This window comes from Bombus terrestris, chromosome 7 (genome assembly GCF_910591885.1).
Source record: "Bombus terrestris chromosome 7, iyBomTerr1.2, whole genome shotgun sequence".
NCBI lineage: Eukaryota > Metazoa > Arthropoda > Insecta > Hymenoptera > Apidae > Bombus > Bombus terrestris.
In genome coordinates this window covers 3,269,470-3,741,547 of record NC_063275.1, presented here as the reverse complement: position 1 = coordinate 3,741,547, position 472,078 = coordinate 3,269,470, and the positions used below count along the sequence as shown (strand labels likewise).

General features: G+C 32.6%; 47 protein-coding genes and 15 long non-coding RNA genes across 162 annotated transcripts; 30 read left to right on the top strand and 32 right to left on the bottom strand.

Annotated features, from left to right (window-relative positions):
• Nucleotides 1–1,279: 1,279 nt before the first annotated feature.
• LOC100650561 (alanine--glyoxylate aminotransferase) lies at nucleotides 1,280–4,246 on the top strand. Of its 5 annotated transcripts, none has more exons than XM_003396326.4 (7): nucleotides 1,280–1,419; nucleotides 1,748–1,968; nucleotides 2,051–2,251; nucleotides 2,342–2,499; nucleotides 2,630–2,785; nucleotides 3,343–3,690; nucleotides 3,848–4,246. In XM_003396326.4, exons 2-7 carry the CDS (start codon nucleotides 1,792–1,794, stop codon nucleotides 3,999–4,001), a joined length of 1,194 nt encoding a protein of 397 aa, XP_003396374.1. In that variant the 5' UTR covers nucleotides 1,280–1,419; nucleotides 1,748–1,791; the 3' UTR covers nucleotides 4,002–4,246. The 5 variants fall into 5 exon arrangements, with proteins under 5 accessions (XP_003396374.1, XP_012165373.1, XP_012165376.1 ...); XM_012309983.3 differs by having other exon boundaries at nucleotides 1,284–1,419; nucleotides 1,759–1,968; XM_012309986.3 differs by having other exon boundaries at nucleotides 1,295–1,419; nucleotides 1,769–1,968.
• Nucleotides 4,247–4,421: 175 nt separating this feature from the next.
• Nucleotides 4,422–105,171, bottom strand: LOC100650440 (dorsal-ventral patterning protein Sog). Of its 11 annotated transcripts, XM_048407515.1 has the most exons (10): nucleotides 98,141–98,425; nucleotides 97,997–98,053; nucleotides 93,301–94,780; nucleotides 36,829–36,932; nucleotides 27,517–27,646; nucleotides 18,967–19,032; nucleotides 17,088–18,884; nucleotides 15,662–15,813; nucleotides 14,007–14,327; nucleotides 4,422–9,698 (listed from the first exon to the last, which is right to left on the bottom strand). In XM_048407515.1, exons 4-10 carry the CDS (start codon nucleotides 36,856–36,858, stop codon nucleotides 9,504–9,506), a joined length of 2,691 nt encoding a protein of 896 aa, XP_048263472.1. In that variant the 5' UTR covers nucleotides 36,859–36,932; nucleotides 93,301–94,780; nucleotides 97,997–98,053; nucleotides 98,141–98,425; the 3' UTR covers nucleotides 4,422–9,503. The 11 variants fall into 11 exon arrangements, 10 of the variants coding, with proteins under 10 accessions (XP_048263472.1, XP_012165366.1, XP_020719277.1 ...); XR_001098827.3 differs by lacking the exons at nucleotides 93,301–94,780; nucleotides 97,997–98,053; nucleotides 98,141–98,425 and adding an exon at nucleotides 82,624–85,565 and having other exon boundaries at nucleotides 4,422–8,963; nucleotides 9,064–9,698; XM_012309976.3 differs by lacking the exons at nucleotides 97,997–98,053; nucleotides 98,141–98,425 and adding an exon at nucleotides 105,037–105,171.
• Nucleotides 9,650–11,014, top strand: LOC125385440. Of its 3 annotated transcripts, none has more exons than XR_007224729.1 (5): nucleotides 9,650–9,777; nucleotides 9,886–9,992; nucleotides 10,062–10,203; nucleotides 10,287–10,393; nucleotides 10,463–11,014. It is a non-coding gene; the product is annotated as an uncharacterized LOC125385440 (long non-coding RNA). The 3 variants fall into 3 exon arrangements; XR_007224728.1 differs by having other exon boundaries at nucleotides 9,676–9,815; XR_007224727.1 differs by having other exon boundaries at nucleotides 9,698–9,992.
• LOC105665883 lies at nucleotides 19,631–29,816 on the top strand. 4 transcript variants are annotated; one of them, XR_007224733.1, is made up of 8 exons: nucleotides 19,631–20,332; nucleotides 20,558–20,883; nucleotides 20,968–21,130; nucleotides 21,556–22,774; nucleotides 22,857–24,426; nucleotides 24,509–27,773; nucleotides 27,871–28,053; nucleotides 28,359–29,816. It is a non-coding gene; the product is annotated as an uncharacterized LOC105665883 (long non-coding RNA). The 4 variants fall into 4 exon arrangements; XR_007224732.1 differs by having other exon boundaries at nucleotides 22,857–25,416; nucleotides 25,902–27,773; XR_007224731.1 differs by adding an exon at nucleotides 20,412–20,468 and having other exon boundaries at nucleotides 22,857–27,773.
• LOC125385442 lies at nucleotides 36,930–45,384 on the top strand. 3 transcript variants are annotated; one of them, XR_007224737.1, is made up of 4 exons: nucleotides 36,930–37,130; nucleotides 37,239–37,351; nucleotides 37,459–44,375; nucleotides 44,819–45,384. It is a non-coding gene; the product is annotated as an uncharacterized LOC125385442 (long non-coding RNA). The 3 variants fall into 3 exon arrangements; XR_007224735.1 differs by having other exon boundaries at nucleotides 36,930–37,351; nucleotides 37,459–40,449; nucleotides 40,941–44,375; XR_007224736.1 differs by having other exon boundaries at nucleotides 36,930–37,351.
• LOC125385443 lies at nucleotides 45,773–54,909 on the top strand. Its single transcript, XR_007224738.1, has 6 exons — nucleotides 45,773–46,718; nucleotides 51,384–51,496; nucleotides 51,593–51,923; nucleotides 52,015–52,246; nucleotides 52,701–52,895; nucleotides 52,987–54,909. It is a non-coding gene; the product is annotated as an uncharacterized LOC125385443 (long non-coding RNA).
• LOC125385444 lies at nucleotides 56,698–58,255 on the top strand. Its single transcript, XR_007224739.1, has 3 exons — nucleotides 56,698–56,792; nucleotides 56,842–57,205; nucleotides 57,455–58,255. It is a non-coding gene; the product is annotated as an uncharacterized LOC125385444 (long non-coding RNA).
• Nucleotides 60,234–60,470, bottom strand: LOC125385441. The gene is made up of 2 exons (XR_007224734.1): nucleotides 60,420–60,470; nucleotides 60,234–60,286 (listed from the first exon to the last, which is right to left on the bottom strand). It is a non-coding gene; the product is annotated as an uncharacterized LOC125385441 (long non-coding RNA).
• Nucleotides 105,092–105,775, top strand: LOC125385445. Its single transcript, XR_007224740.1, has 2 exons — nucleotides 105,092–105,225; nucleotides 105,640–105,775. It is a non-coding gene; the product is annotated as an uncharacterized LOC125385445 (long non-coding RNA).
• Nucleotides 105,776–107,431: 1,656 nt separating this feature from the next.
• On the bottom strand, nucleotides 107,432–111,162 carry LOC100649927 (ADP-ribosylation factor 1). 2 transcript variants are annotated; one of them, XM_003396323.4, is made up of 5 exons: nucleotides 111,032–111,162; nucleotides 109,711–109,882; nucleotides 109,403–109,512; nucleotides 109,114–109,239; nucleotides 107,432–108,891 (listed from the first exon to the last, which is right to left on the bottom strand). In XM_003396323.4, exons 2-5 carry the CDS (start codon nucleotides 109,856–109,858, stop codon nucleotides 108,727–108,729), a joined length of 549 nt encoding a protein of 182 aa, XP_003396371.1. In that variant the 5' UTR covers nucleotides 109,859–109,882; nucleotides 111,032–111,162; the 3' UTR covers nucleotides 107,432–108,726. The 2 variants fall into 2 exon arrangements, with proteins under 2 accessions (XP_003396371.1, XP_003396370.1); XM_003396322.4 differs by having other exon boundaries at nucleotides 110,737–111,155.
• Nucleotides 111,163–113,559: 2,397 nt separating this feature from the next.
• On the bottom strand, nucleotides 113,560–116,846 carry LOC105665882. The gene is made up of 11 exons (XM_048407530.1): nucleotides 116,713–116,846; nucleotides 116,530–116,633; nucleotides 116,261–116,456; nucleotides 115,964–116,182; nucleotides 115,223–115,393; nucleotides 114,998–115,136; nucleotides 114,736–114,903; nucleotides 114,399–114,660; nucleotides 114,023–114,334; nucleotides 113,709–113,954; nucleotides 113,560–113,676 (listed from the first exon to the last, which is right to left on the bottom strand). The coding sequence occupies exons 1-11, from the start codon at nucleotides 116,764–116,766 to the stop codon at nucleotides 113,589–113,591; spliced, it is 1,959 nt and encodes a 652-aa protein (XP_048263487.1). The 5' UTR covers nucleotides 116,767–116,846; the 3' UTR covers nucleotides 113,560–113,588.
• Nucleotides 116,847–117,454: 608 nt separating this feature from the next.
• On the bottom strand, nucleotides 117,455–120,225 carry LOC100649452. Its single transcript, XM_048407608.1, has 7 exons — nucleotides 119,799–120,225; nucleotides 118,954–119,060; nucleotides 118,419–118,613; nucleotides 118,169–118,294; nucleotides 117,959–118,060; nucleotides 117,758–117,879; nucleotides 117,455–117,661 (listed from the first exon to the last, which is right to left on the bottom strand). The coding sequence occupies exons 1-7, from the start codon at nucleotides 119,938–119,940 to the stop codon at nucleotides 117,457–117,459; spliced, it is 999 nt and encodes a 332-aa protein (XP_048263565.1). The 5' UTR covers nucleotides 119,941–120,225; the 3' UTR covers nucleotides 117,455–117,456.
• Nucleotides 120,226–120,571: 346 nt separating this feature from the next.
• On the bottom strand, nucleotides 120,572–121,522 carry LOC125385461. The gene is made up of 4 exons (XM_048407607.1): nucleotides 121,349–121,522; nucleotides 121,144–121,282; nucleotides 120,934–121,087; nucleotides 120,572–120,865 (listed from the first exon to the last, which is right to left on the bottom strand). Exons 1-4 carry the CDS (start codon nucleotides 121,520–121,522, stop codon nucleotides 120,712–120,714), a joined length of 621 nt encoding a protein of 206 aa, XP_048263564.1. The 3' UTR covers nucleotides 120,572–120,711.
• Nucleotides 121,523–121,715: 193 nt separating this feature from the next.
• On the bottom strand, nucleotides 121,716–129,769 carry LOC100649808 (flocculation protein FLO11). Of its 4 annotated transcripts, XM_048407513.1 has the most exons (11): nucleotides 129,316–129,541; nucleotides 128,170–128,268; nucleotides 127,603–127,745; nucleotides 127,270–127,510; nucleotides 127,031–127,194; nucleotides 126,833–126,963; nucleotides 126,516–126,725; nucleotides 126,335–126,417; nucleotides 125,160–126,233; nucleotides 123,903–125,072; nucleotides 121,716–123,778 (listed from the first exon to the last, which is right to left on the bottom strand). In XM_048407513.1, the coding sequence occupies exons 2-11, from the start codon at nucleotides 128,222–128,224 to the stop codon at nucleotides 123,681–123,683; spliced, it is 3,369 nt and encodes a 1,122-aa protein (XP_048263470.1). In that variant the 5' UTR covers nucleotides 128,225–128,268; nucleotides 129,316–129,541; the 3' UTR covers nucleotides 121,716–123,680. The 4 variants fall into 4 exon arrangements, with proteins under 4 accessions (XP_048263470.1, XP_003396369.1, XP_048263468.1 ...); XM_003396321.4 differs by lacking the exon at nucleotides 129,316–129,541 and adding an exon at nucleotides 129,635–129,769 and having other exon boundaries at nucleotides 123,903–126,233; XM_048407511.1 differs by having other exon boundaries at nucleotides 123,903–126,233.
• On the top strand, nucleotides 129,582–132,409 carry LOC100649692 (general transcription factor IIH subunit 2). Of its 2 annotated transcripts, XM_012309964.3 has the most exons (9): nucleotides 129,582–129,701; nucleotides 129,823–130,009; nucleotides 130,522–130,590; nucleotides 130,664–130,865; nucleotides 130,949–131,077; nucleotides 131,148–131,321; nucleotides 131,398–131,654; nucleotides 131,731–131,980; nucleotides 132,071–132,409. In XM_012309964.3, the coding sequence occupies exons 3-9, from the start codon at nucleotides 130,532–130,534 to the stop codon at nucleotides 132,200–132,202; spliced, it is 1,203 nt and encodes a 400-aa protein (XP_012165354.2). In that variant the 5' UTR covers nucleotides 129,582–129,701; nucleotides 129,823–130,009; nucleotides 130,522–130,531; the 3' UTR covers nucleotides 132,203–132,409. The 2 variants fall into 2 exon arrangements, with proteins under 2 accessions (XP_012165354.2, XP_048263480.1); XM_048407523.1 differs by lacking the exons at nucleotides 129,582–129,701; nucleotides 129,823–130,009 and adding an exon at nucleotides 130,033–130,431.
• Nucleotides 132,410–132,759: 350 nt separating this feature from the next.
• Nucleotides 132,760–144,936, top strand: LOC100649257 (cationic amino acid transporter 3). 9 transcript variants are annotated; one of them, XM_020863619.2, is made up of 11 exons: nucleotides 132,760–132,989; nucleotides 141,008–141,136; nucleotides 141,606–141,856; nucleotides 142,403–142,531; nucleotides 142,761–143,021; nucleotides 143,273–143,562; nucleotides 143,642–143,982; nucleotides 144,060–144,220; nucleotides 144,304–144,470; nucleotides 144,542–144,650; nucleotides 144,752–144,936. In XM_020863619.2, the coding sequence occupies exons 3-11, from the start codon at nucleotides 141,628–141,630 to the stop codon at nucleotides 144,871–144,873; spliced, it is 1,809 nt and encodes a 602-aa protein (XP_020719278.1). In that variant the 5' UTR covers nucleotides 132,760–132,989; nucleotides 141,008–141,136; nucleotides 141,606–141,627; the 3' UTR covers nucleotides 144,874–144,936. The 9 variants fall into 9 exon arrangements, with proteins under 9 accessions (XP_020719278.1, XP_012165358.1, XP_012165360.1 ...); XM_012309968.3 differs by having other exon boundaries at nucleotides 141,008–141,154; XM_012309970.3 differs by having other exon boundaries at nucleotides 141,008–141,189; nucleotides 142,418–142,531.
• LOC110119389 lies at nucleotides 134,350–138,741 on the bottom strand. Its single transcript, XR_007224726.1, has 2 exons — nucleotides 135,153–138,741; nucleotides 134,350–135,035 (listed from the first exon to the last, which is right to left on the bottom strand). It is a non-coding gene; the product is annotated as an uncharacterized LOC110119389 (long non-coding RNA).
• Nucleotides 144,304–154,162, bottom strand: LOC100649136 (tectonin beta-propeller repeat-containing protein). Of its 5 annotated transcripts, none has more exons than XM_012309959.3 (25): nucleotides 154,023–154,162; nucleotides 153,089–153,347; nucleotides 152,815–152,997; nucleotides 152,347–152,499; nucleotides 152,169–152,261; nucleotides 151,859–152,039; nucleotides 151,560–151,783; nucleotides 151,277–151,480; nucleotides 151,010–151,188; nucleotides 150,796–150,928; nucleotides 150,482–150,708; nucleotides 150,263–150,394; nucleotides 150,037–150,193; nucleotides 149,801–149,963; nucleotides 149,629–149,732; nucleotides 149,418–149,557; nucleotides 148,984–149,332; nucleotides 148,762–148,912; nucleotides 148,482–148,678; nucleotides 148,192–148,401; nucleotides 148,006–148,107; nucleotides 147,794–147,929; nucleotides 147,534–147,725; nucleotides 146,769–146,926; nucleotides 144,304–146,686 (listed from the first exon to the last, which is right to left on the bottom strand). In XM_012309959.3, exons 2-25 carry the CDS (start codon nucleotides 153,311–153,313, stop codon nucleotides 146,636–146,638), a joined length of 4,044 nt encoding a protein of 1,347 aa, XP_012165349.1. In that variant the 5' UTR covers nucleotides 153,314–153,347; nucleotides 154,023–154,162; the 3' UTR covers nucleotides 144,304–146,635. The 5 variants fall into 5 exon arrangements, with proteins under 5 accessions (XP_012165349.1, XP_003396363.1, XP_048263467.1 ...); XM_003396315.4 differs by lacking the exon at nucleotides 154,023–154,162 and adding an exon at nucleotides 153,459–153,979; XM_048407509.1 differs by lacking the exons at nucleotides 144,304–146,686; nucleotides 154,023–154,162 and adding exons at nucleotides 147,150–147,295; nucleotides 153,459–153,979 and having other exon boundaries at nucleotides 146,795–146,926.
• Nucleotides 154,163–154,248: 86 nt separating this feature from the next.
• LOC100649577 (cell growth-regulating nucleolar protein) lies at nucleotides 154,249–155,987 on the top strand. The gene is made up of 3 exons (XM_012309956.3): nucleotides 154,249–154,675; nucleotides 154,748–155,115; nucleotides 155,196–155,987. Exons 1-3 carry the CDS (start codon nucleotides 154,551–154,553, stop codon nucleotides 155,798–155,800), a joined length of 1,098 nt encoding a protein of 365 aa, XP_012165346.1. The 5' UTR covers nucleotides 154,249–154,550; the 3' UTR covers nucleotides 155,801–155,987.
• Nucleotides 155,988–157,950: 1,963 nt separating this feature from the next.
• LOC100649019 (putative inositol monophosphatase 3) lies at nucleotides 157,951–159,699 on the bottom strand. The gene is made up of 5 exons (XM_012309957.3): nucleotides 159,140–159,699; nucleotides 158,724–158,972; nucleotides 158,480–158,640; nucleotides 158,301–158,418; nucleotides 157,951–158,218 (listed from the first exon to the last, which is right to left on the bottom strand). Exons 1-5 carry the CDS (start codon nucleotides 159,396–159,398, stop codon nucleotides 157,977–157,979), a joined length of 1,029 nt encoding a protein of 342 aa, XP_012165347.1. The 5' UTR covers nucleotides 159,399–159,699; the 3' UTR covers nucleotides 157,951–157,976.
• A 323-nt stretch (nucleotides 159,700–160,022) lies between these two features.
• Nucleotides 160,023–162,316, bottom strand: LOC100648710 (ubiquitin-conjugating enzyme E2 W). 2 transcript variants are annotated; one of them, XM_003396311.4, is made up of 4 exons: nucleotides 162,072–162,316; nucleotides 161,075–161,425; nucleotides 160,933–161,008; nucleotides 160,023–160,791 (listed from the first exon to the last, which is right to left on the bottom strand). In XM_003396311.4, the coding sequence occupies exons 1-4, from the start codon at nucleotides 162,111–162,113 to the stop codon at nucleotides 160,778–160,780; spliced, it is 483 nt and encodes a 160-aa protein (XP_003396359.1). In that variant the 5' UTR covers nucleotides 162,114–162,316; the 3' UTR covers nucleotides 160,023–160,777. The 2 variants fall into 2 exon arrangements, with proteins under 2 accessions (XP_003396359.1, XP_048263486.1); XM_048407529.1 differs by lacking the exon at nucleotides 162,072–162,316 and adding an exon at nucleotides 161,757–161,792.
• Nucleotides 162,184–166,867, top strand: LOC100648596 (N-acetylneuraminate 9-O-acetyltransferase). Of its 5 annotated transcripts, none has more exons than XM_020863612.2 (12): nucleotides 162,184–162,316; nucleotides 163,469–163,612; nucleotides 163,699–163,795; nucleotides 163,862–164,120; nucleotides 164,217–164,474; nucleotides 164,546–164,781; nucleotides 164,844–165,065; nucleotides 165,140–165,461; nucleotides 165,535–165,774; nucleotides 165,849–166,139; nucleotides 166,212–166,430; nucleotides 166,537–166,867. In XM_020863612.2, exons 2-12 carry the CDS (start codon nucleotides 163,498–163,500, stop codon nucleotides 166,660–166,662), a joined length of 2,385 nt encoding a protein of 794 aa, XP_020719271.1. In that variant the 5' UTR covers nucleotides 162,184–162,316; nucleotides 163,469–163,497; the 3' UTR covers nucleotides 166,663–166,867. The 5 variants fall into 5 exon arrangements, with proteins under 5 accessions (XP_020719271.1, XP_003396358.1, XP_012165342.1 ...); XM_003396310.4 differs by having other exon boundaries at nucleotides 162,229–162,366; XM_012309952.3 differs by lacking the exon at nucleotides 162,184–162,316 and adding an exon at nucleotides 162,876–163,055.
• On the bottom strand, nucleotides 166,159–168,433 carry LOC100648824 (mpv17-like protein 2). Its single transcript, XM_003396312.4, has 3 exons — nucleotides 167,888–168,433; nucleotides 167,572–167,733; nucleotides 166,159–167,481 (listed from the first exon to the last, which is right to left on the bottom strand). The coding sequence occupies exons 2-3, from the start codon at nucleotides 167,728–167,730 to the stop codon at nucleotides 167,050–167,052; spliced, it is 591 nt and encodes a 196-aa protein (XP_003396360.1). The 5' UTR covers nucleotides 167,731–167,733; nucleotides 167,888–168,433; the 3' UTR covers nucleotides 166,159–167,049.
• Nucleotides 168,434–168,684: 251 nt separating this feature from the next.
• LOC100648475 (DNA replication factor Cdt1) lies at nucleotides 168,685–171,425 on the top strand. Its single transcript, XM_048407594.1, has 6 exons — nucleotides 168,685–169,650; nucleotides 169,730–169,982; nucleotides 170,068–170,404; nucleotides 170,479–170,661; nucleotides 170,735–171,018; nucleotides 171,057–171,425. The coding sequence occupies exons 1-6, from the start codon at nucleotides 168,899–168,901 to the stop codon at nucleotides 171,423–171,425; spliced, it is 2,178 nt and encodes a 725-aa protein (XP_048263551.1). The 5' UTR covers nucleotides 168,685–168,898.
• Nucleotides 171,426–172,034: 609 nt separating this feature from the next.
• Nucleotides 172,035–172,846, top strand: LOC100648361 (39S ribosomal protein L33, mitochondrial). The gene is made up of 3 exons (XM_003396308.4): nucleotides 172,035–172,201; nucleotides 172,466–172,569; nucleotides 172,682–172,846. Exons 1-3 carry the CDS (start codon nucleotides 172,161–172,163, stop codon nucleotides 172,729–172,731), a joined length of 195 nt encoding a protein of 64 aa, XP_003396356.1. The 5' UTR covers nucleotides 172,035–172,160; the 3' UTR covers nucleotides 172,732–172,846.
• Nucleotides 172,847–175,019: 2,173 nt separating this feature from the next.
• On the bottom strand, nucleotides 175,020–180,127 carry LOC105665881. The gene is made up of 4 exons (XR_001098825.3): nucleotides 179,502–180,127; nucleotides 178,709–178,909; nucleotides 178,514–178,561; nucleotides 175,020–178,444 (listed from the first exon to the last, which is right to left on the bottom strand). It is a non-coding gene; the product is annotated as an uncharacterized LOC105665881 (long non-coding RNA).
• Nucleotides 180,128–187,499: 7,372 nt separating this feature from the next.
• LOC105665880 lies at nucleotides 187,500–192,250 on the bottom strand. Of its 5 annotated transcripts, none has more exons than XR_007224725.1 (6): nucleotides 192,161–192,250; nucleotides 190,892–190,968; nucleotides 190,416–190,806; nucleotides 189,123–190,277; nucleotides 188,747–189,057; nucleotides 187,500–188,046 (listed from the first exon to the last, which is right to left on the bottom strand). It is a non-coding gene; the product is annotated as an uncharacterized LOC105665880 (long non-coding RNA). The 5 variants fall into 5 exon arrangements; XR_007224723.1 differs by lacking the exon at nucleotides 192,161–192,250 and adding an exon at nucleotides 191,225–192,101 and having other exon boundaries at nucleotides 189,123–189,514; nucleotides 189,857–190,277; nucleotides 190,416–190,968; XR_007224724.1 differs by lacking the exon at nucleotides 192,161–192,250 and adding an exon at nucleotides 191,225–192,101.
• A 3,456-nt stretch (nucleotides 192,251–195,706) lies between these two features.
• On the bottom strand, nucleotides 195,707–203,314 carry LOC105665879. The gene is made up of 8 exons (XR_001098822.3): nucleotides 203,132–203,314; nucleotides 202,071–202,227; nucleotides 201,847–201,999; nucleotides 201,573–201,720; nucleotides 199,203–201,448; nucleotides 198,304–199,108; nucleotides 196,606–196,792; nucleotides 195,707–196,534 (listed from the first exon to the last, which is right to left on the bottom strand). It is a non-coding gene; the product is annotated as an uncharacterized LOC105665879 (long non-coding RNA).
• An 866-nt stretch (nucleotides 203,315–204,180) lies between these two features.
• LOC100648249 (doublesex- and mab-3-related transcription factor A2) lies at nucleotides 204,181–238,925 on the bottom strand. Of its 2 annotated transcripts, none has more exons than XR_007224513.1 (7): nucleotides 236,435–238,845; nucleotides 234,234–234,585; nucleotides 209,038–209,160; nucleotides 208,273–208,544; nucleotides 207,302–207,608; nucleotides 205,684–206,230; nucleotides 204,181–205,608 (listed from the first exon to the last, which is right to left on the bottom strand). XR_007224513.1 is itself a non-coding variant. In XM_003396307.4 (7 exons), exons 2-7 carry the CDS (start codon nucleotides 236,702–236,704, stop codon nucleotides 205,905–205,907), a joined length of 1,650 nt encoding a protein of 549 aa, XP_003396355.2. In that variant the 5' UTR covers nucleotides 236,705–238,623; nucleotides 238,848–238,925; the 3' UTR covers nucleotides 204,181–205,904. The 2 variants fall into 2 exon arrangements, 1 of the variants encoding a protein (XP_003396355.2); XM_003396307.4 differs by adding an exon at nucleotides 238,848–238,925 and having other exon boundaries at nucleotides 204,181–206,230; nucleotides 236,435–238,623.
• On the top strand, nucleotides 210,212–214,148 carry LOC110119419. 5 transcript variants are annotated; one of them, XR_007224516.1, is made up of 5 exons: nucleotides 210,212–210,556; nucleotides 211,044–211,382; nucleotides 211,457–211,618; nucleotides 212,008–212,342; nucleotides 213,208–214,148. It is a non-coding gene; the product is annotated as an uncharacterized LOC110119419 (long non-coding RNA). The 5 variants fall into 5 exon arrangements; XR_007224514.1 differs by having other exon boundaries at nucleotides 212,008–212,393; XR_007224515.1 differs by lacking the exon at nucleotides 213,208–214,148 and having other exon boundaries at nucleotides 210,212–210,538; nucleotides 212,008–213,106.
• A 10-nt stretch (nucleotides 238,926–238,935) lies between the features above and the next one.
• LOC125385364 lies at nucleotides 238,936–241,342 on the top strand. The gene is made up of 3 exons (XR_007224518.1): nucleotides 238,936–239,054; nucleotides 239,145–240,954; nucleotides 241,230–241,342. It is a non-coding gene; the product is annotated as an uncharacterized LOC125385364 (long non-coding RNA).
• A 3,058-nt stretch (nucleotides 241,343–244,400) lies between these two features.
• Nucleotides 244,401–246,201, bottom strand: LOC110119393 (thioredoxin domain-containing protein 12). Its single transcript, XM_020863667.2, has 2 exons — nucleotides 245,679–246,201; nucleotides 244,401–245,033 (listed from the first exon to the last, which is right to left on the bottom strand). Exons 1-2 carry the CDS (start codon nucleotides 245,948–245,950, stop codon nucleotides 244,709–244,711), a joined length of 597 nt encoding a protein of 198 aa, XP_020719326.2. The 5' UTR covers nucleotides 245,951–246,201; the 3' UTR covers nucleotides 244,401–244,708.
• Nucleotides 246,202–246,590: 389 nt separating this feature from the next.
• Nucleotides 246,591–250,417, top strand: LOC100647774 (GPI ethanolamine phosphate transferase 3). Of its 4 annotated transcripts, none has more exons than XM_048407368.1 (5): nucleotides 246,591–246,771; nucleotides 246,847–249,457; nucleotides 249,538–249,708; nucleotides 249,772–249,992; nucleotides 250,136–250,417. In XM_048407368.1, exons 2-5 carry the CDS (start codon nucleotides 246,877–246,879, stop codon nucleotides 250,328–250,330), a joined length of 3,168 nt encoding a protein of 1,055 aa, XP_048263325.1. In that variant the 5' UTR covers nucleotides 246,591–246,771; nucleotides 246,847–246,876; the 3' UTR covers nucleotides 250,331–250,417. The 4 variants fall into 4 exon arrangements, with proteins under 4 accessions (XP_048263325.1, XP_048263326.1, XP_048263327.1 ...); XM_048407369.1 differs by having other exon boundaries at nucleotides 246,591–249,457; nucleotides 249,772–249,804; nucleotides 249,958–249,992; XM_048407370.1 differs by having other exon boundaries at nucleotides 246,591–249,457; nucleotides 249,958–249,992.
• A 583-nt stretch (nucleotides 250,418–251,000) lies between these two features.
• On the bottom strand, nucleotides 251,001–253,533 carry LOC100649332. Of its 3 annotated transcripts, none has more exons than XM_003396397.4 (4): nucleotides 253,401–253,533; nucleotides 251,533–253,244; nucleotides 251,321–251,350; nucleotides 251,001–251,232 (listed from the first exon to the last, which is right to left on the bottom strand). In XM_003396397.4, exons 1-4 carry the CDS (start codon nucleotides 253,510–253,512, stop codon nucleotides 251,137–251,139), a joined length of 1,950 nt encoding a protein of 649 aa, XP_003396445.2. In that variant the 5' UTR covers nucleotides 253,513–253,533; the 3' UTR covers nucleotides 251,001–251,136. The 3 variants fall into 3 exon arrangements, with proteins under 3 accessions (XP_003396445.2, XP_012165335.2, XP_048263328.1); XM_048407371.1 differs by having other exon boundaries at nucleotides 251,127–251,232; nucleotides 251,285–251,350; XM_012309945.3 differs by lacking the exon at nucleotides 251,321–251,350.
• A 444-nt stretch (nucleotides 253,534–253,977) lies between these two features.
• On the top strand, nucleotides 253,978–257,298 carry LOC100647899. The gene is given in 9 exon segments (XM_048407373.1): nucleotides 253,978–254,118; nucleotides 254,279–254,612; nucleotides 254,680–255,166; nucleotides 255,244–255,561; nucleotides 255,622–255,724; nucleotides 256,414–256,661; nucleotides 256,757–256,783; nucleotides 256,854–256,889; nucleotides 256,891–257,298. Coding segments are annotated over 9 exon segments (1,734 nt in total). The 5' UTR covers nucleotides 253,978–254,093; the 3' UTR covers nucleotides 257,047–257,298.
• Nucleotides 257,299–260,679: 3,381 nt separating this feature from the next.
• Nucleotides 260,680–264,538, bottom strand: LOC100647656. 2 transcript variants are annotated; one of them, XM_012309943.3, is made up of 6 exons: nucleotides 264,371–264,538; nucleotides 262,999–263,334; nucleotides 262,676–262,914; nucleotides 262,403–262,597; nucleotides 261,987–262,262; nucleotides 260,680–261,907 (listed from the first exon to the last, which is right to left on the bottom strand). In XM_012309943.3, exons 2-6 carry the CDS (start codon nucleotides 263,144–263,146, stop codon nucleotides 261,218–261,220), a joined length of 1,548 nt encoding a protein of 515 aa, XP_012165333.1. In that variant the 5' UTR covers nucleotides 263,147–263,334; nucleotides 264,371–264,538; the 3' UTR covers nucleotides 260,680–261,217. The 2 variants fall into 2 exon arrangements, with proteins under 2 accessions (XP_012165333.1, XP_003396351.1); XM_003396303.4 differs by having other exon boundaries at nucleotides 262,676–262,917; nucleotides 264,371–264,536.
• A 1,008-nt stretch (nucleotides 264,539–265,546) lies between these two features.
• Nucleotides 265,547–269,083, top strand: LOC100647536 (islet cell autoantigen 1-like protein). 2 transcript variants are annotated; one of them, XM_048407366.1, is made up of 6 exons: nucleotides 265,547–265,701; nucleotides 266,045–266,313; nucleotides 266,413–266,755; nucleotides 266,839–267,114; nucleotides 267,183–267,792; nucleotides 267,880–269,083. In XM_048407366.1, exons 2-6 carry the CDS (start codon nucleotides 266,097–266,099, stop codon nucleotides 267,994–267,996), a joined length of 1,563 nt encoding a protein of 520 aa, XP_048263323.1. In that variant the 5' UTR covers nucleotides 265,547–265,701; nucleotides 266,045–266,096; the 3' UTR covers nucleotides 267,997–269,083. The 2 variants fall into 2 exon arrangements, with proteins under 2 accessions (XP_048263323.1, XP_012165332.2); XM_012309942.3 differs by having other exon boundaries at nucleotides 265,548–265,824.
• Nucleotides 267,899–272,239, bottom strand: LOC100647420 (armadillo repeat-containing protein 8). 4 transcript variants are annotated; one of them, XM_003396301.4, is made up of 8 exons: nucleotides 271,935–272,233; nucleotides 271,754–271,827; nucleotides 271,091–271,541; nucleotides 270,521–271,015; nucleotides 270,118–270,409; nucleotides 269,331–269,854; nucleotides 268,967–269,133; nucleotides 267,899–268,796 (listed from the first exon to the last, which is right to left on the bottom strand). In XM_003396301.4, exons 1-8 carry the CDS (start codon nucleotides 271,959–271,961, stop codon nucleotides 268,760–268,762), a joined length of 2,067 nt encoding a protein of 688 aa, XP_003396349.1. In that variant the 5' UTR covers nucleotides 271,962–272,233; the 3' UTR covers nucleotides 267,899–268,759. The 4 variants fall into 4 exon arrangements, with proteins under 4 accessions (XP_003396349.1, XP_012165331.1, XP_048263322.1 ...); XM_012309941.3 differs by having other exon boundaries at nucleotides 270,118–270,436; nucleotides 271,935–272,229; XM_048407365.1 differs by having other exon boundaries at nucleotides 267,899–269,133; nucleotides 271,935–272,239.
• An 835-nt stretch (nucleotides 272,240–273,074) lies between these two features.
• LOC100647297 (DNA polymerase delta subunit 3-like) lies at nucleotides 273,075–275,156 on the top strand. Of its 2 annotated transcripts, none has more exons than XM_012309937.3 (2): nucleotides 273,075–273,430; nucleotides 273,559–275,156. In XM_012309937.3, the coding sequence occupies exons 1-2, from the start codon at nucleotides 273,362–273,364 to the stop codon at nucleotides 274,795–274,797; spliced, it is 1,308 nt and encodes a 435-aa protein (XP_012165327.2). In that variant the 5' UTR covers nucleotides 273,075–273,361; the 3' UTR covers nucleotides 274,798–275,156. The 2 variants fall into 2 exon arrangements, with proteins under 2 accessions (XP_012165327.2, XP_048263320.1); XM_048407363.1 differs by having other exon boundaries at nucleotides 273,541–275,156.
• Nucleotides 275,116–277,353, top strand: LOC100647064 (protein artichoke-like). Its single transcript, XM_003396298.3, has 4 exons — nucleotides 275,116–275,257; nucleotides 275,399–276,486; nucleotides 276,564–276,751; nucleotides 276,857–277,353. Exons 1-4 carry the CDS (start codon nucleotides 275,161–275,163, stop codon nucleotides 277,131–277,133), a joined length of 1,650 nt encoding a protein of 549 aa, XP_003396346.2. The 5' UTR covers nucleotides 275,116–275,160; the 3' UTR covers nucleotides 277,134–277,353.
• Nucleotides 277,354–277,644: 291 nt separating this feature from the next.
• LOC100646740 (protein ABHD13) lies at nucleotides 277,645–280,205 on the bottom strand. 3 transcript variants are annotated; one of them, XM_003396295.4, is made up of 6 exons: nucleotides 280,077–280,205; nucleotides 279,308–279,619; nucleotides 278,996–279,227; nucleotides 278,727–278,920; nucleotides 278,487–278,647; nucleotides 277,645–278,414 (listed from the first exon to the last, which is right to left on the bottom strand). In XM_003396295.4, the coding sequence occupies exons 2-6, from the start codon at nucleotides 279,471–279,473 to the stop codon at nucleotides 278,142–278,144; spliced, it is 1,026 nt and encodes a 341-aa protein (XP_003396343.1). In that variant the 5' UTR covers nucleotides 279,474–279,619; nucleotides 280,077–280,205; the 3' UTR covers nucleotides 277,645–278,141. The 3 variants fall into 3 exon arrangements, with proteins under 3 accessions (XP_003396343.1, XP_012165326.1, XP_012165325.1); XM_012309936.3 differs by lacking the exon at nucleotides 280,077–280,205 and adding an exon at nucleotides 279,935–280,046; XM_012309935.3 differs by lacking the exon at nucleotides 280,077–280,205 and adding an exon at nucleotides 279,888–280,006.
• LOC100647184 (6-phosphogluconolactonase) lies at nucleotides 280,160–281,735 on the top strand. Its single transcript, XM_003396299.4, has 4 exons — nucleotides 280,160–280,298; nucleotides 280,739–280,939; nucleotides 281,028–281,311; nucleotides 281,402–281,735. The coding sequence occupies exons 1-4, from the start codon at nucleotides 280,178–280,180 to the stop codon at nucleotides 281,510–281,512; spliced, it is 717 nt and encodes a 238-aa protein (XP_003396347.1). The 5' UTR covers nucleotides 280,160–280,177; the 3' UTR covers nucleotides 281,513–281,735.
• A 1,576-nt stretch (nucleotides 281,736–283,311) lies between these two features.
• On the bottom strand, nucleotides 283,312–298,173 carry LOC100646623 (calcium-binding mitochondrial carrier protein SCaMC-2). 6 transcript variants are annotated; one of them, XM_003396294.4, is made up of 9 exons: nucleotides 297,470–298,173; nucleotides 295,573–295,699; nucleotides 294,767–294,854; nucleotides 294,542–294,653; nucleotides 285,935–286,093; nucleotides 285,148–285,405; nucleotides 284,898–285,065; nucleotides 284,556–284,807; nucleotides 283,312–284,473 (listed from the first exon to the last, which is right to left on the bottom strand). In XM_003396294.4, the coding sequence occupies exons 1-9, from the start codon at nucleotides 297,659–297,661 to the stop codon at nucleotides 284,399–284,401; spliced, it is 1,431 nt and encodes a 476-aa protein (XP_003396342.3). In that variant the 5' UTR covers nucleotides 297,662–298,173; the 3' UTR covers nucleotides 283,312–284,398. The 6 variants fall into 6 exon arrangements, with proteins under 6 accessions (XP_003396342.3, XP_048263317.1, XP_048263315.1 ...); XM_048407360.1 differs by lacking the exon at nucleotides 295,573–295,699 and having other exon boundaries at nucleotides 297,470–297,601; XM_048407358.1 differs by lacking the exon at nucleotides 297,470–298,173 and having other exon boundaries at nucleotides 295,563–295,694.
• Nucleotides 298,174–298,378: 205 nt separating this feature from the next.
• LOC100646505 (roquin-2) lies at nucleotides 298,379–307,842 on the bottom strand. The gene is made up of 16 exons (XM_003396293.4): nucleotides 307,670–307,842; nucleotides 306,850–307,012; nucleotides 306,510–306,717; nucleotides 306,213–306,431; nucleotides 305,953–306,128; nucleotides 305,545–305,878; nucleotides 305,215–305,455; nucleotides 304,968–305,137; nucleotides 304,637–304,899; nucleotides 304,439–304,543; nucleotides 304,146–304,357; nucleotides 303,928–304,049; nucleotides 303,717–303,858; nucleotides 303,566–303,635; nucleotides 303,305–303,496; nucleotides 298,379–303,190 (listed from the first exon to the last, which is right to left on the bottom strand). The coding sequence occupies exons 2-16, from the start codon at nucleotides 307,009–307,011 to the stop codon at nucleotides 303,071–303,073; spliced, it is 2,736 nt and encodes a 911-aa protein (XP_003396341.1). The 5' UTR covers nucleotide 307,012; nucleotides 307,670–307,842; the 3' UTR covers nucleotides 298,379–303,070.
• A 419-nt stretch (nucleotides 307,843–308,261) lies between these two features.
• On the top strand, nucleotides 308,262–310,442 carry LOC100646380 (mitochondrial carrier homolog 2). Its single transcript, XM_012309933.3, has 8 exons — nucleotides 308,262–308,402; nucleotides 308,598–308,969; nucleotides 309,054–309,138; nucleotides 309,289–309,454; nucleotides 309,541–309,678; nucleotides 309,779–309,965; nucleotides 310,033–310,100; nucleotides 310,187–310,442. The coding sequence occupies exons 2-8, from the start codon at nucleotides 308,868–308,870 to the stop codon at nucleotides 310,380–310,382; spliced, it is 942 nt and encodes a 313-aa protein (XP_012165323.1). The 5' UTR covers nucleotides 308,262–308,402; nucleotides 308,598–308,867; the 3' UTR covers nucleotides 310,383–310,442.
• Nucleotides 310,443–311,134: 692 nt separating this feature from the next.
• LOC100646258 (USP6 N-terminal-like protein) lies at nucleotides 311,135–318,178 on the bottom strand. 2 transcript variants are annotated; one of them, XM_012309931.3, is made up of 8 exons: nucleotides 317,985–318,178; nucleotides 317,269–317,501; nucleotides 316,873–317,196; nucleotides 316,592–316,779; nucleotides 316,357–316,517; nucleotides 315,747–316,067; nucleotides 315,536–315,674; nucleotides 311,135–314,780 (listed from the first exon to the last, which is right to left on the bottom strand). In XM_012309931.3, exons 2-8 carry the CDS (start codon nucleotides 317,421–317,423, stop codon nucleotides 314,353–314,355), a joined length of 1,716 nt encoding a protein of 571 aa, XP_012165321.1. In that variant the 5' UTR covers nucleotides 317,424–317,501; nucleotides 317,985–318,178; the 3' UTR covers nucleotides 311,135–314,352. The 2 variants fall into 2 exon arrangements, with proteins under 2 accessions (XP_012165321.1, XP_003396339.1); XM_003396291.4 differs by having other exon boundaries at nucleotides 317,907–318,173.
• Nucleotides 318,179–319,516: 1,338 nt separating this feature from the next.
• Nucleotides 319,517–320,052, bottom strand: LOC100646144 (histone H2A). Its single transcript, XM_003396290.4, has one exon. It carries the CDS (start codon nucleotides 319,935–319,937, stop codon nucleotides 319,563–319,565), a length of 375 nt encoding a protein of 124 aa, XP_003396338.1. The 5' UTR covers nucleotides 319,938–320,052; the 3' UTR covers nucleotides 319,517–319,562.
• A 2,172-nt stretch (nucleotides 320,053–322,224) lies between these two features.
• Nucleotides 322,225–322,770, top strand: LOC105665878 (histone H2B). The gene has a single exon (XM_012309930.3). The coding sequence runs from the start codon at nucleotides 322,312–322,314 to the stop codon at nucleotides 322,681–322,683; it is 372 nt and encodes a 123-aa protein (XP_012165320.1). The 5' UTR covers nucleotides 322,225–322,311; the 3' UTR covers nucleotides 322,684–322,770.
• Nucleotides 322,771–323,094: 324 nt separating this feature from the next.
• LOC100646023 (nuclear pore complex protein Nup154) lies at nucleotides 323,095–329,766 on the bottom strand. Its single transcript, XM_003396289.4, has 27 exons — nucleotides 329,673–329,766; nucleotides 329,202–329,382; nucleotides 328,986–329,123; nucleotides 328,791–328,887; nucleotides 328,541–328,704; nucleotides 328,294–328,439; nucleotides 327,943–328,208; nucleotides 327,620–327,870; nucleotides 327,291–327,544; nucleotides 327,043–327,216; nucleotides 326,840–326,948; nucleotides 326,553–326,764; nucleotides 326,379–326,476; nucleotides 326,116–326,305; nucleotides 325,951–326,045; nucleotides 325,799–325,895; nucleotides 325,651–325,728; nucleotides 325,382–325,578; nucleotides 325,150–325,297; nucleotides 324,837–325,069; nucleotides 324,588–324,735; nucleotides 324,426–324,518; nucleotides 324,223–324,343; nucleotides 324,040–324,144; nucleotides 323,841–323,958; nucleotides 323,640–323,762; nucleotides 323,095–323,518 (listed from the first exon to the last, which is right to left on the bottom strand). The coding sequence occupies exons 2-27, from the start codon at nucleotides 329,335–329,337 to the stop codon at nucleotides 323,392–323,394; spliced, it is 3,918 nt and encodes a 1,305-aa protein (XP_003396337.1). The 5' UTR covers nucleotides 329,338–329,382; nucleotides 329,673–329,766; the 3' UTR covers nucleotides 323,095–323,391.
• A 178-nt stretch (nucleotides 329,767–329,944) lies between these two features.
• On the top strand, nucleotides 329,945–333,822 carry LOC100649092. 3 transcript variants are annotated; one of them, XM_048407855.1, is made up of 15 exons: nucleotides 329,945–330,070; nucleotides 330,136–330,369; nucleotides 330,440–330,606; nucleotides 330,680–330,731; nucleotides 330,806–330,985; nucleotides 331,065–331,229; nucleotides 331,328–331,758; nucleotides 331,818–332,021; nucleotides 332,092–332,238; nucleotides 332,322–332,645; nucleotides 332,711–332,861; nucleotides 332,935–333,088; nucleotides 333,155–333,339; nucleotides 333,408–333,522; nucleotides 333,596–333,822. In XM_048407855.1, the coding sequence occupies exons 1-15, from the start codon at nucleotides 330,001–330,003 to the stop codon at nucleotides 333,738–333,740; spliced, it is 2,724 nt and encodes a 907-aa protein (XP_048263812.1). In that variant the 5' UTR covers nucleotides 329,945–330,000; the 3' UTR covers nucleotides 333,741–333,822. The 3 variants fall into 3 exon arrangements, with proteins under 3 accessions (XP_048263812.1, XP_048263810.1, XP_048263811.1); XM_048407853.1 differs by lacking the exon at nucleotides 333,596–333,822 and having other exon boundaries at nucleotides 329,946–330,070; nucleotides 330,440–330,507; nucleotides 330,589–330,606; nucleotides 332,935–333,594; XM_048407854.1 differs by lacking the exon at nucleotides 333,596–333,822 and having other exon boundaries at nucleotides 329,946–330,070; nucleotides 331,328–331,438; nucleotides 331,529–331,758; nucleotides 332,935–333,594.
• LOC100645795 (eukaryotic translation initiation factor 2-alpha kinase) lies at nucleotides 333,588–339,031 on the bottom strand. Of its 2 annotated transcripts, XR_007224890.1 has the most exons (14): nucleotides 338,724–339,031; nucleotides 338,016–338,139; nucleotides 337,770–337,944; nucleotides 337,526–337,682; nucleotides 337,273–337,447; nucleotides 336,936–337,197; nucleotides 336,731–336,832; nucleotides 336,449–336,632; nucleotides 336,280–336,385; nucleotides 335,979–336,184; nucleotides 335,150–335,882; nucleotides 334,737–335,081; nucleotides 334,458–334,651; nucleotides 333,588–334,304 (listed from the first exon to the last, which is right to left on the bottom strand). XR_007224890.1 is itself a non-coding variant. In XM_048407852.1 (13 exons), exons 1-13 carry the CDS (start codon nucleotides 338,846–338,848, stop codon nucleotides 334,544–334,546), a joined length of 2,802 nt encoding a protein of 933 aa, XP_048263809.1. In that variant the 5' UTR covers nucleotides 338,849–339,031; the 3' UTR covers nucleotides 333,588–334,543. The 2 variants fall into 2 exon arrangements, 1 of the variants encoding a protein (XP_048263809.1); XM_048407852.1 differs by having other exon boundaries at nucleotides 333,588–334,651.
• A 1,027-nt stretch (nucleotides 339,032–340,058) lies between these two features.
• On the top strand, nucleotides 340,059–345,138 carry LOC100645561 (transcription factor GAGA). Of its 2 annotated transcripts, XM_012309922.3 has the most exons (5): nucleotides 340,080–340,211; nucleotides 340,344–340,561; nucleotides 341,120–341,313; nucleotides 341,418–341,594; nucleotides 343,467–345,138. In XM_012309922.3, the coding sequence occupies exons 3-5, from the start codon at nucleotides 341,131–341,133 to the stop codon at nucleotides 344,133–344,135; spliced, it is 1,029 nt and encodes a 342-aa protein (XP_012165312.2). In that variant the 5' UTR covers nucleotides 340,080–340,211; nucleotides 340,344–340,561; nucleotides 341,120–341,130; the 3' UTR covers nucleotides 344,136–345,138. The 2 variants fall into 2 exon arrangements, with proteins under 2 accessions (XP_003396333.2, XP_012165312.2); XM_003396285.4 differs by lacking the exon at nucleotides 340,344–340,561 and having other exon boundaries at nucleotides 340,059–340,211.
• LOC100645373 (actin-interacting protein 1) lies at nucleotides 344,789–349,477 on the bottom strand. 2 transcript variants are annotated; one of them, XM_003396284.4, is made up of 14 exons: nucleotides 349,320–349,477; nucleotides 348,300–348,421; nucleotides 348,124–348,214; nucleotides 347,885–348,032; nucleotides 347,634–347,801; nucleotides 347,254–347,422; nucleotides 347,042–347,170; nucleotides 346,842–346,946; nucleotides 346,455–346,775; nucleotides 346,267–346,386; nucleotides 346,019–346,177; nucleotides 345,742–345,744; nucleotides 345,508–345,658; nucleotides 344,789–345,391 (listed from the first exon to the last, which is right to left on the bottom strand). In XM_003396284.4, the coding sequence occupies exons 1-14, from the start codon at nucleotides 349,333–349,335 to the stop codon at nucleotides 345,282–345,284; spliced, it is 1,812 nt and encodes a 603-aa protein (XP_003396332.1). In that variant the 5' UTR covers nucleotides 349,336–349,477; the 3' UTR covers nucleotides 344,789–345,281. The 2 variants fall into 2 exon arrangements, with proteins under 2 accessions (XP_003396332.1, XP_003396331.1); XM_003396283.4 differs by lacking the exon at nucleotides 345,742–345,744.
• Nucleotides 349,478–351,274: 1,797 nt separating this feature from the next.
• On the bottom strand, nucleotides 351,275–358,351 carry LOC100645245 (rhythmically expressed gene 5 protein). Of its 4 annotated transcripts, none has more exons than XM_048407013.1 (4): nucleotides 355,209–355,415; nucleotides 354,398–354,569; nucleotides 354,217–354,306; nucleotides 351,275–351,950 (listed from the first exon to the last, which is right to left on the bottom strand). In XM_048407013.1, the coding sequence occupies exons 1-4, from the start codon at nucleotides 355,356–355,358 to the stop codon at nucleotides 351,556–351,558; spliced, it is 807 nt and encodes a 268-aa protein (XP_048262970.1). In that variant the 5' UTR covers nucleotides 355,359–355,415; the 3' UTR covers nucleotides 351,275–351,555. The 4 variants fall into 4 exon arrangements, with proteins under 4 accessions (XP_048262970.1, XP_048262972.1, XP_012165308.2 ...); XM_048407015.1 differs by having other exon boundaries at nucleotides 355,250–355,411; XM_012309918.3 differs by lacking the exon at nucleotides 355,209–355,415 and adding an exon at nucleotides 357,948–358,351 and having other exon boundaries at nucleotides 351,276–351,950.
• A 7,224-nt stretch (nucleotides 358,352–365,575) lies between these two features.
• On the bottom strand, nucleotides 365,576–367,719 carry LOC100645123 (eukaryotic translation initiation factor 4E type 3). 4 transcript variants are annotated; one of them, XM_003396281.4, is made up of 6 exons: nucleotides 367,241–367,716; nucleotides 366,474–366,594; nucleotides 366,300–366,407; nucleotides 366,118–366,240; nucleotides 365,934–366,030; nucleotides 365,576–365,861 (listed from the first exon to the last, which is right to left on the bottom strand). In XM_003396281.4, exons 1-6 carry the CDS (start codon nucleotides 367,384–367,386, stop codon nucleotides 365,827–365,829), a joined length of 630 nt encoding a protein of 209 aa, XP_003396329.1. In that variant the 5' UTR covers nucleotides 367,387–367,716; the 3' UTR covers nucleotides 365,576–365,826. The 4 variants fall into 4 exon arrangements, 3 of the variants coding, with proteins under 3 accessions (XP_003396329.1, XP_020719440.1, XP_048262974.1); XR_007224525.1 differs by having other exon boundaries at nucleotides 365,767–365,861; nucleotides 366,101–366,240; nucleotides 367,241–367,715; XM_020863781.2 differs by having other exon boundaries at nucleotides 365,576–366,030; nucleotides 367,241–367,719.
• Nucleotides 367,720–386,228: 18,509 nt separating this feature from the next.
• On the top strand, nucleotides 386,229–403,717 carry LOC100644848 (ATP-binding cassette sub-family G member 1). The gene is made up of 9 exons (XM_003396278.4): nucleotides 386,229–386,645; nucleotides 393,103–393,220; nucleotides 396,163–396,358; nucleotides 396,749–396,896; nucleotides 398,556–398,795; nucleotides 399,249–399,368; nucleotides 399,810–400,070; nucleotides 402,370–402,626; nucleotides 403,114–403,717. The coding sequence occupies exons 1-9, from the start codon at nucleotides 386,426–386,428 to the stop codon at nucleotides 403,450–403,452; spliced, it is 1,899 nt and encodes a 632-aa protein (XP_003396326.2). The 5' UTR covers nucleotides 386,229–386,425; the 3' UTR covers nucleotides 403,453–403,717.
• A 1,512-nt stretch (nucleotides 403,718–405,229) lies between these two features.
• Nucleotides 405,230–413,892, bottom strand: LOC100648978 (lysine-specific demethylase 4C). 4 transcript variants are annotated; one of them, XM_012309917.3, is made up of 8 exons: nucleotides 413,758–413,892; nucleotides 409,265–413,007; nucleotides 409,011–409,193; nucleotides 408,359–408,658; nucleotides 407,836–408,027; nucleotides 407,644–407,757; nucleotides 407,441–407,533; nucleotides 405,230–407,251 (listed from the first exon to the last, which is right to left on the bottom strand). In XM_012309917.3, exons 2-8 carry the CDS (start codon nucleotides 412,985–412,987, stop codon nucleotides 407,153–407,155), a joined length of 4,704 nt encoding a protein of 1,567 aa, XP_012165307.3. In that variant the 5' UTR covers nucleotides 412,988–413,007; nucleotides 413,758–413,892; the 3' UTR covers nucleotides 405,230–407,152. The 4 variants fall into 4 exon arrangements, with proteins under 4 accessions (XP_012165307.3, XP_048263367.1, XP_048263368.1 ...); XM_048407410.1 differs by having other exon boundaries at nucleotides 409,265–413,004; nucleotides 413,758–413,888; XM_048407411.1 differs by having other exon boundaries at nucleotides 413,783–413,883.
• Nucleotides 413,893–419,803: 5,911 nt separating this feature from the next.
• Nucleotides 419,804–432,691, top strand: LOC100644723 (ATP-binding cassette sub-family G member 1). 6 transcript variants are annotated; one of them, XM_048407418.1, is made up of 12 exons: nucleotides 419,804–420,079; nucleotides 421,615–421,885; nucleotides 425,453–425,570; nucleotides 427,865–428,048; nucleotides 428,683–428,828; nucleotides 428,941–429,179; nucleotides 429,590–429,885; nucleotides 431,370–431,538; nucleotides 431,619–431,697; nucleotides 431,778–431,875; nucleotides 431,945–432,099; nucleotides 432,183–432,363. In XM_048407418.1, the coding sequence occupies exons 2-11, from the start codon at nucleotides 421,711–421,713 to the stop codon at nucleotides 432,061–432,063; spliced, it is 1,623 nt and encodes a 540-aa protein (XP_048263375.1). In that variant the 5' UTR covers nucleotides 419,804–420,079; nucleotides 421,615–421,710; the 3' UTR covers nucleotides 432,064–432,099; nucleotides 432,183–432,363. The 6 variants fall into 6 exon arrangements, with proteins under 6 accessions (XP_048263375.1, XP_012165301.1, XP_003396325.1 ...); XM_012309911.3 differs by having other exon boundaries at nucleotides 419,804–419,980; nucleotides 431,619–431,875; nucleotides 432,183–432,691; XM_003396277.4 differs by having other exon boundaries at nucleotides 431,619–431,875; nucleotides 432,183–432,691.
• A 515-nt stretch (nucleotides 432,692–433,206) lies between these two features.
• On the top strand, nucleotides 433,207–442,765 carry LOC100644523 (ATP-binding cassette subfamily G member 4). Of its 5 annotated transcripts, none has more exons than XR_001098820.3 (11): nucleotides 433,207–435,123; nucleotides 438,318–438,628; nucleotides 439,173–439,346; nucleotides 439,431–439,641; nucleotides 440,239–440,346; nucleotides 440,498–440,619; nucleotides 440,704–440,872; nucleotides 440,973–441,073; nucleotides 441,388–441,655; nucleotides 441,761–441,879; nucleotides 441,966–442,047. XR_001098820.3 is itself a non-coding variant. In XM_003396275.4 (11 exons), exons 1-11 carry the CDS (start codon nucleotides 434,943–434,945, stop codon nucleotides 442,192–442,194), a joined length of 1,881 nt encoding a protein of 626 aa, XP_003396323.2. In that variant the 5' UTR covers nucleotides 433,214–434,942; the 3' UTR covers nucleotides 442,195–442,765. The 5 variants fall into 5 exon arrangements, 3 of the variants coding, with proteins under 3 accessions (XP_020719349.1, XP_003396323.2, XP_012165299.1); XR_001098819.3 differs by having other exon boundaries at nucleotides 441,388–441,665; XM_003396275.4 differs by having other exon boundaries at nucleotides 433,214–435,123; nucleotides 441,388–441,543; nucleotides 441,966–442,765.
• LOC100644403 (ATP-binding cassette subfamily G member 4) lies at nucleotides 442,764–468,726 on the bottom strand. Of its 5 annotated transcripts, none has more exons than XM_012309910.3 (13): nucleotides 468,426–468,725; nucleotides 453,966–454,241; nucleotides 448,651–448,834; nucleotides 447,928–448,051; nucleotides 447,436–447,581; nucleotides 446,966–447,089; nucleotides 446,671–446,785; nucleotides 445,891–446,019; nucleotides 445,661–445,782; nucleotides 445,228–445,396; nucleotides 444,878–445,134; nucleotides 444,500–444,633; nucleotides 442,764–444,263 (listed from the first exon to the last, which is right to left on the bottom strand). In XM_012309910.3, exons 2-13 carry the CDS (start codon nucleotides 454,171–454,173, stop codon nucleotides 444,044–444,046), a joined length of 1,932 nt encoding a protein of 643 aa, XP_012165300.1. In that variant the 5' UTR covers nucleotides 454,174–454,241; nucleotides 468,426–468,725; the 3' UTR covers nucleotides 442,764–444,043. The 5 variants fall into 5 exon arrangements, with proteins under 5 accessions (XP_012165300.1, XP_048263372.1, XP_048263371.1 ...); XM_048407416.1 differs by lacking the exon at nucleotides 442,764–444,263 and having other exon boundaries at nucleotides 444,497–444,633; nucleotides 444,878–444,941; nucleotides 445,034–445,134; nucleotides 468,426–468,726; XM_048407415.1 differs by lacking the exon at nucleotides 453,966–454,241.
• Nucleotides 449,360–449,854, top strand: LOC125385424. Its single transcript, XR_007224685.1, has 2 exons — nucleotides 449,360–449,493; nucleotides 449,569–449,854. It is a non-coding gene; the product is annotated as an uncharacterized LOC125385424 (long non-coding RNA).
• LOC110119398 lies at nucleotides 449,899–451,739 on the top strand. 3 transcript variants are annotated; one of them, XR_007224682.1, is made up of 4 exons: nucleotides 449,899–450,051; nucleotides 450,374–450,614; nucleotides 450,707–451,118; nucleotides 451,385–451,739. It is a non-coding gene; the product is annotated as an uncharacterized LOC110119398 (long non-coding RNA). The 3 variants fall into 3 exon arrangements; XR_007224683.1 differs by having other exon boundaries at nucleotides 450,315–450,614; XR_007224684.1 differs by having other exon boundaries at nucleotides 449,903–450,051; nucleotides 450,487–450,614.
• Nucleotides 468,727–472,078: the final 3,352 nt, after the last annotated feature.

Below are 472,078 nucleotides of genomic sequence, written 5' to 3'. Positions count from 1 at the left end.
ACATGTTTGACAATAAAGTTATATATATTAATAATGTTAAGAACATTCGTTTGCACTTGTAATTGTTATGAATAGATAAAACGAATATTAGTACATGTGATTGTAAAGTGTGGTAAAATGTACTAACAGTAAGGTGCTGTGTGATAACTTTAGAAGCGAATAAGCATAAGCATTGAGTGACCTGAAAGCAGGTGCGAAAGCCGGTGATAGTTATGAATGAAGTCTCTCTTTGTTTAGTTATCTCTTGAAGATGTGCTGTCTTATCTGTGATTCTACTTTCTGTAATTATGGTTATCATAAATACATAGGTCGAATATTTTTTACAAATAATGTTCAAATAAATGTCTACCAAATTCATGTTTCTTATTTTTATTTATTAAATTTTCTATAGTATTATTACTGCAAAAATGGGTATTAATATATATATATATATATATGTATATCTTTATTTCCGCCTATCTTCCGGCTTAACGGTGACTTCCAATTACATATACAAAATAAGTCAGAATAATAAACATGAAACTTACATATAAAGAAAGACATATATAATAGTAAAATAGAACAATAGATAGAAACTTGCTCATAAACAAAAACACATACATAATAATAATCATAACAATAATCATAACTTAACCTAACCTCTGTTAGCTATACAATTACTTATATTTATCCTTATAATCCAGATTAATATGAAGCTGTACATAAATCTACATATAGATCTATATATAGAATCTATATCTTATATTAAAATAGACATTGATACTTTGCACGTATTAAATACGATCACGAAATTTATAAATTAACAGCATTAATCTTTCCAAATTATTATTGATAAAAATTTGATCAGATTTAAAATAAAATTTATAGTTTAACTAATTCATAAAAACAAATCAATAACTATATGTTAAGTTCACAGCCGTCTTGCTTACGCAAATTATGATCGGATTGAGGAGGTTATCAAGCAGCAGTAGCGTATCCAACTATTTTCATCATTCAATGAAGAGATTTCTTTGTGCTGCAAGTTCGCTGGATAAATTGATAAACGTCGAAATACTTTATTCGATATGTAATATATACCCTTATTAAGTATTTGATTGTAAATTAATAACTTCTCATCCATATATACTATACGTTGCAAATGTCAAATATCCTTATCAATGCGATTCCACGTCGAATAAACATGTCGATTTGTTTATAAAGAACATAATCTAAAGTTATACCAGTTTATCGAAGTTTATCACGTATTTTACGATTTCATAAGTCTGCCACAATTATGGTAAGATAAAATACCTAACTGCGGGAAAGATTTCAGTATGTCATACACTTTGGTCGCATCAACAGCACTAGTTTAATAATTGTCAACACAAAATCGTGCGCTGATAAGAGTTCCGACAGGCACACAACGTGCAAGTGGAAGTTGTAAGCGACAGCATATTCACAATAAGTATAAGTATCACGCCATATTATTATGCAATAACAAACAAAAAAGAATGGGAATAATATACGTATAATCTAGAACAGGAACTATATATTAATGATACTATATAGAAATTTTACCATTATTTTTAAATAAAATTTGTACTATGTTAAATTCGATATATTAAATTATTCGATATTATAACAACTGGAAGTAACATCTCTTAATACATTATCACTGATATCAAGATTAAATTATCATTTTGATAAGTTATAGAAAGAAAGGAGGTAAAAATGATGAGTTATTTATATGTTATCTTTTACTTTATAGAAAATTTCTAGTTTCTTTTAGAAAATTTAAAAAAGGAAATCGAAATGCAATGCGAATGGAATCAATTGGCTGTTCGCAAGTACCCGCCAAAGATACTTCAAACCAAACTGCAGTTACCGATAAAAACTTTAACGAGCCCCGGGCCGACTAATTGTTCGAAGCGAGTTCTTCAATCTCTTCAGAATCAAATTATAGGCCATCTTCATCCGGAAATTTGTCAGGTAATCATTTTTCTTTGTTTAGGTACAAAATAGAGGTAGACTGGTCATTGTCAGTAACAAAATATGTTTTGTTAATTTCTAGTTGATGGATGAGATTAAGGAAGGTCTACAATACGTATTTCAAACTAATAATAGACTCACTTTGGCGTTAAGTGCATCAGGTCATGGCGGTATGGAGGCGTGCTTAACAAATTTACTTGAACCTGGAGAAACTGTGCTCATTGTCAAGCATGGAATTTGGGGTAAAAGAGCGGCTGACATGGCTACTCGAATTGGTGCAAATGTAGGTAGTACAGTTTCGAAAGGGCCAACATAAAAATTAAAAAATTCACTAGTATTTAAATTTAAATAGCGTATGAATTTTAAAATATAGGTAAAACTGATAGAAAAAGAACACACTACTGCTGTTACATTGAAACAATTGGAAACAGCTTTGCAAGCGTACAATCCAGTAGCGGTATTCATGGTACAAGCTGAATCCTCCACTGGTTTAAAACAACCATTAGAAGGGTTTGGTGATCTTGTTCACAGGTAATTTTGCTATTTAAGACATTTTTTATGTTTGCCATTAATTTAAGTTGCAGTTTATAGAATACTATTAGAAGGGAATATAATTAGAAACGTGTTTTTAAAATTGATAGAATAAAAGAAATTCTTCCAGATACAATGCTCTTCTTATCGTTGATACTGTTGCGTCACTGTGCGGAGAACCGTTCTTTATGGATTCTTGGGGCATCGATGCAGTTTACTCAGGCAGTCAAAAAGTTCTCGGCGCCCCTCCAGGATTAGCACCTATCTCGTTTAGTCCACGAGCTGAGTACGTATCGTGGTTTCCTTTTGTAACACCCAAACCGCAACTCTCACATAGAAAACACTCATGATGATGGTCTAAGAATTGGGACTTTTAGTGATCTCTTGTGAATAACAATCCAATCTGTGATGTCATCACGGTGACTCGCGCTCTCGCGTAACCTATTCGATCCTTTTGTGATTCATAACCGCAGATGGCTCCAGTGAATTCTTATTCAATGATACTCTGACGCCTTTTGAATTAAATAGGACATCGGTATTGTCTGTCAAGGTTCATCCATTATGAAGAAACCCACTTCTATAATAAAAAGTTACTTCTGTCCATTTATTAATTTTTTCACTTCTTTTTCTAAATCTGTCAACGAGGTTACGTTCGCCTCGATTATCAACGCATAAACTCGTTGCACACATTCACTCTCATCTTAGTATCAATTTTCTATTATTATTACTAATTTCCGGCCATTACTCTTAATTGCTTGCTATTAATTTTCCACACACTCGACTATTACGAGGCGGCAAATGTTTCCGGCAATTTCATCTTACATTCTTCCTTTGTTGCAATAGGAAGAAATTGTTTCAACGGAAGACCAAGCCTATGTCCTATTACTTGGACATGACCCTCCTCGGAAATTATTGGAAGTGTTTTGGGAACGAGAATCGCCTGTATCATCACACCATAAGCGCTACGCTTATTTATGGTCTTCGCGAAGCGTTGGCGGAAATCGCTGACGAGGGCCTGCAAGCATCTTGGATCAGACACGCTGGCGCAGCTGCCAGATTAAGGAAGGGTCTTGAATTACGGCGTCTTCGATCTTATGTGAAAATTCCACAGTATCAATTATCTACGGTTATCTCGATAGAACTGCCACCTGGCGTCGATGATAGGATCATTGTACAGCGTTGCATGCAAAAGTAAGTACCTTTTACAAATTCTAATCAACTTATTGTAATTTTTTCATAGATTCTAAAATTGAAATACTTACCATGTAATTGAGTGTTTTGTATATTGAGTATATCGTAGTTGTAAAATAAAAATTTGAGTCATTTAGGATCATTATGGTTTCTATAGGTACAAAGTGGAAATCAGCAGAGGTTTAGGACCGACTGAAGGGAAAATTTTGCGAATTGGATTGCTAGGGATTAATGCTACGCCTAACAAGGTCGACCTTATTTTACGTGCTCTAGATGATGCTTTGAGATACGTGTCACTATCGAAGCTATAGAACATAATAAAGAAAAGTTACTATTACGTCTCCTTGGATTGTGAATCCATCATGCTCGATTATTGTGTATAATAACTACTAGTATATTATACATCTTAAATCTATATTATATTCTCCGTATCAAACATAACGCAAGTTTTAACTAACTTACTCAACTTACTTAATTACTTGCAATTTTTGTATATTATACTGGAAATTATTTTTAATGTAACAAGGATTTATTAAAAATGCACAGACAAAGCTAAGACGGACATATTATTCTGAATATTACTATCTATATTATATGAAGCTTTGCTACCTTCATTTTCACCGCTGTTTGACTGGTTCAAGCACAATAGGCGCCTTACCAACACTCATGTTAAATGCATGTAATCTGTAATGTTATGTCTTTCAATCAATAACACAGATGCACAAACAAGACTCAATCAAATGTATTTGTTTATTAATGGAAATACTGAAATCGGCATACAATTACCTCTAATATAATTATTTACTTATATTCAATTATACGTTTTATTGCATTAATTAGCAATATCAACAATTGGTTACACGCGTCTCTCTCATTCTCACATTTGTTTTCGTTCTCTCTCTGACTTGTTTTCGTCGAATAATAATACACGTACACATACAATCATGTATCTGTAATGCAATTACAACAAGCTAGTCGAAATAACAAATGATTCTAGCGGATTAACGATTAATTACGATTTAATTGACAATCGTTTTGGCATAGTACAAAATATTACCATCTTTTAAATATACAAGATTAACGATTCGTATTAACAAATGAACAATTCCAACTGATCGTGTACCACATTTAAATTGAACTTTCAAAAAATAGACTTGGTTTTATCAACAATATTTTACACTTAATTTACTATGAGATGTATTGTCTGAATGTACTGTCTATCCACTAGACAGATTCCGTACTGGTCGCTTCGATTGTTAATTAAAACTTCTTAAGGCACTATAAAAACGCGTTGTCTCCGCGACTCTTACATAATAATTTACATACATTTACAAATTGACATTGTCGCATGACATCCATCTAAGAAATGTATATATCTATAAATTTATATATTCGATTATTCATCTATACAATCATACATCGAATATGATATGCTCCGCCATTTATTCAATTTATTAATTTCGGTATCGATTGTAATAAAGCTCGATTATTTAATATGGATGGCAAAAAAATCGGCATGTTTCGATCAATTAACAAAATAAGAAAAAAGAAATAATGCGAGCTTTATGTATTCTCAGGACGATACAGTATTACGATACAGGACGAGTACAGATGACTTTAAATAATTGTGAAAATAATATTTATATATAATGGCAATAATAATAAAATAGAATAAAATAATGTTAATGTTAATAATAATAAGCATCATTGATATTGTCGAAAAGTTTGATGACGCGTGAAGATTCTATATAATTATATATAAATATTATTAATAATAAAGGATAGATCGCAATATTAATAGCTCGTTTATAGTAGTCGTCGTGATTCTCATTACATATTATATATATATATACGCCTATGTACAAAAAACATTGACAATCGATCACCGTTAAGGGTTTTATAATCAATTAAATATATGTACGTTAACAATTATTAAGGCATGGATAGTCTCGAATGTTCACAAAGTTTCTCACATATCAAACGCTCCAAATCTGTTCGGTATCAGGCTACATTACCGTTCAGCTGTCGTAGCACCAAGAAAGGTGGTGTTCGTGTCGCACGGAGTAACTTCTAATCGTTCCCACTGGATCAAGACTGCCATTTACCCTCTAAAAATTGTTCTACGTATATCTACCTTACAATGAGAGCCGCATTGAACGAATAGAATTCCGAAAGAAATATTCTAGTATCTGTCCATTGTGAAATATTTTCATATTTTGTAAAATTATTGTGAATTATAAGAACAAGAATCTAGTTTGTTATATAAAATAGACATCTTTTTTACAATTATGAGTTAATTTAGATTATTATAGAAGAAGATATATATTGTTCCAACAGAATTTGGATGGCATTTGTATGGACAGTTCACTTTTTTATTTTTTAAATATTCGAAATCGTTGAATATTCTGACAAACATCAGCTAAATTATATTTTGTTAATTTTTTATGTGAAAGATACATTCGAAATTAGCAAATTATTATAGTATTGACAAAATATTTGTTTATCACAAGTAGTAAAACAAGCTGGTTTTTGATGGATATACTCGACAATTACAAATAAATATAAACAACGAGTGTACTAAAAACGTAGAAATTGTTAAATGAAACTCTCTTTGTAATACATGTTGCACCTTTCATTGTATTATCTTGAACCTGTTGACCATGTAAAGCGGTAGACACTCTCCTGGCGTGCACGCTCTATTGGAAAAAGTGCTGTATCAAAAGTGTTGAAAGTAAGCAGGTCTGCCAGCTGCCGGGGCTACGCATAAAACCGCTACCCGTGTTTTCATCTCGTCTTTCATCAGCGATCGGATCACCGCTCGTTTTCCGCAAGCTTGCCCAAATGAACACTTCAGACGCTTAGACTAGATCATAAAGAAATGCAGAAGAACGACAAATCCGTGACTAGTGCGTCACAGTGCAGATTAAAAGTTAATATAGCGAAAAAGTTCGGACACTACATAATTTAAAAAAATTGAGATTATCTATTTAAAATGGATCGAAGTTAGCATCAGAACTTCTATACTTCGCTATATTTTTCATTGTGTTCTTTAAATGTTCGCCTTCGCTCGCTTCTAATTTGCGGAATTTCCGCTCGAACGGTGAACCACTCGCATGTACGAAATACTAAAATGTTACAAAACTGGATAAAATTGTTTCTTTCGTGTCTTGTTATTTATGTTCTTGCATAACATAAAGAAGAAGAAATGGTTTCATGTGAACTGCCAAGCAAAATTGATCGAAATTGCGAGAATGATAAGTTAAGATCGTTATACAATGTTTACAAATACCCCTTCTCCCTCTATATCGCATAGTATCATTTCCTATTCGATTACGAATGTTCTATCTTTTTATAAACGCTTTCATCAATCGACATACGCATAAAAAAACTGACGCAGTTCTACACATTCATTCAAATAACATGCACCCTTCTATGTTTCAAGATGGCGACTCTCAATTTTATCCTTACCTAACTCCGATTTTTCAAATTCTCTGTAACACGTACACAGACTTTGAATCGAGATTATAGCCGCGATCCTCCACTTCTAATTTCAAATTCGCTATCGAATAATTTAGAGAACCTAACAATAAATACGCTTATAAGTTAGAAGAGAAGCCATTTCCATGAGATTACAGGCCGACTCATTTAAGGTGTCGCATTCGATTAATATTTAACAATAATAATCGCGATTAGTGGATATAGTGTTGATAGTAGCGGTGAATATTTAATAAAATAATAGCAATATTATTTATACTATTAAAAATAATAATAGAAATATTAATAATAATCATAATGACAATCATGATAATGTAAAACAAATTTTCAGTGACGACGAATACCATGAATCGCAAACGATAAGATGAACGATGATGAAACAATGGTGATACGAAGTTGATGAAAATGAATAATGATCTATAACATTAACGACATTGATATCACCGTTAATAGTAATGATGATGATGATGATGATGATGATGACGATGACGATGATGATGATAATAATAAAAATAATAATAATAATAATAATAATAATAATCCGTAGCAGTAATAAATTGCGTGGAGCTAATACAGTATGATATAAACCTTAGCGTGTTTTTGCGCTATAATGATAACTGATGCCACCATCGGAGGTTCTTCAGTCTTCTTTGGTTGCTGGGTAACTCGATGAGGTTGGTGGGTACAGTAGGGCTCTGTACTTGCCGCCACGACTTTAAACTCTCTCCAGAAGCCAACTTTCTTTTAAAAAATAAACGTAGCGAAATGAGGAGAGAGATTCTTCGATTGCTCCGATTACAATAAAGTAATAATGAAAATAACTCTCTCCAGAAATCAGAGCAGCAGACCGGAAACGAGCTCGCGTCCCGCCAAAATGCAAACCAGGAGATGAAATGAAAGGTAATGTACACCGGATAGAGTCATTTTGGAATAGAAGAGTTTGAGAGTAACATATCTGAATTGATAAGAGTGAGTATAACATTAAAAAAGATAAAGCAGGTTTTAAAAAGTAAGAAGTCTTTGCAGAGGAAAAAGAAGAAATGGGCTTAAAGAATATGGAAATTAGAATTGGAACTAAAACAAATAATACGGCAGAGAATACAAAATTCCTTGAAATAATCTTGATCGAGAGATTAAAATTTTGAAATCAAATAATTAAGAGATTTCTCCAGATTTGTTTTTTTCTTCATTTTCGAATCTCTCTTTCTCTTCTTCTAGCTTTTTCTTCCGATACACCCGTCATACTATATAATATACGTACACATACGTACATATGTATGTATACGAATATAAACGTGTGCATAGCATACGTACGTGTATGCGAGAGGTCATTCGAAGATAGAGAGCAGTTGGCTTCCGGTCCGTTGGTCCGTTGATGAGAGCCAATTGATTAATAAAAGTCTGGTTGTGGGTGCTGCAAGGGACTCTATAGCGCATAACCGAGCAAGCGACGAGAATATAAGAATAGCGTCTGACGAGAACGATCCACGTTCCTTCCTGTTTTCCCGTGCTCGCACTATATTGTTATTGATATTATCATTATTATGGCTTCCTGCGATGGCCACCGATCATCCCAGCAGCGAATCTTTCTGTTTCACTGATTACCATCTTCCGGCTGCGATTTATCATTCCCGAATATAGCATTCAAAATGAGCACCAATCGTTTCTTCATAGATCCTTCTTTTCTTAAGGATGGCTGCTGCGCTGGATATGACGCCGTGCATTTCCAGCATCCTCTCTCAGAACACTTGTTTAGGATGATTATTCAATCATAAATTCTGGAAAATCATTATTGGTTACCATATGGAGAGATAGCAGACTTTGCAGGCGATTTATTCAAAACCGACCAAATTGACCAACTTCATACAATATACAGACCGAGGTGCCTCTCTGCCCCTTATTTCGCCTAGATGGCTTCGTTTAATCTCGTTCCTGCATAAATTGAATCTTGGATCTTGCATAATTTAATGATATGCCTTCCACATTGTTCTACAACGTTCATTAATCCAAAGAGGCTAGTTTATAAACAATATGTGTCTCTGAAACTGTACAATCGATGGTGCTGGCAGATTATAAAAACCATCTGTAATTTTCTCCATACTTCTTGATTTGAATGTAGGCTTCTGATACTAATTCACTTCTATCACTTTCTCATAGCTTCCCGGTCGCTCTAGAATCGCTTTGGAATCTGAAGTAGCGACGATGACGACGACTACGGCATGGCTAATCGATGGCTATAGAGAGAAACGAGGTCCAGGAGCATTACCGTGGACCAGGATACTGCTCGAAGGAAGCTTGGTAGCAGCGGCTGGAACTACTCAGCTGAGTTCACGTGGTGTCACCGAATGCCGGGCTGGATGATGATTGTTACGATGATGACGTCTCGCCCGGCGACACTGGACCGTGCAACAGTCATCACTGTCTGCCACGTACTCGCCGCGTTTTATCTGGTGCGCGATCGTGTTGCATAGCGCCCGTGGACATCGTTTCCTGTCGCACCTGACCTCGCCATTCTGCAAACATTCAGACATACGGCGAAATCCGCTTTAGAACCGACGCCATTTTTCAATTTAGATCTGGGCATCGCGTTTCGTAATTTTCATATAAATATCGAACTATTTTGTCGCGTCGTTGGTTATGTTTTTACTATAAATTATGTACAACATGGAAGACACAATGATAATAATGCACTTTTTCCAGGAAATGTAACCCTAACCTAGATAAATGTATTCAGCATGTGAAATAACCTTAAGTGAGATACGACAGATCGTCCAAAACGATTATTAGATATTGAAGACGTAAGGAAAGTAAGGCATGTTTCTATTAGAAGACACAAACTTAACCTACAATAATAGTAAATATAATTTTTCTTTCAGAGGACACAAACCTAACCTAAAGATAATTGAGATGACGTAGTGGACGCTAAAACGAATGTACAATAGAGAAACACTGGAATAATATCTTGCGGATGATCTCAGCAATTACAACAATCGGAAAATAGCAATACTTTTATCCCATGTAATGTCGCGTCGTTGGTTATGTTTTTACTATAAATTATGTACAACATGGAAGACACAATGATAATAATGCCTTTTTTCCAGGAAATGTAACCCTAACCTAGATAAATGTATTCAGCATGTGAAATAACCTTAAGTGAGATACGACAGATCGTCCAAAACGATTATTAGATATTGAAGACGTAAGGAAAGTAAGGCATGTTTCTATTAGAAGACACAAACTTAACCTATAATAATAGTAAATGTAATTTTTCTTTCAGAGGACACAAACCTAACCTAAAGATAATTGAGATGACGTAGTGGACGCTAAAACGAATGTGTAATAGAGAAACACTGGAATAATATCTTGCGGATGATCTCCGCAATTACAACAATCGGAAAATAGCAATACTTTTTACTCGTGTAATGTTGGTCCGCACGCACGATCCGTGGCTGCGTTCCATTTTCATCGTAATGGATGGACCCTTTTGGGTCGGTCCAGGCGAACGAGTCCGGTTAAAGGTTTTCTCCTTAAAGGTTTCTGGTCGTGGCCGTGTCTGGATATCACAACGGGGCTACCATTGAAAAACTTCTAACGAGTATATATTGTGAAGCCGTGCGAGCAGAAGTAAAGCAAGTCGCAAGCCGTTTTATCGATGAGATCTTCGCATAAATGATAAAATGCGAACGAAAATGCTCGCAAGAATTTCTTCTCCCTTATTTGAAACGCGGCCAATAATTAATTATTTACTCACATTATGCTATTGGAAATATTCTAATAGGAATAGCGTGACAACTAAAATTTTAAAATAAAATATTTTATCATGTTTAAATCATAAAATATAACTGCTTTCCACTATTTGTCATTTAAAAGATTTCCAAGTTTTGATATCTTTTGTTATTTGATTTGAAACTCATCGAACTAGTCTGTTATTTATTCATTTATTTCAGGCTATTCAGGTTTGTTGTTATACGAGCATAACTATCTGAAGATTAGAGGTAGACAATCCTTAATTCGTACAATAAAATAAAAATCTGATCGTTATAAGACTAGCGAAATATAAAAAAAAGGCCTGCGAATGAGCCACAAAAATGACTGTCAGTTTTTCTATGTATAAAATTTCCGGCGTTATTGGTAGATTCGATCATAAGGAAAGTGCAAACGACCATTACCATCGAGTACTTTTAGTAAGATAGATATATCGTTAATGTTAAAACCTTCTATAACCTTGAACGACCTTTGTTCCAACTTGTAGAACACGTCTGGGCAAGTGTCGTTGCACCGAGACCAAAGAAGGATACGCGAGTCCGCGAAAAAAATCAAAGCGCCCCTGAAATTTCCTGTACACTTCCATTCGAAAGAAAGTTACTCTATGTTTCACGGAAACCGGTTTTTCGTATTGTTTAAAAAGATATCTCACTAGCCTATATAAATTATCCAATATTCAGTATTGTTTAACCGCGATAATGTTGTAAACATTATACTAGTCTCGTTTAGTTTCATTTGAAACATTATTTATAAAAACACTTTATTGAGCACGTATGTAGAAATGGATGGTGAAAAGAAAAATTAATAGGAAATTCTAAATTTTAACTAAAAGTTTCAAATGCTAACGCGACGCGTGTCAATTGGCAGAATTTCTTGAAAAACCTAACCTTTTAATCGAAAATAAATAAATCTTTCACGGAATCGTATCTGCTCGATGCATTTTGCCAATGATACGTTAGAAAGGTAGTAAAGATGTGTCTCCTCAATCGTGTCGGCCAGCAACTTGAAGCACGAGTGGAATGCAGCTGATGAGAGGGTAACCAGCGATCGTGTAAACCGGAAATTGTCGCACTTGCTGGCTAAAGTACCGTGACGATCTCGCGCTACTAGTTCTCAACACTACACGTCCAATAAGATCCACTTTACATCATTACAATACCAAAAGAAATCCATTATTAGTAATTGGACTTTGCAACTATGTTCTATCTTTCTGTACTACCGATAATGAAGAACGCTGCAAAATTTTTTGCCTAGTCCCGCAATTGTCCTAACAACATAGTAGTAAGTTTATAATATGTGTTAAGATATATCATTCAGCTATCCTCATAATTGGATCTTTGCATCTGTATCTTACTTTCTTATAGCTTCGCAAATTGCACACGTGCAAACCATCAATTTCCCTGTGACCACAAAGTGCATTAGTACTTCGACGATTACAACTAATTTCTAAGTTTATAAATAGAATTACTATGTTGATCATCCTAGTTTCCCTGTAATTCATATAACGTGAAGTTGCATTTACTATCCACAGCATTAATTTGCAAATTCTCAAAATTAATTCTCAGCACAATTTAAAAAATTATATCGATTCATTCAATAACTCAATTTATTTTAGTTACCCACAATTGCACCAAGTGTTCACCAGCGTAATGCAGCGTACATTTCTATAATATCAATCTAATCGAAACACCTTCGATCCGTATTTGCGTGAGATTGCACTGAATGCCCTATAAATGCAATTCATACAATCACGTATCAGCCTAATCTCACAACAGCCACAAATTGCGCCGAGTCTCTAGTGGTCGCGGTTACAAACTGCCCTAACCTCTCTACCAGCGAGGCGTGTAATCATAATCTGCCGAAATTCGCACGAGCGCCACCGTCGATTGAAAGGATTCGCATTCCGCGCGTCAAATGGTGGCCAATTGGCGGCCACAAAACCGTCACGATCCGGGGAACGATGGACCGCGCTTTCATGCACCGACGCAATCTCATCTTTGCCGCACTTATCGCACGTGAACAAAGAAAAAACGACGGTAGATCGACCACGAAGAATCTCCAATGACTCTAGCGGCGCTCCGCGCCAACAGTAATAGTCTCGAGTCGTTTCGAGCGCCTGACTTCAATTCTACACTTTGAAATTACAAACCTGAAGTATATGAAGTATTTTAAGTTGACAAATAGAATATATGAATCATTTTTTAGAGTCTAGAAATTTTAAATATCCTGCTTTGAAAAGATTGTTATTTATATAGAGGTTATGTTATAATTGAATAAATAATATAGTTTGTAATAGGTTTCTTAATAAATATTTCTTCCAAGTTACAAGAATTTTGCAAGTGTATTGAATAAATTATCTCGTATTACAACACGGACCTCACGAATCCCACGGAGTCGATTTATTACAGCGTTTAATTAGATTATACAAGAATCAGTCAGCGGTGTGTAGTCGGTGGAAGAGCGGCGCCTGTGAGATACGAGGTGCTGATTGTTAATAGACCTCGTGCATAATTAGTTACGCTAGACTAATTTGTAAAAACCATTAGAACATGAAACCGGGTGCTACTTGGAAACAGGACAGGACAATTATTTATACAAATAACTGTCATCTATCCACGTTGCACAGTCTTTGCTATACACCTTGATACATCTGAGCAAATACAATTTTAGAAGTAGCTAATAAGTACTAATAAGAAAATTACCTATTAAAATGTCATGTATACCATTGTACATTTTTGAAACTCTCGAATCTCTCTATATCCATTTACATTAAACTAGAATCATCTTTCAAGTCTAACAAAAGTTTTGCAACCCTAACTAGTATCATATAATGCAAATAACTAATAAAATAACAAAATTATCCATATTGCATACTTTCAAACCCCTTAAAAAGTATTACTTCAGATTAATGTATTACAAGCTTGCCAGATTCTCCAAGTATGTAGAATAAAAATTCTCAAGCTACAACCAGTGTCAAAACGACTGCAGCGCCGTCACACGGGAAAATTCGTAAAGATAGAAAATGAAACGCGCGTCTATTAAACAGTGATCCTCACCTTGCACCTGCACTTGACGCATTTCATTTCTCCGTGCGAGTGGACTCGTGGATGCCACTCCATCCCGTTCTCATACGGACCACCAAGGGGATACTTGCAACCGCCGGAAGCCAGTATCTCGTCAGCAGTGCGCCTAGTGGATGGCGCCGCCTGGTCCCGTGGTAAACGTGTCGTGTCGCCCCCAACTCCTACGATCGTGCTAGGCGTCATCGCCGGACACTGTCTGCAACATGCCTTCTTACTGGGTCTGAAGGCGATCTTCTCGTCGCAATCCAATGGCGGGCACTGCACCCGCGGACATTTCACCTCTAGCGTAACGGGCTGCAAAATAAATGGATGTCCACAGTCAAAACCTAATGCCGCGTTCACATTGCGACTATGAATGATACGAAGTCTTCAATCTTTGTTCTCAACCCTCTGTAGTCTGAGCATTAAGACTACAAAGTACTTGTTATAATATTCAGTAGAAGAAATAGATGTCTACCTATGTTACGATCCTTTAATTATGTTCATAAAAATATGAAATTATATACAGAGAAAAAAGTCAAAGACTTAGATAATCGAAGCAATCAGTTTTCTCTCTACATGAACTACATTGTTCACAGTTAAATTCCATGATACTAATTGAATTCTAAATAAGTATATGAACGCGATAAGGTTAAATCGAACAGCCAGCGTATCAGCTTCTGATTTGTCGACGTATACAAACACATTATCCGGCATCAGTGTTTCTACTCATTACACGTACGGAGTTGGCTAAGCGCGATTTAAGTGACAAGCAACGAATCAAAAGTAACGTCTTATCTCCGGTAATGAACATGACTCGGTGCAACGTGTCTCCAGGCATGACTTCAAACAATTCTCTAATATCTATTTAGAAAGGCCTGTCACTGATTGCCGATCGCGGCGCTCGCAACACGGAGCTCCTTTTCATGACTCGGCAGAGAGCAACCGCATTCTTCTGGCGCAACGAACTCGCGCGAGCGCGCCCCGGTGTCTAGTTGAATTTTTCATTCGCACGAAGCTTTTATAATCGTGTTGCCTACGAGAGAGCGCATTATAATATATGTCGCAGGATCGACGCCGATGCTGGAATCGTTACGAAACTCTCTGGCCGACCGCGACGAGAGTGAACGTATGGTAAAGAAGTAAACAAAGAATCTGGAAAAAGTCAGCCGTCTGCGTGGAATTCGAACCGTGCCTTGGAACCGTCGTGCCTCGCGCGTTTCAGCCGCTCTGTTCCGCATCATGGGACCATTTAAATTCCAACACGTTTCGAAATTCGACCTAAGGTTCAAGAATATTTACATCACCGCTTATTGTGCTTGGGAGAAAAAGTGGTACTCACGCGAGAGAAACCTTTGGAACTTGTCTAAATGAATTATAGACTGTTAATCATGGGAATATGTACTAAATATACTTGAAAATATTCTATCCTTACAAAAGTTGAATTTTATTCCTTTACTTCAACAAAGTCTCAAGAATTTCGTGGAGAATTAAGTTTTCTTTCTATAGCTTGACTGTAATCAGCTGACCGGTCACTTCTCTACTCTAAAAAAGTAACTAAATGCCGGAGTATCACTCTCTCAGTTGATTAAATTCACACGTACTATTACAGAAAGGTAATGGTAGATTAAGAATAATGAAAAACTTACATCGCACGTGCAAACTGCGCAAGTGTCGAACCCCATTGGTGGCAAATATGGATGCCATGACGCTCCTGGTAGATGGAACTGACCAGCCAGTGTGCAACCTCTTGTCACCGAACTGACATTCTTCCCCGTCGCATTCATGTTGATCCCTGGACCTATACGAACAATCTATGCCATTACTCCATTCCGCGTATTTTTAATTTATGTTATTTGTCGCAACATACATGCGCAACAACATAACCTATTTACGAGCGAATCTTCCAGGAAATGGTTATATACCCGTTAAGCCGAAGCGAACTGTACTAGCGGCTTTTAGATACAAATAGCGCAACAAATAATGAAACCGGATGAACAGAACATCGTAATCAATTTAATTAGATACAGTAGAACATCAATGTACCGGCAATGTATCGAAGAAAATGACGCATTGCTTTAATTTGATTCTACTAGAGGGCTTTTTCTCGTCCAGCAGCAACCGGACTGATACGTCTCTATCGTACACGACAAATGGTTAGTAACTTCCGATTTATTTGACCGATTAATCGGTCAATGACGAAATTAATGATTAAATAAGTTTGACTCATCTTGTAGAATAACGTGTTCGTCGTCGTATCAGTGATAAATATAAATCCAATTAACATTGATTAAAATGAATATTAAAATAACAGTATATATGTATATCTGAATTAAGTAAATTATATCGTTCGGTTCTTAAAGTTTCTTTGCAAAAAACGAGGAGTGACAAGTGGAATCGGACAAGCTGCGAAATAAATTTGCCTTATTTCACGATCGATAAGCGATCGTGTAATCTAAACAGGATCGTAAGTAGCTGTAACTAATTCCGCGCGATTACTTTCATCGAACGTGTCACGGTAATCCGATTGAATATTGGCCACGGTCATTCTCTTAATTCTCTGGTGTTTGTCGAAACGACGGGATACGAAAGGGAAAGATAATTAATCCGGCGTTTTCTACAGTTTATTCTAGATTACGAGGATTCTAGTCGTATTTCTTATATAAACGTAATTCCTTATGATGATGAGAATTAAAAGAGCTGATCGATAAATATATAAGAAGATGGAGACTTGATTATAGTTTCAAGCGACATTAATTTGCAGAAGCGTTTAAATATTAAAGTGGATAAAAGAAATTCAACATATATTATGATGATGAGATAGAAAGAAGTCTTAAAATACGATTATGAGTTAAACACATGAATTTATTAAAAATAACCAATTAGGTCTGCCTTTGTTTTGGAGGCCTTTTTCCAGTTCTACACAGTATAAGACATAATGAGCACTGCATGGAGTTCCAAGAACAAACTTTCTTCTCAATAAATCAACATAAAAAATCTTGTTTTTCTATTATATACATATCTTCCCATAGAAATAAGAAATAAAAGAAAACAGTGAAAATAAAAATAACTTACTTGAACAAATAGGACAACAGTGACCAGAAGCAGGCTTCAACTGCTTGCCCTCAGCGCAGGTAAGAACTGGACAAGGCATTGGATCGCACTGTGGTAGTCCACGGTGACAGTGGCACATGTAGCACGGATCTGTGCTGGAGGTCCACTGAGTACCCTCTTCGTAAAATCTAGTCTCATGGAAGCACGCGCCGGTTTCGATATCCGACCTGGGTGGGTAAAGATTATACGCGACCACCGAGGCAACATCGTTATCCGCATAATGAGGAAGACAGCTGAGCGGCGCCCTGGCTTTGAACGGAGCCTTCAAAATCCTTTCAGCCTGTTTATCAGTTACTTCAAGGAAACCAATACCAGATTCAATTCTGTATAGTTCCACTGGTGAGAGTCCAGTGACAGAACCTTCCAAAACGTATCCAGTGAACTCTTCCAACAATCTCCTAGCTACAGGTGCTCCTTGAACTACTAAGGGCATGGTTTCTAGATAAAGTCGGAGGGTGCGTGGCTCGTGGCTGTTTGTGGAAGACGTTTGAGGGAAGCCAGCAATTTCAAGCTCATAATGTAAAGAGCAGTCTAGATCAACAGCTGTCCAGACCAGACCAACTGGACCAGGATTTAAAGGTTCCTGGGACAGTCTTCTGAGCAAAACAGGTGCAGCAGTATCTTTAGCATCAGCTACAGGTCTCTGTAGTAATCGGCCACGCAACATAGATCCAACGTGCGAGGCAGCAACAACTGCAAGTTCTCCATTAAACAAGGGTTCAAGGAATCGTGGTCCTGGACGCTCTAAGGATCCATTAGCTAAACCATCAACGAGAGAAGGCGTCAGATCTTCCAATTCGGTGCGACGTTTACCTCCTTCATCTACTAAAGTTACCAAAGGACTCTCTTCTTCCAGGCCTATCAATTGAACGCCATAACGCAACGAACCAGCGCGATCTAAAAACGCCCAGGCCAATCCAGAAGCTGCTGAAGGTGTTTCTGAGATCAGCAAAGTTTGATACATCTCGCAGTTGGCACGTGGACCCACTACCCCGGCTAATCGAAGTGCCTGAGGATCTTTTCTTGACATTATGCTAATAGAGAGCTTGCCTCTCGTTAATAAACGAAGGTCCGCGCCAGATAAGGCGCTCCGAACTTCTCCAAAGTTTAATTCGTTCGACGGCTTCTTTACTATTATTTCCTCCCGTAAAACTACATAATCCTTCTCCATGTGTTCTAATTGGACGATTAGTGGTACTTCGGAGACATCGTTAGGTAGAAAGACGCCATTGAATACCAAAGATACGTGGATAGATGGCGCTGATGCTGAGGACGCAGAAACGATGGCGGTAGCTCCTGCACCCGACATCAGCGAGCGATCCACTCCCATTGTGGGCTCCAACAAGGAAGAATACTGTTCCGTGGACAAGGCGCGATAACGGGACAACTGTCCAGTCAAGGTAGCCGACGGTTCCCATATAAAGGACACGTGCAGGCGTTCCTCACGCAGCAGTTTCCTGTAATCTCGAGGGACCCTCCTCCATACGCCACAAAGTTTACCTGTAGCATTTTGGTACACTCCACCAATAGGGTCGATCGTCTGTTCCTCTAGAATACTTCCCGATCCATCGATAAATTGTATGTTTCTTGGACGAGGAGTGGATGTTGACAAATAAAAGGAATAGTACAGATTTTTGCGGTGAAATGTGAAACGACCTGTGGCCAGATAGTTATAAGCACTGTTGTACATTGATGTTGGGCTGGGTTCATCGCGACGTAGTACCTGAGATGTTTTACCAGTTAAAAGTGTCCCAAAATCTGGAAAAACGCGAGAATACATTGGGTTAGGTTTGGATAAATCTTCGGATGGACCGAATTGCAGATTGATAGGGACAATTACGTTTTAGACTTCGTTCCTCTTCCTCGGAGGTCAATTGCGCCGGTAAATCCTGCACTATGTCGCTACCTGTAACATGGTAAACGTTCAAATTTTATTTAACAGTTTATATAACAAACGTTTTTTCGCTATGATTATTTTTTACTGTTGAACGTCCATCTAACGATATTTCCCTTTATAACTTCTCGTAGGCAACTTGGTTTGTTTATTTTCCTGTCGAAATTTTACTCGTGATCTTCGCAGCGAATTTTTATTGTTTGTAAGAAAAGTTCCCGTAAAAAAGCTAGATGTGGATATAAAGATCCAACTTGCTCATGGAAAGTGCGAAAATATGTTTGTTAATGGAGAGCTAACCTTCTAAAAAATTTGAAGTATCAGCGCCATAACGGATTTCCAATTTCCCATAACGTCAAAAGTCGCTAAACTAGCGATGAATATCGGTAAGATCGTGGCCCGCGAAAAAACTTACTTTATTGCCTCGTAAAACGATCACGCGCGCGCCACCGTCGCCCAAACTCCTTCCTTCTGGCGAGAAACTTCTCGTTAAAGCTCATTTTGTATGGAGCAATGATATATGTCGAGGCTTTATACCGGTCGGCGTAATGCCCATATCGAATTTCTAAAATCGCACATACGAAAGTATTTAAACACTTACCACAGAAAAATTTGATGTATATATTCTGTGTGAATACGTGTGTCAGGTTTGTATCGTATAACACACATAATACAATCATAAAGGATTTCTACAAGTGTTCAAATACGTGAACCACTGTACGTGTATTTTCGTATTCTTTCTCGTAAGGATAATAGACGCGTGGTATGCACGTTAAAGCAGCGTATCACATCTTCGATTGTAAAGTCGAGAGATCTCGTATGGTGGCGTATCGATTACAAGGCAGCAGACACATTGAAGTCTCAACGTAGAACAAAAATAATCGATGAAGAAGGTGGGTAGAGAAGATGAAAGAAAAGTAGAAAAGAAGAAATTAACTACAAATGGAAAGAAGGAGAACCTAAAGGGGAAGTAGAGGAAAGAAGAGAAAGAAAGGAAAAAGAAAAAAAAGGAGTGAATCCTCATTCAGCCAAGATGTGTGTATGAACCATAAAGAATGCCCGTGGGGTAAGAAAAGAGGAGGCTGGCGCCAACCACCGCTACTTTGAATGTTGCTTTTATGGCGCATACCGCGCCGATCCAGCCGCGCGGATACATTAATTGGTATACGTACAGTGTACAGTGCGTGCCAGTGACAGCCACCAATAGCCATGGAGTATCGCGACACGCCGTGCCGTTTCACCTTTCTACCCGTCGTTTCTATACCTCTTAACCTCTCTCGATTTATGGATATTCGTTCCACAGGATTTTATACCAGTACGTTTCCTTACTAATTTGTTTCTATCTTACTCTCTTCGCAATTGTACGAAGCGGCCATCTTCTTTTTTTTTCGCAGCATTTTCAAGTACAAAGTTCTTTATGAAAATCGGTTGTCGCGTAACACATAAAAACGGTACTTAATCTTTGTTCGTATTTTGAGATTTGAATTTAAATTCAAATTCATTATTATTATTTTCAGATTAAATGCATTATTATTTTTAGATTGCTGCAATTAAAAAGTAAATGGGAAAGATGTTATCGAGCTCTGAAGTCGTTGAAGATTTCGTACACTGTACCGTCGGAAAGCCATGTGGCTCATGGCGCCTCGTTTCTTCTCATCTCCCTCGCATTAAGAGTCCAACAAGATGCCAAAAAGGCTACACGTTTCTAACAATTACGTCAAGCTTGATACGCTGATGCATCCAACATTGTTTGTAAATCATCATGAGAGATGACGCCAGGAATGGCACACGTTAGACAGCGCTATAAATTTATTTAATAAATGGCGCCACTGGCATCAATTTCAGATACTTTCTATTTATTTTTAAGTACGGCAGATTTTTATAAATGTTATTAGCAAGTGCGTATTTCATTTCTATATTTTGATAAAGATAAACTTTCTTTTATTTTAGAATGCAGTAAACGTTACTTTCACAAGTCCCATTGCAAAAAATAATAGGCTACCATTTCCTAAAATCGAGGGACGTAGATTTTGGATTTTACGGCAGTTGAACGTGACTAGAAGGAGCGTTACGGCCAATTTAATAGCTTTCACGCGAGAATCGACACTACGCGGTGCGTTTGACCGAAGGTCGGTCGTTATTCAGGATTAAGTTGCGCATGAAAACGGCGCCAAAATCACTGGGCCCGCCTAACTGACCACCTTTCACATTCTCTGAAACACAGAATCTTCTAACAACGTCTTTTTTTCATTAATTTACAACCTTCGAGAATGTTTACCTGAAGCCCTGTAACAAGGCAGGCGACAATAAAACTATAGAAAAATATATTAAGTAACAAGACTAGTTTCCAATTTCAATCTTACTAGTAGCATACCAGTCATGAAAAATTCTTGAGATGATCATTTGTGATGCTGTTCAATCAATTACCAACTTTTCCTTAGCGTGTCTTCTTAAATTTCTACGATATTACCTATAATAACCAAACTCTTCTAAAGTTCGTATTACTGATAATCAATAGAAAAATAATTTTTCTTATAGGCTAAAAAAGAACTCTATTTTAAAAGGGATAACTATATGATGGTAATCACGTCGACGGAGGATTTGAAAAAAAGACTTGAACAAAGTTGCTGTAATGAATACACTTTTAAACGATCTACCATAATACTCTGGACAGGATCGTATATTAACCGAACGCTAATTACGCGATGCTCATGCATCTTTCGATGTCTCGACCCTTCGTTGCTCTTGCCGAGAGAACGCGGGAGATTCAACAAGTTTCGTCATTATCCAATGAATGGAACTCCTTTCGCGTCTTCTGCCAACATCCTGGACACGTTGTCGTCCGTTGTCCGAGCCGATGAGAATCGATGTGACAGTCCAATCGACGGGCTCACGGGTCACAGTTTCTTCTCGCGGGACATAAAAGGGAGACGGCCGCGTATTGGTAATCGTAAGCGACTTCACCTTCCATCAGCAGGGGGCAACAAGCCTGCCAGACGACGACGCGAACACGACCACGATGACAACGGCTGAAGAATGTAGGGGGAAAACAAATTTCTGCGCGTTGAAACTTTATACTCGTAAATAACGATAAGCGATACTTCTTGAAACTGGGAAGAATTGGTTCTATCAGATACGCAGGGAATTTTTTACTTGCTGCTAGAAGATTGTATAATCTGTACTTCAGTGCTATTTTCATTGCAAACTTTTGAATTGTTATTTATCTGATCTAAGAGTACCAATCGAAATGGATCGACACTAGGCAACTATGAAATTTTGTTATCGCTATATAACCTGTTATGGCTTATTAATTATTGTTTCGTATGTTTTCAGCAGCAACTATCTTTCTGTTCCTAGAAATGACATAGATACTATGACTTTTTTAAGGTGAGCGGAAATATTGCTATAACGGGCTGGTTCTTGGGCTTTGCAGCACCATATCGAGATGACCTTTTCGAATCTGGTTTTTCCGGGTACCAGCCATGTCAGATGGGTGGAAATGATACATAGATATCTAAGGAACCTGTGAATGAGAAACTTAATGCAACTCGCGACTAAATTGTTGAACGCGATAAGTTATTCGAGACAAATATGTGTCGCGCCCAACATAGACAAATTTCTCTATACGGGTATGCTCTTACGGCATATGTTTATTATTGGTTACTGCAACACGATGCCGTGCCCATATTCACTGCCCATGTTCTGCCGTACGTTAATTAGGAAAAAAAGAGGAATTACTATTCGTTTGTGAATAAAGGTATATTGTATAATAAATCGTTCGCAGCTACAGTAGTTACAACCTTAACGAATATAGATATGATTTTACTCGTAAATTACAGGTAGACGTAAAAATGTTTTAGGGATTTTTATACGCTGAGGTTGACCTGCCTGGAATCTGGTACAATTACGTCCGTGTTTTAATCGCTTTCGAACACGTATATGTCTATTTCCTGCTCTTAAAAATATCGATTAATAAACAAATTTAAAAAACGGTTCGATCACCGACATTTTTGAAAAACACACCGGTCCTCCCTCCCCCCTATGGAGGCAATTTAAAGTACGCACGATAGCAAGCAACGAGGGAGTGGTTGACAAAGATAATAAGAAAAAGGGGCTTGAGGGAGTGGAGGCAGACACGAAATTAACGACGATAAAGCATGTCGGGAGGATAAAGAGCAATACAAGGAAAGACGATAAGAGGTGAACACGAAGAGGCAGCAGTAGCGACGAGACGATTGGTCAGCCTCATTGAAAGAGGAATGGTTTGCAATGATGCCCCTACCCCCCTGCTCCTCCCACACTGCTTCCCCCGCGACCTTCCAACCTTCCCACCAAGCCACGTCTCCTCGTCTATTCTCATTCCCGCGCGCGTTATGCCCGATCATTACGTATGCTAATATTTACATTTAGATTGCACGGCTTAATCGAAGTGACGCCATGCGGTAATATAGCCGGCGCCATGGCGCTAAACCGTGGCGCCCGACCTATCTCTTCTTTCTCTTTCTGCCTACCGACCACCACATCTTCTACTCCTCTTCCTCTCGTCGTTCACCATTCTCTTCTTTTTTGCCTACACTGTCTCTCCTGCCGTTTCTTTATCATCGACCTTTTTTCCGCGCTGCTTTTTTCTTTACCGACCGTCCTTCCCGCCGCGTCGGTTACGCTTAATTCGATCTCTCTCACGGGTTGTTATTTCGCTTATCTGCCACACGCGGCTGTGTCCCACGGAACGGCCACGGGGTGGCACTATTTGCGCTCAACAGAAATCCGACCCGCCATCTTCTTCCAATTGACATTATTTGACATAATTTTTTCTTAGTTGGCATTTGAACCTTTTTTTCTCTTTTTTGCGCGACGGTGGAATCGTAACAAGGAGAATCGTATCTTCGTTGGACTGATCAAGGTGCTGGGTAACTGGGTTACCAGTTAAAAACCTCCCTCTTTAATTTCTCTCGGTGTGGAAGGGAAAGCCCCTCCTCCTGGCTCTGATGTGATATTATCTCAAGAGGAGAGGTTACTTGCCGCCTATTTGGCCCTTTGTTTGTTGCAAAAATGTAACATTAGGTGTAAAATATAACAATAGCATCGTAAGTTTGTTAATGGTAATTAAGCAGTGGAACAATTGAATTTACTAGTGCAAGAATATACAAACATAGCGCGTGTATTCATTACTGGACTTATTATTAAGAATATTGACATATTCACGTTGCGAACGAGACGGCGCCACTCTGACGTTTGTATCCTCAATTATTGAAATATTCGACCGTAAGTATCGTAGATGTCTAGTCAAGATAAGTTCAAGGAAACAAGAAATGCGGAAAGATCGGTCACGTAGCGAATCGTTCCCTGAATAACGTAGTGTTTTGAATGACAAAAAGCAGTATGCGAACACAAGGCTCGTTATGTATGGTAAACAAACAGTAACGATCTCATCGATACACTGTTAATTCCACCTAATTATAAATTTTACGTGATTCTACCATTTTTATAGAGGCACCTGCAAAACTAGCGTCACTGCGCAAGCTCAGGCCACGTAACGTAACATAAGATGATATGCTCATTCATAAGATTACGATAGGAGATTAACGTGACAAAAATACGAAGGAATTTGATTATGGGGAAAATAAATGATAAAAAGAAAATGGCGATATGAAGGATCATGTACGGCCGCGATAAAGAAATCTTCGGCTAGCCAGGAATGGAAATAGAAAGCACGCGGACAATGACAGCAGGCTTGTCCATGGTTAATAAATGTGAGCTCGCTAATTGATTCTAAGTAACCAATAAATTGCGCTGGCCGCATTGTAAAAGTGGTTATGGTGAACGTATGCGTGTGGCCGAGCGTTGTTATCTTTCCGCTGGTGGTTTGTTCGTTTTTCCCTCCCGAGATCGCCTGCGCCTGTCGGCCGGCGCGTTATCATAAAAGCCCGCGCTTTTCCTCGCTCGTTTAAAAATGGCGGTTTCAATCGACGCTTCTCGCCAATGGTAATATGGTCATCGTATCGAGTAGAATACCGCGAGGATATCGTGAAACATCGTGCCAGTTATCAAGACAATAAATTGCGATTCTTCAAAAAGATATTTTATTGCGAAAAGGTTATCACGTGGTATTATGTTTTGCAGAATTTTTTAGGTTATGGACTATGAAGGTTCACTACACAAGGTCTTTTTTATTCTGCAATAGCGCGTAAATATAAAAATTATACTTCCAGCTTCGTCGCCGTAGGTAAAAAAGGATTTACAACACGTAGCACTAATACATTTTCATCTGTAGATAAAACACGGGATTCTTGGTATTTATGGACTACGAACTACTTCTTTTTATGAAAGTCTCAAAGTTACTTTACATGCAACAACGACTTCAGCTCACATAGATTATCTCAGATAAGTAACAGATAAGTAAATATTAATAATTAATCAGTATAAATAATCAAATAATGCTATTGTTTTTTGCAAATCTGCGTGCGTTATTTAAAGATCATTTTATTGTTTACGAAACGACTCGGAATTTTATAAAACTAAAAATTCATTTAAATCTCACTTAACTCGTTTCATCTTCTTCTGTCTTTTTATTATCATTCTCGTTTCAAACGTTTTGTATATGTAGATCTCTATTATATCTTTAGTTCATAGAAAACAACATATAGACTTAATATCAAAGTTCTCATATATTGGGTTGGCAACTAAGTGACTGCGGATTTGTCAATACCACTTAATGACAAAATCCGCAATCACTTAGTTGCCAACCCAATATCTTCGATTTACCAATAATTTGATTTATCATCGAGCCAATGTGTTAATAGAGCCGCTATATTTGCAAAAAGCTCGCTATTTGGTCAGAATTCCGTTTACAAGAAAGTTAAATCCTTAACCTTTATTTCCAGCTAGCCAATGTATTTCCACCTAAAAGCAAGAGGAATGGGCACAGGTATTTCAATCGGTTCATTTATTCCACCGGCATTTTATGGTAATTAACGGTGATATAGGAATCCATTGAAGAAAGAAAGGAGCCAAGTAACCGTACAAAGAATTTGGCCCATGCTATTCAAGTGAAAGTTGCACATTTTAGAAATACTTTATACCGTAACGTTTATTGAACGAGAAACAAAATATAAAACTCTTGAATTGTGTCCTATAGATTAGCTATATTCTAATCATGTAATTTGTGTTTTTTATCAAATAGTAATTTCCCGTCCTGATCTCCATATCTGCGAGTCGGTCACCTATGATGCAAGAAGAGCATTACCAAGGGACAATGAGGGTGACATGCATTTATGTCATCTGTGCATGACTCATAGAACTTATAGTATAACCAGACAAACAATTCCTTGATAAGTATTAGTCTAAATTGTTCCTTTGTTACCTTCGTTATCCTTTAAAATAGGCTTATAGATCAGAATTAAGAATAGAATGGGACAAAGGATATTATGAATTAAGAATAAAATTAGATAAAAGAGATAAGCATGTAAATCATTTGTAACACTTTATATCGTTGCATGTAAGAAATCGTATACGTTGAATTATACTCGAGAATGAAACTAGTAAAAACAAAGTTAATATTGTGGTTACAATTATAACATTTATGAAAGAAAAAAAGGCAAGGCAAAGCTAGGGCATCTTTCTTGGCAAAGAAAAGTAGCAAGTTGAAGTCTCTTATTTTGCAGTACTCGAAAAAAAGCTGCATATGCGCGTTAATCTGCTAATCCCTAATAAGAGCACTCGAACATTGAGGCGATAATAAAACTGAAGCCACCAGGCGATAACGGTCAATCATGATTACATGGCATTGCAAATACGATTATCGGATCGATCGGACCGATAGAGAGACGTTCGAAGAAGCGACCGAGGAAGTGTTAAGAAGAAAAAGAGAATCCTCTAGAAGGCGAGAAAGACAACGACACAGACAAAAGAGGCAGTGATCATTGATAAATGATTTATGCAAGCCACTTGACTCTCATTAATATCTCCCGTCACTCGATATATTGGATCTATATCTTCTGTAAGCGCTAATCGTTACAAGTTTGCTGATAGTTATTGAGCATCTTTCATTTTTAACCTTTTTTGATCCTCGGTACAATTATGGTAACTGGCAAATCGCAGAAGTTTCAGCAGCCTATACATTTCAGATTATTTCTCACAGAGATCAGTATTCTGATCAATGATATTGCGATAATAGCGCCTCTGTTGGCAGATTCTTTTGTTTCAAACATAACCTAGAATTAAGAACATTAACATACGAATGTCGAGCAAAAGACGCACGTGTTTCTTTAAAATAATAATGCGATAAAACAAAGTCTTCGGATCATATAATGGCAATATTCTTATCTTGGAGATACCGTTGTGTTAAATAAAGATACTACTATATGTGTCACAAGTGCAAGGAGTATTCAATAACACGTCTACATGGAGGTCATCACAAGTGCCTACATCTGCCGCTTTTTCTTAAATCCAATGGATCCAATATCAAGCGTATGCAAAGAAAAATATGCTGTTACTTACTAAAGTCTCCCGGACAAGATTTGCAACACCTGCCAGGAAGGAGAACTGGCTCTTTGCACGTAAGTTCTGGGCATTCGTTCTTGATGTTACGGCAGTGAACCCGCGCTACGATTCGCCGTTTCTTCTGCACCTGAAACCAGAACATTATTATGTATTTTCACACATTACAACGTTTAAAATATTACCACGCTGTAACAGATGGTTTTCAGTTGAACAATAGGAAAAAGTTTGAACGATGTCCGTTACGAAACAGAAATGTAAGAAGTTAAAGAAACAGCGTCTAGGTTAATTATTATTCGAATAATGGTGAATGCTAACACGTTATTTTCCTTTTCCAAATTATTCGAATTCCAGCGAGTTTCTCCATCAGCCTGTTCATACTACTGGACACGTTCGCGGTGACGTTTGAAAGTGTGATTGTAATGTTTTCGAACCTGTAAACGTGCTTACATGTTTATTACTCCTTTACGCATCGCTGACGACGACAGTTGCAACGTTTACATGCACGGCGTGCATAAATCTATCGTCAAGTAATTGGTAGGTGTTATTGATCACAAAAGACTCGTTTATCACGGTCAATGGTGCCATTATTCGCGATACGATTTACAATACTCTATGGCAATATAAATTATCGTTTAACGTCTCTGTCGTTCACCATTTTCTACGGATTTAGCGCGAAAAAGAATCGTCCACCTACCGGGGCTTGAACCGTGTAAATGGCGGCGTTGTTACCGATGTGTTCTACAATATACGCCTTATAAATTCATATTCCGCGGTATTGTAGTTCACTCCACTTTCTACCATAGATCTGCCGTTTCTACCTAAGGTATTTCTCTTTTCAGATGTCTTACTCGAGCTCGACCGTGTTGTTCTTTACGATGCATTCATAGCTCGATGGTACATACACGATTCGATTCATGAACAACGCACATTCGTCTAGAAGAAACATTCCTTACTTGTGCATTTTTGTACAGGAATATATATAATATATTTCTGTATATGTATAACAGTATCCATCGAAATTTCATGATGATAACGAAGGAACACGATCGTAATTATAATTTGTGATCAAATATCATAAAAGGTTATGTGAGATTTCAATACATAGGCGTAGACAGAGACAAAACTAAATGATCAGATAGCGGATCTAGGTATCGATGACGTTTAATCAAACTGGAACTAGTATTATCTACTTAAGTTCTATTTGTTATATATCCTTGTAGTACACGTGTAGATTACTTAATAAGTAATCGAAATTAGTATCCACGTTGTTGTATGAGTCAGCTGTGTTTAACGGAACTTTATTGATATTTGTTTCCACTACCTGCTCAATTATTTCTCTACCAGACTGTTACTTGTTTGTTTAAGTTGCATATAATGTAACCAGATAATAAAATAATGATATAAATAATAATATATTATAATATGAATTATAAATTAACGATATAAAAACTATGATAATAAAGAAAAAAAAAAAATAAAAACAGGTAAAACTAGAACCATCGGATACAAAAATCGTAAAGTTCGAACGAGTTTCCAGCGATCCAGCAGACACGCGTTGACTGGTCGATAAATATCCGACTTTAGAGCAAATTTGCGGCATCTAGTTATCTCTGGGTGTGAAAAACTAATCTCGAAAGATTCTTCTTCAACGGGACGCCAACCAAAGGAATGGATAAGAGATCGTGCATCCGGCGAGGGTTCCGGTTACACTGGTGCCGAGAGCAGAAATTAAGTTTGGGGTTTTATAGAGCTGCATGGCATTCCTGAAACGCGAAACGATACGTTCGATGTTGATTCGAGTGACAAAATGAAAAAAAGTCAAGGGAGCAGAACGGCGCCGACCGGCGATCAGACAACGCAGACGTTGAACTTCGCATTACGGGAGTATCGGGGCGCCAGGAGTAAATTCCGAGATTCAGTGGCCCTCGTGAGATCGCGTGACAGTTATTTAACTGGGACCCGCTAAGCGAGTATGTCGCTGTATTTTTTATCGTCCAGAGATACATTTAGGTGCCTGCCGACGCATACCTCTAGTACTTCTGATAAGTTTCTACGACATTGCGAGATACAATGTAACAAAAAGTTTTTCAGCGATCTGGAAACACGAAGAACGATAATGATAAGGCCGATAGTAAAAAACGAAGCAACCATTTTTCTATCGGCAACTTCTCGACGTATTCAATTATGTTATAGATAACGCGACGTAAATCAATATAGCTTTCATAGAAACTAAATATAAATCTTCGCGATTTCTACGCACTCTGTATCTTGTTCTTTTTACTTTTACTTACACGAATATAAAGACATTCCATTTTTTTGTCTCCTTAAAGAAGTTTTGAATATATCCTTCGACGTTGGACGTATTGTACAAATATAGCTGTGTGACGACGTGACCAAAAATACCATGCGACTGCGCTAATATCGCAACCAAACGGCCAATAAGCGTGTATAATGCGAGTATCCATATACGATGTCATGGGAACGTTTTTGCGAGACACGGACAGATCAATTCTGATGATCGTCTCGATTAAAAAACGTCCCGCAATTCGCACGAGCTGGCGTGCTCCACCCACCTACGATTTTCTCGCACCGTGATAGTCATTCGTTATTTCGACATTATTCTATAGGTAATAATAGAAGCAAGACAAACGTTCTCGCCTGATCGGACAGGAAGTCGGTATCGATTTGTGCGTGGAGTCTCCTGCGTGGGTCGTTCTTCCAGCGTTCTCGCTTCCAACAAATCTTTTGATTTATGCCGCTTCCTAAGAAAATGAACGAACCTCTTAATACGCTATTAAACGTATTTCCATGAAAAGCTAGAAATGCATCAAGTTGTAACATAATTAATTTCGATTAAACGCAATACTCTTCGCTATTTAATTGAACGTACATACGTTACAACGTACTATCTACATCCGAGTGGCTAATTACATTAACAAGTTCTATTTTGACAGGCGAATCCAACAAACGTATGTGTCGAGCATAAATAGACGTAGTAACACTGGAAAATAAAACTAATAAGTGGACAGCGTACACTAGTCCGGTGTATGACTTTAAGTAAAGAAACGATGTCTCGTGTGATTCACGCGATGTGTCTGCCTGGCTCACAACGAAGCCCGTGACCTATCAATAGCTCCTCATATACACTGAAGAGGGACTGTCATTCCACCGAAGACTAAAAATAGAGTTCGCGCGTCCGTCCATAAGCCGCTGGGTCCGAGCAGTTCTGTACCAATGCTCTCTCTCTATCTCTCTCTTTCTCGATCACGCTTTATTTTTTCTCTTCGTCTACCCTTTCGTCCCAGCCTGATCTTCGTTCCTTTTTCTTTTCTACGCCAGTATTTATAGTAGCAGTTCCTCGTGAAATTTTTTCCTCGCTCCTCGCTCTTGATACTTCAATCGGCCAATATTGTTAACATTTAACACTTCGATTCCACAAAACGCAATTTTCTTTGAGTTGGCAATGTTCGGAATGTTTTAAGGTGAACTAAAAAGAACGAAAGGCAGACGGCATGTTATAGGCAAACACGGTAAGAACGGTTGCCAGTCAAGGACAGAGTTTACGAAGATTGGCTAAATTAAACTCCATTAGGACAGTCGTGACCGTTCTGCCCGGACGACAAATGCATGCGCGACAGAACCCGTTACTATGATAGAGATCATTAGTTGAGCCGCACAGAGCGAGGGCTTTGAATCGCTTTATGATTGACCCCAAATTTATATCCACATCCTTAACCTACAAACAACTGTACGCGCGGGTCAAGTTATTAACCCAATGTTATTAACCTCGCCTGTGACTTCGTCGATCTAACTTTCGGATCCCATGAAAATTATTTATCGTGCCCGTGGCTAATATCCTGCCGATGAATGACATAAGTATACCCGATATAAACAGCACGACTCGATTCTAAAGTGCGGAATATCTAATCGGCCATTAGTGATCGTTCATTCATGAAATGTAAATGAAAATCAATATGTCAATGTTTTTTTAACATATATTCCTTCTAGCATCTTAATCATTTAGTGTACGATAACTAGTTTTTTTTTATTTCCGTTAATTCGTAACTACGTACATAATAAACTATTATGTACCGCCTTAAATCACGTAATTCAGATGTCGTGTCTGGCGCGCGTGCTAGCTACGCATCTGATCTTTCGTCTTACCGGATGAAAAATAGTGAACCGAATGGAATTTTAAAAATGACAAGTAATTTATTTAGTGCGCACATATAAGCAGCTTTTGTATCGGATATTTTTCGATACGTTCATCCATTCTAAAGTATATACGTATTATATATATTCGCTATACTTGCTAAATACAATTCCGTTTTGTAAGACGATGCTACTGTGTCTCTATCTTTCGGACATAATGTGACGTATAATGTTTGTACACAAACAGGATCGTGTAAACCGACAGAGCAAACATCGGGCGCGAACCTCGTGTTTGAATCGGCGCAGTGTAAACAGCCCTAAGCCTTGAACGCTCGGGAAAAGATCGAATTTCTCGTTGCCGGTTGAAAATTGGCTAATGTTGTTTACACAATAAACAGAATTCAAAGCCATAGTGATGGGCGTGCATGAAGTGACACAACAAACCAGTTATTTTCTACCAATAAATGTCGTAAGCAGAAAAGCAACTTCGTTTTTATGTGTTTTCATGTATGCAACAAGTAAGACGCAATAGCTATACCGATAATGGCTCTGAACGTTCCAGTATCAATCAGATGACAGTTAATCATTTTCCTGATAGATAATTTCAATGGTTGATTTTATACAGATACGTGGAAAATATCTTTATCGATGTTCGAATTCTGCACGATTTAATTGTCCGTTTTAAACTAACGGAATTTTTCGAACGAGATTTCCCATTGGTCGATCTACTGTCGGAAGATACTACAGAAAACGAAAGTGTTCCTAAACGGTTATTTCTTAACCTTAAACTGGCACGGTTCTTTAACGTTGAACTAACGGTACTATGGGCGGATTTTTATTGATATTTCATCGTAATTATACTTTTAAGATCGTGAAATTGATACATCTTTCTAAAAGCGCGCATTTATTAATAAAAAGAACGTTAGATACAGGAGCATTAAATTAACAAACGTATCGTCTTGAAAATAAAACTGAACTATGAAAGACAGTCTACGATATAAACTTTCCGTGGCACTTCTTCCAGCCGTAAGTACCTATGTAATTTCCTATCTACCAATTAAAGATTAATTTTAAAAGGTTACTTCCCTGACTATTATAAAGACTACTAATCGTCACGTGGATATTGCCAGAAATAGTAAACGAATCTTCATGCCTGTTTTGCAGTTGAAATTATGCGGGTAAAGAAGGAGGAAGAGAAAAGGTGAATGGCGCAAAGAAGAATGAACGCACATATCGCGTGGGTGGTGTCGGTGGGTCTTGTATAATGAGATGAGTATCTTTAATAGTCCGACGATACAAGGCGGCCGGCACGTCGTGGGTATCAAAGCCCCCTCTCGTATCCGCCTTACACATCGCCCTCTCTTTTCTGCTTCAATGGATCGAGCATGAGTGGGTGTGAACGAAATCTCGACTGGATCATCGTTTAACGGCGCTTTTGTTCTCGTAGCGGATAAAAGGTGTTTCGCTTGATAAGAATCAGTCTTTATCGTTCCTTAATGAAACCTCACGTGTATATACATTTTTTCGCGAATCCAAAGACTAGAATCACAGAATTGAAATTTACTAGTGAAATACGATTATTCCGCAGGATTTCCTCGTGTTTAACGGGTGAATCGCACGTTTCTATCCTGTTAAGAAAATATTCACTTTTAGAGAGAAATACAACGCGAAAGAAATAAAACCGCAAGTGGATAAAAATCACAGATGGCTGATTAGAAGCAATTAAAAAAAAGGCCAATTCCACGCTAGGCGGTTAAACGAAGCAGAAAACATCAGGCCTCCGCCTTTCATCGAGAAAGTCCGGAAGAGAACCACTAAACAGAGCTAATCGACCGGGGCCGTACTTTTATCTCTTCATAATCGCGCTCATTAGTGCCGGGCCTATTATTACAAGTCTACAAGAAATATCGATAAGAAAAACGCTCGATTTAGCAACCGGGCGTCGTTCTTACATCGAACACACGTTACGTTCTCGTTCGATCGTTACGACCCTCGTGTGTATACCGGGTGTTCGACTAATACCGCTGCCATACGTTACATCGTTAAACGGCGAACGAGCAATAAAATGAACAATGTTTTACGATTTTCATCTAATTAGGTCGTAAAAGGCACAATTATTACCGTCGGCATCTTGTCAGAAAATATGTATACTGCGTCTGAAAAAAAAACGCCGTAAAAAGGCGAGGGGAACCAAGGTCAGAAAAAATTGCGCAGCTTTTCATGTAAATGCAAAAAATGAGTCAGGAAGGTGTTATCGACTGAATGATTAAAAAAATGTTGGTATCGGCGGGGCGGGTAAGAGGCGAGAAAGGGCAAGAATATCGATGACACAAGGAAGGGACGTGTCGGTACACGGTGACGTTATCGTTCGGCTTATATAGGACGCAAAACAAAGCGGTGTTTCCCCCGTGCATATATGCGTGGAATGTAAATGACGATTATTGCGCGATTGGACAAGAATTCGAGCGATCCTTTGCCGGCAACAACGCAATATAAAATGGAATCGGTCCGTCTTATCGGTATTCGTCGAGCACTGCGTATCGAATCGTGTTCAATTTTCTTTTGATACTGTATTTATGCAAATTTGTAAGAGCTATAATATTTTATAGAAATACATGTCATATGCTGTACATGGTTTTACCTACCCGGTCGTATCTTATTTTCATTTTGCAGACAGACGGTCAAAAAGGAATAACGTATGTATGCGAAGAAAATAGAGCAGCAATGGAGAGATAAAAATTTGTTTTCGAACGCACGGCCGGAACTAATTTAATTCGGCGTACTTCGCGTCATGCGAACGCGGCTTCATTAATAATGCAGGACGCGTTAGCGCGACAAAATGTATAACCGAACGTAGGTGCGGCCTGTCAACGATTGCGTCGGAAATACAACACTGCCAACCCATCATTCGACCTGTTTGCATCGACGAAAAGAAGCGAGACAATACCGATTCTTCTGACGCTTCGAACGCGCAGATATTCAATCGCGTCAAAATTATCCGCCTTACTTCAACTGTATATGTACGTATTATATTTCGGAATACGTAAGATATCTGACTGAAACTTTTTATTTTCCTTTTCTTTTCTAATTAATATTGTATCAATAATTTATTTTGTATCGCAGGCTCGTAGCCTGTTACAGGAAGATTTTTGGTCCTCTCATTTCTAGTTTCTTACAATATATATATTATATTTTTATGCCTCCTTATATTATATCTGTTGATTATATATTTTTCTATATATTTTTTATATATTTCATTATGTATCTTTATTATATTTATTATATATCTGTATATCTTTTAATTATTATATCTTATTGCTGCTGTTATTATTTGTATAATGCTTAGTCCTTTCTCAGTTAGTATTTATCTATCGTATATTTTTATGTAGCTATATTTTGCATCTATATTTCTATATAAAAGTATATTCTTTTAAACGCGCATTCTGCTATTCATCTATGTATAGTTTTCTAGTCTTTATGGTTGCTTGAAAATATTTTTTATCGATATCAAATATTCGTGTTTCTTTCCTTTCCATATTGCATAACTGGCATGTTTCTGCGTCGTTTACTCGCACCTCCTCCCCGTTCTCCCCATTTCTTTTTCCTCGTGAAATATACTTAGAACGAAAAGCTTCTTCCATTAATTTCAAAAATATCAATATAAATATACCAATTGCTCTCGCATATGAGGTTTTCTTTCTCGCTTAAGTATACCTAAAACGAGAAGCTTATTTCCTCAACTTCAAAAATATCAGTATTTCGATTCTCCTCGTACGAAAGACTACTCGATATTAATCATTTAAGACGGCCAAATTAATCAGATACAATCTTGAAACGGTTAATGTACAGGAACACGTTCAGAATTCCTTGACAGAGTTTAGAGGACGTGGTATGACGTGTCACAATGTATCCACCCGTAAAACGATACGTGAGCAATATATGCGCCTCGCTCACGTACAGTAGTAGTAGACGAGCTAAGAAGCGGACGCCAGTCTGTCTCGGATCAGGAATGGGATTAGAAAGCACGTCAAGTCTCCGTGGGTCACGTCACCCAGATCGAGATTTAGTCCGTGCCTCGCGTATTACGTCGGTCTACAGTACTATCCAAAGGGCAATGCCATTTCTATGACCTTCTCGGAAAAAGCGATCCAAGAAAGAGTCGATATCGATCAGCCTGTTGCATACGGTGGTTGTCGGAAACTTATACGTTCTACATAGTCTATGATCTTTCCTAGTAAATATTTCCTAGTAAGTATATACGTTTGACGTATTTTCAATTGCTGAAAAATATATAAGCTATTTTGTATTACGTTTGCTATACTTTAAATTCCAGAAAAATACATAAGCTATTTTATATTTTATAAATTCGAATTCGTACGACCAAATTGCTTTTACATGTATAGTAAGTGAATATAAAAATTGAATCGAGCTTAAGGGAAGCTTAGGATTATAAATAATATATTACATCGAATAATTAGACTAAATTAAATGACAGATTACGTTGATATTTGAACGAACGTCAATTATTGACATATCGTACGATGATGACCTATGACTGTGTGAAATGACGTAATCCAGACAACGATATTTTTGTAGTAACTGTTTGACCAGGAATTTTACGGAATTAACTCGTAATTTGAATTGCCAATGGCTTATGCAAGCAAAATTTATATAATAAAATTAAGAAAACTTATCCTGGAAGGATAAGTTCGAGCAAATCGCCAAGGTTCACCTGGAAATTTGTATTATTATATCCAATGTTATATTAGGATCAGTTTCTATGAAAGATTTATATTACATTATTTGCAATCCGGAATTATTTTATTCCCATTTACTTGTAATTACAAAATTATAGAAGCTTGCGACGAACAAATGGTCCGACCAAGAAGATAATAGATATTTGGTACTTTGAAACAAGCTATAGTAGCGGAGAACAGGGTGTTCCGGGACCGTTGTACCTACAGGAATAATCGACGTGAATTCCGTAAAAGTCGCGTCAGGTCGGCCAGTTACATAGAAACGTAATGTTGTACGTGCGGCTTGAGGCTCGCCTCGCCGCGAGGGGGTTAAAGGTCGGACTCGAACGAACAGGGGAGACCCGATACGTGCACAAAGACACGCACGAATGCGTGAGGACACACCCACTTTAATACGTACCGGAATGCATTCGCATTTGATGCAGTACATGACTCCGAAGGGCGGGCCCAAATCCGCGAACCAGGTGGAGCCCAGTTCCCGTATCTGCTTGCCGAACGTACATTCTGCAACAAAGAGGCATTTGAATTGGCTTGGTGAATTTGTGGCTCCTCTTTTCTTTTTCCCGTTTTCTTCGATGCAACAGCGGCTGGTATATGTACGACTTAGGCGAATGAAAAATGACTAGGCGGAAATATTTGAAAGCGAACAGAAAGTGGAGATCGTGGATAGGAGAGGAAAAGAGGGCGTTGCAGAGGAGAAAGGTTTACGAATAAATATTCCATACTGTTTAACTGTACTATTTGACTGGAAGAAAAATTCATGATCGTCGATTGTAAATTGCACGTTTATATTTCATGTTCTTTCCATAGTTTCTGATCAACGAGATCGAAACTTAATTCAAGAGATGCGAAGGCACTTTGAGCAAAGTACCGAAGAAACGGATCAACTATTTTATAAACTATGTATAAAACGTGATACGAACGTAAGAAAATTAATGCACTCGTTATTTAAGTTTCCATTGCGAAAGAAGGAAATCGTGTATCGCTTAAGTTATACGTAATACGACCACATAATCCCTTTACATTCCAGAATGGGATAAAAGTGAAATCGCGGAATGAATGGAGGACTCTTTCCGGCTGGGGTACGCTAATCGCCAGTCTCTGAATCATCACCGTGCTCGAAGAAGGAGCAAACGTTCCTTGGTCGCCGCTTAAAAATCGCCGAGACGACGATGAGACGGTGCGTAAAAGAAGAAAGCGACGGGGCGAGAGAGAGAGAGAGAGAAAGGAAAGCGGCAGAAGGCGATCTGAAAGAAGGAAAAAGAAAGCGAGCACCATTCTCGCAAGGCCGTTGCCTCGTTTAACAGTGACGTGGATTCACCTTCTTCCGCTAAGATAAAAAGAAACCGAGGGAAAAGTCAGCTAGGTCCGTGTATGACTGTTAACCGCAACGACGTCCTTTTCTTTTTCAGCGTAAAAATAAATACTCGACCGTGCCCGCGCCGAAAATAACCTGCACTCTTTCTGTCGGATTATGCGACTTATCGCCGCTTCTAAGAAACCGCTTCCATCCCCTCCATCGAGCGTATCACGCGCCCGGTAACCGAGCGATTCGTGCGCGTTACACCTCAACACGAAGAAGTTTCTCGAGACCGGAATACAGCAATCGCTTTATGGGAAGCGTGGCGCCGCCTCGCGTGCTACGCATCACGTGACGGCCAGTGGATAAGCAGCCATCCCTGCACATCGAATCGATGGTTTTCGATATTTTGTTGATATTTTATATCAAGGTGAATCGCAAATGCAACTCGCTATTACGAGTCAAGAACCATAACAAAATAGATCATAATTGAGTTGTCATAAGAAGATGAAGGTTAGCGGATCATTTATTAAATAATAACGGGAAGAATTCCAACTATCCGATACAGTCTACTCTAACGATCAACAGACGAGAATGCGTCTAAAGCCAAAAATAAAACGTAATAGATTATACGCTGATCAACTGAAGTCCGTGGAATTCTTCAGCAGCGTACCAACGAACCTATTAGCCGAGCAACGGTACAAATCACGGTTGAATCCATCCAGAAGTTCGATACGATGCAAGCGTCGCGACGCTACACGTTTCAACGAACGGGGAAACGAAAGGAGATCGGGTCTCTTTGGATTCGTCCAGTCGTTCCGTTTGCTTCAAATGTGCGCACATTCGACAGAGAAAGAGAGGAAGAAAGATACACAGTAAGGCTCGTTGCGCGAGGTCGTTGCACCGTGTGTACTAAGTCGTTCTAAGCGCATGGTCGGTCCTAAGCAACCAGGAGAGTCCGAGAGAAGAGAGCCTCAATACGCCACCGCATCGCAAATATGCGAGTCCAGTGCTACCTCGCCCTTTATGCGGCCGTGTTCGTATGTCATCGATACTGTTCGGTTCATCGTTCAATTCATCCCAGGTATAACTCCTTTCTCTTCGTTTTATGTGTATGCGCCGGCCTTTATCGTCGATTGCAACAAACAGGCCTTTGTATACCAAAGGATTTTTACAATACAGAGAACTATGAAGGCACAACTATGAAGAACTATGGTTTACGAGGTTAAAGAAAAAATATAGATCAGAATCGTTACATTCGCGAACGTATTAATGGCCTGAATACAGGATATGGCGAGAAACACACAGTGTTGCCAACAAAATCAACGAATTCCGTCCATTTCATCCGGCTCGATTTCCTTCCTTCGTTTAACACGAGACACGCCAGTAAACCGAATAAATCACTCGAGTATCGAGGACAAAGCCAGAGAACGAATTAATCCCGCCACTGCGCTATGAGGGACATCGAAATCAGAGGAAAGCTTCAGGGAGAACCGTTGCCGTGTTGGCGCACCGCGCGTGCACGGTCGACGCTCTTTATCGTTTCGATCTGACATTCTCCTAATGGACCTCTTCTCTTTCTCGGCTCGCGCCCTCTTAACGCCCGTTTCTCTAGAATTCGTAACGCGATACGTAGCGCGAAACGCGCCGATAAGTCGTTTCACAGGGAACATAAAAATTACCCATTTAATAATATTGTCAGATTTTTACAATAGACTTTACTCTTTCTATACTAATTGTCTTTATATATATACAAATTTTTATAGAAATTTCTCTTTTCTTTATTATTTGAAGTTGCAACGCTATAGAAATACTCCATTGCCGTTACCACATAAGTCTAAGCTCATGGGAAGGAATGTAACAACGATAGGGTGGGAGCATAGGCGTCAAATCTCGCTAAACGTTTAATCTATTATTGGAAGGATGAGAATAGGACGTCGTAGCGGAGTGGACGACGCGATGGACGACGGAGTATAGAGTCGGCCGATGCTAATTTGGCCCATATACTAACGTTTCATAGACCGTTAACTCCGTTGCTGTAACTTATGAACTGTGAAATTTTGTGCGCTTTATCTCGAGCCAGTGAGCCGACCGTGCTTGGCGCAGCAGCAGCTTCCTTGGCCATTTCGCGGAACACTAAACGCGCCCTCTCGGTGAACCAATCAGAAATTCAATGGCCTGCCCCATGGTGGCGTTCCGCTGTTTTTCCTTGTACATGCATAATAGCGCTTTTGTGACCGTCCCGCGGTCTTAACACGTAACAAAATTAAGGATGCTAGCGAAGAACAGCCGCGTAGAGGGCGTTCACGCGAATTACCGAGACATTTGCATAAATGGATTAGCATAAATTAAACCGAATGGAAAAGCGTCGAGGCTGCGTCCGTAAATTGGCCGCGATTTGCATAAACGGAGAAGGCCTTCTCGCGTAACGCGTTCCTCTCTTCCCCTTTCGGTTCGCAGAAAAATCGTACGGACACGACACGACGAAAGTCGACGAGTGCAGTCGTAAAAAAGGAGCAGCCACTCAAACGGCGTATAACACTACTACGACGACAACCAGGGCCATCCTGAGAGCCGACGACGTAATACGGCGTTTGGGTTGAGACACGTAATGAAAACAGGCGTCCTCAAACGGTTGAGTGTCGGCCGTTTCGAGCAGCGCAAAAACAGGAGGAGACGCTCTTGCTGGCGACACCAGTTACGACGTCGTGTTTAAGACGGGTTCGTGTAAATTCACTTCCACTCCGGTAGAGGGGCACCAAACGGTTGCTATCGTTCGGTAATACTAATATTGACTTAAGGTGAAGATACACACAAAACATTTGTTGCATTATGATCCGTGTATGTATATAGCTGTTTAGTTTGAGAAATCTAGGGGAAAAAGAGGAATTAGTAATGTGTACAAGGTCGTTATTAATTATTGACTTTTGATATTAGATCTAATTATGTAAAAAGATCTTTAAGATATGCTTAATATTTTTTCAGTCATCATCTCCTACAATGTAATAATGTTTGAAGAAACTGAAGCATTTATAGGATAATTATAGTAGTTTTCACCAAATTATAGAATCTTTATCTTATATTTTTGATTTATGTAATGATCTTCTATATGTGTGGTATCTATTATACGAACATATTCTTTGTGCCTTGCATCTTCCAATAATATGCTACGTTTATGTAACTATTATTAATTATTGCGTGGTCCCTTATAGGTTACTGCAAGGTCAATATTAATTACCGTTTTTAGATCAAAGATGGCGTTATTACACATTCGAATGAACCAAGGCAAGTAATTTTAGTCACAGGATAATTTGGTGTATTTAAAGTTCGAGCATCATACGTTGACGATTCATTCCTTCTAGCTTTAACTTTCAGCGAATCTCATCAAGAATTCTAGGAAGACTGTTTCTGCCACTATTCTGAGCCACGTAGTCAGTCTAGGATAACGATGAACGCGTGGCGCTTCTAACTGAGGAGTTCGATGAACCGCGATGAATCCTCAACCGGGATTCATTTGGGAAAAATACGACAGGATAGACTACTGTTAATCCTAAAATATCTAAGGCGTCGACCGTTGACTCGGCCTGTCCAATGTCGGAAGATTGGACACGTTACCCCGACTTTTGCTTCTACAAAACCGTTCTTGCCCGCAAAACGTCGTTAAAGCCAGACCGATGACTATCTTACGTACGACGAAAGAAGCTTGCTCCAAATTCTCCACGGTAAAACATTTACCCTGACTTTATTCCTCCTGCTATTCAATAAACTGAACGAGAATATGGACGCCAAGAAAGTTATAAGAAAACTTGCCAACAAATCCACACGTGCTTCTTTCCTTTTCCAACTTTTTGCCTGCGCGCGAAATTCGAATCGCGATCAGGGACACGTTTCAGTTTCGGGGACGATAAACCGTCGACACGCGAGGTGTAACACGCCTCGACCGCGATATTAATTTCGTCTGAGACTAGGTTACATAAATTCACGATATAAACTCTGCCGTTCGAGAAACGAATCCACAAACATAACTCGTAAATGTGCGCCCTCATTGGCGTTCTTGTAAAGTTTGTCATCTATTTACATATTGTTAACAAACACGTTCGCGAGCTTTTTTGCGAGCTTACTATCCGCGAGAAAATTGTAGAGTGATCATAAAATGTTTGAAAATAATAACCGTCCTGGTATTCTTCGTACTAATTTTTTTATTCTTACTGATTGTATTATATTCAATGAAACAAATCGTTTCTCAGTTGGTAAATTAACATAATTTTATAAAAAAATTATTACAAACACCCCATACAATTTTTAATTTTCTTCTTCATACTAAATTCATATACTGTTGGAATTTTAAGTTTATTAAATGAATATTATGTTGTAGCAACAAAATCTACGATTGTAATAATACCATAATTCCATGGTACAACAATAAGGTGACTAGAATAAGACGCTACAAAGTCACGCGCATTCTCAGTATCGGCCCAAATTCGTGCTAGCATCTTAACACAGTTGCACAGTTCTTCACGCGGAACAGGATATTTAAACCTGCATTCGGCCCACTATCTTTATATCCATCAAACCGCCCTCTAGGCAGTTTTGTAACAACGCTATGAGTACGTCCTCGCTCGCTAAAATAAATAACGTTCTCCACTGGCGACGGATAAAAAAGGAGTAGAAAAAGAAACGACGCGATAGCCGGGTGAGTGAACGACAAACACATGCCACTTTCTTTTCTTGCTTTTTCCACTTTTCTCCATCTCGTTTCTTTTCCATGAATCTCGCGGCGTTACACTTACTTCCTGTCCCCCCTATTTCGCGATCCGCCACTTGTTCTCTTCTCCTCCCTCTTGCAACATTCGTTCAAACTCTGATTCTTTCTCGCTCTGTTACATAGGCGCTCTTACTCATCTCCATCTCGAGTTTCACATCACCTTTAGCATCGTATACGGTCTCACGTCACGTGACATTGCGATGCACCGAGCAGCATCGAGGTTATTTTATCTGAACGCGAACGTGCTTGTCTTGGTCGTGTGATTTCTAATGTTTCATTGCCGCACTAAACAATGCCATTGTTTCAGAATGAAAACAAAGCCCATAAAATTTCCAGAAAGGCAAATCGAATAAAGTTAACCGCACAAGCATTTAGGTGTTGTTAGAATCGACCTTAAGGCAGATTCTCAGTTTTACTGTCGTTTTTAATGCCCAGCGTTATGCCCAGCTACGAGATGATTTTTTGCCTGAATTTTAATTAACGAAGAAAGGTTAATTCATGGTAATAGGTTTTTAACACGATGACAACCGATATTAAGCAGCGTTTAGAAGTGGTTCATGGTGCCAAATCAGTAGACCACTACGCGACCGTCTTTAAAATGAAAATTTATGCACAACGAGGAACATGCGGGTAGTCTGGGATACCTGCTAAAGATAGATTTAGCTTTTTTGCTCTTCTTTGCTTCGCGACAGATGTTCGTAGAAGATCTATAAGGTCAGTTCGCACATAACGTGTGACGTCCGAGTTCGAAAATCAGGCGATCGCTTTAGTACACAAATCTGACGAACTCTAAATCCCCAAACATAGTCTATACGATAATTGAATTATCACCAAGTTAGGTGTGATCTCATTAACTCAGAAATGTGAAATTGGATTTGAAGTCGCGAGCCGAGTAAAAAATCACAAATGTATTGACGAACAGATGATTTAACAGATGTTGTGAAAAATAAAGAAGCGACTGAGATATCAATCTATATATAGCTTATCATACAATAAAATTGCAACCTAACCTAACATAAATCGCCATCATGCGACGAGAAACTAAATGAACCGGTAACCACGGGTGCAAAGGGAAAAGCTAGGAAAAATGAAACAGAACGATTGGATAACGATCGGATTGAGATTTTTCGTGGGCGAAGTCAAACGAAAATAAAACGATGTCTCGTCCTCGCGATTCCCGACGAGATCGTAACGACCACGCGAAGAAGAAAGAAAAAAAATAAGCAGCGGAAAAAACACGATAGAGGAAAGGAAGACGAGGGAGCAGACGAGGGAGGAAGTGTGGCGAAGCCAGGTGCCGTCGACATTGTTCTTACGCAACGCTGGCTGGCCGTGAAGCATCGTCTGGCCGAATATGAGGGCGCTATCTACATCTTCCGGTCCGGCCCGATCCTTGAGGGCCACTTTCTCATAGGTTGGTCTCCTGACACTGCAAGTGGGCAGACACGTAGGCGACACACTCTCCTCGCGACTTCTCTTCGTCGACATCGACACATCGCGGTCGTCTCTCCTGCCGTGTCTCGCCACTACGTTATAAAACGGCGACGCTGTTGTACGGCCGTACCTGCTCTCCTGGCTACAGGTTTCACGTAGGTGTACGCCTACGTGCGCCTCGACCGAATATGTATCTCACCGAGTCCTCGATCAACATTAATATGCAGAGGAGTTAAAGTCGAGTACTCCTCGGCCTCAATCGAGCTGCACGCAAACGCATCTACGATCTGGTTGGCTGCAGGGAAATGAAGGAGTCAAGGATTTGCATGTTTTATTGCATGAATTATGGATAATTAGTCGTCCTAATTTCGTTTTAAAGAAACCAAGGGGAGAATTACCGAAGATCATTCTTACGACCGGGATATCTATATCGTTAAAATTAAAGGAGGTGAATGTGCATTTTTGCAAATTTGCATGTTTTTATTAAGGCTAAGGTAAATTTTCATATTCTTTAAGAAACCATATTTTTATACTAATAATCGACTGTTTTACCCTGAAAATATATGAAACGAAGTTTTGCTTTGCAAATATGAATTCTCATGTTAACTAGTAGAATGCGAATATTTATGCATTTATCAAGAATTTATACATCCAAAAATGTATCTAAAGAAAAGTTTTCGTTATATTTAATGGGTGAAAAATCTTCATTTAGATCTCATTTCTTTAATTACGTTCGCAAATATTTGACATTTACATAAATAGACACGCTAATACGCAATCAATTAATTAGACATTGACATGAGAATCAGCCTTAAGGTTACATAAAGATCTTAGAAATTTATTAAATTACGATAAAAGATTGCTACTCGAGTAATTAATATGTTTTTATAGGAATCATAATATCTGGTTCACCGTTTCGATCTGTATGAAAGAGGCGTAAATCTCTGGGCGAGTACGCATGTAGGCGAAACGCCCTCGCAACTTCACTTTTCCGGGGCGAGCGCCACCGGCAGCGTAGTACGAGGATCACGATGACGCTTCCCACACGTACTTTAGCTGTTTGCACGTAGCTACAAGTATTTCAAAAATACTCAGTCTGGGAACAAAACACAACATACACCTACGTCGGTTCTAAACAGCGATTTCAGCAATTTTCTTCGGTCGTCAAAAAATATAATGAAATATAAATGGCCGGACGTGACTCGAATTAAAAGGAATTACGCAATTCAGGCTTGAATACCCACATGGCTAAAATTAGATGTCACTATAGAATTTGCAGGATTGGTGAAAAAAACAGAGACCGCGCCTTTATCGGCAATCGAGCCCAGACTTTCATGTTTCTATGTATTCAATGGTATTTCCAATCACACCATTACTGCAACAGAATTTTATATGACTTTTGTCGCCACATAAACTTGCTTAATAGAATTTAGATATGTCATAGAACGAAACTAACGAATTCTGAATTTTGTTCTTTTCGATTTTTATAATCTTTTCGTGAATGTAGTTATAGAAAATATATCGAAATAATATAGAATATAACGAAAAGTGAATATAGAAAAAATAAAGAATTTAAATAAATTGGGTTAGTTTGTCTAGATATTAGTAACACACATTACCAAACACAATATCATGGCAGTTCTCAACAGATTGCGAAAAGGTTAGATTATAAGTATTTTCAGTCACGTGACTCGAAACACGTCCCACATTATCCACCAAACTGAGCACGGACTCCGTCAATGCTTCCACACGCGCATTTCTATATCTCCTAAAATAGATCTGGTGAGAGAACAGGAGTGTTACAGGTTGATAAGCGAACGATGTTTTACTGCCGTGAGGGCATATAACAATGCCGCTTTGTTCGTACCGCGCCGACGCCGACTTAAAGCCGGTGTTTTCTACTGATACAGAATAAATTTATCCATTGGTCGGCGACATAGTTGACCGGCCGACTACAACAGTGACCTCTAGAGTCACGTGATCCGTGAAATTCCTAATAACCTATATATATATATATAAATAAAAATTTACGTCCTCTACTACGAATAACAAAATATTTGAAATTTCATGGCACAAGAAAACAAAGTTTCAAATTACAAGAAGAAGAAAATTATAATCTCAATTTTCAATTTCACGTTCATCCCTGTTTAAAATATCTTCGATGTTTCTTCTAACCATCAACGTAGGTGGTAGAACAACAAGGAAAGATCAAAGCTGTAGGTGATCCTATCTGCCGGCGGCTTTAGAAGCACAATTAATCTCTTTCGGTGCGCGTGAAGGGAAACGCCGACGAGTAACGTGAAAGGTCGAGAGTTCCCCGCCAGCCAGTGACCCTGCGGTATTTTTCTTTTTGAAATAACTTTAAAACACAAATATAAGTTTTTCCCACATGATTAAATGATGTCATAAGGAGACATCGAAGACGATAAGCAAAAGAAGCGTGAAATTCCAATTAGAGGCACTGAAGTGTGCAAAAATATGTCACCAAGTCACTGATGCGCCCTTCATCATGGACGATATAAGAACCGGGCGCGAGGCGACAGAAATATGTATTGCTAGTCGATCGTAGCAGGCCGTGCCGAACAGTTCCAGCGCAGCGCAAGAACGGGAATGTTAATGCCGCATCAAGAGTTATGATAAATGGTGTGATTTTGCAAGGGGCGCGCGAAGAAATATGTTACTGTCGCTCCACAGACGTAGAAGAAATAGCTCTTAATAGTGTAGAGACGTGGTTTGATCGGTACGCAATGTGTACGATTCTATATTAATAACATGGACATAAAAAATTAAAGTAAGTCTTAGTAAGATAAGATATTTATCAGATTTTTATATTTGCTTTACAGTGCGGTAATTTTTAAAACATTCTTATTATTTGTCTGACAGTAGGATTCAAAATGAGATTTAAGATAGAATTCCGCTGAGTGACATACAACTAAGTCGAGTATACCTAACTTAATGTCCTTTATTACGTGATTTTATGTGTGATTCTGTATGCAATTCTTTACGAAATTTTTCGGTCATGTAGTGCATTTCTATTCTAATTTCTATTCTCATTCTGTGTCATTGGAAATTAAAAAAATAATGTTATAGTACTGGAATGAAAAGAGTTATGAAACTTCAATTATAGGTTAAGACTGAAAATCCTTATGCATGATTTATTAGAGGTCAGTAGACAGTGTCAACGATAACACTGTTCCTATTCAGCGGAAGATCGCCACACGACACGCTATACCCGCTGAGAAGCTACAAACGAGTCAATGATCTCTCTAACCACTTCCCGTAAACAAACAGTTCGGCGCACGCCATGCGACGCGCAGAGGTCGAAACGCATCAGGCGCTCATAGGTTGCGTACACACTAAACAAGAACGGATCATACCAACCTACGATTCATTTGGTCGGGCTAAGATATCCAACTTACTTATTACAATGAAAGTACAAATACGAAAAGCAACGAGACTGGAAAACAAACGTATGTGAAAAGACAGATTTTGACTGCACCAGCATACAAAAATTGGGGAATTAACCGCAACATATAAAAAAATTCGGGCGAAGAATGGAAACGTAGGATAAAAAGAGAAAGAAAGAGGGGAATAAGAAAGGACGAATGAAGGAAAGACGAAGAAGACGAAAAAAGGCAAAACGCGAAGACTCCCTCTCCTCGCTTCTCTTTCCTGGCCGTACGCTGTCGTCGAGACGGCAACTGGCGATGCAATGTCGAGTGCCGAGTGCTATATATAGGTGGCCCTGAGTGTGCAAAAATCACCCTACAAAAATCTGGATCAAGGGGCCATTCACCAACTACGCCAAGCATTACGCGGTGTCTGGTGTATCCTAGAGCACGCCAAAGCGCCTTCAACAGACGTCGTCCAGATCGACGTCGCCGTCGTCGTCGACGTCGTCATCGTTTGTCCCTGATACATACATCAGAATGTTGCGTGCGGGCATTCTTACATCCATATATAGTAAAAGCCGAATCAAATTCTGTACCGTCGCTGTCTGCCAATGCTGTCGTTCCCCTGCCACTTGTTCGGCGCTCGAAAGATACATTAAGATGATCGTTAACGCTGACTGTGCAGGTTTTATATTCGGGTCGCAAGCGTGGGATGTTTGATTGTCGATTTGCATGATCGTGGGTGCGGCTCGTATTAGATTTTACATTTACGATTTATTTTTATATTTCCTTCTCTCTTGCTCTATAATGTAATTAAATTTGTAATAGTCTTCAGATGAAAGTAGATCGCTAGAACGTTCTTGACACGTCCGATCGGTTGCTGAATCGCGATAAGCGTTAAGCTGCGCCCTCACTGGACCGATAACTAGAAATCTGTTGCTGATAATCCATATTTCTTGAAGGTATTACTGATATTTGTTGCTTATTGTTTCTCTAGGTTCCTCCACGCTCGCCAGTTACCAGTAATAAAATATGCTGTTTATTATATATTGTTGCTTCTATGAAGATACACCTTTAGGTTATGGCTACAGTATGTGCATATTTTAACGAACTGTCGTTCTAACGAATACATCGAAACAATTATATATAGATAGATAATATATAGATTCTTACGAATATATGGGTTATCAATTCTCAAATGTTTTATTCAAACGTTTTATAAACGGCAGTTAGTCAGAACACGCGTTATATCTATAGCATTAGATCAGTGCATGGTGATAATTGAAATTCGCGTGACTAGTGGCGCCAGAAACCTGCTAGAGATCGGGCGACGCGATAAGTCAGCCGGAGGCCAGCGTTCAGCCGACAGAAAAATCCTCGTGCGATATCCCTGCAAAGCAACTGAGCACAGGTTGCCCGAAAATGGTCAAACCTTTTCCAAGAGAAAAGAGGCAGGTCCGTTGTTATACTTCCTTACACGCGTAATTATGACCGTATTTGTCGTCACGACTGAGATCAGTCTTACCTATCTGCTCACTGATCATACTAACTCGTCTCCTCCTTTCACCTCCACCTCTGATCCCCCTACGCCGTATTACAACTCAACAGTTCCCCTATCATTTTTCCACGAGTCTCCACCCCTTTTTCCCTTATATTCATTTCCACCTCCGTTCTAGTTCCTTTTACGGACTTTCTCGTTTCTTTCCTCTTACTCTCGCCATCTTTCTCCCCTCCATGCTGCATCTACACTGACTGCTCCTGACTGTAACTGGCACTTCACCTTTCTCCAGTTTCCTTATTTTTCTATGGTTCTCTACCAATCATAGATATGATATTATAGTATGGTCATTTTAAGAAATACTTATGGAATAAATATGAATAAAGTATATAGTTTGCGCGTAAGCTCACATATACTTGTACGTATATGAGTACAGTTGAGAACTGCGTGAGTGAGATACATAATGTGTCATGTCGGTTTTCAATGATGGTTTTCCTAACGAACCGCGAAATTAAAAGATTCTCAGAGGCATCGCGACCATCGTGCACGATCACTCACCGTTACCACCCGCTCCACGCACAACTGTGAAGAGAAATCGAGCGGGAATCGTACGAAGAATCGGTGTGCGCGCGCAACTGCAGCGTTCTGCTGATCCTTGCGTGCTTCCAGAATTTCTAGCGCTCGAATAACTTAATCTCGAGGAGTGTCTCCGGTTTCATGGAAACGCAATCTTCCTAACCTAACACACTTACTTTATTCTACCAACCTAAGTTATTTATTGAGCCGTTGCGAATTGAAATTCTGTATAAGTCGAAAACTGAATTATTGAAAGTTTATTAGAATGCAAGATACCGTTGATCTATAGAGGTTAGGAATGATGTATAACAGATCAGTACAGGATAAACGTACTAACAAATATTATTCACATTTTATCTTACTCTGTTTATTTTTTAACCATACACTTGCTATTCATTCGAACCACCGTACTCGTTGCACCCACGCATCACATCGGCCGTGAATCACATCGATTCCGTGCATTCACACGCACACAGGATCGCGAACCTAACGTACGATATCCGGTGCTCGTCGCGTACATCGACGCTCGTCGTTCTCGCCCTCGTTCGCGGAATGAGACACGGCGAAATTTTAAATTCGCTCTCGCTTTCTCGCCGTCTTCTTCGAAATCCTCGCGATGAAAATATTTCCAGTAAACCAAAAAGAACAGCTATCGCTGTACTCGGCTGCGTGATAACTTTCAACTAGCTATCGGAGTTTCTCTCGTCCGAAAAAGAAAAGACGAAAAGAGAAAGAAGATAAAAAGATTCGTGAAAAAATAAACTTTTCTGTTTAGCGATACTTCATTTTGTTTCCACTGAAGGAAAATTTTGAATATTCTATTTTCAATTTGAAGAAACGAGTGCGTATATAAACGGATTTTCCTTGCAAAATCACTTTTTCCATTTTGCGTAAACTTGTGCACAATTCGCGAGAATACACGCTGATTCTTGTACATGTTGATTCACATGTACATACGTAGTTCAGGATCAGATCCAAATTACCTTTATTTAAACTATTTAAATTTAACATATCGCTACTAATAGATAGTACCGTTCTATTTTGACTCTCGAGGTTGTTACATATTTAAAACTTTCATAAACAATGCAAAACATAATTTTAAAGGAAGTGCATGTAAATTATAACTTGAAAACACAGACTCGATAAATCTCGTAATAATCTACATCACGATAGCGTAAGAGGCGAATGATGTGTATCGTGCGTGCGAATAACGCGTGCCAAATGGAAGGGGCCACGTAACCGGTCGGTGCACGACCAGAAACGATCTCGTAAAGAATACGACGATGCGGTAAGAAAGCGTTGAAACCATTCGTCAAGGGTCTCTCGCGTTTAGTCGAAACTTCGGTCGTCTGTCTCTCTCGATATGACCGAGCGCCATTGTAGAAGGGGCGAAGAGACAGGCAAAACGAAACGACCGCGAGAGGGCGACAAAAAACGATCAAACGAGTAATGTCGCTCGCGTAATTCACTGTTTCGCTCGACGGAGATCTGCGAGATCTGATGGAGATGAGAATGAGATAGAAAACAACGGTTGTATCGCCATATAGTGTTTTAAAATGTTTAATTACGAAAAAGTCATTCAACGCATAATTCATAGTTTGCAGATACAATATTAGATGAATTACTCAAACATCATGCGTTTGGAAATTGACCATTTGTGGCTGCATCTACTTGAAAGTGAAAGTGTCATCAAATTTTTGCAATCTTTTCATTGCAAAACTTAAATATGCAGCAGCTACGACGAGTATTTGTACAGATCCTTATTTTCCCTATATTCCATTTTTACTGTTCAGCAAATTTTTGCAGTCATATGAAAGTACTACTAAATGATGCAAAATTTAATATACTTGAAACTAATTAATTAGAATATATATGTAGATGCTATAATAAAGACAACATGCCGTACAAGTACTTTTTCTAACCGCTCTATGTCTCTTTCTCTACAAAATTCATGATACATAAAACAAATGACTGCATATTTTACATGTAGGAGAATTACAGAAGAAGAGTCATCGACCGTTGAATGTTATTCCTTAAGACAGTAGAGATGACTAACCTCCGTGTCCATTATTACCTGTGTACTTATTTAAATAATTTTCCTAGGTAAATAACATCCTAATTAGTGATACTTAAGAATATAGAAACTTAACGAAGCGAACAGTCGACCATACAAAATGATCAATATTATGATTATTGCAGCCGTTATCAAACAATGAGAAGATCATGGTAGAACAGAACGAGAAAACCACGGACACTATCGAAGTGTAAAGAGCTCTCGAAGACAGAAGAGGTAGAAGTATGGAACGAGACGAAAGAGGGAAGAGCGATACAGGGGAAGTGCAGGGAGCAACACGAAGATGCGTTTGAAGAGCAAGCGGCCGAAACAGAAGAGGGGCGAGGAAGGGGGCGCGGGTGATAGGGGAGAGTTGTTCGGTGTGCTGCCACACTCAGAATGGAGTCGAGTGCCAGAGAGTCGGTTGTCCGTGTATTTCAGGCGGCACGGGCCACTGCACTACCCCTACTACTTGTCGTACGTGCTATGTATATCGTACCTTTCATATAATGCACGCACCCGGAGACATGTTTTGTGGGACCCAATGGATAAATGCTCTGGCTTCTAGGCGCCGACACTCTGTTCTGGAATACTCGGCAGACACTAACGTATGTCCTCGGAATCCGCTTTTGAGCTTGCTATGAGGAACAAAGAAAAGGAAAAAGGAAGAAAGATGGAAGGAACGAGTAACGTGCTACACCGTAAAATTATTTCCAGCGAAGCGCCGATCATGATAACTGATAAGGTTTGGGGAATGCAGCGGGAGAAGAAAACGACACCGATCTAGAATCTACTTTTCTGTAAGCGGAGATTTTTTTAAGGAGGTTTTATATTTATCGTTACACAATATGGTTGTTGAGTTCTATCAAATATTTCTAAATGAAAATAGAATATACATATTTGATCGGTCAAAAAATTCTATGGCGCAAGTTGAAAAAGATTTAACCATAGAATTAGACTAAGACTCTTTGCTGTCTACACTTTTCTTGATAATGAATTTCTTTAAATAGCTTTTACCAAATTCTATGATATATAATTCATCGATCATGTCTTCTGAATAAAGAATTTTGTAAAGAATTTTGGAAAGACATCATATATATATTCAACACAGTTTGCCATAGTATAGAAAAAATGTATAATATTTAGACAGCATTTGCAACCTCGATCTCAACAATACGTACGTTGATAGATAGTAATTCTATTAAGTTAATACTATTAAGTCGTTAACGTTAACATACCGTTTCATGTATACAGGTTATATATACGTCAACTGTTGGTAGTTGCTACTCGCGAAGGCACCATTAACCCTTTCAGTGGACGCAATAGAGTGGTTACATTTCCGGAATGCCGAGGCTGTCTATCTTACCACGGAATTATTCCCGAATTACTTTCACAATTTATATACATAATAATTCTAATAACAACCTCGTTCCTCTCTCTTCGCTAATAGTAAGTTGAATGTATGCCAAGTTACAAATAATGAGTCCTTAAAAATATACTAACCTCTTCGATAATAAAAGCATACATTAATATCTTTCAGAAAAAGGAATGCGATATAATTAGGATGAATTTTCAATTATTCATTTTATATAAAACAATATCTAATCTTGGGAACAAGTTGCAACAGTGTGCACCTTAATTGACGTCATTCTGAGCATACGCACGCGAGCAGAAGCAGCCTCGAATTATAAGATAGATAGTAAATGTTATAAACACAATTCAGGATTCAAATTGAGTAATTTAATTAACGAAGAACCGGTGATTGTATTCTGTTAATGATTTCACGAATGCTTCAGATCTGAATCATCCGAACTCGTTCGTAGGTCGATCAGAGTGTGAACGCGCGACGATAAATGCAGGCCAATCGCGGTTGAAATTGAGCGATTCAATTAATGAGGAGCCGTGGAAAGAGCAGGAGCAAGGTCTACGAAGAAAAAGCTAACCGGACGGCGGAAGGAATAAATAGCACGGCAAGGAAAGCAAAACGAAGCGATAGAACGCCTGCCAGATGTACAAATCAAACGTGCGATCGGGAATTCTTCGTAATTTCTTGCAAACGCGAAGCCAGTTTCGTGACTCGAAAATTACTCGGTCGACGTTGCTTCATGTTCTCTTCCCTGAAATTAAACGCGCCTCGCACGTCATTAACGTTCTCTTGCATAATCAGAATTAATTATCGATTATTTGCCAATTTTGAGCCAAAGTCTTGTCTTTAATTATAACATCTGCTCTATGGTAATCGAAATGCACTATTTTATATCATAAATAATCTGTATTTAAAAAGTTCATTAAGACCAGTGTCTTTTGAACTTAGAAGTTGTACAATGCCTTCTCTAAAGTAATCTATCCTAACCTCAATCAGCTCTTTCACTCTCTGGAGTTGTGCATAAGCAACACTATAATTTAAAATATTATTAGCTAGTAAAACAATAAATGTATATATTTATGGTAAAACTGACGCCAATTTTACTGCATTATATATTCTTTGTAAAAAGATCAGAAGAGAAGTATTTCTGTTGATACATTAGTAAAAGGATTACCAACGTCGACTGGGACTTCGATTACCAACATCTTAATTTCAATCATTAATTACAATCTAAACTATCAAAAACAAGATTCGAACTTTATTATATGTACCATAAAGGCACCTTGCCACGCCTTTAAAATAATACACAAGAACAAAAGAAAAGTAGGTTAGGAAGTATGAAACGTAAAATGTCTGCATGCGTCAGAACTGACCTAACCTCCAACGCCTGAAGATTAACAACATCTGACTAAAACTTCAATTGTATCAATATTTTCATTTCAATTAATTTCAATAAATTACGATTCCAGAGCTAAGAAGAATTAAAATCAAGATTGTAGCGTTTCCATGTTTAGCATAAAGATACCGCAACCCCTGTAGAGGGTCCCCGTCGGGATTCAATCGTGTGTGCCATCACGTCGTGTACGTGCGCAGCGAAAAATTCAAAGACGCGGCACTCGGTCATTCACGCGACGGCACCACGACCGAGTCGAGGCAGAAAAGGAACGCGTCACGCAGGAGGCGGGAAATAGAGAAGTCACGAGCAGACAGAGAAAGAAGAGAGAGGCAGAGGCGCAGTTAGAAAGAGATGCCTCGACGACTCTTGGCCTCCCAGATGCGTAAAAGCGGGGCGCCGACTCGGGATTCCTCATAATTTCTTCCCCGTTGGGACGCAAACCGGCCTCGTCACTCATCGCGCTTTAAAGTCACTGTTAATACATACTCGCCTTCTCCTTTCCTCCGCGCACATCTGTCGCGCCACAGTTAAATAACTCGAATGATCGCGAAGGATTTAGCCGTCACGCGTTCCTCTCTCTTTATAGCGACTGTAAGAGGGCGCGCGCGCGCACACACACGAGAGACCACGAGTCAAGCGAACCAGGCGCGATGCATCGTCGCTGTGTGCAAAAAGTCGGAAAGACGAACGGATCGTTACTTCTCCTTTCCCCTTCTATGTTTTGTTTGTACTGTTGGGACCGATATACTCCATCGATACGTATCGATACCAACTTACGAATAAAATTGTCGACTCTGATCCTTTTCGCTAATTTTGAACATTAAATGCAATGAACTGAAAAGACATTGAATTTCTTAAGTTTTCGTTATTTCGTCAAAAAAGATCGGAGAGTCAGATGATCGAAACTGGGAGAGTCACTGAACTGCGTACGCACTTATCTCAAAAGCCTACTCCAGACTGATCGAAGACAGTCCGCAATTTTGTACATCTACGTCTGATTTGTCCATAGACATTGCCTCTTGTATAATCGACCAATATGTACATATACGTAGCTACTTATCTCTGGGTTTGTATTTTGTATCCCTTTATCTGCGGATTGTTCGCTGGGAACGTATGTAAATTGTCTGCGGGCAGTTGTCTGTTAGTGCAGACCAGACTAAACTTCATCAATATAATCGTGATAGTCGGATCTGATTACAGTGATAATGTCAATGTTTTAAGTTAAGTGTTAATGTTATAAGACACATTGTATATTTATACAATGTTTTTACAAATGTTCGTATACTTTCGTGAGCTTTTCGTCAGTAAATATCGAATTGTTTGAACATTACGGATATGTATCGTATCAGTCCCATCGCTGTTTCTTCGACGTCGAAGCAACAGATGACGATGGACCCATCATATACGCGTCGCAAAATCCATCAACAAATGACTACGATGGTAACGAAGAATTACCGTGTGAGGTCGGTCAGTAAAAATACCAAAGATATTATTAAGTGACTCAGGGGAGTAAGTGGTATGTGAACCTCCGTTGCAACGATGACCCTACGGTCGCCTGAAATTGATGGAAACAAACGAGCACGGGGTTACCGGCGTGATTACTCTTCTGATGTTATCTTTGCTGCGTTGTATTTTCGGACACGTGCGCCGCCGCTGTTAATTTCCTGTGCGATGAGATTATTATCATTCGTTACACAAACCATCGAGCAACCACCGCGCCCGTTACCATTTTTAGCGTATTATTTCAGAGGCAAAGTAATTAACAGGGCCCGACAATTGTTCGTTACTGGGTTCCGTTACAGACGAATTGTTAGCACGATTAAAGCGACTGCTTAAGGGTATGAAATTGTGTGGTACGAATGACGTAGAGAAACTGTACGGAAGAATGTACTTTTACAAGTAGCACGGTAACATAATTTTTATTTGAAAAAGAATAGTGCAAATATCGAAGGTTAGAAAATAATAGAAATTTAATATCTGGTACTAAAGTATTTAAAATTTATGGTCGTACTACCAGCCATATTTTTATTCTGCAGATCTTGTTGAAAATATAAATAGAAAGTCGTACATAACAAGAAGAAGAAGAAATAGTACGGGCACGAGTGATGGGATGCAACGAAGAGGTTAAGTTTGATTTATACTGCCATATCCATTCACCGTATCGCTACACCATACGATTCTTGTTGGTTTTAAAAAACGATAAGAAAGAAGAAAATCTCTCAACTCTTGATACTCAGATTATAACCTCACCACGAACGGATCGTGAATGTAAATCATTGCAATGGATCGGCGGGAAGGCACGACAAACCATATTGAATCAAGCTTATACACGTCCGTGACTAGAACATCATTGTAAATCAGGCTTTATCTCCCTACGGTATTGAGTAATCGATTGGACCGCAGAGTATCGTTGCGAATCAAGCCTTATTCCATTCGAATGGCAACGATTAATATTCGAATGGATTGAGATCGTACCACAAGCAGACTGTCAGTGTCAATCAGGCTTTGGAGACGGTCAATTGTGTGTCGCCCTATCAAGAACGAATAATTTGCATCGTACCAACGAAGTGGACCTTAACTAATTGTAAGCCTTACAACTCACGATTTCCATTTCTATACCCCATGCATTGCAGGTCGCGATTCAAATCTCGTTCCGATCTAACGATGACTCGGACGCGACTGAAAAATGGCGAATAATGGCGGCACTTTCGAAAGGACCAGTACTGTTTAGTCAAAAATACAGATGGCTCGTCCAGTAAAAATTGACCTACAGGAACAAGATATACATTGAAGCAAAGGAAGAAAGAATATTGTTATTTGAATTACAGATTCAACGTCTCCAAAATTCACTTTGCACAGAATAATCGAATTTGTCGTATAGAACATCAGTTTCCAGTTTATCCAGTTTCATGCGAATCCACAACAAACAACATACTTTGAAGACAACCGAAACTCAGTCGATAATATCATGGGTAGTTTTTGGTGCATATCATATAGGTTAGTGGAAGAATATGTTTCATTGTTGCTTGGCTACGTATACTACGTTTTAGTCTATATAAGACTGTTATAATATAGGTTAGTTAATCGTACTATATATATATTCCCCTATATAGGAATATATATATTCCTATATGTATATGGTATATATATATTCCTCTATATAGGAATATATATATAGGGGAATATATATTCCTATATCAGTACGTAATACAATAACGGGATATGAGAAAATATTCTTTACTTTAGGTTTAACAAGAGAAAAGCTTATTGCGTCAACGAGGAGGTATTTAAGCACTAATAGAACAAACAACAAAATGAATTACGAGTACAATGAGTCTCTAACGAATAGATGCCCTCGTCAAGCTAACGATGTAAGCACACGATAAATTTAATCGTCTAACATAGTTGTCGCTAATAACGAGTTAAATAGTCTGTTTCGAAATGTAGATCGCTTAAAAATTGTTTCTGATCAAATTTGCCGAATTATTAAGCAAATTAACTTGTCTTCGCTCAAATATTCAACCGACTCGTATAACTTAACCCTAACTGTAGGGTGCAACGTAACGATCGTACGAGGCGGTAAATAGACGAACGCGTCGATGGTATATTATACGCGGAGACGATATATTCCATCGTGCACGCCTACGTGATGTCATGCGCGCGTCAGAAATGCCGACCTTGCGGCTGCAGCTCAAGTCAGTGCACGCGTAATGCGATGCATTTGTATTGGCCAAGCCTTTCGGCCGATCCCACCATCGGTTTGCGCTGATAAGCATACCTACGCCTCGCAAACTTATATGCATGGCTGATCGTATGCCTGGTATGTAGGTATATGTGCGAAGTAACCGTACGAGGAATCGTCATTTCTCGGTGATCGCGAATGTTATTGAATGCGATGTCGGGTGCAGAATGGATGAAATCGAAAGAGATTTTTCAGTCGAGATCTTAAGAATCTTTGAGCCAAGGTCCTTTCACTGATTTCTATTGATGTACGATATTTAATTTATTTATGAAGTATGAACAACCGGCGTTAGTGTAGGTTATGGTTACACGATCTGAAATGGAAGGATACCAAACATGGCATGGATGGCTAAGTAGACATTTGAAAAATGGTGGATACTGCCGTTGCATGTTTTTCGCTTTCATAGAGGGAATACAAGGTGTCCCAGGAGAACGACTATAAAGAATGTGGTAATCTGTAAATAGTCTTGGTAGCCATTGGCTTTGACTGAACAGGGACATTTAGGTCATTGGTAAATCGCCATATCGACGCAAACAGAATTAATTTTAAGGAAAAAAGAAAATGAGCGAACATCTTCTGCACAATGCTATTATTGTAGCTCTGAATCATAGTTGCGAATCTAACGATGTTTAAAGGAAACAAAATTGAAACGAAACCACCTTTGAACCGAGTGATCTATTTAAATAAGAGCAGAAGATTATGGTGACTATTTTTAGCATGCCAATGTGACTGATCTTTCTAAACATATCTTAAGTTCTGCGGCGCTACGACACACCAGTGGAGATCACTTTTCGCATTGCCAGTCTGCGACTGTCACAGATAACGTATTAAGTCAGCTTACGACTTTTACGTTTCCGGCGCCAAAAGGATTCTTGTTGCACGTGCTAGACTACGTTGGATTAAATAACGTGCGCGGAAATGCGTCGATGACACTATACGCAGTAGTTTATCGCATACTTGCAAGTGCCAAAGGAGAACGTTCTTAGTTTCGCCCATTGTACAGGGTGTCATTAAAATAGAATTCAGTGTTCCTTACAATAAAATAATTTTACATAAATCTGGAACAGGAATTTGCTCTAAAACGAATACACCGATATCTCTGGATTATTAAAATCTTGAAAATCTTGAAGATCTTTTAAATAATTCGCATATCCATTCGCATAATCTCAATTATCGTCTCAGGAACAAAATTAACATCTTTGGCAAAGTTTACTCCCAAAATGGATAGATAAATCTTTAGATTATTAGAATCCTTAAAACTCGGTCTTTTTAAATAATCGACTTTTATATAAATTGTCGTTTGAGAAACCGATCGAAACTTCGATGAGTTTTTGACGAAAGAAACATTTACAGAAATTTTGTGAAATTTTCGCATGCGTATTATGGAAGATATTCATCTTGAGGTCTCCTCTCGGGCAGTTTTCACTATGACGAAATGAAAAGTTCGCCACACACGGACATTGTATTGAATTAACAGTATTGGAAGAATGCCAGGCTTTAAGGCTGACTTAAATCAAATCTGTCCAACGGGTGATCCGCCGTCGGCGAGTGGCTCATTCGTACTGCTGTCAAGCTCACGTTGGCACGTGTCAATTCTCGAGCCAAGAAAACTGACCGATTGAGTCGGTTTTCCACCGTCCACTCCCCCGTTTCATTTGTTCAGTGTTCATGCAGCCCACCATATCTCGTCCGAGGGATGCTGATACACGAGCTAAAATCGGTGCCTGACTCAGACCAGAAGATCTCACCAAAGTTTATCCAGTTTCATGCGAATCCACAACAAACAACATACTTTGAAGACAACCGAAACTCAGTCGATAATATCATGGGTAGTTTTTGGTGCATATCATATAGGTTAGTGGAGGAATATGTTTCATTGTTACTTGGCTACGTATACCAGGTTTTAGTCTATATAAGACTGTTATAATACAGGTTAGTTAATCGTACTATATATATATTCCCCTATATAGGAATATATATATTCCTATATATATATGGTATATATATATTCCCCTATATATATAAGGTATATATATATTCCCCTATATATATATGGTATATGTATATTCCCCTATATAGGAATATATATATAGGGGAATATATATTCCTATATAGGAATATATATATATAGGGGAATATATATTCCCATATATATATTCCTATATATAGGAATATATATATATATATTCCTATATATATACTATATATATATTCCCCTATATAGGAATATATATATAGGGGAATATATATTCCTATATATATATATTCCTCTATATATAGGGGATATATATGTAAGATCGTAAATCTTGGGATAATTCAGGGATCGATTCTGTAGTCTGAAAATGGAGTTTTTTATTATGAATTAATTAGATAAAATACAAAAATAAACAACAATTAATATGCGTCTATAACAATAAATAACGATAATTATATAAACGGGAAATAACAAGTCTTTGGTACAATGTTTACCTGAAAATCGGGAATCGATTTTCAACGTCCTGAGCTACCGATCTTTCTTCTTCGGTCTTTAAAATCTTAAATAACTATTCTGTAACCTTGTCTGTCTCTAATGTAACTCTCTGTCCGTCCGTTTGGGAAAAACGTGCTTCTTAAAATGGTCGTCCGTAAAACAAAAGAAGATGGCTCTGTCCGTGAAACACAGCCTGTCGTGCTACCCGTAAAACGAAAAGAATCCCTATCCTACATGAACTCTAGGGAGTTTACATATATATATGTCGGAGATGTAGGGACATCGGGCCTTTCTTTTGGAAGATTTCCCAAAACTTGGGCTCAGGGTGACATAACTGGTCGCCGAACGTAGCCACGGTCACGGGATGAACGAAATGTCTTACAGAGCAGGTACCAGTGTTAAGGGATACACTGTATAAACAATCAAGTCTTGATCAGGAGCAATGCTGGTTTACGTGGAACTGCCTATTTACGGCGCTTGGGAATTTGTTGATATTCCCGATCGATATGTATTTGATATATGTAACTGTATCTGTCTTTTATTTTGCAATCTCCTTGGAGAGTTTACTGTCATCGTCTTGGAGTCAGTCTTAGAGAAACCCTGTGCCTGAACGAACGTGTCAATGTGCTATCAAAAATATATTAAAACGTACAGAAAGTTTGCCGTTGACCGTGGATTCGTTACAGAACCCAAGAATAATATCAAAAGCATTTGTTTACTTATTGTTTGTTATTCTAGTTAACCGTTAAACTAATTATTTATCAAACTCTGTAAAGAAATATTAATTTATGTAAATACAACCTTTATTGAACATCACGATGGCAAATACTAACGAAGAATCGTCTCGCGCTCGAAACCCAAACGACAACTCGACATATATATCTAGGGAATAAAAAAGACGAATAAATAAATAGGAAAGGAAGCAAATCTCTTTGTAATAAATCTCGATTCATTAAGATCGTTCAACAATGTACACCATGATAAAATATGAGTAATTAGTAAACGTCGTGTTTGATAGACTGTAATAAAAAGAATCGATATTTGCAATTTAAACGGAAAGAACGGAATAGCCTATGAATAAATTCTGCCATACTTTATAATTCCATGCCGCTTTAGTATTAATAGACACATTCGACAAATCAAATTATACGACCGCGCTAAACCAATACCCGTTCTATCGAATGAAATAAATATGAGTGCTACCGTACATCATTACTAACCGTTATGAAAACATGGAATTACTCGAATTTCTAGCTGTTAACACCAAAGTGTCTATTAATCAACTGTCAATTTGTACAGCGGAAAGAGGGAAAAAGAAAAAGAATATGTAAGAGGGGGGGCAAAAAAACACGTGGTAATGACACATGATCGTTCTAGTTGCAGACTCGGGATAAGCTTATTGCTACGTGGCGGATAGATATTGGGTTAATGTGACAACGTTCAGTGGGTAGAACTTTTTTTCCGGCAGTGGAAAAACAACGCCTTCAGGCGTCGGGGAAAATTACTCTGAATTCGTTTCACAGTAGGAAGCACCACGTCTGCGAGATGACAAGAAATCATTGGGCGATCCACAACGGCGGCTATGTAGTGGTAATAGTAGTTTTCCTCCTGTTTCTGTAGTAGGTTCAACGGCGCGAAGGCAGACGCGCTGGGAAACGCGACGATGAATAATACATTCCGCTCCGCGGCCTGAAGAACGTTCATCCAATTGAATTGGAACGGCAATCGATTGCTACCGAGAATTAGAAGAAGCTGCGAGAAATTCCGCCGAAGGATTCGTCTCTGGACTTTTCTGAACAACCTTTTGACGAATTCTCATCCGCGTATTGGATTATGTAATTTTACTCTGAGATTTATAGTTATGGAAAATTATAGGTTCTTCTATACGAGTATTTGAAATTTAAAGATTTGAAGATTCGATAATTTGAAATATAAAAATTTGACGCTTGATATTTGAGAAATTTGGAAACTTAACGTTAGACAGTTTGAAATTAGAAAATTTTAAAGTCTGAAAATTCAGAAATATAAACATTTGAGAGTTCTAGTTTTAGAAACTATCTAATCTATTTCAAAATTTCTTAGTTTAATTAATATAGAAACGTTCTATCCAATATTCTACTATCTTGCGCAAATTTGTGTACTACAGAAAATATTGGTAATCGTGAGAAATAATGGTGCGATATTTTCTCGTATTTTTCCTGATGGAAAAATCGCAGAACGAATTCCAGGCGATCCGTGCACCAGAGCTCAGTCATGTATTAACAAAGTTACGCAGAATTCCACGGGAAAGCACATCGCTGCAGGCTTCGCTCTCAAGGTTCTAAGGAAGCCTGTTTGCTCACAGTTCTGGTGATCTCGTTGCAGATGAAAGATAACTAACAGCCAATCCGAAGCAGCCGTTCATTTGAGTAACATTCAGCAGGTTCCGATAACATGGCTTTGATCATTAAGGCCTACCAAGAAACTATGATTTTGAACGTGATTTAACCATGTGTCATGATTCTACCTCGGAAAACTACAACGCGCGACAGAAAACTCGGAAAACATCGTTCGATGACGCAACAAATGGAACTGTTTAAACGATTCCCTTACGAACGATTCTCCGCGTATTTCGTAACGGTCATCTTTACGAAATTCGAAAACCAGAAATCCCATATTACCGACCTAGAATACCATGATGCTTATCGGGCCGTTTGAATAATTCAAAACGGTTCAATTTACACGAGGACACAAGCTACGGGAGAAGATTTGAAAAAAAAAAAATCGCAAAATCTCGAAGCGTCGATATAGTCGAGGTAGACAAAAAGTCGGATTTTTACAGTCAGATCTGTTGCTTCTCCCGTAAGGGTATCGGTAATAAATCACGGGATCCCGTGAATAAAATCTGTAACCGGTTTCACGCGCGCGAGAACGTGAAAAAAAAAAGGTGGGATCTGGCGATGATTCCTTTTGAACCGCCTTTGAACCGTCTAATAACAACGAATTAACGATGGGGGAGACGCGTCGGTAAATCGTAATCGCAGAATCGCGAGCGCGACAGATCGCCTCCAGATTCCACGGGGTTCTCGTGAGAACCGGACTTATGGAGCACGTGGGAACTATGAAGGCTAGGTTGCGCGCGCCGCTGACTTGGCAGGCGCCAACCGAGCGACGATCGAGAAGCCTCCTTGCGCAGCCTAGTGTCTTCCATCAAACGGGATTCATCTCTGTAAATCATCCATGACGCTCGTATTCGACTCACGTAATACACCCACTTAACGTTCAGGATATAAACTTTCGACTGGGGTTCGCATGCCGGTGCATTTTCACCTTGGCTCGTGGCCGTCGCTTTAAAACCCGCCAGGCACGTACGCGGCGTGCACCTACGAATAAAACAACGGGGAACGGCAAATGTCACGGTACAACCGGGAACTGGGGTCCTTCGTGAAAAAAATAGGTCGCCGCGATGCAATATGCTTTCTTTCTGTACCTGTGGTTAGGGGATTCGAATTTGGATACTGGATCATTGCGCATGCGTATGAGAGAGATATAACTATGTGTATATTTCATTGAACTGACTTAAAAATTCGCAACACTTATTGTATAATTTTATTAAGTAGTGGTTTATTAATACTGGCGATGTTGTTTCATTTATCTTATTGGTACAATTCAAATGTGTTATATCAAATCATCTAGTGTAATGTTGTGGTCTTTCTGGTAGCAAAATATCACAGATTGAAACTTGGCTAAGGGATGGTAAGATGAGAGAATTTAAAAGAAAAGCGGTACACTATTCTGGCAAGTATACATGTGATGTACATATTAAAGAAATCAAATTATTAATCTAATACTTCAAGCGAAATAAAAAATCAATAGTTGGAATAATATGATGGTTTCATCATAGTACAAACAATTTTTAAGCTAACACGGGTATACAGAAGATGAAGTAAAATAAAGAATGGCCGTTTAGAAATCGCTGAATTCACCGGCAACGTTCACAGAGTCGAGAAGGTGTAAGTGCCACGAAATGCAGCGAGCGTTGCAATGTAAGCAGGGGACAAAAAGGATAAAAGGAGGATGAAAAAAAGGCGAGACACATCGGACCAAAAGGGGCGAAGGGGAAGGAAGAATGAAAGAGGCAATCGAGAGTGGCTGGTTCACACGATCCAATCGCATCGAGACTTCTCGTCTTGCTTTCGATACTTCCCCTACTCTCCCCCTCCATTTGGAAGTCACGTCGATGGCAATGTATACTTTGTTTTTTTCTCCCGTGACTTGTTACAGAAACACGACGAACACCAAGCAGAGAAACGGAAAGCCGGTGAAGCCTTTTTTTCAGAATCCCGATCGTACGATCGGTAAACTGCTCTCGACGGAAAGGATAAAAACGTTACGTTCGAACCGCGTGTAAACGAGTATAAAAGAAAAGGAACGATACACGGGACGATTTCGCTCCTGGTATGGGGTATTCGGAAAGGAATGACGTGACTTTCATGAAGATACCGCTTTAAACAAACAAAACCCAAGTATTTGTGTAGCAATGTATCCATGCGTCGATGATTATGGTAATACAGCTGGGAAGGAACAAAGTAGTATGTAGAAATGTAATGGTACCACTTTGTATTCCACTAGGCGAAATCCCCTATAGCGCACCCTGTCACGCTGAAATTTCCACGCTTCGGGAATAATTCGAATCACGCGAAATTATGCAACCATAGATTGCTGCACGTACATCTATTTATTTACGAGCCGGTTTCGTAAAAAGTCTGCGCAGGTTCTACAAATTCGTACTGGTTTAAAAAATTGGAAGGAAAAGAAAAAAAAGTAAACCGCTTAACGGCATCATGTTTCTACAATAAAATTCCGTCGCAGCGGACGACCGTTTCAACAGCAAACGACGAACCAAAAAAACTCTCCAATACGTAAACAGGCTAATGTAACGGTCTAGTTACCAATATAAACAAACCGCACGCTAGCGACTCTTTGTGCGTGTGTTCGTAACGCCAGAAGCACGAGTCTTCCAGGAACTTGACAGAATCCTTTGCAGGTGGGAGGACAAAGTGTCACTTACGATACAGTAAACATTACGTCCAATGCTTTTCCGCTGGAGTTTTAGCACCTCCTAACGATATGCCACCCTTAGCGCGTTTTCCCTAGAATTCCCTAGCACCGAAATTAACTATGACCGGTTCAACTCTAAAAGCGATTGAGAAATTCGATTCTTTAAATTATAATTTATAACTAGTCATGTTCTGTTCTGTCAACAATGCTTTGATTGTCACAAGAATGTACACCAAATAATAAACCAAAATCATGGTGCATTAAATTGGATTACTGTTTAGCGCCGAGGGACCCCATTTTGAGACATGCGTTTCATATTTTATGCTATGCTTTTACAAGTCAAACCATGCATCCAATCCATTCTATGGTGAAAAAATTAAGGACCTATCTGCATACATAGTTTGTGACTTATACGATATAATATAAGGAGTATCTAGGAGCAAGCGGAACATCTTAGATCATGTTCACACAGTTGTAGACTAAGATTTAAGAGTTTCCTTGTAACATAACTTATAATAAATTTAATAATTATATTTTTCATGGTTAAATATTCAAGGAGGGATTTCCAAACTGATTTTTGTCAAAGAAACCTGTTCCTGAGTGATTCAGTAACAGAGACAGAAAGAGGAAGAACAAGGGGAAGCTGCAACCTCGGACGCTGGTCGCATGTTAAACTACTTAAGTAAACAAGACCTATTTTTCACACCCATCTGCTGTTAATACAGCGCGTTTCACGATTTCTCTCTCATTCACCACATCCAGACGCGTCCGACGATCACGCAGAGAAAGGCGAAGGCCTTGAGGTAGACTGATAATTGTTGACCAATGTTTGCACCGGAATTACTCATTCACCAAACTTGAATATATTTTCTATACTCACTATATCCATCAGACCTCTCATAATTAATTTCAATACAAATTTTTATGTACATATTGGATCATAAACTATCATGAATACAAAATTCTGATCGATTAATCGTTTCCTGGACAATTTAAACTAATCATCATCTTTCATATCAAACCAGCAGCTGCCCTAATACATATGAACAGGAGTGTACACATCTTTCATAGTCTAATGATATCAGAATCACGATACGTATTATACGTTCCTTTTTATCAATCGAAATCACACAGTACGAATGGTAGATTACATCTAGTGACGCTGGTAATTTTTCCGTGCTATAGCAATACTAAATACGAGACGGTCGCCTACATAATAAATGATCATCGATAACTCACATGGGATTAAAGCCTACGATTTACATTGTTTCATTTGGTTACAATGTGCCTCGACACGATCATCCGTGAATATCAGTTCATGCCTGGTCTCGTTGCCGTTGAATATAAAACACGATGACAAAGACGCTGTCCGCAATTTTACCGACCGTATTGCCGACAGACGTCACTCTCGTGCACTAAGAGCGAATTTTATCCCGGCATTTAGACGAAATTAACACATTCTTTCCTTACAAGACCGCGTACGATACTTTCGCATGTATCTGCATACAATGTCAAACAGTTAACCGTCGGCGTCATTGTCGTCTCGACTCGTAATTAGATTCATCTGTTGCTTTACATGTCTATTTACTTGTCATCTCAACTATACGCATGCTGTAGTGCATGGGCGTGCTCTGTCTGACCCCTAACTAATTATTCAATAATCAAACCTTCGATAAATATAACCTTGTTCTCTGTGACATGAAATGAACAAAAAACTGAGTATGTACTTACATTACTCTCATTTCCTTATTTGAAGACACGATCGATTTCACTCCAAGAGTGAACTTCCTACACTCAATTTCACTCACCAAACGAAATGAATGTACATATTATATTACATGCGTTGACAAAAATTGTACACGGTCCATACGTACATAAAATGTAACCCCTATGTGGCGCGTATGACTGCGCATGCGTGCGACTCGATGTATCGCGCATGCGCATTGTTTTACCCGTCGTGTCTCTTCGCAATCGTTTTCATCGATCGACGCGACAGATTTTCACTAGGAAGAAAAAACATTTTTCTTACACATCATACATATATATATATATGTCACGTCGCCTGAAATGGTCCGCGCGATGTCCTTCATTGTCTGGCCGTCAAGGCCCAAGCACCATTAGACAGACCCTCAATAAACCTAAGGCCCCACCATAAACCGAATCTTATTAGCTTGCAGGAACCTTTAATTCTGCAAGTATCTTCGGTTTATAGTTGGTACTTAAAACAGTCCTTTGGTCTATTGCACGTTCTTACAAATTACGGAGAAAGCAGGTAGTTACCTAATGGGAAAAACGAATAGTTGTCCAACGGAAAAGTTGGTTTTTTCCACAAACAATGTCGCCCATGAGCCACGTTGGCAGGAGGCTTCTTCCTCCTATCTTCATTTCTAACGTTGGTCATAACCAATCGGCATCGTTACCCTCACTTTCCTGACGAAAAGTGTGAGAACGAATCCACGTTCTTCGTTCAAAGGGCACACCCTTACCGACCTTTCCTCCGTAACTTCACAAGAACGAACTTTACTGTTCTCATAACTACAGAGCAGTTAATTCAACTCTCTACTGGTTCTCGGGACTACAGAACAGTCAACTTGTGCTCTAAGGCAATCTATCAACAGAACAGTCAAGTAACAGTCTAAATCAGCTAGAGTCAGAGGCCAGTCTAAGGAACAGCAGGAATCTACAAGTCAAGAACAGTCATCATCATCGTCATCACGAAAGCAGTCTTAGGTCGTACTCGTTCGTAGTTGTCATATCAAATACTCAATCTTGTATCACACTGAAATTGTTGGATAAGTCAAAATATATAGTAACCTGTTAATAACAGCGTTCTATTCGATCAACTACCCTTATTATCCCACAAGAAATAAGGGATCGAACGATTCGTGGCGTCGATTAGTCAAACCGTAACGGGAATTTACGACTCCCGTTGGCGCGTTTCTTCGAGATCGCGTCTCCCCACGAACGTGCAAAAGTTCAATATATATCTTCTCCTTTTTTGTACTTCATACTTGAAAAATTTCACGCACAGAAAATTCATTCATCTATCGTATGATTCCACCTTATGGAAAAAATCGACGAATAAATGGCAAATAAATAATCGCAGATTCATGAAGTCTGAACAAATTGCCTCCCTTATCCAATTCTTCTCTTTTTGCTTTGCTACCTTTCTTCACACAAACATTTTTACACCTTTTGCTCACTAACCGGTAAGCGAAAGACAAAAAATATAGATGTTCACGCATGCTCCGTGAGATTGCATAAATTCGATGCTAAAAAATATGCACGTGACAAAAAACATAAGAATTATCATTAACTTTGTTGACCAAGATGCTTGGTCGAATAATTTCGCAAGTCAGCGCCTCTGTCGGTCAGAAGGATAATAACACGGGTGTTTAACGGTCACTTTAACGGGTCGCGTGTGAATTAAAATTGGTGCTATTCGCCAACTATTAGCGAAGATGAATGACGCGATTGCCGATGGACCACGAGATACTGCATCGTCATCGTGTGTCATCATATGTCACAACAACGAGTTGCCAGTGAATAAACTGGCTCGCTCGCAAATTGCAATATTATCTCTCTACCAAATGATGTGACTCGAGAATAAGAAATGTCAATGTTACATATTGTTGCACATTGTTCAGTGGGGTTCCTATTCTGGTAGCAATTACCAGAGTACATGTTTAAATAATTCCAGGAATTATTTCAACGATAGTAGCGCGAACGATTTAAATTCCTAGTTAATTTACCGTAATGCTGATTGCCTTTGGTATAACATATTAGCAACAGCGAGTGGAAACTAACTCACGCAAGACTGACGTTGATTATTATTGAAAGCGTTAATGCCAAAACTGATACCGGCATGATGGAATGCGTTGGGTGCAAAACCACACCTAAGTAGCGTTCGATAGGTAATAGGAGCGGGCAAGCTATTTTGTGTATCCTGCCGTGCCCTGTCCGGTCGATATGATTCAATCATCAATCAGATAGCATTATGCTCGCGTCTTAATGAGCGGTTAGGGGCCCGCTTCTCGAATCTCACTTTCATCGACGCAACACTTGCGTAATTCTATTTACTCTAGATTATCTACCACGCGTAACAATCTACGATCAACTGTTTAACATACACGTACAAGAAAAAAAAGAAAAGAAAATAGGTCTCTTTACTTTGCTATATTTTCAAACTGGACTCGAAAACCTCGAACCAGAAATGCATTAATCTGGTTGGCAATGCATTCCTTTTCAATCCATTAATCTTAATTTTTAACTTGCAGCGTTTACTACTCCTATAGACGTAGAGTAATTCGTTCGATAAAAAGTTATCGACCAGGCATCGAAAATTGTTGGTTCTTTTTTTACCGACGTATTTCCAATGTGAACTTCTTGCGAGATCGTCGGTAAACCGAAGGAGGAAGGAAGGGAAGAACGAAACACGCGAGGGATTCGTCGCAGCGCGATTTGACGCGGCACGGCTCGTTGAACGCGATTGCCGAAGCGGTGGGAAATAAAACGCGGAAAAAACGCGAACAACTTGCACGCGCGACGAAGACTGCTCGCAAAAGCAAGCGGTTGAACGAAGAAACCACTCGCGAAGGTGGTGGTAAGTCGTTTTGTGTCTGCAGCCCGTCTAAATATACACGGTCCTCTCCTCGGCAATGCAGCCTTTCTTGTACGAGAGAGAAAAAGAGAGAGGAAGAGAGTCAGTAACAACTGACTATCTTAGCTCTTAGAGAAATCGGTTCTGTGAGGATGAAAAAGCGAAAATTACTGACTGCAACGCGCAACCGAGAGATCTACATGCGAATCTAGCAAAAGCTTCGATATTACCAGCCGATTCGGGGTGCAACAAGCGTTCGATTACCGCGTGAGAAATCCATCCAGTTTTCAAGCTTAGGAGACGCGTGCACGGATCGCGGAGACGGATTTCTTAAAATAAACAAGCGCGAGATATCGTGTTTCCGAAGTATTCGGGCAAGTCAAAACATCGCGCGACACTTGTATTTATCATATCGCCGCTCTCTTGCAAACAACCTCACTTTCTATAGCAAACAATTCGCTTCGCGATTCGTGCGTTGCAATGACAACTCAATGAATCGGTATACTTGCACTATATCAGTTTCTTTTTTTTTTTTCTTAATTAGATAACCTATATAAGCAGAATCATTGAAATCATATCAACTATTTTTTTTTTAAATTCTACATGACATGTAATTCATATAATTTTTATTGTGTTCAGACGAAAAAAATGACGAATATTCTTCGAACATTAGCAAATACATGTGCAAAAGTTGATACCAAAAAATTTCAGACTTTCTTTGAAAAAGATCCTCCAAAATACCTAACTCGTATTATCTCCAACTTAAATAAATAATATGTTTATCGCAAAACGTCAAACAATCGCATCCCACTTAGTTGAGATTTTAGTGCCAAATTTATTAGCAACGTTACAATTCGTAAGTGTACAAATTCGGTTCCGCTATTCTGATTTAAACTGCAACTTTGACTCGGGCAAGTTATTTTGGATTATACGAAAAGCGAACTATTTTCTCAGCAGCAACAGTTGCACGGAATCACGAGTCTTCATCCGGAGGAGGCGTCTCTTTTATTTTCACACTTCTTCAAAGGGTTCACGTGCCGGTACCGAATGCAAAGAGAAACCTATTCATAAATCGAGAGGCACGTCCCGGCAAAACACACGTGACTCGACGTATGATCCTTTGAGGTGTGCTGAGTCTCGCGCATTCCTCCCTATATAAATTCTTCGACTCGAGCCAAGCGAATATATGTAGATGTCTATATATTTGTCATGCGATTAACCGCGCGATGTGGAATAGCGTGATTAACACTAGCTACCACATGAGCTCTGATACGCACTACGGGGAAAGACAAACGAATCCGTTGAAAGTAGAAACCATGCATTCAGTTTCCTATCTCCCGCGTTAATTGCTCCATGCCTCGATGCAATATTTTTCAATGATTAACTATTAATTATTATTTTTTAATTATTTCATTGCAAAATTGTAATGAATACACTAAATTTAGTAAAATTTTATTGTATTAAATCTAGGTACTATAACAAATTATAACACGTACTTTTGCTTTTAATTGTTTTTGATATTTAGGTTAGAATTTAATTACGATAAAACGAAAGTAAAAATATGACGTGGTAAATTGATTAAGGCTTGTGAAATAATGTAGCAAATATTTTAATTAGTCTGGCCAGACTTCTGAATACTGAATATAATATGAATACAACAGTGTGGTAATTACAAATACTTTAAATTTCATTGACATCTTGATAAAATCAATTTAATTGATACGGAGCCGATTTTACAAAGTTAAAACAAAGTAAGATAGAATCTAAATGACGTATTACATAATTCAAGGATGTAATATTCCAATGGTATGAAGTATCCAAATATTTATACACGTGCCAATCTAGCAAAATAAAAAATTGTGGTGGAACAGAAACGGCGAGAAATACGAATAGGTTAAAATTCGATATTAATTTTAAAACTGAAAGAGACGTGTGATTTACATCAATGGCGAGAACAAAAATAAAAGCCGTGACAGCCATCGAGTTAAAGTGACCGTTGAGCGAAGTGGAAGAGAGAGACGGAGTGCGTTCAACGCGAAACCATTCTAGAATGTGTAGTGTACGTCACATCGGTAAAAATGAAATACGGTACCGAGAATATCGTGGAGCAAAAAATATCCCAGACGCGTCGCTAGACGAATCAAGTGACCGCCCATGCATTTCACGCGACCTTTATTCCAACTCAACTGGACGGAAAGAGATGGATAGATAAAAAGAGAGGAAGAGAGGGGGAAACATCGAGAAAAGAGACACATGCCATCGTGTCTCGATGGTGTAATATGAGAAAACACGTATTCGTTGGTCAAGTGATTTCGAGAATTAAAAATACGTTCGAGCTTTCGTAAGGAGGTCGATATATCAAGGACAAGCCGTACCCTGTTTATTCGATTGCGCTCTATTATTGGATTTGAATTCGACCGACAATAGGATCGAAACGAACCTAATAGAATTTACATCGTAGTCGCCGCTGATGCGCTGATGCGTGTACGCCATCGAGAACGTCACTGTGGTTAGGAGATTAGATGCCGAGGGCGCGCTGGACTGAAGAGGAACGGCCGTCCCGCAAATAATCTTTGACGTAACAAATTGAAAATTGGATTACCGCGTACCTCACGTCCTGTCGCAAACTGGCTTTACCTATAGCATGTTATATACGGACATATTTCGATAAACTATTCAAAATGATTATAGGATATAGCTAATCATTTAATAATTAAATTGTATAAAGAGATTATAATACATATGGACGATAGGCCACATTTAATAACAATTATTATTTGAAAAATATGAAAAAATGAATTGCCAATATTTAAACGAATTCAAAATGAATTGACAATATCGCATGAAATACACGAATATCACAGGTCATGGAATGGCACCCAATGTCAGCCACGAAAACATTGTCGACCTTGAAGTCTCGATAAATACAGCGTAAAAAAAGCATTGCACTAACCAAACTGTTTGGTCTTTCAATAGAAAAAACAATTACTAGTGTGTATTTCACACTATCCGAAGGGAGATTTTTGGTTAGCCATCGATGTTACACGTTTCAGTGTATATATCAATTCACACATGGCGCGACTTGGGTGGACCATAAATCACTACGTATGTATATAAATTCCTAACCTCGCGCGACTGCCGCTGATTTGCGTCAATCAACGTCAATGAAAAATGAGGTGATCCACAGCTAAAATTGTGGAGCCTACGTGACGCTCGATTTCTCAATTAAAATTCGATTCAGATGTAATGCATGCGTTGATAATTGGTTGTTATGCAAACCTCGAGATGCAAGGTGACAACAGGACAAGGTATTGAGTTTCGAGCTTCGAGTCTCGACTCGGGTCTGATAATAAATAGAGACTGCGGATTTTGATGCATTTATAGAAAATTTGAAAATACAAAAATGCTTTCTACAATACTTAACAGATAAAACGATTTTCTACGTAATTTCTACATATTTTCTTAATTACGTATATTGTTTACAATGTGAATTTGTATAAAAATCTGCGGTCTACTAATAAGGAATTGAGATAAATGTGAGACACGCACGAGATTCGTATCGAAATCATGTTTCGCGTGAACGAGGAACGGGTGTTGTCGTATGAAATAAAAAGTTTGACGGTGAAGGGACTATTACTGGAGACTCTTGACACGCGAGAGCGCGCGTCCATCTCGACAATACAATGTATCGTCACTCGTCACAGTTTTTCTACCACCACGCCTCTCTTCCCCGTACAAGGGCAAACTACTCGCTTTACGAAGGTGGTAGGCCTTGGTCTAACCGCGGGTCGACGAATAGCAAAGTCCCTACCCAAACGATAGCGAGTCGTCGGATGCACACGTCCGCTAAAAGTCAGCAACGCCGGAGGCAGTCGGACGCGATACTCGCGATTTACCTACTTTAAAAGCGTACATCGGCTCGCTAAATTTCTTTACTGCACAACGGCCACGTTGTCCTCGTGGCTGCGGCCAATTAGCCGCGAAACGTGTAGCGAGAATCGCGGTGAGTGTGCAGCCACTTCGAGAGGGTCCGACCAATGAGGAGAGAAAAGGATAGAAAAAGAGAAGAGGAGATTACGCCGCACGTGAATAAGATCCATTTACGCGAGACCTTAGGGAATCTTTAACCATGCATTCAGTTATTCCCTCGTCTTATGAAGTTCGAAAGAAGTTGGAGAGGGGTCGATACATCTGTCACGTACCCTAATCTCTTCGCGTAGAATCATATATTTTTATAAATCTAGTTATTCAAATTGGCTGTAATTATATTTAGAGGAACTATGAGATAAGTTCTGTTTGCGAGAATTAATTGAAATAATCTTTAAGAACGCATCTATGTATTACCTTGTCTCGTGAAATTCGAAAAAAGGAAGCCATGCGTCTGTTGTGCACTTCAACCTCTCCGCGCGTAATCATATGTTTCTATGATTCTATAAAACTTACTTAGGTTACTAATAATTTTTATATTTATTCTATGTAGAGGAATCATAAAATAAATTCTACCACGAGAATCGATTGAAATAACACAAAGAAACTGTTCTCCCGGAAGTCGTTCGGTAGGACACCGAGTACCAAACACGGTTTCTCGGTAAACACGCCGGTAGATTTCAAGGTGACCTTCGTTTCCTTTTCTTCGCTGGAATGTCGGGATTTTTTGTGTCTCGAGTGCAATAACAGTCGTCGAGACGAGCTAGACAGGCTATACGGCGAGTTGTTATCAAGGTTGTGCATGAGAGCTCGTAAATCGATTTGTAAATTAACGATGCTGTCCGTAATGACACATAATGCCGACAGTTTCGTGCACGCACCAAATACAAACATCCATTGGCGTATTAACGACCCGTCGAACGCGTACCCGACTTCCGGAGAACAGCAAGAACGACAGACACGCGTACCTAACGTTTCAATAACCTCGGACAGGGGAAAAAAAGCCTAACCTACCGACGTCGCGATCTCCGTACGTGTTTCGACCTCACGCCGAGTTCCGACCTTTTCCGCGTCGACCGCTCGTTTCGCCTTAATTATCCATTTCTCCCGTTTGCTTAGTCCCGATAAATTCTCGATCAACAACCCTCACCAGCGCCCCGGGCGGCATTCAGGCAGGTCCTACTCTCTAGAGTCGGCGAGATGTTCTTCCATCTCTCTCCTTTTCGCTACGATCCTGTCGCGTATCTGGAATGCTCGTGTGAGGTCGCAGCGAGCGCATTAAGCCGCGTCCGTGCATGAAACCCATCGTCGTCGTCCGGCGTCGCCAAGCCGGCAATAAAGACTAATTGAGATTAGCGCCGGCCGTGCTACGTTAAGCAGGTGGCCGCAGGGGAAAAAGAAAGCGGAGGAAAAGAGGAAGTACATGTAGACATAGAATGTAGCCAATCAAGTTCGATACTGTGGTTCGCATATAGCGGGCTGAAAATTATAGTGGTGCAAGTCAAGTATAGTCACACACGTATTTCAATTTTGCAAGTATCATGCCCTTAGTCTCATAGTTAATTATGCTGCGATCCCTCTCTCTTTTTCTCTCTCTCTCTCTCTGATACATTCTCGTGACTTGAAGAAATACAATGAATTTCTTGTAATAATAAATATAGAACACTATTTTATGATTTTAGATAACTATATATCTAAAGGATAATGGACACGGAAGGTTTCAATGAGCGACTTAATTTATACAAATACACCATCTGCAAATCGAGTAACTTACGTTCACAAGAAATTGATACGATTTAAAATAAGGAAATGAGGAAGATGATTACCTTGACTAATTAAAATAAAGAGATTAACGACACAGGGGTATGGTTAGTAGTAGCGATTCGAATGCCATCTATGTACTGTTTTGATGATATTTTACATTCTGTATTTAACAGAATAACGTCATTGTGTCCAAGAAATATATTTTTCCCTGCTACTCAGCTATACCGGAAAGAAGATATACAATAGGAAATTTGAACGAAAGATTCATGCATCTCCACTGACCTGCCACCTTGTCCACGTGTTAAAGGACCAACCTTTTCACAGTTTATTTTTCAAACAGTTTTCCTAACACCTAATCGCCGTAAAGTTTGCACCAAGGTCCAAATATAAAGAGATAAGCGTCTGCTACCGAATTATTTCTACTCGCGTGTCCAAAAACGGCTGGCAACCCATACAGAAATTATCAGGGTCGACAGGTAGTCGTGTACTTAGCCTTGCGGCCACCAGAAATCAATCAAGGCAGGTCAGGCAGGTACATACAGGTGTGTAACAGCTGAGTCCCCATGGTCTTGGAATTTCTCATCTTATTCTACCAATTGGGACCGACAACAGTATTTACAGCTAGTCCAGTTTTATTTCCTTCTCTTCTAAACGGTCGAAACGTGCTTCCAAGACATTTTCTTCTACCGCCTGCATCCATACGATTACTTTGTACTGTTATCTTAATTGCGTCTGAGATTTAAAGGAAACTAAACCTAAAGACAAACGCTATTTATGGTTGAAGCTTCCTGTACGGATTTTCTCCGCGATACGTTGCCCTTCGGCGACGGAAATCGACTGGATTTTCGTGGAAGACAAACTCTATTACCATGTATTTCACGCACATATCGCTAGTATCGCAAAATCAATTGGAAGAGTAGGCGAAATCCCCTATAATTCATATCTAAATAAACATATTAAGAGGAATAAAATCACTATGGCTATAATAAACAACAGAGTATATAAGTATGGATTATGGAACATTTAAATTTGGAAAAAGGAATAATTGAAGAGTAATTTCTAAAATGGAATACATAGCATAATTATATCGTTTCAATAGATTCCAATGGTGACAAAAGAAACTGTAATAACCCAATATTCTTTATAAAAATTACTACATTTCTGAACATACGGTCCTGTTGTTACACTCGCAATTCGATTAAAATCGAATCCTCGAGCGAATGCGCGCGCAGTAACATTCCATTACGATCGAATATCGCAACGTAGAGGTTAAGTCAGATTTATACAAAACCAAGGCGCCTAAGATACACGCTATGCTGGTGGTAATGATCGGTTAATTTGCTCCACGACGAGATATCGTTGCTCCCGTTTTTATTGTTGTCACGATAACCGAATAAAGTGCTGCAATGTGATGTCACTGGCGATAAAGCGGTATCTAGAGGTACTCGATTGTCTCGTTCCCGTCGCCTCGGTTCTTGCGATACATAAAATCGACGGTTTTCGCGTTCTATTTAGACCAAGCGATGAAATACAGTTTTCGAGGTGGCGGATTCTATACGGTGTACGGGCAACGTAGCTAGATAAGGCAGTAGCCGCGGAACAGGTACGAAACGAGAGTAACAGAGCCTTTAGAAGGCACGACAAGGATAGAAACAGGACAGAAAGAGAGGCTGCAGACGATACTGGACACTGCTAGATCCTTATAAAGGAGAAGAACGAACCACTTAGATCTCTCTTTGCGACGATCCACGGGCTAACGCGACTGGATACCAAGTTTCGTGTTGTAGATCGCGTTAAGCTGTGTACAGAACGGCGGAATGAAAGTTGTCCAACTATGCTTGTCGATATCACTCGATGAAATTTATTTTTAAAAGAAATATATGAATCTGAAATCATATTTTTAATAAACATAGAAAAATGATTTTTATTTCTGTAATTTTATAAATATCATACATAGTAATTTTACTGATAATATTTAGACGTAAGATAAAGATATAGATGAAAATCAAGTTTTATTTTTAATAATTAGAGATAACAACTTCTCTATTATTCTTGTAGATATTCTATATTATTTTCATAAGAAAACTTAGAATGTTGTAATCATACTTATAAATAAGTAATAATACTTATAAATCATACGTATAAATAATACTTATAAATAAGTATGTTTTAGGAAAAAGGGATTATGAATCATTAGCGTTACTCGTTTTTAGAATCTGATTGCCTCTCGAACTTGCTGATATAGACTTCACGTAGGAAGTCTATTTATCGTGTATACATACTGGCTTTGTTTCCTTAGAACACTTCGAGAGTCTCCATAGTGTAGCTCAGCTTATTTGACCGTCGTATTCATAGCATAAGTTTCTCAACTTTTGATTATTACGAAATTAACAAGACTATTGCTAATTTTGTACAGACTATAATACGCGCAATTAATTTAAAAATATTATATGGATATTTGATTAAATATTCTTTTACATATCGTGCAAATGAATTATAAATGCAGTACATAGAAATACTTCGAGCTGACCAAGTAAAAATAACCAAAATCATTCTCTATTGCAACAAAGATTTAGCTTCTTTCGTCACAGAAAGACAAAGTAAGAACTTTGGTATTGTCCCTGTCGGTTTATTAAAAATTAACACCACGTATTCACGAGGCGACCTTGTTCTACGTAGATGCTCCTAGCGAAGGCTCGAGAAATACGCTTTACAATCGAAACTGCAAAAACATTGCGCAATTATGCGACAAACACCACGTAATAACAAATAGAATTCCGCAATTGAGCGTGATGTTTCGAATGGTGTGCCTTCGGCAAGCAGCGAACGTCTATAAAGAATCTCACGGACTTCGGTACATTATTCCCGGCATGTGCGTCGTCTTATCGTAATACGAAAGTAAAAGTAAATACAGCATAGTTCGTCGGGCGGATCGTCAAACTAATTTTAATTGAAAAACATCGTATCAATAGGAGCCCCATTTCTAGATAGTTATCGATACGCATAAAGATCTCGAAATGCTTAAGTCAACAAATAGTAAGAATTACGCTAAAATGTTCTTTAAAAACTATTTCTCAATGCTTCCGTCTAAATATACAGATATTATATCAGTTTATAGATTATATACAAATTTTCTTTATACGAAGCAATCAGATACCATAGGATTCTGTTCATCCGAATTCTACTTGAACGCTGGGAGAAGAAATGGGAAATGTTCACTTTTAGTGATTTTATGCGTACATTGTACATACAGTGTGTCTGGTTTGGGTGATTAATGACTAGGATTAATTGAATTAGTAAACATGTATTGTGCTGAAATATCTACGTATGAATGGTAAAACGAAATGTGAAATGAAAAATTGGAAATACCCTCGGTCATACGGTTTTCACTATTTTAGACTGGTATACTATTTTCACTATTTGATGACTACGAACATTTATATCAGTCCATATAATATTTTACCTAAGAAACACGAGGATGGTACCCCGCTGGGGGTAGCCACCAACATGCTAATTTAACCGTTAAAAAATTCCACCAAATGTCCAAATTGGACAAATTGTGAATTTTAATAAATAAATAAAAATATATATATATATAATATTTTTATAAACATAACTAAAATATATTTCATATATCCTTGCATTTTACACGAATTTTTGTACCAATTTTAAACATTCTTTTATGCACTATTGTATTCTATTCATTATACGAGCCGAATTTGTATGGTATTCCACGGTAATGATTTTTGAAAAGGTAGCAGCATGCACGCTCTGGTGTAAAAGATCAGAATGCCAACATTGTCCCCATTTCAGTTGGATCCTGATCATGTATATCGCGAATATCAAAATTCTCTTGTGTTTCGATTCAGATACATGCTTTCCAAACTCTTTTATGATTGTTCGTGGAACGACGTATGCCTTAAAAATAATTTAATTAACGTTGTAGTTAATGGTCTATTACTAAACATAAACAATAGAGCATTAGATCGAACAAAAGAAAATTTCTTGGATATAAGTTATTTTCAAAAATCTTCGTGTTCAACGCTCTATATTCATATTGTCCAATGAAATCGCTTTAGTTACCATCGATATCTAAACGAGATTTTCCCTAGTAACTTGCACACGATTTCTCATACTCTTTCTAACTCTTACGAGTTTCGGGTCAACGTATAGTTCAGAAGTTGTTCAACTCGAACGTAAATCGCTGTCGGTATGTGGGTGCAGTTAAACGGGTTATCGGCTGTTCAGATATATGTGCAATCTGAACGATGGGACAGAAAAGAAAATTACTATATATAGACAGAGCTATGGTTCGATCCGACTTAACCAAGTCGATACACGAAACGCGCTGTCGCAAAAATGTCAATGCGACGAGCACCGTATCATTACCCAAAGTATATGTTTACGTATTCGCGCTATAACCGGCATATTTATGCCTCGTACTTCATATCCACGATGACAAACAACGACGCGATCATCCACCACGCACGCATACTTTTATTACGCATACTTATCTTACTACCATATATTCTAATATGCGTTCGATCGGTATCAGAGTATTTCGTGAATAATAACGCGGAGAAGTACATAAAAGATTCAATATGAAACACGATGATTCGATAATTGTATTTCATTGACACGAGATTATTTAAATAGGACACTAATCAAAATTTCGTTAAATGGCCACAGATGGCAGCTTATCCGATCGGTTATCGAGGAATGTACATTTCCAGAAAATCATCAAATGTAAGTGAGATATGAATAACATTATTAAAACAATTGTTTATCTTACATATCACTGGCCCCGTATACGATCAAACTAATATTAGTAAAATTTCACTAATCGTGAATCGTAAGTTCCCAGTAATAATAAATTCTTTAGTATATTTCATGGTAATGTACGAGTTTTGTACTGGAACAAGTTGAGTGTTATTAGTAAATTTGCCAAATTCCAAATCATTTTAACGTCTCTCTTATTCGACACAATTTGAATTATACAATTATTAATATCATTACTATCGTTGGTAGATTACATATTGTGAAAAAGGATCCTGCTTTTATGCTACAATGAATAAACGTTGAATCGAAGCTTAAATAAATGACAGACGAAAAAGTTTCAAAAACTAGAGAAAAGTTTCAAGAAACGGTCAGTTAACAAAGCAAATTTGTGGCCAGTTAACGCGACACTACTACATATATTGCCCACGCGAAATGCGCAAACAGTGCGCATGCGCAATGAATTTTTATCGGACATCACGCGTCACACATTCAACAGATAGCTAACCCCCTTTCTGCCGATTGGGGAAAACCTGTTTTTCTTCCCACTGGTAAATTTAATTAACTGTTTGATTGGACTTTAGGATTGGATTTTACAAAATAAAATGATATTGTATTCTTCTTTTTTCCCCGCTACTTTTTCGGTGTTCCTTCGTTAAATTGATTACTAGAATCTGAATTCGATACCTCACGGTAACTTGATCGTTATCAAAGGTAAGTATTACGCTACGTAATCTAGAAGCAACTGTAATTAATCCTCGGCTATACAACCGCATTTCCTCGCTCGAAAAATTTTTACTCAAATTGTTTAGTATGTTTTACAACGCAACAAATTGTAATCGAGTCGAATGAAACTCTTTTACTGTAGAAATGTAAATGTAAATAGATAAATCGTTCAAATATTAAGTCTAATAGAACATTTTAACTATGCTCGTGCGCATTAATGCAATAGAACAATTATTAAATCATTGGATGACTATGGATGAAAAATAAATTCAACATAACCTCTTAAGGAAAATGATGCAACTATAGCGAAGTTCTTTTCCCTATTCAATTTGATTATCAAACAGTTTTATATTTCGAGTTATTCCCGAGATATGAAATTTAAACGTAAATTAGAAATTAGGAAAGAAATGAGAAAATTTGAGAAACAATATTCGTCTACATATCAATATAATAATCGGTACGTAATAATAATCGAACAATCGATATATTTAATAACCGAGTTTGTGAAACGATCTAATACCAAAGTATAACAATCGACCGACTGGAATGATTACAGAAAAGTGATACAGAGTGTCTAATGGAATCGAGCCTATCTTCCTTCGGTTCGATGAAATAAGAGCACGCGACAAGTGTGAAAAACGAGCGAACTCGAGACCGAGGTTCATGGTTCCGTCGCGCAGTAGCTTTGCACGGCAACTACAATACACATCCATTAACTTGTTCTTACAACTGGGTCAGTACGAGGTGTTTAAGAATCAGTACATTACTTCCTGCCTGGTTGTTATATCCATGAATAGTCGTCTTTTATTACTTTTTCGAAATACATTTCATTACATTAACATAACGTTTCTTTTTTCTGGCTAGATAGAATTGAATAAGTCTTTATGAATGATGCAACCGGAAGAAAAAAAAAATGCTCGCCGGCAAAAATGCCGGCAAAAGAGAAGACGAATGCGTAACGTGGCGCCGATTCAAAGTAGACAATCGAGAGGAGTTCGATTCCCGCCTTTTTCACGTGACTCTCTCATTACGTAAATGCGGCGGACTGCCGGCCGAGAGCACGATGAAGTCCGGTATTTTCGAGCGTCCCCTAACCTTTAAAGGAAAAGAAACTGCTCGCATTCTGACGAAATCACAACAACCGAAGGCACACCAAGCCAAAACGTATCAGCGTGCACTAAATATCGACATCAAAAAATTTGCAAGAACTCTCTATCTAAGAACTCATCAAACGAAATTAATGAAAATTAATGAAAATCCCTACAGTTACTACAATATATGAAATTATAATTTATAGAGAGAAACATGACAACGCGCGTAACTAGAAGAAAGAGCGAATCAGAAATTGGAAGTTTGAAATGGCGACTTACCGGCGGCACGATGAGGTCTCCTAGCCCAGTCCTCCTCTATCAAAGGCGCCACCCTGCGTGTACGAACAGTCAAGGGGCAAGAAAGAACGACCAGCAAAATCGACAATAAACTACCGTAGAAATGCATCTTTGATAATATCGAAAAAGTCTTGTGATGTCTTTTAGAATCCTTTTCCTCTTTCTCTCTGTCACGCTCACTCTCGCGTATGTCCAATTCACTGTCTCGTCGCTGGCACTCGACACGGGTGCTTCAACGCATATAGCGTGTTCTCCTTCGTCTCTATTCCACCAATACGTTTCTCTCACTCGTATTTTCTATTTCTATCTCTTTTTCACTATACCTATTCCTCACACGTTGTTTGTCTCGTTCTATCCTATCTTGCACGCGTGTGCTCTTTCTCTGTCTGTTCTTCAGAGCCGCGGCCACTGGTCTATTAACGAACGTTCACTGCACAAAACTTTCTGCACTCTCTGTGGCACTGTGTGTTGTATCACATCATCTTCTTCGATTCTTTTCTTTTCTTTTCTTCTCTCTCCTCTCCGAGCGCATATAACGTGTCCACGCGACAACACACCGATGACGATTACAAAGAGTATCGTTCGCGAACAATAACAATACCGATATAATGACACAACGACGGGTTACCACGACAACGTTTATGACGACGGAAGAATCGACGACAATGACGAACCACGACGACGATAGTACGCGTACACAGGTCGCGAACGTGTGCGATAATGATTAGAAACAATCAGCGGCAGACCCAGAGAGAGGCCGTGTGTTAGCCGCAATATTTACTGCAGATAACGCGGCGAGGTATCGTGCACCGTTCGAGACACGTTGAACGAGCGCATCCGACGGCTTAATAGGCTAAGGTACACACGCAGGTTCGTTATTCTTTCTCTCTCTTTATCTATCTTTCCTTTAAGCCAGCTCGAACACCGTCTGGCCGTCTCTTTTTTGCACTATCGCTATTTATTTCTCTCTTTTACCGAGTGCACAGAGAGTTCGTACGACTCTAACTCTCCGGCTGTCCCCCGCCGCTCTTCTCCGTTCCCGTGGTCGTCGCGCGTTCCGTGTTACTGCGCGCGCGTTTTATAAGGCGGTACACAACGAGCGACGAGTTTCGAGACGAGAGGGATACGAAAGAGCGAGACGACCGAGTCGTACCGTGCGCTTGCCACTTCTTCTCTCTCTCTCTTCTTCCTCCCTCTGTCACGATTTTAACCGGCGCACTCTTCCACGCACCTCCGCACCTCACTAACTCTCTTAACCTACGAGCCCCGTGTGCGTTGTCGTCGTCCCTTTCCTCGCGGTTCAACAACGCCGGTATGCGCATCTGATACGGTGGCTCCACACGATTATCCCTTCTGGGATTACCGCGACTTTATCCTAGGTAACCGATTTCCAAAACAAATTTGGATTCATCGGTTTGAAAAAGTACCAACAGAGAAGAGCTGAACACCGTTCTCGATCGTCTTTGACACCGATAAGATTCGCTTAGAATATACACGATTGCCTTGGTTCGACTCGCCGGTTCACACTGTAATCGAAAGTGATCATCGACACCGAATCTCGACGAGGTCCGTGAAACGTTGCATCGCGCCTGCGCTGCGTAGTGGTATACCACCGTCGTATATATCGAATGTAACAAGTCCGACTACGGTCGCACGATTTACAATCAACGACGTTGACACTGAATCCTTTTTGTCTCTCACCCGTTTAGATCTCGGTTTATTTGACCGGCCTCTTTCCACGCGAACCAACAGACCAGCGTGCGTCTGACACGGTCGGCGCGTGACTGCCGTGACTGACTAGTCGATCGTGAGTGACTGACTGGTGGGAAGCTGTTACTCGACTTGCTCTCTACGCCCGTGCCGCCACTGAATCCGATGTATCTGATCATCGGCACCACCGTCTCTCTCTCCTCCGGCTGGCTCGCTCGAAAAAGCTTCTGCTTTCGCGCTTGCGCCACGACGAATCGCTTTTTCGCTTTCGTACACGCGTGTGCACGCGCGCCTCGTCTACCGGTACGTGTGCCACTCCACGTACTTATATACGTGTCTCTATTACACTCTCGAGCGTGCGCGCGCGTGACCGTGTAGGTTGTCCTATACACACGAAAGACGAGACAGGACACGGCTTTGCCCGCGGAAGCGTCGCTCTGTCTGGCGCTTGCACTCGGTATTACCGGCTCGTATCTTCTTCTCTTATAATAGTTTTCAACCACGTGTAGTATACCGTGACCACCAACGAAAGAAAGTAGAAATATCAATCTAATTCACGCTATTTCTTAATTTAGATTCTCGTGAAACAGATCAAGTCAACGGGTATATATAAGTGCGTCAGATTTCGGCAACGATCGTTCCGAGATATCGTTCGCGTTATCTATAAACGAGTGACGAACAGTCGATCTTATCGACGTCTTTTTTCTCAGTCGTCTTCGATCAATCAGTCGTTCGATCACGCGACCATAATACAATTCTCCGAACAATCATTCGCTCGCACTCGCATTCTTTTGTTCACTATTTGTCTTCGATTGCTATCTGTTGTCGCGAAACGCGTACATTTCATGTCCCTTTTCAATAGTGCACGGGCTCGCCGCGAGGGTTCGCGCGTGAATTAAGGGATGATATCCTGTGATGAAAAGCGTATACGGAACTCTCGTCTCGTTTGTGTCGAAGAGGTTACCACCCCGAGATATATTTCGATAAACAGTCGAAACACGATTAGAGCGCAAAGAGACACGTTGCGCCGATGTAGCCAACGATGACAACTGTCCGCAGGCCGGTCGAGTCCGTCGCTTTTATGGGGATAGCCGACCACGCTGCCGCACCGGGACCCGTGCTCGCATCTACGTGTGTGCGTACGCGTTTACGTGCTCGATGTACCGTATATTGTGCAAGTGTGCGCGCGTGCGCTTACATATATTTTCTTTATATATCCCTATATATATGTATGTATGCATGTATGTATATGTATATATATATATATATACATACACACACATATATACACAGATTTCGTATACATAGAGGATACAAAGTGTTCGCGTGGCCACGGTTAGTTTCTTTTCGCCAGAGTGTCGCCGCTCGAGAGGTGCATAGGTGTATATATGTACACGTACATATATACACGTGGAAAGAAACGGCAAAGAGAGGGAGAGAAAAAGAGAAAGAGAAGAACAGGGGTTAAACGGAAAGAACTCGTGTCGTCCGCTCGTGTGATACCTCGATCGCGGTGGGTGTCGCGAATGACTATGCTCTGTCCAAAAGGTGTGCGAGAGTACGCCGCGCGTGTGGGTGCTTCCCCTACCACAGTGCCACCACCACTATCGCGATTTCCACCACCATCGCGCCAGGCTCCCGGCACCACCACCACAGAACCAGTGTGCACCACTGAACGCGGCGGGTATACACCAGTATCAGAGAGTGGCAAGTATGAAACGTAACTTCTTACCGTTTCGTTGTTCATCCACACTTTTTACGTTTTCATAATTATATTTGAAATGTTTCCACCTATACTATTTGTATATTGACTAATATCAAAGAGGTTAGGGTAGATTTTATTCTACCTACATGTAAGTACCACTCGTAGAAGTGGTATACAATTGTATTGTACACAAGGTAATACCTAATTGGGTTTTCCCCAAACCTAAATCCTCCTGTGAGTACGAAAAAAAATATCTCGCGAAGGTTAAACAATTCCGAATGTGGTTACTATTTGGCAGAGAACAACGCGAAAGATAACACTTTTAGAATGAGTGTAAATAAACGCATGCATGCATTGTCTCTCCAACTTATAATTTATTAAATTTATGATCGATTTAATCTAGAAAACAATCTAGAGAGCAGCATGTCCAATGATGTTGAAGCACATCTATATTTTAATGAAATATGTTTAAAGAAATGGAGTTATAAAAATAGACAATTTTTTAAATAAAGTAAAAGAACTGTCGTTTTAGTTCACAGATTTTTTCTCATGCTAGCTGAATCAGCTACACGACCTTTGATTTACGTTCGTTCTTAATACATACTGATGACTATTTTATGCACCAACAACGGCAGACCTGGACACGGATTTGACGTGCGAGGCTCCGTAAAAAAATGGCACATTACGACTTAATTCTGTGCAGTTTTTTTTTTGCAGCAATGATCTAGCGCGATGAAAACAGAGGGCACAGAATGTCGTGATTATTTTGCGAAAGTGTTCAGCAACAAAGAGGAATTCCCAGATAAAGAGATAAGTATCCATGGGAATACATCAATGAGCTGAGCGTAATGTCGTGAATGGAGGCGCGATCGTGGTGGTTTCCATTCGGTTCTCGTTGATTCATGACACGCGTTGAAATGACGTAGACGTTAAATGCGTTCGACGCGCGTACGATGCAAATCCGCACGTACACCCGTCGCATACGTAAAAAAACTGCTAGTTACACATAATCTATATCTACGAATCTTACGTATCAATCAGCAAAGTATAGTTCGCGATTTATTTCAGTGTCATCCCTTGCGGGTACGTCTTACGTTCTCCTTCCCAAAAATTATAATACGGGGCATACCACGATTCGATATGTTGCTCCCCCGAATCTCGCTCGAAATCTAAAAATAGAATGGCGAAGGGTGTTCTCGAAAGGAATACGGTTTCTTTTTCGTCCTTTATTCGGCAGTTCGAACACCAAAGATCGACCGGATACAGATTCGAAACCACCGGCAAGAACGGAGAGAACGAAAGGAGAAAAAAGAAACGAAGGGTAGAGAAAGAGGAAGGAGAAGAAAGGATTCACGGAGGAGTGTTGTATTCTCCACCTCGCCGGGTCTTGTGTTCCACCGACGGGACCAGCAGCGGCAAACTCGTTACGAAATAGTCCCTAAGACGGGGTGACTAATTGCTAAGCGGCTTGTAAAAATTCGCAGGACAGTCTGTCGACATCGTGGCGCGGCCGTCTCATCGTCGCGCCGTTATACTTTTTGCCCATGCACGGTCGACTAGAGAAGAGAACGACTTGTAAGAGGGAGAGGGATCGAGCGATGGGGAAAAGTGGTGGGAACGACAAAGATAGAGAGGGGGCTGCGGTGACGACGGAACGCGAAGGGGGTGTGGTGGGGAGGTGGGGCGCGCAATGGGAGTGGTAGGGGGAACCGGCGAGAGAAGCGTGAGCGTGTGAGGCCTTAAGGTGAGAAAAGAAAAATGGCGAAGAGAGGCCGAGGCTGCGTCGTCTCGCGTTCGAAGGCGAGAGGGGACGACGCTTTCGCAGATTCCACGTGAGATACCTGCGGCATTCTTCGTTCTGCAGCAGGGCATTAAGCCGGATGCACATTCGTCGTGGACGACGCTCGGTGAATTCATTTCCAGGAAAAATATCTTCCGCCACGAAACGAATTTTACGGCAGATTTTGTTCGCGGACAGACCGCCGGAGAGCGGTTTCTTTCTTTCTCTCCCCTGTACTATTTTTCTCCTTCTATCCTTGTTCCTCTTAATGCGTGAAACGGAGGACACGGAGACGCATGATGTTTTTATTATTATTTTTCTTGTCGTTTTTCGTGGACCGCCTCGGAACCAAGCTCCGGCAATAAAACATCTAATCCGACGATAAACCGCGCAGTGATTCTTCCCCGCGACGACGTTTACGCGTCTCTGACACGTTTCGTGCGCGCCGCTGATGCGCACCGAATCGAACGTAATCCCTCGCGCGCTTGCATCTCTTACGTCTGATTGGTTGACACTTGACTTCGGACCATGAGATGATTAAGGAAAAGCTTGCGATTCATACGGGTCGCCTTTATTTCGTAATTTCTTCATTTTCTAATTTCTTTATTTGTATTACAGAAACAAAAAACATAAAAAAATAGAAACAATAGAAAAATTGAAATATGGAACATAGAAAAATTGAAAATCTTCACATTTTCAAAGATACGTATAAAAAAGGATGTTTAAAAAAAATTATTATGTGATACAAGGAAGGATTGTAAAACTGGCAAAGAATTTCCTATTTTGCAAATAATTATCGAAGATGATTCACGAAGAATCGTGTCATTGTCAACAAGAATACTCGAGCTGATTACATCATACACGCATACGAATTAATTTTGTAGCTCTCCATCATATCTTGAATGTTTTTCGGTAGCCACTTCGTTAAATAGACACATTGACTTCGACCCTGATACGATCCTCGAAATAAAGCCGTAAGGTGCAACTAATACTATAAAGATTTATATTCGTCATCTTTACATCTAATCTAATACACTGATGCCTGCATTAAAACCAAAAAGTGCAACATTTAACCTAACCTATGAAAACTTTTATTACTATTTTCTATCTCTACTGTTTCATTCATGATTTACCGTAAAGATTGTTCATTTTAAAATCGAAAGACAACAAGAAAGATACGAAGACAATTTTTGCCAGTATCAGCGGAGAAATTTAACTGTACGATGGAATAAAAATAGTGTGAATTGAAATTCCGATCGAGGTGCAGTCGAAGATCAAAACCACAGATAGCGAGGAGAAAAGACATTCGATGCTGGAGTGCCAGTGGCGCACAAAAGGACACGAAATGATTTATTTCAATGCCCTATCGTGGCCGGCTGAAGCGTATCGCCCACGGTGGCGTTCGAGAGAGGATCATTTGCGCGGGACCACACGCCGAATGAAACAAGAAGAAGTTCAATTACTTCGTGGAATCATCGAAGATTCCTTTGCGGCGTTTTTAATCGAATTCTGGATTCGTCAAATTTTTAGAAGTTAGAATATGAAGGAGCAATTAAAAAAGACAAGTGGACCGGTATTATAGGAAAAGTAATCATAGGGTTGATAAAACGGATAAATATGGAGACGGTACAAGACAAAAACGCGTAATAAAGATAGAAGAGATAAAAAAAAATGATGAGAAAGAGATACAGAGATAAAATGATAAAGAAAAAGAAAAAAGATGAGAGGATGATAAATGAGATCAAACTGAAGAAGATGATAAAAAAATGATAAAATTCACAGGTACAAAATTGACGGAGTGTGGAAAGAAGATGAACAACGACGGAGAAAAAGAACAGACGAAAATGATGAAGATGGGAAGAGAAAAGAAACAGAAAACGAGATAGAAAAAAGATGGAAGAAAGAGAAAAATTGATAGGTGTAAAAGGTTCATCTGACCGACAACTATTCACAGCATACGGCTATGACAAATTTAATAGATTCCTTGGCGGCTTCGGGCGGCCCACGAGAAGAGCCACAAGATGCAACGAGAACAAGAAAAAGGAATGAACGTATAAGAGAGAAGAGTATTTCTATTCAACGCTCGATGAACGGATGTGACGCTTCGTAGTTCGTAGACCCTTCTGCTGTCTGTTCTAACAATGATATCCCTTTTCGTAGCCGGGTACAGAGGAGGACCGAGAAATAAGGTTAAGTCCCGCCGGCGCTCACCTATAACGCGCTGGAGACACACAATGCTCATTGTCAACTCGTCGTGGAATGTGGGGAGCGAGGTATGTATTGTCGGCGCACGCCAAATGTAGATCCCTCTTTTCGACTGGTAACAACATTCACTCTGAGTACTATTTGATCCTTTCCTCTTTTGCCACTGTTATGGCTTATCTTTTTCTATTGTGAATAGGTTATATCAATGCACATCTTTGAAAGCAAAAATGTTTGTGCGTATGATAAACAAATTAATTTTGATAGATTTTTTGTAGATTTTATAGGTTATAGAATTATGAATCATAGAAGTATTTTTATGGATTATATTTGTAACTATACTACTGGACTTCGCAGTTACTTTCCATTTTTGAAGAGTGTCATAAGAAGGTTGAAACAAATGGAAAGAATTATTTTTACAAAATTTTGGAATTGTTTAAGAGGGTGTGTTGAAAGAGAAAGCTTTAAATATTCAATATTAAAGTAAATATCCAAAAGGGAGCATAATATTAATAGACAAAGTTTCACGACATCAATAAGGAGTCTTTACAAAATGGATGAGGCGAAATTAATGTGACATTAATACTCTTGCGCCTTTGCCGAAGACTCAGTAGGCGAGCCAGATCGACTACACCATCGATATTTTATTGGACACTGACTGAGAAGTATAAAACACCATTTAGATTCAATGAACTCTATGTACACGTGAAGCAATGCACGTTTATACATCGAATAAAATGTTTCTGTGAGATTAGCTACGTTACGAAAGCGATCAATTCCAAAGCCTGTTGCTTGTTCCTCCTTTCCAACCTATCCGCCAATGTAATTTCATAAGAAGTATGCTTTATGCATTTTCAAGCGATGTTATGAGTCTTTGAAAATTCCAAACACTATGAAAAGCGGTACGCACGAATGGGAGAAAACAAAATGAACCGGTCAGACCAAGGATACTGTTATACTACTGAACAAATAGAGCACTACTACTATTTCAATTATATTTCATTTACTATTGTAAAATACAAGAATTAATAGTTAGGAAAGTATTTTACATGATGTTTAAAGCATATTTTTAGTGGAAAGTTATTTGGAATTGGAGATTTATATGGCTGATAAATAGTAATTTCTATGTTTTATAGGTTATGGTTTGGACCAAGTTTGGATATACATAAGTAGTTTCAATGACATAGTAAAGTCTCAACGATGATCAAATATCAAAGTTTATATATATTCTCTGGGGAAAAAGACTCCTGAGAAGAGGAATGCCTATAACATCAATTAAGGATAATAGTTTACTTATAATTAATAATAATAAAAAATAATGGGTAAATTTAATACGTAAAATTAGTCCCAGTGGAAAGTTTAATCTCAGCAGTTGGTATACATGCTTTGCTGTTTTCAATTGTTTCGTCATTTCGTTGATCACGTGGAAGTAAACATGGTTCGTGACAAGTTAAAAAATTCCTCTTTCTTTTATAAGTTTAAACTTGGATATAGAGCAGCAAATGTAGCAAGACGCATTTATAATGTATGTAGACAAGGTGCTGTTGCATCTCAACATCTGTTTCGTAAGTTTGAACGCATATACTCATTCAATTTCTCATTTTCGATGACAAATGGACTTTGTGAACTTGGCTCGTCATCTAACGATACATTTCCTTCTTTGAGCCGTTTAAACCATTTTTGTGCTGTCTTCTCGCTAACAGCACCTTCCCCACGTACACTACAAATGCATCTTGTTACATTTGCTGCTGTATAACCAAATCTAAACACGTAAAAGAAGAAGGAACGAATTTCTAACTTCTAGCTGTCTATATTTACTGCCACGCGACAGCTATATGTCAAAACAATTGAAAACAGCGAAGCATGTATACCAACCACGAAGATTAAACTTTCCACTGAAACCAATTTCATACATTACATTTACCAATTACTGCACGAAATTCGATTTCTTGTTATTATTAACGAATAAACATCACGACCTTTTTTCGATACTTGATAGAATTATAATAAAATGAATATAATTTTATATTTGCTAGTTATTTGGTATATTTACTGTATTCTATTTCTTTGAGATTCTAATTTGTAATTTAATTTTATAGACCACCATATTTTACTTTTGGTTTAAATTCTACATTACTTAGAGCTTTAAACTAAGATATAACAATACCTTAGAGACTACTATGCTCTTAATTAATCAATAGAGAAAATGTAAGATGCTATCTATAATTCCAGCTGTAATTACATCAATTGCCACTGTTAATTAATCCTTTAATTTGAAACCTGACTATAGCTTAAATGCTCCTATGCCCTAATCTTTGTTTAATCTTGGTAAAAAACATAGGATATAGACGTAGTTGCAGTAATTGCTATTAAAGTTTGATGCTTCAATTTAAGATCATATATCTTAGAAAACATTTTTATCTTTGGTTTAAATTTTATAAAACAACTTAGTGTTATAGATGATTTCATAAATTGCCATTGATATTTAGTAGTTCAGTTTAGATATAAGAGCTGTAGTATGAAGATTCCACTATATCTGAAAGATCTTCCACAGGAGAAAAAATAGCGCTAGTAAAATTATTTCATCGACCATAAATATTTATCTGAATCCGAGCCAACAGCAACATACACGATTTCGTGCATCGCTGTCGCAGATCGTAGATCAAGCGGCCGAGATATGGCGAATTGATCGTGCACGTCGTCTACGGACTATAATAAACGTCGGTTTAGCAATATTCGCCTGTCGACGCGCGCTCCTCTGCGTCTAAGTGCCGCCTTTTTCTCGAAATTCTCTTCTCGATCTCGTCCGCGACCTCTTTTCAAAAATATAAATTTTAATTGACGCACGACAAAATGAACGACATTGAAATCAGACAGTAACTAAAATTTCGTTCAAGTAAATGGACTTCCATGTAAACGAAGTTCTATTGCATTCATCAAACTCATAAAACTGTCAAAATTTTATTAGAAATTTTCAAGCCTATATGAACATGCATAACAATGTGTTTCAAACAAACAATAATAACTAGACTGCGGATGTTTATACAGATTCATATTTTTGTTAAGAGAATGAAAGAAATGAAACTTAAATTGACTCTTATATAACGATTATTATATTTCGGATATTTAGTCTTACGCGTTATGTACGCATCTTGTGCATTTTAGCATCTTTAAATTTCCCATAAATGCATAAACATCCATAGTTTAGTAATACAATTTCACCGCGTCTATTCCAGTAACAGTTTCGTTCATTTACACTTACCCCAAAGTAGCAAGCACCATCTGCAGGAGGACCTAGCAACAAAACATCACCAGCGTCATTTAGATCCCACGACGCGCCATAATTTCCTTTTCACCGCTTCTATCTTCATCTCGCATCAATTCTCTTCCATCCAAGAGACCGTATAATGGAACGCGTTAAATCGAGCGAATCGCGAGCTCGCCGTATACAAAAGGCGAACCGGCGTATCGGGTGATTAATTTCGTCCGACAATTAACGAGTCCGGCGAGAAACGGGCACGCGCGTGAAAAGGCCGAAGGAAGCGGGTAGAGACCAGAGCCAGGATTCAACCCTCGAAACGAAGCTTCGAGGAGGCCATTTTTTGAATGGGAATCGAAACGAAGCCGGTCACCCTACGATTGTAGTCATCGTGTAGGAAACGGGGCAGAGAAGGGTACAAAAGGAGCGAAATCTTTCGGGTCTGTACGTCTGCAGGACGAACGGTTTCGCGCAGCACCATTAATCTCCGAGACAATAGTCGCTTCTACGAAAAACTGAACTGCGGGCCCCGTAGGTTCGATGAATAAAGTTACCATTACTAAGGTAATGTAAGAAAGTAAACGACGGCAGTTTTACCTGGATCGAACTTTTGACTGTTGCTTTTGGGTAGCTATGGAGTGAAGATAATCCGGATGTCGAGTGCGAAAGCACGTTTAGTACGTTCAATGTTACGATGGGTGTTCTTTGTTGATTCAGTATTCAGCAAGTAATGCCGTTGAATGGTTATACGTATTTCAGTTTTTAATAGAGTACCTTAAGGAAGATAAGTAAACTAACGGATAATGCGTTGAGATAAGTATTATTGTTTAAACAAAAGATAACATCGGCCAATAAACAATGTAGGTTGGATAATTGCATTTTAGTAGAACCGAATGTGTTAATGTGAAGTATACATAGTAGAACTTTTTTGTATTTGATATATTGTATATTTTTAATACATTTCCTTCTTTTAAGTCTTATCTACAGACTATGAGAGGGCTCTGAGATTTCATTTCATTAGCATAATCCAGAAAAAGCTTTCATAAGAACCTCTACTATATGTAAACTGATAGAGAAAAAGAAGGAAAAGAGAGAGAAAGAAAGAGAGAGAATCGAAACGGTCGTCCTGCGACTGCAATGCAATTTAAATGAACCTGCGTTCAGGCGTGGACAGCATGAGGGAACACGAGTGTATACGCGATTTTACAGCGCGCCACGAGGTGTAAATAATGTCCAGCCGCTCGGTACCGAGAGGCTCGGTAGAGACCTCGTGATCCGAAACGGTTTACGACCTTCCGGCGCCTCGGTCGAGACACCTGCCCGCACACCTCTGCCCAACCACAACGCGATACACACTGGCGATTCTTGAAAATACTTCCTCCTCCTCCCCTGAACGTTCTTTCATTCAGGTAAACAGTATGGTTGGTGAATGCCGACGGCGAATGCTCCATCGTCGGTCCTTTATCGCAATGCGTCGTGGAATCTGGAATTTTTCAGACGATAACATGCTTATGCATTTTGTACTGGATGAATGAGTGTTGGTAATAAGAATGAAAATTAAATGAGTTTCAAGGATCTAAGGTTAAAGAGTGCGCGTATGTGAATGTAGGGTGTGTTAACTTTAATGTAATAGCCAGTCCATTAATATGTTTCTTTTACCAAATTTTTTATTTTCTAGAGAAAATATAAAATAATTTCGAATCCTCATCTTTTGAGTATTAACATGAAATGATCGAAGTTCATGCAAAAGTTTTAACTATTAAAACTTCAAATTTATCAAATAACTAGCACTTTGAATAATATTTAACCTCTTAACCTACAACTACGGGTATAGCCCGTGGTACAATGATCGGGCCGAACGTAAGTATTACGAGCATAGCCCGTAGTAGATGATGGGACCAAACGTAAATTCTCGAACGTAAATCGTAGGTTAAGAGGTTAAATGAATAAATCATTGACTGATGTAATCCTTTAAGGTTACATTAACGGTATTTGGTTAATAGTTCTTTAAACTGTGAGACTAAAAATGAAATGAAAACTGCGAAATACACATATGCAGCTTCTGCAGACGTACATATATCATTTTTCGTATACAGAAATATATTAAATAGTAATGTTTTGAAAAGAACACAAACACGTGTAGGTAACCGCGCCACGATTGACATTCCTCTCACAGCGCCGTCTGAATGATTTATCGACGGAATTCGCGCGCACTTCTCGAAAATACAGACGCAAAGGGACCGCGATCGGACGCAGTCGCTCTGCGTGTTTCTGTTTTGACCGAGAGCGGCTGCATCCGCTCCACTGCAATAAGTCGTCGGTGCGCCTTGGATCCAAGCCAGTTACGCAAATTTCTGAAATCGAACCCGGCCCCAGACGGACAAAGGGCCCTCTACCAGTGAATTTAAACAAACAGGAAACGACAGCCCCGATTGTTTGCTTTAGCGTGACGTAATTACCAAATAATAGACGTTAAATTGCCTTTGTGGATTAATAGGTGAGGTTAGGATCAATGACGGTTTGACAATGGTTCATTGCATATGATAGATGTCTATAATGATCACTTAAAGGATACAAGCACACTTTTGAATAAATATAATGCTTTCCTTAAAGTCTAATTCTATAGGAAGTTTCTTAAATGATAGTTGATGCATTATGCAGTAGATCATAATGTATGTCTACTATGGTTCAATAGAAAATATTTTCCTGTGATTTTATGAATAATAGTTGAATAACTAACTACTAATTGATAAACTGTAGATGTTTATCAAAAGTAATTAGTTATTATTGAAAGTAAGAAAGTAAGTCATTGAAGATTTGTTTCAGTATCTAATATAATATATTCTTATAAATTATGTATATGCATTTTATATATTTTTGTACATTCATGTTTCCCATAAATATTTGCAATCTACTGAATAATATTGGCAATTTACTTTTCTGTGTAGTTGTGTAGTTTGGGTTAATTAAAAGAAATGTTTTATCATGTAAAAATAAATTTTCTTCATTTCCTTTACTATTTAAGTATCCAACCTGTTGATTTGTCGGACGACACGATGAACGTTATCCGACAACGGAACAACGACACGATGAGAAGATTGGAACACGCTTGAATCCGATTAAATACGTTCCACGCGTAAAACCAATCGACCATTAACCCTGTCGATCTCATTTTATACGCTGTCATGAACCCAGGGCGACGCGACGCGACGATAGGACAACAAACAAGTGGATCAGCTGTCGCTTATTATGTATTCCTGCAGCTCATCAGGATCGACCGATTTTGAGACCAAAATGATTTATTATTGTTCATGGCCGATCTATTCACAGCCTCGCGAATCTTTAGTCCCAACGGAACGAGGGCGGCGCCACGATCACTTATATGTATTTCGGGGATATCTTGCGGTCGTAATAACCGTAAGGCAAACTTCAATCTCTTCCAAGGACCCGCAATGATAAATCTGCGTGTTGGATATTCCGAAAATTCCCTACCAAAAAAATAATCTACGCGTAAAAATATAACAAAGAGAAGTTATCTCGATCCAAAATGTGGTTAGCTCTTCGAACGAATCGATGGAACATTATGGTTAATTGATATGCATAAAAAATAAATCAATCCAGAAAGTCTGCATTCAAAAGCCTCATCTCCACTAAAGTAACGTCGAGCAATTTTTTGTTACAGTTTAGCTATTTTTTGAAAAAGTCACCGCGTGTTACAGAATGTTGTTTCAGTGTGGATAAAATAATTAAGTAAGTTACTGTTTGTTGAAAATATTTTGGAATATATAGCAACTAAAGGCGACAAGAAATTCTTTGATGTTGCTTTAGTGGAAACGAGGTTTACAAATCATATAAAGCAAGATAAGAAAAGGTTCGATACATATGTAATGTATAGAACTTGAATAGGAGAAAAGTCCTCTCAGCGATAGTGTTGTTTTATTTACGACGTCCAGACAAATTAATTACTGATAAGCGATCGGAATAAAAACAGTTGAGCGCTGTCAGCAATGAGGTCAATTAATTACGACGCCCAAGAGGAAAAATTTAAATGAACACAGACCTGACGTCGTGTCTCGTTGTCCCTGTTCCTTCTTTCTTTTTTTCATCTTCCTTCTGATCGATAGTAAACACTAGGTTCTGTCGCCGTCGCGTTAAATAACTACACGAGTCACGACTTTCGTCACCATGTAAACCAACAACCTAACCAAAACATACGACCAGGCACCGAACAATTTTTACACGTTTACGAGGTTATGTACACTTCTCGCGTAATCCTACATACTTTCGGTTAACGATTTTTTCGTATCTCGTTTGATCACGCGGGTATCAAGTAATAACGGTGAAAACGTAAACAACGACGCAATTTAGTCCACCGTAATTGTATTGCAATCATGGTAGCACCGTCAAACAACATTACCATAAACATCGATGGGAAAGCAGCGCGTGCGCCGACATTCGTTGTCCTTGTCCCCTTCCGTACGACTTAATTAAAGGACTCGAATATGCGTAACTGGCGTCTCCGTGTGTCGCAATGATAACCTTTCGTTCGAAAATCGATGGCTAATAATGTTCGTTTATCGTTCTCAAACCGAGAATAAACGATCTCGGAGCTACGTAAAGTCGTGCGTCATAACATCAACCATAACCTCGTTCTTAGACGCGGCTCGAAGATTTTGGCGCACACTGGACCGGGCATTACCATATAGGCTTCCCAGGGGGCGTCGCTGCGGAATCTGTGTCATGTCGCGTAAACATACTACAATAATAATACACTATAAATACGCTGCACTCGCTAAGAGAGAAAGAAAGAGAGAGAGAGAGGAACAAAAAGTGAAATACTCACCGTGGAATAGAGAAAAAGAACATGCATGCAGGCGCCGGCGCCGCCGGACGAGTACATTACACGCGCCAAGGAAGTATTATCCATCCCACGTATTCGACGTACTAGTATCTTCCCTCTTTTTCCTACTCGTTTCTCAACTAATCTTGCCACCTTCGTTCCTCTTTCTACGTTTTCCACTCTCCCGCTTCATTTGGTTCTTTCAAACACACGTTCCCCGTCTCTCTCACGCTATAGCTCTCTACTATCGTCACTGTGCTTCTTTTTCTTTCTCTCTCTTCCAACCAACTCTTATCTTCCTACCTTGTTTCGCTCACCAATCTCACCGTATCCTCCTAGTGTTTTTTTCATTTGTTGTTTGTTCGTCCTTCTCTCTTTCTCATTCGCTAGTGAATATTTATTTGTCTTACTTCCTCTTGCTGCAGGGGCGACTTACTCTCACGTTCCTCACCAAACTAACCGGATCATGGGCGCCGTCCGTTGTAACTGGCTCGGTTGAACGACCAACCGGCTCAATCTCATCTTTCTGTTTCCCCGCCCTTCTTATTTGTCCCGCAACACCCATGCCACAGGGCGACGCTCGTTAGACGTGAAATCGATCTTAATTTTACGTGGAGTCGTGAACGGCCGGCGCGAAACCGAGCCCTGCATCGCGTCGTGGCATGTCCACTTGTCACGGGTGTCTCGGCGTCGTTCGATTTAGAGATATAGTGTTAAGGCTCGTTTTTAAGAGGAGCTCAACGCGACGGGATGAAAAAGGAGACGCGATATTTATGACAGCCGCGACTCTTTTCCTTTTCTTTGCATCCATCGTCTCCCCTCCTACAACTTTCTTGCGGGGAGATCGCGTTACGCATAAATCATCGACGGAAGTAAGATAAAGTGGCCGTTCGTTAAAATTTCGTTTTTGATAAACTAGTTTCCGGACAGGTCTGCCTTCACGAATTGTGAGTTTCCTTTATTCCGTTAGTTTTCTTTAACTTTTTGCAGGATTAGTGTCTAAACTCGGCAGAGAAATCTATCGTTGCAGTGGATCACTCGAGAAGGGGAGAAAAAAGAAATTTCGAAGATATTTATAAGTATGTACACGCATAGTGTGTATTTGAGAAATGAGCATGTATGGCACATAGTGGGGGTGTTCAAGAGCAACTATCTGATTTCGATCAAACTATAATTGCTCTATTCAACTATATATTTTTCTGTTGTATACAATAAAATTGATATATTACAATCAACAATATCTTTTACATAATACGATAATCCCAAAATATTTCAATGATACGAACCTCTTTCTTTCTAATCTAACCTTCGGGTCTATTATTATGTGGGCATAAATGTATATCATTGATATTACCATTAATCATACTCGAGGCAGCTAATTCTACTAGTAATTTCTATTGCGAACTACAACTACCTGTTTAGTTTATTGCGTCTCATGCTAGGCTCACGTTTTTTCAGCCGAGCTGTCACTTCGTGTCTAGAATTTATCAAACTAATCCGATAAAACGATAGAAATCGAGAGCAACCAGGGCAAATTAGAACGCGGTCTCGGGTGTGGAGACATTAACTAATCTTAAGGAACTCTTTTACTAATTCATATACACGTAATACGAAGTTTCTTAAAATATATTTGTCATTGTATTATTGTATTATGATTTATATGTTTATTTTTTCATGATAAAATCGCATTTCTCTATAGTCATAACCATCACATTGTTAGTAACGCAAGTATGAAACAAATATAGCAGCGAAAGGAAAAGAAAGCTCACAGTCCATCACAAACGTCAGGCAGTCATAAGTCATAATTGACCAGCTTTCACCAACATTTCACTCGAACAATTAATTAATCATACCTCTATATGTTTTCACATCACGATTGAAAACTTGTAATTGCTCATAACATGATTAGAGTAGAGAGTGTAGAGAGTAGAGTATGGAATCAGAATTCCTAGTCTACACATCTATTTATGTATAGCCTATAAAAGAGTGTAACTTTTTAGAATGAAACATAAAAATTAATGTCGCGTGGTGAGAACTTAGAAATCAATGACGATTACATAAATAAATAACATAAAAGTTATAAAAAAGAAGTAGAACAGCAATTTCTTCTAAAACATATTCTATTATTCTTATAGTACAAGAATCACATGAACATTTTGAGACCAGCTAATTCAATGTATTATCTAATGGTCGGGGAAATAATAATATTTTAATTGAAATTAAAAAGTAGCAAGCTAGTTTCTAATAAAAGAGCATCTAACTATCTTTCGAAATATTATAATTAGATTAGCATTATGAAAGAGAACTTCAGTCATGCGAAAAAAGTATATAAGAAAACATTAAATTAAAGACTTTCTTGCTCTCCTGACGTCAGACACTGTCAACGACTTTTCCACTATGCCTCCAGTACATAAACATGAAATACACGTATGTAAATAAAGCGTTTTTAATACATATGCATAATCGGTCTATGTACACACCCTGCGATCTCCAGCTCTACGTATACAAGGCAGAAATATTCGCCCTTCTGCATCCGCAAATATACGTTCGCGCGGATCTATTAGTTCACGGCTCTGGCCGCGCATATGCATTCGCGTATTCGCGTATGCTTCGTGTGATTTTCGCACGCGGTCTGTCGTACAGTAACGTTAGAACACTTTGAACTCCTAGTTCCGTCGCAGATCTTCTCAGAATTAGATCGATATATCCTTCGGACATAAACGATCGAACGATGTTCAAACGAATTCTACAGGGAGACTTAACCTAAAATCACTGAACGATCGATGGTTTCCGCCGAAAGTAAACTATGAAGAAAATTAATGGGGGTAGTTGGTATCACTGATAACAAAGTACAGTTATAGTTAATTCTAAGAATGTAAACCTGTCAATATTTTTATCTAATATCTACAGTTATATCGTAATGAATGGAGAATTGCTTTAGAAAGCTTTTAAATATAAAAGGTGGATTCTTTGATAAAAAATATTTTTGTTTGGTTGTTCATTCTTTGTTAATTAATAAATAATAAACACAAAAAATAATGCAAGTTTACAAGTTTGCTAAGTCTATCTAGGTGGCGCCACGTACAAGCCCATGCGTATGCAATGATCTTTCAATACCGATTTACTCGAAAACGAAGCTTTCTATAAAATAGTACTACTCTACATCTTCGACTTATTTTTTTATATATTATAACCTCTCACTTCTCCATGATTCCGTCTAATACTTACAAATAAGAGAATGTAAATAAACTCTCTGAAAGAGCAATTCTTTAGCGATTAATTTAATAAGTAGCGAAATAAAATTGACGATCGCAAATTCATTCCAGATGCAATTGCATCACCGAATTTCCACGTGAACTTATAAATAGAACATGCGTATCGTGACCCGTTTTGAAAGGAACTGGTCAACAACGAAACGGACGTAAGTTACGAGTTCGCGAAACGTCGTCTAAAATCGTCGTTATTGCAGTTGACTGTACGCACACGAGGTATTATTCGTCCCACACAAGCCCGGTCGTTACCGCGCCAATCCTTCCTCGCTGTTTTTGAGCCCGGATACGTTTCAGCTCTTGCTTGTGCACGTGTTTATGTAAATGTTCCCGCGTACGCATCGAGTGACTTATACCTATAAGCGCATCGAAACGTTATTCACATTGCGCGAACGTTAAGCCCGTCGACGCTACGAAAAGTCGGAAGTTTTTGTGAACGAAAGTTATCCCTCGAAGGATCCAGTAGGGGCTCTTTGCGAGAGAGCAGGGCGCACGTGCGAGATCGATGGTTCGTAACTCTACCAACACGTACTAGAGGAATGTTGGAAGACCGCCGAGTTCGTCGTAAAGTACACAATCGAAATTGACTGGCAATATTTCAGGGACCGTCGACAAGGATTTCGCGAACCTTTCTCCCCAAGAACTTTATCCAGTGTTTCATCTGCCTTCCAGATTCTTGTTACGGGACTAGGGAGTACCGATACTCTTTCAGATTCCTCAATGAGATGCGGGATGTTTCGAGAAAACATACTTGATCGATGAGTTATTAACTATAAACTGGAATAAGAATGCTTATATGCGTGTAATACAAATATGATAGCAAATTCCTCTAACTACATATATATTTTTTAAAAGCTAGAAGTTGTTAGATAGTGTAAACAAATGAGGTTAGGTCATACCAACGTGAAATTGATCATTGCTTGATTGTAACGAACAAAAATATTTAGAATAATTCCAGATGGGCTTAATTTTAAAGAAGCAATCTCAATAATCGTCATCCAATAATACTTTCTAGAGACGGTCACAGTACAACAGCAGAATTTATTCCCTCATCCAAATTCAGCACGTCCGAATAGATAGCCCATATCAGTAAATTTGGGTGAGCGACGTGAATTACGGGACTGTAAAATGAATTTAAGCGTGGTACGTGTGGCAAGCACATGTCGATAAATCACAACGCCTAAGTTCGATCGTGACGCGCGCGAAATTGATACCGAACTCGTAAACCTATTTCCGCTTTTTGCGTCCATGAAAATACTTCGCTCGTAAACCGCGCGATTATAAATAGTTTACTATTTCAATGGCGACAATTAACGATCGACCAAAGTACGATGGAAAGGCCGATTTTCATCGAACGATCAACGCCATGAAAATGTCAAAGGCAACATGCAGCAGGGAAATATTTATTTCTCTGACGATCACCTCATTAATCGGATTTGCATGAGTGGCAATCAGGCGTCAATTAATAGCTGAATTATGCGGCATTCCTGCACGCCGTTAGAATTTACCTACATTATACACCGATCTCGCGTTCTCCACCACCGATACGAGTCTTATAGTCTTTATGTAGCACGCCACCCACACACGCGGTCATTATCGGCGCGCGAACGCGACGCGATCCAACATTTTACGGTGCATACACGTCGACAGATGGGAATGTTGGCGCCATTCTCGCGGCATTATGCCTGCACATGTACAGTGGCTCAGGAAAGTATTTCAACAGTTATAGAATCTTTATATATATATATATATATATATATAATGTACTATACAAAATATCTTGAAATTAGTTTAGGACTAACGTGACATGACTATGACTCCCGTGATTATATTGGTCAAGTCTGAACCGAATCTGAAAATGAATACATATAGAAGTTACAAAATACTTACGAGCATACACGAACAAAAGTTAACAAAGTATTTGAACAGTTAATTATTGATTGATTGACTAGTAAACCACAATATTTAGTAAGAAGATCAAGAATTTTACAAGATAAGTTAGTCGATATTTTTGTTCGTTACTGTACATTCCTACATACCATGGCTGATAATGGCAAAGTAAAATTTCTAAAATCTTGTCTGCAATTTGACAACCATACGTAATCGCAATCTCCACTACGATCTCGCCATGAAAGTCTATGGTGCATTAGATATCATTGTATTTTTTCTTAAAAGGGACGGGTCCTAGTAGAAAGTAAACATTCTGTATGAAATTTTGGTATCATTATAATAAAATTTCAGAAAATATTCAAAAGTATGAAGTTTGCAATGGACAATTATTACTTTACATTTGGTACCAATAGCTGTAATAAAATATTTTTTAAAATACTTAAGATCATATATTCAATTAACCAATTCTAATAAAAATATTTTTTTACCGAAGTAATGTATTATTTATCATAAAGATTTTATTCTACAAAATTATTCGATGAAAGGTTCATTCATTTGACAAACTCCCACCAAGTACAAAACTCGAAAAACCATCCCCTTTGGAATCTCGCCTGGCAGCGCAACAACAATCTAGCCACGACTTGGAATAATATTTTGCCAATGTCCGAGGAAATTGATAACCTGGTGCCTCATCGAAGGAAAAACACAGACGGCCGTGTAAACTCAAACAGTTTATCGTACGGTGGATAGAGGGCCCGTGAGTTTTCAGGAGCCACATTTTTGGCAACGTCATGAAAGCGAGGAGAAGATGGCGCGTTGATCGTGAATACGTCTCAACCGCGCGCCACAAGGAAAAAGTTTTGCCAAGCATATCTTGACAATGAAATGCATTACGCTCGAAGTTTTTATGCTCAAAGGTCGACTAAATTTCAACACGATCTAAATATAAGACGCCATCAACAACAACGATCGCACGCACCGATAGACTTTTACATTCGATGCTAGTAAATCTGGTTTTCATCGTTTCTCTTTAAACTCAATACATACGAGCAATTCAACACCGCAGTATTTGAAAATTATAGAAGAAAATATGATAAGTATATTCCTGTTAATTTTCTAATTTTAATGTTGCTTTATGGTAAGATAGGAGAATTTCTACATAATTAAAAATCGAAACAACCTCTGAGGATCAAAGATCTTTCAAAAGTAGTTAATACTAGAAGGAATGAAGAAACAGTTCAGCTCCAAAACCAAATATGCATATTGACAATTTTGATAACATGGGATTTCCCTATAAAAGAATTGTAAATGTGATTTATCATATTCTTTCCCCGTAGTCTGTATATACTGAGACGTGCTATACTCTCTTTAAATTTCATGTTAAAATAGTTGAGAATTGTTTCGAGGTAATACCACAAAGTGTCAAGCGACGCGCGCCGTAGCCCACGTTTCTATTAACATCTATGGCACGATGTTTTATCATGCTCTACACAAACCTATGAGTAACGTGGAAAAAACGTTTAGTTATTTAAAATTTGCATATACCCGATGGAATCTCAATTTCTGCTCGTAAAGAAAAATTTGCTGAAGAAAGAGAAATTGATTAAAAAGATTCATATCCTGTCCTACATCTCTGATGCATTACGCGTACGTACACGTGATAACCTCGAAGTTGTAACGATAGCGTTGAACGTACGTACATAGCGAACAATTACCATTTACCGAAGGATTTTCGCTTACCTTGCTGTCCGTAATCGACGAACTTTTCACTTGCTATTTGTTATTCGGCGATCAACGATATATGTGGTGATTGTTGATATACGTGAAGAAGTGAGTGCGCACGCGCGCGCGCGCGATCCGAAAGGCCGCGATGACGAGTTACGAACGCTTGGTTATTGCCGACGAGAAGCCTGGCGCCGTCTGCGAGACGTATGTATCACAAACAGCTTCGTCTGACATTCAATACTCGTGATCGTTACTCTGCAGGTTGTTAATAATTCTAAAAATATAAAGGAACACCGGCTTCACGCTGTTTCACAAACCATATCTACGTCTACATTCCAAGCGTAGTGCATAGTTACCATAAACGTAAAAGATAGGAAGTTACATACGTAATAGATACTAAGATCAGTGACCCTAATTTGATCGATAACGCCATCTTTTTTTCCTAATCGTAGCTTCTGATCAAATAAAAACCAAAAGGCATACTGAAATGATTGTTGCCACATATCGATTTAAGCGTGGTATTGGTTGATTATGATGTTAATGATGAATTTTATAGTATAATTTTCTTTTTATAACTGTAATTTTTATCTGACAATTTTCTTTTATTTTTACTCGTAGGATATGCTGGCATCGTTTTGCGGAAAAGGTAGAGACATCCTGTACGTTAATTAATTACCATTTACTTTTAAAACGAAGTTAAGGAATAGTATTATATTATACTTTTATCGTGTAATAATAATCTATGTAGGATTTTTAAGCTTTGTTTCCTTTCAGTATCTTTATATGAAATTTGAATAAATTTTCCTGCAGAAGATCTACTTTCCACTAACTTTCACCTTGTATCGCTAATATAAACGTTTCATAAAAATATTCGATTGCCATTGTAGATCGTGAATTCTAACCAATATAGATATACATTCGATTACACGTATTTCCTATTTATTCTGAATATCATTTATCTAAAGATCATTCCTTGAGTATATCGATATCACTTACATATATTATCTGTTCTTAAAACGTTGTAATTGTAAGTGAGATGCTTTATCGTCATATAAGTTTCGACTAAGAAATTTGAGATATAAGTAAAAATAAATGAATTTCGAACTTCAAAATGATTCATGAAAATTGAATTTTCCTTCAAGGTTGAAATGGTTTTATTTTCGTTTATTTACCAAACAAAGACTTAATGAAACCGGATTCACTCACACTCGTGCACATAATGTACATTTGAAGCTAAAAATGACAATGCACCGTATTGAGTACTTACTCATACACCGAAGATTACGCGCGCGAGAATGTCATGACACTGAGGTCATGCATAAAGGAGCGATGTCATGAATGCAACTTATAAGTATTTAACCCATTTATCGTTGTTACGATGATAACACACATATATATATATATATATAATACGTAAGTTTTTTAAATATTGGTTTTTAATTAATCTGATCGGTAACTAAAATAACGTATCGTGATAGAATATGTCAAGCAAATTAATACACGCTAAAATAAGTAAAAAAACAAAGAAACATTCATCTGTTTACAGTGCTATAGAGTTCTATGCATACATTTATAATTAATGAATTAAACACAAAATACGCAGCGGTTCTAGTGTATAATTTCTTCTACGGTTGTTTGTGTTTTTTTTTTCAATTACATTATTTCTGTATTAATGAAGATGAATGAACGTACTGAAAAAAACAATGATTTATGATGAAAGCATATCTTATTGCATAATGAGTCGATCGTCTGTATCGGTAAAAAATCGGTATGATACATTTTAAATATTACGTCCTTTATTTTTGTTCTGCAGAGTTGGAGCTGATACTCGTTATCAGGCATGGACCTATCCTCATTAAAATTCCTTTTATCTTTAATCGTTAAATATACACACGTTATTAAAGGTCGAAAAAATTTGCCATACATAAGTATTCTACTATGTACTAAAAAAATATTGTAATTTTTTTTTTAAATTAAAATAGAAGTCTAGAAAACTTGTAATTTATCCATAATTAATGTATCGATCAAGAAAAAGAAAAGAAGAAAAGGGAAGAGAACTTAAGTTGCTAAATGAAACATGCGGTATAGGCGGTGTGCAGTCTTTAGTAATTAAAAGGGAAAAGTAATCGTGCTTGTCTAACTGAAGTACCATCGTCTGAATAAAGGGGATGCATGCAAGGCTGAGCATGAAGCGACGAGGATAGAGATGTGTTTGTTTTCGTCCAATGTAAATAATAATAATAGTTTCTATGTCATCAGCGTCCATATATGTGCAGAAATTCCTTTATCCTTGTCATTCCTTGCACAGTATGCATGCACCCCGAAAAAGAGGACTTTCTATCAATTCTATTCGATAAACCAGCCAGAACAAAAACAAACTATTTTAACGGCAAATAACATATAGACTACATAAAGCACAATTACAGTATATTTCACAAATCGTTTAAACATTCATATATAATTATACGAATCTTCGCATATGACGGAAAGGCGATTTGATCAATTAGGGGAAGATTATTTTGTAAAAACAATATATTTTTAAGGACAGGAAAACATTAGGAGATTGAAGGACTTTGCGAAAATGGCTTCATCTGGCAGACTGCCATGCCAGTTTGCATTGCTGGCTTAGAAATTGCGAGGCCTATCTCTCTTTGCTGCGAGAGGTTCTTTCCTAATTTTTTTTTTTACCTTTTTTTTTTTACTTTACTCCACATTTTTTCATCTCATATTTTTTCCCATTCGAATTTTTTTTATCTGCATTTCCCGCCACGATCGATGCATAATTTCGGAATGTTGACAATATTCTAATTTACCTTATCAAGGTGCAATAAATAAATGATATCTCTTTTACACTGAGATATACATGGTTGACTGACTGTTTTAATCGCGAGCAGGTGAAGGAGGGTGCAATTACAACACCTGCTGATAGTCACAAGCAGTAAGACAACCATTTTGCATAGTTTTGTATTGTTTTTTTACTTTTCTTTTGTCGACGTATACCACTGAAAACTTAAAAAAATAGAAACAAACTTTTGTAACTAGAAACAGTAAGTCATTGCACCGTCAGTTACCACTCACTGCATTTTTTCATGTCAACTGATGGGCCGATGTGACATTTGTAATGTAGTGGACAGAGCAACATTCTCTCATCTATTGATCACATTTTTATCATCGTATTTATATAATGTAATGTACAATATGCAGCTACATTATGATAATCAGTATGTCCAACGCATTCAAACTGACAACACCGTGGGTACTTCACTTTTTTGTTCTTAAGTTTTTTTTCCAAAGATATTCAAATTATTAATTAATCAAAGTGTATTGTATGTTTCAGAGTTAGGTACTTTAATACAATTACTTCCAAGTTTTCCACTTTTCTCGTGGTATCTCTGTGTAAAAAGTGTAACTATAATGCTAATATAATAATAATTATAATAATAAGTTGCACAAGGCAATAGTCTTGTGTGGCCGTTAGAATGTGTGCTTCCGGCCGATTTCCCCACTCCCCTCCCCCCAAAAACTTCCTGGCACAATGACAACTTTCGACAATCTCCACCCTCCACTTCGAGATCAAAAAGATCTCGCGGTTTGCACTTAGTGTTACCTCTGTTTATATTATTATTCTTTCATGGGGGGGATAGGTGTGCAGCTGATTTTATGATGTTAATATAGCAACTGAATGTTGACAGAATAATGTTCCAATTAGCGATTGGCATTTTTGAGCTGATTAGAGAGCCAATCGAGGCCCTCGTAAAGTCCGTCTCCACTTGTGGCACACGTTGCTTGAATGTACCAATTACGATTACGGAGAGAGTGGAGTCCCAACTTGTCGGTAATCTCTGCTGCATTCATTGCATTTGGGAGATCCTAAAATATTAATTAGTTCATAAGTACAACCTAAAATACATAACTTATTCGTTTAACTTATTTTTTTTTAATTCTATTGATAAAGTCTATGCACTTGACATGAGTAATATGTAATGTTTACATAACAAATGTTATATGCTATCAAAATATTCTATGCTCTCATATAACACAATGAAAAAGATACAACTCAGAGCATATTAGTAACTCAGGAACTATACTCACTTGTTTGTTAGCAAATATAAGAAGTACCGCATCTCTAAGTTCATCTTCTGCCAACATTCTCATCAATTCTTCACGCGCTTCACCGATACGTTCCCTATCATTACTGTCAACGACGAATATTAACCCCTGAAAATAAAATTAATCTATGAAAATAATTTTACTAGAGGTAAGGCATATTTTAAGTAAAATGTAAAATAAACTATTATGTCTGTATAGATAATAATTTTTTACACATGGAGATGCAATTTAATCGTTTTCAAAATGAGAATTTAATTAATAAATTGCATACTTGTGTATTTTGGAAGTAATGTCGCCAGAGAGGTCTGATTTTGTCCTGACCACCAACGTCCCATACAGTAAAACTTATATTCTTGTATTCAACTGTTTCTACATTGAAGCCTAAAATTTACAATATTTATTTAGTAAACTATGTCACTTGATACACAATACCATTTCTTGTATGTATTAATATTTATATATATATAATATATGCAATAATAAATAAATATATACAATATAAATTATAAAATAAAAAATATATATATATATATCATTGATATTTAAGTAAAAGAAAAATAAAAACAAAACCATATTTACCTATAGTGGGAATTGTAGTAACAATTTCCCCTAACTTTAATTTGTATAATATTGTGGTTTTACCCGCTGCATCAAGGCCTACCATTAAAATCCTCATTTCTTTTTTGCCAAAAAGGCCTTTAAATAATGTTGCAAACATATTCCCCATGATTAATGCTGATTATGTAAATACCTAGAATAATAAAACACTAGATTAATGTACCATTTTGTCATATACACAAAATAAAATTTTTAAAAATCATAGATCGAGAAACTAGAGAAAGTACTAGATTAAATTATATTACATAAAGCAAACAACATAAACAATTTAATTTAATTATATCATAATGAATTCTTTATTCTTCATTCTTTCACAACACTAAACAATATTTACATATGTATATACAAAATATATCTATATCTTATTCAAAGATGTGCATAAACATGTGAATGCTTAATCAAAAAATGATTAACATGGGTAAGAGCATCATTTGCAACAACACGTAATAATGAAAGTAGGACATTATCAAAACATAATTATCACGAAATTGGTTTTTAAAATTAGTCGGAAAAGATATATGCCCGACATATGCAAGAATACAATGTACATACGATCAACGTGCAATAATATATATCGGGCTCAAAATTGTTTCGAAATAAATAACTTTCACAAAACGAAATCGATCGAAATAATGAAAAAACTCAAAACGCGTGTACGCGAGTACACGAAAGACACGTTTCGTGGCTGAAAAATAATATGAAAAATTATGTACGTAGACGGCGGTGATAAGAGTAGAAACATGCGTAAAGTGCTCCAATACGCTGACACAAAGGCCGAAAAGCTAACCTGCACATTTACAGGCTAACACGCTTAACAGTAATCAACGAATATTTCGAACAATGTTAAATTATAGACTTTAATTAAATTGAACTGAAATAAAGAAAAAGAAAAAAAATATTATGTGTAGAAGCACGCACGAGATGCTCATGCTGCCCGCTTATTGATTCTCATTTTAATACATCGCTATGATTATCGGAGTAGCATACCGTGTTAAGGATCACTCTTAGAGCGTTTCACACTGGTGATCTTATTCACTTTTTTAAAATCGTCAACAGGCTACCTAAAACGCCAATACCGTGGTATTGCGACAAAGGCGGAAGATATTGTGCGGTTTGCGAAGCCACTGCGTACACCCGGTTGTCTGTCACCTTCGACCTACTCCCCAGCGCAAATCGTCGAAAGGTTCCCCGCTCAAAGTTCCATTATATAGAAACGTCGTCTAATTATTGAGACTCGCCCGTAATGTCACGTTGCTTGGTATAAGCCACTTGCGTTACTTACGTTTTCAGTAAAAAAGATTATATTCACGGGAAACGATAAAACATAAAACCAACACTCTCGAAAAGTACCGTATGTCAAAATGGCGGACGTGGAAAGGATTCATACCTTATGCCACGTATAGGGCCCACAAAATTCTCCGATTGGCTAAGCCGGTCACGTGACCGAGGAAAAATCTTCGGTGATGTATCTACAGTACGCTAGGTGGCGATACAGTAAGAGAACACCGGTAAAGTCATCAAAAATTCCGAAAGTGTGTATAGGTGAATAAGCGTGCTCACAGTCGTATGCACAAGTCTGACAACTATCGTGGTGGGGGCAACGCTATTAGTGAAAGCCAAATGTTTCTCGATTTGTCCGCTAAACAGTAAAACACAGTCAAGAGTTTGAATTGCATATGTGTAATATAGCGTAGACACGCGAGTGTATAGTAACTATGTTAAGTATACTATATATGTATATCAGCGGATGTATAAATATATATATATTGTTTTCTATAACTTCTAGATCGTAGCGCCACTATGGCTAGTGGTTGATTTATAAAGCACACATTATGATGTTAAGAGTCTTACCTCCACTGTGGGAATTGCTACCTGTGTATACGACTTTGGACGACGTGGACGTGCTCTAACACCGTTGATGGAAAGGTCCACGCTCATGAGAGTGAAAATTCCCTTTTTCTCTTCTTAATTACCAATTCCAATAATGTAATTATGTCTTATCAATGATTCAAGATCATGTAGTACGAAGTTATACGGTAGTGTATCCTATTACGTATATTATATATATTTATTTTTCTGTGAAAGAATTTAATGTATTTTGTGCTAATTAAATCATAAATCATGGTGTCATGTGAATATGAAAAGTAAATGATCAGAAGTAATAAATAGTAGGTTATGAGCAAGAATATCAATTTTTGAGTGCTAGTATGTTTTCAGTTTATATATTTCGATTTATGTAATAACTGCAATTATGTTATCGGTATGAATGTTTATGTTCTCTTTTGCGCATTTATCATTTATTAGAATAGTATTAACGTTACTACTAATACCGCTCTGTTTTATTTTAACTCTCTTTCATAAACTGTTTTTTATTTTGTTAATGAATCATAATTTTTAAGTAGATTTGTAATTATTTATTCTTTTATACACCGGGAGTATGATATTTTTCATCCAATGTTCCTTCTCCGTAAAGTTGGCATTCTTCTGTATTGTATGGGATATCTGTTAGTATTTCTAATGTTTCAACTAATTTCCCTGGTTTTCTGTAAATATTGTAGTCATTGTACAGTGACCAGCATGGTTAGTGATAGAATATTTATGATTAAATTATATTACTTTGGTTGAAAAGCAACCGTGATTGTGAAATAACAGTCTTGGTAGTTATATTGACTTGACACTGTTCCATGCCTTTTATCAATCATAAATTCTTCGGTTTTGGACTTTTTATTTATTCTACAATTTACACTGCATACTAATGAAAATCAATCAATAAGGCTTAGTTAATGTATAATGTTAAAAGAATGCTAATGTATATAAATACTAAAGAAGATAACAATTATGATAAGTTTCTGATTACTTGATAAGTTTCTGATAGTTAATGATAGTTTCTTTGCATCACCTATGTAAACAAGACCAAAATCTATTGTGTATGATGATAATTTTAACATTGGTAACCATATTTGCAAAATTAATTCCAAGTTCTAAAATCACATAAATTTAAGGATTTATTATGTTCATTCAAGCAGAACAAAAAAGAAAAATGATTAATACTTGATGTCGTTTATCAGAATGTATAATATGTAATGGTTCCCTTATTGTGATCTTTGAATCATGGAAATCTTGATCTGAACTTGTATTCATTATAGTTTGAATTAATTTCTCTTCTACAATACATGCTATTTTTACCTATAAAAAGAATGTTATTCAAAATTTGTATTTTTGCCAAAGGAAAAGATAAATTACTTCAATATATCCATTTGGATTTATGCATATAATTCCAGACTTAGATAGATCTGCTCCTCCATAAACTGATGTAGATTTGATATAAAATGGTTCATATGTTTCTAAAGCTATCTCTATTAGCTTGTTTTTAGTGTTGTACAAAAATAATGTTTTAGTTAGTCTAAGAAAAATAGATTAGGTGAAGAAATATTCTATTCTTTCAATAAGAATATTTATATTTTGTAATTTTACATACTCTAATCTTTTCCTTCGACTTCGCATTACTTTACTGGCACAACATATAAACGTTCTATCAAATTTAGAAATATTAAAATCTAATGTAGATTTAGTAATATTTGCAGTAACATCAATTTCTACAGGAGGAAAATAATTGCCACTCTGTCTAGCATAATAGTTATCTCTGTACCTATTATTATTATATAGTGTCATATAATTCACTGTAGATATTTTACATTGATTTGTATCATAAGTCAGTTATACAAACATATCATTTGGTGCAACTCGTAGAAATCCAAGAATTTTGCAAAAAAATTCTCCTTCAATACTTTCATTTGTTTCCATCATAGCTTTGTATCTTTCAAGTTGTATATCAATAATTAGGGAGGTATTACTTTTGGGTAGGATGAACATTTCTCTAGGGGTAACCTTGTAAGATACCAAAATGTTTTCTTTATTATTGATATGTTTCTTTATTGTTGATACAATATGTTTTTCTTAATATTTTAATAAGATCTAAATGTTTTTTTACCGTGCATATTTTTGTATCAATTAAACCATAGTAAGGAAGTATCGAAATTTGTACTTCAATGTCTTTCTTCTCTGCTATATTATTTGCATTGAAGCATATCTCATCTTTTGTATATTTACTTTCATTTTTTGAACATCTATTGGAGCTACTGGTGGTATACTGTTTGGAAATTTCACCATTACACATCCAGGATGAGGTCATGTGTGAGGATTCCCTAAGATAATTCAGAAAATGTAATTGTATATTTTTGATGACTATTACATTGCTATTGAGAATATTTACATGTAACTAGATGTTGTAATATCACTAGTGTTGCTGAATTCGCTAGAATCACATGTATGTAAGCCTTTTGAGTATGAATAGTGTTTTTCTAAGTGTATTTCACTATTAGTTTTCTGTTTATTATTTCTCAATTTTGATGCCAATTCGTCAGTAAATGGTGTATGAAAGCTAAATGCTATGTTAAAAGGCATTGATTCTAGAACTGGTTTGACTACAAATGTATGCCAGTCAATAATTATAGGCACCACGCTTGTATTTGTCAATGATATTTTTCTCTCATGTAGGCGACTACCTACAGCTACCATTCCATATCTACAAATATATTTTCTAAAATACTGAATTTGAATTTTTTAAAATAGAAAAATGTTGGATATACCTAATAATAGGTATACTAGATTCATTTCTATCGGAAATTGACAATGATATTGGCGATCCAACAACTTGTACACATATCCCTATAGTATACTGTGGTAAACCAGCAATATTTATTTCTAATTCATCCACATAATAACCCCATGTATCAGCAAAAACATAAATGTTTACAGGCATGGCTTTGAAAGGACCAATATCTGAATTTAAGGGATCAACATAGATTACCATACCTGATCCAGGTTGTTTTACTTTGTACAATGTGTCTTCTGTAAATAGAAGAGATTATCCCCAAAAATAACATATTTAGAATTTCATAATTTTACGAGTAGACAATATTCTACCTATTAATTCCTTCCGCCGACTAAAAACTCGTTTATAAATGAACCTAATCCGATCTTCTTGCGACTTCCATTTACATGAACACATGATGGGATAAAAGTTCTTTATACGAAGCCAATAATTAGTTGGAATCGAAGTCTCGTTTTTTATTATAAAAGTTTTCTTCTGCACTGAAGGTTCGAATTATTCGTTTCTTTGTAAATGTAAATATTTATTTTTTCATTTAGAGGAGTATATTTCCTTTCAAAATTTTAATCAAGATACCTGTTCTTAACGATAGACCTGGAAATTCTATTACAACAGGCTGTGTAACCGGTGGTAAGAATTTTTCGTGGAATGGTACAATGCTTCCAGAGGAAACCATATCTTGCAAATAATTGTCATTTTCTGTTATGTTGCTCATCTATAGTCATTAAGTCAAACATATATATTATACAATTACGATAGTAATATTTATGGTTTGATAAAAGTGCAAAAGCTTTCCACTACCTGAATGATTTCTGAAGTACGAGTACTTAGGAAGTGTTGTTCGCCTGATTCGTCAACTGCCACTTCTTGCATAGAAGGACCTGCTGAAGCATCTTTAAGAACCTCTCCTTGATCCAGATTCGTGTTCATTAGTTCTCGTTCCTCTCGCTTTTTGTACTTGTCTAATAATTTCTGCAAAGTTGTACATTAAGATTGATAATCCATTTGAATTACGCGTTTGAATTCCAAAATATTAGTATAATATTTTACATCACTGTTATTAGAAAATAATTTATACAATTTTCGTTCTTTTATGGATAGGATACAATAATAGTGGATTGGCTTTTTAATTTGTAGAAAATTAAAAATTTGAAATTTTTATCTAAAAAATTTTAAGCGTTTGAATGAAAAATTAAAAATGAAAATTTAAAAGTATGAAATTTTAGATTAAATAACTTAAGATTTAAAAAAATAAACCTTTGTATTCGGCATTTCTGAGCATATTTTTCATTTCTTTGTTTTTTCGTGTTGTGAAACTTTGAGGAAACATACTTTTAAAAAATTTAGAGCTTGTGTAATTTTATACTATATAATCACCAGTGATCTCTTTGTCTCCTTAGAATGGACATCCAAGTTGTTTGCCAGATTTGGATAGCCGAGCACAAAGGGTTAATAAATTAGAAAAAAGAATTATATATATTATATATTTACGATAAAATTATATAAATATTTATGATCTTCAAAATTATTAATTAAATGTACCATGTGCTGTCTAGATTTTCCCGCCATATCCAAAGCAAGTTTGAGACTATCTGTCCGCCACTTTACTTTAACAAAATTGTTCATTAATAATGGCGTATCGTCGTTTAGTGGAAAATAAAATATAACATAAAGTGATTCGATGAAACATTCGATGCCCAGCATTATTATCTTCCGTGAATCTCCCACAAAGCATGGTATAAATAACGATTGCACGATCCCCTAGAAATTATAAAAATAAATAGTAAACCAAATATTTTCACAAAATCAAATTTTTGAAAAATTAAACAAATATTTAACCTCTGAAACTGGTGTGATAGTTATTTCAATTTTTTTAGTGCCTCTAGCTAATACTTCTCCTTTTTCAGGACACACGCAAAGTTTCATCTTTGACGAATCTAAACCATTAACTTCACCCCACGAATAATTCAATGAGTCATCAGCGAGATTCTTTAATATTAAAATATAAGTTTCCTTGACACCGATGTATAGAGTCCTGTCACGCGTAATAATCTTAATAAGAAATATAAATCCTTTTAAGTAACATAAATTATCTTAAAATTACAAGCCTTGTCGGTCTAATGATACCCATGCTTATTATATGTTCTTGCCACAGTAGGTCGAATTGGTTTAGGTTTACTAAATCGTGATGATAAAATAATTCATCTGCTTCCTACAATGTACTAAATTTGTACAATTTTGCAAACACAATAAAGATGACGACAGAAATGAAAAATTAATGAAAGCCTTACTAACTGATACGTTGATGTTCCTTCTTCAAATTCTTCTAATATTTCCCCTATCATTTCTTCTTTGTCTTCTTCTTCTTTTTCTTCGTACTCTAATTGAGGATATTTGATATCTGACGGCACATCCAAGATATGTTTCAATATTTCTTCTGTTGTTCGATCACTGATCAATTAAAATACAATTTTAAATAGATACTGGACCTGGGTAATTGTAAATAATCTTCCTTTGTTTATGTTAAAATAAATAACGAAAGAATGATGATTATAGACTTTCTCACTCCCATGGGAGAAGTAGGAATTAATAATTAATGTAAACAAATTGCTTGCAATATAATAAATGATAATGCGAGGCTAATGGACACATGAGAGCTTCAAATCTCCAGATGTAAATTCAACATTAAAGTCGACGCACGTTTTATCCTCCTCATCCATCATGTATTGCAACCAAACTTCGACATCGGCGATCCAAATGTCTACAGACTAACAACGAGTATTCTTTTAAAAAAATATTTCTATTCTAATTGACAAGTTAGTAAAGAGAATAAAATGATTTTACAGCTGAACATTTTCGTCGTTTTGTGGTGCATTCTTTCGTTTGTAGATCCGTATTTTTTGATATTGCATCAACTGGTATATCTTCTACGTATAATCTAATATAATTCGATGAATGTCAAAGGCATTAATTTTCACAGTAACAACTCAATATTAATATTATTGTTCGTAACAATACTTTTTTTTGCCGTAAACTCACTGTAGAACAGCAAAATAATAATTTGGCTGTAAATCTTTATACTCAGCCGTTACTGTAAAATAGTGAACGGAAGTTGGAGCGAAAACTCCTTGGTCTGGATTAATGTGAAGCAGCTCTAAGGGAAAATAATTCTTTGTATGTATTTTGTGCATGTCAGTTTGCACGTTTCGTTTCATCCAGGAAAAATGCATGCTGATCTCACTATTTAAAAATAATCATACTGTATTTATTCAATTAACACTTACTAAACTAGCATTGTTTTATTATTAAATTTATGGTAACAAATATATGGTATACCTAATATTGCTTACAGCAATGATGCATTGCCCGATACCGTCAGGGGTATTGGTGCTCAGGTTTATATAGTAGTTCGCTTGATTATCAATATTTCTTTCCAATGGTGTTAATTTCATTAAATGCTGCAATTTTACTTATTTTAATTGTCACCTTCCATATTTAAATTAATCCTATTTTGAACCGAGTTTATAGTATAAATACTTTACTAAGCTGGATGAAATTGGACTCATATATTAATCCATCACCGATTATGTCTCTTTCCAGCAAGGTACAATTATCGCATAATATGTATAATTTTTCCACCTGACAAAAATGATAATAAAAGGTCAGGAGTGGATAAGCAAGTCGAAGAAAATTAACGATGCCGATATATTTTTATACGTATAGGGTAATGAATTATTTTCCATTTACATGAATTCCATAGCACTCTGGTGAGAAGTGCATATGAAAATCCAGTTCCTCGTTTGTGTTCAGTGCAAAATACGCAGGCCACACGGTAAAACAGGATAATTTTAAACTATTTTTGTCTGTGATATCCTAAAATAAAAAAATATACAATGGGAATGGAGAAAAAGATACTAAAGAAAATCTTTTTAAATAAGAAGATATTTAAGAAGAATTTTTTTTTTATGAAACGGATAGAAATAGGAAGTGATTTTACTATAATGTTCATAGAGAACCAGTCTGCCTCGCTCATTATGAAAAACCGGCCCTCTCCGCCGACGTTCTTGAATTTTATAAGTACATAAGCTTCTTCTCCTACAAAGGCTTTCTTACAGTCGAAAGTCATGCTTACAAAATTATCGCCTTCCGTCATCCAGGTAGATAAAGTTCCAGAGCTATTTAATGTAAAAGACTAAAAAATCAAAGTCACGATGACGTGTAAAACCATTACAACTGCTTTATCGTTATTTGAGCTAAAGATTTCTTGTCTCTAATATCAAGGTCAATGCAATATCGTTCAAGCTCTATCGATTCACTCTATCGTAAATAAAAAAAAAAGGAATGGAAAGATAAATAGTTCTAACAAGGGAAGTTACCCAAATGTATTATTGAAATAATAAAATAATTAAAATATCTTTATCTATGATTCAATAAATGATACTCAAAAGAATGACTTTGACGGTTGGTCCAGAAGAAGTCAAACATCAGTTATATAGATATTCTTATCGTTACTAAGAAATAGGATATCGTACTTCAAAACTATCGAATGACATTGCTATCTCTGGATGCCAAGCTTGATTCAACAATTCCGTGTATGTGTCCGAATATGTGAACAATATTTCTTCCGTCACGCAAGTTCCTATATAGAAAAAATATTTCAAAATATTTAATTATATCTCTTCAGTTCTTTTTACCTTGCATTTATACTTTATTTCTTTATTATTTTTCTACATCTAAGCAAATCAGGTTAACCCTTATGTACACATCCGGGTGCCCACCTGAATACATTTTCTGAAAATCTTTTGCTTTCCGACGAAAATCTTTTACAAACCTCTCGGTCCGTCGTGGTTTGAACCTTTTAAAGGCGAAATATCTATCCCATATCTTTCTTTTCGTTCTCAAGTCAACAAAATCTCGAAGATGGTATCCCGCTGGGGTAGCCATCCACATGTTATTTAACAATTAAGTTAGAAAAATTTACCAAATGTCCAGCTGGACAGATTGTAAAGTACAAATTAAATAATAAAAAAAAAAATGTATAAAGTTAAGGTTTAAGATCCGTGATAAAATAAGTTTATAATTCTGTGTTGAACAACGTTATGCATCTCGGCTATTGATATAAGGTTTAAATTGAAAGGTTTGCAACAATAAGGGGCAGTATGAAGTATAATATTATGTCCAAAAGTGCAGAAGTATATTGCTATAAATATTAGTTGATCATGAATGTATAGCATATTCGAAAGAGTAATTTGATTTTGAGTTTTGATCTACACAATTATATTGTCTATTCAATTATAAAGTGGAGTTACCTTCTTATTGTAGCATCTCCTTAAACTATATTCTTCATATCTATTGTATTATTATTTTGTAGTAATTTTTATACCCAACAAAATAGGAGGGTCTTTGTATCCGTGTAATCGGATAATCACCGAACTTCCATGTTGGACGTTTAACACCAATACTTCTTCTGGTGTATCAATATCGTCGCAACGGAACAGAATGATCAATCGCAGCTGCATTCCCGGCGGAACGATGCCTCTGTTCTCTACCACAGGCTGCACTATAACGCGGAACTTGGAACGATACGGTCTCCCTTCTATTTGAAATCTTGCTGGGATATTGCTGACATTTTGCAGTATAATTATTCTCTGCCATATAATAAAGTCGGTTACAAAATGGTCTTCGAATTTGTTATTTTCCACTCTCGCTTTAGTTTCAATCGAAAAAAGACGTTTAAGAAAAAAAATTATTTGGCGTAAAACTCATATGCATGCAAACTTATATCTTTTGGATGCATTTAAAAAAATTTGTTTTACCCACTGAATATTATAGCGAGTGGAATACTTCGGATATTTTGTATATTTCTGTGTATTAAATTTTATATTAAATTTTAAATATTCGTATCAATGCATAAAAATCATTAATCTATTAATAATAATTCTTCTGTATTTGTGTCACATTTAAGAAATGTTCTAATATAAAAAAATAAGATTTGATCGCAGCAAAATTAACCTTTCAAAAGTACAAACCAAGAAAGATCCTTAAAATTCACCAAATATAGTATTATAATTTATGCTATAATCAAACATAATATTTTACATTTCACGTCTTCATACGTGACGTGACATAATTATTAATATTTATTTCCTATAAAAAATTGAAAATATGTATCTTCCACACTTGATATCAGACATATAGGAAATCTTCAGGATAATGGGACGATTATTTTCGAAAAAAGGTATTCTAAATTCTTTTTCATTTCGTTGCACTGCCGAAGGATTAAATGGAAATTAGTCAAGACGAACCTTATACATCTTTTTCAATTTAAAATTACGAAATTGCACGTAATTCGTGTTGGCCACTAATATACTCCTTTGGGTATCAGATCTTAGTATACTTCTTTTCACTCGATTGTTCAAACCTGATCGTAGCTTGGAGTAAGACCTAGTTCGGAAGATTTAATACGAAGATTATGAAATTCAACGTTTTTAACCGTTATTTAATATATATACTTATTGACATAAAGTTTTGGTAACGATGTCACGTGTATCAATGGTTGCTTAAGTTTTGATTCTGGTTTTTGTCTTGATAATTCTATCAGTTTTCTGTATTCGTCCCAAATCTTCACTTTTGGTGGATCTATTGCTAACTCACTAGGATGTATGTCTAAAAAAGTTGTTGATTTTTTATATGTTAAATAATAACTTTATTAAGTATTCTACCTAAATCTGCTTCACATTCTTCAAAATCAACATCTTTAGATTTTAACTCGTCATATTTTAGTTTTAAGTCTTCCTGAACGCTACGTTTCAGCAGTTTAATGTCAGCTGGACAAGCATTTTGTAACCTATTTTTGTAGGTCTGTAAAAATCACGGACATTTGACTATTTTGGTTTCTCTATCAGTCAAAAATATGAAGATACTAACACAGAGCAGATAGGTCGATCTTTGTTGCAAAACCACGTTTTTTTGAGTAGTATTAATAAAACCATATGACATTTTCCAATTATCATTTCTGTATTGTACCGTATTTTCAAGTTTTCTTTGGACAGATTGAGTATATGTTTTGCTATCATTATCTTCCATCTGGATAAGACTCATTTTATGAAAAAAATTTGTTAATCAATCTTTAATTACGATTAACAAATGAAATCGCAAATGAATACATCGCATGCTTAGTTATTTAAATCTTTTTTGTGAGCGTTAAATAAAATTTGAACAAATATATACATGGTGATTAAGGAATAAATAATTAGAACACAGTAACGATTATGATGAAAAATAAATATGTAGATTAATTTTGACACTATGGTTTATTTGGAAACAATTTTTTATATAAAGGTTTAGAGAATGAAGATCTATGTACAAAAGGAGTACGTTAGTAAAATACTAGGATTTTATATTCCTGGCCGTACATCGTGCAAAATAGTTTCTTCTTATACCGAGATATAATTAAAAATCGGTCTCATTACGTGCAGTTCTTCCTCTTTTTATTTTATTGCAAGAGCAGACTGCTTATAATTAAACGCTTGAATCTAGTTTAACACTATTATAATTAATTATTATTTACGTTGACGAAAAAACGTCTGATTTCGTTTGACATAATTGCGATACAATCACAATAAGGTACACTTATTTATATTTATCGTAAATTGTATTTCGTAAATACAAAGAATTCATGTATCTTTCTTTGCTTTCTAAACCCATATACATACACATACATATGTATAATTATTTTAATACGCATAAACATTATATGCACGTATTTTTCATTGTTTCTCCTTCTCTGTTACATATATGACATTATAGATTACGCTTTGTACAGTCTATTAAATAAACAAGCGAGAGAGATCTCACAGATTCTCAACGTTGCCTATTTCTATAATACGTTCAACGAGACCTCCACCATCGTTCACACAAGTATTAATTCATCGTCTTAACATATAAAAAATTGGTACACTTTCGTTCTTGTCGTCAAAAGCACTATAGCGCAAAAAGCGATTAGCGTGTTTCGAAAAGCATCGTAATTACTCAACAGATATCTTGGACATTAATTGTACGTGTGTAATTATGTATCGAGCAACCTGAAAAGGAATGGGAGCTTGATAATAATGAGACGCGCATGATATTGCATTAAACAACACTGTATTTTTCTGTCCTTCTTTCATCTTCTCTCTTTTGTTTTAAAAGCCTTATAGATTTAAAAATTATGTGTTTATTTCCTTTTATAAGAGTGCACTTATTTTAATCTATTAGGAGTAAGCATACACAGTCCTTGAAACGCAAAAAAAAAGAAAAGAAATGAATTTTTGCGCTCGTGTAAATAATTTACAATGCACAAATTTAAATATTATTACGAATATTCGTGTTAGAATAGTACGATTTTAAAAATCAAAGAGTATTAAATTATAATTTATATGGATCCTGTGGTGAAGAAAGGTATATGTATTAGCACAGAGTGAAACTAGGTTCAAGTTTTATATAAAAAATCATCGCGATAGAAGTAGTCGAAATATTCGATTCTTTTCTCTTGTTTTACCTTTTTTCCCTTTTTTCCCTTTTTTAACTATATATTTACATTTTGAAATGCCGATTCATCTTTTGATAATTACCAATAAATTCCTCGCGACTTTTCTCTAAAACCTGACCAAATATAACGTGCTATATAAATTTGGACTTTGTATGCGAGGGAATAAAGGTCTTTATTAAAAGCCTATTATTGTGTGGAAAATATAAAACCCCAGATTATACTTCACTATCCTACAAATACAATGTTTAGTTCAAACGTGTAATGGATTTTCCTCAAAGATGCAATATGTTTTCCTTTCGCATTTACTCTCTTTCGCTCTCTCTCTCTCTCTCGCTCTCTCTTCACATTTATAAATTAAACGAATAAAAATTAAGATTCCAGCGGATTTGGGACACTGAAACATGAATTTCTAAAACATAATTATTTATCCATTAATCTATTATTCTAGATTTCTGTGTAATTATGATCCTGTTATTATTTTTCCTTTTTCTTCTTTTTACAATATACCAGCCATATGTTTTTTCTGTTCTTTTTTTTTCACATTGTATCTGTTTTCAGCTGGAAAAATTGTGAATAATTTCATTGCAATTGTACGAAGTAAATGTTCTTACATATATACAACCCACGATCATCCCTTAAGCGTACAACTTCCATTGTAAATTGTATAGTTCGATGCATAATCGTTTATTCATTTCGCATTTATTTCGTTTATTAATGTTAAGTGTCTCTTCACTTGCCGAGTCCGAGCGCAGCATACTGCTCTTCCGTTACTTCTGTCATCATTAGATTTCCGTCAGGTAAGAGTAAGACTACTCTTCTGGTTCCACCTAACATAATAATGCAATTAAATTTTAATAATATACCCCTTTACTTTAGTTTTCACTATCAATGTTTATTTCTCAATATATAGTTTAAAAAATTTGAAACGAATGTTTAAATTCGGTACATTACCTGGAGTAGGTTCTTCCGCTTGTACGACTTGAGCTACAACTTGGCCATGGCCATCACCATCTTCTTGTCCCTCCGTCACATCCGCCGTATTCGTGTTGTCCATGATAGACATTACCATTGGATTTTCAGTAGGTTCTGTACCACCTTCTTTTACATAGAACTGCGAAGCCAGATTTACTTGATCAGGTATTAATTGAGCTACAGCTTCCGCCACAGCGTGATCTAACGTTAAAACAGAGCCTTCATCTCCTTGTTGCTCTGTGGTAACATATACACATTGTTGCTCGCCATCGGCATCTCGAGTTACCAATAATGTCTGACCATCCTCAGCTTGACCAGCCACTTGATAAACAACACCATCCTCTCCAGTTATTGTTACCAAATTTGATGAATCTTCGGTTACCTTCCTCTCTTCCGGTATTTTTTCTTCAGTTTTTACATCGGTAGACGCGATTGCTATTGTGTTAGTCGAGGTAACAGTGGCTGTGGTTAATCCTGCTGCAATAGAGGATTCACTAGTTGGTGTCGCTTCTGCTAACGATGTTGTCGTGGTTGTGGCTGGTGTGGCCACGGCAGGAGCTGTATCATCCAAACAAGGAAGATCTGGTGCAGGAACAGATACATTCGTCAAATTGATTTGCGCTGGCTCGCTAGTCTGAACGATCGTTCCTGTCGTTCCACCGGGACTCATTTCGACTCTCATTATTCCACCACCCTCTGTAAGAGAATCAAGAGAAGGTAGAACCAATTCTGTAGTGGTGGTTGTAGCGGAGACGTCTATACTCTCTGATGTAGTTGTAGTGGTTTTAATGGTGGACAACGGAGTTCCCGTAGATTCAAGTTCAGGTTCTGGTTCAGCCGGTTGTTCGACGGGTTCACCATCCGGTCCAATGATACGGCCTGTCAATGGACAAAGAGTAAACGGCCTAGGTGGACTATCAGGCTCCGTAGTGGCAATGGTATCAGCTTCAGGAGGTGGAAGTTCCGGTTCAACATCGCTGCTACTCTCTTCGGAGCCTACCTCGTGGAACTCCATATGAAGTCCATCACCTTCCGCCAATTTACTTTCTTTCAGTTTGTTTCCTGGAGTGGCCGTCGCTGGTGTTTCAGCCAATTTCCCTCTGCCTCGACCGGCGGTAACACGAGCAGCTGCTAGAAGGCCGCGACCACCTGGTTTAACGATACCCGCTGCTTCTTGAGCTTTCCTTTTTGCCATTAATAACTTTTGCTGCGGTGATAATAATGACTGTGGCTTACCAACTACTGTTTTCGGAGACTGTTTAGCCTGTTGCACAGGGCTAGTTCCAGACTTTACCACTTGCTTCGGCTGTGGGCTAAGCACCGTAAACTTTGGTCTAACTTGAGTAACATTTCCAGGACTCACCGAGTTACTTTGCGTAGTTACAGCCGTCGTACGTTTTTGTAGTACCTGGCGTGTTTGCTGGGACTGAACTTGTTTCGGGGCTGGCGCCCTAACAGGTGTGCGAATGGTTGACCCAATTCCAAGTACGCTAGTTGGTGTCGTCGCACGCAGTGGAGGTCTGGGTAACAAAGGTCGACCGTCCGCACTGCGTTGGCCTGTAACAGGTCCAGGACGTATTCCTGTACTTATTCTTGGCTGCAAAGTTATGGGAGCCGGCACCGCGGTCACGACATGTATCTGCGGTAACTGTGTCGGATCTGGTTTCGGCTGGATCTTTATAGGTTCTGTTTTCTGTGTACCTCCTGCTTTACTCGTAACAGGCTTAGAAACTACTTTCATCTGCGTTACTACTTGACTTCCATCCATTTTAGAAACCACTTTTACCGGTGTTACAGAATTCGATTGCGATGCGGATATTACTTGCTTCCTTACTACGTTAGTATTATCTCGATTTTGAACCATCAAAACACCTTGTGTGGTTGGTGAACCTTTTACAGCCAATTTTCCGCTAGGGGACGAGTCCAACTTGATGATGCCATCTTTCCGTGACATTACGTAAACGCCGGATGTTAAATTTGGCATTTGCTTCGGGTCAACTTTAACAACTCCTTTGGCATTCGCAACTAAGACTGGTGGTTGGTTAGATTTTGCTCCTTCGGGAGATTGAAGTCCCAATGAAGTCGCAAGATCTGTAGACGAACCACTTGCTCTGTTAGACCCGTTTGATTGCGCATTGGCACGATTAAATGCGCGTTGAATCATATCACTTCGACCCAACAATTTTTCTTCTTCAGACTCTCCAGTCCAGTCGTCGTCACTACCTGTGTCGCCTTTAGTCCGTTTAGCAGCGCTGCTACCACCATCCTCGGAATCACTCTCGGAATAATCCATCTTTCTTTTCCCTAATACTAAACAAATTTCGGAATCTTAATATGTTTATAACATTTGTAGTGTATATATAATTCTTATGAAAGTCATTAATATAGACTATATTATAAAATACACGTACGGTCATTGTCTTCGTCTTTCATAGAACCGCACCACTGCTTCACTTGATCCATTGCTTTTGATTTACTTGATCGCATAGGTCGTCTACATACAGAAAATTTGTAATTTGAAGTGTTATTTTAACAAATATAGAGAACACACTGAAAATTGTAGAAATTGTAGGCAAAAAATAATTGCCTTACCCTACTTGACCTGCGGTACTTGGTCCAGGTTTAGCTTCAGCTTTTAGAATTGTTTTTTGTGCAGGATGGGCACCTCGACCTGCTGTCTTAGCAGTAGCCTGCTGTTGAGCTGCTTTCAATTCTTTTTTTTTAGCAAGATTTCTTTCAAATTCTTCTAATAAATGTTTACACGTAGCTACATGCTCAGCAGGCTCCCATCTATTATGTTCACTGTAATTATTCGCATTTTTATCTCCGAATATTTTTTATATCTTTCGTAATTTATTTTATTATCCTCCTATCTAAAAATGTACAGTTATATTATAAATTAAACTTACTGTCCAAAACCTTCCCATTTTAATAGATATTCCGAACATCTTTTTTTCGGGTTAAACCGTTTCGCTAAGATTTTTTCTACTACGTACTCTTCATCGCTTGAGTCGTCATCACCAGCTTTATTTGATTTGGTCTATGATAATAAATAAATTATTAGCTTTTTACATACGTTAAAGTTATTGAAATGTAACGATACTGACCTTGAGTTTTATTGTCGGTCTCAATTTTGGTTTTTCTTTCTTTTCTACTTCCTCGAAAGATTCATTACTTTTTTGATTCTTTGTTTCCGATGTTTTATTATCTTTTTTACCATCATCTTCCGGTTGTCCGTTTCTAATTACTTTACGGACTACAATCGGTTTTCCTATAACAATACAGAATACCTTAAATATATTGATCATTTAAATCAGAATAAAATTATTGCTTTTTTGATATGCACCTTCTGCATTAGTGGTTATTTGATTTTGCCTTGGTACATCCTGCATTTTTGCATTACTAATTTTTGTAAACGTTTGTATAGTTTTTCCAGCTGCAATCCAGGAATCTCTTATGTGTGTATCCATTTTGCACCATTTTTGATACAGTTTCCATGAGTTTGTTGAATCTCTATCTGAACTTTCCTGTTGGATTTGTGAATCTTTCCACAAAAGGAAAGCCCATACTTGTGCTTTTTGCTCATTCTATGAAAAGTTAAAATAAGATAGTGATATTCTTATTCCAGTGTTATTTCTCAATGCCGTCATGATTTAATAGTGATGTAAGCGTTACTAACATTACTATTTTCACGAAAATGAGAAACTTGGGTGCAAGCGCCTTCTTTTGTACGATGCTCTTGGAATTCTTCAATAAAATGGAAAACTGAATGGCACTGTCCACACACAAGAACATCTAATCTTCCCATCTCTTCTTGTGCAGCTAATAACATAATAAAATTTATTATTTTATGTTTGTAAATCAATCATAGTAATAAAGGTTGTAAAATAAATCTTTAAAAGAAGTTTCTTTTTATATTTTGGTCAATATGCCAGGGCTCTCACTTTTATGTACCAGTGATTAGTAACTTTTTATACTCATATAAATTATCCGTTATATCCGTTATGAAACTGTTCAAAAGAATACATGTCTACAGCTTTCAAATTTTAATAAATTTGATCTAACTATAATAAATTTAATTTGTTTAATATTTTATGTAATAATTAATTTTATTAAAAGTTTAAAATTATATTATTCATTTTTAATAAACTTACATATTTATACAATAGTTGTGTTTATAGCAGTAAAATAAACAAAGGCTTGTTGTTTGAGTAAGATATTACTAATAACAAATTGTAAATATTACCTTTAATAACAGTAGGATTACTACTAATGGCCGAAGGGCCATCGCCACCCTCCATTTTGTTCAATAATGTATTTAAGTTTCTATCCACAAGCTTCTTTTCTAAAAAAAATAACATTTTCTTTTAATTTCTACTGAGATTGTCCACTGAAAACTTTACTCATATTATATCAAGCATATAAGACAAAACAAGTAATTAATGACAATACATTAATAACAGATTGATTCAATTATTTAATAATTCTTTGAACATTATATTATAAATTTTAAATTCACGATTCAGTTATTATACACTAACATGAACATATATTATTTCTTCTCTACAAGTGAACTAAAATTTCAATAAGATACATATTTTAGATTAATTAACTAATTAGCACATAAAAGAATATAAAAATTAATTACATTAAAATATATATTGTGACAAATAATATCTATCCTCTGTATAATAAATAGACTGTGGGCCTTTATGCATTTTTATATTTTTATAAATATAATTGAAGACATGAAATTTAAATAAAAGTTTGTTGCTATCAGATATTATATCAAATATTATTTTCGATATTTTGCACCCTTAAATGTATTTTTGTATTTTACAACTTCCATAAATACATAAAAATATACAATCTAATAATAAATATTATGTAGCACTTATAACATGTATTAATTAGCAAATGCATCGATGAACCTTTACAAATAAATTTTTTAACAATTTATATAATAAATTCGTTGAATAAACCTATTTTCTTTAAACAAACAGTGTAAAAACATTATTAGATTGCTTCTGTAGCATATTCTAATTGAAGGAAAAAATGTCGTAACATTCAGAGTTCAAACTTTCGCGGGTGTCAGAAAAATTTATACGCAACATGCCGGTGGAAATCGAACTGCGAACATTTTTTAACAAGACACCACTGCCGTTGTTACGGCTAATTCGATGATCCACTCAACACACACTGCTATGTACAATAATTCCTGAATTATTCTCGCACGAATCGAAGCGTTATCACGAAGAAATATCTTACGGCGGGGTCTTTTTTATTTAAACTAAATGAATTCCCGCATAAATGGTAAGACGTCGAGAGGCACACAGCATGGAGTCATTGTAAACGCGGCCAGTGGCGTAAGTTACCAACGAATAAAACTCACAAATAAATTTGTTCTTGAAATAGTAACCAGTTCACTGTGAAAGATATGTACGATATAAACGATTATACTAATTGCTGACAACACGAGCGTTCAGAATTCACGGGAACATTTAGAAACGATTCCATCGCCGCTGCCGCCGCCGCCACAGACTCGTCCTCTGTCTATCATGAGCAAGCCGATGCTCGTCAAGATGGCTCTCGTCACGAAAACTCTCCCCGACTATTCACTTCCTGTCTACCCATGAATATTTTTTGAACACACTTAATGCCCATTACCGATTTCAATCCGATCGAGTGTTAAACCAATGATAACAACTTACACCCGGTAAACCGTGGAAAAATTAGATCTTCCCGATCTGGAAATAATTGCTGTTGCTGCACGAGATGGTATGAAAACAGTGATCGCGTCTGACGACAGTGGCGCCATGGCGCCTGCCCGCCACGGCAACAGCTCATCTTTTTGGCGGGAAAATGTTACTCGTTAATTTTCCTTTATCTTCTTTTGCAGGAGATACTTCATCTATAATTATATATTTTATGCTTGAAATATTATGCTCGAGTGTGATTATGAGGAAAAAAAGAAATTGTTTATAGAAAAGGGAATTTGTTTTATAGGATCCGTTGTCTAATTCAAATATGCCGCTTTTCTTCGTCAAACTCATCTATGTTCCGGCATTGGGTCGAGTATAGAAAAGGCAAGTTTATGTTAATTGATGTCAAGATTTGGTAAATAGTCATTGGTTATTACCGATTTATGAATTCTATATGCGATTAATTGTTCTTTAATTTAATTATAAATTAAAACTTAATACGCTAGAGCATTTTATTTATGTTTGATATGTTTCTTTCAATTTATGAGCAACTTAAAAAATATATTAATTCTTGTATTAAACCGAACGAAAGTTGTGTCCTGTATGAAGATTTTTTGTAAAAATTTATTATATTGTTTTGAGAATTTCTTTCTTTAAACTATAATTTTATTTTGTTAATATTTGCCAAGTATTAAGAGACGCGTTAATCTTTTCAAGCATACTATTGACATATAAGTTTTAATGTCAGCAATAATATAAACAACATTAACCTTATTTCTTCGAAAGATTGATTACAATCATCTAAAGTAAGCATTGTTCCAAATTTATTGGAAAGAAAGTTTGGAATATAATTTCTTAATTAAACAAATTGAATTTGATTATGGTATTTATTTCAGAAATTAAAAAATGGCTGATGAAGAAGAGGAGAAAGAGTATAGATGGGAGACTGGTTATGAAAAGACATGGTATTCATATTTTTTAAAGTACTTTAATGAGTTATTATATACAATTATTATATGTAAATAATTTCTTATACAGGGAAGCAATCAAAGAAGATGATCATGGATTGTTGGAAGCATCAGTTGCAGATATTATTCACAATGCCAAAAGAAAACGTCAAATGGAAAAGAAGGTTGGTGCCAGATTAGGGATGATGAGACACCTTTATGTAATTCTTGATGCTTCTGAATCAATGTCACTTCAAGATTTAAAACCAACTCGTTTTCTATGTTCCTTAAAGGTACCTATTGATACCTTTATATTATATTTGATACTATATAATCATATATGTCATTATATTTTGTTATAAATTAATTTTTTTAGCTGTTAGAAGATTTTATTGAAGAATTCTTTTATCAAAATCCTATAAGTCAGTTAGGAGTAATTATCACAAGGAATAAGAGAGCAGAAAAAGTAAGCGAATTAGCTGGAAATTCTAAAAAACATGTGAAGGTAAATTTTCTTAGACCATTGTTTAGATTTTTATTTTGATCTATAAGTACGTATTTTTATATATTTATAGGAAGTACAAAACATGCAACAAATTGCACCAGTAGGTGAACCTTCATTGCAAAACTCCATAGAGTTAGCTTTGAAGTCATTACGTCTCCTACCATCACATGCTAGCAAAGAAATACTTATAATAGTAGGAGCACTTACAACATGTGATCCGGGAGATATCAATGAAACTATACAAGTGTGTATTGTAAATTATAAGATGTAGTATGTAACACAAATTATACTAGAATGTTACATGTTAATTTTGGTTATAGAACATGAAGACAGATTCTGTCAGGTGCAGTGTGATAGGTTTGGCTGCTGAACTATATATTTGTAAAAGAATGGCAACAGCAACTGGTGGAGAGCATGGTGTTGCATTGGATGATAAACATTACAAGGAACAGTTAAATATGCACATAGATCCTCCTCCAGCTGCAACTAGGTTAGATGCTGCTCTTGTAAAAATGGGTTTCCCTCATCATGCATTACATTCTTCTGCAAATGATTCAGCTATGGCAGTTTGCATGTGGTAAATAATTTTTTAATTGTTAATTCATAAATAAAATGTTCTTTCAAAGGGAAGAAAATATATTTTTCTTTTACAGTCATGCAGAAAGTTCAGATGAATCTGTTAAACTTCTTAGTACAGGGTATCTCTGTCCTCAGTGTTTGAGCAAACATTGTGAACTTCCAGTAGAATGCAGAGCATGTGGATTAACATTGGTGTCTGCTCCACATTTAGCACGGTCCTATCATTATTTATTCCCTGTTGAATCTTTTAAGGAAGTTGTATTCAGTGGAACTCCTTCAACCTGTTATGGTTGTCAGAAGATATTATCTCAAAAAGATAAGAAGGTATAATCAATGCAACACAGCATGCTTTAATAAAAACAATATATAAATATAATTTGCAAAATATTAACTAGAACTGTATTTTTTTTCCAGGTATACATTTGTAATAAATGTAATGAAACATTTTGTTTAGACTGTGAAATATTTATTCATGAATCTTTACATACATGTCCTGGCTGTGCTACTAATCCAGATACATATCAAAAGTCCACAGATAGGAATTAATTTATTCAATGTATATAAAATAAAATTAACTACTTAACTATTTAAACTAACTAAGTATTTTAATAGAATATTGAACTTAAGACCAGTTTTGTAAACAATAAATTTTTATAATGTAGACCTGGTTCGTGATGCACGTACAAGAAATATTTCTTCTTATTAAAGAGGAATGAATCAATGAAAAGACAATAATAACATTAATGGAAGTTCGTTTTATTTTTTTCTTTATATTAACCACTACCTGTCAAATACTCTCTGTGTAATGAAGGAAGTTCTCGCAACTCATGTGTAAATACAATAAATATATTTATTTTAGCAAAAAATATTACATACAAAAATTCTGTAATGATTCAAATTGATTGAAATTGCCATGATTGGTGTATTGCCTTATTAACAGATTATGGATTTAGAAAGTATAATTATGACGAATGTAAAATCGTTTAGGTGTAAGGAAAATAAGAGAATTGAAGTTGTTTATGTACACTTGAATGATATACAGGCTTCTTTCCCCCAAGCAAGGAATCCAAAGTTTTCGAGTGGTAACGTGGCCGCTTCAAAATCATGGTGGGAGGTGATTGAGGTTTATTAGCTAGCAGACAGGTGGAAGCGAGCATCGTGATATTAGAGCACATTATTAGTTTGCGATCGTCCTCCGGTGCGACCGGTTTTACAGTGCCGACCTACTTCCGATTCAATTACGTATGTTCATCCTGTCCGGACAGAGTGACTTTACATGTGAGAAATTTTCCACGCACCTAGTTTCCTTGCTAACGCACACCTTCAAAGTCAGGTAAGGATAATGTCGTTCGCGTTATACGTTCTCCTTAACAATAAGCAATAATTGCTTTTCGTTCTCTTATATATAGAGATTAAATTTATGTTAATATATATATGTATATATGTATAGTATATATATATATATATATATACTTGAATTATTGAATTACGTTTTTACACCTTCTCGTAATTTGTAATAACGAATACGCACGCGTACATGTGTGCGTATGTCATTTCTTATCTATTTTTACAAATACATACTCATTTCAAGCGTGCTAATGCATCTATGAATAAACACTCAGGTAATTTTTGTTTTTATCCTTATTCCTCTTTTAACACAACGATGGTATTTTATATAGAGGTGAATATGAACATGTGCTCGTTTGTTGTATGCGTTGTAGAATATATACAAACGACACAAGTAAAGGGTAGAAGGTTGTTACTGGCTCTTAGAATCTTTCTCTGCGATAGGAATTAATCGGTGTAAGACTGTCTTGTATGCGATATCTACAAAAAGAAGTTTGTAGCTTTTATTTATTTTTATTTTATTTTTATTTATTATTTCTTCTGTAACACTTTCTAATAAGTAGTTAGTAATAATTACTAGTAATTAAACATTTTTATTTGCAACTTGTAACGAAGATTAGTAAGTAAGCTTGTAGTATAATTATTAACAAAGCTAAAGTATTAGCGGTAAACAACAGATTTCTTCGCAAAACATCAGTGTCAACAGAAAATGAACTTTTTGCAAAACAATTATAGATTGCGAATTTTATTTTTAATGGAATTTCTTGAAATGGAAGATAGTCAGAATGTTTAACGATGACTGACTGATAATTTATACTATTCATAAATTAATTATTAATGGAGGTATTACGTTGTCTTTTGATAAATGATTTGACAGTACAAAAAATATTTATATTGCAAGTCGTCGTTATAAAAAGAATTAGCTGTTATTGTTATAAATAAATGCATGAAATCGAATTATTTCGGTTGTTACTAGTGATTTATTATACCGTGAAAATCGACTTGTTGATTCGTCGCTATCACCTTAACGTCATTTGGCAAAATGATTGACAGCATTAGGTGATCAAAAAATTTAAATAACAATGAAATGAAAAAACAAGACTTGATACCGATTTATCTTTATTTCGTATGTATCCCAGAATATATTTTTGATAATCTTATTTTAATTATTTGAGCCTATCTTTGAGATACTTCAAAACCTAAGATAAAATATTAATTGTTCATTTTTGGGAATGAAGAAACTCAAAGGATGGTTATTCATTTATGTCAGTTTCGTATAAATAGAGTGATAGGTAATTAATGGTAAAAATTGACAATATTCCACTTTCATTTAACATGAGTAGTGATTTGCAATAAAAAATGCAGATTTATTTTTAATCATAATTGTACGATTAAGAACGACGATATATTATTCTTAGATCTCTTATCCAAGTTTGCAAAGGGAGCGATATGATAAGAAGACCAAATGTCACCTGTTCTCAACTGCAATCTTTCAATTTTTATTATTCAGTTATATAACAAGTTAATAATTTGATTGATAATTCAAGTAATTTATTTGTTTGATCGGAATGTCACTAATTTATTTTATCAGTTTATCGAACATAAGATTTAAAAGATATCAGCAACTTTCAAAAATATAGGTTTTAGAAGATATAGTATTGATTTTTTAACTGATCATGGATTAGGACTGAATCTGGTCCATGCCAGTAATGGCTTACAAGAATTCTGCTACGTGGTCTGAGATAGGAATGAAGTGAGACAGTAACACTAAGAAGGATCGAAGATACGCTGGCTATTTATCAAGACAGTACTTCTTTAAAAGAAAAGAATTTTTAGAAAGATTATACGTGAGAGGTTACGTGATCCGTATTTACGTGTATAGCGTTTGTTACGTACATGATTTTCATTTACTCTGTAGTTGTGTAGTGCAGATACAAAAAAAACTCCTTTCTCCTTCATTAGTACATACTTTCAATCCGCATACCTGGCTACATGTGTAATAATTGATACTCCAACTAAGGATACGTATCCGCTAAAAAGAATTTTGCAAGAGATTAGCTTTGCGAAATATTTTGGTTTTTCTGGAGGCCACGTAATGCTAATTGTCAGTTCGTAGAAAAAGCGGATTCAATTACGGTTATCTCTATACCTGTTCACACGTAAATTGTTTTCGAGACGTTTCGATTATTTACTATTGTTTCCATTCCACTGTGTTGAGTTCATTTTTTGTGTTTTTATAACTCGTTCTCGTTACGTCGTTATTGTTCCCTTTTTATGACGACGGTTATAAAAGTGAAAATATAGATTTCAAGGATCGAAAAATAGCCATCGATGCTCATATATCTACGTAACACATATGCAATATACTCCGGTAGTGCAACAAACATTGTGTACAAAGGATCGCCGCTGAAATTCTTGATTAATTCATGTCAAGTTGTCTATAACTGCATGTATAATAATTGCTTGACTTGTTATCTAAATATTATATTTGAATCGCAAGTTTGTTTAATAGAAGATTATGTTTGTGTAACAAATACTTTGTCGAGACGTCCGATCGAAATGCGTTTGCACATTAATCGCAGTCTGACATCATGCGCAATCGAGTATCGCTAATCCGGATAATTTCCTACAAATTATAATTACATCAATGAAATTTCATTTCTCCTTTTTCCATAATTAATAAAATGAACGCGGAACTCGATAATCCGGATTTGGATCGTTCGATCTCGATAATCCAGATTGATCGAGATTGATCCGGTTTTACATGTTGACTATAGCGATGTTAACAGGTGACCTAAGTTACTAAATTTTTAAGAATGATTAAAATAAGATAAATTTCATGGATTGACTAATTTTCAATTGTGTCAATGATTTAGATAACAATATAAAAAAACAGTGCGCAAATACAATTGATATTTTACAAAAATTAAATGTTATGATATAATATATTTATTATAATATAATGATATAAATATAAAATTCGCGTGACAATCGATGCGTTGACGAGATCTGGATGAATAATCATACTATTTTTACATTAAATGTTTGTTTATTGGAAACTTGTTCATCTGAAATTTTAATTTTTCTCTTCTACGGCATCACCTCCATTCCTTTCCTTTTCCTTTCTCTGAAAGTTCACAATGTACCGTTAATTTTACGATTCATAAAGAGGTGGCATCATTCTTGAAAAATTCTGTAAGGTTACAAGTTTCTATGGACTTACTTCACTTTACATGGGGAACGGTCCAGATCATGGTCGCTTATCAATGATTACGGTTCGATCGACGATTCAAGCCGAATTTACCTACCAATACACCTACCATTTTGAAGGATTATCGTAAATGACTCATCCACAGTGAATGTGAAAAATAAAAGCTATAGTACACTCTACCAGCTCAATTCATGGTCACTTTGTACAAAAACAGTGTTTTTCAATGAATGACCCGCGATGGTCATCGAAAACTAAAAGGTGTAAATTTAGCTAAAGACACGCGGAACGTACCCTCGGCCTTACCCGGTGTCAGGCATCAGTGGCCTGATTGGTGAAATTGCTATATGGTTCGCATATGGTTTGTAAATAAAGACATTACGCAAAGGCTCGTTCGAGGGGGATCGCGCAATGGGGACACGGTACCACCATGTCTCTCCTTAATTGGTCTGTAACCTTGTCACGCTGACCAACCTGGGTTCTACACAATCTGTTTGGCTCTCTATCGCGCCAATGTCACCGAAAATTCTAATATCGATTAATTCGCAGGTTTATCCGATCAAATTTCACAGTGCTCGACACACGTGATCGATAACGCTTAATCGCGACACCACAGAGATAAAATAATAAAGATTCGAGAAATACTTCTAGAAGTGAAAGAAAAATAAAAGAACTCGTATACTGGATCATTTGATAAAATATATAAGATCTTATAGGTTTATAAGTGGTTCTAAACTACTTCCCGTTTTTTGTTATACAGGACGTTTGACAGTGTAATACGACATGACAATTATAAACAAAAACAGTTGTAGGTTATTTCAATTAGTCGATATTGCCAACACGAAAACTTTGAGACTTAAGGTAGCATGAGGCTTTTTGTCCTAATTGAGATAATCTCTCAAGTGGCATTGCTACAAATTTGATAACTGGCTTGAAATTTCACGGCGTTAACTTTCACACGTATGTTTCCATGCTTGGTGTTTACTTTGTTCTTTAGGTGACTCTATATTTTTAAACGTGAGATTATCGACACGTCTCGAGACTTTCGTACTACAAGACGAATAATCTCACTTACTATTAAATATTTACAGTGCAACTTCAACGAAGAATATACAGTGACTATAAAAAGTATCCTTGCATCATTTTGCTTATTATAGCATTTACATATTAATTAATTAAGGTCTAGCATATTAAGTTTCATATCAAACTGTAACATGTAATACATAAATATAATATGAAAAATACAAGTACAAATAGTTTTTATAGCCATTGTATATTACATTTATGATAATTATACATTTATAATTGTATATCGTGGAAATTGGAAATCGAAGAACGAATAATTTAGTCATAATTCATCGTGTTCTCGTATATGTTAGCATATATATACATGTACGTGTTATGGATATCGTAAACGTGGCGTAATTACAGCGATGCGATGATCGGGGAATCCTAATGTACTGGAGATAGGAAAGTAGAAATCAAGATGCGTTACGCGTATGGTCGTAAATATATACGTAATGACAAGAGTCATTCCTCTTAGTCTTTTTAACTTACCGATCACGATCGTCGTTTAAAGAGATCAAGGTGATTCACAAACACGTAAATGATTGACAACTGTCAACAACTTGAGAGTTTCTATGAAAAAATACGTATTGTACACATTTATAAGAATTCGTTAATACGTTTCCATTGTTAGACAAAAGAATTCTAGAGAATCTATTCATTAAGAACTAGTTAAGCAGTGAATCTTTAATAAATATCAAGAAATGTAACATAATATAACTTACGTATTGTTTTATCAATAATAGACATTTGATAGAAACCAGGTTAAAGATCCAAAAATATTAATTAAAACGAATATTTTAAGCATAATTTAAAAAGAAAGTAATTTATTATAGTATTATGAACAGTTTGATTCTATAAAATAGAAAAATACTTTAAATATGAAAAAATAAATACTTTACTCATAATGATAATATACGTAATTTTAGAAATACTAAAATGGCAGTAAAATTTAAAAAAAAATAATAATCTTTAGTAAATTGACTGGAAGAAAAAATGACAAATAGATTATTGAAGATAACAAATAGATAAAAATATTAAAGATGAATACCTGACCTTTGAAGAATAAACACCAAGATTTTTGACGTATCCGTGAAGAATCTTTGCTATCCTTGAACAAAATGTCTGTGCGAACTATCTGAGGCAAAGTATTGAAGTTTATGCTAGTGATTCAACTTGAATTTTATTTCAATATTGTGATTTAATGCCTTGTTTCTACGAAAATTTTCCTTATTTATCACTGTTCGTTATATCCTTGTTAACGCTATTCTAGCTTTATCTGTACGAAAAAGTTGTTGTGTGCAAGTTGCATTGTCCGTTGCAGCAATATAGTTGTGCAACGAACACATACATATATCATATACCTATACTGGGTGTTCCATTTAGCTATAGCTCTTTACACAAGTTGTAGCTCTAAAATGTTAGAATATGAAAACGATTTCATTGCGGAATATCGAAAATTGATTGCTAAAAATATTTTAATTGATTAATTTAAATGACATTTGATTTTTAATTTTGTCAAATTTAGTGTATGAAAGACGCAGAAAATGAATGCAAGAGTATTTGTTCCTTATCTTTTACACGTTATATTCTACAATTATTGATGTATTTTTATGAATAAAATACCGACATTTTTTGTACTAACAATTATGTGAATCTCTGCAGTAAAAAATGTTAAGTTATAAGAAGATTTCAGAAAAAAGACGATGTTAACGATAACCTTCATTACTTAACCTTCATGAAACGCATTACACTTAACGCATACAACTCAGATGTCAAGCTATTTCTTAGCTTCTATAAAATCAGTACCTATTTTCTTTTTCGGACATTTAAGCTATACAACTGAGAAAACACCATCAAAATCAATTCAGTAGCTTTACGTGATGCAAGCACAAACAGACAGACAAAAATTTTAAAAATTAGCTTTTTTGACTTCGTAGCTTACTGTTCCTGGATGATTGTTTTATTTTTTTTATTCAATGTACAGACACAATCCTTTTACTGTTTTATTATATATATACATATGGATAAAACGATGTCTCGATTGAAGTATAAAATCATGTATACATATAAATACGTGTATAAATATATATATATATGTATACATGTTTTTATACATATATGTATAAATATATATATATTTATACATGTATATTTATATATATATTTATACAATTTATATTATATTTATATTTTATTTATACAATTATTTAATATATTATATTATATATATTATATTATATATATTTATTAATTATTTAATATATTATATTTATATTTTATTTATACAATTTATATTATATTTATATAATATATATATATATTTATACACATGTATAAAAACATGTATACATATATATATATATTTATACACGTATATATATAAAATAAAGATGATCCAGAAATTTTTAAAATATCTCCTTTTCGGTAATGAACACGTATACCAAATAATACCTACATCATTCGAAATAAATTTCAGTTAATGATCTTTTTTATCTTCTACCGTTTCAGAGCTCATAGCTTGAGCAAATTACGTGAAAACCCCCGTACGTAGCTTTTAATTACATCATATATAAATCAATCTAGGATATTTGCGATAAAACGAGCTGTAGGCTATATCGAAGCACGTTCACATGTAGCGTTAGTATAAAATTATGGATGTACAGAGATGATTAGTTAGGAGAGAACTGCAAGAAACTGCATTGCTGACCTTTCTAATGCATTTGAGGAAGGCAAACAGTGCATTTACTATTAATAGTCATGTATCTGAATATTACAAAATTTCCGTGGTATTTGCTTGAAGATTAAGATTTACAAACGTTCTTGAATAAATCTGATATTGTTAAAATACAAGAATCTTGATATCGTTTCTTTCTATTATATTAGATGTCGTATCAATAATTTTCATTCAATTTTATTAATTGATTTCTGAGAAAGGCAGAGATTATATCGAAAAAATTCAGAAATGCTATAATTACAAAAGATACGAATGCTTTCATGCTTTTTTATCTTCGATATCTTTATTTTGTATTAAATTAATTATATTAGTTTCAAGAGCAAAGATTGATTAATCTACCACTTGTCGTCCTGACTAAAATGTACGCCATATGATATTCCAATCAACATTTTTATAAGATAATAACGACAGAACAATGTCTAATCTCTATATACATTCTAGTAAGCAAAGGAAAAAACACATTTTTGTGCAAGCCTTTGTGATATGAAAAGAGATATTAGATAAGGCAGCCATTCATAAATTGAAGTTATGTATTAGCTCTGTATTATTCTGTATTTTGTTTGAATTATTTGGAAATAATCAACGATCGTTTTTATTGTATTGATCTTATTGCATGATTTATTATCTTCATGAAACATTATATATCATTATCGTCGTATACAAATAGTTATCGGTGCTCGAAACTTGCAGTACCTCACCATGTCTATTACCACCACTATCCCTTATCTCGTAAAGTTCTCTGCATTTAAGTAGATTTATTATGAATCAAGGAGGAAGGAGATACGTACTGAGCTCCAGGAATCAAAGTGACCACGACTTCGAGTAGCTAGCACCAAAATATTGTTAGACGCTCTTCAGACATGAATCTGTATAAATATGAAACTTAATCTACTAACTATTCAAACGCAAAAAGACCAGTAAGATTAATAATGAGAATTGACTTGTTGCTTCATGATTGTTTAAGTATACATAGGAATATTTTTATGTATTTCAGATGCGGAACCCCGAGCTTGGAGTTCAAATAACAGCAAGTTACATTCTTCTTGTTCAAACGCCTTGCTTCTATCAGTGTTCACTTGAAGAATATTGAATGATCTTGGAACCTTGGAACCATCGAACCTTGGTACTTTAAAACATCAGGGTACCAAGTTCAAAATTAATCATCCCTCGCTACATGTATATATTAGTCTTATAGTATTTAGTTCTATTAAACTGTAGCTTTATTGTATCCAGATTTATTAAAATTTCATTTTATTGTACTAAGGTTTATTAAATTATAGTATATTTATAATTAATTATAGTATATATATTTAATAATAGTATATTAAATATATTTAAATATATTAAATATATTTAGTATAATAAATATATTTAATTATAGTATATTCAGTATATTTAGTTTTACTAAATCTAGTTTACTATTTAATTTATTAAACAGTTTAGTTTATAATTTAGTTCAGTTCGCTAAATTTAGTTTAAACTTTCGTTGAATTTAACTTCTTTAAATTGTATCTTTAGTGTATTTAATTTTATTATAAGATAAACGATTAAAAACAACAAGTTAAGCCACAAATATTATTTTTTACGCGAAGGAAGTGAAAAAGCTCGGGTGCCATGGCGAGCCGAATATGGAAGGTATTAGTTCGGAGACGGATCGATGAGGATCTCGAGAGCAAAAGCGAACTAGCTCGGGTTTTAGGCTTGTTCGACCTCACAGCACTTGGCGTGGGTTCGACCCTCGGTCTCGGTGTTTATGTCCTCGCTGGCAGCATCGCCAAAGAGACGGCTGGACCAGCCGTCTGCATCGCCTTCCTCATTGCAGCTATCGCTTCCGGATTTGCCGGTAAATTAAGATCGCATTCGCGCCTGTTGCCCGGATATTGACAATTTATTCTTATCAGAAACATTATTAGTTAAACAAGCCTCGTGATAACGCCTGGCAAAGGTTTTTGCCAAACTGAAATTGATACTTATTATAACCGCTTGTTTTATATGTATACTACGAATGTTTATACATATATGTTCTTATGACACGAAACGCACTTAATACGTAAAATGTAGGAATATCTAAAGTATAGTAATTGTTACAATATTTAATTAGTGAAACAAATATTTGCTTACATTCTCTTATTTTAATTACGTTCGTCAAAATATTGCATAAATATCTTTATATTATTTATATAAAATATTCCTATGAGAAGAATTTCATTACAAACGTGTTTTGTTAAAGGTTATGTTTAAAATTAACAAATGACTTATGGTGAATAGAAGTACTTTCACTGTTTCACTTTTAAAATATTATATACTGTGTAAAATATGGTATCAATTCGAAAATATAGCTCCTTAATAATGAGTTGCGTATATAAAGACAGTCATTTTGAATTTACAGGAATGTGTTATGCAGAATTTGCTTCTAGGGTTCCCAAGGCAGGATCTGCATATGTTTACAGTTACGTGACAGTGGGAGAATTCATTGCTTTTATCATAGGATGGAATTTAATTTTAGAGTACGTAATAGGTAAGCAGATAAAGATTGTGAAAGGCATAATTACTCTCTCTAAAACTCGATCGAAGATAAATATTCTTAAAGGAATACTTGTTTTTCCAAAGAGTATTAATTTTATCTTAGTATTAAAACTTATTACAATCTACTATTCGTAAGAAACAGAATTAAAATGTTTTTCACGAATAAAATAAAAATATTTGTCTGATTGTTAAATTTATATACACATATATTCCTCAATCAGGTACAGCAAGCGTCGCTCGAGGACTTAGCGGTTACTTGGATGCGTTGACAGGAAATGTGATACGCGAGAAATTGGAAGCCGCAATGCCTATAAACATCTCGTTTTTATCAAAATACCCAGATTTCTTTGCATTCGGTGTAGTAATGCTTCTTATAATCTTACTAAGCACGGGGGTGAAGGAATCGTCAATTTTAAATAATATATTCACTGTAATAAACCTGATTACCATTACAATAATCGTAGTGGCGGGGTCCCTTAAAGGTAATAATTACAAATTATCATTTAAAATTAAAATACCGATCAAGGTTTTTCAAGACTGAGCCCCACCATATCATCCAGTTATCTTGTCACTCGGTGTCTTATAATTTCTCTTTAATCACGATTTATCTGAATCTTTAATATTAAACAGAGTCTGTAAATATTTGTGAAAGAAAGACCTTGAGAGTGCAATTTAGTTTGTCTTATCATCTAAAAGCTTAATGACCTTAGCTGATTTGTTTGTGACCTTTTAGCTGATCCAGCTAATTGGAGGATATCGGTGGAGGATATACCCAAGGACAAACCCGAAATACACGCAGGATCAGGAGGCTTTATGCCCTTTGGTATAAGCGGAGTAATGATGGGGGCGGCAAAATGTTTCTACGGTTTCGTCGGTTTCGATGCTGTGGCAACTACCGGTGAAGAAGCTAAAAATCCTCAACGCAATATACCCATAGCCATTGTTGTTTCCTTAATTATAATCTTAATGGCTTATTTTAGTATCTCAACCGTGCTAACTATGATGTGGCCTTACTACGACCAGGTACATTCATACACGAGTTAAATTTTAATTGGAGCTCTTGTTATTGTTATATTTATACAAAAATATTTTGTATATTTAGAATGTCGATACGCCATTTCCATATGTTTTCGATAAAATTGGATGGACTACTGTTAAATGGATCGTTAATATTGGTGCGGCATTTGCATTATGCACAAGCTTGCTTGGGGCGATGTTTCCTCTACCAAGGATACTTTACGCTATGGGTAGCGATGGGATAATTTTTAAGCAACTTGCAATAGTACATCCGAAAACAATGACACCCATTTTCGGCACAGTGGTCTCTGGCTTATTTACAGGATTCATGACACTTATTTTTGATCTTCAACAATTAATTGACATGATGTCTATTGGAACATTGTTGGCATACGCAATAGTGGCGATATCCGTTTTAATATTAAGGTATATGAGAGCAATAATATTCAAATATGTTTATTTGTTAATTACACTAAATCTAACATATTTATTGTATCATTTAGATATCAACCGAAGGAGTGCACATCAAATCGTTCTGTATCAGCAATGAATGACTACAAGGTAACGTCAGTCAACATATTAAAACAAATTATTAATTTACAGAATCAGAAAGAAGTAACTGAGATGTCTAATAAAGTTGCAAAATACAGTATTGGAATTTTATGTAAGTGTTAAACGGGGAAAAAAAGTTATTTACCAATTTTAACATAATTAACATCGCTCTTATACGTTTTGTTATTGTTACAGGTATTGTTATATTTATTACTGCGCTTTTTATTAATTCTGTAGATACCACAGCATTAGGCAGCAATGTGATAGAATTAGTGATATTAATCGTACTTGTAAACATATTATTATTAATTATGATTATTATTGCAAGACAACCTACTCAAGACATTGATTTAGCATTTAAGGTAAGTCTTCCAAAACAAACTATAAGAACAAAGCAATTAATATCATGTTTAATTATCTCTATCATTTGCAGGTGCCATTAGTACCACTTCTTCCATGTTGCAGTATTTTCATAAACTTATATTTGATGTTGCAGTTAGATGGTTTTACTTGGATCAGATTCGCTGTTTGGATGCTTATAGGTACATACATATACATACAAAATGTTGATAATATTTGAGAAAGAAACCAAAAGCATTATAGCCTATAATCATATGTTGTTAATTATCTTTATTTTTCACAGGTTTTGCTATTTATTTCTTTTATGGCATATCTCACAGCGAACAAGGAAAAAGAGATAAAAGAGAAGCAGAAATGTTAAAACGAAAGTACGCGGACCAAGTTAGAATCGTAACCAGATTCTAATAATTATCTCGCCACATGTGATATTTTTTGTATATTTTAATAAAAATTGTTCAGAAAGGATAATCTTAGATATTACGCATATGAATACTGTGGCAATTTTAAAATACGAGCATATTCATCTTAGTACTACATCTTTCAATATTTTTTAATAAATATAAAATATTAAGATAGGATATCATCTTGATTGTATAGACTATTTTTTATAAATTATTCTTACAGAGGAAAATAGATTTTACCATAAAAATTCAAAATTACTTCAAAATTATTTCATTTAGAAAATCTGAGCTACTCTATCATATATAAGGTTGTGTGAAAACTTTTGTTTTCTTTTGTTTTATACACTAAAATGTGTCGATATATACTGTACATATTTCATTACTTATTTAGATACCGATTTCATGGTTGAAATATATTGTTTTATATTATTTATTGCGTATTTATTAGAAAAATATATCATTTTAAGGAAAATCAAATTTATTAATAATATAATTTAATTAAATATCTGAAATTATAATACATGTTCATCAATAAGCTGTATATATCAGTATAGACAATGGCATGATACAAGTTCAATGGTTAACATGGCAAAGCTTAATATTATAATTCGAACAGAATAAGCTTCAACATTTATAATAAAAACATCTATAATTAACTTACTACTAATGGTATATTACAAATATTCCAATATTACAAATTCATACAATAGAGAGAGTCTATAAAAATTTATAATATTTACCTGTAGTAATTTCAAAACTTGTTCCAATACTTTAAATTAAGTCTTTACACATAAATACTCAAACGTAAAATTATAGTATTAGAGGCACTACATGAACTTTATTTATATAGGAACATTTAATGTATTATTTTTTAAAAAGGAGTGAGACGCTTTTTAAATACAAACCGATGCTTTACTTTATGACCCACCTATTTAAACATTTATATACACGAATTTTTAGCGATCTTTTTAAATATGCCGTTTTTATAAATAGAAAAAGCATATGATAAGTAAAAGATTACAAAATAAAAAAATACAAAGCATTATTTGTTTTACTATAATCTCAATTCATTAAATATTTTCATTAACAGTCTCACATTATCATTTTGTTTTTATTACTCCATAATAATAAAAATAATTTATACCTAGGCAAGACATCTTGTATAGTTTAATTGAGTTCTAACGATATTATGTAATTATTGAAAAATAAAATTAATGCTTCTTGCACTTTCTATTCAATATGAATTATTTGCTAGTTATTTAAACGCGTATATTTGGAATGTTTTGTAGATTGTTTCAATATAAAATTTTATAATAAAATTATACGAATAGATTTTATTCGAATAGTTTAGTGACGTATTCTATAAATAATCTTATTGATAGTGTTATTTTCTTTGCACATATTTATATCTATTTTCCTTGTTAAATGAAAATAATATAAAACAAGTAAGCTACTTCATTTTAAGAACAACGTAATTAATTATACATTCAATCAGTATTAATTTTTGTACGTTTTAAATAAGATAACACCTCTATTATTTATTAAATACATCATAGAGTCCAGCTTGTGTTATAAAATTGAATCAGTTGCAAAAGCTAAGCCTATACATACGTGTAAAACATACATATCATTGCGCATGCATTGACTTTTCTTATTCATGAAAAATATATGAAAATCAAACAATAGAATATTATATTTCTCTATAATATTTCCAATATTTTGTGTATGTGACTAAAAGGATCATTATCCATCTAAATGTCAGGCGTTCACTTTGTTTTATTTACAAGTCCTCCTATACTTATATGTTGCCAATTTGCCTGTCATAATAAATGTAACTATATAATTTGATTCAATGACAATTTAGCTATATAATAAAACTATATAATTTATCAAACTTACCCCTATCCCGGTTGCCCAACCAGTCCCAGCAGGATTTTCATCTGTAATACCTATTCTACGACAAAGTATACCAGCTCCTGAAACTGCCCAAACTTGACCCTGTTCTCTTGCAATGGCAACTTGTCGAAAGCCTTGTTTCGCATTTGCAACAGCCATATCTGGACAATATAAGAGCACATTACATACTGAACACGTAATAAAATAAACAGGATGAACACTATGATTTTTGTAATCATGAAATAATTAAAAACAATTCATAACTTCATAATAAATTTGTGGTAAATTTTAATGTACTACAAAATTCGTAATAAATTTTAATGTACTATAGAAATTCGTCTAAATTTGTTATAACACAATGCGAAATAAGTTACAACTATATACCTAAGGTATACCTATAGCAGAGAGTGCATTTAAATAAATGGATGTTTTGTGTATATTTCCAGTGTTTACTAATAGCAGGGTTAATACGAAGATTTTTCCAAAATATGCAGCCTTTGGGGATAACACCATATATTTTTCTCTCTTTTCTAGAAAAGATCAGATGAGTTTCTGATGAAATCATTACATACGCTCTGATAAAACATTATTCGTTATTATTCGTTAGTTCCAATCTTTATCTAACTACACATTAGTGCCAATGCAAATTGTTTCTAAAAATTAAGCTAACCAAACGTTTAAAGAAGTTACAAAAATCACTCTTGGAATCTATAGTTTTGGGGAATGCTGTCTATTAGTGTCCATTCGATACACAAATTTAACAAATACCTATGTGTATGGGATCATTCGGCATCACAGGAAGCGTTTGCCAGTGCGTTCCTTCTGGGAAAACGTTCACTTGCACACCATGGCGTACAGATAATTTACCCGCCATATCTAAAGCCCACACCACGTCTTTTCCAACAGAAATCTGTTTCAAATGAGCACCTGATGGTGGTTCAACATTCTGCCATTGTATTCCTGAACAATCAAATAATAATTAGAAAAGATTTCAATAATAACAAAGATATATTCATACTATTATATACCTGTTGGTTTTGCAGGAGTAATACCTAATCTCCAGTAAGAAGAACCATTCTTTCCAACAGCCCATACTTGCCCGCATGGACCACATGAAATACCTACTAAAGCTTGATCACTTGGTATATGTTCCCATGAAACTCCCTATAAATAAATATTAAATAATTTTATTAATGTAAATACTTATGACATTGATGCTATAAATAATTTGTAAACATACCATAGGGCAAGATTCCGAAACACCTCTTCTAAACAAAGCTTCGCCATTAGAAGCAATGGCCCATATATAAACAGGAGCATCAGAACCAGGTTTCCCAGGTGCCTACGAATAAAAATATGAATAAAAAGTTACTGTTTTAGCTTTATGTTTTATAAAAAAAGCAGTGCACGTTTTAATATTCCTTACATATAAAGAAACATCAAGTAATTTTGTGTTCCCTAATTCTTGCCAGGGTCCACTAGTTGTTAATTGACACCTTCGAAACCATCGTCTTCGTCTAACGTAATCGGTAAACTGTTTTTTACCATGATATTGAGCAGGAAAATCTCTAGCATACTGCCATCCGTCTCTATCGACACCTCCAGGGGTATGAAAATCTACTATCCAATCTGACACCTATTATAAAGTAAAATATTTTAACACAAAACGTTTAAACTTTGTTGCTTGAATATTATAAAGAATATGTATATCCTTGCCCAATGCCAGTGCATCGATAATAGTTTAGTATGTTCTCGGGTACGTTTATGTCGTCCAGATGCGTCACTCCACATGTAACGATCAGTTGGAAGACCATGAGATGTGTATCCAGTTACCGGATTCCAACGCTGATTTTCATAAACATAATAATTGTGAGTATCAACCATGCAGTTTATTCCCGTATTACTATCTAATCCTGTATAAAATAATGTATAAGATTAAACCATACCTCTATGCCTTTTAACAATATAATTTTCTTTTTATTTTAGAAAATATTACCTTTCAGGAATAAACCACCCCAACCACCAGTATATACCCATGCAGTACTACCATATCCTATTCCCCATGTTACACCAACAGAACAAGTTTCAACCTTTTTTAAATGTCCACCCATTTGCCTCCAAAACATAGTAGTTGGATCAATTATTACCTACATAAAATTTTCATTACAATCAAGTTACAAAAAGTTAGTACTAAATTAATATCGAGGTTATTACGTACAGATATGGATTTATAAAATATGCTACACAATGTCATCAATCCCTTGATTCGTAAATGAGTAATGCTCTGTGGTAATATTCTGTGGCTATAACAAGTAAATTCCGTATCATCGATATAAATTTTATATCCTCGTTGTTCACAAACAATTTCTAAGGTGAAATCAGAACCAGGTTTTAACGGACTACCTCCGTTTCTTTCTTCATCACCCCATTGTCCATTTTGATATGTATTTCGTACAATTATGTTTTCCTTTAGTCTTGGATTAAAATGTAATGCTACATCATGGCTATCCATTACAGACTTTTGTTTCAGTGATACCGTTGAATAACAAACAAAATTAATTGATAGCCTAGAAATTGAAAAAATATCAAATATTTTGAAATATACAAAAATGTTAATAATAATTAAAATAATTGTAAATTATTATGTTTTACCTGTCAGCATCATCATGAATACAAGCTGTAATTTTTAGAGAACTGCCATATCCAAAACCGTTTTGCAAAACACATTCAAAAGGTAAGCCTTTTCCAGCATCCAATTCTTGTATATAACCATCATTAGAAAGTTGATTTTCCTATAAATAATTCATATGTAAAATACTAATGTAAAAGTTTGTTGCATGACATACTTCAGATGTTAACTTACTTCTAAGGCAGCAGGGTCATATAGATACACATCTCCTAATGCAGTTGTAGCCCATATTGAATTAGGACCAGGTTTCCCATAAACATTATTCATTTTACAAGAAACTAAAAAATATAAAAAATATCTTATATTATCTATTTTTATATTCATTAAACATAACATATTTACATACCTGAGGTTAAATGCGCTAGCCAGTCTTCCATTTCAGTATCACTAGAAAACTGTAATCTAAGAACTTTAGAACGAGGCATACGAGGAGTATGAATCGCTATCCGTGGATTACCTGGTTCACTACAGCATATTACACACATAATCTCAGACACAGGAAATTGCATCTGAAAAAGCACTAGTTAAAGTCTCATTAAAATATTAGTAAAAAGATTATTTTATATTTCTCATTCAGCTTACAATTGTTGTCGCTCCGTCCGAATTTAAAATAGTTACAATTCCAGAATCTAAAGAATCATTGTCACTACTTATCCATTCTAATTCAATAATGCAATCTTCATATGAAGTACTCCCCTTAACTTTGCATTTTGCATCACCATTCTTTATCCAAGATGATCTGTAATATATCATTATAAATAAAGAGATCTTCAATATATTAATTTCAATTTCATATACAAAGCCTTACTTCTCAACTACTTTCTCGTATATTGATGGATCGTATTGTACTTTTTGTAATCTTTTTTTTAACTCCTCTAAAATATATATTCTCCATGTCTCGGCTATATCGCCGTGACCTGTACCATTTGTATCTGCAATCCTACAAATTTAAGTCAAATATGTAAGTAACTATGTTTTATTATAAAACAATTTTATGATTTACGCTAATTTACAGTATCAATATTACCATTTCGGGGGATTAGATGTGTCAACAAAACATGCTCCAGCTTCTACCTTATACCAAGAGGTATCACATTCAGCCCAATACATTGCCCCAGAGCTCTCATCTTCTCCGTAAACACCGGAATCACTAGTCAAGTCAGGATCGAAAATACTTCCATCTGTTTCTGGATGAGCTTCAGCGCCTACCATGGAGCCAATTGAATGAACAGGGCTCCATGCAGCTGGATTGATCTACATTATTTTAGTTTCAAACTTTAATTTTAGGAAGAAATGATTGTAAGTGAAAAAATGCGTGAAAAAATTCAATTATTTATTAACCTTGACAACATTCCCCATCCCTTTTCCAGAAACTACTATAGATTCTCCAGTTTTAGTTAATGACTCATTCGATATAGTTATATTCGCAACGCTAGCTTCGGTTAAATCATCCATATCTAATGAATTCGCCGATCTACAATTTTATCAATTAAGAAAAAAATAAGACCACTATAAAACTACAACTAAAATATGTATGAAATAATTAGAAGTTTACCTTTTCTTGCCTTCATTTAGATATATATCCTGGAAAGAAGTTTGCTGTGGATTTTTATTAGAAGTACCATCGTTCGTACGTTGCCATAATTTCAAAGATGTTGGTGTTGGTGCAGAACGAGATTGTTCTTCCCATTCTCTAATCAACATAGTACCTTCGCTAGTACTATGTGGTCGATTCTGTAAATATTATGTAATATTATGTAATTATGTAATAAACAATATACTTGATTATTTGCAGTATCTAAAATTTATGCAAAATAAATACCAATGATCCCCAACTTTGATGCCTCTGTTGTTGAGGAGTACCACACATACTATGTCTATTACTCGATGATAAACTAGCATTGCTACTTGCTCGACTAAGCTGAAGAGGTGCATTTATTAATCTCCATTTTTTACCCGTTAATTCCGATTGTGTAATGCCAGAACGATAATATAAACATCTATCCTCATGACCAATAGCCCAAACCTTCAGAAATGTTAAATATGCATATACACACAACTTATTAAAGATAAATATTTATCCTTTTCAGTATGAATTAATTTACCTGATCATTTGGAGCAACAGATACTAGTGACATTTTACTTAACATTTCCACCCATCCAGTGCCAGCACCCATTTGTTCACATACTCCACTCATTTCACCTTTAATGCCTTTTCTGAACCATACATTTCCATCTTGGGTTACAGCCCACACGGCATCTGTACCCACACTAACTTGTGTTAATTTTAAATCTTTTTGTGGAGGATCAACTTCTACCCAATCTTCTCCTACAAAATAACATTATATTCATCAATATGAAAGATTGTATCAAATATTATTATGATAGTATAAGTTATACATACCCATGGGATTTTCTCTAGTAACACCTGTGCGCACAATTGCTTTGCCAATCATTAATACAGCCCATACAAGACCAGTAATTCCAACACTGATTTGACACACCTCATATCCATTTGCTAATTTTATAGTACTCCACCTTTGACCTTCAGGACAAGTTGTACTAGTTCCAACACGAAACATTACCTATGCAAATCATTGTTAAATTCGTAATAACATTATGATAATTGCAGTAACCAAAAGTACAAAATTTATTGTTATAAATTATTTAATACATCACTAAAATATTTCAAAAGATTCTTTTAAATATTATACCCTCCCATGAGCAGTTACTGCCCAGACTACAAGGCATCCAGGATTACCTCCAGGTATTTGATTTCCACCCACAGATATGTCAATAAATGGTTCCTAAAAATATATGGTATTGTGCATTTCATAAATTTTTATAAAAATTCTTCAATATTATTATGATGTAAAGATTTAGAAACCCTACCTTAGTTGCATCTTTATGAAGAGGTGCAATAGCACACCACGAATTCATAGCACTATATCTCCTATATCTAACCCACTTCCTTCTCCTAACACAAGATTTCCATTGCTTTTTCGTTGTGAATGTAGCTGGAAAATCAACTGCATATGTCCATCCCTACCAAAATATCAGATTCTCTGTGATCATAACACTTTGTTTCGATGTTGACAACTGACAACAAATCTACATATAAACAGAAAGTCACAAGAAATATGACAACAGAGGCAATTAAAAATGAATTACTCCATTATTAACTCATTGATAACTACACCCAGATTGTTAATATACAAATTAAAATGTTTTAAATCACAATTCATAAAGTAAATATAATCATTGTTATTAATAAAAAAAATTAAATCAACAAAGCAAATAAAATAAATTACAAACAAATAATCTAATCTCTATTATTTAAAGAAATTTTATCATATTTACATCATGATCTAACGGTTGGCCATCTAATGTAGTTTCTATTTGCCAATCACCTTCCCATTGCCAAGCCATAGATGGTAGTCTTACTTTCTCTCTGCTACGGTCAACTGTACCATCTTGATTAGAAAAATTATACCTATCTGTAGGTAATAATCTTCCACTAAATCCTTCTAAAGGAAGCCAACGCTGTAAATATTGTATTTTATTAAAATCTGAATAAAAATTACATGTAAGCATAATTGTAATCACCATTTGTTCAACGACATTTTAAACATACTTCATTTTCATATATTTCTTCTTTGATTCTTATAGGTACATCTAAGCCATGCACGTGTACATAAACTTGACGATCGCCACCTATAGCCCACATAAAATGTGGTACTGCTGATAATTGTTTAAACTCCAGACCTAAGTACATGAATTCTCTCCACATAGTCCCAGATGTTGATAATCCAAACACACGTCCCTCATTATTTATAGCATATAAGTATGAGCTTGGCATTTCAATATTTTAATAGAAAAACACTTTAATTCTCCTATAAAGTAATATTTATATTGATACCAGTGGAATTATACTCCCGTTAATATTATTAGATGCTGTATTACTGTGTAAATTAATAATGAATTTAAGGACACATGAATAATACCTTTATGTATTTAAAAATAAATATAAATTATCCTCCCTGCACTGCAGGCAATATTAAACAACAGATATAACTTTCTCTACATAAATATGATAAGATAAAACAATAATCGCGAAAAATTAATCTTAGTTATAATAAATTATTTATATTTTACATTTTACATCATTAACATTATATATCATGTACATAAATTGTTTTATGTTAAATTGCACGCTACTTTTACGTGAAAATTCAAATTAATAAATTGTGAAACTAAAAATAAAGAACATATTTGATAACACATAAGATGACAATTGATAAGAATGACACACAGCCAACTGTCATTTACTGATTACGAGTATGAATAAAGATGTCGGTATATTTATCACATAAAGGTGATATCTATTTAAGACTTGAAATATTAATAGGCGCAATTTCTATCATATTTCTTATATAAGAGGAGCTTCTTGTGCATCACATAATATTTATGCATAATATAAATATTATAATCGACATTATGTTATTTTATTTCTACTGAATTTCGTGATTACATGCGTGGTAACTAGTAACACTGCTTCTCAAACTCACCTCTTAGACGTGAGTTTGACGTGACAAATCGTCTTATTAATTATTTAACCAATGCATCTTAGCATTTATTAAACATATATAAAATTAAGTAATATCTATAATATTTAAATCCCTATTGTTTAATACTTTTTAACTTACAATATTCTTATATTTCAAAAATAAGTAAAATGTCAATATAAACACATATAATAAAACATTTAAATCTATAAAATAATTATTTTAATTTTATAAAACCGATAAATACGATTTATTAAATATTTTACACCATCACTCCTACACAACAAACTAATTTATTGGTTTCTATGAAAATTTACGCATATTCTGATTCTGGAATTCAAAATCCATTGTAAACGCGATCTAATGAAGCATCTAATTGCACGTGCAACGTGCAAGTAATTCGAGAATGGTGTATTTAGTTTAAAATATTGCAAATGTACATGATCTGTAGGTTATCAAACGTTTTGTATATTCGTCCTTATTTATATTTTATAAAATCGTTGTTTATTTGAAGTAAAAATATTATAGAAAATGGTTGTTTTTACTTGCAATAATTGTGGTGAAACGCTACAAAAGCCAAAAGTTGCGAAGCATTATGAATTTCAATGTCGTTCCGCGCCCTTTTTAACATGTGTCGATTGTTTCAAAGATTTTCGGTAAGTATTAATAAAATTGGTATTTTCTCCATTATTTTTAATTCATTAAGATGTATCTTTGATTGTTTCAAGAGGTGAGGAATATGTAGTCCATACGAAATGTAAAAGCGAAGCTGAAAGATATGGAGGCAAGGATTATGTTCCAAAAGCTGGTGCAAATAAGGGTGAAAGAAAGCAACAAGCATGGATTAATGTAGTAAATAGTCTATTAAATAGTGAAACAAACTTATCAACAGCAGAACGAAACTTTTTAAATATCCTGTCCAAATATGAAAACATTCCACGTAAAAAAAATAAATTTTTAAATTTCATAAAAAATGCAGTGGGTAATAGAGCAAATCAATCAGTAGTTAATTCTGTGTGGGATAAAATGGAAACAGCTTTTAAGAATAGTACACAAAGTACTAATACACAAAATGGAAAACAACAGCAGGAAAATGGTAAGTTCACAACCAGCACTTTAATGCTTATTTAACTATAATTATAAATTTCTGTAACATTATGTTTAATATGTGAATAGATAAAACAAGCGAAAAAGTAAATAATGGAGAAGATGCAAATACACATCAAGAAAATAATATAGTTGAAAATCAGAATAATGAAAATTTAGACAGAGAAAATCAAACTGAAGATCATTTGAATAAAAATAAAGTGAATGGCATGGGAAATGCTGACGCTGATACTGTTAATAATGTTAAGAAAAAGAAATCGAAAAAGAGAACAATATCCGAAATAGTACAGCAAGCGGATGAACCTATTGTCAAGAAAAAAAATAAACATGCTGTAGAGGCTACAGAAGAACCAGTTTCTAAGAAGAAAAATGAAGATATTGTTACGGATGTTCCTGCAAAAAAAAGCGAAGATGCTTTACTTTCTGAAACATCAATCAATCACTGTGATGATACTGTAGAAAAATCAACCTTCAATTGGAGAGATACCATCTTAGATATAGTAAAGAGTAAAGGAGAAATTTCCTTAAAAAAATTACAGAAAAAGGTACTTTCACGGTATATGAACTCATGTTCAAATAATATATCGGAAGAAAAAGCATCTAATAAATTCAATAAAAAATTGAAAAAGATATCAGAAATAACCATTTCTGATGAGAAAGTAACTTTAGCTTAAATTGATTGACACTTTTTCAAAGGAAGTACAACATCATCAGTAACTTATAACATTAACATACAGTAATTTATAACATTAACATACAACATTATTGCAATGAAAATATAAATTACTTTCACATAAAACAAAGGCTAAAAAATTACTGTTATGATCTTTGTCCATTTTATGAATCAATGTCTGCAAATTATTTTTAAGTGCGTTCAATTCTTTATCCTCCTTTCTTTCAAATTCTAAGCTAGCTTTTAATTCTTTTACTGTAAATTTTATTAAAAATTCGTGTTATGACAATAATGTGTAATTGGAGCTCTTACATATTCAACACTAGGATCGTGGAAAATGAATAGTAGTGAACGCCAACGTCGTAGTGAGTAAAGATACTTATGTGTTTATTGGAGAATAGAATATTGTGTTTGAAAGTGATTGTCTGGAAACAATAACGTTCTAGCTTGCTCTCAAAATGGATACATAGTACCAGGATTACCGGAGAACTATCTTCGTAATTCTAAACAGTTTGATATTCTGAAAGTAGCTCTTGCGAGCACCAGTTAGAAGCATGTTATCTCAAATACAATAATTGAAGAATTAAACGTTCGATTTAATTGCATTTTTCTTTTCGAATACAGAAATCATGAAAAATTAATTAGGGCGAAGTTTAAATGCTTAAGTTTTAGTTAAATTAATAATTTAAAAAATCAAGTACCATAAAGTAAGAAAAATTAAATATGTAAATATGATTGTAACATTCAAATTACAAATGTCATAAGAACTTCAAAAAAAGAAGAAAATACAAAAAGAGCAGCAGCAGAACTGATGAAATAAGAATATCAAATTAGCCTTATTTTGGGATTTTGAAATTTTTAATTCCAGTTTATGCAGTAAATGCTACATACGTATTGATGGTTATTGTAAGTAAAAACAATTAATCTAATTACATTGAACTACATTCATTCGTACAAAATTACGAAACTGCTGAGCACTTTCAATCTAAAATTATCTGTAGGTGATGAATATGCTTCATTGTAACCGTTTACAGTCTATAGTGAATCTATAGCTTGATCTAACAACTTTTCTTTCTACGTTATTCTTTCCTTTTTTCAGGAATATTGTAGACAATAATCAAAGACCTAAATTTTTATATATCCCTAATCACAGTCTCACTTCATTCGTAGATTAAAAGAAACTGAAAGAAATTGTAAAGTGTAGGCACAGATCAATTTTCACTGAACAAGGTTCTGTGAGTTCTATCGCATAATAAGTTCTCGACAAGTTTCTTATCGTCTATCTGAGAGTAAAAATTTGCGAATTTGCTCTTATATGGATACACAATTTAAGAATACTCTCGGGAACAACTATCAGAAGAAACTCGACACATACTTTAACGTAATTGGCACAAATGCCAAGTACTCGGGTTCGATTTCGGACACTATCGTCCCAATTTTTCACAATTCTACAGCAATGATTCTGTGAATGCTCTTTAATTGAAATATTGTGAAGAGCATTTGCAGAATTATTAGTCTGCTTCTGTTACTGGATCATTTATACCTATCAAAATCAAAAATAGCACGAAATTACTTATGCGATTATGTATGTTGTTATGTATCATATTTTTTATTCTATAACATGAATTGTAGAATTGGGGAAAATTGGGAAGATTAGATCAAAATCTACAAGAGCATTCTTCTGCTTTTAGTTTATATACATTTTCATTTCTTTTTAGTGTGTTCATTTGTTCTTAAAGTTTATTGTATCTTATTCGTATCAACAGTAACAAAATATTGTTATACAAGATGTATCGTAGAAAAACATTTATTGTTTTTTTTTTTTTTTTTAAATAAGATGAATAGATAAAACTTGTTGAAAGTATCACAGAATTTATCTAAAATTAGTCTATCAATGAACAACTATAAAATATATAAAATATTGTGACAACAATAAATAGTACAATATTAATTTTTTATAATGTAAAATTACTGTAAAGAACATGCTCACTTGGAAGTATTCCAAAAGAATATTAAATATGGAACTTTTAAATAAATGTTTTAAACAAAATATTTGCTTAGGATAGATTGAACTCTGGTATCCAGTCTTTAGCATATTTGTGATCTTTAGAAAAGAGTCTTTGACAGGAAGAATGACTTGAAAGTTGGTAATAAAATTCGAAGATTTAATATTTATGTTAAATATTTGAAAATTTATATAAATACCAAGCATGATTACTCGTGGTAGCCAAAAGGCCCCATGTAAGTACTTTGGAATCATTTGGACCAAAGCTTATTAACTGTTGATCAAACAATTGAGTAACTGTTCCACCAAGTGCAGTAAGAATTGCAGTTCCAGCACAAATGTCCCACTTTTTTATTGCAGTCATGTGAACATATGCAGTTACATTTCCACTTACAACCTCTAGAAATTTGTAACCTAATCATAGATAATATAATAAATTTGCTGATTCATAACAATAGAGCAGAGATTAATCAAATAATAAAGTCAGTACAATTACCTGCACCTGCTGCTGAAACAATTTTTACATCTTTACCAAATGCAATCTTAGTAACATTGTGAATTTGGCCTGCATGTGATTGTGATACAATCAATATTGGTGTTCTCTCATCTTCTAACTGGTTTATTAAAAAGAAAGAATTTGTAGGACATGTTATTAATATTTTTTGTGTATGTTACCTTAAGCAGTACTTGTAAATTTCTTGAAATTGCGTGATTAGTCCATGACCAAAACAAACTAGAATTTTGTTTTGTTTCAAATGGTTTAAATATAACACCTATTACAGGTTTTCCTTTAATAGCAACACAAACCATGGTTGTAACATATTGCAGCAAATTCTCTAAATTACAAATAACATATTAATAGAAGAATAATAACTAATTGGTTATATAATATATAAAAACATATAATTTTTATTGGAACCTGTAAATTCCTTTGTTGCATCAAGAGGGTCAATCCATACTGTAATGTCATTTGTATTTATAATTTCATCTTTAATATCATACTCATTTAAAGTATTAATATTATCTTTTATATTTGACACAGTAACTTTATCACAATCCTTTGATGTTTCCTCTGATATTACTGTTATACTTGGAAATGCTTCACGCAAAGAATGATACATTGCACAATGCGATCTATAGTCTGCTTCTGTTACTGGGTCATTTATACCTATCAAAATCAAAAATAGCACGAAATTACTTATGCGATTATGTATGTCGTTATGTATCATATTTTTTATTCTATAACATGAACTTTGTAATATATCTATATCTAATAATGTTCTATATCATTTATACATATAAATGCAATATAAATAATACAGATTACTTAATTACCCTCTTTCGTTTTCCCTTTACTTTGTATTTCAAATTTAGCTTGGTTATGAACTGCTATTACTTCAGAACCACCAATTTCTGCTGCTCTTATAGCGGCAGCAAGAAGTAATTTTAAAGAAATGTTCTTGTTTTGCACATTTGTATACTTTTGTTCATTTGTATACAAACTCCGATTCGTATACAAGTATAACAGACTTAATAATATAATGATCCCACAGATAATAGCTTTCCTCGTTCGAATAGACATTCTGATATGCATAATATATTTCTCCCTCCTATTAAATTAATGTACACGCGTGTCTTCGATTTATTTAATACAGTGAGACATTGTAATTGTCCCATACGCGGCCATTTTTATTTTATTTGAAATTCCCAGTAACATTAGATCTTTATGTCTATGTGCATGATTGACATGAAACTTGAATTCATACGTGCTTCCTTTAATTTTAATATTTTACCATATATTTTGTAAATATTTATTTTCTTTTTAATTTTTTTTAAATGCATTGCATGATGACTTGATATATTAGTAAGGTTATATTAGGTTAGTTGAATGTATCGTAAATTTAATCAAACCTACTAGCATAATATAATTTACGTAGGTAAGTTTAATTTCGCTAATTTTCATATTAAATTATAGAGAAGTTAATGTGAATTAAGTTACAATGAATGAATTAAGTCATTTAATTAATTAAATTATCATTGAATTAAGTAATTTATTTTGAAATGTATCCTATTAATTATCAAATACAAACTATATCATATATGTTATTTTAAACTTATAGCATTATAAAATATTGAAATGATACTAGTCAAATATTATTCAGACCCCTGAAGCATTTCTAGTAGTATCAATAATAAGAAATCGACATAATTTCTCACATTATTCTATAAAAGGTTGAGTTTTATTGATTAAGAATAATACATGTCAGAATTCTAGAGAAATTACGTGCAACTTAGCATATTTCAATTTAAAAAATAGTGAAATAGTGAATAGCATCCTAATTGCCTTTAAGAATTATGTAGAATTAAGTAATATTATACATTCAGATTGTATATATTTATGCTTATAATTAATTTAGATTGCACACCGTGATATTCAGGTAAAATAATTGCTTATACATTTTTTTACTTAAACTGATAACACAGTAACAGATGAAATATTAAATAAAAAGGATAACAAGCGTGATAACATTCTATATTTTTAAGAATACTATCTTAATAATGATTACTGCAATATATTAATTTGATACCATCTTATAGTGCACTTCCTATGCAAATAATGAACTTTCATTGCTTGTCAATATTGTGTGTGCACTTCTCTTGGCTGCATTTTTGTATTTTGTAATTTATACTTTTTCTATTCAACTGTAGGATAATATGTATCATTTATAATAACATCATAATAATTTATAATTTGATAACTCACGCATTTTACATCACTTCTTTATTATAATAAGTAATATGCAGCCTTTGCTTTTTTTTTGTTTTCTAACTTATGCACCTAATTCTTTAAATATGTGATAAAATTACTTCAGCAATTTCATCTATGAAACTTTAATAATTATTTTAAGACACAAAAATGTCATTCCACTTGGTCCAGCAATTGACAAGTTGTTATAACTTTTGCAGTTGCTGTTACACATTGTCATCTGTTTAAAACATAATAGAAAATGCTACATGATTTTTGTAACAAATATTTATTAAATAATCAAAAAATGTTATATCTTATTTTAAAAAAACTTTGTACAACAATAATGTATCAGTTATATGTTATATAATATGATGCTTACCATGATACCACCACTTTGTCTTCTTTGGATTTTTACTGCATGTTTTTACATAAAAGGAATTATCAGGTGGCCTCTTCTGCAGTAAAAAACAGTTATCTAAGTATCTTTTTAGTAGGTTTATATAAAAAATTTTCTTTCTTACCTTTTCTTTACAACTGCTCAACATCGATACAATACTTAAACAAATACTTTGCACACTCAAAGCTGGAGACCAATCTTCAGTTAAAATGGATAAACAGATATGACCATTACTGTAAATATGTGGATGTATCGGTATATTTCCACCTATGAAAGTCACTTCTGGCGAATCAAAAGGATATTTAGAACTGAATCTAAATTGCAGTTGAAATTGTTCGCCTTCATATAAGGTACCCTTTGCACCTTCCATGTGAACAATCCATTGTGTTAAATTTTGACTAGTAAGATCTTCATCTACATGTACACCTGGTGGAGGTTCACGTATTAAAGATGTTAACTCCTTCTGTAACCTCCTCTGAAATGATATACACATAGAACTAATAACATGTAGAACTATCCAAACTTTATATAACTATATATTAACAATAAATAAACACATGTAACTCCTATAATTCAATAGAATTGCTTCAAATTTAATAATCATAGTTCAAAATTTTTATAGTTCTAAGCATTTAATAATCACATTCAAAGGAATTCAGTCTATGTTTAATGTTTCAAAAATGCTAATATAATTTTCATATTCTGACCATAAATATTTTATTTCAATTATTTTACACGCATAACTCATGAGATTTTTAAATTATTATATATATTGAAAACCAATCGACATATAATGAATAACATACTGAATCATGTTTCGGAAGCATAATAAAAATTTAGATTCCTATTATTTATAAAAAAGCATTAAAAGCGGAAAAAACTTTCTATGGAGATAGAGTGGTAAGAACTAGCGCGTCTAATTTGACACAAAACGTCATCCGAGTTTGATGAATAATATGCGAATGGATTCTCCCTATAATAACATATATGTAAGGCGACAGTTTTTCAATTTTGTAAAAATACATTGAGAATCGAATAATTTAATTAAATATTGTATCGTGTGAAAATATAAAGATGCACAGAGGCCCAATATGTATTAAAGAAATTTCCTACTAACTTACCTTCGACGGGGACATTGCCGCCATTGTCGATTTATCGCTCATTGCAACATAACATGAATTACTTTGCTTTGTTTATTTCTCGATCGAAAAATGTAAAGTTGCCGCGGCCAGAGCGCATCGCATTTTTTCTATCAAATTTAGTATTACGCCGTCATGCGTTAAAAAATAGCGGTTAGCACGGCAGTCAGAAAACGCGTAGTGGGGATCTACGTAAATCAGATAAATTTAACAGGCATTCCCAAGAGGTACTAAGGCGAGTACATAATATACGATTGTTGCTATACCTATACCCATGGTTGGTAAATATTTGATCAAAGTAGATTAGAACACAACAATTTCGTAACTTGATTCATATTAAAGTCAAATAAACTATAAACCAATTATTTTCGTTTGATGTTTTATAATTTAACATGTTTATCAAGTTTTTCTATGTAAATAATTGTTAAATATTGGTTAAATTACATACTTGATTAAAGTAGATTAAGACATAATATGTAATTTTGTAACCTTGACTGTAAAATAAACAAAAAATCAATTCTTTTCATTTAAAGTCTTTTAGCTTAATATCTTTATAAATATTTTTTCTATAAATAATTGGTAAATATTGGTTAGATATTTGATTAGATAAATATTTTATTAAAGTAAATTAAAACAATAATTTTGTAATTTTAACTCCTATAAAATTCAATTCTTTTCGTGTGAAGTCTTATAATTTAATATAAATTATAAATTTTTACTATACACAAACAATTATTTCTATAAAAAAATGACTGTGACATGCATAATAAAGATTGAGTAGGGAAATATGTATTTTAATTTCTGATTCCGTTTCTTCTGGTCTTTTTTTTTTTGGTTTTGTAAAAAAATAAAAAAATAAAGTAAATATTGTAGAAGGTGAAAAGGAACGTATATAACAGTTAATATTTTTTTGTTTTGTTTAGGGATTAAGTCGTAGATACCGTAGTTTTAATCAATCGATTCTAGGTATATTGCAAATGTTGCATTCTGTTTATTTGCATGGTATGACACGGTATAGAAATGACCGGGAACGTTGGACTTATAAATTGTTTGAAATCATTGTCAATGAAATAAATACACGATTCATTGTATTATTAATTTTATCAATTAATAAAATAAATTTAATAAAATTTACTATTGTATTATAAGTTGTAATGAGATGGTTAAATTCATTCATTAAATTATTTCAATTATGATGCAATAATTCTTAAGAAAATTTATGAGTTATACCTTTATGTAGATAATTATATTTATATAATTATGTTTGTATTAGTTAAATGCATATATATCAATAATCAATTTTATTAGATTTAATGCAATAGGAATGTTATATCATTATTCTTATAAAATTTATTACAAAGACAATCTTTTTGTTCCAGTGTCAATGTAATCACAATATAAATTATTAATGACTTCAGCAGAACACTTTATTAGTTTAATTACTGTGACAAGTGCTAAAAAGTTAGCTACTGCACTTGTCTTGTGTTTTATTCTTTATCATGGATTAATGCACCTCATATATGGTAAAAATATTTACATTTCTTCAATCTTTTTTATGTTGCTTATATTACTTTGCATCAGTAGCATAAATCTTATGAATGTTATTTAGGTAGTGATTCTTGTAAGTGGTTATTAACAGAAGGAAGGTATAAAGGAGATAAAGAATGGCAACCGTATGGCTGTATGATGCATTACTATACACAAACGTAAGAATTTAAATAAAATTTATAGATGTGTGTTATATTTTCTAGAAATATTCTTTCTTCATATAGAGACAGTCGCAGATGTTTAAGATATCTAGCTTTCATGGGCCACCGTAACCATTTTGCATTTATTGGAGATATTAGAGTCAGACAACTGTATAGATCTTTCATATCACAATTTATAGTTGATGGGAAAGTATCAGATTTAACAGAATTACCAGACAATTCTGATTTAAATTTTAATGATGCACAACTTAGATTAAATGTACAATTTTTATGGAGGTCTCAATTGGATAATTTTATGATAGGAGACCTTAGGAGCTGGATGGTAATTATCCATTTTGAATATAAATATTTTCAATTCAATTTAAACTAAATTATATACATATTTAATAATGGGATGCTAATAATTGTTACTTTTCAGAAAACTGATGCACCTAGCTTAATTATTTCAGGCTGTGGAGCAACAACAATTCTTGCTAATAATAATAGTGATGCTCAATTGTATTCTGAGTATAGCATGGGATTAGTGAGACTTGTACAACCGGTAGACTTTTTAGTTAAAAAAAATACAAAATATTTATGGATGCTACAAGATCCTGTATTAAAAGAAAGATTGCCAGCTCAATTATCAGGCATAGATAACAGGCAGATTAATTTATGTAATAAAGCAGCAATAAAGGTAATTTTTATTTAGTTAATTTATAGATAATTGCTTTAAAAAAAGTTTGTTTACATATTGATTATACACAGATACTATCTCATAGTGAGGCTCATATATGGGAAAGCAGTAAACTTGTTGGTGCAGGTGTATTAGAACAAAGCCCAGATGGATATTTAGCGAGTCCTTTGTCTTTAAGACACAAGGTTCAAATATTGTTGAATACTTACTGCAATGATCATATGAATTTTGATGATGGTAGTTGTTGCAGTTACCCAGAACCAGCTACAACATTACAGCTATTAAGCTTATCTGCACTTGCTTTATGGTAATCGTTTTTACATAGTTATATTATATGTTAAGTAAATAGTAAGTAACAATTCGTTACAGTATAGTAATTGGTGGTGGAATGTGGGTGTATAGAAAATTTTGTCAGTATCGAACCGAAATTTCTTACTCACATGTTACCACTGTTGAGGTGGAGAATACTGAAGAAGCAAATAATTCTGAAACTACACAGATCGAACAACCCAAAGTACAAGATTTTTATACATTAATGACATCATTGGCTCTTTTGTCAATCATCTTATATTACTTTTATTTATGCGATAGGTACATGAAAGTACCTTTTTCCATCTGATATTATTAATAATTCCTATTAATAATGAATTTTTATTCGTATTTAGAACAAATTTCTTCATGAAGGAGAATAAATACTACAGTGAATTTAGTTTTTGGTTACCACTTGGATATATATTGGCACTTGGTTTATTTTTTACTGAAGATAGAGAAAGAGGACCAAGAACTTTAAATCGAGAACAAACAGATGAGTGGAGAGGATTAATGCAAGCTGTAGTGTTAATCTATCATGTTACTGGGGCTAAGAACGTTTTGCCCATTTATATGTACCTAAGATTAATTAATTCTGCTTATTTATTTCTTTCTGGATATGGACATTTTTGTTATTTTTGGCAAACAGGCGATGTTTCTTTAGTGAGATTTGCACAAGTATGTATTATTCAAATATTAATTATCATGCATATGAATGACGTATTAGATATATGTATTTGTTATTTTTCAGGTAATGTTTAGACTAAACTTCTTAACAGTGTCTCTATGCCTTTGTATGAATAGGCCATATCAGTTTTACCATTTTGTTCCATTAGTTTCATTTTGGTTTTTAGTCATTTATTTCTTAGCATGGCTACCACCAAGAATATATTCTGGTAATTTGAACGAATATGGACCCAGAGCTTTGCTTTATCTCGCATTGAAACTTTTAGGTCTTGTATCAATGATTACAATATTGTACATGTCAGAGGTATCAATTTATAAATTATCTACATATAAGATATATATTATAATAAAAATGTACAATGTATGATCGTTTAATAGGTATTCTTTGAAAAAGTATTTGTAACAAGGCCTTGGAAAGCATTATTTGTTACAACTGATGACGATATACGGGAATGGTGGTCACATTGGAGGGTGGATAGATATAGTGTGGCTTGGGGTATAACTTTTGGGGCAGCTCTTGTAGTTTTGCAAAGGATAGATCACATTCCAGGAACTGCATTATCTTCCTTGCTAGCATTAATTTCTCTAACCGCTTATACTACTTTTACGATATTGTGTCATTCAGTATCTGAATGTGAAGAAATTCACTCATATATTGCGTTCATACCAGTAATTATCTATACACATATAATATTTTCAAATTTATTTTCAAACGATTAAATTTCAACTTTTTAATTACAGATTATAGGATATATAGCGCTTAGAAATGCATCATTAGCATTACGTGGCAAACACTCAGCTCTTTTGGCTGGTTTAGGTCGCATTAGCTTAGAAACTCTAGTCGCACAAGGTCACATTTGGTTGGCAGCAGATTCACATGGCGTACTAGTTTTATTGCCTAGGTTTCCAGTATTAAATCTGTTAGTCACATCATTCATCTTTATATGTGCAAGTCATGAAGTAAGTATTTAATTATTTTTATATTTGGAATTGATTATGTTCAGTGTTATATGTTGATCTTTTTAGAGTCTAAAATGTATCATAAATATTTCATTTACTTTGACAGATACATAGATTAACCCAGGTACTAGCACCATATGCAGTACCAAATGATTGGAGACTGGTGGCTCGTAACTTGTTATTATTTATTGCGGTGCTTGTACCTATTGGTATTCATGATGGAATGTTCTGAAAGACATTTTTATATTATTCACTGTATGAAAGACATTTTATGTACATGTAAATATAACTGTGTAGTAACTGTGTAAGTTCATAACATTTTATCATGAAAGCTTTGTGAAAGAGAAGAATATTTAAAGAAATTGGTACTTATTTAGTTTTTTTCTTACTTTATTAGTTTTTATAAAGAGGAAAATAAATAAGTCAAAACACAAGAATGTGTCTGTTTCTAAAATATTTATACATTATTTATATGTATATATTTTCATCTTTTAGATTGATAAATAGAACATATACAATTTACAACTTGTAGTTACTTATTATTTTTTTAAAATAACATCATTATGTATTATTTATATATTTACTTAGATAATTCGTCTATCTTAAAAATTTATTAATGCTAATTATATTTTGTATTGTGTATTAAATTATCATGTTTCACGTGACTAGTATACACATCATAGCCTAGAGATATAGTATTATCATAAAGCACTCTATATCTATTTGGCAGAAAGTAAAAATTAAAAATTTGGGCTGGTGGCCAAATAACCCATTCTGCTATGTACAATTTATGTGCTTTCTTAATAATTTCATCTTTTAATTCTGTCCACGTACTTTTTTCTAAAATAGCTAATGTTAAAAAAAACATTGTGATGCAAAGTGGAGAACATACTAATTGATCGATAACAACCTTTTTCAAAACAATATTAATCGTACGGCCTGGTAATCTATTATCTAGATATTTATACCAATAATGACATACTATACCAATAGACATGCCAGATAATGCCATGTTTCGTGTTCTATTTAAATTCCATTTATCCCACTCATTCTATAATAGAACAAATTATAACATATATACTTCAATTGTATATCAAAACAAAGGGAATACTGCATTGGAATAAAAATTTGAAATAAGTACCTTCAATATTTCATAATGTTGTTCTAATACATCTCCCATGGCAGAAAGAGAAATAGATATTGTTACATTTGTATAAAGTAAATATTTTTGAGAAAATAACTTTTCTTTAATTACAGGTACTTTGTTCAAAATTAAACTTAGATTTCTAGTAATGCTCATAATCTAAAAAAAAAAAAATATGAAATAATTCTCTTAATAGCTATAATTTTGAGGTTAAATATTGAGGTTAGTTTATAATCTGTTGCATTTATGAATAAAATTTTCTTTAATTAAAACAAATATTGCAAATTATTAAAATAATAATTAATAAACTCACAGGTAGAAATAAAAATTCGACACACTGTTTAACATTGACAGTTATTTTCGTTAATATCTATAATGGAAAAATCTTTTTCACCAAATATTGTCCTACACGTTTCATAAAATTAGTAAAAATTAGATTAGGTATTTTAATATGATAATTTCACTTTAACTTATGTCCACAGTATTTAGATTCAAATTATTTTTGAGAATAACGTAGATCACAAATTTAAATTGTTTTATCTAGATGTAGAAGATTTAGAAATTTGAATACCGTGTTTATATGAATTTATTATGCATATACATAAATAATGGAGATTATGCTTATTTTGTATATAAAAATGCAAAATTGTATATCAAAAACCAAATTTATATTAAGGAAAATTAAAACCATGAATATTGTTAAAGATCAATTAATCCCAAAATTTTAAATAAAATATACAATTTACTCTTTGAGAAACTCTCACATTCTTTCATAACTTATTTGATTTTTGATTCTCTATTATTTTAGCTCATCTATTTTGTTACGTGAAATTACATTTATTTATTTACGTTTCTATTTACGATCCGATGATTCACCACAATACTGAATCATTAATAGGATCACTTAATAGAATTGCTCAAAGTACTGTTACATACATTTTAAGTACTTACTTATTAAATTGTTTGCAATATTTTTTTGTAATTTGGTAATGAAGTTCGAGTATTTTCAAAATGCATAAAAATTATAATAATAAAGAATATTTCATTTATTAAATATTATATTTTGAAACATCAATCAATCAATCTTTGCTTACCAGAAATGAGTGTAATTTAATTTAAATTTCGCGCGCTAATGATAGAGATAATTAATTCTCGTTGGCTTGGCGCCTAAACTGACAAAACGGGCGGGACTTTATGCGCGCACTGTTATCGGTGTGGAAGGTTACGGCGATTGGAAATCCGTAAGTATTTCAGTCAGAATTTTGAACATTTAACGGATTTCTTCTGGTATACACACACGCATATATATTCGTATATAAAAAAGATGTCTCAGCCGTCAGTAACGGCGTATTTTAATACACGTAAACGACAAGCAAGTGACGATTTACGAAACAAGGCTAAAGTTTTGCTTCTTGATCGGGAAGAATCGAGAGTTGTGAATAGTCAGACTCCAACTAACGAAGATAATTTTGAATCATCGGGAACATTGACTCCAATTCAAGAAGAAAAAACAATGGTAGTAAGTCCGGAGACTGTTGTGGTACCTGGAAGAGAATTAGCGACTGATCATACGTTAAAACCTAATACAGCTGTAAGGAACATTCAGTTTGATTCTCCTAAATCTAGTGCTCAAAAAACGCCTAAATATAATGTTCGTGCACGAGTTGCACGTACACGAAAATCATCTAGTGAAGAAGGACAACTCGATATCAGAGAAAGCTTTCAAAAGATCACAGAAGACTTGGATATGAAGAAAGTGCTCTTTGAGAAGAAAGGTGCACTGAGCCCAAGAAAGAAGCTTCCAGGAACACCTAAGAAGAACAACGATTTTGGTGAGAGTTCATTAACTAATTGTACAACGCCAAAGAAAAGTTCAACTATGGACAAACTGGCAAAGCAAGAGCTGTCTTTAAATGATATAAAAAATAAAATTAGTAAATCTTCCAAATTTTCGGAATTGAAAACTTCTCTTGCTCGGTTTAAAAATTGTGAACAAAGGCTAGAGCAATTGTATAAAAATGATAAGAAACCACAAATACAGAAATTTGAGAAGATCCAACTTGAAATACCTGTTAGGTAAGATATTTGTGAAATTTCTATTCTGCTATACAATTTAATTTAAATGTTTTTATAATATTCACGTTGTTATTTACAGCCCACAAAAGTCGTATAAATCTCCAAGTAAAATTTTATTGAGTCCTTTGAAGGATAAACAATTAATGAATGCCAGTCCTCAACGTAGAATTTTATTTGAACCTAAAGAATCAACCCCAAGCCCTGTGAAAGGTACCCCAATAAAAGCACCAGCTTATCAGCGGTATTCATCACTTGCTGAAAGTGGCACTTCTGGTTTGCCATTGCCATATCATTATAAATTTTTAGCAGAGGCATTCAGATGCGTAGATACAGTATGTTATTTCTGATATAAAAACTAGCATTATATTTGTCTTTAATATATATTTGTAATTACATACTGCATTATCAATTTTATAGGTTTCTGCAATGCTGTTCAATCGTAAAGAAACAATAACTTTCAAGAAGCTAAAGCCTGCAGTTCAAGAGTTATTGCGTAAAAATTTCACGTTGGAACATCTAGCGCAAATGAAAACCATTTTCCCAGATGCGTACATTTACAGCCAGGAGAAGCATCGTGCATTTGGTTCTTCGTCTAAACAGGATAAATATGAATTACTTCTGACACCTATTGTTGAAGAAAAAGATGGAAGAAATACTCCAGATGCAGATGATGTTTTGAAAACAGCATCTGAAGCTAGTATGGGGCCGCGAGTATTACTTGACAGACGAAGGAAATTTTACAATGTCTTGCTTGGTATTGGTTTTGTATAAAAATTGTTGACAGATTTGTTATAACTATCTTAACGTTTTCTTATCTTTGGATTGCAGATAAAGTAAAAGAGGAGCATGAGAAATTCTTACTTAATTTGGAGACACCAATGCACATCTCGAAGGAAAAGATTCTGCGTTGGCATCCTGAATTTGATGTTGAAACATGTAAAGTAATTGAACAGGCTGAGTTGCCACAACCACCTGATGTAGAAAGGATGACAAGTGCAAAAGATGTTCTTGGTAAGAACAAAAGCATGTACCTCCTTACTTGATATACTTTAAATTTTAAACTAATTTCTTACGGTTTTTTTAGATAAAGCAAAATCATTATTCAATTGCGGTACTCGCATGGAGAAAGCATTGCAGCGATTAGCAGAAGCAAAGATGACTTCAAAGAATGTTTCTCCAAAAAAAGATGAAGTAAGCACAGCTACCCAAACCGAGGGTGGTGTACAAAAGGTTAATATTACAGTTGTGGATACTCCACCTGCCACACCTATTGTAAACAAGAATCATCATCTTACTAGTGCACTGAAAGGCATACCAAAGGCTCTTCTTGAGAAAGTAAATATTTTCATTTTTATTTCTCATTGTTTTGTTCGTATTTTAATGACGAAAATTTTGTTACACATTAGGTTCGTGCTAAACAAGCTGCTAAGGCATTGGAGGCTATGACACGTCCACCAAATGCAGAAAAAGAGGCTGTAATGTATTCAAGATTACCGGAATTAGTGAAAGTTCTGCGTAATATTTTCGTAGCTGAAAAAAAAGGAGTTTTAACATTAGAATTTGTAATTACCAAATTAGAGAACTCGTTTAGAGCTAAATTATCTCCTGCTGAACTAGAGGACCATCTACGTTTATTGTGTAAACTGCTACCCACGTGGTCTAGCATACATAATGTTCGAAAAGTGGATTACTTGAAGTTGCAAAAGGAAATCGATCTTACAAAAGTAATAAAAAGATTAGAAATTATGGCTAATGACAAAGTAAAGTCATCATGACATTTATTACATTATTGATCATTTTTTGCTTTAAATTAAATTATGTATATGGTTTTCAATTCTAACAATTTCATTTATATTTTGTAAAGTACATATTTGCTATTAGTTATTATTGCACTATGTTCATGTATTTAAAGAATTCTATTTTAAGAAATAGTTCGGTTATGATTAAAAAAAATAAATCAAGTTCTTTCTTGCTCGAAAAAAAAATTTTTAGTATTATATAACGATAATACAATTTTCTATATAATAACTATATGCACACACCACACACACTACATTTTTTTCAATTTAGAAGTTTACTGTTAGACTAGAAGTTTAATTCACTGCCAAATATTTATACAAATATACACACAATATATTATGTGATGCAATTAAATATTAAATATTTTTGATGAAAAATTATTTGATTTTTCGCTCTTTTATATATAAGAGTCATCTATTATATAGAGAATAAAAATCGAAATTTTAAACATTTTTATGTAATTGTTTATTCAATGACAAAAGCAATATCGGTAAAAATTCGTTTATCTACAGCTGATACATTGAATATTTTTCCTACATATTTAATCAATGGTAAAATAGATTAAATTTGACTAGGTTTTTAGTTCATCCTAACCTATTTTATTACCTTGTTGATTTATACACAATCGTAAAAACCTTGTGTAAAAGTATTTCAGTGATATACATTAAATCTTGTATATATATTTAAATATATATATACAACTAAAAATCATGTTTTTAACCAATGTATTGTTTAAAAAAGTTAAAAGCAAGTGAGTATGTGTAAATCAAAATATAATTTAATTACAAGTAGAGATTAGGTTAGTTTCTATATAGAATATCATTTTTTAAAGAGATTACCTCTTTGATTAACATTATTACAACATGTTACATGTAAAAAAGCTATTCGTAATAAAAAAAATATTCATTCTTATATACACAACACATGTATGTAAGTATACAAATTTATGTTTATGTTTACATTAAAAGATCAAATTCTAAATAGTTGCTTAATATCGTGTAATTTTTATTTATAGACATATTTTAGTACTCGTAGAAAGTGTAGCAAGTGGTCACAAGTATATAAGAATTCGAGATAGGTTAGCAGATAAATTAGAAGGAGTATGGTTTGATCCTTATGGTAAGTTTACTTTAGTATTCCATGACTATTACATACATTTATGTAGTATGTGTACAGTTGTACACAGTTTCAAGTTATATTGAAAAATTATATATAAAATTATTATTTCTAGTTCGAGAATATGTCCTTTATCGGGAATTGAAGAAAGTTAAAAGTTTATAAATATTAACTTAAGAAATGATTCCACTATTATAACTTATTCAATCAACACTTGTAAACTAAATTTTACAAATATTATTGTATAGAATGAATAAAATAATATTCAATTAATCAAAAATGTGACTAATGTATTATTTTGCTTAACCAAATTTTTGAAAACAATATACTTTTCTATATAAGCCTTTCAGAAGTCAAATTGATCAACTCCAATTTTCATAAATTTCTTAATTTCATTAATAGATATTCAATTAGTATTCCATTTCTAAGAAACAGGTACTTTAATTCTGTAGGTTTATTTATTAGATCAAACTGCCATAAAAAATAAATAATGAATTCCAAAGTGAATTATCTATTTTTCAATTCAAATTCTCTATTTTCCAATTTATGAAATTGATCAATTTCTGAACATATGTAGTGTCAAGACAAAAGAATCAATTGTTATGTGAAAAGCAAGATGTCATAGTAAATGGTTTTAAATAGAGCATAATATGGATATCAAACATTTTGCTTGATTTATGTCTTTAGTAACGAGAGAGATAGATAGAGGGGTAAGAATGAAGAGGAACGGAGGACCTCGAAATCGAGATTGGGGTAGGTTTCCTTTGATCCTTAACAAGGAACGCAAAGTTGTATTATTTCCACCTGGATTTCAAACGGTTTGAAATTCACGAGGCGTGAAACACGGCTCTATTCTCTTTCTCTGTTTCACCTACTTCTTCTTTGGCTCGTATTCTCTTTCGCCCTGCTCCTTCTTGTTCTTTTCCTTTTCGGCAGCATGGGAGCAACTCTGGCGTCGTTTACTGATGTTGCCAATTCAATTTCCTTTGGCGGATCGTTGTGGTCGGTAGAAAAGAGGGTTGCAGCTACCAAAAGGGTTCTCTCCTCAACTGAATCGTCTCTATCTTTTACGATTGTGCATGTGACAGCTCCTGACATCTACATCTCCCGCGTCTCTTCTTTTACTTTAAGCATAACTTTTTCTGTTCTTCGATTTTCTTTTCACCGTTCTTAATTTCATGTTTTCCTTCTTTATAAGCGTTTCAATAAACAAACATGAATTTCTTTCCTCATTAGAACTATAAAAAAATATAACCTTAGATGAAAAATATTCATGCAGAATATTGGTCATTTGATACCATTCAAATTACGTATAAAACATTTTTGTATCATCACAATTGGAAAAGATATTTAGGTTAGGATTAGGTCAAAGTTAGGCATTATATATAATACAGATATACAATATATAAATTACAATGATTATATGAACAATAAGGGGAAAAACAATAAATATTACGTAATATGTAATATATGATGTAATATATGACAAAATTCAGTTTGAATATCTTGGTTTACTGGAAAAGTTTTAATAAATTGAGCTGCATTGTTCATAAAGTGAAGTTTGTACCTTATTCGGATATCGTAAAAAAGTGATTAATAAAATATTTATTGTTTTACAGTAATAAAACCATGTTTAGTTACAACACAGAATGAATTCCTATTTTTAACAATCAATGTATGAAATCTTTAATGGTATCTTATGGTGACATTCCACGGCTTAGTTCTCATAAATAAAATATGTTATAAAATGGAAAATCACGAAAAATGAACATTTTTCCCTTATACTTTATATAGTTGCCTTAAGATGTAAACGTGGATTCAGGATTCATCAAATATTAGAACCGTTTTTGAATTTTCAAATTTTTCGCGGTAAGTAAATGGTCAAGCTGTGGTAATTAGAGGGTATTACATCGACCATCCTAGAGAAAATAATACCAGAACCTGCAGTAGGAAGGAAATTAATTCTCAGGCAGAGAAAAATCAGGAAACGAATGAACCTTCGGTACTAAGCGGGTTTTTTTTCCACGGTACAATGAGTTTCGAAGCGCTATGCAACAGCGAAATTGTTAAAACGTCCGTTGTTTATGGTTGACTCGGTAGAGCAGCCGGTAAAGGAGGAAACAGTACGCAACGGAAAACGAGGTTGGAGAGATGGAGTGGAGCGTGAGCGGGGAGAAGAAAGGGCGAGAAAAGCAAAACAGAAACGAAAGGAAAAAAGGAGAGAAAGAGAGAGAAAAAGAGGCTCCGTCTGGGCCTTGGCGCGTTTCAGTTGCCTCGCGTTCGAGGGCGTTTTTCGCCCGTGAGTTGTTCTTTGCTTATTACAGTGTGTGCACTGGGCTCGAGCTGGCTAAAGTGGTTTGCTGCTAATTAACTGCGTTATTTTTACAACTCTCTTGCTCCCATCCACCTCCTACGTCTCATTCCACCCCCTTCCCGCTTTCCTTCCCCCAACTGTTCTCCCACATTTGCAATGGGGTTCAATAATTCTGCGGCCGCAACGCCCTCTCTCTCTCTCTCCAACTTGCACTCTCTCTTTCTGTTTTCACGTTTCTTATCATGTATTTTTCATTTGTATGTTTCTAGTATATAAAGTTGAAAAATGAAATTTGATCACATATGTGACTTATCTATTGTAAAAACGAGTTACCAGATACTTGATACTAAAGCTAGTAAATCAGTCAAAATGACTACTATTAAATGTATTGTTTTTACAATTATGATAAATATGAAAGTGTTTTTTAGAATATCAATGTTTACTTTTATTGATATTGAATTATGGTTACGACATATACTTAATTATCCTCGCCTTTAAAGTCTTTATAATTATATATCTAGGTATGTCATACATGTTTCGTTGTGTATCATCTTGAATTTTTATATATCAATTTCATTTTCCTTTCAATAAATAAAAAAAGATTTTTGCATAAAATTGGAGCAATAAATCATGTATGCGAATAATGATTCATATTTTCATATTTTTATATTTTCACTTTCATATCTTCAGTAAACTCCATCCATCTTATGAATGAAAAATCCTATCAATATTTGAATTTAGTATAAAAAAAAATTAAAAGTTGTATGTATGTAATAATTTTTTGATTAAATCTAGTTAATTTACCAACTATATAGCGATCTATTATACCGTATACAATAGCTACAATCAGTAAGAATAAAGAAATTGATACGAGAGCACTGAAAATATGATAACTTCGAAAGTTATTTAAAGAATCTGTTTTTACGCAAAAATTGTAATTTTCACGTATAAAGATGTATTTACTGTAATTGTGATGCCTATTTGTATAATTGAAGATTCCTGTATTTTGCTTGAATTTTGCGGTTAACGAACGTGAATAGAAAATAAAGCGTGCACAAGGATTTTTTCGTAAAAAATGCTTCTTTCCACAGACTTTTTTTGCTCACACTTACCACTGCTTTGGTACTAGCGGCTGGTTTAATTTTACCAGCATATTTTGTATGTATATCTCGAGTGCGCGTTTGTAGGAAAATTAACGAGAATATTGGAAGGTTTTTAAGTACTCTAGTTTGAAATGGTTTTCAAGCGCGCAGCTACTCAACCGTCATTTCGTAATACATATTATCAAAAAGCGAGTATCATTAACCATTTGAAAAGTGATTAAAAAGGAATTGCCAAGTGAAATCGTATATGTACTTTGATATTCTGTGTAATAGAAGGCTTTCAATCTCAATTCTATTCTTTATTATTTCTATATTGCCCAATAAAAAAATATTTAGAAGATTATATTAGGTTAATAAAACAATAACATTCTTCACGTTAAAATTTCAGCCACGAAAAAAATGACTTACCAATGGCGTTAACATGAATAAAACTGGGGCGTACTATAGTTTACAAAATAAAGCAATTTCATTCGTATAGGAGCTATTCCATATTGTTTAAAATATAATAAAAGTAGATAGAATAAAGTTCATGCGAGAATGGTTAACACTAGAACCTACTAGACTTAACTATGATCTATAATATATTGCAAAAAATACAAAGAATATGTACTAAACTGTAAAGAACACATATATAATCATAATTAAAATAGTATTATGAAAATAAATAGGCGTATACATAATCATATCTCTATTTCAGTAAAAGCAAACACTAATTTCGCCAAAAGCATATTAGGCTTATCAACAGTTTTTATCTTTTATGATCATATTACATTAGTAACTGTAAAAACAAAAAATCTAAAATCCATCATTTTGATGGGTTTGTTAAGCCTAATGTTACTAATCATAATCATAGTTTAATTATCGATTGATTTCTCAATCGCATATGTATATGATTATTGATGGATCATTTATAATGGTAAGCATCGACTACACGTTGTCCGATGATATTCGAATCGAAATAACTTTAATACCTTAATATCAGGTTCGTGAAACGGCTATTGGTTACGACTGCCGATGGAAGTGGTCGTCGGAAGCAGAGAAGTCGAAGGTCGTTTGTATAGGTATCTCTCTGCCGGTAGTCGTGGCACCCTTCTTTTCTCCGCCACGAAAAGGCTCTTGAAATAAATTGAAAATGGCTGGTATCGCCCCGCTCTCGGATAAGTGATACCTACATCACCTACACGCACATCGGTCACCACAGAATTCCACGGGTGTTCTTTCACGTATTCAAAACGACCATTCAAAAGCGGATCCGAATCCTTACGAACGGATGATCAATTAAAACCATGTTAAAACATTATATTAACCGTGTACTTTAGTCGGACCAAGAAAATTAAAAACTCAATATAAAGGGGGCATCGAACTCGATGTTAATCGAAATTATATCTTTAAGAATTATAGATTAACTTTCATTATATGATGATTATCGTCATTGAGCAAGAGGTCGTAATATTCTATAGTTTTGCTGAAAGATTATAAAGATAAGCAGAATATCAATTCACAAGTAACCCTTGTAACCCAAGATTCAAAATGTGTTTACAAAACATCTGTTCTGAATGTGACTATATCAATGCAGATCGATTCTGAATATTTTAACTTTCAAGCTTATTATATCGTTTCTTTCTACATACCATTATTATAAATGAGCATCAACCATATAATGAGTAGATATTTAAAACAAATTCAACAAAATTTCTCATATTGATTCAATCAACATAACCTACAGTTGAAAACTGACTAGCTAGAATGTTTTCTTTTTGTATAACACAGTTCTTTAAACACGGTAAATCAGGAATTTGAATATTACTGGTACTTCTATTACGACAGATGGTCTGTCTCATTATTCGGTGAAATCGAGCTCGTCGAAAATTTATGTACTCCCTCGCACTCTGCCGCGACCGTAAAATCATTTCCAAAATTCACGATTTGCCCGACCGGGTTAATTTTCAGCATGCACGCGTGTACTAAGCGCATTCACGTGATCAAACACGTATGTATAGTACAGGTATACGATGACACACATACACATGGAGGAGTTCGGGTGTGCAAAACGTAACGAGACTAAACGCGAAACCTGAACTGGCGTACGGTCGCGTGCGCGCGCTCGCTCACGCAGTCAAACACGCACGAGAAAGAAGCATGTGCGGGGGCACACAAACGAGAAGGTGTATTGAATCGATGAGTATCATGCAGTTGACAGCTAGAGCTAATTGAATCTTGACTCTATCTATCTGTCGACTCGAGCTGAGACTCGACTACCGGCGCCGCTGCGAATTGCATTTCCGTTCGACAGAATCGTTCGCGTTCCAGAATTCTATCTTCCTCCTTAATCCCTCTTCGTTTTTGTAATATAGAATTATGCAGGAAATTCTCCGTTTCAGAAACTGTAAAAGACTACCCGTATTGTAATTACTTCTTGTGTTCACCATGTTTCCATTCGTGTTCATTGTTATTTTTGAAACTGTAACATAGATGTAGTTAGTAAATGTTAGTAAATTATAGATGTTAATGTTTATTATGAATTTATTACTTCTTGTGTTCACCATGTTTCCATTCGTGTTCATTGTTATTTTTGAAACTGTAACATAGATGTAGTTAGTAAATGTTTGAACTTATAGATGTTAATGTTTATTATGAATTTATTACTTAAAGAGATTTGATAATTTCAATTTTTTTGTATTTCGTTTGAATATGGTGGAATTTCAATATTAACTTCGTGTTTTACCTAATGCAAGAACAGTTACTTCGTTCAAAGACTCTTTATTCCAAGAAATACGAAGCGATTATTGTACAAGACTGAATACATATCTTTCGTGAATGAGAAAGGAAAGTATGCAAAGGGCGTGAAACGACGGTCCTCTTAATATAAACTGTAATTGTTGGTGCACATTTTTCTCTCTTCCTTGCTTTGTTAACATTTCCGTTTCTGCAAATTAACGAAAAGGTTGAAATATTTCGTTTGACTTTTTTTCTGTTTATCGAAATACGATACAAAATGTTATAAAGAATCGTAAAGCACAATCGTGTACAGTGGTTCAGAGGGAATCTACTTTATTGAGAACGGAAATTTCTTTTCACCGCAAATTCAATAGAAGATTTCCGTGCATCAGACCATTCAATTACGTGGCGGATCAATGGAGGTTCTCGATGAAATTTTAATTAGAAAAGAGCAAGAAATACAGCGGCGAAGATGCAACAGAACGGTCGTAGATCAAAGGTGTATAAATATTTGTTAAACTTAATTTCTGTAACATTATTTGTAATTTATATTTTATCGATTTGCTGCTTGATCTTAGTTTGAAAACACTTATTCTTAATATTTTAAGAAAATCATTATGCATAAAACTGTAACAAGGAATAGCAATTCTTTCGTATCTTTTACAAAATTAACAAACTTTCTGACCATTAAAAAATGTGGTTGTATTTGAAATGATTCATAAGATACAGCAAAAATAAACTCACATCTTAATATAACTATGAAAACTGTTAAAAATAGTCAAATTTATCTATATACTAACCTGTAAATGAACGAAAACTATGAATATACTTGATTTACAATAAGAAACTTCCAGAAAAGGAATAGTGAGGTTAAGTAACCAACTGTAACCGTGATGACATAATATCGGTTTCATTTAACGGAACGATGCGGTTTTCTCGTAAACAGCGAGGGGTTGAGGCTCGTAATACCGATAAAGGCACAGAACCCGGGAAAGGAGGATAGATAGGAAGGGGACTCTGTTCCCCGTCTAGGATTCTATAATCCGTACGATCTTTATCGTTAAATTCTGTACTCGTGGACCGATGCCTCGATTGCGCAATCAAGATGGCATCGAGAAAGGCATCTCTCGCCTTCGACTCAAACTACCAACAAGTATTTCAATATCCGCTCCAATATATTCCCATCGACCCTATAAACGTGTGTGCAGTTATATTGGATTCCCTTCCTCCTTCCTTCGATTCGTTCTCCTTATCGCTCTCGTTTCATCGCTTTTTCCGCTCTCGCTTCTTTCTGTGGTACGTGTGTGCGTGTGCGTGATCGCGGACCGATTGGTTTACGACATCACTACGAACACAAACGCGCGACGGTGGTGACGTTCGTGCATATCTTTCCCCGAGGAAACCGCATTTAAACGAGTTTGGTAACCCTGTAAAAGATTCTTGATCTTAATGGTCGAAGAATCGAGTTCAGCAATCTTCATTATGATCACTATTGGAACTATAGTTACCAGTGTTTTTACATACATGTTATAAAAGGCTTATGTTTTTAAAGATTGTATTTGGAACCATAGAGACGGCGAAGGAGGCTCTTTAGCCCTATTTTCTGGATTTCGAGATACTTCTATGAACATGACGCTTCTATGAACATGACTTAATGATCTTTGATGTTATTAACAGAACACTGAATTAGCATTAAAAGTTTCTAATTACACTGATAAATGTATATATTATTTTTAAAATGATTATTAGATAATCTTGAAAACAGTCATTATGTGACTTTTAAATGACTTTTGAATAACAACAGCACGATCTTGGGAAAATATTTATACGATATGAATTGATTTTGAAACAATTTTCAAATTATCTCTATTGATCGTGGACTATAGGCAGAGAAATCATAGTTTCCAATCACTTCGATACGATATTAAAATGATCCTAAAATATATTTACAACATGTAGGTATATATCTATCATTTGATTTAAACATATCGAATTTCAACGAATCTGTATTCATTTAGAATAAGAGCGTCGATTTGGAATCACAAAACATTCAGGATAAACCAGTGAGTCTAAATTTAAACGTCGAAGATTCTCATCTATCCTCTATTTTCCGTTCGCATATTTCCACGACGTGGCCAATAGCGATCAAATAGATGCCAGACATAATGGTCGCGGATAATAATCTAGAAAATTCTTTCCTGATTAATTAGCCGTTTGAGGCTCCTAGATCACAAAGATATGCAGTAGGCCAATGGATATGAAATAATTTACCGTAGAACCGCGGCTGTTCTGTCCACAACCACCTGGGCACACATTAAAATCGGGCGTTCTCCCACCGATCACTACTCGTCCTTTTCATCATCGCTACTGCTATCTCCGTCGCTTCTTTCATTCGTTCTCTTTGTTGTCTCGTAATCTATATACGCGCATACAGGCCGCCGCTTATTATACTAATATGTCCGTCGTGCGTTCATCGCGGTGCATCGCCATCAAAAGGGTTTTCTCGTTCGAGTCTAATTGTTCGGCCCGATCCCGGCCAAAGAAACCGAGTGATACGGTAGGGGCTGGTTTTTCACCTCGTTTCAACCGCTGGCCCGCGATCAAACGGACCCCATTCCTTATCCGTGAATCTTCCCGCACGGTTCGCCGACTTTTCGGTCACTGAATTCTTCCCGGATACCTAAGGGAACCTAGCGATATATGCATACCTCGTATAGATTCTTTAGCTAGACAGGAAATCCTTGGATCTTAGGACGGGAATTAAAATTGTAAATATATACATAGAAGGTGAATCTGTTAGTCTGACCAGTCGAATGTGAAATCCTTTTTAAGTTTTGGGATTTAGACCCTTTACATTTTTCAACTCCGGCATTTTTACAGAGGGTTACTGGAAAATAATTAGTTATAGATTATTTTAGGATAATGAAAATTATTTCCCAGAGTTAAGAATTTGATGGAGTTATTATGTGACTGGTAATTCGAGGAAAATTAGGTTCTTTTTATAGTTCTCAATCGGATAATTCCTAACTGGAAAATAATTACCTAAAGCTTAGTTGTTTCGATTAGGATTAAAGTTTAAAGAGATAGAACAAGTAAAGATAAGAAAGTTAATTACCAGGGTTAAGAATTTGGTGGAACTATGTGTTATGTTGCCGATAACTGAGTTATTTAGTCCATCTTTAGACCAATAAATAAACCATTCTAAGGATAAGAAAGAATGCCATAAAACGCCACACATTTCTAAGACCTCTACATAATTTTAAGAATAAAAAGAAAATGAAGACTTTCCCATTGGATTAGAACGTTGAGTTTGTATGGAAAGAGAAAAAAAAAAAAAAGAAAGAAGAAGGTAACGGATAATCGGAAATGGAAGAAGTGCCCGAAGCGTGGCTTTGCACGATCCGTGGTTATCGAGCAGAATGGACGCGTTGTACTGGATCAACCGCACAATGAGTCCAATCGGTGAAAGGGTTTTGCAATCGTACCCACGTTTATACTGGCTATATCTGCAGGGGATACAGGTACGTTTTAGGCACGGTTCCTTTTATAAGTGCCATTATAAGTGCCATTTGAGCATGCCTACACCCGCTTTGTACGCGAATTTCAAACTAGTCATTGTCCTCTCGTTATTGTTTGAAAGGACACGAGATGACAACCGCTGTGGTTAAAAAGCACTCCCTCTATACTCCTTGAGGCAATTGCGTCCTTTACTTTTACGACATGTTAACCGTTTCGTTCTTTACAAACGTATCTATCAAATAAGATCCTAACTTACATTTCTAATTTAAAAATATCTATTAAGGAAGTTTTCAAATTTACCAACCACGTCTATATTTCACATTTAGCTGAGCATATGAAACCCTTAATGGTCCAACTGATGAAGAATAGAGTATAGAAAAGGTTTCCAAGCTGGAAAGATACCAAACATCATACATATAAAAAAGGACGATCGTATCCTTTTCTAACTTTAAAGAACAGATTCTCAAAGTAACTAGATAATGCAATCTCCTACATAACCTCCTAACCTCAAAAAGTATTTTAACCAGCATCCGATCGAATCTCGAATCTTTAAATCTCCGTCGAATCTCCCTCGTGAATCGTACTTTAACGGAAAACTGATTTAAGTAGTCTTCTTCCGAATCTTCTTTTCTAGATCCTAGAATCATTCAGCTAGCTTTTGTTCGTTTCGATTCTCCGTATCCTTTCTCTGTCAATCATCGGTCGCGGCTTCACAATGGTTGCGGCGACACATTGTGTAATTTGAAATGAATGCTGTGCAGGCCCTAACGGGAGTATAATTGTTTCACGACAGGTCCACAGAGGCCTAGTATTAACGTAAGAAAATGGGGACTGGTGGTTTTCCAATTGAACAATGGCCATGTGTACCACGTTGGATATCTCGTTACACCGTAATCGAGGAATAATCGATCGTAAAGTTGTAGCACAAGGCAAATTGCTGGGCGTGGTGAGAACGATCCAGGAAACTCGAGAGGGCAAAAGACAAGGGCGCGTAGCAGAACGAGGAAATCCGAGATTTTTCTTCCTTTCCTCTCTCGCAAACGTCCCCCTCTTCACCGCTGCTCCATGGTCCTCCTTTATTTTTTCTGGCCATGTAAAAAGCTTTTTATTCAGAGCCCGTGTTCACCCCTCGATCGAGCGGCGTGCGTGTGCTTCCATCGAAGCGAATCGAACCGGGGCGCAACAAAGATTCACTTCACCGACACGGGATCTTTGAACTGGGTTAATTAGGGGATCGAGAAATTTTGTTCGACCATTCGAGGAACCTTGTTGCGACTTCATAAATGTAGAAACGTCGATCAATGAGGAAGATTCTTCTAACAAATTATTTATCGTATTATCATGGAAGACTGATGAGTTGTAATAAATTAATATTGATAATTTTAGATTATAGTATCAACTTACATGCGCGCTACTCAAAAGCCAAACTGACCAACTTCATTTTCTCATATTTTCTTATTAGGTTCGTATTTTCACAAGAAATAAATAAGTATAAATACGTTAAATTAATTATGTCGATAACTTTAGGTTATGTTACCTGTATCGTAATAAAAATGAAAAGATTTACATCATTATAAACTTACATGAAAGCCAATTAAATTTCAAATTAATCAGTTTCATTTCTTTAAAGCTTCTCAACTATTCTACTACTCTCAATTTCAATTAGTTAACCTCAACAAAGTCAATTACTTTGATTTTTGTATAGTTCGTGTATCTAGCGTCGAATGAAATAAAACACGTGACTTCTGATGGGTTCCAGAATACTAATACACGGGCGTCAGGAAAGATCCTTGATTTCCGTGGAAACGAATATCACGCACAACGATTAGGGAGAGAGGAAAAAAAGGGAAATACGAGTAACCAGTATCCTGGTCGATCACGGGATTCCGTCTCTCTCGTGCCTCTTTCCTTCTCGCAACAAGAGCGGTCCTCGATCATCCTCTACCTCTCGTCAATGCATCCGGGGACTTCCGCGATTTCTGAATAGAAATCTCCAATGGTGGCTGACAATGCAATACGTGGACAATTGCATAGTCTAATGGATCTGCCTCACATCATCGTAACTTATACGTACGTGTCGTTCGTGAAAACGATATCGACAAACGTCCATTCCGCGTGTCTTCCTACCGTTCGCAAAAACGAGATCGACATTCTCTCTATGGTGGTCGTGTCTTTCCGCTGTCATCATACTCTACTACGTCTCTCCCCTTCTTCTTCCTTCGCGCCACGGTTTCGCGCGCGCCGAAAAACGAAAAAAGATTTGGTTCGCGTCGGTAAAAACGAACATGTCGTGTCTGAGTACCCCCTCCCCTAGCCTGCCGTGCAAATGAAAATTATTCCGCGGTTTAGGCCGCTTGCTAATCAATCAATAACGATGCGTTCCACCACGTGCGAATAAATTAATTAGGTCGGTCCGTTCTCGCGTCTCTAATTCAACACGCGGTTGCGACTCCTATCCGCAGGAAAATTTCGCTTTGAGCTATGATGGAAACCTTTTATCCCAATTTAAAGGTGTTCTAATAACGCAGGGGTTAGTAATCATTTAATTGACATCCATTTAGATGACATTATTGAGTACTTGTAACATAGACTGAATGTAGACTATATATATTCTTTTTTGCAACTGATAAGACACATATATCTTAATATCTTTCTATATAGAATAAAGAGAATAAAAATAAGAATAGAAGAATAAAAAATAGAGGTTGGAATCTTTGACATGCCTTAATTTCCGGACCAACATATATATCTTCTATCATTTTAAAGTCACATATGGCTTCACCCAGTTGTGAGCACTAAATATCGCTAAATGTTAAAAATCAATCTTAAAAGTAATCGGTCAATGAGATTTTCTTGCGATCATATAAGGTTAGGTTTGATGTTATCTAACAATTAATCTTAAAATCCGTGACTTCCTATTAGTAACCTCGTTACAAAAGGATCGAACAGTTAACCGATCTGCCGAATGAAGATTTAGTGATCTCTGTAAGAGGTCTAAAGAAGAATCGGAATGAACTTGTTCATCGACCTCTCTTCTGTATGCGTGGGCGGTGACAGTACTCCGTTCCCTTTTCTTTCTTTCACCAACAAAAACCCGTAAGAGGGAAATAGAAATGGAGAGAGAGAGAGAAATCTTGGAATCTTTTGGTTCTTGGTTGGACGCGAAGGAGGTACGCAGAGATGGTCCAGGCAGTTACGGCATTATATACCTAACAGGAAGAGAGACAAAGCAAACAAAACACTGTCGGGGCGTCGCGTCGCTCCGCAAACAGCGCCCTCGCGAACGAGAGGAGTGAGACGAAGAACTAAAACTTGGAACAAAAGTCCTCACTTTTGTTCCTTGGAAAGTTTTTCGAATTATGGCCATGGCGGAGAGAAAGACGAAGGGAAAAGGAGGACGCAATCGAAAGGAGTCGTGCCTCTGTGATTTATATCTCGCCAAGGTTTCGGAATTATTAAACTTTCCAGGGTACCGGAAGAAAGGAGGTGAAGGAAACGATGGCCACGACGGAGAGGAGTTCATAAGAGAGAGAGCTTGTACTGTAATTAAGCCGTTTTCTAATGAAGATTGATCGGTCAATTAGCACCGTTACCTCCCATCTTGTGTCTCTTCTATTATTTACAGCAGGCTGTTCTACTTACTTACCATTATATCTATAGCTTTGTGTCTTTCATTATGTTAATGTTTTCAATAGCCATCATTCCTTTTCAAAAAAGATTCCATAATCGATAACGATCGGTAACCAAGAAGCTTTAATCATTTATGATGGTTACTTCTGACCAAAATTATCTAAATTATGATATGAACTCTTGTACTCTAACTTTTTCAATTTGAGCCATAAAGGTTATGATTCTTGACATTTGTATAGAAAAAGAGTACATAACAGTATATGTGTAAATAAGAAGTACTTGTATTGTAATTTGTTATTGGTTAATATTTGCAGAAAAACTTTCATTCGACTTCTTTGTAACGATTCAATAGATTTTCGTAACTGATCGTCAGATAAGTTAATTAAATTCTTGGCGAACCTTTCATTCCACTGGCGTTGAAGTTGCAAAACACCAGCAAGGTGGAACATTTAACCACAGAGCGATACGATGGTCAGTATACTCGGGGGTGAGCTGTAAAACACTTCGATTATCCATTAACAAGCAATTAAACCGCTGGTAACGAGGTACAATTCAGGCTCGAGTTGAGTTATCCCTGGAAGAGATTAAAAGCTGCCACTTGTGAGTCTGAGCGAAGCCACCCTTTTGCGTTTCTGTCGTTCGACCTCTCTCTTTCCCTCCCTTCTCTATCCCGGTGTTCCCGTCTCTGTTTAGCTCCACCCCTCGACCGTCCTGGCCACAATAGAGAGTGGGAAGCCTCTTTCTATGGATCACACAATGGATATAGTATATCAAACAAATTCGACCCCGCGAAATTATTGGCCATGGTAATCCCACGTTACCGGCCGTGGACGATAGTTCTTCCATCAACGTCGCCGCGTAACCCACAGCTAGACAAGGGGCTGGGAAACCACAGTGAAAACTCATCCATGAAATACGGAGACGTAACATCGAGCCCTTTCACCATTAATTTCTTTTCGGCTCGGTCTTTTCATTACTATCTTTATATTTAAAGAGTATAGAAGAAGATTATGATAAATTACTTTTTTTTTTATTTTTTACAGAAAAGTTGTTTCACAGTTTAGTATCTCGTCGATCAATCCTGCAATCCAAAGTTACTCGTTTATTTGATTCTGGAGTTATACACGAGTTACTCCATTCTCTTAAAATTTTCAAATTGCTTCTCATAATATTAAAGTATGTATTGCTTGTCTTGATGATTGTATCTTTGTTTTAAACAAAACTTTGTCAACTTATTAACTATTTTTAAGACTAACATCTTTGAACTTGGCAGGCTGTTTTCATTTTCAATGATCTCATATTAAAATTATTCTGTTTAATCATGAGGTGATGTTAAAATAAAAAAATCCACAAAAGTATATACTTATTATGTTTTTCTCTTGAAATCTTCACTTATATACTTCACTAGATAAAAATATTGGTTCTTTTCTTTCATTGGTGAAATGGATGAGGGGACAACTGTGATTTCTTGTCATCGAATCGATAAATTTTAAAGTTAATCTCAATGAAAATGAGATACAAAAATGTGAGGTAAAAGATGAGAAAATTAATTCAAATGTAATTGACTAAAAAATAATGAGTTTTAGTTTAGATTTAAGTAAGAAGAGCGAGAATGGAAAAAAACGTCGAGGAAATATCGTCTGCGTTGATTTAATATATTCTGCAATTTGATCGGATCATAACGCATCGATTGAAGCGCATCCTGATTTATGGCAAAGTACATAACAAAGATTTCGATGGCAAATCCAGAGGCGACACGTCCTTCATTCTGACAGGATTGAAAGCCGTAAAAATCCTTGTCGGACGAAAGGGTACCGATCTAGGTACGCATGCGTTTGACAGAGTAGATATATTTCGATCATGGATTTTCGATAGGCCGCAAGGATTAGGGGCTACCCTCTGCTCTCGCGCGTTTGTTCGAAACAATGCTCGACTTAACTGATTGGCCGCTAGCTGTTTTCGCATGTTGTATTCTTCGTCCTATACCCGATGAATAACAGAGTAACGAGGTGAAGTGTGGTACACAACAGATTATCATAATAATCTCGGCTAACGAGTATTGTTTGGCTAATTAAAAAGTTATACGAAAGAAGATTCTCTATCCGTTCTTTGTCCCAAGTTATATTCCTCTCTTTCGAAACTGAGTTTCTTCATGTAGATATACTTTCTGGTTACTCAATCCATACACATACATACCTAAGCATATAAATCACGTATTAATATATAATTACTTGAATATGTACAGGGTAAGTTGTGAAAAATAGAATACCTAAATATTTCTATTGGTATTATAAATGGAAGGAAATATCCAAGAAAATGTTGTACTAATCAAGATGGTAAGCATACAATGATTATTCATGTTAAGTTAAAATATTCTAAATGTCCCTAAATCCACATTGTAAGGAACATGAATTAGAAAGTTTGGCAATATACAATATGCAAGAATATATATAAAAAATATTCGATTTCACTCAACATTCTCTTTCCCTAAATGCACAGCTCATCACCATTGGCGTAAAATTAGAATCAAATTCTAAAGATGACAGAGAGAAAAAGAAGAAGACAGCTTAGACAGTTAAGGTACAAATCAAGCAAGCAATGAACGAGAAGAAAGAGACAGAGAAAAGTTAGTGGGCGTAACTTGCGATAATTTGCATGGAAATTTTTATCGGCACGGCCGAAGAGGCAATATCCGGCAGACGCATTTAAGATCTGAGTCCGGATAATAATAGCCACAGAAATGGGATCGTAATGCCCGAAATGGGTGACACGAGTAGGTACCCAAGGTTGCCTATATACGCCTTATATTTTCCTACGTAGCTATCGCAGGCTAATGCGCGAAAATGCGGTGGTAAGTGGGGTGAACACACAAGCTACGGTTGGAAAACGAACCCACCCATATCGTGCTACGGCCACGCTGCGCAAGAAAAAAATGACACCGTCCTCCCTTGCTTAGCGTCGTTAAATTATATATAGTCTTTCTTTCGCCCTTGCTCGCTTGTTCTTTATCGTCGCCTTATGTTAATATTACTTCTATTCGACGCAGCAGCCGTTGCAGAAGTACCTGATCCTCCTTCGCTTTTTCTGTCTCCTTAGTACTCTTATACGCTTTAAATTTCCATCCGTTTGTTGAGTTTCATTGCATTCTGTTAGCTTCTTTTTTCTTTTTATTTTAAAGCAAATCTGACGATGCCTTTAAACAAATGCCTGTAATTTTAAAGTAACGACGTAGAATCTATTATTATTATGGCAATTGGCAATTGATTTAGTACCTTTTTTTGCTTTACACCTTTTTTCTTCGCTTTTCACTGGCCGATTGCATTCTTTATGTAGTACAATACATATCTAGGTCCACGAAGTCACCCGAGCGTTTTTTATCTTTAGCTGATCGATACATGCATTCGGGGGATCGATGGAAAAGGATCGACGAAGGAACACTTAGGAAGGAGCATTATACGGAATCACATAGCAGCAGGATCAGTTGCTTGATGGACTGGAAGCTCGCGGTCCGCTTCGAAATACCGTCTTAAACCGAGCTAGGAAAAGGCTGCAAGTACGTACTCGAGCACGGCCAGTGAGCACGTACACGTCGTATTACTGTGACCGAGTATCCAGCTTTCGTGGTTGCATTCAGGGATCCTGCTGAGTTCTTGTTTTCTCCTTACTGCAATAAAGGAGTATTTAAGAGACTTTCGCGGATATGGGCAAGGAAGAAGGTAGAAAAGAAAGGAAAAAAATTGAACCGTGTAAGAGTAGAAGTATGTAGAAAAGACCTGAACAAGGAAATCGTTAGAAAGGAAAAGAGACAGGAAGAAACAGAAAGAAAAATCGTGCATGTATATACGCATGCACGCTTGTATATATATAGGTATACTTGTCAGCACATGCGTGTATGTGTATGTGCCCCGTGGCGTGCACCCTGCCGACAGACCTCGTCGTTTTCGACGAGGCCATCGAAAACAATCGGCACAATGGGTCCTCAAGCGTTCTTATTTATTATACTTACATGGCACTGTACACTATACATAACGCGAATGAATGGAAGAGACCGGAGTTAGACGAGATGTGGAACGCGCGTGTGCATTTTGCTTGGGGACCCCCGTGAGTAAAGCGTGCGTGAAAGAACGCACGCGATTTTTGAATTGTGGAGCACCGGTATAAGGGAACAGCTCGGGGAGGGGTGTCCACGAAGAAAAGGTTAAAGAGTTGTTTTGTGGACGGTCAATTGACAGCGTTTTGCGGATGTTAATGGCCGTCCGTCTTTTAATGGCGCGCTTTCCTTCGCGCGTCCTTCACGCGCCATCTAGGGGAACTTGCTAATCGTTGCAATTCAAATGTCATTATCCTTCTCATATGTCGTGGTGTTAAGTAGTCGAATTGTAATATTAAATTAGTACATATGTAACTCTGATTATGTTCCAAATACACTAAAAATAAGCAGAATGTTATTTAAAAAATTGTACATTCTAATAATTTAGTAATGCGATATAATTCTAACGAACAACAGTATAGTAATCAGTTAATACATTTAGACGTAGATTGGTAAGGAATGTATTAATGCTTACGATTGTATAGATTGTCCTTTCATAATGCGGCATTCTTTGTTTAGAATATATTTTCTAAATGTTGTCGATGTTCAGAAATCGGTTGATGATTTCATCAGTTTAGAAGATATAATGCTTCCGTTTATCAGAAGTTACCGAGTTAGTTGTTTCGTTATTTTTCCATTTGCCCAGTGGATCGTTGAAGTGGCATTATGGAATGGGTAAAGGATAAAGGAGTTAATCCTGGGTTTACTTATATCATGTTGAAAACCACTGGTTGTGTATAGCGATGCGTACACGCGTACTCCTAATACCTCTTATGCGGGTCTCATTGTGCAACGATCTCTTGTTGCCTGTAGAATCGTTACGAACAAAGATCGTCTACTCTAGAGGATATATCGTTATCCTTCTACTGTACTAGACAATGATGGATGGATAGATAATAAGAAAAAATTCAATATATCGCGAGAATGTCTGGAACGCCACCACCAACTCACCGTGATTATAATCAATTATGTATAATTCTATATATAAATTTATAGCGTGTATAAGGTAATCCACTATATAAGCAAACCTGAAACAAAAATAAACAAAACCAAATATGAATAAGCGAATCAAAACATTAGATGAATTGCAAATGTAGATAACAAAAGTTGATTTCGAAATTGACGTTGAGGTAGTATTTTTTACAAAAGTAATATATTTATTGAATTCAAATTTTCTTCCCCCTTTTATTGCATATACTCTCTTAACGAATCCATAAAAGATCGATAAAAATTTTCAATCTCTTTCTAACTCTTCAACATTTAGTTATAAAATCAACTACGAACTTGAAAAATTTCTTCTTCGAAGATAACCAACGCGTATCACGCAGCAGTAATCGTCCGATCTCTGGCGCTCCACCAAGTCAAAAATTTGTCAATCAACAGGCGAATGAACTTTGAAAACATGCAACAATGGCAACGGCGAAGCTCGGCCCTCGAGGATCGTCATGGACCGTCGAAAATTCGGTGCCCACTCGAACAGCACTTCGGCCTTCGTGTGTGTGTTTCATAGCAGCAATAAAACGTCATTTTTCGCGGGTCCGTTTCGGAAAAAGAATCGGGCGAAAATATGGGAAAGTCTCGCTGGTGGTGTGGATTGTCGTTCCGAAATGAACGGTACAAAATGATTCTGCGTTGCGCGCCGGTGCTCCACGAGTGGTTGCACGATCACGCGCTAGCCTGTTGTAATGGATGAGTCCCGATGCCGGGATGTATATTGCCAAAGTACTTATGGCAGCACGTTTATGGCATACAGGCTGTACAAGCCTGGCAGCGGCCGACATGAAATCCAGTCGAGCACCCTCCATCCACGTCACGTCCGCCACTGATTAACATTAACTTCATGGAAAAAATTGTACCAAATGCCGAGCAACGTCACAATTTTCGACTTGGCCGCGATGCCTATCTGCCGCTTTTTCGCCGTTTCTCACATTCCTGTTCACCCATATGACATTTGCGAATGTTAGGTTATGTTAGGTTTAGGTTAACATTTACACGATCATCGATGTTATCAATTTTCTTGTATTTATTCGCGTTTTTAGGTTTCTCTTGAACTAAAGTATTCTTAATAAATTTCACAGTTTATTGGCAATTCTATTTTAGATCTTTCATTGTGTTGTTTGGTATCTTGGTTACAGAAAGAAACCAAATTATGCAGTGTTTTCTAGACCTATATATAACTAACTTATACTACTAATAATATTAATGAAGTGATAAATTTACCTTAAAGATGATTTACAGTTTGTGGAAATGATTTATAAAGTTTATCTTATTTTATTACTTAATTTGCTCCTCCTGTGCAAGAGCAGTTACTATTAGTACTAGTAACTTTTAAAGTTTTACATATGTATATCAATGTTTATTTTGTTTACCTCTAAAAACGTAATTTTATAATTCTGAATAATAATCAACGAATGAATAAAATAGTCAACATATTGCATGTACTTAAGTAGTGAAAATATATTGTATCTTTTCCTAGATCTAGGTTGGTAACAAACTGGAACTGGTCGTGAGATCGCATCTCAATTTGTACTTTAGAATTTCAAATAAGGTTTGGAGACACTGTTGCGTGTCAAGTCATGCGTTTGGTCGGCAAATTAAAAGGAAACCGGGAGCGAGTCCCGTTCAGTGAATCCTCGTCCCCAAGATATCGAAGGTCCCCACAAAAGCACGCAGGGGTGCAGTTAATTCTAAAGCGATTAGGCGCACGCGACGGGGCAAAGGTGTCGACCTGCAATTGACAACGGGCTGAAGGGTCACGAAAGAGATCGCGAGGAGGGGAGACGAAAAATTAAATTAGTCGCACGTTCGAAAGTAATCCCGGATTAATATACGTTGCCCCCGCGCCAGAATGCTTTTCAATGCCATACAATTGGGCCCGAATATTTTCAAGGAGATTCCAAAATACTTAAGATACTTGCATCTACACTCAGCTGGTTTTGAAATGTATCTCAAAATTGCAATCAGTCTGGAAAAATTAGAAAAACTGAAAATCTTGTTCGTGATTGGATTATTAATATCCTAAGACTTAATATCTTTAGCTTTTCAATCTTTGGTTCTTCGTTTAAATGTATCTTAATCATCAACTAATTGTTTCATCATACATTGTAATAACTAGATTACGGATTTTTATGCAAATTCGTATTTTTGAGAATATAATTGAGAAAGTAGAGCCTCGATAGAAAATTGTATCACTTACCAAACGTTATAGAGCTTCAGAATAACATGCATTCTGTGCAATTTTGCACTTTGAAATTTCCTATAAATGCATAGAAATTCACACTTACTAAACTGTACTTGATCTGTCCGTATTAATATGAAATTCATTTAAAACCCCATTTTAGCATTCCTCACATTCTAACCTTAAAAATTATCATCATCAAGCAATCATAACCTAAAAAAGAGAAAAAGAAACAAAAACAAAACAAAGAAACAAAAAGATCATCATACCGGGGATTCATGAAAGCATCATAATCCCTTTGCATTAAAATACTAGGTCGAAGGCACTCCAATACCTGGAAACGTTCTGTCCCGGAAATTATTCAAGCCGCGGCTCGATTATAGAAGACAATTTTAATATCGTCGAATAATGGACGATCTTCGATGAGAGAAATTGAGGCAAGGGGAAAGAGGAAGGAAGATCGGTGGCCTGAAAACCCGCGTTGCGTTAAGGTCACCGCGATAAGGGGGTGATAGAATCGTGATCCTCGCGATCTGGCTACGTGGTGGGCATGTGGAAACGGTATTCAATATCCGTTGCCCCTGGAAGAAAGCTGGATCGCGAAGTAGGGAGAGGATAGAAGGAGTAGGTATGCTCATTGTCACCGCGAAACTATTCCGGACGAATTCGAGATCACGTGGCCTGTAAAAAGGACAATGGATCAGGAGTACGTGTCTCGGGATCGACATGATATTGGAACGAGGTTGCATCGCCACTATAAAACAGAGAATTATATCTATAGTTCTTTTTCTAATGCTTATATGAAGTATAGAAGGTGCAACAGAAATAGGCGCAGGAAATGTAGAAGCGTAATTTAGACTGACCAAGAGAGGTTATCTTAGCATAAGTTTGGAAATGCATAGATGCATCCTAAGTATTTGCGTTTTCTTAACATTTTAAAATTAAAATCCACCAAGATTGAGGTTTTACTACGCACGAATAAAATTTCAAATTATTTGAATTATAAATAAATACAAGTAAATGTTGCCTGTATTATGAAACACTCTGTATGTTGCATAGAGATATTCAGTGTATACTTTTCTTAATTACCAAGTCAGGCTCCATGTATTTAGACTTTGAAATAGAAAGTAGACATAGTAATGAATAATGATTTGAAAGACAACTTCCAGAAAGATCTCTGTATTTACATAGAACTAACAGAAGGTTCATCATCCAACAATCTGAATAAACGTTTACCACACAACTAATAGCGCACTCCAATGACACAAAGCCCTCAATTTAAGCGAAAATGAAGGAGAGAGAGAGAGAGAGAGAAGAAGAAACAATCGTCGATTCTACGAAATTGAACGAACAACATTTTGCTCAAGATTTTCAATTTAGCAAGTAGAAAAAAGCAAACATAAAAAATAAATTAATTATAAATTCCCCCCAAAAGAAAGATTTTATAATTCGCTGAAAGATTCATCTTATTGATCTTATAGAATGGTCGCTCACCTCGTATAACGCGTTAAATCGGATTCTTATGTAATGTTTGACTCGTGACACGGCTTTTACGCAGGTACAACGAGACCATGAGCTACGTTTTACCTGCCACGGTTTCGATCTCGTGTCCTCCTGTTTGCCCATCCATTATGGCTACAATAACAAGGATCGTCCGCTCCATCGGCTTCGCTTCCAACCTCCCCCGTCTCTTTTTCCTCGTCTTCGTCCATCCAATCGTCCACGTTTTCTCTTTTTCCTTCGGTAACAGTCGAACAGGCAAATCGGTTCTACACCGTGTTGACCCTATTCTCCTTTTGAACATCGTTCGACGAACCACGACTCTCGTCCTCGTTCCTCGAAGATCTCGACGAGTACACGCAGTCGACGAATGCAACGTCTTCTGCGTGAAAGAAGTACCTGTAACCTTCTCTTCGCTTTATTGTTGCACACTTCAACATTATGCGATGCTAAGATCGCGGGGTACGCAGGATAATGTTCTTTTTCGTTGAATAAACTGCGGTCAGGATCTTCTCCTGAATTTCTCTATGTCAAGAGTATACGTTGTCTTCCTTTTATTAAGATTTGTCGAGAATCGAAGAACAGCTTAGAGAAAATCTTGCGAGAAATTGTTCCTCCGCCTTCTCTTTCGTTGGAATTTGAATTAATCCTTTTCTTGGGTTCGACATTTTATTTTGGTGTATATTTTTTTAAATAAAATATCTCAAGCAAAATGTTGATTTACCAATTTCCTAGAATAGTGTATCTCTTATTAAGATTCGTGGAAAATAGGATAAGAATTTTGTAAGGATCTTAAAAGATGTGTTTTCTCTACTTTCCTTTTATTTTGTAAACTTCAGTTTACACGCTTATCAATCCACTGTTCTCTTTTATTAATTAACAACCACTGATTTATAATTCTCTATTGGAACGAGGAACTGTAATTAATTGTCATTTTATTCATATTCTATTGAAATTGTGGAAAGAAATTTTTTGACAAAGTTACTTTTGAAAACTGAAACAAAGAAAAGGCGAAAAGGTGAAAAATACAAAGGAAGAGATGGAAGAAGAAAAAGAAAATACATAATTGAAAGGAGATAAGACTCCGCCTCCGGATAGGTAGGCGGCTGTTATATTTCACTTACAATACAAAACGTAATTCAATGGAGAACAGAAAGCGGCGGATTCCACTGGAAGGGGATGCCGGCAGTGGAAACGGCGTCGACGCGTGGAGGCGAGGGCGACGACGATCATTGAAATGGAAATGCCATTGACGCAAAGTGAAAGTAATTAATGGAATATGCCCGAGTGATAGAATGAATTTGATGGTGGCGCGGCCTTGTCGGCCGAAACACCGCGGCTCGGAACAGTGAAATACGCGCACGTATAACCGATGAAAGGGCGGCTTCGAGGGTGGAGGTGGAGGAAAGTAATAGCGGAGGGTGGAAGGCGAGTTTCTGTCGATTCGATTCTTTATCTTGAAAACTTTCAATTACTCTGATGATATATATTGTTAGTCTATTAATTGGGTCGTTTTTTAACTGTATAATGCTACATGACATACCGTTAGAAGTTGTGCATATATGTCAGGATCTATGTCAGTATAATATTCTACTTTATACCGTATCATTGCGCTGATACCAAGAAGTCTACTTATTATAGCTTTTGCTTCTTAACTTTGAAATCAAAATGAGAAATTGTAGTCAATTACCATTGTTGTTCTTATCAGCAAACAAAATTCAACTTATATAAGATAATGCCAAGCTATATAATTGAGCTATATGCAGTTGTTTGCTATTGGCAAATCAATAATTTTATACTAGATGTACTAGCATAATACAATACAAGTGTCTCTCTTTGCAAATCTTTCAGCAATACTTATCCAGTATTCTTGTTCATCGATCAAAATCTTGAAGATCTTCTAAGTTATTAGCAGCCTATTTTACATAAAGTTTAAAAAGGCCAAGAAGTAAAGTTGATATTGGAAGATAAATTTTATAATTCGTACCCTTCTGTTAGTGACAGAAACCTGCGGGAACCAGCTTTGGGCTTACTCCTTTTGGCGCGGCTTTCAGTTCTAGCGAAGTGAAGAAATGGCCGGGTGCGAAAGTGTTAATCAGAAACTGCTTTAGACACGAAGTTAAGTACGCTTTAAAAACCGCTCTAAATAAGAAAAAAGACGTCATCAAAGTACCCTGGAAAGAAAATAAATAACCATAACGTCGGATAAAAAATCGAAGCTAAATCTTTCTTAAAAAGGAGAATAAATAAAGGAAATAAAAATAAAAGAAACAAAGCGTTGTAAGTTCGTTTAGACAACAAAGATTCTTCCAAAAAAAGCAGAAGAATCAGAAGATGGTAGAAACGTGGAACGGTAACAGACGAGAAAGGAGAGGTCGTGAAAGGAGACAGAGAATTTTAATAGATTTAATTAATATTTCATTTGCATGCTATTCCTCACCCTACCGGCGAGTTTCGTTCCATTCTCTCTGCAACTATGTGCGATGGTACTATGCGCGCTGTTCGAACCAACACGTAGACGAAAAAGGTACAGAGCCATCCTAGCCGGAGGACGCGGCAACGTAATCCGTGAGGGAGTAATAGAAATTTCGTTGCACACACATTTTCAATGAAAGGTGCAGTCTTCGTACAGTGAGTAAAATAGAGACAGTGATATACAGGGTGTCCCATAACTTGTGGCATAATCGGAAATAGAATGATTTTATATAAAAAAAAAAAAAAAAAATGAATTCAGAATTAAATTTCTTTGTTTTTACCATATTTTCATTCATTGCTACTAAAATACAACTATCTTTGGAGCTATCTTCTTTTATGAAATCATCTCCATTCTCCTTTTCTTTCTTTATTTTAAATAATAATATTTGCTCTAACACAATGTCCACTCTTGTGGTTGCTTCTCTAATAATAAGTTATCTTGTGGAAACGTAACAAAAATTAAAGACAATTATGTTAGCGACAATTGTTAGTTAAAATTGAATCAAAGCAACACTAATACCTGTTATTCTTATTTATAAGAATTTATTAGCATTTGTATCTTCTAACATATGCCTTGTATTATAAAATTTTGCTATTAATATTATAAATTCAACTGCGTAAAAGAATCAAGATCTTGATTATAAATCTGATCTTAAAAAAAAGAAATTGATAATGTATTATGTATATGCGCTATGTACGTTTACATAGATTTATTTTTAGACTTTAGATGAATTTTATTCTATTCGTGACAGCAAAAGTAATTATTCTTTATTTGCTATATAACCAAGGATCCGTGAACCGTTTAAGAGTCTCACACCACCAGTTACAGAACACCCTGTATACGGAGAAGCCAGAGGGGGACGACGCAGTCCTCTCGCTGTATTTCAATTTAGCACGTCCATTGTTAGATACTAATATTATTCAGTTGGGAATTGTTTCGTGACACCCCTCAGGAGTACGATTTGCACCAAACGCTGGTGTCCGTGGCCTCCGGTGTCTGCTCTATTACTCTGTTTCTATCCCTCTCTCTCTTCCCTCTTTTCGTTGTTTCTCTCCTTCTTTCCCTTTCCATCATCCACTGCCCTTCTCTTCTCTACTCTTTCAACCCTCTACATCCCATTCTGTATCCCGTTTCATCCCGAGTTCTCGTCGACCGACCACTCCGCTTCATAACCCGAGGAAGATAATAAAGTATTGCCCAATGAAATACCTCGATATATATCGGTAGAAATAGAGACGAAGCGGTTCACAAAGAAGCGGCCACGTTTCCCGACGATATTCTCGCGAGAATTTCTGGAACGTAGTGGCGCGCTCCATTTTGTAGCTCTGATTTCCGAATGGTTTCACTGTAAAATTTGTTCATGTTATGTAGATCTTTCCTTTTTTTCTGTTTAATAGTGTTTACTGATTTTGTACTAATTTATGTTCTTTAAATAAATAATAAGTTAGGATTGGTGGTTGAAACGTATGAGGAATTTTTGTGACTATCCTGAAGAAAAAGGGGTGGGTTTGTTAAGTAGTATTTGATACAGTTATTCAACAGTGTATTGATATCTTTAATGAATCTTTGTTTCACTCCAGAACTTCTATTTTACTTAACTACGTTGAATAACAGTGATGTGTACTGATATCTTACTGTAATTTAGTGCTTAATCTTTTATTTTCAGTATCATGTATTAGATACTAAAGGATTGTTATTACTTATAAGCAATTCGACCCCTTTTGAGATGGCTAATGTTATTGAGAGCATTGTTAGAAAACAATAGGAAACATTGATCTACATCCTCAAAAGCATATCCTCAAATTACTCTGTACTTTGAATCAAGTGAGATACTGCACCAGAAACATTCCATTGCATACTTACTAGAATATTATACTTGTACACTATTTGTAAAACCCAACATTTTCAATATTTACACATACCAATGTAATTATTTTACATAACATTACATTTCTCATGCATCAATCAATACATTGAATGTTATAATTTCATCAACTCTTTCTTCCTCTCACTCCTAAAATACGAGAAAATAGAATCAGTAAGAAAAACAAGTAAAAAAAAAGGGAAAGATAAAAAAGGAAAAGGAAACAAATACAGCGTCTATTTACCCGACGTTCGGCAACACTATACACTCTTCCCTGATCCGTGACAAGGATTCGAAGGATCCAATTCAGAATTGGCTTCCAAAACGCGCACTTGAGCCAGCCACGAGCAAATATACGTGGCTGCACACACGTGTACACGGTCGATACAGGTAGAGGGTGAAGCTCGGCGTTCCCAGCCGGAGAGGTGAACACAGCAGTGGGTGTAGGAAGAGAGGGGCAGCGAAGTCAGAGCAAATATTGATGGAAGTCGAAAAAATTTTAAAAGCCATCCCAGCGGGGCCGTCCGCTTGTGTTTCGCCGCTTTTCCGCGGGATCGTGCTTTTTAAGTATTCGACAAATATCGATGTTTCCATTGATTTTCGATTTTGAGCGCGATCCCGTTCTCTGCTCCACCCCCGATTTTTTGGTCTCTTTCTCTCTCTCTCCTACACACACTTTCTATGTTTTGTATTGAAATTTTTATCGAACGAAATTTTACGAGCGTCACCTTTCTTTACCGTTTAGAAAAACGCAGCGGGTAAATGGAAACGATTATTCGTTTCTCGATTTTTCAACGGCATATTGTTTATATTCTATTTTTACTTTCAATCTCTTTTTTTTTCCTTTCCTTCGTTTTTTTTTTTTTTTTTTTTGGTTGTTTGTTTAATTGTGTTGTTACGCTGAGATTCGATTTACAGTATTGGTGCCTATAGTTGGACATCCTGGTGGTTGTATTGGTGTATATGGACAGTAGTGATTTTGTAGTTTGTTGAAATCTGGAAATGGAACGTAAAGAATGTAGTGTTTTGGCGGTTGTTTAGAGGAAACGTGGTACTATTAAACAATACTGTTTTTAATTTGTATATTTTCATATGAGTTGTACCTTTAAAGGAGCTGATATATTTCTACGTATTATATTACTACTCTATTCTATTCTAATTACTATTCTGCTTCAAATAAAAACTACATCCCTTCATCACCAGCATCGAATCATTTTCTGTATTTAGTCTTCACTATATCTTCCCTGCTACTGCGATACGGTTGCCACCAAAATTTCCTCTTTCAAAAGCATCTTTTTCCAAGTATTTATGCAAGCCTACTTTTTCTTCGATTCCCCTGATAAGATTTAAAATTGCAAATCCTATTGGTAACTAAATGAATGATTAATTTTAGTGTATTATGTCTTCTTCACAAAAGCATCAGAAAGAATAAGATTTTACTATTAACAATTCATAAAAGAAATTTTCCCTCTTGATAGGATTACAGTACAAATATAAATACAAACGAATTTAAACCCTAGAACTAATAATCAAAGAATATCATGTTATGAAATTCTACCCCAGTATATTCTATTTTTATTTTAGAGATCAACAGTATTCACTATATCTTTCATCACTGCTAAATATTAAAGATGCTGAATTGAAAATAGAAAAATTATTGCTTTGCAGTGGTTTATAACAACATCTCTTTAACTTTTTACCATTTTTAAATATTAGACAATAAGTATAAAGATGATTATTTTACTAGATTATAACTAACACTGCAATGGTATTATTACAGCACAACAGAAATTCGAGAGAGGTTGAAATTTCACCCACGACAGTCTCTACGGTTAAATATAGAACATAAGTAAAAGCGAAATAGAGCTAGAATTAGATATATATATACAGAAGCTGGCTAGTACACGGCGATGGGGGGTTGTTGCACTTTGACTGCGGATTAAACTCCTGGATTGTAGACCCTGTGGCTCGGCTACGGAACGACGGAAAGGGGGCCATTATACTCCATTATGAATGGTAACCAGTAGCCAAAGGAGGAAACTCCGCGGGGTGTCGATATATTGCCACCCCTTGGAGCCAGCCAGCCATCGCTCGTAAATAATAAGCGGGCCGCGGCGGTATTATAATGCAACCGCGTGCACCGCCGCCAGCACCGGTACAAATTGCCGGGTATAGAACAGTAGGCGCGTGTTCAGCCATCGACCTACCGGATATATGCCTTGTATAGGGCAATCGATTATCGGTATTTCATCGATACCGTGTACCAGCAGGCAGCCCGGCTGGTGCACGCGCGTAATCCGCCACCACTCGTAATTATTCCCTAGAGTATCGGCGGCCGCGAAAATGATTTTATTTAGCAAAGTCGTGGCTGCTTCAACGGCGAACCAACAAGCGAGTGTGGAACGGACGGCCGCCTCACTGCTTGGAAAACCATTTTCAGTTGTGTTCGGTTTCGTCGCATTCCTCGTCGAGGGTTTACGTTGTTCGCACCTGAAGAACGCGTATCAATTACTGTTTTTATAATATATCGGAAGGTTGGTGAGATTAGTCGAGATATTGTTACGTTTCTCACATTTTGCAAATGCACAATGGGATAAAAAAGATATGATCATACCATATCAGGTTGTGGTTTCCATCCGCTAACAAATCTTTTAAGTTTGAGGAAAATATGAAAGGGACGATAATATAGATGATAGCTGTTTCAATTTTGTGCCAAAGATCTTCTTAATATGTTAAATATTTCTTTGTTCATGGATAGCAATCTAAAATATATAATACATTTATTATATAAATTGTATAAAGTTTTGTTATGTATAAATTAATATAAAGGAATCATATTTGTAAATAAATTGAAATCAATTTTGTTGTACAATAACGTAACATCTTACGCGACGAAAGTAACCATACAAAAGATTCAGGGAGTGGAATATGAAATTTTTACATCTCTTTTCTATTCACTCAATTCTATATCTGTAGATTTTTATTTTTGTACTTGGACACTGGTGGCATTCGAAGCATTTTTCAATTCTAGGACTGGTGGCCTTAATAAATTGAGATGGTGAGATTAGGTAATGTTGGGAAATATTTAAAAACTCGTAGTCGCTATACTTACACAGTGAATGCTTTCCAATAGTTTTCTTGCAAAATTATTTAGTATTAGATTTCAATTTAGTCGAGGTAGTTATATTGTTAATAAAGTTATATTTTCGAACGAGTTTCCTAAAGTCTTTTCGTATCTACTTCCATTGTTAGACTATTTATATAGTTGCCTATAACATAGTATAATATTACATGGTCAACACAAAAACTATATAGAACCTCAAGGCGCGAGATATAATAAGAATTTCTGAAAACCTCAGAAAATTGACATTTCATACTAATGTATGATACTTTGAAATAAGTTCTACATATATTTCACAAAATCACTCTTGTTCAAATTAAGGATTGAAAGACATTCTCTCTTCACTTTTCAACATGGACGAATGACGGACTGAATCGATCATTCAGCAGGGATCTGGTCGTAAATCGAGTGGTAAAATCGATTAGTCGCGTCGCCGAGAATCTATTCGCAGGAAATCGACTGCTCGGAGATCCAAATGGTGCATCGAGCATGAAACCGATCCAATTTCAAAGATTCCTTGGTTCACGTCGCCCTCTATAGCCGTGCCTATCTTTCTGCACCTGCGAACTGTATCCGACATCCGATACCTTTTCTCCTAGCGTTCCCTTCGTTTAAGAATTTCAAGTCGAGTGGAAGATTGTCCCTTCATCACGATACAAACTCGTGTTCCTTTCAACCATTATTCGATCGAATCCTCGTTTTGTCTACAATCGAGAATTTTTCTCGACTGCTGATGGACAACTATTTGTTGGTTATGAGAATGATAACCATTTTTTGTGAAATTATTGATCACGAATTAGTCTTCGGGTGTTTTTAAATTGGGAGAAATTTGTACATGTATCGCGAGTTTGGTATATAGAGATCGTATACTCAACAATTTTGTTAGATTTTTCTTATAATTCCAAAGTAAAAAATGTATGAATTTTATTCTTTCAGTCCTTCTTTAATTTAAACATTGTCAATCACGTTATATTGTCACATTATGGAAATGCATATGAAGTCGTCCAAGCTTATGATAGAATAGTATTATCTATGTATTTATGTGAACTTACCGTTTATGTTTATAAATGGTCAAATATCCATAAGCGGTGATACATTGTCAGAAATGAGCAATTGTGATACTCTTTCAATCATCTCTGTAGTAATAACAGTACAAATTTAATTGACTTTGAGAATACTGAAAGATATTTACCGATAGCAACTTAACACTCGAACGTACTGAAACGCCATAGTCAATGAAACAACTAGAGTCTGTTTCTCTCTAAAAACAAATTTTCAAGCTTGATCCTTTCTTTCTTTTTATCTTTTAAGTATTCTTAATTTAATCGACGATTTTCAATATTTTGATAAAACAAGGAACTTCTCTTTAGCACTAAATAATAACGTCTTACTCATTCAACTGAACTATGTTTTCTCTTTAGTTAGATTGGCTAGAGAATCATAGCTATGGTGGGGATAGATTCATGCATGTTTTGAAGCATAGTGTATACCTATATGTATATAGTGCATCGAACGATGAAGTTCCGTATGAAGAGAGAAATTAGAAAAACGAAAAATCACTGGAAATATCGGGCCCAGGGGAAAGTGAATTCCTCGCGTTCCTCGATGCTTTCTTTCTGTTTTTTCGCTTCGTACCACCGATCCGTGGTAATCGTTCGTTATTCACTGGCTTCTTTTTCGAATTCCGCGAAAACAACGTTGGAAACCAGTCCGCCATGAAACTACAAACCTTATTATTTTATATTTTTAGCAAGAATTTACTTTGTTTATGGGAGAAATAACAAATAATTAGTAATAATTCTACGCTATTGTTTGGAACACAGAAACTAATATTTATAGAAGTTATTAAATTTCTATCAATAAATATATGTATGTATATACAAATTTGATTGCTCATAGTACAGTGGTAAGTAAAGAATATTAGATTATAATTAATAAAGATGTTTATAAAAGCATAGAGATTAAAGTATAATATTTACCTTTTATGGGTATATTATATTTTAAACAAAAATTTTTTCAAGCTCAAAGCTTTTAAAAAGGAAAGAAAGAGAAGAAAAATTAAATTGTGAACAAAGGGTAAGATTCATTATCCAACACTATGTATGGAGTATCAATATCTTATTTATTATTCTCATAAACCGTCTATACATTTTCTCGGATAACATATGGTAACTACAAAGAACGACGCTTCTGGTCGCCGGCGAATCTAAACATCTTAGAGCCGTGATACTTACAGGCAAACACTTATGCATAATCGGTCGTGTTATACGTACATGTTCCTGTATCCAGAAACACGTAATTTATTTTCCGTTTTATGTTCTTTTTTTCCTCAACATCATTTTTTTTGAATTTTCTTATTTTTGTTTTTGCTCTTTTCGTTATTTATTACGGGTGTAACTTCGCTAAACATACTCCGTGACAGTATTTCCGGTTAACTGCAATGGATGATCAGGCTAAAGCAATTCACGCGTATTTACAATTCCTTTCTCCTTTTTCCTGTTTTCTTTTTACTGGTTAATTTTTATCGTGACAATACAATTTTCTTCTTTCATTCTCTCTCTCTCTCGAACATAACCTACACACACACACACACACATACACACTTCGTTAAGTCGCTTTATCTACACATGTATAAAGATATATTGTTACAATGAGACAGCCGTTCATCGCACAAACGGCTCGTTTTTCATTCTCTTTATCGTGATCTGTTTCTCTTAGTACGTTCACGGAACGAAACACTATACGAAACTGATCGACACGAGTTGTATTATTCGGTGGATTACTGGCCACACTGTTTCATATATTCTTTAGAGACGTTCGACAAAAAATCTTCAACTTTTCAGGATTGAAAATTTTCTAACGGTATCCGCAGCACGCGGTGGAGAGGGTCTACGGGAATTCTTCATTGTGGTTCACACGCTATAAAATTGCGGAACGTCTTCTTCCGCCATATTTGATTTCCTTCGAAGAACTTTGATTTCTTCTTAAGTGACATACCTTGTATGTAACGCGACTACTATGTTTTTGAGGAAATATGCAAGGTTCCCTCGGAAAGACATGTTTTGGAAGTTTCTTCTTTGGACCTTTCGGATTAGGTTACATTCATAAGTATGTAAGTAGAATTGTAGATTTTACCAATTCTTCCTTATCTTCCTTACTTAGGTTCCATGGCCCGTTTTCTGTTTCCAATCATTTTCAAGACACTGTCTCATTCTTATCATCTGTTGCAAATCTCCATCATCAAAGCTATTCGCTTCCAAACTTCCATCTGTGTTTTCCAAACTGCGTCGTCATAACCTTCAAATCCTTACGACAACTCATTTCATTCGTAAGATGACATCGTATCTTTTTTAAGAAATCACATATTTCCAAGTCTTTATCAATCTCTAGCTTCTGCTTCAAATATCCATTCAGAACCATTCGCTGTCAACCTTTCATTATGTCATCATAACCTCTAATGATAACTTGACTTAACTCGTAAGTTGACATCGGATCCTCTTCAATCCCAAGTCCTCGCCAATTTTGCCATCTGCTTGAAATTTCCTTTCAGAACCATTCACCTCCAAACCTCCTTTCCGTCATCATAACAACAATAGAAAATTACCAAATATTTCTTGTCACAATGATCTCGAACCATCCTCTTCGTATCCCACAGAGAATCCACTCGGAAACCTTCTGGAAACCCTCTCGCTCCCCAATATGACTTCTCATCCTCTTGAAGAAACGACAGCGGATGCGCCGCCATTTCCACGGTCGAAATCCCTCCCCACCGTTACCCCTAAGCTATTGCAGGTAAGACCAGGTGGCGGCCTGCGCATCGTCCGGTCACTCGGAGTAGCTCGTCTTGTCACTGGCATCATCGGGACTGGTCTCCCGATAGGCGTCGCCTGTTCCATTTGCGTGTAGGCTCTGATTGGGCGGCTTGATCACCGTGGGCAGGTAGCCGGTACCCGCGTACGGCGCGGCCAGGAACCTGTGCCTGGTCGACGGTATGGGAGTGGTGCAGTAAGCGGCCCGGCTCGCATATGCGGCTGAGACCGAGGCAGATGCGGCCGCAGCCGACGCTAACGCGCCTGCTAGCGGCGAGAACGCAGACTTCGGCTGGAGACTGTCCTCGCAGACCAATACCTCCATCGCCGACACCACGTCGCCTGCGACACAGACACCTCTGCCAGTTTCTATTTCCTATTTTTTTCTTTTTCTTTTTAACATTCTTTCTTGACTTTTTGTTGGCTATTTTATCGTTTTGATTTGTTTCTTTAGATTAGATTGGAAAAATCTTTGATGTACATTCGATTAGGAATGGAAATAGTAGAAGGTTGCAAGGGATATATTATATAGCATGCTTAATTTATGTAGATTATTTTATGTTGGATACTTTAAATTATTGGATTAAGAATACTGGATTGAGAAATACTATTTGTTCGTTTCTTGAGAGGTTTGAAACCGAGAATTCAACCCCTTCGGTAGAAAGTGTTTTAAAAATTGCGAAACCACATTAGCATCTATTATTTAGTATCTATCTTTAGCATCTACAGTTACTTGCTTTTATATAAGAATTCCTTACAATATTAGAAAATTCGATCTAATATCTATTCTCTTCTATTATCATCGTTTTAGAATATTCCAAAATTGCATTTGTAATCGACAAAATTTTCAATAGCAGATACTATTTATTACAATTCTTTAACGCGACTTTAGCACATATCACCTATTTTTAAACTTGTCTCAGAATATTCTAAAATTGCATTTAATTTTTCTATTTAGATATTTCTAAAATTCCCTCAAAATATTCCAAAATCCACGTTTGGAACACTAATTTTAAACCTAAACCTAAATTCTGAACCTAACCCTGGAACCCAATTCTATACTGTATCCATTAAAAATCCCCTTCATCAAATCCCGAAACCAAATCCAATATCTATATATCATTCTTCTCAAAATTCCCTTCAATAAATTTCAATTAAAATATTCCTAACCTCTTTGAAAATTCCAAGAATCCCTCCCAAAACCCATTCCCAGACTGTACCACGAATCTCGCGACCAAAAGGGTTGAAACTCGGTCGTGGGTTGCAATGGAAACTCGAGAACACTATGGACGAATCTTCTCGAATTGTTTCTCAGCCACGTGTCCGTCTGACGATCTCTCAGTACAGAGGACCAGCCGAGGATCGTGTTCTGTCCACGAATAATGGCCGCGGATATCGGATTGCAGTGCCTACCTTTGCACCGGTGCAACAGAGCCTCGACGTCCGCGCGACGTCTTCCGGGAAACACTCGCAACAGTACGTCGACGGGCGATCGTTGTTGCTGTTGCTGTTGTTGTTGTTGCTGCTGTTGTTGCTGTTGTAACTGAAGGCCGCAGGTTTGTTGAATATTTTGCATCTGCATTTGCATTTGGATCTCGCGTGGTTCTGGGATGTGATGGTGGTGCTGATGCTGGTACAAAGCTGGTGAACAGTAGAGAGAACTCGCTGCTGGACCATAGAGGGGAGCGTAAGGTGGAAAGTGTACTGCCGTCGCTGCAGCCTGGAAAAGAGATTGTAAGCATTGTTTATGGTGTAAGAAATAATGTGGAAATGGTTATGGAGTAGCATTTAGCATGCCTAATATAATTCTAACTTTGCTCTCCTCCTTCGTAGGATTATGTTCAAAATAAACTACGTCGCTTTTTTGCAACAATGTATGCATTCATTACAAATAAATTAATGCAATATATCTTTAAATATTATGGAAAAAAAATAGTAATAGAACTTATCATAATATAATTATATAATTGAATTTACAAGTTTAGAAGTTAAAACAGAGCTCTGTTTAGGCTAGGCTCTTCTATGTCCACAAAAAGCATGAATTTTCATAAGCACACACATTTATAATATATTTATTATCACTTATATCATTAATAAAATCACTTCGTTTACACGAATTTGTCAAACTTTTGATTTAGGTATATATACATAAAAAAATTGAAAACGAGCTCGCACAGAAAAAAGATTGCTAAAGGTAAAGTTAGTCGATTTCAGTGAAATTTTCCGTAGATATATATTGAAAAATTACAAAAAATGAAGTTGATCGATTTGACTACTAAACAGCTTATAAATTGGTTCCTCTATATCTTCTACATCGAAATCGTTTCGTTTGAAATCCCCTGTATGGACTCGTAATCGTAAAAGGATTAAGGTAAAAAGCTTACCGCCAACGAGGGTAACGGTGGACTAGGTCTAGGCTGCACCAGGTCCACTGGCTGAAGGGTCTGTTGCGTCTGCTGAGGGCTTCCGCTTTTGCGGAGGCTGAGATTCTCTGGCGCCGGCGTATCCTCCCTTTGCGGCGTTAGTGCTGGCGTCAGTGGAGGTGTGTGCGTCGGACTCTGAGAACCTGGTTCCGGGCTTCCATCTTCGGAGTCATTCAAGCTATTTGACCGTTTTCGCGTTGTATCGTTCTCCGTCATTCCAACCGACGTCGGAACTGCAGTTACAGAAAAATTATTTTCCGGTTAGGTTTACCTATGTTCATAAACACATGAATATTTATAAAGATATCGCAATAAGATATAGCAATTTCTATTTAGGTTAGGTTTATTTATGGTTTTAGCTAAACACGAAAATTAGGTGAATACCTATATATTTGTACATTCATTTACGTATTTTGTAGCTTACAATCAACTCTAATTAATTCTCTATTCTGTATATGGTGCTGAAAATAAACGTGTTAATGATGAAGTCTTCGCGGGAAATTTGAAAAACGTGTTATAGTGACCTATTATATGTATAGATACCTACATCACTTAACTAAGGACGAAGGATTCCACTAGACGCTCTCTTGCAAATTCAATTACAATTAACAATACTAATCTACAATTTTTATTCCAATTTATTTCATGTAATAACTCAAATTTACAATTCTAACCTCAATCGTTAGTTACGAATCGATGGAAATTCGAGATTTCAGGGAGCCTTACCCAATGAACGGTCAGCAAGAAGTTCTCCACCGGAGTCGGAGTCACGGTCGTCTTCGTTACCGGTGTCGCTCGTGGAGAGCATTGTTCCCGTAGTGCTCTCAGAGATTCTCGACCTCTTTGTGCCTGGAACAAAACAGGGCGTATCGTTCGTTTGCGAAATAATAAAAAAAAAAAAAAAAAGAAAGAAAGAAAAGAAAAGAAAAGAAAAACCGCGCATTAATACGCACAATACCTATGAAATTCTCCAGCGAGCAAACACTTTACATTGTTCTACGACGCACGCCGAATTGACTCTTACAGATCCTTGACACCCTTGAAAAAACGTTGTGCATCTTTTATTGTGAGCCCCGCGCGTATTTACCACCCGCTGGTATTCGCGTCGAACCGTTTCGTCCAATCACGTAACGGAGAGCGTGTAACGATTTATCGTTATATCGATATACATGTATGTATGTACAAAGATGAAAATATTTGAATATTTTCTATACAAATTTTTTATCGATATATTATGTCTCTTATATAGAACATTTTGGAATCATATTAGAACGTAATATTTATTGTAAATATGTATATATGTAGCTGTTCAAAAGTAATCTTGTTCAAAAGTAATCCGGACCTAACCAAAACCCATTCTAAACATATCTCAGTTCCAATGTAAAAATAACAAAAAGCATAATACAAAGAAAATATATTATAAAAGTATTGTATATTGCATGTATTATAAAACGTATTATAAACGTATTATAAATGCATTATGAGTGTATTATTACGTTTTATAAATATACTGCAAATGTGTGAAAAATTAATGTAAATTACCAAAAATGCCATGTAAACTGCTCAATTACGATAACGTACACCACGATACCACGCTCTACAGTCTCCTAAACTACGTACATAATACGATCTGAAGAGTGTCGTTATAACGTGCGGAGATGTATGCACGTGCACGGCTATTAAGTCGCCGTCAGTGCCTGAAAGAATCCAGCAGGGGTGCGTTGCCCGTCGAAGAAAGTCTACTGCGGCTGACCGCTCGTTAAAAAGTTTAACCGGCCACTTATTAGCGAGACAGAGAGGGGACGAGTGCTGGAACTAGGGTGGGGGGGGGGGGGGAAGAGGAGTAATACATATATAGGGCGAGGAAATGTAGCTTCCAGCCTAACGTTTCGTTCTTACGATCTCTCCCTTTTTCTCTTCTACTTCCCTCGTTGCTGTTCCACGGGTTAATTCTTGACGCGCACGCTTTCGATAACAAGGTTGTTTCAAGTGGCACTCCCGAGCTTGCTCTGGGGTTTGCCTGCCCCGAGCAACTATATCGAGTGTTCCGCTGTTTAACTTAATTGCCGCTAGCTGCTACTTCGCGATTGCTCTCTTTTCATACAGAGAGCAGATTCGTCGCTTAGTTAGTTAATGTGCAAAGTGGAATTTGATTGCGTGTTTTTTTCAGTGCCTTTGAATGCCTAGAGACTGTGATTGGATCATGTTAGAGATTCTGATTTGAATTGTACGAGATTCCCTTTTGGTATCTAAAACGGATTTTTATGACACATTTATATTCATCTTTTATATTTTATTTGAAATTTGCTAAATTCCGCGCAGCTTCTATAATAGATTCGGAATAGATTGTGGTTAGGTTTGGACAAGATTCAGTATGAGGATAATTGTATGCACAAAACTGTTCAGATATGCATATTTGTAGTAAATGGAATGTACTTCTATGTGCGTTTTCAAATTCGTTCCAATCCTCGTTCTAATCCTTTCTCATTGTAGCAGGTACTAATGAGTAAAGTTAAGATAAGTTCAGCGTCAAGATGTCTGTCACTTTATAGTGACAGATTATTTTGGCACATCACGTATCCTCTAAAAAAATATACTAAACCAATCACATAAATCAAAATCAATCACCCTATAAGATCAAAATCATATAAATCAATCATAAAAATAAAATCATATTGCGCCATCAATGTTTAATCCTATCAGTTATAAAAATTCAAACTGTGCTTTTTTAGGTTATGTAAGAGAATTAAGTAACAGTTTGGCAATTGCAATCTCCTCCAATGGAGAAAAAGGAGAAAAAGTGAGATCACAGGGCGTCTATTCCAGGAATCACTCTCGACGGAAGTTACTGTGGAATCCGTCGGTGGTAATTCGAGGTGAACGAAACTGAAGTGGGCTCGAATTACTAGGGAACTATTAATGAAACAGGGATTAAAAGAAAGAAGCTGGCCAACGCAATGGGGGGAACAGATGGGTTCGTCGAGCGTTCGTGAATGGAAAGAATCGCTGCTTTTTCGCTATTCACGCGGTATAGTTGTCTGTGACGATGGTTTTGAAGGTTCCTGATCGCGGTACGATGTTCCTCGGTAAAGGTACACTTGTGAGAAATTTGTCTGAGGGTAACTGCATGCTTTTTTCAAGGTAGCTGCCTTTCATTCGGATATTTGAGATGATACTTATTCAAAATGGACATAATACTGATATCAAAAAGAATATCAAAGGAACGTTTAACAAAATATTAAAGAAGAACTTATTCAATATTTGTGTAATATTGATAGATATTTTTTCAATATTACAGAAACTATACGTAAGTTTAAAATTAAATTATAGATACCATTAACTAATTGATTAATATGTAATTTTCCCTCCTTCCTAGGTTAAATTTTCCATACAATGTCATCGTTAAATTATTAAATTATTAATAATAATAATAATTTCACTCCTAAGAAAGCACATAATGCTAAGTATCTTGATGATCTTACATTGTTCTCTTATACTAAATACGTTACATTTTGTACCATCATACTTCTGCATACTTTATATTTTTCTATCCTTTTTAATTTCATCCTTTTTACCAGAAACAAGTTTACGTATTTCCATTTTATTATAAAAATCAGAAATTGATTATGCCAAAGCACCTCAAATTTGTTAGAAGTTCTCGAAATACCTACAAACTTCCTTATTTATTTTTTCAAGGTATAAAAAGGAACTCAAAGAGGAAGGGAGGAGAATGTTGGGAAAGTCTGTCGAAGGTCGTCGATAATAGTTTCCAATACTTGCCCAGTATTTTGCGGTAACGAGACCCGTAACGACCGTCGTGCAAGAAATAAACGAGTCGGATTATAGTTTTCCGTTTCGCTTAAACTCAATCACTCCTGCAGAAATACAAGTTTCGAGCGGTTCGGTAACGACGGATCGAAGAAATTTTTAAAGAGCCAAGATTGACCGCGTTGAAGTCACCGCGAGTCTCTCCAATCCTCTTCAACTAGACGTCTGTACACTGTACCGTACACGTGTACAAGCAAATTGAAGTACGGTAGAACGTTCGACGATAATTTGCTCCAATAAGTTTGAAATAACGGGTCTGTTATGTTATATATTTGAAATGAACATAAGAGTATCTGAATTTGCTATTGATTTGGTATTGCTATTTTATTATATTGGCAAATTTTACATATAGTATATTATATTATAGTATGCAAAAGTTTTAGTCTTTTCTTCAAGCATTCACGTGCAATTACATACTTTTAATGGATATAATTTACCGCCTTTTTGTGCAATTGTTTTCTTGGTATCAATCTATCTGAAACACCAGCTTCACGATGGATTGGTAACGATGAATGAATTTACGTATAAATAAAAGAAAATTGAAAAGGGGACTAAAACTTTTACATACGTTTAATAATAAAAATGATCGATTTACGAATTATAAAATTATTGCTACTTTATTATATTTGGCAGGATATATCAGAGATTACGTATCGAACAATTTTTATTTATTTTATAAATAATTGCAAATAGACAGATAAAGTTTCCTTTAGATGGTTCGGCTCTTCGGTTGAATAATTAATCGTTACACGATGGGATTTTTATATCGAAAAGCGAGAAAAGAGGAGTTTGATCAGTTAATGATTTCCAAAGTACTGTATTACTAAAACAAAATTCCTTAATATATAATCGTTCCTTATAGGTATTTCTAATTCTTCCTATTATACAAATAACTCACCAAGCATCTGGTACTTTCATCCTTTATATCTATTATGTCATTAGAATTATATTATATAGTATAGTATTATATAGTATTTATAGTATTTTATATAGTATTATATTTTATATAGTATAGTATAGTATCTTTTTTAGTAGAATAAAAATTCACGATTAATTGTTATTTTTCAGTTCAGCATTCTAATGGAAAATATCATTTGGTGGTAGTCTAATAATACAATGGCAAATAAGTCGCGCTTCTGAACAAATGAAAAGCGGAAGAACCGACCAATAATTCACGGGGTGGTATCGATCGAGCACGTGACTCTCCGGCACGAATTCCAACGTTGTTGAAAATGATATTAATGACGATCGACGTCGTCAGGGGAAAGGAATGCAATATCGCCGCCGCTGGTGTTAATGTAGCCGCTGGCTGCGACCAATAGAAAATTCCACGCTGAAGAAGCTTTTACCCGCGTGGTATCATGAACACAGCATTGTCGTCGGAAGGATTACCAGACAGTTATTAAAATATCATTCTTCCACGGTGACCCCACAGCCTCCAACAGGGAGATTCACCCTCACGCGCTAGACGTCATGGGGGCGACTTCACGTTGGCTGTCTTCCTGCCTCCTTTTCAACGTAGCTGGCGTAACAATGTGTGTGTTTCGCGTGTCCTTGAAACCAAGGGAGGTCTCCGATGATGGCGTGGGTGTATTCGCAAGTCACGTTTCACAAGGAGTAAAAGGAAAGGAACGTTTATAATGCGAGTAATTGAAAGTTAGTCCATCCTTATTCCAATAGCAACTTTATAGTAACTACAGAAAGTACCTATTCGTACAGCATTGTATCTATTATAGCATTTATACGTTGTAATTACTAGGCTGCGGATTTTTATGCAAACGTGTATTTTTATGCAGATAATTAGAGATATAAAACCTACATAAAGATTTATTATGAGATGCGTAAATTTTATAATGGCTACTATACAGCAGATATTTTTTATATTCATATTCATTAGGTGAATTTATAAATTTTTCATATTCGCATAAAGATCCGCAGTCTGGTAATTAATTAGTTTCCATTAATTAGGTTCAATGTTTCATTGGAAAATAAAGGTATGTGCAAATACACTTTGTGGCTACTGTATATTAATTATATGGAGAAATTGAATACAAAGACAACGTAAATCATATTTTATTTAACCATCCAATTTCTGTAACGTTTAAGGAACGAAGGATAGCGATAATATCTGTCGTAGAATCGGATTACAAATTTCGAAGTTGCTTCCTCTACATTCCAACGATTCGCCACCAACGAGATGAATGATGAAAGGATCATTCAGGTATCCACTGTGTCCACTAGAACCTTACTAGCGATTTTGATCTCCAAGCATAGGGGAAGGTGCGAAAACGGAGACAATATCGCGATAGGTGACGCCCAGAAACACGACGACGACGCTAATCCAAATAGAAAAGAAGGGAAGAAGGATAAAAAAGAAAAAATGAAATAAGAGAAAGAAGAAAAGGGAACAGTATCGTGAGCCGAAATCTCTTCAAATTTCATTCGACATCCCCGTATCAATGGTCGTCTTGTATTTCGAGAAGGGTGAATGCAATTTATTGTAATCTCTTCTGTTGTCGAACGCACACGAGCGAGAAATGCCTAACTTCTTCGTTGTATCGCCATCGCCAAGGTGTAACGTATCACCGGTGTGCTTTGTGGGACGAGGACCGAGGAAGTTAATAAAACTCGTTTCAACGTCGACAAACTCACGGCACGACCCCTCCAAAAGATTTATTACGAATTCGTGCATGAATGGAATATCTACCATGTTGGAGATTGCGAATATGTAAGGAGGATGGTTCATGAGAGTAGAAAATGGCGAACATGTATCTTGTTTCATGGTGGATTCCGTTTAACAAATTGAGCTTTTATTAAGTCAGATACGTAGCTATGTTTTATTAATGGAGATGTAAAAAGCTTCATGTGTCGTTGCAGATCTAATTTAACTCTTAATCACATCTGGTGCATTTCGAATATTCCCAGCTTGGTCCGTTATTCTTCGTTATATTCATGAAAGATCTGTTTGACACGCTCAACAGGGCTATGCTACTTCTATGTAAATGCGAATGATCTTAACTTTTGTATCAACTTAAATTAAGTTAAATTACTCCGATGCACAAGATATGCAAGACGATTTTAACGAACTAGCCAATAAGTGTACGCGTCATAAATTATATTTAAACTTATCCAAGTGGCATATGATGAAAATATCACGCCAAAGGTATAAAGTTATGTTTCTACGCAATGTGGTCGACAAGAAACGATTGTATCGAAAAAGATTGGCTGGTATCGTCTTTGTCGTCTTTGTCGACCCGGCCTAAGCGAAATTTATAGGGATGTTTCGTGTCCTCCACAGTTGCCCTGCAGCCTGTGTCCTATTACTCCTATTCTCTATTATGCAGCGGCGCCGTAGGCCGGAAGCTCCCGATATCTATATGCCATTCTAAATTATTCGGCATTGTCCTCGCATGATTCCATTGTCCGCGTCTGTCTCCACCGTACGGTGATACGCCGCGGTCCCGGGTTTAGGGCGTAGACCTACAACAACGCGAATCGTGTGCTCACACGATCCAGCCCGCTGTGTGTATCTGCTTCGAGAGCGCGTCTTGTCATCGGTCAAGAGTGTCTACGGACTTGTACGCTATAGGGATGTCTAATTAATCGCGGACGTACTGCTATCTAAGAATGTACCTACGTGCACATGTGTCTCTCTATACAACGCATCGTCTATAGTCGTGTACAACATTTCTCGTAATTATTTGCGATACTTCTAAATTCCCCAATTGAAATTTGGAAAAGAAAAAGGACGACTGTTGCGGAAGGAATTTTGGGAAAAGTTGTTGTCACGTACCATAAAAGTTAAAATATTAGATCGATAGTAGTAATGGAATAACGAAGCTTATACGGGGTGGTTGGTAACTGGTGGTACAAGCGGAAAGGGGGTGATTCTACGCGAAAAAAGAAGTCGAAAATATAGAATAAAAATTTTTCGTTTGAGGCTTTGTTTTCGAGAAAATCGACTTTGAATTTTGGCTCGGTACGCGTGCACTTTATCACGTCTCGTTATAACGGATCTCACTGTAGATCGTTGTCTCGATGGATATTATCGCAGTTTAAGTTTGTTTTTGCCGTAACGGAAAATTAGGAATACATAATGAAATAATATGAAGTAATTATAAAGTTTATTATTACAAAAATTGCTGAAAATGTTGCCCATTCTGCCCAACACATACTTCTGCTCTTCCAATTAAATTTCTATGAACACTTTCTAACGTATTCGATTGTTTTAAAGTATGAAAGGCTACAATAATCTTTTCTTTCAAGTGCACGCGTACCGAGCGAAAATTCAAAGTCGATTTTCTCGAAAAGAAAGCCTCAAACGAAAAATGTGTATTCTATATTTTCGACTCCTTTTTTCACCCCCTTTCCACTTGTACCACCAGTTACCAACCACCCTGTATATTAAATAATCATCTCCTGTGCGTAGTAGAAAATAAAATTGCCAGTAAGAGTGCCCTCAGACTATCCATATTTATTGTTAATATCTCAAGCTTCCAATTAAAAGGATCAATATATATCGTCAATACGATATCGTCAATATTTATTGAGCAACTGCATTTTCATTGAGAATCTTGAAATATTGACGATATTATCGATTGCTGATGGTGCTCTAAGTGTTCGTACGCTCGGGCTAGTCTTAAGAACCATTGAACGAATTTTTGTGAATTCTCAACATTGCGAAGAGCATTTCTCGAGTACGGTCTAGGTATGTGACTTTGGGAAGAATTTAGAGTGTGTATCGCTACGATATGGAGCCAAAAATATAAACAAGAGAAAATTTACGGATATTCGCACGAGTGACCTTCTTCGCTACGATCATGTTTCGTTTATAATCGCTGCCACGGTATACATAACAAAGCAATACGATCTCTGCTACGAGTGATGTCTTCTTTTTTCATTTTACGACATGTCAGAATCATCGCGACTTTGCTGTGCGACGATGGGTGTTGTTTCATGAGCCACGGAGCGTTTACCGAGTCGATGAAAATTCAGAAAATAGTGTTTAAATATTGTTGAAAGAGATTACACGTATGAAGTGCCGGACCAATAAATAAAGGCCAAAACCGGACCGATAGCTTATTATAATTAAATTATATAATTGTCAGTGTGTATATATTTATGAGAAATTAAAAAATGCAAAAATACATGCTATGTGTAGAATATGTAAAAATATACATGTACCTAGAATACAGTCTTGTTATACTACTGATGTGCGATGTAACTGGAAGTCATCCTTAAGCTGCAAAGCAAGAGGATTACGAATTACGAATAATAAACAAAGATAAGATACTCTCGTTATAATATTTAGAGTTCTGTTTCTTTCTTCTTTTTTTTTTTTTTGTTTTTTAGTTACATTCGTAAGAATACGAATCTGCGTAGTCTAAGTATAATATTACCTCTAACGAGTGGTTTCTTACGATCGTTCAAAATTGTAAACGTTACAGTATCCACTTACAAAGCTGGGATATCAATTTTCAACAAAAGCGATTCCGAGAAACTAAAGATATCACGATATTTCGACGAGTATTTAATCCATTTATCCAACAGAAACGAACTTAGTATGTCTATTCAATCCTTACTACGATATTTCGATGCCGTTTGCACCTGGAAATAGCCATTTTTCCTGAAAAATTCACGATGCAGCACGAAGAAAGGGTAAACGGAAACGAACGAAAAAGAGAGGAAAAACGATGACACATCGTTATTGTCTATTCCCAGCGAGTGTGGAAAAAGGGGTTGCACGTTCGAATCGACGCAATAAATAACCCTTCGAGGCGTTACAGTTATCACGAGCAGTGTTGGTCGATGCCATATAACTGCACGGTAGTGCCGCGGACTTCGCAGCCTTTGGCCCCTGTGAACACCCCCGGGTAATTCGAGGGTCGTAGGAAGCATCCACTATGAATTATCATTTCCTATTGTTCGGAAGATCGTAAAGTAACCGGCTGTTCGCGACTTCGGGGACCAGCGAGCTTTGTCCTTTCTCTGTGTTCTCTTTCAGCGAGTTACACCGCGAGATAATATGGCAGATTCGAAGATTCAAGTTTTGAACCAACTTCAAGAAGATAAGAAGTTTAATCCTTGCTCTCGTCTCGGCAAACAAAATGGCTTTCAAGGTTTCAAGAATCATAAAATCGAAAAGAGAATCGCGTATTAACGATTCCTTTGTGTTGTAGTTTCTTTGAATTTAAGATAGTCGAATTTGCTGATAGAAAGACACTATGGTCTTGGTTGGAAATCATTCGGACAATTTGGAGACACCGAACGAAATTTCTCAACCAACAACGGGAACACTAAAGGCAAATATCTGAAATAGAATGCCTGTTGAAATACAGTTTAATGTGAAAGTTTATTTTTATACGTAATTTAATTTACCTCTCGCCCTATTTTTTCTAATCTTTTACGATCTACTTTGCCCAATTCTTCTGTTCTTCTTATGCTTCGCGTTTGTATTCCTGCGAAGATTCCTTTACCAAAATTTGGAACACCGAACGTATACTGAATCAAGATACATACATCGGAGACTAAAATTAAATACGGCATAGCGTCAATTATATTATCGGAACCTCGATTATCCGAGTCATCAATTATGCGAATCGGTATTTGATCGTGAAATCCATTCATGTTTCATCGTCGATATCGCCATAAGTTCTTGTAGCCGGATAGATTGCTTTAAAAAATAGACTTTCTTGATATTAGTGTATATTATGTATTGTATATATTATTATGTTATATACGTTATATATGTTATATATTGTATATATTATTATGTATTGCATATATTTGTTCTTCTTATTCGTGTGAAAAGCTATATCTAGATAAGTATATAATAAATGTACGTATATCGTTATTTCAAAGCATTTATTCAAAAATGAATTAATATTTTGCGTGGTACACAATAAATTTTAAACTGCAGCAGTAATACTGCTGTATTCAATAAGTAATTTTAAGATTAATTTCTACAACTATCAGCTGGGTAATTCGATTTTCCGAATTACCTCAGTCTCAACTGATTCGGATAATTGACGCTTTATTATATTTAAAAACAGGATACCCATCGAAATATAATTCTCATTCCAATTCCCACATATTCCTAATGCAAACCTAACCTAATTCACTTTCTTTTCTGTTTTTTCTAATCGATTACAATCTACTCCTTCCGAGTTTCCTTTCCTTCTTATTCTTTACGTTTCTACTCCTCCCAAGATTTAAAACACTAATCGAATATTGAGCTCAAATACGTATATCGAACACTAAAAACAAATATTCACAGGCAAAATATTCATCGAAATATAGTTTTCATTAGAACTCCACACATGTCATGCGGATCTAACCTAATTCGACACTTTTTCTATTTTTCTGTAGAATTATAATCTATTCCTATTGGTTTTCTTATTATTATTATTCTTCACGTTTGTACACCTCCCAAGATTTTTCTCCAAAATTTCATACACTAATCGAATATTGGCTTCAAATACGTATATCGAACACTAAAAACAAATATCCACAGACAAAATATTCATTGAAATATAATTTTTATTAGAATTCCACACATGTCATGCGGATCTAACCTAATTCGACACTTTTTCTATTTTTCTGTAGAATTATAATCTATTCCTACTAGTTTTCTTATTATTATTATTCTTCACGTTTGTACACCTCCCAAGATTTTTCTCCAAAATTTCATACACTAATCGAATATTAAGCTTAAATACGTATATCGAACACTAAAAACAAATATCCACAGGCAAAATATTCATCGAAATATAATTTTCATTAGAACACCACACATGTCATGCGAATCTAACCTAATTTAACACTTTTTTTTCTTTTCTGTACAATTATAATCTATTCCTACTAGTTTTCTTATTATTATTATTCTTCTTCACGTTTGTAAATTATTATTATTCTTCATCTGCCAAAATCGTTCCCCAAAATTTGAAACACTAATTGAATATTAATCTTAAATACGTATATCGAACACTAAAAACAAATATCCATAGGCAAAATATTCATCGAAATATAATTTTCATTAAAACTTCACACATGTCATGCGAATCTAACCTAATTCGACACTTTTTCTATTTTTCTGTAGAATTATAATCTATTCCTACTAGTTTTCTTCTTATTATTATTCTTCACGTTTGTACACCTCCCAAGATTTTTCTCCAAAATTTCATACACTAATCGAATATTGAGCTTAAATACGTATATCGAACACTAAAAACAAATATCCACAGGCAAAATATTCATCGAAATATAATTTTCATTAAAACTTCACACATGTCATGCGAATCTAACCTAATTCGACACTTCTTCTTTTTTTCTGTACAATTATAATCTATTCCTATTAGTTTTCTTATTATTATTATTCTTCACGTTTGTATACCTCCCAAGATTTTTCCCCAAGACTTCATACACTAATCGAATATTGAGCACAAATATATGTATCGAACATTAAAAACAAAATATTGATCGAAATATAATTCTCATGACAATTCCCACATATTCCCAATGCAAACCTAACCTAATTCACTGCCTTATCTGTTCTTTCTAATCAATTACAATCTACTCCTTTCAGTTTCCCTTTTCTCCTTATTCTCCATATTTGTATCACTTTCGAAAGTTTATCCAAAATTTGAAATACTAACAGAATACTAAACCAAATATTTCAACCAAAATACACATATGTATATCGAACACGAAAACCAAGTACCTAAAAACAGGATATCTATCGAAATATAATTGTCATTCCGATGTGAACCTAGCCCCATCACCAATGCGGACCTAACCTAATTCGGCTCTTTTCCTCTTTTCCCCAGCACACACTACTCTCTCCAACTCCCCTCTACTTCACTCTCCAGCTTTTCTTCTTTTTCTTCTTCTTCGTCTCATCCACCCTCTTTATCTCGGGCCGCTTTCCTCACGCTCTCAATACTTGCCTTTCTTCAGCTCGGCCCTCGAACCGCGCCGATTTCCCCGTGTTGATTTTTGTCGCGGCGAGGCCACGGATCGCCGGGCCTCTGCTATTTTCCGGGCGTATCGATACGTAATAATGAGAAGTCCTTTTCACGTTCGTCGCTCGTTCTTCCGGCGCGTGCACGATGCACGCTGCACCGCACCCGATTTACTTCGCCATCCACTGGCTGCCTCGGTAACTGGAATGTATTACGAAGCTCTCGCCGACCAAACGTCTTTTTTTCAACGCGACTCCCCGTCGCATCCGATTAATTAATCTCACGGCGATCGGCCCAGGAATGTTTTCACCCGCTTTTTAACCATCCACACGTCCCCACCCCTTTTCTACTCTGGTTTTTATTCGTCGATAGGAAAGAAGGAACGAGAGCTGTATTTTACTACATCCAGCTGCTGCTGGATCTGATTCTCTGATGCCTGGTCCTCATCGCGTTTGGCATGAATGAGCGTTCCCCGACTAGATTTTACGTGGAATGTCATTGCACCATATAACTGAGTGTTTGAGGTTTGCTGATGTTTTTTTATAGTTTCAAGTGATAGCCTTGTTTGATGCTGATAGCGGTTTACGATGATGTTTGATTTAGTGTTTGATAAGTACTTCAAATTTTGGAAAAAGAATCTTGGAAGGAATACAAACGTAAGAAAAATAAGAAGAAAAGGCGAACTGGAGGAATATTGGGTTGGCAACTAAGTGATTACGGATTTTGTCAATACCACCTAATGACAAAATCCGCAAGCACTTATTTACCAATCCAATAGATTCTAATTGGTTAGAAAAGAGGAAGAAAGGAGCTAAATTACACTAGATTCTTCTATATGATTTAGTACGAAAATTATGTTTATGAATTATTGATATATATTAATACATATATAAATAACAGATACTGCGTCTTTGAATATCTGTTTCTAGTGCTCGATGTATTTTAATTTTAACATCACTTTCTATATATTTCAGCCTTTTGCATATAAAACCAGAGAGAAGCATCACGGAAAAGAAACTACTTTACTAAAGAACAACGCAAAAGACAAAAGCTAAAATGGAAAGAAAGACAAACTAACAAGAAGCACGATGCAAGTAAGAACCACATAACATATGACGAAGGAAAAGAAGGAAAACCATGATACATAACATCTTGGTATATGGCAGAGAGCCGAGTTAAGCGACACAGCGAGCAACAGCCCGATCAGTCATTAAATCGTCGCGATTCCCCTTTTGTTTCCACGTTGGGACGTGTGGGCGTCGGGGTTTATCCGTCCGTGTGTTTTCGTGTTTCGCCGGCGAAAGGGGTGCAAAAACCGGGTGCTCCGCACCCAAAGTTAGAAAGGGATGCCTATACACGTTCCACCCCCTCCTGGTCCCTTTTTCATTCTCGATTCGATGGCTATAGGGGTGGTTAAAGAGCCTCGCGACAAGCCACCAAGCGAAAAAATAACGGAGACAGAACTAGATAGAATGAGAGAGAATGATCGTGAATATAAGCGGTGAGGGGCGGAGAGACACAAAAAAAGAAGAAAGAAAGAAAGAATAGGGTGGGGGTGGTGGTAAGGGTGAACCGGTGGAGAGCGATCGGGCGTAACGTTTTTAATTGTTTCGCGCCCAGCCGCCTTTTGTTTCGGCGTTTATGCCTCGTAAACGGTTGCTGAACGCCAACAGGGCCACGCTTCCACCTCTGATTCTCTTCTTTTTCACCTCCTCGTGCTCCTTCTTCCACCCTTCCAACCCGATTTCCGCCATCTCGCGCTTTCCCTCCGCAAACCCTCCACCGTGGAAATCTCTGATTTATCCTCAGCTTTTACATGCATATAGTGACTACACAAAGTATCGACGCGTCATTGTACTTATTGCTGCATTTAATCAGGTACCAATTAGTCAGGTCCAAGTACGTTCAATTTTATACATAGATGTATATATATGGTATATACTTTGTGGGCGTGGGTTCGAATCCCACTTCTGATGTCGGGTTTCATTAGAAATTTTAGGCGTGAAATAATTAATAAGTATAACAAAAGCTATTGACAATGTTCCTGGGCTCAATAACGAATCCACGGTCAACGGGTAAACTCTTTGTACAATGGACACAGACACGTAACTCCGACGCTGGGATACTTTCCGACTCACTCCAAGTCAATGACAGAAAACTCTCCAAGGAGATTACAAAATAAAAGACAGATACAGTCACACATGTCATATACATATCGATCGGGAATATCAACAAATTCCCAAGTGCCGTAGCTAGGCAGTTCCACGTAAACCAGCATTGCTCCTGATCAAGACTTGATTGTTTATACAGCGTATCCCTCAACACTGGTACCTCCTCTGTAAGATATTTCGTTCATCCCGTGACCGTGGCTACGTTCGGCGACCAGTTATGTCACCTCGAGCCCAAGTATTGGGGAATCTTCCAAAAGAACGGCCCGATGTCCTTACATCTCCGACATATATATATGTTGGGTTATCATTAGAGTTAGGGGCGTATAATGAATCTTCACGTGAATTGGCCATCGTTGTGATGTACTATAGATGATATTTACGGATACCAATGTGATTATTACAGAGAGTAACGAGTAATAACGATTGGATGATCGACGATGACAATGAATTTAGATGTGATACGCGATTCTGGTGTGACTCAACCTCCTCCTCTCCGTACCTCTCGGGTCGATCTTTGTTTTTAAGGAGAGCTGTATAATTATTCCATACCTCTGTTAGGTACAGGTCCCTCCCGTGACCGTGGCTACGTTCAGTGACCCGTTATGTCGCTTCAAGCCCAAGCCCACTGTCATAAACCTCGGGCACCCATACTCGGGTTAGAACATTACAACTATTCCTCAGTTTCATTATTTAATTGTAGCTATAATAAAAATCTGGACTAAAGTATCGGGGACCTTGCCAAACATTCCAAAAGAAAGGCCCCCATGTCCTTTCATCTCCGACATACATATGTCGGATTATCGTTAGAATTTAGGGCGCGTAACAATTAAAGTTTAACGAACAACCGTGGTGTTAGACACGCAAGGTGCAATTGACAATGTTCTTGGGCTCGATAACGAATCCACGGTCAACGGGATAACTCTTCACTAAGCGTAGGATACTTTTAAGCACAAAATACAATTGCTGGGGTGCTCAGTATAAACTGCTCGATGTGTAACTTTCCAAGGCGATCGCACGAATAATAGACTGACGAAGATTTGCCTCGCTTTACAATTGCGTTCGTTTGTTAAATACTCGTTAGAAACATCGAGAAAGTTCCAATCTCCGTTGTTAGACAGTCTCTGCCTGGATTTTGATTATTACTACAACGTGTGTCCCATTATATTCGGACCTCCGAGGTAAAATCACACGTGGCTAGGTCCGTTCTTGAGGCCGTATGCCGCCGCAACCACTGTTCTAGGAAGAGCCACAACCACTCCACACCTCCGTCAGGCAAAACGTCCATCCCGTGACCGTGGCGTTCAGCGACCAGTTGTGTCACCTCGAGCTCAATCTCACCATCACAAATCTCGAACAATTGCAATCAGATTGAACGACAAAAATTGCTTAATTACGGCTATGATAGAATTTAGACTGAAGTATTAGAGGATTTTCCCAAAATTTCATAGGAAAGGCTCCGGTTTCCTTTCGTCTTCGACATATATATGTCGGCCTTTCTTTGGGAAGAAGATCCCAATACTTGGGCTCGAAGTGACATAACTGGTCGCCGAACGTAGCCACGGTCACGGAATGAAGTTATGTCTAACAGAAGAAGTACCGATGTTGAGGGACACGCTGTATTAAGAATCAAGCCCCGGCCAGGAGCAATGTTGGTTTTACGCGGGACTGCCTAGTAACGGCGCTTGGAATTTTGTTGATATTGCCGATCAATATGTAATTGACTAATGAGACCGTATCTGTCTTTTATTTTTGCGATCACCTTGGAGAGTTTACTGATATCGTCTAGGCAGTCAGTCTGAAAGTAAGCCAGCGTCTGAGCTAACGTGTCTGCGTGCTACAAAATATATTCTATTGTACAAAGAGTTTTCCGTTGACCGTGGATTCGTTATTGAACCCAAGAACATTGTCAAAGGCATTCGTTAAACTTATTGTTCGTTAAACTAATTAACCGTTAAACTGATTATTCCTTAATCCTTATAAAGACATATTTATACGTGTAAATACGATCTTTGCTGTGCATCACGATGGCTAATTCTAACGAAGAATTATCACGCGCCCGAAATCCTAACGAAAACCCGACATATATATACATGATCCGATCGTAAAACACGTAAAAAGCGAGCACGACGTGATTCCTTATGGAAAAAGAAGAAAATAATATAAAATAAAATTTGTTCATCCTCGACTTAGTCTTCGATAAAATGGGAAAAAATCAAGTTTGTAAATTTATCAAGTATACTTGAACTTGGCTAATTACCGACTGCATTTAATCAGTTTACTGCGTTCGACGTGAATACACGTCAATGCAAAACTTTATTTCCGTGCGGTCGACATGTACACTCGTCGTGTGAAATAAAAAATTACCATTTACTATGAAAGCTGTAAATTTTAATAGAAAGTGATATGAACGATGTTTAGTGGTATGTTTCCTTTACGCTTCTAGTTGAGCCAGTGTGTGTTTTATAAAAAAAAGTTTGATTATTTGATTATTCCCATTGATGCGTATATCGGTTATTCCTCGAATTATTTCGTGGGTTTTCTCTGCGTATATCGGATATTTTCCAAATTGTTTTGCCTACTTTACTGCGTCCATCAGGAAGTCTTGGAAGCGGTATATTCCTTCTAAAATGAGTCGTTTTGGAATGAAGTTTCGCGAAAGTCAATCTATCAAATCAGTCAAATCAAAAGATACAAATTATGATCAAAATTATCCTAAATATAAGACCACAATTCGCATCGTTCTACGACTCTGCTGTGACCTATTACACCAGGCGTTTGGAGCATACACTGATACACCAGCATAGAACGAGCTACGTGACTTTAAGACAGATATTGTTGGTACTTTGCGACAAAAGAGACTTGATGTTCCTCGAGATACAAAAACACCTTTACTAGAAAAGGATCGGTGTATTGCAAGATATAAGGACAAAATAATGCTATTGATGTGACGAGATAAAAAGGACGTATTGCTCCTTAGTAAAATTTATGATGATAACACGATGGAAATAGAGAAACTAGGCATTAGATTGAGGAAACCAACGAGAAAGTGGGCGGCGTGGACAAAAGCGATGAAGTAATTACATCATATACACTTAAAAAAAAATACAAGAAAAAGGACGAAGTATTATAAGAAAATATTTCTCCACCTCATACACGTTATGTGTTCGAACTCCTACGTATTATATTTAAAAAATAACAGAAAACTATTTCGATTAAAATGTTTGCTCCAATTGTGTCGAGCAAATTGTCGAAGAACGTGCAATTCAGCAAGCAGCTTTGAATATTGGTCGACCAACTACAGCTGCAAAAGCTACATGTCTCATCGGAAAATATATATGCCCATCTTTATAACAGCTACAATATCAAAAGCAAATTTATCATAAAGTTCTGCTCAAAAAATGGAATCCGTAAGAGTCAGAGTAAAGTCACGTGTTTGACCTGAGAAATGCCAGTTTTTGTGGTACCTTGCTTTGAAAAATACCACACTGAAATCAACTGAATTTCTTCAATTTTGTTCCTTTAATTTCTCCTGTTTGTGAATTTTATTTTCTGGCAATTTTTAAGTTTTGTAATAACCTTTTCCAACAATGAATTGTTAACTTTTTATCGACTAAAAATGTAATCCTTCCTTGTTTTGCATTACTTTTTTAAGGTGAAATCTACGGAAGCATTTATTTAAAATCAGGTTTATTTAACAGGTCAAATAATCAATAGGACGTTATTCGAAATACGAAAATAAGTAAAGAGTGTAAGATAAAATTTGTCCGTTTAATGCGTCATTTTTAAGAAAATAGAGTTTGAACATGTTTAATCAAGAATCGGCATAGTACATGCATACGATAGATTTTCCAATTTATTTTTCTTGGAAACAAAGCGGCTTATGAGAAAATGTTATTCTACATTTCCGACTTATTTTCGCACGTAAAGTCACCTCCTGTCGATTATTTAGCCCAGAATTAGTTACGTTCGAGTATACTTGTGTTTCATTAAATTTTTAAATACCGACTTAAATATTTTCAAATTCGATTTTCTCGAAACCTAGACCGAGAATGAAAAAATGTTACTCTACATCTTTTTCCTACTTTTCCATAAGAAATTACGTCGCGCGTGCTTTTACATTTTATTCGACCATTTTTCTATAATAATAGGCTTAGCTTTACGAACCTTGTATGTGTTAAATCAACTGTGGAGAAGTTAGAAGATTTCCCGGCTGCGAAGCCGAAACTTAATAAAGCAACAAGTACATTCAATTTTGCATCACTTAGTAGTGCTCCGATATGGCTAGAAAAATTTTGTATCGTGGAAATGAAACTTCTAAAAAGGTAGCTTAAAAATGCTTCGTTCGAAAGTAAGGACGCGTGCAAATACTTTTTCTAATCACTGTATTTTAAATAGCCATTGCTATTCTTACGTAGCCAATGTCTAATGAATTTTTAAAAGCGCACAGAAGACAAAATCGTAACAATCGCGTTAGTAACGTCACTTAAATAATTCCATCAACGCAACGTGAGGCAGCTCTAGTCAAAAAATACGTATCTCAGTAGCGTCCAGGCTTTCAGGACATAGATTTAAAATATCGTACATAAGCACAGCGCAACGGCGGCTTAAATTTAAGTTGCAATAATAATCTTAAAAAAAAAAATGTAATAATGCATGGCTGTTGCGTATCGGTACTTTTGCCTGTACCACCCTACAATTAGAATTGAGCCTTTATTCTGGAAAAAAATCATGTAAAAAGAATATGTAAAAAACCTGGAATTAATAAACAAAGATTAAAAAAAAAAATCAGTAGCAACGAATGAATTAATTACATACAAAATCCCGCACGAAGTATGTAAAATGCATCGAAGCAATGCTGGAAGTTGAATCTCGCTATATTATAATCATTATTAATTGTCATTATTATAATATTCAGCATGCCCAATTAATACAGTTAAATACGCATTTGAACGAAAGAAAACAGCCGATCTCCGGCTAAAGAAGAAGCAATCCGAGTCTCTAATATCTTCCACGGCGTCTTGATTTCACGTGATTACTATTAATCGTTATTATTGTCTGTATTAAATAATTGAACAGGGAAGAAATTAAAAAAGGGACGCTTGGTCCCCATCGTATAATATCGTTCACAGCGCTGTAATTTCACGTGGTCGAAGATCCGCCTCAATTTCTCTCTGAAAACCTTGTTCGATGAAAAGATCGCGATAAGCGATACCTTTGAACGTAATTAAAAAGAGCGCGGCTCGCGTAACTGTTCTTCGACGGGAGTGCAGATGTAACAAAAGGAAGAAGAAGCCCTTTCGACGATAGAGCACACGTTTGATTAACCACCGCCGCCTTCTTTCTTCCTTCTTCCTCGTTAAACAGAGAAAAATATAGCGGAAGAGCGGCAGGATGGTGATCGGTGAAGACTTCCGACTAACATTTTTAAATTGGAAAAGCGATCCAGAGACTGGTGCAGTGAGAGGAAACCATCGAGCTTGAATATAAAACACTTTGATTCCATTTCCATGGCTAGCTTCTTCTTTGCTACTACCCTCTCACCTCTTTCTCTCGGCGAGTGAATATTCCTCTGGTCGACGAATCGTTCGCGGAGAAATGGAACCTGTGATGCAAAGATCAAGGATTTGGCGAGTTCGTGATACGTTCGGTTCGCTACTCGAACAAGAATATCCGACGTTGATTCGTGGGTTATAGACGACGATCATCCGACAAACCCATTAGCGATGCGTGTTTCTTTCGACGTAAAAAGCGTCTATATATGACACAAATATTACAATACAATATGAAATATTAAAATACAAATATTAAATATATATTTCATATGCTATACTTTAGCCGGCAGTATATCAGCATAGGACGTACTAACTTTGCAATGATATTTTGCATTGCATTCTAATGAGAATACAATTTTTATAAGATGTACAGAGACTGTTACGTTACTGTACGCGTGAATACTATTAATATTTGTATCTCTATTTTGCAGCTGGCTGATTGTATTATATATTCGCCTAATTTCTACTTGACATTTAGACTACACTATATCTGCTTAATTCCACCTTATATTTAGACTGTATATCTACCTAATCTTCTTGTGTATATCTCAGTCGCAATTTTTCAACATATAGTTATGTTAATGGCTATAACATTTATATTCTAAAATAAGTAATTATCCTCAACCTTTACTCTTCGTTACTTTTCATTGGCAATATACATAATTCTTCTGCAACGTCTCTCTTCAGTACCTTGGAAATACTACAACTTATATCATATATACTGTAACTATTACTTCATTTACGTGTTCTTAATAACGTTACGTTAATACAACCTTTTATATCACCGCTCCTGGCCCTTAATGGATTAACAAACCACTACACTATAATATACTATAACGTACAAAAGTTATAACGAGTCATATAGCGTGAAGAATCATGTACAGAAACGAAGATTTCCAGGAAAGTTCATGATCGAGAGCATGGATCCGTGGATCACTGTCTAACATTGGTATACGTCTGATAAAAAGAGGGACGACTGGCAGGAGTTTTGTTCAAACACACTCGGGGAAACGTGCTTCCACGGCGGCGTTGCACGTGTACGTGCATTCGTAGGACCGGCTACACCTATGCAAATAGGTAGGAATAGTCCGTGGCCGGGCTCTTCTGTTCCGCGAAGCCGTGCTGACTCTTTGCAAACAATGTTACCAGGCACGTCGCCGGAACGTAAGTAGCCGGCCCCCATCGTGGATTTCATCTCCTTCGTTCTATCGGCGATAAGCCTTCGTAATTATTCGTGCCACGTTCGTCATTCTTTCTACGAGTGGACAAACTCGTTGCTAGGGCTCCGTACAAATTGCAAATACCTGAGACTTGTGCTATACTATGACCCTTAAGAGGCCTCGTGTTGTTAGAAATAACGGACTGCATAGAGGTTATTGTAGGCGGAAATGATGCAGCCAAGTCATCAAACAAAACGTTAAGTAGGATTTGTAATTTATTAATTTGCGGTTAATATATTTCAACTTTGTCTTGCAACGAAATTATTCATCGTATTAGACAGTTGCTGCTATCTGATCCTATCAATGGTAATTTGTAAAATTTGTCACTTGTACAATTTCACATTCATATTATTTTAACAATATCGATATTATTAATCATGTTATATATGTTCTCCTAATAGATAGATTCTTCCCAACCAACAATCAACAGTAATATCAAGAAACCATAACTATCTCCCATCTGTAATAAAAGATACTTCTCAACTGACGTTATCAACCACCAGCAACACAGCCATCGTCCAATCTACCATCCCTGCGCATCACAATCTCAAACATTGTCTTTGGCAACAGATGCTGCCGTCGCGTCGCTTTGACCAGCCAACGATGACAGGGAAAACTGGAAAAAGTTTCCTCGACGTCGCCACAGAAGATCCCTTTAAACAGACTCTGTTGAACGCGATATCATCGTACTGCACCGGTAGAAATCGGAGGAAGAAGAAGCGAGGCAGAGCTAAAGCACTGGAGGGTTAGAGAAGATCGGTGCCGAGGGCGAACGTTGCACGGTCGAGTGAAATAATTTCCTGGTGTCCTCCGCAGCCACGAAAGAGGAAGAACGGAAGCGAACTGGTCTTTCACAAAGTTTCTTGGACACTCGAAGAAGCTTCTACTGTGAGAAACTGGCTGGATAATGGTCCCCGGGGTTAGACGAAGGAGAGACCAAGTGATCCTTCGGGGGATAAAGGGTGTACCGCGCGCGTACACACAAAAGGAACGTTCTTCCATTTCGCGTGTGTACGACCCGGTACAAAGCGTATCCTACCTAACATTCGAGGAGTCCTCCCTGGAAAGACCAAATCTACGTCGCATCCTCCTTTTACGAGTAATCGTCTCTCCGTGAAAGTATATTATCCCGTTTTAATGATATACATATAGTACTTACATACGAGCATGTAAGTCGAATTATGAATATGCAGAACAAATTTGATAATATCATTGGAGAAACGCATACTGCCGGCTATGAATATAATTGGATACTTTCTGAGTAGTGCGGAGTAAATATTTTTCATTTGCTTTTAGCTCTTAGTTACTTTATTGTAAATTTCTGAATTTATTTATATTATAGGTATCCTATAATGGGAAAGACTAAATAAAGTAAAATTCGTTAAAGCTTTTCCATAAGAGTAAGGAGAATATGTAATACTTACAGCCGGCAGTGTATGTGTAGCATAAGTAATAGTATATTGATAGAATTATTTCAATATTTTCATATCCTTTGCAAGAAATAATGTATTAAAATTTATGTTACTGCTCGTTCACTTACTGGTCTCACAGAATGTGATTATCAGACTGCGGATGTTTTTGTTTGAACTAAGTGTAATGTTACATATAACGAATGCAATATTTTTAATATTTTACATACTTTTGCATGTGCATTTCGTATATTTTAATATACATACATATAACATGGACAGTATTTTAATATACGTACATATAACATGGACAATACGATTAACTTAATTGTTATTATAAATTATTATAAATATACATTAATTTATAGTTAGTATATTTAGTTTCAAAGTCAAATTATAGTGAATCAGAGGTTTGTATCCCGGTACAAGAATGTAACGTGTAAAATATTTTAGGAGAAAAGTAAGAAAAATTAAACGTATTATATCCGTTTATGATTTGTATACGATTTGATATCAATCGAAACGCAAAAAGCTCACGAGCTTTAAAAACCAATTTCGATCATTCAAATTCAAAACTCAGGGTCAGAAACTCGTCTGGAAGATGTACAAGACGGTATCATCGTGGAAGACCCTCTCGAAAAGCGACTAGGAAGAGAGCGAGAGTGCATGAACCCTCTCTTGGCAACCTCAGGATCTTCGACCTAGCAAGAATACAGGAGACCATCGAACCAACCAACAAACCAGTCGAGAATCCCCCGCGGTGGTAGGCACTGGCCCGAGAAATTCAATTACGGCTAAACTTCTCGACTGAAGACGCGCCTCGTCTGTACACACTACTGTAAGCACTCTGTTTCGAAGATCGAACCAGGAGGAGATATCCTGTGTGTATTACTCGTGCGACCCTTCTCTACCTTTCACAGAGGGATGAGAGACCTCCTGTGTGTCGAACAAGTCTAAGGACGGAGGCGTAGGTGTAATTGAAACCGAGCGAAATCGAAGTTTCCATCTCCATGATTTTAAGATCCTCACGAAAGTCGAAGGAGACAGGAAAAACGATTGTGAAAAGCATTGAAAAGTGATTTCTTGTCTATTGAAAAAAATTCCAGAGAACAGCTATATTATTTTCTGTATTGTACATATTTGTTATTAACAGATTATGGAAATTGGATTATTTTATTGAAAATTCGATATAGAAAATGAATAGAATGTAGAGAAATATGCAGAGATTTACAATCTATTCCACTAGTTCTAGTGTATTAGGTTTTTACTATTTTCTATATTTACTATAAAAATACCAGAAAAGATATATATTCCTAGTGATAATACCATTGTCCAAAGTTTCTTAATAATCCCATTGCTCTTAAAGCTGTAAAAGGTCAAAAGGCGAGATTCTCAAATTTCCTAAACCCTAGATTACAAAAACAGAAGACTCAGACAACCAACGTCAGTTACTCTTTATGCTCTTGTAACCAATGGCTATTCCGACAATTCCACAAACTGCGATAAGAGCAGCAAAAAATATGACACGCGACCAACGGTAGAACGTGCGTGAGAGGACGAGAGAAAGAGGAAGAAAGGAAGAAGGAGAGAGAGAGAAAGAGATAGAGCGCATGCGTTTAGCACGGTTGAGTTGCGTACGAGTGCCCATTAGGAACGTGCGTGAACATACGCGACTAAATAGGGCAAGTGGCCAGAGACCATAATGTTAAGTAAATAATGGCCAAACTCCTGGCCCCTTATTATACCACTCAAAGCTTAAAGTCTCGTATACTCGTTAGTGGCGGCTTTTTCTTCCTTTTCCTTCTCCCACTCTCTTTCCCTTCCTTCTCTTTTTCTCATCTTTTTTTAATTCTCTGCGCACACGACCCTTCGCTCCTTCCTCGAGACTTCATTCTTTCCTTGCTAGGCTCATTCTCACCCTCCGTGAAGTGCATACGCGTGTGCTGTTCACCTTCCCATCAGAACGAAAAGTGCGTGCCACTCTTGATTTACGTGAGGCTGGCCAACGCGTCGCGCGCGCGATTTCGACGATGACCCACCTGTTTGGTCTCAATGATCGTTGGTATTATGCGCGGGAAAGGACGAATGAATGTGTCAAGTATTTAGATGTGGATAATATTGCAAATATTTGCTGGTATTACCAAACAAATATATCACGCACATCTTGTATTGTGTATAGAACTGTGCAGAATGTTGTATAGATATCACATAGAATTCCATCAATAATCGATTCCTCCATATCGTTGTTATTAATGTTAAAATACGTAACGCGTGGAATACATACTATACTATACATATTCCCCAGTTGCAATAACTCTGAAATTATATTAATGTGAAATTTTATTGGAGATCAATGTCTTTATCGCCAATATCATGTTATGTGTGATTAAAAGTGTTATAGCCTTCGATTACAACATTCCGCAAATCCAAAGCTAAATTCCACAATTTGTAGCTTCAGCGTACTCAACGTAATTAACATATATTTCCAATTACAATAATCCCAAGGTAAAATTCCACTCGTTAATAATATTATTAGTAATTGATTCCTAAATATCGCCAATATTAAGTGGTGCATCACGAGAAACCTTACATCCTCCATTCACGATATTCCGCAATTCCAAGTAAAATGGAACTCGCTAGCAAGCTGACTCACTAAATTGATTCCTTAATGTCACCATTTTCTATCAAGATATATTGTACATATGTATATGTATAACAGGAAACATTGCATATTTCGAGTACAATATCGGTAATTGCAATTGCAAACTAAAATTTCACTCACCGCCAATTCCACCGGTGATTGACTCCTGTTTCTCGACCTTGGGCTGCCGATATTCGTCTTGGGGGAGTCTTTTCCGCTGTAGGAGACCGCAATCGGGCTGTTGGTGTTGGAGTTGCGTTTGGATATGCGCAGCGGCGGCGGCCGCCGCAGCAGCCGCAGCCGCCGGAATTGCCAGGCCGGCAGGACTCGCTACATGGGCCGGGTGCGGGGGCGGACTGCCAGCTGGAGTGGTAGCACTCGCTGCGCCAGGCAACACGGGTGCGGTGGTGCAGCTGCCCGCATTGTACTGCAATTGCAGGCCCAACTCGCGAGCTTCGCTTTCCTCCTGCGCCTGCTGCCTCCGTAACGCGACCTGCGAATTGTTTCTTTGTCAGTTCAGGAATTGAAATTGCTAGGAAAAAGTACGTTTTGATTTCTTTTTATTTAACCTTCAAGTAACGACCATTGGATCATACGTCAGAACGCTCAAGTTAGAAATACAAATTAAAATATAGTAATCTAAAATTGAATAAATTAATGTAGACTATTACGGTTCGTATATGATCTAATGATATCCGTTGAGGATTAAGTTGAATTATGGATACTCATTCTTGAGTGTAGAACTGAGATGGATGTTCGTTGTGGGTAAAATACGAGAATTTTAATTTTCATTGGTTCAAATGGCTATTTTTGAGTTTTTGATGGAATTGTATGGTTTATAAATCCTAGTTAGTTTTGGTTATCAGATATCGAAAAGATAAAGGAAAAAGTTATTTGCACCCTTCTACGCAATAAAATGGATTTGTCAAGTTATAAATTGTAAGATGAAGATTTTTATTATAACCATTTTTACGTACGATTTATAATTGTACATTTAATGGAGGGTTAACTTGTAGTTTAGAGATTTGCTTGAAAAACTGTACTATTCTAATGCACTAAAATTTATTAACACTGGTAACTTGTTTCTTATAAGGCACTAGTAATATTAGTTTAATGGTAAAGATAGAGAAATCAGTTGATGTTCTTATCATTTTTAGCTTCCCTATTACAATATTGACTATCTTAATCTAGTTACAAAGGCAGCGATATGAGTATTAAAATAACCTAACCTGTATAAGAGGGTATAAGGATCCTCGATTCAGGGCCTCGAGTGGGTTTAATGTTACGATCCAACGAGGATCAAAGTGATCAAACTACGTATTCAAAACATTATTCGTGACTCTTTGAAGAAATATAATGAGACGCTCGTACTTTAAAGACTAGGATTAAGAGTATCATTATTTCTAGAGTTCCAATAATAGTACAAGTGTTTAATTTTCTATTCGTGTTCAAAAGCATGTAAAACAGTAAGAGAAGAGTATCACATGTTTCGAAAGACCCTCGTGCCGATCCCAATTGAATCAGTTCACGCTTCCTTGATTGATTACACGATGTAAAATGAAAAGCCGCCCTTTTAACACTTCTACCGCAATTGCTACAGGTACTTCTTGGTTTCCACTAATGAATTAAGATTTAGTTAACCTAAGTACACATATATGTACATATTCTTTAATTATTACAATAACAATTTTATCTATTTATTTTAACACATTATCGAATCATTACTGGTTATAAACCTGTCATTATTTACTTTTTTACTAGCGACACCTGGTAACATTTTTAAATTCAATCGTCCTTAAAGCATCCAAGTATAGCTAATCTTTAAAAACAGATTTTGATCGTAAAGCATCTAAATATAATTTCAACTAGTAAGATAATGATCATGTTGCACTTTATATAACTTGCATAAAATGCATAGAATTTAAAATATGATTATATTGTAAAATTCTAAATAAAATAATTATATGATGTAATATCTGTTTAAAGAACAATGATGTTCGAAATAGATATTTGACCATTTAACGACAAATCATTGAAAAATATATACAATTGCGTTTATTTATTCTGTTTATTAGTAAAGGATATCTTTTGAAAGAAAATTATTACTTCTTGACAATCAAGGATAACCGTATCACGACGTTTTATTTAACCTCACATTCTTTAGAGCTTCTAGATATGTACCACTATACGAACTCTTCTCATTGATCAAACTTAGTACATCACTATTTGAACAGTTCTTACAAATCATTATGTTATCCAAACAAACAATTATTCTCACAGGTGTTATCGAAATCGAACAATAATTCGTCTTGTTTGACAAAGATTTTATAACAACAGTTTACCTGGGCAGCCATAACCCGTTGTCTCTCAGCGATCAGTGTACATTTAGCACACACGCAGTCCCGCCAACGACAGTACCGTTTGTGACCCTTCAACGCGGAAACAACGCCGTGATTACGGCATCTCGCACACTTCGGTGTCCTTTGATATCTCTCGGCACTGGCACGAAGGAAGAACGCGGCTGGTAGCACGTGATGTTGTTGCTGCTGTTGCTGGTGTTGCATCAATTGACCAACGTCGACACCAAGACCGACACCCCGCGGTAACGACATTGTTTCAATATATAAAGAACAACAATCGAATCAACGTGATCAATGAAAAACGTAAAAAACAAAAAAAAAACAAAACCAGTGAATGACCACTGTACGAAAGAGCGATAAAATCAACAAGGATCACGGATCAGTAGGCATCGTCATTAAACTCACAATAGAATAGGCTCGATCACCGAGGACAATCGTTTTGGGCCGAGCATAAAGCCCAGTTCGCACTGACACGCGTCGCTCCCATTCTAACACCCGTCGCGTAAAATCGTTCACTACCGAGTATTTCTCATAACCGATTTATTAACTCACGTAACCGATATTTCTATCAGTACATATATTTTATCGTTTCCAGGATATGCACACTGTATATGTATACCTCGTATATTTGGCCGCGTCAGTGGCCACACTGAATCATTGGTCGATAAAGGAGGCCCACAGCGTTAAGCGGTACACGGGCTCTTCTTACTTCAACCGAAGAAATCACATTTAACGCTGTTCGGTAGAAACTCTCGAACCGGCACCGTACAGCGAAACGAGGAACGAGAGGACGAGAAAGAGAGAGACGGATATAATAGAGTGAAAGAAGGAAGAAAGACGGAGGAAACGGTGTACCAGTTGGGCGAAGAGAGATAGCTCTAATAGCACGCGCACGCGCCTACACTTCCGAAAGTTCGCCGGCAGAGAAGAGCGGCGGCACCACCGCTCGTACGGGTGTCGGGGTACGAAATGCGGAATCGCCCCGACTCCTCTCGCAGCACTCTCTCTCACTCTCTGGGCATTGTCAACAATTGCAGCATCCCGGGAGAGTCGATTCAGGTAGCGTGGAGAGACAGAGAAGCGGTGGCGGTGATGGTGTCAGCAGCAAAGAGGGAGCTGAAGGCGGACGAATAAGGAGGTGGGGGGCGCGCTCACGCGGAGGAGGGGAGTAGGGAATATCGAGGGGTGGGAGGGGACTTTTAGAATGTCGCGAGGGGACCAGGAAGCAGTCAAGAGGGCAGAGAAGAACGAGACGAGGGAAAGAGAGAAGAGATGGATAGAGATAGAAACGGAAAGTGTAGAGGAAAAACGTGGAAGAAGGTGGAAAAGTGAAGAGGAGAGGGGTACCGTTCGGGTGGGAATACAGTAATACGAAAAGAAACGAATGAGCACGAAAGAGACCGACGTTAAAGCGAAGTGGAACGTTTAGGAGAGAGATGAATAGGCAAAAGAAGAAAGAAAGAGCGAGAGGGGAAAGAGAGAAGGAATTTACCAGGGAGGGATAGGGCAGAAACTAACAGCCCCTCCACAGTTGCGCGAAATAAAACACTGTGCCACAGTGTTCCACCCCGGGGCTTCGGCCAAACGCAAAGCCGCGCTTAGGCACGGCCACGCCCGCGCATCTACCCGATTGGCCGAACATGCTGTTCCACCAAGATGTTAAGAGTTTATATCTGGCTCGGGGTGAAAGGGGGACATACCTAACCACGTACCCACCTACCTACTCACCCTCGATAAACTATGCGTACAGAAGCGCGTATCAGACGTGTGTATTTTCTATCATGCTGGTGGAGGCAAAACGGACAAACACATTACTCTTTTATTTAAAACCCGTTCCAACGTAAAATACAATGCGAGCGATGCTCAGACGTTTCTCTCTATGCTCCGCCTTTTGTTTCGCCGGGACTGTTTTTAACCGTGCGCGCCTTCTTCGTCCCTTTCGTAGAAGGAATATATCCTTTCTCTTTCTTTTTTTTATTTTTCTCCTTTTTTTCCTTATTCCTCCACTTCTTTCTTTTTTTAAATTTTTATCTTTCTCTTTTTCCTTTTTTACCTCGATTCGCTCGGTCACGATTGCTCGCGGTTAGTCCATCTCTTTTCGCCTGTTTCTCTTTCCTTTTTTGCTTTTCTTCTCCGTTTCTTTCTTTTTCAGATCCATCGAGTTCCACTCTCTGTAAACCACACGGGCACACAACGTCATAGCGACGAGCCTTTCTTGAATCATATTCTACAATGAGGTTTCAATGGGGGGAAGCCCTATTGTCGTTCACGAATGGCGACCGATTTTATAGTGATCTAATGTACAGATGTTATTTACCTCGCAATGAGAACCGAATAAAAGCATTCTATGTATTAAGCATTCTGCGATTTAGATCCTGTATATCTCTCTGCTTACCTAACCTCTACTCCTGCCTGTCTACAGGCGTTGCGTACAACAATGCACGTTCGGCTCGCGTAACGCGCACAATGGCACTATTACTCTTTTGACTTAGTCATGCGAACGAAAGTAACTATATCGCTGTAGTTTCGAAGAAACCGGTATTTGCATTTCAATAATGGTTATTCGTACTTATGGCTGCTTATGTCACATTACACGTAATAAGTACATACAATATTCAAATTCACATTACATATCATTAGAAACTATTTAGAATTCTTCTGATATTTTCTTTTTCGTATCACTTTTTTCTAGTTCTTTTAAAAGTATATAAATAGCACTACGTGTTACACGAAAACCGCGAAACATAGATAAATACCATAAAAACATTCTTTATATCCTAACTATACTAATTGTAAGTAAGTATACTGTTCTCATAAGGTAAATTTTTATAATATATACGAGTGATTCTAACCTAAAAGTAAACGATGTAACTTTCATCGTAGCGCCTTTATATGTATACGGTCCAGAAATACATAGCAAGAAAAAGAGATGCAATGTAACCTAAAATTTTACTTGTTTGTGGCAGCTCGTTACAAAGATATCGTGTTATGATAATTATAAATTATTTAGAAAAAGTAGTTTACAATACGTACCTATAAACTAGTAAGCGCAATAGATATACATATCTAGTTATTTTATAAATTAATATTTAATATCTATATTTAAGGCCTATGTGATATACTTTTCTCTTTTTTCAATAATTATATCAACGCGTAGTACAACGTGTTGCATGTAAAACAGTGACATAATGATAAATAGCGTAAAGACATAAACATACGTTTATTTTCAAGTATACGTTATCGTTGGATTGTTGGCAGAATAGAAAATTGGTAAAACGAAAGTAATGCGTTTGACCGTGCGCTCTCCAGTGAATGGCACGTTTCAGCGCGGTTACGAACCGATTAATCCATGCTCGTGCATCATTAGTGAGAACGCAATGATGGTTTGAGCAACATTAAAAGCCCGCAACGCGAAACGGTATTCGTCGATGCCGTCGATCTACACCAACACGGACCATTTTTTACTCTGGCATATCAGCCACTCAAAGCGTACGTACGCGCCGATGGATAAATCAATAAACCAATAGCTATGGTAATGCACACCTGCTTTTAAAGTATCAGCCAACCCCTCCTCGTGCACTCCCGTTTACGCGATCCATGCAATTATAAGCCGAGTACACGATTTTCTGCATCCCCGAATTATTACAAATTGCAGCCTAATAAAAACATCCTAAGTATTGATTAATTTCCCTCGCGAATATTAAATGCAGGTACTCAATATTCAACCATATTTAAATGTAGATAATTAACAAATATTTAATAATGCATATTTGCAGATTAAGTAACCTTGAAAGAATATTTCTCGAGTTTCAAGAATTTTATTTGTTCAATCGAAATTTGTTATTTAAACATTTTAACAAACTTTATTGATACTTTGACTCCTTCGATAATAGGGAGAATCTAGTATTCTAAGTGTTTTATATCATTTCATTGTGATTTATTATTTACCTCGGATATACATATTTTTTAAATCTAAGAGTGCTTTCTGTACGAAGTATGAGGGAAGAAAATGCGGAATCTCGCAAAAGCTTTTAAATTCTCTTTATATTTTAATGTTAACGTTTTCCCCTTACTCCTTTGTATGAACAAATATAGATTGAAACATATCTAAAATTATGTCAACAGAGAATGAAAAAAATATCAAAAGATACAGTATATAAAGTATACTCTCAGGCATCTAGATCAAGAATAACAGCTCCTTTAAGGATTCTCCCACGATTCTTACCCTAGGATCTTAGAATGTTTCCAGATGTAACTGATTTATCGGCAGTAGCAGGTATCACGAGTAAGAACGTATTTTGTACACTACCCACTGCTCCCTCCGGTTGTTTACACTGGGGAAAACAGGAGATTAAGATCAAAATCGCGTCTGTATCGAGTTACAGTGTTTGCCAACATCGCATAGATCAACGACACCAAAGGAACAGCTGATCAAATCGTTTCTGATCGGATAAGAGAGATTGGACCATGCGTCGCTATGTCAAACGAGCGAAGAGGAACAGGTACAAAACCAGGTTGATCTTAATCTGCGATACTCGCGTGGGTGAATTCTCTGCGATCTGTCGACGAGGAAGCCATCAACAGACAAACAAATCGTATTATTTCAGTTGCAACACTATATCTGTGTTAGGCAAAAGAAAGGATTCTACGTTTTTATAAACATTTTTTCATTTTTCAAAATTTCAAGCAATTCAAATCGCTCAAATAATTACCGATACATAGTTTTTAGAGTCACAATCTATCTTGCAATACCTCTGATATAACTTTTTACATATAGGATGAACACACATAGGAGGATTTAAAAAATATGAGGAAGACAAGGTTTGGACATAATCTAAATGAAATCCTACCTACTGAAGAGTGAACAAACACAGGCTAGTAGATGTTAGACCTGCATCATTTTGCTGGTAAGATGTCACGACACAATTTCTATTTAAACCTTATACCAGGAAGTCTTAGATTGTAATAACGAAAGAATCTAAAATTCTTAACCCTTTCTAGCGCTGACGATCGCTGTGGACGGAATACTTCTTCGTTAGACCGAACTCTGTTGATTGACTATTGAAAGCGCAAATCGTAATAAGTCATAGTAATTCTTTCGCACGAGATTAAATGATTCGAGAGCGTTATTTTGTAGTTATTTTTAATTATTTATTATAAACATTGAAATTTACTGTTAACTAGAATTTGGGTAATAAACTAGAAAACAATAAACTAGAAAAGTAAATTTAGTAAATATAACACAAGTTAATAATTTAGTTGTGTGTGAAAAATTCAGTGCTTGAGAAAACTAAAAGAACCAGATGTACAGTTTTCTTACAAGCGGTGACCACTTCAACGATAACGAGCCACTATTGGCATTTGTTTACTGCCGTAAGGAATGCATTTATATTTATTTCACACAAACGTAATAGTATCACTTCTGCGTAGGTGTTCGGAAAAATTGAAAAACCCATACATGCGTCCTTAGCCCATGCCGGGCACTTACAGAAAGCGCATATATATGTTCTTAGTCCACACCGATAGCTTTCGCCAGACACCTATATGCGCCCACAGCACTCAAAGGGTTAATTCCTATTTTTAAAAAAGGTAGCCCTCGTGACACGAGAAATACATTAATGACCGATATGATGAAAAGTAGCCACGTTTAAACGACAAAAGCTTAACACCAAAGACAAAGACAAGAGGATATCTAGAGAGACCAAGAATCAATAAGAACATATACCCTCGGCATTCATAGAACCATGGTTGGTGTTTGTATTAAAGATAGGAAAATAGTATATACATATAGAGAGAACGGTGTCAGATGGAGAGCTGCGTATGTAGAGGCATATATTTCGACAGATCCATAGGGCACGGGTGGCATTCACCGCGGCACCGTCGCCGGATGAAGCCTGCGGTCTCGCCGCGATCTACCGCGCCGGTGAAATACCGTATGACTTTTTGACGTGCTTTTAACAGATTGAATTGAAAATGGCTTCCACGGCGCCGATATATCCGCGAGGCCACATGCATACCCTGAAAACGACTGTACGAACGGACGGACGTGAGAGACGAGAGATATATAATCTTTTTCCTTCCCTCTCTCGCTCCCTCCGCCGCTCTTCCCCTTTTTCTCTCACTTTCACACCTCGCCGCAACTTTTTCTCCTCCCCCTCTTCTCTCTCTCTCACTTTCTCCCATTTTCATCTTTCGCGGAAACGGTTTTCCTCGTTTCCCCACCCTTCGCCAGCCTCGAATCCTCCCCTAACGCCACCTCTATTTCTCTCCCTTGAATTTTTGCACATTCGCTGATGCGGCACATTGCAAGCTGCGCCGGCGGAAACGACGACGACGAGGACTGGACCCCGGTCACTCGAATCACGGCTGAACCGGAAGGGAGGAGGAGGAGGCGGAGGCGGAGGGTCGCGTAAAAATAATGTCCTGGCTCATTTTTTAAAACCCCGACCGCAGAGAGAGAGCGAGAAACGTGGGGCCACAGGACTGCAAACGAATCCGAGGTCTGTCGCCCGTCCCAAAGGAAGGAAGAGGATGGTAAAAGGGAAAGAGAGGAAAAAAAATAAACGTGACGGACCGTGGATATAGGCATCGTCGATATTACGGGGCGCAATAGCACACGGGGCCGACCGACGCCGGATGAAACGGTCAAAGCTAAAAAGCTCTCTCCGCCGAAACGGGCTATATATTATCTGCAACCCTTCAAACACAGAACACACCGAGATCCATACATAACCCATATGCGTGCACGTTTCTCTACGTGCCGTTTCTCTGCCCCAGGAATCGCGCTCGTGCAACCGCGAATACATCTAACGTCTGTTTCCAATAGACGTTGGTCATGGGAATAATGGTAATGTGGATACTTTAGACCCTTTACGATCCTCGAGTTGGACTTGATATTGGGTCTTTAATTTTAATCCTCGACTGGTATTGTTGCAGTAAAGTAGAAACTTACTTTTTAGGTTCTTTATCTTGTTTAGTACGTTATATTTAGTGCAATGAACATGATTAATGATGAAGTATACAATATCGAATAAAAGTAAAATATATGTACATTTTAATATTTGATATTTTGATGTACATTATTGTGGTCATTTATAACCCAGATATGCTTGAGTAATTTTGATTCAAACAAAAAGACAAGATTGTTTTATTTTCAATTTTCTTCCATTTCACTAATAAAAACTTTATGCAAATGGTATTATAATATTAGAGCAGATACTCCAAAAAATTTCATAATTGTGTCAAATCTTTGCAAACTGAAATATTGCTCCAATTTGTTTAGGTTCTAAGATATACATATCTACTTAGTAGAAATCTCCTGTCAATCAATCTATTGCAAAGAAGTATTATATAATGTATAAGTTATACGCTTGAAGTTATTTTTCACGCTTGTTATCAACTCAAACATTTTGCAATTAATTACCAATAATAATACGTAATTTATACCTAATATAGTTGAAATGAAAACCAGTTGTTTTTAAGAAAGTCACGTGCACGATAAACGCATGTATCAACGCACTATGTTTCTAGAGGGTGAAATGGGCGTGGTTAGCAACCCTTAGTGAGACAGTGTCGACCAATACGGCAGCATTACACGATATGGAAACAGTTGCAAACGCAAGCGCCGTTAGGGTTGCTGGTACGAGCTGGTGATAGGTTGATGTGCATGGGTGTTTAATGTATGGGCGCAGACTCGAACATTGGGAACAGTGTTGAAAAGGTTACGCCTGCTGCAAGCTCGCATTCAGATTGGTTACATATTAATCCATTCAGAGAAAAGTTTCACGATATCTATTTTGGTTGTTTGTCTTCATTCTTTTCACTGTTTCCTTATTTTCAGAATCTGTATAAATTCATTTATTTATTTTTTATATTTATAAAAAATTGAATTAGAACAATGATTTTTAATTTCATTTAGTCAAGTGAAATTAATTGTACTGTTCTCTAAAGAAAAATTTCTGTAATTGGAGAAATAAATGCAATATATAAATATATATATCGTATTTATTATTATCTACCTGCGTTCTTTAAAAGACATTCCTTTCGTTAATTTAATTACACCTTTCTTTGCTATTTAATTCGTCTTTTTCAGTAATAAAAAGGAAAGGTGAGAAATGTGAATGGAAAATTTTTTAGTATTTTTAGTAAGAAAAAAATTATCTAACGTTTTCTACTATAAGTTAAGATTATTGTAAACCTGATAAATTACATATATAGCTCCATACCATACATGTTTCAAAGGTTAATGTTACATTATTAATGTAAGAGAGTCGGAACAAGAATATCATCTTCCATATCACAAGTTTCTAGATGCAACAATTCCTCATATTGAAATATTACTCGCAATGGCTCTTTAGAATAATTTTTCAAAACCAACAGCATAGTATTTATAATCTCCGAAGGATTCTTATAAAAAAATTTATATTCCTTATCGGCATTTGCATGATTGTTATATGCCTCCTCGATAAAGTCACCGTTAGATGTGAAGAATAATATTCTAGGCACATACTGCCCATCTGGTTGAAATTTTTCATCGTCTAAAGCTGCATCATGTCCCACTTCCGCTTTTATCATCACAAATCTGTAAAAATCGTTAAAAATATAATTAAATAAACTACAGGGCTGATTATTTTAAGAATATGTTTGCTAAAGTATTATAAACACTTATACTATACTATACTATACTATAAAATATACTATACACTTATATACACACTTATACTATACTATACTATACTATAAAATATACTATACACTTATATACACACTTATACTATACTATAATATATAATAAATATAATACTATGAAGTATCATTTTATATGGAATGTGGTCGTTAGTTTTCATATGCTAGATAAAAATAAAAAATTAGCTGTAGCAACTGACCAATGATAAATTTTCCTATATTTTTTACAATTGCTTATTTTTCCCTATTAAGTTTTCTATTTTAATTTTTTTTTTTATAAAACTTCGATAATAATAACTTTAATTATTCCAAACTTAACTAAAAAAGTCACATTGCTTATGGGATGATCCAATAAAATTCATATTAATTAATGGTCGACGAAAGATTGTGATTAGTTGTGTAAAAAATATTTGACGCCACTGTAGCGTCATCTAATGGTAATAACCTTAATATTAATCAGTTCCAGACATGGTTCTAGCACAGGCTTCGGTAATGATGTATATTTATGTTCATACACGTATATACGTATTTCGATACATACCGATCGCTAAGATCCATCAATCGTACGGAATTAGAAAATTTCTGTTTTAATTTTTGACAAGAAGGGCATTGCATTTTGTGGATGAGTAGAAAAATCGGTTTGTTCACGACTTTGGCCTCTTGAAAACCGTACGTAACAGATCTCCATTTAAATAATCGTTCGAAACTCTTATCACAATTCAAATCTCCAATATTAAGAAGCTTATTTCCGACTATTTGATTTGCCAAAGCAATTAGATTTATAGCACTGAAGAATTTGATCCATTTATTCATAACTTTAACTGAAATTTTTCATGATATCGTCATATAATGTGAATATAACCAAGTTTGAATATTTTTAATGATAAGGTTTCGATATGCATATAATGACTTGTGTGACTTATTTTAGACTGGTTAACTGTATATGTAGAACCCTCATTTAGTGTTATAAATTTAGTATAGAATAAAATTACGATAGTTGCGGTTACAATCATAAATACCAAGTTTTAGTAAAACAGTAGAAAATAATAAGAAATGTAAGAAATTACTATTATTAAATAATATAATATTTCTATTGTTAATAAAGGGTATACTTAGATGGTAATATAATATTATTAACAGATTATTAATAATAACAAATACAAAATTATATGTATAATAAAATTTAATTTGTTGTTTCCATTTGTTTCATATGTATTTTATTGTTTCGAAAATCGCACATTTAATAAAATTTTGATTCACGAACAATATAAATCTAACAATAACTGATTAAATTTGAATGCAATATTGACTTTGAAAAATTTGTTGAAAACCGAAACAATAATTTTATCATACCACGATACAATACTGTTTTATCAGCATTGCATAAGAACAGATCTTCGAAGTAAAGTATTTACAAATCGTGTTATAGTCGCGCCACAGTAGCATACTTGAAATTTAGCGCCATATAAGCACGAAGTTACATATTTCAACTCGTTTTATCAATATGTTATAGTTTACATACTTTTTCTAAAAATATGGCTCATCGACTTACCGTTTCATGCGTTTAATATTCTTTATCCAACATTTTTTCTAAACAAATGTTCACTAGTTATTGTGACAGTCATGTGACAATGGTGAAGAACAAATTTACATCAAAAAATAGGTTAAGTTTATGTTGGAATTTCCCTAGTATCAAATTTTTTTCGAAGAACGCAAGCAAATAACGGATCGACGGAAAAATGAGCAAGCTATGGAATTATTTGATATTTCAAGGATGGATGTCGTATTTGATGGCAGCTGGTTTGTTGGTTTTCACAAGCGGCTTTTTGCTCAATCGCGTTGCAAGACCGGAACGAGCTGAATGTAAACATTGCACGGATTTTGATTGTAACGTCAAGCAACTTCTTCAGAATCCCGATGCCGCTGCAACCACATGTCTCAAAAGAAAGTCACGTGTTGTATTATTAGTCGTAGATGCTTTAAAATATGATTTTGCATATTGGTATAATGATAATAATTCTACCTCATCTTATTATCGCAATAAGTTACCGATAATTCACGAATTGTTGCAAAATCAACCTATGAATTCACGCTTGTATAAGTTCATAGCAGATCCTCCGACAACAACTATGCAACGATTAAAAGGTCTTACCACAGGATCGTTGCCAACCTTCATTGACATTGGATCTAATTTTGCCTCTGAAAGCATCAACGAAGATAATATTGTAGATCAAAGCACTGCCGAAGGTATAGTTTTCATGGGTGATGATACCTGGACTAATTTATTTCCTGGCAAATTTAAACGTCAATTTCCATCACCATCTTTTAATGTTTGGGATCTGGACACTGTTGATAAAGATGTTAGATACCGTATATTTTTTGAGATGAAGAAGAAAGATTGGTCTCTCCTGATAGCACACGTTCTTGGAATTGATCATTGCGGACATAAACATGGTGCTAATCATCCTGAGATGGCTAGAAAGTTAAATGATACAAATAGTCTTATAAGAGATATCATTGACTCCTTAGAGGAGGATACAGTACTTTTTGTTGTTGGTGATCATGGAATGACAGAAAGTGGTGATCATGGTGGTGATAGCAGGAATGAAATTGAGGCTGCCATGTTCGTTTATTCTATGGTTCCTTTGATAAAATATGATTCATCTAACAATACTGTGAACCAAATCGATCTTGTTCCAACATTGGCATCTATTCTTGGAACACCTATACCATTTTCAAACTTGGGATCTGTTATACTTGATTCAATTCCAAGTTCATCAAGAAATGGGAAATTAAAAGATGAGTTATGGTATTTGTTGCATTCAGTGTGGAGAAATATTGCACAGACAAAAAGATATATAAGTGTATATTCTGAAGATACTTACTTATTTTCTAAAGAACAGCTTCAAAATTTGGAAAATATGTATAACTATCTATTTAACCAAATTAAGAGTATTAATACTATTGAAGAATTTGACTCTTTTATTGTGAATAGTCGGAACTACTTTAAATTGCTCAAAGATACATGTTCTGAAGTATGGGTTCAATTTGATTCTAGTCTAATGTTAAAAGGCCTACTTTTGATGTTTTGTGCTTTGTTTTTCTTTTATCTATTTATCACAGGCATTCCAGAAGGTCGTATGTATAAGATATTTGAGTCTTCATTTCTACAATGTTCTATTTTAGCAAATTTAATTACTGCGTTAATAATGTGCCTTTTGTTTTTCTTTGATATTTTAGAAGAATTTAAAAACACTACATTGTTTGCCACTGGTACAGTATCTATAATATTATTAATAATATTAATTATTAAGAATTGGGATGTTATTTCATTGAATTGGTATGATTATAGAAAAATAAAAAAATTGATCTATATTACAAGATTAGTACTTTTTTTAACAATATGCAGTCTCTTTTCTAACAGCTATATTGTTGAAGAAAATAATGTATTATCTTTTTTAATTGTTACTCTTCTTTGGCTTATCATGTTTAATCTAATGAAAAAAGATACTGGTGAAAATCCAGAAAGAAAAACAAAGCCATTTTTAAAACAACAAACAAAATCAAGCTTGAAGATAATTATAATAGCCAGTAGCTTAATAGCATGCATTTCCATAAGATTATCTTATTATTTCTGGCGTTGTAGAGAGGAGCAACAACAATATATATGTTCTATGTTTGTATTTGGTAAAGCAAGTTCTATAACATCGGACAATTTAGAACGTATTTTACTTGCCATTACATTAATTATACTTGCATTACACATTACGATAATAAGACTATGGTTGCAAAATTGTGGAAACCTTTCTGGTTTCTCTCCTAGTGTTTTAGTAGGACAATACTGTCCTGTTGTGATAGGTGTTTGTATGGGTTGTTATTGGGTCCTTCAAAGGTTACCAAAATTTGTAAAAGTAAAATTTGCACTATCTTGGCAAGTAAACACATTGCCTAACATAGTATATGCATTGAGTCTGTTTGCAATCTTTATATTATACTATCGTCCGCTCAGTATATTTTTACTACCAAAGAAAAAGGAATTAATTAACATACACCAAGATGAAAATGTAGTACCTCGATTATTTGAGAAAATAAAGGAGTCAATTTATCGAAAAAATATAGATGTAGATCAAACGCCAGTTGTTTATGGCTTGGGTACTGCGTATAGTGCCACATTTGTCTCATTAAGTGTATTTCTTATGTTGTTATATTCTTTATTGTTAGGGGATATATTATCACCTAGTACTTTCTTAATGTTTATGTGTTGTACCTCTGTTTTGGGCTTATCAGCGATAGAAAGATACAAAAATGCTAATAGTATATGTAAGTACTTTAACCTATAGATAATATGTAAATGATTTAAATTACAAACTGCATTCTTATTGTTATAATTTTATAAATAGCTGAAATGGTAGAAGTACCTACTCCCATACTATTGTGTTGGTTCTTAATAGCAGAATATTTCTTTTATGGAACTGGGCATCAACCAACTTTCCCTACAATTCATTGGGATGCTGCTTTTGTAGGAACAGGTGGACATTTCTATGGAAATTTATTACCAGCAATCTTAATAGGTATCTATATATAATCTTGTTTGTATTAATTTTAAATCTCTTTCTACAAGTAATAATTTGTAGGAATAAACACATTCGGATCGCACATTATACTAGGTGCAACATTACCACTATTAGTTATTGTACCATTTACTTTTTATCTTATATTTCCAAAGTTAGCTAAAATAAAATTTTCGAAAGACAACATGAAAAGAGGAGAACTGCATCTGTTTGAACAAGATTCTGTGTTTCATGCTGCAATTTTCTCAGTCGCAGGAAAATATGTATTACTTCATGGAATCAGAGTAAGCAACATTTTTAATATTTTAGATCTGCTAATGTTTCAACAATATAAACGAAGTATAAACTAAATAAATAATCACTGTTAAAGAAATAATTTGAAGTTTAAAAACTATTTTTATTGATGAGTTTTTATAACTTCATATAGACATTTGGTAGCATGCTTGCTACGACGATTCATTGTCGACATTTAATGGTTTGGAAGATCTTCGCGCCGAAGTTAATATTCGAAGGCTTGGGATTATTGGTAACATTAAGCAGTGTATTGGCGTCCTTTTATATGGTGTTCAGAATCGATCAGCAAATGGAACATCTTATATCCAGAGTAACAAAAGGCAGATGATAAAATTTTTCTTGATATAAGATGTAATCAACACAGTAAAATATCAAAGTTTGAAATGTAATATTAAATGAAAAATGTGTGCAATGACTTGTTACTACTATCATTAAAATTGGAAGTTTCTACCAAAAAGAAGTAAATTAGATGTCCAACGTCGACACTTACCAGTATTGCCGTTTTCATAATTTTATATGACTTTATATAAGAAATAGCGAAAGCGTAGTTATATGTAAACTATTAGTCCAAATAGGAAAATTGAACTAAAACATTCAGGACATGAGAATAATATATCTTTTCTTTTGTTTTTCCAAAAACCAAGGCATGTTATTAATTCTGGTGCTTCCTAACACACTAACGCTACCCTGCGTGCAATGCATTGCTGATTACAGAGAAACAAAGCAACGCACTTGATGCAGGATTGCGTCCATGTGCGCAGATGATTGCTTGATCAATGTACGTATTTTTTTCACCATTTTAAGTTCATTACTGTTAACCGTATATTTTTCGTTTCATTTACCGCATACGAAATTGTATATATAGCGTATATTATAGATATAATAGTAAATTTAATAAAAAATTATATATCTGCAAGGTAACTCTTCTTATATATTTTAAAATAGTAAAATTCTTTGAACTTGTGCCTTTCCCAGTACATGGTTTTATGTTCTCTATGTATTTTGCAAAATATACTTTATTGAAAGGTATCATCAAACGTACACGTTATATATAGTATGCGAAAAAAATGATCAGTTAAAAGATAGAGAGTTTGTAATTACAAGTGATAGAAATATTCCTGCTAGGTCGGTAATCTAATGATGATTGTGATGTCTGTATCCTCTATTGTCATTTCTCAGGTATTCCATCCAGTTGGCCCACTTATAATAGTCCTCGTAATCGCTGGGATCCTGTGACAGACGAACATGTTCACAATATTCACAGTATTCAAATTACACATACCTAATTTTGGTAATTATTATTTTGAAAGACAGGCACCTGCATATTAGGCAATACAGGCATTTGTATCTGGAAACAAATGAAGTTATGATGTTGCATAAGATATCTTGCCAACCCATCATTTGTTTTACAATGATACAAATTGTTGTTAACTATCATATTTAGCTTTCATTATATACAATATAGAATACAAATATATAGATTCAAAAAAATATTTAATTTGAAACTTTTGTTTTGATTTAAATGCTTACATATAGCTTTATTCCTCCACCTTGGTGTTCACGTGTAGATCCTCCACCTGCCTGTACAGACTCTATAGAACCAGCTGGCAAACTCTGATATCCCTGATGCATTTGCATCTTAACTGAACGTGCTTGTTGTTTTTGACTGCTTCCCTCATTTAGAAAAGATTCAGCACCATTGACAATTTCGCGCTTTATACCTGCATCTTCAGGATAAGAAACCCATATTGAGCCAGGATCTTTTGGCAGTGATCGAGCCATCTGTAGCCCGAATTTACTATAACTCGGATTGTATGCAAGAGGCACTCCATAATCTAATGTATTTAATTTATGTTTAATAGCATCCAATAGAGTCATATTAATGGGCAAACCACTAGGGGAAGAAAGAATGTCATCAGTCATTGGATAATTGGCACTAAATGCTCCTCCGGGAGCAGCTGTGGATGTCATTCTTGCTTTTGTTATATTTTGGACTGCCAAAGTAATATTCTTCTGTAAATCAGTTAACATATCAAATACTTGACTCAAAACACCCATCTTTTGCTGAAAAGAAAACATTCCATCGATAGTTGGTTTTGCCCATGGACCAGAGCTAAAGGGTTTAAATGGTTTCTTTGATGATAGTGATGTTGCAGACTTTTCATAAGAAATCAAATCGTTCATTGTTGTAACCATGTTGCTTTTTAAATCACCCAATTCAGATAATATGTTGCTAACAATCGAATCTTTAGCGGCGTTGATCGATGAGAGGTCTTCAATGGATCTTGCTATTTTTATTTGTGCATGACTTCCATCAGATACAATAGATCTCACCAAATCGTTTTTAAAATTTGCACTATCGTCATCACTAGTCAGTGCAGTTTTATTCAGTTTTAAAGTGTCAAACAATTTATCCAGGAACTCTGATACTTTATCATTGTACTCTGTTGGATTAGGGATTACAGATGATGGTAACCAAAAGTCAGGTGGTACAATGGTACTTTTCGTTGTTGGAACTTCAATCGGACTTGGTGCTGGAGTAGAAGTGACAATATTTTTAAACAAATTATCCAAAAAGGTAGTTTTCTTTGCTATAAACATAGATGGATCCACCACAGGTCCAAAAGGTCCAAACATTGCTGGTAAATATTGTTTTGGTGCTGTTGGACCTCCCATCTTTTTAAGCAGTACATTCATATCTTCTTCTGGTTCTTCAGAAATTGGAGCAAGAGTGGGATATGGAGGTAAAGGTCCCAAATCTTTTGTTTCTGGCTTATCAGTGCCCATAATTGAACGAAGCTCTGTTACAGTAGACTCATCTATGCTTCTTTTTCTACGGAAAATCTCATCCTTCATACTATATTCAGGTATGGTATTTAAGCTTGAAAATGGAGGCATAGGCCCGAACTTAGAAGCCATAGGACCAAAAGGTTTTGAACCAAAAGGTCCGAAAATTCCACGTTTGTACTGGCCAGCTTCATCATCCATGTTACTTTTACTTAATAATGGGGTTTTGTCAACAGTATTGTACAAAGATGGACTTACTGTATATGGCATAAATGGTTTGAAGCTCATAGGATAAGCAGGTCCCAAACCATTAAACAAGTTGCTCAGCATATCTGTCTTCTTCGAAATCATCATTTTAGGATCAACAAATTTTGGGAAGGAGGGAGATTTTGACATATAAGGTACTGTTATGGTATCCATTCCTGTTACTGGTAGTCCAAGAGCTCTTGCATAAGCTAGAAGAACATTTTTCATATAAGGAAGAGCACATAAAATATATACATATATACTTTGTACATTTATGTGAAATATTAAAGCCTCTACCGGAAAATTTTAATTTTAACATTATTTTATTAAAATTATATTTTAAAAAATTAAATATTTTATATTACCAGATTTTGAAGCATAGCTTGCCCATGGTACTGCTCCTGAAGGGCCTTTAAAAGATGCTCTAGTTAATACTATCAAATAAGAAAAAAGTACCAGATCTTTTGGGAGAATCATCTTACACCAACTTATTGAACTCTGTGCTGTTACTGCTTTTATAGCAGCAGTCAAATAATAATAGTTGCAAAGCTCTTAAACTTATTAGCATAGGACTAACATTCTCATTAAAATAATCCATAGCATACAGGAGGTGCACTTGTGTTTTATAATTAACCAATACAATTTCTTCATGCTACTTGGGAAACTAATTGCCTTCATACTTGTGCCATTATACTTCTATAAATATTTTAATTACTCTGCTTAAACATTATCTTTTACAACAAATACATTTATATTTATTCATTTCATTGTTCTAGTTCATTGTTATAATCTATTTTTTATCTTTTTCTTTTTATTATCTATAAATCAGAAATTCCGCATGTATCATTTTACATTTACTGAATATAAGAACAGAACACCTTCCCACTTCGAATTGTAATCCGATTTCAATCGACTTGCAAACGAACTTGCGAGAAACGCGTTGTTCAGTTGTCAACAATAATATATCAAAGCAGCTGTTTTCATTATTTGGTAATTACCAATTGATTGTATTAATATCGAAGAAAGCTGTCACTTTATAGAAAGACGTTTATGTCGAAATGGAAATAAAAAGCTCTTCTAATAGTAAGTAACAATGTTATTTGATGTATAATAATAATATTTATAATAGTAGTAATAGATATATTTTATATGTAATCCTATAATAGAAATGGCATAAAATAAACCGAAAACCCATTAAGATTTGTGAAACCACTACCTAAAAAAGGTTCATTCTTTGTTTTAGCAATTACGGAAAATAGGAATCCCATGGTAAATATTACTTCCACATTTGAAAATTTTCCATGGACTGCCTTACAGCAAAGTTCAAAAGGCACGAATATTATTAAAGCAATAAATCAATTGCTAAGTATGTACCATCCTAATGATGGTATAATTGCATATGAACGTGTATTAAGAGCTTTACTTATATTATCTGAAAATTTGGATAGCGACTTACAACAACAGATAATTTCTATAGTACCGTTACCAAAAGGAGTCTCAAATGATAAAATAAGAAATCTGATATTTAAAATTACTGAATTTATTAAAGCACCTAATAACAAGTCATTGTGTCAAAAGTATGACTTTTATTAAATTAATTTTTATTATTTTTTTATAATTTTTAATTACAAGTTTATTTTTTAGAATTACCATGACACCTGAAGAAGCTAATACAGAAATATTGAATGAAGACTCAGAAATTCATCTAAACCAAAATATTTTACTTGACACATCTCAAAATCTTGAATTGCATGAAAAATTTGTATCTTCAGTACCTGAAGTGTTCAAAGGTTTTCCTCCTAATGAAATTTCAACAATTCATAATCATGTGAATTATATGTATGATACATTGAACTACAATATTCCATATATAAAACCTCACGTTAATAGCAAACAAAGTTTTTCATTAAATACTAATGAAGAAGAAGAATCATTAAAACTTCAGTCAACATTGAAATGGTTCCATACTCCTCATCTTTTGTATAAAACTAATCTTTATCGAAATTCTACATCTGGTTATCAACAAAGATTTCTTAAATCAATGGATGATAAATACTTCCAGTTGTCCATTGATAGATTCAATAACTGGAATCAGTGCAATATAGCTAACGTGCCTTATGCACTCCATCAGGTTTGTAACAATTAATTTGTTAAAAATATTGTTAATTTAGCCATCCTGGAATAGAGATTGTAAAAATGATATTACAGGATACTACATGTTTAAAAGAATTATATAAAAATGGCATAATTTCAAATAAACAGAATAAGAATGAGATCTTCAATTTGAAAATAACATATGATGATAGATTTGTAGAATCAGAAACAAATTGTGAGATTTTACATAATGATGTAAATGAAAACTTCAAAAAGTATAGTAATTTGAACAAAAATAAAATTTTTAACATGGAAGTTCAAGAACATTTTAAACAAGAATTAAAGAATGAACAAGCAATTCAACAAGATATATATAAAATGGATGTTGTATATTGTGAAGAAGAAAGAAAAGATACAATAATAAACATACAGGTAAAGGAAATTTTTAGTTATAGCAATTATTTAAATAATTTATGACAATTCTTGTAAAAGATGACACTACAAACATTAGAAGAAGAGAATTTAATGGTGCATAAGAAACTTAAAACAAGCTTGCAGAACTTTTTAAAACGTGTAGAACAGGAGACTTTAATCAGTAATAAAGCTCTTTATATTCATCAATCATTAACATATTTCAATTCAATGTATACAAATATTAAAAGCGTTTCTTCTTTCATAATGCAGAATTTCCAACATTGCCTAGGACCAAACCTTTGTATATGGTTCCTCCTACATCCAAACATTGCAAGTTGGTAGATCAAAGAAACCTGGAAAAGAATAATCAATTAGATATTTCGAGTAATAACACAAATAATTCTAAAAATATTAATACACTAGAGGATACAACAAAATTCATTGAAAAGAAATGCTTGGAAACATTTCATATTTGTCCAAAACCAACTCAGTTAAAAATGCTTCATAAGAGCTTAAATGCTGTAGTTAGTAAAACACAAACAATAGAATGTGAGAAAAAGGACTACATAGAAAATTTACTATACAAGTACCATATAGTTGTTGTGTAAATTTAATATCTTCCATGATCAGCAAACTTATTTAACAAAATTATTTATATACAGATCTGCAGTGAAGCAAACAAAATCAAAAAGCTTGAATACTTTACAACAAACTGCATCTATTACAGAGTTGGTTACATTTAAAAAACAGTACTATGATACTTTACTCAATATTCAGAAAGCCAAGAGTTTGTTATAATTGTTATAATCTTTTTAACATTTTTTATAAGCATATGAGATTATATGTATGTATATATTTATTATTTCTTAGTGGCAGTGGCAAATTCCTTGGCAATATCATCTGTAGAAAATTTCACAAAATATGATCCATATTATTCCAATCATTCCTATCAAAAGCAGCAATTATTACAACGTGGACCATTAATTGTTAATCCACAATTTACAGTACATACTATGACACAATCAAAATTATCAAATATACATAACACTCCATATGCTTGGATGAAATACAACAGTTGGAAACATCCAACCATGAAACAATTAAGACTTCCACAGCAGGTAAGATATAATTAAATATTCAATACTATATATTCAAATATATAAATATTCCTAATTATTTATTTAATTGCTTTATTCATTTTATCTTCTTCTAGTTCCCATTTCAAGTTTCAAGGAATAAAGAGTAAGTTTTCTAATCATATATATCTTCTACTACAATCTTTCATTCTTTTTTGTATACTTTTTTGAATTAAATGCTATATTTTCTTATTTTTTCATTCTTATGTTGGAAAGAAATTCTGTACTACATTATGTAAAGACAATGGATATTCAATGTTTTGCGCAAGATAAAAGTAAACGAATGAAGCAAAGTGTACAACGTAAAAAGTTAGAAGACATAGTTGGGAAATTGAAAGAGATAGAAAACAGCAATATGAATAATTAAAAAATTATTACTGACCTCTATAAGGTTCTTAGTTCTTGAAAATATGTTAATCTATAAACTCTTTGCATACATATCGAGACAAATAATTATAAAAAATAGTCAAAGCATAGCAGCATATATGCAAATATTTCATAAAGTTATATGTACTAAAGGAAAGTTCCTTAAAGAATACAAATGATATAATAAAATATTGATGGAGACTGTTGATTTAAGAGAATACATATCAAATAAAGTTTTTCATTCTTTCATTTATCTCACACCAGTCTCAACAATTAATGGAACATTGATACGTTTACATGTGCACACGTGTGTGTGTGTGTGTGTGTGTGTGTGTGTATATGTATATATATACATGCATATACATACACATATTCTATGATTTTTTTGGCACTGGCAAAAGATAATAATTGAGTATTAGATTATTAATCGCGAATATTTTTAATAATTTCGTTTGTATTTCGGACGATTGCGTGATAGTTTTCTTTGTTTAATTATTGTTGCATATTTGTGTTGTTGACGTCAATCGAGCCTTAATACTTACAACATAGTAACTAATAAATGTACACATATTCTTTAGTATTAACATAGAACAAAATTGCTGCTAATTACTAACATTTCGTAGTATATTTTATAATTAACATATAATATACGCACATATGACTTTTGTATAGTCTACAGTATAGACTCTATACTACACAACAGTCATTCATTTCATTATCTCTAAATGTACAAAATAACTTTTAAAAGAATAAACGGTAATAATAACTTAGGTGTTATATCGTTCATTCGATCATTAATCGTTATTGTCCAGAACAATCGCAATGAAGTATGACAAATTACCAACAGGTCAATATATAATGTAACTCTTGGTAATTTACTCAATCACATATGTCAACTCACAATAATATTTCCTTGTTTCAGAAAACATTTTACCTTCACAATGAGTCTATAATAGAAACATTATTATATTCCCATATTTATCGTTAACAGTATTGACAGCATCATCCTAATAGAAATAGATTTTCATACAAATGATGCTTTCAATACTTGATATTAATATCTATTTATGAATCGAAATACATCCAAAGGATCTACAGCAATTGATTTTTTTGGTTGTAAGGACTCTTACATTTTATTTTTGGTAATATCCAATGAATCAAAGTTAGGCCAAAGATCTCTTGTGTCATGTAGTTCATGTATCTCTTTCGGATTGTCATTATTTAGTATTATAGTTGTTGAAAACAAAATAATGTGTATAAGCAAATCTTATTAAACTGTTCCATTCCAAATATTGTTTGAATGCAATATAACTCAATAAATCTATTCTAATTTCCTACACCACATTATAATCCTATAAATATTTAATTGAAAGTATCATTTTATAAGCGAATAAGATAAATCAAATTGAAAATATATTTTAATCTTATTAAAGCTATATAGTATTTGGAAAAGTGACTAATATGAAACTTCAATAATAATTATTGTATATTTCAAGTTAAATAATAAACTATTCATGGAATTAAATCATATATGCAAAAAATAAAACAATAGCAGTTGTCTAGCTCTAGACAATCTTTTGTGCGTACAGTGTGTGCTATTGTTCAACAAAATTTAATAAAATTCTATGTCATGCTACTTTTTAATGCAAATACCTCTCTGGATTTTAGATTGATTTCATAATAAAGTAAAAAAATATTTATAAATACCTAAAAGAAATATTATATAAATATATCATAATACAAGAAATAAAAACTTGTGATACCAAGATTAGAAGGAAGAATAAGTAGTAGAAGAAAGTTTTAGACAATTTATACGAATTTTAATAACTGGTTCCATAATTAATCAAAGAATTATTTTTCAATCAATGTCATTTATAAAATGTAAAGAAAGGGTATGTTTATCAGAAAACTAACAATCTTGTTACAATGGTGAAATAGATTTGCACTTTGTTTAAACAGTAATATTTAGTTATTTGTTTACTTTCTAGAATAAATTGTGATGGATTGAAGTTCAAACCTAATGTTAATCTTTGTTATTTGTGCCATAATTTGAAGCGTTTTTGATTAAAGTTCATACAGAAATACATCAAACACCGTTGTAGATTCACATACTAAATATAAGTCTAACAATTCATTTATTGAGGTATTGCAAATCATAGCGAGGTAAAGCCTCTGATACTAAGTTATTGAAAAGTAACAAAGTTATTCGACATACATGACACTCAAAGAGCGTTATATTTCTTCTGGCAGTGTCCGTACATTTTTTTTTAATTATTTTACTTAAACTTTTAAGCTAAATATCTTGCACCATGTAACATTTCCACCCAACATTTTTATCATGAAATCTATCCATATTTTTTTTTAAACACTTTATCAGTACACCAGTAATGTACCATGTATAAGAAAAATTACATTTATTTCTTCGTTGTGTTCAAGAAAACCAAATTAAAACATCATCAATATTTTGACACAACGAAGCTACCATAATATATACTATTCTCTTTTTTTCTTTATGATCCTATATGAACACGCATTTTTTCCTTATGCTAATCAATTAATTAGATAACTGACGCGTTATACACGCCAACATATAATTAGATGCCTGATCCAGATGTATATATTCTAATATTGTATCAAAAGACAAAGTAGCTGTCACTTATGATTCTAGTCAAAATTAATTACTTCTTTGTGTTTATGTGATTATAATAATCTTAATCAAGTGAAACAAAACAGAGGTCCCAATATAACCGATTCTATGTACCACTTGTATGGTAAAAAGATTTCAAGGACCAAACGGTCAAGAAACACAATCTTTTGATAATTTTCAAGATGAATTGTACCTCTAATACGATATGTATGTACTAAAAATTACTTTGCTCTTTAATCTGATGAATCGGTAGAGACAAGGTTGTACAAGAGTACTGGACTAGAAATGGTTTGAGATTTTCATTAAAGTAAATAAGTAATGCAATACCATTACTGATCGTTATATTCCCTTTTTGCAAATAGTGCGTATACCTTTTACAAAAATAGAGATGGACTTTATCTAAGCTACCAGACTACATAATTGTATAAAACTCAATCGTTTACGTATAAAATACTAATAAAAACTAGATTTCATTATGGTATAATTACAGAAAATAACTTGTGTTTATCAATTCTCGTCTAAATTTGTGAAACACATTTCTACGTCCATCTCCGTGCAACAAGAATATCGTTTTGAACAATAATCGAAGTAGTATAATTTAAACACTTGTTCCATGCATACTAATTTCCTGTATAATTCACTTATATTAAGAAATGCTAAACTGATATTAATTTTTCAATCTGAATATAAATACTTGTTGCCTGTTTAAAAAACAATTTTCATAAATTTACAGTTGTAATAAAACATAAAATTAATACATTTGCCTGATTATTAACTATTGAGTATGCATGGGAACAGAATATATTGACATTAAAGTATAACAAAATAATAAATAAATATTTTAATCTTTAATTACTAATATAAGTTATACTTACAAATAATCCCGTTAATACTTAGGTTTATTATTTGATATATAATTGGAATGAAATGACATTATCTGTATGTCAAAGACGGGCAGTCTGGTTGTATAATGCAAAATGTCAAAAATCGACAACTAAAAAGAAATTATTTTCTTGGCAGCATAATATACAAGGCAACAATAATTTTATATAGGATTCTTAAACATTTGGACATAAGACATTATTCCATGGTCTTGATTGTAATATAGAGCTTTTCTGGAATTTATCTACACCTGCATAAATAACTGATTAACAACTTAATTCCAAACTTAATCTCATTTTATGCACAGAGGAGAAAAATATAGACTTAAAAGATGATAACAAAGACGTTATGGTCACTGTGCACTACTTTAACATTAAAGTGACTTTTACATATGTAAGTTTAAACACATTCAATTTGGACAAATTCGTTTAGAAACAATATAAATATTTCATTGGTAAGACAATAAAATATTTCCGTTCTTTTTTATCCTTTCCTTAATACAAACAGTGAAAGAAGGTTCAATATGATATTACGAAACTATCGTTTCAAGGGAAACTTCTGTATTACATAGCTGTTCCCAAAAGTCATTCACTGCAATGAGTCCAACATTTTCTAACACATGTATACGCGTTTTTAAATTCAATCAGGCAAAGCTGTAAGGATCAATAGTTTTGCTAGAGCAAGGTTGGACGTCATCAGGTGGTGGATGCCATTGTCCAGTCCACATGGCAGTACGATCCATAGCTATTTCTGCTGCTTTCTCCATACTATTGCTAGATGTACATTCCATTTCCCAGTGGAAACCATTTTGAGTCACTTGCATTGAACTAGATTCATCTATGCCACAATAGTCCTGTGCTTTATTGTTCACTGGCATTTGTAAAGTTTTATTTCTAATTTGCATAGAACCACTGCCTCTATGTTCAGCACCAGGCCAAGGTCGGGATTGTTCCACCGACTGTAGAGGTAATTTCCGCGGCACCCGTCTAGATTTATTATCCTCCAGAATATGACCACTATTGGTTTTGGTACTTATTAGATTTCCATCGCCTGAACTACTATCACCATCTCTTCTTCGTCTTCTCCTTCTCCTTTCAATATCGACATCGCTTCTTTGAATATCTTCGTTAGTTTCTTGGGTATGTAAGAAGTGTTCCCTTGCAGAAGCCCAGTGATCTTTTCTATTGGCATCTTGCTTGTATTTTGTATGATTATCATTGCCGTGATGGCCGTTATTTGTGTTTGTATCACTGTCTATATTTTGTTTCCTTGACTGTTGATTTTTGACAGCCCATGAAGCAGGCCTCTTAGGGCTCCGCTCTTTGAGAGTAACCTAAAAACATAAAAATTAGAATTATTGACAATAGTTTAAATATAGTTATAAAATAATGATAAGAAATAAAATTACTTACTCCCGAAGAGGAAGAATTGTCAACAGGCTTATAAAGTTGTGTTGGTGTATGATTGCGACTATCTGAACTCCTACAACTTGATCCACTGCGACCATGTATCCATGAAAGTAAGAAGGCTAAAATAGCACATGACAGTCCAAGCGCTGCCGCGGCAGACAACTGAGATCGAGTGCGTTTTGGCACCCAGCCACCACTGTGATATTCCCATATAGAGCATGCTAATAATGCACTACTCAAGGCATAAGATAAGCCTATACCAGTGAATATCCAAGCATTCTATAAGAGGTGGATTCTATCAGATATATCAGTGTCAAAAAATTAAACCACTAATAAATATATATATAAAAATTTATATTTTTAATCATGATGGTAACATTAACTAAAAATAGAATATTGATAAATCATTGACTACTTACCAATTTTGCCCAATTGAAAGGAAAAACATATATAACATGCGAAATATCAAGGAAGAGGAGCAATGCAGTGACCAAAAAACAGAAAACTGCTACAAAGATCATGAAACGCAGCCGCCCGATTAAAGGCAACATAAATAAGCTGACCTTGGCAGTGCCGGAGCTGCATAATGTTGCCAAACACGCTGCAGATGATATCTATGTAAACAATTTAAGGTAACTTATTGTTTTAGGAATAAATAAATGAAATAATAATCTAAATGCTATAGTACTTACAAGTAGTAAAAGTCTAATAACACCAATAGCAGTTTTAAGATGCCCCTGTATGTCACAATAAAGTACCAAGTGACTTGCTCTTGGCCAAGCCAAAGCATTTGAGGAAGAGCCATGGTGATCACCATAGCCATAGTGACCATGATAATTAGCATGTGAGTCCCATGAATGGACCGTTGAATGGACCCCTGGTGAATCCAGCTCCAAAGGTTGGGAGCTAATTTGCCCCCCTGTTCTACTGCCTGCTATTAATATAATATCAAATAATGTATATGTTGATACTCTATTCTTTCTAAATATTTGCAGTTTACAAATTATTTTCTTACCAATATCAAAGTCCTGAATGTCCTCAGGTCTAGAATATGCAGAGGCTGGTAGTTCCAGGTCACGAATCTCTTCTAAGAGAAGTACTTCTATCTCGTCGGCTGCATACAAGTCCGAAACCGAGTGAAGATGATGCCGAGTCTCGCTCATTACTTAGGCACACTCGAGTGTTTACTCCTTCCTGCCTGCCGATCTTTCCTATTTGATCCACTATTAACCACCATTCGTTACTCATTGAATTAAGCAACTGCTTTATACGTTTGCCAGCCATTGTCTACGCATACTGTGTGCCATCTCTTTTCTGCACGCAATATCATCCCTTGGCCTTCAGGCCACACCTACAGAAATTAATTAACATTGCACAACAACAACAAGATACCAAGTATTAACAGAAAATATTCATTATTTAACAATCCAATGACTATGTGGATAGGGAGACAAAACTTTGAAATAAAAGAAATAAACACAATTGTAAATAAAAATAATTTATTCTATACATAAAAACATAATAATAAAACAATAAATATAAACGTGTGAAGTAAGAACTAATATAGTCAATATAATTTTAATACATCAATCCAATTCAATGATAGATAACAAAAGATCTATTTCAGTGCTATCAAATTAATACTTAAAAATATAAAAAATATAAATTATCACTTATAATTATATATTTAAATAACAACTTACACAATAACAATACAATATATACAGTGGCTACAAAAACTACTTGCACAACATTATATTTACTATAACATTTACATACTAATTAATTAAATCCAAATATGACTACAAAAATTTCATACAATGAAAATGAAATGTAAAACCTAATAGAGAGATACTGCATTGAAAAATACAACTACGTACATGCAAAAACTTTTAGTAGCCACTATATTTTTAAACATTCAAATCTGTTTCATAATAGGTTGGAACTTCCTATCCCTTTATTATTAATATACATTATATTCCACATATTTCGAATATACTTAATATTATTTACATTATTATCTTAAAATAAAAATGTACACATAAATGAAAAATCAAAATTAACATATTATCTATATTACAAATAAAATACGCTTTAACTGATTGTGTGTAAATTATTATTTTTTCGATTCGTAAAGTTACAGTATAAAAACGCGGTAGACATAAGAGAAAAATTTTTTAACCTGTCTTTTATGATATTCATCGTATTTAACGTCAAATGTTTGAAATATGTATAAAAATACCTGGATTTCATGATTAGTTGTTTTTATAAAAAAGTATCTATTAATTTCAAATCCACATGTGGTTGCATGTGACATCTCATCAGAATATACCAAGTATGATGATCATCGACATTGTAAATTCGACAATAAAAATGTGAAAACGTACCTCGATTTTGTTCACGATGAACCGACACGGAGATCACATTTTTCCGAAATTTTTCATAATAAATTCAGTGACTGTCTGAAGAATAGCCGCCATTGCCTTTTTGCTGTTTTTACTCATAATCTATGCTCGTCACGACGACCTAGAAATAGCAGATGGAACAACTTGACCCTTTTTAATATTCTCTGCTTAATAAAAGAAAAAAAGAGAAATAGGACAAAGACATAAATTATTTGCACTCGAATAAATACAAACTTTTTTCTATTATAATTATTCATTTAAATTATGAATTTAAGAAATAATATGTAAATTGTTATATTTTGCATAACTATATTACTTGTATAACTTATTAGTTAACTTATTAGTTACGTGTTATTTGCATATCTTATTAGTTACATCTTACTAACTAATAAAAAGAAAAATAGGATAAATACATAAATTATTCGCCCACAACGATACAAAATTTTTTTCTATTACATTTATTTATTCAAATTATAGAATTAAGTAGTGATATACAAGTTATGATTGTAAAATTCGAAAATTTAATTTACTTCACGCGTTTTTGTAGAATATATCAAATTTATAAAAAAATATAATAAATAAAAAATTACATTTTCTAAAAATATGTTAGTATAATAAGATAAATTAGTTATGAAAATGGTAATATATTAAAAAAATAATTTCAGCTTTGTTTTAATACAATATACATATATGATCAATATAAAATTATTTATTGTAATTCTTTAAATTATATTTAAAGTAATTATAATTTAATACCATGATTTGTCTGAATGAGAGGAATGTATTCATTCGATAAAATACCCGTAATTATGTGAAAAATATTGTAAATCAAATCCTTTCTTAGCTGCAAAAGGGTAATAAAGAAATAGTATAATGATTTTTCTAAGAAATTAGTAAAGTTTCTAAAATTTGATATTTTATTAGTAGTATTTGTAATCGCATATATTTTGAATAAATTATTTTTGGAAAATCTGTCTGAAATTAGTTCTATAACAAATAATTGTTTTTTTATTTAATAAAACTAATAATCTTTTCTTTTATTACAAGTTCGTAAAATAATAAACAAACTGTCTTTTGTTAATGTGTTCTTAAGAAATTTTGTTTCGGTTGGTAATACGCCTTGTTATGTCGCATCCATTAAAATCTCACTTTAAGCAGTTCATAGGTGGACAATTAACTATAGTAAACTGTATACTCGGTCTGTCAGGTTGACAGGAAAGAGTGTGTTTGCTTTTTTATCAGTATTAAAGTACAAACGCCTATTTTAATTAATTGAAAAAAAAGAGCACTTTTTAATCATACGTGTTAAAAAAGTATAATATTTATAAAGTAATTTGTTATTTTAAATCATACCTAGAAATCATTTGTGTCTTTTTAGTTGTAAGCGTTAATCATATTTCGTATTTTTAACCATCGTCTTCCATTATGAACACATAGTAAGTGTTTTGATATTAATTTCTATAGAATTATTGTCGTTTAGCCAATTTTACAATAAACAAAGTATCATTTATCATATACATAATATAGAATATCATTCACGTAACTGATAAGATAGCTAGCCATGCAATTAAAATAATATTATGTTGTTTATTTTATATTTATTTATTATCCGTTGTAATGTTTTTTGTAATAACATTTATCTGGTATAATTTTTAGTAACAGAAACGGACCAGGTATATCAGGGAATACTTTTGATCGTTGGGTACAGATGACCAATATGCACGACGATTCTACTATCACAAAAATGCAACATCAGTTTTGGGTTACAAAACAAGCTTTATCACGAAAGTTAGGTAAAAAGGAAGATGAGTGTATAGTAGCGTCCGATGCAGAATTGGATGCCAAATTAGAACTGTTTCGTAGCATTCAGGAATCTTGTTCTTATTTACAAAGAATTATTGACAAATATCAGGAACGATTATGCAGTAAGTTATTAATATTTAAGTCTCTATAAAATAGGGATAGCTAAGGTAAAGAAAAATTTAAAAATAATAAAAATGATTGTACCATTAAATGTTATATAGATCTTGCACAAGAAGAAAATGCAATGGGACGGTTCCTTAAAGATGCTGGTAAACAAGATAAAACTAGAGCTGGCAAGATGATGACAGCAGTTGGAAAATCTTTATCATATTCTGGTCAACAAAGACTTGCATTAAGAGCACCATTAGGACGATTGTATCAGGAAGTAGAAACATTTAGACAAAGAGCTATTGAAGACACACTGCAAAAGGTCCAAGCAATGGAAAAAGCTCGTACAGAGTACAGAGCTGCTCTGTCATGGATGAAAAATATTTCTCAGGAATTAGATCCTGATACATCAAAACAATTAGAAAGATTTCGTAAAGTTCAAACATGTGTAAGACAGTATGTATTGTTAATTATCGTTAACATCTAAATTCTATATACATTTAGATAGCTTTGAATTTATAATTTCTTTATTCATACAGAGGTAAAATAGCCTTTGATAATCTGGCTTTAGATTGCCTTCAAAAGGTAGATCTATTAGCAGCAGCAAGATGTAATATGTTTAGCCATGCTTTAGTTTTATATCAGAGTACACTTCTAAATTTTACTGAAAAATCTGCACAAGCATATTCTACAATAGCAAGCAGTTTTAAAGGCTATCAACGATATGATTTTATGGTAGTGAAAGAACTAGCTGAACCCTCAAGTAAATTAGCTCAAGAAACTGGAGGTGATGATGATCTCGATGATAAAGAGAAGTAAGTTATAAATTTTAAAAAGTGTTAATAACAGAATTTTTAGATAAAATATATTTCTTTTATCATAGGTTATCAATTTTTGACATGGATTATCATGACAGTGTTGAAGAAGCTGAAGAAGTAAAACCAGCCAAACAAAATACAGTTGAAATTGATAAACAAGATGAAAAATTATTGGATATTGATTATGAGACAAAAGACATTAAAGGGTTGGAAGGATTAGACATGAATTCCAGTTCCTCGAATAATGAAATTACTTCACAGTCTACTTCTAATATAGAATATAAGGAGAATCTCGATCAACTTTTTGAAAATTTAATTCTAGATAACGCCACTCATAGTAATATGCAAGAAGGAAATCCATCTGAACTTGATAGAAAGTTTGGTGAACAAAGTTTAACAATGGATATATTTGACAAATCTGATACAAATCTTAATCTAGCTGATTTCTCTTCCTTAGAAGAACAAAATTCAAGAGAGCAATCTTTACAGTTCCTCGCATCCGAAAATATGGTACTTTTGAATGATATTCTCACTGATAAACAGAATGCTGATAACGAGTGGGATGCGATATCGCATGATACATTTTTGCCACCGAATATATTGAAACAAAGTTTGGGCGATGCAGCGCTTGGCATTGGACAGAAAAGCATGCCGACTATCAACATGGGTGATAAGGTAAGCAAAAACTAAATTTGTTTTTACCAAAATCAAATTAAAAATATCTGAAACACTATTATTAAATTTTTCCTATATTTTTCTTAGAAAAAAAATAAGACTGGCAAAAAAGGTAATTCCTGGTTGGATTTATTTGCTGAACTGGACCCTTTGGCTAACAATCCCATGGAAAATCTTTCTGATGACAGTAATGCATCTGCTTAATTTTTTTAAAGTATTTAAAACTATATTATCATGACATATGATTAGTTGCAGTTTATAGCAACAGTCAGAAGAGATATTTTTATTTCCTCCAAATAGGATAATGCTACGAGTATTATCTATTTCTTACATTTGCACTGGTATTTCATACTTATTAGTTGAATTTTAACATTCCAGATAATGAAAATAGCAAGATGATCGTAAGAATCAAAAATATTTAAATTTTCATAAATAACTTTTCAAGCTCCATACCAAAGATTTAAAATCGATGATAGTTTATAAGAGATACTAGTCATATACTTCTTTTAAGTACATTAAAAATATTTTTTTCGTGATAATAAATAATTATCAACCTTTCTAATCATATTTATAGCAAAATATGTTTAATATGAAGTATATCATACGGATACCTGTATATAATTTGTTGACATTCCATAATGTAAAACTTTGCAATCAATTACTTTTGACATTATCTTTGTATCAAACAATTCATATTTTAAAAATGTATGATACAATTATTACATTGTTTCTTTTTTTAATATACTGAAATATTGCATATTGTTCTCTTTTTTTAAATAAAATAAATACAACATAAACAGATTACATCGTCAGGGATATTGTTTTTGTATCTTTTCTATATAAATATAAAATGCTTATGCATCAACGAAATACAGAATCACAGTGTTAACACCAAAATATAATTGTATTTCGCGTATAAAAGAAATCTAAATCAAAATCTAACTTTCATCAATAACACATCTGGAATTTAGGCATCATAAAATTGTGCCATAGCCGTTCTGACCCTGAAATGAGACAAATGTATATTAAAAGTCAGAAATATTTGAGAGAAAATATTTTTATATTAATTATACTAAGATTTAATATCTTATTGAACTATTATAATTTACAAGGACAGTTAAAGATCATTTTCAAACACAAATAGAAAGGAAGGTTTAAAGATTGTTTGTCATACTTATCAAACAATTGAAGATCTTTGCTATGACGTAATTGTTGCAAAATACGATAAAAGCCCAGTTCTTTTAAACGTGCTTGCCGTTGTGCAGCACCAGGTTCTTCCCTCCAGACTAGGTTGCACACACAAAAAACTGCGGCAATTTGCAGTTTTACATTGCTATGCATCTAGATTCATAACATAAATGTTAGAAATTTCTGCTAGAACTTCAATAACATATTAGTGAAGCATAAATTATATAAGAATCATAAAATAACACGGGGAAATATTTGTTGTATTATTCAAATAAATTAAAAGAAGGCGATAAATAAAGAGTAAAATATTAAAGAAAGAAAAACAAAAAGGCAAAATATTTTTTACAAACCATATAATCCATAAGTTTTTTAAGCACATCTTCGTTAGCCATAATATGATCTTTTGCTCGATTTCCATCAGCTACATTCGCTAAAATACAGAGAGCCTGCTCCTTTACGTCTGCTGGATGCCTTGGGTCTTCTAAAACTAATATAACAGCTTGCATAACGTGAGCAGCGTGTTCTCCCATTATACGATCTATGTGTGCTTTTGTAGAGAGCAAGTTTCGTAATAAACCTAATGTTTTCATCAAAACTGGTATATCTTGATCTGCCAGAAGACAAAAGATTTGATCTGTTCCCAGACATTGTAAAATTTGTAATTTTACTTGCTGTTCGGCTTGGAAAGCCACGTTCATCAATGCCCAAATTCCGTTCAATCGCAATGCCGGTGTACATCGTTTTGTAAGCGAGCACAATAACTCTATTCCTCCAGATTCAAGAATCGGTTCTTTGCTTGGACTAAATTCCAACAATAAGTTACATAATGTACTTGAGGCAACAGTTAATAAATCAACTTCACTTTCGCCTCTACCTACATAATATAATTATACTAATTAATAATAATAGATACTAATAGCATGATCTAATTTTGAAAAATTTTCGTTTTAGATTTATATAATTGGTATTACGAAAAACATGCAAGAATATCTTCAATGTTCTTTAGTAATCTTATATGATCTTATTGAATGAGTTATGTGTAATTAAAACATTTTAAAGAAAATGTGTCGTAATTTTGTATAAATCATATTATTTCAATAATAATCCATAAAGTCTAAAAATATTATTATATCTTACCCTCCAATCCCTTATCTGCACCATGTAATAGTTGCATAAGGGGCCTCCAAACAGCATGATCTTGAAACGTTGTTCGGAGTTGCTGAACACTTCTAGAAAGAGAATGAAGACATCTAACTGCTGCTAAACGTACATGAGAACCTCCTGGATCCTGAAGTCCTGCCACTACTTGTTCCATAAGACTTTCTGTCTCGATGATACGTTTCCTAATATCTTCATCATTAGCACCAAGGGATGCAAATGCCCTGAATGCAGCTTGTCGCATATCTTGTGTTAATGTTGTATCCTGTAGCTGCGCCATTGCAAGTACAATCTTGCACTTGTACAATTTATTAACATGAAATATTAACAATAGTAAACATACAAAATAGATATGTAAATCTATAATGTATAACATACTTACATGTGGATGACATCGTAACAATTCTGCAAGAGTAGGAATTAAATGATTACTAATGGAAGCTAGACGTTGCAATTCGGTATTAACTTCGGTAAGGAAAGCCAAAGTTTCAGCCGCCGCTACTCTTTCACGAGGCGGATGATCTCGATGACAAAGTCGTACCAAACAAGGCAAAGCACGGTATATAATTCTAGGATCTTTGTGTACTAGAACTCCAGTTCTATGCATATATGTAATACATCTTGCAGCTTCAAGTTGAATTAAGGAGCTTTTCTCACGACCCATTAATTGTCCTAATGCTACAGGTACAAGTCTACCCTGTGGTGTGTTACTGGTAGTTGCCGATGCAACCGTGACACATACCCCATAATTCTTATAACACATATTTGCCAAGCATGCTAGAGCTGATGATTGAACATCAGGTAATGAAGAATCCAACTGCATTGCTAATGTTTCTACTGCACCACCTTTGGCTAAAGCACTTTGCTCTTCTGTTGTCTAGCAAGAAATTATTTAAAATATAATTTTAAGGATTACATTGCAAAATTAGATTTGATTTTGTCATTTTTGTACCTTGCATGCTGTTGTTAAAATTGTTGCTACACAAATTTGACAAGTGACTGATTGATTTGCTAATGACACCAATCTTGGAACTAGTGCAGGATCCTGATATATTGAATGAACCGGTGCTGATGGATGTTGAAATACTGTTCTCAAACAACGTAAGCATGCTTCGTTTAATAAATCTGTTATTTTTGGCTTTCCTTCTAATGGCGTTTCTGTGATAGGTGTAGATAATATAACCTGAAAAAGCAACGGCACTACACCAAGATCTATAAGTGCCAACACATGTTGATCAGTTCCTTTAGCTAAAGAACCTAAAGTTATTGCAGCCTCTAGCCTTATATTATCTCCAATTCTGTCTGATGTATCTCCAAGAAGTTGCAATAAACGAGGTACTACACCTTGTGCTATTACAGATCCTTTTTGTCTATTACTCCCAATCACAGAATTTTTTAGGCATCTAGAAACAAAAAAAAAGAGATCAATTATAGTTAACATAAACGTTCAATTAAATCAACAATGGCAAAGTAATGGTGGAAAGTAAGAAAAACTATAAGATTGTTTTAATAATATTACCTTTTTAACGCTTCTTTACACCATATATTATAATAATTTTAATGAATAATGACCTTTAATAAACAAGTTTAGAGGTTAAGTACGATTTGTACTCACATAATAGCTTCTAAGCATTTTTGAGGATCCAACGAGTATAATTCATCGATGTAACTTCTCGAACTCTCAACATCCTGTGACACAATTAATTTTCAAACTTTTCGAACGATTGTACGAAAAATGATATCTTTCAAAGCAGAAGAAAACCGGTAACTCGTTTCACCTTCACGAATTCACTCACCATGAATGGTTGCATCACCGAGACCATAATTCTTTTCTCTCGGTTTCACATAAAGATATTACAAATGTTCACTCAAAATAATTCTGCAGTATATATTCAACTACCACGAGAAATAGTTAATTTAACAATCTTTGTTTGTTATGTGAACACTCACTGTTTCATTTGGTAAAACTCGTTGTGAAATAATTCCCATTAGAACAGTGTTGGCATTATCATATAATTATTACTAGACTATGAATACTTATATAAATTCATATTTTTATAAATATAATTTAAAAAATGAAACTTAGATATACATAATTTTTCATATTATCTGCATTTTTAAATTTCTCATAGATGTTGTTACGTTTTCACTTTGGGGTTTTAGGACGGAGGTACGTAGGTTGGTATCAACCTCACATAAAGCGCTGACCACTCTGCTCGTAGAAGTGCGCGAAGATTAAAAAAAATTTGTTCTTTTTATGAACGATCGTTTATTCCAACTTGTACTTTTTAATTACAATAGCAAGAAGTTAGCACTTGAGAGTCAAAATTTGAATTGATTAAAAACTCACTTTTTCACTTTTGATCTTCGATTCCTGCCCAGGTCCAGAATCCCCTCCCCTAGATCTTGTCTTGCTGAATAAGTGGAGATAGGAGCATTGTTTCTCACAGAAGACCGTACCTACATGTGCGGCGATGGAGAAGGGAATAGTATAAAAGAGAAACAGCAAACTTCCTAAAAAAGTTTACATAGCCGTCAAAGATAAGATGTAGAAGAATCATATTGAGAATTCGGACTCTTAATTTATGCAGCACATAATAGTCGTAATCTAAAGTTACAGCTCAAGTTCTAGGAAAGTCTACACGAAAATTGCTGGGGTAAAACATCAAAAGATTACATTAAAAAATTTAAACTATTAATTTGGCACCATAATAAATAATTTAAAGCCAGTTCACAAAAAACTGTTTATTTTCTGAGCCATTTCCTCTCCTTATTCAGCTGCTTTCGGTGAATAATTAGACAATGTACAATTTTTGATCTACGTATATAGTCGGTCAGTTTAAATTTCGTTCATAGTTTATGTCGAATGTTTCCAGATACAATCATTGAAACCAACTTCACGTAATTATACTAAGAGCAAATTCAAGCGATAGCGTAACAATACATAAAAATCAGCAATTTAATTATCGCGTTATAATATTTAACAAAATTTATTGTTTTAAATTTTTTTATATGAATAAAAATTGTTAATAAATTAAATTTAATTATTTAAAAATATTGAATTAGAAATTTAGGATTTATTATAAAAATATAGAAACTTTTGTACAATTGGTCATTTTGAAGTATGTAAGCGGTTTCGTATATTTATTAGGAAATGTACGTAACATTAAATTGTCTAATTGTTATAAAAGTATTTTTTGTCAATTAAAAGCTTTTATTAAATATGTTTGAGGAATCTCTATCCGAATATTTAGAAACTGTAACAGAATATATATTTGATAATGATAAACTGGTGAGTATTCTTTTAAATTTCTCGATTTCTCATAATACAACTTTCAAATGTACGTTATACTAATCGCTTATAATATTATTTGATAAAAATGACTTTTAAATTGTCTTAAGTGTATAAAATGACTATAGGTAACCTATAAATGGTTAAGCAAAGTACTGGAAGTTCACGTCAATGTAGCAAAACAAATTCTATGGGAATTTTGGCAAAGATACAAAAAGGAAAAAGATTTTAATTGTACCTTTTTGTTAATTGGAATTTTGCATGATGGTGGTATGCAAGTTGAAATTGTCAGAGAAAAAGATCTATTAACAGCAAAAGAAAAATATAGTAAAATTATTTCCGAGCATATTTATAGCCTTCAAAAAGTACTTCCTGAGTTACAACTGCTTGGGTTAACTGAAAATGGAGATATTAAATTCAGTGCCATTAAATGCATTCAGAACAATGATCGTAATGATGAAGAGATGCATATGTTCCGTTGGGGTACCATGTCAAGAGAAGTTGAATCTGTTCCTCAAGAAAAGACACAATCAACATCTGAAGCAGTCAAAGAAAAAAAGATATTAAGCCCAGAAGAGAAGCAAATTGCTAAAAAGAAAAATGCTGACAGAAAAGGTTTTGATAGTTTGTTTGGGAAAGTCAACAGTAAACAAAAAAGTCCGCCTGTATCTTCTAATACAGAAACAATGGAAGTGGATGCTTCTACTCATACAAAAGAAATATCTAAAAATGTTGGTGCTGGAAAAAAGAAAAATGTAAAAAAGGGAGAATCAAGTGGATCTTTTCAACCAATTAAGAATCCTACAAAGACTACAGATTTTTCAGATAAAAATAAAAGTTCAAATTCTTCAGATAAAGACAAAAGCACAAATTCCTTATCAGAAAAAATTGTAGAAGAAAAAGTTATTTCAAAAAGTAATTCTAAACAAAAGCAGAATGTAAGAGGGAAAAAACGTAATCGTAGCAAAGACACCAAGAATACTGTTAAAAAGAGAAAACGTATTAAAATTCAGAGTGATTCTAGTGGTTCAGAATCTTCTGATAATGAACAAGGATCAGAACTAGATTTACCATCTTCGCCTGAAAATCCTCCTGCTTTTGTAAAGAAATGTTCTGTTTCTCCACCACAAGTCAAACTCGAAAATGGAAAACGTAAGGTTTTAAAAATAGTAGATAAAACATTTGAAGAAGATGGTTTTCTTGTCACAAAAAAGGTACATGTTTATGAAAGTTGTTCTGAAGAAGAATCAGAAATTGTAGAAGTAAAAAACCAAAAGAAGATAGTGGCACCTGAATCACTTTCAGAAATCAAAGGAAAGAAAAACACTAAACAAACTACTTTGATGAATTTCTTTAAAAAGTCATAGCATACTTTATTATATTATATTGCATGTTTTATAATTATTATACTTAGGATACTTACTTTAGGTTATTAGAATACTTACTAGAGTACAATAATATTTTATGATTCTGTTATGATATACAGAATATAAATAAAATTTTATATTTTATAAATAATTGATATAAAATTTATTAAACGAAAGTAGTTTGAATTTTATCTTGAAATTATAATTATCTTCTAAGTTAGATGAAATAGATATATGTTCTCTTATTAAGTACTGTTATCAGATATGTTATCAAAGAGATGCCAAGTGCATGTTACACCCTAAATATGAGTAATGCTATATTGGTTGTTCAAATATAAGGTCTCTAAATAACAATTTAACACAATGATTATTTATTTAAATTTAATTGGGTTGTGTTTCTCATTAATAATACAAAGTTCTACATGTGATATATGTTCAACATGTTCATGTACAATTCTAAGTAAGTAAAATTATTTCACTTTGGTGAGATATAATTTAAAAACAAATTCTTTAAAATTATTTACATATATGATTACATACATGAATACATATATGAATTATTAATAAATTTAGCTAATAATATGTACTTTATTTATTACAGTGAATAAAGAACAGGAAATTAACTGTCATGGAAAATATTTAGGAAATAATGACATGTTTAATTTTGATTTGTTAACATTAGACAATTATCAAGTATTGAACAAACTTGTTTTATCTAAAAACAATATAGTTAATTTACCTACAAATCTATTGAAGAAGTTACAATCTTTAAAAAGTTTAGATTTATCTGAAAATATTATAGAAGAAATATATACAGCAATGTTTATAGACTTGAACAATCTCGAAGATCTAAATCTTTCTAAAAATGCATTAAGAATTTTTGATGATTCGTTGTTGAAAGTACTTCCTGCATTGTTATCATTAAACCTTAGTTATAATCATATAAATTCAATAGAATATTTAATGAACAAAACTACAACAAAGATTAATACACTCGATCTTTCTCATAACAATATATCCAGTTTATCTAAAATATTTCTAGAATCATTAATAAATTTACAATATTTAGATCTGTCATTTAATAGAATCCATTCTTTAGAAGATTGTAATCTAACAGTTTTAAATTCTTTGAAAGCAATTCATATAAATAACAATTTTATTGTTACACTAAATATGCAAGCATTACCAAAGACATTGATTGAATTACATTCTGGATATAATCAAATTTCGGAAATACTATACAATTTGGATTATATTGAAGTATTAAATCTACAGCGCAACAATATTTCTGAATTACATGCAAACATAATAACAGATAATTTACAACATCTGAATATTAGTGGAAATATGTTATCAAATTTTCCAAATGTTATATCTGAAAATTTGAAAGTGTTAGACGTATCTAACAATAAATTAACTTATGTTCCTGAAATAATATCTATTAAAAATTTCCCATTACTGTCCCAATTTGATGTTAGCCAAAACCCTATTGAAAATTTGACAATTAGCTCTGATTTAAAGTTAAATTCATTTATTGCAAGTAAAATGAGTATGTTAAAAGCTATTGATGAAGGTACATTAGCAAATTTGAGACCACCATCGAATGGTTGCATTCATCTTACTATATCCAATAACAAAATGTTGTCTTTCATTCATAAAGATGCTTTGAGACACATGACTCTCTGTTCAGTAAGTTTCAAGTTGCTATTTTGGAATATTGTCCAAGTAAGTTAAAGTTACCTATGTAAATAATTTTTTATTATTAGTTAGATTTGAGTAATAATCAACTTTCCTATGTCGCAAAAGAGCTGGTTGTACGTAACAATAATTCTATGATATACAGTGTTAATCTACAAAGAAATCCATTTAAATGTAATTGTACACTACAATGGATGTTAAGTGATTTGGTTCCACAACTTTATTCCACCCAGCCCCATCTTTTAGATGATTTGAGGTATATAACTTATAAAATTATTATTAGAAATCAGTTTAATGCTTTGAATTAAAATAACGAAAAATAGTATACTAATTATTTTATTGTTTCTTTACATTACATAAGGTGTACTTCGCCTCCAGAAATATCAAACATAAGAATGGTACATTGGTACGGATGGAAAGGTGAAATTTTTTGTGTTAATACAACGGTCTTTAAAGAAAGTCTTGCAATGAATGTTGCCAATGTAATGTCTAATGAAGTAGTACATTTTGATTCTAGTACTGGTTTGCTAGTTGTTGTAGGAATAGCTACAACTGTATTAACACTTTTAATAGTAGGAGGAATTCTATGGACACAAAGAATAGCCATAAGAAGAAGGAGAGTCAATAGGAAATTTTAATGTTTATCATTATTTAGTATATAAATTTATTTGTCTTGTATATTTTTCTCACATTTCTTTTTTAATTAAAAAAATTTTCTTAAATTTTCAATATATTGATATTATATGAAGATATACTTTTATTTACAAAGTGACTTATGTAATAACATATAACTTATATAATCTCTTAAATTGATTAAAGTTAAATAATGAATGGAAATAAATTTATTCCCTGAATTAATTTATACTTCAAGAATTATCATTCATCTGAATACTAAACATTGTATAAGACTGACAAAGTTATTAGTGAATACACAATCAAATGTTAATATTCACACAAAAATTAAATTTGTTGGTAAAATGAATTATGAATCATGAATTTTATTAAAGTATTGTATAATACGACTCTCACAGAAACAGTTTTCTTTTCAATTAAATTTAAATGTTATTGAAAAAAATATGAATAAATAAAATGTTATCTTGAATATATAATGTGTATAAATACATGTATAAGAATACATATATAATAATATATTTATCAAAACATTAAAATAAATATATATTTCTAATTCACACATATAAATACATTAGTATTCGCATAATTGTATATAATATTTTTTTTATACAAAAACAGCCCATTTTCGATGAAAATAGTTAACTAAAACTATCTAAACATTCCCTAAAAATACCCTAAGTATTGGAAGGATTTAAGGTCTTATTTAGTTATTCACAAATTTCAAGTGCATGACAGACACTTAATTAAATTTAAATCATATTTCGATGATGTCAAACATTGCATCACTTCCGATATTGCAATCTTAATATATGTTTTAATAAAATATTTTCATAGAAAATTGATCCGCATTAATTATGAGCTAAATTGTGTTTGTAATTAAATTGTTTGATCACAATAAAGATTAATAACTTATTCAGATACATTAATTTATCTTTTTTTTTTATTAGTTAAGATGAACAATTTTTAAAATGTAGTCATCGCTTTGGACGTAAAGTGAGCTTTGCAATTTGTCTTTATATATCGTCTATTTGCCAGTGACTAGATGTCACTTGGACCGGAGGATTTTCCCTCAATTCGTTTAAAAAATTACATATATTTTTGTAATATCGAGGTTGACACCACGTTTCATTGTGTGTACCTCCTGAAATTGAAAGTATTTTTTTACAGGGACTTTTACAGTTCTTGTAAAGTTCTTGCATCATACGTGGAGGCACTAACGTATCCGCTAAACCAGAAATAAATAATGTAGGTACCGTTACTGACCGCACTTTGAGGATGGACAGATACTACAATACAAAATAACTCAACTAGAAATGATTCAACTGAAAGAAACTAAGCTATAAGAGAAATTATCTTACCTTATTTTTATATAAAAAAAGGGGTAAATATTGTAAACATCTCAATCCAAAAAGTAGTGCAGCCATATCAGGAATGCTAGTAAAAGTGTTCTCAAGAATAAGACACCAAATTCTTTGTGAATTTTCTGGCTTTGTAGCTAAATTGATAGCTACAGCACCACCTATAGAAATATTAGAGCATATTAAACATATAGTATACATTCTTTATCAAAAATGACTCACTTAAAAAAATATAAGTACCTAATGATCTACCAAATACGATTATTTCATTAGTATTTATATCAGTTCTACTAGATAAATAATCAATTCCTGCACGAGCATCCATGTATAAACCTTCTTCAGATGGTGATCCTTGTGATAAACCATAGCCTCTATACTCCAACATTAAAATGTTACATTGGATAGTATGGTATAATCCAACTGCATTTTTTAGTCTGAAATTTAGTTCTAGAATTATTATCTCATATTACAAAATAAAATTATATGATAAAGTGGCAAAAGTCACTGACCTATGTCCTACATTACCAGCATTTCCATGAAGAAATAACAAAGTAGGCACCTTTTTTATTCTATCCTCTGGTTGAGAAATAAAAAACATGTGTAACATGGTGCCATCCCCTGATCTAGTATAAATGCTTTGATAAGGTAAATTAAATATCGAAGGTGCAGGAACATATATCCGAGAATTAGCTGGTGACTCTGGACGATAAACAAGTTGATCCTCTCTATGATACAATATACCTACAATATATATTGATTAAGATACACACCAACCATTTTTAGAAATATAAAAATTTGATAAAAGACATTAATAGATATACCTGTAGTAGCAAAACAAAGTAGAAAGAAAGCAGAAATCCCACCATACAACCAATATAGAAGGAAACAGGCAAGTATATAAGTTCCAGAGAAAGCCCAACATTTGATAGCTATACTCCCTAATAAACGGATGGGTTTACTTCGAGCAAGTCTCATACAAAATGACATGATTGCTATGTAGTATTTTCAAAAAAATGACTAATAATCATCTAAATCACTTTTATATTCAGTAAGTGTACAATATTGCGCATCTTGACTTGATCATACTGCTTCACTGAGTCAAATATTCCAGTTATCATTGAAGACTTTATAACCTAAAATTCGTATCAAAATTTTATTTCATAAATATAATCCATTTCATAAAAACTTTGGATTTGTATTGATAAATAAATGCATTTCGCTTTTCAAAGAAATTTATTAGATCAGAGATTACATAGTATAAAATGAAATAGTTTCAATTTTTGAAGAATTATGAAACATGGATTAAAAATAAATATTGCCGTTACATGCTCAAATATAAATCGATAAAATAGTATAAATACTGAAATATAAATAATAAATTTTTTATAATAAGCGATGTACTTCATAGCATAATTTCATATTGAACAAAGATACATTCATATACAAACACAAAACAAACTGGCGGCGCGATCATAGTGTTACATTTAGAAGATAGTATTGCGAGTTTATCACGTGTCATCGTGAATGTCCAATGCTGTATTCTGATTTCTGATTACTGTTAACCGATTCTATATGTATAACTAATACTACCTTACGTCTTTATATTCAAGACGAGTCTCACTGTTCACGTAGAGTTCTTCGTTTATTTACGATTAGAAATTTAAGTGTTATTTTAAAATTACTTATAAATAATGGAGAAAATACTAGTCGAACCTCGGGATGGAACCGTAGTGTCATGTTTGTCTAACCTTCTTCAAACGAGTGCTGAAGAAGCACTTACTATTGGCGATACATTTAAAGTCGGACTATCAGGTGATATACTTCTCACATAAACACTATAAATACAAAAATGATAAAAACAGATGATTAATCATGTCCATTGAGTGTTCCATCCTTATAAGATATATTTTAAAGAAAATCTTAAAGTAATATCTGCATTTAAAATACATACATTTATAGGTTATACATGCTGTAAAAAATTATGCAATTGACGAGATTTTATATTTATTTCTTTTTTCATTTGATTACAATTTAAGCGAGCAGGTTATTGTTCTTACAATAGTATGTTTTTTCATATTTTTTTATTTCCAATATTTAATTTATACCTTTTACATTTATACTTAATATATATTTAATTTATACTTAATATATATTTAATATATATTTAATTTATACCTCTTACAAGTACAAAAGTTATTTTTTTACATTAAAATATTAAACTAATAATAAAATTTTGAAATTATTTGTGTCAGGGGGGTCTTTGGTACAATTATTGGTTGACAGTTTACCTAATGTTACAACTGATTGGAGTAAATGGTATTTCTTCTTCTGTGATGAAAGAGTTGTTCCTTTCGATAGCAATGATTCTACTTATGGAGTATATAAGTCAAAGTTGATTGGGAAGATACCAATAACTGAAGAACAATTTATAAAAATTAATCCTGATCTGTCTGGTAAAATAATATGTTTCAATCTATAATCTCTTTCTTCTTTTTTTTCCCATAAAATAGCAGTTATATAATTACATTATTATACTTATAGCCGAAGATGTTGCAAAAGATTACATTAAGAAGATGTCTGTATTTTTCCCTCCTGACCGTGTTCCATGTTTTGATGTGCTTCTTTTGGGATTGGGTCTAGATGGACATATATGCTCTCTTTTCCCTGGTCACAAACTTTTAAACGAAGCAAGCTTGTGGGTTTGTCCTATTAATGATTCTCCCAAACCACCTCTATCTCGTATTACTCTCACTCTTCCTGTGATAAATAATGCAAAAAGATGCATATTTGCTATTACCGGATATGGTAAAGCTGAAATTGTTAAGGTGATTATTTCATTGAAGGTTAAAGGAAACTAATTTTTAAGTTGTAATTCATATAAAGTATTTTTATTCTTAATATTTAATATCTAACAGCGAGTTTTGCAAGATAGAGAAAATTTGCCAGCTGCTCGTGTTCAACCCCACAATGGAGAATTGTATTGGGTCCTAGATGAAGATGCTGCAAAATTTCTAGAAACAGCCTAAACAACATTCCATTAAATTGACTATGACATTCCATGTTAATATCTTGTCCTAATGCTCAGCAAATTTTTTGAGCTTACTTTTATATACGTATGTGCATCTTACTTAAGATACCTAATAATAGAAAAGTAACTAAATGACATTTTTTGTAATTTATTGCTCAAAGATTGATATTTGTTTATTGTGATGTTAATATCATCTGAAATATATTAGGTTCTGTTACGTATTTTAATATTAATTAATTTTAATATTAATTTCGTTTCCAATATTTTATTTTTTCATTTCATTTGTAAACATTTAATTATAATGGGTATAAAATATAATAAGGTAAATCATTTTTATGCCACATTACTCATTCATTATTATCATCAAACTGCAATTTATGCTTATTATATTATCTTAATAAATTTAGAAAATCATATAAAACAAAAATGGCTTCAAAATTTTTTAAGTAACAAATATTTTGGATGCTAAAATAAGACAGTATACGTTTCAAAAACGTACAAATATTTAGAAATATTTATTTTTATTTAGATATAATAAATATAAAAAATTAAAATATTATATGATTACAAATATATTTAACATTACGTAATTCGATTTATCATAAATTGTTTTTCATAAAAATAAATAATGTCAAGAAATCCAAGCAAAGATATTAATATTTACTAAACAAAACATTAAAATAAAATCTTTTTGGTAAAAAAATATATATATAAAAATGTGAATATATTTTTATTGTTGATATCATACCATCAGTAGAACAATATATAATAGTATGTAATTCTCATAACAATTTCTATTTAATTCTGTATTGAAATATTTATCATGGGATCGAAAAACAGTAAGCAAAGTAGTTATTTAAAATCTTTATACAGTATTTTATTTGCACGAGAAAATATCATAATCATTGTTATTTTGTATACAGAAGTAAATAGATATATCTAGTATAAATATTATATGTTCGTTTAGTAGATCGTAAAAGACATTCTCTATCTTTGGTAGTTTATATAAATTTAATAGGTATTGATATATATAAATAACTATGCAGCAAAAAGTGACTATTTTTATACGATGCATATGTTTGTATATCATAATATGGAATTAATATCATTAATGTATGAATATTGTTCGAGGCAGGAATATCGTTTGTAACATGCACTTAACAGATAACATCCCCTATCAGTCAAATTCAGTAATCAATGCTAATTACTTAGGAACTAAAATTTTTACAATATTTAATAAATTACCTTTATTTTTTTACAAAAATCTTATGTGTACAATAGATATCAAGCCATAAAAAGAACTAAAAATCTATTAATTTACATTTTTTTTCACATGACTTAATCGTCAGTTTCGTTATAATTTGTATTAACTGCGTAATGCTGTAAAACGTTTTAATTTTGAACGACACGTCAAATTACTTTTTTACAGTTCTTCCAAATTCGTATGGATTATTTATAAAATTCTATTCCAAAGCACAACGAACATTCTATAGACTTAAAAGAGTAATCGAAAATGTTGATTCAGTTAAATGTTTCTATACAGTACGTACATCTAATATAAATGCTAGAATTACCCAGAAAAAATGGGTTTTGTAATTTTTAGCTACTTTACTTACATTATATTTCGTTTATGTTAAAAACGTGATGGAAAAAATAAAAGGATAACTTTGATTTTAAAAATATACGTAAAAATAATACCTGATACTTGTCCAAAGATAAGTTGTAAAACTATTATTTTTTTATCGTCATCACTCAACACTCGTGATTATTTTGAAGAAAGAAGTAAACAGGCACGAATATAATGCTATATCGTGATGTACTTCTTTGGAGTTTAAATATACATATTTATAATACATAGAATATACATAACATGTCTACAAGATTCATTTAATCAGAAAATTATGTTAAAACAATGCGTGTAATAAATGTAATATCGCGGATGGAGTACTCGTTCATGGAACAAGTTTAACACTTGATGTGCAGTGTTTGCAATAACTCATAGCATAACATCTTGATAATAGCGGATTTGTTATTATTATTATTGGTATTATTATTTTCGTTATTATCGTTAAATACTGGAAGAAATTTACAATAAAAATAAAACGCATTTACAAAATTGATAGGATGTTATGCACTGAATTATATTTCCAATTTAGCTTATAACCATACATATCACAGCAATAATATAACTCGATCCTCCTATTTTCAGAATTTGCAACATTATCTAATGTATTTTCTAAATAATACATTCGTTTACATTTTCATAAAATTACATTTCCATTTATAGATTACTTGACTTACAAATCGTACGTGGATCGTACAGGAATTTCTTTTTTCTTTAATATTACAACTATCAGCCACATCCTTATTTCCTTTCCATAAAAAACGATCAAAATAAAATTATAAGACATAATACTATTTTCTTTTCTTCTACTGGTCTTTATACTATCATTTCTATTTCGAAATTATGAATTTACACTTTTGTTCTTCTTCATAGAAGCGAAATATAAGTGTAAGTCATAACAATGAATACATTTAAACTAGTTAGCATGATGTATACACGGAGTGTATAAATGTGAACTCATTGGAAACTAATTAAAATTCTTTATGCTGGCCACTTTTGTTATACTTATCTCCTTATATGAAATTTGTTATAAATATGTTCTATATGTTTAATAGTGTGATATACAATTGGAAAATAGAATGGCAAATGCTTAAATAATCGTAGAAGCTTCGAGTTAACAATAAATAAGCGATATTACATATAACAAAAGGCAGAACATGCCGAATTGTTTGTTCAACCAACGACTGGCTTGCTTGTATACTTTATGATGTAATTAAAGAATAATTTAGTTAATTTAATATCACCTAAAATAAATAATCATCACGTCATATTAACACCCAAGAAATTCCTGACTGTTTCATATACCATGTAACTAATCGACACAGCTGGTGCAACCTAAAAAAACAAATAAAAAATATACGAATAATTTATGATCTTTATTTATAAAAAATTAATCGTTATGTAAATTATTCCATACCTTTAAAAAGTTTGGGGTTAAACCTCTATACAAACCGCGAATACCTTCATTCTTAATAATTTCCTTAAAAACAGCAACCATAGTATTAGGCTTCCCTGGTGACATATCTGCTTGCAACCGCGTTCTGACTAGCGCTAGTGGATATGAGCACACTTGACCAGCTGTGCTTGAGGCTGTTCCACATAATAACAATATCCAGAAGGGTGGTTGTTCATTTTTGTCGTGTGTTTGTAAATACCTGTTTTTCAAAGTCTATACAAAAGAAAAGAAAAGAAAAGAAAAACCGATGTATAATATTTCAACTAAAGATTATCAAGTACCAGTCATTTTTTATATACTTACCTCGTACACAGCCAAGTCAATACCAGCATATGGAATTATTCCCATTAAATTAGGAATATAGCCTCTATAAAAAGATTTCAAACCACCTTGTCTATATATCTTCTTTGTTGCATCTACTAAACCCGAATACTCTCCTGTTTTTCTAAGAGCAAATCTAGTTTTGAGCACCTGCAATATATTACGAACAACATCACTAAAAAATAATGAAGATATTACATCGGTGTTACAGTATGTCATGTGAATTTCATACCTCAAGTGGATATATGGCTGACTGACTAATCCCACCAGCTAAAGATCCAGCCATTAATCGTTCATAAAGTCCAAGCTCTCTAATGTCATCTCCTTTAATCGTTCTCTTAATTTGCTCATAAGCCATGAATTTCAGCGCACTCTCTGGTCCAATTTTAAGTACATTTATACCATTTCCTCTCCACAGACTGATAGAGCCACCTTCGCGCAGCATGTACCTGAAGCAACTCTTGATTTTGCAGTGTCGCGTTCCATGCACCTGAAAGCATTTTTCTTTAAAATAAAGTAAAGCAGAGAGCTATTCATTTAACTGTGATTTTTAATACATATCTAATATTTTGATTCTATACTTTATTAAACTATGCCTACAATGACTTAATGGAAATATTTGCAAATTTACCATAAAAAAACTTCCATATTATACATTATATTTGTTGTATAGAACATTTTGAAATTTCATGAGTACTATAATGAGACATGACTGCCACAATTATAAACATGGTAAAATTTGAATCAAACTTGGTAGTCAATAGTTGTGTCTATTTTAGATAATACATATGATGTATTCATAAAAGTTTGCATAGTTATTCAAATACTTTTCTGAGCTATTGTATACATTTGAGCTTTACTTTCTCTTTTCCTTATTTTTTCAATCCACTGAGATAATCAACCATTTTCTTACTTTTCAGAAACTTTAATAAATTATATTACATAAAGTTAAATAGTTTGAATTTTTTTATTTAACTTTATAAAACAAATTTATTAGGATTTTTCTATTGCAAACCCACCTGCAGGTAAACTTTAATACGATCCAAAGGTGCCGTACATGTGCGTGATACACCACCTGCTACACCACCGGACACCAAATGTCGCCACCACATTCCAGAGACCATTTCACCAGTTGTGAAATCCTCAGGGACACCAATGTCCTCCCCAATGTCCATATACTGAAAAAAGAAAGCAATAACCAATATAATTATTAGATCTTATCTTTACAAACAAGTACCCTAACTAATGAACGCACCGAAAACGAACCTCCACTTTGCATTTAAAAGGAACCGTACCGCGAAAATATAGTTTTAACTTTGATAAGTCGTGCATGATTACTTCATTAACGATTAACCTTTTACCCGACATATTTTGTGACTTTGACATTTAGCTGTTATGCATAAATACATGTGACTCTCATTATTGTCAAAATACTCAAAAAAAAAAAAAAAAAAAAAAAAAATTGACAACTTGCACAACCCAAACACATATATACAGGGTGTTTTTATTGTATACAATCGTAGATTTAAAATTATAGAAGAAAAACAAGAATTTCAAGAATATTACATGATACATGATATGCTCCAAAAGTGGAGGAGGAATCTCAGAAATTTTTAAGACATTTCTACTCTTTTAAATATCTTTTTTATGCACCAATCGATATGTTCCTTTGTTTTCATTCTAAATCATTTAATTTTTCCTAATGACATTCTTTTTTATTTCCTATCTTCATTTCCAACTGATGATTTGACCTAATTACAAGAAATATCTTATATTGGTCATTGATTTGGATATTTAAATAAATTATTCGATAATATTGAATACTTAGATAATATCAAATTTTATTGGGATGTAGTTGATTTTCACTGAAAAATTTAAAAGCAATAATTTTAACGTTCGTCTGAAAAATAAACGTTTCAACGACCGCTTATCTTCCAATACATTTTGAACCAGTATTCACTGGTTAACCCCGGTCTCATCATAATACATATTCAGCTACGCTTTGCCGGTAGTCGCGTACCACGTGTCAGATAATTCTTGAACTCCGATCAACTATATGCTTCTCAAATTATTCAGGCACAGATAGGGTTTTCAACTTTCTTATCAGTTCCAGACATTACATCATATTTTGCGATTAAGCTTTCTTCATTTTTCTTATAATTCGACATGATTTCTCTCATCAAATAATCGAACTTTTTAAAACGCTATTTCAAACAATTATGAAACTCCATATACATATATCGACGCTATCTACATTTAGAAAGCGTTTTGTAGTGAAAGCTATGCGAATTAATAACAATCCTTTACATAATTTTCAAAAATGTAATCTCTAGTAATATTTCGTTCGTCGGATTTGCCTGAAATAAATATTCTAACAGTGTAAACGAAACGAAGGGGAAACATTTAGCGGTCTTGCAAACATATTAATAACTTAGGTAATTAGCTTTAAATCTATTTTATCACGAACAAATAATTATACGATAAGCTTAATATTAGCAGATCGCTTGAAAATGCAAATATTTGTTATTAATTTGACATCTATATATGTTTGTTTTTTTTAATCTCCTAAAATTCGAAATAGACGCGGCCATTAACATGATATGTACTAGTCGCGCGCCTACAATAAAAATACATGTTATTTATTTATGTGTACTTGTATTTTAAATTCTATAAGCGAGACTGTGGACGAGAAAGGTAAATGGTTGATCAAAAATATGCGGCAAAGTTGTTCTCCTTGATACAACGAGCGGCAAAAGTACCTGCATAACAATAAAAAAAAGAAAACGGATTTTATTTCCACTTCGGTAAATTAGGTATAAAAAAGATAGAATCTGCTACCAAAGAACCTTGACGCAGTTAGGTTTCACTGAATTAGATTTTGACCTTGCACGCCTTTGACTGATTATACAAGCAGCTATTATCGATATCTTTGTGTAAAAAGGCAATCGATAGCAGCATACGCCTATTAATTGTGAACATATTCGCGAGAAATCAAGTGGACGATCTTAATGTTGTAAACTTTATAGTCAATTTCCCAACTAGCACAATTCATGTGAAAAAATGTATTTCTACTGAATCTCAAGTAACGCTCTAGATGTATTTATTAAGAAAAATGACATGACCTTAAAGAAAGATATGTCGATATCCGTACAAGATGTTTGAACTGAAATGTAGTAAGTAAATTGTGAATGTTTAAAAAATCTACAGAATGCAAAAGTACATAAAATATCTAAAATAGAATACTTATTATAATATTTAGTAAATGAAATAAATTTTTATTTAGATTCCATTTCTTTAATTATGCTCATAAAAATATAAAATTGCATCAACATCCGCAGTTTAGTAATAAGACCTGATGAAAACGAATAGAGAAGCAAACTTATCTATTGCGAGAGTTTTTCTCGGAACCGTCATATCGCTTGGGAAACAAAGGACCGAGTAAAATAAATAAGAGAAATACCGATAGTAGATACTTAACTTTACGTTAAACTAAAGAATAATATCTGTATCTATATCCACGCTATCCATCATGGAACAGTTTTTTGTACCTGTTCGAAGGATAAGGATGAAAAACTCGAGTTAAAACTGAATAAATCCAAAGAACGACTGAGAGAAACGAAGTATGCAGGTTTCTGCAGATAAGTCAGGCCAGAAGCCAACAAAGCAATTTGGTACCTTGCCCAATCCTAACTTTAAAATTTTCTTCAATTCGCGTATTATTTCTTTTACATGTGAAAACACCTTAATCACGTGACAGGTCGCTAATTCTGAATCTAGCTAAATACCTAGAAGGCGCACAATTCCGGTAACTGAAGAAGAGTAAACTATAGTTAATTAAGCGTAATGCTTTTGACTCACAGCAATCATTTTTATTGCGAGAAAAACCTGACATGTAAAATGGTAGTGACTTTAGAAAACATTAGTATTAATTAGTACACTGTTTGTTTTTTCTTACAGTTAACTTTAACTATTTAAAGCAGTGTTAAATATGTTCCTTCAGAATAGAGGTCATTTAATATACTACATAACATATGTATAACGTGTAAGGTTTTGTGTACCAAAATTTATAAGGATTGAAGTACAAATATTTTTAATACGCATGTATTTACATACAAATAGAAACCTCTACTTTCGATTAATTAGAAGTAATTTGTGACGTTTTCGTTCACAAAACAATTCACTTATTCTGTTTGCAGAGAATTCTTATATTAAAATTATCGTACATAAGATAAGAGTAACATGCGTTTCGCGTTAATCTAGACACGCTGAGATGTTTTGATTAAAATGATACTCTGATAAATCTAATCAAAGATAGACATTTATCAACCGCGATTAAATATTTAAAGTTTCCGTCTTTTAACTTTCGGAACTATTCAGTTGTTCTCGTGAAAGAATGTTAGTATTTATTCGTTATTATTTAAATGGTTCTATATTTAGAAAATATATATTTAAAATGGTTTTTACTTTTTAAATATTATATTAACAGTAAAAGAAGAATATGTCTAATACTTTTGCTGATTTATTTTTATTATGATTTATGATGTATAGAAGAGTGATAAAATAATGTAGAATTGTTGGTCGGTAGAGTTATATTATTATGTCTTAAATCATAAAACAGAAATGAAACTTAGGGGAAACTGATATCAAGTCTTAAATGTCAAATAACAATAGCCTGGTTACAAGCTACAGCTTACTTTATATTGCGTATTATACATATTTGTTTCAAAAATGTATACCAATTATTTTGCAATATCTTTACAATTTTTATATTCCAAGGGATAAAATAATTTAAAGAATAGTAATCTTTCCTTAGGCTTTTAAAAGTAAGATTTGTTAACTTTCATTCTACATATATAAAAATCTAAAATGTACAAGGGATAATCATTCTAGAAATAGACTGTCTATTTTATACTTCTACATGCATGAACATTATGCAATTCTGTTGACATTATACAATACTCCTACCCAAGCATCTCACAAACGTCACTTCTGATAATAGCCATAAATAAATTTCCATAGATGACAATAATACAATTTCATTTTTAATTTTTTATTATATATATTTTTTGATACTCATATAATACTTCTACCCAGACTTCTTCCAAATGGTATTTCTGATAATAATTGGTACTCTACATGCAGTAAATAAATCTTCATAGATAGCAACAGGATAATTTCATTTTAAATTTCTTCTTTTTCATATATTTCCCTACTCACTAGTAAATAAATTTTTATTTTTTAAATAATTCAACGATGTATATAACAATTCAATTACTCATTTGTTTTCCTACTCGTTTAAAAGTTATTCTAAAATTTCAGTTTTGATGTGCTTTGCTTAACTAGAACTAATTGTAAAAGCAATTGTAAAATTTCCCGCGTAAAGTTCAGTTAGCAATGACAGACTTTTGTGCAGAACAATCTGGAACGAACTAGAGAAGGGAAAGGTTTGCATTCACGATGAATCATCGTTTGATGCTTCGCGATTGCCGGCTACACATTCCTTGTTAAAACATAACTTCATTTAATCTTGCGTACGAGTCATTCGTTTGTCCGTTCTGACAGTTGTCATCATTTATCGTAAATCCAATGCTAATTATGTACTTCCTACCCAAATTTCCAAATACGTCATGTATGCATGATTAATAAAATTAATGAAATTTTTATAGTATCATGAAATAATTATATATATATATATATCGATACTTTTAAGTTACAAATAAATTTTCATATTAAACCACGCTTACTGAAATTCAATAAATTTCTCAAGAAATTTATTCGAAAGATACGTTAAAGGAAAGTTTAGCGATATGTTTGAACCTCTGCTTTCTCTATTGTCCACCACGTGATATTTTCAGCCATAACCTCTACGCGGCCTTATAACCTCTCACAGATATCCATACCAATACAAAATATTCTTAACATCTTATTATAATCCTTAAGACTAAAATTTTATAAAAATTCATACAGAATAATAATAATTAAAACAATTTTGAACTGTTCTTTTCCCTCCCTTTCTTATGAGAGTATTATATTTAAAGTTTGAAACAAAATAAAACCACAATGAAATTCTTAACCATATTTAAACTCATTACCTTTTTCGGTGTCTATAAATAATTGCGTTATTACATCGGAGAAGGAATCGCTTACCCTTTGCAATAATTCATGGTAATTCTGAAGAAATTCCTCACAGACCATACAAGTGGACGAAACACAATCATGTTTTAGAAATCCTGAATTTTTCAACGTGTACATTATTTGTAGAATATAATTCAAGTTGTATTCACTAAATAATCTTTCCTTGTTGATACTAAAAAATCGAATTGAACTTCAATCGAGCAATTTATATGTGTACCCAACACATTATAGAGAACACAGGGCAAAGATACGAATAATGCTAAGCGAATCTTGTTGAACGAAATACAGAGGGGAACTAGATAAAACGAGCCTCGCCATTAGTCAGCGATTTGAGAGCTCGGAGTCCGATCTCAAGACTGAAGAGTGCCCAGGAACAGTACGGATATACGGGTACGAGTATTGAAACAAAGATATGGCATATGGCCGTCTAGATGGGGAAGCCCCCACTACTTTCTTGCCTACTACGTCACGTTACTCAAAGTATTTTGTATACCTGTCGCAAACTGATTTTAGCTTTCCGTATTTGCAACGTGGTTAATTTTCAGTTTGTTAAAAAATTTGCTATACAAATTGATATTTTATTAAGTTGTTAAATATGTGAAAATACAAAGACCATAGAGCAAAGAAAATTATAAGTAGATGTTTTCGCATTTATGAAAAATTCCAAGATCCAGAAATTTACAGAATGCACATAATATTCTACAATATATAAAACATGTAAAGTAAACTGCGCATCATAATACTTGGTAGATAAAATAAATCTTTTGTTCTAAACATTTTTTAACGATAAGTCACGTTTTTAGCTTTTCATTTGAGAACAATTTTAAAGTTCAATATTTTGTCAATAATATACATCTATTAGCAAAACTGCCTTTTTTAATAAACTTAGTTATGGGATTTCTTTGAAAAATATTTACATGAAAAATATTGATTCAGAAAGTATTGGTTATCATATTTTAAATATTAAGTATGAAATTAGCTTTGGCAGAGAACATCATGGATTTGTCATCTATTGTTAAAATTTTGGGACTGAATAGGTTGTTCTTCTTTTTAAGTACATTATATCAAAGTACACCCTCTTAACTATTAATAACATTAAAAATCAATTTAGAATCTAAGATAATTTGTGGAATACTGACTACTGTTCTATAATCATTGTCAATTCAATATAATTTGCATTTTCCCACATTAAGGAGAATTTATTTTTACAATAGCGATGAATAACAGATAGCATTATTGTAATAATCTAAACTCCTATTGATGTTTCAATTTAGAACGCTTGTGTATATTAACCGGAGCGTTAGTGCATTTGAGAAGGACGTGTAGCCACGTGGCCTCTTTTCACGTGAAAGTCAACTATTCCGGCACAGAAAACTGAATACCATAAGAAGCGAGCTAACTCATTGTTAGTCACACGCGGCGGTCGTACTTAATCAGTCGGTAAAAGAAATATTTTAGCAATTTTCTTTATACAGTGGCTACAAAAAGTATTCACGTATAGCCTTGTTTTTTTATAAAGTGTTTTTCTTAATCAGATTCTATACATTTGGTTTTTATACTGACAAATTTGTAGTAATCATATAAAAATACCTAGTAAGTCATATAAAATTTAATATATTTTAATCTGACTGATCAATTAAATACAATGGTGTACTAATACACTGTTTGTAGCCATTGAACGTGCGACGAAAAGGCTGCGTAAGTAAAAAGAGCATGAAAAAGTGAAATTTTGTTCACGCCATGTTGATTCCTAGGTAGAATTTGTATGCATTATGTATGTGAGTCATATATAGACTGAGACTGTTGCAGCCATAATACGCACGCACGTGAATAATGAAATGCGTCATCACGTGAGAAAACTAATAGAGACCTGAATGATAGATCTTTGATCATCAGCATTATTTCACTTCTGCCCATAAAATATTTGAAATTTTTATATATTTAGTATATGGTACAAATTAATTTTTGAAAAATTATATATATATATATATACATCATAATGTATTTTGCAATTATAAACAAAAAATAAAATTGTTTTATGGTATTTTAAAATTTTAGCTTTTCTCATGACTCATGTTTAATTATAAATTATGATTCAGATTTGAAATATTTTTAATTTGAATATTTCAGATTTCAAATTGAGAAATATTAGTGTTGGAATTATTTAGTTGCAAATTTGTAGCACAGCACTTTCTGTCTCCTGGAGACGATGACCTCGCATAGTAAGTGAGTGCACGGCTGACGAAACATTGCGAAATTTCACTATACTGAAAAATTTCGCGATATACGCTTAAATTTAAATTACAAAATGATAAAAAACAGAGATATTTTTCGTTAAATATCATCGATGGTCTTTAAATTAATTTACTGTCTATAGACAGTAACAAAATATTGATTCCAATCCGTAATTGTTTTTTGTTCTTTATCCATATATTATCTAACATATATATACACGTTTTAGTAAACAATTTCATATTTTACGCTACTCTTTTAAATAATAATCATAACAGTTATGCAAAATTAAGTTGTTATTTCAAGTTTATCACTAATAGATGTCGAAATGACCAAAAGTCTCTGATAAAAATCTGACAATGCCAAATAATTGCAAAATAAAATTAAGAGATGTTAATATTCGAACCAAACTTAAAAGTAAATGCTATTACATTACGTTACTTTAATGGTTTCTCTTCTATTAAATGAAAGCATGAAAGATAGAAAAATCGATACAAAACTCCATTTATAAGATTGTTTTGTTCAATCACTCTCGTTTCAACTAACGTCTTTTTCACTGATGTAGATATTCTCTGTTATACCGAAGAAAATGATCACAATTTAAAGATTTCAAATTCATCTTCACGAAACATCGTTGGTCGTGTTAGATTTCTTACTTTTCTCTTCTTTGCTCTAGCAATAAGATACTATACCCGTACAAAATTAAGGCGCATGCGCAAGAAAATTGTTCGAGCAGCGCATGCGTGACGAAATCAAGTCAAAGAAGGAAGGGGATGCGTTTTAGCGGGGAAAGGTGGTAGAAACAGCTGGAAAACTATCAAGGTCATTTTGAATGACAATCGCTACGTCACACCTCCGGTCAAGCCTTCTCTGTCGACGAATCAGAAGTTTAAATCGACTCGATCATTTTTCCGTATACATACACGAACTACACCCATGAGTTCATCGTACAATTAGTATATAGAGTAGTAGACGGATTTATTTGTTTTATTATACTACCGTCGAAATTAATTAATAAAAAAGAAATTAATAAAAACTGTTGTGATATTCTGTATAAAATAATATATAGCAATTATTAGACTGCAGATTTTTATATAATTTTATGATGGAACGAAATAGAATCTATATAGTCTACTAAAAATTATAACGTATATTTTATATATTTTTATGTATTCTCTGAATATTTACACTTATAAATATATAAGAATATCGACTGATTATTAATGTAGATCGTAATGTATATCATATTAATTACTTACGTTTGTATGATGCCAGTATTCAATAAGACCTAGAAGATCGGTACTCGGTGCATACAGCAAAAAATCTCGCCATTCGTTAAAGCTTATAGTAAGACTTCCATCTTTGTCCATCCTACAAATCGATATTATAAACTGTATTTTATTTTGTTATTTACATAAATAAAAAATCTTTATATCAGACTAAAAAATAAAATATTAAAATATGTTGTTGTGCATTGAACTGACCGCTGCAATAACTTCTTCGCTTCATTATAATCCATTTTTATTCCCAATTCTTCGAATGCTTTTATTAATTCCTCTAAATCGATTTTACCTGCGGAAATGAATTTCAATTACGATATGACAAATATTACGTTACGGGTTTTTTATTACATTAACAAGTTAAGTACTAACAGATAAACGAAGAAAAGAACAACGGTTATGAACTTATAGATTGCGGTTTATTTCCTTGACATTGAGTAAACTTAAGATTGTCATCCGTGTATAAAGTGATACATGAAAAGTACTACTTATGGAAAGCGATTCTTTATCCATTTAATTTTATAATTTTCTTTGTGAAATTTCATTTGAAGAAACTAATCAAGTGTAGAATTCTATTTTTTATGTATTTGTTAAAATTTCGAAATAATTTTAACTAATTTCACTTATTTCTTTAATGAAATTTATAATTTAAAGTTTTTAGAACAGTTATATACAGTAAATTTCAAACTTTAGGGAAACTAGTTCTCCTTTTTTTCGAAAGTTTATAATAAAATTTTTAATAATAACTAAGAAATTTTATCAAAAATAGAATATTATGCAAAAAAATTTTTAATTATTTTTATGTTGTAATGTGTAAGAGAAAAATAGGTATTTAATAACAATAGAATATATTTCAATCAATTAATGTCCATGAAATAGTGTGCACCAAAAATCAATGCATAAAAAATTACTTTAAATAAAAGTGTCTAGGGAAGTCGCTAACAGAGGTAGACATCAAGTTCTCTGTTATGTACATTGCACAATAGTCATTTTTTCGTACATCTACTGACCATCCTTGTTCTTGTCAAGATGAGAGAATTGCAGACGCAGATTTTTTTCATGTTCGCGAACGTAGTGTATAAATTCTGCTAGTGTAATATCACCGCTTTTAGTACTATCCGAACTGGCCAAAAATTGCTGAAAAAAAACAAAACGCTCAAATTGTATAAAAATTATTTAAGAAATTAACGTACACGTATGTGTATTTCTGAGAGAAATAAAAATTTATCCATATCGATCTCGATAAATTTTTGATAAATAAAAAACGTTTTCTTCCAATAATTTTGACGCATAAATAAATAAAAATTTGCTTTGAATTTGTATATTAGAACGCGTTTTTCCGTTGAAGCTTTAAAAAATAGTATAACACTGGGTATTAGCCTTGATGAAATCACGTAAATTGTATTAACTACAAACTTCAGCGAATATATATATATACATATATACATATGTATATATATATCGGCTTTAAGAATGTTAGTGACAACCTTCCTTAAAATAATATAAAATCTTTTGAATATCTTAAATCGGACTAGCTTACAGTATATTCAAGGTCGTTACTACATTAGTTACATAAAAATGTAAGATAAAATAAAATTTTTAATACGAGTATCTCAGAAATATAAATAAATTGGAATGTGAGTTAGAGAAAAAATAAAGCGTTAAACAGCCGGAAAATATCGTATAATGAGTAAAGTTCACGATTTTTAAATTAAACTTTATCGATATTATATCATAATTAAAATGTCCCATATAAATTATTTTATAACTAAGAAATATACAGTATTTATGGCTCATATTTTTATTGTTAACTATTATTTTTTATACAATTTATTTAATTATTACTTTTTATGAATTGATAAACATTCAATTAATAAGAAATTTTTGTTACAATTTTTCAAAGTTATTAGAAATTAAAATGGAATAGTTAAAATATGCATTCCATTATAAGAGAACAATGGAGATTTCTAATAAAGGTTAGTGCCAAGCTTTTTATGCGATATCTGCAGTCAAATTTACTGCATAGCGCGCAATGCGTGCGTACTTATTCGATGAAGTCATATATATAAAATATATTTTAAGAACATTTATAATACATTTAAATAATGTCTGAAAAATGTAAAGAATATCGTATATGTAGAAAGTAACTTTTATTTAATATCGGGCAGTTGTATGCATCCGCATTATACAGTTCGACTGTACAGTACGAATATTCACTAACAATAAATGAAGTACATATTTCATTACATATATTGCCTTACTAATTGACCAGGGATTAGAATCGAATCTGATTTTTTAACAAAGAGTGATCTATATCAAAAATGTTAAATTAATAGAAAATTAAAGTGAGATAAGAGATAATAATACTTCTATGGAAAAACAAATGAATATCGCAATTTCGAATGTACAAAGTGTCATGTACGTGTAGAACTGACTTCGCAAGTGTTACATTTATAAAACAAATAAATATGTGCCAGCTGACAGTATCTCACTCACATTTAACGGAGGAGAGAGATGTTTGGAATTTGCTACAAATATATGTATTGCTTAATGGATGGCCAGATAAAATCCTGACCCATGGTCAGTTAGAAAAGCATTACTATAACGCCGGAGTACCGGTCTATGAAGCAATGGTGGGGATAGCGACAACCAGTTAACAAGACATTAACAAAACAACTGTCCCAGCCACTTAACAAAACAGTACTCTATCTATATGAAATATATATATGTATTTTATAAATTTTTAATCGTTCCAAAACTATCTTAAAAAAAGTAATAAAGCGTTATACATGTAAATATTAATTTCTATTCAATACTCAAAAATTGCATGCATCTAGTTATGCACTTCGATCGTATACAGTAGTATTTACGAACATCTACCAAGTAAAATATGAATTATAAAATTACCTCCGCGTAGTATTTATCGACTCCAACATTACGAAGCGCTTTAGACAGATCTTTCACATCGATTCGCCCGTTTCCATCGAGATCTAGTTTTTGAAATATTTTTTCGAACCTTTTCTCATCCTCTGCCGGCAACTCATGCAAATAATGCGGTGGCATTACGCCATGCACCGCGCTCCCTCGACCATCGGGCATTATTGTATACTTTCTATATTACGAAGTATCAAATTTCTTCCCAGTATATACCTGCGTTACTGTTATACGATCTTCCTGTTTTCCTTATTTTTTATGCGTGCTTGTTTCCCGAACCACTTGCAGATTCTCAGTACGATTACTGCACGGAATGTTTCGATCGTTATACACGCCTAGTACGATTGAACTCATAGCTGCACACACGTGGTGGCTATTAAACTGTGGACATCGATTTTCCAACCATTCGTGCACTTTCTACCAATAGCAGAATATAATCTTGCGTGTCTGTTTAACTGTCAAGCTTTTACGAATACTTTATAATGTAAAAGTGAAAACATACGTCAACAAAAAAATCTCGGGTTTTCACATGCTCGTCTGTGAAACGAATACGCCTAGATTGATCGTATATTCACCATACAAAGTGGAACTATACCGCTTTTCCTCACATCCGTAGCATAACCGACCAATTGTCTATGCACAACTAAGTCCAATTCCGGTGCCACTGGAACATCCTGCATTGTGCCCTGTGTTCTATACTCAGAGACACCATCTAATGGTAGATTTCTGAATCATCTTTACGCGGCATCGATCGACAAAGGTGATTCTCCGAACGCGCGGATTTTCGAATTTTTCTTAGCGAGATTGCATTAATTTCATAATATTGTTGATTTTAATGGACAGGAATTAATTTTGTAGCGATAAATGAACAAAAAATTCATATTTGTGTTGAATAGATAAATATATTACACTCTCACTTACAGCACACTTTTTTTAGAAAATACATCAAACTTTTATGAATGTTTATAGAAGATACAAAACGTTTGAAGAATCTTACCTCGATGCAACGATATTATATTGTCAAAATATTCGTACTTCAAATTTTTTGTATTTACATGCACCGATGAATGAAAAAATTAATAGAATTGTAATATTCTTCTAAGCATTTCTTAAAGTATTTCTCAACGAAACGGACGAATGAAATCAATAATTTATGACTATATGAATATGAGACGAGATGTATTGAACAGTGTAAATATTTTTATTTATTTCTTTAGATTCTAGAGTAGTGAACGAAATAGGGTAGTAAGTACTACTGTGAATCTATCACATGTGTATATTATAATACGACTTTTTCCATAGTTATTTATTTTAGAAAAATACATTAAAAATGCCAGACTAACAATTATGTTAAACGCAATAGGCAATACTAATATGTAATGTTATTTAGAAATATATATTAACATTTTCTATGTAATAAAAACATACGCTATAAGATTTTTTATTTTACGTACAAAAGGATTTCAAGTAATTTCTTAATGTAATAATTCAAAAATGTACATACATGCATTGCCCATTATGTTTACAGCTAATGTAACAAAAAATCTTACAATCAGGAATTAATTTAACGTAAGTGTCACAAAAGTACTATTAGTACTGCTAAGTGCCAAGTGCTCACTGACTATATGCATTATATACCGATATGTATATAATTATTATTGTTTCATTATGTTCAAACAAAGAACGATAATATAGATTGTATGTGGTTTCATACCATTAACATAGGTACGTGTGTATTATTATACACATAGTGACATGTTTAACATGCAATTAATCTGAAGCTTGCACAAACAGTATTGTTGCGCTTATTACTTCCCAGTGTACACAGCCCTCTTCGCTTTTTATTCTCTACATTTATTAATGAGTCATACTACGAATAAAAACAAAATAAGCAAAGAAAGAAGAAGAAATCAAAGGGCAACATCTTTTGTGAAAAGCAGATCACTACCTAATCATAATTTCGTTAAACAACAGAAATATTCAAGGATTTTTCAAAGCTTTTTAGTTGTCTTTATAAAGGAATTATATAAAATATTAGATAGTAATTTGAAACAAAACATTATGAAATTAATAATCTTAGAAGCTTTCGTTTCTGAACAAACTGTGAATATGGTGTTCATTTACAGAAAGGAACGTTTGATCTTTCACATTCATTCTTATTTCTATTTTACAGAATATTCAAATGACTCACTTTAATCAGAATTGTAAAATCAACAAAATTTGATATTTATAACTATATCATTTGATGTAAAACGAATGTTAAATCTTGATTTAAAATGTAAGAACTACTTCCATATAAAAAGTATTTGTTAGATTTACGTCAAGAAATTAAATAGTGATCCCTTTCTGCAATATTGTCACACATTTTCTTCAGTACAATCGCCAATTATATGTTGTGACATCTACATATAACATTGTGATGAATGTATAGTGATTGCAAACGAAGTTCTCATAGACATAATAAAAAATTTGTACTACATAAACTTTTCTTTAAGATCTCATAATTGTATCTGTGAAATCAGTAACAAAATAAATAATAAAGTTTCTAACATATTTTTCAAACATATATAAATATAGTTTCAAATCTAAACATAATCAATATCAATGATACCTTCAATGTAGAACAAACGTATAGTTTAATATTTTGTATATTACATATCTTCGAATCTGCAATGGAAATATATTTTTTTATAAAAATATAAGGAAGTATTTAATTTTTTCATGTGAAAGTTTTCAATTACTCCATCTAATTAGAAGTAAAATAGATGTAGTTTGAATGGAGAAAAATGTAATTCTATACACTGGAGTAGAACAAGTTAATTTTTTCTACAATTTTTTTCACGAATGTTATTTCATATTTTATGATATATCCTGATAAACGAAAGAAACTTGCAATGATAAGTTAATAAAACAAATAAAATTGCACCATTATTCGTAATTTTTTTATAAGAAACTAGTTATGTTCTGAGATTACATTTCTTTCCATGGTTCAGAGTAATGTGCCTCTGCAGGATTCAAAAATACTGAACTCAATATGTGCAACTGTACAAAATGTCTTATATGGTCTTGTATGTGTTGCTATGTATGATTCAAAAGGCACATTTTAGTTCGAAAGAAATAATATTCTACTTGAACATATCTAGTTTTGTGTAGCAAGGCAAAACAATAGTTTTAATGAAAAAGATAGATCAATTTTCCTTTGATCTCTACATTTCATAAGAAGTCTATGCCATTTCCACTAAAACTGGAATTATGAATATCTATACTACACATTATTTCATAAAAAAGAGAAGAACCCAAAGACTATTGTAATGCATAAATCACTATACTGTAAAGAGATTACAACTTGATCAATGTATTCAGCTTGATCAAATTTTCTTATCACATGTACAAAACATTATTAACATTAATTGAGTAAATTTTTTTGTTAACAAAGAAACAAAAACCTTTCCATTAACAGATGTTATATCAAATGCAGCAAATAGCTATATCAAGAATATAAATTTTCGTCCATAAAATAAAATACATATCTCACTCATCCTGCTGTGAAAAATATTAATTCCATCTTCCTTTTTTTTTGTTTTTCCAATACAGAAATAAGAACAGTATGCCAATAATACATACGTTAATTCGTATCTAGCATAGGAAATTAAGATAATAGTTAAGAGGAAGCCAATGTGACTGTTTCTATTTCTCGTAAGTCCGTAAATCGAACATGTTTACAAATGTGAGAGCTGCAGCTCGCATAACAGTCTGTTTACATTATTTTGTTCACTTTTTAGTAACAAATAATTTTAAATCAGTGGCTCTCAGACTCTGTTGCACTAGATAAACATAAATTTACAAAAAAGAAAACTAAAAAATAAAAAATCATAAAAATTCCTTAAACCTTTCAAACATATTAACTGCTACAAACATACCAATAGTTTGAAAACCACTGTTTCGAACGAGTCAATTAGTCACAGCAAATAAATTAAAATGCAATGGTTCTTTTACCAGGCACAAATGGAATCTATAGTTAATTTTCCACTACATATTGTCAAATAAAGGAAAATTTTATACATTATTAAATTTTCCTCATTTTACCTTTTTTCTCTTTTTTTTTAATTTTTCAAGTATTCGAAACTGTAACATTTTGTACTTAAAATGTGAAATAGGACTCTTAGTACTGATTTAAAAAAAGATGGAAAAATAAAATAATTTTTGTAACTTCACAAAAAAAGGGAGAAAGCTAACAGTCATGAGAAAATTAAATTTCTCAATTACTTTTGCTCATAATCTCATTAATGTATCAATTTTGTACAAATTGTATTAAGTTGAGAACCAATTATAAATGATTATTCAAAAAAATGAATTTAGAAAAGGAAAAAAAGAAATCCGAAACTGGAATTTGTATTTTGAGACTTGGAACTAAACTTGACATCGTATTAATATTATGATACAACAAAGTGTGATATGATGTACAAGTAACTGTGTTTTATTTAGAAACATATTTTCAAATATGAAAACATGAATCGCAAAAGGAAGTACAGTAAGAAAGCTAAGTATTTAAAAAAAATTTTGTTTTATCAGCTAAAAATCAATTATTATGTGTATATATATATATTTATTTATATTTATAATTAAGATATATATATTTACATTAGAAGCAATATATATCTTAATTATGCAATATTTTAACAGAATATGTTAATTTTATGTATGCATAACACCTATATGTATCCGTATATTTTCATCATGTAACCTTGTTGCAGGTTAAATAGCATTCTTTCCGAATGTATCAATAATATAATATTCTTTGCTTCATTGTGCAAACATATAAACAAAATATACTACATCCTGTCATGTTTATAAAACACTGACATTAATTTCTGTTAAATTTTAACAAATCTGCTCTCGTTTGTTTTTGTTCTTGTCAATGAATGTCCTCATTATGATATCCATAACGGAACACCGATCAACCCTTCACTGGTTCTATAAATGTAATTCCAATGCGGCAGCTAACTCTCACTTCTTACATTGATTTTTCTTTATGATAGACTCTCTACTGCAGCTAGTAAAAAATTAAAACGATGCGACTTCCTGCATAACTAAATATGAATTGCTACATCATCATGAAAATTTCTTTGAAACGTTACATTATTTACAACTAGTTTTTTACCACCACGCTGATAATAATTTCAGGAAAAAATACATTCCCATAGTTAAAGAATTAGTATTAAGTATGAAGACGTTTTAAAGACATAGTACATGAGGAAGTAGTAAATCCACTTTTACATTATACCATACCAATAGGAGACTCTTTCATGTTAATTAGGGATGATAAATTTGTCTATCTATTCATTTGATAATGTGTGTAGTTTTCTTTTGATTTTGTTTTACAATAAAATGTTTTTTTAGGCAAATAGTAGAAATTTCACTTACTTTCAGTCATTTTGTTGAAAAAATTTAAACATGCTGATGCATGGAAGTTCGCACGGAAAATTATTTGCACATGTTAAAAAGAACATGTTCCGACAAATAATGGTCAGATCTAAGAAGTACATAATGTAGTAAGAATCACTTATCTTACTATTATTTCTTAGAATTATCCTCTTCACTTGACCAATGTTTTTCCTGTTCTTGCAGTTCGAATTCCCATCGTAATTCTAATTCCCGCATATCATTTGCGATACCTGCTTCATAGGTGTCTTCCTAAGAACCAATTTCAAGTTTTATATAAATTTTTAATCGATTATTTTTACAATAAGCAGATTTGATATACTTAATTTCTTTCTTCCAATGCAGTATCACAACATCATAACTTACTTCTTCGGGCTTATAATCCTGATTGAAATTTTGAGAACTAAGTAAATTGTTCGACGATTGAATCCAAGGTACGGTACCGTATGGACTCCAATTTCGTACGTCGTTTTCTTTTTCTCTGATGCCAGCTTCAATCATTTGTAATTCTTGTGCTAACCTTTCCCCGGCCGTAAAAGTTGCACCTTGTGTGGCAAGCTGAAAATATTTTTACATATTAATGTTATTAAATATTTTATTTGAAAGCAAACAGTAACTGAATAATACCTTCAAGTCATTAATCTTCTTCTCAAGATGTCTTAATTGTTGTTTTACCTTTTGTGACTCAAGGATTAAGCTGGAATAAATTCAATTATAATAAGATTAAATGTTCCAAATAATTAACAAGAAAATAATGGTGTATTAAATATTAGCTTACTCTTTAGACATATTATCTGGTCGTGGAAATTGCGTGTGCGTTGACGTATCGGATATATTACGACCAAATGTAATGTAACTATCTCCAAAACTACTGTTATTGATAGTCTGTATTCCTCCATTTGCACCAATTGTAGCATAAGCTGTAATAGAATATTATATTTTCTAGTGTTCCTTCTCTTGTTCCCAAAAACAATTTTCATTACACTTACGTTGATTTCCATAATACCAAGACGCAATAGAATTTGTGGTTGGCATAGATCGATAAGCAGATATTGTGGGAGATGTTCCTCCATCTGCATAGAAATTAGTAGATTGTACGCCATTAGTAGATCTAAAAGAAAATTATTTTGCTATGGCTTAATATCATGTATTTATTTTTCATAAACAATATTTCTTTACTTGATAAAGTTATAAAAAGAATTATTACCTGATTAAGTTTTTGGATAGTTTAGAAATTGGTCCATATTTACTATTTGATGATGCATCAAATGGCACAAATTCATCATCGAATAGAATGGGATCTGCGCATCGGAAATTATTGTTGCAATTCATATTTGTTGAAGAAATCATTGGATTATTTGGTGTGTTTGTCCATATAGAGAAATTCGATGATAGTGTGTCTCCTTGTATGTCATAATTCTATAAATAGAAAAAGAGAATAATAAAATATATGTTCCAAACTTTCATTGTAATTTCAATAATGAAATATTACAATCGTACCGTTTTCATCTGTGGCACTTGTTTGTTGACAATCGTTTCAAGTTGGTTTAATATTTCCATCCTGCGTTGCAGTAACATCGCCAATGTTTTGGCAACGGTTCGCTGCTATAGTATACGAGAACATTTTAACATGCAATATGCAGAAATATTTCAATATATACAGTAAAAGTTATTAACACATAACAATAATCATATTACCTTTTTAGTATTAGATATTCCATTGGTCATATTAGATGAAAGCTGCGACGAATCCCAAATATTAAGATTAGGTGCAGTGTAATCAACAGGTGTATTAGGCATAATATAATGAGAACAATGTACGTCAATATTTTTCGTCGGTACCACAGGTAACATTCCTTGAGGAGATGGTAACATATAATTCGTTAATGATCCAATAAAATTGTTTTCATTTGTTGGGTTGTGATGTTGTATTGGATTAACTTTGTTCATAGAATTAAAGCCTAAAAATGATATAATAGTAATTTTTCTAATCAATGTTTTGTATTATTTATTTTATACAAACACTTACTTTCCCTATGAGTATTATCATGTGACTTTATGGAATGATAAGATAAATCGTCATTTTGTTTAAATGTCTTATTATTTGATCCAGTAACTGATTTGTCTGTTTTCGCATCTGAATGGTTGATTCCAGGTAAACTTGATCTGAGACTCAATTTCCGACTTTTTGATCTATATCTAATAAGAGAATAGATGTACATACATAAGAGATACATTTTTACAGAATTTTCTTGAGCACGTACATGTGTACTTACTTATCTAGTTCCATGTCACTATGAGCAAATGTACAATTAGTAGACCTAGGACAAGAGCCTCTAAGTGCGAGATCTCGACACATGCTCACTTTATATTTTGGTTGCCCAGGACCTACATTGTGGGTACCATCTTGCGTTTTCCGATTACCGTGTTGTTGAATGAATTCTACTAACGCTGCGACTACAGTTCTAACAGCTTCTAATGCTGCTCGACATTCTGCTAATGTAGGAGGCTCAGTTTCTATAACAAAATTAATCAATTAAATGAATCCGAAATTAATCCAAATATTTAACTTGTTTAATATAATGTTGCAATGTAATGGATCATACCTGGGCTAGGATCTATTGCAGCTAGCAATTCTAGTTGAGGTCTTAGACTACTTAATTGTCCAGGATCAGGAGTACGTTGAAGAGCAATCACCAATTCTTGTACACTTTGAGCAAAAGATTGTGGAGTTTGAAGTTTATCTATAATACTTTGCATATGGGATTTATGGCTTGTATCTCCATATAACAATGCAGACCATTGATCAGGTGCTATTCTTAAACCAGCTTCAGTCGCAATTTGCACTATTTGAGCATCATGCTCCCTCCTCAAAGCTTCATATGTTCTAAACTCTTCTTTTAATTGCATTAATGATGAATCTCCTTCTCGTTTAGATACCTATTCAAACATTCTATTTAAGTATTCTTCTTAATAACAAATATTCATTATTGCAATTGAAGAATAATTCTTACCTTAAAACAACTTGCTCTATACAACAATTGTACAACATGTCCTATGCTAGTTTTAGAAGCTTGAGGAAAATGTGATTCTAGACGTTGAACTACAAACATAACTAATACTTTCCTAGAAAGAGCAGATCCATCTTCCAAAGCCAATAAAACAAGTTTTAGTACTTCTTCTTGCATTGCTGATAAATAAAAGAAATGTTTATTAGTATATATTACTTTATTCATATTTTTCATTGCTACTGAGTTATTTGATAGTAACATACCTGGCCCAAGAAATTGACATCCACGAGCTCTTACAGCAGCCCATAGATTAGCATTAAGTTGTTGTGGATTTTGATGTTGTAATATCAACTCTGTAACTGATCTTTCACCCAAACTTCTAGCTGCCCTTACTGCACGTGCTCTTCCTTCTGGTTCAACCAATTGACAACCAACTAAAGTTACCAATTTCCTTTGCATAGGTCGAGAAACAAGTCCAACACCTGTTGTTTAGTTAAACATAGACTCAGATTATGTAAAGTTATTATAGAATTATCTACACAAATAACCATTAATATTACCTGTAGCTAAAGAAGGATTTGTCTGACATGGTTTGAGATATAGAGCAAGTTCCTCAATACAACGTTTTGCAACCAAATAATTAGCATGGTCTTCAGGTGGTAGCAATTTTTGATAAGCTGTTGCAACATTTGTGGGAACAGGATTTCCCACCAGTTGTAATAAAGCTTCATTTACTGGTAATCTTTCTATTTCTGTATTAATAATACTCTAAAATATGTAATATAAATAAATTATAGTTCATAACAAGAAGTAATTTTATATTAAATATTTTAAATAGCAAAAGTCGAATATATAAATGTACAAGTTTATTTGTATGATAATAATAATAAAACTATTTACCTGATCAAAAGGACATTGTTTACGATGTAAATTTGCAAGGCACGTACGACATATGGTATGACCACATCCTAACGATATTGGACCACGTATGGCCACATCAAAGTCATGACAGCAAACTGGACACGAAAGAAATTCAGTCCACTGTGGTGCCTGTATTGGCATTCTGCAACAATATCATATTAAAATATTCCTTTCATTGCTTAGTTTCGCAACTTTCTGCAATACCATTACTTCTTAAGAATAATTAAAACAAATTTCATATCTATAATTAAAACATTTAATTTAATTCCTATATAATAATTCATTTACATTTATTTAATGAAATCGTAGAAACAAGAAATTACGGAATGCATCTCGCAATAAGATGAACTAATTTCGTGGAAACGTATAAATTTAGCAAATTATTAGAAGTAAATTTTATTCATTAAATTTTACTTTACACGTTTCTAGAACCAATAATAAATCTAGAACGAAACTCGGTTTTGATTGCAAAACATTTTTCTATAGCTATAAATCTCTTCGAAACAATAACGTTTTCCTATCAATTGTTTTTTATACGATGATTATAGTTTTCCTTTGATCCCATAAAGCATGAAACCAACTTTTATCTCTAGAAAATAATACGAAGAAATTATTTCGTATATAATTTTAATCACGCAATTAGATGAAAAATTTTTTAATCGTTGTCGCTATTATTCGTGTCCGTCGAATGTCTGCTCTACATAGAATAAGAAAAAAAGAAATGATATCCGCTTATGCCACGAGGAAATATGTCGATGTATTGTTGTTAAAATAACGAATAATTAATAGAAAAACTTACCTCGTTTTTGCCTTTACAAAACATCACATTAACTACTCGGTTACTTCGCATGCAGTTCTGCCATCGAAGCAAGAACAGATGAATCAGAAATCGTAAGATGAGCTCAGCACGATATTCTTCGCGTATACTTTTTTACCTCACTAGCACCCATGACGAAAACAATCTAGAAAAATAACGTTCCAACTCCTCTCGACAGAGAGCGCTATAAACAACATAATACCAAATTTTCAAAATTTTACGAATTGCAATTTTAATATAATTAAAATATAATATACATATTATATGTTTATTATAATATAACTAGTTATAGTTATACTAGTTATAACTAGTCTGCAAATTTGTATGAAAATTCAGATGGAAATTGTTTTACCCATCCAATATTATAAAAGGCACTATATACCTTTGGACACCTTGTATATCTTTTCATATTATGTGCATTCTGTGCAATTTTGCACTTTTACGTTTCCTATAAATGCATAAAAATCTGCAGTCTATTCATAATTGACATCTCTTTAAAATAGTTTCAATTTTATTTATTATTATTTTATGTATTTTATACAACTATCATAAACATTGATATATTTTTTAACATCGGAAGATTCGAAATTTGGTGCAATTCATTGGTATTTGTAATATATTTATAAACTGAAAATTTAAATGAATTTTCCAAACAACGATGTATTAAAGATAAAAAAGTATCCAAGTCACTGACTGATTATTGTATTTGAATTAGGTTTGTATTAAATTTTCTAAACAATGATGCGCCAAAGATACAGGTCACCGATTGGTTATTGCGTTTACATTAGGTTTAGGTTAAGTTTCCTAAACAACAATGTATGAAAAATAAAAAAAGTATCCAAGTCACTGATTGGTTATCGTGTTAGTATTTTTATTCATTTTATTAATGCAATATATTTATCTATTTCAGATAATCATAATCGAGTTTCACATCTAGGAAAATTCTAAATATACGATTTGTTTCCCTTGGTTCTCTGTCTCGGAATATATTGTATTACTGACATTACCTAGTTTCTGAATGGGAATGACGGTGAATATGCGTTCTCTTCACACAAGATTCGTATGAGCTTCAATATACCGAGCGAAGTTTGACTTCAATTTGACTGTGATTATTGATTAAAATCGTCAAATAAATAGATACTTTGCGCTGACACGTTGGCAAGATAAATTCTAAATAAACATGATATCACCAATAGATGAACCATTATTCTCCGATATTGCGCTTCGTATGTTAATGAATACCGTTTCGCATCCTATCGAATACGCTAAAGTTTTAATACAGGTAACAAATATACTCAGTGGATAATTGACGCAGAAACTAAAATTGTTCAAAGGAAACTTATCATTTTTATTTATAACAAAATAGATCGGATATGAACCGATTCCACCACGACCTACAACTACTTTATTTGGACAACCGGCTTTAGCTTTACCTAACGTTTTTCAGTACGGTAAAAAATTTTATTTATAATCATTCTTTAGTGTCATAAATAAATTAAACTATGAGATTTTGAAATTACTTTGTCATTTTGATTGATGCAAACTGCTGTTTCTTTTTCTTTCTTCCTTTCTTTTTTTTTTTTTAAATTATTACTTTACAGTTAGATACATAAAGAATGTAGATGGATTCACTGGCTGCTACCGTGGTCTTATTCCAAAATTATGTGCCTACACTGTAAGTGCTGTAGCTTTTGAAAAAGCTTCTAAATGCATTAAATTTAATGATGAACCGAGTAAAGAAATTTATGATTGCGATTTAGAAGAAAGGTAAATGTATAGATGTGTATATCTGTATGTATAACATAAAGTTTTCAAATGACAATTATAAAAATGCACATTACATTTTTTTATAGTCAGAATCATAAAAAATGTATATATGAATTCATACGAGACCTAATTAGTAGAATGATTGGAATTATAGTTAGCCATCCATTAGATGTTATTGCATTAAGGATGATGGCACAATTTGTTGGTGGAGAAACAAAATACAAGTATGTAGATATCACAATATAGATAATAGAACTCAAAATACATGTATAATATATTTTGCTATTAATCATAGATGCATTGTCTCTTTGTTTACGTTAACAGCGGATTGTTTAGATCATTTGTGGAAGTATACAAAGAGAATGGAATCATGGGATACTATGCAGGATTATTACCTCGGCTTATTGGAAATGCTGCTGTATTAATGCTAGTCAGTTCATCTACTTATGTTATTGATAAATATATTATAAGTGACAGAGAATTGAAACCATATGCAGTTTCTGTCATAAGGGTAAACAGATTAATTATTTAATTATAATATACATATCATGACAAATATTACAACTTATTCTTTACAGTTTATAGTAACAACAATTACATATCCATTTTTAGTGGTATCACACTGTATGGCAGTTAATAATTGTGGGTAAGTTGATTTGAAATAAACATAATTTTTTATTTATTTTAAAAGAGTTAAAATACACATTAATTTAATAAATTTTATTCATCAAGATTAATTGCCGGTCTTCCTCCACAAATGCCAATTTACAATAGCTGGTTAGATTGCTGGTCTCACCTTTCAGCTACCAACCAGTTAAAAAGAGGAAACAGTCTCTTATGGCGTTATTATATGGGGCCACAAGTGATAATTAATGGAAAGCCAATACCCATTAACAAATACAATTTCCACTTGCAAAGTACAACATAGTAATAAGACATTGCATTTATTTGTATCTGAAAGACTAATAGTAAAATCATTTCTGTGCTATATACTTTTTTTTTAAATTTGCTATTACAGTACATTGTTACATTTATATATTTCTTTAAATCAATCCTACTTGTTATTACACCAAATATTGATTAAACATAATTTTCTTTGGTGTATATATTTTATCCAAAAATATAATTCATATTGAAAACTGAACCATAAATATTTTAAACATATACGAGTATTAAAGAATATTAATGAGTACAGTTACTATTACTAGCTTGGTAACTGACATTCTCTTTGGCGTGCAATAATTGCATTTAAATTACCATTTAAATAAAGTAATATCAAAAAAAAGTTACCCTAATTAATTTTTTTGTATCTGTATCACATTCGACAATAACTGCTCAAACATTATTGAATTTTACAATATGTCTTATGTATAAAGTGTATAAATTGGTATTGTACCACTTTAAAAAGTTCTAATCTTATATGAAGTGACTATTTCCTACAAAAGTTATCTTTTATAGTATCTGTATATATACTATGAAAATAGATAAATATAACAAAAAGTAAAATTAAGTTATGCAATCAAAATTCGTTTTATATACACTTTCATTTGTTTAAGATTTATAAATATACATCTGCTTGCTACAATAGTCGTTCCATAATTCTCTCATGCAAATGTAGAGATTAAAGAGAATATTTGATAAAAAGTAAAATTCTTGAAAATAAATAAGTATTCAAGTATGTACGATTTTTATTATTTATTATTTTGATAATTTCAATCAATTTACAACGTGATTATGTCATCAGGCATCAAGAAGTTTACATATTGGATTATCGAATTGTATTTGTTTTTTGAACATTCTACAAATACTATACTGAAGCCTACATTATATAGTAAGCTTTTTCGACTCTTGTATAAAAAAAATATCGACTCGGAGTACAACTTTAAATACATACACATGTTTCATCAAATATTTCATTTGAACTTTAATCTATCTCTATAATGCATTAATATGAATGTGAATATTGAACAAAGCCATGAATACATCTTTTTAACATATATTTGTCCATTTTAAGTTCTACTTAAGTAAAACAAACTTGTATTGAAACTTTCTGTTATTCAATAATAAGGGCATTGTAATTTTTACTGTAATAGTAATGTGAAATCAATTATCCACAATTCATGTTCCAGACTACAATTATTTTTTCAATAGTAAAAGAAACATCACTTACTGAGCTTAATGCTTGGTACATATTATAGTTATAATCTCTAGGCATTATAAGATTCTTGTCAAATTTCTACTCTAATTCCTTTATATTAAATATCATTTTTGGTTTAAACATGTTATTTATACATTTACTTGCGAATAAAATTATATGGTATACTTCATTGTTTTTTGTTATATAAATCTGTTTGAGTATTAAATTGATTCGTTTCTAAAGTACTTTAATGAATACATTCATAAAAAAATAAATCTGAGAAAATTAATTTGGTCAATCTGAAATGATACATTACATAACTAAAACTTTCACGAAGGTAAAATATTGAAGTTTGAACAATTTATTAATGTTACATCTCACATTATTAACATCAAAGAATAAAAGGCATTTGTGACGTTTTTCAATCGGCGAATATATTCATTACTTATTTTTAACTTAATGTATAAGGATATTTATGTATAAGCATGGCAATTTAAGTATGAATAAGCCTAAAAATTGACGAAGAACTGTATTTCTTAATTTTAATGCAGGTTAAAGGAATGTATTTTTCCAAGGTAAATTTACGTAACTTCTTTTCTTTTTTCCTTTCATTCTATTTATCGCTAGATCTTTCTGCATCTATGCAATTCCATGTCTTTTAATATTTTGTATATAAGGTAATCATTCTGATTTACTTCAATTTTCCTGAAAATTTAATGTTATGCAACCACAAGACAGTATCACTATAGAACTGTACATCATTTGGTTGATCTTTTTTTACAATGCAATAAAGATTCGAACCATTAACATTTAATATTTATTTAACAAATATTACCTTATGCTAGTAAATATAACAAGTGATTGCTATCAGGTTTATATTATCACGACAATAATTAATAAGTTTCATACTCTATATACATGGTGGAATACTGTATGTCCAGGAATGTTTTACAGAACCAATTAAGTATGAAGCATGTTTTTCGATTGTAGTTACTTTAATCTAAATTATGTCTTTGTACATTTAAACAATAAATATGTAGCATATCAGAAAAACTGTTCAGTATTCACATTCCTTGGCAAAAGTTCTAACAAATACCTTGCAAGTTTTTTCATTCAGGAATCTATTTCAAGTACTGCGTAATGAAAGATTCCCCTTTTTCCTTCTTTAAATACTACGTATGTACAATAATACATATATCATTGATCGTTATAAAAAACGGAACTTAAAATAAATAAAGTACTAGTATTACTGTGGCAGTATAGTACTTAACTCATTAATAGAATGTATCTTCTTTGAGAAGATATGATCATTATCTTATGATAATCTATCAACTAAAATATTGTTGTTTCTATGTTGACACTGAAATTGTACAAATAATATGTTACCAACTTATAATTGTTCCCAAAATAACTAATTAACAATGATTTAAACTATACAGTTTGTCTTAGAATGATGGATAATATAAAAATTCAAATTTATTAACAATACCTGACAACTTTAGTTGATTTTATGCTAAATAATCTTAAATATTTTGAGATATAAAACATAAATTGTATGATTTCATCATCTAATAATAATCTAGAATATACAACGTTTAAAGATTTGCGTGAAAATAAAATTCTGAAACAATGTCATTGTAATGTTAATCTATCTGTAATTACTAAAAGAATAAATACCCATCAATATCTGTAATGTAAAATTATTTGCTTGTTAAATACTTCTAGAGTATGGAACTTTATGTATACTCTTTTCATACCGTACCAATGTAATGTACATAATGTATCAATAGTTCTAGAAATTTTCGAGAAATATACGCAATATTGAAAATATAATAATCGTTATTCAACGGATTTTATATGTTCATAGTAACAAAAATATCTTTTTTTCTAGTATTACATTTACTATGGAAAATTGACTCATATTTTTATACATATGTATGATGGCCAATTTTTTATTATACCCCAAAATATCTTGTATATCCTGTTCGTCAGAGGGAGGGATTTAAAAACATATACTTTAAAAATTATCTATACATTACGCTAAAAGTTTACATACCTATTCGTTATGCTGTTGTAATGTCTTACATTCGTATTAATCTTCATATAATAGTTCAAAATTTTCTTTCAAATATCTACTAAATATTACAAATAATGTTAGTATATAATTCGTTATCCTTCTGCATAAAGTTCCATCATCTTATTGTTCTTTGAAGTATAACTTGAATGTATGACGAATATTATGCAGTTATCTTTAGAATTATGCGATAAGTTATATAGATATAATTTCATTATTTAAAATATCGTTGATCGTTTGATTAGGAATAATATACATGTATTGAAAATGATAATTCTCTATTATACATTTTAAATAATTCGTGTTTGACTATAAACGTAAATTAGGCCATCGCAACAATGCAATAAGTTTCGTTCGATACGAATGGTTACAATTATTCGTAATTAGTGCATATAACATACACAGATTTCTATCTGGATGACATTTACTTTAAATCCTCTCGCCTATTCCAAGAAAATAAGATAATAGTACGTATATGCACGTTTCAACATTCATTATTCATCTCTCGTACTCATTGTAATTAACATTTGTTTTTACTACTACTTCTTTGTGTATATTACAATGTAGATATAGATAAAACAAATGATAAAACTTTTGTTTATCTAAATCCTCGTTTAATACTCATTGTAATGTCATGAATCGTTTTCTGCATCATGAAATGCTATAGCTATCGAATGAATAGATTAATTATTTCAAGTCTAGTTCGACTTCTGGACTCTCTAATGAAAAAGGTTTTAAATTTTCCACTATTGGTGTTTGATCAGGATCGACACGTATGCGGATTCTATTTGTTTCTAAAGATCGCGGAAGTGTACGCGGAAGATCATCTTTGTATGAGCCAGACATAGGCGATGTATATGGTACATAAATTCGTACAACATCTGGACTTGGTTGATGAGGCGTTGCCCTAGGTGTGGGTAAACCACCACTGCCAGAGCTAGCATTAGAAATATTACTTTGAGTATCAAGACTATTGTCTAACGCTTGAGACCGTGTCGCCGAACTAAATACAGAAAGGTCAGCTGTCGAGGTAACAGATGTATCTGCCAATGACCGGCGTGAGCCATTGGGAGAGGCCCCATCATCAAGACTTGGATCAAATGAGAATTTGCTTCCTGCACATATATGTAATTTTTATTATACTGCAACAGGATATCCGAACAATCGTGTTTTCACAAAATACTTTCACATAGTAAGTGTAATACATTTGATTTAAAATCTGTATTAATTAAAGCTTGTCTCTAAAAACACACGCCTCACGCTTTTCTTTATGAATGAAATTGTAATTAATTGACAATTAAGTTTAACGTGATTCTCATAATTTAATATTGCTGTTATGTAACAAGAATATTTTATAATGTGCACTGATATTTTAGCCTTTTTCTTTTAATACTTTTTTGTATGAAATTTCCTGAGTATTCTAAAATAATCACAGTCTATTACTCCTTACTTTTTATTTCATAAAAAAATTATCAATGAAAATTTCTAATACAATCTTAAAGGCAAGTGTAGTTTCATTTTAAATGATGCTAAATCTATATAAAAAAATTTACTTACGATTATATAGCAATAATTATAATACTTCAAAATATGGCTTATATAATATTTCTGTAAAGTTCTATTTATATATGTATCCGTTTACGAGCATAAATGTATATACGTAATTGAGCAATATCATACTTTTTAATCTCAGAACCTTATCTTTGAAAAGTACCTTACAGTCTAGTATTATATATAACCATTATATCAATCTCATCTGTATCTGTACTTTTATCTTTCTCCTCATCCTTAATAATACTCTCTTGTTTAGAATGTAGAAGGCAAGTATCTGTGTTACCATGTACTATGTTTTCACTATATCGTAACTCACCGCCAAGACCACAACTGGTTTGTTCAACCGGTGTTGTACTTTCTCTACCATCATCAGCGAGTACAAGATCTCTACGTTGTGTTATAGATTCTCGCATTACGTGTTGTGCTTCGCTAAATTCTTCAGTACGTCTCCCAACCTAAACATATTAAAATATATATTAAACACGAGGTTATTTTTATTAGTTATTTCTAGAAACATCATGAATTACCTTGCTTGCAAAAGTAGGTTCCTTAAATGTGCCAAATGGGAATCGTGGTAATTCGTGTGGTAAGGGAGGGCCAGGATAATCCAACTTGGCACGTTTTAGTTCTTCCATACTACGTTCCATAGTACTTATTACTGTATCATCATCAAAGCAAAAATCTTTTTCTAATTTAATTTGCAAATAATTACAAAATTCATCTAAACTTTCCATCGGCATAAGAAAACGTTTATGCATTTTCATGACTGTGTATGCCATAGCAGGTAAAATGCGATCCCCATCTAATAAAAATATATCCCAAATTCGAAGACCTAGGCTCACAGGTGTCTGTTATAAATAAATAATTGTATTTAGATACGGTATGGTATGTATTAGGTTGTCCTAAAAGTCTCTTTCGTTTTATAAGGAAATAATAGATACACGACATATTTTGTTTTATTGGAACAAAATTTTGTCTAACAGAACAAAATGGATCATACATAATTCAATAAAATAATATAAAAAGAAAATGTTGTGCATCTATTACTTCCTTATAAAACGAAAGAAACTTTTAGGACAACCTAATAAAATAGATTTTATAACAATTTAGAAAACAAAGTATAAAATATTTTCTTACCCTCTCTTGGAAAACAACAAAAAACCATTTTAGCGCATAAAGAATAGAATCACAACCGCATTTATCGAGTTTCCGTTTTAATTTTGGTAAAAATTTATTCATAATTTTATCGTGATGCTCTATAAAACGATTTAATTTTGGAAATCCGTCAACATAAAATCCTATAAATATAAATATTTGTTTAATATTAAGCCAAAACATTTTTTAATATTAAATTTATGATACAAGTTCAGACCATGCATGGTATATTTTTTATCAGCAAGCAACACAGAAAGACCCCAAAATGCATCTTCTTCATCCATATACAGTAAAAGTAATCCAGCTAATACAGACATCCCTTGACAATAACCCACTTCCATATTGTACATACTATAGGCAGCCAATACATAAAACATAGATCGTTGTTTTATGCTATACCTTTCTCTGTAGAAAATAATTAAAAATTTAATATAACTTTCAATAAACGTATACTAAGTTTTTATGCATTTTTAGAAATCTTTTATATAATTTACACACCTATAATTGATATGATCTCTATATTGCCTAGCTACATCAGCATCGATTTGTCTTATTTCTGTAGACCATTTACGTGCAAGTTGTAACATCTCTTCATATTTACCAGCTTGTTCTTTCTTTAAATTTTTAATACCCAATAACAATGCCCACACTTGACCACGAAATCTATTAGGAATTCCTTTATATACTCTGCGCCTTAATTTTTCCTTAGTTGAAGAACTATCCCATTGTTTTGTCATTTTTTCCCATTTCTTTAGTCTTTCCATTTCCACCCGGTGAGTCTTAATCTCATTAGGATCTGGTTTTTGTGGCAAACGTTTGTCACTAAAATATAAGTGTTACATGTTAATGACAAGATAACAATAATATTATTACCGTCCTTGCTATAATAATTACTGTATGAATCCATATCTGTCTGTGGTATGATATACTTCAAAGGTAGGATCTTCCCAAGGATCAATTTCTGCTCCATTTTCTCTACCACGGTCGTAGCAGCTAAATATTCTATCTCGCTCTGCAGCAGACCGTTTCAATAATTCTTCCTCATTCATCCCCCGTGAGAATTCGCAACCAGATTCTTACAAACATGCCGTCTTGTTAAGAGGATTCTATTTACCGTAGGCTGTTATCTACAATAAAAATAAATTCCATTAATAAAATATTCTTGTATAAAACAAGATTTTTTTATATTATAAACAATCTTGATAACCTTTAAAATTTTTATATACAGTTTCATATACCAACATAAACTCTAACAATACGTACATTTGCGAACTGTTAGTAATATATCACTGATAAATTAAATACAAAATAATCGCAATTTCGACCTTATAAAGAAAGAAGTACTAAATATATCCTAGGTTATTGTTGAAATAAATAATGCACTGTTTTTTTTATACATATATGAGAAGGTGAACCGCAATTTTATTTTATAAATTTCAACGTTCTAAACTTAACGTACTACATATTGACAAGAAGCAAGGTTATATACATAGAAAATAAGTGATACTCTTAGTAATCAATCTAGATCTTACCGCTAAGAAACTAACTATATTAATATAAACACTGCATGCTTAAGAATTAACTAGTTTTCTTCGTTTCATATTACATACATATAAGAAATCATTTCTTCGGAAGTCACTCGTTCAGCAAAACTACCGTACATACATACATACATACAACTTCAAGTCGGATTTAGATGTTTCCATTCTCTTTTATGTATAAGTGTTGCCAACGCATTTACTCTAAACAAAGGCTTTTGCCAAGTTATCATCTGAATTATGTTGGAAACACCTTTATCATACAGTATTTTTATTTATTTATTATTATTATTATTATTATTACTATTATTATTTTAGTATCACTAAGGTGTGTTGTCGAGTATAATCTTTATGTTTACGTGGCAAAACATATAACTCAACTAATTTATGTTCTATCGACTTATAATTAACACTGTTTGCATATACATAAAACTATTTTACAATGTCCATTTATTTTTTACTAAAATAAAAATACTGCAATTATTCTACCTACAAACGAACAGTCTTGTATACTTAAACAAAAATCCTATTTATAGTTTTGAAATGTAGACAAATTTTCTTGTTAATATCCTTATAGACACTTTCTGTTTATCTCTACTCCTTATCAGATTTATACTTCAGAAATCGCAATGTAATATTGTGAACCTCATGTATAATCAATTTATTTTTATTTATTTATAAATGCTATTTATAAATACTTAAGCCATAGATCTACTTGTGACAAATCTTATAATATGTATTAGAAATTTATGTAAGGGCAATTTTATTATATTTAATTGGATATTTAAAATGTAAGGTAAGTCAGATCGCAAATTAAAACTTTAAATTTCAGTTGTAATAAAGAAAAAGAAGTGAAGGATGACGAAAATGAATGAATTTCTCTCTTTCATTATTGACATAGTTGTAGAACATGTTATAGAATAATAATTTATTTAATTTTAATTAAGTAATTCATCGTATTAGTAATAAGTTCATATAGCAAAAAACCAATGGCGCATTCATAGGTTAGCGTATTATTAGCATTTAAGTTATATTGTAATCTCAATTTCCCTTTGTTAAGATTATTGCTAGAAGTAAATAATACTAGATAATATCTTTAAATATATTGTAAATTGATATACAAGAAATTAATCTTAAAGTTCCTGGAAAACCTACTTTAAAGCAAAGAAACTTTAGTATAAAAATAAATTCTAAGTTCATAATAATATGAATACAAAGGCATACTAAAGTTGGAGAAGCTTTATTATTAATATTAACTACCAACGATTATAGCAAAAATTATACCAAACAGGTGTATTTAAAAATGGAGTATATATGGAGTATGAAAAAACATAATTCAAAGAAAAGGAACCAATTCTTCTCATATATATTTATTTTGCAAGAATATTCAAAATTCCTAATGTATGGTTACAGACCTATAAAAAGTAATTTCAATTACTCCAATAGTTCTCAAGAATAAAAAATTTACGTGTTGTATAAACCTATAAAATTCTTATAGAAAATAAAAAATTTGTTATTTTAACTATTCAAATACTTTTAGTATCAAAAATTTACGTTAAAATACAAATTTTTTTCAAACAGATATGTTCCCCTGTATAAAAGTATTTGTGGCCCTGAAAAGGGCCATTTTGTCATTAGTTTGTCATAAGTCTAAGCTTTTTTCTCAGTTTTTTTTGGCAGAAGTACAGCCTGAATATTTGGAAGAACACCTCCTTGCGCAATGGTAACGCCAGACAGAAGTTTATTTAATTCCTCATCATTGCGGATGGCAAGTTGCAAATGTCTTGGAATAATTCTAGTCTTCTTGTTATCTCGTGCGGCGTTTCCCGCCAATTCGAGAACTTCAGCAGCCAGATACTCCATAACTGCAGCCAAATAAACTGGAGCTCCAGCACCGACTCTTTCAGCATAATTTCCTTTTCTCAAAAGTCTGTGGATACGACCAACTGGAAATTGCAGTCCGGCTCTGTTTGAACGAGACTTCGCCTTAGCTTTAGCTTTTCCTCCTTTCCCACGACCAGACATTATCGGTTAACTTTTGGATATAAACAAACAAATCACTAACGTTACAACTGATCACTGCAACAAGCAGAGAACTACTGTTTGTGACTTTCCCATTTCAGCTATTTATAGGCGGAGCGACACCTACTCCCGGACCAATCACTAACAAGCTCTATTGTGATTGGTGATAAACAGAAGTTTCGTATAACCGCTTTATGTTCTCTCTCTCTCTCTTTTCGCGCTCTTTCTCTTTCAGCATATGTAATTATTTTATTCTATAACCTGTAAAAAATATTTGGGTAAATAATTTATAGTAGTATGTGTTATTTTATGAGATAAAAAATTTAAATGGGATATTTATTCTATAAAATAGAAAATTTATGTGGTATATGAGCATATATAAAGTATTATTGTCTCATTAAAAATATGTTATTAATTATCTAGTTCTATGGACTGCGAAAATTATTTGAGTAATAGTTTATTTTATTATTATTCTATTATTATATATATTTATAGCTATAAAAATATTTGATTAATATTATACTTATTTATCTTCTATAAAATTTGTTTATTTTTCCAAAATTTCATATAGTGTTATTATATCTAATACTTTTATTTGTAATATGTTTTGACAATTCATTGGTGAAAATAATTTTACCATAGTCTATACATCACGTGATGTTAATTGTTCGTTGATTATTATGCAAATATATATAATTGGTTTGATTCATTTATGATCTACTTAAATATATCTACATAAACTATCTTTGTTAGAAATTCCTATTTAAAAATAATTTCCCTAAAAATTTCGTAAATATAAGAGTATGTACATATATCTCATAACTTTCTTTTCTTATCTTCCTTTTCACTTTTTCAACAACATTATTCCTTAGGATTTGACATTCTTAGAAATCACAACGCTATTTTAACTATTTTTTTATAGTAGCAAATAACAGTTAAATTATACTGTATATAACTGTATTTAAATAATATTTTGTCATAGATCCTCAAGAATCATAAACTATTCATTACGAGAAATTATTAAATAGCTGATACAAGAAAGTTAAATAAATTATAATTCTTTACTTCAAACAACCTATTTCAAATCAATTTTTTGAAAAAATTACTTTTCTTAGTTGTGTTACTCTTTCAGTAAACCGGCGATAGCTTGAATGTTAGAACGCTTGTAATACGAACATCTGTAGCTCTCTAAGAAACTCACAAAATGTATAATCGTCTGATATAACAAAGAACAATTCTTTACAATGAAAAATTTATATAAGAGAAAAAGAAGCTGAATATTATATTCGTATATAAATATTTTTATATATTACATATATAGTAATATATACAACATATAGCTATAAATAAAAGTATGGCAACAATACTTGTATTGTACAGTATTGTAATAAAAGTATACGTACAATTGTGTAAAAAACACAAACTTTGATTTAATTTCGTCATTTCTCAATAAAATTACATATGTAATACCTTTGTTCGGAATAATATCGACTTTAGAATCAAAGTATTTTCGTTTGGTATTATTACTATTATAAAGTTTAATATCATTATTTGTGATATATTTTGAAAATTCATTGATAAAAGTACTTACAAAGTTCACAATGGTTATATATTTAGAATAGTTCTAAAATCGATTCCTTTATCGATTTTATGATATTGAAAATTTACGTTTTATTAAAAAGTTCATTATCTACTTTTTAACATTTATTTCTATCGTACAACTATTTAATGATAATTCATTATCATTAAATAATCCATATATTTAAACTTTGGACTTGGAGGTAACATTTTACCAAAAACGATTGCATAATAAATCCCAATTTCTACAGATTCACCCAAAATTCTATAAGAAAATCTATTTTATGCCAATATTTAATTCAGCCTCTTCATTTATCATATAAGGCAAGTAAAATCACTATTTTTCAATTATTATATCATATTATAATGTTCGATTAATTAATCTCATATTATAATATACATAATATTCATTGTAAAATAGTTCAAAATTATAATCATATTTATATTATCATTTAAATATAATGAATTAGTTTTGTCATATCAATTGTTTATAGAATGTGAAAAATACACTTTTATAAAAAAATGAGTATAACTCAACGTTTGGAGCACATAAAAACGCACGTAACCATGTGTGGAATACATTCTATGAAATCAATTTCCAGGTAACAACAACAGCAGCGCGCCAATCGCGTGGCGAGAAATGCCATCTAGCGAGCACGAAGCGCCCTGATTGGTGCGCTGCTGTTATGTGATTTGGCTATATAAAGGAAGCGTTAGCGCTGGACGAGCAATCTACAACCGACTCTTGTAACGGTTATATCGCTGGAAGTATTGAATTTTGAAACATTCTGCATTCAACATGCCGCCAAAAGTAAGTGGAAAAGCTGTGAAGAAAGCCGGTAAGGCTCAGAAAAACATAAGCAAAGCCGATAAAAAGAAGAAGAGGAGAAGGAAGGAAAGTTACGCTATCTACATCTACAAAGTGTTGAAACAGGTGCATCCTGATACTGGTATTTCTAGCAAGGCAATGAGCATCATGAACAGTTTTGTTAATGATGTTTTTGAACGTATTGCTGCTGAAGCATCACGATTGGCGCATTATAATAAACGTTCTACAATTACCTCTCGGGAGATCCAAACTGCTGTGAGGTTACTGTTACCTGGCGAATTGGCTAAGCATGCAGTAAGTGAAGGTACTAAAGCAGTCACCAAGTATACCAGCTCCAAATAAGAAGATATATCGAAGTTGATATAATAAACTGACATTGAATTTTAAGATCAATAAGCAAAAGAAATGGTCCTTTTCAGGACCACCAAATTATATTAATGTTGGAACATCGTTCACTTAGTTAACATAAGTTACACATATTTGTATAACCTTTGCAAAAAGTTTTTAAAATTCATTATAACTGTTTTGTAGTATGAGATAGGACAATGTTTTGAAATTGACTTCAGAATGTTTCCATTTATACATACCTTAATTAATACCAAAAATTTAATACTTGTTATCGATACAATAAGAATTTTTTATTATACGACGTTAGTTTATCATCCTAAAAATGCATAACTGAAATCTTACATAAACGTTTTTAGTAAGCATAAGATATAGAAAACCGTGAAAAGACAAAAGCCTCGGAGACTATTAGATGTAAAATAAGTAAAATTTTTTTATTATCACATAATTAATGTAATAAAAAAAGAGGTGATTTGCATCATAAATATCAATACACGTAACTTTTATTAATGGAAAGAGACGTTATAATATTTATGACAACATTTGAGCACTTGTGGTTTCTTCGTATTTACACTTTATATTGTGTCTTAATAAAATCCTTTTCTCATAGAACAAAATATTTCAGTCATTTTGTATTTTAATTTTCCACGATTTATACGATTTTATGAAACGTTAGTTTATTGTAAAAACAGTAGAAATTCTTTCTTACATACGAGTTAAAACATTTTGAATCGATCTAAGTTTCGTTATTAATTCTTGTCCATGAGGCTTGCTATACAATGTAGTTAAACACTTTGAAATTACGTCTTGGCACTTCGTTATTATTTTTCGTCTGCAATTTAATCAATTATTTTAACATTAATTGAATAGAAATTAAGTAACTGTCACATTTTGTTATAATTATTTTTATGATTATCTATTGATTTGTTTTCATGACGCATTAATGTACTTACTTAACGAAAGTATTGGTAATGTTCGAATGAGATATAAAGTAATTAACTAAATTTGCAGTTGATTCGATAAGATGAAAATCATTTCCTTCGTTGAACCAAGTTCGAGTATCTTTGCCAATCATTCTGAAAACAAACATTATGCATTTATTTATTAAGTAAAATATAAAGAAATGTATTTATCAATAAACATATTTTATTTACTTGTAAATATCTAAGAGATCCTCCATTGATACTCCTAACTGTAGAAACCCAGATATAATTCCATTATTGGATACATTTAACTTACATGCTTTTATTTCTAACTGTTTTACTAGAAAATCTGAAAAAATATAATACATCTTATAGTTTCATATTATATTTTCATTATATCATAATGGTGATAAAAGGGTTTTGTTATTACCAACTGGAAAACAGTGTGGTGATCCTGAATACTCCTGTCCCAAAGATATAATTTTGCTCATTAAAATAGTCATTTTATCTTCTGCTGTTGACGCATCTTTTAATTCTGTAAATATGTATTATTAAAACGTAAATACGAAATATTTTTTCATTCATATAAATGTATAAGATAGAATGTTAATACCATTATTTATAATATTAGTCCAAATTTCCTGGATTAACATTGCATCTTGATGACCAGAACAATGAATTATAGATAATTTGCACTCCCACAATTGTAAAGGGTCCGCATATTCTTGGTATAACTACAATGAATGATTAACAGATGTGAATCCTAAAAGTTCCATACAAATATCTTAATTCATAACACACATAGTTGGATCATACCTTTGTTATATCAAGTAACGAAAACTTTAATGCTCTAGATGCTTCATCGCTGAGTCTACCGCTTAGATGTTGGTTACAAATTGTATCTAATATCTACAATATAATGACAACATACAAATCATATTCTAAATAGGTTTTGCCATAATATTTATAATCACTTACCTGTTGTTGTATTCTAGCAACTTCTACTTTGTCTTCTAATTCACGTAAAAAAATGCCAAGGTATGGAGCGTATCCAGCTTGGTCACTTCTCATACAAACCACTGCTCGAGCTAAATATTCAACTCTCTGTGATAATGTTACATTTGATCTATATTTAAAGAAAAGAAAAGAAAGTAAAAATAAAGTGTAGTTTCCTGAAATCAGGAAAAAAAGTGTAAATTTAATCAAAGTTATGTGCGTTATACATACTCTTTGGTTGCTAAAGCATCCAATATTTTAGCTGCAGCAGCATGATTTTTATTTTTTTCATAAAATTGCCACAGCAAGTCTGGTGCATTGACTCGGGTGAGATAAGCTTCTAAAGAAGGTGCTGCTAGAGCAACGAGTTCTCCGTGAAGCCTTCTTTCTATCATCCAAGCATATACTGAAGCGTGGAGAATTTCACACTTAGAATGTAATGCGTCAGTTATGATGTCATGTAACTAAAAGATATAAATATTTATGTAAAAGATCCAGTAAATTTATTGGAAATAATATAATTTAAAAAGAAAGTATATTTTACTATTTCTTTTGCTGGTGTAACAGGCATAGTTGAGCCATTTTGTTGTGGAGGACCAGGTTTACTGGGTATAGTAGGTGTCAATGGATTAGAAATGCTTTGATTATAAAGATGATCCAATAACGTAGTGAATTCTTTATAAATCTCTAATCTATATACAAAAAATTATCTGAATAATTAGAATATGCAATATATTAAACGTACAATTATTAAAATGTAATTTTATAATCAGTACCTTTTCATGTAAGCAAACCTTCCTTCTTGATCTTCGATTGGTTCATTATTTTTATAATAATGTAAGGCAGCGTTATTAGGGTCTACTCTTTCTGCACAACAGAGACATAACTCGAGTACACCCGAATAAAATTGACAAGCGATAAATTGTTGGCATACTGCACTTAAATTTAGTCTGGGAGCAACTTCTTTGCAAAGCTAAGGATGTGAATGTAAACAGAGAGTATAAAATTGTACAAATAATATTATATATAATATTAGAATGTTTACCTTTAAAGCAGATTGCAAATAGCATTCTTTCTCTTCTGGATTTGTACAACTTTTTGCTTTCAAAATTATTTCATTAGCCTACGATTTATAAAAATATTAACAATATATAAAAATAAAATCATGATTCTTTTAATTTTACTTCTTGTACCTTAGAACAAACAGCATCCTCGCTTCTATATAAATTTGGACAAACTTCTCGTAATCTTTGACTAACAGCATCAACAGATGCATTATCTCCAAGATAACTGTAGATTTGTAAAAATTAGTACACAGGATTTATTATTTATTTAGCTCACTTACCTATCTATAAGATGAATGATCAATAATGAAGAAATTTCATGTCCAATTAAAATTAAATCTCGAAATGTAGCTGTAGAAAATTGATTAATTTGATCCTATAAATTATTATAAATATTAATATAAAATTTTCAACTTAAAGAAAATTGTAATATGTATTTGACTAACCTTTGATAAACAATTTACAATATTATTTAAATGGTTTTCACATAAAATTTTCCAAAGTTCTAACACTTCACAAGCATGAGTAATGAAAATTTTTAATGCAGCTAAAGAATTCCTTTCTTCGACTATTGGTTCTTGGTAATGACTAGGTATAGTTGTTTCAAATCCATCAGTTATTCTAGTAGTACCGTGTCTAAAAATCGATAAGTAGTTCAAATAAAATTTAATCATTTGTAAAGCTGTTGAAATAGTATATAGATACATACTGCTTAGTAATGTGGGTATTTTTATTGAGAAACGATCTTAATGCCTGCAGAAGACTTAGGATCCAGCTAACTTGTCTTGTTGAAATTGTACTAGAGATCTGAAATTATAATGTGAGCAAAGGTTAATATACAGAAACAAAAACAATGAAAAAAATTTATATCAATTTAAGTCACCTGAGTTTTGTTGTTTATAACTTCTTGTTTAATACAACGCATATTCCATATTGGTCGAAGTATTCTTCCTACATACAGATATAAACCATTGTGTTTTGCAGAAAATTGTTGCAGAGAAATGTCTGTATTAAGTCCAACTGGTGCATGAGGTCGAAATCCTTGAAGCCTTAAATCATAGTTTGGAACTCTCGGTGTTGATGTGCGCATATCTCCTATGACATTCATAAACTATATAAAGAAAAACTTATAAAGAAAAATAAAACTTTCATATAAAATTAATGTAATACCTGTATTTATATTAGCAAAGTTAGTACCATGTACATCAATTGCAGGTCCAATGCTTGTCGTTCGTTGACTACCATATAAAAAGAATGCTCTTGTTGCCCATTCTGCTAACTATACAAATTATAATTAAATATTACTTTCTAATTTTACAAAACTTAATTTTTATAATTAAATTTTGATTTTAATTTTTAATCTGAATCAGGACCTCAGCATTTTGAGAACTTTCAAGCGTGGCTAAAATAAGACAAGTTGCACATGCTTGTTCCAATGATTGCGACTGAAAATATGCGCGAACGGCTTCTGTATCAGGACCGCGTTGTTCTAATAGAAGCTGCTTTAAGATATCCATTGGACGAACTTGAACATAAATAATGGCACCCTGTAAGTAAAGAAATAAACAACTTGTAAATAACTACATCTAATAGATTTACAGACCTTTAATTAATTATATACCTGAGAAGTCAAAAATATAAATTTTCGTGGCGCTTCCATGTGCTGCCTTACGAGAAGAGGAGGTTCTTCTTGTGTAATACTTTGTTTTTCAATACATATAGCTGGTTCCACAAGAATTTCTGCCATTGCCCATACGGGACTATCGAGGGATAAAGGACTTTGAGTTTCTGCTAAATAATTTGTGAATGGATAAGCATCATTACTTAAACATAAAGCAGTTTCTGTATCTCCACCGCAAACAAGAATTAATGTTCCTGTAACAGATATATACTGCATAGTATATAAATTTTAATATTATGTCTTTAACAAGAAAATATTGGAATGTATACCTTTCCTATAATGTGCCATTTGTACTTTCCTGGGCCTCATTACTGTAGCATTAGCAGCGTAACCTGGTGGCAATCTAACATGTATTAACTGTAGACCTTGAGGTCTTGTTGTCGGATTAGCAACTGCAGTGCAACTGAAGTAAAAGCGTGTTCCAGTAGCTGCAACTACAACTAAGTTTAAATGTACTGATTCTGACTCTGTAATAGCTGATATGCTCACCAATGGTCGAAAATTATTACTATCCAGTGTTCTAAAAATGATAAATGTAATATTAATTATAATTTCAGTTATTTAAAACTAGGATTTGTATAAATATACATACTTAACAACATGAACAGCGTTTTGTACTAAAGAAGCTTGTGACAAAGACGCGACTTTGGACGCTCCATTATTATCGATATCCCAAACTGTAATTGTTCCCTTATCACCGAGTGTGTATAAAATATTTCGTGAATCATCAACGGAAATTTGTATTATTGCTTCTTCTTCTGATAAAGCTATAGTGACAAATGATGGAACTAAAAATGATAATGGACCTTCAGAATGATTTATCTTTTTACAACGTTTCCCAAACCAGCTACTTTCTGCCTACACAATGAACATATACTAAAGTGATTAATTATGATTTTTATATTGATTATTTTTAAATTCATATTTGTGTAGCAAATTTTACCTGATAATATATTTCATAAAGGGATCCATTTCTACCACCAAGGAAAATTCTTCCACTATTAGTGTTAGCTATTGTTGTAATGCCAATCCCATCCGTAGCAACTGTGAAAATTGGTTCAGGAACTAGTTGCATTTCTGGTGAAGTGCCTAAATTGGAAATTGAAACATTAAATAAGGTTTAGTAAATAAGGTAACAATAAGGTTTAAAAAAGATGTAATCTTCAAGTAAAACTGAAACTGTATTATACCATCACTGGTTTCTGTTAATGTAACTCCAAGAATAGTTATTTCCACTGTAGTTGTAAGAATCAACAAATATTTTACATAAGATTGGAACACCCCTGCTTTGGGTTTTACTAAACCTACACTTATAATAGTTTCATTTAACCCATCAAAATATGCAACATCAGACCTAAAAACATATTATCATTATAAATATTAATTACTTAATTATGATACCTTGAGAAAATATTTTATAAACTTTAAATAAATTCTTACTCATTTTCATATGACCAAACATATATATCACTATCAATTGTAAGCCATGCTTTTGAAATTTCTGTAAAAAGACCCATCATACAATGACATTGCATATCTAATCATATATTAAGAAATTATATTTTTTATGTAAGGAAGCAAACAAAACATGCGTATTATAAATATTAAAGAATGATCAATTATATAAAAGGATACGATGAAAATGTTCCATTATCTCAGATGGCAAAGAAATTTTACTGTATGCTTTCATTTGATTTATATTAGGAAAACATAATGACATCCCATTTAAATTTGGATAATCATGATCATCAAGACCACTAACAGTTGGTCCACCTAAAACAAAAAAGAGTTTCTTTATAGAACATCGAATAATAAAAAAATATGCAAGAGACAAGAGAACAACAAATTTACCTTGTACGTTATATCTCATAAGATTAATTAAGGATGGAAAGTTGCTATCAGCTGTAATGTGTATATCAACCACTTTCCCTGCCATTTCTAAGGCATCTAAGTGTATTTTAAGCGGTTCCATTTCAGTGAGGGTCATGTTTGTACGGTACAGGGAAAAATTAAATATTAAATACACACAGAACTAAATTCAAACAAAAAGATAGAAATAAGATAATAGCAAGGGTATTAACAAGTTTTAACGTAAATTATTATTATTGTATAATTATTATCAACAAATATTATTATCCTTATGTACTTATAAATAATTATCTGACTTTTTCATCTAAACATCCTGTGATTAAAGGTTAGACTTATTTATTAGTCTAAACATTAAATAATATTGAAAATAATAGGATCTACTGTATTGTTTCTTAAAAACATAATTGCATCCTAAAAATAAAAACGTATTCATTTTACTTAAGAAACACTTACTACAATTTATTAGAACTATTTATATATTTTTAATGACATTCACGAGGATTATGCCGCTCGCGCCACACAGGTAAATTTTAAGTTGTATTAACATACAAACTACATACGCATACGCGAAACTAATGAATCTTATTGGCTTGAATTTATCTGGTTCATAGGAGATAAATATGTTTGAATTCAAATTGAATCTCTTTATGCATTAAACAATTTACGCTTAAAACAGGAATATACTAAATATAAAGTATAACATCTTTTTTTAGGATTCAGTACTTTTAGTACATAATACAATAATAATAATTACATTTTATTTTCTAAATTATTACATATAATGAAAATCTTGCCATCTACAATCTTTTTCCTAATATTTCTCATTTCACTGATTTTTCTTGGTGCCACTGGTAAAAGATATATCAGATATGTTTCATATTAATAATTTAATATATTGTTAATACTTTTATTGCAGATAATGTAATGAATGCAATGCAAAACCTTTATTGCAATCTTGGATTAAAACTTGATGATTCATGTCCCATTGATGGTGGCTGGACATTTTGGAGTCCATGGGGATCTTGTTCTGGGAAATGTGGATTTAAAGGGAGAAGAATGAGACGACGTACTTGTGATAATCCTGTGCCTTTAAATAATGGAGCCCCTTGTATTGGTCCTACTTATCAAATTGAAAATTGTCAAATTACTGGTACAACCTAAAGTGATAGAATATCAATGTAATTTTACATGTAATTTAATGTAATAAATATTTTTTTTAGGATGCATGATGAATGATTACGAAACAGTTGTAAATGCTCATCCTATACGTAAAGGAGAACTGAAAATTGTAAAGAAATTTCATAAAAAATTACCAGCTTTAATAGAATTATGTTTTCTTGCCGATTGTACATTTTCTGTTGTAGAAAAGATTCTTGGAAACAATGTGGTAATAAACAATAGAATTTGTAATTATTTAAAGAACAATTTAAGAATAATATTTTTATATACCTTCTATAAAGATGCTTTACTGGAATGCTATGAATTGTGTTAAATATGATATTGGATGTCCAAGTAAGTAAATAATTAAATACATATTAATATTTACATAAATGTATGAATGCATGTGAATAATGAAACATTTTCAGACTCTGGTGGTTGGAGTGTTTGGGGAGTTTGGTCGGCATGTACTGCAACTTGTGGCAAAGGACAAAAATATCGTACAAGAATTTGTAATAGTCCAACTCCTTCAAATTTTAAATTAATGTGTAGTGGTTTAGCATTTGAAATGAAAAGCTGCGTGGGAATTAACTGCAGGAAGCACTCAGGTATAAATCCCCAAGGTCTGAGTGTTAATTACATGGAATATGATTTCTAAATTATATATTATCTCATTATTTTCAATAGGGAGTACTTGGAGTAATTGGAATGAGTGGAGCACATGTAGTGTAAAATGTGGTAGTGGAGTTCAAACTAGGAAACGCTTATGTTTAGAAACGCAAAATTTACAAGGAACTTCATGTAAAGGTCCATCTAAAGATATAAAAGGCTGTATAATTAATAATTGTTCTAGTAAGAATGTTATTTTATATAAGTAGAATATTGTACACTTTCTAGAAATAACTTGTATAATCTGTAAAAATTATTTTACAATTATTAATTTTTATTAGTAAATGGAATGTGGTCAACATGGATGGTTTGGTCACCTTGTACTTCAAGTTGTGGGATTGGTACACAATTGAGAAATCGAATGTGTACCAATCCTTCTCCGAGTGGTAATGGTACATCTTGTGTTGGTTCAGCTTCTGAAGTTCGTCAGTGTTTTACTAAACCATGTATAAATAAATTACATGAAGTAGTACACTTTACAGAAAAGAGTAGTCTTCAGTATGATAAAACTGGAAGACCTTCACGGTTGCTTCATGTGTATCTAAGGTTTTTACCACTGTCTCCTTTTGGTATGATTATTTATCGTTTTGAAAAGGATTGTAAAGGATTGATGTGCGACTTCGTAAAATTGTTTCTTCAAAATGGGAAGATAGTACTTTTGTCTCAAATTACTGACTGTACACTAGCTTTAATTCATGAGACCAAATTGGAAGTAAGAAATGTTTTATTTTATACATTAATTGTTTTGTATTTGACTTATGTTGTTTTTAGATTGGACAATGGCATGTAATATTAATTGCAATATATGGGACACATGGAGTATTACGCATTGATGATGGTTTTCATGAAGTTACTACTTTTTCATGCATTCCAATTTCATATGACTTGGATCACGCAATGGAAGTCGGAGGATTTCAAGGACAAATTCAAGAACTAACAATTAATTTCGCACTTGTTCAACTTCATACATCAAAAGTTATTCATATTTATTCAGTTCTGCAATATTAAGTGAATAAATATATTTTGAATATAAAATATCATTTAGGATAATCACGGTACAAAATATGTAAATCTTTTATCCAGTAGTAACAATGTTCAATATTTGATGGGAGATGACAATGAAGGTTTTATTAACATTGGTTTGACGGATTCAGTTGCAGTATCATGTCCAGAAAGTATAGAATATTGGCAAGTAAGAAATTAACAATTGCTATTTAATCAATAATATTTTCAAAGCCATTATTTAATAATAATTTTATAATCATTATAATTTAGATTATAATTGCTATAAAAATAGAGAGCATGAATGGACTTATAGCAACAATACCAGGTGATTTCTTCAATAAATATATCTTATTATTATTAGAAGAGGGAAAAGTAAAGCTGAAATTTTACCAAGGAGAAACTTCTACTGCAATTGAAAGTATGGAACATGTTTTAATAGGAGAATGGTTTGAAATAGTAATAGCTCATGATGGTAAAAATATGTATATGCAAATTAATGGAAATGAAAAGAGATATGTACCTTTAACTTTGTCAAAGACAATAATTATGTCAGGAACTGACATATTCTTAGGAGCTATACGTGATGATATGAGAGTAAATAGCTTTATTTAAAAGAAAAAATCTGTTTCATATATGAAATTCGCAATTTTTTATAATAGGGGAAGATATGTTCTAACTGTGTAGATATACCACAAATAAGTTTTACTCTTGGATATCTCAACATAAATGGAAAAGAAATAGATCTTATATCATTACCAGTTCTAGAAATAAGTAGCAACCGATTTTCTAGCCGTACTATTAGTATATCTGGTAATAATTCTTAATATAATATTATAAAGATATCTAAAATTCAATAATATAATTCCACATAATAATATTTTAGATTATTATGAAGAAATACCATTACTCTTAGGTCAAGAACTTAAATTATCATGTGTCTATGATACAATTCCTCTTGAAAAAGAACACACATTTTCTAAACAGACATATGTTCTATGGTTGATAATGGATAAATTATTAAAATCTTATGGAAACAAGTAAATATGTCAAATTCACTATTGTACTTTTTATATTAATTTTGTAATATTTAATTTTCCATCAAGCAATGATTTTTTCAATCTGAAAGATGATGGACGAGTTAGTACCGTTAGTATTGCAAGCTATATAACTCGTGATACAATAGAAAACTTTTATTCGTGTCATATTTATCATCATAGAAATAAATCAAATAAAGATTTAGGTCCAACTCTCTTTACATTTGGTATTACTGTGATGAACAAAAGTGAAGGTAATACAGTCGTTTTTAAATAAAATAATTTATTTATGTTATATTTGTGAAAAACTTTAATCTCTTAGAATTTGAAAGTACAATTTGGAAGCAATGGAATCTTATCTGTAAAGTTGTGATCATGTGTTTCATATTCTTGATAATTTGGTGTTTATTAGAAATATTTCAGGATGCTCGAAATGGGTAATTAATTAATGAACTATTTTACAAAACTAGAAGTTAGAACTGAAATAAAATAAAGCATATGATATTTTAGGCATGGTTTTTATAGACTTCCACAAATGCTTAACATCAATCCCACATCCACTATAAATTTCGTCTTATCTAAGAATGGTGTAACATTACTCGGTAGTCAGCAAGCTGCAAATGAAGTTGTATCAAGAATTTTAGAAGATAACTGAGCTTTTTAATTAGACAAAGGACAAGAAGTAATATTAATAATATAATTAACAAATTAGTGCACTAATAACTTATTTCGTAATACAGAATTCATAAAAAACAGAAGTATTCAGAAGTAAACAGAAGTAATTAGTGAATTAATAAAATTCCCATATTCTTTTAATGTTATTACAAAATACATTTATATAAATTTCTAATTGTAGCAGTAGACGTAATTACTTTCAACAATATTGAAGGTAACATCAATATTCTCTAAGTAACAGTAGTATAAAATAATACAACTTTTGTAGGAAAATATTTAGATGCTACGAATTAATATAAAAAATATATTTATATTAAGTATTGTCTTACAGTGATGGCAACTTATATTTACAGTTTAAAGACAATACAGCAAAAAATATTGTGAGTATCAATTATTTAATATAAAATAAAACAGTCAATATATGAATCTTTACCAAAAAATCATAAATTTATTTCACGCTTTATATTGTTTGCGTGAATTGACGTTCCTTCAGGTAATTCCGAATAAATGCTGTTTTATAATAAAACAACGCGAGCAAGTACCCCTGTTAACATAACGTTAAAATTTACAATAATATTAAAAAATATAAGATAATATATAAATACATTACACAGGACTTATAGCTACATCTTTTTTTATATTTCAACTAATTATGAGAATATAATTATTCAATTTGTTTCTCAGGATTCACTATTACCATTACTAATCACAGAAGAATGTTGTGTTAATCAAGACAATTCAAAATGCAATTTTCTTCAAAATATCTTCGTCTATACTGAGACCTTAGTTATTAGCTATTTCATAATTTAATAATGGTGGTCTTGCTTTAATGCCTAATGTTGTAGGTCTTTTACTAGGATTTTCATCTAACATCATGTTCAGCAAATTATACTAAAAATAAGATGTTTGCAATTGATATATTTTAGCCAAAACAGAAATTAAGATTATTTAAGGATACATTATATGATTTTCTTACCTCGGCCGGATAATCGTTACTGAAATTTTTTGGAAATACTGACTTTTTTAAGTTTATAAGGGCAACAATTCTTTCCATTTCAGTAACAAATGGAATGAGGAGTTCAAATAAAATAATTCCTAAAGAATAGATATCAACCTTATAATTATAGCCCTGACCATTTATTTGTTCAGGAGACATATAAAGATGAGTACCGACATATGCGGTATGTAAACTATTTCTAAATGTAACGTCTTCGTTCTCTGAAGGAGTATGAGCTTCATTGTAACCTTCTGTTATTGCAGTTACAAGGCCAAAATCTCCAACTTTTATTTTATTATCGAAAGAGAAAAATATATTTGAAGGCTGAAATTCATTTCGTTTAAGATAACAATTTTTACTTTCGAGCAATAAAACATGATTTCAGATATTACCTTCAAATCACGATGAATAAGTCCTTGTAAGTGAACATATTCCACAGCATCAACTATTTGCTGAAATATGTTTAATACACGATGATAATCTCTTATTGACTGCATTTTTAGCCATTCTCTGAGACTTAACCTTTGGCACAATTGCATTTGTATGTAAAGGAACATTTTTGGAGATTTACGGGTATTCGACTTATTATTTAGATCTAAAGAAAACGATCTTTGGCGTTTTTTCTTCACTTCTTTTCCTGGCACTCTACTGCCAGTATCTTTGAATATAATGCTTTCAGAATATGAACGATTAGTAGCTTTTGACTTTACTTTTTCAACTCTGTTACTGGAATGAGATGAACTAGAACTCTTAGTAGTAGAGTTACTGATACTAACAAGATTTTCATCCTGACTTTCTGATTGGGATTTTACAAACACAATAAAGGAATCGTCATTCGAATCATTATTCAATTCATAGGCCTCACAAGCACTATCTATTGATGATTGATCAGTCTGACTGACATTAATGCAAACAGAATTATTCATTTTTGTTTCCGTATGAATTTCTTCTGAAGTAAAATCTGAATTTGGAGATGTAATCTTGTTTATCCACTGAGGATCATGTTTTTCTTGCCATCCTAAAGGTGGGCACTCGAGCCATGCATTAAAGTACCTTACAATATTTTGATGATCCAATTTAGCCAATGCTTTTACTTCTCGCATTACACGTTCTCTTGAATATGTACTGTTGAACAAAACAAAGGATGAGCTTGTAAATTTGGTTGTACTTATTTTTCATGTTTGACTGTACTGTATCAAATCATACTGTAGAATTTTATACCTGTTTGGTAGAGCAATCCTTTTAATAGCATAATTGCAATCATCTATTTTATTTTTTGCCTCAAAAACAACACCATAACCACCTTTTCCCAAACAATCCACTGGTTCAAAATCTGTGAGATAACGTGATTTAAAATTATCGATTTCCTTTTCATCAGTAGGTTGGTTATTTTTATTTGTCTCTATATGTCTTTCAACTATTAAAGGCTAAAATTCCATATAAATATAAATATTTTTAATTCATGTTCAAGATCAATATTTTTAAACTTTATAATATTAAAAAGATTTATAATATTCTTTACCGGAAACGCTGCATCTTTAGCAACTGTTGTAGCATTTAATAGACGTTGTGTCAACATAAAATTTAGTAAAATCGCAGTAGTAATTGATATTATTAAAACTTCCTTCCTATTGAAAAGATTTTAGGTTAAGAATTAATATTTTATGCTTTTTTTATTTCATTTTACATACCACCAATACCATAATGACACAATGATAATTTGAACAGGAGTATCCTCATCCTCTCCTTGAGTATTATTTTCCTTGAACGATTTCCGTTCTTCTTTGATAACAATCAAATTTGAAGTAGTAAGATTACATTGTTTATTATTGTCCAATTCTAACTGATCTGTTGAATACAAATAAAATCCATTTCCTAAAAAAAATTTGTATCAAAGAAATTAATGCTAAATATTGAAAGTATGAGTCTTTTTTTTACTATTAACAAAATCTTAATATTTTATATGTATGTACCATTTACATATTCCGAATTATATAAAACTGATAATGCAGTGATACTTTGTGCATCAGTTATTTCAAGTAATACATCATCTTCTTTATTATTTATTGAATGATCTAAAAGAGCTTGTTTAATTACATTATCTGAGATATATTATGTTCTACCATAATATTATACTTGTAGACATATTTAATGAAGGATAAAACCAAGCTCTCATACCAATAGCAGGGTGAGGTTGCCATGGATATTTTGTATGCTGCATATACCTTGGTGATGCATCTAATGATTTATAGAGTTCTGTATTTTCTTGCACATATAACTGCCTGTTGTGCATACCCAAATAAAGTGCTGGACTGGCTGAAAAATCTGTACTCCAAAATTGTTGTGTACTATCAAATAAATTAATTTCCTTCAAATTTTTATACCCATTGCTTTTTGTATTTGCATCTTCACGCCATATAGTAACAACTGGAGAATCAAACTAACAAAATACCAATATATGTAACCAGTACAGAGCTTAGAAAATATATTTTATTCCTATAATTAATTAAATTACCTTATATTGCCACAATTTCACTGTAGGGTCATTCTTATCAACAGCCCAAACCAAACCATTAGGTACATTAACCTTAATTTCAATATCTAAACTATGAGGTGTTACTTTATTTTGGCAATACATATCAGAATAAGGAACAAGTACTAAGTCATGTTGCCCTACACTGAAGTTCCATCTATTCCAATGTAAATTCATTTAATATAATATTTGTCATTAACAACATTTGATGAATTTTGTATTTTATGAAATTTACCTCTCAATACCAGTACGAGGTTCAACTGCTCTTACAGTTTGTTGAAATCTTTGAACAATGATCACTTCTTGTTTGATATATGTTTCTCCATCTGTGATGTTAATACAACCATTGATACCACATTCATATAAAATTTTCCCTGTTATGCTTGAAACACCTAGTAAGAATACATATTCCATTTTTTTCTTTTAAGTTTTATATATTACTAATTATTTATTTATAGATATATATTAGCAATATTTACCATATGATTTTACTTCTCTACCACCTGAGAATATTAGATCATCAGAGTAACGGAAAGATGAATGCAATAATTGGTTTGCAGATACTGGTACTGCTTCTAAACTTTCTTCATCAAATTGATACAATCCACCGCTTAAAGATGGAATTAGACGAACCCATTTTCCATTATTATTAAGCTATAACAAAAAGAAAGTTTAATATTTCTCTATAATATTAAAAATGTAAAATATATTCAATATTTATTTACTTCTCTATGATGAATATTCGATGATAGCATAGGTTCATTAAATTCTAATGTCCACTGTTTCTCCCCAAGATTGTTAGCATCTAAGGCAGATATCTTCCCATCTAATGTACTTACAAATAACAAACTGCAAAAAAAATATTAAAAAATTATATTTTATTACATTGAATACATAATATGATGCTTTATCTGCAAATATAATAAAATAAAATAAAAATGAAATTATGTAATAGAATGTAGTACAATATTCAAAATATAATTCTCCTTTACATAACACAAAATTCTCTTTTTTGATTGATTGTGTTTATTTTACATGACTTATTTTACAAAGTTTCAATAATTAATAAAAATAATAATTTATTCCATAAATAAAGTATTCTTAAAAGTGATATAGGAAAGTATAATATAACTTCTACGTTTTCTGATAAGTGTAAAAAGTAATTCGCAGTAAAATTTCATGGTACATAATAAGCATATACATTTTTTTATCATTTCAGGTATTTGTTCATACAAACACTCCATAATATAGTAGATACCTTAATGGGCAAGTGTACAACACCTGGTGGATGTTGTAATGTTTTGTAATGTCCTCAATGGATGGTGTTATCACTCATTTTGATTCAAGTAATGTTGGTCAAATTACAAATATGCGTAACAGGTACATTGAATTTAACATTAAATATGTGCACAAAATAATTTGTATTTAATTACCTGCGAGATGATTTCTGTTCACAAAACGTTAACTGTTTGATATCGCCGCTATCAATAAATGGAAATCTGAATGAAATTATACATAACAAATGAAGTGTTAGTCTCCATAAGTGTGTAAAAGACATCTTTTAAGTTCGAAGTGATTGATTAACTAAACACATTTTGCTCTGACATTTACGCGAAAATATAATACGTATAATATTTTTATCGAATATTACGATAAAAATAAGCCAGATATTGCTCGTTTAACATACAACAACGAATCATGGTAAACTGATAAATCGCAAAAAACATAAGTTCTAGCGCCATCTCACCTGTACATACGTGCAAAATAACATACAAGAGAAATAGCATATGATTAAATATTTTAAGATATTATTTACATCTTCAATTACGTTATTTATAAGTAATAATAATGATATAAATGAAGGAATTAAAGAGTGATATGAATTCAAAGAAAAAGAGACTGGAAGAGACTTAAAGAGATTAACAGAGAAGAATATGTATGTTTAGAAATACCTCATATCAATCAGCAAAACATATAATGTACAAATGCATTTGCAAAACTATTAATCAGTCAATAATATAATTTATAACGATATAAGATAATCTTTTTTTATTAAAGAACATGAATTTAAGGGATTTAAAAAGTACATAATATGAAATGTATTACAAATGTTCTATAAAGATTACAATTTAATAAAATTAAGAGATCAAAAAAAACTTTTTTTAATTATTATACAATTATATACATGTTACATAAAGAAAATTATGTAGTATTTTAAGATACAAAAATATAGAGTACAGAATATTTTTTTATTAATCTTTTTCTTTTTTTAAATATAAAATTTTCAATTTAATAATTTAAGTTCCATTTATTTAAAAATTTTCTAGATTTCATATAATATAAAAATACTTAGTTCTTCTTTCATAAAAAAAATTTAAGAAGGCTATGGAGATAACAAAAATGAATAGTTTTTTAAATATTTTTAATTTAATAATTTAAAACCCATCTATTCAAAAATTTTGTAAACTTCATATAACGTAATGTAACAATACTTTTTAATTAATTATTTAATTTACATACGTACATAATTTTCTGTAAGTTTATCAGATATCAAATCTCGTATTTATAATTAAATATTTTGTAATGTCTATTACTGGCAAAATTAAAAAAAACCATATTTATAAAGGAGACTAGAAATCAATATTCATAATGAATAAAAGAAAATGATCCACTAAAACAAATAATAAAAAGAAGTAATAATTAAAAAGAAATAATCAAATAAATCATTTTCTTGCTCGTGTTTTTCAGCGATGATTTCGAATACTTCTGTAATATGTCGATAGGTGACAGTATATGTCGACGTTGAACAGGCTACTGTACTTTTTCTACGTTACTGGTGATTATGGCGAAGTTTGCCAAATGGATGTGAAGTGTCTTGTAAAGAATATCATTGGCGATTTTATCAAATAATTTTTATCGAGGTAAGAACAAGTGACGCGTAGAATTCTAATTCTAATTCGGTGACGTTGACGAATTATTATAAGAATGATAAATGGTAAAAATGTTTGATTGTTTCATATGAATTGCGAGTCAATATTTGTTCTTTCCTCCAGCCATACCTGAAAGTACAATAATAGACTTGGCTGGAACCTGCAGCCTGATTAAATAAATAGTATTGTCTGTCTCTTGAACTGCTCTACCAGCAGTAACCCAACTACCATCCCGTCCGGCGCAAATAGATCAAATCAGATCCACAACCAAATTTTTTTCATCTTTTATTAACAGTTTTGGACACATAACCTTCTTAAGGCTGTGCATTGTGTATTTGAAGGTTCAATTTTATCATATTCTAATTTAATTATTTTTCTTTTTCTTTCAGTAAAGATATATGTATATGATTAGAAGATGGTATAGAAAAATATAGTATTCTTGTACCTACTTTATGTAACTTTTTGTCCATAGTTATGGATGTTTATTTTATTTTAAGATAGCTTTGTTTGTGTAATTTATGGTCTTATAATTATATCATAAATAGAGAGCGGATTTTTATGCATTTATGTATATTGAAATTTGAAGATGCAAAAATATACAGAATACATATATATGTACAGAAATATATATCTACAGTAAAATACTTGTTATAGTTTTAAATAAAGAAAATAAATCTTTATTAATTGTGTTCATAAAAATATAAATTTGCATAGAAATCCACAGCCTAACTATAAATTTCATTTTCTGCTTAATTGTTATGTTCAGAAATTTTGGAATTTTGCAAATTATGTTGAACAAATAATAATTATTAAATTTGTTCAGTTCTATATGTATGATAATGTAACCATTATAAAATATGAAATGTTATTTTAAAAGATTGTGCAATTTTGGTTTACAGTACGTAAAAACATGGAGGGCCAACAATTTTGTTTACGATGGCACAATTTTCAAAATACATTGTTGAGTTCTCTTCCTAAACTGCTTGATGGTGGTTATTTAACAGATGTCACATTAAGTGCTGGTGGTAGACACATACATGCACATAAAATTATCCTTTCTGCTTGTAGTTACTACTTTAAAGAATTATTTAAGGTATTAGATGCATTTTTTAAATTGCTAAACATTTTCTTTTTTTTTTACCTTTTTGTTTTTTTTGTTAAATTTAATCAACAAAAATTATATGAATCAACTTTTAGGACTTAAGTTCTTTGCAACATCCTGTAATTGTATTACCAGGAATGGAATATGCAAATTTATGTGCACTTGTCACATTTATGTATAATGGTGAAGTAAATATTTATCAAGAGCAATTACCCGCACTTTTGGCTATGGCAGATACTTTACATATTCGTGGATTAGCTGATATAGCTGGGGTAAGGAAATTCATCTACGTTTTTGATTAATATAGTAAAAATACAAAGCAATGGTTGCACAAAATATTTTGGATTGGTAAGTTTGTACTGTAGTTAATATTGCGCTGTAAGAATTTCTTAATGTACACATATAAATTTTTTTTTCTGAATGCATATTTTGAACTTCGAAAATTTATATTCTTCTCTATTTTTCTTTTACGACTGTTCTACCAAACCTCTTATATTAATGCTTTATACATCAAGTAGCATGACTGCATTTTAAATGTAATTTTTATGCAATTAACTGTTTTATGCAATTAAGTGTAGAAAAATGTGGTAATTTATGAATAGTAAAATTTGATGATTAATTTTCAGTTGGACAAAAAATTCTTATCTTAAAATTTAAAGCTGTGAATAGAATTTAGCTTTTGTCAAATTAATTTAAAAATGGTAATAGCACTATGTGCAGCTGGTTCTTAAACAAATGTTACTCACTATTTATTATTAAATTTTATTAAATTAATTATTGTTTATTAATTACATACAGGTAATAGTATTATTTGATAAATCATTATTCCTTATCTGGTGAAGCTTGTCTCAGTGTGAATTGTAAAAAACATACGTAACAAAGCATGTATCTTCTTCAGTGCCTTAAACATTAGCAATTCCTTGCTGATAATTGTAATTTCCTTGTAACCTGTTTTCCAAAAACATATAGACTTATTTATATATTGACAAAATTACACTTTCATTTATAATAATTATGTCAATATTAATGACTTGTTGATTGAATTTGTTCAAATATTCAGTAAGTGCAATTATTTAATAATTGTTAATTTAATATAATGCTCAACAAAATGATTTTTATGTTCATTGGTATTTTTCAAAGATTATATTATTTTATAAAGTATAAATTTTTTTCAAAGGATGTCTATCATTTCTATTTCATTTAATTAAAGTTGATTGTTTCATCATTTACCATATAACATATGGTACATTCACACATATAATAAACATAAACAACCAAACATTGCAATAATATATAGACATTAATAAAATACCTCTTCCTTTATACAGAATTGCAACAGAGTAATTTCTAAAGCTAGTTGCATATTCGCTTTTCCCTTCTTTAATCTTTATATTACCCTCTGATCGTGTTGTTTTGTTCAGGTCACTTAAATACATTCACTGTCGTTCCTCAAGAAGTATCACACGAAGGAATTACCTACTACACATATTATGTTCATGCGTGCATCGAAGGAACGATAATGAATATAAACGATATCCACGAGATCAAGATCGTTGTGTGTGTTGCAACTAAATGCAAGTGGATGCATCCCATGGAACCTTTCCCCATAGAATGAGTTTACAGGTATAAAATAGCTTTATCCAAAAATCTCTCTACATGACTAAAACTTTCAGTAGATATATTAGAACAGTTAAATCTCTTTTTTACATATTGTGTATCTTTTTTTGCATTAAAATAATGCTTCATATTTTAGTCAAGGGTGATTATAACAAAAATTTAGAATTAATAAATTTAGAATTAATGTATAAATACTTAACAGTCCTATTTTCTATACAAGAAAGAAAAAAATACAAATGAATAAAGGAAGCAGTGCATGAAAATTGTTCGACAGAATAACTTACTGTAAAAATAAAATTGTAAAGATGTGTTTGGAAAATTAAAAAATTAAATTTCAATTCTTTCTTATAATTAAAAGATCTTTAATCTTAGAGGCTAGGTAGAACAGGAATATTTCTGAATACTTGATAAAACGTAAAAGTTTAATTATATGAAAGATAAAGGGAATTCAAATATATTAATTCAATTTTAATATTCCAATTTTTTTACAATTACGATTCATTCTTCTCCTGGCTTTTTTTTTACAGAAAAATTCGAGACACGATAATGGTTTATACGTTCAACCTCCACCAACGCAACTGCAGGAAAAAACATTAGCCGAAACGCCGATAAAAAAAGAAAATAAAGACAATGTCATAAGCGGTGGAGAATCTTTAGAAACGGTTCTAGATACAGATGTAGCTGAGAACATAGAAGAACCCTTTAATGATCAAGAAAGTATACCTTATTGTGTGAAGACTAAGCCTTACTATTCTATTAATGCGAAGTTAAATCAAAGAGAAAAAGTCAGTATTCCTTCCATTAATGCTTCTACCAACAAATATGCTGAGAAAGCATATTCGGAAGCTGGAATAGATGAGAGCACACCTGTTTTAGAAGATCAAATTACTCCTGTGGAAGATATAAAGCCTCCTCCTGTTTGGGATGCGAATTTCAAGTTTTTGACAACGTCTGTAGGCAGTAGAACTTCTCAGAATTACAATAAATCTAGTGTCACTTGTCTTATTTGTGGAAAACAATTAAGTAATCAATATAATTTGCGGGTACATATGGAGACACACAGTAACAGTTCTTATAGCTGTACAGCTTGTTCACACGTATCAAGATCACGAGACGCGCTTAGAAAACATGTTTCTTATAGACATCCAGTTGCGTCGTCACAAAAACGTTCACGATATAGTACACCGAAATCATAGAAACTAAATACCTTGGTTTATATTATACCCTTTGTTTTAGACACGTCTTATTTAAAACATAAATTTTGTGCTATTTAATTTGACTTAAATACTTTATTGACTAAAAAACTTAAAAAAAAAAAAAAAAGAAGGAGGGAGAAGAAAATGGTTATAAATCAAAAGTTGAAGATTTAGTTACACATTTCTTGATTTTTTTTGTTATTTATTGTTAGATATGTTTATATCTTTTAAGTAATAGATTTATAATTTGAAAAAAGGTTGAATCAATATGAAAGTATTGATTTTTTATTGTAAAATTATTAAAATGCTTCCTTGTCTAAGTGGTACATACTCTGTACAATTATTTATTTAGTTGAAAGGATTCCATTATAGCGTGCAATGGATTAAAACGAAGATACATAAAGACTACTTTCCAACTTATATGATCCCTTTTAACTATTTCTTTCTTTTTTTTGGATTTAATATTTAAACGTTGCAATTGAATATAAGAATTGAATATTTTATTATATGAAAATACATTAGGAAAGGATTTAATATGAGAAACTTACGTACCTCATCTTTTTAAGAAATATTCAGTACTAGACTGATTAAGAATAAGGCAAGTAAGATCTTGATTATGTTGTTTTTAAATGTACAAATAACTTAAAGCGTGATGACGTTCCTCGAAACCCTTAGTGTTCGAATTGTTATTGTTTTCTTGTTATCGTTACACTGTTTTAATAAAGACAAAGTAGGCGTTAGACAGACATTTTCTGTTTTGATGATTTTTTTTTTTCATAATTAATACTTTTTACAAATTATCCAGTAAAAATCGATGAACCAGAAAAAAGGGCATGTTTCCCGCATTACATTGTAAATATTTAAAAAATACCTGTAGTATAAAAAACTGTTGTTTATAATTCACACTGGCGCAAAAATGTAAAGAGATATTGTTGCAATTTCGTTTGTATATAATATGTACTTGTTTTGATTATTTCAATATACCGAATATAAATGATCGTAATATGGACTAATCAATCTTATTTGAAAAATGGTATTCAAAAATAATATACAATATTCATTCAGTGACTACAAAATAAATAAAATGCATTCAAAAAATTAAGCTCTTTTAGAAAGGAAAAACAACATATTTTCAGAAAACATTAATTAAATCTTTTCTATACGCCATATTTTGGTATTACAGTCCTGCCCGACTGAAATCAATGTTTCCTCATCTAACCAAACTAAACGTGTTATTTGACTTTGAGGATGAGCATCTGAAACAAAATTGTTTTTCACAATCGCATAAATTTTCTTCCATTGAGATAAAGTATGACAAGTGCAGAAATAAAATAACGTTACAAAAAAACGGAGATTATATATGTATACTTACTTTTAATAATAGTATGTTTTGCTGGATTTGTTACGCTCCAAATGATGATCGTCGTATCAAGACTACCGCTTGCAACCATAGCTGAATTAGGACACCATGCTACAGAATTCACTCTTGCATTATGGAAACCCCACTCCCTATTGTGCGCAAGCTGTAAAATTATATTTCATTAATAATTGTTTAATCAAATTACGATCAGATAACATTTATTTCCAAGCGAAAAGCTTTACTCACCCTCTAAAAATCCAACAAGCGTTTAGGAGCAATTGTTACAAAAAAAAATTGATATAAATACATACAATATAGCAATCACAATATTTTGCTAATGGTAAATATTAATTACAATATATGCGTTCAAAGCGTGAGATATATTAATAATCTACTAAGTGACGAAGGTTAAATGGGAAAACAGGTAACACCTTTTCTGCAACTTTATACAAGCGACATGTATGAATTTCAAAGATATTTGAGGTTTGTATAAATTATACAAAACGAACACTTCTTTTTTTACCTTGTATTCTGGTACAGTATAAAGAACCACCTTTCGATTTGTGTCACAAGCAACCAAGTATTTGCTATCAGGACTATAAGCAGCGTCTGTGACTGTACCTAAATGTTCTAATTCCATTTTCGGAGTTAGATTCGTACCTGATAAGGTATATATACGAATCTGAAAATTACACAAGAAATCAATGCACTATATTTTCTACTATTTTACTAACTTTTACGAAATAATATATAAGTTTAAAAAAAGTATACCATATTGTCTGATGTCGCTCCTATAGCTACATCACCATTTTCTTGATTAATTGACACACAAGATGGTTCGTAATCGATTGATGTATTTGATACTTTTCGTCCATCTTGTGTAACTGTTATCTAGAATATACACCTACTGTTAATTTAACTAGTTTTTAAATTAAAATAAAATGAAATGGTAATCTTACCTGGCGAACGGTTGCAATTACAGCTAGATCTGTGTAAATATCTAGACCCCGCGGCTGCGAATCCAGTTTAACTATAGCTGTATCTGTATACGTGTTTGTATCGATATTAACCGATCTTAAAGTGTCATCGATACCAGCGGTATAAAGCAAATTTTTTGTAGCTTTCATTCCATTAATTTGATTTCCATGTCCGTGACCTTGGACACGGTCATTCTCTCCCGTTTTTGCATTCCAGTTGGTAATATACCCATCATGAGATCCAGTATAAATTGTACCTCTATCAGGACTCAAAGTTAATACTGTTATTGGTTTATTATGGCCCTAGAAGTGTCCAAAAATTAAAAACTCATCCTATAAAAGCATCCTTACTATGGATACTATCGTTACCTTTATTATTCTAAGAGGTTTCGTAGGATTAGCAATATCCAGATAATTAATAAAGCCACTTAGAGATACAGATAGTAAATGTTTGTCTTGCCAAAGGCAACTGACCTAAAAGAAAATTGATCTTGTTACCGATTTTACTTTTATTTTTTCAAAATCGCTATCGATTATTTGTTGTGTCGCAAAATTAAAGGATTACATACTTGTTGATCATCGACTGTCGATCCCATATTGAATTCACTAACCAATGAGCGAGTTTCTACGTCCCAAAGTTTACACGTTTTATCACCAGATGCAGTTAATAATTGTGTTCCATCTGGCTTCCAAGCCACCTGTGAGATTATGAAGACATGTTAAAAATGAGTACATCATTATCTTTAGAGTAATTTGGCATTAAATGATTTCATTTATTTACTCCGTATACTCCGCCTTGGTGAGCTGGAGATCCTACTTCTCCAACTAAATCGGAGCTTGTACCATCATAAATAAATACTTTCCCGTCAAATCCTGCAGATGCAAATAAATTACCACTAGGCGAATAACGTACAGCTTGAACGAATCGAGTATGCTCCTGCTTGGTCATTCTGCATATATCATAAATTTATTATTTAAATAAAAATTTAAAAATTTTCATATCTCAAATACATAAAGTTTTTATTTAAGACTTGCGGGTGACGAAGCTGATTGTTAATAAAATGTTTCTTTTTACAAAAACGTTGCTTATACCCGGAAATCTTACATACAAAACTTACTATTACCAATTTATATTAAACCATTTAACTTTCATATACATACTTAAATTTAAATGGCGGTCCTTCAAAAACAGCAATAGTATTGTCCTCACTTCCTGTGATTAATCTAAACGGTCTAGTAGGTCTGAAGTCACATGAATTAATAGGCTTACTTTGACCTGAGATTTCACCTACAGATGTACCGGTTTCGGCCATAAATACATGACCAAATCTAAATTTATATACAAAAATAAAGTTGTTACTAAAATTAAATAAAATTAAATAAAAACCATACTAAAGCTATAAATTATTTACCTTTCTCTTCCTTCTCCAACAACTACCATACGCTGATTGTCAGGTGACCATGCTATGTCTTTAATAGGCCCTCCAATAGGATGGAATTCATTTTTTAAAATATGTTCTTTATTGACAGTGTCCCAAATACGTACTTTGCCTGATTGATCTATTATAAAAAATCATATAAATTTTTAAGTCTATATTGGCTTCTTATATATATTATCTTTTTATAAATAGTTATCTGTGATTGTACATACCACCTGATGCTATATAAAACCCACTTGGGGAATATTTTGCAACATTGACTGGACATGAATGTTCTGTATAAATATCTGCAATAGCTGGATTCTAAAAATAAAAAGTGAATAAGATAACATTGCATTTTAGTATTCTATATAGGACTTGAATATATTATTTTATATACTATACTTACATCAATATTTCTAATGATTACACTATTACCATTAGTATACAAAAAATTTTTCCCTTTAGGATCACCTCCTAATACAAGAGGCTGTCCCCTTTGTGTTCTGGGTAGTGTAGCAAATATGTATTCTGCAAACATATGAAATTAAGACTAATATTTTAATATGAGATTAATATAAAAAACGTCTTATAGCATGTTATTTGTAATAAGATCTGAAAATTGTATAATAGAATGCATCTTCTCATGAGAACTAAAATATACTTCCTTGATTCATTGGCATAAATCCAATATGCAATATTTCAAATTATTTTAGGTATGAAAACTGTATTTTGGCCTAAAGTGCTTGTTTCCTATATTCCCCCAAAAATCTACTTTTAATCCAAAGTTAATTAATACAACCAAACATAATTTAAAAAGTTACATTAAAAATAATATAAAAATATAATTCAAATGTTTAGAACTATTCCCAAGATATTAAAATATATTTGTAGTTTTTGTTTAAAAATTACAACTTATAGTATTTCCTTTTGGAAATTTAATTATGTGTACAATTTATAATTAAGTTTCAATGTCAACATTTATTTTCATATTATAACCATTCATTTTTTCGTTCTATTTCATACTATACACCACAGTAAATTGAACTCGATCTGATAAGCTACAGTTATTGCAAGCAATTACGCCGATTTAGATAGAAAAGCAAATATATTTAAAGCAAGAAATGTAAAACAATTACTTCATGATACAGTATAGTAAAACTGCACAAAATAAAAAATGAAAAATCCGGTGATTTAATGAATAATCAGTTCTGTATATATGGTTGTATCTGAAAAAAATTGATAATTAATTTAATTGTAATCAACCATGACATTACATACATATGTGAATCATTGATGCACTTCAAGTGTTATGATTTGGCTCGAGATAAGACCGGAAAATTGGATAACTCGATATTCACACAAAATACATGGTAATAAGTTGTCGGTGATACACGAAAAATAGGTAAAATCTGTAGGTGTCACTTACTTGTTTCATAGGACATTTTTATTCCGTTTCTTTTTTTTAAATAATACTTGAAAAAACTCAACAATGGGAATCAGTTCAATGCCTCCCTCGTATCTTTCTCTGTCTCCCCCCCCACACACTTTCCATTGAAATGCTTGTTCCGCCCTTGCCTTATTTAGCTGAAGCATTGATAATACTGAAACAAGATCGGCAAATAACTATACAGCCGACGTCGCTAAAGTCCCGTTTCCATATTGATAAAAAATTCTGTCATCAACAAAATAGTTGTTATCAATAGGTAAAAAATTAACAAAAACAATTTAAATTTCATTTATTTAATTTTATTTAATCATTTATTATAAGAAATAAAAAGTTTTAAAATGACGATGAAGGAAATGAACTTTTCTCAAATCAAATATCACATTTTATTTTAAATCATCTGTGGCTTAAAAATATTTATAATGACAAACTATCTCTCTCACTTTAATATTAATCTTACTACATCTTACAAATATTTATGAGCAGTTTTATACAAAATCTAGACTATTATGTATTCGTATAACATATGAGCTCGTTATCCTAAAATAAATTCTAATATTGTGCTCTATGCAAATATAAATCTCGAAATTGTACATTATGTACAAAATTTTCATAAAATATAAAATACCAAAACTCAAATTATATATTTACAAATCGTCACTTTCACCGTTTTCGAAATTTATTACACGACTGCAATAAATATAATATTTTAACGAACGCAAATATTATTGTATACACAAAAATATATTTCATTATATCATGACTTTTGTACGTATATTCACTCAGCATGAAAAATAATAAATTTTCAGCGAGGTAAGTTCCCTTATGCCACAAAGATATGTACCTTAAAAGCAAACAAAACAACTGAAAATCTAATTAAGATTTGGAAATATCTCAAATAACAAAAAGAACTGGTCTATTTTCATGCTTATTTGAATAGTGTGTGAAATTATAAATGAAATCAATGTAAAAATAAATGATACTTTTATAGATGATGAAATAAATAATAAATTAATGGAAAACTGCGTGATTAACAACATTCATGGTCGACATTATTTACGTATAAAAGAGTGTGCAGAAATATAAAAAAAGAGGAGTACATATACTAATTTGAAGTACTTATTAATATACTTATTTAAGGTTGAAAACTACAAACGATTCAACCGTCGACCAATCGTCAATTAACTTCCTAAATATTACATTCTGTAGTAAATGTTTTTAGAAATTGGTATGATCATTAACACGAAACATATGAATACCATTATCAAAAGCAGTCTTTTCAAACTCATCGCTATTAAGCTTTACGAGATTATTATCTAACAATGTGCACATAAACAATTAAAATTATCGAAAAGTATCACTCTTCATTCATTCTCTTACATGCAATAAATTGTTTAAAACGACTAAATGATTAAAATATTAACCTTTCATCAAGAAATAATCTTCAACTATAATCTATAACAAACAGCTATCTCTTTTATGAAAGACCAGTTTTTCATAACTACAAGAAATAACCACGACAGTTCTGAATATAGAAACTGAATAGAATATAAATTGACCCAAATTCTTGCAAATGTGTCTTCATTATACCTACCGAAGATATTATTTTCCATATAAGAATTTCAACATTTCAAAGTAAATTTCATCCTGAGACTACAGATTTTTATGCAAATTCATATTTTTGAGAATATAATCAAAAACGAAAACTTCAATGGAAATATCGTTTTATCTGCCAAGTATTAGGTCGTCCGAAAAGTTTTTTTTGTTTTATAAGAAAATAATGGATGCACAACATTTTCCGTTTTATATTATTTTATCGAATTACGTATGATCCATTTTGTTCTATCAAAATAAAGATTAATCGAACAACGTTCGACAGATTAGGTTTCATGTTTGTATAAAGATGCATCGTTGTAAAAGACGTGTCTGTAAAAGAAAGACACTTTTCGGACAATCTAATATTATAGAGAGCACTATACTTTGAATATTTTATATATTTTTTCATATTTTGTGTGCATTCTGTGCAATTTCCTATAAATGCATAAAAATCTGCAATTTATTCATTACCTCTTCCTATACCTTCCAATAGTATTAACTTTCAGAAGAACAAACATAATTTCTTATTCTGTCATTACTTTTAACAACATTCAACAAATTTTACAGCCGCCTACATGACGGGACTCCTCGACTCTTTATCGCCAGTCCGAACTCTTCCTGTTCAATGGTGCCGTATCTTACGCTTTGCAGTTACTTCTTGAAGTAATCGTCTCTTAAATGGTGAATGACTACTTCGGAATCGAGTAGATTCCTCTTGAGACCGTCGATGACTACTGGCTTCCGCGAATGAGTTTCCTTTCAATTGTTTCTCATAGAATTCACTATCAGTTTTAATTTCCTCGACTGAAGGTACTCTGGAGCGCCTGAATTCTTCCATATCTTCATCTCGAGGTAGAGGACGCGTTGTATCTTCCGGAACCGGTCGACCATCCGGATACACTCGAATCACCATTGGTCCAACTAGATATGGACCAGTGTGTTCAGAGGATGGTTGTATATAATCGTGTGTCGCCATTGTTTCTTCTCCTATGCCGTTTACATCGCTATCACCGACAGCTGAAAAATAAGAACAATAAATATATGATTTCTTCAAAATTAGGAGCCGATTATAAATGGTTCTATAAAAAAAGTAAGAATAACGAATACGTTTAGAATAGCAAAATTATTTTAGATAATTCATTTTCGCTTGATATGAATCAGGATTCTCAAATTGCTTAAAAAGATCAGTTATGTTTCTCTCGCGATTATACTTTTAAATTTCTCTTCGCAACTGTTCTATATGATTCGATATGAAGAAATAGATTCCCATAATAGACTTTAGCAATCTTTCAACTTGTATATTTCAACGATTTTTATAATTGTAAGCTATTTCTTAAAAGATTCGAGAAGAACTTATTGATCTTCTAAATAGCTCTATTAACAAAATTGATTAACTATTTTGTTTGTCTAAAAACTGCGTCAAAATTTTTATAACATAATCAATAATCTTAAAGAAGAAAACGAATCTATCAATTATTTAAATAATCGAATTAATATTATTATAATATTAAATAATTAGTTAATATTAAACAATTGCTTCCGAATTAACATTATGACTTAAGTAATTCATATTCTTGTTGTTCACGTTAATAAATGAATGTAATCACGTAATTAAACAGCTATGCAAAAGTGTAAATTTTAATTAAAAGAGCAGCATGACACCGAGGGTCCATTAATAACGAGACACTTATGCTGATACTAAGTTTTATCATAATAAACAAATACGTTTCCTAGAACAGAATTATCATTGATCGTAAATATTTTTAGCATAATTGACTTCTAAATTCGTGTTACTAACGGAATAATATGTGACTAAAAAGTCATTCCTTTTTTCGCGTATATGACCTCCGCATTATGATAATTGGACGTCTAATATTTTTATATCAGTATCCCATGATACTACTTCCTACTTCCGTCAGATCGTTGTCGAATATTTCTTCTCCGCAAGGACTTTCGGAAGAGACGTGCAAGAATTTAAACGACCAAAAGTTCCATCTCTCTCTGACATATTCAACTTAAATAGGCTTTAGGCGAATATTTCGTAGATTTTTTTTTCATAGAAAAATTATAATTTACATTAAAACTTGTAGTTTCTTACTACATTACCTGTTAAATTTAATTCAATAGATATATAAAATAAGACATAATTGGCAATATAATTGAAAAGAAAAATTATTTTAATAAAAAGTACTGACACATCCCTTATTTTCCTATGAAATGTTTTTCTTATTAGGTCCCACATGATATTATCATAGCATAAAATTTTTATAGACGTATAAAATATACGTATATATTTTAAAATTTAATATACTTGGATTTAATTAATTAGTTTGAAAATTATAATAAATACAACGATGTGCTACTACTTCTTGTAGCCATTGTAATATCACCTTTTTTACAATTATGCTATCATTTACAAAAAATTTACATCATAAACCAATATACACAATGATGTAGGCAATAGGAATTCAATAAAATCAATTAGAATATCAATCTGAAGAAGAAGGTCTTGAAGATCAATTAAAATAAATTTCTATTCAACATCTCTTCTAATTTCTTTTCTTTTATTCTTCTCTAAAATTTACGGGAGAAACTAGAACATCGAATGAGATTTCTCAAATCCTCGCAGTAAACAAAACATTTTTCATAGCATCCAAAAAGCCTCCCTGAACTTCGGTTGACTCGTTCAGATGATCGGGTGAAAGTGCAGTTAAAAGAAGCTGGTCCAATTGAAAACAACCGTTCTGCTATCAAACGCGATCTCGTTCGGTTAAAGAAAAAAAAACTTTCTATAGTGGAACGTGCGCGATTGAGACTTGGAACTTTCTCACAACAGTATTTGTTCTCCTTCATTTCGGATCGTGCAGATAATAATCTCTTTCAATGCTTACATTTCTTTTTAATCATTAACAAACGTCATGCGAACTTGATTTTCACGGTTAACATTTTTCTCGACTATTATGTAGTCGGTTCGAGTACAACTTTTTTTTGTTCTTTTCTTTTTTCTTGTCAACTAGTACTTTCACCTGTATTAATGAACTTCATAAGGTAATTAGAAAATTAACAGGGGTCAAGAAAATGATTCTAGAATATAATTGTAGAATGGTTTCCCATTTTATCACTTTTAGACATCTTGTTTTAACTGCAAATATCTGTATTAATGAACTTTATGAGGCAATTAGAAAATTACAAAGGTCAAGAAAATGATCCTAGAATACAATTTTAAACTATTTTTACCTTTCTATCGTCTTTACAATATTTTATTTCTATCGTAAATACATACCTAATGAATCTGTTCCGATGGAAAAATAGAATTCATCTGGCTTAGGAGCAAGTCTTGGAAAATATGCGTTTTTTATCATGGCCCGCCAAACTATAAACAATAAATAGTAAGTTAACGTAAATAGAATTAATTTTTAATATTATGTTCGGTTTATTCCATGTAGCGAAACTGGAAATCTTACTAAGTCCTTTCGCATCACGTTGATATGGATCCAATTGATCGAGAATGTTATTGTCCATGTTAGCTAAGTTCCGCATCCCGGCAACCAATAAATTTTTGTTGCAATCCGGCATGGATGAATCCGCACAATACTTGGCTACTTGCATGCTGAATACTCTTAACAAGTAATTCGCCTGAAATTAAACATTCTATAGGTTATCTTTAAAACGAAATTTAAATAATCTCTTTCAATATTATATATATATTCGATGCAATATATATCATTATTGACCAAATAAATATTATGTGACAAGAAGAAGTAATTCTTCGGTAATGACTGCAAATATTTCGTTTAATTATTTTTAAATATTATTTTCCGCCAAGTAACATCCTTAAATCCGATCTTTAAAATTCTCCCTTTCATTTGTAAGATATTATTACTAAAATATGGTTCAAATATAAAGCACTATGCATAATATAATATATACAATGAACAAATTCAAATAATGTATTATTAAAATATATAAGTCTTTAAGAATATATCTTTGCAACATCGATTTTCAATATTCTATTCTTTAGTACCAATAAAACCTTTTTTCCTCCTTTTATTTCACTACATTATCAATCAGAATACAACAATATACATACAATTCTGCGAGCTAATTTGCTTGGGTACTATCTATAGCATGATTTATGTCATATCAAATATCAAATGAAACTATGAAGATCAATATATGAGCTGTTTATTTGCCAAAAAAACAAATTATATAATATAAACATCAATCAAGTGCTTTAGTACTAAAATTTCAAAAAAAGGAGTTAATGACTTTGACCTGTGAATAGCTCATACATATCGTATACAGAAGATGGATACGTTTTTCTCTGAGTAAATCATCATGACGATCATCGCGAAAGCTATTTTCCATTCCGTCGGAGCAAATGCATTCTACACGCGTCCGGTGAAACTCGGCAATGTGTAACATACAGGATATCGAACACTACAGTTATAACAAACAAATATATATGCATGTCGCAGCCTGTACCGTACATCACGTATCGGACTTTGATTGCGATACACACGTTTTTTTATTTTTCGTCACGAGAAATTCTGTCTGCCACGTGAAACATGCCCCCGTTCGTGGTGCGTCTACATAAAGCACAATGATCGATGTCCACATACTTTTGGTTCTATCTATGGCCCAACGATTACGCGAATATTCAACCTTAGAATTTCTAATGACATTTCTGTAACGTCTTTTGGACAACAACAAAATATTTCGAAATTTAATAATAATGACAATCGATAAGTGTTACCAATCAAACAGTGTTGGCAAGCTTACTTGCGTAACGATACAATTTCTTTCGTAGACATTTTTTGTAGTAATTCTTTAATGTAGTAATGTAGTAATTCTTTGTAGTAATTTTTGATGAATCAATCTTTGATAATTTTTGTCATTCATTATTTATACAATTATATCAGGCGAATTAGTCGATTTTTGGAATGTTATTTCTATATTTCAGAATTCGTATGTTTAGATTTTGAAATATTTAATTCTATGATTTGGAATACTTATTTCTGTTTCTTTTTTTTCTAATTTTTATTTTTATTTCATATATTCATATAAAGATAAATTCTGAAAATGAGAAATTTGTCTTAAAATAAAGTATATAATTTTTAACGATAATTACTTTTTCAATAAAATGTTTAAAAATGTACTAATTTTATGTTTAAGTTTATTTATTCATGCGCATAGAAAAATGATATTTATAAAGAAGAAAATATTTTTATGTACGATATAGAACGTGATAAGTTTCAATTTCGACAAGTTGTGCTCGTTCGTACATCCATGTATTCCGATGCTGACCTACATAAATTTGCTGCGTGATCGATGGTAGATCATTGTGTTATTTTTTCAAAGATTTCGGAAATAAGAGAGTCTAAATGGACAGAGAATCGTTCGATAAAAACTTCCCGTGAACAGAAAATGAATACAGATGATAATCTTTCTATATGAATATTAAGATTAGCAAATTTTCAGATTTTAGAAATATTAGGAATATTGAAATATATTAAGTCGATTCGTTAATATGAGTTACAAGTTCGATCTCTCCATAGATAGAGAGCATGTTCTTGAACTTCAACTTACGTGCAATCAGTTTTACCAACATATATTACGAACATATTACAGATATTGCGTATAAGGCGATTTTCACGCCTTTTTCTTTTACCAAGATTATCGCGTGTTTGGATGATTACAGCTTTATTAAATTATTATATTAAATTACTCCAATAGGAATTTTAATATTAGTTAATATTGTAAATATTATTATGATTATATATTAATACGATATTAATTATATATTAAGAAATTATATCGCATTCAGGAGTTTGAAACTAACTGCTTTAGAAGTTATTCATTTATTGACTTGGACAGTTAATTTCAAAATCCTCGATGCAATATAATATCTTACTAAGTAATTAATGTTAATAATTGATATGAAAATCCTTCTTAGAATAAGAAATACTTAATTTGTATATACATATATGTAGATATATAAAATATATAATAATTTTTATACCGAGTTTAATGAACTGTATACATGTATATATATATACTATATTAGGATGTGCAATGCGAGAATGTTGAAGAATAATGTAACATATCTCTCTTGCTCTCTTGCTACCGTATTTGATTACCACATTCTTTCTTCACTGATACACAGTAACCCGTTTAGCGACTGTAAGAAATATAGAAATGTACTCAGAATAATGAATTATCGTACTTTTATGTTACTTTAAGATTCAAATAATCTTAAAAAGAATAAGTAAAAATAAAAAAACATATTAACAAATAATCATGATTGACTAATTTTGCTTCCACATATTTGACATCCATAAACAGTATTGTTATGAGATTAACAATCTCCATCAGTCTTATGAATTAAAAATTCTAACTTTTATAATCAACATTGTATTGTAAAAAGATTATTGAAAAAATTGATGAATTAAATTTTTCCAAATATTCTATGGCTATTGTTGACAGGCAAAGCTATTATCAACAGATGGCAAAATCATTGATCGCAAATTGTTGCGTTTGAGACCGTTTCTATGAAAAAAAGAAGTATTACGAGAAGAAGGGCACAATGTCATGAGAAAAGTCAACGTCCGATGCGCACTCACGCAATTACACTCGACCGGTCTGCACAAGTGCACGAGCAGAGCATTTTCAGCGAATGCACTCGATCGTGTTCGGTGAAAGTCTGCTGTTGTTGATATCATCCACAGATTACTGTGGTGCGAAGTTTATTTTATGTGAAAGAAAAAATTTAATTTTCGTACAAAATACATCAGTCATATATTTTTTAAGATTCAAGTGAAATAGAAATAAACAATAAGTTTATCTATGAAAGATTAAATGATGCAAATCCAAATTCCATATATATAAGTAGTGTTTGTCTCAATAAATGATTATTAAAATGACAATTAAAAATCAAATTTTATTTAAATATAATTTTTTGGAGAAAGATTTACTCTATAACGTCTTCAATTTAGAAATGAAAATAATCCTTACTTTCTCACCCCTGGAGAGGAATTCCCACATGGGAATCGCAGAAGCAGTGACACTCAAGGTATAGCATCCCAGAACAAAGGTGAACAGCATAGCAGTTCTCAGAATCTTCATATTTGCTATTTCACTTATCTTTAGTAGCTTTCACGAACACACTTTTTATACGTATTGTTAATCTAGGGAATTCGATCTATCACAGATATACTATCAACGAAAACACTTATTTTATGATTCAGAATATATGTACAAATGATATGATAACGAATTTCAAAATTAAGAATTATTTACTAACTAACCAAATATTAGTAGTAATATTGGATAAAATTCACGTGGACTCAAATGGACGCAAATGATGAAACGACTTTATCGCGTTCAATAGTCTTTGCAAACTGGCTGAGTTTCCTTCAAACCCCGGTTATATGTATGTTCTGTATGCCAGTGACGTCCATGAAACACCAGGTCCCCCACTCCTACTTTCAGGAACAGAGTCCACTGCTTGTTCCATAATGTTTACTTCTTTCCAGGATGTCACCTAATTAATAGATACTTCTGTGTAGCAAAAAATATATTCATTACTTTTATGTTCTATGAATCAAAATCTTTAATTCATATTTTTTAAGATTCATTGGATTATATATGTAATGCAATAATATCAAAAATACGATGTCTACAAAAGGTATTGGCACACTGTTGTATTTTTTACAGCATTTACATAATAATTAATTAGGTTCAAGTATATTAAATTTTGTATTATGCAATAGTAATTTCATATAACTACAAAAATTTAATATTTTAAAAATGAGGTGACGAACCTGATAGAAAAAAAGGTTTCGTTGTATATCAACTTTTTTGTTTATTTGGTACATTAAATTATGAGAGTTTTACAATAGAATTAAAAATTGTAGACACAGAGAAAATCTATTGAAAACGAGTTTAAATGTAAGAGGAAGTCCGTGGTGCTCACTGTCATGAAAGGATCCATCTTGCTTATCAGGTTCCTCCAGCTACTTTAACAATAAGCCCTTAGAATCACATTCTTCAAAATCCTAACTCTATTCGCCAAAAATTACTATTATTGAATTTCCACATATAAAAGAATGAAAGTACAATACAAATATTAAAAGACAAATATTGTTCAAAATGAAATATCATAATTGCGAATACGTGATTTTCTGTATCGTATTCATGGTGTGTTTCTCAAAATATTTACTATGATTTATTTCAGTGTGAATACATATACGTATATGATTTATTTTCGTATAAAAGTTTATGGCTACTTAAAGATGGATGTGACGTAGGTCAATGATCGAACTATAAATTAATATTCGCCTAGAAATGTTTCCAATCACTCATATCGTAATTTCTTGGAATTTCTACACAAAAAGAAGTATAATTCAAATAAAAAGATTTTTCATTTACATCATAGAAATATATTCTATTACTAGAGGGCAATAATATAGAACAATAACATTTCAGCTTATGACATTCCGTCACTTAATTAACAATTTGCGAATCTAGAAGTACAAACTGATTTTCTATGTAAGACAGATGACGTATGAAATATTAAAAATTATTCAACTATTTGTATCTACTCGAGCACGTTGGGAAGACACGTGGATGGAATATTAAGAGGGGTACCAATTATAACCTTTTTATAGTATTAAGAAAGATATATGAGTTTTTGATAGTTTTTACCAATATTTTCTTACAGGAATAGTATATATTAGTATGCTTTTTATAGTAATATTTAGATTGCGAATATACATGCATTTATAAGATCTTTAAAAGTATAAAAATGTATAAAATGCACATAATATCTAAAAACATAAGAAATATTTAAAATGAAGTACATAGTTGTTATATGTATCCCTGAATGGGTAACTTATGTTGATAAAGATGTGTATAAAAGTGTATAAAAATCCATGATCTAGTATAATGTCCAAGTCTGTACAATTACGCTATTAATGCTGAAAATGATTTCTATAAGCTTTCATTTAAGATGATGAGCAATTTAGATAACTTTATGAAAACTTTAAAAGAAAAATTGCCGATGAGTCTTTTCTATGATAATAGCGAATGTGAGAATTGAAATATGTACCACAAACATACTTTCACGCACATATTCGTGTCGATACAAGTGTACGTTGACGAATAAGAGGCCCTGTACGTATTTTGTATTATTCGTGCAGCTAAATACAGACAATGCGAATGGTTGTCTGTTTAAGTCAATTACTGTAACCAGCGTCATTGCAGGTAATCTCAACTATCTCGTAGGTTTGCTGCACATTTAACAGTCAGCATGCAGTCATCCAACTATTATGTCATTCGGATCCTATAAGAATAGATCTACAACAGTGGTTCTCAAATTATTCGTTATGAATTTGGGAGATGAAAATTATAACACGTATCAGTCCACTATTAATTTTTGTAAAACGACATTTTGCATTTATTATTATAAAAATTTATATTTTTACAAGGCATGAAAACTCGTCGTAGCAGTAAATAAAATTATAACGTAATTTAATTAAGTACAAAACTAAAGAGATAATACGTTTAAACATTAACATATATATAGGATTGTGTGAATTCAAATTTTCAAAATCTTAATCTATATCACCATGATTTTGAGTTTGTCAATTTTATTAAGAATCTATTTCGATCATTTTCCTATATATCGAAAAACATAACCTATAATATAGATGATACTCTAAAGTTCAACAACCAAATTTTGTAATTATACTCCATGACTATGATTAATAAAAGAATATTATATATACACAAAATATTGAATTTATTATTTTATGAAGCTCATTCTTGTTTTATTTAATAAATTTTGATTTATTTAATAAAATTATGCACGTATAAAAGTTCAATAGTTTATTCTTTATGGTTGAAAATCACTGCTGTACAATTTCATGAATGTAATTGTAATATATTTTCGATCGGTAAATCAGCGTAAAAACAATTGATTGTGAAAAACAATTTACTTGAAAATGAATGACCTTAGAAAAATCGTATATGGTGATTCGTTGACTGAATGAGTCATTCTACTTTCCAAATCTATTGATTGTGGCATTCGTGACATATGATCCAACATGATTGCATGTGCACAATTTGTTTATGATTTTCATCCATGAAAATCTCGTGAACCTAAGAAACTTCCTTACTACGTTATATAGAGTAAGGGAGTAAAAGAAGTCTATGATAAATTCTGATTGATTTTTAATTGATCAACTGTATTCGTATCAATTACGGTCTCCTAAGGTTATGTTTCTCTTAGCTATATGAAAAATGCATTAAGATGCTAAAAACGAAAGTCTAATGAAGGTAAATCTAGAACTTGTACATTGCATGATGATAAGAAGATAACCGGGAGAATTATAGAATAAGTTACAAAGTTATTCCACTCCACATAACTAATATACATATATTCTTTATTTTTGTTTGCCTTTCAACTTTGCAGTGATCTCCTACTCCACATAATCAACATGTTTTGCTTATTACTATTTTACGTTAGGAAGAAAATTCGTTAATTAAGTTATTATAATGTAACATTTGTAATTAAAAGGTGGTGTAGTTAAAACATTTTGAGCATTACTATGTGAAAAGTAGTTAATTTATATTCATTATTTGATTTATTTAAATTTATGAAACTTCATACTCGTTTATATAAATGTATGTTTTAGTACTTTTAATATGTAAATATATGTATAGTATGTTAGATAAAAATATTGTCCCTCCAACAATTTAACTTTTTCACAAAACTGAGCAGTGAAGCTTGACAACCGTTTTTCTTGGTTCGCGAACTATGAATTACTTGTAGTTTTTACAAGTGCATCTCGCTTTTATTTCCCCTTTAGATGTTAAATTGATCGAATAAAAATGTATACTTCGCTTGTTTTATTATAGAAAAGAAGAAATCAGTGAATCCGTTTTATACAATGAATATTTTATCTGTTATCCTAAAGCAATTTTGTAAATATTAATAAATAAATTAATACAAAAAATATCATTTTATTTTTATTGTTTGTTTTTATTATTTATTGTTAGTTGTGTTAAAATGGAATGTAGGACAATTGTCAATCGTGAAATGAATATCGTAATGCAAGATTATGGAAATCGCTTCCGCTTTTCATCACAACGATCGTCATCCGAGATAGCGAGGTGCAGAATTTGTTCCGGTTGACATAATAGTTACAGGATGTTTCACTCTTTTTAAAAATTTCTGGTGTGAATTTCAAGTATCTGTATTAATGTAAAATAAAATTACGTTTTTCCAAACCGAGGTAGATGTAACATAAAATACTTAAAAAGTCACGTATTTAACAAATCATTTTTATATTTAAGTTATTCTAATATTATACTAAAGTATTAAGTTGAATCCTTTAAATAATCTAAAATTGTATCTATAATAATTGTAGAATTATTAAATATTAAGAGATTATTTCAACCAGGATGCAAGGAAAAATTTCCCATTTTTTTAATCCTATAAAAAATATTCCATAAACAAAAAGAACTAATAAACATTGATATTTCGACTAACGTAGCCTCATGGGTTAATAATGTGGCGCCACGAAAATATTTGCCGCGTCTTACAAATGTATAAAAACAATATTAATTCATAAGAAAAAAAGATGAGTATGCAACGATTTAATGGCGCAGTATATCGAAATGAAGCCGAAGAGAGTTAAATGAGTTACGATTTGTTGCCGGTAACGGTGTCAGCGAGTTGAAATGATTATGCGTGAATTTTTTGGCGCGTTGAGTGATGCGAGAATGTGGCGCCTCTAAGGAATGCAGAATTACTACTACTACTATATATGGAACAATGTTAGGATTGATTAATGAGTGTAGAAACCTTATAGCTGAAAATTCCTGAGGATTGCCACGTCTTTTCGATACGACGATTTGTTAGAGAATGAATTAAATTTATCATGCTAAGATCTGCAGGCTCATCATTGGGATACAATTACATTTTTTTATGAGAATTCCTTCTTTGGCCTCTAAAGGTTGTCGCAAATACCTGGCCAATAAATTATCTTGAAACAAAATTACTATTATATACACACAGAAACAATTTATCTATCGTCATTTCGTGTATGGGAGAAATCTAGTTCTCCTCAATTTGAATTGGATAATGTATTCTTTACTTACGAATAGTCTAACCTTTTTCATAATAGAAAATACCTTATGCTAATGTGTAGATGCGTATGATAATCTGTTGAATAAAGTTAATTTGACTATTTCTAAATGAACTACGTACGTTATTTCTACGTCGTTTCGTGAAGGATAATTTATCACTGGCTGATTATAATGAAATATCAATTTTAATCAACTATTATAACGAAATGTAGTGTATTGTGTATTGGTTTATAGCAATGAAGTTAAAGATTAAATTAGATAAAATAACGCATAAAATTTATATAAATGTATTATGAAAATATTATCTTTCCAAGATAGAAAAATGCATTAGAATAATAGATACTTTACAAAATTCCACTACATAAACCAGAGGCGCAAAAGAATTTTCTATCATTAAGTAAGAAGAAAGATAGGTTATCAAAGGAATTTCTTAAAACCATCGACTAATTTTATAAAATTCTAGAACCCAGATGAAAGAAGAAATTATGACGTAAAAGGTCATAATTAAATTCTTGGAATTTCCTTTCATAATCACACTGTCAAAATTCAACAATGTAAATTGGCTGAAAAAGGATTGTAAATGAAACGAGTTAATATAATGTTGATTTTTAGAGGAAAATCAACGTCGATTAAGAACTTTATATGAAACAAATTTTCTTACTCTGTCATCTTTATCTATATGAAATAATTAATTCTCCCATTGTATTAACTTTTAAATAGTATTGAATTATTCATGACTATAATAATTTAGATCACTACTCTATTGAATATTTAATTTTATTTTGTGCTGTACATTTCCAACGAGAGAGATTAGTAATTAAAATAGATTAAATTAAAAATTAAAAAATTAAGTAATCTGATTCTAAATTGTCATGATCTCCATTGGCCTAATATCAATAATACCAATGAAGAGCTACTGATAGCGCGTAAATAAATGCCGGATCTACCTATCGAACGGTTTTGCATATGAGTGCAATAAATTTCACAAGTTTTGAATTCCAAAGACATATAACAGTACGTCTGGTCACGTGTACAAACCTACGCAAATCTTATTGACAGCGTTATTCCGAATTCAGGAAATTCCAAGTTTTCGTTTTAACCTGAGATTTTACTGACTGATGCCAAATAGTATTTTAGTCGAACGAGAGATACCGAATAAAAGTAATATAATAATTTTATTCACATTTTCAATTTCGAAAGGTGAAATGTACAAGATCGAGAGAATTTTTTGTTATGGAATTCGTATTTTGCAAATAATTGCATATGATGACTTATGTTTCTGATAACACACGTCTAAGTTCAGTGGTTTTTATTTTTGTCTGTCTGACATTAACGCAACCTTATTAATCTTGGTTATGTACTTACATGCATTTACTACTTACTTGAATGTATCCGTAAAGCTATTTACAAGGACGTGTTGGTGCTGTTGCATTTTTTGTGAATAAATCACTATAAAAAGTTATTGATAAAGTTTAAACAAATATTGTATCGTAACGCATTTCTCTTAATATTTAGTTTAAAAATTGTATTAGTTTAATAATTAAATTTGAAAGCTATGTTAGTTCAAGAATCAAATTAAAAAATTTAAAACATACTAGTCTATTAATTAAATAATTAGAAATTTAAAAACTATATTAGTTTAAAAATTATATTAAAAGTTTAAATATTTTATATAGAATATTATTTTAAATTTAAAAATTAAAACTGATCCAATACTTAAATTTAAAAATTATATTAGAGTCTAGTTTAATAGTTAAATTTAAAAATTTATAGTTTAAGAATGATAGAAAGTTTACGTAAAAAAATGGAGAAAGATCCGTATTACATAATTTTGAAAAAATACGAAGTAAAATTTTTGGCAGAGAATACAGAAGCCTACAATTGATTTGCATATTTTTTGAAGATTGGCGAATACATGGGTGATGTAAACGGTGAAACATCTTCGTGTGGGACATAATTTAAATGCAATTTAAAACTAGTTTAATGGAGTTTCGTATACGAATAAACTTCTTAATTTTCGAGGTATTCGTTCACTGACGTCAATACGAGGAATATTGAAAAGCAGTAAAAAGTTAAACTGGCGCCGTTTAGCCGGGCAACGAATCGTCTTTATAGACGTATAATTAGAGATTCAAATATCTGCTTTTAAAAGTATGTGAAAGAAGTTGCTTGTCACCATCTCTTCTTTTTCTCGGTAAAGCGGAATACGAAAAGGGTCGCATACCTACACCTATTTTATTGAAATACTATAAATGCGGTTGTTTTTATACTATGTCATTATTATTAAATTAATATTTATTACTATAAATTATCTTCACATGTCAGTGATGAATATTTCAAGATGAATCAAATAAATCGTAAAGAAATTTATTATAGATAATGAAATAAAGGCATTTTATAGAAGGCAAATGAAAGAAGATACTCAATGGAAAATTTTTGGATAATACAAAATAATTTGCATTATTATATAAATATAAAACAGTCAGAAATATATTTCTAAATATAAAAATATATTTGACAATGTAATGTTACAATTTCAGCGATATTTGTACGCTTATAAATGATTTACATACTTAACTAACGTTAATAAACAATTCAATATCAACAAATTAAAAATCTGTATAACTTTTATAGTAAAGTAAATGTATAGAAATTTTCTTATATAATTAGAATCTACATCTGAATTTTTATATTAACATTTATTATTACATATTAACATTTTAATAACATTAACACTTCTTCAACGACGGCCATAGGCATGATGTGATTGATGTGCTATAAAATACAAATATCACAGAATAGAATAAAAAACAAAGACATATAAAAATATAATCCTAGCAAGCTTACGTTTATAAAATTCAGAGAAGTTTACATTAGGTAAAAGAGAATGAACTTTGTTTAAAACTGTAGCTTTTGATGCTAATCTAGCATTTGTATTCCATATCTGGAAAGAAGGGAGGAAAATTTTGTAGCATTGTGTTGTAGCATATAACTTTAGTTCAACTAGTTTTTACTTTGTCTAAGTCATTACTTGGACAAGATCTTCTCTCTCCCTAATAGATACAGTTACTCCACAAACTTCATCACTTTCTGCAACGCAATCAGTAAATTGTTCTCCAATAGCTGCAAGCACTATTTCTTTCCATATTTTTTCCTGAAATTATTATTATTAATATACATGTGTTAAATAACAATGACAATTCGAATACCTACAGTATCAGATTTATGGCACTTTAATCTCCATGTTCCACCATTTTGATTGATTGGTTCCTCCCATAATGGATATCTTTCATCTCTCATTAAATGATAACTATATCTGACCTATTGTAGAAAGAATTTATTCATGTTTATATTAATATTAACTAACATATTATAAAATATACTTACTTGTACAGCACTAGCATTTGGTATATTGTTGAAAACAGCCCAAAAACTTTGCACAGTGTTCACAGTATAAATCTTCGTTAAATTTTCTTTATATTCTTCGACAGTTGTGCCAGAAATAGCTCTGTCAATTTTACCAAGTCTTTAGAACTTTCTATATACACTATGAGCAAACAATGATTCAATTTTTTCAGGATTATGTTTTATTACATTTCCTTTTGTAATATAACAAAAGGCCAAAGAAAATATTATTTAAAATATACATACAATAAAGGAAGATATATAAGGAAATTATTCATTTAAACATATTATATTGTACATTACGTGCAATTTATACAATACAAACAATTCCATCTTCCTAATCAAATATCTACAAAACAACAAAAGCTGTTTCCTGAATTAATATAATAAAACACTAACATGAGATACAATTATTGTTGAATATATATTAAATCATATTAGTCTGTAGTTTTATCATAAAAATCCTATATAGATTGACGTATAGTGATATAGGTTATAAATAAAGATGAAACGATACTAATAGCACCTAATACTGTTTCACATCGTTACATTGTTTTCTTGAACGTCTAACTAGTTTTTCCGCCATTTATAATAATTTTACGATATTAAAAAAAGTACACATTACTCCGATATATTTTCCTGATGTCTCATAAAAATGAAACCAAAAAGAAATTATATACGCACTGCAATAATATACTCTACATTGGATCAGTAAATTTACAAAATTGTAAGTAATTTAATCTTCTTACTTGTCTAACCAAAATGTCCAAGACGATTGCAAAGGTATTCCCGACGTTTTATGTTTCTCAATCGTTTTCACCGTTTCATCCGACAATACCGATGTTTCCAAGTCGGTCGAAGTATCGTCTTTCATTTCGTACTCTACCGCGGCCATGTTCGAAATAATGATGCATATACATAAGTATAGGTTGCGTTGTAACGTCAAAAATCATGTGACCGAACGAAAATGATAACAAAAACAAACGATTTTGTTGTTTGAAAAATGTTTAGCGATATAGATAATCCATCTTTAAGAGAAAAAGTATGTAACGCGAATTGTATAGTTTAGGGAACTTATCGAATTTATCGAGCTTTGCGAATTTATCGACAGTTTCGAAAATTAACAATAGTACAGATGTGGATACAGACAGATATTAGTGACATATTATTATGAATTAACAGTAGAATTGTTTTCAATTAGTGGTTTATATGCCTTATATTAACGGTTTATATTTTTTTCGTTCCGCACTGTACAAAGGTTCAATATTATTTCAGTTCGCTCCTAAGTTTAATGCTCCTTATATACAAGGTGACATACCCTTGACAAGGTTGTCCGATAATCAACGGTCTTTGCCGATGTTATAAAAAATGATTTTTCCATTATAACGCAAACAAATTTAATAATTTTCCAATTTTCATTATAAATTTATGCTTGCAACAATTTATTATAATCATCATTGTTATAATTTTCTATTTTTTATAAGCTATAACAAGCTATTTTTTATAAGCTAAAACAAAATTTACATTTCTCTGGTATTAGATTTTAATTTATAGTGGTAGAATCCATTTATTTGAACCTGCCATGGGACAAATACTTATGTCCTTACTACTTACGATTTCTCACATAATAGTATTCCATGCTCAGATAAATTAATTCAATGCCTAGAAGTTTATTTAATCGAGCACTAATTAAAATTTTGTTTAAATAAACAGAGTGCATTTAAAAGGACTAATTACACTCGCGCCATGTTATAAATTGTAGGGGGCGTAATAAAAACCCTGATTAATCGGTATTACAGAGCATGCAGCAGGATATTCTGTAAAATGCCAAATCCATTTTTATCGATTTTAAGAATCGAATCACTCAAGTTAAATATAATTTTTACATATATTTGCCATAGCAAATCGCTGATATAATGTGAAATCCACAATCGTGGTGAGATCTATCCTACAGTGAGTCATCTAATTAATGACTTTAGAGTATAACATACCATGGTATATCAGATTTCTGCTATGTCTTGCTTGCAATCTTAGAGGTAGAGAAATTATGTTACTGAATTATATAGTGCTGCTGTAGACGGATATATTAGGAAATAAACTTAAACTTTCCTTTAATATCGAATTTAAATAATTCATAATCTTTCACATCAAAAACTATCACTTATCATTATTATCATATATTCAATATTAGTTTCCCACCTTTTATAAATATTCAATTGTTCTTTTTAATTTTAATTTATGTACATACTTTTACAATTTAGTTAATTTTTCCAGAATTGTAAATATTTATTTACAATATATAATAATGGATAATTATGAATTTTTTCTTTAATTTATATACGTTAGTCTAATTAATGTATATTGCTCTACTGTTAAGAATACAATTTTACGAGTAATTATATTTATTAGCAAGAATTACAAATTTTTGCCAATTTATTCATCTGTCAGAATGGTTTGAATGGTCTTTCTAGTGTTAATATTTAATACAATATAAAAAAATTATAAATAAAATTAACATATATATATTTTTTTTTTCATAGAAAAGTTATAAGACTGTGGCTCGTATAGAATTATGGGTACATCGCGGATTTTTATGCATTTATAGGAAATTTGATAGGGCATAATTATAAATGCATATAATATACAAAAATATGTAAAATATCCAAAATAAAGCATTTACTACAATATTTGGTAGGTTAAACAAATTTCTATTTAAATTCCATTTCTTTAATTATGTTCATAAAAATATAAAAATACATAAAAGTTGTGGTCTAATTATAAGACATTCAAATAACATGCGCCAATCGGCGTTTCGTAAGTCGTGCGGTGCTGTACGCTTGCGTGTAGAAGGGACAGAGAAAGAAATAAATTGAGAGAGCACGTCGTAACATAACGGCAACGACATAGTCAGTCTTCTGCGAACGTTCGGGTGTTTTGGTTGTTTTGTTTGTTCATTGTCAGTCAAATTTCATGTTATTCGTTCTCAACATACATCACACATAGTTTATCCCAAAATCAATTTTATATTTCAATCCTACGCTTCGACGATTCCTATACAATACGGTAAGATTAATTAATAATCAATCTTAATAATATAAATGTGTCAACATTCATTTTTAGTTGTCGTTGCTTGTGGCGAAATTGTGATTTAACATTATTTCTTTAATAAAATCTAAGATGTGAAAATAGACTGATGTGCGCATGTGAATCTGTCATTCGTTTTAAAAGCGGATCGAAGTGTTAGGGATCTGTTTTCTCTTAGCTTTTACAATACCGTTTTCTCTTCCTTCTTAATATCTTTTCTTTCAGTTTTACTTTATGTATATATATCATGTTGCTTATCTAAGAATATAGAGATGCAGTGTATACCCAAATTTGATTGGTTTTCACGCATGCGTTTATTATCTAATATGAAATTCTTTTATCACAAATTAATATAGATGTCTAATATTCTTTATTTTAAAAAAATATAATTATTTATGAATTTTATCAATTAGTAGAATTTATATTAGAAATTAGGAAAAGGATTTTATACGAATTTATACGAAATATTTTATAATAAAAAGTGTGACAGATTTAAAGACGTAAATATCTAACTTCATATTGAGAAAATGATTATTTGTGGGAACTAGGAAAACGATAATTTATATAATAAAGAGTAAGGCAAGAAATAATTTATATAATAAACAATGTGTAACACATACACTTTGCAGTTGCTGTTGAGATGATAGTTAATCAAATGCTTGACAAAGCAATGAATTTGAATAAAGTTTATAATTAATATTGACTGTCACTGTCTGACACTTGTGACACTTGTGACAAGTATACACATATATACATACTGTAACAAGTAACATATACAATTATGTATGTATTATTGTAAATTCTAAATAATCCCCAATAAAAATTAGAAACAATTTACTTCAGTTAATCGAAATGAGCGTCTAACATGGCTTCCCCTAACGTTATGTTACATCTCTATATTTCCTACATTTCTAAGCATATAATATAGTTGATAGATTTAAAATTCTTGATATATATAGAGCTCGAAACATTTCTGTAAAAATTCATTAGTAATCGAAATCAGGTTAAATTGTATAGTATATGTACACTCATACATCGAGTTGTATATTCGTACAAGTAGGTGGTTTTATTTATAGGCTTGATCGATCAATGCAACGTTGGTAATTTTTGAAGTAAATTAGCTCGCACTTACAGTGGTTATTGTCTAGAAGCGTGTTTATGGGACGAATTCAATAAAATGTGAATAGATATACATGCATGGTGTCGAATATATATATATATATATATATATATATATATATATGTATTCCATTAATCTTCACAATCGAAAATTTTGAATAGTGATTGACATACAGTAGGATGCAAAAATAAGTGGACGAAATAGGAATCGATAAAGTTTCGTTAAATACCGCTTATTTATACAAAATGTAAAGGTTAATTTCAATTATTTAAAGGTTAATTTAAAGGTTAATTTTCAATTACTAAATAACCTATGTAATATAACGGTATACATAAAACTTAAAGACGTAATGCTAGTATTAGTTAGATTAAACTTCATTGATATCTAAGTATACACATATATACTTACTTCCATTACTTGTTTAGTTATTTTTGTTTCCGACAGTATATATATAGTAAGTATATTCTCGTAGAAACGTAGTACAGAGGCTCTTATTTGTATATGTAAACACCAATAGGTAAACTATATATACTAAAAAACGGTTACGAGCGCACCCTGGCAATTTCTACGACCGCGTTTCACCAATTACGTGATTAACCGTGGCAAAGTCACGGTTTTCAGGTCTAGACCTGTTAGTATCGATTTTATTGAATCGTTGAGATAAAACTGAACTATTAAAAAACCATACTAATGAACTCTTCTTTGTACATTATATGATTGCATTTAACAACAATATTATTCTAACGACATTAAAAATATTATTGATGACAAAATATTTTTTCATAAAATAAGTATAAATTAGGATCAAAAGAATTAAGTTATGAAACACAAGTTTAAATTCAAATTTTGTGACAAATATATCTTACTCGATTTGAATTATGATTTTTGTATTTAGCTTGCATTGTTGGCATTATTGGTCGTACCAATATGTACCAACATATGAAATTTTTAATCATCGATATTTCTCTTCATAAGATATCTTTATTTACTTTACTTACTAATGCAATAAAAATCTTTATCCGAGTTAATCTCTTATTAAATTCAATATTGATCTTGGACGTGGCCTGAGTTAATCATCGTAATAATCATGTATGGAATATATATTTACGTTATATATAGTATATATGTAGTAGTATACATGTAGTATACATTATATACTGTATACTTAAAGTCTTCCTTGCATTTGACATAAGTATTTTTCTTGTCGTGTCTATAACTCCATCTGCTTTGCTTTTTATTTTCGTTATTGTTCCTTGATACCATGATTATTGCTGGTTTTATGAACGATGACAGTGTGTATATATACACATATTATGTATCATCGACTGATACAATTACAATGTAACCATCTGATACAATTTATAATTAACGAAAAATGATGGAAACAATTAACTTAGAATAATCAGGCTGAGCCTTCAAAAATAAATTTGAAATATCACTATAGTTTCCTCTGAAATGGACATGAAATAATTTTAAAGAAAGTAATACGGAAAACGCACATATGTATAGAGTGGCTATAAAGTGTACATATTCTTATTTTCCAAAGAAGCGTTTTTCTATTTTGTTCTATATTTAATTCCTAAAATATCAAATTTTTGTAAGTATTGCTAAATGATACAAAGATTTATTATAGTTGGGTCTAATTAGATAGTACATAAATGTAATAAATGCAGTGGTGCAGAAATATTTTTTGTAGCTACTTTATATACTATAACAGTATACAGTGTAAAAATGACGTTACAAAATGCCGTGAAAATATCCTTACGAAATTTAAGTTACCTAGTATATAAATTTTTAAGAATGAGTAATACAATTTTTCTTTTTCCCAAATGTGAAACTCGCAACGTTACATATTTGTTTCATGCAATTTGAATTTTTATTATTGAAACCATGACCATATTATTTTTGTGCGATTGAAATAAAGAAATCTGAAAAATCGTGAAAATTTCTTTGCGCCACGGTGTATGAGACGCGCATGCGCATATCATATATATGTCGGATCTTCATGAAAATGAAATTTTTCGCCACTTATGAAATTTTATGTCAAACGGTCAAACGTGTGCCCATCGCGAATTATATACATGAAAATATAAATCTTTATAAAGAGAGCTCATTACTATTTCATAAGTTAGTCGAAATGAAGTCCTGCAAATTCTACGAATCTAAGGTACCCTAATCATCTTTCCAGTGATGATAAAATGCAGTGTAGATTATAAATAGATTCATATTGAGACAAAATATTTTGCAATTTCAGATATAAATTTTTCAAATTTTTAATTTTCAAACATCTTTATTCCGAAATTGTGTTTTAAACTATATAGTAATCAGTTGTTTATTATAATCTTTGTTAATTCTAAATTATTTACTGAATCTCATAACTCCTATGAAAAATGATTCACTGTCCTTCCGGTGTCGTATTATTGATAGTTGATTAGGAACGAAAGGATAACATTTAACACGTTCCGTGCCGCATGGAGTGTATCCTCCCCACGCTGAATTTTCCATTTAAGCCATTTGGAATTTTGCTAGAGCAAATGTTCAACTATGTGTTTGTTAAAACAATTCCTTAAAAATTAAGTTTATTGCTTTGATGTCTAATACATCTTAAACAATACACTTTTTTCTTGATAATTATGTTGTTTGCACTGTTTAGAATATTATAAGGCATAAGCAAAACTATTATTCATAATAACGTGTGGTATATATGCCCCACATCTGAACGGAAAATAACCAAAGATCGGTCTAGCACGTAACATGTTAATGAGATCGTAATCTTAGAAGATCGAATTTAGTAGCCGAATCGAAGTTAGTAGCCGATTTAATTTTCGCTTAATATCGTTTTAAATAATTTTACTTACAAATCTATGATACCTTAGTGAATATACATATAAATTACGTTCGAGCTGTTGAAAACTATAGGTATTTTATTTAATATTTTTTAATCTTGTAAATTTAGGGATTTATGTGTCTATATGAATTGTAATTACACTACTAAAGATCACTATTTAAACGTGAATAACTTCCTCCCCGAATATACCATTCATTTAAGGACACCATTTATAATGGATAATGTGTATGTAATTGTACTAATTAATAAAATTGCTTTAAAAATCGCACAATAACCATTTTAATGCGTAAAACAATTTTTGTGATGTAATTCGCAACGTTCGTTACGAAAAATTGTGATTAAAAAATTTAAGATAATCTTAAAATTTCGAAATATACGAATGATAGGAAAGATCATTGTGTCGTTAAATCATCAAATTTCCTTGAAAAATATGTACTCAGATTATCTTTGTTGTTTCCCAACGTAACTGTCTTTAATCGCTCATATGTATAACGTAATATTTAAAGATAACAGGAAGATATATTTTGTTATTGAAATATTGATTTAAAGTAGGTGTCTAGCAATTTTTGTAGCACATTCTAGTATACCGTTTTCTAACTTTTTTTGAATTAGGACCCCTTTTATAATATTCAAGTGATCTGGAATTCTCATAGGTTAGGAATATGTATTCTATTACATTGCATTTAGTAGTAGTTTTACTGCATCCTGTTTCACTATTTAATATTATTTATCTTATAGCAATAGTTAATAGCATATAGTGATAGTTTCACTGTATCCTATTTCACTATTTAATATTAGTCATCTTGACAACATATATTACCACAAACATTTCATAAAATCGTAAGATACTTGTGAAGGTATCATACTACTTTATAGGTTATGTTTACATGGTGATGACAGACCTGGCACTGTTGCCACATCTACTCTTATTATGGCGCGTATCGTATGTATTTGAAGTAGATTATGATGAGGTTGGGGTTGTAATACAAGGCTGTGATCCAATGTGTGACAACAATGGAAGGATAGGAAAACGTAGACGAATTTATACCCGAAGGGTGGGCTGTGTGAGATCGATGTATACGGTTATATGTACTTGGATTTTAAATATGCTTCTGACAATTTACGAACAACGCATAACGCACGAAAAATACCAGTCGCGAACGAAATGAAAATTCACGTGAAAGTTGATGCAATGCGGTACGACAAATTAAAATAAGGTTATGCTATTTTTGAAAAAAATAAAGCTAGGAGATTGTTATATGAGCCTCTTTCTTTGTTATTAATCTCTTAGTTTGATTTCATGATTAAGTACAAGATTAATGTTTAATTTTTTAAAAACAAATTACTTTCGTGAGCTCATTTATTACCAAATAAAAAATATTAATAGCAAATTCCAACATCATCACTTTTTTCTACTTTTCAACTTATAGAGTTAACTAAGTACCTTCTGTAATGCTTATATGTATGTTTTCTTAATCCTTTTTCGATTTTCCTATTCTTTTATTTCTGGAATCTAAAGAACGTGAATATTTCGTTCCTAAAATTAGCAAGTATGTAAATGAAACTTGGTTTGCGACGAGTGATATTTATTTTCAATTATTTTGAATAATCATATGGCATCAACAATTGCGAAACTGAAATGAAACGAAGATTAAACTAAACTGAATGTTTGAAACGTGAACAATAAAGAAGACGAATAATATTAAAATAATAAAAATTCATGGGATAAAATAAGAAGAAACAAATATAGGTACAATACATACTTTTGTTTGTTAAATCGACATAGAAGCACGACTGTCTATAATTGTAGCACATGTGTTTTTTTACGCTGATACAGTTGTCAACATGACAACTATACTCCCATGTGAAACAGATTATCAAAATAGGGGACTCGGTTTGATAATTATAACATAAAAACACTATCCACTCGGGATTATTACTTTGCACTGCGAGATTCGTAGGATATAATAATAGGTAAATGACTCAAGGTTTCTTTTGTGAAAAAGATATTATTGGAATTGTAATTTAAGTTCCAATGCGAAACTATAATACGTATATTTATTTTCTAATATATAAAGTAATAACCAAAAGCTCTCAGGCATCTTAACATAATTCGTGTTAATTTTACAGTGAAATTTTGCAGGATTTTATTTCTATAAAAAGTGTCTTTTTAGGTATACGAATATTTTTGTGAATATTTCTACGTTAACATGTATATTGAATGGATTTATATAGAATATGTGACATTACAAACTGTTGATTCGCTACTGTTGTAGATTAGAAATCAAAATAATAAATATTTTTTAAAATAATTTTCTAGATACGAGTCTATAATCTCATATAAAGTATGTTCAATACGTAACATGATCTGAAACTTTTGCAAGATTATACTATATTACTCGCATTCGATAAAAAGATTCCATGAACTTTCCTGTGAATTAGCAAAAATATTGCCATCACACAATGTGTAGAAATGTTTGCGTAACTTCGTATTGGTCTCGCTTCTGCACGCAAAGGAGGACGGGAGAAGAAAAGCGTAATAGCGCATGTCATATAACATTGCGCAGACTAGGGAATATTAACGAAATCGCGTTCGATTATTCGATGTTGGCAAAATCGCATATAGTAGGCGAATTAAAATAGCTTATTGCAACTGAATTACATTAGAATAATTGTACATGTACTATTTATTGCAGAATCGATAATATCTGAAGTAAATATTTCGCATGGCCTGTTGCTTTCACGATTTCCAATTTAATGAAGAAACGCATGAGTGATACATAGCTTGAAAGTATCATAACTTTGCAAGGATTATTACTTGTGACTGTAACTGGTAAATAAACAAAAGTAAAAAATTCTATTTGTTCAAAGTGCTAGCGTAGTTGCGAGGATTCTTTCGATTGGCGGTTTTATGATTGACTCGTTTCCAGGATAAAAAATGGAATGTTATAGAAGATACGGGATATCAATATCTTTTATAGTTGCATAATTTCACTGTAATGCTATTCGGTTAGAATGTAAGAAACCTGTCAGTAAATTTTACTAGAAGTAGGTTCGTCGATCATAAGGCATCATTCATCTTCTTTTTGACATAATGCGACCTTAACCTAAATTGTATTCTTGATAAGCAACTTCTTAACTTTAAGATCAAGAACTGATAACTAACATTTATTATGGCATGTTCAATCATTTTCATATAGATATGATTACAATCCACTTCAAATGGAAAGAAATTGTAATTACATTGGAATATCTTAAAAATTTCACAAAAATAGAAAAATTAAACCATATTAGAAAAAGAAAAATATTACGTAAATATTAAAAAGTCCTAGAGAATGATGTTTTCTCTAATTTACTAGCATATATACAGATATCTCGTTTATCTACATATATTTAAGAAACATTGAGTACTAATAAGTAGATATTTTTCTTCTTTATAATTACATTCTTGATGTTCTTTTAAACAACTCGTAAATAATTAATATAATAATTTATATATCAAGAAAAAAAATAAATATTAATAAAAAGAAGAATCCTGTTAAATTCTAATACTTACATAACATAATATAATATCTTCTTTATCAATTAATTGATATGACATTGATATTTGTCATTACCAATCCACCATAGTCGAATACAACCATGATATTAATTGCACTCGTTAAAGTGAAAACACGGGGCATTCAGGGGACAACGAAGAACGTCGTCGACATCTCAAACATGTTACCGAGAACAACCATGCACCGTTGTAAAACTTTCTAAAAATATGATGTGAAATAGGATTTGCTTTCTTCTCCGGAAACAGAGTGAAAGCGATTCCTCTTTTTAACACTATTCATTTCTAATCAAAGTTCAAACAAATAGAAAATGAGAAGCTTTCCATGAAAAAAGTTCATGAAACAAAATGTAAGTGGATTGTAGGTTGTATTTTTTTTATAGTAAAGATCGTAATTTTAGTTCTAGTTTTTTTATTATTTACATGTTGGAATGGACAATCATAATAGCTTTTAAAGAACTTTGTTATTTTTATATTTGAAAACTAAATAAAAATTCTACAATAATTTTACTATTTGATTAAGAAATACACTTGGCACCTATAATGGTATTTAAAAGTTTGAGGTTAGATATATTTTTCACCTTACATCTCAGAAGCTATATTGTAAAGTTTAACTAACCATATGTAAATCTATAACATTGTTTATTTGTCGTACTGTCCTTTTCTATTTGATATGAAAGATCGTAATTTTAGTTCGTTTTTTTATTATTTGCATGTTGGAATGGACAATCATAATAGCTTTTAAAGAACTTTGTTATTTTTATATTTGAAAACTAAATAAAAATTCTACAATAATTTTACTATTTGATTAAGAAATACACTTGGCACCTATAATGGTATTTAAAAGTTTGAGGTTAGATATATTTTTCACCTTACATCTCAGAAGCTATATTGTAAAGTTTAACTAACCATATGTAAATCTATAACATTGTTTATTTGTCGTACTGTCCTTTTCTATTTGATATTAGTTAAAATTCTTTTAAATATCACTTTTAAAATATAAAGAGAAAAATCGGTCTTAAATTTATGTATAGTACTGTGTATGTATGTAATTTATTACTGATTTATGTATAATGTATACTGATGTATGTATATTTATTACTGATTTATAAATCTTCTTTTTTAGAAAGTTCCTCAATTTGTTCAATCAATGTCTAATGGTTTGATGAAAAAATTTCAATACTGTAACATTAGAAACTATATAAGAAATTTATGTTTATTACGATAGTAAGTGCAATAGAATGATGTTAGAACTATTATGATAACGAGTATATCTAGTAGATAAGTTTTTGTAATTTTTGAAGGGGAGTTGCTAAGTTGATTGCAAAACCTCGACCAGAATGTTATTTTGCGCAAGTATCTCTTCACGGATGAGATAGATACTTTCTATCCTTTTCACGAAATATCGAAATCTCTGTAATTTTCAATCGTCCCTACTTCTTAAAACAATTGCATCAATCGAATGTGCGCATTAAAGCGGACGTTCACCGGAATGACCTCGATTTAAGCTTCAATGGTGATTCTACATAGTTCGGTGATGTAGCGATTTCGAAGTTCCTATTACACACAGTATTAAAGTATTATAACATATAGACCTGGGTTAAATGTTTGTTAATTTTATTCATATATAAAGAAAAGATTTTTGTGTAAGCAGATTATTAAAAAACGTTGGAAAATGTCAATATTATTTTTAAATATAAGCAGTTAACTTTTTAGAATTATTAATGTTCCGACAAAGTTATAAAGCATAACGAACGCTCGGTGATTAAATGATTCATAGTTAGCATAATTTAATGATTATAGTCACATATAGTAAGATATATAGTGGACGTTTACTATTGTCTACTACTATAGTCAGGTACAGCATACAGTGAATATTATCCATTCAATGGTAACACAGTTCAATATCAGTACATAGTTATAGTAATGTATAGTTAGCTATAACTAATTATAGTTGATATAGTCAACTCTTATCGTCAAGTGTTGAGCAACTAAAGTTGCCGTCACGCGTAATTTATAGCGAACGCTCAATATTGAAAAACTGAAGTAACTATAGTCATCCATAGAGAACAATGGATATTTAGCGTTTAAGTGTTTGAGAGCACAGTTGTTCAGTGACTATAATCAAGCATAGTATTCGTTAAACGCTTAACGTGGGATGTTTATGCATTGTCAGGCACAAACAATATTCTATGTTAGATATTTATAGCCATGCATAGTATGCTCATAACGCTCAACACTGGAGATTATTGTCACGTATAATATTCGTTAAACGCTCAGCATTGAATAACTATAGTCACGATAGGATTCCTTGAACATTCACCATTGGATAATTATAGTCACATATAGTATACAATAAATATTCAACACTGAGTACTTATGGTCATGCAGAGTACGCAGTGAATGCCCAACCTTGGCCTTTTATAGATAGAACAATGGAAGTATTTGGATTTATTTCTTTCAAATAATTGTTTAATAAAACAAATAATTTTTTATTATTTCGAATGATAGAATACTATCTTTGTTAGGACAGAATTGTAATCGTAAAGGAGGGTATGTTGAAAGATGGAAAAGTAATTTATTTCGGCTGAATTCATTCAGGATACGATACGGGCAAGATTAGCGCGATACGAAGTTATAGATAAATGACCTCGACTCCGGGTGCTTTCATATGTACATATGAATCAGAGAACTTGTAGTTCAAGATCGTTATGCTTCTGTGATTAATCTGTTTTCCTCAGGATACATAACCATGAAGTCTTCTATCAATTACAGGGTTATCAATAATTGATACATCCTTGACAAATCTCTTTAGCAGTATCTTCAATACTATTCGTTAATTCATTACTTACTATTTATTATTCGTTATTTATTATTCACTTCCTTTGTTCATTTTCTTACAGTGTTTTTAATACTCCAATATCTTTTTTGCTCCACCTATAGATGTATCTACGAGAATACTGAAATTTTTAATATCGTATCGTAACTAAGATCTTCTTTTCCGAATACTAAAATTTTCTAGCATTTGTTCATCGCGTGAAAATCGCTATAAAATTCATATTTATTTAATTTTTGCTGTTGTGTACATTTCTTATGACACATATTATGAATTCAAATTGTTCTGGATGCTTATACTTGATATGAACTGATTGTACAGCAATTATTATATAAAAATATCGTGAATCATAATTTATGAATCATAATTTATGAATCATACGTTGCAGTAAACAGAATTCAAGTCATATAAAGATATGTAACATATCCATTTATATGTAAAATATGGAAGACATACGTAACATAAAAAATATGTACAATTTGCGTCAAATTCTGTAATCTATTAATATTTCAGTGAATTTCTAGAATCGTTCCTTTCTCTTAGATTTCAATAATTTTTTAATATGTTACGGAAATCAAGATTTGAACAATTTTTTTCTAGACGTGTAATTGTCAGTCTCGTTTAGTTTTCGAGATATTTGGAAAAAATTGCAGGTATCACTACAGTGTGTGTGTGTATATATATATACTATATATAATCAGTTTTAATAAATTAAATTTATATTATATAATGAGATATATATATTTTTTATTTATATAATTATATAAATTTTATTTATATAATTTATTTATAGATATATATTTAAATTTATAGGCTATATAATGTTAAATGATTTGATCATTAACACTTTACATTAGATTGTTTGAAGTTACAAGTTCTTAATTTTCAAATATATAATTCTAAATAATTTCTAGAATAATTTTTCAATAATTTTAGAATATTGCAATTTATATATCTTCCTCAATGCCATTCATAATATTCATCGCTTAAAATACGTATTCAGTTAAACAAACTGACACTAGTATAGAATATTCGAGACGTGGTAACTTTTGCTATCTGTGCATTTTTAAGTTTCTTATCACACGTTTTCCGCGTTTCGTGTTTCATGACTTCTTCGCTCAGGATTATCTTTCAGTCTTCGTTGCTTTTTAGTTACTCGCAATAAGAAATGGTTCATTCACAAAGAAATCGACAAGGCAAAATGCTAAGACATCAAAAAGACAAGATAAAGTAATGAAATAATGTGTAAAAATTGCGTAATTGCAATATTATTAAAGAAGCTTATTATATATGTAAATATATTAAAATTATTATCAAACAAACGATAAAGTAAGCTGTGAAATGTATGCAAGAAAAGAAGTTTTGCAATTTGAGAAAAAATAATTTATCTACTTATTTATTAATCATAATTATAATTATAAATAATTTATCTATTTGTTACTAAATCTAGATGAAAGAAGAAATAGTAAATACGGAACGAGAAAAACATGTTCAGTAAATTTCTTGAATTTCTAGAATAATAACCACAATATGAATACGATAGAATTAAATGATGTGAATTGACTAGAAGAAAAATTATAAATGAAATGTCCTGAATAGGTTGAAAGAGTTGAGCTATGGCTAGTTGATGAGGTTCAGTTTGCTGAATAAAAGTAACATTTCGCTGCGTCACTACAACGTCAATTGGTTTATTGTCAAAACGACATTAGTGGAAGTTATGTAGAAATAATTCATGAATTCTGATGCTATTCGTGTTACTACTCGAGCATTGTTTTATTTTTATATTTCATAAAAAATTCGAAAGAGGAGATTACTATAAACGTGAAATTACTTATTGCTAAGTAAATTTTCAAAATTTTATTATAAGCTTTGTATTGTTTATATAAAATTGGAAATTTGGACAAGAACTGATACCTGACTTAACACTGATTTATAATACAAATCGTTAGAAACGAAAGAAAGAAAAAAGGAAAAAGGATGAAAGTAGCAGCTTTTCAATAATTACAATACAACAAACCTTGAACGCATAATCAGTGACGTTTGCCGTTTATTCTTCTCGTTACTGGGCAATCAATATATGTATTATATTCGAGACATTTATCCGCAACTACAAGTAATAAATCATCGTAATCAGTTTCTCTCATTTTCTCTCTATCTCCTTGAATTTACAATCTGAAATAATTGGAATTAATTCACTTATTAAATCCTGCCTTTCAGCTTTGATTTGCATTTCTGTTGTTTTATTGTATATTTTGCAGAAATTTTTTTCCTTTTTAGTGATTCTTATTCGATGAATGCGCTGCTTTATGCAATACGAATGTACGAGGTTCGATTCTTAATAACACGACCATATTTTGTACCATCCGTTCGTCTTGTATTTTTAATTCTCCCGATGATTTTTATAGATATAACGTAATTTATTGTCACAGGGTTAATGAAATCTTAACAATTATTACACAAAGGTATATGTTATATATATATTATTATTATTATTTAAGATATATATTATATTACAATATATTATAATACAATTATAACAATTATAATAATATATTATAATAAACATATATTTTAATATGTATATAATATATATTATAATATTATATGTTCTAATAAATATATTATAATAAAAATTATAATGCAATTACTACACAAAGATATATGTTATATATATATTATTATTATTATTTAAGATATTTATTATATTACAGTATATTATAATACAATTATATTATAACAATTATAATAATATATTATAATAAACATATATTTTAATATGTATATAATATATATTATAATATTATATGTTCTAATAAATATATTATAATAAAAATTATAATGCAATTACTACACAAAGGTATATGTTATATATATATTATTATTATTATTATTATTTAAGATATTTATTATATTACAGTATATTATAATATAATTATATTATAACAATTATAATAATATATTATAATAAACATATATTTTAATATGTATATAATATATATTATAATATTATATGTTCTAATAAATATATTATAATAAAAATTATAATGCAATACTACACAAAGGTATATGTTATATATATATTATTATTATTATTTCAGATATTTGTTATATTACAGTATATTATAATACAATTATATTATAACAATTATAATAATATATTATAATAAACATATTTTAATATGTATATAATATATATTATAATATTATATATTCTAATAAATATATTATAATAAAAATTATAATGCAATTACTACACAAAGATATATATAACATATATCTTTGATAATAATAATATATACATAATATATATCTTTGTGTAGTAATTGTTAAGACTTCATTAACCCTGTAACAATAAATTACGTCATATTTATAAAAATCATCCGGAAAATTAAAAATACAAGACGAACGGATGGTAATTGTTAAGATTTCATTAAGCCTGTGACAATAAATTACGTTATATCTATAAAAATCATCGGGAAAATTAAAAATGCAAGACGAACGGATGGTACAAAAAATATATATATATATTGTTATACTCATTTATATGTAAATCCACAAATTAACTTAAATTGTAGATTTATATTAAGTATGTTGTCTTCGAAGGTTTCTTTTATCGACTGAGTATCCACACTCATTTCAGCTGCTCGCTCCCACCATAAACACTTCTTCTGTGTGTAGGTTGGAGTGTGTATGGAAGATGAAACCAATAATAACGTGTCTCGATCGTCACGAATCTATCGTGAATCTCATGAAAAAGTTTTATGTTGATGACTAGACTATTTCTGTAACTTCGTGTTTTTATGAATAGAATTAATGAAATAGAATTTTGAATGAGATTGTTTTATTCTTATGCAATATTGTACTTTATATATTTTATATGAGAAGCATACGGCTAAAGCATACGTTGTTTTTATCTTTTATAGAAGAACACAATTTCATATCTTCATGAATTAAAGAACAAAATTAAACAAATGGTATTTTAATGGAGATTTTTTTCATACTGTAAATATCACACCAAGTACTATATTTCAGGTGTTCTGTATATATCGTTGCACATTATGTGCATTCCATAGATTTTATAAGTTTCCAATTTCCTATAAAACGAAGTTAAAATATTCATTTCTAAAATAAAATTTTCGTTGAGCAAATAATCAAGAACATTTTTACGGTACTGTAATTGGATTTTCCCTTGTATTGTGTCTAAGTTTCAACATAATCTTAATCTTAAGTACCAACGTATTCATACGTATTTGATTTACTTACGCTGGTTCTATATTTTCTTCTAATGTCTTTTTTTACTTTCCTTAATGTTTAGCTTGGTAATTGTGGGGAAACCACGCAAAGATAAATATTTATTATCTTAATTATGATTGACAAGCATTTTATTGCAATTTTCTAACAAAACTTATTACACGTCAATATTGGAAATGTTAATAATCAATGTTATAAAGATTATTTCTATTATTAATATTGCCTTTACTATTTTTTTATATTATATTGTAGTTTTTATTACTATTTCTATTGTTTTATTACTTAACGAAAAAAAGATGACATTTATAGTTCGTTTTAGCAACATTACAGCGTGTTACAAATTTATGGTTAGAATTTCTATTTCAAGGATACGTTGTGCACCTTACAAACATTTTCTCGACCTTCTTATGATTTCAAGTCGGTTTACTTATTATACACATAGTATACATATACATACGTATATACAAGTATTATGCCACCAATTACAGCGACCATTAGTTTTATAATACTTTCATTACTACATCAGATGAAATCATATTAATCCCTTCAAGCTAAATCGGTGATGTACTTCTATAACGTTACGTAACCTCAAAGTGTAATAATATTTTCAACGTAATATAAGTAAAATAAATTAAGTTGAACTAGAAAATTAAAATATTTATATAGTCATATATATTAGTAATTAAAACTATCGACCTTTAGCATATACTTCTCCTAATGAGTTCCAATAAACAATAAATCAGGATTGGAAAGATATGACAAAAATAATTATATGCATAGAAATACGAAGGTGTATAAAAATAAGCAGTTTGATTGTTATCTTTTTTATATTATTATAATAAATTAATATAGCCCAAAGCTTAAATTTTCATACTGGTTCTTTTACGTCTGTTTACGTTATTATGTGCCTATATAAGGAAAATCTAAGTATACGAAAATGTACAGAATGTACATAACGTAGAAAAATACCTAAACTAAACCATTCATTGCTACATTCAATAGACAAAACAAATGTTTACTTAGGTACTATGTAAAAAACGAAAGTGCCACAAAACCCTATTTACCGTATAAACCTTCTGGTATAGTACTGAAACTGCGACATATTCGACTAGAATGATACTTTTTAGTTGTTTTTGCGTTCGCTGAACCGAAAAATGAGGGTCTTTTTCACATAAACAAGGCGCAAAAAATTTTGATCAGCCTGTTGATGTATGACGTCCTTATGAATTTTACCGACTCTTTTTTTACAATTTGATATCCTTAACCTGTTTTGATAGCGTAGTGGATTAAATTTGGATTATCCTTTATTTTCTGGAATTTGTATGGCATTGGCCGTGCCATAACTTTGCCGCTTACCGCTTACCGCTCGATATGAACATGATATTATGCGGATTTTTATAATTAATACTTAAGACCTCGGTCGACCAAATATTTATAAAGCCGAATTTTCAAAATTGATCATTGCCATGAAAAATGTCCTCATTTTCGGTTGTAGCGTCCTAAAGTATCTCTCAGAGCACATATTCAGTATCAAAAATTTTGTAATCCGGATACTATACTTTATCAAAAATATGGATAATTTGCAATGGATAATCACATGGATGGATAAACACCCGCAGTCTAATTATTATTGTCTGTATAGTATAGTGACTATAAAAAATATTTGCACACTGTTGAATTTGCTATGTCATTAACATACTGATTAATAAGATCCAAGTATATTAAATTATAATTGTCATGTCATTTGATAATATGTATTTTCGTATAACTACGACAATTTGATATTAAAATAAATTGTTTAAAAAATGTTGGAAAATAAGAATATGAATATCTTTTCCAAACATTGTATATTTAATTGCACTCCGTTAGAAGTCGTTAGTTCTAGTGATCAAAGAAAAAGATAAGGATTATGAATTATTAAGTTTATTTGCATGTTCAGATTGGTTTTTCTATATCTGTTCGCGTTATCATTTAAAAGAATGTCATTATAAGTATGATGCGAGTGTATTAATCATACCTATGTATGTTTTGCCTTATTACAGAAGATCACGTGGCTTAATAATGTGCGAACAGTAATCGGTTGGAAATCAAAACTATCGGGACTCGACCAATCGAAAGGGAGGGAAGAAGGACAGAATCGTTGGTGCTGTGTTAGACATGCGATTACAGACGTGAATCGTGGTCAGAACGAACGCAGCGACACTCGTGGAAAGAAACCCCAAACGTAGTTTATCGAACGATGACCACCTCTGCCCACTGTTCTCCATCCCGATCGTCGTTAAGCTGCTGTCAGGTCGAACACAACAGCCGCGATGACGTACACGGAGTGACAGTTGCCGCGAAAGACAGTTATTTCGTAGAAGATAAATACTCTTTCCCCAGAAAGCCCGAGGTGGACCTCGCTTTTTACGACATCCGATATAGAGTAAAAGAATGGACCATTCGACAGTTAAGACCCAGTAAGTTCACGTTATTTTTTCTATGTTATTGTGAAAAACTTAATAGATTAGATAAAATGTTTAATACGAATAGACATATTTTGAATATTTTAAAACTGATGTGAATTCATACATATATTGAAAAATAAATTAGATTTTGAAAGTATGTATAAAGGAATCATTCAGTATTTTAGAGTTGTTTGACGCTATTTGTTTCGTTTTATTATAAGAAACCTAATGCATAAGTTATATACAGCCATGTATTCCGAGAAGCGAAACATTATTATTATCAAATAAAAAAAAAAAATCATAAGATAAAGAGATTAATTACAATAGATAATTTGATAGATTCAATGAGTTAACGTAATTTTTTCTGTTTTATTATGAACAATTTGATAGATTAGGTCAGTGGTTCTCAGTCTGTACTCCTGAGGATACACCGAAACACTTTTATGGGTACACTACAGTCATTAATTACTTATTAAAATTATTATAATTTTACAAGGTTTTCTAAATGTCTATGTCATTTTTTCTATGTTTATCGATATATGTAATTTATACAAAATTTAATGCGTCCTCAAATATTTTATTTTATCCCGGTTGAGAACCACTACTCTAAAGCATTATTTTTCCCGCTATAAATTCTCCCCGAAAGAATACAAAGCCATGGACGAAAGTAGGTTAGTTGTGGTACGTCAAATGTGCATAGACCTCAGCATCATGATGATACATGCTGCATGACTACCGGAACTCCTTGACCGGATGTCGAGCACTTTGACGTCAACAAACCAGGTTTTGTTACATTTCATTAGAATTATATCATACAAAGAGCTTCGTAATTCGAATGTCGAAAGGAAATAAAATTCAGAATACGAAATATCTATATAAATCGAATTTCTTATCGTTTATTCAAGATCTAATGTTAGAATTTTAATATAATGTCTATTGTATTCAATCCGAATACAATGATTTGCGTTGCCCTTCATATAAAGTGAGAATAACAAATTTCTGTTTTCTTTTACTGTGACGATAACTTTATTGCAACGATGTCTTAATGTTCAAAATCACCCTTTATGAATATGGTAATATTAATAGATCTCTTTTTTCCCATTTATGCTTTTCTTTACTTCAGAGCGACAATAGCAATTGATGAATATTATATTACAGTATAGTATTATATTTATAAGATGTTAAACATTAAGAAATGATGTACATAAGCTTCCTTCGTTGTTCTTATGTCTAGATCCACATCTTTTGAATATCGCTCGTAGGTTGGTGCTTGATAATAGTTATCCGATTGCATCGCGTTTCTCCGCTTTTTAGCGCAATAAATGTCGTGACTCTGAGAGAAAGCGATGTCGAAGTGGTCCTGAGAGTAGCAAAGAAAGTTTTGAGCGGAGAAAGTTAATGTTGGGCATTTTGGAAACATTTCGCCATTATTAGATGTTGGCAGAAAGCGTTATAATCGATCGAACAGGAAATTCAGATGTCAAGAGGTCGCCACCATAGACGTCAGCACATGTATAGGAAATTATGATTGATTACAATAATTTTTAATTACAATAAACGTGTCGTTGACGTTCTGTGCTTATAAATAAACATTTTTTGTTGTGTAAGGATCTATGTTGAATGGGTCAAGAGTATGTATTTAGACAAGAACAGTAAATGTGAGAGTGAATATATCACGTCACCTAATTCTAATTTGTTTTATTAAAAGTCCATCCAAACATTTATCTATGTTCCAGATTTTAACTTATTTGTATCTTAATCGATTTTGACTATTTCATCATTCTATTCGATTGTTCATCTTTAACATTATTTCAATCTTTTTTTTAATGTTATATCTATATTTTTGTATGTTATATTTTTCTACACCATTTGCTACACGTGTTATACAAATCATTTACTAGAATTGTTATTCATAAAAATTCAAAGAAACAAGGAAGACTCATAGCATGCGTAGTTAGATATAACCATAAATTCGTTTTTATTGCACACTACTCGATGGCACGCAGGCATGTATATACGTACATACATAATATATATAGTTTGCGACGCTTGGGATGATTTCTTGGATCGTCCATTGCTTGACAAAGGAAAGGATGAGTCATCACTGCTAGAGCAGAACAGTTGACGACTTGAAGTTGCAAATTTTTATCAAGTAATTTCTACATGTGACTAATACTTGACCTTAACATTCAATCATTGAACCAGTTCTGTATAGATTAGCGTATTGAATTATTCCTATGTTTTATTATTAGGATTAAATATCTAAATATCGAAGATCACTATTGTAAAATTCGATATAATGAACTCTAGGACAACACCAACAAAAATAAAATAATAGTATTCTGCAAATCCGGCAAACTAAAGAGGGATATGAAGCTAAAATATAATAAAAACGAATTAGAAGTGTTAAAATACATGTACTGTATATAGATGTTACTTTCACGTCCTTAGGGACATTCAATAAGGCCTGCGAACAGTTCCTAGCAAAAATTAAACTGCTCTGTGGGAGTATTTTGCAAAAATGAAAATATTCAAACTAGACGACGCAGAGAAAGGTAAAAACGTAAGAAATTGGTATACACAAATGAGAAATATATTTAATAAAACGGGCTATAGTAAATTATACAACCAGCAAAGAGGGAACTTACCAAACATCCTAAAGAAGATCAGGAAGAAGTATATCCTAGAGGACAAACGTAGTATCTTAAATTCCAGTTATAATCCGATGTGCAAAAGTATTAAGGGTTTACAGGCATATAAATGTGAAGACTACATGTATTCAATTTCAACTGCCAATAAACATGATAAGAAACATAGCGCAGCTCAGACTAGTTGGAAATGCAGAAGCTCATTTAAGTAACAAAAACGATATGTTCCGTAAGATTAGGGACATGGTGCAATACACGATATGTAATAATTATGAACTTGAAACCAAAGAACATATACTGTACAAATGTCCAAGGAATCAGCATGCAGATTGCATATTACAACGGAATACTCTGAGACACCGTGAATAAAAAAAAAGCGAAAACAGTATATTATTTTAGACAAACAATATTGAAAATGGAAGTCTTTTATTTAAACTATTAGTTTTAAGGATGCTTAAAATATAAGAATAATAAATAAGAAAAATCTCTGTACCTACCGAGACAGAATCATAATAAACGGCCTTTATTATTATTTATTATTATTAAATTCGATGTAATATGCGGTTGATGTGGCATTAAATAACAGAAATAAGATAAAATAACAGAATGTATGATAATAAATGTTTTAAATATTATAATTCTTTATTATACGCTAGCCCGTACTAGGAATAATAAATTCGATTTCCGTTTGAAAATTGATAAATGCGAAACGACATGATATAGATGACAACAGCGCATGCATTTTATATGATGATGTTCAATATGTTCCGAGAAAAACATGTTCAATAGAGTATTCTTTTTTTTCTTTTTTTTTGTGTTTGCATATCTCATCAATATGAATGCCTGCGATGAACACTGTGCATTTACGCGTATTTTTACTAATTTTATGATTTATGTATGCATATAAATGACAAAATATATAATAATTAAATATTATATTATATAATATAATATTATATTATATAATATTTAGTATAATAAACTATAGTAGTTATTATAGCAATAATTATTAGTACATATAGCATAACTATATAAGCTTTATATTAATGTGGACTTTTTATTTATAAACAATTTATAATTAAAATTTTCAAATATTCGTTTGTTTTAATCAATTGAAATTTCGTTAATAAATGAAACTGCAGGAAGGTTTATTTTAAAATTGATGAATTGATGATTGAGCCGTTTTTCTGTAATCTTTCTGTACTCTGACCAAACAGTCGACATACCTAATCAAAAACAAATGATAGCGAATATAATTCTTTTAAATATATTTAAATATAATTCTAGCTAATATAAATCTCTGTATCCAACATACGGATGTGAACAACTTGTTTAAATGCGATTAGGTAGTATATTCGTAAATAATTATTATATTTATTAATTTATTATTATCATTGAATTAGATTGTTATAATTAAATGTATGTATTATTACGCTTAAAGCATTATTAAATTAATAATAGCTCTATATTTATATCGGGACGTATCAAAGTGGAAATTTAAAATTCAAGAAAGAATTACGTATTCGTGTTATCTTGCTTTCTTATCTCAATGGATAACTTCGCGTTAACGTTAGAATCTGATAATGATACAGGTATATTTACTGCAGTCCAACATAGTAATGTTATGTTAATTTCAATTTATTTAGTTACATTCTATTTATCTTCAAATATCAAATATCAAATTTTAAATAATCAAAATTTATTCAATTCTACAATTCTCTAATTTTGAAGGTAGAGTGAGCTCATTTATGACTTATGAAAAAGCTATTTGTGTAATGAATTCACATCTATTTAAACATCTAGAGACATGGACGAATTAAGTAGACCTCATTAGGATTTTTCAATTGATGGGAACGCAAACACTTCAATATTTCAAAACAGGAGAAGACAGATTTATATCACTTTCAAAATAAACCATCGATATTATAACTATACCTATATATACGGGATGAGCCAGTAATAATGTTCACCTGAAAAAATTCGTTTATCTATTGACTTCATTAAAAAATGATTGAAATAAGATTTATTGTATTCTGAAGTAAAGACCAGTATTGATCAGGTGAATATAGTTTCATTTTTTTGTTATACTGTATATATCTTGATATCTTAAGGTGGCTCTGAGACTTTTAAATGGCTCCGTATATTTTTTCATAACATTGCATACACATTTATAATTTGTCAAATTTAACGCATGATAGATGAAAACAACATAAATGCAAGAATATCGCTTCGCGTCTTTTCGTGTTCTACTTTCTTGTAGAGAATATCCATTTAGATTGACTAATGTTATAAAAGATATATGGTGCCATTTAAAAAACTTAAGGTCACCTTAATATCTCAAAAATATAAGGTATGCATTAAAAAGTCGAACTATATTCAGCTGATCATCCCCCTCGAATACAACAAATTTTATTTCAAATATCTTTTGATGTAGTTAATACGTAATGAGTTATCTCAGGTGGTGATTCTTACCCTGTATATACGACTATAATATAATATAATAATATATGTCATAGAAATATATACTATATATACTAGAAATATATATGTATATACAGTAACTTTTTTATTATCAGTATTACAGAAATATATAAATACAGTAACTTTATACTTATATTTATACTTTAATACTATGTCGTTATTACAAGAGCTTAAAATTATTTACATTACTGAAAAAGCAAATATGTATAAATTTGTCCTGGACAAAAATGCACTCTGTTATGGAAATGTACGACTTAGTGCAAAGTCATCGATTGTTCGTGTCGTTAATTTCATTTTCATTATTGTCTTCTTTTGTTCTTCGTTTCGACGTGACATTTATATTTGTTTATACGAGTAAATATTCCATATAGTTAAATACAAGAACAAAATTTTTCTCATGTATTAATGCAACGCAAATTAAATGACATAGAAAATTCAATCTTAAATGTTATGCATTAATAGAGTCTACTATAAGATCATTTTATAAATTTGATAGATTAATACAATTCATAAAAGACTGATTAATATTGCATTTCAACCAATTTTGACAAGAAATTGGTACGATGAGTCAAACAGGATTAAAATATGACAAATTTGAGTATACTGATTTACGAAGAATCGTTTTCTGCATCACTGAACCATGTCGTTGACTACTATGGTTTCTCAGAATATGTGAACCAATTTTTTTATGAAGTTGGAGTCTCTTAAAAGAGCAAATATCTTTCAAGGAGAAATTCTCTTAAAAATATTGACATAAAAAGATCGTGTTAAATAATTTAAGTACAATTACTTCTGTTATTAGAGTGAGGATTAATGAGAGGAAATGCTTCGAATAGATATTATAGATAAATAATCTGAAAATAAATCGTAATATCAGTTCATTGGTGTCTCTGTGTTTTAGTTCGTTAATTTAACATTTGATGGAAGCCATTTAAGTTCATCCTATTTTGTCAGAAAGAATATAAAAAATAGAAACAATTTTTCCATTTTCTTATTGAAAAAATCCTATTAATCATCGTTATGATTATTAATTTGTGATCTATCTTTAAAACAGAATGTAACAAAATTCTACTTTGAAAATAGAGATTATAGAATGTAGGCAATATAATGCAGAGAATAAAGAAAAATGGTCTTTTTCCTTAGTATAGAATGCGAAGAAATCCTATCTTACAAATAGAGATTAGGAAATATAGAAAACATAATTATAGGGAATAAAACTAGTTTTTCCTTTCTCTTATAGCAGGAAGCAAAGAAATTCTACTTTAACAAATACAGACTACATGTACAATATAGACAGTATAGTATAGAGAGTAAAAAAAATTTCCCTTTCCTAATTGCAGAATCCAAAGAAATTCTTCATGGTATCAGTGGGGAATTCAAAGCTGGCGAACTAGTCGCCATAATGGGGCCTTCTGGGGCCGGGAAGTCGACTTTGTTGAACGTCTTAGCCGGCTATACGTGAGTATTTATTAGCCTAAGCCAAGGACGCTAAGAACATGATTTAGCGGCTTCTAGTTATCGGTACACTTGAACGTGAACGTACTGCGTATATACTGTTCTTTACTACATTAATATTCGTATCAAGAGTTTCAATATTCATGCACTTTGCCTTTTATGCTTTAACGATTATTGAATTTTCGTATGCAAAAAAGATTTTTAATGTTTCAAAAAGATATTTAATTTTATTATTGTTATTATTTATTTATCTTATTTAATTTCAGTTTCATCAGTCTAGAGATAAATTTCGCTTACAATTTTTTTCATTCATCCTCCCATACTTATAATATCTGCCTTATTATCGTTTCTTAATTAACTAACTAATTACTTCCTTACTTAACCAAAAGAATGTTTCATATACAATTGAAATCATTTACATCATATCAGTCAGAGTCTTCTCACATTCTGTCCAAACTTGAAATATTTTTTAAAGTTAGAAAATTGAGTGGAAACTGACTGAAAGAACGCAGCACGATCAAAAAGATCGTTATCTCTTATACTATAAGGAATCTATTAATGAAACATATTGTATATTATATTATTATTATATTATTATTTATCTATTGATAAAATATATTATATTAAATTATCATAATATGATAATGAAGTACAATTACAATTTAACTCACATATTGCATTCGCTTTTTAGATGATTCATTCATTCGAACACGAATCCACTATATATCATAGCACACGTAGTTACTCATAGAGGTATTTAAACACCTGTTATGGAAACTTATGTATTATGTGTTACATTGAATTCTCTCTTTTTTAAGTTATGATTCAGATATTTAAACTAACGCATCTAGACGACATAAGTATATAAAAGAGAGTAAATATTTACAGAAAAGGAGACACCTTTGTTTTCGCTGATTTTGAAATGTGTTATAAAGCTCAATATTTCAAATAACTTTCCTATATATCTAACCTATACATATAATCGGCCGTCGGTATTAGGTTTCCAGCTATACGCAAAAATATCTCTCTGGTAGGTTTCAGTTTTCAAGCTGAATTGGGTTAGTATGGTTACTGACTGCAACAGCAGCAATGTTTTGTTATGTCTACCCTCTTGTTTCGTTGGACAGACCATATTAACATTAACCCGGTCTCCGCGCCGTGAGGTAACCGGCCAGCATTGTTGTATATTCATTACATGTTATGTATTCATATTATATATTCATGTTTATATAAACAAGTCTCGACACCAATATGTCAAAAGCATAGAAGAAATCATTCGAAAATTAAGTCGTGAAAAATCAACATGGAAGAGTAGAAAGGTCTCGTTACGCATGCGCAACATGCTGTAAATGCTTAAACGAGTGACATCTACTCATCTTTGTCTGTCTTACAGAACGTGAATTTTGTTATCTTTCTTGTTGGCTTTTTCATGACCCAATTTCAGTTGATTTTCCATAGCGAGTATCGAGACCTCTTTATATGACTAATTGCGACGAGATATTTTTATGTGCAATTCAAAAATCAAGGTTGGCTGCTGGTTATATGTATAGAAAAAGGTTATTCAAAATGTTGAACTCTACAATATATTTCAAAATCGAAATCAAAGATGACCTTTTCAGTGAATACTTACCCCCAAAAGTACAAAATATACATTAACTAATTGTAAGTAAAACATATGTTTTTAGAAATCATTCTGTTAGCATATTTCTCTGTAGAAATACTTACATATTTAAAGGTGTCACTAATAGTGAGCATTACAGTATGATTTCCGCGAGTAATTGCTAATACGTTTCTCCAGAATCTGATTCTACTAGAATAAATACTAGGAAGTTTCAATTATATGTTAAATTGTACTGTGTACAACGTCGTGAACTATACGTGACGATCATCGAAGTCGGCGATGACTATCTTAATTAATTTCTGGAACAGGAGGAAGTATCGCCTTAGAAATTTACTTTCCAGAAAGCTGTTCGTATTAATGATTATTATATAATGCATTAAGGATAATTAATGAGTCATGGATAATTACAAATAGATTCAGCTAATGTAGAATCAATTGTAGAACAATTGATTTGGATAAGGAATTAATTATGAAAGTTAAATAATAACAGATAAAAAATCAATGAACTAGCTAATTATAAAATTAAATAACATAATTTATGGATTAATCATTGTTTTTATTATTAATTACGATTAAACTAAAGAAAGTAATCTAAACTAAAATTAATCTAAAACAAATCTTAAAATTAAAATTTATTAATTACTTATTAAGAAAATATTTATTTTAAGAATAATTAATAGTAATAGAAATAGATTTGCGTTTTCTTTATTCGGTCTATCAATTACTATAAATGTGTAAATTTACCATTCCTTTTCCTTTAGATGTTTTAAATAAACATTTATCCCGAGGAAAGTATCGATCGTTTATGCAACACATAAACAAATGGAAAATTAAATAAAAGGTAATTTTCAGCGGAAGAACGGGATTTTTCAGTATATATTTTGAAATATTAACATTTTCACATAAAAATGAAACATGGTCTAAAGAACAGTAAATATTATCTGAATGCAGTTAGATTGCGCAGCACGTGATTCGGAATGAAATTAAATATTAGTTGATTCAATAGTTTATTATACGAAGAAAATCTTGGCAATGAGCTGAAAACGATCATTGAATATTTTACACATGAATGCAATGTTGTGAGCTTTTTTACCAAAATTGATATTTGAATTTATAATTGAATAAATATCAATTTTATTCAGTTTATAAATTTTTATTTATTATATATTTCAAGAATATTGATCATACTAAAATATCCAATACTATTCTAGGATATTCTCTTAGAAATTAAATAATCATATCTAATTAAATAATTATATTGTCATAAAAATTAAATAATCTTAACAATGCGATTGAATTAATTAGGAACAAAACGGTGTTCCAGAGTGAAAGGTGTTCGGGGAAAGATTCTAGTAAATGGAAAAGTTAGGGTACCGTACAGTGAGAGATGGAAGAGAACATCATGCTACATACAACAGGAATCCTTAATGAGAACAAGAATCACCGTGGGAGAAGCCATGACATTAGCTGCACACTTAAAACTTGGCTACAGTATAAATTCAGCCCATAAACATACTCAGGTTTGTAACCTGCTATACAGTTCTAAACTACATATTCAAAATCAATTTCAAATGTTCTCCATTATTTAGCAACAAAATAATTTATTTGAAAATTGTGTAATAGAAACATGTAAAAATCCTGCAAAATTATGAATGATTAAAAACACATCATAAAGTCTTACAATTGCTACAAGCATTTCTAGAAATTTTTTAAATTACATTTTTGAATAAAGATTTCACATTAATTAAAGTTTCACATTATTAAAGTTTAAAAATCTCAAAAAATTTTCAAGTAGTTGAAAAAATTAATGATATAAAAATATCTAATTTAATATTAAATTCAATTTATGCAATGTGGATTAATATGACAATAATACATGTAATAAAGGATAATGTATTTTTTGTTATCAGGTTTTGGAACTCTTAGAAATGTTAGGATTGAGCCATTGCTATGACACCCTTTGTGGAAAATTGTCCGGCGGACAGAAAAAACGACTTGACGTAGCTCTGGAGCTTTTAAGTAATCCTTCAGTATTATTCCTCGACGAGCCAACAACCGGTAATTACGAAATACTCCTGCACGAACACTAAGCACTAGACGTTGTGTTTAAGATGTTCTTCGAATTTTGCTTTTTACGTAATGCTATCAAGATTATAATTATAGATATGAAAGAAGGATGGTGTTATTAAGAAATAAATTCGAACTAGACACATATAAATTTATTTTACAATTTCTTAATTCTACATCATCGTGTATTACAAGAATTTCGAAAAACTTTTAATATTATTTATATAAAAATTTATATTTTAAAATTACAAAAGTTTACAAAATATGATATTAAGAATAATATTGTTTAATCGAAGTTTCTTTATGTAACCAAACATCTTCGTCTATTAATAGCTTTTTAATAGATCTTTAATTATAGATTCGAATTTGCGTTGGTTTAATGGTTTTAATATCAGTTGCACATGGCAAATTTACGATAGAAAAAAAACCGGTAACGACGAACATGTTTGTTTGAGACAACACTGATAGTCAATTGCTACTAGTTGAATCCATTATAGGTCGTATCATAGAATGCTTGGAACGTTCCATCCTACAAGGTCTTTACTGGTGCAATACAGACGCTTCACAATAGCAAATACAATTTATTATACACAATTCTCATCCATCATTCTATTCTAATTCTACATAAATATCGATATATCAATTGTTAGTTTTAAGATAATTCTAATAAAGAAATGTAGATTAAAAAGTTGAGTAACTTTAATTACGGAAAGTATAAGCAAACTAATAATTTGTAGATGTATATTATGCAATAGTATGATAGATTCTTTATGTTGTGGATATAAAATATAAAAATCTTCTATCGGAGTAGGCGATGCAGCATTTTATGATGACTAACTTCAGTTTAGTATATTAGTCGCATCATTGCCGCTGATGTATGTTACAAAGCACAACAGCATTTCCGGGTATCGTCAGTTCATGTATCCTAGAAACATATAAAAATTATTTTTATAATTTAGCGATATCTTGACAACATATTAGTGACATACTAACTTTTATTGAACATAATTATTTAGACGTTATGGTAATAATCCATAATATACATAATTAGATTTCGGATTTGTGCAACTATGCATATAAATATATAAAAATACATAGAATGTGTATACGAAAATATACATATAAAATATACAAAATAGGATATTCATTATAGTTATATACAATGGGTGGAACAAATCTCTATGTAAGTTCTATTTTTTTTAGTTATGACCATAAAAACATAAAGCTGCATAAATATCTACAGTCTATACATAACGAAGCAAGATAATTTGAAACCTCAAATTATCTTCAAGACCTAGAGTTTTAATACTGAATTATAAAAGAAGACAGATACCTAATATGTTTCAGGAATCATTAAGTTCTTAATACTTATATCTTCAGCATTTAAATTAGTTCTACAATTTTTATCAGTAGACAATGCACATGTTTATGTTATATATAATATAAATATTATATATTATTTATTAATTTATGGGTTTATCCAAAGTACTGTATCTCCCAAGTTGTACTCACAAACATATAAAATTGCATAAACGTTTGCAGTCTACTTATAACATAAAAATTATTTAAAGATTTTATACAAATAATCCTTAAATTTTTAAAAATCTTGAAATTCTAAAAGAAATTCAAAAATTTTTTTTGTAATTTTAGGTTTGGATTCGTCTTCGTGCAGCCAGTGCATCGCACTGCTGAAGCGTCTTGCTAAAATAGAAAGGCGTACGATAATATGCACGATACACCAACCAAGTGCGTTGCTCTTAGAGATGTTTGATGCCATTTACGCGGTTGCCGGTGGATATTGCATATATAGGGGGTCGGTTAAATCTTTGTTGCCTCATATGTCCTCGATCGGTATTGATTGCCCGCCTTACCACAACCCAGCTGACTTTCGTACGTACAGCGGCATTCCTTTCGGGTCATTTTCATATTTACAGTAGAATCAGACTGTATGAAATGTGCACTCTGTTCAAGGTCATCGAAGAAAAGTCTATCACTACATTATGAAACTACATATATCAAAAGATGGCATTATGGATCTCTTTTTTTATTAATTATTAATGTTATTATTATTGTTATTATTGTTATTAATATAATGTAATTATTAATGTTATTATCGTGTTTATATCTTTTTTTACAATTTTGATATTTTATTATTTACTTTATTTTTCACCTTTTAAATAATATTTATCTGTTATTTCTGTAATATTTCTAATATTTTACATAATGAATTATATGAAATATACGTACTGAGAATCCTATTGGCCTTGAATAGGCGTTATCTATTCACAATTTTGCGATGATAATAAAATTATAATACACCTGTGCACACGTTTATTGTTACAGTTTTAGAAGTAGCGATTGGAGATTATGGTGTTACTGTGGACAAATTAGCAGCTGCTGTGGAAACAGTGTCTAAAGATGACAATAAGGCCGTTACTTATGCAATGAAATCACAGTTAGAAGGTAGTTGTAACGTCTCCTTACTCACCTATATCTTTTTATATTCTCATATTTTCCACTTACTATAACTGTACATATCTATGAAGTTTCTTCTAGTATAACTGTACATATGTATGAAAGTTAATTCACTCAAAGCAAACATTAGGTTAACACAATATTGTGTTCAGGTACTTTTCAGTCAATTTACATTACATATCTAATTCTTTTTTTCTTACATTGTGGCTATGAAAGGGAATTCTAAAACTTCGTGTAATAGTTTTTCATTGATATATATTTCTTCTAAGAAACCTAGATTCTATAATAGTATGGAATTATTTAAATATTTATAACATTAGAATCACAAGAAATTGAATTATAGTATTTATAATATTATGATAAGCTACGTATTGCTTGGTCCTTAATCAATGCCCATTCGTGACCCCATACTTCGTTTTGTTAACATAGAAAGCGCAAATGAACCACCAACACCTGCAGGATTCATCGCACAATGTTACCTACTTTATAAGAGACAATTACTTTCCCTCAAAAGAGACTACACATTATTGGTAGTACGATTGTTGTGTCACCTGTTAATTGGAATAATCTTCGGCTATCTGTACATGGGAAGCGGTTACAGAGCGAACGGTGTCCTTGCTAATTACGTTTACCTGTACGGATCGTTGCTACTACTCGTTTACACGGGTAAAATGGCCGTCACACTTGCCTGTAAGTATTCACTACATTGAGTTACTATTTTCAACTTTTATTATTATTAAAATCTTAAATTTGACAGAGAAGCTTTAAGTGTTTCATTCTTTTTACTGAAATAAAGCCTAGGTTTCAGGTCCTAAAGTCAAATTTCTTCAGTTGTGCATAAACATATGAATTTGCATATGAACATTTTACTTATAAAATTTATATTAGGTAAGTATATGATACACTAAGATGTATACATATATATGTATAATACATTAGTGGGATTAAGAACTAGGAAACTTTCTCCCCTAAACTACTTATCAATCTCTCTCTCAAGAGCCGTTTCTCTGTATTTCTTTTTTTAAAATCAATGATCAATATCTATACTAATTTGTATATATTAAGTACTTTGTTTCTTTCCTTTTTCTCAAATTACCTGTAATTTCATTTCCATATATATAACAGGTTTTTTCAAAATTTGCTCTTTGCATATTTAACGGTTAGGCAATGTACTTTATGAACGTCTACATCATAAAAAATTTAACTTGTTTTAACGTTTTTCTCTTGGAAGATTAGTATAGTATGTATAACCGAACTTTATAAAATTGGAACTTCACCTTCCTCATTAACTGAAATATTTAGAGGAACCAAATTCTGAAATTGCTCAACTTTTTCCTAATATTAACTATGACTTTTTGGAGAATTTAAAAATTATATTTAACTCAGCTATTTATTAAAAATTGTTTATTAACATTTCAATTATGAAGGAGAGAGTATAATTTAATTACTGTTAAATATATTATTAGATTACTAGATAATATAATAATGTTAACCCTTTGCGCTCCTATGTCGAATGTGACTCCACATTAGTTTTTATCTCAGGAGCTCCTTTGTTGAGTCCCCTTTTTTTTTTAATCTTTGTTTATTAATTCCAAGTTTTTTACATATTTTTTTTTACATGATTTTTTTTCCAGAATAAACGCTGGATTCTAATTGTAGGGTGGTACAGGCAAAAGTACCGATACGCGACGGTACGACGTAGCCATGCATTATTACATTTTTTTTTTTTTTTTTACGCCTATTATTGTAAGTTAAATTTAAGCCGCTGTTGCGCTGAGCTTATGTGCGATGTTTTAATTTATGTCCTGAAAGCCTGGACGCAAAAACAGGACAGTTCGCTAGCCTATTAGGGCGGGGGTGGGAGAGGATGGACTGGGAGGGGAGGGGCCTTTGTTGAGTCCCACTCGACATTCTTTCAGTCCCACCTTTTTTTTGCGAAACATGTGAAAGAAAAGTAGGATTGCATCCTGGAAATTATTTCAAGATCATACACTTAAAAATTACAAAATACAACAATAATGTAAATAAAACTGCTATTTAAGTGAATTTGTTTCTTCCTTTATTTATTTAAATTGTTTTATTTTTTAGTTAAAGTAAATTTCAAATAAAACACTTAAAAGCGTTGGGAGCTGCTGGTAACGAAATTGAAATAAAATTCGGAGTGCAAAGGGTTAAATAATTATTAAAAGGAAGTTACATAGTAACGAAGAAGAAGGAATAGCGCAGTCCAGTTTTCACGGTTTGATCTTTCCTTTACATTGCTATAATTTTGCGCCATCAGTGATGGGAAATGTAGGTCAAGGAAGCATGGTGTACGATCATATCTTAGACTAAGTCGCAAGTCGTAACGCATAGGAGAGTTAACAGTATCTCTAGTGGCCATTCACTCCTATCCGCTATATGTATATTTTTTGCTTGTTGATGTTACCCGGTCGTGTCGACATTCCTGTTTTACCAACATATACTTTATTTTCTTGGTTATTTGAATTGTAGCCGTAAATGGTTGCCATTGCCCTAGTCTAATTAATTTATATGCTTCCTTCTTCTTCGTTTATTTTTCCTTTGCCTTTTTTTTTAGAAAGCGTTTCAAGGTAGATTTGATCTAAACTACAATATCTGAAAGTGAAAATAATCTCTATAACGATAAAAAAAATATCCAAAACGATGCAATAAAAGCATCAAAATAAATTGCTCTCTGATTTGAATTTTGAAGTTCAAAGACTATTTTGTTCCAATCTTGATTAGAGACTAATTCAATTTAGAATAATCATAACAAGTATCATACATAAAAATATAACCTCATAACATGTACATAATGTACAAAATTACTCAAACTAGAATACTCGTTATAATATCTGGGATGTGAAATAAATTTCTGCATAGATCCAATTTTTTTAATTGCATTTGTAAAAAATATAATCAAAGTAATTATAATTTCAATTTGTATTCAAAATATGATATGAATTTATAGTGTTTGAATTACTTTTAGTTCCACAAGAAATGCGGATACTCAGCAGGGAACACTTTAATCGGTGGTATGGGCTAGCACCGTACTATATCAGTCTATTGCTCGTCGAAATACCGTTCCAAGCAGCTTGTGCAGCGACCTATTTGACTGTGAGTTACTGGTTAACAGGACAACCCATAGAAACTCCTCGCATAATTTCTTTCATGGTTGTCAGCATAGCCGCTAGTTTAACAGCTCAAGCATGGGGATTTTTTATTGGCGCGACCACGCCAGTGAAGGTGTGTTATTATAATAGCCATATGAAATATTTTAATAATATGACAATAGCCATATAAGATGTTCTAAAATATTTAATTGATTTTGCTAATGTTTTTGTCTTTTGTTTGGAACTACATTACACATAAATAATTCATGAGGAATAAAAGGCTCTCTTTTTCTTATGCAATATATGGACATTATGCGAACATAGATGCACAGGATCTAGACTATCGATTTTTCAAAGCTTGTTAAAATATAATTCCTAAAACTTACGATGTATTGAGTTTGATTAATTCGTTACGCAATATTAATCTTCACAATAATATCCTGAAATATTGAAGAGTGAAATATTGGATAAATATTAAGAGAGAAGGAAATCTTTATTGATAGCTTATGCATCATTTTATTATACAAATTTCTCAATATTTTTGAAAACCAAAGTAAAAGATATAAGAGGTATTCTTTTTAAAAAGAGGATTTTAATATTCAATCTTTTTCTGTTCCTAGATCGCGGTATTCGCAGGACCCATAATTGCAGTGTTATTTTCCGTATTCGGGTTCTGTATTCGTTACATGGATACGCCCCAGATGTTCCGATGGATGTTTCATATATCATACTTTCGTGCTAGTTTCCACAGCCTGTTACACACTGTCTACGGTTTCGATCGGATGGACTTGAAATGTGACGACTTTTATTGTCATTATAAGAAACCAACACAATTCCTTAAAGAAATGGAGATAGTCAACATAAGCGTCGCGAACAATCTCATTTTAATTATTGGTATTGGCGTCTTAATGCATTTATTAACTGCCAGTGCTCTTTGGTGCAAGCTTAACAGAAGATAAGAACTACTTATTTTCTATCTTTGATAATTCAATATCGTTATCAGCCAATTATATGCGATCTCCTTTACCATAGAAGATAGCGCTGAAAGAGTTCCTCCAGGACCTTGTAGGAACGGATCGAAAAACGTTGAATTTTTTGTACCAAGAACAAGACTTTTCTTCATAGAGAAATTTTATGAAAGACATCTGTTGAATGAACGAAAGTTCTGAAATGTATTTCTACAAAGAACTATGGAAATTATCTATTAAATGTTTATAAAGTAAATTCTTTTGCACTGTACTTATGAATTATAGAAAAATTTTGTTGAAATCTTAACATTTGAAAACGTGTAAAAATTATGGATTAGTTGTCGATAGCAATCTATGAACTTAATCGTACGTACTATTAGCAAGTAGAGTTTCTAGATGTATCGCTACACGTTATTCAATAATTATCACGTTATTCCGTGATTGCCGGGATTATTACCTTATTGTACGTCTTTTTTATCGGATCTCTTATATCAGAGACTTTCGTAAGAAATGAGTCACGAAAGCTTTAAAATGTACTGTAGTCTCGAATACCTTTAAGAGTTACATAAATGTAATGTAGGATGCACACAATAGTTAAGAAAAAATTCTATTTTTTTATCACGTTTTCATATATTACAATGTTATTGATAATGAGTCTAATGGTATTGATAATTAGATTGCAGATTTTTATGCGTTCATACAGAACTTAAAGATACGAAATATATACATAATATACAAAAATACATAAATATTTAAAATAAAGTACTCATCGTAATCTTCAGTAGATGAAATAAATTATATAGATTCTATTTCTTGTATTCATAAAAATATAAATTTGCATAAAAACTCGAGATCTATTGATGATAGTATATTAAATCATTCAATATACCACTTATATGCTACGATTAAAAATAAAATCGACGATTTATGTTAGGTGTAATTATTGCACTGTTCACGATACGATTAATTTGAAAAATTAATCGAGAATCGAGCAAGTTATCAATTTGAAACATTGGAAGTGATATTGGAACAAATTAAGCACTTGGTTATACTAAAAGTATATGATATTATAGAAATTATAATATTAAGATCAGGGCATTGTTTATATCATTTTCCAGTCAGGCGATGATTTTAAAAAGTTATCGTGTGCTTATTTTGCTTATAGCAGACTAGAAAAATTGTTGGATTAATTCCTCAGAAAACGTCACGTCTTTTTTTCTATTTTTATTATAACAGATCTAACTATTCTCTGTGATATATTTGTTAGACATTTCCATAATTTTACATAAATAGCAGTGTGTAAATGTAATTTTATGTAAATTAAAAATCTAGAATTAATTCGTAAGAATGAACCGTGACAATTTTAGATGTTTATTGAAAAATATATTCCTATTACAAAATATTTGATCTGTATCAATATTGAAATCGGAAGTTTCAATTATATTTTTCACTATTTCAACACTCCTATATTGTATTTATTATTTGTATAAATATCTTTACTTGCGGAAGGATAAGTTATTAATTTATATATGATATTATACAATAAGAAATAAAAATGTTTATGAATAGGTTCTGTCTATTATTCATTAACTTCTATAATAATACTTATCTTACTTATTTACAATTACATTACAACAAAAAAATGTCTGTACTTTTCTTGATAGCAAGTGGAGATAAACAGAATTAAAGAAAATGTTACAATCAAAACTTGCATCTTTTTTTATATTAAAAAGAAAAACTAATAGTGATGTAGAAAGAAAAAGGGCTATTTTATATATTTAATTTTTATTTTATGTTGTGTATCCAATCTGTTTCTATACTCGGATACATTATTAATTTTTTTTCTTTCATTAATATCATATACAGATAAAACACTAATACATTTCCCCTAATCTATCTTAATTGATATCATAAAGTGATCAGGGGAAAAGTGATAATTTCCTTTCGCATAAATTACATAAGTTTAAGATAAAACTATACCTCATCTCACAAGCGCGCGCACACACATATCTTTGTTTTCAGAGTTAATGAAATCTACAGGAAACGAATTTCAAGAGATCATATGAATACCAACAACTCCATAACAAATTTCTTCTACAAATATACATACAGATACATATTATGATTACTGTTGTGTGTAGTGTTCACTATATCAAGAACATGATACAATCAAACAAAACATACAAGAAAAACATGAAAAAAACATACTGTAATAAGAAACCATACTAAAACGGTGCAAGAGTATTGATACCATGCTTTTAACGCGAATAAAAAATAAGAATAGATTTTCATGGCGATAATACACTCTTCCGTGTTATAAATGTTTATTGAACAATCTTATAATGAACACACACAATCAAGTACTGTGTTTTATTAATGATACTCTTCTAAAACAAAAAAGATAATTAACATAACTTGCCACGTTAAAGGGATCAATAGTCGTCACAGAACAATTTAAAAAATTTTTAGTTATATTTTTAATTCGTTAAAAATTTCTGTAACCAACAGAAATACATTAATTTTTATAACGTGAATTTATCAAGGATTATGTATTCGTAAACATCTAATGTAAAAATTGTACTTTAAGAAAATACATCGCACACTGAATTTTTAGGAGTAATTTGTTATATTTTACAGTATGATAATTTATATATCATACCATACATATTCGTTATTTATAAAAATTTTACAGAATAAATATGACATGACAAAGTACAAAAGAAACTATACATTAAACATATATTCATAAATAACTACTGAACCCTTGTAACAGTGGTTTATTATAATGAACGCTTTTACATACAGTTCTACACACGCATTTAGTGACGCATTACAATTTAACATGATCTTTACCAAGATATATGCAACGAAAATCTTTGAAATATTCAATTTTCGATTACTTCCATCCATAAAACAAAGTAAAAAATTTTTTTTCAATTACGAGATTTTATACGAGACTCGTCACTTAAAAACTTTTCATTCTTATTCATAATCTGCAAATATATACAGAAGTACATAGCATAAAATTTACTATTTCTTCTTTGATCCTCAATAATTCGCTGAATGACATCATCCTGTCTTTAATAATCTGTCGAATGCAATAAATTATTCTAACTGCGTGTAAATACAAGAGAACAAGAAAAACGCTACGCTTTTTTTTCCATTATGCGTAACAAATTCTGAATTTGTATTAGTTCGTTACTAGTTAGTTATACTAGTTACGTGATAAATAGTTAAAAACGAAGCTGCTTTAATTATAGCCATGAATGAATGAAACGCGTCAGAAGGACGCGTAATTTGTAACACTGTGATTTTCTTAATACCCTTCTTTTGTCGAAGAGATATTGTAACATCAATATTGTATTTCTTTTTCATTCGACAATATTGGAGCAGAATTTACTAATCTTCATTACAACGAATCCAATCAATAAACGATGACATACTTAAAAATAAGGGAGACATTAAAAAAAACGACGAAACGAAATAGAAAGAAAGAATAAAACGAAGAGAAATGAGATAATGAGACGAAAATGAAGAAAAGTAAAAATTTATCAAATTTGGTCTGTTCTTAATAACGTATACGTTTAGAAAAGACCAAATGATTAGGTACAATTGTTTCGTATATGGTATGTACAATAAATTGATTTGTCTCTATCGATTATTTACAACGAATCGTATATAATTTTTCGTTCTAATCACAATGTTTCGACTGTTTCACCTTTCTTTGCGCCTCCGATTCATCCTCCGTGCCATACAGATGATACCGGTGCTTCATTTCGGTCGCAACAGACTTCAATAAAAATCAATCGAAACAATAAAAAGTCAACATAAGTTTGTGATAAAGGAATAAAATTATAGATAAAACATAACACGACAGAAATAAAAAAAAAGTCAGGTGAATCGTATAAAAAAAGAATCCTATTTCTAAAAATCCTATCAAAGTATTCGGCGGAATAAATTAGTTTATCACTAAACTCACCAAACGTGACCGAACTCTTTTTGGCATATCTTCCTGTAAGCTGTATATGTCATTTCGCTTCAATGGAAGTTGGGAACCATCTTCAAAAATTACCTAAAATTTCAATTAAAAACGTTAATAATATCATATAATAATAAGAATTAAAAGTGCTACTAATAAAAATTAATATTAGGATACTTTTTTTAGAATTATGAGTTACTTACAGTATACATGATCCGGTGATTTGTACCTTCGAAAATACCATTGTACAAGTTACCATCTGTCCACTTCACAACAACTTCAGCTCCTTGTTGCGGTGGATTTCCAGGATCATAATTCTGTAAAGAAGAATAAAATTCCACTTTAAGATAAAATTCATATAGAAAATGAAATTAGAATGTACAATAAGAACTTACCATAATATCTGATGGATATAAATCATCGCTGAAGCTGTCATCATTGAATGTCACCATGTAAAATAAAGTATCATGTATGGAATCTACTTTGGCTTTATAATATCGCGTATTTCGATGCTTTGCCCAAACAGTTTCTCCCTGTCGAAGCGGTGGTATTTTTTCTTTTCCATCGTCATGTCCGTCACACGTTACCTATACATAACTCCCATTATAATTTCAACATAGTTTAACATATATTTGATTTTTACACATATATACTAGTAGAACTCTATTGGAACGATTATCTATTTTATGTAATGACCGATTAACTGAACTTTTGGTAGTTGAATTTACTTATGTGAACGTGAGTTCCTATTATGTAAACGAAAAATTATAGATCGTGAGGAAAATTGATGAACTCGTATTATATGAACTCTAATTATATAAATTGTTTGTCCCCTAACAAATTCAGATAAATATAGTTCTACTGTATATTGTTTATATATTATATATACTACACCCTTATCCTCTGTGATGTATATACCTGAAGTTCAGGTGAATTGTATACGGGAATCGTAAACGTAGCGCCAGAGACGAGACCACAAGACGGATGAAACAGATTGCTACAGTGACTACATTTAAGACATGCGCCATCCTTCTGTCCACAATAGCAACACTGTTGTTTAACATTATCTGGTTTGATGGTCAATACGTTAATGGGGTCCTTATTTATAGCATCCTTAAAAGTAACTCCAGGTAATAAAAGAGCACATAGTATGTGTGCCCAATTACCATCGCTGGTTCGCTTAAGAGCTCCTCCCCGCATAGGACACAAACAACACATCTACGTAACGGTGAAAAGTAATTAGAAAGTTTGTTAAGAACAGAAACAAGACTATGGTTATCCCCAGCGATTTTCAACATTTTTTATCATACGTAAATTAATTACTAAAATTTTGCGGTATATATTTGCGGATTGAAGACAGAGCATTCATGCCGGACAGCTATTGTTTCGGGTCAGTTTTTTATTCGACAATCTAAGGAAAATGAGATCAGTGATTCTAGCTAAATAGTTAGGCATTGCATGTTTTAAAAATTCGTGGCATTCCTATGAACATCGCATGGAACACTAATTAAAAATCGTTGACTGCAACCATAGTCTATCTATACAGAATGGAAATTCCACAGATACGCACCACCTGTGTTTTACCAGCCTTGCACTTATCACAAGCCCAATTTCGTAGATCTGTAGGTAATACAGTGATTCCATAACAGGAGGCATGAACCGTGACATGACACTCTCTACAACGTAAAATCTTATCATTTTCTGGTTCAACGATTTGTTCTTTTGAATTGGCAACGAATATATTCGCAGATACCTAAAAAAAAACATTTCAATAATATTTCTTCTGGATATTTGTATTGTCAAATGAAGAGAAACTCTACTTACCCATATCGGTGAACTCTCTGGTAAAACGGTGGGCTTACAATATTTCCAGTCTGGTGGCATTAACCTGCCATGTCCATTACAACTTGAGGTAAACGGTGCACAAATGGCACAGTGAGATATTTGAGCACTCCAATAATCATTGAATGCTTTCAGTAAATCATTATTTGGAACGGTAGGATACAACATGTCCGATATATGTCCTGGTACCATTGATACACGATGAGACACCAAAGATGATTGATCCACAGAGCACGTGACTATATTTGACTCCTCCAAATTCGACGTTGCTGCAACCATTTTCATCTCTGTGGATTCTTTTTTCCTAGTGGTTGCTTTCTTTAATTTTTCTTTTAATTTCCGTCTCGAACTCGTTAACTGTTTCAATGGTAGTGCATTGCTACTCTCTAAACTCTTTTCTATATTCTGAGGTTGCAGTTGATCATCGGCTACCTTCACGTTTGAAAATTGTTCCTCCTGTTGCGAAGGTGAAACAGTAATCGATTTTTGAGAATCTTGTAAATCCGTGCTGGAATGATTTGTAGTGTACTGTGTACCAGTATCTAATGTCGTGATATTTATATTTTTGCTAATAACTTCCAATGAACTGTCCACTTGCGTCGATACGGTTTTTACATTGCTAACGATCGTACCTGCGCTCTTAAAAATCTTGTTACAGATTTCTTCCTTTTGATTAATTGGCTTTTTTATAAATAACTGATCTTGCGATTTTGGTATAATCTTCACGAAGGAACTAGCCGTATTTGGAACGGAAGTAGAGGTCTGCAAATATTTTTTGTTAAAATCGATCATCATCGAGGGCTGAGAATTTAATGCAATGTTTGTGCATTTTGAAGTTGTGGTCAAAAAGAATGTATTGTTGCCCGATAAATTTAGCGGGGAAGACGAAACAGAGACTTCAGGTATTTCTGCGTTCGTAACTGTTGAATGAACTTGCTTGTCGTCTCTTATATCCTTCAAGAAGAACACGCTGTTATTACTAGTTGACGGTTGCCAGAATTTGGTTGCTATCATCTTCGATGTATCCGTAGAAGATCTTTTTCCTAATGGCTGTGCCAAAATTGTATTTTTAGTAAAAATACCTTCCAATCGTGGTATCTGAATGGCGCATGGAGTTACAGATTTTGAAACTTGCACGCGTTTCGTTCCGTTCCCTACTTCTTGAGATGTTTCCCTCTGTAAAATCGGTGGCTTAGAGAAATTAGTGTTTAAAAACATTATGCTTGGTCCCGAGAGTTTAGGTTCTTGTAATTTAGCGATAGGCCAACTCTTTGGTGAAATTACTATGCTTTTGGGTGGTACATGAGTATCGCTCTCTGCTCTAATAGATTTCTCAGAGCTAACCTTTGGAGATACTTCGGTCGCTGGTATATTATATGCTGATTTCAGCACACTCAACCTAGGAGCTTTTATGATGTCTTTTTTTGGGTAATTAAGTATCGACCTTTCACTTATAATCGTTCCTACACTTTTGCAACTCGTGTAAATGCCAGGTTTTGTTTCTTGTATAGTGATTTGAGTATCCCCACTGATGAATTCAGATTCCACAGCTTTGTCAATTTTGTTAGCAGCTTTCACTTGATCCAAAGAAATATTCTTCAATGGAATTTGCTTAGAAAATGATGGCTTTATTGTAACTATGCTATCTTTCTTTGTACTCTTCGCATACAAATTTACTTGCTGTTCCATATTATTTTCCAAAATCTCTGTTTCTTTTGTATCTCTATATGCTGGAATTGCAACTTGACCGCTATTTGTAATATTTATAACATTCTTCTCTTTGATGGGACTCATATTAGTATCGTTATTAGCAAAAGTCGTCGTTCCTGATATATGGTTACTGGTTTCTTTATTAACTGTTGAAGATTTGTGTAAATTAAGACTTGGCATAGCCATAAGTTTCCGTTGTACGTCGGCGTCAGATACATCCAAAGGCTCGTTGGTATCGAATATAGACACATTCAAACTTTTACGTTTAGTTTTATTTATGTTCTTTGATTTAATCTTCTTTGGCTCTCCATACTTAGAATGTTTTCTCTTCTTCTTCACTGGTTTTTCAACTTCTGAAAAGTCAGATTCTTCTTCTATTTTTATGCTTCCAACGATATTGTCACTTGTTATAATGACGTTGGAACTACCTGGAACTACGTCGCTTTCTAATTGAGCACTTTGCTCCGCAGAAGGCAAGAAGTTATAGCTTTCGTCTACTTCCTCTTTTATTTCAGTCTTTACTGTAACTTCGTCAGTAATACTTTTATTGTAATCTTTCTTGGACTTTGATTTATTTTTATCTGCGTTCTTTTTCTTCCTTTTCCTACTCTTTTTACGATTGTAACCGTCATCGTATACAGAAGCCTCATCAACATCCATTTCTCCTGCTTTCAGCCATATATCTTCTAAAACTTCCAGCTGTTGTTCATCCGGTTGATCATATGCTTCTTCTAATTCTAAATCTTGTAACACTTTCTTAACATCTGGTGGAATATCAGAACGGTTTACTAATTCTTCCATGTCAACATCCGGATTTGTTGCCATTATATTCTTCTTTTTATGTATAGTGTGTCGTTTATTTTTTGGAGCAGCGTTCAAGTAACTTTGTGGTAATTGTCCATTGCTACTATTACTACATAAAAGATCCATTTGAGAAGGCATAGGCGCGGCTGTTTGTTTAGGATCTTCAGGATGAGGACCTATATCTTCTCCACGTAACCATAATTCATATCTTTCTGGTTGAAAACGTCTCACGAATGTGTCCATAGATATCTTAACCATATCTGTACTACAGGTACATTGTATAGCCCTTTTACCATATTCTACCCATCGTGGTGCAGCGAAATTTGTGGATTCAGCGCAGTTGAATCCATGATTAAAACCCGCATGGTATCCATAAGGGAAAGTGATCATAATTTCTCCAGCTTCTTGTGTTATTTTATTGTATGGAATAGAATGTTGCTTCAATATTTGGGGAGAAATGAGAGACATTTTATGACGCAGAAAAGCCCGACAACTTTGATAACTTGATGGGAAGTAAAAGCTAGCTAGTCTCTCTAATCGTCTGCCGTGTTCTGGTGGTATAGCATACCACGTTTTTGGAGCTCCAAAATGTAAATAATTTATTGAATACAAATCCATATCCTCTGTATGCCAGGCAAACGTAGTTTTCCACATCCCAAAATACAAGTATGCTGTATTAACACCATCGATAGATATACCATAATCTTTATTCACATAATCAAGTATTGTTCCCAAATGATTAATATTCCACTCTTTCACATCTGGATCAGTTAACGAGCCAGATACATCTGCCCCATATATCGGTGCAACATATGTTATATTCTTCCAGTACTTTCTCTCTAAGTCTTCGTAATCAAAGTGACGAGGAGTATTATACCGTTCAGAGTTAGCCAATTTCCTATATTCTTTAACAGTCATTGATTTCTTCTGTATGTTAATTTGCTGATAAAGACCTTGTTTGCCAGTTACAACCTGGCAAATTGGTGCAGGAATTGTGAGATCCATATCATCCAAGTTATAGCCTCTTTTTCTTGGGATCCACTCAACTGGAGGAATTACTTTCGCCAAGCCAGCCTTGTGAGCCCCTTTACTTTCCATGTATTCTACATACTTGGTAAAATCTTTGAACTCTTCATAAGTGGGTCTAAAGACCTGGATACGGGGAGTTCCCCGCGAGATATTGCTAACCATTTTTTCCTCAATTTATCCTGCTGAAAAGGAAAAAAATGTGAATCTTTTATATTTTATGACATTTTTCGAATTAGTTGATTCAATTAAAGCTTTTATATTAGTATTAAATATTAAACTAAAACATACGAATATATTATGGCCACTCATAAATATGTATTACTATAAACAAAATATATGATGTAATCTTCCAAATAATTCATTCAGAAATTTGCAAAAGCCTGAATTATAAATGTATTGTATAAATAAAATTGTAAGAATCATGACATATAAACATAAAACCAAAACACAGTTTCGGAACGTACGTTCCGGCTATTTAACAATAAACAAACATTTACAAAACAAACTAACATAGTACTACAAGTACGGGAAAAATATTACAAATCTTTTCTGTTCATTGATGTTTTCGCAAACAACAACATTCAAAAACGGGAAGTAAAAAACAAAGTACTATATTTTTGAGACGATACGTGCCGGAGATGCATAAACAAAATGGATGGTATCTATTGTCAAGAAATTCTTCTTAAAATAACTTCTCTACGACTTTCTGTTAGTTTTCAGGAAATGGATTGATACATCATTAAGCACCAAAAACTAATTTACGTTAATGATTTGTATCATATGTTTGATTTTTAAAAAGGGATTTTCACCTAAGGATAGCTGTGTTCACGAAATCTCGTGTTGGCAGATATGTATATTGACCGACACAAATCAACGTGTTTCTAGGTTGTACGATTTCTTCACAGCGTCGTTAAATATGATGTGTTACTTACATTAAAATTGGACGTTAAAAATCACCTTTTCTGTATAAACACCATGTTCATCCAAATATCGTGGTGGATTTCACTACTTGACACATCAACCGTCGTGCCCCGCGCGTCTCATACGACTAATAAAGATGGCATTCACTGTTCTATTAGTTTGGGACGCTAGAACAACAGCGCATGCGCGCCAAGCGGGAAATTTGAATTTTTGCATTTTGTCACGTACGTAAAGCTTTATCGAAATTTTCAAATAAATTTTGTATTAAATACATTCAAAACGATATATTTATTCTTTTTGTGGATGTTTTTAAATTATATATATAAATGACAGGGTTATAAATGTTGGAAATTAATAAATGTATTATACTTTGAGATAATGAAAACGAAATATCTCATTAAAACATATTGCTTTATTAATGTTTATAATTGTGGAAATGTAAAAAAGGTAATCTTCAATGTGTATGACAATTTATTGAATATGCACTTTTTATAATAATATATAATATAATACTATACTATATAATATAATATGCAGTTAAAAATTTTATATACATTTACAATAAAGTTATAGTTCTGTTTAATATCATTTAGATACATTCATATGTGTTATATTCTATGTAATTTATTTCTGCATAGCTAATTAAGACTTCTTCTTTTTCTCTGAATTAAGTGTTAACAAAAAAGAGATACGGTTCATTTATAATTCAAGCAATTATTTAACTCGTTAAGTATGGAACACCATTTTGAGTGATTTACACGCAACTAATTGTTCAAGTGATAAAACAAATAACTATATAGATGGAGCAAATTTAATGAAAAATTAATGACTGAAAATTTAACGTAACTTAAAAAGAATATTAATTAAAAGGAAAATTGGATTATTAGAAAAGAAAGTATGTTAACGATAGAATAATTTATCAACTGGAAATTTTCAATTTTACTTATATCATCTTTATGGAATTTCATTATCATGAGGGTATACTCTGTTTACAAGAAAACGGAGGACAGATAGAACATCTATTGTAATTTGTTGTATTTTTTGTCGTCAATCACGACCTTTTTTCATATATTTAACAATAAGACAAATGTATTTTAAGCATTGCCAAAGAGAATAAATATTGAAACCATAGAATAACCGAACGACCGTAGTTTAACAAGGTTATATTTTAGATAGAATATCGTCTCTGCGATTACTATCCGAAATTTCTCACAAATCGTTTGAAAATTTCTTAGATGAGTCATAATGATGTAACATTAATCGGTACACAAAATATACGTTCTGAATAAATTTAAATACGTTCATCTAAATAAATGTTTTGATGTTAGTAAATCGCACTCCTATTAAGAAGCTAAAAATTTAAAAAAATGGAATAGACGAACAATTTCGGATCAAGATAAGACATATATATTAGATTCTCCCAAAAGTTTCTTTCGTTTTATAAGAAGATAATAGATACATAACATGTTTTGTTTTATATTCTTTTATCGATCCATTTTGTTCTATCACTATCTATTCTATTCTATTGCTCTGATAAAATAATATAAAACAGAAGATGTTGTTACGCCCTGTAACTCAAACAAATATTCTAATTCATCCTTCGGCCAAGATGGTCGACAGGAACAATAATCCTAATGAATCATTAATTACCACGTCTAAAATTCTTTTTACGGCGACTAAGTCAATATTATAAAGATATTTACCGTTTTCCTTTCCTTTACTGTCGAGGTCCTTAATTTATGCGATATATTCTTCAAATCTAAATGTTCCTTAGGGTTATTACTCATTACTGTAAATATGGGAAAAGCACATTTTCCGACAATCGAGGGTCTCTTCTACCTGAGACTGAGGTACGTAGTGACTTCATCTGTTTCCCTTCTCGACATTATAGTCGCCGATCGTCACTTGCTATCAACTCTTTTGTCGGAACACGTTTTAACTTGATATACTCTTCGGTCGTAACACTCATAAACACTTACATCCTTCAAAAGTTGTTGGAAATAAATAGTGATATTTAAACTGTGAACCCAAAAAATCATTCAAACCATTTCTATTATGTTAACCAAAATACCGAATCGGCTGATTCATGGTGTCGAGATGAGAATTTACGACTCTCGTTGACCCGTTATACTGCAAACGCATCTCCCTACGAATACGGTCGAATAGTTATGTATCTATTATTTCCTTATAGAACAAAAGAAATTTTTGTGATAACCTAATATTGTTCTATATTTACTATATTTATTACAACGTTTATATCATTATAGAGTGTAATATTTTTCTACTACGGTATTACATTATACATAATGGTTTACTTGTAGATTAATGACATAAAATATTGTTTATTACTTCTACAATCAATATGTACCGTTTATTGATAGAGTAGACATGATTTTTAGATGTTATATCTAATCGTCAAATTTGTTACTACGATCATAGATGTCGTTGCCCTGAAACATTTTTATCGCAGCCATATAAACAGCCTGGACTTGTCTTCTGCATCTTCCTACAATTGCAATATAATAAGTAAAATAGAAGCATAGTATTCTAACAAACAGAATACTTTTTAATAATATTACCCATTTTAAAACTAATTCTTTGATCGACTTAAAGACAATGGAATGGATTGATAATCTTAATGACGAATCTAATAATACGCTTTGTATTTCAATATTTCTTTTACTTTGAGCATTTTGATTTTTAAGTTTACTATTTAAAACTGTATAGTCTTTCACTATTATATCCAGTAGCCATCTATATAATTTATTTATCTTTAATAGAAAATAATTTTTTACAATCTACATAGAATAAAAAACTAACTACATACTTGCATCCATTTTTAATACCTATTATATTATCTTCTACCTGGTCTCCTTTCCAAATACATGAACACCTTTCCACTCTAATAACATGTTCTATGTCTAAGTTCCCAACTAAGTTTTCTAATTCATCAATAGGCGTTTTTATATCCTGTTTGCCTAAAAGCCTATTATCAAATATAATGAAGTATATACATGAAAAATATTATTAAGTTAAATGTATTACATTATATCTACAAACGGTACTCTGTGCATGAACAACAATGCAAGCTTAAGCAATATATTTAACTTTCTTACAACAGCAATGGTTTTTCTGAAATATATTGATGTGAAATTAATTCACCAAATAGAACTTTACTTTTTGTAAAGTGGAAAATATCACCAATAAAATAGTGGTGGAAAATAGTAACCACCACGTGTTGCAACAGGTGATTCTTGAAGTTGAAATAAGAAATCAAGAAATCAAGAATAAAAAAATTGTGTTTCCGGCTTTAGTTTTTAGTTATTAACAATTAAAAATGGGCCAAAATACACCTGCACGCGAGCAAACCTTACACGAACGAAAGGAGCGGTAGTTTACCCTGTACAAGTCGTAGACAAGAATACCATGATATTCAAAGCTGGAAACGAAACAATTTTACAAAAGAAATGGTAAATTGAACATTAAACCTACTTACTCATGGAAATCTATAAGAGCATATCGGAAACTACAATATGTGAAATTTCCAAGTTTAATATATAAAATTTAAAGATTTTAAAATTTCCAAGATTAATATTCCCACTAATCCTTTGCCTTCACGCACCGTGATTGTCCCCGCTGCGAGTGCCCACGAAAAATGGAAAATGACACTTAGTTTAATGGAAGACCTTAGTACGAAGCAATTTAGGATTATCGAAAGATGTTAACGTTCCAGGTATCAGGCGAAGGACAACAATAGAAAGAGATAAAAATAACAACAGAAAAAACAATCTTGAAGTAATAACTTTGAAAATAATTAGACTTACTGTCTTTTTTTTTTAATCTTTGTTTATTAATTCCAGGTTTTTTACATATTTTTTTTTACATGATTTTTTTCCAGAATAAACGCTGAATTCTGATTGTAGGGTGGTACAGGCAAAAGTACCGATACGCGACGGTACAACGTAGCCATGCATTATTACATTTCTTTTTTTTTTTTTAAGATTATTATTGTAACTTAAATTTAAGCCGCTGTTGCGTTGTGCTTATGTACGATATTTTAATTTATGTCCTGAAAGCCTGGACGCAAAAGCAGGACAAAGACTTACTGTCTACTCATCTCTGCTAGATTCCATACATAGTCTTTCAACATTATAGAGAAACAAGGACACTTGCCCAGGGAGGTAGTATTGAAATTTAAACACCCCTCCCCTCCCCTCCCAGTCCATCCTCTCCCACCCCCGCCCTAATAGGCTAGCGAACTGTCCTGTTTTTGCGTCCAGGCTTTCAGGACATAAATTAAAACATCGCACATAAGCTCAGCGCAACAGCGGCTTAAATTTAACTTACAATAATAGGCGTAAAAAAAAAAAAAAAAAAATGTAATAATGCATGGCTACGTCGTACCGTCGCGTATCGGTACTTTTGCCTGTACCACCCTACAATTAGAATTCAGCGTTTATTCTGGAAAAAAAAACCATGTAAAAACAAATATGTAAAAATCCTGGAATTAATAAACAAAGTTAAAAAAAAAAAAAAAAGTATTGAAATTTCGCTTGTGATGCTGTACTTTAAGTAAACGATATCTCGATCGGCTCTTCTGAGCATAGTTTTTCTCCTTTTTATTTTTCTTTAGTATCTTTCTTTTATCATAAGCATTTTCTATAGTTTTATATTTCCACTAATGTTTGCATCGTAGCATTTTGATATAATGTTTTAATGTGACTCAGGAATTTGTTGCAATAATAACCACTTATGAGGGGAATCCCTTTATATACATATATTTGTGCAAGATAACGCACGAATTAAAAAGGTAAATGTATTTGGAAAAAAAGTATATAAGTGTATGCATAATATAAATGCAAGAATATTATAGTGATAAGTCCTTGAACGACTGCGTTCGATCGTGTTTTCTGACATTCAGACTGCACACCTGTTATTTATCACAGAATGGATTTTCAAACAGGTAGATATTTTAGAGACTGATAGCAAGTGATAAACAATCATTCTACGGAAACATAAATTCATCGTCTTGATCAGTGTCTACTTTATATTGTATTGTTGTTAATTACTTAAAAATAACTAACTAATCTGTAGCTAATCAAAGCCTTAGAAATTCTGTGTAAATGTTTCTACATTACATGTACGTTTCTTAACGTTTTTTAAGAAAAACAAATGAAATATGGACATTCAAATTAATATGTTTATTGTGTCTGTAGCGAGTATTTTTCAGTTATTATTTTTAAACTAGATATTTTTCCAACTTTATCTTTATTAATGTTTTTAAGTTTCTCAAGCTTTTCTGTTTTTGATCATTTAAAGATGATATTTAACGACTCAAAATACATAGTGATTCACTTAAAGTACATATTAAGTGTTCAGAAGAAGATCTATATGTGCCTTTCTTGTGTAAATTTAAATTTTTATTTAATTTTTTGTTATTGTTAAAAAGGAGAAATTTAATATCAAAATACAAATCAGTTTTATATTCAAGATCGAAATCTTGTTGATGTGTTAAGAAAGATAATTTATTTTATAGATGCATGAATCATGTTTTAAACGATAATAATTAATGTAAAATGTCAATTTCCAAATCTCGTCGACAAACATTTATTCTACGATACGTGTTCGGAGAAATTCGATTGGCTATCAGTAATTTATATCTTTAAAATTAACTTTAGGAATAAATCTATGCCATATTTTTATAATAAGAAGTTTAGTAATATTGACAATAACCTATATTTTTTAACCTATATTAATATATTTTTTAAATTTATAATATAAATTTGTAAATATTTGTAAAGTAAATAACTTGTAATTTGTAGCTCATAAATTATAAAATTTTACCATAATGTCATTATGTACATACATATGAATATATAAACTTTAATTGAATTGACGAAAAGGTATGTTAGGCGACGCAATCGGTAAATAGGGAAACTGTGTGACCAGTAATTGGAAGAAGAGAAGGTGAAACTTTGTCGCTTAAAAATTTCATCACGTTCAAACGTGCGCGATTATTAAACGACGAGGAGGAGGGAGTAGTATGAAGTTTTATTTCGCCTTTACCGCTGAGTTGTAGCTCGTGGCCAGTCGTGGCAGTACAGCAGCGCGCCTCCTCTAACAAGGAGTTCGTTCAACACGTCTTGTACTTTTGCATTTATGGTGTTGTCCTCGTGTGGTGAACTTTGTATGCGTTTCACATGTCACCGCTGATAGCAGTACGAGAGCTGTATCGTACAGTATAAAACATCTACATAAAACATTTCTATCAAAGAAATTTTATTTTTATTTACAATTAAATGCACAGTGTTTGTTCTAGTGAATATTTCGTCGGTATGTGTTTCTTAACAAATTACTAGATTGTGGATATTTATACATTTAAGGGAAATTTAACGGTGATATACTGTATAGAATAACAAATTATCAATTATACTACGTACCTATTATAGTTATTGTATAGTATTGTACTTATTAATACTATACTACATATTATATATTATTATACTATTATAGTTTACTTATAGTATTTAGTAAGTAAAATGAATTTCTATTCGACTTGCACTTTTTTAACATTGTAACTACCATAAATAATAACCAATTTATGAGTTTTTATAGAAACCTTATAAACTGATAACAGATTTTTTAAGATTTCAAATACTCATTATGATATATATATAGATGAAGCTTCTTCTCTTGCATTATGTATTTATTCATGTACTTCATTTTGATTTCTTTGATACGAGTTTCACACTTTAGTCATCGAGTCTGTTAATTGTATTTATCAAAGATATGAATTTGTACAAACTTCCGCGATTTACAAATTAAGTTATGATATAAACAAAACAAAATTTTTCGGTTAATCAAATTAAAACATTATTAAACATAGAATATAGAAAGTTATATAAGTTTGTGTGAATTTGTTCTTTGAATACGATTTGGATGAAAGCGATTAATTTGTATTTTGTTCTCTAATCTTAGAGACACGCGGCAATAGCGCATCATAGACTGATAATAGAACCAGTCTAGCGATACGAATGTATTAAGAGGACTTTAGATTTCAAATTTTAGCACGTGGAATTTATATGAGACAATAATATTAAATGGTTCAAATACATATATAAAACACCAAATTTATTATATTATACCATTATTATTTTCTATATTTAATATCATTATTAAAGTTAAAATTTTTGACGCATTTTATCTATATTTTTCGCTTTCTACAATGGAACTTTTTGACAGCGTTTCAACGTAGATTCATCATGTTATGTACATCGATATTTACAATTCAAATCGGTAAGAATACGGATAAAATAAGTGTTGCCAACAGTTTTCTTAATCGTCCGTGACTACTAGATTGCAAATCTGTATGTACTTGTAGGAAATAAGAAAGTGCTTGTTTGTGAATATACTACAGAATGGATAAAGTATGACAAAATATATATGTACATATAAAATACCAACAGTATAATGCTTTATGTAATGTGTGGTATTTAGATACAATTTTCAACTGAGCTTTTCTTATTCAAATTATATTCTCAAAAATATAAATTCACATAACAATCCACAATCTAATAACTACTATGTTACGTAAGGCTAAATATAGATATTAGTGAATATTGAAAACATGATCTTTTTTAAATTAAATGAAGAAAATATGGAATAAAGTAAATGTATGAGAGCGTACGAAGCTCTGGTTGCTTTGTATAAAATTCCATAAACGTCCACCCACGGTATGACGGTTACGAAATGTGACAATCAATTCCTTGAGACTTGCTATACCAACTCGGTCTTTCTTTACTTCTCTTTTAGTCCTCGTTTCGCGTATTGTTTATCGCGGTCTCATGCGTGTGTTTCGTTGTGTTTAGTGTTGATAACTTACATCGGCCATTAAGAAAAGAAGGAATTAGCAGCACATAGTGAAAAGTCGGATGTGAGGAACCGAGGAAGATTGAACAAAGGAAATGAGCACGAAGGTACTCATCGAGATGCAACAGCAGCTAAGGCATAATGTGACCACCTCTGAAAATGCTCCGACCAGTACTAAGAAGCTAGAGGACTTAATGGATATCCAGAAATCGATTTTTTTAGTCTTCGAAAATATTACCTACTGCGCCAGGCCGTGGATACTTTCTGGAAGTAAGTTTTTCACTACAATCCAATTTTAACTAAGTCATTGTTATAAGCAAAATTGTTTGCTCTGATAAATTCCGTAAAAAACTTGTTACATGGAAGTTATATAAATAATTTCTTGTTATGTAAAATCTTTCATAAAAAATTTTTGCTTTTAATGTATATAAATACTTCCATAATGTAACAAATCTTTTGTTCGTGCTTTTTTATTCGCATTCACGTAAAGTTTCTTTATTATTGCAAATTTCATATGAAACTTTTTGTATTGGAAATGAAGTATGAAATGCATTGATCGAATATGTTTGAATAAAGTGACATATTTCACGAAACTTTATCTATAGAAATCTTTACCTGATTTTTCTTATCGTATAACGTATAACATAATATAGGTTTGGCGTCCTGTTTATTCAACCCAAAATGTTTGGTGCATGATGAATTATCTTTTTTTCTTTCAAAGGAGTAATATTAATATCTAATTAATACACAAATGTATTGCGACCAACAAAATGAATATAATGTTTATTCATGAGATAAGATCTTTACGAGTTAACGGAACTGAATGTGATAGCGTCGTAACTGAATAACGGTTTTCGAAGTTGGCTAATTTTGTGGTAAACGGGGACGAAAATTTTCGCGTTCCATGTGAGTCAAAGTATTAACATAGTCGTTTTTAATTAGCATGAATAAACTACATTAACTTTTCTAAGGCACATTCAAGCTGTTAGTAATTATGAAAATTTCACTTTTTTGCATTACCAATGATATTTATTACTGTTATTATACTTACAATATACAAATATAGTATTATAACGTGCATTACTTGAATTATAGTAATTATAATAAATTTTTATTTTCTTCTAGATTTTCGAAAAAATATTTTATAAATCATATTTTATATAATTAATATTTTATTGTATGATTAGTTTTAAAACCAAAGATAATTGTTGATATCAATTCCAATCAATTTCTATTTATTATCACTTTTAGTTATGTTACATAATCTAACTGATAGGGGTAAGAAATTTAGAAAAGAATGAACTGCGATGTAGTCTAATGTAAATAAAGTGAAACGTCAATTTCAATTAGCTCGCTTACACGGTAATTATAATACATAAAGGATAATTTCTTGTATTTTTTTAGACTTCATGTTTGTTTAGATTCGAATAATATTTAATAATAATTGAAGCAGACATTTAACATGTGTACAATGATTATCTAGATAACCAATGACCATATTAGAAAATAATTATTTTCTTATCTATCACTTCTTTTATGATAGTTAGTTTTAGTAAGTATTCGTGGTAGATAACATTCATGTTAAAACAGTGTAAAATTAAATGTACTTAAAATAAAATATTCTTACTATATTTTAGAGCAAATATATCGTGGTAAATAAATTGTTAAGATGATAATACAATAGGAGCTGTTCTCGCTCTCCGAATTGGAATGCTTGAGAATTCCCTTGAGAGTGTACAAATATAGACTGTATCGTCTGTATCTGACTGTATGCACAATCGGACCCTCCCCTACTTCGTCTCTCTGTGTTGTATGCGTGCGCCAATGTGTGCCGCCATATGAGTTTATTAACCCTGAAATGGTTAATAAACAGAAACGACAGAGAAGATGACAGAATAATAAACATCGTTGATACTGTCTTTAAAAACATAATAGAGTCAAATCATCCGTTACAAATTCAATAAGACCTTCATTATGCTACTGTCAACGATATAAGAAGCATCTTTTATCTTCATCTTTCTCTTTCCACGTAACTTTCTATGTATATATGTGATAAAAGTCCTTTTTTATTAAAGATATATATTATTATGTATTTCAAATATATAAATGTGGTACATAACCTCAATGAGGGTTTAACGTATCACATTAATTAAAAGATGAAATAATAATATCATACTGTTGGTTAGAAAAAGATATATATTATTATGTATTTCAAATATATAAATGTGGTACATAACCTCAACGAGGGTTTAACGTATCACATTAATTAAAAGATGAAATAATAATATCATACTGTTGGTTAGAAAATTATTCTTCCTTTATTTTTGTTAGAGATATCGAATACTTAAAATGATACGTAAATCCAACAGGGACCTAACATAGCACTAATTAAAAAAATAATATCGTAATAAGAAAAGTATGCTTTCCCCCACCACTACTCCCACCTTTGCCATTTTCCGTTCTCTCCTTTAAGTTCTTTTCCGTTGATTTTGCTTTCTAGTTTTACCAAACAGTGAAAACGATCGGTTTTAAGCGAGTCTTGTGAGCTTGTTTGCAAACATCGGGGAATGTAATATGATGCAGATCTCATGATCGGATGAAAACAGGACGAGGTAAACAAGTAAAGCATAAGTAGGAATTATCACGTGTCTTTATTATCGGCAATTAATAATATACTTACGTAATTAGCGGTTTGGTGTTTTAGATTTATCGACACGCAATGTAGCATGCACTGAATTGATGTTTTCCACTTTTAGTCGATAATTGACGGGAAGAATTCAAAACGAACAATTTCAAAATTCTTGCAGCGATGCGAGAGAAATGCGTCGGTATTGCAGAGTGAAAGTATGGGTCGTTTAGTGTTTGCAAAAATTTCATAACTTATAGCAGCTGCAGATTGTAATGATATACATATGTATATCTTTCATTAATATTTAGTCTCTCTATTACTTAGCCTCTGTCTTTTTCCTTCTCTCCTATTAAAAGTTTCGCCTTTTTTCCTTCCTCTACTTTTTTTTCTTAGAATATACCATTTACGGTGTACGTTGCACGATGAGCCACAAAAAGTTGAAATTTCGCCCTTTGACTGTAATTCTTTCCTTTTGAAGCCCTTCAGATTCACCGCGGATTTCCAAACATAGGGTATTAAGCCTAAAAACTTGTAACTTCAAACAAATTTGGGAATTTACTACTTTTATAAATTATCTAGAAAACGTTTTAAATTTGTTTATTTTCTATCACTATTACTTCATTACTTGCTTCATTATATAAACTGCCTATTTTTCTGCAAATTCACATTTTTATATACACGACCAAAGTAATAGAACTTGAATTTGTTTCAGCTATTAAAAAATTATAACGAGTACTCTACTTTCATTGAAATATTTTGTATATTTTTGTATACAATATACGCATTCTGTACAGTTGTGTACATCTTTAAATTTCACATAAATACATAAAAATCTAGTTATTATATAGATCTTGATGTTCATCCATATCTTTAATTAAAGTTAAGTACTTAACTAAAATTGGATGGAACTACGCAATGTTATCTAATGCAAAAAATTTTGAAAAAATCTTACAAAAGTTTAGCATATAGAATACTATTTTTATTAATGTTATAAATCAACTCAAATGCGCGAGCCTTTATAAACTTTATACAGTTTACATTGAAAAGACAGCGTGTTATCGCTATAAAAACGAAGCTCAACAATGCATAATATCTATCCAATACACTAACTTTCGTTGATAATTCAGCTGGCGTTATTTCTTTTAAGCAAGATATCATTTAATAATACGCATGTCTGCTGAAAATATGTACATAAATGTTTGTTTCAGAAAAGACTGAACTATTAAAAAATTTGAGCGGCGAATTCAGAGCCGGCGAACTTACGGCGATTATGGGATTGTCCGGTGCTGGAAAGTCCACATTGATGGATGTTCTAACTGGCTTTACGTTAGTAGATCTCTTATCTGTATTTTCTTCTGTCTATAATCTCTTTTTATCATTTACATGACACAGAGTAAATAATTTCGACGAAATTTTATATGAATCATCGATAACAATTTATCGAATTTGGAACAGGAAATATAAATAACCACTAATGCTAAACAAGACACATTTGTAAAAAGTCCCTGGATAAATTGGACTCAATAGATTCACGTTAATAATAATTATGATGATATTGTGCTACGATGTTGAATAATGATATAATATTATATAACTAGAAAATCAACTATTGAGAACTAAACTTTTTAACGTTTGATGAAGTCTTACACTCTCTCATATTAATATATCATATAATGTGTATTATTTTTATTTAATCTCAGAAATATTATAACTGTTATTGGTAATAATAATTTCAGGTAAATGATAGTTTGACAAGTCTTTTCTATGCACAATAATTTTAAGATTTGATTAAAGCGGAGAAACCCAGTAAAGAAATACAAGATTTCGAATAAATACAAAAATCAAATAATTTCGCTACACGTATTCCTCTTTTCAATAATTTTATGCCATTGATATTACATATTAGAGCGAACACTAGAAATATTTGTGGTTATAAAGTAACGTTGGCAGGACTGTTATATTATGAGCAATTATTACATTACAGTAATCATAGTAGCATGTAGTGTGAAATTGTAAGCATCAAGTACGGTCACATGCTCTGTTGCAAACGGTCAATTTCCGGTTGATCTCAAAATATCAGATATCATTGACCTACGGGGACTATGTCGCGATCTTTGTCATTTTTGACAACCATACGATTGACTTTATCAACCATCGATGACGCTATTAACGCTACATCAAATTGAAATTTTTAATGATTTGATATATTTTCGCTGACCTACGATTTACCAAATACATGCTATCTAGAAATTTTTAATCAAAATGAAATTCTCGCTCTACTTTAATAGAATAATGCTGGTAAATGAGTCCACATGCCATATAAATTAGATGACAGTTTAACGGTCACAACAGAAGAGGGAGTTGTAGAAAATTGATACGAGAAACACGTGTTTTCGAGACGAGTGTCTGGCTCGAAAGATAATAGCATGAAAACTGAACATGTGATACACATGATATGAACCATAATACTTTTAGTTATATTATGGTTAATATTTTTGTTAATTACTGTTGATATAATTCCATCATTTTATTACTATATTCATTTTATGTATTTTTAGCTGCCTCAAAATTTATTTTTAATAGTAATTTCTATATTGCTTGTTTTAGACAATGAACACGTGAATGTTTGAAAACATTACTTCTAAACTATTAATCAGAAAGTATTATTAAATGCTCAATTGTGTGAGATTGTAGTAATGAATACATAGTATCCTTTCATTGCTCGATCAAACAGACATGACCTGTATTTCCATTGAGTACGCATCGAAGTATAATTCGATGTTCGTTGGATGAAATAGAATTATCACCGATAAACTTGCGTGACCAAAGAAATCTTGTATTTTATAAAAGAACGATAAACCACTATTTGCAACGTGACTAGTTCCATGCTCTCATGAACGTTTGTTATAAGAAATACCGTTGACATATTATTTATTCATTAATTAAATTTATATTATATATTTATTGTCTATATATTCTTATACTTCATATTATAATTTTTAACATCATATCACATTTTTCACATATAAGAAGTCATTTTGTAAATTACTACTAGAAGGTTTAGAAAATTATATGTTTGAAGGTTCTAAATAACAAATTAGATTTATATAGGTTCATCTTTCTTTTAAATAAAGATGATAACGTTACTGAGTGACCTCTTTCTTACAATTTTATCATCTCGATTATTGTTATCCAATATTTTTTCTTACATGTTAGTGAATTAAAAATATCAAATTGTGTCTAATGATTCATTATGACAATTACAAATACACTAGGATCATCTGATTAGTTTATGCGATGTTTTAAGTAGGTTAGCTGAAGGCATTTTAAATCGACCATTGTGTGTTATCACGATGCATTTAACTGCATCGTGATAACTGATGCAAATTGGCACATTTATATAATTTGAATATTGATTCATTATTTTCGGCACACGGGCTGCGTATAACATAGTTCCTCTATAAATTAATCTTTCTATCTTCCATAAAACAAGAAAATTAACGAAGGAAATCGAAAAGAGGAAAAGAAATCTAAAAAATGATAAAGAAAGTATGAAAATTGGAAACGCGATACAAATCGTAGGATTAAAAATGTATTTCATTACTTTGGGCCGTTTTCAGAACGACTGGCGTAACCGGGAATATAATGGTCAATTCAAAAGCCAGGAATCTCAATGAATTTCGAAGATTGTTAGCGTATATAATGCAAAACGACAATTTGCAGCCACTGTTGACCGTGCAGGAAGCAATGAACGTTGCTGCTGACCTAAAACTTACCACAAGTCCTCAACAAAAGAAACAAAAGGTATATTACATTTTATTCATCAATCTGTGTTAAAATCAGAGTTGTTTGTTCTAAGCCACAATGCTCAAAGTAATTGAAAAATTACTCGTCGAAGACTTTGTTGTCTATAGCTTGTTTATAGTCATTTAGGAGCTCAAGGTCAGAGAAGCAGCTCTCCATCATTAAAAATATCTCATTATTCATTCTTTAGGGTTAATTTTTCTTTGTTTATTAATAATTAATTTTTCATTTTTTCTTTGCTTTGAATAAGGTTGATCTAAGTTAAATTGGATATACTCAAATGAAAAATTGTATAATTTCTCTTTAACTTAAGAAAATTCATCATTGAAGAGGTTAAATACAACAGAAATTTTATGATGTTTACAGTATTGAACAAAAGCATAGATCAATGATATAGTTATGTTATTATACCAATTACAATTAATGCTGTTAATATAACAATTAATATATATATATATATTATTGATATACCATGCGTATAATTGTTAAAAAAGTTGAATTAATTGCCCCATTAATTGTTTTATAGTTTCATAGTTTTATATTCTAGTTTATTATAGAACATAACAAAAGTATTTCTTTTAGCATTTCATATTTCTTAATTTCAAAGAAAACTAATTTTGAATCACGTTTTTAGATTGATCAGATATTGATCACAATGAGCCTGGACACATGTCGCCACACACGAACGGGAAAACTTAGCGGTGGAGAAAGGAAAAGACTAGCCATTGCATTGGAATTAATCAACAGTCCTCCGATTCTATTTCTCGATGAACCCACTAGGTATATACTTGTACTTTAATACCTGTATGCTTTATTAATACAGAATTTCACTATAAATTATTCCTTCCTAAAAAATAATAATAATAAATAGATAATTTGATATTAATTGCAGTGGATTAGACAGTGTGACCTCAAAATATTGTATAACGTTGCTAAAGCAGTTGGCAAAGGCGGGACAAACGGTGATTTGTTCTATTCATCAGCCCAGTGCTTCGTTGTTGAATATGATCGATCATCTTTATGTGGTGGCAGACGGAAATTGTGTGTACAGCGGTAGCACACAGAATTTAGTGCCTTATTTGAGCAGCCTCGGTTTGCAATGTCCAACTCACTATAATCCAGCTGATTATCGTAAGCAAAATAGAAATCGGACATATTTCATACCATTTCCTTGATCATATTGTCAATTTACAGTATATCCTATCTATAGTGATATCCCTGCATAAAGAATCATCAAAAGAGATATTGCACGAGCGTTTTGCATACACATTTAAGAAAGAAAAAGACAGTATATGATTTATGGAAACGTGAACTATTGCTACTTGCCAAAATTGTCGTGATGTACAAGACATTTGATGTACAAGACACAAAGCGCCTTTAATCATACGTACTATAAGTATTACGCAAAACATTCGTGAATTAGCAAGAAAATTTTATTAAAATATCAACTAACATTTCCTATTCGCTTCTTCAAATCAGTTAAAAAAGGTAAGGGTAACCAAGTTTAAATGATGTTTGAAAAAAAGTCTTTCTTTTTATAGTGATGGAAATCTGCAATGGAGATTACGGCAGATATCTGCCGCAGATGGTGAATGCCATCGAGAATGGAAAAAATAATGCATGGAGGTCAATCAGTAATGTAACCAACGTCAATCATCAGGAGGAAGTGATCGCTTTGAATGTGACAGCTTCGTTCCAAGCACTTCGACAACGGTCTCCGATGGAGATACAGCACGTTTATGGTAAACATAAAGCTGGTGCTGGATGTGCCATTGGCTTCTGGAAACAGCTGTTCATTTTACTTAAAAGAAACGCTATCAGACTCTCGAGAGATAAGGTAATGAATAATTCGATCTTGGAATGAAAAATTTATCTACAATGTAAATACAATGTAAATAAAAAATATTTGCACTTGCTTATATTTTCCAATAAAGTATTTTTCTATCAGGTCCTATATTTCAATTATACGGTACTCAATTTTTGTAATCTTATGAAAGTACTACTAAATGATACGAAAATCAATATATTTGAATCTAATTGATTAGTATGTAATGTGCAAATATTTATTGCAGCCGCTGCATATTATTTACAAAATAGGTTCGTTGTAACAGACAAAACGTAGAAGAAAGTTGTAGTATAACTCAGCCGCCAATTGTAAAATTACTCGCTAGTTGTAAGAAGAGCCAACACAATGGTATTAATAGATTCATTTGGATTTGTTAGTCTTCTCTATTTGTTGTACTTGTGACACGTGTACGGACTAGTCGCGTAAGAATAAAAATAGATATGCGACTGGTCGGTATTTTTTATATATAGATGTCTTCATATTTAGAACACGAAAATGTACAATAATAATAAAGCCAGTCCCATCTGTGAGATCATTGATTACTGAGTCAGCATCTATTAAATGATAAGAACTGTGAAAGAGTTCTTTGTAATATTACCTTTCTTAAATTCGATTGTATGAGCCGAGTTTGATAGTATAATTTGATTAGAATGTTTCGACTAAATTTGAAAATTGATATTGAAATGTTAAACAAAATTTTTATAACTCGGGAAATAGAAATGAATATGTAGATACAAAGTTCGTAACATTTCTAGAGAAATCTGACACTTGGGAAACATGTAATAAGTAACATTAGCGATATAACCGCAGAAGTAATTGACCTTGGTCAAAGTATGATATTTCAGACACTTCTACCAATTTCAATGGATATATTTATAATAAAATTATATAGAAATTTACACATCAAAGAAATATTAACATTTTCAAATATTTTTCATCTATAATTTCGATGAACTTATCGAAGTGTGATGCCCTTTTCGATTTTTATGATTTTAAAATATATTGTAAAATTCAACATTTTGAACAATTTTTTCCTATTCGTATAATTGGCGGTAAGCGTTAGTTTTAGAGTTATACGTAAAAATACCTTGCCGCTCGGCCTTAATTTTCAAGCTGGTTTGGGTTAGTAGTAATATGCATTAATCCGACCGTCGCGTGAGGTGGTTGACCAGCATTGTTTACAGTTTACATTAATACCGATAAGGGGGTTCGCAAATTGATATTACTATTAACCCAACCCAGTTTGAAAAGTAAGAGCGAACGGCGGGCTACTGTTGCATCTAAGTGGGAAACTAAGGACGACCGACGGTTATCTGAGTAGAAAAAAGTTCAGTGTGTTGAGTTTTACAACATATTTCAAAAACATTGAAATCGGAGAGAGCGTCACATTTCAATAGATTAACCATAATTTCTTATATATATTTTTTCTTAACAAAGTAAGACAACTTTCAAATTGCCTTCTGTTCTTTTTACAGGTATTAACATTTACACGACTTTCGATGCATTTTGTAATTGCCTTGATCGTTGGCGTGATTTATTTCAAAATAGGCCAAGATGCTGTCTACGTGTTGGATAACTTCAATCTTCTGTTTTTCAATATAATGTTTCTTATGTTCAGTGCCTTCAGCGCAACAGTAACAACATGTAAGCCGAAAACATTTTACCTTGTTTTCTTGAATAAAAATTATTTATGTTAATCAACAAAAATTGTTATTACATCACAGTTCCCTCGGAGTTACCAATCATCATGCGGGAGCATTTCAATCGCTGGTACAAGTTACATTCTTTTTACCTTGCTAACAAGTTAGCTGACATTCCCATTCAATTCACAGCCATTTCTTTGTATATTCTCATTGTATATTATATGAGTGATCAATTATTAGAACTTCAACGATTTTGTCTCTACACCCTGATGTGTTTTGCTGTCAGTATAGTTGCTCAAACGTTTGGCCTTTTAGTTGGAACAGGAATGAAAGTACAGGTTTGTATGAATGTATATTTTTAAAAATACTTACCATATATTGCATTCTTATTTTATTATTTGCTTCAGCACGGTATGATCTTTGGACCACTCACGATTCTTCCATTTTTGATATTCAGTGGATTTTTCGTTCAATTCAGGGACGCTCATCCGTACTTACGATGGTTGTTCCATTTATCGTTTCTTAAATATGGTTTCGAGGGTGTAATGATCGCTATTTATGGGTAAAATCTACAGCATAAAATTTATTTTATAAAATTTGTTCCTTTTACATAATTGTTAACATAATATTCTTCTGTGATTTCAGATATGATAGACCAAAGCTTTCTTGTTCAGACGTCTATTGCCATTTTGCCATACCGGAGACGTTGTTAAACGCTGTAGACATGAAGCAAGCTAACTATTGGTTCTGTTTGATTGTATTGGTCGCCCTATATATAGCACTGGATATTGGAACATACACATTACTGAAATATAAGTTAGAGAAACGTGTATAAAAAGAAACACAAAATCGAAAATATGTGTGAGATGTCAATGAAACATTTTTTCTACGATCGTGTTGTGTTCAGTGTAAATAGAACAATATAAATGAATTATTGTTAAAGACTGATTTTCTTTTAAAACTTCTGTATAAAAAGAAAGAAAGACAAGAATTTATAAGAAATTTTTATTGAAAAAAGAAAAAGAATATATATTTGCATTTAATTGTGGTTTTATTATGGCAAAAAGAAGCGACGAATAATTATTTGTACAATACGATGTTGTTTGTCGAAACAGAAATAGAAATTCTTATCTTCAGATAGTAAATATCACGAACCAATGTCTTTTGATACTGTGTTTCGTATCGATTGATAACAGCAAATTTTTTATATACATTATGTTCGTTTGGAACATGTTAAAGTATAATTATATATATTATTCATAGATTCCATGCTTATTTCCATAAATTTACGGTATATACGCTTACACTAAATATACTATACAACATTGTTCTAAATTTAAAAAGTTAGCAACCGCTTTATAATTACAGTCGATTTATATTAGAAAAAACGTAATATTATAAAAAATTAAATATATTCATTTATTTTCAATTTGTTTCTAGCTTCGCATTTTCATTTCCAACATTTCGCGGAGAACATTTCTTTTGATTGAAAATGTTAAAGATGCTATCCAAAAATTATTAACAATATACATAATATTTTGATTATACTAATTTTACGCAAATATTTCAAAATGTGATATATTCATACTGTTTAGATTTTTTACAATGAATTATTTAAATATCAAACGTTAACAATAATTTTTTTATTCTGTATTCTTAAAGGTTTTGATAAATATTGAGTTGTCCCAAAAGTTTCTTTTGCTTTGTAAGTAAATAATGAGTGCATAATATTTTATATTTTATACCATGTCATTGAGCTATGTACAATTCATTCTTCACATAATATCATTTTCCCAGAATTTTTGGGATTTCCTAGCAAGATATCGTTTTAGATGCATTTTTAGGTCATTTATTGAACTGAATCTTTTATCGTGAAAACAATTTTTTAACGGAACGAATGAATAATAATAATCACGCGGAGCCACATCCGGAGATTATGGAAAATGAGATAGAACAACCCAATCAAATGATAATAATTTGTTTCTAACGGTTAAAGATATATGGGTCCTGACGTTATTGCAGTAGAATACGACGTCTGTTCGTTAACTCTGGCCATTAGAAACAACTTATTAAATTTGATTGCGATGTCTTACCTCCTCCGTACTCTCCGGATATTCCACCGTGATTATTGTTTATTCTTCTTGTTAAAAAATTCTCTTCGCGGTAAAAGAATCAGTTCAATAGATGATATTAAAATACCTAAAACAATATTTTTCTAGCAAATCCCGGAAGTTTTGGAAAAATAGTATTATGTATATTAGAGAGATGGAGAAAAGTAATAGATCATAATGGGTCGTACGTAACTCAATAATTTGATATAAAATAAAATATTGTACATCTATTATTTATTAATAAAAAGAGAGAATCTTTTGGGACAACCTAATGTAATATTGATAGTGATAACATTTATTAATAATTAGCAGGAAAAAGCTCTTTGTTAGATACAGTAATTAATAAAAACAATGAAAAAATATAAAGAATCGTCGATTTATAAAAGTGATCGTGATAGAAATGTTTTAAACGAAGTTACGCATGCAGCACTTCAGATGCAATGAACTCCAGAATGCAAGGTCAAACGGGACTGGACACGCTTCCCGTAGCAAGAAAGTTGTACGGCCCTGTAATAAAGAGTTAATCGGCAGTCGCCGTCAAGAATTCGTTGGGATCGCATATCGTTTCTATTGCGTTCGCCGTTAGATAAAGCGTGCGTTGGAAACATAATGCTTCTTCTGCTAAATAAAGTGAATTCAACGAACTACGTGAAAAATTCTTTTTTCATCGCAACATCTAACTATATGCAACCAATGAATCATAGTGAATAATGTACATCTTCTTTGTTACCTTCTTGATGTATTCTTCATCAACTAGTGCAATCTCCTTATTGCGTATAAAATTTTCATATTAGATGAATCTAAAATTGTGAAAAATTACAGTCAACTGAACGTGTCCTAAAAATTATTTACTAATTAGTAATAATTGCTAAACACTTTAAATTAGTATTTACTCACAATAACATTGTGTCTTTAAAATCAGCTATTACAAAATAGTTTGAAGTTTTAATTTTTGAAAGTGTGAACATATGTATATATATTATGATGTAACATTGCTGGAAGTATATGTATATATATATATTTAGTATTCCCCTCGATGGAATTTTGATTATGTGAAACTAAGTGATCATTTATATTTATTTTGTGGAGGAAAACATCCATTTCATAAGCAGCAAATAGCTGAAGCATTTTGAGCTATAATCATCATTTGTGATTGTGCGCTGTATATGTGATAACAGATGATAACATAGTGCAACCTGCGTAAATATCCATTTTCGTGGGTCAAATTCCAGTGGTTTATCTGGACGATTAGTTTAAATACATATTTAACAGTCGTCGGATGTAAGAAATCAAGATGCAAGTGCATCATAATAATGCAATCGTTAATCCATCAGCGAGAATGATCGGCGAAGAAGAATGCACCGTTCAACTGACAATGGGGGAGGACCAGAAATTTTTGAATTCAAATTCTCAGTCGGTTACCAAGATGCACATCGAGTTTGACAATCTCTCGTATTCCATCTGCTCTGGTAAAGGCAAGTATACTTAATGCGAGAGATATAGTGAGGTCGTAAATTAAAACCTAGTCAGTGGTGATCATATGTATGTGTATCCAAAGATGTATGCATTTTGTGGAAGCATTTTAAATCTGTAAAAATTGTAAAATTAATTGTTAATTTTAATATATCAAATTCCTTTAGAATAATTGTGCATTATAAAATTGAAGAAGTATAAGAAATAATAAATTGTGTATTGCTTGGACTTGTTTTCCAACGCAATGCTGTTTATAATTTGTTGAAATATTAATAATACGGAGAAAGAAAGATTTCAAACCATGGTTTGCAAAATTACTTGTGAATTAATATATTAAATTCCTTTAAAATATATATGTGAACTAGAAAATTAAAAGTAGTAAATTGTGTATTACTTAACTCTGCTTTCTATGCTATATATAATTTTTTAAAGTATATTTAAAATATGCCAACTTTGATACTTGATCAATTTTATGATTTTATTGTACTATACCTTTTCCTTTCTTAGTTACTTCGTGTGTATGAAGAAAATAAAACAACTGCATTACTTAAAGGATGACTAGTTATCATTTTATCTATTAGTTAATCGAGGAGAATAATTTTTAAATGGTATTTAACATTTACATAATTGTCGATTAATTACTTCAAGCTTAAAGACAGAAATCAACTTTTTGTTGCTTATTTTTTTTCATTATTTCTTTTCATTATATTTTGCTGCTGAGCTAAGATACCTGATACCTTTAGTTATCTTAGTTTAGTCTTTACGCATTCTGTGACTGTGTACAGTTCCTTACAAAAGCCTGTATGAATCAATATTTGAAATATAACAAATTAATTTTTATTATGAACAAAAATAATACAAATTATTAGATCTATAAAAAAAGAAGAAGTAAAAAAATATAAAATATAATTTTACAAAATTATACATACTCCTATTGTGCATAGCTACATATTGGGTTGGCAACTAAGTGATTGCGGATTTTGTCAATACCATCTAACGATTATAAATATATTATGAACACATTAAAAGGTATCAGTCTGTAGATATCAATAACTGTTTACGATCTTCTTAGAATTAATAAAATTAAAGATTTTGCTATTTCTGACGTTTAGTCTTTTATGGTGTAGATGTTTAGATTTTTTTAAACTTATTCCGAAAATATGTGAATATCAGTTAATATGAAAGTATAATTTTATAATGAATTTTAGTTCTTTTTGATAAGCTGGACGCATCAAATTCAATGTAAACATGCAAACTTTTTTAATTGATTGTACCAGTGATTATTAGTAGGTAAGAATGTTTATTTATGCCACAAATATGTGCTACGTATGTGACTTATACATAAATGTATGTATTCCAATCAGTAATATGCGACTCATAATTTTAATATTTAAAAACTTTTACCAAGCAGTATGTTTTTAAATTCAGCGATAACTATAAATACGAATGATCTGTAGGAACGAAAATGAGAAGGCTTTATACTTTATTTGTATCTATTCGCGTAATACTTTATGATGATTTTTATTTATCTCAGCCAATTATTTGAACAATTTATTATAAATTGCAAGTATATATTTTGCATTAACCCGTTGCTTGTTAATGATGTGTGAATAATAGGTTAAATTGTGTAATCTCAACCGCAATATTGACCACATCAAAATAGAAAATAGCATTAATGAAAACTGAAGTCAAGGTTGAAGGTCATTTACGTAAGAATCAGAGAAAGAATACAAAGTGTATATGTGAATTCACCGTTTTAATTAAAAGACATATTATTTTCATTCTTCTTCTATAAATGTATAAAATCATTGTAAAATTAAAAAAATATCGTAACTAACAATAACAAAAAACACTCGTGCGTTTGCATATAGGTGGTATTTCTAATAATATTTATTCAAATTTAACATAATATGAAGATAAGTATATGCATTGATAATGCTTTAGTCGCAAGTGGCAAACAACAAATGTAAATTGTAAGTAGGTTACGGATTTTTAGGAATTTATAGTATATAATTATATTATATTATATATATAATATATATACATATATAAATTTGTATGTATAAAATTGCACAGAATGTATTTAATATGAAAGAAAAGAGAGTATGAAGAAGAAGAAATAAGAAGAAGAATATGTAAATTATCCATAATATAGTACTTTCTATCACATTTGTTAGCTAAAATAATTTTCTACTGAACTCCTACTTTTTTAATTATATTCCCAAAATTATGGATTTGTATAAGAGTCCGCAGTTTAATTATTGGGTTTTACAATGATTTTTAATTTTACAATGATTTTATACATTTATAGAAAAAGAATGAAAATAATTTGTCCTTTAATTAAAACGGCAAATTCACATATACACTTTATCTTTTTTCTTGATGACCTTTGACCTGAACTTCAGTTTTCATTAATGCTATTTTCTATTTCAATGTGATTGCGGATATTGTCTATACCACCTAATGACAAAATCCGTCAATCGCTTAGTTGCCAACCCAATATTAGTAAACGTTTGTTCACCAAATATTTCTAATATTCTGTTTGCAAATATTTTTCAAGCATTTAATATTATAAAATTACGGTTCTATTGTAGTATCTGGACTGCAAAATATTCAGGCAAAATAATACTTTTTAGGGATTTTTAAGATCACTGAAACCAAAAATGAGGTTCGTTTTTCATGGAAATATGGTGTAAACAATTTCGATCATCTTGTTGATGTGCGACGTCCTTGTGGACTTTGACGATATCTTTTTTAAAGTTTGGTACTTAACCTATTGTATGGCTTACTCTATACGCATTTGAATCATGAGTATTGGATTAGATTATTTTTTAACCCAAGAGGTATTTCTTATTTTCCCGCTTCCGTGAGACGGTCGGTTAGGTCATACAGATGAGTATATAGAGAGCAGTGAGCGGTAAGCGGTAACATAGGCATTTACTGTATTATCAGTTGTTTTGCTGTTCACCGCTTACCGCTCTATAATATCACGGCCTTGCGCAAATTTCTACAGTTAAAATATGGTTAAGACCTTTCTGGATTAAACGTTCATATGAATTTTCAAAACTATATATTTCCGTGAAAAAGATTTAAAATACTCTTGAAATAACACATAAAGATAAAAATTTTTGCATTCTGGATAGTATACTTTATACAAATTTATCATAGAGAAAATCAAATCTTTATCTTTTTACAGAAAAATCAAAAAGAATATTAGAGGATATAACAGGATGTTTCCGACCTGAGAGATTAACGGCGATTATCGGTCCTTCCGGTGCTGGGAAAACGACGTTGCTTCGTATTATATGTAACCTGAAAAGTACAAATGTTAAAGGATCGATCACAGTTAACGGTAAAGAATGGAATGGCAGAGCTTTCCGAAAACATACATGTTTCTTACCGCAAGAATTTCCTTTACAACCTCTTCTTACTGCCAGAGAAACGCTCTACATTGCAGCACGTTTAAAGGTTCATGGTATTCGTGAACTGCGCTCCTTCAATTTGATTGTACGTTCTACATGTACATCATTTGTTGTAGAAAGTAATATGTATTAATTTGTGGTTATTTGTTTAAGATCCATGTGGCGAAATGTCATAAAAGAACTTTTCTTTAAGAATTTCGAAATTTCAAATCATTCAAATTTGAAAATTTGAAAATTGAAAGTTTAAGAATTTGGAAGTTCGAAAATTTGAGAATTGAAAGTTTAAAGATTTGAAAATTCGAAGGTCTGAAAAATTAGAATTCTCGATGTTCAAATACTCGGAAATTCGGAATTTTTGAAATTTCAAAATTCAAAATTTTGAAAATTTGAAAGTTCAGCAATTTGCAAGTTTGACAGCTCGAAAATGTAAAAGCTTGGATATTCGGAAATTGAAAAGTTTAAAAACTTGTAAGTTTGAAAAATCAAAAGTTGAGAGTTTAAAAATTCACAAGTATAGAAGTTCGAAAATTTGGAAACTTTGAAATATTAAATTTCGAAAATTTTGATCAAAACACAATTATACATTTACAAGTGAAATATTCCATATACATGTAAATCTAACCTTACAGGTAACGGAAATAGCAGAAAATTTGAATTTGACAAGCTGCTTAGACACTCTAGTAAAGAATCTAAGTGGTGGAGAACGGAAAAGATTATCAATTGGTTTAGAAATAATCACAAAACCATCTGTCTTATTACTCGACGAACCAACCAGTGGACTTGATAGTACATCTTCGAATCAGGTCTATAACATTAATCCTATAATATCTAACCTTGAAAAGTGATCTAGAAAATGATATTATTTGGAATAAAAATATTTCGGATAGGTAATTGCACTGTTGCATAAAATAGCAAAAGGAGGTTGCACAGTCGTTTGTGCGATTCATCAACCCAGTAGTCGTATGATATCGCAATTTGACGATTTACTGGTTATACATAACGGGACGTCGTTTTATTGCGGAGCTTGGAACAACGTTTTCTGCACGTTTAGTGAAGCAGGATATGTGTGTCCTCAGTTTTATAATATATCCGAATTTGGTAATATACGTATATGTTATTATTTGAAGAATGCAAAGGAGAAACAGGGAATGACAATTTTAACGAACTTTTTACTTTCTTCGTACACTCCTGTGAATGCCCTTTATCGCTAGCTATGTCGTATTAATTTGAATTAAAATTTTCTGCGTCCTACAGTAGTTATAACAAATTGAGGTGTAACGACACATATTTTTCATTTTTTACAATTTAATGTACTAATTTACTCTTACTTATATTACTCACTTACTATATATATATATATATATATATATATATACATACGCACACACATATATACTATATATAATACTTACAGTATATTACTTAGAATCATGAATGAAAGTTGAGAATGATATAGAACAAAATGAAGAATAAAATGTTTTATGTTTATATAATATCTATGAGAAAATATGACGTTGCGATATTATACATGTATATTGTGTGTGTATATTAAAAAATAAATTTTCGTTTCCTTAGATATGTTAGAATTTGACATTCCCCCTTTTTCCCGTGGAACCTTCATTTGATAATAAATGCTACTAATAATAATATGAATCTGGTAATTACTCAATATATTCATTGTTAATTTCGTTGTAGTTGTAGAAGTTGTAACTGGGGAAAGAAGTGGCGATTTAAATAATCTACAGGAACTTAGTCGAGATAAATACTTAAAATGGAAGAAACACTTCCAACATCCTATTAGGGGTAATTATATTATCTTGAAATATTTACATAGAAATTCGCTATTTGTAAAGATAACATTAGAATAATTTTTTACTAGAATAATTAGAATAATTAGAGTAAATAATAGACTAATGTTAAAATAATAATGAATAATCTAGTACAAGTATTTTAGGAATAAATGTTAAAGTTGCCGCAAAATTGGATAATAGTACCGACATATCGAAGCTATCGTCTATATGGCAAGAACAGAAGATTTTATTATTAAAAGCACTAATTTGTATTAAACGAGACAATGTTAGTAATTACATCAGAAGTTAATAACTTGTAGTAATTCGCTTCATTTAAAAATTTCATTTTTGTACAAATTGTTTTTTGTAGACTTTGACAAAACTGAGATTCGCAGCTCACGTTGTAGTAGCTTTTTTACTAGGCATAGTATTTTACGATTCAGGAACTAATGCTAGTAGGGTTCACAGCAATATAGCTTGTGTATTTTTTATTCTGCTGTTTTTATATTTCGCGAATTCCATGCCGGCTGTGCAGATATGTAAGTTAAGTATTTGTTAGCATCGTTTTTACAATATTAGAAATCTAAGCATCAAACTAATTATTACAAAGTTCATGTTAAATTTTTGCTTTACTTACAGTTCCTATAGAAGCTGCAGTTTTTATACGAGAGTACTTAAATAATTGGTATCATTTAAGGTCTTACTTTTCTGTAAAAGTATTGTCAGATTTGCCATTACAAGTAAGTGTAATAGTAGCATTTGTATAATACATATATGTTTGTTACTCTAATATGATAATTAGACTGCGGATGTTTATGCATTTATGGGAAACTTAGAAGCACAAAAATATTTAGAATGCTTGCAATATGAAAGAATATATAAAATATTAAAAATAAAATACTTATTATAACATTCAGTAGGGTAAATCTTTATTTAGATTCCGTTGTTTTATTTAATTATGTTTGTAAAAGTATAAATTTGCATAAACATCTTCAATGTAATGACAGTATATTGATTAAAAATATTATTTTTAATATAATAGTTATCTTTGTAGATTCTTACACCTTCGGTATTTATTTCAATTGCATACTATATGACTGGTCAACCGATGCAATGCGATAGATTTTTACGTACGTGGTTAATTTGTATTTTAACAACAATTCTTGGACAATCATCAGGAATGCTTGTTGGGGCTGCATTCGATACGCATGTAATGTATGATTCGAGATAATTACGACGTGACTGTATAGGATCAAGTATTCTCCTTACGTTCGCCGAATTGGGAACATACATACTACGTCACTTATAACATTTGTATCATTGTAATTTTATGTAATTTCAGAATTCAACACATATTAATTTGATATAAAGACAATCCAATTACGTAAAATTAAAATAATACTAACAAAATTAATTAATATTTTCAGATGGGAATTTTCTTGATTCCTGCACTCAATATGCCAATGATATTATTTGCCGGCTTTTTCCTAAAATTTACGGAAGTGCCATCATTTCTCCAACCTTTATGTTCCACTAGTTTCTTTAGGTAATTAATACATTTCATAATTGATAAAGATTTATTTTTTTTATAAAATTAATTATAGAAAGAAAATTATTTTTGATTTTCTGTAGGTATGGATTTGAAGGTATGTTGCAAGCAATTTACGATGGAAACAGAGAAAATTTACGGTGTGATGAAATCTATTGTCCATTACGTTCACCTAAAAAGATTTTAGAAGAAATAGATATGCCCGCAATTTCCTATTACATGACTGTATTAGGTTTATCTGTTTGGATAGTGTGTTTACAACTCTTGACATACTTGGTACTTAAATGGAAAGCACATAAAGCCAAAAGATGATGTGCTTAAATGTATCTATACATACTTTTCATATGATATCGAGTTAATTAATATTTTTATCACAAGATATTATTAATACTTATATTGATATTTTTGTAAATTTTGTCATTGTGATATTTGTATACAATTAATAATATTATATAACTGGTTATATAATTATATTATAACTATTATGTAACTATTATAATATATAAATGGTAATACTTATTCTTTATTTAAGGCATATTTACATACGTTCCATTACAGCTCGTAAGTCAAGCAATTTATAAAAATTTTCGAATATTACACGTGTTGCGATAACATTTATCGGATTTTATATAAATAGATAAGAGTACTAAATCTTTTTTTATAATACACTAAATGCTTCTATTTTTTCACCTAATTATACTTTCAAGATCTAAGATACGGATTTTCTTATCAAGATAAATATTTTCCACTATCTATGTATGTTCATATTACAAATATCGAACACTTTTATACTCGATCAAGAAATATTCATTCGTAGAAGTATTATATCTGAGGATTATCCAAGGGTTATCATAAGTTTAATAAATGTACTCTATTAGAAATATCTTTCAAATGTTTTACTGTTCCTTTAATCGTAATCACAAGTCCAAAGTATTTCCGTAAACACTCACATAACGTAGCTCACTGACGATGGAAACAAGAATACTTTGAATAGGATTGTTTCAAAGTTACAATTGATTAACTACAATTTCTTCGTCCCACCAATATATTGAATATAAATATATTAATAAAATAATTGTATAAAAATACTTTACATGTACAATCGATAATTTCAAGTACAAAAAGGGCAAGAAATTTCTACCATCACACGTTACAGAATAATGAACTTAACAATATCATTTTATACAGAAGTATGAGCAGTATTCAATTGTATAACTAATTGTATAGATATACAATTGGTTGTATCATTAACAATTTCAAGTAGGAGAAGTTAAAAGGTTTCTCACGTTATAAATTATAGAATATTAACATATAAAATATACTTATAAAATAAAAGTTTGCGTAACGTACAACTGGAGAGCCAATTTTCTCATTTTATTTCGTAAATTAATATGTAAAAAAATATATTTGCATTGGTAATTGACGTTCGTTGAGCAATTTTAAAATATCACGTTCAACTTCCGAAAATATCATTTCGGAAAAATGTATCAGCTTAAATATATACTTAATTTACATATAACAGCGTGTTTCTTCTCGTCTATCAATCTTTAGTGATGGAATTATTAAGATTATTGAAAAAAATTATTCTATCGTAATGTAATTCGACCACGAAAGATTAATTTACAATTTAGACATTCAAATGTCTAAAATTCTTATTATTATTGAATATGAAAAATAGAAATAACGAATAAGTTAAAATTGATTCCAGAATAATTCTAAATTGTATTATGTTATTACGAACGAGTAGATATCGCCGACATTATTCTCATTTAAAAAAAGAAAATCTGGTATTTACAAATTAGAGATATCACCAGATCATTAATTAAACGAGATTAATTAAACCGTTAATTAAACCAGTTTAATAAAAACAATGTCTTTGACTTAGTCAGAATTATACACATTTTTCAAGAATTCATAACTACTACATATAAATGTATTTATTTTTTAGTATCAAAATTACTTAAGAACCAATTTTATATCTCTATAAAAGTCACCCTGTATTGAGCAGAAAGTATTTGCAAAACTAGAGAAATAGTATAAATACATTCTTCGAGTACCTTTCATATAACGTCCTATACAGCTAAATAACGATCGTTTATCGCTTACGATACGAAACAAAATCGAAACAACAAGTTCGAAGATCACTTTGAACTTAATCGGTTTATCGTACAGACATGATCTTCCACTTAAGAAGAAAATACGCGGCACATCGCGTTAGTATAAGTATTATTATAAGCGCCACAATGTCATTCCAAAACTGATTACCTTCCATCGCAATATCAGAAAGGAATTTTGCTGGATATCTGTAATGGCAGTACAAATTTTCGTTACTTTTGCAGAATAACACTGGTCTATCGAATCCATAAATTGCACCGATATATCTGTAAATTTATAAAGAAAATTAATTTAAACATTATAGAATAAATTAATATTTTTATAGAAAAGTTAATTTTTTCTAATTATTTCATAAAAAAACTTTTATGTTAAAAGATTGTAATAAAATATTAATATACAATAATGCAAAAGTAATGTTTTAAACAATTGGAACAAAGCTGCATAACTTTTGTTATCTTTAAAATTTATGACATATATAAAAATATAAAAAAAGGAATATTACCCTTCCAAACCATATCGCAAGAAACTGATATATGTACCCCACTTAAGGTAACTTGGTATATCACGTAATGTAACACCAAACCCAGCGAACATCATCAATGGTACGGTCAAAGTTGGTCCCACGAATGTTCCATTCTAAAATTTTAAGGAGATATGTTAAATATCTTCTAACTATGAAATGTTGTTGGTACTATGAATGGCAAATTCATATTGTGAATTATATGACTATGAATATAACTATGAATATAATAGATAGAAAAAAGATAAAATATTGGTTTACTGCACTTTGTGCTTTGGGTATATTACATATTTTTGTATATTATTTTCTATAAATACATAAAAATCGGCAATTTAATTATAATTATTATGATATACTTACAATTACATTGCACACCGCCCCAATCATGAGACCAGCTCCCTGTGATATTAGAACCACTAACAAGCTAATCGCGAAAAACATGAAAAATCGTGACATTTCTAATGGTTGAGACGTGAACAAATACGTTATCACCGAAAAAAGTAGACAACATATTACCGAAATCGGTAATTCGATGACAGTAATGGCCGTATAAAATGCTTTTAAACTGTACCATCTGTTGAAATGTTCTTTTAATAGAATGCTCATTTGCATAGGAACTGAAAAAATATTAAAACCCTATTAAAAATCATATTTAAAAATTATCAAGAATTATAACAATTAATCGCTAAATTATGAACTGTTTTACGTACAAGTAACTACGGTAAGCATCATTGTGGTCATCAAATGATGTATAAGAATGGAAAACAAAAGATTATAATTATCTAACACTCTGGCACCGTCGGTCCCGGCTTCAATGAAAACCATACCAAGCATTAAACCAACGGCTATATTAACTATGATTCGTAAATATGTTAATGTCTGCAATAGAAAGATATCAATTTATTCGAAGAATAGTATTTATTCATCTATGACATTTCATTCAGTATAAGCTTATGAAAAATCATTCATCATAAAGAGAGAGATTATATTACTACATAATGAAATATTAATTACCACTACTTGTAGATTACTAAGGATAATCAGAAATAAACATCACATCCTAACAAATTATATTAATTAACGCATAATTAATAATTGTTTAAATTGATAATTTTGTAGATTTTGCACTTTTATAATACTTACAGTATCTCTTTTAGACTTTATAAAACCTCTTTCAATCAGAATTTTAATCTGATGTATTAAAGAAGTCGCATGAAGACTACTTTTTCCACTTAAATTCACATGCTTCTTAATTGGATGCAACGCTGCAAAACGAAGAAATGAATATCATGAAAAAAAATCATTCTCGGATTTGATTTAACTTATATATAATCTTATTAAAATGATGCAAATTTAACTCGTAATAGATGTACCTTTCAAATTATTTGCACTTATAAGAGTATCAGTATTTTGGAACCATTGCGTACTCTTGCCGTTCTCTGAGCCCGATATTAACATCGCTATTTTGTCATCTCCATATTCACCGCAAGCCAACTCAATTACTAAAATAAAAAGCAATAAATTAACTATATTGGGCAAAATATCTAATTTTCGAAAAATGAAGCGTTTTCATTTAGCGCGAAGAAATTTAAACAATTTTCAAAAAACAGAACGCAATATTTTATATCAGAAAATTAAACACTATATCTGATTAAATAAATAAAAAACTTATTTGCATAAAAAAAATACAAATGTGTGTGTGACAGACTTACAGTCTAGTCAATTACGAATATATATGACATTAGGTTGTCCGAAAAGTGTCTTTCTTTTACAGATACGTCTTTTGCAACGATGCATCTTTATACAAACATGAAACCTAATCTGTCGAACGTTGTGATTTTTATTTTGATAGAACAAAATGGATCATACGTAATTCAATAAAATAATATAAAACGGAAAATGTGCGTCCATTATTTCCTTATAAAACGAAAGAAACTTTTCGGACGATCTAATATAAATTCTAATAAAACGTAACAAGAATTCTATGTGAAACCATACTGGGAACCAGTGTACCGCTTTGTAACTACCTATCTATATTAGTCTTCCATAAATATCTTAAACGAACATTTCGACAATCTGAACATTTGTTATTTTTAGCTCGACTGATTTACAATCTCGCTATATCTCTCTATCCAACTATACGTCGCTCATACCGTAATCAGCTGGATTGTAGTATACAGGACATGGCAGTTTAACGTTTTCCAAATAGGAAACCAACTGGGTGGTTGCACCATGAAATAAACATTCTCCATTCGCTAGTACATAAACCTGCGATCATAAATACGAAAATAAAAATGAAGTCGACAGCCAGGCATACAAAACATAAAAGTCTACATCTTGAATGAAACATAAGAGATACGATCAAAATGCAGACATTCAAACTATGATTCAACACAGGCAACGAATAAATTGTACAAAAAAAAACCTACGGCAAAAAGTACCTCGTACCAGATCAAACAACTGAAAGAGCGAGGCGCTAGGTTGATGTATCGTGCAGACGATCGTCCTTCCTTGTCGTGCGAGCAGTTTCAACAAATTTACCACATGCATACACGATGAACTGTCCAGACCCCTGAAACATTCACCATACTATATGACTACTGTTATCTCTATATATTATTATCATTAGATTACATATGTTTATGCAATTATATAAGTGAAACTTAAGCAGAGATTTGATATAACTCATTAAGGACCAAATAACAATTTATCACAATGTTGTAAATATTTGAATTGCTTGTAGAATCATTGTAGTATATTATTATTATAAACAGAATTTGATAATGTAAGGTGATTTTGAAATTTTACAAGTGACACGTTGCTGCAAGCGTTTGTTTTGAATATTTTATATATTTTTGCATATTACATGCATTCAGTACATTCGCATATTCAAATTTCCTATAAATACATATACTTACGTAGTCGGTTCATCGAGAAACATAACAGTCGGATTATTAACCAACTCCAAAGCGATGGATAGCCTCTTTTTTTGCCCGCCACTTAATTTTTCCGTTAAAGTATCCATATGCTCATATAGACCCAAGGTATTCAGGATGTCTTTAATCTAAAATATAACATATTATTTAAATACATAACTTTTATTGCATCACTTTATGAAGATGTATTCATAACATTATAGTAAAAATTCATTAACTGATATTATATGTATGCTTACAGGAAAACTTCTTAAATATTATAAATATAAAAACAGTTAAAGTTTAAAAAACCAGGATTCGATATAAAAATCACCAATTTTTTCCAAATAGGTATACAATTATAATTTGAATGAATAATCGATCGAATGTATACTAGAAGCTTCTTGTTATATTTCCATAACGAAATTTGCCAATGATAGAAATATTTAAGAAATTTTAGCAATTGACCTCGAGTATAAGCATCTACATACGTACTATCGTTTCCTTCTCGTATCTAGGGGTGCTAGTGGGCAGCTTGAGGTCAGCTGCGACAGTCATGTTCTCAGCGACTGTCAACAGAGCTTCTAAACGGTCATCTTGCGTGATGTATGTGCTACATCTATGGCGATCACATGGAACATACAAAAAAGCGGTCAAAGATAAGAATACATAATACGAGCATAGAATTTAATTACAAGCCACATTGTTTGAATTCATTATCTACTGTCTATTCCCGACTTCCATCTGCGACAAATATCTGATTAGTGACAAATGTACAAAATACTTCTAAATAATTATGAATCTTCTATTTGTAAATATAACGAAAATATAATAGAATATAATAAAAATAACGAAAAGTAATGACAATCTATTTTATGAAATATTAGGGAATAGTAAAAAAATGTTAAATAGTTAAAAAGTAATTTAAAAATATAGGCTTCTAGATATATAAAAGGATTTAAAAGTAAGAAGGAAGTGAGAATAATTTCAAAAGAATTATTATAACGAAAAACTATATCTCTATTTATATCTTATATCTTAAAACTTATATCTCTATTTATATACGTATGCATTTTTTGCATTGTTATAGTTATTATATACCAGACGATTTTTAAACGAATTCATTAATTACCATAATGGTATTTAAGATAATCTAGTCTTCGGTCACGTATAGCGTTGTATTAGCATATTCATGATTTCGGACGACACAATGCTTACTTTCGAAAAGAATTCAAGTGTCGGACATGACCATTGATGTAAATGTTTCCATCCATGCCAGTCGTCCTGAATCCCGACAGGATATCCAGCAAGGTCGACTTCCCTGCTCCGGATGGGCCCATTAAAGCGATTAAATGTTTCGCTGGAAGTCTTCCATTGATTCCGTGTAATATCTCCTTTTGGCCTGTAATATGCCTCATTGTAAAAATAAAGAGTACACTAGCTGTACATGAATCAGTGTGATTAGAGTGATCACATATGTATGCATATAGATATATTGTGAATATAGGATACGATCGTTTATTATTAATATTAAGAGATGCTGTTGTTTATAAGAGTCAAGAAATATATTTTCTTGAACTATATTTTTATTAAATTTTTTAATATTTATGATATTACAATACTAATTCTATAAAATATAATTATCAACGATTGACATTTAGCGATCATTTGCAAAGGTTGTTTTTCCAATTTCGAAAAATCGATCTAATTTACATTTTCTGAAAATTTTTATTTTGCACAAACTTTGCAGATTTAGAATTAATATTCCGGACTTTGCATAATTTAAGAACTTCCTTATGAATCAAGACAAAATCCCGATTAATTAATGCAACACTACCATATTTATTATTAACTATAAACAACAAGTTACATTCTATAAAGATGAATGTGACAAAGTTCACATACGCGTAGTTTTTCTCTAGTTGTTAAATATGCATGTTATTTGGCATGTGCGACCCTATATCATTAAACGTTGAATGTCTTGTTGATTATTCAATAAAAACAAGTAATAAGGTCATAGCATTATCATCAAAATAGAGATTGGGAAAGACTTAAGAGGAGGTAAGACGATCGACTATTGACAGAAATGTGAGATATCAATTTACTGTCAGAATTAGAGGATGATTATCTTACTAGATGATGGCCAGTGGCTCGATCACTGCGTGTGTATATGTAAGAACTAGAAATAGGAGTGTGAAGATAATACCGGGAATTCACCAGAAAACTAAGTTATGTCTCCACTGAAACAAAGAGGAACCTTTTGCCATTTTACGCTGCTGCATGTTCCAAAATACTTACAACAAGCAATACTTATAGATATATTTTATCCATATTAAAACAATATAATCTGAGGAGCATTCGGGTCTTGTTTCGATTTAAAGGTTATTTGTTGCAACAGCAATAAAAACTTTCTTGGTGTTGCTTCAGTGGAAACAAGGCTTAAGCTATGCTATGTTATGGAAACCTTCAATAATTACCAGAATTTCGGAACTCAGGTTCTGCAATTATGCAGAAGCAGAAATGATTCTATTCCAGAAGACTGAGATCTTAGACGTGCCGAACGTAGAAAAGGACAACACGAGTGAAAGGGAAAAAGGGACTGAGAGTTTGAAGTGTTTGGTAACATATAAAAACTTTCTTACCGTTGATTGTTGATCAAGGAAGCTTCTACCAATATGTCTGTTACATTTTTCTGATTAAAATGACATCAAACACGATACAATTTTGAGCATATTTACGTATTTAATAAATGATAAGCATATTAATACGTAAATATAATTCATGTGTTTGGTCTCGTTTTAATCAGAAAGATGTTATAAATATGTTAGTAAAAGTTTGATTTTAAAAAAGTCGAAAATAAAACAGTTTCACTTTTGAATTAGTACCTACATACATCGCCTGAGCGATATATGATATTGGATCATATTATACTACTCGACAGGGCCGGCGCAAGGCAGATTCAGCGTGTTTATCGAAACTCGGCGTTTTGAGAGGTTTCGCAGTCTACGAAAATTACCCAATTAAAAAACACCGATTTTGATTAACTTTTTACAGAATGATGATATCATTAACAGATGCAAGACATTTTTTTTAGTAGCGATGATTCAGTTTAAAGGAGTGACGAAAGTCATCAAAGTTCAGTGTAACTCAATAAAATCCTCATATCCTGGAAACTACTTTAGGTAAAAAAATCTACGCGCTTTCAGAGAAATGTACTTTTTAGAGAAATTAAACTACATCAATAGTTTTTTGCAATAGTCATACATGATTACAGATTTTGTACTTTCATTGAATCTTTTGCCCCTTGAAAGCGAATTATGAATGCGAAAAAAATTACTTGGATTTGTTTTAAAAAACTGCTTACAAAGATAGAGATAAGACTCCCCAATTTTTTGAAGTCTGTCGACGAGTCGCAGCTCCTACGAACTTGCATAGGAACTGGGCATAGCAACGCCTGACATTTATTAGTGGTTGTGTGTCAGTTGCCGTCTTGCGGTTCATATGTCTTAAACAAAAACGCATGAGGCTATAGCATTGTTACGGTCTTTGATGCTGAACGTTAGTCAATCTCACGACGCAAGGACTGTGATCATTACGTTTTGGTAAATTTAAGACGACGAATGTTTTTCAAAATTACATTATGGTATAAACTATGACATATACATTTTCAAAACGTTTGATTTCTGGTAAGTGCTTTTTTCAATTATTTCCCCTCTTTTACAAATGAAATTCAATACATATAATTAGTTGAGAATTTGAATATTATTAAATTAATTTCGCCCCAAATGTTAAAATTTCGATAAAGTGAGCAAGAACGGAGAAATGTTTCAATTATATACAAACTAATGAAATATATAGTTTATTCTATCTTGCAGTAAATGTTTTTTGGCACACGATTTTATTCACTTTTGTAACAGACAAAATTTTATATACAGAAATATGTTTTTTTAAGAACCGCTATGGCTAGCAGAGATAGAGATCGTGGACAGAAATACTTAAGCGGGACAGAAAAACTGAAACAGAAGAAGCAGCGGGACGATTATATTAAACAGCAAACGAACAACATTTTGAAGTATGTAATTGAAGCTACTAGTCATTAAAGACAGCCAAACAAAGATAAAAAACATACGGCAATGAATTAGATCCCTTTGGAAGAGGAAAACCAAGAGTTGAATACACCTGCGAAGGAAAATAAAGAAGACATCAACGAAACTGAATTGGACGAAAATGGAAACAATAGAAAAACGAGCGATTGTGAAATTCATCAAGAAAAAGATATTGAAAATGTGGAAATTGAAGCACAAAAAGAGGAAAACAGAAATTGCGACGCAATAAGAAGAGCAAAATATTATTCCATTTTATTGGATTGTACACCAGATGTGAGTCATCAAGAGCAATATTATCAGCTGTTCTTCGTTATGTCAACATAACAGACGAGGAGGTTGAAATCAAAGAACATTTTATCAAATTTGAAATAGTTCACGATACAACAGGAAAAGGACTATCTGAAACTATCATGCTCATTCTGGATCAGTTGGGAATAAAAATATCCGACTGTCGCGGACAAGAATATGATAACGGTGCCGATATGAGAGGAATATATCAAGGAGTACAAGCAAATATATTACGTGTAAATCCTAAAGCGTTTTACATACCATGCGGTAGTCACAACTTGAATTTGTTATTGAGAGATATAACAAAATCATTAACCCAAGCACTATACTTTTTTGGTGTTTTACAAAAGATTTACACGATATTTGCAGCATCGACATCGCGTTGGGATGTTCTAAAAAAACACGTTGAAAAGATTACACCTAAACCATTATCAGAAACTAGGTGGGAATGCCGTTTTGATAGTGTAAAGGCCTATATATATATATACGATTTCATGTTCGCCTGAGCAATAAATTGACAATTGAGATTTTGTCTATAGTCGCAAGATAAATGAATTTGAATTTATTGCCAGTCTTATCACTTGATACGAAAAACACCTCAAATACGGAAAGAAGGCTAAAAAGGAAACACCCGGTAGACCTCACAAAGAATATAACCTAGCAAACGGAGGATGATAGCCCGCGGGGGGTAGCCACCAACGTGTTAATATAACTGTTAAAAAATTCAAATGTCCAAAATGGACAAATTGTGAATATAAAGAAATAAATACAAAAAAAAGAAGGAAAATTGATACGAAATATTATAAAAAATTAACATCGTTAGCAAAGCATTGCAAAATCAAAAGATGCAAATCGATTTGGCCACGAAGCATCTGAAAGGTCTTAACGCATTCTTTGCGGAATACAGAAACGAAAGATTTAGCAAAACTACGATCGCAGCAAATGAAGTTGCAAAGGAAATGGACATGACACCAGATTTCAAATCATCGTACAGGGGCAAAAAACGGAAATTATTCGATAATGAAAGACGCGATGAATAAAAAGGACACGATAAAAATAATAAATACAGTCAGTATCCTTTAAAAATAGATTCGAATTATATACAGATCACCAAAACATTTTTGGTTTTCTATACATGAATAAGATTGGAAATTTAGATAATGAATATTTATTAAAGTGTTGTCAAGACCTTCATTTATATTTGGAAGGAGATTTCGATGGCATTGAAATGTTTAAAAAAATTAAGATGTTCCTGAAAATAACGCAAACCAATTATTCGTCTTTAGATTCGATGAGTTACATCGTAAAGAACTATCTCTCGGAAGCATACTCGAATTTATTAATCGCATTACAAATTATGTAATATATGTAGTATATATGTTATATGTGTAATAAAACATTATCTGCGATCATCGATAAACCAAGAGAGATTTTCATCTCTGGCTATTCTATCAATAGAAAGTGAAATAGCAAATTCAATCGATTTTGGTGATGTTATCAAAGATTTGTCGTCGAAAAATGTGAGAAAAATTATTTAATATTATTATTGGACTGTATTAATATTTAATATTCATCTTATAAAAAATATATAATATGTAACAGCATTTGTAAATAAAATTGTAAAATTTAAGTGTAGGATTTGAATGTGTATTCAAGCCCCGGAAAATTTTTGAACCGGCCCGACAAACGGTCACGCCGGCCCTGCTACTCGACTGCGGCGAGCTGTCGAGCTTCACGGTGCGTCAAGAGGAACCTCCCCCCGTGGTGGAGATGACGACCATGCAATTAGAGAACAAGAAGTTTATGTCTGCGGTTATCGAAGGTTTCTTCTACTACGATTAACAATATTTTTCGAAACATATACATATGTGAAATCGTTTCCACCAAAGGTAAACTAAATTGTACTATTAGCTGTGCTATTAGTTTAGCTTTTGGTGGGAACGGTTCGGTACATACATACATATATTGAAACAAATATTTTTAAATATAAGATATCATAGCATAATTAAGCTTAGCTTTCCAATGAATCTCCGGCCTTAAAGGAACTAAAACAATCTGTGTATACATGACGTCAAGGAAGTGACATAGATAAATCAAAAAAGGAACAGGGAAATATCGAAACACTGATGCTATTCTAACCTTTCTTACAACCCAGTGACACGGTATATTTGATGTTCTCGAACATAATATCAACGGTATCCACCGCGTTGCTTCCCATGAAACATCTTCCATCCTCAATATGTACATTTTCTACCTTTTTCTCTGTCTGCTTAGACATAGTGTAAACCTTCGCGTCGACTGTATTCGTCTCTTGGCCATTGCTCATCTCGTGCATCAGTACTTCCATCGTCCAATATTTTGAGCGAGCTAATTGCTCGCCGATTAATGGAACATAGGCAAGCAAACACCATAAAACTGCAGTCAGAAAAATGAAATATGATCAATACAGAAAGGAACATAAACAAACAGAAGGATACAATATTTATCATCAATTATTTCTACATCTAGCGTTCCGATTTAAAAATTTGAAATTTATCGCCATCTTAACCTCTTAACCTACAACTATGGGCATAGCTCGTAGTACGATGATCGAACCAAACGTAAATATTACGGGCATAGCCCATAGTAGATGATCGTTCTCGGCCCAAAATTCTCGAACGTAAATCGTAGGTTAAGGGGTTAATACTATGATAACTGATGACAACATTTGTACTTAATATACATTTCTGCGCAAAATTGTTAGAATATATTGTACTTTTAATACAGTTTTGGCATTTAATTTAATGTATACCATGAACTTAAAATATTATAGTATATTATAATTTATATTTTATAGCACAAATTTTATAAATTTTAATATACTGCTACCTTATTTCCCCTGTCAGATAAAATATCTAATTAAATAGTATTCCTTTGCATGTTTTAATAATTACATAGTTAACTCTTTAATACCGACTTTGAAAAATAAGCAAATATCAATGTTCGACGTGAATTTTTCTTTTTTTCTTTTATGAATGTTTGCCAATTACTTAAAAATGGCTGGACCAATCGGGATAATTCTTTGTGCATCTTATAGGATATGTTATAGGGTATGCAGTATTGGATTCAACCATCGGAATCAAACATTTTGCAATACCAATATTTCAATATCCTAATCTACCAATTTCATTTACGTGTATTCAGTGATTGCTCTGCAATTATTGAACTGACATCAAGATGATTCCAAAACAGCAGCCTGGCTGAATGTTTTGAGATTGCGTTGATAAATTTTATTGATATATTCCGTTGCAATATATTTTTTAGTATGCTGTTTAATAAATAAATGGATAATGTAATCGTTGTTGCATATATATCTAAATCAAATATAAATAAAATAGAAATTACTTCATACTTTTAGCGGTTTTTGAAATCGATATTTTTTGACAACAAATTTTTTATTTCAGCTTATAGTTAAATAAATATTATAACTGTATTAAGAATTTTGACCAGGACTCTATACATACATACATACGTATATGCATATATACATGTACATATTCATTTGTCTACATACGCATTTCTGTAATTATTTATAACTTCTATTTTTTTTATTTTTACAACATATATTCAGAGTTCAGAAATTTTTCAACAAATGTAACAAAAACTAAGTAGCTTACTAATTGACATGAAAGTTATGCTCAAAACTAATTGATCGTCATAGTTTTAATTGGGAATGAAAACATGTCTGTATATCTAACAAAGATGTGTACAATATTCCAATAATATCCTTCAAGTTACGTGATATGACTCCATCCATGGAGTCTTTTATTCATTGTATTGCACACATCTTGCTGCTGTGAATTTAAAAATGTAATATTTTAACATAAGAATTCTCTGCTACTTAGAATTAATTAACCGTATCCCCAATACCTTATACTTCCTTATCCCCTCTCTGGTCCTTATGCACACCCATATTCTTCCTATATTCTCCTCCTTCTCTCTGTTCTTTACCTATTATCCATTTTATCTTTTTTCTATGTAAATTGCACAAGCGATATTTTTTTGTATAAGACAAATTTGAATTGTAAAAGATCGTAATAAAATATCATTATACAAGACACAAAGTGAGGGTATAAAAAATGATAGCTGGAACCCAAACGAATAATTATCATAACAACAGGTTATATTATACAATATTCTTATATGACTTGTGAAATAATTATACAACTGCCATCCAAATATATTATCTCTGCTATTTCTTAAACAATATCTAAATCAACACACAACAGGCACACAGATCATGAGATTTTGGGTCACATTTAAAATAGTTTGGATTGAATATCTGAATTCCAGGATTATAATTCATATTATGGATCTACCCTCTGTAGCTCTCGATCTATAGAAAAAAAACTGAATAATACCCTAAAAATATCAAAGATCCTTATAATAATTAACACTAGGTTCACGGGACCCGTCAATTTGACGGATTTCAAACTTCGAAATGAAATATCCCAAAAATCATTTTGCATCATAAATTAATCATTTCATCTAAAGAATTTATACACGCAATAATTTTTTCCTAGGCTTTCTAATTTTTTAAATCTGTATGTAGTATACCTATCTCTACGAAACCCGACAAATTGACGGGCCAGCTGATTTCATAAATAAACCGTTTTTCAAAGACAGTGTGCAAAAGTTTCAGTTATTGTAGACATTTCCCATTATTGTCTCCGCTTATTGTAAGTATTTGCAATAGGCACAGTATTTTCTTATTTTGACCAATCCTTTTCTAACAATCATGAGTAAATCCAACAGATATAATAAGATATTGAACAAAATTGTCAACATCAATGAAGATTGTTCTGAAGATACCTCCGAAGATCAGTATGAATTAGGCCAAAGCGAAGCTGACAGTGAAAGCTCTGAATGCATTGAAAGTGGAGAGACAAAAGGATCTTCGGATAGCGAAGAGGAACTCCTTGAAAGTGTGTCGTAACAAGAAAAGTATGCGTATTCTTTTCAGTCCGAGAATGAAAGGACGTGCATTCCAAGCACATCCCAAAATGTAATAGGTGAAACTGAAATTGCAATTGACGGGACACAGTGCATAAAACTGAAAGCAGGCGGATCTAGGGATAGGACGCCCATTCGTATGATATTCAAGGATATCGCAGGGCCTATTGACTATGCTAAGAGAGATATTATGTCGGGTTGTGTAACTAGTGCTTTCGAATTGATAATAGACAGACACATAATGGAACAGATACAAGATTGCATTGAAACCGAGGCGCATCGAATTTTGAAAAAAGACTGGACAATCACAGTTGCTGAGTGCGTAATTTTCTAGGAATTCTATATGACCGGGGCGCATATGAAACAAGGTCATTGAAAGTCTCCGAAAAATTACAAACGGATAAATTTGTACTGATATCGGAAATATGGAACAGGTTTATAAGTAATAACCAGGCTTGTTACAAGCCATATGAAAATATCTCAATAGATGAACAATTATTTCCAACGAAAGCCCGATGCAGGTTTACGCAATATATACCGAATAAGCCTCATAAATTTGGCATTGAGTTTTGGTTAGCAGTTGGCGTCCAAACAAAATATATTTTGAATGGTTTCCCTTATATGGGGAAAGATGAAACTCAATGCTCAAGGAAAAAAGGACAAAATGACATTGTTCTCCTCAAATTTATATAAATCAGAAAACTGCACGCTTACTGTGTATAAAAGTAAACCTAACGTAAAAGTCCTCCTTCTAAGCACCAAACATACAGGTATACAAGTAGAAGACAATTATAAACGTGTTCTAGAAACCATCGCTTTTTATAATAAAACAAAGTTTGGTGTGGACGTCATAGACCAGATGGCGCGCAAATATAGTGTGAAAGCAGAGAGTTTTCGGTGACACCTTTAACCTTTTTTCAATATTTTAGATTTGGCAGTGATAAACCCGTGGATATTATGTAAAGAGTGCACCGGATCGAAAATATTCAGAAGGAAGTTTATATTTTGCCAAATATCAGACGCTTCATTTCTGTCACCTTTAACGTCAGAAGTGCGAAAAAGTTGTCAAGTGGCCTACTGCAAAAAAAATAGGAACAATAGTTGTTGTATATATTACAAAAAGATCGTATGCGGAAAATGCACAAACAAAATTCAGTATATTTGTAAAAAATGTGCTCAATAAATATGATTACCCTATATCGTTAATATTATTGTTATCATTTCCGTGATATTTAAATAAAAAGACTTTTTACTTATTAACAATTTATTTAAACGTGAAGCCTAATATTGTTCAATTAACACTTAATTTGAATAAATCGATTTTTTAAAGAAAATGCGTATTTTCGTTTACCCGTCAATCTAACGGGTGCTCGTAGAGATAGGTATATAAGAAACGCCCGTAAGCCTAGTGTTAATCAAGCAGTTAATATAATTTTGAATTGTACTGTAGTTTCGAAGTCGATATTTTCCTATGACGCTCATCATTTTAGATAAAGTGACGATTCGATTAATTGTAAGATAATTGCTTGGTACTTTAAATGAGTTCAATGATTTATTATAGATATAGAGTACTTAATTTGCATCTAACATGGGTCGCCTGATTTTAAGAACTTCCCAAAAAGAGAAACATACTTTCTTTAACGAAACTAACATTAAAATATAACTAAATTAGTGGATATTTATATGTATATGTATGTTATTATAATAGTTTTACAAAAAAGTTTGTATTTTGATATCATGCAAAAATAATATTTTTTAACCTGCCTTCACTAAAAAATTTTATTACTTAACTCACCCCTCAAAACCTGTTATATGCATTCAAACACGATAATCAACTGCATTTGATAACAAATTTCTAATTGAATCTCAAGTGTAAACATACTTGTTTTTAGCTTCGAAAGAGATATATTATACTACTGCCGATTAATTTTATTAATTACATTTCTTCGTAGGAATATTCAACAGAAATAGAGAATGAAATAATAAAACAAACGTATTGTAGTAATTTTAAAAATTAACATTTTTTAATATATAAAATGTGCAACAGTTTCTTATTATTTTGGATATGCTGCTCTGTTTTTGAAAACGTGACTTTAAATTGAAGAATGTAACTTCCAGTTTATATAAAGTTTATATAAACATATAAGTTATATATACATATGTTATATGTGTATAATCTATGCATATACATATGTATATACATAGATTATTTAAACGTCAGGTAGCAAATCTTCAAATAAAAAAGACATTTATATGCTGTTACATGCAATTTAATCTAAAACACAGGGACCAGTAATAAACAACTACTTTACAGGAAGTTACCACGGATATCTACTTGAATTTACTATTCTCACGATAAACGACATAACCGGTTTTTATCACAAAAGTATTTAATATTTATCATCGAACGAATGACTTCTTTTTTTACATTACCATTCATTTTGCTTATAATTAATTTCATTTCCAAAAATAAAATTATTAAAATATTATAAAGATACCAAAAATTGTAATAAAGATATTAGAAATATCATAAAAAATTATAAAGATAAAAATTACTTCACCTTTGACACTTGACTATGCCTGATCAGCAATTTAAGTATGCATGGATCATGATAATGCTCATCGATCGGTCAGCATTTTAAATAATATTAACAAAGCGGCGAACATATATGCAAATTCATATTCTTATAAAGATAAGTAAAGAAATGGGATTTATGTAGGAAAGTTTACATACCAAGTATTATAACAAGTAGTATTAAACAAGTACTTTGGAAATTTTATATATTTCTGCTATATATATTTCTATATTTTATATATTTTATATATTATATATTTTTATATATTAAACGCATTCTGTACATTCTTTCATCTCCAAATATCGCCTAAATGCATAAAAATCCGCAGTCCATTAACTACTCTGCCTAAACACGAATTGGTCTTTGTTACGGGTATAGGTTAAAACGCGCGAAACACTTGCTAGTGAAGTTTGACATGATTTAACGAAAACCAAACGGAAAGTCTACGTTGATCCCAGATTAGATTAGATTAATCGTTCTATGACTACAAAGTGATTCAGAAATAAGTGATAAAACTTAGTGTTCTAATACTGTCTCTAAGAATAAAATAAGTGATATAAACATGAATTATTATTGCAAATATTTCAGCATCCAGTGATTCACTCTATTCTGTTCGAATGTCCAAGAAATTCAGGCATTTGCATTGCATCACATAGTCGTGATTAACACATACAGACAGAAATTCCGTCACAACCATATTTTTTAATTTCCGCAAATTATTTAATTACATTAGCTACGGTGCATCGTGGTTATCTTACAATTATAAACAACACCTCGTCGATACAATGTCATTTCATGTGCAATAAGTCTATAGTATGGTAAGTAAAGGAAATGGTTTTGAAAGAATAGACAATTTTCTTGAAAAAAAGGCAAAGTTAGAAAACCTCTAATTTCGATAAAATAACGGTTATTTGTGGATTGTTAATAACACACGTTGAATGATCAAATGTCGGTATAAAGGAAAGAAAAACAAAATATTCTGCTTTATGACGCGTATTCATTTAAAAAAATAATAAAGACAGACACAGTTTATTGAGAAGTGTTTATTAAAAATAATTGAAGTTTAAATTCCAATAACGACGTGAATTTCGATTAGTCATTAAATTTATTGCAGAAAATAAGCACATCGATTAAAACAATTTATTCGTCTCTTTATATCGGTTGTATATCTTTTTAATCTCCGTTTTATCTCTTTATTAATTATTTTCAAATTGATTTATTTCTGATAATAGTATTTGTCACGCAATTTCAAATTGTCCATAAACAATTATTATTTACATACATATAAATATTGCACAACAACAACAGTGCATGATGAACAAGAAAACAATTCATATGCACGTATACATATGACATCGTTAAGAAAGAATCGACGACATTGAAACATTTGATCGTTAAGCAAACTTCCTCAAAGAGAACAAAGTGATTTATCTCTTCTGGCGATAACTCTAATCTTGTTTATAGTATTAACAACAATCATTGTTTCAGAAGTTAAAGCTGAACTCTGGTAACGTCTACTTATCTGTTTTACTTGGAGCTCTAATGATTTTAAAGGCTAACCAAACAGAATATAAAATTACCTAACCTATATCGTTAATAATTGATGATTGAAAACGAGAGAAAAAAGGTTTAACAAAGGTTATCTTAGGATTATAAATTTTCCTACAATTACAATGTAGATACTTTTTACTATAAGTATAACATATTACAAATGTAACAATAAAAATAATAAATTAATTCTTGCTGCACAGAAAGTTTATCATTTGTATGCAAACGATGGATTTCCGAGACAATAGCAATAAATTATAATGATTGGTCGAAGTACATCGCAAATCTAATCGCACAAAATGAATCAACAATGAAAGTCCAATGGAGAGATCGTTAAAGATCCACGCCGGCCGTTGTTTACGTCGAACGGCATAAATTCAAGTTCACATTTATTACTCCTGAGACGATAATAATGTACAACGATCTATCTTGCATATTGATTTCTTTGTCAATTAGTTTCCTTGACAGCCTGTGTACATATTTCGAATGTTCTTAGAAATTGCTCTTAGTTAACGTCAGTGATCAACGATGATGTAAATTAAAAACAAGTCACTCTACATATGTATCGATATACGTCATAAAGAGTCATTATAAAGCTATAAAACTCTAACCTCCATATGCAAAACTTTATAGATAGTCGTATATTAACACTATATTTATCAAAAAGTTACAATTATGCAATTTTTAATATATTTTTTTCTTTGATTATGGCTATTTCTAATTGTAATTACATTACATTGAACAATAACCTATAAAAAAATATAATCGTATATTTACAAATTTAAAATGTATATAAAACATTTAATACGTTTTCGTTATACAATTTGAATTGGTATCCCAGTTTCCCTTCTTACGAGAATTTATCGACCGCGCTGTGAAATGATCATTATTTATGATTGCTTTCTACAAAGATTTACACAATGTTATATTTATTACATATATTGTACTTTCGTTGGGGTTATCGAAACGTTAAGGAAAACTCTGAAGCTAATTCAGAAATTCCATTCTACTTTAGTATTAATAGCGCAAAGTATAGTGGTAATCAATATACCTACCTTTGTGCTGACTTTGTTTGTAATTGCAAAACAATATTGCAATATTTTTTAGATCATCATATTGATTATTTACATGATTGCTGCTACCAAATTTTATGCAAATTTAATAGAAAAGATAATGATTGTAGAACAAAGATGGATTCAACGTACGAAAACAAAAGTTGCCTCCTCGCGTTACTCAAAGAAAGAAATATGACTAACATAGAATATCTGCAAACATATGTGTATAATCATGCGATGAGTAAGTTTGATAGTATTACTTCGGACTTTGTACGCGGAAATCAAATTTGCCAACAAAACGTACAATTAATCATGTAACTTTGGATAATTTAGATTTTAAATTGAAATAAATGCATTAGATACTTTAATTTTACATACGTTATATTAAAGAGTAATAATTAAATCTAACTAGAACTTATGAACTAGTTAATATTTCTACATATATAAGTACACATATATGGCATGCAAAATCAGGACTCTCGTGCAATAATTTACTAACTATCAATATTAATAAATTAAGAAGTTACAAGTAGTTCTTTTATAAACTTCGTAATTTTTTCGTGAAATAAAATGATATAATTTATAATTGATAAATTTACTTGTAAAATTTAATTTCGTTATTCAATTAATTAATATTATGCAAGAACATTTATTGACAGTTTGGAATAAACATCTTGTAACTTCTAAGTATCTTTTACGTTTTCAGAATGGTTTCAAATTTCACCGATATAATTACATATAAATTCAAAATATTTTATATCGTATATATTATAACAGTACATATATAGTTTATGTACATGAATATATATAAAAATGTTCTATATGTGTTCAAAAGCATTTTTGCATCGCTATGCATACTTTTGTCCTCCATTTATCTCTGAACGTAGGACGAACAACAAACAAACCGCGATCTCGCTCATTTTGGATCATGAATCAAGGTTCATTAAAGAATTTAGAAATAAATAAATATTCATGTCACTATCCATCAGCTTAGGATCAACAATATTAACTATGATTGTTTCACAAATAACCTTTGAAGTGTCCATTAACTATTCAATGAGAGATTGATTAATTGGCAATCAGTGATATCGTATTATGTAAGCATAAACAGGTACGTGTAATCTTTCTTACCAATCGATAAAAAGCTGTAATTGATATTGAAAAAATATACATTGGTCATGTACTTATGTAAAGTATAAATTATTTTATAATATACGTTTCCATAAGATAAGCGTCTCTTTCTCTTTGGTCACATGACTGGACGATATCGAAAGTTAAAGATAACGTGATATAAAGATTGGAATTTCAAGTTTAGAAATACTTCAAACCTAATCCAGACAAAAAAACAGCTTCAATTATCTTTTCATTAATGTATAAGTCAGTTATAAATCAGGTATAAGTCGGTGTTTTTGGCTACGAAATATGCTTCTTAACTTAATTAAGTTTTAGCCATACAAGGTATCTATACTAAGAAAATTGGCCTTAATGAGTGTTTCTCTCTTCGAGAAACTTCAGTTATTGTGTTTCCAAGGACACCAGATACATAATTATCAAAATGCTACAATAACTCACAAAAAATGTTCTTTCACTTTTTTTGTAGCCTAAATACATATACAATTTATGTAACCAAATTGTTTAATAGAAGGTTTCTTTAGAAGATACTCTATGCGCTTATAAATCTTTAATGATAATTAAACGCCAAATAATTATGCCAAACTACTAATATTTTATTCCTTCGAATAAGTATCTCTCTGTTAACTTTATCAAGCAAGGAAATAAACTTCATACTTCCATTATTTTATCTCTGCAACATATTCTTGTAGGAAACGTCATCGACACGATAAAGCTTGACAATTACGAAAAATATATGATTTTCCATAATTCATTTAGATTGTATGTCACTTATAAATGCTTCTTCACTGATAATACCGAATGATTAATAACATCGCAGCAGCATGCGTGCACTACGCACAAAGTTCAATCGGTCATTTTACACAAATTGCTATGGCATATAAATATCAATACATATTCTTTAATTAATTTCGACCTTGGTACGTGATTCAAAAATCACCTGACCTGTTTGAAATGTTTTCAGAAAGAGCGCGGATTTTTATGCATTTTTAATAAATTTAAAAGTTTACAAATCCGCAAATTGTATATACGAATAAGTATACAAAAATATATGGAATATTGAAAGCAAAGTACTTTTATAATCGTTAATGGATGAAAGAAGTCTCTATGTAGGTTCCATCTCTTTAATTTTATTCACAAAAATATGAAATTGCATAAAAATACGAAATCTACTTAGAAGAAATCGACTCAAATGAAGTTACATTGTAACTTAAAGATTTGCTATTCTTTAGTGCCTTCCACAATCAAAGAAGAAACATTCAAATTTAGCAATAAGTTAACAACCACAAAAACCCACTAGTTACGCAATTACTTGACACGATGGATCAGATTCACGGACTATAAAAACATTACTCTTTAGATTTAAGCACTAAATTCAATTAGAATCAAACACGCGATAAACACTTATTAAATACGACATAGTACCACGCTAGAAAAATTTACTTATAATTCTCAACGAGAATTGATCGTAAAATCCATCCAAATAAAAAAAAATTCTTTAGTACTTATTTCTTTATTCTCCTAAACATCAGGGTAATGAAGAAAGGTTAACGTAGAAAATTTTCGTTTAAGATTTATTTCTCAAGTTACGAAATAATTCCATTTTTCGTTAAAATTGATGTTTACAATCACATTTTATTAATATCGCCTATACCTTTTAACATGCTGTAGATAAAAAGTGAGGTTAACTTCGTTTTAAAAAATTACTAGAATAAAAATGTAAGTTAGTTTACAAAGAAGTTTAGCCAATTATTTTAAAAAATAAGTAATATTAAATATAACAAGAGATGTTGCGTTATTGTAATCTGTATATATTAATGGATTCTTCGATATCTCTTAGGCCGGGTAAGATTTCAACTTAGGTTTAGTTTACAAACGATAGCCGAACAAATGTGTGGAACATAATTCAGGATATTACCATACTCAATCTCTAAAGGGGCGAATTTAAATTTGAACATGAATTATATAACTGTACTTGTTAAGTTGCAACATTTCTTTTTAACACAGTTGTCCTTTAAAAATCCGTAGAAGTACTTTAACGATTTTTTTTTTAATTTCTCCCTCAAAGGGATAAAAGAGAAAAGAGATTTTTCACTCGATAGAGTCTGCTTCCCCGGCGGTCCCTTAATAGAGGGCTTTTTAAAAGCCAATCCATATGTTCATAAATATTAAGCTAAGAAACTCGAAAATGTTAAATATAATAAGAAAGGAGGCTTTAAAGAAACAGAAGGGAGAAGACAACAAGGAAGAGAAGAATAATCCTTTCTAAAGTATGGAAATTTCAATTTTTTGCCGTCGTTGCTAAATTTAACGCAAACAAATTAACTTGGTACGAAGTTGCATGTTAGATGTCGTTACTTAACACATATATCAACAAAGAAAATGTTTATTCTCGATGAAAGTACATGTACGTTGTTTCATGTAGTTATACAATTTTCACTAGAAAAGTTTTGACTTCTGTTAGCAAGTACGACTGGCTGTGCGTCCAAATGTATGGATAAATATGAGTATTCTGTGAATAATTCTTTGTTCTTAGGATTCTTTCATATTTTAATTATTTTTTCATGCTTCAGAACGAGATCTTTCAAGAACTTTGAAAAATAGTCGACAACTTTTAAGAATATTACATTTCATTAAATAGTCATTTAAAATGTATATAATTTACTTACGTTAAATTTTGCGCCAGCTGCAAAAGATTTAAATTCATATGCATATTTAAGAATGAATCATTTTCCATTTTTAAGTGCCTTCAGTCCCTTCTAGTTTCCTTTAGAAGCCGGTTTTGTTCTATTTTTTTTTTTCAATTTTAAGGAATACCAGATTTGATTTGAATACTTACATTAATTTGTATTGCAATACGGTATTTGACTTGATTTTCAATTTGGATTATTTTCTATTTCCTCAATAAATATTATATTTCAAATTTTACTCTGTCGTTTTTTGCATGAATACGTTTTGGTTTATCGAAGCTATACATGCAATGTGTCCGTTTTATTTAGCAACATGTAAATATTTCGAAAACCATGGACGATACAAAAAAATGTTTGAAACAGATGTTCACTATCGAGAGGAACATATCATACCAATATTTATTTTACCTTGCAATGGTCTTAAAAATCGAAATCCACGGTTATATTTAAAATGGGAATTATATTTTTTTATTCCATACTCTTGTATTCAATGTACGTATACTCTTATATTTTATGGACTATACGTAAATTAAGGAATTTTTAAATTTCAAGTAAGTATACTTTTCTATGACGACAAAAATGAATATGTCGATCACTGCACGCGCTGGATACAGTTCCGTCGTTCGAAATCTGGGATCGAAACGATTTCGTGCAATTTCTAACTTCCTCGAAAGGTGCGAAGAAGTAGGACAAAACTGACAAGTCAGGACGAGTTTGACTCACTTTGCCTTCCACGAGCCTCTGATGAATAACCTGTTTCGCTTTGAACAGTATTTAATTAATATTTCAAAACAATTTTCTTAACTGATGAAAAATATTGAATTAATTTCGTAAATGAATAGTTTTCAAATTTACTAACTTGTATGATAGCTTCTTTTCTTACAATAAACAAGAATATGTATGTACTTATGAGGAAGAGAAAGAACTATCAAATTGAGTACCTACTATTATATAAGATTTTGCAGTGAAAGCTATTCCGAATCTCAACTCATGATACACGATCGTCTTTCCCTTCAAGTAAACCAAATAAATATTTCCTTATATCTCTTATCCTATCCAATAAATATTTATAAACATCTCCTTAAACAAAATACAATATTGAAGAATATAAACGATAATAACATACATGTATAATAAAAATAAAAATGAATCAAATATATCCTTATATATATAATAAATATTCATAAATGTTCCCTTTACTTTCCAGATAATCGTAATAAATATATACATAACAAAGACAAAACTCTAAATGAGACAAATATTTCCTGATACTTCACTTTCCAAATAAATTTCAATCACACCTTCTCCTCACACTACTCGTAATTAAATGAAGTATAAAAAAGATTGAAGATCTCAGAAAAAGATCTCTTTTAGTAAATAAGTTTTCAAACAAATTTTTCATAATGAATCGTCGAGTCATATAGACAACAGCATATTTCTAAAAAAAAATGTTCGTATTACTTTTCTAATTAACACATTGGCACTGGCACTATGAATTATATATTGTACTTTGTCCTGAGTGCTGCAATAGAAATACACTACTATCAACATATCATACACACATTGATAGATAAATAACATTTAATTTTTGCAAAATATTAAACTTAACCCTCTTATAATACGGTATTCTGAAATATACATGATCGTTCTATACATATATATATACGGTACGTTATGCAGCACAGTATGCTATAATACTGCGTTATACGAAAGTTGACTGTATATTGTATTTGCGCACTTTTTCTCTGACAATGTTATCTAAGCCATTCATACCGTTGAACATATTTTAGTTCATGCTATTTATCATTTTATTGTAAAAGGTTTAGTAAAATATGAAACATAACCATCATGATCGTCAACGTGTTATTAACTTTTTCATGTTTCAGTAATATACAAATAACACTGACTTTATATAACGCACACTCCTATAAATGTTTCTGGCCAGATAGATTTTTCATTTTATATCTTCAACACGCTATTTTAATAATTTTAAGTAATAATTTACAATTATATGGCAGTGTTTATGTATTATACTGTTTTCTTTTACTTATAATACTCTTTTACCAGTATTATTTTAATGTTACTTATATATTTACTAGTATACTTTTATAATATTATTACTTTTTACTTATATTTATAATTCGCTTTTTATCTAAACTTGTAATAGACGAAAGTCTAGCATAAGAATGATAATAACAAATACTAACAATACCGATATTATTTCAATTTCATCTAGATTTCACTTTAGGAATACAAAGTTGAAAATTTATCTGGAAATTTTTGTACGACACAAGATTATTAATTTGTAGATTATGTATGATATCGACTTAAATACGACACGTGAACTATAAAAATTCCAAAATTATAAAAAGTATTTCATAATAATTCATATCTCACAATGTAAATAAAGGTATTGTATGAACATTGCTTGTTAATATATAGTATTATAGAAAATAGAAATCAGATACATAACAACCATGTTAACCATGATAATCGATTAAATGAGAAAAACAATATAAAACATGCTTTATCAGGTTCAAACCATATATTGTCATCTTATAAGAAATGTTTTACAAAAATGATAATAAAATAAAGATATGCACTTACAGGAATGAGAGTATGAAAGATACACGAATTTCTTGCTTGTCAGCTTTCACTGAGTAACTTTAGTGCACCAGTTTCATTTCACGTGTAATTTACTGGTCAGGTTGAAACACGTGCGTTTAAGAAGACGGGTATAACACAAACTTATGACTATAAGAACCGAAACAGATGTGTCAGAGACATAACCATTATAGAACATTCGTTACAACAGCATAGAGCACATACATGAAAATGCAAGCGCTTACTGCTCGCTTACTGCTTACTGCCGCCGAATGCAGCTGATCGACTCTCATGTTCTCCCTTTACTGCCTTCCCCTATCATGTTTTTATTCCCCTCTACATATTCGCCCGCCGATCAGGAGTCTATCACGCCCCCTCTCTTTTTCTATTTCACGCAACGATTCTCAAGTAAGTATTTTACGCTCGTTTACTCAATACTTGTTTTTTACCAACGCTTTGTTTTATAGAAAAGGAAGATGAATATTCGCGTTTTAATTAATTATTGATTATTTAGTATAAATTATTTATTCACTTTATTAAAAATTTGCTCGCGGGATAGCCAAATATTTGTATTATTTATTTATTAATTAAAAGTACATTTATATACATATGAAATAAAATATATACGTATATATTTATTAAAAATAGTCCATGAAACTAACATGGATTATGTATTCTCTCCTTCAAAAATTATGAGATAATCGAACTTTTTTATTATTTATTTATTTGTTTAAAGTGAATTTATTGTATGTGCGCGCGCGTGTGTGTGTGTCAATTTATGTGTGTGTGTACATTCGGAGAGAATGAAAGAGAGAACAGAGAAACGATACACATGATTGGCGCATTGATACATAGTAATGTATGAATACTGTATGTATATTTGCAAATTGAAATTATATATAACAACAAAAGTTTTAGGAGAAGGTGGGACCACATGCACTCACACGCACGGAGAGATAGGTCGGCACGATGCTTAGTTGTAAAAAGCGGAGAGTTTGTATATTGTAAATGTATATAGAATAAGGTAGTTTAAGTCAACGTAAAGAAATGACAGTTGATGTAGTTTGTAAGGAAAGATATGTAATTGAAAGTCTGGTAACCTCATTGAGGAATCGATAAATGTAAAGGATAAATGTAATTGATAAAAAAAAACTATACTAAAGAAGACTATAAAGAAGACATATATGGCTGTCTATTAAAATTAAATAATCTGTGGAACTAATACAAATTATCTATTCACTGCCCTTAGAATTTGATCGTGAAGTGCTCAATATTTTCTATAAGACAGAGAAAATTTTATTAATTTTTTATTATTGTTTATTACTTTTTTATTTATATTATACATGACAGAAATATATTTTCTATGAACGTATTTCACAATTAATATAAATTTTTTGTTCATTGCAGCTATGATCAAATCATGAAGCAATATCTATTCTTATATATTAATTAATAGGATTAAATGTTTTAATTTGCACAATTTTATCATAATGCCACTTTTACAAAATCATGATGTTTTAATTGTTCCCTTCTGCTTCTTTCTCATATAAATTAATATAATGGCTATAGTATAAAATCTTTCATATAAACCTAGTATAACGACGAAATTTATATTAGAGACTTGCTTTATCATACTACAAATATATAATTACTCAATAATATTGACAATAGAAATCAATAAGTTGTTTATAATAAACTTTCGTTTATTTTTTTTATGATTTTCTTTGTCAATAGTGTGTATGCTACCTATAAAACACTCTAACTTTAATGTGAACAGTAATTATACAATAGATTTAATAAATTTAAGATTAGATACAATAGATATATTGATAAGTCCATTGAAATTAATATTTAAAAAGTAAAGTTTAATTTCACCAACTTTTTTACTGGTTAGTTACTTACATTAACTATTTCTTACTTATATTGAATTGTATAATTTTAAAAACAAATTGAAATGGCGCCAAGAATAAACGCGCGCATTCATACATACACAAAAATGTGTATACATTTCTTTTGTACCACCTATTTATTATCCATAAACACTTCAAAGTTCCCAATAACGTATATATTTGTTTCAAATAAATTCAAGATTATGTCAAACAAAAAATTATTGATTATTGAAAACATCAAGGATTTCATAAATATTTATAAATTAATCAACAATTGTATTTAACATTTTTAAATCATAATTTTTTGTTGACCATTCCTGAAAGGGAATTTAGTATACGGCATGTCTAATATTCGCATAATAATAACTTTCTAAATAATAATCGTATAGTTATTGTTTTGATCATTTATTCAAAAAGATTTCAGATCACACAACCATTGGGAGACCGTGCATGATGTTTCCGTTATATTATCAATTCAGATCGTGCAAATTTTTGTCTCATAACTGAAATTTTACCATTCATCATCAAATATCACATATGCAACAAAAATTTCTATGATTTCTCACAGAGCTCTCTCTCATATTTATACGGTTGTAATATTGTTACAATTTCTGTTATTATTTCGAAAATATTAAAAGATTATAATGTATGAAACACCAATAAAAATATTGTTCGATGAAAGATAAAAATATTTTCATTTGTAATGAACATAATAATATCTCTGATAATTTTTTTCGATTATCTAATTTCCCGCTATTTTCAATCTTCTCGATGGTTTCCTTGAAAAAGATATTCGATGCACGACTTTCTTTAATCTCCATATTACCAATAGCAATATAGTATAATAGTAGCGTGAGATAATATTTGGTGTATAATATTCAAGTAATATCTTCACTGAATATCATTTTCATGATTCTTTTGATTTGTTCATTAAAGCTTAAAGAGTCCTACTATATATAAATAAATATATATATATATTTACTTTTTAAATATAACTCAAATCGGTTATATGTAAACGATCTAAGAATGTTAGTATCCGAGTTTCAACATATAAAGTAGGTTTATCATCAATTTTAAAAAATGTAGGAATCACATAAAAAATTATTATGTATGAAGAAACTATTTCGTTTCATTCGAATAAATATAATTAGAAAATGGAAAAGGCAAACTTTCTCTTAATTGTCAGAAAGTATAATATTTACGAGTATATAATCGTTTATTAATTACTCTGACACTGTAAGAAAAAAGGGACAAAGTCAATGTATCATCAGTATAAAGTTTTCTTACGTCACAAAGAATAGATTTTAAATAATCTCATCAAAGAAAAATATAAAGATACTTTCTTAATTAAAAAGTATTATTGCAATGTGCTTTTTTTTAATTACAATGGTATTCGAAGATAGTAATAATTGAAAAATTATGCTCTATTTATCAATGATTATAATCTTTGGCTTCTATCTAAAATTATTTATTATATAGATCATTACGGCAATAATATCCAAAGAGATTTATCTAATTTTTTTTTATAAATGATTGCATTACTTAATCGCTATATTGTATATTAAATTGTTATATCATTCATTATGATGTCAAATTTAATATATATGTATACAATCAAATAAACATTAGTAGACTTCTATTATCAGGATGCTATATTACACTATCACATTGAGATTTGATTCAGAATGGCCATTGGCTACGTGCCGTTAGCTTCCCTCTCCTTAATTAAAATTATTGCTTTACGTATCTATCTACATACTACTTTCT

Coding starts and splice junctions, on each gene's coding strand:
- LOC100650561 (XM_003396326.4), top strand. CDS start 1,792: ATGCAATGCGAATGGAATCAATTGGCTGTTCGCAAGTACCCGCCAAAG. Junction 2,252..2,341: donor CTACTCGAATTGGTGCAAAT/GTAGGTAGTACA, acceptor TTTAAAATATAG/GTAAAACTGATAGAAAAAGA. Junction 2,786..3,342: donor TCGTTTAGTCCACGAGCTGA/GTACGTATCGTG, acceptor TTGTTGCAATAG/GAAGAAATTGTTTCAACGGA.
- LOC100650440 (XM_003396325.4), bottom strand. CDS start 82,750: ATGCATTTCTACGGTAGTTTATTGTCGATTTTGCTGGTCGTTCTTTCT. Junction 18,885..18,966: donor AGAGGAACGAAGTCTAAAAC/GTAATTGTCCCT, acceptor GCGTTTTTCCAG/ATTTTGGGACACTTTTAACT. Junction 14,328..15,661: donor GCGCAGTTTGCACGTGCGAT/GTAAGTTTTTCA, acceptor TTTATTTTGCAG/CCCGTTACGCTAGAGGTGAA.
- LOC100649927 (XM_003396323.4), bottom strand. CDS start 109,858: ATGGGGAATATGTTTGCAACATTATTTAAAGGCCTTTTTGGCAAAAAA. Junction 109,513..109,710: donor TACTACAATTCCCACTATAG/GTAAATATGGTT, acceptor TGTAAATTTTAG/GCTTCAATGTAGAAACAGTT. Junction 109,240..109,402: donor ATTACTTCCAAAATACACAA/GTATGCAATTTA, acceptor TTTTATTTTCAG/GGGTTAATATTCGTCGTTGA.
- LOC105665882 (XM_048407530.1), bottom strand. CDS start 116,766: ATGATAGGGGAAATATTAGAAGAATTTGAAGAAGGAACATCAACGTAT. Junction 116,634..116,712: donor GAACATCAACGTATCAGTTA/GTAAGGCTTTCA, acceptor AGTACATTGTAG/GAAGCAGATGAATTATTTTA. Junction 116,457..116,529: donor GGTATCATTAGACCGACAAG/GCTTGTAATTTT, acceptor TACGCGTGACAG/GACTCTATACATCGGTGTCA.
- LOC100649452 (XM_048407608.1), bottom strand. CDS start 119,940: ATGCAGCTGCGATTGATCATTCTGTTCCGTTGCGACGATATTGATACA. Junction 119,061..119,798: donor TCCTATTTTGTTGGGTATAA/AAATTACTACAA, acceptor TTTTCTATATAG/GAACTTGCGTGACGGAAGAA. Junction 118,295..118,418: donor GGTTCTCTATGAACATTATA/GTAAAATCACTT, acceptor TTTTTATTTTAG/GATATCACAGACAAAAATAG.
- LOC125385461 (XM_048407607.1), bottom strand. CDS start 121,522: ATGAGTCTTATCCAGATGGAAGATAATGATAGCAAAACATATACTCAA. Junction 121,088..121,143: donor AGAATGTGAAGCAGATTTAG/GTAGAATACTTA, acceptor CAACTTTTTTAG/ACATACATCCTAGTGAGTTA. Junction 120,866..120,933: donor CCAAAACTTTATGTCAATAA/GTATATATATTA, acceptor CTTCCGAACTAG/GTCTTACTCCAAGCTACGAT.
- LOC100649808 (XM_003396321.4), bottom strand. CDS start 128,224: ATGGAGGGTGGCGATGGCCCTTCGGCCATTAGTAGTAATCCTACTGTT. Junction 126,418..126,515: donor AGTACCGCAGGTCAAGTAGG/GTAAGGCAATTA, acceptor TTCTGTATGTAG/ACGACCTATGCGATCAAGTA. Junction 126,234..126,334: donor GAAAGACGAAGACAATGACC/GTACGTGTATTT, acceptor AAATTTGTTTAG/TATTAGGGAAAAGAAAGATG.
- LOC100649692 (XM_012309964.3), top strand. CDS start 130,532: ATGGCTGATGAAGAAGAGGAGAAAGAGTATAGATGGGAGACTGGTTAT. Junction 131,078..131,147: donor ATTCTAAAAAACATGTGAAG/GTAAATTTTCTT, acceptor ATATATTTATAG/GAAGTACAAAACATGCAACA. Junction 131,655..131,730: donor GCTATGGCAGTTTGCATGTG/GTAAATAATTTT, acceptor TTTCTTTTACAG/TCATGCAGAAAGTTCAGATG.
- LOC100649257 (XM_020863619.2), top strand. CDS start 141,628: ATGGCGAGCCGAATATGGAAGGTATTAGTTCGGAGACGGATCGATGAG. Junction 143,022..143,272: donor AGTGGCGGGGTCCCTTAAAG/GTAATAATTACA, acceptor GTGACCTTTTAG/CTGATCCAGCTAATTGGAGG. Junction 144,471..144,541: donor ACATTGATTTAGCATTTAAG/GTAAGTCTTCCA, acceptor TATCATTTGCAG/GTGCCATTAGTACCACTTCT.
- LOC100649136 (XM_012309959.3), bottom strand. CDS start 153,313: ATGCCAAGCTCATACTTATATGCTATAAATAATGAGGGACGTGTGTTT. Junction 149,333..149,417: donor ATTCATGATGATGCTGACAG/GTAAAACATAAT, acceptor TTCAATTTCTAG/GCTATCAATTAATTTTGTTT. Junction 146,927..147,533: donor GAATGATCCCATACACATAG/GTATTTGTTAAA, acceptor TATATTGTCCAG/ATATGGCTGTTGCAAATGCG.
- LOC100649577 (XM_012309956.3), top strand. CDS start 154,551: ATGGTTGTTTTTACTTGCAATAATTGTGGTGAAACGCTACAAAAGCCA. Junction 154,676..154,747: donor GATTGTTTCAAAGATTTTCG/GTAAGTATTAAT, acceptor GATTGTTTCAAG/AGGTGAGGAATATGTAGTCC. Junction 155,116..155,195: donor AAAACAACAGCAGGAAAATG/GTAAGTTCACAA, acceptor ATATGTGAATAG/ATAAAACAAGCGAAAAAGTA.
- LOC100649019 (XM_012309957.3), bottom strand. CDS start 159,398: ATGCATATCAGAATGTCTATTCGAACGAGGAAAGCTATTATCTGTGGG. Junction 158,419..158,479: donor ATTTACAAGTACTGCTTAAG/GTAACATACACA, acceptor TTAATAAACCAG/TTAGAAGATGAGAGAACACC. Junction 158,219..158,300: donor TGTTTCAGCAGCAGGTGCAG/GTAATTGTACTG, acceptor ATCTATGATTAG/GTTACAAATTTCTAGAGGTT.
- LOC100648710 (XM_003396311.4), bottom strand. CDS start 162,113: ATGAGCGATAAATCGACAATGGCGGCAATGTCCCCGTCGAAG. Junction 161,426..162,071: donor CGGCAATGTCCCCGTCGAAG/GTAAGTTAGTAG, acceptor ATATCATTTCAG/AGGAGGTTACAGAAGGAGTT. Junction 161,009..161,074: donor TGAGCAGTTGTAAAGAAAAG/GTAAGAAAGAAA, acceptor TTTTTACTGCAG/AAGAGGCCACCTGATAATTC.
- LOC100648596 (XM_020863612.2), top strand. CDS start 163,498: ATGACTTCAGCAGAACACTTTATTAGTTTAATTACTGTGACAAGTGCT. Junction 163,796..163,861: donor ATGCATTACTATACACAAAC/GTAAGAATTTAA, acceptor TTCTTCATATAG/AGACAGTCGCAGATGTTTAA. Junction 165,462..165,534: donor CTTTAGTGAGATTTGCACAA/GTATGTATTATT, acceptor GTTATTTTTCAG/GTAATGTTTAGACTAAACTT.
- LOC100648824 (XM_003396312.4), bottom strand. CDS start 167,730: ATGAGCATTACTAGAAATCTAAGTTTAATTTTGAACAAAGTACCTGTA. Junction 167,482..167,571: donor AACATTATGAAATATTGAAG/GTACTTATTTCA, acceptor GTTCTATTATAG/AATGAGTGGGATAAATGGAA.
- LOC100648475 (XM_048407594.1), top strand. CDS start 168,899: ATGTCTCAGCCGTCAGTAACGGCGTATTTTAATACACGTAAACGACAA. Junction 170,662..170,734: donor AAGTGCAAAAGATGTTCTTG/GTAAGAACAAAA, acceptor CGGTTTTTTTAG/ATAAAGCAAAATCATTATTC. Junction 171,019..171,056: donor TTTTTATTTCTCATTGTTTT/GTTCGTATTTTA, acceptor GTTACACATTAG/GTTCGTGCTAAACAAGCTGC.
- LOC100648361 (XM_003396308.4), top strand. CDS start 172,161: ATGTTTTTAACCAATGTATTGTTTAAAAAAGTTAAAAGCAA. Junction 172,202..172,465: donor TTTAAAAAAGTTAAAAGCAA/GTGAGTATGTGT, acceptor TTTTATTTATAG/ACATATTTTAGTACTCGTAG. Junction 172,570..172,681: donor AGTATGGTTTGATCCTTATG/GTAAGTTTACTT, acceptor TATTATTTCTAG/TTCGAGAATATGTCCTTTAT.
- LOC100648249 (XM_003396307.4), bottom strand. CDS start 236,704: ATGTCGTTACCGCGGGGTGTCGGTCTTGGTGTCGACGTTGGTCAATTG. Junction 209,161..234,233: donor AATCACCGGTGGAATTGGCG/GTGAGTGAAATT, acceptor GTTTTGTTCCAG/GCACAAAGAGGTCGAGAATC. Junction 208,545..209,037: donor TCTTGCTGACCGTTCATTGG/GTAAGGCTCCCT, acceptor CTGTAACTGCAG/TTCCGACGTCGGTTGGAATG.
- LOC110119393 (XM_020863667.2), bottom strand. CDS start 245,950: ATGAATAAATGGATCAAATTCTTCAGTGCTATAAATCTAATTGCTTTG. Junction 245,034..245,678: donor TTGATGGATCTTAGCGATCG/GTATGTATCGAA, acceptor CGATTTTTACAG/ATTTGTGATGATAAAAGCGG.
- LOC100647774 (XM_048407368.1), top strand. CDS start 246,877: ATGAGCAAGCTATGGAATTATTTGATATTTCAAGGATGGATGTCGTAT. Junction 249,709..249,771: donor ATTACCAGCAATCTTAATAG/GTATCTATATAT, acceptor AATAATTTGTAG/GAATAAACACATTCGGATCG. Junction 249,993..250,135: donor TATTACTTCATGGAATCAGA/GTAAGCAACATT, acceptor AACTTCATATAG/ACATTTGGTAGCATGCTTGC.
- LOC100649332 (XM_003396397.4), bottom strand. CDS start 253,512: ATGATTCTCCCAAAAGATCTGGTACTTTTTTCTTATTTGATAGTATTA. Junction 251,351..251,532: donor GTGGAGGAATAAAGCTATAT/GTAAGCATTTAA, acceptor ATTTGTTTCCAG/ATACAAATGCCTGTATTGCC. Junction 251,233..251,320: donor CTGTATTGCCTAATATGCAG/GTGCCTGTCTTT, acceptor CGTCTGTCACAG/GATCCCAGCGATTACGAGGA.
- LOC100647656 (XM_003396303.4), bottom strand. CDS start 263,146: ATGAGCGAGACTCGGCATCATCTTCACTCGGTTTCGGACTTGTATGCA. Junction 262,918..262,998: donor CATTCAGGACTTTGATATTG/GTAAGAAAATAA, acceptor TTATATTAATAG/CAGGCAGTAGAACAGGGGGG. Junction 262,598..262,675: donor TTATTAGACTTTTACTACTT/GTAAGTACTATA, acceptor TTGTTTACATAG/ATATCATCTGCAGCGTGTTT.
- LOC100647536 (XM_012309942.3), top strand. Junction 266,314..266,412: donor ATATCAGGAACGATTATGCA/GTAAGTTATTAA, acceptor AATGTTATATAG/ATCTTGCACAAGAAGAAAAT. Junction 267,115..267,182: donor GATCTCGATGATAAAGAGAA/GTAAGTTATAAA, acceptor CTTTTATCATAG/GTTATCAATTTTTGACATGG.
- LOC100647420 (XM_048407364.1), bottom strand. CDS start 271,961: ATGGTCTCGGTGATGCAACCATTCATG. Junction 271,828..271,934: donor CGGTGATGCAACCATTCATG/GTGAGTGAATTC, acceptor ATTGTGTCACAG/GATGTTGAGAGTTCGAGAAG. Junction 269,855..270,117: donor TGCAGATAAGGGATTGGAGG/GTAAGATATAAT, acceptor TATATTATGTAG/GTAGAGGCGAAAGTGAAGTT.
- LOC100647297 (XM_012309937.3), top strand. CDS start 273,362: ATGTTTGAGGAATCTCTATCCGAATATTTAGAAACTGTAACAGAATAT. Junction 273,431..273,558: donor TATTTGATAATGATAAACTG/GTGAGTATTCTT, acceptor AAATGACTATAG/GTAACCTATAAATGGTTAAG.
- LOC100647064 (XM_003396298.3), top strand. CDS start 275,161: ATGATTATTTATTTAAATTTAATTGGGTTGTGTTTCTCATTAATAATA. Junction 276,487..276,563: donor GACACATGACTCTCTGTTCA/GTAAGTTTCAAG, acceptor TTTTATTATTAG/TTAGATTTGAGTAATAATCA. Junction 276,752..276,856: donor CATCTTTTAGATGATTTGAG/GTATATAACTTA, acceptor ACATTACATAAG/GTGTACTTCGCCTCCAGAAA.
- LOC100646740 (XM_003396295.4), bottom strand. CDS start 279,473: ATGTCATTTTGTATGAGACTTGCTCGAAGTAAACCCATCCGTTTATTA. Junction 278,921..278,995: donor GCTGGTAATGTAGGACATAG/GTCAGTGACTTT, acceptor ACTAAATTTCAG/ACTAAAAAATGCAGTTGGAT. Junction 278,415..278,486: donor TTTTTTTATATAAAAATAAG/GTAAGATAATTT, acceptor TTTGTATTGTAG/TATCTGTCCATCCTCAAAGT.
- LOC100647184 (XM_003396299.4), top strand. CDS start 280,178: ATGGAGAAAATACTAGTCGAACCTCGGGATGGAACCGTAGTGTCATGT. Junction 280,299..280,738: donor ATTTAAAGTCGGACTATCAG/GTGATATACTTC, acceptor TATTTGTGTCAG/GGGGGTCTTTGGTACAATTA. Junction 281,312..281,401: donor GTAAAGCTGAAATTGTTAAG/GTGATTATTTCA, acceptor AATATCTAACAG/CGAGTTTTGCAAGATAGAGA.
- LOC100646623 (XM_003396294.4), bottom strand. CDS start 297,661: ATGCCCGATGGTCGAGGGAGCGCGGTGCATGGCGTAATGCCACCGCAT. Junction 285,066..285,147: donor CAGCCATATATCCACTTGAG/GTATGAAATTCA, acceptor AATATATTGCAG/GTGCTCAAAACTAGATTTGC. Junction 284,474..284,555: donor TAACCCCAAACTTTTTAAAG/GTATGGAATAAT, acceptor TTGTTTTTTTAG/GTTGCACCAGCTGTGTCGAT.
- LOC100646505 (XM_003396293.4), bottom strand. CDS start 307,011: ATGCCAATACAGGCACCACAGTGGACTGAATTTCTTTCGTGTCCAGTT. Junction 306,718..306,849: donor AACAATGTCCTTTTGATCAG/GTAAATAGTTTT, acceptor TACATATTTTAG/AGTATTATTAATACAGAAAT. Junction 303,636..303,716: donor CCAGATAATATGTCTAAAGA/GTAAGCTAATAT, acceptor AATTTATTCCAG/CTTAATCCTTGAGTCACAAA.
- LOC100646380 (XM_012309933.3), top strand. CDS start 308,868: ATGATATCACCAATAGATGAACCATTATTCTCCGATATTGCGCTTCGT. Junction 308,970..309,053: donor ACGCTAAAGTTTTAATACAG/GTAACAAATATA, acceptor ATAACAAAATAG/ATCGGATATGAACCGATTCC. Junction 309,139..309,288: donor ACCTAACGTTTTTCAGTACG/GTAAAAAATTTT, acceptor ATTACTTTACAG/TTAGATACATAAAGAATGTA.
- LOC100646258 (XM_012309931.3), bottom strand. CDS start 317,423: ATGAATGAGGAAGAATTATTGAAACGGTCTGCTGCAGAGCGAGATAGA. Junction 317,197..317,268: donor GACAGATATGGATTCATACA/GTAATTATTATA, acceptor CTTATATTTTAG/TGACAAACGTTTGCCACAAA. Junction 316,518..316,591: donor TAAAAAATATACCATGCATG/GTCTGAACTTGT, acceptor TTATATTTATAG/GATTTTATGTTGACGGATTT.
- LOC100646144 (XM_003396290.4), bottom strand. CDS start 319,937: ATGTCTGGTCGTGGGAAAGGAGGAAAAGCTAAAGCTAAGGCGAAGTCT.
- LOC105665878 (XM_012309930.3), top strand. CDS start 322,312: ATGCCGCCAAAAGTAAGTGGAAAAGCTGTGAAGAAAGCCGGTAAGGCT.
- LOC100646023 (XM_003396289.4), bottom strand. CDS start 329,337: ATGACCCTCACTGAAATGGAACCGCTTAAAATACACTTAGATGCCTTA. Junction 328,705..328,790: donor GTTTGGTCATATGAAAATGA/GTAAGAATTTAT, acceptor ATATGTTTTTAG/GTCTGATGTTGCATATTTTG. Junction 323,763..323,840: donor GATCTCTTAGATATTTACAA/GTAAATAAAATA, acceptor GTTTGTTTTCAG/AATGATTGGCAAAGATACTC.
- LOC100649092 (XM_048407855.1), top strand. CDS start 330,001: ATGAAAATCTTGCCATCTACAATCTTTTTCCTAATATTTCTCATTTCA. Junction 332,022..332,091: donor TTCAACTTCATACATCAAAA/GTTATTCATATT, acceptor AATATCATTTAG/GATAATCACGGTACAAAATA. Junction 332,646..332,710: donor CTATACGTGATGATATGAGA/GTAAATAGCTTT, acceptor TTTTTATAATAG/GGGAAGATATGTTCTAACTG.
- LOC100645795 (XM_048407852.1), bottom strand. CDS start 338,848: ATGTCTTTTACACACTTATGGAGACTAACACTTCATTTGTTATGTATA. Junction 337,683..337,769: donor TAGAGAAGTAAAATCATATG/GTAAATATTGCT, acceptor TATTCTTACTAG/GTGTTTCAAGCATAACAGGG. Junction 334,652..334,736: donor GTAACGATTATCCGGCCGAG/GTAAGAAAATCA, acceptor TCTTATTTTTAG/TATAATTTGCTGAACATGAT.
- LOC100645561 (XM_003396285.4), top strand. CDS start 341,131: ATGGAGGGCCAACAATTTTGTTTACGATGGCACAATTTTCAAAATACA. Junction 341,314..341,417: donor ACTTTAAAGAATTATTTAAG/GTATTAGATGCA, acceptor ATCAACTTTTAG/GACTTAAGTTCTTTGCAACA. Junction 341,595..343,466: donor GATTAGCTGATATAGCTGGG/GTAAGGAAATTC, acceptor TTTTTTTTACAG/AAAAATTCGAGACACGATAA.
- LOC100645373 (XM_003396284.4), bottom strand. Junction 347,423..347,633: donor GGACCGCCATTTAAATTTAA/GTATGTATATGA, acceptor TGATATATGCAG/AATGACCAAGCAGGAGCATA. Junction 346,387..346,454: donor TAATTGCAACCGTTCGCCAG/GTAAGATTACCA, acceptor TGTATATTCTAG/ATAACAGTTACACAAGATGG.
- LOC100645245 (XM_048407013.1), bottom strand. CDS start 355,358: ATGTTACACATTGCCGAGTTTCACCGGACGCGTGTAGAATGCATTTGC. Junction 354,570..355,208: donor TATGTATGAGCTATTCACAG/GTCAAAGTCATT, acceptor GTTTAATTTCAG/GCGAATTACTTGTTAAGAGT. Junction 354,307..354,397: donor ACGTGATGCGAAAGGACTTA/GTAAGATTTCCA, acceptor TATTGTTTATAG/TTTGGCGGGCCATGATAAAA.
- LOC100645123 (XM_020863781.2), bottom strand. CDS start 367,386: ATGGCCGCGGTAGAGTACGAAATGAAAGACGATACTTCGACCGACTTG. Junction 366,408..366,473: donor CAAATGCTAGTGCTGTACAA/GTAAGTATATTT, acceptor TTTCTACAATAG/GTCAGATATAGTTATCATTT. Junction 366,031..366,117: donor AGAGAGAAGATCTTGTCCAA/GTAATGACTTAG, acceptor CCTTCTTTCCAG/ATATGGAATACAAATGCTAG.
- LOC100644848 (XM_003396278.4), top strand. CDS start 386,426: ATGACCACCTCTGCCCACTGTTCTCCATCCCGATCGTCGTTAAGCTGC. Junction 386,646..393,102: donor CATTCGACAGTTAAGACCCA/GTAAGTTCACGT, acceptor TCCTAATTGCAG/AATCCAAAGAAATTCTTCAT. Junction 400,071..402,369: donor AATGGCCGTCACACTTGCCT/GTAAGTATTCAC, acceptor AATTACTTTTAG/TTCCACAAGAAATGCGGATA.
- LOC100648978 (XM_012309917.3), bottom strand. CDS start 412,987: ATGGTTAGCAATATCTCGCGGGGAACTCCCCGTATCCAGGTCTTTAGA. Junction 409,194..409,264: donor CAGAGAGTTCACCGATATGG/GTAAGTAGAGTT, acceptor GTTTTTTTTTAG/GTATCTGCGAATATATTCGT. Junction 407,252..407,440: donor AAAGAGTTCGGTCACGTTTG/GTGAGTTTAGTG, acceptor TTTTTATTGAAG/TCTGTTGCGACCGAAATGAA.
- LOC100644723 (XM_012309911.3), top strand. CDS start 421,711: ATGAGCACGAAGGTACTCATCGAGATGCAACAGCAGCTAAGGCATAAT. Junction 425,571..427,864: donor GATGTTCTAACTGGCTTTAC/GTTAGTAGATCT, acceptor GGCCGTTTTCAG/AACGACTGGCGTAACCGGGA. Junction 429,886..431,369: donor TCAGACTCTCGAGAGATAAG/GTAATGAATAAT, acceptor TTCTTTTTACAG/GTATTAACATTTACACGACT.
- LOC100644523 (XM_003396275.4), top strand. CDS start 434,943: ATGCAAGTGCATCATAATAATGCAATCGTTAATCCATCAGCGAGAATG. Junction 439,347..439,430: donor ATAGTACATCTTCGAATCAG/GTCTATAACATT, acceptor TATTTCGGATAG/GTAATTGCACTGTTGCATAA. Junction 441,544..441,760: donor GGGCTGCATTCGATACGCAT/GTAATGTATGAT, acceptor TAATATTTTCAG/ATGGGAATTTTCTTGATTCC.
- LOC100644403 (XM_012309910.3), bottom strand. CDS start 454,173: ATGGAAGTACTGATGCACGAGATGAGCAATGGCCAAGAGACGAATACA. Junction 446,786..446,965: donor TCTTTCAGTTGTTTGATCTG/GTACGAGGTACT, acceptor TTATGATCGCAG/GTTTATGTACTAGCGAATGG. Junction 445,783..445,890: donor AAGTGCAAATAATTTGAAAG/GTACATCTATTA, acceptor TTCGTTTTGCAG/CGTTGCATCCAATTAAGAAG.